Here is a 576716-nt window from a genome sequence, read left to right as displayed (position 1 = left end):
GGGTCCGGGCCCCGTCGCCTCCTTCCGCCCACCCCCCGCGCCCTCCCGGCGGCCGTCGGGGACTCACCGGGCTCGAGTGGGACGGGCAGCCAGGCCCGGGTCCCCGCAGCCCGGCGGGGGGCTCCTGCCGCCGCGGCGCTTTCGGTTTCAAAGTAAATGGGATGAGCCGAAAAGCGCTCCTCGGTCCCCTCACTCCAGTCCTACAGCGTGGGGCTCAATCCCCGCGGCGCAGCCGCCCCGGGCGGCGACCGGGCTGGACTCACGTGTGGGCCGGCGGGCGGGGGTTCGGCCGGCTCCCGGCTGCAGGCGCGCGAGGACTCCAGGGCTGCGGCGGCGAGGCGGGGGCTCGGCTCTCAGCCCCGGAGCCCGGCGCTCGGAGCCCCACCCCCGCGGAAGGAGGTCGGGCCTGGGGCCCTGAAGGGGCGGGGCCACGGGAGCGGGGGCGGTGAGGGGCGCAGGCTCCCGGGTCGGGAGGAAGCGCAGGAAAGTGTCGGGCAGGACGGTGAGAGGCAGTTACCCAGCCCGTAAGAGACCTAACCTACCCCCGCTAGAATCGTGAGTACCTACAAATAAAAATCATCTCTGGTTTCCCTCAGGGGCGTTTGAAGTGTACACATCTTACCCTTCAGTCAGGGATAACCAGGCTCAGCCAATCCTTTCATATTTTGACCCATTAGCCAAGGTCTGAGATCTGGCTCAGGTCGGTCCCTCCCGACCTTCCTTCACAGCAGCACAAATTTGCCAGCCCTCCTCCTTGCTGCTGGCCCAGCAATCCCTTAGAGTTGTAGAACTTGCCGTTCCAAGGACTCCCCAGACATCTCCTTCGAGCTTCCAAACCTTGTGAAGTAGGCCTGGTCATCCCCATTCTACAGATGAGCCATCTGAGGTCCAGAGAAATGACGTGAAGTGATGACACCCAGCAAGTGCCATAGCTTCGCCTTGAGTCCCGGTCTCCCTGCTCCCCAATACGGGGCTCTTTCTTACACTGCTGCTCTCCATGCGCATATGTTCTAAATGATATTTGTACTCTACATAAATCTCCTCTGTGAAGACTGATGGATTATAAGGATCATGGACTTTAGAATGAAAGGGACCAGAATTCCAATTCTAGCTCCTTCACTTTCAGCTAGGCAACCGTGGGAAAGTTACTTAACCGCCCGGGCTTCGATTACTCATCCGTAAAAGGGAAGAATAATAACAGGCACCACTCAGATAGGCACAGGAGCCAGGCAGGAAACACACAGGAGAGAGGTGAAAGTTGTCGTCCCGGGGACGGGGAGGGACACTGGCACACTAAAGACCATGTGTGGGGGTCTAGAGCAGCAGCCAGGCTCCGTGCCAGCCTGTCCTTATCTGGTCTCTTATTTTTCAGCGACAGCCACAAATCCAGATTCAAACCACCCCATGGTGGTTTGGGGCCCGTGGGCAACTTCTCGCATGGTTGCCTGCAGCTTCTCGCATGGTTGCCTGCACTCACCTCCTTTCTCATTATCTACCCCGCCATCCCCACGCTGCCCAGCATGCTGCAAATACAGCCCAACACTAAACAGCATGTTTTGTAGAGTTATATTTCCTCTCACTGGCTAGAAACACAATGTCTTGTATGCATATATGCGGGTATGCTCGGGGCCCTGGTACTGTCATTGACTATGCTTCAATTGTCTCTTCAGATACCTCTTCCCCGTCAACTGAATAAAGCAGCCAGTTTATCCCAAAAGTGATATCCAAACTTTAAATATGATGAAATCTCATGCTGGGATAGATAGTGAATCTTTTAGTAGTGGGAAGGGGAGGCTGCACAACTCCAGGGCTAGGAGCCTAAGTGGGAAGGTAGAGGAATTTTAGATGGGTGATAGTTGGAAATCAAGGACATGTTGCTAGTTCCCCTTGTTGGTCACAGAATCCTCTGCAGGGTGTCTGGGAGAATAGAGAAAACAAACCCTGGGACCTAGCCCAGTCTGATGAAGGAGACATTATCTCTTTCCTCAAGGACTTGAAGATGGATGGGAAGGACAGAACATAAATATACATTAAATAATGTAAACAAACGTTAAAATACTTGCAGATGATAGCTAACATTAAGTTTTATTATACACCAGGTACTGTGCTCAGTACTTTACCCATATTTACCCATTTGATCATCAGCCCTATTTTATAGTTTGGAAAATTCATCTCTTGAACACTTTGCCCCAAATTGCAAAATTCTTAGTTTGGGAGAGGTGGGATTCGAATCTGGGGAGTCTTGTTCTTGCAGGCTCTTAGTCACTACGCCACCTTGCCCCTCAAAGAAATGGTTGGTGTGACTTCAGACAAAACAACTTTGAGAAGGAGATGAATTTTAGCAGTTTTAGTGTTCTCAAAATACTTGCAATGTTATAAACAATCCAGTTTTCAAGCTAAATTCCTCTAGAAAAATAAGGGCAGGTTGGACTATTCACTAAATTTTTGCACAGAAGAAAAGGGATAAACATTGAATCTGTTTATTCTAAACACCCTAAGATTACCCCCAGACTTCAGACATGGCTTTCAGCTGTTTAATTTGCTGGATAAATTGATAAGAATAAAAGATGGCAGCCTTGGCTGTCAATGGAATGATGGTGTTGATGGAGTGGGGAGGGCGCCACCTACTGGAGTAATAGATGGATGCATTATCTTCGTTGGGCTGACCTTTTGTGCAAAGACTGATCAATATTGTGGGTTAGTTAGAGCAGGATAAAAGGTCATATCTTCTATCACGGAAAGATCAGTGAGATCATATAAGGGGGAAAAATCCTCTCCTTGGGCCTTACATTGCACCTCTAACTTCAGCTGCAAGTTAAAATGGAAAGTCCTTGCCTGTAATGGAACGACACATGGAAAGTGTGATAACAGCAGCATACCCCTCCCAGGCAAAAAGCGAAACCTCAGGGTACTGAGCACATAGAATGCGCACTTTCTCATTAAGTAGGTCCTGCCTTGAGACAATAAATGAATGAATGCCTGTGGATTTTCTGTATTTAACCTCTTAATCCAGTGATGCGAGGCTCCTTTGCTTTCATCAAATAACCTTTATTCAGCTCTGCTTGTCAGTGTGCTGACCACCACAGAAGACAGGCAGGGAGTGCTGGGGGAAAGGGGGCTTCTCCGAGGACCGATGTAATTTTTTTAAAAAAACTCCTTTTCTGGACTTCCCTGAGGGCGCAGTGGTTAAGAATCCACCTGCCAATGCAGGGGACACGGGTTCGAGCCCTGGTCCCTAGTGTGGGAAGATCCCACATACCCCGGAGCATGCGTCACATGCCCCATGCGCCAAAACTACTGAGCCTGAGCTCTAGAGCCCGCAAGCCACAATTACTGAGCCTGCGTGCCGCAACTACTGAAGCCTGTGTGCCTAGAGCCTGTGCTCCACAAGCCTGTACTCCACAAGAAGCCACCGCAATGAGAAGCCCGCACACCGCAACAAAGAGTAGCCCCTGCTAGCCACAACTAGAGAAAGCCTGCGCACAGCAAAGAAGACCCAATGCAGCCAAAAGTAAATAAATAGATTTACTAAAAAAAAAACTTTTCCAAAGACTTTTTCAAAAGGTACATCCATTGTCTGGATGTATCACAGTTTGTTTATTCATCCACTTACAGAAGGACATCTTGGTTTTTTCCAGGTTTTGGCAATTATGAATAAAACTACTATAAACATTTGTGTGCAGGTTTTGGCATGAACACACATCTCATATGTACATGCATCCAGCAGCTGCACTTTTAGCTTAGTAGCTCAAAAAAAACCCATGTTTCTTTTGTTCTACTTGATTCACTCTATTCTCATCTAGGTTTAGTGCCTATTTGAAGAAAACAGACTTATGCTGTAATTTGTTCCAGGGGGCCCCCCACTCAGTACACACAACTCACCCATCCTGTTCTCTGTTCATGGTCTGATTATCTGATAGTCACTCTTTTCATAGGAGAAACGAGATTTTTATTATTTTAAAATGAGGCCTGCTGTCTTCATTGTATGCTTGGCTGAATGTGGATTCTGTCCATTTTGACAGTACCTTTAATAAGATTCACACATGCAAATTCCCATCAGTGTTTGGAAAGACATTTTAACATTAATTCTGCGTAACATTAATTCACTGTAATACATTAAACTATAGATTTTAAGGTTGTTATTTAACCTTAGGAACCATGAAGTAAGATCAATGGTTTGATTGGCATGATTTGGCTTTGTTAGACTTTGTAATAAGTTGATAACAAGGAAGACCTTTCTTTTTTTTCTTTTGGTATTTCTTCTTTTTGAGAATGGTGGCTACGCTGTATGAAGAGATTTTAAACAACGCTCTTATACCTTGGTTAACCACATCTTCTGTTTCACAGAAAACAAGACAGAAGAACTAAGAAGGAAAGGCAGAAGCTCAGGAAGGGGTTAACCTGGGAAAAATTGACAAATAAAGTTCAAATGTCTTTGATTCCAACCACACCTCAGTATTCCATGAGCTTGCCCCTCTGTCCTGAGAAATCCCATGTGATCTTCTGTGGGCACAATGGGGGCCTCTAATTATGGAAACACTGGAGTCCCTATTGCACATACTTTTGTTTCATACTTTTTCCTTTTTTAAACAACTTTACTGTTATACTTTCAATACCATTCATCCAATCAATGAATTTTAGTAAATGTATACAGTTTTTCAACCATAGCCATAATGAAATTTTAGAACAAATCCATCACCTCTTGTCCTTTTGTGGTCAATCCCCACTCCCAGCCCTGGACTCAGGCAAGAGCGGATCTGCTTCCTGTTTCTATAGTTTTGCATTTTCTGGAAAATTTATGTAAATAATCATGTACCACTTTGTGTCAATTGGCATAATGTTTCTGAGGTTCAACCATTTTGTTGCACATATCAGTAGTTTCTTCCTTTTAATTGCTGCATAGTATGCCGTTGTATAGATACACTACATTTTGTTTATCCATTCACCAGCTGATAGATATTTGGATTATTTCCAGCTTTGGGCTATTATAAATAATGCTGCTATGAATAAAAGGAAAAGAAAGAATGCTGCTGTGAATATTTGAATACAAGTTTTTGTGTGGACCTACATTTTCTTTCTCTTTAGGTAGACCTAGGAATAAATTACTGGGTTGTGTTGTACATGTACATTTAATCTGCTGGAGATTGCCAAACAGCTTTGCAAAGTGGCTTATCACTGTAGCATATTACATTTCTACCGGCTGTATGAGAAGGTTCCAGTTTCTTCACATCCTTGACAACGGTTGATATCGTCAGTCTTTTTAATATTAGCCATTCTAGTGGGTGTTATACACACCTTGTTGTGGCTTTACTTTGCATTTCCCTTATGATTAATGATGTGACATCTTTCCATGTGCTCATTTTCCATTTGCATATCTTCTTTGACAAATGTCTTCAAATCTTCTGCTTATTTTTTTTTGTTCTCTTTTTATTGACTTGTAAGAGTTATTATTTAGTTCTAAGAGTTCACATACATTCTGGCTTTGAAAAGATCTTTTAAAGTCTTGATGAAATCCAATTTATTAATTTGTTTCTATTATAGATCATGCTATTGGTTACATTGTTTCTCCTATATTTTCTTCTAAAACTTTATAGTTTTAGATCATACATCTTGGCCTATAATCCATTACAAGTTAATTTTTGTGGGTGGTGTGAATTTCTTTTTTGACATCTTTATTGGAGTATAATTGCTTTACAATGGTGTATTGGTTTCTGCTTTATAACAAAGTGAATCAGCTATACATATACATATATCCCCATATCTCCTCCCTCTTGCGTCTCCCTCCCACCTTCCCTATCCCACACCTCTAGGTGGTCACAAAACACTGAGCTGATCTCCCTGTGCTATGTGTCTGCTTCCCACTAGCTATCTATTTTACATTTGGTAGTGTATATATGTCCATGTGGGGGGTGTGAATTAAAGATCATCCTTTTTTTTTTTTTTTCCCATACAGATATTCTATCCTTTCTGCCATTGAATTACCCTGGCACTGTCATGGAAAATCAATTGACCATATATTTGTGAGGGTATTTCTGGACTCTATTCTCTTCCATGGATCTATGTGTCTATCTTTACACCGATATCACACTGTCTTCATTACTGCAACTTTATAACAAGTATGGAAATCACTTAGTGTAAGTCACTCAATTTTGTTCTTTTTCAAAATTGTTTTGGTTAATCTAAGTTCCGGGTTGCCACTTGTTTTTGTAAATAAAGTTTTATTGACATATAGCCATGCCTGTTCATTATGTATTTTCTATGACTGTTTTTGAACCACATTGGTAGAGATGAATAGTTGCAACAGGGACTGTGGAGACTGAAAAGCCTAAAATACTTACTGTCTTGGCCATTTAGAGAAAAAATTTCCTGGCTCCTGGCCTAGGTCCTTGCAATACCATATAAATTTTGGAATTAGCTTGTCAATTTGTACAAAACAAAGATTTTGATAGGGATTGGGTTTAATATATAAAGCAATTTGAGGGGAATTACCATCTTAACAATATTGTTTTCCAATTCATGAATATGGTATGTCCCCCCATTTATTTAGGTCTTCTTTAATTTGTCTCAGCAGTATTTTATGTATTTCAGTGAACAGCTATTTCACATTTTTGTTAAAATATATTGTTAAATATTTTATTCTTTTTGATACTACTGTGAGTACAATTGTTTTCTGGATTCTATTTTCAGACCATTCATTGCTAGTATATAAAAATACAACTGATTTTATATTGATCTTGTATCCTGTGACCTTCTTGAACTCATTATTCTATAAGTGTGTGCAGGTTTATTAGTATTTTTTACATGCAAGATCATGTCATCTACAAATAAAGACAATTTTTGTTCTGCCTTTCACATCTGTAAGCCTTTATTTTTCTTGCCGTATTGAATTGGCTAGAACCACCAGTAAAATGTTGACTAGAAGTGATGAGAACAGGTATCCTTAGCTTGGTTCCAATCCTAGGGGAAAGCACTCAGTTAAGTGTAATATTACTTATAGGCTTCTTGTGGATGTTTTTTTATCAGGTTGAGAAAGTTCCCTTATATTTCTAGTTTTTTGAGAGTTTTTATCAGGAATAGGTGTTGGATTTTGTCAAATGTCTTTTCTGTGTCTATTGTTATGATCATTTTCCTTTTCCCTTTATTTTATTAATATGATGTATTGCAGTGATTCTCAACTGAGGGGTTTGCTCCCTGAGGGACATTTGGTAATGGCTGGAAATATTTTTGATAAACTGGAGGTGGGGGAGAGGATGCTACTGGCATCTGGTGGATAAAGGCTGAGGATTCTGCTATACATCTTACAATGCACAACAAAGAATTATCTAGCCGAAAATGTCAAAAGTGCTGAGGTTGTGAAACTCTGGTATATTACATGAAATGATTTCTTTTGTTAAACCAAACTTGCATTCCTGGGATAAACACCACTGGGTTATGTTCTGCAATCCTTTTACTGCTGAATTTTATTTGCTAATATCTGTTAAGGATTTTTGCATCTCTGTTCATTAGTCTGAAGTTTCTTTTTTTTTTTCTTTCTTGTCTTTATCTGGCTTCAAATCAGAGTAATAATGCTCTTATAGAATGAATAGGGAAGTGTTCCTTCCTCCTGTATTTTCTGAGTTCATGTAGGCTGGGCATTATTTCTTAAAGGGTTTGATAGAATTCACCAATAAAGCTATGTGGGCCAAGACGTTTTTATGTGTGAAGACTTTTTTAAAAATTAATTTATTTATTTTTGACTGTGTTGGGTCTTCATTGCTGCACGCGGGCTTTCTCTAGTTGTGGCGAGCAGGGGTTACTCTTTGTTGCGGTGCGCAGGCTTCTCATTGCGGTTGCTTCTCTGGTTGCGGAGCATGGGCTCTAGGCAAGCGGGCTTCAGTAGTTGTGGCGCACAGGCTTAGTTGCTCCGTGGCACGTGGGGTCTTCCTGGACCAGGGCTCGAACCCATGTACCCTGCATTGGCAGGTGGATTCTTAACCACTGCACCACAAGGGAAGCCCCTATGTGTGAAGGCTTTTAATCACAAATTCAATTTCTTTACTTGATTCAGATTTTCTATTCTTTTTGAGACAGTTGTGGTAAGAATTTGTCCATTTTAAAAACATTTACAAATCTGTTGACGTAAAGTGTTCATAAGGTTCCTTTACAAATACTTTTAATTTCTGTAGGTTATGTAGTTGATAATCCATCTTCCAGTCTAGATTTTGATAATTTGCACAACTTTTTTCTTGATCTAACAAATTTTCTAACTAATGGATTTTCTATTTTGTTGATCTTTTCAAGAAGCAACTACTGGTTTCAGGGATTTTTCTCTATTGTTTTCCTGGTATCTATTTCATTTATTTTAATTATAATATTATTTCCTCTCTTGTGTTTACTTTAAGTTATATTTACTCTTTTCTTTCTAGCTTTTAAAGAAGAAAGCTTAGATGATTGATTTTATCTTCCTATATAATATAAACGTTTAAAGCTACCAACTTCCTTCTAGGCACAACTTGCTACAGCCATTGATTTTTTATATACTGTTTTTACTTATATTCAGTTCAAGATATTTTCTAATTTCTCTTGTAACTTATTTTCTGACCCATAACTTATTTAGAAATGAGTTGTTTAATTTCCAAATATTTGAGAATTTTCCATATTTCTGTTGCTGATTTCTAGTTCCATTGTACTTAGAGAACATATTCTGGGTAACTTGAACACTTTTCCATTTATTAAAACTTGCTTATGGAACAGAATATGGTCTATTCTTGGAAATATTTCATGTGCACATGAAATGAATGTTTACTCTGCTGTTGTTGGGTGGAATGATCTATAAATTTCAATTAGGTAAAAGTGGTTCATAGTGTTGTTCAGATCTATATTCTTACTCATTTTGGGTTTTCATGTTCTATCAACTATTAAGAGATGGGTATTTAAGTCACTGACTTTAATGGCAGATTTACCTATTTCTTCTTGCAGTTCTATCAGGGATCCTCTTGATGAATTGGCACCTTTATCATTATGCAGTGAACATCTCTTTGACAATATTCCTTGCTTTGAAATCTTTGACATTAATACAGTCACTCCAACTTTCTTTTAATTGTGAAGATGGTATACATTTGTTCATTGTATTTGTTTCTATTGCTGCATAACAAATTACTCCAAAATTTAGCAGCTCAAAAGAACACTCTTTAATTCACAGTTTCTGTGGTGTTAAGAAATCTGGGCACAGCTTAGCTGAGTTCTCTGTCTCAAGGTCTCTCATAGTCTGCAATCAAGGTGTTGGCTGAGCTCTAGTCATCTCAAGGCCCAACTGGGGAAGGATCCACTTCCAAGCATACGTGGTTGTTGGCAGGGTTCAGGTCCTGGCAGGTTGTTATTCTGAGGGCCTAATTTTTCTGCTGGCTGTTGGCAGGGTGCTTGCCTCAGATCCTTGCCACATGGGCCTCTCCAACATGGCAGCTTGCTTCATCAAAGCATGCAAGCAGAGAAATCTACTAACAAGACAGAAGTCCCAGTCTTTTAGCCTAACCACAGAAGTGACATTTCATCACCTTTGCTGTATTCTCTTGGTCAGAAGCAAGTCCCTAAGTCCAGCTCGCACACAATGGCATGAATACCGGGAAGCAGGAATCCTTGGAAGCTGCTCCATATCCCTCGAATTTGAGGTTATTATGGGATCCTTTTGAGAATGTCAGTGTTTTCCCGCTCTTTTGCCTTCGCGGAGTTGGAGCTTCTTTAATTCTATGAGGTTTTTGTCATAAGTCTGTCTCTATCTGCTGGTGGCACCTTCTCTGGCTTTCCAGCACTGTTAAGCATTATTTCTGTTTTTGTATTTCTTGTCATTTCACCAAACTGTGGGGTGGGAAGAAAAATAAATAAGCTGAGGCACAGGGAGGTGAAGTAACTTCAGTGGAGCAGGAAGAGTCACCATGGTACAGGGAGAACTTTTTATATATAAGTCAAGTGACAAGTCCCTCAACAATTCTGATTGTTTTCAAATTCTCTTTTGGAAAGGGCACAGCATGTGAACAAAAATGGTCTTGGGAATAAAGGCCTTTTGAAGCCAAATCCTGCAAATTATGAAAGCTGCTCTGGGCAGTAAGCTAGATAGATACCTCAAGAGATAGATATCTTGTGTTGTGGTATTATTCAGGATCTTCTTAGTTATCGGTAATTGTACCTTATATATTTAAATAAAATTAAATTAAGTAGAATAAAAATTTAACCTTTCTTAAAATAATCCAGAAAAAAAAGATAATTCTATAAAGCATTCTGGAAGATTACCCTTCATGCCATTTACAGTGTGGAGACTGCTCCTAGATCTCTCCACTTCACTTTCCCAGCATCTTTTTCTGAGACTGCTCACCCAAATTCCAGCTTTAAGATTGTAAAGTTTAAGTCACCACAATGCAAAGAAAGACCCATTCCTTATCAATAGCCTACTTTAAATCTGGTATAGACAATTTGCAAACATCTCAATCCAACACTAATTTCTGATCTTCATTGTTTCTCTCTTAAGTGTTCTTCTGATAACAGAAGAAGGGAAGATAACGCCACATGGCCTCTTAGACACAGTCACACATTTAGGAACATTCCTCTTAATGTTTTACTCCCAAACTCCATTGTTACTAAAATATATTGTTGCAGAACATTCCTTCACTAAGGCAGTTAATCAAGATTTAACTTGGGAGGAGTTACATGTGACCTATTTTTTCTCCTAAGAGAGGGCAGTTAAGGTACCCCCACAAATGCATCAAAAAGTGAGGTACCTTCTTGTAGACATTTTATAATATAGCATGGTTTCTCAAACTTGGTTCTTGGATTCCTTCTGTATTCACTTACTCTGTAATCTTATGAATGATATATCTATAATGAATGTCCAAATTAAAAAACTAATACACACTTTCTTGTTTCCTATTATCAGAATGTATTCATCATTTATTTCAGGAAAGCACAGAGATCCTCCTTTGAATTCTAAGTCAGATTATTATTTTTGAGGAGACACTGACACCCCAGTGTTAAGTGATCAGCAGTTATTAATATCCATGGATAATATTCTTTTGATAGCAGGAAGAAACATTAAAAGAATACAACATATTTAATAACTAAACTTGGTACTTTAACCAAAGTATTTGCAACATTCTTAGTATAGTTGAAAATCATGACTGCCAGGTTTTTTTGGCTTGTTCTCTACATCTATTCCTAAAAAGAATGTAGGCCTATATTAAGACAGAATTTGACGTTCTTTCACCTTTATTTTACATTATATTTTACTCACTTTATTATAAGACTATTAAGAAAAAGTTTTGATCATAACCTACTTTTACCTCCATCGTATTACACTGGAATTAAATCATATAGAAAAATAATTTTTATTAATATCACCAGATGTATCAACAGCGTGATTTATTTTTAGTTACGTAATGAAAAAAATACTTGGGTGTAGATTTTTTTTTTTAAACTGATAAACTTGAAATTAATGAAATGGTCATTAAAAGATTTTCAGGTTTTGCTTTTTTTTTTCCTTTTTATAAAAATCAGTATTTAGAATTTCACAGTGAAGAGGTCCTAAATTTCTCATACAACATGAAATTATATAAAAATAGAAGACATACACATCTTTAACTCTTTAATCCTTTGATTAAGCAGCAAGCATATCACTCTTCCAGGCCAAACACTGCTTAAACAAAAAAGAAAAATAATGACGTGCAAAATATTTACAAAATATGCAAAGCACACAATAAAGACATCTCACTATATACATGTGTCATATTACTAATGAAGCTAAGATTTTTCTACTGTGTGCTCTAGTGTACGTAAATCAAATTACAGCACATCCCTCAGATACAGCACCTTTGCCCATGGTTGGGATAGAATGGATTTTAAATGAATCACAATATACTTAACAGCTGGACAGACGCTGGTGCTGACCAACTTGACTCACATATCCCACACACTGTATACTGAAGGTCTACTGACAAGAGACAAGACAATAGAAGCTGTATAGTATGCACATATGCAAGACAATCTAAATACTTTAAAAAATGCTTTAGATATTTTCCTTTAAGATATATGTGTCCCCATGGCTATTAAAGTAAAAATAAGTATAAATTCTTGAATATTAGGAATTTTAAATCATAAGGTGATCCAATGAGAGAGAAAGAACACATCCTGGAAAAAGTTTTAGATTACGCCAGAACTTAAGGTCCTTATGGAAAGAAGTGGTCTAAACTTCAAAATTAAAACTAATCAATGGATTTAAGTCAATAGCTCGTTAACACTTTAGAGCCAAAGGTAGGGACTACCCAATATTTGGGGAATATATGACATCTCAAAATATAAACTAGGGCCTTTGATGTTGACCATTTCGTGAAATAGTTCTAAATGTGAGAATGTGAATGTGCAAACATTTAGCTTAAGTTCCACTAGTATAGCAATCTAAGAGATCTGTCCCTTTGCACAGGTCATGATTCCAATATGAAATCACTGTATCAAAAATATTAGTAATACATTGTTGAAATACTATCACTTGTAAAATATTCTTTGTAGGTGCTTAATGATTATGTGTTGAATTAAGAAGACTTGAAATTATTTGTTTCTTTATAAAAGGGGTCTCAGCATTTTAAGTTAACAGCACAATTGTGACAATATACTGATACATCTTTGGATAACACAGAACAAATTCTTAAATTTATTTTATGAAATAATGTTGATGATTTAACCCTAAACCAAACCCAGAAGTACAGGTCAGCTGCAAGGAATACACAAATGCATCCAAATAGTACAATAGAGATTTATCAAGAAAACATCCTTTATATTAAATACAGACCATATTAATAAGTCTGACGGCAATTTAAAGTTCAGAACCTAAACACAAAAAGGGTACTGTAAATAAATGCTTCCATAATCACTATCTCCACATAACTGACAAAATATAATTCTCTTCTAAAGTCCCCAATGTAGGCAACTACTACTTAAAAGCAGATAGCATTTAGAAAGATTAAAAAAAAAAAATCAAAATTAACTCCATTTTCAAGGAACTTAAAGACACTGTACTTTAACAGATTAAATCCTCATTTATATGTAAAATTATTATTCCGATCCTCTTACTACGGCAAGACGGCAAGTCAATGACCTTTAAGCAAGGACTTTGCACTAGGACCCCTAAACTGTGTGTTAAAGAGTTAGCAGGTTCAGTACATTCTTTGTGGGTTCATATAATTGCTTTGCAATTGATTAAATTGCTTTCTTTTAAAGGAATATATTTAAATTCCTTTAGAAAAAAAAGCAAGAGTTTTTGAAAAAAGGGATATGCAGCTATAATTTCTTAAATATGCATTAAATGAACATATGTCAAAATCTGAAATGCAGGCTATCTATTCTTGCACTCCTAACATAGGAAAATGTTAAAAATTAAATTAAAGAAAAAAGAGAAAAAGTCGAACATCCTTAACTTATGAAACTTAAGGAGTTTTCACAATTCCTAAGTCAATATTCCTGTACTAAGAGCCTTGACTATGAAGAGGCAGGAATATAAAGATTCTCAATAAAATAAATACAGTAAAAACAAAACAAAAACCCTCGGTATATAGAATACTTAATCTCTTTTCCTTTAATGAGATCATGTCGCTGAATGTATACTCTAGAAAGGAGGCTAACTGTAGGCTTTCTGTTGTATAACATTTCAGTTGCGTGAACTAAAAAATTTCTTAGGCATCTACTTATGCTAGCCCACTGCCACAGAACTAGTTTGCAGCCTCAGTATCTAGGAAGGATTATTCTTTCTTCTTTTGCATCAGTCAGGTGAGCACTGGTATAATGATGGGGTGAAAAGTTACTGCAGCTCTGTCCAATTTAATCTTAGTGCAGTGAGGACTGTGAATCTGTCTGAATTCCGATAAGTGATGGTGGCTGTTGACCACCAACTGTGGACAACACTGGTCTTGGGTTTAGACGGGGTGGCATAGAATTAGCAGGGCGAATGAGAGGTGGTGGAGGCTGATTTAAAGTTGGCCGGGGCTGGATGAACCGAGCCTGCTGCTGGAGTGGAGGAGGCTGCCGGTGAAGAGCAGGGGCAGCAGGCAGTGTTGGACGAAGAAGTGGTGGAGGCTGGTTCAGAGTGGCAATGGGGGCTGTTGGTGTTGGAGTGGATGATGGGGCAGGAGGTGATGGACCCAGAGTCCGAGGAGCCTGTGGGGTCTGTGCCTAGAGGTGAAGAAACAAAAATACACGTATGAGATGACAGTTCCTAATGAACTTAACACAATATAGTTTGGGCTGTCACAGGAAAAACAAAACAAAACAAAAACATAACACCAGTGTTTTTTGGAAGCACAAGCTTCTTTTATTTTAAACAAAACAAAACAAAAAACCAAAAACCGAAAAAGCAACGAAGCTACCAAACAGGCATCTTTATTAGTAAACAGCTTAACACTGGAAATAAAAATAAGACTATGAAAGAACAATACACTCTCCATTCTTCAAGGATCAGAACTTAGCATGTCATTATGACTTAAGAGTCACGAGAGATGCACCACTGAGTAAGTGTATTGTCAACCTTTCATGCTCATTTTGCTAGTCCTCTGACAAATTAACCTTACAGAACACCACACAAAATGGTGATTCCTCAACTCATATTAGCTCAAATTCCATACACAAACACACCTCCTCTTCTTCATCAGTGCTCTTCCCTGATGGCACATTAGAAGCACTTTTTGTCTCCTCCCCTAAAGTAGAAGCATCACCATTAGAAGCCTGGGTTCCTTGTTCTGCTTCCCACTCCTGCAATACCTCCTCTAAGTTAAACCGACGCCTGTAGTTTACAAAGAAGTTCTTCACTTGGCCAACAGTCTTGTTGCCAATTACATCTGCAATAGCTTGAAAATCTTTACCATATTTGCGGACACCTGGAAGGCAAAGTAAATAATACACCTGTGAAGGATCAATAAGGAGAGCTGTGTGTACTATACATCATGCACACACACAAGATACCAGCAATGAAAATCCTTTCTGATAAACTCTGCTCATTTCTCAATTCTGAGATAGAGGCTAAGATATCAGGGTCACAGATGAAAACTATCAATTATGTCATTTCATCGAGCCAGCCACTTGCCTTCAACTGAACAATCAGAAACTTACCATTTTTTACATACTCAGTTATTTTCTCCAATCCTCTCTTGAACTCTCAAATACAGTCCATTTATTGTAAAGCATTGAATTCTTTGTTCCATCCTCAATTCCACATTCATTTATTTCCCTAGTAGCCAGTCACCTAAATTTGAGCAACACCGTTTGTAAACAAAACTGGATGGGAACGAACCATCTCTTTTATCCCCTCAATGGACTGAGTGAGTAGTCTTAGGGTTCCCCCATTAAGAAAAGCATTGTAATTTTGGTCTTAACACCAACTTCAACATAATTACTTGCCTATCTTACCAGGTACCAATGAAGAGAAATGAGATAAGAATTTAAACATAAAAAGCAGGAGAATCATCACAATCTGATGGACAAAAAAAGGGGAAACTATTTTTCAGAGTTTGTTGGATTTTAACTCACCTAACAGTTCTAAGGACTGTATATATGAAGGATTCCTAGATATGCTCTGTAGCCTAAAGAATTAGGGTATAATAGTGACTACTTGTAGATACTTGTGCTTATCATCACTACCTTAAATTTAAGAAGGATTGTACATTCAGTTATTAAAAAACCTAACTTCCATAAAATTATGGAAATTTTATTAAATGAGGGATAATATTTGATTTATGAACTTGAGATAGTCAATTACGCTACAGAGTTTAAAGTGAGTTTATATACTCAGATGGACAATAATTTGCTCTTAAGGGAATTCTAAAAGAAATTCACTGACTCATTCTAGAAAGAGATGCACTTAGCTCAAAATATAAAAGCTGTCAAAATTTTTATTTTACAATTTGATAACTGCTTTTTAAAATACCAGAAAACAGTAACTCATTAATTAGAGATGAGAAAGGAGAAAAAAAATATTGATGTCTATGATATTAAAGTCTGTAGTTTAACCTAAGCAGCCAGAAGTACAGGAATTTAGATAAACTTAACATGTATACAATCACACATAAGAGAATAATATAAGGACATATTAATACCCCAGCAGAAATGCTAGACATATTCTTACTGATAGCTATTTGGGTGATACACCTATTACCTAAAGCACCAGCATGATATAACTCCTGTTCTTAAATTCTGTGCTTATTTTTTATTGAAAACTTGGGAGTAAGTATCTCTTGCTACATTCAACTTGCTAGGCTTGACTCTATGGGGAGTTCCTTTCTCTTAGAGCATTTTGGGTAGGAGGCCTGACATTATTAAGCTATAACCATATCCCATTGTTAATACAGAGTTTTGGGTTTATAAACTATGCTCATTTGCTCTGTTCTCAAAGGGAAAGACATATATGCATGACAACAAAGTAATAATGATACTTAAACACTACTGATAATATTTTATTTTATATTCTTTTACAATATAAATGAATTTATATTCTCTTAAATCCATGAGCTGATTTCCAGTTTGAACTTCATAACTGAGTATAAATTCTAATGGTGACTAGGTTCCACCAAGGGTTTATCTGGCAATAAGAACCCAAGGTCATTTCGTATGAAGAATTACTGCTGCATACTCAAGTACTTCTCTACTACTTGTACTTTGGAAAACAGCAACTCAACTTGAGATGACTGCACTGAAAAACAGATACTAATTGGAAATCACACACAGTGCTCTACCAGTGTACTAATTTTCATGATGGATATTTAATTTACATTCTAGAAATGTCCAATGCTACTGAATACGTGAGCTTAGAAATGAAAACCTTAAATAAATCTAGGATTAGATCTGCTATATTCATAGCAAGAAGTCACATTAAGAGTAACTCTTGACTCCAAGTCTGACAATATTACAACCCTCCGAACACCCATTTGTTTAGCAAAATATACTCTAAAACCTACCACTAAGCTGTCCCCAAGTCTAAGTCCACTATATAACTGTCCCCTCTTCTTCTGACTCTATTTTTTTTTTTTTTGGTCTTCCACTTTATTTTCTCTTGCTCCATAGACCTTGTCACTAATATTGTTGCATTTCCAGAATTGCATGCCCCCAAACCAAAACTACTTCCTATAAGAACTTTAGTTTACCCAGACACTTTGGATTTTCTTCAGTTCACCTAGGTTCTGAGTCACCTAGGTAAGTTTATCATTAACTTGTGTATGCTAGTCTCATATCAACTACTTTGCAAAGTCTTAAGGCTCAGACCACACTGTAGACTTCTGTAGTCTGGCTAAGGATCTCAATCATGTCCTGAGAATAAGTGGGTCCAGATATTAATGTCTTTAACCTGCAGGATGGCTGGGCCGGGTCTGGAAGAGCTAGAGCTCCTTGGCAGTCTCCTCTGGACAAACAACAGCCTCATCTGTCTGCCTCAGTGTGTTATGAAATTTTTCATAATTTTCTCTGTGTTCCGTGATGTGAAAAAAGTTGGAAAGTACTGTCCTATGGAATACAAAGTACCAACAGCATTACTACAACGCAGAGTACAGAGGAAGTGCTCAGGAAATACGACTGATTTTTCTCCTCCATAGGGCTTCATTCTATTATTCTTCCCAAGCTACAAGAGTCACATATGGCTGACTTCTTTATCACTTTCACATTCCCAGTGACCTTGCACATTTTGGCTAGAAGGTGGAATTCTTAAGCTCTGTACTATGGCTGATAACTAGTCAAACTCTAGTGAAACACCAAATGAAGACTTAATGGGACTGACTCCTTCCGATGAATCCCCAGGTAGGCTTCTGGAGGTCAGCCTCGCAAGGTAGTGGTGCTGAGCAACCATCTTTAACAACCTATGATATCAGAGCTACTTTGTTACAACTCGTACCTGAGGAAAGGGTGGTCCATTCTTTTTCCACAGTTTATAAAAAATGAGGTCCATCATATCTCATATTATATCCCTCATAAGAATTGGTGCTAGAATGACTTAGGAAGTTCTTACTACAAAACTTGAAATTTCTCCTTCATTTTCATCATTAAATACTGCAGGTATGAGAATTTTGCTATCCTTTAAAGAATGTTCACCTTGATAAAAATTCTAGGCACAAAAAACACATAAAATGGGAATGCTAATATTAATGACCTTGAAAATCCAAATTTGTATTCTAGTGAAGGATCAACTTCTCATGGATTTCTTCAATAAACAGATTTTTTTTTTTTTTTTTCTGGTACGCGGGCCTCTCACTGTTGTGGCCTCCCCCCTTGCGGAGCACAGGCTCCGGATGCGCAGGCTCAGCGGCCATGGCTCACGGGCCTAGCCGCTCCGCAGCATGTGGGATCTTCCCGGACCGGGGCACGAACCCGTGTCCCCCGCATCGGCAGGCGGACTCTCAACCACTGCGCCACCAGGGAAGCCCAATAAACAGATTTTTATGGTCTGAATTATATCCCATATCACAGGCTGAATCAATAAAGTAATACTGTGAGACAATAAGATAGCACAACTATTCCTAATTAGTAACTCTATTTCCTTATGTGATATACTATCTCTATCACTTTTGATTGACAATTCACTAAAGGTATCAAAAAGTAAACAAGTTAAATCATCTAATCACTCATTATCTCATCATGAAATAACAAATAAATGTAGAATACTTTTTAAATCTCTCTAAAACAAAACAAAACAAAGATTAAATCTCTCTCACTCCTCCTGAAGATATAAAAGGCTTAGGTCCATCTGAACCACGGTTTTAAATTAAATTTGTGACCTTTAGGGCAAGAGGTCAGTTTTCAAAGGTGAGTGGGAAAAAACTTAAGAGAACCCCAGAAGAGGGAAATTAAATATTTCCCAGGGAGAGGAAAAAATTGTTTTCAGTAACATTTCTAAATTTCATTTCAAAGTTACAGTGAAACAACATGGCTTCTACACTGGCAGATGAAACCGTATAATCTTTATAATATATACTTTTAAAGTTTTGTTTGGGAATTAATATAAAAATATAACTCATTAGGATATTGTGTTATCATTATTTTATTTTCCAACCAGTGTTCTATATTACCCAACCAAAAAACAATTTGTATTTTTAGAGCTTTGGGTAGTAAAATAGTAAAATAGTAAGTTCAGGAGCATTTGTAATATGGTGTTTCCCAATTCTGGACATGGTATTTAGACGTTTTTTTACTTTGACAGAAAGGATATCATAAATCTGCTTTCAGTACGTTTAAAAAGTTATTTTTAAAATCTTATTTTGGACTCCAAAAAAAACCCAAAGCCAATATTACAGTGACAAGCTACTTCTAGATATAGGTAATGAAAATTTGGGGGAGATTTTTTCCTGCTTCTTGCACAAATGTCTTAAAGTGAGCATGTACTTAGTATAATTGGGAAATATTAATTTTTCAAACATCTATTTTTGAAGTAAGAATACAGTGACATCTAGAAACTCCAAGGATATGGTTCTTTCCTATCAATAAGAGGTTAATTTTTAACTCAAACCATTCAGGAACATGCATTTCTTTTCACCTCCTGTAAATCTTGTCAAGAATTCCTAGTAAAGAAGGTAAAAAAGATATCAACAGCAGTGGGACAGTGATTGGTGCATCTGGGCAATGGCTAAAAGTCAAAATCATATATTCTCTTTCCAATGTCTAGCCTTTCTCTTCTGAAGCTTCCCATCTTCTTGCTACAAGTTAAATTCCATCCCCAAAATGCTGGGAATTTTGAATCATTAATTATCTGAAGCAAGTGCATCAGAGGGTTGACAGTTATACTTTTGGGCCTCCATTCTTGTGATATCAGTTATAACAGAAGAAACTCTCTAATGCAAACAGATAACTTTTAGATGGAAAAGTATGAATCTATCTCCACCTCCTTTTGATCATTCATGTACTGAGGATCATGTAAGGGTCGTTACAATCCTTATGCCTTAATCAACAGCCAAATCTCTTTCCCCCCCTACTTTAGGGACCATTCTAGCTTTTTTTAAAGTAGGAGACAAAATTAGGAAGAAGACAATTTCTAGACTTGCAACTTCATTGCTCCTAAAAAGGAATGAATGTATAAACTATAGGGAGAGAAGGTAAAAATTTTTTTTTTTTTTGAGAAGGTAAAATTTAACTGTAAGCATAACTCACTTGAACACAGTTCTGTCATTTCCTATTTTATATGAGAAGGCAAGTAATATATAAAAAAAAAAACTAAAAATTAAAGTTGATGCCTTGATAAAATTAGAAAAATTTTTTGTTGTTTATCCTAATATAGCACAAATATTGTAGTTGGGAAGCATATTTTTTTGTTTGTTTTTTAGTTTTTTACCACTAATGACTAAGAAATGAATACATTTAAGAGGAGACATAAAATAAAAATGTCAAACATTGTATACCATGCTTCTGCCCCTATACACTTTAAAAAGCAGATGTTTTGCACTATCATTTAAATGTGTTGTTACTTTTTGAAAACAGATAATAATTGTTCCATTTTACATGAAAAAAAATACACCTAGAATCTAATTCTTTTCTTAATTCTTGCTTAATAAGGAATGTTTATCATATGAATATCAAGACTGATTTTAGGATAATTTCTAAAAGCACCATAGATTAGAAAAAAATATTTATATATATGACATAAGCTACAAACAGGGGTATTTCACCATTAACACAAATATGTGAAGACTATAACTGGTCTTACTGTTAACTAATTTGTTATAATAGAAAATTTAGATACTCAAAGCTGAAACAGATTACAGAAATTGTAGAAATACCATTCTTGGTAAGTATTTTAAGAGGATTAAATTAAATTAAAGCAGCATTTATAATATCCCACTTGGGGACTCTCGAAGAATGCTACTGAAGTTGTAACATAGTTAGAACTAAAATCAACATAATAAAGTGATAGATTACACAAGTAAAAGCAGACATTCCTATCTGGTCTGAGCATGATTTTCCCCCCTTCCAAATAAGGGAGAAAGAAGGGGAAATGGCTTATTTATTTATTTAAATATTTGTTGTTAAAATAATATTTATTTACAATTTAAATGGCTAGTACTTAGTTAACAACAATATGAGCAGATGGAAGTGGGAAATATATATTTAAGCCCTAGGAAATGATCTTAATATACTTAATTGGTTTTCAGAATTACAACAAAAAGTTTATTTAATAGTAGAGTTATAAATCTCACTCGTGACACTAGAGTCAACATTTCTCTCTCTAGGTCACTGTAATGGTCAACTATGAGCAAGATAAAATAAAGCATTTAACAAATGAATGTCAAATCAGAATCTATATGTAAAATGTCTTGAATAGACAGTTCTATATAAATTAAAACATGTTAGTATCAAAACATAAATGATTTGAAACTGAAGTGGCCAGAAGAATAATATCATATAAAGGCTTATCATAAATAAAGATTAAAAAGAAGAAGAAAAAACCAAAAACAATTACCTGCTAAGATAAGTACTTCTGGATTACACATGTTAAAATAAAAAGTGCAATTATGTACCTTAACCACACTGAGACTCAGGTACAGGTGACATTACTATACGATTATACTGTTTATAAGACACACTTTTGAGTATTATATAAATACATGGGCACATGAAGCAAAGATGGTACTTTTTAATTCTCCCTAAAATAACTATGTTGGACACAAATAGCTTAGCTTTGTTTCATTTTATATAACAAAAACAAAACCCAAAACAAAACCCAAAAAACCCTAAAAACTCAAAGTGAAAATAAAAATTTCCCACACAGAGTCAAAATAAATATTTAAATAAAAACGAAGACATTAACATACTAAGAGAGTGCTTTCAAAATCCTAAGAACATGAATCTTTCCATACAAATTGCTCCATTAGTGTAATTTATTTAAGGACTACTTTTTAAACGAGCATAAAAATATGACACTGAATATCCCTCAGGAGAGAGGAAATGTTTGATTATTTCTATAAATACTCCATTCTTGTAATATTTACAAGCTGAAATAATGTCCACATATATAGCTCAACTCCATATGTAAATCTTTCCATTGTCCTTCTCTTGAATGCAGCTTTTCATAATATCCAACCCAGCCATAAGATTCAATGGATCCTACCACTTAAAGGAGTACTGTAGAACAATATCAAATCCTGATTCTGTACATATAGAGAAAGATTAACCCAGACTTCCTAGCCGATTCTCTTAAGAAAACCATTTCACTGGGATAATTTCTTATATGAAGAGTACAGGATTAGTATACTAACCTTTAAGCAACGAAATACTGGAAGATGGGGTTAAATTCTATAGGCTACTCTGATGAAGGGAAGCAGTCAAACCATCAGTCAAACCAATGCCTACTCAAATAACTATGTTAGAGCCATAAGACATAATTCTAAATAAATATGAGACAGCCATTGAAAATACTAATTTTTTAATCAAAAATTTAAATTGTCAGTTTTTAGTTTTAAAACAGCTATTATTGAACATTATAAACTAATTAAACTTTGTTCTGACTCATTCAGAAACTTAATTCTACAATTACAGATGTGCTCAATGCACATCCAGCACCCTGCCTCCATCAAATCAAGTATTTCTATTTATGAAATGACTGTATACCAAAGGGAAGGCTGACATTATCCTGTTGGCACCCTCCTGTGACAGTTTCAAGTCACACTGGGTGAGTAATTCTTACTCTAATTCAAACTGCAGAGTCATCTATTAATCAATCTTTAACTACATTATTCTCATATCCGAATGATACTTGCACAACATTTTTGAGTTAAATATTTTCTCTATGTTTGAATACTTGGAACTATTTTTAAAGGTATATGTTTCACTGGGGCCCAACCCTCTTATAGTAGTTAACCTAGACAAAAAAGCTATTAGTACTCAATACAGAGGGCTCAGCCAGGAAGAAACAAATTGTAAACCAAACTTAAATCACACAATCAGTCCTGCAGATAGTTCATCTTGAAAGGGAAAAAAACCTACAACACTGAATTAAAACATACAATATGCCCTTCTTTAAGTAATTCAAATACAAGAAAATCTAAGATTATAGTGTTTCCAATTTGCCCATGGGTATTCATATTACAAAAAGTTTTCTGTCATACAGTTCATACAACAAAGCAGTCTTATAAATAGTGCATTTAAAATTGTATGTGTATATACATATATCTTAAGTCTCTCTTTTGTATAAATAGACATATTTAAAGTCAGGTTTTGAAGCATTCAGTGGCATATCTCTTAAGTTATGGTACACTGAAGGTAAAGCATATCATTAATATTTTCAGTACCTGACATTTATCAAATACAGAGTAATCAGGGAAACCAGAAACATAAATTAGTTTATGCTTTAAGTAATGAGTTATTGACTGATACAGTAAGAATGAACCCAACTGCAGGAATACTGAAGTAGAGGCACGGAGAGACCATGACTTGTTCAAGCTTGTCACCACCATCATTTATTTAGTGCTGAGAATGCATTACATGCTGTTCAGGACCCAAAATGCACACAGGCTCAGTATGTCACATCCACAAGTACAAAACAGAATTCATGGTCACCAGGACTTTGTGGTGAACACAAGACCCCTTTCTTGATCCATTTCTAAAGGAAGGGAAGAACTATGGTAGTCACCTTTCATGACAAGTTAAATAATTATTAACAACAGTAACTGCTTATCTTTAATATACCTTGCACTGCTAGAAGCTGCTCCTCTGTGGTCCAACGGGCATTAATTTTCTGATTTGACTACAAAATTAAAGAGAAGTTTCCTAATGAGGATATGAAGACAGACATTTTTCCAAAGTGCTTATTTTTTTAAAACTTTTCACCAAATCACAGACAAGAGACTACTAAAACTCTGATTTGAGGATTTCATTTTTATAAGAATTAAAAAATATATTCTGAATTACCTTTTACCAACACAAAAAGATAATGAAAGGGAAATGTACCATTTTGGGAGAATGAACAACATTCGCACTTATACTCTAGGCAGAGATATCAAAACTGAGAAAATCTATTAATCGCCTATTTTCCAACTACAATGTTCCTATCATACGTTGCAGATGTTAATTTTAGCCTAGTTTTAAACATTTAAGAGACTTTGTTTTCTTCAGAGAAGGATCTGTGACTCTCTCTAAAATTTCTTCTCTTCATATTTAGATTAAACCTATCCTCACTCCATCAAAAACAGTGTTGCATAAGTTACCATAAAACTGTAGATCAGGCCTATGCCCTAAAATACTTCATTTCTAAAGCAGAGTGACCCACTGTAAGAATATTTTCCCCCCAAGACCTCCTACATTCTTTCCAGTATTTTTGTTTAACAAATTTCTAAGTTTAAGATTTTTACTATGGCAGCATTACAATATCAATTAAACAGCTAACCAAATTTCACTAGTGTATACCCGCTGCTGAGTAATCAAGAACCTTTGGCAGTAGATGGAGGGACAGAAATAAGTATACCGGCTTACAGAGGTTTGCAGTAGAAACTGCCCAGATAAAGTGGCCAATGTAATACACGCACATGCTGGGCAAAACAGTAACAAAGGCTTCCTCTGAGAAGGGTGTTTAGGTCTTATCTCACTTGTAGTCTTAGCAATAAGAGTTTCCACAATAAACAGCAGTTCTGGGTAACATCAACTTTCTCACCATGAGTGAAGAGGTATAAGCAAGCATTTGGAAGAAATAATGAAACGAAAATTCAAAAAAAAATTAGGAGAGAAGAAAGAAAAAAGTAAAAAAAAACACCTATAGTAAAGGAGGAAAAAACCTAAAACACAAAGCACTGAATTCCAGATGATGAGATTATAAAGGGATAGCAAGGCAGGCCAGGCAAAGCCCGGATAAGCCTCCAGATTAGGATACTGGTGATAAGGTAAAGGAATAACAGTAAACAGGCAAAGAGAAAGAGGGGAAATAGGACATACAGAAGCAGTAATAAGGGTGAACCAAGGCTAAAAAAGTGAAAAGAAAAAGGAGATGACAGAGGAAAAACTAGCAATTAATCCCCCAAGAGGAGTAACAAGAATGAAGTAGGAGCTAATATTTGAGTTAATACCCAGGCAATCTGATGCTACCGTGGCTGTGACAGGTAGACAGAAGAGGCCCTTGGTACCCAAGGATAATTGGTACTGGAACCTATTTAAAACAGGTCCAAGTATTTCAGAGTAAATGGTTAAAAAATAAAGGGTTGATTGTAACTTGATCTGAAATATGAAACTAAAACTTAGGAAAATTAGCTCATTAAAAAATAGTCACCGATTCCACTTACATGCTTTAATTTTATTTTTTGGCATACCTCTTCTGACTATACAATGGTATAACATTCTCTAGCTTTGCAATTTACAACATGAGCATAGCATATAGGCCATTTTTGTTTTGAAGACTTCAACAAATTTCTCTTAATTCTTTGAAACCCCTCTTAATTCTTTGTTACTCAAATTATTCTTTTTTAAAGTGCTTGTCTCAGTCACCATCCTCTTTTTTTTCCATTGTTAATTCTGCTAGATACCCATTTGTCAACAATTTTGCAAATGATTAAAGTCATTCTCGTGTACTTTCATAGACTTCATGAAGTTTCACATCTTTTGCAAGGCTTACAATTTCATTTTGTATTTGCATTGTATTAGCAAGAGAGTAACAGAGAAGGATGTTGCTGTGAAGGACGGGAAGGACAACAGCTAGAGTTAATTAGGGAGAATTGGTGAATAGAGCCTAATTTTATAGGTGCTCAATTCATTAGTGAATATTTTATTTGGCAACTTTTGCTTCTCCATGTATCCCTTAGATTAATGAACATTTGGATACTAAGGATCTCTTGTAATACTACATTGCAAGTTGTTCTTAGGATTAAAGTTAGGATACATGTAGAACATCTAGCACAGTGTCTTAGCAGCAGAAATTGATCAATCGACGTTTGTTAAACCTGAAAGGCATAAACTGGAGGAAAAGGTGTCGTTAGTGAAAAGAGAATAAAAGGTGAAAGAGAAATAACAAGCACTATGAAGACTTATTTATCAGTTTACAAGCATATCAGGAGATGGGATGAAGACGAATAACTATTATGAAAATTAAAAAGTACAGAGTATACTGGGGATTCAAAGACGAGAGGGAAAAGTCAAAATGATTAGAATAGGGAAAATGGGAAGTTGAAGGGACTGGAGTCTGAGGTGGGTTTAAGAATAGGAGAAGTTTCTGAAAGGCAAAAATGAGGAGAAGGCATACCATGACAGGGAACAAGAGGATTTTTGCCAGGAAGAAGTGATAAATAAGCCTGGAAGGTTGGTGATACTTAACTAAACCAAAATACGGTAAGGACCACTTTTGGAAGTGCCATAAAAACCAAGGTTGATGAGTTCATACTAGATTTAATAAGCAGTTGTGCTGGGCGGGGGGTGGGGCAGTAAGGAGCAAGGGGAGAAGGGTAGGATTATGAGCAGAGTAAGACTTTAAGCCTAGAAAGCTGGGAGAAGGGTGATGCTGTTAAGGATTTAGGATTTGGGAGATGTGGGAAGGCAAGGCTAAGATGAGGAATTTAACTTGGGATACACTGAAAAAAGGTATTAGGCAGGAGGCTCTAACAGATTCATCTATTCAAACACTTTTTTTTTAAGTGTCTGGAAAATGTTTATGAGGGAAAACAATGGAGTCATCTTACTAAAACCAGCCTGTGAATTTTTTTGCTTTTTTTTTTCCCTCCCCAAATTACTCTTGAAATGTTCTTACAAAGGTAGCCACGGAGACAGGCACAGTCTCTCAAAAAGTCCACATAGCCAATTATTCCTCCAGCATTGGAATGGGCCACTAGTTTCTCAGTTAAATCCCAGGTGAAGCCTGTGGCTCGAATTTAGGATAGTACTGAATGAAAAATATAAATACTTATTTAAATACTAGAATATCGCTCAGTTCAAGGAAATGCTCAGGAGGCATATGGAAGCTAAAACTGACTAACGGAATGGCGGATTTACAGTTTCCAGCTCATAACTGCTCACTCTGGGGTATACACTCAATAAATGGAGTTTAGGCAGAATTGCCAGTACTACTGCATTCGCTATTACTACACATACTCTTTTTTATTTGGCTGATAGCTATGGTTGAATTTATGTCATTTAAATGTACATATGATATGACTTTAATATAGCAAAGTGATGAGACTGTATATTTCCAAACAGAAGAGAAATGCATTCTGAGGATAAAAATTTGGAGAATGTCTTTATTTATGTAGAGAAAGAAAAATTACGGCTGAGAAAGGAAAATAATAGTTATAAAAGAGAACATAACTTCTCAAAAGTTAGAGGAAGAAGGAGGTCATCACTATGTGAAGGGCTCAGAAAAAGGCAAGGGAAATGAGTTAGAGCTGTGGAATTTGGTCATTAGCACCAATATTAATCTTTAAGAAGATGCTTCAGTGGAAAAATGCAGAGGGGGAGTTGAAACTGTATGGAATTTAAAAGTCTATGTGTTACAAAATGGAAACAGTGGAAGAAAGGGAACATTATAGGAGAAAGAGAATCAACATTTAAAAAATACAAAGGATTCCTTTACGTTACTGATTTTTATATTTTAGACCCAAGAAACTTTGGTAGAGATTTGTTTAACTTAAGGAAAGGACAACTAGACTATATCTAGGAATCTAAAACTGTGTGGTAGTAATGGTGAGCTATGAGGTACCACTGAGAATATTCTTTTGCAGCAAACCCCAGTCTGAAATGCTGTTGTTTTAAAAATAATAAAATATTAATATAAAACAATCCAGTATATAATAGTAACGATGATAATGTAGAAGGCCCCAAAGAGCCATCTAGAACAATCTATGACATCCTTAGTGAATTCAGCATCTTTACTACATCCTTCCCCTGCTAAACTGTCTTCACATCTTTCCCATTTTTGTCAGTAGTGGATTCATACTACCTTTGACTTGGAAGAGTTAGAAAAGGTCACCGCTACTCAGTGTTGAAAATTCCATCCAACATCCATAATGAAAGGATGTCACACACCTATGCATGAAAATACCCAGACTGGGAAATTTTTAGCTTCAAAAAGCACTCCTTTTTCAGTTTCTTCCTTCCTAGATTCATTAATCTCCTTGCCCCCCACTTACCTCCTCCCACAACAAATCAAAGCATAACCAAACATACCACTGCTCCCCACAACACTCTCACATACTTTCCAGGAGATACAGTAACCTCTACTTTGCAATGTTCTCTAGATTTATCACTTGCTGTCCATTCCTACAACTAATACCTGACACTACCCAGTACCCGTTTACCATTTACTTTATCACTCACATGCTTGGTATTTTAGCAGCTCTAAAGTTTCTAATGTATCTTGTAAAACACTGCCAGGATACCTTTTCCAAAATAAAAATTTTGCATTACATCCTTCCTAAATTGAAGAAGCTATAGGGCCTTTCCATTTGACTTAATTTAAAAGGCAAACTTCTCTTCCTAGCTTTCACAAAGACTTTGTTTTCACAGTGTTCTTGCCCACTGACCTCTATCACAAAGAAGTCCCTGTTAAACTCAACCTCATTAACATCTCTCATACACCCTGTGCATTCATCCTCTGCAACCAAGTTTGCCTTCCCAAGTAGACAATATGCTTCTTGAGAAAACATTGTTTTATACTTCCACTGAATTCTCAATAGTAATTAGCACAATAATGAGCACATAAGAAGTGCTCAGGGAATATCCAGTGCTTTTATTTTTCCCCACTGTATTTATATTTTGAATGTACTGCTCAACACCAAACCATTGTTCACGTTATTCCCTTCACCTGCCCTTTTTGTATGTGCAAAACTCCTACTCATCCTTCAAACTTCAGCTGAAACTTCCCCCTCTAGGAAGTCCTCCCTGATTACCCTAGCTGGAATGAATAATAGCCACTTGTTTTCCTAAGATCTTTACTTATAAATCTATAACTTTAATCAGTTTGTCTTATAATATCTAGACTATAAATTCTTCTTTTAAGAAGTAGATGGAAAAAATCTATCCTTCCTCCTTTTTAGGTGTCGCCTCTTCCCCCCACACACACTGCTTAATGCAGTGCCTTACATGAAACAGGTGATCATAAATACTTAGGGAAGTGAATGGACTTTCTTCACCAATATTTTCCCTAAATCAGTGAAAATAACAAATACAACCAAATGAATAAGTAAGCATCTTAGTAACTGTTTACTTCCAGTTGAGTTACATAATTTAGTAGCCTATTGTTTAAAAGGTTAATAAAATCCTTTTATTAGGTATTAGGGAGAAATTTTTTAGGTTAGGTACCAGCTAACCTAAAGGTAAGGGGATAGATTACATGATTTTTCAAGGTCTTTAATATGACTGTTAATCTAGTGTTTTGAAATATATCTATTCAGGTTGCTCTCCCCTGTAAAGGAATAGGAACAATATGATAAATATAAATATATCCTGGGCATTTTCTAGATGATAAAACATATATACATTTTTCAAGTCATGTGAGCTCAAAATCAACCTCAAAGTAATATATAAACTTCAGTGTATGGATTGTAGTGTGTTAAGATTTTGATTGTTTCATTTTGATCATTATTTTTACAATAAACCAAGAGATATAATAAATGATAACTTCTAAACCAGTAACTGCATTTATTTTTTTTAATTTTTTTTAATATATTTTTTTATGTGGACCATTTTTAAACTCTTTATTGAATTTGTTACAATATTGCTTCTCTTTTACGTTTTTTGGCCACGAGGCATGTGGGATTTTAGCGCCCCGACCGGGGATCGAACCTGCACCCCTGCATTGGAAGGTGAAGTCTTAACCACTGGACTGCCAGGGAAGTCCCCCAATAACTGCATTTAAATGTGAGAATCTAATATACACTTTTACTATTATATGAAAACTTCCAAAAGTAAGAGGCAGCATGGCATTAATCTAGGACAGCATGGCATTAAACTGGACTCTAGGCATCTGAAATACAGTCAGAGTTTCACTATTTACTAGATGTGTGATCTTGATCAAGTCAGTTAATCTCTCTGAGGCCCAACTTCCTCATGTAAAATAACAGCATTTACTTCATCTACTTCTTTGGACTTATGCCATTATCAAAAGAAGCAGCATACAGGGAAGTTATAAATGCTATTGTACTTTCACATCTTACTTTATATAATGTTAGTGAATGAGACTATTCTGCAATTTTCTGGAAAATTTGAGTATGAATTTTATTTCCTTGAAAATTTGGTAGACTTTTTCTGTAAAGTTCTCTTGGCCTGCTGTTTTCTTATGAGAAAAAATGTTAATTGTTCCTTCAATTATTCAATGGTTATAAATTATTCAGTTTTCTTTCTTTTTAAGACACTTTTGGTAAGCCATATTTTCCTAGGAATTTCTAAGTTTTGTTTAAATTTTCAAACTTATTGGCATAAAGTTCTTCAAGATATTCCCATAATGTTTTCAACATTTCAACATCTGCTATATTTTTTTATTTAATTTTAAATTATAAACTCATAGGCATTTAAAGTTTTTTGCTTTTATGCATTTTATAATGCATAATTAAATATTAAATTAATTCCAATACAAAATTTAATTTTTGTCGCAATAATATAACATAAAATAAAGCAGTATTCTTTGTATTACATTATCTTTATTTAAATATCACTAGAATATTTGTCAGTTTACCTGGGGGTTTGGAATGAGATATTAGTCTACATATATTTCATTCTTTTCCATTGCCTGACCTTCTTGAAAGAGACTATTCAAAACAAACAAAAACAACTTCCTTCATAATGATTCTTCCTTTCTGAAAGATTCTAATGAGTAAGATGGCATAGGAAGTACTACTCTTCTGCCTCCCCCCATCCCCTCATACATATTTCCTTTGTAGATATTTCAGTCAACCTGTGATTTGGGGGAAAAAAACATCCCATTAAGACCAAGTAGGATTATTTGATTATTACATACATAGAAAAGCAAGTCCAGGATATGAAGCATAACACAGGAGTCTTAAAAAAGAGAGAGAAAAGAGAAAAGACTTTATAATAGAAGCTTCTGTAAAAATATTTGATTGGATTTTATGAGCATTTAAGTACATCCTTAGTCATCACAAATATAAAAAACATATTAAATTTTAGCTGAAGTACAAGTAAGACTTGAGAAAATGGCCAATCTATATCTTGTTTTTGGATTCTATATTTTCCAGGATATGAGTACAAGAATGTAAGTCCACCTACTAAAATCCTAATTGGAAACCTGAGCCAAAATCCAAATACACAAAATGAAAGTAAAATTTTGTTAAAACTGTTAAAATGAGCTCCTTTTCTTGTGATCTTTTCTTCCTGTTACCCATTTACACAGGTAGGAAAGGGCTTTGAACAAACACTGCTCTAGACCTAAAAATGCCCTGGCTTGTTCATTAATGACCTTCTAGTTTCACATGCACTGGGCCTACTAGTATCGCTATTTTCCCTAATTACTTTGCTTGATAAGAAGTGCTAAGGACAGGGACGAAATGATTTAATGTAAATCATTAGCCAAGTCTCAAGAGAGTAACTATCTAAATGACAAAATAGAGACATAATAAATTATCCATATTATAAAACCTTCAAAGTATTAACATGTAACCAAAATAGTAGTTGAACACTGGATAACTCAAAGAACAAGGTTTCACTGTACTTAGCACATGTACTCCTCAATAACATACCTCAGGAGGTTTGAATTCTTCAATTCCACCTTCCATTTTCTGTTTAAGTGCACTGTTTACTTGCTTAGCATTCTGAACCTTCAACAAAATAACCCAAAATATGAATCAGATCATCTACTTAGGTGAATTTTTGAGTATTCAATAAGTGAAAAGGATATATATCAACACCCTGTTAAACTGAAGTTCGTGAGGATAGGACACTTATCACACTTAGTGTGTGATACAACACTCACTCAAGTAATATACACATCAACTATATACATATCTAACAGACTCATAAATGATAGTGTTTGAATATCTGAAACAATGTCTCTTATAATCCAAGACAACTGGTATATATAGGGATTAAATTCCACCAATATTTCTCATTACCATAATGCTTTGGTCAAATAACAATTATTCTAATAAGAATAGTAATGATGACAGTGGATAATATTTATTAGGTGTTTATTATGTGAAGCATCATTGCCAGTGCATCATATGTAATAAATCACTTAATTCTCATAACTACTCTGTGAAGTAAGTACAATCAGTTCTGTTATAACCTGACATATGCATTCTCAAAAGCCACTGTACTAGGCAAAACTGCACAATAAAAACCACAGGGCTTATGGGGAAAAGGAGCTTGGGACACAACACTCAAAAACTTCATCAGTGACACGTAAGACAGACACCTAATAAAAATGATAGCACAGTTTTTATACATTCAAATAATAAAGAAATTCACAAGCGTTACAATAAAGATGATACTTTACCTTAAAAGGTTGCTTACGTAAGTAGGTGTCAAAATAACTGCAATTTGTGAGTCATTGGGAAGTGGTTGAAGAAGGGTTATTTGAAAACAGATTAAAAGTTTTAACAGCAGATGTGGATGTGGATGGCACATAACACACAGTGAATTGAGGTAGCTGGTATACATCTCAAGTGTGTGGGCATGTACTCAGCAAGATGTAGTTTTTCCCTAACAAAAATCACATGTAAGCAAATGCAAAAGTCACATTATGTTCAAACTGTTCCCTAGTATATCAACTGTGTTGGAAAAAATTCATGTTTTCAAAACAAGCATTATAGCAGAACTGACTATTTCTATTGTAACAATTTAATGATGAGGAAGGTAAGGTACAGAGAAATTAAGAAACTCCCAAGGCTATAGAAATAGGAGGTAGAACCTGATTTTGAACCATGCCAAGTTTGAAACTACTATTCCACTAGCAATTTAGTTAATCTCTACCTAGAATATTAAGGGTTAGGATTTTTTGTTTGTTCATTTGTTTATTTTTTTTCTATTTTTGTTTTTCCGGTATGGACAATCTGATATTTATAAAGTGATGTGCAAAATTTTTTTTCACCTGAGATCTTAAAAACAAAGCTAAAATGTATAAATCTAGGTTGGTTCAAATGAAGTTAATTGATCAGCCATGTTAGATAGATATAAAGAGATAAAATGTGAAGTCTCAGTTTTTAGGGATTTCATAGATTAGTGGGGAGATAAATAAATATAAAAGTATGATAAGTGCTAAAACACCTAACGTAGTCTTGGAGAGAGAAAGAAGAGAGTAAGTGTGTTTGCATGTGTTAGCAGGTGTGGATCATGGGGAAGATTAGGGAAAGTTTTCCAGAGGAGATGACACCTAAATTGAGTTTTAATGGATTAATAACAATGAAGCAGGTAGACAAGATTGTGGGGAAGGAATGTCTTCCAGGCAGAATAGCATTAGAAAGACATGACAGCCCTAAAGCAGCAGCAAGCAGTTAGGCTGGGGCCAGACCAAAGAATTTGAATCTTGCCGAGATTGAAGGAAACCTTAAGCAAGGGAGCGACACAACCATATTTCACTTTTATAACGATAATTCCAGTAGTAATCTGGAGAACAGAATGGGGTGAAGAAGATAGAAGTTAATGTGACAATCCGAATGAGAAACGTTGAGGACTTCGATTTAAACAGTAGAAATGAAGGGGTGGCGGTGGCTGTGGTGCACAGAGATGGGTTAAGGAATAACCTGGAAACAAAATTAAGACGTCTTTGTAAACAACTGATTGTGGAGAATTAGGGAGGGGGAGTAATCAAGGATAACTCTTTGGTCACTGGTTTGAGTAACTGAGTGTACGTGGTGCTATTCACCCAGACAGGGAATGCAAAAAGAGGAACAGATACCTTGTGGGCACGGAAGAATTCAGTCTGGACACTGCTTATGAGATGCGTCTGGGATATAAAAGTGGTAGAATTTGCAAATCCAAGAGTGCAAATCTTTACTATGTTACACATCAAACGAATATCCAAGAAAGGAACTTAAAGCTTTAAAAAAGTTCCTTTGTAAAAATCAATAGGACTTCCCTGGTGGTGCAGTGGTTGAGAATCCGCCTGCCAATGCAGGGGACACGGGTTTGAGCCCTGGTCCGGGAAGATTCCACATGCTGCGGTGCAACTAAGCCTGTGTGCCACAACTACTGAGCCTGTGCTCTAGAGCCCATGAACCACAACTACTGAGCCCACACACCGCATTTACTGGAGCCTGCGCGCTCTAGGGCCCGTGCTCTGCAACAAGAGAAGCCACCGCAGTGAGAAGCCCACACACCGCAATGAAGAGTAGTCCCCGCTCGCTGAAACTACAGAAAGTCTGTGTGCAGCAACGAAGACCCAACACAGCCAAAAATAATAAATTAAAAAAATAAATTAATTTAAAAAATCAATAAAAATAGTCTTAAGTGAGGTAGTAGTGAAGTAGTAGTGTTGAGGATTAAGTATGATTACAGGTGACTGAGTACATTTTATTCCTTCATTACTTAAAAAAATTCTGCGAGGGCTTCCCTGGTGGCGCAGTGGTTGAGAGTCCGCCTGCTGTTGCAGGGGATGCGGGTTCGTGCCCCGGTCCGGGAAGATCCCACATTCTGCGGAGCGGCTGGGCCCGTGAGCCATGGCCGCTGGGCCTGCGCGTCCGGAGCCTGTGCTCCACAACGGGAGAGGCCACAACAGTGAGAGGCCCGTGTACTGCAAAAAAAAAAATTCTGCGCACTTTAAAAATATCACAGGCAAAGTGTTTCAGAAGTTCTCTAAAGAGAAGGAGTGCTGTGGGTTGGAAGATGGGAGTCTTGCACACAAGTATGGTTCGACTAAAGGCAAAGCATTCAATCAAATATATACTATATACATACTTGAGAGTCCAGGGTCATATAAGTCAAAACAAAGGAATTCTAAGAAGGAAGAAGTGATTGTCAAAAGAGATAAGAACCAAGAAGAGGGCATTAGACCTGGCAACTTGTTCATAAACAATCTTAAGATAGCTTTTTCAGTGGCAGAATTGCGATGGGATGTAGGGCAGAAATTAGATTGGGAAGCCTCTGAGAATAAGTGGTAAGAAAGCAGGGTAAGCTAATGTGATAGATATTTATTCAGGAAGTTTGCTGGAGAAGAAAAGAGAAATATAAAAGCAGTTTGGGTGAGTAACCAGGGTCAAGGGATAGAGAAATTTGAATGTTTGGTATAGAGAAAAACTATCTTGGTCCATACTACCCTGTTGCAAGGTTCTTACATTATATGTGAAGTGGTATAATAGTAACTCTAAGGATGCACATTGTAATATCTAAGCGAGGATGACACTGTAAGCTAAGCATGCATATTATCATCCCTAGAGCAACTACTGGAAAAAAAATACGAAGAGATAAAGCTGAAAAACGTAAATATGACCACGTTATACCTCTTTTAAATCCTTCAGTGGTTCTCTAACTCATGATGAATTTTAAATTTCTTAACATGACCTTCCTATAAATTCCTGCCTAGCTCTGCTGTAACCTGCTAAAGGCAAGTGGAAATTAATGAAGAGTTTTAAGATGAGTCATCTGGATTATACCAGAATTTTAAAAGGATAACACTGATAACAATGTGTAACATAGAGCTGAAGAGAGATGGACAGCAAGGAGAATCAACAAGACAGGGATTGTCAGGTAAGAGGTGATAAGGGCCTGAACAAGGGTAGTAGGGATGAGATTAAAAATAAGGGGATTGATTTAAAGGAAATTTCAGAGATGAAACTCACATAACTTACCACTTATGTTTGTGTGTGTTGGGGGAGTGATAAAGGCAAGGGATGAGTCAAGGATGATTCAGATGTTTCAACAGACAAGGAACACAGAAAGAAATCTTTTGGGGGTTAGATGAGATGTCTAGCTCGTAGCTGGAAATGTAGCTACAGAGCTTGGGAGAAAAGCCACAGCTTGAGAAGTAGACTCAGAAGTCTCTGGCAAATAGTGTTAGGCTGGTTAATTTAGAGCAAGAAAGTACAGACTTAGAAGAGTACCTAAAACAAGAGAAACAAACAAATAAATAAAGGAAAACATGACTGAGAAAGACCGGAGTCCTAATAACAACCATTAATTGAGTACATATTATGTGCAAGGCAGTAATGTTGTAAGCACTTACCATATACTATCTTGTTTAATTCCCCCCAAGCAAAAATATTACTATCCTCATTTTGAGATGGGAAAACTGAAGTTGAGAGAAGTTAAACAAGCTCCTCTATGGTTGCGCAGGAAGTAGACAGTGTAGCTAGGGTTAGAACATAGGATCACTGACTCTAAAACCTAACTTAACCACTACCTGATTATGATAATGATACTTTTAAATAATATTGCTGCTACTACTACTGGCGATAATGATAATAATGAAGAGGGCAGCCATTATTCACTGAGCATTCAAAATGTGCCAAACACTGCTGAACAATCTACACGTGTTATCTCAAATGATTCCCAACAACCTGTGAGAGAAGTAGGATCATTGCGCCCAATTTTATAAATAAAAAATTGAAGCTTATAGAGACTAGTATTTCCCAACATCACAAAGCTAACAGGCAGCAATGCTGGGATTCAAATCTAGAAAGACAGAGGCATCTTATAACTTGGAAACAAGGTAAATAAAAAAACAAAACTTATGTAAACGGGTGGCTGAGAAAATCTGCAAAAAAACTTGAGTTTACGGAGATAAAAGTATATAAGCAAAATAGATAGAATCATCGAAAATATGATTTTTATAAAATACCTGACGTTTTAAAGAGATCAACTCCATGTCCAGTTGCCTCAGGATGGTGTTGGCTGCATTGGGGCTACAGGAAACAGCTACCACATCTTCCTGGGTTAAATACATGCCCTTAGGTGGACGGCACTTAGAACGCTGAGAATGATGGCGGTGTTGTAAACTCTGATATTCTCTCCTCCCAAGTCCAATCTTGCTAGTTTGGACAGGTTGGTCAGTATTACCCTGGAAGAATAAAGACAGAATAATAGGTCATTTGGTTTTTACAAATGTATAAACTGAAAACAGTCTATTACTAGTAGAAGCATCTGTTACACTAAGTACACCTACAAAATACTTCTAACCAATTATATTACATACGAGTCCAAATTCACACACACACAACAACTCATCAATTAGGAGGAAATGAGCATATACCATAACGTATCTTTGATTAATCCACTCAATAAAATGTTTGGTTTCTATGCCTAGAGGACTATGAACAAATGAAAAAATAAGGTGGACTCTAAACTATTTCTGTTTGCTTCAAGATTTCAAGATGGGATATATTTTCCCTCAGCAATAAAGGGGAGGGGGAAGCTATAACTTATTAAGTGCAAAGTTTTAAAGAAAGTAAAAAAAAGGGGCAAATTAGGAATCATGACAAGTGGCAAATTAGACAACTGGTAAAAAAGAGATAACATCTCATTCTCACTTTAGTGTTGGTGAAAGAGAACTATGCCTTCTAAAAATTAAAAAGGGCACAGGATTATTTTAATCCTAACAACATTTCTAAACTCCAAGTCTATTTATCTGTGAATAAAATAAAGTTCAAATTTGCATTTTGGAAGAGGATAGAAAAGTTCTAACAATGATCACCATGAACTCTTAAGGAGGATTTCATTATTACTTACAATATTCTTAAAGTGTGATGTAAAAATACAATGTTATTCTGTGCTTCTGAGACAGGAATCCATTAGAAACTTGTGTCCATTAGGCTGAAGGTTATTTCACTGAATAGACTTAATAATCCAATTCTTTAGAAAAGAAACTCCAAGAAAAGTCACAAAATAATTGTATAGTGAAGTATAATCCACCTTGTTGCTTAAAATGCAACTCAAAGCAACACATGGCAGATTTGATGTTCAGGGAAACTCCTCCCAGTATAGCACTTCTACAATTGCTAGATCAAGTATTTTTTTAAAAAATAAATTTATTTATTTTTGGCTGCATTGGGTTTTTGTTGCGTGCGGGCTTTCTCTAGTTGCGGTGAATGCGGGCTACTCTTTGTTGTGGTGCATGGGCTTCTCATTGTGGTGGCTTCTCTTGTTACGGAGCACGGGCTCTAGGCACGAGGGCTTCAGTAGTTGTGGTGCACAAGCTCAGTACTTATGGCTCATGGGCTCTAGAGCGCAGGCGCAGCAGTTGTGGCGCATGGGCTTGGTTGCTCCGTGGCATGTGGGATCTTCCTGGACCAGGGCTCGAACCCGTGTCCCCTGCATTGGCAGGTGGATATTTAACCCCCGTGCCACTAGGGAAGTCCCTAGATCAAACATATTTTTTAAATCTTTTAAATTAATTTCTGAGCTGGCAGAGAGGTGAGGAAATCCCTCAGAGACCAGAAATGATGAGAAAGCAGGAAACCAGAGGGATAAGCAAGGATGCAGGAGCTGACATTTGCCTAGGCTTCAATGGACAACAGGTGCAGGGCACAGGAGATAAAGCCAGAACTCTGGAAGGGGACTCCATCACTGTGCAAAGTAGGAAAAGTGCCCCTGCCCTGCAGAGGGAGAAGATGATTAAAGAAAGTCATGCCTAATTCATCTTTGGCCGAAAGGAAAGGAAAGAAACCAAAAAGTCTTCCCTAAGAATCCCTAACCACAGGCCTATATTCAGGCAGGTTTGGGGACTAAATTTACAGGAATGTCTGGCCTGAAAAACTCCAAGTCGAAAATGTACTCTGAAGTGTCTCAGGTTGGTAGGGCCTTCAGACAGTTAGCAGAAGTAAAGGGAAACTATCCTCAGAAGAATGCACTGTAAAACCAGGTCTCAAAAATTTTCAACAAATATGTTCCAAGGAAAATGAGCTCACAACCACAGAGTGCCAAACAAGCCTCATGAGTGAAACACAGCAGAGAGCAAACAATAGAATTATATCTGCAAAGATGACAAATATTACAATTACTAGGTAAAGAGAATACAATACATGTGTTATATGTGTACAAAGAAATAAAAGAACTGAAAATATGGACTATTCTTATAAGAAGTGAGTCTATCAAAACTGACCAAGCAGATATGCAAAAGAACCAAATAGAACACCTAGAAATAAAAAATATTATAAATAAGATTAGAAACTCAATGGATGGGTTACTTAGCCGATCAGACAGAGCTCAAAAGAAAATTAGTGACTTCAAATGCACATATGAGAAAAATGCCCAAAACATAGTACAGAAGTATGGAAAGACAAAAGGATGGAAAATATGAGTGGTTAAGAGACATGTGAAAAGTCCATTACATTTCTAAAAGAATTCCCAAAAGAAAGAATAGAGAGAATGAGGGAGAATCTATATTCAAAGAGACAACAAATGAGAATTTTACAGAACTTAAGACAGGATTCAGAAAGTACAAATGAATCCGAAGCAAGTTTAAAAAAAGAAATCCATACCCAGATACATTAAAATGAAACTACAGAACACTAAAGACAAAGAAGAGATCATAAAAGCAGACAAAGAGAAAAGCTAAATTACCTCCAAAGGAATGGTAACTAGCCTGACAGCAGACTTCTCTAAAGCAATGACAGAAATCAGAAAGCAGTAGAATAATATCTTCAAATAATATCCGTCAACCTAGGAGTCTAACCCCAGCAAAACTAAGTGTTCAAGAACAAGGAAGGACATTTTGGACATTCCAAAACTGACTGTGTTTATAATCAATAGACTCTCACTAAATTAACCTGTAAAAGATACACTTTAGAAAAAAGAAAAATTATTTTCAAAGAAAGTTCTAAGATTCAAGAAAGAATGATAAGCAAAATTAATTTTAAGCATGTGAGTAAATCTAAACTAACCCCGACTATGTGTTTAATATGAGATACTTTAAAAAATAAGATGTAAGTAAAACTTGGCAAAAATAGCATATAAATCAAGAGGATAGTGGTTGAAGTCAAAGCAGCCTAAGGGTCTTATATTAATTAGAATCCCATTAAAAACACCAATATTAGGCTTTAAGTTAAATATGCAGGATAAAATTTTCAGAATACACAGTAAGAATAGAAATATAGAAACATTCCAGACTAGTAGACAGTTAAAAAAAAAAAATCAAACAAGAGATGGATTCTTAATCCAAAAAGAAGGCCATAAAGGAGGGGAAAGAAAACCAGAAAAAGCAAGTCAAATAGAAGGTAAAAATAAGAAAGAACAAAAATACAAATATCAATGATCATGACTGGTATATAGGAGCTAAACTCTCTAGATAAAATATAAAACCCAACCTATATGCTCCTGTAAGACACATACTTAAAATGTGAGGACACAGAAATGTTGAAAATAAGCAATAAAGATATACCAGGCAGGGCTTCCCTGGTGGCGCAGTGGTTGGGAGTCCACCTGCCGATGCAGGGGACATGGGTTCGTGCCCCAGTCCTGGAGGATCCCACAGGCAGCGGAGCGGCTGGGCCCGTAAGCCATGGCCGCTGAGCCTGTGCGTCCGGAGCCTGTGCTCCGCAACGGGAGAGCCCGCAACAGTGAGAGGCCCATGTACCGCAAAAAAAAAAAAAAAAAAAAAAAAAAAGATATACCAGGCAAACACTTAACAAAAGAAAGGTGATAAGAGTTATATCAGACAAAATAATCTTGAAAAGTAGAAGACATCAAAAGAGATGAAAGGGTCATTACATATTGATAAAAGGTTCAATTCAACAAGATAAAACAATTTCTATACACCTAATAACAATAGTTTCAAAATATAAAAAGTATTATTTCTCAATAATCCATCAGATAAGCATATAAACACCCACTGAAACAACCCTAGCAAGTAGGCAAGCAGTAACAGAATATTGATTTCAAGCTTATAACTGACAAGCTTCAATTAAGACACATAAAAAACCTGTAACCAATAATTAGAGTATGTATTACTCTCAAGCACACATGGAAAAACATTCATGAAAATTTGACATTCTAGACTTGGAGGTTTTAAAACATATCCTCAAATTCTTCAACATTCCAACCACTGAGAAGTGGGACTCTCTCCCATTCTCCTTGATTCTGGACCAACTTTAGTAACTCACTTAAAACCAACAGAATGCAGTAGATTTGGGGATGATTACTTTGGAGGCAACCAGCCATGGTCAGAAACCAAATTACTAAGGGACCACCAGGCTAGAGAGGAATGCTAGCTAACAGCTAGTATATCAACTACCAGTCATGTGAGCAAGTCAAAAACCTTTAATAACATCCTACTTGATGCTGAAACATAAAAATCATTCTCTCTAAAGTCAGGAATAAGATAAAAATATTTGCTATCATAACTTCATTCAACATTATACTGGTGATTCTAACCAGTTCAGTAAGGGAAGAAATAAAAGGTATTATAAGGACTGAAAAGAAATAAAACTGCTGTTATTTTCAGATAATATAAACCTCTATATAGGAAATGCAAACTAATCTACAAACAATTAAAGATTTCATTTCTCTCCAGTTTATATGTAGATTCAACGGAACATCAAGTAGCACTTTCCTACTTTGAAGTTTGAGAGCAAAAGTCCAAAAATAGCCAAGGACTTTCACCTTTAGAAGCACTACCAAGTAATGGGACTCATCCTAGCAGCTATCAAGACTTATTATAAAGTTATAGTAATCAAAACATTGTGTGACTGACAAGAGAAGCAGACTAGAGAGCCATACATATATAGAAACCTCATCTATGATGAAGCTGACATGGCAGACCAGTTGAAAGAAATGAACTCGCTTCCATATTGGAAAACAAATAAATAAAAACGGGTCTCTATCTCACAACATAAACAAAACCTAATTACTGAAAGATCAAGGACTTAAATGTAAAAAACAAAACTTTAAAACTTAAAAATTTTATACATTGTCTTTAAGAAAAAGACAAAACCAAACCAATAGATAAAAAACAAACACAAATAAGCATTAAAAAAAGACACAATAATAGACAACAGATGGAAAAATAATCGGCCTTATTAGTAATCTCATGAATGAATTGAGAACACAATGAGATACCATTTCAGGTTATCAGATTTCTAACATCTTGAAAGTCTTACCACATAAAGTATTGGCAAGGAACTGGATAATGAGTACTCTCATAGCCCAACAGAAGTACATCAAATGTAGAAAATGATTTGCCATTACCTAGGAAAGTTAAACATGGTTATACCCTAAAATACAGTAATTCCACTCCAAACAATCCTAGGGTATTATTACTCACTAAGTCACTGCTGGCATTTTGGTGGAACAATCTGTGCTGTGCATTTCAGGAGAGCTGGCATCCCTTTCCCATTATATGCCAGCGGTGCCCATCAACCAAAAACACGTCCATAATTTTTAAATGCCCTTTATGTGAGTAATACTAAACCTAGCTGAGAACCACTGTCCCAAAGGAACTCTGATATATATGTATCCAGGGTATGTTCTTATCAGTATTGTTCATAATAATAAAAAGCTACAAATGATGTCCATTAATTAGAGAGTGGCTAAGTTGTAGCATATGCATGCAAGGGAACACTGTAATACAGCAATGAAAATGAACTGCAAAAACATGTTGGACAGCAACAAAAAAATGCGGGTAGCTGAACACATACAATATGGTTCCATTTAAATCAAGTCTGAAATGTACAAAACTAAATGTGAGCTGCTCAGAGATACATAACTTTGTGATAAAACTATAAAAAAGGGAGTGAATAATTGATAAATTTCAGGATAGATGTTCCCACTGGAAAGAAGGGAGGGGTGCAATAAGGAAAATATACACAAAGGACTTCTGTTTCTTGAGCTCAGTCATGGACACACTGGTGTTTGTTTTATTATTATTCTTTAAATTGTACATAGTCTATGGTATGTATAGTTCATAATTTTTAAAAGTTAAAAATAAAAACCTTTCCATATAATGTGTCAACAACATGCAGAAGCAGCTATAAAGATGTGTTAAAGGCAATGATATAGTATCATTCCCTGAGTGGTGTCCCTATCATCTGTGAAAGAACAGAGAAATGAATGAAGCTGCTGACAAACAGTACGAGCCTCGGACCACAACCTTGCAGTATGTTTTTAACACTTTTTAACTTTTACTCCCCTCACTACATTTGCTAACAGGATGAGATCACAGGCCAACAAAAGACCAAATGTGTAAGTACCATCTCACATAGTTGGAAAAAACAGTATTCCACATACATACATTTCCTACATAACTAAACCCAAATCCCTAATCTCTCATATTTGTACAGTAATTAAGAATTCATAACATATATTCTCATCTGTTAAAATAAATTTGACTGAAAGCCTACTATCTACCAGGCCCTGTAGTTAAGACACAATTCTTGCTCTTTAAGAGCTTACCACCCAGGGATAGGTAGGCAGGTGAGGGGAAACCAGATGTAAACAAGTACCACTTAGCTCAATGAGTACTGCAATGGATTTAAAGAAAACTAAGGAGGTGGTCAATTCAACATAAGGCACAGGAGAGTTCATAGACAAGCTACATGTTGCAGAGTTATGAGGAATTTGCCTGGCAGATTTGAGAAGAAAGGAAATTCTAGAAAAAAAATGGACCAACAAAGAACAAAGGCTGGGGGAACTAAAACACTTACCTGAAACTCTCTTAGGAATGTGAAATAAGTGGGGTGGGGCAGGGAATGCCTAACTAGAAAGACTGTTTTATCCTATGGACAAAGCCACGGAAGGGCTGCAAACAGTAAATTTGGTTTTAAAAAGATTGCTTTGGCAGCAGGGTGAAGAATGGACTTGGAAGGTGTGGTGCAGAGTCTGGAGGCATGGAGATAAGGTAAATTAAGATAAGACAGAAAATGTCAGTAATTCAGAGAAGAGATGAGAACCTAAAAAAAGGCAGTCACCTAGAAAGACCAAAGAGAAAAGAACAAAATTTACAGTTATTTGAGAGAGAGAATTAAAAACGGTAATGACAAAATGAACAGAGTAATTGAGAAAAAGAAGTCACTAAAACTGAGACACAGTGGTTAAAAAGGTAGACAGGAATCAGAGAATGGTGTTAGAAAACTCAAAAAGAGATTTTCAGAAGAAGGGAGGGGTCAATAACTTGAAATAATACAGGAAGCACAAGGAGAGTACACTGAGAAACCAGTCCTCGGATGTGGCAGTTAGGAGGTCACTGCTGACCTATCAGCAGTTTCAGTGAAGTAAAGGGACAGAAGTCTGACTGAAGCAAACTCAAGTGAAGTCATGCTAAGGAGGATAATTCTTTCTAGACTGGTTGGGAGATAGTCATGCTTTTAAACGAAAGACTGGAGCTTACTTCTGGGCTGCAATGAAAAGGTTGAAAGTATGGCAAACAGAAGGTCCTAGAGGCAATATGAAGGGATAAGATAGGTCAAACAAGCAGTGAAATTATACAGAACAAGGGGAGGGGCCTATCTTGAATGAGAGAGGCATTCAGCTCAGACTGTTCATTCAGTAATTTCATATTACTGAATTTGTGACATTTTAAAAATCTGATCCTATCAAGTACCAGCAAGGAAGTGGACAATGAGTACTATGTGAAGTGCCAGGGGATACCAGATGTTCCAGTGTTACTGAGGGCCTGACTTCAAAGAGTTCACAGCTTAGTGGGCAAAAGACAATAATTTTAGTATAACATCCTAAGTGTAAATATACTCAGATAAAAAGGCTAGTATGGTAGCACAGAGGAAGGGCTGGAATTTAAGGGTGTTCCTGCTTGATATTTTCTCCATGAAGTAGAAAGTGAAGTTATCTGCTAAGTTTTTTTAGGGGAGTGGAGAGGTGGTAGGTGATGTGTAGCAAAGGATGAATGTTCAAACAGTTGCTTACATAATAAATTTCATTCAAGATTTATTATGTACTGGGTACTGTAATAAGTGCTTTTATACATATTACCTCTTTGATTGTCAGAACCTTTTACTTTTACCAATGGAAAAAACTGAAAATTACAGGTTAAAAACTGAGAGGTGCTAAGGGCTACACTGAGATTGGAAACTACTTTTTGTAAGTAGCAACAATGTACATGATCCTGCAATTTTCTCCTGCTACACCAGACCAAGAATAGCAATTGATCCAGCATTGTGGGTTTATAGGGTTAGAGAAGGAATAGCAGAAGGGTGAGAGAAATGGGGAGTCAAAGATACTGGGAAGAGAGCAACTTAAGTAATTGGTCATTTGGTCTATGGTTTAGGGAAACAAGGAGACTCGGAAAAGAAATGAAGGAATCAAGGAATTTGAGAACATTTAGCAGTAGTAAGAAAATCAGTAAAATATCAAGTTAAGGGTAGGATTTATTAAATTTCATTGATGAAAGATGACAAGGGCCAGAATGGGCCATGGCATTGAGTTCCTTAAGAGGAGGAATGGGAGTCATATTGGATGAAGTCACATTCTCCAATTTTCAATGTTATTTTCACTATTCCACAGCTGCCAATACATCACAAGCCTTTACCCATCAACATTTGGTCTATTTTTTTACAATTATGTAATTCCTTGCCTTAATAAATGAGCATGCATATCAATTTAAAACTTTTCTTTTTAATGATTTTAAGTCACCGTTATTATCATTAAATTGAGGAATATGAGTGCTCTTCTAGTTGGGGATTCTTCCATCTCTTCCTTTGATGCAGCTTTCAATTTTCACTGCTGTCAGTATACCCGGTACTAATTAATAATTTGTTATAACATGGAATAAACTAAATGTTTTCCAAGAATATTCTACACCTAATATTGTATTATCTGAGGGTGGTTCTACTTCTTTTCTATGGATTAAAGAATAGGCATCAGGCTTCCCTAGTGGCGCAGTGGTTGAGAGTCCGCCTGCCGATGCAGGGGACACGGGTTCGTGCCCCGGTCCGGGAGGATCCCGCATGCCGCGGAGCGGCTGGGCCCGTGAGCCATGGCCGCTGAGCCTGCGTGAAGAATAGGCATCGTGGGGAGTTCCCAGGTGGCTTGGTGGTTAGGATTCCGGGTTTTCACTGCTGTGGCCTGGGTTCAATCCCTCGTCGGGGAAGTAAGATACCACAAGCTACTTGGGGCAGCCAGAAATAAAAAAAAAAAAAAAAAAAAAAAAAAATAGGCATGGGGACTTCCCCGGTGGCACAGTGGTTAAGAATCCGTCTGCCAATGCAGGGGACATGGGTTCGAGCCCTGGTCCAGGAAGATCCCACATGCCACAGAGCAACTAAGCCCGTGCACCACAACTACGGAGCCTGTGCTCTACAGCCCTCGAGCCACAACTACTGAAGCCCGTAAGCCTAGAGCCCGTGCTCTGCAACAAGAGAAGCCATTGCGATGAGAAGCCCACACACTGCAACAAAGAGGAGCCCCTGCTCACCGCAACTAGAGAAAGCCTGCGTGCAGCAACAAAGACCCAATGCAGCCATAAATAAATAAATAAATAAATTTATTAAAAAAAAAAAGAGTAGACATCGTAGCAGGGCTTTTATACTTCGGAGTGGATGAGATAACCCCAAAATTACTTAACTCACTGGCTAATTGGAGTTCTAGATGTTATCGTTTTTCCAAAAACCTCCAATTAACATTGAAATTTACTACCTTTTAACCCATTATATAAAAATGTTTTTCTTAATATGAAGTACTATTCGTTTTTTGGAGTGGATTTGTAGAACAATTATAAGCACCCTAATGATTATCATTACCTCTTTCTTGGCTTCTTTTTTGGGATCATAATCACTATCGTTTCCATCCATTGGGTGTGTTTCTTCCACATCATCATCACTGAGAAAAAACAAAGATTAATAAACTTAATTCACTTCCTTTCATTCTGTTCCAGTGCTCTCATCGAACTGCAATATACCTGGCTAATAATTTTACTAAATATTCCCCAGGAGTTGTCCTTGGGAAGATGAGCTTTTATAGTTTAGATTTCTGTAGTGTTTAGAAACGTTTACCCTTTTAGGTATATAGAATCATTTAAGCAAACATTTCTAGCTAAAAACAGAGATCCAATAGGAAAGATATTTAGAAAGAAATATCATTTGGGAAAAAGAACACATTTATTAATTTGATATAATACTTATTTTCCAACTGGAGAACTGAAATAATAAGTTATTATATCAAATTAATAAATGTGTTCCAAGTGGAGAACTGAAAAAATGATCTTTTATACTACCAGAAAGATACAGCTACAATAATGTGGACCTCAGTTACTCAGATAACTGTGGAAAGACCATCTGCCAGAGAATATATTTCTTAATATATTCTAAATGTATGTATTGAATACATCAGTACTGAAAGGAAGCATTTGTGATTAGTTAAATACAACTCACATATAACTCAGTTGCAAGGTTTGCTGGCTATGATTAACAGTTAAAGAGTTGAAGAGAGTTCTTACTGTTAAGATTTCTGATCACTCAGTTCTCGTCAGAGTGGAAACATGAATGTAAGGATAAGAAGCATTTACACTGTATTGTGATAATTGTTCTGCCTTAGGAAATACAAGCAATACCGGTAACTACATAAAGGCATTCAACCCACCTGTCACCCTGATTATGTCTATTGGCTAGTTTACGAGCCTGGCGATCCATCAAGCTTGTCCTAGATCGAGTTTTTTTCCAGGAATAGTAATATTTCACAAGGCTAGCAATTGTCTTATCTGGAAGCTTGAAAAAAAAATCATGTTAATATCAAGCAAGTTTATTCATAAACTCTGATTAACAGAATGAAAAATATTTCTATTATTCTTTGATACTTAGCAAACAAAAGCATAGACAAAAAATATTTTCCCAGGTACCTTTATGAATTATAGAGCTAAAAAATGCAGCTGTAGTCATAGCACCCCACCACACCTATGTCACTCACATTTCTAAATAAATATTCCTATTTATTCTGAGCAGGGAAAGGAGAGATAAAATTAAAATGATAAATGATGCAAATAGACTTAAGCTACAAAATGACTAATGATCATGCACTGCTTTGTCATACTGGCAAACAAGCACACACACTTCCAATTAAAAATGTTCTCTTTGATTATGGAAGACACTTAGATATATTTGCAAACATTATCTAATTTCCATTCATTCAAGTTAAAAGAGTTTAGTGTAGCAACTTCTCAGATTTATATTATTTTGACACAATACTAGAAATTTAACAACTAGAAATAGCTCTTCTTTAAATTAAAAAAAAAGCAACAGCACCTGAACAATGTTGAAATAATACAGAATTTCTAAAAATTGGTTTTCATATCCAAAGGAATATAAATTTGAAAATGAAATCTTAATGTTAGAAAAATGAAACATTTAAAAATAAAATTGAAATTTTTTTCCTGAAATGACAGACGTATTTAATAACTCTATTAAACATATACTTAAGTCATAATAAATGTTAATTTATTACAATGAAATGACACATAATGATCATGCATTAGAATAGTAGAAAATAAGACTGTATGTAAATATACTTATTTAAAAATATTTTTAAAAATTAAAATTAGATTGGAAAACTTTTTTGTTTTTAATAATTAGGAAGTGTTTAACAACAGAATAAGGTTATCACTCAGGTATGAATCACAGTAAGAGCAAAATTACCATACCATTTGCTGAATCCTGTGAAAGCTCTTCCCATGAAAACTAAAGGCTTGTTCAAATAGGACTTTATCTTCCACTGTCCACTCATCCGGAAAGGGAGTGAAATTAGGGAGATCAGCAAGGGACTTCTCAATGTTATGTTTATGCCAGAACAACATGCCAAGTGCCTTTGAAGAGAAATCATTCCCCTTTGGTTTTAATGGACTTATGTTCCATCACACTTAAGAGAGTTAAACACAAATTAGGTTAAAATCTTAAGCCTATGACTTCAACTGAAGATACACTCACAGTTTGGGGCTTTTAATCAGGGGTGCCCAGGTAGCATACCTCATTTATTTATTTCTTTTAATCAGGGCCTCAGAACAGTAAATGTTCTTACATACCATATTTGCTGTAGAATCTAGAAAAAGTGAGCTGAGGAGAGTGGCTATAATTACTAAAGCAGGTTTGTAGGCTCATATCAAGACTTTCACTCACATTTATTCATTTGTCAATGTGTAGAGAAAAATATGCTAAAAGGAAAAATAACCTGTAAGTCAATACTTAAATGAAACTATCAATTATAACACAAAACTAGAAGTGCTCAGTCAAGACTCAGTAGAGAAATATTTATGTTTTAACCTGTTAGAAGTGTATCATGGGCTAAATACTTCTAAGAAGTAAGAGTACCTCAACTGCAACTTTAACAATATTTTACCACATATATTTTTTAATGTTCTTTATTATCATAATATACACAAAGAATTATTATGAGGCATATTAATTACTTCAATGACTTTATTACCAAATCATAGGAAAGACTGAAATGGATAATTTCTAACAATTCAACAACTTTCCCCTCTATTGTAAGTAAGCGGTAGGTCTTTATCTTTACTATAAGGTACAGAGTATCATTTAGGGGATAAAGATTTATTTTTTAAGAAGAGATACAGCAACTTTTTAAATAGTGAGTTTTAAATTTCTGTACTTTGGTAATACTCCTTGAAAACGAAAATATGTATAGTCACATTTTGAAGGATTAACCTTCTCAAACAAATATTAAAAAGCAAGCCGAGGCTTAAAAACAAAATACGTAATCAAAGTCTTCAAAATCCACAGAATAGTTAACTACATTTAGATAAACATCTCAGTTTCACTGAAACGACTTTCTATTATTTAATCATGTTACTAACTATAAAGTTAGCTCTTAATAATCCAGGTTACAGAAAATTCACTTACTTTATATTAATTCTGATAAAGGTTGATTTTTTACTTAGTCAAAATGAAATTTAAGAATTTCTATTTTACTTTTCCATGTTCTCCATGCCCTTATTACTAGGGATAATGAACCATATGCCATATATATCTCTTTTTAAAGTTATCTAATTTTTTTTAAAGCCCTTTGTGAATGATTTCCTTCAAAATCTAAAAATCTTAAGTATTTCTTTAAATTAAAAGTTTAACTTTTAGGACTTTTAGGTTAAAAAGTCAAAGAGAATTACCTCTACTTAAAAATATTTTCCCTTTTTCTTGAGCATCTGCTAGAGTAATCCTGAAGGCTTTCAGATACTTGAAGAACTCAAAACAGATAAGAAACAGAGGTGTCGAGAGAAAAATGTTCAAGTCCTTGAGATAAATAATGTTTATAAAAGCAAAATCCTTGATGATGAAAGGTCAGACTTTGCTAGGACTTTTGTAGTATCTATAAAGTTGGTTGAACTTATGCAGTTTCTTAAGACAGAAACTATCATGAGATGTTCTTTGGATTTGATAAATACTGAGGCAAACTTTAATATTAAAATGTTTCTCTACATACCTGTTCCACATTGTAGCCATGTTTCTCCTTTGCAATTGCAATATATTCATCCACTGTAATGAAACAATGTTATATAATTAATTATTCTCATTTACTTCATTTGCCCGGTTGACTCTTTTTTTTTTTAACAAAGCAAAATTTAAAAACAATTACACTCTAGGGGTAAAAGAATAGCCAAAGTCATTTTCCATGAAATACTATAAAAAAGACTTTCACTTCTGTGACCAGGATCAGAAGTTCACTTGGTTTAAAATTTTACTTAGTATGAGTTATCTCTGTGACCATACAGCATCTACTTATTAAATTCGCTGACATTACTATAATTATTTTTGTATTAAAAAAAAGACCAATCTGTGGTTAGCCAATAAAGCCTAATTACAGTATAAAATATTAGGTAACTTCTATTGCAGTCTTTATTTGAAGAGACAATTATTTAAGACCCCATCTCATGTTTAGAGTTTTCCCAAAGCTTTTACCTTCCCGTTTCTGATTACTGTATAAAGGATGGTTTATCTATAGTTTTGCCAACTATACATAATTACAATTTATATATACTTCAGTATTCCTAAAATTTTCTTCAGCTCTTCCGGCTAGCTATACAAAAGATGTTTGAATATTCCATTTTTCTTCATCCTCAATTATTGTAATCAAGCCAGTAGAGTTGTTTAAATAAGCAGTTTCTATGATGATATATATACTGGCTATTTCAAGGCTTCATTGCTAAGAAATCTGCCACTTCACATTCAGCAGGACTCAGTTTTACATGAAGTCCTTCTTGATCCTATATTTTATATATATATATATATATATATATATATATATAAATATATAAATTCTTTAAGCACATTTTTGAGACGCAGTGGTTGAGAATTCTGATCCTAGAACAGCTGGGCTACCTGGACTTGGTTCCCAGCCCTGTCACTTGTTTTTGGATTTTAGGCAATTAACTTGACCTTTTTGTACCTTAGTTTCCTCACTATAAATAGTGATAAAAATAGTACTATATTTAATACTATTCCTCCTAGGATTAAATGAGCTAATATATGTAAAGTGCTTGAAACAGCATCTGGCCCATTTTAAGTACTTTCTAAGAGTTTGCTGTTATTAATAGTACAGTACAGTTTAATATATAAATATGCTATTATAACAATAATGCTGTTAAGATTAACTAATTTTTATGGGTGTTATTATATCTCCCTAAGACTGGAAGCTTTTGATGAAGAAAATTCAAATATTATATTCTATTTAGAACCCATAGTACTTAAACATATGACAGGTCTAAACACATGCTGATTAACAAAAATGTCTTAGAGTCCTATAAATAGAAGGCTGAACAATACCAATCACCCTGTGGTTCTCAACCCTGGCTATGCATTAGAATCAGTAGGGGAGCTTTAAAAAAGGAAGTCCTGGCTCCACCCCCAAGATTTCTGATTTAATCAGTTTGAGGTAGAGGCCAGACATCAACAGAATTTTTTTTAAAGTTCCCCTAAGTGATTCCAAGCACAGCCAGGGATGAAAGTCACTACCCTGTACCTTCAGTTGGATATTCCACATGGACACACCACTACCAGGACATGTTGGCTTTCTGAATTTTGTTTTCCATTTTGCTAAGAAATGCACCATTGTATAAAACAGTGCTAAAACAGCAAACGCCAATGACACCCTAATGCTCAGTTTGTGACTGAAAACCTCTGCCTATAATGAAGATTGAACCAAAAAACCTGATCGTCTCTTTCAGGTTTCTCAGTACACAAAATGTACAATTTTGTGTTTTCTGTTAGGAATACCTCACGGGTATATAATTCCTAGGTTACCAGTTAGACTTTTTGCTGGTATTCTGAAGCTCTTAAATAGGAAGAATTATCAGGTATGCAGAATAATACCCCGTTTTCAATTTTTAGTTCTCTTACTGCATCAATAAGTATGACTAGACTTACTATGCACATGATATATAGGACATCATTAATTTTCATGAAACTAAATAAACCATCATGGGACATCTTTAAGATTTAGTAAATATTTTTAAAAGACAAGCTTATTTTACAGCCACTAGAATAGCTGTTCAGTGTTTTTTGTTTGTTTGTTTTAATAAATCAAATGATAACTGAATGGAGGGGTGGGGATCTTAGTTTTGTTACCTGCACGTTTCCTATATCTGATGTGCCGCAAAGGATCAGGTCCGCTACATCACATTGAAGTCTAAAGCCACACCATGATTCAAGAAGTGCATGGTCAATGATCCAGAAGGTCTCCGTCCAGAAATGGAGAGCACAAAGATGACCTGATTGATGGCTGCTGAAGTCAGTTCTTTCCCCTTTCCTCTTTAAAATGGTAATGATAGTGGGCTCTTGGAAGTTTGAAGGCATTTCTTTACAGCTTCATATACTGAGGAATAGCCTGTGCAGATGTCTACATAGTAACTCCCTCCCCTGCTTGAGGATTTAAGCAGCAATGCCATCAGATCCTAGGTTTTTTCAGTCTTCCTGGGCCTGACACAAATTGGAATGATCAACCCACTATCTTTCAAAAGGAAAAACATTCTAACATAACAAGCTCCATCAAAAAAACAAAACAAAACAAAGACAAACTGATTTCTTATGAGAATCTAAAAGACTCAAAAACAAATATAAGTTGCATTTTGAATTGGTTGATAGATTCCCTACTGACATAAACATTCAATTTCAGAAAACTTACATTTGGCATCTGGGATACTGTGATATGGAGACCATACAAGCATTCCTCCATTGTCTTTATCGGTGTACTTTGTAGCACCTGGGGAAAAAATTAATTATTTTGAATATGATGAACTTTACATTCAAAATAAGTATAAACAAAGTAAGTTTTATTTCTATTTTAGTACAGTACCTGCAAAAGAGGACAAAGAAACAAAGTACAGGAAAACAAAGGAAGGAAAACAGATATACACTAAATATAGTAAATATACCACTTATAGATACCAACGAAATTTCACAAACACTGAAGCTTACCCTCTTTAAATTAAAAAGAAAGACTTCATTAAGTACATTTTATATCCCTACTTCTTAACGGGTAGTAAATCTGATTTAACCTTCTATACGTTACTTAGGAGTCATTAAAAACTCTGGCTTTAAAACTAGAGCAAATACCTCAGGTGATGAGTTAATTGTTTTGCCCATATCTAAATGGGCCAAGATTATTATAATTTTTAAATACCTGTATATGCTTTTTATGGTTTTTATTTAATCTTGTTCTCCTTGCTAGGAATCTGCCAGTTATTCCTTTTTAATTTCATTTATTACTTTTTATATTTATGAAAGTTTGTACTCTGTGTAAGAGGAAAACAAAGTCAAACCATGGAAAAGTTAATAATGCTATTTCTCCTTAATGTAATCTGAGTCTACCTCTCATCTAGAAGCATACTATTGCTGTTTCTAATTTTTTTTTTTTTTTTTTTTTTTTTTGCGGTACGGGGGTCCTCTCACTGTCGTGGCCTCTCCCACTGCAGAGCACAGGCTCCGGACGCGCAGGCTCAGCGGCCATGGCTCAGCGGCCATGGCTCACGGGCCCAGCCGCTCCGCGGCATGTGGGATCCTCCCGGACCGGGGCACAAACCTGTGTCCTCTGCATCGGCAGGCGTACTCTCAACCACTGCGCCACCAGGGAAGCCTGCTGTTTCTAATTTTATTTCTAATCTGTTATAATCTAAAAAGTCAGAAAAATCAAGCTCTATTGAAACTGTATGTAAGTTAACCCTTCCCTGGTGGCGCAGTGGTTAAGAATCTGCCTGCCAATGCAGGGGACACGGGTTCGAGCCCTGGTCTGGGAAGATCCCACATGCCGCGGAGCGGCTGGGCCCGTGAGCCACAACTACTGAGCCTGCGCGTCTGGAGCCCGTGCTCCGCAACGGGAGAGGCCACGACAGCGAGAGAGTTGATAGCGATGAAGAGTTGCCCCGCTCGCCGCAGCTAGAGAAAGCCCTCACACAGAAACGAAGACCCAACACAGCCAAAAATAAATATATAAATTAATTAATTTATATATATAAAAAAGATTACTAACAAATAAAAAAGAATAGACAGAATGAACGAAAGGCCTGACACATCTATCCCAGAGCCAAGTAAATGCCAGTAGGTTCTGTCTTTAAATACTCGATGGTCCTTTTCTGGCTTCTTCCTACTTCTTAGGTGCATTCAAGTTAATTAAAACTATGAGCTGTTGTGGCCTCTCCCGTTACAGAGCACAGGCTCCGGACGCGCAGGCTCAGCGGAGAGGCCCGCATACCGCAAAAAAAAAAAAACAAAAAAAACAAAAACAAAAACGAAAAAAACCTAAGAGCTGTTGATAGCCACCAGCAACTAATGCCTAGAATTCCAAAATCACTCACAGAAAACATTAATATAATTCTGAGGTTAAACTGTAATCATTTATAAAGTTATAAGATATTCAGAATAAAGAATATTCACTTCCAGGGGTAAAAGTAACTACTATTATACTCCCAGCTACAGACTTTGTCAAGCAATAATTTAATGTCATTCAGCCGTTCTTTATTTTTGGAGAATCATAACACATCACTACTGTATATTCAATCAACAAATTTTAGTTAGAGAATGACACACTGTTAGTGCAATATGAAGCTAAAATTGTTAAGTTATGTATGTTTTACTATAAGGAAAAATTAGGTATGGAGAAAAAAGTATTGACAGAATACTATAAAAGTATTAGAAAAAAGCATAATTACAAAATAAACCTAAAAGCAAAACATTGCATTTTGTCATAACTATCTTTAATAAGAGGATAAAAATAGGAGCTGAGAATTTAAGAAAATGCAAGTTAGGAGTACATTATCTAAAATTTATATTCAATAAAAATAAATTTTAAAAAACTTCTTTAAAAAATATTAAGATATATATTTAATTTTTAACCACATAAAATAAAAACACAAAAGCAAAATAGCTAAACCACTCAGTGGAAATAAAACAGACATCTAAGTTGATCAGAAGCCTTTATTTAATTAATAAAATCTATTGCTATTTCTAGTGAGTATCCTAAACTTCAATCCTTTAGTATGGGACTGATTCATTTTCACTATGGACTGTGACAAAAATAATTTAAATACTACTTAAAAGAACATGGAATGCAACAAAGAAAAGGCTTCCATTAAGTCTCAAGTCTTGATAGCATACATGCTTAATATTTAGACATATTTCCTTTCATCTGATTCTTGTATTACAGAAAATCTGAATTAAAATATTTTTATTAAATATCTCTTCTTAAACAGATATAAACTTTTTTTTTTTTTGTATTCTTGCCCATGAAGAACAACAGTTAAGTTTCCTCAAAAATTCTTAGCACTGTAATTAAGGACCCGATCTTCTGACAGAAACTGGCATCCAAACTGTGGAGACTAACAGCTCTTCTAATATGGGTGTATATATCTGGAGTATAGAGAATGCCTAATTAGGCATTTCACAATGTTCTTTCCCTGACTACTCTTGAATTGGGCTCCACCATTTTCAATCATATATGTGTCCCACTAGGACTAAAAGATGACTAATGTTTATAGGAAATGAGAGATAGCTTAGTATAATGGTTAAGAGTGTAACCACTTATAGAGCCAGACTTCAGGTTTGCATCCCAGCTCTGCCACTTCCTAGCTTTGTCACCTTGAGCAAATTTACTTCATCTGTCTCTGCGTCAGTTTAACCCATCTTTAAAACTAGGGATAATGAGAGCACCTTCTTCACAGAGTTGTTCAAAAATGAAGTGAATTCATATTTGTAAAATACCTGGCATGTGGTAAGCACTACCTAAGACTTATGATTACTACTATATGCTTACTGAAGACAGTTCTTTAAGTTCCCTTCTTTCTGTACTCTGGAAAGGCTTCTTCTTACCTATCAATCAAATAAAAATATAAATGTATAAAATCTCATGGGGCCTTAACTCAAACGGCTGTACCCTTTGAAAATGAAACTGAATAGCTGAAATGACTTTTTTGTTTTTCTGACAACTCAGACCTGATTCCTCTCCTATAAAAGAATAGGAGAAAGTAACTTGCATTATTAAAAACAATTTACCTCTCAGGATGATTTGCATTCAGTAAAGCTTTACACTTTCCATCATAAAAGTTGAAGTAAACCAAAATATTTAAAGGACACAAAAACACAATTTTTATTTTGCTTTTATCTATAACAATGTTTAAGATTATACCTCAAAACTGTCTGATATTCAGAAATAATACTGAGAATCCAATTTGACTCAGCAACAAAATAACCAAGGCCTTAGAAGTAGCCTATCTTCTGAATGGATCAAAAATAAACAAACCAAAACTTAGACAGCAAGCAACCACAATTTTAAAGACTATAGTAGCTCAACAGCTATGAAAATAAAATTATTGAGCAATCAGTTTTTTTAAGTATTAAATGAAACAAAAGTTCAAGCCTTCTGAAAACTTTTAGATCTCCTTAACTGCAGTTGGTAAAATACATTTATAAGACCAATTTGGGGAAAACCAACAACAAAAGTATAATTTTGATTAGGATTTCTATACAATAGCAAGTTTCAAAGTAAGTACAAAAATATAAATCTTCTATTTCTTTGAAGATTTCCTTTAAGACATTCCAACTAAGGATTCTGATGGAAATCATGGAACAAATATTCTATATAAAGAACTTAAATATTGAGATCAGTAAGACACTCCAAATATTTTAAAAATATACTTAATTCACCAATTTCAAACCAAGGTAAACAAAGACATTCCAAGCAGTACACAAGCATTAATAAGTTTTCTGGGAATCAATTTTCAGGACTTCAAACTTCCCTATGTTTTCTTTCCCAAGACAATCTGCCTGAGAAATCACCTGCAGTCTAAGCTGTACACTTACTCTACTTCTGACCTCCTTCTTCACAAACACCCTTCCCTCACTTTAAAAAAAAAAAGGCAGGTCTCTCATCCATCCCAAATCTTACAAGAGTACACTGCCTAAAATTTAAAAACCTCTATGATGCCAAACGAACATCAGCAAAGCTCTCTTTTACTCAAGGCACCATGACTATTACAGTTTTAATTAATTACACATTAATTATAATAACTCAAGCCAGAAGAGATTTAACACTTAGAACCTTATGTTCACAAGAATACATACTATGACGGTAGAGAAATTGGATAGGTGATCAATAAAGCACTTTCAAGCACAAAAATGTATTATAAAATTCTGTGAGGAAAATGCATGGAAATGATTTCAAAAACAAAAGGAACAATGTTAGGAGACTGTTCATATATTTTATAAAATAGATACTACCACATTACTATCGTATTTACATTTAATTGGATGCATTTAAAATAAGTATATAACAACTTTATTTCAAAGTGTTAACATTTTCAGTACACTGGAGATTACATTTTTCAACTAATAAACTCAGTGACAAATAACAGATGTCAACTTAAAAATATGTGAATCTGTTTTTCCAAATTTCTTCTACGAGTATGCAGGCAAAATATTTTGAATGCCACTGCTTTATATACATGAATTTTTACTTAATCTTGTCATATAGTTAAGAGTATCTCCCTTTTACAAATGAGAAAACTAAGGCTTGGACACATCAGGTACCCAGTTCATCCAAGGTCACTATGCCATAGTGGCTAAAAGGCATATGAATAAGAGGTAAGACTCTTAATCACCACACAAAACTGCTCCTCGTGACGTAAGCATAGTCAGTAGGCACTAAATAAAAGTTGGGGAGGGCCTAGCAAAGAATCAAAAGGAAAAGAGTCACCTAAAAAAGAATCAAAAATCCGCTTAGTAAATTTTTATAACGGCATTCTTAGCAATGGTCCATCAATTAACATAAACTGTTCCTAATCTCCTAACTTCAGTAATTCCAATTTAAATCTCAGTTCTTCTCATATTTTGTACAATACTCATTTTAATAATTCATTCTTTCTGTGCTTAATTTCTATCATCTCCTCCAATAAAAATAACCTCCACAAAAAAATCCTCTTAATTTTCCTACATTCTGATCATCATAATCTTGATACCTCAGGAATTTTTCTTCCAAATGACTTGGATGGCTATGGGTGGGCAATCTTCATGAAGACAGACTGAGTGGTTTATGAGACTAAATAGTATGAAGAAGAGAAAAGGAGAGGAGCTGACCATTTCTCAATTTCTATCATTAATTAATAAACATCTTTTCCTCTTTATCTCTTCCAAAGAAATATGTTTAAGTTCTCACCCAATGATATTGATTGACGTGGAGTAAAAACTTCGCACACCACCACAACACTTAGAATAAGATAGAGCAGTGGTACTATGTTGAATGGCATACAGGCTCAAAATTTCCTTGTAAAAGGTGTCTAATAATTGATAATCTACATTTGCTTGACAAGATTTGCCTATAACAACTATAGAAAAGCCCACCTAAGTTTAAATGATAACTGGTTTTAGTTGTGTCCTTGGGTTCAATATTCTGCAGATTATTAAGGAGAAAGTGAATACAGGCATAACTCGTTTTATTGTGCTTCACAGATATGTCGATCAAGTCTATCAGCACCATTTTTCCAATAGCATTTGCTCATTTCATGTGTGTGTCACATTTTGGTAATTCTTGCAATATTTCAAACTTTTTCATTATTGTTACATTGTTATGGTGATCTGCAATCTTGGATGTTACTATTGCAGTAAATGGTTAGAATTTTTAGCAATAAAGTACTTTTTAATTAAGGTATGTACATTGCATTTTTAGACCTAATGCTATTGAACACTTTTATATGCACTGGGAAAACTATAATTCGTGTAACTTGCTTTATTGTGACATTTGCTTTATTGCAATGGTCTAGAACCAAACCTGCAATTATTTCTGAGGCATACTTGTAGATGAAATTAAAGAATATCATATTCGTCCTTATTCTAATAAAAAGTATCAACTATAGTCTGAGTAAATTATTGAGAATATAACTTTAAAAATTGTAATATTTGTGATTTTTCCCTCAAATATTCTACTTAGACAAATATTCTTAGACAAAATGTAATGTAAATTGGATAATACAAATAGTGGCCATGTGAAACCACATAAAAAGTATTCTGTGCTTTCAATGAATTATTTTTCAAACTTTGAAATTTGTTCTAGTTATTTGTTTGCTTGAAATTTTTTCCAAAAGTTGCTACAGTGATCAGGCTATGGCATGCATAAATTTGGTCTAGCATGAAGTCTGGGTCTTAAATACAAGATCCTAATCAACAGTTGTCTATGAAATATAAACCTATCTAATGGGGAAAAAAGACAGGTATGCTTATTACGCTGCTGAGTTCTAATGTGGAAATAAGTTTATTCTAGAAAAAGCAGGATACCAATGAAAGCCCCAAATCAGAAAGGAATAAATGTATGCAGAATCATTCTTCACAATTATGAAATTTAATCTTCATTGAGTAACTGCCATTTGTCCACTCACACAACCTTGGCAAGAATTCCCCTAAGTATTTTTGTTTCCATTTTACAGCTAGAGAAACTGAGGTTTAGGGAGGGCCAGTGACTTGCTCAGGGCACAAAAATAAGACATGAGTGATTAATTCAGTCTGTCTTAAGCCAGAGCAAGCACTTTCCAAATGTCAAGCTAAAACCTGAGGCAGCACTGTAATATGAAAGCGCCATGCACCCACTAGCTACATTAATAAAGAAAATTAGTTTCACAACAGTTAAAATTATTTGAAGCCCTCCAGCACACACACTGATAGCTTTTGAATAAAATGTATCAAAGCCATGTGATTTAGAAGGCAACTCTGATCTAGTGAGCACTCTTGTATCATTGTTTTTACGTGTTGAAAAATAGCCTGCACTGACAATCCTTTTAACACACATTATTTTACCCTCTCCCTTGGGACAAGAAAAGCTGTCTAAACCCTAAAAATCTTTAAATGGTTGGTAAATATCACTTTGCATTGCAGTAATGGGCAGGAGAGGAATGAAAATACCCACCGAGACCCTATAATCAAATAAACATGCTATTTCCCCCCCCAAGAAATACAAGTAAGCCCTATTAATATCTAATATAGAATTCGAGAGTCTGACAGAGACACATTACTATACGCGGGCAATGGGCAAAAACAAGAAGCGAGGGGGTGGGGAAGCCCCTTCAAAGTCTGCCCAAAGCCTGTACTGAAGAGGGTCTGTGGTGGGCTGGGGGGAGAAGGAAACACGCTCCACTCCGAGAGGCTCCAACAAGGGCGCCTCCATATGCGGAACTCTCGCCCAATCCCCGTCCAGGCTGAAATCCCGTGACCGCCAGAGAGCCTGTTTGGAGAAAAGTAGACAGGGAGCCCGCAAGCTGGGTTGGCAGAGGACGCTGGAACCTGGCTGCTAGGGGAGAAAATGTCTCCTTGGCAGCTGCAGTCACTGTCCTGTGGTCTGACTTCCCAGGGCTGGCTCTGGAGCGAGGTGTGCCTCTGGCTTCTCCCCACCCTCTTCCCCCAATCCCATTCGCTCCGCGGCTCCTACACTCCGCAAAGCTGTCGCCACCAAAGCTACACCACCTAGCCAAAAAGAAAGAAAAAAGAAAATCCCGTGTGTGCGCGGGTTGGGCAGGGCTCGCCCTCGGCTTCGGCCGGTGACAGCAGCCCGGGGATCGCCGCCCTGGCAGAGCGCGGGCCTCCGCTCCCGGGGGCCGGTGGTGTGGCAACTGACATTTGCATGGTTCTTCCACACACAGCCCGCACACCCTCTCCTCTAGCTCTCGGCCCCGCAGCCGCTCCACCCCCGGCCTCCGACCCCCGAATCCGCCGAGGGGCCGTCTTCCTCCGTTCACCCTGGGCTCAAGCGGTAGAAAGGTGATGCCACCAGCGGGCAAGTGGCCTCCAAAGGAACCATGTTAACCTTGCAATGCACACATCTGCCCACACGCCCTGTGTCACAGCCCTGCCAAGCGTGACAGCCTCCCCGCCAAAGATGCCTGTCCATCCCAGCCCCGCATCTCCTCCCAACCGCACACCCGGACCCCAACCCCACCCGCCCGCCCGCTACCCCTTCCACCCTAAACCAATCCCAGAAAAGGGGAGACAGGATTTTGCTTAAGCAAACAGATCTACCTGGATCAAATTCAGGGATCCGAGCTTGGTATTCAGCTCCGACTCTCATCCCAACATCTGCAAAGCAAGGTCAAAAAAGAAAAAAAGAAAAAGGCGTGGGGGCAGAAAAAGAAAGAAAAAAGAAAAAGGAAGAGACACTTAATAAAATATGAAAATTGCTGAAGGGAGGAAAGAAGCGGCGGGTGGATGGGAAGATATTAACTCCGGGCACTCCGGGAGATGGCAGCGGATGGGGGCGGGGAGCTGGGGGGGGGCGAGGGCGGAGGATTGGGCGAGGGCGGAGGGACGGGGGTCGCGGCGGGTGCTGCTGCACTGCACCGGGAGTTCGAGGCTACCGCAGCGCCCGGGCTCCGAGGGGAGAGAGGGCGGGAGCGCGGCGAGGGGAGGGGGCTGGGGGAGGGGAGGAGGGAGGGGGGCAGGCGGGCTGGTTGGGAGGAGTTCGAGGCTACCACCGTGCTCGTCGTCGCTGCTGCAGCCGCTCTCGGGCTCCGAGAAGTGCAGCCCGCCGTTGGTGGACGAGGCGCCGCTGCCACCGCCGCCCGCCGGGCTCTTGGCGCTGCCGTTGGCCGATCGGTTCTTCCCCAGTAACTCGGGCCCTTTCTCCATCATGCCGGGCATGGTAGAAGAGGGGAGGGGGAAAGGTGAGGAGAAGAGGTAGGCGTCAGGGTGAAGGGGGAGATGGCTTACGAGCGCGGGCGGGAGGGAAAGGAGGAGGAGGAGGAGACGGCGGTGGCGGCGGCGGAGGAGGAGGAGGGTGTTAATATGGAGCCGCCATAACCGCCCCGGTCCGGCAGTAGCGCAGTCGCCTCACAACAACCCGCCCCGGCCCCGCCTCTCTCCCCTCCTCCTCCGCCCGCCGGCCGCCCCGCGCAGTCCCCGGCGCCCCTCTCGGCCGCGCCGCGCTCTACGGCACCGCCGGTATCACTCCGCCCCGCAGGGAGGTTCCGGCCGCCGGGCGGGGGAGGGCAGGAGGGGCGCCGGGGAAGAGGGGGAGGGGAGGGGAAGCCCCGCTCGCCGACGGACCGGGCAACCCCAACCGAGCGCTAATAAAATCGCCGTAGAGGCGCGGCCGCCTCTCGGGCTTCCTTTCTAGGGGGCGCTTCGGAGCGCGGGCGGAGGCGCACGCGGAGGCGCACGCGAGGCATCCGGACTCTTTGCCCTATCTGGGCGGAAGGAACGCGGCCGGCCTGAGAAAGGGCCTGGTGAGACCCTAGGCGCCCGAGTTCTGGGAGCGGCCCCCCTTTTTTCTGGGGGGGTTGCGCGGCGCGATGTCAGGACAGGCCTCGGCAGGAGCGCGGCCCTCTTGAGATGCTGCGGAGGACCGGCTGCCCAGTTTCATGGCTTCTCCAACAGCGTCGAGCTAGGGTCGTGCGCTTGCCCGCGGTGGAGTCGGGCGGAGTAACAGGGCGGTCTTCGGGTCCCGAGGCCGAGGTGGCCGGAGAAGTAGGCTCGATCCTAACCATCCAGACGCTGCAGTTTTGTTTCTGATCCTCAGAACCGGGGCCTGATTCCCTGGAGAGACTGAGGCTTCCGAGATGAGTTTCCAGTGCCGAGCAATACAGCTGTATATTGCTAAAAGGTGGTTGTTTTTGTTGGGTTTTTTTGGTAACCTTTCTCCTCCGTTTTCCCTCTCTTACCTTTTTTTTTGTGTGTGTGTCTTTGCTATTTCATTAGGGGAGTGGGTGCTGTCAGTTGTTAAATAAAATTAGGACAGGGTCCTTGCCCTGTTGGTGCTTTCTCAGTGCGCCTGACCTGCGGTCGAGCCTTGGAGCAGAACTCTGGAGAGGGCGGAGGCCCGTAGTGGAGGTGAGGCCAGAGCTGCAGTCTGGCAGGGTTTCCAGCCTGGCAGGCGATGCGCTCTGTAATGCTTTCCTGAATTTCATTAGGCAGGAGTAGGAACTGCATTTTTCGTTCACCAGATTTGAGGACGTCTGCTCTGCGCCAGGCTGCCTGGCATTGGGGGCTACTTAGGATTTTCTTCTTTTTTTATTTTTTTGGGGTTTTGGTTTTTTTTAAATTTTGCTCACCAGTAAGTAGAAGTGAGGACTTGTTGTGAACATCTAGTATGCAGATGTATGCAGAGTGGTATTTGGGGTCCACAGTAAGGTAGTCTTCAAACACTTAAAAATAAAGATTGTCCTGGAAGATTTCTATAGTAGGTCAATGCAGAATGGATCGAACCAAAAATAAGCCTCTCTGGCCAGAAAATAGTTCACTGAAAGAAACAACATCCCTAAAGCAGGAATGTCTAAATCAGGAATTGAGCCAAGAAAAGCCTGGGAAGTAAGTATTTGACAGCGTCTCAGTCTAAAGGGGAAGGTCTCCTGAGCAGGTACAAAACCTATCCGGTTCTGGTAGTGGAGGTAATTTCATCTCTATCAAAACCTGATATGATGCCATTAAATATTTGAATCATAAAACTAAACCTTTTATTCCTTACCAAATACAGTTCTGAATATTATTTTAATTCCCATATAATTTTTCTACAAGGAATGTCTTCGCCGAATGAAATGAATAGTCGTTTCCCTTGACAGTTATATTTTTCATTGTGAATTAACACATTGGTACTTTGGTTTTCATACACAAGTTCTAATGATCATGATTCAGCATCTCTGGTCATGTAACACAAAGGCCAGACCCAGAACTGAGTGAATTCACAAAGATAAATGTCACTCTGAGGCTGCTTGGCCAGCCAGCTTTCTGACACCCCAACTTTGCAACACCTTCCAGCCACTTTTCTACAGAAAGGAATTTTCATATATAGATCAGGACCAAAACATTGTGAAAGTTTGGGGACTTCTGTAACTTTTATTTATTAGTAAAACCCTTAAAGTGAGAAGATTTCACGATTTTCTTGAGTATAGCAAAGAAGGCAGAGCAGGCCAGACTGCATTCTACTCGGATGAAGAAAGGGTCTTGGGGTATGGCATTTAAAAAAAAAAGGCAGGGAAGGAAGTTTCTGTTTTGCCCCTGAAGAAAAGGATTCTGAAGAATAATAATAGGCCTCAAAATGGTATCCCAACAGTGAACAAGGACAGTATAGAAAGAGAAAAGTTTTAAGAAAATTTGGGGGATGTCTGTAAGGGATTAGAGGAAGAAAAGAATCTGGCCAAGGAAGAAGCAAGCATTAAAAAGGGTTAATAATATCTAAGGATGCAGAGTCATGAGAGGGGTTTAAGAAAAGTCCTTTGGATTTGTTAACTAGAAGGATGTTGATTATTTTGTTTGGCTGCTTTTTTATTGTATTAAAATTTTCTAATATTATTTTCATTATATTTTAAGTTTGGAACAGACAGTACATTTTCATAGTTACAAAATCAAAATGTATAAGAATTTATAATTCACTATTGTGCTAGACCTCCCAGCGACTGTAAAAAGGCAAGGTAGAAATATATAAGGGTTAAAAAGAAATATGTAAACCTGTTATTTGGAGAAAGGGTGATAGTCTCTATATAAAATTATAATAATTTATAAACCATTTAGTATTAATAATGACTTTAGCAAGTTGATACAGTCAGTATGTAAAGATCAGTTATATTTTATGTACCAGCACTAAACAATTAGAAAATGAATTTTTTAAAAAGTGATACCATATACAAATGCACCAAAAATATTGAATACCTAGTGTATTCGTTTCCTGTGGCAGCTGTAGCAAATTACCACAAACTTGGTAGCTTAAAATGAATTCATCCTCTCACAGTTCTAGAAACCAAAAGTCTGAAATCAAGGTGTCAGCAGGGCCACGCTCCCTCCAGAGGCTTTAGGGGAGAATCTGCTCCTTGCCTTTTCCAGTTTCTGGTGTCTGCTGGCCTTCCTTGGCTTGAGGCCACAATCACTCCAACCTCTGCCTCCATCTTCTCATTGCCTTCTCCTCTGTGTGTGTCTTGAATTTCCCTTTTTCTTTATTATGTAAAGACACTACTGGCATTTACGGCCCATCTGGATAGTCCAGGATTATCTCCTGTCTTAAGATCCTTAATCATATGTGTAAAGATGCTTCTTCCAAATAAGAAAACATTTTACAGTTTCTGGGGATTAAGACCTAATGTCTTTGGGGCACCATCCCACCCATTGCACCTAGGAATAAATTTTTTTTTTTTTTTTTAGCGGTACGCGGGCCTCTCACTGTTGTGGCCTCTCCCGTTGCGGAGCACAGGCTCCGGACGCGCAGGCTCAGCGGCCATGGCTCACGGGCCCAGCCACTCCGCGGCATGTGGGATCCTCCCGGACCGGGGCACGAACCCGTGTTCCCTGCATCGGCAGGCGGACTCTCAACCACTGCGCCACCAGGGAAGCCCTAGGAATAAATTTTAATGAAAGAGGTACAAGAACTCTGTACTGAAAATTGTGTTATTGAGAGAAATTAGAGAAGACCCAAGTAGCTGGACAGATATTCAATGCTCATGGATCAGAAGACTTAATATTGTAAAAATGTCAGTTCTCCCAAATGATCTATAGGTTCAGTCTAATCCCTACTAGAATCCCAGCAGATTTTGTGTGTGTGTCTGTGTAAATTGACAAGCTGGCCCTAAAATGTATATGGAAAGTCAGAAGATCAAGAACAGCCAAGACAATCTGGAAGAACAAAGTTAGGGGATTTATACTACCAGATGTTAGAAAGTAGACCAATAGACCTGAATAGGGTTCCCAAACAGATGCTTATGTGAACATTTTACTTATGCAAAAGTTGTAAATAGATTGTGGACCTAAATGTAAAAGATAAAATAATAGTGTCTCTAGAAAATACTTACGAATATATATAGCAGCCTATATACATGCTTAGAGGATGGGGTGTCAGACTCTGAGATGAAAGGGAGACTTTATCTCTTGTGTGTTCTGTTCACGGTTGGACTCTTTTACAATTTGTATGTATTACTGTTCCGAGGAAATAAATATTTAAAGAATCACTTAATAGACAAAACACAGGTAAATATAGTTAAAAAAACAATATTAAGACAATGTAACAAAGTAAACAAAGTAATGTTACAGTTATTAGAAGCTGGGAAGTAGAATGGAAGAGGAAAGATGGAAAGGCGATAGGGGTTTTATCCTCATTTTACAAAAGGAAAAAAATTTAAGCATGGTGATGATTGTGGACTACACCTTGATTCGCCAACTACAATAGGCACACAGGAAGGACCTCCACAGAGGTCCTGTTTTATTCATTTCCAGGTTCATAGTGAGTGTCTTTATGACATCACTTTTGCTGAAGAGTTTATTGATTTGCTCTTTGGGTCTCCTTTATTTTTACTTTAGCAGTGCCTGTCTTGGAATAAGTTTAACTCCAAGACAGAGTCAGGCAGCATGGCCAGGAGACTACCCACCATTAAGCCACTTATGTTGGACCAGGTCTGGTGGGGACAGTCCACGCATGTTTTCAACAGGAAGGAGGAGCTGTGTGGTTTTGTTTTGTTTTTTAGAGCCCCTGATCCCCAGGTGGGGTGGGGTGGGGGGAAATCATACCTTAAGAGCTGAAAGAAACTTCAGAGTTCTGGTAACCCACTTTCTCTTAACCCCCTGGAATATTTACCATTTCTGAAGCTAGTCTTACAGCCTCCATTTAAACAGATACAGAGATAGGTAACTGCATCACAAAGTAGATCATTTCATTTTTTTAAAGATGTCTAGGTCTTAGAAAATATCTTTTTTTTTTTGACACTCAAAGCTCAACTACATGTAAGAGAAACCCCAAATAACAGTGTCAAACAAAATGAAAATTTATTTCTTTTCATGTAAAAGGGATCCAGAAGTTGAAACTCCTTGGCTGAAATAACAACTGCCATCAAGGTGTCAGGTACCCAGGCTTCTTCTCTCTTACCCCTCCTCCATTCCTGGAGTGTCACTTTTGCCCTTATGATCCAAAGTGGCTGCTAGAGGGCAGTCATCATGATCACACTCCTCACAGCAGGGTAGAGGAAGAAATGCAGGAGGGCACACCCCTTCTCTTTAAGGAGATTTTCTGGAAGTACCATATACCATTTATGCTGATATATCAATGTTCAGAACTTAGTCACATGGCCCACTAACCTCAAAGGAGGCTGGGAAATGTCAAAGTGCTCTGCTAAGAATCAAGGCTCTGTGGCTAAGGATGAAGGGAAAAATGAGTACTGAAAGGCAGCTAGCAAGCTCTATCACATGGGTCCTTTAAATATTTGAAAACAGCAATCATGTCCCACTTCAGCTTCTCTTTTAGGGTAAACATCATCATTCTCTTTGACAAATCGACAGTGATACTGTTTTCAGACCCTTCACCTCTTCAACTGTCCTGTTAACATGCTCTAGTTTGTGGTGAATACTTAGAATAAGACACCCCTCACGACAGTGTGAGATCTAATTGCTACAAAATCAATTTGAAATATTTTGACCCCTTTTCTTTGCACCATATTTTTATTAATCCATCCTAAAATTAGCTTTCTTGGCAACAACTGCACATGGTTACTAAATCTAGAATCAACTGCATCCTCCAGGCTTTTACATTTGTTAGTGTTTTGCCTGGTCTCTCCCCACTTAGACTCCAGTAGATTTTTTATTTTCCTTTTTCCCCCCCACTCCCCTCTCTCCTCAGTAAATGAGTTTAAATGTATTGCCATTTAATTTCACCTGGCTTGTTTTAGCTTACCTGAAACTTTTGAGAACTTTTTGAATTCTGACTTTCTTACCCAACATACTAAATGACTTGGCTGTGGGCATTTCTACCTGTGATAAATGAAATTTATCTTTAAGGTCAGGAACAGTGTCTTAATTTATATTCTCAGCATTGGGTACAATGCCTATGCATAGTAGATGTTTGTTTAAGGAATGAATTACGCAGTTAGACATAAAGAGCATTTTCTGGAAGAATTTTTTTTTAAGTTCTGGAATTGTTTGTGAAAGACGACTATGAAATCTTCCTGTCTTTAAAAATAATATAGACTTTTATCTGGGAGAATTATATTTAAATGTGTATACAGTCTTTTAAAAGTAGGCAGGTGATTTAAACAATTTTGCTAAACTTCTAAATCATACAAATATGATTTTATAATGATTTGTTTGGCTAAATTTTTTAAAAAAAGAAAGAAAAAGACTAGACAGTGAAAAGTTTAAAGTTTACATTTTAATTCTGCCCCGATACAGAATATACCAACTCATTCATTTCTTTCCCTTGGTTTCACAAATTATAAAAGAGAATTCACAAATCAATTTTTCTTGCTTAAAAAAGGTGTTTGCAAGAATATTCATTAGGGACTTCCCTGGTGGTGCAGTGGTTAAGAATCTGCCTGCCAATGCAGGGGACATGGGTTCTAGCCCTGGTCTGGGAAGATCTCACATGCCGCCAAGCAACTAAGCACGCAAGCCACAACTACTGAGCCCATGTGCCACAACTATGAAACCTCGCGCCTACTGCCCGTGCTCTGCAACAAGAGAAGCTACTGCAGCGAAGAGTAGCCTCTGCTTGCCACAACTAGAGAAAGCCCACGTGCAGCAACGAAGACCCAACGCAGCCAAATATATATATATATATATTCATTAAAACCAGTCTATAGGGAACTATAGAATCCAAATTGTGAGGTAATCTGAAGATCCAGGGATAAGATTAGATGTGTCAACCTCTGAAACGAATACAAACTAACATTAAATTGACTTGTGAAAGTAACTTGAAAATGTTTCAGAAACATGCTGCTCATGAGATTAGGGGCTCCTAAAATAAATTCTGGGAGATTGGAGATAGTAATCTAAATATAATGTATAGAATAATCTATAAATTTGGCACTTAGACATTGACAAAAACACAGTCATTGGCACATAGTAAATATTCAGATGTTAATTATTATTATTAAATATAGAGATTAGAAGTAAAATCAAAGCTTCTCCAGAACTGACCAAGGAGATGGCACCCCAAATATATACAATGGTCTCTTTTTTGGATAGAAATATTCCTAGAGATAACTATACAAAGAAAGAGGTTCCCTAAAGAATCTCGATTTATTAGGATATAAACAGGATTTTTAAAAAGTAACTGTTAAAAAGTCCCCCTTTCCCTCTGGATACAGGGTTTCTTAGCTACATCTTGATCTAATTCCATTACTTTTGGTTATCAGAGTAATGCGGTTCTGTTTAACATAGGCCAAATTTGTGGGGTTTGCAGTGGGTATGGGACCCTCCCCCCTGTCATCCCCCAGCCCTTTGAAGTGGGTCCAGGGAAGAAGAAGAATGGAGGCAGATTGTCTTCTTACTTCACTATTCTTAGGGTGGTAACCTTCACTCTGTCATTACTGCTGCTTCTCTAACACTCGCTGGTTATGGCAGTTCCAAATTCTGGGGGTGTTTTTGTTGGTCTTCAAAAGGCCTTTACCAGGGTAGGGGGCTGGGGGCGGGGTTGGGATGAACTGGGAGGTTGGGGTTGACATATATACACTAATATGTATAAAATAGATAACTAATAAGAACCTGCTGTATAAAAACTAAATAAATAAAATTCAAAAATAAAAAACAAAATAAATCCCCCTCCGCCTCAAAAAAGGCCTTTACCTCCTCCACTGTCCCTCAGCCCTTACTGTGGGTGACTCACCTTACTGGTCTGTAACCCTCACCTGGTGGGCAGCCCTCTTAAATGGAGTACTGAAAACATGGTAAATATAAAATTTATAGTAATGGGAGTTATTAATTGAGACAGTTATTAGAAATTATTACTTCTGAGCCATGAATTGCATTTTGAAACTAAAGTGTTTTAATTATAAGATACTTAAGCCTCTGTGAAGCATCCAACATTTTATAGTTTGAGATGTAATGATAATGGGTAGGATGAATTAAATTGTGAAGAAAAATCCTACCTTTGTTTCCAACATTTAATTTTATATATGATTTAAGCTAAGAATACTGCAAGGAGATGGATTATAAACAGAATGAATATATGCCAGTGTGAAAACCAGGACTTAATACTATTAATAAATACTATTGTATTAGAACTTGAGAAAAGCTTCTCTACGAAGAAGCAACAGGAAACAGTCAATTTTAGGGACCTCAGCATATAAAATAAAGGCTTGTTGCTATGAAGTCTCTGTCTCTTTCTGCCTCCCCACACACACACCCCTCATTTCTCATCTCTCAGCTCTATTCTCTCTCTGTTTACCTTCATTCTTTGTTACTGCAAGCAGCCACTCCCAGACAGGAACTTCCTTTAAGCTCATTAAATAGCAAGGAGTGCAGGAGAAACATGGTATTTTTCTAGACCAGTGGCTTTCAAACCTTTTGTTACCCACTGCAGTACGTATTATATTGTCAACCCAATACAGACATATAAATGTGTATCAGTCAGCTATTTGTAATAAAACAGCCAGAACATCTTAGGGATATACAAGAGCAAGCATTTCTTTCACTCACTTGTGTGTTGGTTAGGGTCAGCTGATCTATGCTGGACTCAGCTGGGTGTCATGGCTGATCTTGGCAGGGCTTGCTCATGGGTCTGTGGGTTGGTGGGTGGTTAGCTGATATAAACTGATCCTGGCTGGTGGGGTCTAGCTTGGGTGGTTCTGCCCCATGTGTCTCTCATCTTATTATTGATTCTCGTGGACTAGCCTGAGCATATTGTTCTTATGGAAATGGCAGAGGTGCAAAATAGTAAGCCCAGTTGCACAAATATTCTTCAAACCTTTGATCATGTCACATCTAACATTCCACTGGCTAGAGCAAGCCAATGGCAAGCCCTAAGTCAAGGACAGAAAAGTATACTCACGGAGATAAGGGGAATGAATATTTTTAAACAATAACCTATCAAAAATATATAAATATAACTGAATCAAAAGTTCCATAAAACAATTCTTAGCAAGTAGTTTGGGTCAAGATCTGTAGTTTGAAAAACCGTTTTCTAGAGGCATGTTGATTCAAACATACGTGATCTATGTCTTAGAAGTGTAATTTGAACACCAAACTGAGTTAATTCTGACAATTCTCTCTCCAGCCTCACTTGACTGGGGTAGGATGTTGGTGTGGGGACATAGTGAGATTTGCATTCTTGTCACTCCAATCAGTATTACTCGATGTGTAGTCCACAAACAAGCTAGTCCACTGACGGGTGCCAGTCCACAAACTGTTCATTACTAGACCGTGACCATAGTGAGGTAAGGTTCCAGAATATAAACGAACACACTGTTTATTTCATTGAGAAAAATCTTACTTAAAAAAACAAAAGTCCGCTGAATGAAACTGCGTGCTTATTGGTGTAGTTGCTTTACACTTTGATCAAACTTCCTTATCTCAATCTCTGGTCAGTAACAAACAGTTCACAGACCAGCATTACCCAAGGAAGACCCAGAATCTTCTAAACAGGAATCTCCGTGAAATAGTTATCTTGTGTATCTGAGACAAAGAAGGGATGTTTTGGAAAAGTAGATTCTTAAGCGTTTCATAAATATTGTAGGGGAAGAAACCAGTAATGAGAAAGGAGCTGAAGAAACAAGAGCAGAGAGAGATTAACTGATGGAGCAAAACGTTGAAGAATGAAGGAGCGACAAGGACAAGGTGGTCTTGACCAAGAGGCAGTACACCTCATCCTCCTAAAAAGGAGATACTGGTAGGTAAGTCTGTAGGAGAGGGTGCTGGACATTTGGGGTATTTCATGCCTGAAGGTATCATTGTTGTCTATGAATTAAGGGTCAAGATCATCTGCTGAGATGGCATCTTGTTACTGCCGTTTTGGAATTGGGGGGATTTGAATTAAACTCAATTGATTTAAAATCCTAGTAAGGATTTTGTTCCACTTTATTCTATTTACTTTATAAACATTCATTTTCCTATTTAACCTAAAAGGTTTTTTTTCTCACAACCTGTGCATTTAAAATAAATTTCTTTTTTTTTTCCACATCAGAAACTGCCTTTTATACATTTTGTACAAGGATCACTTTGGAACCAAGCATGTTTCCTCCAGTTGGTTTCAATGAATGGCAATGCCACATCACATGCTACACTAGCTCAGGATGAGAATTTTCTAATAAACTTTTTCTGATACTTTTTCTCCTTCCTTTCATATCACCCAAAGATCCACCCCAATCTGAAGGAAGAGAAGGGCTGGATGAGCCCTAAGTTTCTTGGGGGAAATCCAAGTTGATATGTCCCCTCTTTGCAAGGAGATGGGGCAGGGAGAGCGAGTTCTAGCCCCCAAAGAAAGGATTAACAATCAGTAAACATGCTGCTCCATCCTTCTTATGAGGCCCGCCTGCCCTTGAAAGGGAAGTATACGCTTAACCCACAGGTGTTCTGCAACATGGAGGTGGCTCACGCTGTTTCTTGCAACAGAGCGCGCTGTGTTCTTCCGAGCTCCTCCGCCCACCCCTTACCACCAGCGGTAGTGGGCCCGCGCGCGGTTAGCCTCGGCCGTCTTGTGCGTGTCGTGCTTTCTGTTTATCACAGGGCCCCGCTTGTGAAAAGCCTCCAGCAGCTCCCGAGACAGCTTCTCCGGCATCAGCATCCGCCGGAGCTTCATTCTCCCTACATGCAGTAATCATCCACTTCATGGCCAGGAAGTGGCGACGCTGGTCGGCTAGCGGCACAGGGACCTGATAGAAATGGCCACCCTTGAGCATGGGTACCAGCCCAATCACAGGCTCACAGTTTTTCAGTGCTTGTTGGAAGATGGTGTAAGGGTTGCGTTCAGTGGTTGCCTGTTCTTCTGCAGAAGCAGCGTGGTACTTCTCAAACTGCTTCCTTTTCACAGTTTCCAGAGTCTGCGTCATGAGGGATCTGGCCAGTATTTTGTTTCCTCCTTTCATCATCATGTTGGTGAATTTACTGATCACTGGGTCTTCAAACACAGAGCTTGTTTTCGTCGCTGGAGCAGCTTTGATAACCGGAGTCTTCCTGAGCTCCCGCTCATACTTTTCCTCCTCATTCAGCTCGGCCGAGGGCTTGCGGTAATATGCCTTGTCAATCTGGGGGTCCTGGTATTCAGGACCATAGCGGCTCCACCTCACCTGGGTCAGCCCTGGAAGCCGCAGGACAACACTCCGCACGCCCAGCAGCAAGCCCGACCACCCTTGTGCAGCCTTCACCGCGGCGGCAGCCAACTTGGCTGGCCAATAAATTTCTTTTCCTCAATATTTTGTTAGTAGAATCATCAAACATACAGAAATGTAGAAAGAATTATACAGGGAGAATTAATTTACCTACCACCTGGATTCTACAATTTATTTTTATGTTATGTCAATCTCAGTTTGAGGCCAATTTGGAAATGGGGTTTGCCTGGTGGCGCAGTGGTTGAGAGTCTGCCTGCCGATGCAGGGGACATGGGTTCGTGCCCCGGTCCGGGAAGATCCCACACGCCGCGGAGCGGCTGGGCCCGTGAGCCATGGCCGCTGAGCCTGCGCATCCGGAGCCTGTGCTCTGCAACGGGAGAGGCCACAACAGTGAGAGGCCCGCGTACCGCCAAAAAACAAACAAGCAAAAGCAATTTGGAAATGGAATGGTTATTATTTTGTTTACCGAAGTTAGTAAATACTAGTGAAGACTCTGGGAAAGGAATCATTTCTAATTCAACAGGTCAAGTATGAATGTTCTTGGCTTCTGTTTTGATCAGGGTTCTTCAGAGAAGATGGATCTATCTATCATCTATCTATTTATCTATCCATCTATCTATCATATGTATATTGGCTCTTGTGATTATGGAGGCTGGAAAGTCCCAAGATCTGCAGGGTGAGTTGGCAAGCTGGAGACCCAGGAGGGCAGATGGTGTAGTTCTAGTCCAAAGAGCCAATGATTCAGCTCAAGTCTGAAGGCAGGAAAAATGCTGATGTGCCAGTTCAAAGGCCATCAAACAGTAGGAATTCTCTCACTTAGAAGAAGTTCAGCGTTTTTGTTCTATTCAGGTCTTCAACTGATTGGATGAGACCCACCCACCTTGGGGAGAGCAATCTGCTCTACTCAGGCTAAGGATTTAAGTGTTAATCTCATCCAAAAACACCTTCACAGAAACACCCAAAATAATGTTTGACCAAGTACCTGGGCACCCTGTGGACCAGTCAAGTTGACACATGAAATTAACCATCACAGCCTCTTTATGCTATGTATACTAAGGAGAACAGTATTCATCCCCAACCTACCTCTCAGGTTGCTCCTTCCCCACCCTCCCAGAGGAAAAATCATTGTAACACTCTTGTTTCTGGAAGATATGGCATATTTACTTTGTAAGTTTTGTGAACCCACCACTGAATATGCTTAGGGGTTTAACACCTCACTGTGAATAATACTATTTTAAACAAGTCTTATGTAATTGTGTATTTTTTTTCTCTACAAACACATATAAAACTATTTTCAATTTCTGTGGAATGGAATAAAATATAAATGTACGTGCAATTATTTTAACCAACCAAATGTTTTAAATTTTTAACTATTATAAAGCAAACGCTGTGTTTTAAGGTGTTAAGTTGTTAGGTTTTCAGACTAACTCAGTCTTCATATTTTTCTTCCTATTTATTAATAAACCAGAAATGGCTTTCCTGGTTCTTAACTTTTTTTCTACTTTTTCACAATTTCTTAGTTTGAAGGAGCAAGTAAGTCACAAACTACATTCAGTGAATCTAGAGTCTTTAAAATTCATTTCTTCATTATTCCACAAACATTTATCTATCATAATTTTGAGCTTCTGCTGTACAATGAAGTGAATCAACTACATGTATACCTATATCTCCTCCCTCTTGGACCTTCCTCCCACCCCTGCATCCCACCCATCTAGGTCATCAGAGAGCACGGAGCTGAGCTCCCTGTGCTATATGGTAGGTTCCCACTAGCTATCTATTTTACACATGGTAGTGTATTTATGTCAAACGTCATCTCCCAATTAGTCCCACCCACCCCTTTCCCCCCAGGTCCACATGTCCATTCCCTACGTCTACATCTCTATTCCTGCCCTACAAACAGGTTCATCTGTACCATTTTTCTAAATTCCACATATACACATTAATATACGATATTTGTTTTTCTGTTTCTGACTTACTTCACTCTGTATGACAGACTCTAGGCCCATCCACATCTCCACAAATGACCCAGTTTTGTTCCTTTTCATGGCTGAGTAATATTCCATTGCATATATGTACGACATCTTCTTTATCCATTCATTTTTGGGACATTTAGGTTGTTTTCATGTCCTGGCTATTGTAAATAGTCCTGCAATGAACAATGGGGTACATGTGTCCTTTTGAATTATGGTTTTCTCAGGGTATATGCCCAGGAGTGGGATTGCTGGGTCATTATGGTAGGTCTATTTTTAGTTTTTTAAGGAAACTCCATACTGTTCTCCATAGTGGCTGTATCAATTTACATTCCCACCAACAGTGCAAAAGGGTTCACTTTTCTCCACACCCTCTCCAGCATTTATTGTTTATAGATTTTTTTTGATGGTGGCCATTCTGACCAGTGTGAGGTGTTACCTCATTGTAGTTTTGATTTGCATTTCATGTGCCTCTTGGCCACCTGTATGTCTTCTTTGGTGAAATGTCTATTTAGGTCTTCTGCCCATTTTTTAATTGGGTTGTGTGGTTTTTTGATATTGAGCTCCATGAGCTGTTTGTATATTTTGGAGATTAACCCTTTGTCTGTTGCTTCATTTGCAAATATTTTCTCCCATTCTGAGGGTTGTCTTTTCATCTTATTTATGGTTTCCTTTGCTGTGCAAAAGCTTTTAAGTTTTATTAGGTCCCATTTGTTTATTTTTGTTTTTATTTTCATTACTCTAGGATGTGGTTCAAAAAAGATATTGCTGTGGTTTATGTCAAAGAGTGTTTTTCCTGTCCAGGCTTACATTTAGGTCTTTAATCCATTTGGAGTTTATTTTTGTGCATGGTGTTAGGAAGTGTTCTAATTTCATTCTTTCACATGTAGCTGTCCAGTTTTCCCAGCACCACTTATTGAAGAGGCTGTCTTTTCTCCATTGTATGTTCTTGCCTCCTTTGTTATAAATTAGGTGACCATATGTGTGTGGGTTTATCTCTGGGCTTTCTATCCTGTACCATTGATCTATATTTCTGTTTTTGTGCCAGTACCATACTGTCTTGATTACTGTAGCTTTGTAATATATTCTGAAGTCAGGGAGCTTGATTCCTCCAACTCTTGTCTTTCTTTCTCAGGATTGCTTTGTAGACCTGGTCTCTAGTGATGGAGTCTGTGAGTGCACAAGGACGTTAAATACAGGGGTGAGGGCCACACTAGGATGAGCTTCAGTAGCTATGGAAACATGGAGGGGGGATCCTATAAGACTTTCTGTAGGACCTGATGTCTGAATTGAGTCCTGAAGAACAAGCACTAGACAGCCAGATGGAATAAATAGAAGGGAGTATTGGGCAAGAGAGGAACAGCATGTGCAAAGGCCCAGGACCTCCATCTTTGGGTATTCTAGTCCATCTTTTCTGTGTTTTTAATCTCTGTCTTTCCATTTGGCCCCTTTTCCATGTCTTATAAACATGTTAATGTTTCTTATATTCAAAAGCAATGCAAAAAATAATCCCTCCCTCAACATTGTGTCCTCCTCAGGCTACTGTTCTATCTTCCTCTTTCTCAATGTAGGCATGCTCCTTGAAGGAATATAGGACCTACCTCAAGTCCCTTACCTCCCGTTCCATCTTTAACCTGAGGACACAGGAGACCTTCATGGAAAAGAGGGGAGGGTTACAAGTAAAAGAACAAATGGTAATTCTGGAAGGTGAAGGATAATGGGAAGACAAGAATTCACCCTGTATGTGTTCAAATGAAAGTTCTGAGAACTTTGGTAATGAACAAAGAAGAAAGACTTTTGAATAACTTTCCAGATGTGTTCCAGGCAATTGTGATAAAGAAAGGGGATTTTGTTGAAGTTTTAAGTAAGTTTTCTCCTTAGGGATTTTCTTCAGAGGGTATAGTAAAGATCTGAATTTCTATTTTAATTACTTCAGGTTGCTGGATTTGTGATTCTTTTAATGCTAGAACTGAACCGCACATCTGCCTTGTATTATGTGGATTACATTTCACTTTTAAGCTAGTAAATGCAATATTGGTTTTTTTTTTTTCTTTTTCTTTACGCGGGCCTCTCACTGCTGTGGCCTTTCCCATTGCAGAGCACAGGCTCCGGACGCGCAGGCCCAGCGGCCATGGCTCACAGGCCCAGCTGCTCCACGGCATGTGGGATCCTCCCGGACCGGGGCACGAATCCGTGTCCCCTGCATCGGCAGGCGGACTCTCAACCACTGTGCCACCAGGGAAGCCCCAATATTGGTTTTTAAAAAATTTTTTAGTGTTTCATATACTATGATATTTTAAGGTACCAGAAGATCAGTATTTTTTGTTGGAATAAAACCATTATTCTAAAAATGTCTGAAATTTGAGTCATTTACATATTAAACTGGATTACAATTTCTAATCAAACTGTTTCACTTATTTAGATAAACTTCTTCACTGCCTCCATAATTCTTAAGAGGAAGAATTAATGACAATTGAAAGGAAAATCTCCTGTTGGAAGAATAATACTTACTTGTGTTCCAGGAACTTCTGAACAAATAGAATATGAAAATGCCAGTATTGAACCTAAGGCAAGAAACTCTCTGCATGGAATCCCACCATGAAACTGAAGAAGCCAAAAGAGAACTGTAATATCTCTTTTAAAAGAATTAGAACAACAGCTTGCTGTCAACAAAAAGATCACAACCCATGGAAAAGATAGCTATTAAAAATATGTCATCAAAGTCAACAAGAGATAGAGACAGAGACAGAGATCTTTGGAGATGGAGTAAAAAGAAAATATATGGAGTTAGCTAATAACCAATATGTCCTCTTCCAACTAGTGTAGAATTAGAAAGAGCTTTCTCAGCAACTGGAAAAATGTGCACAAAAATAAGTTCACTGTCTAATAAAAACCAATTGACACTTAAAGAAACATCTTTCTTTAAAAAGAGATATCATATTTCATCTTATATTTTTCATGATTAATTACATTTTCTTTATTTCATGTAGTGTGTATATTAGTTTGTAACACTTTATTTTACCGGCCAACAACTGATATTGGTAATGATTTATATTTAATGTTTAAATTTTTGTAATTTTTCATTTTACTTAATGTATGATTTTAAAATTTAAACTGCATTAAATACCTAGTATTACATTTTAATTTTATGAATTAAAAAGCTTCAAAACAGAAATACTAGTATGTTAGTTATTATTTGAATCAAGTATCCCAATTCTGCTATTATGCATGTTCTCTGGTATTGCAATGATTTTTTTAAAGATGAAGTTCTCTCATAAGATCATCTCTGATTCCACCCCAGGGAAACTATGGGTTTTACTCCCTTGAGTAGATTGTGCAGATCCGTTGATAATAACTACAATACTTCATTGAAATGATGTATTTATCTGTTTCCCTCTATTGTGTCACAAAATCCTTGAATATTTATAAAACAGGAAGTAATTTTCTTAATTACAATGGGGAAATACTCTTCAGGTTTGTTGAGTGTTTGTTTAGTATGGGGAAGGACCTGAAAGCTACACCAGCTCTGGATATTACAACGAAATTGAGTTGTGGACATTCCCTGGGACAGACTGGGCTTCCCAAAGGTACAGCCAGTCAGCTAGCTCTGCCTTATTTTCCCTTAACTTCAACCATGTCTAAAACTGAGGAGGACCATCTGTGCTATGTAATAAAAAGTTATAGTCTTTATGCCATAATGATGATAATTTTGAAACTTAATATATTCAAAGTCTGTACTTATAAAAATAAGTTTAAAATGTGTTTAAATCTCATTTAAAAAGGAAAAACTCATTTTGATTATTTTCTTATTATCTAACCTGTTTGGTAAATGCTTAGTCATGATCAAAATAAGATAATGTATATGGAAGCAACATGTAAATTGTAAAATGCTGCACAAAAGATTCTAAGAGCCATGGTTAAAGACAGGAAACATCCTCTTCTCTCCCCCAGAGGGAATCATCCTAAATCCGTTAATTTTTCTTAATAGATTTTCATTTCCAACCACACAAACTCTTGATACTGGTTTTTGAAACCCCATTAAATTACAGGCAGAAATATAGCCCTACACTGATCCTTTAGATCAAACTTTTCCTCATACCAGGCCGGACACAATTCCTAGGCCTGCCTCAGGCTGCCCTACGCCTGACTTAGGATTCTAGTTTTTAGAGAGGTAGAGCATTCTTTGCTCATTTGCCTTTCCTTCATTGTAGCATTAGGCTCAAGCATGAAACCTTTCTCTGTAACTTTTCTTTGAAAGCACCAACAAAGTTAGCTTCAAAATTATTTTATTTTTTTAAACATTTTTTCTTATAAAGTGTTTATATTTATTTATTTTTTGGCTGCGTTGTGTCTTTGTTGCTGCGAGTAGGCTTTCTTCAGTTGTGGCGAGCAGGGACTACCCTTTGTTGCGGTGCACGGGCTTCCCATTGCAGTGGCTTTTCTTGTTGTGGAGCATAAACCAGCCTATCCTGTATATTTCTTTTTTTTTAATTTATTTTATTCAAGTATAATTGATTTACAATGTTGTGTTAACTTCTGCTGTACAGCAGAGTGATTCAGTTATACATATATATACATTCTTTTTTATGTTCTTTTCCATTATGGTTTATCACCAGATATTGAATATAGTTCCCTGTGCTATACAGTAGGACCCTGTTGTTTATCCATTCTATATATTGATATCATAGTTTGCATCTGCTAACTCCAAACTCCCAATCCATCCTTTCCCTAACCACCTCCCCCTTGGCAACCGAAAGTCCATTCTCTATTTCTGTGAATCTGTTTTGTAGATAAGTTCATTTGTGTCATACTTTAGATTCCACATATAAGTGATATCATATGGTATTTGTCTTTCTCTTTCTGACTTACTTCACTTAGTATGATAACCTCTAGGTGTTACCGAGTCTAAGCTTGTACTGCTCACCGCACAACAGGCCAATAATCAAGAGACGAGTTGTTGGGGCAAAGAATAGCAACTTTATTTGGAAAGCCAGCAAATAGAGAAGATGGCGGGCTCATGCCCCAAAGAACCATCTTTCCTGAGTTAGAATTCAGGCTCTTTTATACTAAAAGGGGAGAGAGTAAAGTCAAACACTTCCTGGTTCCCATCAGCCTCTGGAGGGGATGTGTTAATTTCTTCTTCCCTGCAGTCATTCACAGGTGGGCCTGGTCATGTTATTTCCTGTGAGCTAAACAAAAGTATTTTAGCTTAAAGTTCATTACCTGGGAAGCAGGATTCCCAGAGATGGGCCATTATGTATAATTTAAGCTTATAGGCAACATCCCTTTAGTGATTAACTTGTAATAAAATACAAAAGGTTCTTCCCTACTGCATATGTCCATCCATGTTGCTGCAAATGGCACTATTTCATTCTTTTTTTTATGGCTGAGTAGTATTCTACTGTATATATATACCACATCTTCTTTATCCATTTATCTGTTGATGGACATTTAGGTTGCTTCCATGTCTTGGCTATTGTGAATAGCGCTGCTGTGAACATAGGGGTGCATGTATCTTTTTGAATTATAGTTTTGTCTGGACATATGCCCGGGAGAGGGATTGCTGGATCATATGGCAACTCTGTTTAGTTTTTTGAGGAACCTCCATACTGCTTTCCATAGTGGCTACACCAATTTACATTCCCACCAAGAGTGTAGGAGGATTCTCTTTTCTCCACACCCTCTTCAGCATTTGTTTGTATCATGTCTATTTCAATACCAATATCGATATAGAAAGAATTTCAATCTAAAATGGAGCCAGAGGATATAAAATGGAAAGTCTTATTCATGTGCCTTCAGAAAAACAAAACTTAAGGAATGAAAAACGGATTTCCTGATATACTGAAAACTGAAAATGTTGGAATTTTCTTAAATGATAGGGAGTTAATCGGGGGTTATGTCATATCAACTTTGGAAACTTTTTGCTTATGGTTTCCAGAGTTATGAATGGGAAATGACCCAGGTTGAGTTGGTCTTGCCAAGGGAGCTGAAGGGAGCTTTGTTTGTATGACTGGACTGGTTTTGTCTGCTTGAATTTTCAAAGCTGCTCTCTCTTTGTTTTGATTTTAACAGACTCCAACAGAACCCTCCCCTCTTTACATTCCCTTCCCATAAATACAGCCTACCCCAAACCCTCAACGGACTCATCTGTAGCTTGCTATAGTTTGTGTGTCCTGAATTGCAGTTTCTCTGCTATTCTCGAATAAACTCATCTCTTTGAGCTTACCTCAGTTTACCTCTTTATTTAGGTCGACAAGTAAATTCAGTGAGCATCTAAGATTATATTCTTCCTCTCTTGGTCTACCACCTTCACAATTCATTTTCACATTTACTCTCCAGACTTCTGCCAGCATAAATTAGCAAAATCTTGCAATTATTGAGAACTGTAATCCTTCTCTTCTTGTTTTAAATTTGTAATTATCAAACAACAAAGTCCTACTGTATAGCACAGGGAACTATATTCAATATCTTGAGATAAAGCATAATGGAAAAGAATATTTAAATATATATATACATGTATAAAGTACATATATATGTATTCATATATATGAATCACTTTGCTGTACAGCAGAAATTAATACATTGTAAATTAACTATATTTTAATAAGAAAAATTGTAATCATCTCTCGGGATTTCTGGCATTGCCAGATATTGTCTGATGGTAACTCAGCATCATCCCTGCCCTTCTAAGAGTTCCCTTATATTTCAGAATCTGAAAACTATGTTTCCCAGAACCCCTTGCCAGCAGAGTTATGGTTTTGATTCTTCCAATAAGAGTTATTCATGCTAGATTTTGGAAGACAATGGAAATTATTATTGCTCAGCCTCAACAAGCAGGCATGTGGTCTTCAGCAGACATTAAATGTGAGATTTTGCAGTGACTTCTGGGCTTTCTACTGAGCACCATCTGCTTTGGTGCAATAGGCTATTGAGATCATTAGTGGTAGTTTCCTGCAATTTTCTGATTTCCAAAGATAACTGATGACTTTCCCTGTCTATTGCCCTCTTTGGTGCTTTCAAAAGTTTTGTAAACACTTAATTCCTTTCACTAAATACCCTCCTGCCTGAAATGCCTAGAGAGGTTTCTGTTTCCTGACTATAGACTGATAGACTATGGTCTGACTCTAGTTATTGACAGCTATTTAGGTATGGTCACCATTCAATCAGAGGAGATGCTAAGCTAATCAAAATAGATTCCAGTTATGAGCAACCAGTATAGCTTCACTGGTAATACTAGCTGAGTTTCAGCTCTAGTTATGAAACTGGAGCAATGAGATATGTATATGAGAAAGGCATGAAGGACATTGAGACAAGGTCTTCACTGTTAAACTAACAGCCTCATCTGATAGATAATAGGTAGCTGCATTGACTAGAGTAGTATAGTAAGAAATATATGTGGTCTTTGTCCCCAAGAAAAACATTTGAAATTTCCTGAGTGATAGAAATGTCTTTTGTCATTCATTAGCTGTCCCTTTGAGAGTGCCTGAGTTTATGCTAATGAGATGACTTAGGGTGGGGTCCCTAGAGAACCTTGAGATAGGGCTGGTCACCAGAAACACCAAATGATTAGAGGGTTGGAACTTTTAGACCCACCCACTGACCTCTGGGAAGAGGAAGAGAAGGGCAGCCGTAGATTAAGCTCTATAAAACTCTTCAACAATAAGAGTTGATGAGCTTCTGGGCTGGTAAACACTTGGAGATGGGGGGAGAGTGGTGTGCCAAGAGATCATGGAAGCTCTGTGCCCCTTTCCACATACTTTGCCTTATGCATCTCTTTCATCTGGCTGTTACTGAGTTATATCCTTTTATAATAAACTGGTAATCTGGTAAGTGAAATGTTTCTCTGAGTTCTGTGAGTTGCTCTAATAAATTAATCAAAGCCAAAGAGGGGATTGTAGGAAGTTCTCATGTATAAAAAAAATTTATTAATATATTTGCTTCCACTATTTCTTTCTGGGCTCATTTTCTTTTTACAGAGAAGATCCTTTAGTTCTTTTTTCACAAAGAACTTATTACTACTGAACTTTCATAATCCTTTTATGACTGAAAATGCTTTCATTTTACACTTATTCTTGAAAAATAGTGTGGTAAACTCTGTTTCTCCTTCACATCTATTTTTGTCATCAATACCATGTATTTTAACTCTACATGTATTTTACATATATTTTAACCTCAACAAGATATTACCATTGTTTAAACAGTCAGTATTCATTTACTTTTAACCATATATCTACCCTTTCATCTGTTTTTTTTTTTTTTACTTTTTTAAAGTTTTATTTATTTATTTTTGGCTGCATTGGGTCTTCATTGCTGTGTGCAGGCTTTCTCTAGTTGTGGTGAGCAGGGGCTGCACTTTGTTGAGGTGCATAGCCTTCTCATTGTGGTGGCTTCTCTTTTTGCAGAGCAAAGGCTCCAGGGTATGCAGGTTTCAGTAGTTGCGGTGTGCAGGCTTCAGTAATTGTGGTGCACAGGCTCAGTAGTTGTGGTGCACAGCCTTAGTTGCTCAATAGCATGTGGGATCTTCCCAGACCAGGGATCGAACCCATGTCCCCTGCATTGGCAGGCAGATTCATAACCACTGAGCCACCAGGGAAGTCCTTCATCTGTTTTTTTATTGTTTTATTTATTTATTTATTTTTTGCGATACACGGGCCTCTCACCATTGTGGTCTCTCCCATTGTGGAGCACAAGCTCCGGACGCGCAGGCTCAGCGGCCATGGCTCACTGGCCCAGCCACTCTGCTGCATGTGGGATCCTCCCGGACCAGGGCATGAACCTGTGTCCCCTGCATCGGCAGGCGGACTCTCAACCACTGCGCCACCAGGGAATCCCCCTTCATCTGTTTTTATATCTTGTGTTACTGAGCTTCAACCAGGGATGATTTTCCTTTGCCTGGAAAATTTTTTTGGTATTTCTTCTGGTGTAGGTCTACTGACATTAAATTCCCACAAGTTTTTGTGTGTCTGAAAATGTCTTTATTTTACCCTCACCTTTAAAAGGATATTTTAACTGGATATAACTTTCTAGCTTGGCTGTTATTCTCCTTCAGATTTTATTCCATTGTTTTCTGGCTTCCATATTTTCTTTTGAAGAGTCAGCCATCAGTTTTGTTTTTACACCTTTAAAATTATGCATCTCCCTCTCTTCTTCTGCTGCTTTTAAGACTTTTTCTTTTTTCTTTAACTTGTAACAGTTTTACTATGATGTGTCTAGTTATGATTTTCTTTATATTTGCTTTTCTTGAGGATTTTAGAGCTTTTCAAATCTGTAGCTTGTCTTTCACCAATTTGGGAAAATTTTCAGACAGTATCTCTTCAAACATGATTTTTGCTCCTTCTCTTTCTCCTGTCACTTTGGGACTACATATGTTGATTTTTTGTCATGTCTTACAAGTCTGTTTTATAATTTTCTTTGTTTTCCAATCTTTTTATCTCTTTTTTAATCTGTATGGTTTCTTCTGTCCTATTTTTCAGTTCACTAATGATCTCTATGGTTGTGTCTAATTTGTTGTTAATCCTATATATTGAGTATTTATTTCTGAAATTTTATTCTTAATTTCTAAGATTGCTACTTGATTTACTTTTATATATCTCAGATCTCTATGTTGTAGTCTTTAACCTAGGGAATAGTCATTCAGAGGTCTTGGCTTGAAAACTGGCATATTGTCTAGGATTCCTTCTCCATTTCAGGCTCTGAACTCCTGTTTTTGTATGTTGAGCTTCAAGAGACTGCCCAAATCTCCATTTACCTTTTAAACACCTTAACAACTGTGAGGTGTTTTTTATTTTTCTTTTTACTGCAACTGTTCCTCTTCCTTCCCCCATTATCTAGAGACTTAGGATTCAGAATAGTCCTTGAGGCAAAATCCTTGCAGAATGTCATACTCATTTCTCTGTGATTACACTCTCTATGGGATCCTGGCTGTTCAAGTCTTAGCTACTCCACTTGTCTGAATTCCAACTTTGGTCTTTCCATCCCCATGTGATTGTTAAAAGCTCTTGGCCACTGCTCTTTGCTGTGCCTCTATCTCCTAGCTATAAAATGGAAGAAGCCTTCAGAGGAAAAACTGGTGGAGGACGTCATTTATTCCAGTTTGTTTCCCTTTCCTCTATGATCTTGACTTCTTGGGCCTGGCTACCTTGGTTGCTCTTCAATGTCTTCAAATAACTGACTTATTTTTGTGTTTTACCTACGTTTATAGTTGTCCTCGATGGGAGTGTTAATTTGAGAAGAGCTTCTCTTAAGAAGCTTAACTTTAGACTTAAAAACTGGAAGTCTAAAGCCTATGCAGCCTTTTAATGTTAAAAGAACCATACCATTTCCAATTACTATTTATTAGACTCTTAGATTTTTAGTATCTTCTGTTACACCAAACAGCAGATGGCTTTCAGTTGTTCTCTCCTTGTGAGATAATCATATAACTGTTCATTATGTATCTATCTATCTCTTCTATTACATCTATCCCAACAGAAGAGTCTTTGAATAGCAACAAAACAAAAGGGGCCAAATAGTTAGCTGAGCAGGAGAAATACAGTTCTTTCTTAAGTAAATCATGATGAATCAAATCCTTGCCTTTTTCCCATTTAGAATCAGGGTAGTGGCCTATAGTAGTGCATTTTTGTTCTTGAAATAACTTTCTTTGGTCCTACTTTCTATAGCCCTCAGGTAGTAGCTTATCATAGTAGTGACTTTCCAAAAGGCAACTGATACATCTTTGCATTTGCCAGTAGACTATATTCATCATAATTTTAAACTCTTTTTGTGATTTGGCATCCATATAGTTATCCACGATTCCTCAACTGAATGCCTGTCTTGTTTCAGGCACTGAGCATACAAATGGTGAATAGACACATGGCTGTTCTAGTCTGTGACAAAAATGACATGCCTCAGGGGTCTGAAACACGTAGAACTTAAACACTCTTATTCTTGAATACTGCCATGCTGTTGCACTGTCTTGAGTTATAGTTGATCTGTTTTCTCCATCACTGATGCTTTTGAAACTGTGAGGTTTGTAGGGCTGTTTCCACATTGCATGCTGTCATTCTCTTTTTGGTGGTGATAATGTTTTTTTTTTCTGTCTTGTTGCATCTCTCTTCTCCATGGTAACTTCTTGAAGCTGCCAGAATGATGTAACTTTTTTTCTTTTCTTTTTTGTTCAGCCACTTCTGCATGGTTGCCAATGGAAACCAGATAAGTAAGTATTAAGTGTAATATTAATTTAAATATTCTGTGTCTGGATAGAGATAAAGTGCATGACTTTTATGACATCTATTTCAAACTAGCTTCAGGCACTTTCTGCATTTACTTTAAGCCTTTTGTCGGGCTGTTCCAGAGTGGGGGTTCCTGGAAGTCTGAGTACCAGATAAATAGGGTGATATGTATGAAGAGAAAGTCCAGACAATGTAGTTGGAGAGATTGGGGAGGAAGACAAGGACTATGGCATATTTTAGATGGTCCTAATTGAAAAAAATACTATAATATGAATGAATAAGGACAGACCTAAGGGTAATTTTTTAACTCATTCTTGGCAGCCTCTGCTTTTAGTTCCCAAGTGGTAAAGGACTAGTGGGAAAGAAAGGCCACTCACTGGATAAAGTCAGCAAACTTCATCCTGTTCAACTTTTCTCTTCAATGAGCTGATCAGTCCACTTTCAGCTTCCTAAATTCCCACTGACCTTAATTCTGTAGTTTTAATCTGCTCTTTCACTTTGTGACAGTTATCAACTAGTTTCTTCTCCAAACCCACCATTCTATTCTCTGCTTTGTGTTCTTGGGCCCTGCAAACTACAGTTTTTGCTTTACCAGCTGACCTACTCCACCTTAGGCTTTGATAATAGGGGATGCTAGAGGAAAGCTATAAGTCTGGAGGAAAAAGAAACTTCCTCCTTCCTGTTTATGATCATTGTCACCAAGCAGTGATTCTTCACCTTAAAAGTGACAGCCCTAAGAGCAGTGCTTGCTTCCCTTAATGATTATCTTTGTGAAAACTTAGCTTCCATGTTTGCCTTTTCAGTGTCCTACAAATGACTAACAACTATTTAAGTTAAATTCTCTCTGTTGAATAATTTGTGTAGTTTCTCTCTTTTGAATTGGACCCTGACTGATGCATATGTGCCATCTTTTTTCTTCCCTAAGAAGTACCATAGGTTTATGGCACACTAAAGGCATATAGAAGGTGGCCAATATTCCTATCAATGGGGCTCCATACCTTCTGGATTCCGGGTGAGGAGCATATACAGTTACATAAAGCTTTCCTTATCAGACAGGAACAAGGTAGTATATAATCACTGATTTCTATAGCACGGAAATTTCTCGTAATAAATTCAGCCCAACACAGAAAACTGATGACAGCATGGCAAATGAGGTTTGTTACAACCCACTGAGCTTTCCAGACACGCAGGCTCAGCGGCCATGGCTCACGGGCCCAGCTGCTCCGCGGCATGTGGGATCTTCCCGGACCGGGGCACGAGCCCGTGTCCCCTGCGTCGGCACGCGGACTCTCAACCACTGCGCCACCAGGGAACCCCCCCACTGAGCTTTCTTTTTTGGTTCTTGAAGATAATGGAGTGCTCCAAATGGATGAGGCTTGGAAACTCAGTTGAAGTCAGCTGCAGTTCTGGCTTTCACAGTAGTTTATACTTAGCACTTGTCATAATGTGTTATTAAATAATTATTTGAGTAATTTTTAAATGTTTATTTATCCAACTGGGCTGCTTGTTAAGGGCAGGGACTATGTCTGTTTTGTTCCTTTCCATATTTCAAATTCATAGCACAGTGGCTGGCAGAAAGGTGGTCAAAAAATATTTGTCAAATGGGAAGCAGAAGGAAAAAAGATAATTTAAAGTCTAAAGCCCACAGGGGACATATTGTACAACATGTTCCTTTTTGAGAGTCACTAACTTGTCCATATGCCTAGGACATCATTTTTCTGTAAACTTCCTTGCCTGTTGTTTAAGGATATCACCAACCATGGATAGAATTTAGGGAGTGAGTTGGTACGTAGTGGTTGTCATTCTACTTCTTTTTCCTAGTAATCTTTTATAAAGGAGGACAATAAGTTTTCTTTCATAAAGGAGGACAATAAGTTTTCAGGTCCCTGAAAAATAGTAGACCTGAAAACCTTTCTGCTAAAAACATCTAGAAGTACTGGATAATAGCTAACAAGCATGGTTTTAAATACATTTCTGAGTTGGGCCTTGATTTTTTATCTACTCTGATAATTCCTCTCCTCTTCCCCATTTTTGAAGTGTTTAGTCCATTAACATTTAATGTAATGATTGATATGGTTTAAGTATGGTGTTTTATTATTTATTTTCTATTTGTATCCTCTGTTTTGTTTGTTTGTTTTGCTATTTCGTCACTTTCAACCCTCTTTGAATTATTTGCATAATTTTTTGAATTCTACCTTTATTTATCTACTAGCTTTTTAACTATATTTTGCATTAATTTCTAGTTGTTCACTCCAGAGGTTATAATACATAGCATTAGCTTTTCACAGTCTGTTTGGATTTAGTGTATCATGTCACACACACAAAAAAATGTATAAATTTCCATTTGTATAGTTCCATTTAACCCTCTATCTGCCATTCCTTTATGTTCTGGTTGTCATGTGTATTACATCCATACATGTTATAAACCCCAAAAGATAATGCTATAATTTTTGCTTTAAACAATCATGTTTATTTTAAACAAATTATAGGAAAAATAGACGTATATGTTTATCAGGTATTTACCATTCCTGATAGTCCTAATTCATTCCTGAAGATCTAAGCTTTCCTTTGGTGTCATTTCTCTTCAGTCTGATGAAATCCCTTTAGCATTTCTTCTTTAGTGCACATCTGGTGGTAGTGAAATCTCTTAGTTTAACTTTACTTGGAAATGTTTTTAGTTTTCTTTAATTCTCATAGGAGATTTTTGTTAGATACAGCATGGTAAATCAATAGTTTCATTCTTTAAGCACTTGAAAAATATTGCTCACTGTTTTCTGGCCCTCATATTTTCTGGAAAAGTCCAAAATCATTGAATACTTTTCCTCTTGTGTGTAATGTATTGGGGTTTTTTTGGTTTTTTTTCCTGGCTGTTTTCAGAATTTCCTCTTTATCTTTGGTTTCAGCAGTGCATTGGTTACCTATTGCTGTGTAGCAAATTATTTCAAAACTTACCAGCTAAAACAATACACACTTATTATCTCACAGTTTCTATGGGTCAGGAATCCAGAATTTGGGCAGAACTTTCTGAGTCTCTCACACATTTCAGTCTTCTCAGGTTTGACTGTGAGGAACCTGCACATAGTTCACTCATGTGATTGTTGCCGACATTCAGTTCCTTATGGGCTGTTGGCCAGATGACTCGGTTTCTCATGAACTATTGTCCAGAGGCTTCCCTCAGTTCTTTGCCACATGGTCCTCTCCATACAGCACCTCACAACATGGCAGCTTGTCTCATGAAAGCAAGCAAGCAAGAGGGAAAGAGAGAGAGAGTGAAAGACAGAGGCAGAGAGACACAGAGAGAGAGTGCTACCAAGAGTTATAATTTTTGTTACCTAATCATGGAAGTGACATCGCATAGCTTTTCTGTATTCTATTCATCAAAAGAAAGTCACAAGATTCAGCTCACACTCATGGGGAGGGATTACACAAAGGAATAAATACAAGGAGGTTGGGGTCATTGGGAACCATGTCAGAAACTACCACAAGCAGTTAGGCTATGATATGTCTAGACCTGATTTTCTTTGTGTTTATCCTGACTGGGATTTACTAAGCTTCTTGAATCTGTAAATGTATGTGTTTCACCAAATTTGTGAAGTTTGTTATCATTTCTTCACCGTTTTTCCTATCTCATTCTCTCTCCTCTTTTTTTGAAATTCCAGTTGCCTGTATGTCAGACCTTTTGGTTTTATCCCTCAGATTCCTAAGGCTCTGTTAATTTTTTGATAATTTTCCCTCTGTTTTCAGATTGGATATTTTCTAGTGATCTAACTTGAAATTAACCAACCCTTTCTATTCTCATCTTTGTTCTGCTATTAAGTCCACCCATGAATTTTTTAACTGCAGATATTATATTTTTCAGTTCTAAGATTCCCATTCAAAATATGCAACCATGTTATAACCCTTATTAGGCATTCTTCCTAATTTTTTAGTATAATAGTAGCCTCAAAAGATGGAAGTCATCAGACCTCCCACAACCTCTGGAAAGACTGCTGCTTAGAAGATATTCAACAAATGTTTACTGATTCGAATTTAATTGTAACAAAGCAAGTGAAAGCAACGTCAAGCCATAGAAAGCCCAGGAAGGAAGCAAGAAACAAAAGGTAACATTATTGACTAGTTTTGGGAAGTCAGGCACACTAATAAATTTGATTAGTGGAGTACAAAAAAGGAGGGTATGTCTTAACTCACAGAAAAGGAAGGTTTTAAATTTGTGTGGCAGACAGACTGTAAGGTCACTCCATGACCTCTGTCTCCTCGTGTCCACACCTTTGTGTAATCCCTTCCCCTTGAGTGTAGACAAGATTTATGACTTGCTTCTAACCAATAAAATATGACAAAGGTCATGGGATGCCATTCCTGTGACTCTGGTAGGTTAAGTAAAACTCCGTGTTGCTAGCAGATTCACTTACAAGCTCTTTTTGCTGGCTTGATGAAGTAAATGGCAATGTTGGGGAAACCTACTTGGCAAGAAGCTACAGGTGGCCTCCAGCCTCCAGCCAGTAAGAATCTGGGCTCTTGGGCTTCCCTGGTGGCGCAGTGGTTGAGAGTCTGCTTGCCGATGCAGGGGACATGGGTTCGTGCCCCGGTCTGGGAAGATCCCACGTGCCGCAGAGCAGCTGGGCCCATGAGCCATGGCCACTGAGCCTGCGCGTCTGGAGCCTGTGCACCACAATGGGAGAGGCCACAGCAGTGAGAGGCCCGCGTACCAAAAAAAAAAAAAAAAAAAAAAAGAATCTGGGCTCTTATAGCCACAACACACTGAATTCTGCCAATAGTTCGAATGAGCTTTAAAGCAAATTTTCCACCAGTTGAGCTTCCAGATGAGAACACAGCCCAGCTAACACCTTGATTGCTGCCTTGCAAAAGACCCAGGTAAGCCATTCCTAGACTCCTGACCCACAGAAACTGTGAAATAATAATGTATGTTACCTTAAGCCACTCAGTTTGTGGTAATCTGTTAGGCAGCAATAGAAAATTAATACAATCTACATTGTTACAGAATTTTGATACCTTTTATTTTGTTGATATTGAGTTTCCTAACTGTTTTTCATACTTAGTATGCTGCTTGAGTTTTTGAAAATGAAATATTTTGAGAGCAGCAGTTTTATAGTGTAATCGCAGGAAAAATGGGACTCTGGGGAACCCACAAGGAAAGCATCTTTTTAAATGATCTGGTGTCAGAAATTCCACTCTTGAGAATTTGCCCATAGAAATAAATTTTTAATAGCTATTGGCAAATTACTCTCCAAAACGAGTATAATGGAAATGTTATAATTCACATTTCCACAACAGTGTATAAGTACCCTTTTTCCTACATCCCTGTAACAAATTACTCCTATCCATCTGTTTTAGTTTTCTAGGGCTGCCATAACAAGGCCACAGAGACTGGATGGCTTAACAACTGACATTTATTTTCTTACATTTCTGAAGGCTAGAAGTCTGAGATCAAGGTCTTCTACAGGATTGGCTTCTTCTGAGGCCTCCCTCCTTGGCTCGTGGTTGGCTGACTTCCTCATATGTTTTCACATGGTCTCTACTCTGTGTGTTTATATCCAAATTTCCCCTTTATATAAGGATACCAGTCATATTGGATTAGAGCCCACTCCAATGACCTCATTTTAACTGAATTACCTCTTTAATAAAGACCCTATATCCAAATACAGTCAGTTACATTCTGAGGTACTGAGGGTTAGGACTTCAACATGTGAATTTTGGGGAAAAGACACAGTTCAGCCCATAACACCATCCCATAACACCATCCTTTATGGCTTAGCTTAAATATCACTTCCTCAGGGAAACACTTTCTGACTCTGAAAGAAGTTTGCATCCCTCTGTTTTATATATATACACACACACACATATACATAAATGTTCCTACACTTCTCCTTTATGACATATCATAATTGTAATATTATCTCATTTTTGTAAAACAAACCATGACATTCTCCTTTATATAAAGTTTGTATATTTGTGTGTAATAATATGAAAATGGAGAAAGGTATAGAAAGATACAATCTAGACTGGTAACATTGGTTACATGGGGACTAGAGGGGAGGGTCCAGTAAGAAGAGTGGGAGAGATATAGTAAGCAAGCAAACAAAAAAAAAAACCCTAAATCAACAACAAGAGCTGAAGAAATATGATGTCCATGTATGCATGGATAATATTATACAATTTATTATTCAAAAAATTTTTTTCATTTCCTATCTATTGTTGTATGGACAAAGAATTGCAAACTCTAAGTGACATTGGAATAAACATTTCTTTATCTTCTATATCTGTGGCTTAGCTGGGCTGGCAGGGAAGACATCACTCAATGTGGCTCTCACCCTCTTCCTGGGGAAGCTGGGACAGGCTCTTCTCATGGAATGGCAGAAGCTCAAGAGGTCAAGAGGAGATGTGAGAGGCATCTTTGGGCCTCGGCTTGACACTGGCACATTGTCACTTATTGGCCAAAGAAAGTGACAAAATCAAGGGATGAGGAAGTGTACTCTAAGCCTAGACTTGGGGATAGGAGAGGGAGTTAATAATTCTGATCTAATCTACAAATGTAAATATAAATCTATATTTAGAGTTATGCATTTCTATGTGTACATAAAGAGTTTTATGAAAGGCTAGACCTCAAATTAATAGTTTTGTGAACATGGTAGATTTTGAAATCGTTTTTACTTTAAAAAAATTATTTATTTATTTATTTATTTTTGGCTGTGTTGGGTCTTTGTTGCTGTGCACGCGCTTTCCCTAGTTGCAGCGAGCAGACGCTACTCTTTGTTGTGGTGTGCAGGCTTCTCATTGCTGTGGCTTCTCTTGTTGCAGAGCACGGGCTCTAGGCATGTGGGCTTCAGTAGTTGTGGCACATGGGCTCAGTAATTGTGGCTCGTGGGCTTAGATGCTCTTCAGCATGTGGGATCTTCCCAGACCAGGGCTCGAACCCATGTCCCCTGTACTGGCAGGTGGATTCTTAACCACCGCACCACAAGGGAAGTCCCCTACTTTTTGTTTTTTTTACTTATGTGTTGTTTAAATTTTTGCCAGCCATACACTTTTGTATAATCTTACCATAACAATAAAGATATTTTACTGGGGGATAAAAGTAATTTTTTCAGGTGAGGGTATAGTGGGGAGAGGGAAGAGCAGTGTAAGCAGAGAAAGCCCTCCAGATTCAGGCCAGCTTGACACACAGCCATGAATCTATAAATAACTTAAGCAAAATATTTTCTGTCATCATGCAAAACCACTGCGTTGAGTCAGTAGATACTCAACTATAACTTGGTATATTATCATCCTAACTTAATTTAATAATTAATAACTTAATTTAATAATTATACGCTGTAAGAAAATATACTAAAGCAGTGGATCCCCAGAACGTAACTGATCTCTAACCCCTCAGGGAGATTTTCAAATTAAATAAATTTCAAAGCCTTATTGCTCACTCAAGTCCATGACATGGGGCTTAGAAATCAGCATTTTTGCCCAGCTCCCAGACAATTTTTATGATTACCCACATTTGGAAACCCTTGTATAAAGATAATTTTGTAGAGTTTTCCTGCATGCCCTCTTCCACACAGATGAAAAAAGCAAGGAAGAAACTAATGACCATAATTTGGGGGGATAGGGGAGATGGAAATGTTGAGAATGCTTGGATATGCAGGAAGGGAACTCCATGAGAGAGAAAGTGGAGGAAAACCAAGGAAGATGCAGCTCCTCTGACAAGCTTGTCAAGTTTGTCTCAATGTGGAGAAGCAAAACCAAACTGACAGACACTTAACAATCTGGACCAGTTTTCAAAAGTTCTTTGTATTACAGCCAAAGGAGTTTGAAATTTACAGCCATCCAAGGTAAAGTAATTTCCTCCTTGTATTTCACATGGGTAAAATGTGCTGAGAAAAGTAAACCTAGACTAAAAGTACAGAATACATATTTCTTGTCCTCTTGCCCTTCTTAAGGGCTGAAAAATTCCATTTCTACCCATTGCATCTTAAACATCTCACTTGCTCACTTTTGGATGGAGTCTTATACTCCAGGCTATAAAAGATAAACACAAAGTCCTGTCAGGTGCAAAGATCCCAATTTTTAGCCACAAATTTGACCTATTTGTCCCTTGTGTCAATAATTAAGAGGGCCAAGAAAAGAGTGAAGAACAAATAAAAATGTGATTAGAATTACAAAAGAAAACACAAGTCACGAAACTCAAACTGGGGTCTGGTTCTACTGAAATGTGCTGACTCTGGTCTGGGGGAAATGCCACTCTACTGTGGCTAGACCCAAGGAGTTCAAACACGGCCCCTTCTCTCCCTCAACTTTTCCATCCATTATTCTTCCCTAACGTCTGCCATTCACCACTATATTAAACGTGGTGATGTCTTCATAAAAACAAAAGCAAAACAAAACTTCCAGTTCTCCTAGACATATACCATAAAATACTCAAGGTTAAAAGCACTGCCTTCCCTTCTCAAGGGGCAGAAACTTAACCACATGAATATCATTTCTCTTTAGGTTGTTTTGGAGAATATTTTTTGTAGACCAAATTTACTTAGTAATTTTATAAAAACAGCTGCACACTCACTTCCAATTTGAACTAGCGAAGTGCTTTTAAAATCCTTTAAGTTTATTTGAAGTGCAGTTAAATATAGTGCTCCAATTTAGTAAATGTGTGCAATTTGTTTTCAGATTTCAATTGTTTCAGTTTTGTTCCAGTGTCAGGCTAGGCTGCCACAATTAAAACAGTCTTAGAAATAAAAGGATGAGTCCAGTTAAATAAATATTTTTGTGTTATATTTGGTCTCACTGAGAGAAGAGTTTTTTCCTTCTGATAAAGGGACAGCAGGTTGGGAAGTGCTATGTCAATGATGTTTATGAGTTAAAAAGTTGTTAATACAGCTTATCATCTGATGCTTTGAAATGGAGGTGGGGAAAGGAAGGAGAATGCTTTAGGTGATTATTTTAACAATATGTTAAGCCATACTCTTATTCCAATTTCCAAGATAGTGACCCAGAAAGAGATAAAAGAAGGAAAGGAAAGATTCAGCCAAAGAACGATTTTGGAATGTTTGAAAACTGGGTCAGATGGCAGCATTCCTCCCATTGCTCTTCCTAAATTCAAGTCCTCGAATGCATCTTGTTTCTCAAACAAACAGAGTTTATTTTGCCTTAAGGGAAGTCCTAGGAGTTTATTTTTTTTAATGCTAAGAACTTAACCAAAACTTCAACCAAAATAGCAAAGCAATTCAGATTGTTTTCATTGTTTTAAAGGGACCAATGATAGTGTTAGGGACTGAATGTCTGTCTCTCCAAAATATTTAATGTGATGGTATTTGGAGGTGGTGTCTTTGAGAAGTAATTGGGTTTACATGAGATCATGCGAGAGGGACCTGCATGGTGGGATTAGTATCTTTATAAGAAGAGGGAGAGACACTAGAGTTCTTTTTCTCTCCCCCATAAGGGCAAGAAGATAGCCATCTACAAGCAGGAAGAGAGTCCTCACCAGAAACTGAATCTGCCCGCACCTTGATCTTGGACTTGCAGCCTCCAGAACTCTGAGAAACAAATGTCTGTTGTTTAAGTCACCAAGTCTATGGTATTTTGTTATAACAGCCTGAGCTGATTAATACAGATAGGTTAAAGTCATGGGATGTACAGGACAATCTTAAAAGTAAGTGATGGGACATGTAGCCCGAGCATAACAGAAATAAAGTAGAATAGGTACAAGTTAAACAGCTGGTCTTGTGAAAACCAGACTTAAAAGGAATATATAGGATTTCTACTTCTAACCATTACTGAAATAATTGGTCTTGAATTTCCTATCCTACCTACAATAAGAAAACCAGACAAAACATATGTTTTCAAGATATTTCTTTATTTTTGGTTTTCAGCAGTTTGACTCTGATATGCTAACTAGCTGTGGTTTTCGGTGTATTTATCCTGCCTGGGATTTGTTGAGCTTACTGGATCTGCTAGTTAACATGTTCCACCAAATTTGGGAAATTTTCAGCTATTATTCATCAAATATTTTTCCTATCCCCTCCTCTCTCTTCTCTTACTCTGGGACTCCAATTACATGGTCCCATAGGGTTTTGAAATGGTTCATTCTTTTTTCTCTTTGTTCTTCATATGGGATAATTTCTTTGGATCTTTTTAGAGTTCCCTGATTCTTTCTACTGCCATCTCAAATGTGATGTTGAGTCCATCTAGCTAACTTTCCATTTCTATCATTCTATTCTTTATTTCTATTTGTTCTTAAAAATATATATAATTTCCACATCTCTGTTGAGATTATCTATCTGTTCACACATCAAGACCATGTTTTCCTTTAATATTTGAACACATTTTAAAAAAATCTTTATTGCAGTATAATTGCTTTACAATGTTGTGTTAGTTTCTGCTGTATAACAAAGTGAATCAGCTATATGTATACATATATCACCGTATCTCCTCCCTCTTGTGTCTCCCTCCCACCTTCCCTATCCCACCACTCTAGGTCCTCACAAAGCACCGAGCTGATCTCCCTGTGCTATGCGGCTGCTTCCCACTAGCTATCTGTTTTACATTTGGTAGTGTATATATGTCCATGCCACACTCTCACTTCGCCCCAGCTTACGCTTCCCACTCCCCATGTCCTCAAGTCCATTCTCTACGTCTGCGTCTTTATTCCTGTCCTGCCCCTAAGTTCTTCAGAACCTTCTTTTTTTTTTTTTTATTCCATACATATGCGTTAGCACACGGTATTTGTTTTTCTCTTTCTGACTTACTTTACTCTGTATGGCAGACTCTAGGTCCACCCACCTCACTACAAAAAACTCAATTTCATTTCTTTTTATGGCTGAGAAATATTGCATTGTATATATGTGCCACATCTCCTTTATCCCTTCATCTGTCAATGGACACTTAGGTTGCTTCCATGTCCTGGCTATTGTAAATAGAGCTGCAATGAATATTGTGGTACATGACACTTTTTGAATTATGGTTTTCTCAGGGTATATGCCCAGTAGTGGGATAGCTGGGTCGTATGGTAGTTCTATTTTTAGTTTTTTAAGGAACCTCCATACTGTTTTCCATAGTGGCTGTATCAATTTACATTCCCACCAACAGTGGAAGAGGGTTCCCTTTTCTCCACACCCTCTCCAGCATTTATTGTTTGTAGACTTTTTGAGGATATCCATTCGGACCTGTGTGAGGTGATACCTCACTGTAGTTTCAATTTGCATTTCTATAATGATTAGTGATGTTGCGCATCCTTTCATGTGTCTGTTGGCAATCTGTATGTCTTCTTTGGAGAAATGTCTATTTAGGTCTTCTGCCCATTTTTGGGTAGGGTTATTTGTTCTCTTCATATTGAGCTACATGAGCTGCTTGTAAATTTTAGAGATAAATCCTTTGTCAGTTGCTTCCTTTGTGAATATTTTCTCCCATTCTGAGGGTTGTCTTTTCATCTTGTTTATGGTTTCCTTTGCTGTGCTAAAGCTTTTAAGTTTCATTAGGTCCCATTTCCTTATTTTTGTTTTTATTTCCATTTCTCTCAGAGGTGGGCCAAAAGAGACCTTGCTGTGATTTATGTCATAGAGTGTTCTGCCTGTGTTTTCCTCTATGAGTTTTATAGTGTCTGGGTTACATTTAGGTCTTTAATCCATTTTGAGTTTATTTTTGTGTATGGTGTTAAAGAGTGTTCTAATTTCATTCTTTCACATGTAGCTGTCCAGTTTTCCCAGCACCACTTATTGAAGAGGCTGTCTTTTCTCCACTGTATATTCTTGCCTCCTTTATCAAAAATAAGGTGACCATAGGTGCATGGGTTTACCTCTGGGCTTTCTATCCTATTCCATTGATCTATTTTTCTGTTTTTGTGCCAGTACCATACTGTCTTGATTACTGTAGCTTTGTAGTATAGTCTGAAGTCAGGGAGCCTGATTCCTCCAGCTCTGTTTTTCTTTGTCAAGATTGCTTTGGTTATTTGGGATCTTTTGTGTTTCCATACAAATTGTAAAATTTTTGTTCTAGTTCTTTGAAAAATGCCATTGGTAATTTGATAGGGACTGCATTGAATCTGTAGTTTGCTTTGGGTAGTATAGTCATTTTCAAAATATTGATTCTTCCAATCCAGGAACATGGTATATGTCTCCATCTGTTTGAGTCGTCTTTGATTTCTTTCATCAGTATCTTATAGTTTTCTGCATACAGGTCTTTTGTCTCCTTAGGGAGGTTTATTCCTAGGTATTTTATTATTTTTGTTGCAATGGTAAATGGGATTGTTTCCTTAATTTCTCTTTCTGATCTTTCATTATTAGTGTATAGGAACCCAAGAGATTTCTGTGTATTAATTTTGTATTTGCAACTTTACTAAATTCGTTGATTAGCTCTAGTAGTTATCTGGTAGCATCTTTAGGACTTTCTATGTATAGTATCATGTCATCTGCATACCGTGATGACTTTACTTCTTCTTTTCCAATTTGTATTCCTTTCATTTCTTTTTCTTCTCTGATTGCCGTGGCTAGGACTTCAAAACCAATGTTGAATAATAGTGGTGAGAGTGGACACCCTTGTATTGTTTCTGATCTTAGAAGAAATGCTCTCCGTTTTTCACCATTGAAAACAATGTTTGCTGTGGGCTTGTCATATATGGCCTTTATTATGTTGAGGTAAGTTCCCTCTATGCCTACTTTCTGGAGGGTTTTTATCATAAATGTGTGTTGAATTTTGTCAGAAGCTTTTTCTGCATCTATTGAGATTATCATATGGTTTTTCTCCTTCAATTTGTTAATATGGTGTATCGCGTTGATTGATTTGTGTATATTGAAGAATCCTTGCATCTCTGGGATAAACCCCACTTGATCATGGTGTATGATCCTTTTAATGTGCTGTTGGATTCTGTTTCCTAGTATTTTGTTGAGGGTTTTTTGCATCTGTGTTCATCAGTGATTTTGGCCTGTTGTTTTCTTTTTTATTATTATTTTATTTATTTATTTATGGCTGTGTTGGGTCTTCATTGCTGTACACGGGCTTTCTCTAGTTGTGGCGAGTGGGGGCTACTCTTCGTTGCGGTGCATGGCTTCTCATTGCAGTGGCTTCTCTTGTTGTGGAGCACGGGCTGTAGGCACGCGGCTTCAGTAGTTGTAGCACATGGGCTCAGTAGTTGTGGTTCATGGGCTCTAGAGCACAGGCTCAGTAGTTGTGGCACATGGACTTAGTTGCTCCGTGGCCTGTGGGATCTTCCCCAACCGGGGCTCAAACCCGTGTCCCCTGCATTGGCAGGTGGATTCTTAACCACTGTGCCACCAGGGGAGCCCTGGGTTTTTTGTTGTTGATACTTCTTTTTTCTGTAATTGCGTTAGTTGTAAGGTTAGGTTGTTTATTTGAGATTTTTCTTGTTTCTTGAGGTAGGATTTTATAGCTATAAACTTCCCTCTTAGAACTGCTTTTGCTGCCTCCCATAGGGTTTGGGTCATTGTGTTTTCATTGTCATTTGTTTCTAGGTATCTTTAGATTTCCTCAGTGATCTCTTGGTTATTTAGTAGCATATTGTTTAGCATCCATGTGTTTGTATTTTTTACAGTTTTGTCCTGTAATTGATATCTAGTCTATAGTGTTGTGGTCAGAAAAGGTACCTGATACAATTTCAATTTTTTTTTTTAATGTACCAATGCTTGATTTGTGACCCAAGATATGATTTATCCTGGAAATGTTCCATGAGCATTCTGAGAAGAAAGTGTATTCTGTTGTTTTTGGATGGAATGTCCTATAAATATCAATTAAATCCATCTTGTTTAATGTGTCATTTAAAGCTTGTTTTTCCTTATTTATTTGTATTTTAGATGGTCTGTCCATTGGTGAAAGTGGGGTGTTAAAGTCCCCTACTTTTATTGTGTTACTGTTGATTTCCCCTTTTATGGCTGTTAGCATTTGCCTTATGTACTGAGGTGCTCCTATGTTGGGTGCATAAATATTTACAATTGTTATAGCTTCTTCTTGGATCGATCCCTTGATCATTATGTACTGTCCTTCTTTGTCTCTTGTAATAGTCTTTATTTTAAATTATATTTTGTCTGAGAATTGCTACTGCAGCTTTCTTTTGATTTCTATTTGCATGGAATATTTTTTTCCATCCCCTCACTTTCAGTCTGTATGTGTCCCTAGGTCTGAAGTGGGTCGCTTGTAGACAGCATATATACTGGTCTTGTTTTTGTGTCCATACAGCCAGTCTATATCTTTTGGTTGGAGCACTTAATCCATTTACATTTAAGGTAATTATTGATATGTATGTTCCTATTACCATTTTCTTAACTGTTTTGGATTTGTCATTGTAGGTCTTTTCCTTCTCTTGTGTTTCCTGCCTATAGAAGTCCCTATAGCATTTGTTGTAAAACTGGTTGGTAGTGCTGAATTCTCTTAGCTTTTGCTTGTCTGTAAAGGTTTTAATTTCTCCATTGAATCTGAATGAGATCCTTGCTGGGTAGAATAATTTTCATTGTAGGTTTTCCCCTTTCATCATTTAAATATTTCCTGCCACTCCCTTCTGGCTTTCAGAGTTTCTGCTGTAGATCAGCTGTTAACCTTATGGGGATTCCCTTTTATGTTTTTTGTTGCTTTTCCCTTGCTGCTTTTAATATTTTTCCTTTGTACTTAATTTGTGATAGTTTGATTAATATGTGTCTTGGCATGTTTCTCCTTGGATTTATCTTGTATGGGACTCTGCACTTCGTGTACTTGATTGACTATTTCCCTTCCCATATTAGGAAAGTTTTCAACTATAATCTCTTCAAATATTTTCTCAGAGCCTTTCTTTTTCTCATCCTCTTCTGGGACCCCTGAAATTCAAATGTTGCTGTGTTTAATGCTGTCCCAGAGGTCTCTGAGACTGTCCTCAATTCTTTTCATTCTTTTTTCTTTATTCTGCTTTGCAGTAGTTATTTCCACTATTTTATCTTCCAGGTCACTTATCCATTCTTCTGCCTCAGTTATTCTGCTACTGATTCCTTCTAGAGAATTTTTAATTTCATTTATTGTGTTGTTCATCATTGTTTGTTTGCATTTTAGTTCTTCTAGGTCCTTGTTAAAAGTTTCTTATATTTTTTCCATTCTATTTCCAAGATTTTGGATCATCTTTACTATCATTACTCTTAATTCTATTTCAGGTAGACTGACTATTTACTCTTTTTTTTTTTTTAAATCTTTATTGGAGTATAATTGCTTTACAATGGCATGTTAGTTTCTGCTTTATAACAAAATGAATCAGTTATACATATACATATGTTCCCAAATCTCTTCCCTCTTGCGTCTCGCTCCCTCCCACCCTCTCTATCCCACCCCTCTAGGTGATGACAAAGCACCGAGCTGATCTCCCTGTGCTATGCAGCTGCTTCCTACTAGCTATCTATTTTACGTTTGGTAGTGTATATGTGTCCATGCCACTCTCTCACTTTGTCCCAGTTTACCCTTACCCCCCCCATATCCTCAAGTCCATTCTCTAGTAGGTCTGTGTCTTTATTCCAGTCTTACCCCTATGTTCTTCATGACATTTTTTTTCTTAGATTCCATATATATGCCTTAGCATATGGTATGTGTCTTTCTCTTTCTGACTTACTTCACTCTGTATGACAGAATCTAGGTCCATCCACCTCACTACAAATAACTCAATTTCATATCTTTTTATGGCTGAGTAATATTCCATTGTATATATGTGCCACATGTTCTTTATCAATTCATCCAATGATGGACACTTAGGTTGTTTCCATCTCCTGGCTATTGTAAATAGAGCTGCAATGAACATTTTGGTACATGACTCTTTTTGAATTATGGTTTTCTCAGGGTATATGCCCAGTAGTGGGATTGCTGGGTCATATGGTAGTTCTTTTTGTAGTTTTTATGGAACCTCCATACTGTTCTCCATAGTGGCTGTACCAATTCACATTCCCACCAACAGTGTAAGAGTGTTCCCTTTTCTCCACACCCTCTCCAGCATTTATTGTTTCTAGATTTTTTGATGATGGCCATTCTGACTGGTGTGAGATGATATCTCATTATCATTTTGATTTGCAATTCTCTAATGATTAATGATGTTGAGCATTCTTTCATATGTTTGTTGGCAAGCTGTATATCTTCTATGGAGAAATGTTCATTTAGGTCTTCTGCCCATTTTTGGATTGGGTTTTTTGGTTCTTTGTTGTTGAGCTGCATGAGCTGCTTGAAAATTTTGGAGATTAATCCTTTGTCAGTTGCTTCATTTGTAAATATTTTCTCCCATTCTGAGGGTTGTTTTTTGGTCTTGTTTATGGTTTCCTTTGCTGTGCAAAAGCTTTGAAGTTTCATTAGGTCCCACTTGTTTATTTTTGTTTTTATTTCCGTGTCTCTAGGAGGTGGGTCAAAAAGGATCTTGCTGAGATTTATGTCATAGAGTGTTCTGCCTATGTTTTCCTCTAAGAGTTTGATAGTTTCTGGCCTTACATTTAGGTCTTTAATCCATTTTGAGCTTATTTTAGTGTATGATGTTAGGGAGTGTTCTAATCTCATACTTTTACATGTATCTGTCCAGTTTTCCCAGCACCACTTATTGAAGAGGCTGTCCTTTCTCCACTGTACATTCCTGCCTCCTTTATCAAAGATAAGGTGACCATATGTGTGTGGGTTTATCTCTGCGCTTTCTATCCTGTTCCATTGATCTGTAGTTCTGTTTTTGTGCCAGTACCATACTGTCTTGATTACTGTAGCTTTGTAGTACAGTATGAACTCAGGGAGCCTGATTCCTCCAGTTCCATTTTTCGTTCTCAAGATTGCTTTGGCTATTTGGGGTCTTTTGTGTTTCCATACAAATTGTGAAATTTTTTGTTCTAGTTCTGTGAAAAATGCCATTGGTAGTTTGATAGGGATTGCATTGAATCTGCAGATTGCTTTGGGTAGTATAGTCATTTTCACAATGTTGATTCTTCCAACCCAAGAACATGGTATATCTCTCCATCTGTTTGTATCATCTTTAATTTCTTTCATCAGTGTCTTATAATTTTCTGCATACAGGCCTTTTGTCTCCTTACGTAGGTTTATTCCTAGATATTTTATTCCTTTTGTTGCAATGGTAAATGGGAGTGTTTTCTTGATTTCACTTTCAGATTTTTTATCATTAGTATATAGGAATGTCAGAGATTTCTATGCATTAATTTTGTATCCTGCTACTTTACCATATTCATTGATTAGCTCTAGTAGTTTTCTGGTAGCATATTTAGGATTCTCTGTGTGTAGTATCATGTCATCTGCAAACAGTGACAGCTTTACTTCTTCATTTCTGATTTGGATTCATTTTATTTCCTTTTCTTCTCTGATTGCTGTGGCTAAAACTTCCAAAACTATGTTGAATAATAGTGCTGAGAGTGGGCAACCTTGTCTTTTTCCTGATCTTAGTGGAAATGTTTTCAGTTTTTCACCATTGAGGACAATGTTGGCTGTGTGTTTGTCATATATGGCCTATATTATGTTGAGGAAAGTTCCCTCTATGCCAACATTTTGCAGGGTTTTTATCATAAATGTGTGTTGAATTTTGTCAAAAGCTTTCTCTGCATCTATTGAGATGATCATATGGTTTTTCTCCTTCAGTTTGTTAATATGGTGTATCACATTGATTGATTTGCGTATATTGAAGAATCCTTGCATTCCTGGAATAAACCCCACTTGATCATGGTGTATGATCCTTTTAATGTGCTGTTGGATTCTGTTTGCTAGTATTTTGTTGAGGATTTTTGCATTATGTTCATCAGTGAAATTGGCCTCTAGTTTTCTTTTTTTGTGACATCCTTGTCTGATTTTGGTATCAGGGTGATGGTGGCCTCATAGAATGAGTTTGGGAGTGTTCCTCCCACTGCTACACTTTGGAAGAGTTTGAGAAGGATAGGTGTTAGCTCTTCTCTAAATGTTTGATAGAATTCAGGTGTGAAGCCATCTGGTCCTGGGCTTTTGTTTGTTGGAAGATTTTTAATCACAGCTTCAATTTCAGTGCTTGTGATTGGTCTGTTCATATTTTCTATTTCTTTCTGATTCAGTCTTGGCAGGTTGTGCATTTCTAGGGATTTGTCCCTTTCTTCCAGGTTGTCCATTTTATTGGCATAGAGTTGCTTGTAGTAATCTCTCATGATCTTTTGTATTTCTGCAGTGTCAGTTGTTACTTCTCCTTTTTCATTTCTAATTCTATTGATTTGAGTCTTCTCCCATTTTTTCTTGATGAGTCTGGCTAATGGTTTTTTCAATTTTGTTTATCCTCTCAAAGAACCAGCTTTTAGCTTTATTGATCTTTGCTATCGTTTCCTTCATTTCTTTTTCATTTATTTCTGATCTTATCATTATGATTTCTTTCCTTCTGCTAACTTTGGGGTTTTTTTTTCTTCCTTCTCTAATTGCTTTATGTTCAAGGTTAGGTTGTTTATGCGACATGTTTCCTGTTTCTTAAGGTAGGATTGTATTGCTATAAACTTCCCTCTTAGAACTGCTTTTGCTGCATCCCATAGGTTTTGGGTCATCGTATCTCCATTGTCATTTGTTTCTAGGTATTTTTTGATTTCCTCTTTGATTTCTTCAGTGATCACTTCGTTATTTAGTAGTGTATTGTTTAGCCTCCATGTGCTTGTATTTTTTAGAGATCTTTTCCTGTAATTGATATCTAGTCTCATAGCATTGTGGTTGGAAAAGATACTTGATACAATTTCAATTTTCTTACATTTACCAAGGCTTGATTTGTGACCCAAGATATGATCTATCCTGGAGAATGTTCCATGTGCACTTGAGAAAAATGTGTATTGTGTTGTTTTTGGATGGAATGTCCTATAAATATCAATTATGTCCATCTTGTTTAATGTATCATTTAAAGCTTGTGTTTCCTTATTTATTTTCATGATTTGTCTATTGGTGAAAGTGGGGTGTTAAAGTCTCCTACTATGAATGTGTTACGGTCAATTTTCCCTTTTATGGCTGTTAATATTTGCCTTATGTATTGAGGTGCTCCTATGTTGGGTGCATAAATATTTACAATTGTTATATCTTCTTCTTGGATCGATCCCTTGATCATTATGTAGTGTCCTTCTTTGTCTCTTGTAATAGTCTTTATTTTAAAGTCTATTTTGTCTGGTATGAGAATTGCTACTCCAGCTTTCTTTTGGTTTCCATTTGCATGGGATATCTTTTTCCATCCCCTCACTTTCAGTCTGTATGTTTCCCTAGGTTTGAAGTGGGTCTCTTGTAGACAGCATATATATGGGTCTTGTTTTTGTATCCATTCAGCCTGTCTGTGTCTTTTGGTGGGAGCATTTAACCCTTTTACATTTAAGGTAATTATCAATATGTATGTTCCTATTCCCATTTTCTTAATTGTTTGGGGTTTGTTATTGTAGGTGTTTTCCTTCTCTCATGTTTTCTGTTCCTTTAGCATTTGTTGTAAAGCTTGTTTGGTGGTGCTGAACTCTCTCAGCTTTTGCTTGGCTGTAAAAGTTTTAATTTCTCCATCAAATCTGAATGAGATCCTTGCTGGGTAGAGTAACCTTGGTTGTAGGTTTTTCTCCTTCATCACTTTAAGTATATCCTGCCAGTCCCTTCTGGCTTGCAGAGTTTCTGCTGAAAGATCAGCTGTTAACTTTATGGGGATTCCCTTGTGTGTTATTTGTTGTTTTTCCCTTGCTGCTTTTAATATGTTTTCTTTGTATTTAATTTTTGATAGTTTGATTAATATGTGTCTTGGCATGTTTCTCCTTGGATTTATCCTGTATGGGACTCTCTGTGCTTCCTGGACTTGATTAACTATTTCCTTTCCCATATTAGGGAAGTTTTCAACTATAATCTCTTCAAATATTTTCTCAGTCCCTTTCTTTTTCTCTTCTTCTTCTGGAACCCCTATAATTCGAATGTTGGTGCCTTTAGTGTCCCAGAGGTCTCTGAGATTGTCCTCAGTTCTTTTCATTCTTTTTTCTTTATTCTGCTCTGCAGTAGTTATTCCCACTGTTTTATTTTCCAGGTCACTTATCCGTTCTTCTGCCTCAGTTATTCTGCTATTGATCCCTTCTAGAGTATTATTAATTTCATTTATTGTGCTGTGCATCGTTGCTTGTTTTCTCTTTAGTTCTTCTAGGTCTTTGTTAAACGTTTCTTGTATTTTCTCCATTCTATTTCCAAGATTTTGGATCACCTTTACTATCATTATTCTGAATTCTTTTTCAGGTAGACTGCCTATTTCCTCTTTGTTTGTTAGGTCTGGTGGGTTTTTATCTTGCTCCTTCATCTGCTCTGTGTTTTTCTGTCTTCTCATTTTGCTTATCTTACTGTGTTTGGGGTCTCCTTTTTCAGGCTGCAGGTTCATAGTTCCCGTTGTTTTTGGTGTCTGTCCCCAGTGGCTAAAGTTGGTTCAGTGGGTTGTGTAGGCTTCCTGGTGGATGGGACTAGTGCCTGTGTTCTGGTGGATGAGGCTGGATCTTGTCTTTCTGGTGGGCAGGTCCACGTCTGGTGGTGTGTTTTGGGGTGTCTGTGGCCTTATTATGATTTTCGGCAGCCTCTCTGCTAATGGGTGGGGTTGTGTTCCTGTCTTGCTAGTTGTTTGGCATAGGGTGTCCAGCACTGTAGCTTGCTGGTCGTTGAGTGAAGCTGTGTCTTGGTGTTGAGATGGAGATCTCTGGGAGATTTTCACCATTTGATATTATGTGGAGCTGGGAGGTCTCTTGTGGACCAGTGTCCTGAAGTTGGCTTTCCCACCTCAGAGGCACAGCAGTGACTCCTGGCTGCAGCACCAAGAGCCTTTCACCCACGTGGCTCAGAATAAAAGGGAGAAAAAGTAGAAAGAAAGAAAAAAGGAAAGAAAGAAAGAGGATAAAATAAAATAAAGTAAGATAAAATAAAATAAAGTTATTAAAATAAAAAATAATTTTTAAGAAAAAAAAATTTTTTTAATTAAAAAAAAAAACGGATGGACAGAACCCTATGACAAATGGTGAAAGCAAAACTATACAGACAAAATCTCACACAGAAGCATACACATACACACTCACAAAAAGAGGAAAAGGGGAAAAAATAATAAATCTTGCTCTCCAAATCCACCTCCTCAATTTGGGATGATTCGTTGTCTATTCATATATTCTACTAGATGCAGGGTATATCAAGTTGATTGTGGAGATTTAATCCGCTGCTCCTGAGGCTGCTGGGAGAGATTTCTCTTTCTCTTTGTTTGCACAGCTCCCGGGGCTCAGTTTTGGATTTGGCCCCGCCTCTGCTTGTAGGTCGCTGGAGGGCGTCTGTTCTTTGCTCAGACAGGATGAAGTTAAAGGAGCCACTGATTCGGGGGCTCTGGCTCACTCAGGCCGGGGGAAGGGAGGGGTACGGATGCAGGGCGAGCCTGCGGCGGCAGAGGCCGGCGTGACGTTGCACCAGCCTGAGGCGTGCCGTGCATTCTCCTGGGGAAGTTGTTCCTGGATCCCGGGACCCTGGCAGTGGCGGGCTGCACAGGCTCCCCGGAAGAGGGGTGTGGATAGTGACCTGTGCTCACACACAGGCTGCTTGGTGGTGGCAGCAGCAGCCTTAGCGTCTCATGCCCGTCTCTGGGGTCTGCGCTGTTAGCCGCGGCTCGCGCCCATCTCTGGAGCTCCTTTAAGCAGCGCTTTTAATTCCCTCTCGTCGCGCACCAGGAAACAAAGAGGGAAGAAAAAGTCTCTTGCCTCTTCGGCAGGTCCAGACTTTTCCTCGGACTCCCTCCCGGCCAGCTGTGGCGCACTAGCCCCTTCAGGCTGTGTTCACGCCACCAGTCCTCTCCCTGTGATCCGACGGAAGCCCAAGCCTCAGCTCCGAGCCCCGGCCCGGCCCGGCGGGTGAGCAGACAAGGCTCTAGGGTTGTTGAGTGCCAGTCGGCACCAGTCCTCTGTGTGGGAATCTCTCCGCTTTGCCCTCCGCACCCTTGTGACTGCACTCTCCTCCACGGCTCCGAAGCTCCCCCCTCTGCCACCCGCAATCTCCGCCTGCGAAGGGGCTTCCTTGTGTGTGGAAACGTTTCCTCCTTCACAGCTCCCTCCCAGAGGTGCAGGTCCTGTCCCTATTTTTTTGTCTCTGTTTATTCTTTTTTCTTTTGTCCTACCCAGGTACGTGGGGGATTTCTTGCCTTTTGGGAGGTCTGAGGTCTTCTGCCAGCGTTCAGTAGGTGTTCTGTAGGAGTTGTTCCACGTAAAACACTTCTGATGTATCTGTGGGGAGGAAGGTGATTTCCGCGTCTTACTCTTCCGCCATCTTCGCCCTCTCTCCTATTTCCTCTCATTTGTTAGGTCTGGTGGGTTTTTACTTTGCTCCTTCATCTGCTGCGTATTTCTCTGTCTTCTCATTTTGCTTATCTTACTGTGTTTGGGGTCTCCTTTTCTCAGGCTGCAGGTTCGTAGCTCCTGCTGTTTTTGGTGTCTGCCCCCAGTGAGTGAGGTTGGTTCAGTGGGTTGTGTAGGCTTCCTGGTGGAGGGGACTGACTGTTGCCTGTGTTTTGGTGGATGAGACTGGATCTTGTCCTTCTGGGTGGCAGGACCACATCTGGTGGTGTGTTTTGAGGTGTCTGTGAACTTATTATGATTTTGTGCAGCCTCTCTGCTAATGCATGGGGTTGTGTTCATGTCTTGTTAGTTGTTTGGCTTAGGGTGTCCAGCACTGGAGCTTGCTGGTCGTTGAGTGAAGCTGGGTCTTAGCGTTGAGATGGAGATCTCTGCAAGAGCTCTCGCCAATATTACGTGGGGCCAGGAGGTCTCTGGTGGACCAATATCTTGAGCTTGATTCTCCCACCTCAGAGGCTCAGGCCTGACACCCGGCCGGAGCACCACAGCCACATGGTTCAGAAGAAAAGGGACAAAAGAAAGAAAGAAAAATAAAATAAAATAAACTTATTAAAATAAAAAAATATATTATTAAAATAAAAAAAATTAAAAAGTAATTTAAAAAAAGAGGAGAGCAACCAAACTAATAAACAAATCCACCAATGATAACGAGTGCTACAAACTAAACTAAGATAAACTTATAACTCAGAAACTAGTCAGTCGCATACAGCAAACCCCAAGTCTACAGTTGCTCCCAAAGTCTACTTCCTCAATTTTGGGATGATTCGTTGTCTACTCAGGTATTCCACAGACGCAGTGTACATCAAGTTGATTGTGGAGATTTAATCCACTGCTCCTGGGGTTCAGCTTTGGATTTGGCCCCACCTCTGCGTGTAGGTCGCCCTCTGGCATCTGTTCTTCGCCCAGAGAGGAGGGGGTTAATGGAGTGGCTCATTAGGGGTCTCTGGCTCACTCAGGCCGGGGGGAGGGAGGGATACGGATGCGGGGCGAGCCTGTGGCCGCAGTGGCCGGCATGACATTGCAACAGCCTGAGGCGAACCGTGTGTTCTCCTGGGGAAGTTGTCCCTGCATCACGGGACCCTGCCAGTGGCGGGCTGCACAGGCTCCCGGGAGGGGAGGTGTGGATAGTGACCTGTGCTTGCACACAGGTTTCTTGTTGGCTGCAGTAGCAGCCTTAGCGTTTCACGCCCGTCTCAGGTGTCCACGCTGATAGCTGCGGCTCGCGCCCGTCTCTGTAGCTCGTTTAGGTGGTGCTCTGAATATCCAATATTGGTAGCACCCCAAAACAATGGTCTCTTGACTCTTAGACATGTCCAGACTCTTTCCCGGACTCCATCCTGGCTAGCTGTGGTGCACTAGCCCCCTTCAGGCTGTGTTCACGCAGCCAACCCCAGTCCTCTCCCTGGTATCTGACCTCCGAAGCCCGAGCCTCAGCTCCCAGCCTGCACCCACCCTGGCGGGTGAGGAGAGAAGCCTCTCGTGCTGGTGAGTGCTGGTCAGCACCGATCTATGTGGGAATCTCCCCGCTTTGCCCTCCGCACCCCTGTTGCTGCACTCTCCTCCATGGCTCTAAGCTTCCCCCGCATCTACCCCCTGTCTCCACCAGTGAAGGGGCTTCCTGGTGTGTGGAAACCTTTCCTCCTTCACAACTCCCTCCCAGAGGTGCAGGTCCTGTCCCTATTCTTTTGTCTCTGTTTATTCTTTTTTCTTTTGTCCTACCCAGGTACGTGGGGAGTTTCTTGCCTTTTGGGAAGTCTGAGGTCTTCTGCCAGCGTTCAGTAGGTGTTCTGTAGGAGTTGTTCCACATGTAGATGTATTTCTGATGTATTTGTGGAGAGGAAGGTGATCTCCACTTCTTACTCCTCCGCCATCTTGAAGGTCCTCTGAACACAATTTAATTCTTTACAAAATTTGCTTTGATATCTTTGATTTCTATATATAAAATCTGGGCCCACTTGGGATCATTGCCTATTGACTTCTTTTCCTCCTGAGTGGGTCATGCTTTCCTGTTTTTTTTGTACAGCTAATAATGTTTGGTTGAAAACTGAAGATTGTAGATAATACATTGTAGCCATGCTGGATACTCTTATAGTTTTCTAAGGATTGTTGGGTTTTTATTTTAATAGGCAGTTAACTTGACTGAGCTAAAACAGTTATTGTCCCATTGGTATCTCCCAGGCACTCATAAGTTAGTCGTTGGCCAGTAATATGGGCAGATTTATGTTCATATATATATATATATATATATATATATATTTTTTTTTTTTTTTTTGCAGTATGCGGGCCTCTCACTGTTGTGGCCTCTCCTGTTGCGGAGCACAGGCTCCGGACGCGCAGGCTCAGTGGCCATGGCTCACGGGCCCAGCCGCTTCGCGGCATGTGGGATCTTACCAGACCGGGGCACGAACCTGTGTCCCCTGCATCGGCAGGCGGACTCTCAACCACTGCGCCACCAGGGAAGCCCTATGTTCATATTTTGACACTTTTGCACTTCTAGAATTGTTTCTAAACTTCTAGCTATTCTTTCATCCTTGAACTCTGTCCTCTGTCATATTGAATGACTAAGGCTTCAGTTTTCTGCTTCTGGAAATATGGAGTTTAAGGGAATATTTTAAGACAAAAACACCAGAAACTCATATTCTTACTCATTTCACTTGTGGATTTTCAAGCATAAATTCTCATCTGGTTTCTTCTGAAAGCTTTTAAATAATGGATTTAAAAAAATATTTCATCCAGATTTCATAATTATGATATGTGGATTTGCTTGAACACGTCACCCCACAAATATGGGAAACCAGACTTTCTCTCTTATTTTTGAAAAGTATTTTTACTGCATTTACAATTCTCTTCTGACAGCATTTTCTTGTTTTTTTTTCAGCACTTTAAGATCTGTTCACTGACTTCTGGCCTCCACCGTTTCTAGTGACAATTTAGCTGATTTGATGTTTCTTATCATTGTTCCCCTGTATGTAATGTATCTCTTTTTCTCCAGCTTGGGGTATGTGCATGTGTGTGTGTGTTTTGAATTTGTCTAGCTTGGGGTTCACTAAGCTTCTTGGATAAATATGTGTCTAAATACATCTTTTTTTCCACAAAATTTGAGGACATTTTAGCCATTATTCCTTCAAATGTATGTTCTCTTCATTCACTGTCCTCTTTCCTTCTGGGATTCCAATTACACACACTAGACTGCTTATTGTATTTTAAAAAGAATATTATTTAAAGCAAAAATAGTAACATTGCATACTGGGATTTATATAGAAATAAAATACATCACAAAATGGCACAAAATATGGAGGGATAGGAAAGGAATCATACTGTATACTCTTCTTACATTGTATAATATTAACCTTAACTAGGCCATAGTAAGTTAAAAGTGTACAGTGTAATTCCTAGAACAGCCACTGAAAATAACTCAAAAACAAACAAACAAAATCAAAGGAGGAATTGAAATGTAATATTAAAAATATTTGAGTAAGCCAAAAGGGAAATGATGAAGACATGAAATAATAGATGTGGCACACAGAAAACTAAAAGCAAGATGGTAAACTCAATTCCAACTATTATATCAATGATTAGATTCACTGTAATTGGATTAAATACTTCAATTAAAAGGAAAAGATTGTCACAATGGATTAAAAAAAAAAGACTCAACTGTCTACAAGAGAATGTACTTTGAATATAAATACATAGGTAAGTTCAAAGTAAAAGGATGAGAAAAAATACACCATGAAGTAATAAGTGTAAGAAAAGAGTCGTGATTGTATTGATATCAAAGTAGACTAAAGAAATATCACCATAGATAAAGAGGAACATTTTTTAAAATTGAAGTATAGTTCATTTACAATGTTGTATTAGTTTTTGATGTACAACAAAGTGATTCAGTTTTATATATATAACTTTTTCAGATTCTTTTCCATTATAGGTTATTATAATGCAAGATATTGAATATAGTTCCCTGTGCTGTACAATAAATCCTTGTCATTTATCTATTTTATGTATAGAAGTGTGTATGTTAATCCCAAGCTCCTAATTTGTCTCTCCTCCCCCTTCCCCTTTGTTTTTTATGTCTGTGAGTCTATTTCTGTTTTATAAACAGAAATTTCATTTGTATCATTTTTTTAGATAACACATATAAGTGATATCATATGATATTTGTCTTTTTCTGTCTGACTCACTTCACTAAGTATGATAGTCTCTAGGTCCATCCATGTTTCTGCAAATGGCATTATTTCATTTTTTTTATGGCTGAGTAATATTCCTTTGTATATATACCATATCTTCTTTATCCACATCTGTTAATGGATGCTTAGGTTTCTTCTATGTCTTGGCTATTGTAAATAGTGCTGCTATGAACATTGGGGTACATATATCTTTTTGAATTAGAGTTTTCTTCTTTTCCGGATATATGCCCAGGAGTGGGCTCGCTGGATCATATGGTAAAGGAGGAACGTTTTATAATGATAAAAGGATTAATTCATTGGTAAGACATAACAATCCTAAGTATCTATAAACCTAATAACAGACTTCAAAATATGAGAAGCAAAACTGGCAGAACAAAAGGGAGAAATAAATGAACCCACATTTTTTTTTTTTTTTTTTTGGCCACACCACACGGCACGTGGGATCTTAGTTCCCCAACCAGGAGTCAAACCCATGCCCCCTACATTGGAAGTGTAGGGTCTTAACCACTGGACTGCCAGGAAAGTCCCCACAATTTTTAACATCCCTCTCTCGGTAATTAAGTGGATAAAACAAGCAGACAAGAATCTATAAGGTCATAGAAGACAGGTCAACCAACTTGACTTGTTTAAAATTTATAGACTATTTCACCCAACAACTGCAGAATATGAATTCTTTCAAAGTGAATATGGAATGGTTGCTAAGCTGGACCATATGCTGGGTCATAAAATAATTCTCAGTATATTTCAAAAGGTTGAAATCTTACAGAGTGTATTGTCAGAACATGATGGAATTAAATTAAAAATTAATTACATATAAAATATCTAAAGAAACTCCAGATATTTGGAAGTTAACACATTTTTTCTCTAAACCATAAAAACATCATAAAGGGAACTAGAAAATATTTCAAACTGAATGATAATAAAAAATAAAACATTAAAGTTATGAAAAATGTTTAGAGGGTAATTTATTTTTTTAATGCTTTTGCTAGAAAATGGCAAAGTTCTCAAGTCAATGATCTCAGTTTCTACCTTAGGAAGTTAGAAAATCAGGAGCAAATTAAAACCAAATAAAGTACAAGAAAAAAATATAATAAAGAATAGAAATCACTAAAATAGAAATAGTAGAAGCAATAGAGAATAATTAACAGTTGAAAGTTAGTTTTTTGAAAGAAGTAATAAAATTGACTGACAAAAAGAAAAGGAGAAAACACAAATTTCTAAAATCAGGAATGAAAGAGGGGATATCACTATATAGATTCTACAATGTTATCTGGGGTGATGGAAATATTATATATCATAATTGTTATTTTGTTACATGGTGTGTACATTTGTTAAAACTCATTGAATTGTGCACGTAAGACCTATGTATTTCACTGTAAGTTGTACCTTAAGTTAAAAAAATTAAATTGAGTATATCATGCTCTTAGTTGGCTTCTTTCTTTCCTTCTGTGTATACTTTTGTGCAAACCCAGGTTTAGGTAAGACTTGAATTTATTCAACCCATTCTCTAACTTGCAAATGCAATCTTTGACCTATTCATTTTGTAGTTACTATAATTGTATATTCTTATTTCCTTTCTTCCTAGATTATAAGGTCTTTAAGAAAAGGACTGCCTTTTCTGTATGCCATGTTCCGAGGACCTCATATGGTACCATGAATTTTGTGGGTGCTTGACAAATATCTGGATTATTTCTTGACTCTCAGCTTTTGATCATAATTAAAGCAAGCAGAGCTAAACCAAGATAGGGTCAAATATCAGGCATTTAAGAGAGTGAATTAAAGCATAGCCGCAAGTGGTTATATGAGTGTTTGTGCACATATAGCTCTTTGTTCCAAAACAGATGAACAACGATTTGGTTTCATTTCACATTAGCTATTGCTTTTCTCATCCATACCAGGCATGATTAACACTTCCCATTTTCAATGAGTCTACAAAGTCATCTCAAGAATGTTACTTTGTTATAAAAATGTTTAACAAAGTTAAAGATTACTATGACTCACTTCCTTGTCAGAAACTTCATGAACAGAAATGAAATCACAAATAGAAATCACACAGGATGCAGAGGAAAAAATTCCCTAATGTCAGTGAAATAGTTTAATATGTACACAAGTATATACAACATGCTCATGGTAAATATTAATTAAAAGAACATCAAATAGGGGGGAAATATCAAATATGCATTGGAGTCAAACTTGAGAGCCGATAAGTTTAACTTCTAAGAATATGCCTTTGTGGGGGACAAGATGAATTAAGAGGGCAGATGAGAGAAAGAGAAGTGGAGGAAAAATTGGGGTGAGAAGGACTTATTTTTAAGGCATCAGAAAATTGATCTCATTATTTCAGGAGCTGTATGCTCCTTTCTTTCATCCTCAGCATTTCTTGTGTATTGATTTTGTACCAGGTGTTCCGCAAAGCTCCATGACTATTGCGACAGTCCCTGCCCTTTAGGTAGCCTGGGACTCATGGGGATACTGCAGGTGTATAGGTACAAAGTGCATCATCTTTCTGGACATTTGGGCAACTTCTGTCTTACTATGTTTGTTCACTTATGGATCCTAGTACTCTCCCCCTCCACAGTTAGATTTCACACTCTTATGAAGAAACATGCCATGTCTTATAATTTCATCTTTAATTTTACACAGCACTTAAGGCACTGTAGGCAGTATAGCATTACTATTCTTAGACTCCAACAAAGGGGACTTTGCCTTGGACCATATGCCTCAGAGGGCTCCATTTATCATACACACAAAATATAAATGTGTTAAGTAACCCATGGGCAGTATGTCACTTGTGATTTGTTGAGCTGTGGCAGAGCAGAACCTGTAATCCTAAACAGCTTCCCTCAAGACTAACCTGCTCAATGTCCTCAGAATAAAAGTTGACCATATCTGAGTGCAGTGAAGGTGACAGGTTGTGCCATTGCCAATATCAGAATCAAACAGCATTTCTGAGGGAAGGATTTGAGCAGTAAAATTTCCTAAGTAAGAGAAAGAAAACAAATTAACTCTCAGATTATAGGAATAATAATATAGCGGTATTATACAATATTTGTTTTTCTCTTTCTGACTTATTTCACTCTGTATGACAGTCTCTAGGTCCATCCATGTCTCTGCAAATGGCACAATTTCCTTTTTGGCTGTAAATTGATACAGCCACTATGGAGAACAGTATGGAGGTTCCTTAAGAAACGAAAAATAGAACTACCCCATGACCCAGCAATCCCACTACTGGGCATATACCCTGAGAAAACCATAATTCAAAAAGATACATGCACCCCAGTGTTCATTGCAGCGCTGTTTACAATAGCCAGGACATGGAAGCAACCTAAATGTCCATCAACAGAGGAATGGATAAAGAAGATGTGGTACATATATACAATGGAATATTACTCAGCATCCACTTTCTTGCTCACAACAATTGAACATGGCATCTGAGAAACATTTTGTAGTATTAAATGATTCACGTTACTCTTAGATTGATATATATGTAGGTCTAGATATAACATGGGTGAAGTGTGATACTGATCCTTTACATAAAAGCTCGGATATAAATATTGATTTAAGAGATGGTAAAATATTTTTATATGATAATAATTTATGTGATGAAATTAAAGTACTTTGTAATATTTAACAATTACAATAATTTGTAATTATACATTTATTACAATAAGTTTATTTATATTTTATTTATATTTATGTTAACAAATTTATCATGTTTGAACGTGATACATAAAGTTCATGATTTGTTTCTGAATCTAAGTAATGCTCTAGAGATTTTTTTTTTTTTTTTGTGGTACGCGGGCCTCTCACTGCTGTGGCCTCTCCTGTTGTGGAGCACAGGCTCCGGACGCGCAGGCTCAGCGGCCATGGCTCACGGGCCCAGCCACTCCGCGGCAGGTGGGATTTTCCCGGACCGGGGCATGAACCCGCATCCCCTGCAACGGCAGGCGGACTCTCAACCACCGCGCCACCAGGGAAGCCCTGCTTTCGAGATTTTACTTCAGGTGCTGTTACCTCAGCAAAGTTTCTCTAAATTGAAATTAGTAAAAAACAAACAAACAAAAAATCCAAAATTTATATAAGAACTTCTGTTGTTCAAGAAAGGTCATCTAATTTGGGATAACTTAAAGTAAAAGCAAATTATGTGAAAATCTTGATTATGACCACGTAATTAGTGATTTTGCTAGAATGAAAACTAGAAATGTAAATTTCATACAAAAAATGTAATTAATGAATTGTGTATGCCTTTGTTCTGTTTCATTGGTAATCACTGGCTCATCAAAAGAACAACACCCAGACACATCCAGTAGTAATTAACTTCAGTTGCTTTTGATATTTAGCTGACTTTTGGTCATATGAAAACATAGTTTTAGTTATTAAAAGTTTTTTGTTGTTATGAAAGGCAATTTGTCAAGGTGAGAGGATAGAACATATTTTAGTTGAAAGCTTATTCATGTGTTGTATAACTTTCAAGTATTTTCTCTATTTGTATGTGAGTCTCCATTAGTACTCTTGCCAGGGGCCGAGCAAATACTAGGGAAAGTTCTACAAAGTCATATATGATGAATACATTTTTGTTTATTGGTTGACATAAGATCTTCATGGGAAATAAACATTTTCTTCATGGTTATAACTGTTTTCATTTTTTAAAAAACACATATCTTGCTTTGAATTGTTGAATATCTTTTTTCAAGCAGTTTTAAACCAACATCTCCAGTGATTTCCTTTTCTTCTGAACAACTTCCATGTATTTAAATAGCATTAGAAAATGTATCAATTTGTTTCCCTTCTGCTCTCTGAAGAGTTGGGATGTAAAGTCATGAGATGCAGAGCAAAGTGAGCCTGGCCTGGGGCGGGGGTGGGAGGGTAGAACCAAAGCCCACGCAGTAGCGAAGTGCATCCAACTGGACTTGATCCCATTCCCATCCAGTGTGAGGAGTGAAGAGCCCCAGTGGGAGGGGGCCCTTTATGTTTGGGGGCAGCACAGTGTGGGTTTTACAGCTGATCTGGGTGAGGAGGGCATTCTCGTGGAGGGCATCCCAGAGGGGAATGTTGGAGCCAAGCAGTGTGAGAAGGGTGCCAACGTAGGGCAGCCTGGCAAGAAGTTCCAGAGCCTGAACAGAATAAAGAGGTCATTAAGCAGGGGAGACGTGGCAATGCTAATGGGAGATGGATTAAAAACAGGGGGATTGATCAAAAAAGTAAAGATATCCAGAAAAAATAGGAATCAGAATTTTCATTGTTTAATGGAAAGGGAGAAAACTAGAAAGAACACTGTGGTTGTATATTTGTGAACTCATGGATTTCAATACATATAATAAATTAAATTAATTACATAAATATACAATTAAATATAGATGTGAAGGTGTGTGTGTGCCATCGCCTTGCAGTAGCACCTGCTCCCTCCCTCCCCAATAGCAATGAACACCCTTTTCACCCAGGTTTCTAAGTATCTTTTTCTACTCAAAAGAATCAGAGCTTCTTGGAGATGACTGATTTCAGGGCTCTGTCAAAACTTTTGGGACATCTTATTGAGCCAGAGAGTACAAGTGTTCTGGGAATGATAGGACCATGTCCAAAGGACACAGAAGCCAGCTGAAAGGAGATCCCACTGATTAATTTGAGCATCAGAAAGATAATGACATCTGTTATCTAAGTGGTGGTAACCCCTTGAATATAAGAGGAGGAGGTCATGAGTCCATGCTAATGTAAATTCCTACATGGAAAGTCTGATGAAGAATGGGATATTTGCAAATGCCCATCGACAGATGAATGGTTAAGGAAGATGTGGTACATATATACAGTGGAATATTACTCAGCCATTAAAAAGAACAAAATAATGCCATTTACAGCAACATGGATGGTCCTGGAGATTATCATACTAAGTGAAGTAAGTCAGACAAAGACAAATATCATATGATATCGCTTATATGGGGAATCTAAAAGAATGATACAAACAAACTTAGTTACAAAACAGAAACAGACTCACAGACTTAGAGAATGAACTTACAGTTACCAGGGGGGAAGAGTGGGTGGGAGGGACAGATTGGGAGTTTGGAATTGACATGAGTGCACTGCTAGATTTAAAATTTAAGATTTAAAATATATAACCAACAAGGACCTACTGTACAGCACAGGGAACTCTGCTCAATACTCTGCAATAACCTAAATGGGAAAAGAATTTGAAAAAGAATAGATAGATGTATGTGTATAACTGAATCACTCTGCTGTACACCTGAAACTAAAACAACATTGTTAACTATACTCCAATATAAAGTAAAAATATTTTTAAATACTAAATTATTTCATGTCTTTAAAACAATGTTTAAATGTGATCTATAGAACATTGCAAACGATTTTTTTTTTAAACCCACATTTGTTTATTTATTTATTTTTGGCTGTGTTGGGTCTTCCTTTCTGTGTGAGGGCTTTCTCTGGTTGTGGCAAGCGGGGGCCACTCTTCATCGCGTGCGCGGGCCTTTCACTATCGTGGCCTCTCTTGTTGCGGAGCACAGGCTCCAGACGCACAGGCTCAGTAGTTGTGGCTCATGGGCCTAGTTGCTCCACGGCATGTGGGATCTTCCCAGACCAGGGCTCGAACCCATGTCCCCTGCATTAGCAGGCAGATTTTCAACCACTGTGCCACCAGGGAAGACCCACAAACGATTTTTTTAAAGTAATGTGAAAATATTACAACCTAAATGAATTCTTAATGTCACAAGTGTTTTACTTTGATGATGTTCCTTTGATTTAATTTGGGACACTTCTGAAAGGATACTTTATTTGTGTTTGTTATAATCTTTGAAGTGCTTGGAAATAGAATTTCTGCTTAATTTTTTAAAAGTGGATTTAATTAAATAAAAACTTTTGATAAAGTTTGAAATAAAAGTGCCTCTACAGGAACTATTTATTTATTAGAAAGAGAAGAGTACATTTACCGTGGAGAAGTTGGCAGACATCACCTTAATCAAATGATTAATGCTGACTTTCTCAGTAAAGGAATAAATCGAAATCCTGCACCCCTGATAGAATGCAATCAGAAGATCACAGCATTGTTTCATAATATTGCTGCCAAGCATGCATCAGCTGAATTTAATCATGAGAAAACACCAGACATTGGGAGACATTCTGTAAAATAACTGGCCTGTAATCTTCAAATGTGTCAAGGACATGAAAGTCAAGGAAAGACTGAAGCATTGTTCTAGGCTGAAGAAGACTAGAGAAGGGACAACTAAATGCAGTACGTGACTGTGAGCTATACCTATAAAGGACATTAATGAGACAGTTGGGGTCTGGAGATTAAATGGGAGTGTAGTGTCTGTTAACTTTCTGTGATGGTTGTATTGTGGATCTGTAGGAGGCTGTTCTTGTTTGTAGAAAATATACACTGAAGTATTTGGGGGGTGATGTGGCATCAGGTTGGCAACTTATTCTCAAATGGTTCAGGAAGAAAAGGCCTTTGAATTCTGCTTACAACTTTTCTGTAAGTTTGAGATTGTTCCAAGACAGAAAATTTGTACTAAATATAAAAAATAAAAATAATCCTTCCAGTTGGCTAATATAATTCAGAAAATGAATAGAATATAACAAATCAATTTTAGCCAACTAACCTAATGACATTTTCAGAGCACAGTTTTAAGTAGGACTGCTCAGGTTGTTCTAATGAAATGGGAGATAAAAATGCAAGAAACTGTGTGCCTTCTAAGAGATAAACAATCACAAAATACCGCAGAGCAAGGAGAGATGCCTACATTCCGTAGGAACACTGAGTACTCAGTACCGGGGGCTAAAGTGGACAGCTGAGTGCAGAGCATATTTCTACATCATTAGAGTAGAAAATAGCATGTGTATCTGTCTGCTAAGACAGAGCATCACAAGTGGCTTCACTGTTAATTAATTGATTGATTGATTCATCCTGGCTCTGCCATTTACTAGCGTAAGATCTGGACGAATCACTTAAACTCTCTGTGCCTCAGTTTCCTCATAGATAAAATAAGTATAATAGTGCCTACCTCGTAGGCTTTCACAGAATGAACCTTAAACGAATTCGTATGTGTACGATGCTTAGAACACTGCCCGGAACAAAACAAGTGACATAAAAGTATTAGCTATTGTTGTTGTTATTATTAACTCATTCATCAAAAGTACAGTTTGCATTCTTCAATATTAATAACACTGACTCCATGGTGCATCTCCCTACGAGGAGTTGAGAGAAACTTTCCCTGCTGTGGAAATTCCTTATCCCATCCCCCAGCCTGTGTCCCTTTGGTCCCTCCTTAATGGCAGAGTGTCAGTACCCAACATGGCTTGACCCCAGCTTTTCATCCTGATCCTAGAATCCCATTGGCTGAGCTCGGAGCCCTTAGCCAGTATATCCAGGACATATCTTTTATTTTCTGGCAAATGGTTCATTGTTTTCCTTCATTCGACTCTGCCTTTAAGATGTTGGGCTCTTCTTTACCTCCTTTTATTTATTTATTTTTTAATTAATTTATTTTTTTAACATCTTTATTGGAGTATAATTGCTTTACAGTGGTGTGTTAGTTTCTGCTTTATAACAAAGTGAATCAGCTATACATACACATATATCCCCATAGCTCCTCCCTCTTGTGTCTCCCTCCAACCCTCCCTACCCCACCCCTCTAGGTGGTCACAAAGCACTGAGCTGATCTCCCTGTGCTATGCAGCTGCTTCCCACTAGATATCTATTTTACATTTGCTAATATATATAAGCCCACGCCACTCTCTCACTTCGTCCCAGCTTACCCTTCCCACTCCCCAAGTCCTCAAGTCCATTCTCTACCTCTGCGTATTTATTCCTCTCTGGCCCCTAGGTTCTTCATAAACTTACTTTTTTAGATTCCATATATATGTGTTAGCATATAGTATTTATTTTTCTCTTTCTGACTTACTTCACTCTGTATGACAGTCTCTAGGTCCATCCACCTCATGACAAATAACTCAATTTCGTTTCCTTTTATGGCTGAGTAATATTCCATTGTATATATGTGCCACATCTTCTTTATCCATTCATCTGTCAATAGACATTTAGGTTGCTTCCATGTCCTGGCTATTTGTAAATAGATCTGCAATGAACATTTTGGTACATGACACTTTCTGAATTACGGTTTTCTCAGGGTATATGCCCAGTAGTCGGATTGCTGGGTCGTATGGTAGTTCTATCTTTAGTTTTTTAAGGAACCTCCATACTGTTCTCCATAGTGACTGTATCAATTCACATTCCCACCAACAGTGTAAGAGTGTTCCCTTTTCTCCACACCCTCTCCAGCATTTATTGTTTGTAGACTTTTTGAGGATGGCCATTCTGACCTGTGTGAGGTGATACCTCATTGTAGTTTCGATTTGCATTCCTCTAATGATTAGTGATGTTGAGCATCCTTTCATATGTTTGTTGGCAATCTGTATATCTTCTTTGGAGAAATGTCTATTAAGGTCTTCTGCCCATTTTTGGATTGGGTTGTTTGTTTTTTTGATATTGAGCTGCATGTGCTGCTTGTACGTTTTGGAGATTAATCCCTTGTCAGTTGCTTCATTTACAAATATTTTCTCCCATTCTGAGGGCTGTCTTTTCATCTTGCTTATGGTTTCCTTTGCTGTGCAAAAGCTTTTAAGTTTCATTAGCTCCCATTTGTTTATTTTTGTTTTTATTTCCGTTTCTCTAGGAGGTGGGTCAAAAAGGATATTGCTTTGATATATGTCATAGAGTGTTCTGTCTAGGTTCTCCTCTAAGAGTTTTATAGTGTCTGGCCTTACATTTACGTATTTATCCATTTTGAGTTTATTTTTGTGTACAGTGTTAGGAGTGTTCTAATTTCATTCTTTTACATGTAGCGGTCCAGTTTTCCCACCACCACTTATTGAAGAGGCTGTCTTTTCTCCATTGTATATTCTTGCCTCCTTTATCAAAAATAAGGTGACCATATGTGCGTGGGTTTAATCTCTGGGCTTTCTATCCTGTTCCATTGATATATATTTCTGTTTTTGTGCCAGTACCATACTGTCTTGATTACTGTAGCTTTGTAGTATAGTCTGAAGTCAGGGAGCCTGATTCCTCCAACTCCAGTTTTCTTTCTCAAGATTGCTTGGCTATTGGGGTCTTTTGTGTTTCCATACAAATTGTAAAATTTTTTCTTCTAGTTCTGTGAAAAATGCCATCGGTAGTTTGATAGGGATTGCATTGAATCTGTAGATTGCTTTAGGTAGTATGGTCATTTTCCAATGTTGATTCTTCCAATCCAAGAACATGGTATATCTCTCCATCTGTTTGTATCATCTTTAATTTCTTTCATCAGTGTCTTATAGTTTTCTGCATACAGGTCTTTTGTCTCCTTAGGTAGGTTTTTTCCCAGGTACTTTATTCTTTTTGTTGCAATGGTAAATGGGAGTGTTTCCTTAATTTCTCTTTCAGATTTTTCATCATTAGTGTATAGTAATGCAAGAGATTTCTGTGCATTAATTTTGTATCCTGCCACTTTACCAAATTCATTGATTAGCTCTAGTAGTTTTCTGGTAGAGTCTTTAGGATTCTCTATGTATAGTATTATGTCATCTGCAAACAGTGACAGCTTTACTTCTTCTTCTCTGATTTGGATTCCTTTTATTTCTTTTTCTTCTCTGATTGCTGTGGCTAAAACTTCCAAAACTATGCTGAATAATTGTGGTGAGAGTGGGCAGCCTTGTCTTGTTCCTGATCTTAGTGGAAATGGTTTCAGTTTTTCACCATTGAGTACGACGTTGGCTGTGTGTTTGTCATATATGGCCTTTATTATGTTGAGGAAAGTTCCCTCTAGGCCTACTTTTTGGAGGGTTTTTATCATAAGTTGGTGCTGAATTTTGTCAAAAGTTTTTTTCTGTGTCTATTGAGATGATTATATGGTTTTTTTCCTTCAATTTGTTAATATGGTGTATCACATTGATTGATTTGCATATCTTGAAGAATCCTTGCATACCTGGGATAAAACCAATTGATCATGGTGTATGATCCTTTTAATGTGCTGTTGGATTCTGTTTTGTTGAGGATTTTTGCATCTGTGTTCGTCAGCGATATTGGCCTGTAGTTTTCTTTCTTCGTGACATCTTTGTTTGGTTTTGGTATCAGGGTGATGATGGTGGTCTCGTAGAATGAGGTTGGGAGTGTTCCTCCCTCTGCTATATTTTGGAAGAGTTTTAGAAGGATATGTGTTAGCTCTTCTCTGAATGTTTAATAGAATTCGCCTGTGAAGCCATCTTGTCCTGGGCTTTTGTTTTTTGGAAGATTTTTAATCACAGTCTCAATTTCAGTACTTGTGATTGTCTCTTTATATTTTCTATTTCTTCCTGATTCAATCTTGGCAGGTTGTGCATTTCTAAGAATCTGTCCAGTTCTTCCAGGTTGTCCATTTTATTGGCATAGAGTTGCTGTAGTAATCTCTCATTGTCCTTTGTATTTCTGCAGTGTCGGTTGTTACTTCTCATTTTTCATTTCTGATTCTGTTGATTTGAGTCTTCTCAAATCAGAAATCAGTCTTCTTAGTTGGCTCTTACTTGTTGGCTCACCATATTCCATTTTGAAGTCTACACAGTGTCTTCAATGCATTTGAAACTTAAATACTTTTGCATTGTTATTTGATGTTTTATATTTCCAATACCCATTCAAAAACTTAGGCCTCAAAAAGTCTAAGATTATGAGCACATGGAACACTGACAGAGGAGGGCTTATGTCATTTTCTTAGGATCGTGTGCAAAATTCTGAGCTTTAATTATTGTTACCAATCAACAGTTAGATTTCAGTTCTTGTTTGTTTGCTTCTGTTTATGGGACTCATTTAGGCAATTCTTTTAAGGTCTGTGAGTCACTTATTTATGCATCTATTGCCATGTCACTGTGAAGAGCAGATGGCAGTAAGTACATTTTGACTTGATTTAAGGACTTGAATTTCCCTTGCATTTATGGATTGCCATATTTAATGCTGCCTTCTCTTTTGAAGTTGCTTGCTTGTAAACATCTGAGAATCTACAGTAAAAATCTGTGTGTCCTTTATCTCATCTAGCACTTATGGCTAAATGTATACATCTGTGGATAGAATATGTACTTCAGAGTCAGTCACAGCTGTGTTTATCACCTGGTTCTTCAAGAATGTAGTTCATAGTAGCTGCATGAATTTGAGCAAATGTCTTCATCAAAGAACAGTGATATTGACTGTGACTCCCCAAAAGACCACCAGAAGAAACAAACAACTATTGATCAAACAAATCTAAGTGTATTGAATTTACTATGGTAAGGGTGAACATCACCTTGACAGACATAGGAACATCTCAGAAGAGAGCAGTCCAGGGAGGATATTTATAGGATTTAGAGTTAGGCTGCAAATTTTTTAAGGTGGAGAACTAGCTGAGATTGGGCAGAAATGATGACATAATAGCTTTGAATTGGTGGGCCCAGTGGGACAAGCATGTTGTTAATCTTAGAATGAACCTATTTTAGTTGTCTCATACTCTTATTTTCCTGGAGCGAGTAGTTAGGTCATTTTTGCTTCTTTTCAGCACTGACTAACATGGGGATAGGAAGGTATGTCCATTTCCAGGACTGTTTAACATAGGTTTAGGAAGTGTGTTAGTTTCTGTTCTCAGTGATCAAATTAGGTCATAAGATTGTTGTGTTAAATAGAATACAGTATGTAAATGAGACTGGCACTAAGTGCTCATCAAAATGTTAGTTTTTCTCTCTCCCACACCAACTGCTCCCCAACCCTTCCACCTTTGCTTATATGGGGATCTCATCTTCATATTAATGAATACTATGGTGTACCATAGTATTAGTACTATGTACTAATACCATAGTATTAGTACTCAAAAAATTTTGTTGAATGAGTAAATGAAAATCAAAATGTAAAATTTTAAAAAATCAAAAGCAAAGTACTTTGTAGAGTTTTAATACTAGTTGAAGCCCATGAAACCTGATTTTTTCCAAACATAATTAATTTATTGCCTTACCAAATGCAGTTTTCTCATTAACTTATTAAAGTTCTAGAAACTTGAAAACCCAAGGGAAAGCACTTAGATTTTGATCCCAAATATTTAGGTAAATTATTTGTCTTTGTTAACTCTTGTGGGGAAAAAATTATCCAAATTAGGGGAGTCGTTATTTAAGATATTCTAAAGAGTCTGTAGCATCAGAATAAAGTGGGAGGTCTGAAGATCAGTTTCCTTCTTTAGCATTTTTTCATCTTTGAACTGATAGCCTTAGTTTTTAAATCACTCTTATTTAGAAAACAGTTTCAGTAAATGCTCATTCTGTTTGCGTCTACTTTTATCGATAGAGGCTCATATCTCATAATGCTCTATTTTCCCACAGTACTCATCTGTTTTCTTCTCTACCCCCAGGCCCTCCCACACACAAAAGGAGGATCCTAACATCAGATGGAAATGACGTTAGTCAGCAGTTCCCTGATCATTAGAGGCTCTCAGATCTTTTAAAGGCACACATATCAGAATCCCATTCTCTCCTCACCAACCCCTAGGAGATTCTGATGGAGTTAAGTCTAAACCAAGCATTTGGGAATCTGTTCTTTTTAAAAGCTCCTCAAGAGATCCTGGTGATCAACCAGGTTTGGGAACCACTCTCTGAAGATTAAGGTCTTAAGGGCACTCACAACCCAGGACGCCCGTGGTTTCAGAGGAGACCGGCATCCTCTGAGAGTCATTTACACACATCAGGTGCAAGTGCTTGGATGTTTTTCTTTTCTACAGGCATCCCAGTTTCAGTGGAAGCAAGCAGGGCACATCTGGTTACAGGCATGCTTCATTAGTTGCAAGGATAATACAACTGTGACTTTTTCTTTTCTGCAGGGACAGCAGGAGGGTAAGATGAACAGGAAAAGGAAAATGAATACAGTAAAGTTCTATTCTTCTTTTAAGAATTGTAATCCCCTTTATTCATTCATGTGCACTATATATAAGGATTTGAGGTGTCACCTGACAACTGATTATGAAAACCTCATCAAGAAATGTCTGAGTTTCTATAGAATTTAAAGCCCCAGACTGATCTATTTTAGTTTCAAAGCAGGTGCTAATTCTTATGGCTACTGCAGGCCTCTCTCACACTCTCCTGTGGCATTGGACGAATAATAGTTACCATTTATTGGCACTTGCTATGTTCTTAGAACAAGTTAAGCAGTTTCTCTACTCTGTCTCATTTAATCCTCACGACAACACTGAGATCAGTTATCCTTTTATTACATAAGAAGAAACTGAGGCTTGGAGAGATTAAATAACTTACCCAAGGTTAGACATCACATAAATTGCATAACTAGAATTGAGACCCAGGTTTTTTTTAGCTCTAAGACCTGTATGCTGAAGGATTCACCGATTCGTAGTTAGGACTGTGGACTTTGAGCCCACCTGTGCTGGGCTCAGCCCCAGCTTTGTAACCTTGGGCAATTTGTTGAACCCCTCTGTGCCTCAGTTCCCTATCTGAAAATGGGGTTCTTAACTCAGTTAATACATGGGCAAAATATTTGGACAGATAGCAAATAAGTGTGTAAAAAGATGCTCAAGGTCATATGTCGTTAGGGAATTGCAAATCAAAACAACAATGAGCTACTACTGCACACCTGTTAGAATGGCCAAAGTCTGGGACACTGACCATACCAAACTCTGGGGAGGCGGCAAAGCAACAGGGACTCTCATCATTGCTGGGGAAGTGCCAATTGGTGTAGCCATTTTGGAAGACAGTTTGACAACGTCTTACCTAGCTACACATACTCTTACCGTCTGATCTAGCAGTCATACTTTTTGACATTTACTCAAATGAGTTGAAAACTTATACCTACACATAAACTTGCACATGAATGTTGATAGCCGCTTTATTCATAATTGACAAAACTTGGAAGCAACCAAGATGCCCTTCAGTAGGTAAATGGACAAACAAACTGGGACATCCATACAATGCAATATTATTCAGCATCAAGCCATGAAAGACATGGAAGAACCTTAAATGCATACTGTTGGATGAAAGAGAAGCCACTGTGAAAAGGCTACACATTGTATGGTTTTGACCATATGACATTCTGAAAAAGGCAAACTATGAAGAAGGTAGAAATTGCAGTGATTGCCAGAGGGTCAGGGTTAGGAAGAGAGGGATGAATAGGTGGAGTGCAGGGGAATTTTAGGGCAGTGAAACTCTTCTGTATGATACTGAAATGATGGATACATGTCATTACACATCTGTTAAAACCCACAGATTGTAACAACACAAAGAGTCAACCCTAATGTAAACTAGGGACTTTAGTTAATAATAATGTATCAATATTGGCTCATCAATGTAATAAAAGTACTACACTAATGCAAGGTGTTAGTAATAGGGAAGACTGTGTTTACGGTGGGGTGGAAGGGGGAGGAGGAAAAGGAGGGTATAAGGGAACTCTCTGTACTTTCTACATAATTTTCCTGTGACCCTCAAACTGCTCTAAAAGAGAAAGTCTACTTAAAAAAAAAGAGGGTTATTGGGAGGGTTTGATGAGTTATTATAAATAAAACAGAACAAGTGCCTAGCACATAGCGAGTACTGAATAAAAGTTTATAAATAGTAATAATAATATTGTTATTATTACTATTATCTCCACTGCTTTCTTGGAAATGACCCAAACATTTTTCTGGAAGAAACCTGAACTTTTGGTGGGAAACTTAGTGTGACCTTGGGCAGATAACATAAACCCTCTGAACCTCTGTTTCCTCCTCTATAAAATGTGGATTTCTTAGGTTGTGGTGAAGATTTAATGAGTTGATGCACATAAAAGGTTTACAACAGTGCCTGGCATGTAAGTGTACACTAAACATAGCTACTCTTTTTTGTCTTCTATGCTATCTTCCAACGCTCAGTACTCTGTGGAACTCTGCTCAAGCATACTACCTAATTGTTTCTTTTTCCTTTGCTTGCTCCTATTTCAGCCCAAGAGCCCTTAAGCACCTTTTAACTCATTATCTCTGGCCTTGGTACAGGGCATAGCACACCGAGATACTCAGTATCTGCTGAACAAACAAATGTTCAGAGCTACAGAGCTGAAACCTGGACAGTTCACCTGCAAGGAACCGTTTAGCATCCAATATTGTGAGAGCACTTAAGTTATAGGTCTTATTTGCAGTATGAATGAGAAATAGTACACTTGATTTTCTGGGGGGTCCTCCTCTTTTACTATCTACTGTGGCTTGGGCTCTTCTTAGCTTATTCTAACATTTGGGCACTTTTCCTGTAATACCTATCTCCCACCTCTCTATAGTCAGGTTTACTACTTGGACAATATTGCCATGAATTTCAGCTGTTTGATCATAGGTTCATGGTCCTATGGTTGACTTTGAATTTGAAAGGTATCCTTTCTGGTATGTTAACCTCTTTTCATCAGAGAGTTTATCAATAGCTAAACTTCACTGTCTGATACAGATGCTAGGTTTCAAATAAACTTTAATGTTTAAGGGGGCAGAATTACAAATATTCCACCATAGTTAATTACTTTTTCTAGAATGGTGTATGTATATGTATGTGTGTGCATGTGCACGTGTATGTGTATGAAAGATTTATATTGTTTTCTGTTTCTTTATGAATTTTACAGATACTTAGTTAAAATATATAGACACTGAATGTTCTCAAAACGAAACCACTTCTTTATAAGTGCATAAGAGATTGAAGTGTTTATGTATAGCTCTTCTAGAGAAAGGTAGAACTAACAAAGACACAGTTTTAACAACAACTAGACAATCTATTGCCTTACACTTTTAGATGTGTTAATTATGATTAAATTCATGCATGAAAATTGAGATCAAGTTATTCCAACCTAAAAATATCTAGGGAAAGTGTATATACAAGATGTGATATCATTAGTGGTTATTCTAATAATAGGTCGGAACACATATATACCTTTTATAAGTAAATTCTAAATTATAGTTGTTCACTGGTCCTCTTGAATCTTAATCTTTTGAGGTGGCCTGGAGAACGCATTTGGTTTATCAATGCGTTGATGGTGTAGAAAATCCTCAAGGCAGAGAACCCCTTCTTTCTCTGGAAAGTTTATCAATACGTCAGTGAATGCTCACCTCTGTTATTGAGCCAATCAACTGTGCTTACTGACTATTCCAGCTTCACTGGGAACCCTTAGTCTGAGAAGATAATGTTAGTAAAGTGCTTTTGGTTCCTTAGAAAAGAGGCATTTCACAAAAATGGAAGGGATATATCTTTAATAATTTAAATTCTTTTTGGAATGCTAGAAGTCTACTCTATCCTGAGGACCTTGCACATAATAGGCTCTGTATCATTGTGATAAGGGAGGGAGGACTCTGCAAGGCCAGGTATGATTCCATTCTCTAAGATAAGAAAACTAAGCTCCCAGGTAGTCAAGTGACTTTTCAATGCCTACATGAAACTTGTCTTTCTGCCTGATTTACCTGCTCCCACTCTCCTTCCTGCAAAGGTGTAAACTTCCCATAACTTCCTTAATTTTTCATTACCATCAGATTACTGCCAACTGGTCTCACTGCCTCCAGGCCTAGCCCATATTAGCAATATATTTTCTGCATTGCAGCCGAAATGATCTTTGGAAAATACGAATCTAATCCTATGACTCCGCTCTTTAAAATCCTTCATTTGGGGCTTCCCTGGTGGCTCAGTGGTTGAGTCCGCCTGCCAACGCAGGGGACACGGGTTCGTGCCCCGGTCCGGGAAGATCCCACATGCCGCGAAGTGGCTGGGCCAGTGAGCCATGGCCGCTGAGCCTGCGCATCCGGAGCCTGTGCTCCGCAACGGGAGAGAAAAAAATCCTTCAGTTGTTCTTTGAGAGAGTAAACCTCTAACAGGGCTAACAAGGTCTGACACAAGCACCCCATCAGCCTTCCTAAACACATCTCTACCCACGTGTCCTCTCATCCTCTTAGTTAAGCTGCACCACGTCTTGACCTTCTATTTCCTGATCCTGTAATGCTCCCCCTACCAACTGATCCTTAGAATGGGTAATTCCTGCAGGTCTCAATTTATTTTCTTATTTTTACTTGGAAAATATTTTAATGTCTTTTCATTTTCCACGTAATAAAATCATTATTATTCCTGAAGAACTCCTAATCCTGGTTAATGTTCTCATTTGAAATGTTAACTGATTCACACTCTGGCATGCTGTAAATCTATCATTTCCTTGTAAAGAGCACTTTATCTGAATGTTCAAGTTACTATCAACTAGACTATCTTAAGCTACAATATTTGACCTGTGCCATAAAAATCTTTGTTGTATTAATACTACTGATTTTAAATTTCATTACAACTGGTTCTATTTCAGTGTACATTTGTATTGTTACATAATTTTTTCAATTTCAATTGTTTTGGAAAATCTTCCTCTGAAGCTCCATAGTTCTGTAGTGTGTGAATGAACCCAGCATGAAATGTTGCTGGATGACAGACCCTAAGGTAGAGTTTGAAACAGATATTATTTTACTCTCTATATACCTAGAACATGAGTCCACATATTATCACATGAATTAGCAATGTACATCATGCATAAATTAAAAATCATTTATTTTTCCATTATGCAGGTTCTCTAAAAAGCAAGCTATAATACAATTCTAAACTCAAGTTTTAATACATATTTTAGACATGATAATTCAGATTTAATAGTGACAATAACAAAAGAGCTTCATGTTCCTGTACTATGCTGAAAGGATCATTCAATAGCATTTAGTAATTACTCATATCTTTCCTTATTTTTCTTTTCCTTAATCAAATTAAAAAGCTAGAGGAGTAAGTTTGGGAAATAGCAAGAAAGTTTGCCTTCCTGGAGGAGAAAATTATCATTAGTCCCCAAAAAGCAGGAGTGTAAGTAGTTCCTGAGATAAACTGTAAACTCCTGAGACCATTTTTCTCTAGGAGATTCAGCCCACTGAGCTCAGATGAGAGCCACGCACATGTCACTTCAGCACCTTAGGGTGTGTGAAATGACCCAGCCCACTAGCTGCTCCCATGCTCCTGTTGGATCCAATGTGCAGTGTTGTTTCATTGTTACATCACATACAGTTTACACATTAATTTTCGAAGTAACAGCCGAAGGTTTACTTTGTTTTGCTTTTATTTCAACTAGTTTTTCACTGTCATGAGTGTTCTATACGAAATGATATTCACAGGAGAAATTTCTATTTTGTATCAATTCACTTACTATTTGGAATGTTCTCAAAGGTGACATAAGGTAGCCACTGTGGCACATGGATGTGGGTCACTGATCAGCCTTTGTACTTCTCATCTTCTCCAACTTGGCATCTGGCAGTGAGGGAGGCTCAGCACTTATCAGCCCTAAATCCTATAGGGCTGGCATTTAAGCAGCTTCTGGGACTGAGTTGGGTGCATGGGTATGGGAGTGGGTAGAGCAGAGCTGGGGGCTAGGAGGCAAACTGACATTTCTTCCTGATGCAAGGGAAGGTGATGGACTAATTTTGGGAGAGACCTAAGGAGGATGAACCAGGGCTCACTGGCTGGCTGGACATTGGTTCATCCCTTTGCTGAAGGTCATTGTTACCACCAGCCCTTCTTCCTCCAGTCAGGTTCACTGTGGCTCCATTATTTTCTGTCAGGTTTTTACTCCACTTCTGTTTTTTTCTTCAGGTCTCAGTTAGACCTCACTTTCTCTCCCCGTGCCCTACATATCTGTTCTTACTCTTCTTACCCATTTCCCCAATTTTGCATCATCAAAGATCTGGGAACTTTGATGGTAAAGCACATCCACTCTTTTGATCTTTCTGGGGATGCGGGGAAGTGGAGAGGCTGGAAGGCACAGGGAAGGAACAGTCCTGAATTGGCAAGTTTTGCCTCCATCACATAAATGACTAGGATCTCTGTTCCCATTAAAAACAAAGCTGTTTGCTTCTCTTTTGCAAGATCTTGTGTAGCTTCATGGTTCCTGCATTGGGTAAAAAACTGGATTATATGGCATGCAAGAATCTCTGGGTCTAAGAATCTAGCTTTTCTCCTGGGTAAGCTATCTTTCTGTACTTGGGTTCAGTTATCATGCTCTTCCCATGTTGCAAAATGTTTGATCCAAGATAGCTATAAGAATTAATGAGAAATATCAATGTAATTGAAGAGGTACTGAATTATTGCCCTCTGTTAATTTCTTATCATTCTTAAGGCAATACCATCAGACATGTACTGGTAAATGTGTAACAACCAGCCCTCTAAGGGAGAGGGGAAAGCCCATATTTGCCATATTTACTTCTTTCTGTGGTAGACATACTCCCACCATGGCCTGTTTCAAGGTCCCAACCTGCAGTAGCATACCACTATGTAGCATTTCCACTGGACAGATTTAAATAGGTGTGAATAACTTCAAGGAGGCAGATAATAGTAAAGTAGCAAAATAGAATAGTAGTAAAGTAATGAAATAATTAGGAACTGATGAGTTTTGAGTATTTGTTATCTTTATTTTTAATATAATTTATTTAATTATAATTTAATTGTATTCTAATTTAATTTAATGTTGAATAATGGCTGTATTTATCAACTGGCTTGCAAAATTTTTGAAAATCTGTCAATCAGTTCTCGTAACCTGATGTGAGCCAGTTCAAACACATCATTGAATACAGTTCTCTCCCCTTAGCGTGAAAGTTCTGTTCACATTGAGATTCAACAAACATGAAATTTCCCCCCCTCCCAATTCCCTTTAGGAATTTAAGTTGTGTGTAAAGTTAGAGTTGTCAGTTAGGCACTAAGACTTTTGCAAGTAAGAAAGGTTAAGAGATGTTACAATGATCTTTTCTCACTGTCAGGCTATTTTTTTGTTTGTTTCAGTATGCTTTTTCCACATGAAAGGAACACACACCAACTTAACAACATATGGAAGCTTGTATCTAATCGTTTACTGTAAATGGTCGCTTCAAAGGTAAATATATAAGATTTAAAATGATTTAAATCTTCTTAAAAGATAATTGACTCTTTAGACAAAAATAATAAGAATGCATTGTGGTGTTTATAACATGTATAATAAAATATATGACAGTAGGAAGAATTCTTCCAGAAAATTGCAGAGGAGGGAATATTCCCCAACTCATTTTGTGAGGCCAGCATTACTCTGATACCAGAATCAGACAAACACATTACAAGAAAAGTACAGACCATTATCCCTTGTATACAGCAAAATTTCTAAAATCTCTCATGGGGCTCCTAATCCTATTCTACTGTCATATCTCTTGTGTACAGTAATGTTAGGGTTTCCTAGCTGGGTTTTCTGCCTCTCCTCTCCTCTTTCTTATTCATTTTATATACTTTCACTAGATCAGTTTTCCTTGCATATGCTTTGATGCTGCCATTGCTCTATGGAAACAGCTACTTACTGCATACTAAATAAATATAAAGTAGAGTTATTGCAGGAGGTGTTGAGGAAAATCTCTCTCCTACTAGACCATTAGGCAGAGTGTTCAAGGGTGATATATCATTGCTATGCTCTTCTCTGACATAGAAAAGGTCATGAAGTGACCGCTGGCCCTAACTATCCAACTTGTACACTCTGACATCAAGCTCACCTGTAATAACATGAAAATGATGATAGCTAACATTTATTTTTCAAGTACTATGTGCCAGTCATCGTGTAAGTACTTTACATGCATTATTTCACCTGTATAACGGGAATAATAATAAGGCCTGCCTCATAGAGTTTTATGGGGATCTAAAAGAGCATACAAAGTGCTTTACACAGTGTGGGAAATATTAAGTGCTAAGCTATTGTTGTTGTTGTTGTTGAATCTTGATACTCTTAAGAAAGTTGCCATTATTAACCCTTACTTATAGATGAGAAAATAGGCACAGAGAGCTTACATAAGTTGCCCAAGATCACACAGCCAGTAAGAGGTAGAGTCCGGTCTCAAACTTGTTCTGTTTGACTCTAAAACTTGTATTTTCAACCATAATGCTGACCTGACTCCAATAGGAGATTATTTCCACTCCTTTGCTCTTCAGTACTGAGCTAGCTCTAAATCAGCTGGATCTGTCAGAGTGTCTTAGTATGAGTTGATCCTCAAAAAATGTGGTTGATAAGAAAGACAGTCTTTCCATGAACCATTTCTGGAAAAGATCGATACTCCCTGGGAAACAATTCACACATCATTTCCCACTTCCCCCTGCCCTAAAGCTAATATGGACTTTTAAATGCTGACAATATGTGAGAAGCTAATTTTAGACTTTCTCTCTCTGTTAGGAACTAGAAATATGAAACAATGAATTGATGATTTCAGCAGCTATCGTATCTTTTCCAATTACTTTGACAATCAGAGCATTGCTCTCTGTCCTGTGTTTTATGAGATTATTTATTTATTTATTTTTACATCTTTATTGGAGTATAATTGCTTTACAATGGTGTGTTAGTTTCTGCTTTATAACAAAGTGAATCATTTATACATATACATATGTTCCCATATCTCTTCCCTCTTGCGTCTCCCTCCCTCCCACCCTCCCTATCCCACCCCTCTAAGTGGTCACAAAGCACCGAGCTGATCTCCCTGTGCTATGCGGCTGCTTCCCACTAGATATCTATTTTCCGTTTGGTAGTGTATATATGTCCATGCCACTCTCTCACTTTGTCCCAGTTTATCCTTCCCCCTCCCCATATCCTCAAGTCCATTCTCTAGTAGGTCTGTGTCTTTATTCCTGTCTTACCCCTAGGTTCTTCATGACATTTTTTCCTTAGATTCCATATATATGTGTTAGCATATGGTATTTGTCTTTCTCTTTCTGAATTACTTCACTCTGTATGACAGACTCTAGGTCCATCCACCTCACTACAAATAACACAATTTCGTTTATTTTTATGGCTGAGTAATATTCCATTGTATATATGTGCCACATCTTCTTTATCCATTCATCTGATGATGGGCACTTAGGTTGTTCCCATCTCCTGGCTATTGTAAATAGAGCTGCAATGAACATTTTGGTACATGACTCTTTTTGAATTATGGTTTTCTCAGGGTATATGCCCAGTAGTGGGATTGCTGGGTCATATGGTAGTTCTATTTGTAGTTTTTTAAGGAACCTCCATACTGTTCTCCATAGTGGCTGTACCAATTCACATTCCTACCAGCAGTGCAAGAGTGTTCGCTTTTCTCCACACCCTCTCCAGCATTTATTGTTTCTAGATTTTTTGATGATGGCCATTCTGACCGGTGTGAGATGATATCTCATTGTAGTTTTGATTTGCATTTCTCTAATGATTAATGATGTTGAGCATTCTTCCATGTGTTTGTTGGCAATCTGTATATCTTCTTTGGAGAAATGTCTATTTAGGTCTTCTGCCCATTTTTGGATTGGGTTGTTTGTTTTTTTATTATTGAGCTGCTTGTAAATTTTGGAGATTAATCCTTTGTCAGTTGCTTCCTTTGCAAATATTTTCTCCCATTCTGAGGGTTGTCTTTTTGTCTTGTTTATGGTTTCCTTTGCTGTGCAAAAGCTTTGAAGTTTCATTAGGTCCCATTTGTTTCTTCTTGTTTTTATTTCCATTTCTCTAGGAGGTGGGTCAAAAAGGATCTTGCTGTGATTTATGTTATAGAGTGTTCTACCTATGTTTTTCTCTAAGAGTTTGATAGTTTCTGGCCTTATATTTAGGTCTTTAATCCATTTTGAGCTTATTTTTGTGTAGGGAGTGTTCTAATCTCATACTTTTACATGTATCTGTCCAGTTTTCCCAGCACCACTTATCGCTGAGGCTGTCTTTTTTCCACTGTATATTCTTGCCTCCTTTATCAAAGATAAGGTGACCATATGTGCATGGGTTTATCTCTGGGTTTTCTATCCTGTTCCATTGAGCTATATTTCTGTTTTTGTGCCAGTACCATACTGTCTTGATTACTGTAGCTTTGTAGTATAGTCTGAAGTCAGGGAGCCTGATTCCTCCAGCTCCGTTTTTCGTTCTCAAGATTGCTTTGGCTATTCGGGGTCTTTTATGTTTCCATACAAATTGTAAAAAATTTTTTTCTAGTTCTGTGAAAAATGCCATTGGTAGTTTGATAAGGATTGCATTGAATCTGTAGATTGCTTTGGGTAGTAGAGTCATTTTCACAATGTTGATTCTTCCAATCCAAGAACATGGTATATCTCTCCATCTGTTTGTATCATCTTTAATTTCTTTCATCAGTGTCTTATAATTTTCTGCATACAGGTCTTTTGTCTCCTTAGGTTGGTTTTTCCCCAGGTACTTTATTCTTTTTCTTGCATTGGTAAATGGGAGTGTTTCCTTAATTTTTCTCTCAGATTTTTCATCATTAGTGTATAGTAATGCAAGAGATTTCTGTGCATTAATTTTGTAACCTGCTACTTTGCCAAATCATTGATTAGCTCTAGTAGTTTTCTGCTAGCATCTTTAGGATTCTCTGTGTATAGTATCATGTCATCTGCAAGCAGTGACAGCTTTACTTCTTCTTCTCTGATTTGGATTCCTTTTATTTCATTTTCTTCTCTTAATGCTGTGGCTAAAACTTCCAAAACTATGTTGAATAATAGTGCTGAGAGTGGGCAACCTTGTCTTGTTCCTGTTCTTCGTGGAAATGGTTTCAGTTTTTCACCATTAAGGGCGATGTTGGCTGTGTGTTTATCATATATGGCATTTATCATGTTGAGGAAAGTTCCCTCTAGGCCTTCTTTCTGCAGGGTTTTTATCATAAATGGGTGTTGAATTTTGTCGAAAGCGTTCTCTGCATCTATTGAGATGACCATATGGTTTTTCTGCTTCAATTTGTTAATATGGTGTATGACATTGATTGATTTGCGTATATTGAAGAATAGTTGCATTACTGGAATAAACCCCACTTGATCATGGTGTATGATCCTTTTAATGTGCTGTTGGATTCTGTTTGCTAGTATTTTGTTGAGGATTTTTGCATCTATGTTCATCAGTGATATTGGCCTGTAGTTTTCTTTTTTTGTGACATCCTTGTCTGGTTTTGGTATCAGGGTGATGGTGGCCTCGTAGAATGAGGTTGGGAGTGTTCCTCCCTCTGCTATATTTTGGAAGAGTTTGAGAAGAATAGGTGTTGGCTCTTCTCTAAACATTTGACAGAATTCGCCTGTGAAGCCATCTGATCCTGCGCTTTTGTTTGTTGGAAGATTTTTAATCACAGTTTCAATTTCAGTGCTTGTGATTGGTCTGTTCATATTTTCTATTTCTTCCTGATTCAGTCTTGGCAGGTTGTGCATTTCTAAGAATTTGTCCATTTCTTCCAGGTTGTCCATTTTATTGGCATAGAGTTGCTTGTAGTAATCTCTCATGATCTTTTGTATTTCTGCAGTGTCAGTTTTTACTTCTCCTTTTTCATTTCTAATTCTATTGATTTGAGTGTTCTCCTTTTTTTCTTGATGAGTCTGGCTAATGGTTTTTTCAATTTTGTTTATCTTCTCAAAGAACCAGCTTTTAGTTTTATTGATCTTTGCTATTGTTTCCTTCATTTCTTTTTCATTTATTTCTGATCTGATCTTTATGATTTCTTTCCTTCTGCTAACTTTGGGGATTTTTAGTTCTTCTTTCTCTAATTGCTTTAGGTGTGAGGTTAGTTTGTTTATTCGAGATGTTTCCTGTTTCTTAAGGTAGGATTGTATTGCTATAAACTTCCCTCTTATAAATGCTTTTGCTGCATCCCATAGGTTTTGGGTCGTCGTGTCTCCATTGTCATTTGTTTCTAGGTATTTTTTGATTTCCTCTTTGATTTCTTCAGTGATCACTTTGTTATTAAGTAGTGTATTGTTTAGCCTCCATGTGCTTGTATTTTTTAGAGATCTTTTCCTGTAATTGATATCTAGTCTCATAGCGTTGTGGTTGGAAAAGATACTTGATACAGTTTCAATTTTCTTACATTTACCAAGGCTTGATTTGTGACCCAAGATATGATCTATCCTGGAGAATGTTCCATGTGCACTTGAGAAAAATGTGTATTGTGTTGTTTTTGGATGGAATGTGCTATAAATATCAATTATGTCCATCTTGTTTAATGTATCATTTAAAGCTTGTGTTTCCTTATTCATTTTCATTTTGGATGATTTGTCCATTGGAGAAAGTGGGGTGTTAAAGTCCCCTACTATGAATGTGTTACTGTCGATTTCCCCTTTTATGGCTGTTAGTATTTGCCTTATGTATTGAGGTGCTCCTATGTTGGGTGGATAAATATTTACAATTGTTATATCTTCTTCTTGGATCGATCCCTTGATCATTATGTAGTGTCCTTCGTTGTCTCTTGTAACATTCTTTATTTTAAAGTCTATTTTGTCTGATATGAGAATTGCTACTCCAGCTTTCTTTTGGTTTCCATTTGCATGGGATATCTTTTTCCATCCCCTCACTTTCAGTCTGTATGTGTCTCTAGGTCTGAAGTGGGTCTCCTGTAGACAGCATATATATGGGTCTTGTTTTTGTATCCATTCAGCGATTTTGTGTCTTAGTGGGAGCATTTAATCCATTTACATTTAAGGTAATTATTGATATGTATGTTCCTATTCCCATTTTCTTAATTATTTTGGGTTTGTTATTGTAGGTGTTTTCCTTCTCTCCTGTTTCTCGTGTTCCTTTAGCATTTGTTGTAAAGCTTGTTTGGTTGTGCTGAACTCTCTCAGCTTTTGCTTGGCTGCAAAGGTTTTAATTTCTCCATCAAATCTGAATGAGATCCTTGCTGGGTAGAGTAATCTTGGTTGTAGGTTTTTCTCCTTCATCACTTTAAATATGTCCTGCCAGTCCCTTCTGGCTTGCAGAGTTTCTGCTGAAAGATCAGCTGTTAACCTTATGGGGATTCCCTTGTGTGTTATTTTTCCCTTGCTGCTTTTAATATGTTTTCTTTGTATTTAATTTTTGACAGTTTGATTAATAGGTGTCTCGGCATGTTTCTCCTTGGATTTTTCCTGTATGGGACTCTCTGTGCTTCCTGGACTTGATTAACTATTTCCTTTCCCATATTAGGGAAGTTTTCAACTATAATCTCCTTAAATATTTTCTCAGTCCCTTTCTTTTTCTCTTCTTCTTCTGGAACCCCTATAATTCGAACGTTGGTGCATTTAATGTCCCAGAGGTTTCTGAGATTGTCCTCAGTTCTTTTCATTCTTTTTTCTTTATTCTGCTCTGCAGTAGTTATTTCCACTATTTTATTTTCCAGGTCATTTATCCGTTCTTCTGCCTCAGTTATTCTGCTATTGGTCCCTTCTAGAGTATTTTAATTTCATTTATTGTGTTGTTCATCATTGCTTGTTTCCTCTTTAGTTCTTCTAAGTCCTTGTTAAGTGTTTCTTGCATTTTCTCTATTGTATTTCCAAGATCTTGGATCATCTTTACTATCATTATTCTGAATTCTTTTTCAGGTAGACTGCCTATTTCCTCTTCGTTTGTTAGGTCTGGTGGGTTTTTATCTTGCTCCTTCATCTGCTGTGTGTTTTTCTGTCTTCTCATTTTGCTTATCTTACTGTGTTTGGGGTCTCCTTTTTGCAGGCTGCAGGTTCGTAGTTCCCGTTGTTTTTGGTGTCTGTCCCCAGTGGCTAAAGTTGGTTCAGTGGGTTGTGTAGGCTTCCTGGTGGATGGGACTAGTGCCTGTGTTCTGGTGGATGAGGCTGGATCTTTTCTTTCTGGTGGGCAGGTCCACGTCTGGTGGTGTGTTTTGGGGTGTCTGTGGCCTTATTATGATTTTTGGCAGCCTCTCTGCTAATGGGTGGGGTTGTGTTCCTGTCTTGCTAGTTGTTTGGCATAGGGTGTCCAGCACTGTAGCTTGCTGGTCGTTGAGTGAAGCTGGGTGCTGGTGTTGAGACGGAGATCTCTGGGAGATTTTTGCCGTTTGATATTACGTGGAGCTGGGAGGTCTCTTGTGGGCCAGTGTCCTGAAATTGGCTCTCCCACCTCAGAGGCACAGCAGTGACTCCTGGCTGTAGCATCAAGAGCCTTTCATCCACATGGCTCAGAAGAAAAGGGAGAAAAAGTAGAAAGAAAGAAAGAAAGAAAGAAAGGGTATAAAATAAAATAAAGTAAAATAAAATAAAGTTATTAAAATAAAAAGTAATTATTAAGAAAAAAAATTTTTTTTAAAGTACAGAAAAAACAACAAGAAAAACGGATGGATAGAACCCTAGGACAAATGGTGAAAGCAAAGCTATACAGACAAAATCTCACACAGAAGCATACACATACACACTCACAAAAAGAGGAAAAAGGGAAAAAATAATAAATCTTGCTCTCAAAGTCCACCTCCTCAATTTGGGATGACTCGTTGTCTATTAAGGTATTCCACAGATGCAGGGTACCTCACGTTGATTGTGGAGATTTAATCCGCTGCTCCTGAGGCTGCTGGGAGAATTTTCCCTTTCTCTTCTTTGTTCGCACAGCTCCCCGGGTTCAGCTTTGGATTTGGCCCCGCCTCTACATGTAGGTCTCCTGAGGGCATCTGTTCTTTGCTCAGACAGGACGGGGTTAAAGGAGCCGCTGAATCAGGGACTCTGGCTCACTCAGGCCGGGGGAGGGAGAGGCATGGAGTGCGGGGCGAGCCTGCGGCGGCAGAGGCCGGCGTGACGGCGTGACGTTGCACCAGCCTGAGGCGTGCCGTGCGTTCTCCCGGGTAAGTTGTCCCTGGATCCCGGGAACCTGATACTGGCGGGCTACACAGGCTCCCCGGAAGCGGGGTGTGAATAGTGACCTGTGCTCGCACCCAGGCTTCTTGGTGGTGGCAGCAGCAGCCTTAGCGTCTCATGCCCGTCTCTGGGGTCCGCGCTGTTAGCCGCGGCTCGCGCCGGTCTCTGGAGCTCCTTTAAGCAGCTCTCTTAATCCCCTCTCCTTGCGCACCAGGAAACAAAGAGTGAAGAAAAAGTCTCTTGCCTCTTCGGCAGGTCCAGACTTTTCCCCGGACTCCCTCCCTGGCTAGCGTGGTGCACTAACCCCCTGCAGGCTGTGTTCATGCCGCCAACCTATGAGTTTATTTTTAATGGCCCCATTCACAAACTAAGATGCTCTGTAATTTGCAACTCTTCTGTTGTCTTCCCAACACCAACTGAGCATTTGATCGCCTATTTTCATGTCATTTTCTAGCCCCTAGGCTTGCCTACCACTCCATGTCAGCACCCTCAGTGTCTCTCTATCATCTCCAAGATCAAATAAAACTCTTTATTCTTGGTTTATGTAACCCACATGTCAATTTTAAATCTATTACCCACTGATGCCTAAATAAGGTTATGTCAAACCACAAGAAATCCAAGTTCTTCTTCGAGAGTCTCTGATCCTTTTGCATGAAGACTCCTACTTCTGGGCTTGAGTTTTAGTGGGTAGTGCCTCTGCAGCAACTCAGATATTTAATTCTGCTTCTTTTCAAGTTTACAAATAGTTAAGGAATCCCATAGAACTTGGCTAGAAAATTAGCTGACACAAAGCTAATCTTGGAATGGTTTACACTGCATTAATGCAAATGACTTCAAATTGAATACTTCTTTTTGAAATGCCTTTTAGTTACTCAAACACAAAGAATTTTTACTGGCTCTTCACCCTTCCTGGTCTCCAACTGCACACCATATTCCTGATTCTCCTCTTCCCCTCCATTTTCAGGAGCTAAAACACATTTCTTTCTTTGCTTTAGGAAGATCACACTAGCCACCTCCTAAAATGTTTACCTTGGTCTCTGCTGACATCCATGTGGCCTATCACCAAGCAGCAGTACAAGTACTGGCTCAAAAAAATTATAGTAACCTTCTTAAGAAGAATTCTGGTGCCAGCTCTTAAGATAATAAATTTTTCACTTCCGTTATATTATATTATTATATTCCGTTATATTTTATATCACAAAGCCCTTTTGACCTAGTTTTGCTTCCCCTCCCAAGCCTCATCTCCCCACTACTCCATGTGCCTTTTCTGCTATCAACACACTACATTATTCCCCCTTCCCATATTTTAAAAACATGTCACTACTTCTTCTGGAAGTATATATGTTTATATTTATTTAAAATATACATATGTATTTCAAAGGAAAATCATGCCTTTTATACAAATATAAAATAAAAACACATCAAAGATTTTATTTAACTCAATTAATGAGGGAGTTAGTAAGATGCTACAACTGGTTCAAAGGAGAATCCAAAGAGTAGCAATGTAATAGGCCATCAGAAATATTTAAATGAACTTTCTTCAAAAGTGCAAAACTGGCTTATTCCACATTGGGGGAGGAGAATCAACTGAACATCCATCAGAAACAATTCATTTGTACATTTCTGGACAAGAATCATTTGCATTGCTATAAGTTGTCTACAAATTACAGAGTTGTAAATAGCTCAAAGATCATGAAAGACACAAAGACCCCCTAAATCAGACACCTTGGAAGGGTATGCTAGACACTGCCTGGTTTTCACTGAAGTCATCCCACAACCTTTTTGGTCCATTTCTAAGGCTTTCACATTTTTTTTTATACTCTGTCTCTTTCTACCATGTTCTGCTCCTCTTTTTCCCCATTTGGTTTACCCGTGCTGGTTCCCAGTGGTTAACTCTTTTCTTCCTAGACACTCCCACCCCATCTGTTTAATAACCTAACAGCAATTTGTTCAGAATCACTATCAAGCTAACCAGTGGTTTGCAAAATAATTAATTTCTTTCTCCTTTTGAACAAATCAGGAAAATGTTTTCTTGTGCTTAGGCTTCTGGTGCCTCTAATGTTTCATTCAGCTGGGCTTGGAGACTTGAACTAGCTTTAACTAGCTCTACAGTTTCTCAATATATATTCCCATATCTTAGACTTCAGTTTCTTCTTTATGACTTTGGAAAGTTGAGTACAGTTTAAATAGCATTCTCTTTAACAAAGAAGGTAACAGCAAAGGGGACCTTTAGTAATCCCATTTTCTCTGTCATTTGTTATATTTATATGCATACATATTCTCCAAATGGTGTTCCTCTGCCTTGTGTATTCATTTACTTGCTCTAAGAATAAGATTTTGGCCGCCTACAGCCTTTTCCACAATTCTCAGAATATTGAAGGAGTCAGTCTCTGGCATTTGGTTCACAGGTTGATACAACTCTCTGGCATTTATCTTTTGTCATTTCTGTATTTATGTCCTTCTAAATTTGAACTACTTGGAGAGCCATAGATGCTCTGGTTTCTTTATGCTCTTTCTTCCTTATTGGGGTGATTTATAATAGTACTTTTAGAACTGTGTTGTAATAGTCAATAGTTACTTTAAAGAGATAAATTGAATTAAGGCTCCTGATGATTCATTCGACGTAGTTCTGAAACTGAGCAGGACCCTGTGAGGCTCCTGGGCGTGAAAGCCTTTCTGTGTCCCCCATTCCCGTTTCTTGTTTGTAGGGAACAGACTCCAGCCTCCATGACCTTCCCTGAGTTCCAAAGGGCAGATTTGAACAGCTGCTAATCAGGGAAGGGAGGGGATGCAGAGACAAGGGAGGAGACCACCTGAAGTCAGATTAAAGGAGTGCAAACCCTGCACACACCCTGATCCTTATTAGCAACTCCACCCTTGAGCCACTGTTATAAAACTCCTCACCAAAACCTCCCTGGTTGGGACACCCAGATTTTGAGGCCCCAGCCTGCTGTGTCCCCCTTTGTGTTCCCCCCTGGCAAAACAATAAAGCTGTTCTTTTCTACTTCACCCAAAACTCTGTCTCCGAGATTTGATTCAGCACCTGTGCATAGAGGCTGAGGTTTTGGCATCAGTTCTTACTAAAAGATAATTTACTAAGTGACTTACTAAGTAGCCACAGAGTGGGCCTGTTAATGCTGAGATAGTATATTCAGAGAAGGAGGGCCGCAGTGAGTAATCAAAGTGGCATTTGAAGAGCAGAGGAAAGTAGACCCCATGCTGGCGAGAGTGAAATCTTGTGAGAGCAAGAACTTGTGTTATGTAAACAAACCAAAGCTATCTAAAGAGAATCACAATGATTTCCCAGTGACTTAAAGGCACAAACAGAAATTACTACTCAGTTGGATTTTCATTTCTGAATTGTGCCCTGTGTTAGGCACAGAGAGGGAGGTCTTATACTGCTCTCCAGGATTTTGGGTGCAGTTAGACAGTCATTTTTGTGATTCAGGCTATAAAAACTGCTGCTCACAAGGCTGGGCGGACTGAGGATCCCTAGCCTGGAGTGGGGGAGGAAGGCACTACCTGAGGCAGACACAAGGGTGGGTGGAAAGCCAGGCTGAGGTGGGTAGCTCTCCCCTTAAGCATGTTGTCATCAGTAGGCACCCTCAAGGCTTCTGCCCACTGCTTCTCTTAGGCGGCCTCTGCTACAACTTCTGGAAAGGTGTTTGGGGGGGAGACTTTAGCTTCAAAGAGAAACTCCCAGAATTCATGGTTTTCCTTCTTTCTCTTCTCATGCAGTGTCCCTCTTCCATCCCCCTGAATTATAGGCAGTTTAGTTGCATAAATTATTTTTAGAAAACTAAAAGGGAAAGGCAGGGCATAAAGTGTATGACCAAAAACAAATCAACAAACAAGTGGACAGTGGAGTGCCAGATACTGCTCTCGGTGCTTTACGTTGATTAATGTATTTAATCCTCATCACAACCAAGTGAAGCAGATAATACGCATGTCCATTTTGAAGATGTGCAGCGTATATAAAATTACTTGTATCACTCAGCTAGTTAGCCTTGCAATGTAGTGATCCATTCAAAAAGGGATTCTTCTTGTTTTACACGATTTACAGTCATGTGTAATCCCAAACCTTGGTGGGTTTAGGGGGAGTTAGTGGGGAGTCCTTGTTTCTGAGTAACTGAGTTAATTTCTGCCCCCTAGTCCAAAGCATCCCTCCCACCTCCCTTTCCTTTTTTTTAATTCCTAAGGGAATACATTCCACATGTGAAGACTGGTCACACTTTTCTGCAGTTGGCCACACCCAGAAATGTTGATTTAGCATTTCATACCACTATTGAAATCACACCGAATCTTCCAGCTCCCTATAGATCATGTCAAACTTCGTGACCTGTTTCTTTATTTGTTGATCTGTCCATGATCTTCACCAGCAATATAGCCATGATAACAGATCCTCAGATGGTTTTGTGTATATTATATTTGATGAAGATATTTCACTGATATAAGTTGATATTAAGACTCTTTTTTTTAGGACTCTTTTAAACATTCTTTTGCATTATTTGAAACTGCATACAATAGGGTAATGAGCTCTAACTCTTTTCTTTTAGGATAACTAAGAAAGTTTACTATACCCCCAAAGACTGTCAGAAGCCACCATTGTTCCCTTAAGAATAATAATAGCTAACACTTCCACAGTGCTTCTACGGTGCCAGGCACTGCTCTAATTGCTCTCTCTATATTATCAAATTGAATCCTCACAACAACCTACACAAGCAAAATGAGTTTGACTTGCTTTCCTGTCATTTTCTTCTAATTCCAAGTCTCATGTGAATGCAGTAAGTAGTGGGACTTATGTCACATGCTTCCACTTGGTCGCAAGGGAGGCTGGCGAGCCAAGCCGCTGTCTTTGCTTTGGGAGTTAGGACTCATAATGAAGGAAATGAACACAATATAGAATGTGTTTGAAAGATGCTAGGAAACCCTAAATATGAATAATACCACTACAGAGACACAGGAGGAAAATCAGTCATATGGCGTCACAGAAGCCAAGGAAAAAGTGCCACCAAGAGGCCCAGTACTATGAGGACTGAGAAGTGTTCATTGACTGTAGTGACACGGAAGTCGCTAGTGACTTTAGTGAGGACCATTCCCGCAGAGTGATGGGAGGGAAGGGAGATGGATTGGATGGAGAAAAGAATAAGAGGAAATGGAAGTAGTGAGTTTAGGCAATTCTTTACAGATCAGCTGTGAAGAAGAGGAGGGATGCGCTTAGATTAGGTCACAGAAATGCTGTGGCTTCCATCTTGGGCATCCACTTGTGCTCTCTCACTCAGCCATTCTGAGGGAAGGCAGCTGCCATGTTGTGAGTCACCTTATGGAGAGGCTCACATGTCAAGGACTGACAAAGTAGCTTCTGGCTAACACCTGTGAAGAATTAAATCTTACCAGAAAGTCTTGACGGGGCTTGGAAAGAGATCCTCTGCCAGCTGAAACTTCAGATGAGACCACAGGCCTAGCCAACAGCACGACTGCAGTCTCACGAGAAACCTTGTACCAAAACACCCAGGATCTGGATTCCTGACTCATGTAAACAGTGAGATAATAAATACTGGTTGTTTTGATGCCTCTGCCTGAGACAGGAATCCACCAGTGCTGGTGGGAGCTAAGTGCTAAAGCGTGGGGTTAGGAGAACAGATCTGGGGAGACCACTGTTGGCTGTGCGGATACAACAGAGGGGATAGGAGTGAGGAGCTCTGTGGCCAGGAATGCCCCTAGAGGAAGTGTGGTCTGCCTAGGAAATGAGACACTGTGGTCAAGTGGTGCGCAAGGGGCAGGGCCGCCAGTACCCCCACATGCCAACCCCTGCCTCCATGGGCACTGGGAGGGACTCCCACCAGAGCGAGTGTGCCCCAGTCTCTGGTCCCCTGTCCATCAGAGGGAAAAGACTCAGCTCTACCCACCAGAGTGTGCAGGCACCAGTCCCTCCCACCAGGAAGCCGACACAAGCCCCTGGACCAATCTCAACCACCAGGGGCCAGACAACAGAGCAAGAGGAACTACAACCCTGAAGTCTGTGTAAAGGGACCATAAACACAGTGAGTTAGACAAAATGAGACAACAGAGAAATATGTTGCAGGTGAAGGAGTAAGGTAAAAACCCACAAGACCAAATAAATGAAGAGGAAATAGGCAATCTACCTGAAAAAGAATTCAGAGTAATGATAGTAAAGATGATCCAAGATCTCAGAAATAGAATGGAAGCATGGATCAAGAAGAAATGTTTAACAAGGACCTAGAAGAACTAAAGAACAATCAGTGAAGAACAACACAATAACTGAAATGAAACATACACTAGAAGGAATCAATAGAATAACTGAGGCAGAAAAAGGATAAATGAGCTGGAAGATAGGATGGTGGAAATAACAGCCATGGAACAGAATAAAGAAAAAAGAATGAAAAGAAATGAGGAGAGTCTCAGAGACCTCCGGGACAACATTAAATGCACCAACATTCAAATTATAGGGGTCCCAGAAGAAGAAGAGAAAAAGAAAGTGTCTGAGAAAACATTAGAAGAGATGATAGTTGAAAACTTCCCTGACATGGGAAAGGAAATAATCAGTCCAGGAAGCACAGCGAGTCCCATACAGGATAAACCCAAGGAGAAACATGCCAAGACACACATTAATCAAACTAACAAAAATTAAATACAAAGAAAAAAAATTAAAAGCAGCAAGGGAACAGCAACAAATAACACACAAGGGAATCCCTACAAGGTTATCAGATAATTTTTCAGCAGAAACTCTGCAGGCCAGAAGGGAGTGTCAGGACATATTTAAAGTGATGAAAGGGAAAAAACTACAACGAAGATTATTCTACCCAGCAAGGCTCTCATTCAGATTCGACAGAGAAATCAAAAGCTTTACAGACAAGCAAAAGCTAAGAGAATTCAGCATCACCAAACCAGCTCTACAACAAACACTAAAGGAACTTCTCTAGGTGAGAAATACAAGAGACGAAAAAGACTCACAGAAACAAATCCAAAACAATTGAGAAAATGGTAATAAGAACATACATATCGATAATCACCTTAAATGTAAATGGATTAAGTGCTCCAACCAAAAGACACAAACTGGCTGAACAGATACAAAACAAGACCCATATATATGCTGTCTACAAGAGACCCACTTCAGACCTAGGGACACATACAGACTGAAAGTGAGGGGATGGAAAAATATATCCCATGCAAATGGAAATCAAAAGAGAGCTGGAGTAGCAATTCTCATATAAGACAAAATAGACTTTAAAATAAAGACTATTACAAGAGACAAGGAAGATAATGATCAAGGGATCAATCCAAGAAGAAGATATAACAATGATAAATATTTATGCACCCAACATAGGACCACCTCAATACATAAGGCAAATGCTAACAGCCATAAAAGGGGAAATCGACAGTAACACAGTAATAGTGGAGAACTTTAACACTCCACTTACACCAGTGGATAGATCATCCAGACAGAAAATTAATAAGCAAACACAAGCTTTAAATGACACAATACACCAGATAGACTTAATTGATATTTATAGGACATTCCATCTGAAAGCAGCAGAATACCCCTTCTTTTCAAGTATACACAGAACATTCTCCAAGATAGATCACATCTTGGGTCACATATCAAGCCTTGGTAATTTTAAGAAAATTGAAATCATATCAAGCATCTTTTCCAACCACAACACTATGAGATTAGAAATCAATTACAGGAAAAAAACCTGTAAAAAACAGAAACACATGGAGGCTAAACCACAATCTCCAAATTCATCACACCACCATCCCACCCCACCACTTTCCTCCCTTGGTGTCCATACGTTTGTTCTCTACATCTGTGTCTCAATTTCTGCCCTGCAAACCAGTTCATCTGTACCACTTTTCTAGATTCCACATATATGCATTAATATACGATATTTGTTTTTCTCTTTCTGACTTACTTCAGTCTGTATGACAGTCTCTAGATCCACCCACATCTCTACAAATGACCCAATTTCGTTCCTTTTCATGGCTGAGTAATTTCCATTGTATATATGTACCACATCTTCTTTATCCATTCCTCTGTCGATGGACATTTAGGTTGCTTCCATGTCCTGGCTATTGTAAATAGTGCTGCAATGAACATTGGGGTGCATGCGTCTTTTTGAATTATGCTTTTCTCTGGGTATATGCGTAGGAGTGGGATTCCTGGGTCATGGGGTAGTTCTATTTTTAGTTTTTTAAGGAACCTCCATACTGTTCTCCATAGTGGCTGTATCAATTTACATTCCCACCAACGGTGCAAGAGGGTTCCCTTTTCTCCACACCTTCTCCAGCATTTGTTGTTTGTAGGTTTTCTGATGATGCCCATTCTAACTGGTGTGAGGTGATACCTCACTGTAGTTTTGATTTGCATTTCCCTAATAATTAGTGATGTTGAGCAGCTTTTCATGTGCTTCTTGGCCATCTGTATGTCTTCTCTGGAGAAATGTCTATTTAGGTCTTCTGCCCATTTTTTGACTGGGTTCTTTTTTTTTTAATATTGAACTGCATGAGCTGTTTATATATTTTGGAGATTAATCCTTTGTCCATTGATTCATTCGCAAGTATTTTCTCCCATTCTGAGGGTTGTCTTTTCGTCTTGTTTGTAGTTGCCTTTGCTGTGCAAAAGATTTTAAGTTTCATTAGGTCCCATTTGTTTATTTTTATTTCCATTACTCTAGGAGGTGGTTCAAAAAAGATCTTGCTGTGATTTATGTCAAAGAGTGTTCTTCCTATGTTTTCCTATAAGAGTTTTATAGTGTCCGGTCTTACATTCTGGTCTCTAATCCATTTTGAATTTATTTTTGTGTATGGTGTTAGGGAGTGTTCTAATTTCATTTTTTTTCCATGTAGCTGTCCAGTTTTCCCAGCACCACATATTGAAGAGAATATCTTTTCTCCATTGTATATCCTTGCCTCCTTTGTCACAGATTAGTTAACCATAGGTGCATGGGTTTATCTCTGGGCTTTCTATCCTGTTCCATTGATTTATATTTCTGTTTTTGTGGCAGTACCATATTGTCTTGATTACTGTAGCTTTGTAGTATAGTCTGAAGTCAGGGATTCTGATTCCTCCAGCTCCGTTTTTTTCCCTCAAGACTGCTTTGGCTATTTGGGGTCTTTTGTGTCTCCATACAAATTTTAAGATTTTTGTTTTGGTTCTTTTAAAAATGCCATTGGTAATTAGAGGAATTGCATTGAACCTCTAGATTGCTTTGGGTAGTATAGTCATTTTCACAATATTCATTCTTCCAATCCAAGAACATGGTATATCTCTCCATCTGTTTGTATCATCTTTAATTTCCTTCATCAGTATCTTATAGTTTTCTGCATACAGGTCTTTTGTCTCCTTAGGTAGGTTTATTCCTAGTTATTTTATTCTTTTTGTTGCAGTGGTAAATGGGAGTGTTTCCTTAATTTCTCTTTCAGATTTTTCATCATTAGTGTATAAGAATGCAAGAGATTTCTGTGCATTAATTTTGTATCCTACAACCTTACCAGATTCACTGATTAACTCTAGTAGTTTTCTGGTGGCATCTTCAGGATTCTCTATGTATAGTATCATGTCATCTGCAGTGACAGTTTTACTTCTTCTTTTCCAATTTGTATTCCTTTTATTTCTTTTTCTTCTCTGATTGCCGTGGCTAGGACTTCCAAAGCTATGTTGAATAATAGGAGTGAGAGTGGACATCCTTGTCTTGTTCCTGATCTTAGAGGAAATGCTTTCAGTTTTTCACCATTGAAAATGATGTTTGCTGTGGGTTTGTCATATATGGCCTTTATTATGTTGAGGTAGGTTCCCACTATGCCCACTTTCTGGTGAATGGGTGGTGAATTTTGTCAAAAGCTTTTTCTGCATCTATTGAGATGATCGTATGGTTTTTATTCTTCAATTTGTTAATATGGTGTATCACATTGATTGATTTCCATATATTGAAGGATCCTTGCATCCCTGGGATAAAACCCACCCTTGATCATGATGTATGATCCTTTTAATGTATTGTTGGATTCTGTTTGCTAGTATTTTGTTGAGAATCTTTGCATCTATATTCATGAGTGATATTGGTCTGTAATTTTCTTTTTTTTGTAGTATCTTTGTCTGGTTGTGGTATCAGGGTGATGTTGTCCTCATAGAATGAGTTTGGGAGTGTTCCTTCCTCTGCAATTTTTGGAAGAGTTTGAGAGGATGGGTGTTAGCTCTTCTCTAAATGTTTGATAGAATTCACCTGTGAAGCCATCTGGTCCTGGACTTTTGTTTGTTGGAAGATTTTTAATCACACTTTCAATTTCATTACTTGTGATTGGTCTGTTCATATTTTCTATTTCTTCCTGGTTCAGTGTTGGAAGGTTATACCTTTCTAAGAATTTGCCCATTTCTTCCGGGTTGTCAATTTTATTGGCATAGAGTTGCTTGTAGTAGTCTCTTAGGATGCTTTGTATTTCTGCAGTGCCTGTTGTAACTTCTCTTTTTTCATTTCTAATTTCATTGACTTGAGTCCTCTCCCTCTTTTTCTTGATGAGTCTGGCTAATGGTTTATCAATTTTATCTTCTCCAAGAACCAGCTTTTAGTTTTATTGATTTTTACTATTGTTTTCTTTGCTTCAATTTCATTTATTTCTGCTCTGATCTTTATGATTTGTTTCCTTCTACTAACTTTGGGTTTTGTTTGTTCTTCTTTCTCTAGTTCCTTTAGGTGTAAGTTTAGATTGTTTACTTCAGCTTTTTCTTTTTTTTTGAGGTAGGCTTGTATAGCTGCAATCTTCCCTCTTAGACCTGCTTTTGCTGCATCCCATAGGTTTTGGATAGTTGTGTTTTCATTGTCATTTGTCTCCAGGTGTCTTTTGATTTCCTCTTTGATTTCTTCAGTGATCTCTTGGTTATTTAGTAACCTATTGTTTAGCCTCCATGTGTTTGTGTTTTTTACGTTTTTCCCTGTAATTCATTTCTAATCTCATAGTGTTGTGGTCAGAAAAGATGCTTGATATGATTTCAGTTTTTTAAAATTTACTGAGGCTTGATTTGTGCCCCGAGATGCAATCTATCGTGGAGAATGTTCCATGTGCACTTGAGAAGAAAATGTAATCTGCTGTTTGTGGATGGAATGTCTATAAATATCAATTAAATCCATCTAGTCTATTGTGTCATTTAAATCTTGTGTTTCCTTATTAATTTTCTGTTTGGATGATCTGTCTGTAAGTGAGGTGTTAAAGTCCTCCACTATTACTGTGTTACTGTTGATTTCCTCTTTTTTAGCTGTTAGCAGTTGCCTTATGTATTGAGGTGCTCCTCTGTTGGGTGCATATATATTTATAATTGTTATATCTTCTTTGGTTTATCCCTTGATCATCATGTAGTGTCCTTCCTTGTCTCTTGTAACATTCTTTATTTTAAAGTCTACTTTATCTGATATGAGTATTGCTACTCCATGTTTCTTTTTTTTTTTTTTTTGTGGTACGCAGGCCTCTCACTGTTGTGGCCTCTCCCATTGCAGAGCACAGGCTCCAGATGCGCAGGCTCAGCGGCCACGGCTCACGGGCCCAGCCACTCCACGGCATGTGGGATCTTCCTGGACCAGAGCACGAACCTACGTCCCCTGCATTGGCAGGCGGACTCTCAACCACTGCGCCACCAGGGAAGCCCCTCCATGTTTCTTTTGATTTCCATTTGCATAGAATATCTTTTTCCATCCCCTCACTTTCAGTCTGTATGTGTCCCTAGATCTGAAGTGAGTCTCTTGTAGACAGCATATATATGGGTCTTGTTTTTGTATCCATTCAGCTAGCGTGTGTCTTTTGGTTGGAGCATTTAATCCATTCACGTTAATGGTAATTATCTATATGTGTGTTCCTATTACCATTTTCTCAATTGTTTTGTATTTGTTTTTGTAGGTCTTTTTTTTGTCTTGTGTTTCTCACTTAGAGAAGTTCCTTTAGTGTTTGTTGTAGAGCTGGTTTGGTGGTGCTGAATTCTCTTAGCTTTTGCTTGTCTGTAAAGCTTTTCATTTCTCCATTGAATCTGAATGAGATCCTTCTGGGATAGAGTAATCTTGGCTGTTGCTTCTTCCCTTTCATCACTTTAAGTATATCATGCCACTCCTTTCTGGCTTGTAGAGTTTCTGCTGAGAAATCAGCTGTTAACCTTATGGGAGTTCCCTTGTATGTTATTTGTTGTTTTTCCCTTGCTGTTTCCAAAAATATTTCTTTGTCTTTAATTTTTGCCAATTTGATTACCTTGTGTCTTCATGTGTTTCTCCTTGGGTTTATCCTATATGTGATCTCTGTGCTTCCTGGACTGGTGGCTATTTCCTTTCCCATGTTAGGGGAGGTTTTGACTATAATCTCTTCAAATATTTTCTTGGGTCCTTTCTCTCTCTCTTCTCCTTCTGGGACCCCTATAATGTGCATGTTGTTGCATTTAATGTTGTCCCAGAGGTCTCTTAGGTTGTCTTCATTTCTTTACATTCTTTTTTCTTTATTCTGTTCCGCAGCAGTGAATTCCATCATTCTGTTTTCCAGGCCACTTATCCGTTCTTCTGCCTCAGTTATTCTGCCATTGATTCCTTCTAGTGTAGTTTTCATTTCAGTTATTGTATTGTTCATCTCTGTTTGTTTTGTTCTTTAATTCTTCTAGGTCTTTCTTAAACAGTTCTTGCATCTTCTCGATCTTTGCCTCCATTCTTTTTCCGAGGTCCTGGATCATCTTCACTATCATTATTCTGAATTCTTTTTCTGGAAGGTTGTGTATCTCCACTTCATTTAGTTGTTTTTCTGAGGTTTTATCTTGTTCCTTCATCTGGTACATAGCTCTCTGCCTTTTCATCTTGTCTGTCTTTTTGTGAATGTGGTTTTTGTTCCACAGGCTGCAGGATTGTAGTTCTTCTTGCTTCTGCTGTCTGCTCTCTGGTGGATGAGGCTATCTAAGAGGCTTTTGCAAGTTTTCTGATGGGAGGGACTGGTGATGGGTAGAGCTGGTTGTTGTTGCTCTGGTGGGCAGAGCTCAGTAAAACTTTAATCTGCTTGACTGCTGATGGGTGGGGCTGGGTTCCCTCCCTTTTGGTTGTTTGGCCAGAGGCGACCGAACACTGATGCCTACCTGGGCTCTTTGGTGGGACTAATGGCAGACTCTGGGAGGGCTCACGCCAAAGAGTACTTCCCAGAACTTCTGCTGCCAGTGTTCTTGTCCCCACGGTGAGCCACAGCCACCCGCCCCCGCCTCTGCAGGAGACCCTCCAACACTAGCAGGTAGGTCTGGCTCAGTCTCCCATGTGGTCACTGCTCCTTCCCCTGGCTCCCCATGTGCACACTACTTTGTGTGCCCTCCAAGAGTGGAGTCTTTGTTTCTCCTAGTACTGTCGAAGTCCTGCAGTCAAATCCCACTAGACTTCAAAGTCTGATTCTGTAGGAATTCCTCCTCCCATTGGCAGACCCCCAGTTTGGGAAGCCTGACATGGGGCTCAGAACCTTCACTCCAGTGGGTGGACTTCTGTGGTATAAGTGTTCTCCAGTTTGTGAGTCACACACCCAGCAGTTATTGGATTTGATTTTATTGTGATTGCACCCCTCCTACCATCTCATTGTGGCTTCTCCTTTGTCTTTGGATGTGGGGTATCTTTTTTTGTTGAGTTCCAGTGTGTTCCTGTTGATGATTGTTCAGCAGTTACTTGTGATTGTGGTGCTCTCGCAAGAGGGATTGAGAGCACGTCCTTCTACTCTGCCATCTTGAACAAATCCAATTTGTTGTTTGTGTTCATATATCCTGCCTTTTCAATTTGAGAATTTCTTTAATTGTGAGATATTTGATTTCTTTAATTCTGGAAAATTTATTCTCATTATTCCTTTGAATGTTGCTTCTTCCCTATCTATGTTTTTATTCCTTAGGGTGTTCTTTTCAGACCTATGTTTGAGCCTTTCACTCCATCCACTTATCATTTACATTTCCCATCTATTTATTTCTCTAGGCTACGATCTGTGTAATTTCCTTTTCAGTTAGTTGGATCTAGACTACTGTTTAAAATACCCAGGGGATTTTTTAATTTCTGTGAATATTTTAAATTTTCTTTATTTTTTTCAAACTCTGCCTGTTTTTTATTTTTTGTCATAGTGTCTTGTTTTCACCTTAAGGATTACATTTCTTTCTTATTTTCTGAATATTTAAAATATGCATCTTAAAGTCTCTTTCAACTTGCTCCAGTCTGCATTGTTCCTCAGTTGTCGTTTTCTCCAATTTTTAATTTGACCTCATTTACAGTGTAGAATTATTTTTGGTGTAATTTGTAATTATGTCTGTATGCTTACTATTGGGGGTAATTTTTATCAGTTGGACCTTAAAGTGTACTGGTTGGTATAAGTTTTTCCTATCAGGGCAGTTTCTTACTGGTTTCTGACAGGGTCATGTGACATTTCTGTATAAATTTCTTGGCACAAAATTCCCACACTGTGAGGGTAGCTGGGACAATTCTATCCCACATATGTGGAAAACTTGGTCAAGGGGTTCTGATTTGTGAAGGTTAACTGTTTCCACCCATGTTCTGGACCAGCTGAGAGCTTGGGCTGGTAGGTTCTATTTTTCCAGGTTCCTGAGTCCATCAGGGATTCAGTTCCAGTTTCCCCACCATGAATGGGGCCTGTGTCCTCAGCTGACATCATCACACAAATACTAAAACTGCAGACGCTAAGGAGCATTTCTTTGGGGTTACACTCCCCTGTTCTACCCCCTGTATTCCCACCAACTGCTATGGATTCCTTCCTATTTTTGACCTCTGAAATTTCCCCCTATTTGCTTTTGATCTTGGCTATATATTAAAGATAAGCTTAAAAACAATTTATTTGGCATTTCTATATGTTTGGGGTAGAAAGGCAATACTTACTAGCTCAGTCCCTATCTGGATTGTAACTTTCTAATTATTCTTTAAACCCATTGTAATGTGGACAAACCCCACTATTCCATTGAAAATGTTTCTACTAAGGTCTCAAATGACCAACTAACCATTCTATTTGGTGGACATTTTCCAGTTTTATAGCACACAGCATATGATTGTGTTCTTTACGCTTCCCATTTAAAGATCCTCGCCCTCTGACCTTCTATGAAATGGCTTCTCCCAGTTCTCCCCACTTCCAGGTTGTTCCTTTTCACTCTCTTTTGAAGGCTATAACCTGGTGATTTTCAATCTCTGGCTCCATCCAGATGTTTCTCTTGGGCTCTGCACCTGTGCAACCAGCTGCCTACTTGATATTTCTCTGCAATGTCTCTCAGGCACCTCAACCTTTTCAAAATGGAATACAATTTTCCTTAAATATATTTAAAGAAGTGAAGAGGAATAGAGTTATTTTTATTGATCATGAACTTCAAGGGAGAAATTTTATATGAATGTAGAAGAATAGAGGTTTGGATATGGTAGTGAGGAACTGGATGAATTCTCATCTCAACTTCTGGCTTCTAGGTACATGGGCTATGGCAGATGAATATCTTCCAAAGGAGTAGGGTCTGTGGGACTCGAAGACCTTAGGGGAGAGCCAAGTCTCAGTGAAGAGAATGCAGGAAAGTCTTTAGTGAAGAGATCAAGCTGAAATGTAGTTTGTGGACAATGACGGCAAGATTTGGAGGACACAACTGAGAGAGGAAAGTAGCTGAAAGTAGAGAAATCATAAAGAAGCTAAGAGCTCACTAAGTGTTTACCGAGCTTTGTGAGGGCAGGTGCCGCTCATAACCATCTTTGCTTCCTTAGAACCTAGTCCGGTGTCTGGTGTACGCTAGACTCCAAGCAGATGTTTGTTATAATAAAATGAGACTGTTGTAAATGGCTTTTCATTATTTTTCATGAGAAGGATGAGGTAAAAGATCCTGTTCTCTTTTGATAAGAGGAAATGAGAAAGAAGGATAATAGCTTTGGGCATTTAGAAGGATATAACCCAGTTTGACAAACATTTTAAAATGCCTATTAGGTTAGCCGCAGTTGAGTGTCACACACACATTAGTGCATATTTTCCCTGCAGTCAATTACATTCATGGACTATGATTCTTATTGAGGCAGATTCTCATCTTTTTCCCAGCACTTGGTGGGAACAGGGTGGGGAGTAGATATCTATAATACAGAATAGATCTTTCCAATGGATATGGCCTGCCCAACACTTCCTATATGTCTATTAGAAAATACATTTTGAGAAGCGAAATTACATATAATAAATAATAAGTCAGTCATTGGGTTATAGAAGCTGAAATTTCCCATACTGCCTATCCCCCCCCCCCCCACTTTAGATATTTCACTCATGGTGGCCGGGTAGGTGAAATCATCTCTAGGTTCAGTTTCTCCTAATAATGCTACTAGTTTTCTGATGAGGAAGCACCGCTGCTTGCCATTCTGGCTCCCAGGACTTCCAGGACTCAGCTCTCTCCTATGTCTGAGGGGTTCTTGGCTTTCTGAAATATGTCACCTATATCTCGTGGTCTTAATAAAAGAAAAACAATGTAATTCCTGTCTTTGTATGATGCCATCTGCCTCCTCTGGTGTGTAACATTGCCTTCCTCTTCATTTGATAGATTTTGTTGTTGTGCTTTGAGATTTTTCTGTCCTCTCCTGGAATCTTTTCCCAGCCAGTCTGTAGAGCTCTATCTCCATGCTCTCTCTGTAGCGTTATACCTTCATCATTATGAACTCATTTTGTGAAGTCACAAATTACACCATGGCTTAATTATATTTATGAGAACAGAGATTGATAAAGTTCATCTGTGTTTCAGGGAGCTTGCCATCTATTGTATGATACAGACATAACCATGTGTTATAATCGAGGGGTAACCGCAATACTGAGGGTATAGGAGAGGAGGACCACAGAGACACTGGCTACAGACATTGGTGTAAAATTTTAGAAGTTTTCATTTCATACTCTGTATTGCCCTTGGTAGAAGTTCTAGACAGATAGAACCCAATTTCTGCAGGGAGGGACGGAGGCAGTTTAATTGGAACTCTGGTCCCAGGTACTTAAAGCTGTCCCTTTGAATGAAAAGTGGCTTTGCCTGTTATGTGAAAATACAGAGGCTCTTTGCTAAGGCACAATGGTGTATTGTGGATCTATTATAAAGGTGTTACCAATTTTGACCAATTTGTAAGATTAAAGTTTGTTCTAGCTGAGTTTCCTACATTATAGTGCTAGATCTCAGAACTTTTAAGCTGAGCAGCTCCTGGAATTGAATACAGAGTAGGTAACAGAAGGTGGGAAGTAAGAGGTAAGAAGCATAGTATATGATACTGTCAAGCCAGTCCCAACAAAGATGGTATGTTTACCCAACAAGGAGCTACTGTATAGCACAGGGAACACTGCTTAATGTTATGTGGCAGCCTGGATGGGAGGGGAGTCTGGGGGAAAATGGATACATGTATATGTACGGCTGAGTCGCTTTGCTGTGCACCTGTAACTATCACAACAATGTTAATCGGCTATACTCCAATTTAAAATAAAAAAAAAGATGTTGTGTTTACTGAACACGTGCAACCTAGGCCTACAAATATCAAAGAGAACCTGGACAGGGCAGAACACAGCTTTATTCCCACAGTCAGACAGTGTTGAGGGTAGGCCAAGGGAATGGGGGAACAGAGGATGTGCTTTTGTAGATGCTGTGAGATATCCTCACACTGAGTAGTGATGGTGGTTAAAGATTGCTGACTTTTTAAGTGTTAAGTCTTTTAATCTCTTTGAGTGTGCCACTAAACATTATTTCATTCAAAATGGTGCCAATACACACACACACACACACACACACACACACACACACACACACACAGAGCACGCAGAGAGCCACTGGAGTAGCACATCTGAAATTAAAATGGAAGATATCTCCTTGTTTCTTTTTCTTATCAGGTAGCATACCAAGGCTTTAACATCTCTCACCTCAAATGACTATAATCTGTTTCCTTTACACTCGAGCCCTGAAACATGAGAGCTCATTAAAATCTGAGAAATTTTATTAATTCTCTCTGATAGCTCCCCCCCCCCCAATTCTTTTCTTTATCTTCGTTTCACAAGCAGGATTATGAAGTTGCTTGATAGGTTTTTAATATCGTCATGAAAAGTCTTCCCTTGGGCATGTTTGTGCAGTAGATAACATAACCTTAAGAACCTTATTCAAATGAATGTATTCAAATGAAGTGGGCAGACACCACTGAACCAACTCAGCATCAATACATTTCAAAGGTCTCATCGACACTGTTATCTCATTTGTAATAGAACAAAGAACCACTAGACGGAGCTAGGGTTTAAGAAATCACAGCTTTGAGCTGGTGACAGCTGTGCCGGGTAGAATGTTATCTTATGGAAGAAGTGTATCATTACTGATTTCAAAGCCCATGCAAGCCTTCCTAACTCTGCAAACAGCCGTCATTTGTTTATTTTGTGTCTCCACAAGATGAGACACAGGGCGATGTCTGTAATGGCCCAATTTATTTAGTCACTCTAATGATGACGTCTGACCTTGGTGTAGTACTTCACAATTTAGAGTGTTGACCCCTACATAATTACGTTTGATCTTCACAGCAACTCTGAGAGATCGCTGGGCAAGAATTAGTTCCTCTGTTTTGGAGATGAATAAACTTGAGATGGTATCTGCAGTACATTAGGATGCGTCAGGATGGTTAACCCAGACAACTGAGGTTGCACAGTTATTTTCCTCTTACATTCTTGTGTAGACTGTTGGTTGCCCCAGCCTGGAACTAACTAGAATACTATCAACTCATTCTTTTTGTGGGGCATTTCTTTAGTCTCTGATCACACACCCTCTGGGGACACATAGTGAAAAGACAGATAAAGCCTATGTGCAGGTAGAAATCTCCCCAAACTGGTGAACAAACATGTCTGAGCTCCTGCCCAGAAACCTTGGGTTGATGTGATTCTTATAACAGGAGGCAGATGTGAAGACCAGCACATCATCCTCAGCAGGGTGGCCCATCCATCAGGCCAAGGCTGTGCTTTTTAATTGATGTAAAATGTCCGGGGAAGCTGCCCCCCCCATGCCCGCCCGCCCCCCGGCATTTGCCCTCAGAGAGAAGCCCCCCTGTTTATGTGTTTGTCAGACACACCGTTCCTGTGTCCTAACGTCACACACTGATCATAACAGGTTGTGCTTCAGCTAAAAAAAAAAAAAAAAGTTCTGTATATATACATGTATCTTCTTGGTCTTTTAGTAAAATATTCTCTGGATAAGAGTGGAAATCAAGTCAGTCAGCAAGCAAACTTGTCAAACGTCTGGAGCCTGCATTTTTGCCTTTGGTTATCTTTAAAAACAAACCAAGACAGCTCTTCTGGAGCTCACCCAGTCACTCTGCAAGTCTGACCGCTTACAGTGCTTCATTAATTAGTGGTCAAACCACTGGCTTCAGAAACCATGTGGGGCAACTTTCACAACTGAGGCTAAGAAATCCTAGGGGCCAGCAGGAAGGTGTTCTAAGAGCCTCAGAGGTTCCAAGGGCTCCTGCCTGAAACGGAGCAAACGAGGAGAGGTACAGCATCATGCTCCCCCTCGACTCCGTGAGACGTCGTTGGGAATTAACCCACTGAGACAGCTGTTCCTCCGTCCTCCTCTCCATCCAGCCCAAGACGCTTTCTGAACACGTTTCCCGTCCGTGTCCAGTGGGTGGCGCTGCCCGCCCAGCCTTGGCCCTCCGCCGCGTTCGGCTTCCCAGCCGCTGCGGGAGCGCCCCGCTAGGTCTCCAGCAGGCCGTCGGGGGGCACGCGCCCGGTAGGGGGCGCTGCGGGCCCGGGCGCGGCGGCTCCCTCCGCCCACCCGGAGGCGGCTGCAGCGAGGCGAGCCCCGCGCGAGTGCAGTGCGAGGCGGGCCGCGGGGAGGGAGGCGCGAAGAGGGCGCTAGGGCGGCAGCCGGTGGGAGCCGCCGCCCCTGCCCGGCCGGGTCCCCGTGGGGCGCATGGGGCGCTTCGAGCCGGGATCGCTCGCGGGCCCCGCGCCCAGCTTGCTGCTGTCCTGAGAAGCTGCGCCGGGACGCCCCCAGACCCCGAGCTGCCGGGAGGATGACCATGGCCGGTGGCAGGAAGGGACTGGTGGCCCCGCAAAACACGTTTCTGGAGAATATTGTCCGGCGGTCCAATGGTAAGAGATGCATTCGGATTTGTTACCCCTGCTTTTTATCTGTGCCTTTATTGCAGACGCCTCCCGCCGCTCGGCGCCAGCAGATGCAGCAGAACCCCGGGGCTCTGATGGGAGCCGCGGCGCGGGCGCTGGGGGCTGCCTCTCGGGGGCTAGGAGAGGTGGGCAGGGCAGGGCGGGGTCTGATGGGCCCCCATCCCAAGAGGAGAGCTCTCCTGGGGTCGCTTTTTGGGCCTTTCTCGCACCTTCTGGGTCTCATCTGCAGGGAGTGTGACAGTTGATGAGCAAAGTACTGGGAAAAGTGATGGGAAGCTGGTCTCATTAGGAACGGCAGCGTGTTCCCCCATCGGTACTGCCCGCCCCTCCACTTAGGCTCTCTGGGTTCTCTGGCCGTTCCCCACGGCGCCGCCTCTACCGGGAGAGAGCCCCGGTAGAGACCCGCGACTCCGAGTCCTGGCCCCCGAGGGATGGGAGGATGTGGCTGCTTCCACCTTCCATCCAGGCAGCTGAAAAGTACGAATGTAAGAACGTGGGAACCTAGGGACGGGCAGCAGCCCGATTCCACCTCCTCAGCCACCCAACCCTCCGAGGTTAAATGAAGTCTCCTGAGGGGCAGGGTTTCCTGGACTCAGGTGGAAAGTGGAGGGCACAAGTGCAGAGTTGGCCAAGTGGTCACAGGTACAAACCTGTCGTCGATCCTCTCTTCCAAACCGCAGCAGTGTTTTATGTCTATAATTCTTGCTCCCCTATACATTCCCAAACTCACCAAACCTGTAAATGTATCTATTATTCAATGAGGTAGTGCTCCCAGATCCTCTCTTTCCCAGCGGCTTTAAGACGGCATGAAGCGGTGGGAGGCGAGAGTCCCAGGAGCAGAGATGGAATGGAAACATTTCAAAAGCCTTTAGTACCCACAGCAAAGCTTCCTGGCGAAAGCACTTACAGAGCAAACAGGAACCCAGCAGTTGGAAGGTGCAATGCACACCCGTTCATCAAAGGGCTAAAATGAAAGAGGACAAGCCTAGAGATGCTCTTTACAGGCTCCTGGACCACTCTCGTTCCAGAGACAGATGACATTCTATTAGGAGGAGGTGAAGAGCCAACTCAGGAAATGGGCTTTAAAAATGTGTAAATATCACCATTACGGAGCCTTAAGGAGCTTGTGTTAAAACTATGTGCTTCTATTGGGATTTAGTTAGGAATTCAGGGGAAGGGCATGAAAGTGACTTATGCTACTAGGAAATACTCTTTAATTTAAAAAGTGATCTAAGTTTATCTTATAATAAAAAACTTAGCAACTAGGATAGCAAATCGTCATGTATTATTCAAGTACTTACAAAAATGATCATTTATCGTGTGACTTGAAGAATTTTGGGTCAATCACCTTTCCTTTCAAGGACTTCCTCACTCAAACTAAGGTGGCTTTTAGAACAAGGTCACAGCCATTACCTGGGGAGGGAAGGGGATGATAATTACTACATGAACAGCCACAATGAACCCTTCTGCCATGAAAAAGCTGGAGCTGTTCGTGGCTTAAGTAAAAATCACCATCTAAGAGTTAATTTGCTGTGATTGCTTTGTTGTTGGCCTGTTGAGGGAGATGAAGAGAGTCTTGCTATTTGGGGATCCCATTGCCAGTGACATAAACTTTCTCAGAAATATCAATGACAATTCCATGTTTTAGTGAAGAGGCAGTGTTCTTTAAGTTAGAGGTGAAACTGCATCTAACATTCACCTTATTCTGTTTTTGAGTGGAGAGAGTGGCAAGAGAATCTTAAACGTAGCAATCACAAGGTTCCTTAGGCTTGCTGGAGGAATTTAAGAATCCTGGAGCTAATACCACAATAAAATAATAAAAACCATGAATTCTGGAGCTGACACAATTACAAAAAATCCTGGAGCTGAGAAGGCAGAATACCTTCTAGCTTAGGTGATCTTCTTGGACACCCCCCTTCCCCCCACTGTAAGCAGGCATAGACTGTCAGTAGAATAAGTGCCTGGCAGCGTTGTTAGCACTGGCCTTTTAATTTCAGCACCAGTTCCAACAGCTGGACTCTGATTAACCAACCAACCAAACAACATCAACAACAAAACCAAAACATCTTGGGAGGAGAGGTGGATGAACATTTAAAATGATCTATTGTTTCAGTAAGACTGTGATCTTGAAATGTGGGATTTAAGTTTTTAGTGACCCCTTTCATTGGATTTCCTGAACCCAAAGAGAAAAAACAATTTGGACTCTTGGAAATATCACAGTATCTATAAGCATTATGTTATTTTACTGTGATGGAAAAAAATCTATTTAAAAATATTGATTGTCTCCTAAAATCCACCAGCCCCTTTTTGGGGGGGGCATTAAAGTATTTAAATAGCATTTTACCTTAAAATAGCAATACGTTATTTATTTATTATCTTTATTGGAGTATAATTGCCTTACAGTGGTGTGTTAGTTTCTGCTTTATAACAAAGTGAATCAGCTATATGTATACATATATCCCCATATCTCCTCCCTCTTGCGTCTCCCTCCCACCCTCCCTATCCCACCCCTCTAGGTGGTCACAAAGCGCCCAGCTGATCTCCCTGTGCTATGCGGCTGCTTCCCACTAGCTATCAGTTTTACATTTGGTAGTATATATAAGTCCATGCCACTCTTTCACTTCATCCCAGCTTACCCTTCCCCCTTCTCATGTCCTCAAATCCATTCTCTACGCCTTCATCTTTATTCCTGTCCCGCCCCTAGGTTCTTCAGAACCTTTTTTTTTTTTAGATTCCATATATATGTGTTAGCATATGGTATTTGTTGTTTTCTTTCTGACTTACTTCACTCTGTATGACAGACTCTAGGTCCATCCACCTCACTATAAATAACTCAATTTCATTTCTTTTTATGGCTGAGTAATATTCCATTGTATATATGTGCCACATCTTCCTTATCCATTCATCTGTCAATGGACACTTAGGTTGCTTCCATGTCCTGGCTATTGTAAATGGAGCAAAATAGCAATACTTTCTGATCATTTTATTGGGTATTTTCTCCTAGTGGCCCTATGCAGTATTATTGTTCCTCTTTTACAGATCAAAAAACTGAGTCCCAATAATATTAAGTGACTTATTGAAAGTGGCAGGCAGACAGTGCCTGAGGCAGTTCTTTAGAGGGGATCATTCATCCTTCTTGTAGCATCATTGTTTCTCCAGCCATTATGACTTAGCCTGTGGAACTGTTTTTATCATCCTTAAAAAAAACTCTCATTATATGCTAATGGATAATAGAACTGGATTTTTTCTGGGGCATTTGAATATCTGGTGTCTGGGAAATCATCAGACTGTCAGCTGAGACAGATCTTAGGTGCTCTGTCATCTGCCTTTCCTTCTCTATCATTGTATAAATGAAGAAATGAAAGCAAGTACACTTTCTCAAATACTTAAGGGCAGAACTGATGAGACCCTAAGCTCCTTGACCCCAGCATCACGTTCCTTATGGTACACCATGAAACGACCTTCCTTGTGTTACCATTATTTTCTCTAGAGGAGCACAGTTTCCCAGTGGAGATTAAATAAAATGTTATAACAACAGGAACAGCAGCCATTTTGGCTAACAGCCATGCCACCACATCCAAACAGAATAATAGGGCAAAGGAGAAGCTAATTCTGTTTCAAGGAAGGACAGTATTTTCACCTTTGTCAATGGTTTAGCTGGAGCCGTAGGGAGGATAACGGCACTTATCTGTGCGCCCGTTGTAAAGTATTAAGTTCCTTTTCATGGAACATCCCTTTGATACTCATAAGCCAGCAAAGGAGATGCAGTGTCTCCATTCTGGATTTCAGGAACTAAGAATCCTCAGGTTAAGTAATTTACCTACAGCTGGTTAGTAAGAGGCAGAGTTAGAAAAAGGCAGTTAGAGGCAGCTCAGGGAATAGTCAGCAGTCGTTACTGGTTTGTTCATTCAACAAAGATTTATTGAGCATGCTTATTGGACACTGGAGATATAGTGGAAAACAAGAAATCCTCCTTACCCTTAGTAAGTTACATTCTATTGAATCTTGGTCCAAGGATCCTGCCCCTATTCCACAATGTTACCTGGCTGCAACTCTTATTTAAACCTGACGTTGTATTTTGAAAAAAGTTAAAAAGATTACTGGTCTTGGTGGGACTAAAATCTAGTTTAACTTTCTTTGATATATTCTGAAACCATTTGAAGGTGCGATTTGATAATTATCTTTTTTTTTTTTGCATAGTTGTAAGTAATCAGCAGGAACAATTAGCACCCTAGATGGGGTTTGATTTTGCTTATGCTCATTTCAGATCCTTCTGTGGACTTCATGGCCACATAGGCAAAGCCAGCCTGTTTCTCTTTATATTCATGGTTGGAAAGTGTTATTCCAGAATATTTTTTGATGGTTGCTTAAATCGGTAGGCACTTACTGTCAGAATGCTCACTGAAGCAAAGAGATCTGTCTTAGGAAGGCTGGCAGGCCTCCGTGCCAGGAAACTACAAAAATATTACCCTAAATGGTCCCATTCTAGGCGGAACATATGTTTTAGTGTTCGGAAACCTATATCAAACAATGGTAGGTGCCAGTTAAGAACCCAAGCGTGTTAGCAGGAGTGAAGCACAACACATTCTGGCACAGATTTATGTACATGTGTAATTTACAGATTGCTAAATCAGCTGTGTTTTTGTAACAGTTAAGTTGGTTCAGGTTGTTGATGTTAAGTAGTTAGCAAACAGGGTGAGAGCCACGGGTAATGTTGTGTCTCAGAGAGGGGCTGAGCCGTGGGAATATTTATAAAACCGAACACTGGTTAAAATCCATTGTTACTCTGAGTGGGCAATGGGTGATAATCTGGATTACTACCAGTTCAACAGAACTTGTTTTTTTCTTGTAATATGTTCTAAGATGACCTTCAACCCTGGCTCAGCTGTCTTTCTCTGAAAGTCACAAGTTTAATCTATTGACTGACATTGGCTGGGGGATTGAGAGGAGGAAGCCTTGTGATTTAACGTAAGGCAACAAGGTTTCTAAACTCCGTGATTTTTATAAAATCCATATATTTTAATAATCTGTCATAAAAGAGTAGATGCATTTGAGGAACACTGCGGTAAATGGAATCTTTGGCTTCGCTCTTTCCAGCACCAGCTCTTCATTTATGATTGGGCTTCCTTTGGCATGGTTTCTTCAGCATTACCTTGAAGCTCCTCAATTCGTCCCTTCCTCTTTATTTTTTGTTAGGTAGTTAATGGCTTGTAAATGAACATTTGAAACACACTTTAGTTATTTATTCAAAGAAGCCCTTTATGTAAAGTGAGGATCTGCTTTATGCATTCAGGGTATTTGGACCAGGGTTGTAGTTGTTTTTTTCTCTTTAAGTGGTTACACCTATAACTGGTGAGAAAGAGAAATAGAATCACAGAATCTTAGGTCTGAAGGGACATACTTTGCAAGTCCTTTTCCAGTGTTTGAATCTTCTGCAGAGCATCCCTCCCATTCACTTTTCTTTCTTAAGCAACTGTAATTGTGAACCGGTTTCTTCCCCTCCCTTCCCTCCTTCCCTCCTTCCCTTCCTCCTTCTTTCTTTTTATCGTCATTGTCTGATCTCACCAAAATCTGCCGTCTTACAGAAACTGCTCATTCCAAGTCTGCCCTGTGGAACAAAACCTAGCCCACTCCTCTTTCCACCTGAAAACCATCTTTTCGGTAGTTTAATAACAGTTATCTTGTCTCCATTCCTCTCCCTTGTTTTTATAAAACCTTTTTTATTGTTTAATACCATAATAAAAAAGCACACAAAATAATTTTGTGCAGCTTAACACATTTGTATAAAGTAAATACTGTGCTGTCGCCACGTAAGTGACATCTTGCCAACTCTCCAGAATCCCTGGGACCCTTCCTGTTCCCAACTCTGTTACTCTGTTATGGTGATCATAATTTCCTCATAATTTCCCCCCATATTTTTACCACCTTGTTTTGCATTCCTGGACACTACAGTTTATTTTTGTCTGTTTTTGAGCTCTATATGTGTGGGACCATACAGCACGGATCCTTTGTCAGTTGGAGATTCATCCCTGTCGTTGCATGTACTGTCATCGGCTCATTTTCACTGCATAGTACTTTATGGTATGACCGTACCACACATTGTATTTATCCATTCTGCTGTTGATGGTCACGTGTTGCTTTGTAAACTGGCCCCCTTACAGGGATGGCAAGGAGAGACGGAAGAAAGAGGCAGACCACTCCAGATTGGTAGGTGGCAGGTTTAATAAGCAAGGGAACTTACTTACCAGGCATGTCGTGGGCACTGCAAGACGAGTAGATCTCTGCACCCACCTGCCAAAACTGAAAGTTTAAATAGAGGCCTTAACTGGGTTAAGTCAGGTATTCAGTCTACATGGTCTCAACAACACCTTCCTCTCTCCTTGGAACCGCTCCTACTGTGGGAGTGGTGGGCAGAGTGTACATTCCAAGGACAGGGGAGGGGGTGAGGAGTCTCTGATTGCCTGGGTCCGGTTCAAGGGTCAACTAGCGGTCACGTCCTCTCGCTGACCTCCTCCAACAACGTGTGAGTTGTTACCAGAGTTTTGCTATTATTGATGCTACAAATATTCTTGCTACAAATATGTCTTTTGGGCATATATTGGGTGTGCACTCTCACTAGCAGTGCAGGAGAGTTTTCATCATTCCACAACATACCCTTGCCAATACTTGCTATTTTCTCCTTAATAATGGCTTTGCCCAAACAATCTAGTAACCAGTAAAACAGAGTCACTTAGGGTGATGTTAGTAGTGAGCACATGCTCAAAATGAAATGAAAACAGAACTTGCCCTTGTCCTTTGGGAGGCTTCACTATCTACTGTGTATTTAAATGTTATTACAGTGTGAATTCCCTCACCGTAATGGTAAATGATAGGACAGACTCGCACAGTTAGAACTGTGTGCAAAGGACACATGCAAGTGTGTGTGTGTGTGTGTGTTTGTGTTTGGGAGACTCATTTTCTTAAATTGAGAAGCCTTGCGGACATATTATGTAAGAATTGTGAGCTGGAAGTGAGAAGGGACTAGGAGGTGAATGACATGTTTATTTTAGTGAAAGAAATAAAACAAAATGACTGAAGGAGGGGTGCCGATTTCATGGAGGAATCAAAAAATCAAAGACAAATTAAAATGAAAAGCCAAGAATAGCTTATGGTTCGGTTTCATAGACACGGCAGACCTCCTTTGTGCCACATACTGTGCGAGAGACTGGGACTCGCAAAAGTGACTGAGATGTTTGTGAAGTTGGGGCTCACTGAGGAGCGCGTGATGAAGATAGACGTGCATTGCAAACTTGCCCAAAATTTAAGAGACGCTATGCCAATTCAATACTCACCACACATTTTTTTTCCGTTGTAAACATCTCACCCCAAATGATTCTGAGATTTTATATCTATTTAATTTTTTTGTGAGATTGGATATGGGATAACCAGATCCCTTACGTTGACTTAAAGGGGAAGATTGCAGGATGTGTGAAGCTTTGTTTTGCTGTGGTGGAAGTTTTCTTAACAACCTCTCACTCCTCTGGGATGTCCCATTGCCCTGTCTTCTTTGGCACGAGGTTTTGGGTTGCTTACCCATTGCTGTGCCTTTCCAGCCTTTCCTAGATGCTGGAATTTGTTTGATGCCCTGGCTGTTCTCTGTGCAAGTGCAGTCTTGCTGAACAGATTGCAGTTTGGCCAACTTCCGTGTCTCCCTCAGTTCTCCTGGTCTCGGCTCTAACAGTCATGTGTGGCTGTTAAGGACAAAACTACTTAGCTCTTCTGATTGGATATTAGAGAATTATGCCAATTATCAGAATCGGTTTGCTTACTCATCCTAAGATTGTTCATTCTGTCAATTAAAATGACAACTCTTTTGATTAGTCCTATGTTGCATAAAACTGATGTTCTGAAATTAACGGAGTCAATCCTGTAATTATTAATGTTAACAATTAACCGAGAGTGCCTCAAGGCTCTCATTTCTCATAGCTTCTTAAAGGGTCTATGATGACATCAGGTGCTTCTATAAAGAAGAGGGATGGCCTCTAGTTACTTCCTTCTTCCCTTAAAGCAATGATGTAGGCACCCGCCACCAGCATTCTCAGAGGGCTGGAGTCAGCATTTGAAAGATGATGCTATTTTGGCAAATTTTACCAATATTTGTCTCCTGCTTAACTTAGGTTTCTATTAAGAGTGAATTTGCAAAGCATATTTTAGAGTAGAGCTTTATAACTATGGCAAAGAAAATGGAGTTGAGGGATAAAACTAGATTTATTTCATCTACATGGGTTTCTAAGCTTACATTTTCTTTACTTTTGTTTCCTCTCAGCATTATTGGGACCGAATTGATTAGAGTTCCATGCTGCAATCTTTAAGGTTGTTCTTTGAGTGTCTACAAGGGCCAGTGCACTGCTTACCTTCTCTGTGCCTCCCTCGGGCCATTCTCTTCTCTTCTGTAACCTGTTCTGCATCCTGGGAGGCTGAGCCCCACGGCTTATGTCAATAGGCTCCCTTGCTTCCTGGATGGCTTCACAGCACCATGAGATGGGGAAGGAGGGGTGGGAGTTTGTAGTATTTATTCTCCTCGTTTCCTCTCTGCAAGGTCATCATTGTAGCCTATCTGTTTTACCTTGATTAAAGGTTACATCTGCAGATTGCTCTCTTTGGGTTTGGGTAAACCTCAAAATTTGTAACTGTTACTAACCCTGGGGGTCCTGCCGTCCCTGAAGTTTTCCTCCATGGTGTGCTGGGGCAGGTGCAGCCGGCTGGTCCTACCTCTCAAGATCTGGTTATGCCCATCTTTTCCCTATTCCTGGTTCAGGGACTTCATCTTGATAGCTTGAACTCTGCCATCTGGGAGTATTCACACCTCAGAAATTGGCAAATGGTATAAATCGGGGATTTTTCTCCCCCAGAGAGCTATACTAGTTGTAAGCACCAATTATAATTATTGGTTAAAACCATGACCTTGCACAGATTAAACAGCCTTTCTCACGTGTGCGCCTGGCCGTGAGCCAAAGGTTCTACCTGTGTCATCTCCTCTCATCTCACTATGACTCTATGCTGTGGGCACTCTCACTGTTCCCACTGCAGAAACTCAGGTTTAATAAAGAGATTAAGTAAATTGCCTTTGGTTAATTTCTAGTGGTAGAATCTCTAGGAACTTGTTAGGAATGCAAATTCTTGGGCCGTACCTTATATCTAGTGAATCAGAAACTTGGGGGATGGGGCCCTGTTACCTGGGTTTTACTCAGTCCTCCAGGCAATTGTGGTGGATGTTGCAGTTGCAGGACTACTGCTTCCGAGCCAACCCCATGCGTCTCTTTACTTGAGAGGTAACTACGTGGCTGCCAGGGTGTATGGATGGAGGAAGGCGTGTGTTCGAGGGTGAGTGGTCTTTTTCTCTATAGACTTTCAACTGGTTTCCCAGTTTTTGCTCAGATCTCATTCCTGCCTCAGGTAGTAGCTACTAGCATTTCAAGGTCCTGAGTCTCATTAAGCCCCCTCCTTGTCCAGCTCCCTTTGGAATTTTAAAATTGGCTTCTTCTGCTGCACATCATCCTCCATCTACTTTTCATCTTCCAGAAACTGAGCTCATGCCTGCTGGTGACTCTTGTTGTTGTGTGTATATCTCTTGAATTTCTCAGCTATCATTCATGAATGAGGAAGTAAATGCGTGTGCTCAATCTGCCATTTTGAAACAATCATTGGTAGTGTTAAAAGACGAAGGAGAGGGCTTCCCTGGTGGCGCAGTGGTTGAGAGTCCGCCTGCCGATGCAGGGGACACGGGTTCGTGTCCCGGCCCGGGAAGATCGCACATGCCGCGGAGCGGCTGGGCCCGTGAGCCGTGGCCGCTAAGCCTGCGCGTCCGGAGCCCGTGCTTCGCACCGGGAGAGGCCACAACAGTGAGAGGCCCGCATACCGCAAAAAGAAAAAAGGGAAAAAAAAAAAAAAAGACGAAGGAGGTCCTAAATTCTAGTCATTCTCGTTCTGTCAGGTAAAATTCCCCTGGACGCTTTTCCCACCTGGCTAGACCATCCAGGGATAGTGCTCCTGCCCAGCTTCACTCACTGTGCCACCTTTCTCCGTTATTCTTGTCAAATGATAAAACTAAAGCAATTTAGTAACGACTTCGATGTCCTTTATTTAAGGGAAAACAATCCATGGACTGGGGGAGTGCAGGGCCTTACCAGCCGTGGAACACTCTTCCCGAGGGATCTGAGGCAGGAGCGGGTTTTTTTTTTTTTTTTTTTTTTTTTTGCAGTACGCGGGCCTCTTACTGTTGTGGCCTCTCCCGTTGCGGAGCACAGGCTCTGGACGCGCAGGCTCAGCGGCCATGGCTCACGGGCCCAGCCGCTCCGCGGCATGTGGGATCTTCCCGGACCGGGGTACGAACCCGCGTCCCCTGCATCGGCAGGCGGACTCTCAACCACTGCGCCACCAGGGAAGCCCAGGAGCGGGTTTTATAGAGCATTAGGAGAGGCATCTCAGAGCCGGGGCACGTTTGCCTGGGAGGTTGGGGATTTCCTTCGCAGGCTAGCTGGTCCTGCTTTCCAGCTCCGGCGTTGGAGGATTGTGACCAGCGTTAGGTTTCCTTGACAGTGAGTTGTTTCCCATAAGTGCAGGCTGACTTAGGTTGAGGTCTGTGATGTGGGCCACTGGAGTGGCCTCTGTTTCGTGGGTCCTGATACAGGAATTAACTTTGTCATTCTCTCCCCCAGCTTCACAATGCCCGCCTCTCACTTGTCTCTAGCAGTGCCTTCTCTTTGAATGTTCTGGTTTTCTTCTCTCTCTGTATCTCCCTCTGGGTCTCAGTCTCTCCTGTACCGTCTCCGAGGGTCTTGAGCTCTCTCCTCACTCACTCTCTGGGTCTTGCTGTGGGTCTCTTACTCTGCAGTGTCCTCTTCAGCTCTGCCTCATGCTCTGTTGCCCGCCCCCCCCAGGCTCCATGCCTCTCCATCCCCTCCCCTCTTCTCTCCTTTCCTCATCTCTGTGTCTTCCTGTTTGTCTCTGCCCATTGCTGCTTGCCCTGCCGCTGACTGTCTCTGTTGCTGCCATCTGTCTTTATGAGTCTCTGTCTGTCATCTCTTTCCATCTGTCACTGTTGCTGTCCGTCTTTGTCTGTAGTCTCTGCCTCCACCTCTCCATCTCTGCCCCTCTCTTGTCTGTCCAGTGCTCCCCTCACGTTGCCTCAGTCTCTACTCTTTTGTGTATCTGTCCAAGGTTCCCATTTCTCTTCCAAGATGGCCTTTCTCCACCTACTCACCAGCATTGCGCCTGGTCAGCTCTGCCGACTTCTCAGCTTCAGGGTTTAGTTTTTGTTCTGGAGAGAGAATCTGATTGGCCCAGCTCTGACTGTGGGTTGTTTGGCCAGTTGTCCACTCCTGGTCTACTCTGCTGTGTCTGGGTCCTGGATGGGGGAGCACGATGTGGAGTTACGTGATATACAGATAAAGCTAGGCAGGGAAGTGGGTAGAGCTTTCCAGTGGACAGAAGTGTCCCCTGCACTCCTGTAATGCCTGGGACAAAGTAGATACTCAAATATTTGTTGCATTAAACTAAGCTGCTCTGAGATTCCTTCCATCCACCCTGATGCTATGCCCTGTCCTCACTGAGCCATTTGCCATGAAAGTGTTAAAATAATACAGGAGGTAAATGTAAAACTAACCTTAAAAAATCTTTTTCTAGTACCATTCAATATTTTTATATTGCTTACTTTAAGCCACTTTTTTTTTAGTTCTGGAAATGAAATTTTTGTGGTATGGATTTTATTTAGGTTCAGGTAAATAAAATCATTGTTTCCTGGTCTTTGTCTAGTGCTTATATATATACCTCTTGTCCTCTTCATTGATCTCAATCAGTCTTGTATTGTTCTAAAAGAAAAAAATATATATTTTTACTCAAACCTGCTTTTTGTAAGAGCGCTGATATCCTTAGTAAATCTATAACACTGAAAGTGTCATGAGGATGTGTTCTCTTCTAAGAAAAATATCCTGAGTTATTAGAAGCATATTGTGAAATATTTACTGTAGCCCTCTAAATAATCGGTGTTGGCAGGGAACAATAAAGTTGTGTGAACGGCTCGCTGAATGTAGCTTTTATCTGTGTAATTGCCCAAACTGAGTCACTTTTCTAAGTCATTGCTTTAGTTAGTTTCTCCTTTGTTAGTTGTGGTAATTATGATGAAAAGCAATTTTCTAATAATTTCTTTTTAGACTATCTCTGTGTTAGGCTTTATGGGCAAATGGTAGGTTTGGGCTGATTTTGACACATCTGACTACCGCCGTGTGGTTTGGCTCATACCCCATCCTCCAAAGAAACTTTACATGCTTGGGGGAGGGGACTCTTTCAAATGTTTAGAGGATGTTTGTTTTATTCTACTAACTGGAGGAAAACGGGTATGTGGGCTGAGAACGGTTGAATTTAGGAAGCCTTGCATTTAATTGCGTGCAGTCTGACAGCTAAAGACCCTCAGGGAGTAAAAAGGCATCAGAGGGAGACTGTGGAATCTGGTTAATTTGCATCAAAGGCCTGGAGCCAATGGGAACTTTCAGACGAGAGCCAATGAATAAATTATGTCTCCTTCCTCAAGCAAGGGCAGCCAGGTTGAACCCCCATGTTTTACTGAACAATGTGGAAGAGACTTGATCAATTCAGAAAATATGAATTTGGAGGCAGGCTTAGTGCTTCAGATGGGCCACTGGCTGATTGGAAGTTACACATTCTACCTGAAAAACCTGTATATGTGTACACACACACACACACACAAGATATGTATGTATATGTCAAGAGCATATATCTTACCTGAATTTTATTGATTCCAAAGACAGATTTAGGCATTTTCTGTATATATAAGTGGACACACCAATATATGATTTATCGCTACTGTAGAATCCCTTGACAATACAGTACTTTTTTTTTCGGTACGCGGGCCTCCCACTGTTGTGGCCTCTCGCGTTGCGGAGCACAGGCTCTGGATGCGCAGGCTCAGCGGTCATGGCTCACGGGCCCAGCCGCTCCGCGGCATGTGGGATCTTCCCGGATCAGGGCACGAACCCGTGTCCCCTGCATCGGCAGGCGGACTCTCAACCACTGCGCCACCAGGGAAGCCCAGTACAGTACATTTTTACATTAATACTGTACATCACATCCTGTCTCCAAATCCAAACAATTCCACTGAGCAAAAGCCAGATACAACACGGTTCACCTGAGATGTGAGTATCACGTCCCACTGAGTCGAGTTTAGAAGGTGTTTCTGCTATTTTTAAAGTGACCCAGGCTCTACAGAGTCCAGCGTTTGGAGAGGTGATGTTTCAAGGTGAGGGCAAGCTGATGACTCCACATGGGTGTGAAGCTTGCCAGGTTGCAGAGGTGTCTTCTTATTCGTTCTTTGTTATGAGCCCAATTACTTAGAGCATCAGATTTTATTACTGCCAGAAGCATGGAGATCTTCTAGTTTGCCCCCATCGAGACTCACAGAGCTGAAGTGACTAACCCACACAGCTCATCAGGGGCAACACTGCCACTAGAACCCAACTTGTCATTGTCGCCATTGTTACTGTTTCACATGGTGCTCTGGGAACCTAGGGAATAGCTGGGGAATGGTGGATTAATAAGGTGGCTCTTACCCCTCATCCTTCCACTGACTTTCTTTGTCGACTCGGTTCCTTGGTGCTTCTCCATGTCATCTCAGGGCGTTTTTCTTACTGGGTGGCCTCTGCTTGTAGAGTCTCCATATGGCCTCTCCGCTAGCTGGACTTCTCACATGGCAGCTCAGGGCTCCCAAGAGTACAGAAGCAGAAGCTGCTGGACCTTAATGCTTATGGGATTGGAGTGACATCCATTCTACTGCAGTCTGTTGATTGGAGCATATCACAGACCCACCTAGTTTTAAGGGGACAACAGAAAAGCGTGAATGCAGGGAGGCACCGTTTATCGGGGGCTACCAGTATAATCTCAACTGTTTATAGTGATGCTTTTTTTTTAATAAATTAATTTTATTTATTTATTTTTGGCTGTGTTGGGTCTTCTTTGCTGAGCACGGGCTTTCTCTAGTTGTGACGAGCGGGGGCTACTCTTCGTTGCAGTGTGGGCTTCTCATTGCGGTGGCTTCTCTTGTTGCGGAGCATGGGCTCTAGGCGCAGGCTTCAGTAGTTGTGGCACACGGGCTCAGTAGTTGTGGCTTGCAGGCTCTAGAGAGCAGGCTCAGTAGTTGGGGCGCATGGGCTTAGTTGCTCTGCGGCATGTGGGATCTTCCCAGACCAGGGCTCGAACCTGTGTCCCCTGCATTGGCAGGCGGATTCTTAACCACTGCGCCACCATGGAAGTCCTATAGTGATGCTTTGACTGTACCAGCTACCATTGAGTCAAGGGCCTGAGACATGTAAGGGGTTGGTCTTTCTAAAAAACATTTTTTTTAAAAAAGAAGAGAGAAAGTGAAAAGGTCTGACAAAGCACTAGTAGTGTTCTAGAAGGGATTGTGTTGTCTCTTTTTCTGTAGGTATTTTGTGAAGACTGTCACCAGTGTGATTCAGTAGTGCCAGGAGGCAGGAGGCAGGAGGCTCTCTCAGTACCCTTTGGAGTATTAGAGGTTTGCTCCTTGTTCATGTGTCAGAGCCCATTTTATCCTCATTGGAGACTGGCTGAAGGAGCCAGAAGAAGGTCAAAATACAGCATCAGCTTTTTTTTACTGTTAAACTAGATTAGAGAACATAGAGGTGCTATCTGTCCCTTCCTCAAGCCTAGGCATTGGCTTCTAGGCTGTGAGTTACTGACCTACACCTAGGCCAAGAATCTGACGGCAGAGGGCTGGCAGGGCCTGTCGCAAGTAGGTTCTGAGTGTCATAAGGAGACAAGTAGCTCAAGCCCTCCCTCTCTTCTCCCACCACACTGGGGCTCAGGCTAGTTTGAGAGACCAGGACACACAGAGTGGACACCTCTTGCTCTTGGTATGCCTACTGATAGCTTGATGACTCTACTTAGGGAGGTATAAGTGAGGGGGAGGGAGAAAGGGGTCGAAAGTATTCATTACAACATTTCTTTCTAGCGAAATGCCCAGGTGTGGAAGGGTAAGTGTTGCCTTCATAAAAGCCCTTTACTAAAGTAGAGCTTGATAGAGTTACTGTATTCCGCCTAAACTAGAGTCCCAGAGTACTACCAAGGACTCTGAAGGCGTCTCAGAATTTGTGAGCTCTGGTTCTGCTGATTCTGTTAAAGATTATTGCAGAATGTCATACAGTTAAGAACGTTGGCTTTGGCGCTTGTGATGGTTAATTTTATGCATCAACTTAACTGGGCCATGGGATGCCCAGATATTTGGTTAAACATTATTGTGAGTGTTTCTGTGAGGGTGTTTTTAGATGAGTTTAGCATTTAAATGAGTAGACTGAGGAAAGCAGATTGCTCTCCCTAATGTGGGTGGGCCTCATCAGATCAGTTGAAGGCCAGAATAGAACAAAAGTCTGACCCACTCCCGAATAAGAGGGAATTCCTCCTGCCTTACTGCTTTTGAGCTGGGACATTGGTTTTTTTTTTCTTGCCTTTGGGTTTGAACTGAAACACTGGCTCTTCCTTGGTCTTGAGCCTGCCAGCTTTCAGACTGGAGCTTATACCATCAGTTCTCTGGGTTCTCAGGCCTTCGGACTCGAACTGGAACTATACCGCTGGCTCTCTAGGGTCTCCAACTTGCCAACTATAGACTTTGGGACTTGTCAGCCTCCACATGCACCAATTCCTTATAGTAAATCTCTGTCTGTCTTTCTGTCTCTGTCTCTCTCTCTCTATATATGTCTATATATATCTCCTATTGGTTCTGTTTCTCTGAGTAGCCTTGACTAATACACTGTTAGATGTGAGACAGTACCTGCTCTATTAGATGTGTGATGTAGGAAAAGTTCCTTTGATTTTCTAAGCCCTCTTACAAGATCTATAAAAATGTGTTAATACTAGTGCCTGCCCACCTGATAGATGAGTATTAATACATGTGGTCTTGGTGGTGATGATGCTGTCTTCATAGATGAAGAATGTTAGATATCCTAACATTTCTCAGTTTAAAATCTTCAGTTCTCTGAGATCCAGATCTGGCCAATTCTTTTTGTTTGTTTTTGAGTTTTTTTTTTTGGCCGCGGCCTGTGGCTTATGGGATTTTAGTTCCCTGACCAGGGATTGAACCTGGGCCCTCAGCAGGGAAAGTGTGGAGTCCTAACCACTGGACTGCCAGGGAATTCCCCAGATCTGGCCAATTCTGATGCAGTCTTAGGAGATTACGTTATTTTTTTTGATATTTTGTCCATGCAGTGGGTTACTTTTCCAATTGTTTTGTTTGGCTTCAAAATAAGTTTTCATTTACTGAGCTTGGAAATAGTAAATAATCTGAGTCATTTATGGTTGGATGTGGAATGCACAGCTCTCCATTTGGCTAGAAGATCTGTGTCACTTCACTAGAGCCCTCTTAGCTGGCATTCTTAACCAGCAGGAATATAGCCAGCTGCCTGGAGGAATGAAGGAGCCTTGGCTCAACCAAGTTGCTGTCATGGAGTCCTTGCACCAGAATTTATGCACTTTTTTCAGGAGATTCCCACTTTCTGAGCCCGTCTGTTCTTATGACAGATACACTTCTGGAGGAATGATGGCAAATTGACTCAGACCCACCTAGGTCCACTTCTTTATTTTATTTAACAGATCTTATCTCTCCCTCACAAGCTCCTACCCCACTGACCAGCAAGGGGAAATTAGTTAGTGGGGGGACTCTGAACCTCCCAGCTAGTATCTCAAGCTCTTCCAGTTTAGGTAGTCTTTTGGGGCAACTCGGTTTGTGTTCAGATGCCGATTCTACCCACCCCATATGCTTCCCTCCACATGGTGTGTGTGGCGGAGGCAGGCACTTGCGTCACCTCTGGGACCTCAGATCCCCAGATGCAAGGCCTTATTTTCCCCCACTATTTCTTTGGATCTCTGGCAATGGCCGCTGGTCGCTGGGTGACCAGTTGATCTGTGGGGCTCAAGTCTGCAGTTGGTGAACTTAGGTTCTGTTCTTTGGATCGAACAGAACTTGGTGCTCTGCCCCAACTCAGCATATATTCTCTTTCTCTCTCTGTGTGTGTGTGTGTGTGTGTGTGTGTGTGTGTATGTGTGTGTGTATGTGTATATGTAACTTGACCTAATCTAGGCTCTCACTGGCCCTGATAGTTTCCTGAACCCTCAAATTAATCTTAGGCTTGGGCAGTTTGACATGCAGCATTTGTCTACATGGTCACCCCACTCCACTCTGATAACCATCTGCTTAGGCAACTACAGCAGCAGTGGGACAGTTGGAACCTTCTGGATCCTTTCCAGACCCCATAGGAGCTGAGGGAGGCTCAGGAGTGCTGACAGGACCAGCACCTTTGAGTCACCAGTGTGGTGGTCTCTCCCACCCCTGAGTCTCAAATGGAGATCCAGACACAACATCTCCCCTCTCCTCCTCCTCTCCTGTCCTTCCTCCTCTTCTATCATTGTGTGGAAGGAGGACTGCTCTAGAAATAGGTTGGCACACTAAATTTTAAGAAGTAAGAGGTGATAGTTTACAAGAGAGAGAAGAGACGAAACATTGGAAAGATAGACAGGAGAACCCAAGCATTTAGAGGAGGAACAATTCATTCCACCCACGTCAATATTTCCTGGGGGCATCATTGTATATTACAAGGAAGAATCATAATATAGGATGACAATAATGGTAATGGTAACTCACAAAGGTCTCCTTATACTTAGCATTTTTACAGGAGGGCACATCAATCTAATGTGTTGCAAAGATTTTCATAGAAATGGTCTGATCTTAGTACTTAGTGGAATAAGAAGGAGACTATGTAATATAATGATTAAAAGTACGGATTTTGGTCTTCCCTGGTGGCGCAGTGGTTGAGAGTCCGCCTGCCGATGCAGGGAACACGGGTTCATGCCCCGGTCCGGGAAGATCCCACATGCCGCGGAGCGGCTAGGCCCGTGAGCCATGGCCACTGAGCCTGCGCGTCCGGAGCCTGTGCTCCTCAACGGGAGAGGCCACAACACTGAGAGGCCCGCGTACCGCAAAAAAAAAAAAAAAAAAAAAAAAAAAAGTACGGATTTTGAAGTCAGATAGACCAGGTTCAAATCCCAAATGTACCCTGCTGTAACTATGTCCTTAGAGAGTTTTTTCATGAGTAAAATGATAAAGTCCATGACACTTCATTCAGTAAAGTAATACCACCTCACAAAGATTGTTGTAAAGGTTAAAAAAAACCCTACTTTGGTATATGATAAAGTACTTAGTACAGAGCCTGGCACAGAGTAAATTTCAGTGAATGGTACCCATTCTCATCAATACCTGGAATATCACCTATGTAGAATCCCTTAGTTCTTGATGATATGTGATGTTATGGTATTTGTATGGGTAGCCCCCAATTTACAAATCCAGAGATTGTGCTCTGGAATGTATTTTATAGATTACTTATTTATATCTTATTAATTGAAGAGAATCCAGAATATGCCCTTTTCCCGCCAACCAGAGCAGGGTATACATGTGGGTGCTAGGGATGGGGTAGGGAATGGGGAAGAATTTCTAAATGCTTGGGTTCTCTGGTATTAGAAGGAAATGTGTTTGTGACTGGAACTAGAATTCTTCCCTTCATTCACTCCAAGTCCTTGGATAAAGAGGGAATTCTTTTGTTTTCTCCCAAGGCATATTGTTTAATTAATTTGTTTGTTCAATTGAAGAATAGTTAATTTACAATATTGTGTTAGTTTTTGGTGTACAGCAAAGTGATTCAGTTATACATACATATATAAATACAATTTTTCATATTCTTTTCCATTATAGTTTATTACAGGATAGTTGGAATATAGTTCCCTGTGCTATACAGTAGGACCTTGTTTATGTACTTTATATAGAGTAGTTTGTACCTGTTAATCCCAAACTCCTAATTTATCCCTCCCTCCCATCTTTTCCCTTTGGTTCCCATAAGTTTGTTTTCTATGTCTACGAGTCTGTTTCGGTTTTGTAAATAAGTTAATTTGTATCATATTTGAGGTTCGACATACAAGTGATTTCATATGATATTTGTCTTTTTCTGTCTGACTTACTTCACTTTGTATGATAATCTCTAGGTTCATCCATGTTGCTGCAATGGCATTATTTCATTCCTTTTTTTGGTAACTGAGTAATATTCCTGTGTGTGTGTGTGTGTGTGTGTGTGTGTGTGTGTGTGTGTACACCACATCTTCTTTATCCATTCGTCTGTCAGTGGACACTTAGGTTGCTTCCGTGTCTTGGCTATTGTAAATAGTGCTGCTGTGAACATTGAGGTGCATGTATATATCCAGAGAAAACTCTAATTCAAAAGAGGGAATTCTTAGCCCTTCTATCACATAGTGAGTAAGGAGTCTTGCTATTTGGAAGCTATAATTTCTTGCTTGGGTTAGCAATGAAAGGAAACTCTTTTGGAATTTTACTCTATGATGAGAAATCCCCTAAGTGGATGATCAATAGGCTGATGATTCTATTTCTACTGCACTTCCGGTTCTTTGTTTCCTTTCTAAAGTCAAAGAAAATGCTAGTGGACTTGGTTTTCCCAGATAAGGCTGTAATATGCACCCCAGGAACAGTGGCAATGCTTGAGGAACAATCACTACCTTTAAAAGATGACCAGAATACTTTTATGAGAAATTACAGTGATATCTGGAGCTTCAAATATATCCTGTTCTAATTTTTTTAGTAACTGAAAAATTTAAGCAATAAGTTAATCTTTTCTGATTAAATTCATTAAAAATTAAGAATATACTTATTTTTATCAAAGTAGTATATGTTCATGGTTAAAAATATCAAACTGAAAAGCTTATAAAGAAAAACAGTCATCCTATGCCTTGTCCTTTCACCCATCCTGCTCACCAGAGGCCACATTTTCTAATTTTAGCTGTTTCTTCTTATAGTTTCTGCCAGGTCTCCAAATAACATGCATTATAGCTATTTCCAGATTTATCAATTTTAGGTATTATCTGTTGACTTCTGTTAATTTATTTGAGCTTTTAGCTTACTTTATCTACTTCCTACTCCTCCTCCTAATATAATTATATTACTCCCTTATTGATTACCTTTGCAGCTTTAAGTGAAATATTTATACCTTTCTTTTTACTGTATCAGCTCTAGATACCATCTCATGATTGTTTTCTCTTCTCTCTCTAAGCTTATCATTTGTATTTTTGCAGTGTTAGAATTGATGTGGTTATTCAGATACTTATAGTTAAATATTCCATGCTTTGACGTTTTTATTTTTGACATCTTTATTAGAGTATAATTGCTTTACAATGTTGTGTTAGTTTCTGCTGTATAACAAAGTGAATCAGCTATACGTATACATATATCACCATATACCCTCCCTCTTGCATCTCCCTCCCACCCTCCCTATCCCACCCCTCCAGGTGGTCACAAAGCACTGAGCTGATCTCCCTGTGCTATGCGGCTGCTTCCCACTAGCTATCTGTTTTACATTTGGTAGTGTATATATGTCCATGCCACTCTCTTACTTCATCCCATCTTACCCTTCCCCCTCCCTGTGTCCTCAAATCCATTCTCTACATCTGCATCTTTATTCCTGTCCTGCCCCTAGGTTCTTCAGAACCATTTTTTTTTTTTTTAGGTTCCATATATGTGTTAGCATACGGTATTTGTTTTTCTCTTTCTGACTTACTTCACTCTGTATGACAGACTCTAGGTCCATCCACCTCACTACAAATAACTCAATTTCATTTCTTTTTATGGCTGAGTAATATTCCATTGTATATATGTGCCACATCTTCTTTATCCATTCATCTGTTGATGGACATTTAGGTTGCTGCCATGTCCTGGCTATTGTAAATAGAGCTGCAATGAACATTGTGGTACATGACACTTTTTGAATTATGGTTTTCTCAGGGTATATGCCCAGTAGTGGGATTGCTGGGTCATATGGTAGTTCTATTTTTAGTTTTTTAAGGAACCTCCGTACTGCTCTCCATAGTGGCTGTATCAATTTACATTCCCACCAACAGTGCAAGAGGGTTTCCTTTTCTCCACACCCTCTCCAGCATTTATTATTTCTAGATTTTTTGATGGTGGCCATTCTGACTGATGTGAGGTGATACCTCATTGCAGTTTTGATTTGCATTTCTCTAATGATTAGTGATCTTGAGCATTCTTTCATGTGTCTTTTGGCTATCTGTATATCTTCTTTGGAGAAATGTCCATTTAGGTCTTCTGCGCATTTTTGGATTGGTTTGTTTGTTGTTTTGATATTGAGCTGCATGAGCTGCTTGTAAATTTTGCAGATTAATTCTTTGTCAGTTGCTTCATTTGGAAATATTTTCTCCCATTCTGAGGGTTGTCTTTTCATCTTGTTTATAGTTTCTTTTGCTATGCAAAAGCTTTTAAGTTTCATCAGGTCCATTTGTTTATTTATTTATTTATTTTATTATTATTATATTTTTGCTGTACGCGGGTCTCTCACTGTTGTGGCCTCTCCCGTTGCGGAGCACAGGCTCCGGATGCGCAGGCCCCGTGGCCATGGCTCACGGGCCTAGCCACTCCGCGGCATGCAGGATCTTCCTGGACCGGAACACGAACCTGCGTCCCCTGCATCGGCAAGCGGACTCTCAACCACTGCGCCACCAGGGAAGCCCCCTATTTTTGTTTATATTTCCATTTCTCTAGGAGGTGGGTCAAAAAGGATCTTGCTGTGATTTATGTCATAGAGTGTTCTGCCTATGTTTTCCTCTGAGTTTCATAGTGTCTGGCCTCACATTTAGGTCTTTAATCCATTTTGAGTTAATTTTTGTGTATGGTGTTAGGGAGTGTTCTACTTTCATTCTTTTACATGTAGCTGTCCAGTTTTCCCAGCACCACTTATTGAAGAGACTGTCTTTTCTCCATTGTATATTCATGCCTCCTTTATCAAAAATAAGGTGACACTATGTGTGTGGGCTTATCTCTGGGCTTTCTATCCTGTTCCATTGATCTATATTTCTGTTTTTGTATCAGTACCATACTGTCTTGATTACTGTAGCTTTGTAGTATAGTCTGAATTCAGGGAGCCTGATTCCTCCAGCTCCGTTTTTCTTTCTCAAGATTGCTTTGGCTATTCGGGGTCTTTTGTCTTTCCATACAAATTGTGAAATTTTTTGTTCTAGTTCTGTGAAAAATGCCATTGGTAATTTGATAGGCATTGCATTGAATCTGTAGATTGCTTTGGGTAGTATAGTCATTTTCACAATGTTGATTCTTCCAGTCCAAGAACATGGTATATCTCTCCAGCAGTTTATATCATCTTTACTTTCTCTCATCAGTGTCTTACAGTTTTCTGCATACAGGTGTTTTGCCTCCTGAGGTAGGTTTATTCCTAGGTATTTTAATCTTTTTATTGCAATGGTAAATGGGACTGTTTCCTTAATTTCTCTTTCAGATTTTTCATCATTAGTGTATAGGAATGCAAGAGAATTCTGTGCATTAATTTTGTATCCTGCTACTTTACCAGATTCATTGATTAGCTCTAGTCGTTTTCTGGTAGCGTCTTTAGGATTCTCTATGTATAGTATTATGTCATCTGCAAACAGTGACAGCTTTACTTCTTTTTTTCCGATTTGTATTCCTTTTTTTTTTTTTTTTTTTTTTTTGCGGTACGCGGGTCTCACTGCTGTGGCCTCTCCCATTGTGGAGCACAGGCTCCGGACACGCAGGCTCAGCAGCCCTGGCTCACGGGCCCAGCCACTCCACAGCATGTGAGATCTTCCCAGACCGGAGCACGAACCCGTGTCCCCTGCATCGGCAGGCGGACTTTCAACCACTGCGCCACCAGGGAAGCCCTGTATTCCTTTTATTTCTTTTTCTTCTTTGATTGCTGTGGCTAAAACTTCCAAAACTATGTTGATTAATAGTGGTGAGAGTAGGCAGCCTTGTCTTGTTCCTGATCTTAGTGGAAATGCTTTCAGTTTTTCACCATTGAGAATGATGTTGGCTGTTGGTTTGTCATATATGACCTCTATTATGTTGAGGTAAGTTCCCTCTGTGCCTACTTTCTGCAGGGTTTTTATCATAAATGGGTGTTGAATTTTGTCAAAAGCTTTTTCTATGGAGTTGATCATATGGTTTCTATTCTTCAATTTGTTAATATGGTGTATCACATTGATTGATGTGCGTATATTGAAGAATCCTTGCATTCCTGTAATAAACCCCACTTATCATGGTGTATGATCCTTTTAATGTGCTGTCGGAATCTGTTTGCTAGTATTTTGTTGAGGATTTTTGCATCTATATTCATTAGTGGCAATGGCCTGTAGTTTTCTTTCTTTGTGACATCTTTGTCTGGTTTTGGTGTCAGGGTGATGCTGGCCTTGTGGAATGAGTTTGGGAGTGTTCCTCCCTCTGCTATATTTTGCAAGAGTTTGAGAAGTGTAGGTGTTAGCTCTTCTCTAAATGTTTGATAGAATTTGCCTGTGAAGCCATCTGGTCCTGGGCTTTTGTTTGCTGGAAGATTTTTAATCACAGTTTTAATTTCAGTGCTTGTGATTGGTCTGTTTATATTTTCTATTTCTTCCTGGTTCAGTCTCAGAAGGTTGTGCTTTTCTAACAATTTCTCCATTTCTTCCTTGTTGTCCATTTTATTGGTATAGAGTTGCTTGTAGTAATCTCTTATGAACCTTTGTATTTCTGCAGTGTCAGTTGTTACTTCTCCTTTTTCATTTCTAATTTTATTGATTTGAGTCTTCTCCCTTTTTTTCTTGATGAGCCTGGCTAATGGTTTATCAATTTTGTTTACGTTCTCAAAGAACCAGCTTTTAGTTTTATTGATCTTTGCTATTGTTTCCTTCATTTCTTTTTCATTTATTCCTGATCTGATCGTTATTATTTCTTTTCTTCTGCTAAGTTGGGGTTTCTTTGTTCTTCTTTCTCTAATTGCTTTAGGTGTGAGGTTAGGTTGTTTATTTGAGATGTTCTTGTTTCTGGAGGTAGGATTGTTTTGCTATAAATTTCCCTTTTAGAACTGCTTTTGCTGCATCCCATAGGTTTTGGGTCATTGTGTTTTCATTGTCATTTGTTTCTAGATATTTTTTGATTTCCTCTTTGATTTCTTCAGTGATTTCTTGGTTATTATGTAGTATCTTGGTTAACCTCCATGTATTTGTATTTTTTCCAGATTTTTTTCCTGTAATTGATATCTAGTCTCATAGCGTTGTGGTCGGAAAAGATACTTGATACAATGTCAATTTTCTTAATTTTACCAAGGCTTGATTTGTGACCCAAGATATGTTCTATCCTGGAGAATGTTCCATGAGCACTTGAGAAGAAAGTGTATTCTGTTGTTTTTGGATGCAATGTCCTATAAATATCAATTAAGTCCATGTTGTTTAATGTATCATTTAAAGCTTGTGTTTCCTTATTTACTTTCATTTTGGATGATCTGTCCATTTTGACTTGGTTGTAGAAATTCGAATTTAATAATGTGTTTACATGACAGTGATGTGATATAGTATGATTTGGTTTCCCTTCCTGCACAGCTTTTGTTTTCTTTGATGTTTCTAGTTTTCTTTTCTGCCCCCCAAATTATATATGTTTACTAAACTTTGTTTTAAAATTTTAACATGCCTCAGTATCTTTTTTAAAAAAATTTTTTATTCATTCATTTATTTATTTATTTTTGGCTGCATTGGGTCTTCATTGCCATGTGTGGGCTTTCTCTAGTCGCGGCGAGTGGGGGCTACTCTTCATTGTGGTGCACGGGCTTCTCATTGTGGTGGCTTCTCTTGTTGTGGAGCATGGGCTCTAGGTGTGTGGCTTCAGTAGTTGTGGCATGTGGGCTTAGTAGTTGTGATTCGTGGGCTCTAGAGTTCAGGCTCAGTATTTGTGGCGCATGGGCTTAATTGCTCTGCAGCATGTGGCTTCTTCCCAGACCAGGGCTTGAACCCGTGTCCCCTGTATTGGCAGCCAGATTCTTAGCTGCTGCGCCACGAGGGAAGTCTGCCTAAACTTTTTATGTTATTCCAGATTATCAGAAATATCATTAACTCCTGACCTCCTTTATCTCTAAATAACTTCTCTTCTGGAACTTCTGTTCTCTGAAGCAATCCATATTGAATGTTTTCTATTAGCTTCCTTTCCTGCTTTCTATATTTGGAGCCACATTTTTTTCCTAGTTCCCATGTTGTCTTCTTTCATGTATTACTCCCTCATTTTGCTGATAAACATCCTCAAGTAACTTCCTAAGAAAGAATATATGGGAAATAAATTTCCCAGATCTTACCTGATGATCATATCTGAAAATATTGTTATTCTACCCTCAGATTTGATCATTTAATTTAAAAAAAAAGTCTTCTGTCCTATTCTTGTGTTGTTCTTTCTGCTCTTCTTATTAGGATGCATGCTGTTTTTCTTGATTGATCTTCTGTGTCTTATTTTTTTATGTCTCTTTCTGTACTGTACTCTGTGAGACTTTATTTTGTCTTCTAACATTTATGCTGAATTTTTAATTGTTACTTTGAATTTACAGGAGCTCTTATTTACTTGTTCATTTGTTCTCCTATGGGTCTTCCCCACCCCCACCCCCACCCAGCATCTTGTTTTTGTTTTATGGGTATATTGTCACTTGAGTCTTTCTGAGAATACTAATTAGTTTTTTTTCTTTTTTTAAGTTCTTCTTAAGAACTTAAGAGAGAGAGTTAAACTGACTAGACTTCATATGAACTCAGGGATAATTCAGTGAATTTTGTACTTCTTTTAAGCCTTAGTTACTCAGTTCAAGAAACGTGAGTTTTTTCAGAGAGAGAAGACCAGCATGAAGGGTTAGCTTGTCTCCAGAATAAAGTCAGAGCTCCCTGATATTCAAGACCCTTTGCAGTCCAGTCTGCAGGCTCACCTCCTGCTCATTCGTCTTCCTGGCTGCCCTGTGTGTACACCAGTCTGCTCTGTGTCCTGTGCTGCCCGACCTTTGCTCATGCTGGGTCCTCTGCCTGAAATTTTCTGTTCTTCCCACAGCCTCTTACATTTACCAGAGGCAGGCGTCGTATTTTCAGTTCTCTGTCTATTTTTGTGTCATCTGTGGCAGGTACATTTTAGGCATTGAAAATGTTTAAGTGAATTTTACTCATCCTTCCAGACGAGAGCAACTTCCACTGTGACCACTCAGAGACACAGTCCTTTACCTCCCCCGAACAGAGTTAAGTTGTATGCAGGCCTATTTGTTCTGGTAAGTTCCCGAAGGGCATGGGCCATACCTTGTCAAGCTGGATATCCCAGCGTTTTGCATTGTGCTTGATATACAATGGGAACTTGAAGTATTTGTGCATATATAGGGAGAGACAGAGGGAAGGACTGGCTGTGTATTTTTACTAAAGGCATATTTATAAGATTAGCAGGTTTGCAGATTCACTTCATGATGGTGCTGTTTTCTGTTCCTTTTCAGTATATCAAAGCATTCCCAAGAGTACATTAAGAGTAACTTACTGTATTACTCATCACAATAGATATGTACACAGATGCGTATCTTCAGCAAAGAGAAAGAAATTGCACAAATAAGTGATAGGCGCTCTCTAAATTTAGCCAGGGGTTAGAACTTTGAAGCTGTGCGTATTCATAAAATGAATCCCTCTAGTTGAAGTCCCTGCTCAGACTGATAGTAAGCGTAGCTTCCATTGCTAATAAATAAGTAAGTAAGCTCTTCTTTCATTTTAATTCTGCTACTTCTGACTGTGGAACCAATATTGTTGTTTTATCTGATGCTGAATCTCTGACCCTATGAGGCTCAGGTTGGCTGCAAGTGCCGTAGCCCATGAGGTCAGCAGTGCCCACGTCACCACACCCAGGGGTTCTCAGTGAGGAGTCTTACTTCCAGTACACAGCTGAGCTCTGACAACTTGGAGTAGAAGGAAATTTTGAGCAGGAAATGAAGGAGCCACGGCACCCACCTTAGATTGGGGAGCCAGGCGTAGGATCCCGGGTGGCCCTGAAGGCATCTGCAGGCTGGGTGAGGGATGCAGCCATGCTCTCCCAGCAGGAAGGCGTGGATGAGCACCCCACGACCTGGTGACCACCTGCTAGTTCCCTCTCGTGTCCACCGTCAGAGGCTCAGGTGCGTGGGGTCCATCTGGCTGAGGTCAGGTCTCTCTTGGCGGGGTGGGGAGCCACTGCCACAGGCCCTTTAGCTGTCAGCTTTCCTGGTGGCCGAAACCACCAAGCAGAGACATCACCTTTCACCAAGATTGCTCACACTGGAAGGGGCTGCAGCAGATTGTGAGGGCACAGTGAGGTAGGTACCATCCTTTTGGACCACCAGAAAGGAACAGATACCCAGGTACGCTGTATAGCTGGAGCACTGCTGAGAGTCTTCTCAAAGCTGGTGGCAGCTAAGCTGCCCACTCAAATCTAAGAGCCTTCGAATGTTTGCAAGTGTTAATAAACAAACCAAATGTCAGAAAAAAGAGTAGATTATGGTATTTAGCTATTCCTCCTGCCTCTCCTTCCTCTTTTCCTCACATAGATAGGAAAGGATGGTTACCCATATTGTGCATAAACTGTAAATGCTGTACTAGAACAAAATTAACCTCCCAATTAAATGAGGACATTACATGTCACCATAATTCCACTCCACATAGTGTATATATGTAAACAAAACCCCCTCCGGTTTACAACAAAAGAAGGGTCTGTATGTGTGTCCTTTCATTCCTTTTTTTGGTCGGGTGGAGGTGTGGAAGGGGTGATTATTCTGTGGAGGGGAGAGAGCCAAGCCAAAATAATGATTATATTGAAGTTCTGGATGTTATTTGCTTAAGGTCTTGAAAAGAGAAGAGGGACACTTGATTTCCTGAGCACAAAAGGTATCGAAGACTTCTGATCTTTAAAAATGTGGAAAGTGGTGAGAACACGCTAAATAGCCCAACATATCTGGCTTACTTAATCCCCGCATCACAAGTGAATGGTGGGCCGGTGCTCCATGAAAGAGCTCTGCAATGTGCTTTCTGCGGCTCCATGATTTCAAAATCAGTAAGAAAGTTTTTGTCATTGCCAGCATCTTGATCAGGTTCTATAGAGCCCTAGCATTAGGAAGGTCTAAGTCACTTCTTTATGGAGAGGAAGGCTCTCTGGTGTGTGTATTCCAGGAGGCAACCTGCTGTCCCCTTGCCTTTCTAAGAAGGCCTTCTCCTCCAAGGATCAGCAAATATTAATCGGGGTGCATAAGGCCAGTTTGTAGCTTCTGCCCAAAAGACTGACAGGGCCAAGATGCTGGATGGAGCCCAGAAGAAATTACTTTTGGATTCTCTCTGGCTCCACATTACCAGCATAATCTCACGGAGATGAAAAATTAGGACTTGAGTATGTCTTACGGAAATCACTGGATTTCTGCCGAAACGTTGGTTGGTTGGTGAAGCATGCTTCCTTTGGAGTACAGAAACCTCAGCATTTGCATTCCAAATATTCAGTTCTAAAGCTCTGTTCTTCTGTATTCCTCAGAGGGCCATTTTGGAGGGAAACAAAAATACCTGGATTGGTTATTATTTATGTCCTCATTGATTCTCAACTAATGTCTTGCCTCATATGCCCTTTTCTTTTCTCCTTCCCCTTCTTCTTCTTCTGTTTTGTTTTTTTTTTTAACAGATACTAATTTTGTGTTGGGGAATGCCCAGATAGTGGACTGGCCTATCGTGTACAGCAATGATGGATTTTGCAAGCTGTCTGGCTATCACAGGGCGGAAGTGATGCAAAAAAGCAGTACCTGCAGGTATTTATGTTTGGGGTTCTGTTCAACACTCTATCATGGTATCTTTTTGGAAAAAGAAACTGGCTTACTCAGCTTGGGAATTTCCTTTCATGCAGCGTTCATTCAGGAATATTTATTGCACGATCATCTCTAGTTCACACACTGTACTGGGAAAATCAAAGAAGATCTAAAACATAGTCCCTACAGCTAATGAATTTACAGTCAGTGACATGGGAGAAAACCTAGAAAAACTCAGGAAAATCATTTTATCAATAAAATGTGAACTCAAAATTTTATGAGGGTTTAGATGGAAATTATGTGAAAGAAGATTAAGTGAAATCAAATGAAATGGATGATTTTAGATGATTAAATTAATTTTAAAACACGTATGGCCGTTTTTTAAGAATAAACAGCATGTTGGAGACAAGGGCCTTGTTCATAGGGCTTTTCATCAGAAAACGAGAAGAGAACCATGTCTTGCTGCCTTGTTGCTGTCACATCTCTCTCTGATCACTGACTCAAAGGCAGAAGCAAAGGGTGCTGTGAAGCTTGTGCATTTGACAGGGTTCCTAACCAAGCAGCGCCCTTGGGCCCTGGCACTAGAAAAGCTCTTTTAGAGCATCTTCAAGGTGTCCTGCGGAGCGTGTGACCCGGACCCTGTGCTGCCCCAAAAAGGTCTTGGCTCCACAGCCTTTGGCGCCTCTCACTCCTCGCCTTCCTCAGAGTCTTCTGTCTTCAGTGGTGTTCGCATGCAGTGGAATCATTTTCCTAAACCTGCTACACCCAAAAGTGAACTCATCTCCAAAGGGTGGAAAAACCCATCTGACCCAGTCATAGTCTTTGGTTCTCAGAAGTTGCATTTTCTTGATATTAAATCAGCCAAGTAACTCATTTGGTGAAAAGTATTAAATGTTTTGAAAATATTATCATTTTCTTAAATTTTAGGTTTTTGGGACTGGGAAATGGAAAATTGAAGATTCCCTCAAAGGAGAGGGGTGGGATACGGAGGGTGGGAGGGAGACGCAAGAGGGAGGAGATATGGGGATATACGTATATGTAGAGCTGATTCACTTTGTTATACAGCAGAAACTAACACACCATTGTAAAGCAATTATACTCTAATAAAGGTGTTAAAAAAAAAGATTCCCTCAACGGTTTAAAAATGATGACTCAAGTATTACGATAGAATTCTCTTATATTCTCGGTGTGCTGTTATCCTCTTAAGTATCTGTGTATGTGCATCTGTGTCTCCATCTGTACGTGCACGTACACAGTCAGAACACACTGGGAGAGTGAGCTTCGCTTTTTCGTGTGACTTGAGCAGCCTTTCCTTACCTTTCTTGCTTCTTATTGGCTATAGTCAGACACTTTAAGAAAATCAGATAAGAGAACTGGATAATTTAGCCAACTTTCTTTTACGCGCAGCTCTAAGAAACTTATTTAATTCCCTGAAGGTGTCCCTTCTCTAGAAGGAAAGTAAACGTGCCTTTGTGTTAGCCACATCCCTAATTGCTCAGGAGCCTTTTGGCTTATTTCTTGCATTGCAGGCATCTGAAATCTAATGTCCAGACAAAGGAAATGTACACCTACCACTAAACTACAACTTGAAAAAGTACATAAGAGTAAGGAAAGTTGGGCATAATTATGGTACTTCATTTATTTGAAGACTCCACTTTGCAGGGATTGGTTTTACCTTGTGAAGGAAATTGCCAGCCTATACAACCATCACATAAGTCACTTATCTAGCAAATCCATTCAGAAAGGGAAAGTGGGAGGAAGCTAAAAAGGCCTTAGAGCAAAACCAGCTAAGTAAAATGGTTATAGAGCTTAAGTTTTTACCTCCTGGGAGAAAGAAATCCTCTTGTTCTCAGGCATGGCTAATTTAGTCTTGATCTATCCTTCTTTTTAAAGGTAATTCACCCAGCTCAATTATCTGTTTTCCTGGTTTATAGATGAAGAACACAGCCCCAAAGCAGAGTACTACATGAGATGGGCTCACGGGGAACCACAGATAATAGCATCTCTCAGTGGGCTGGGAAGGGACGTGATAACAAAAGTGACACAGAATTCATAAAGTCAATAGCTAGGGCACTTTTCTTGCAGGGTGCTGGAAAGTGGAAGCTCACAGTAAGCCCACGGCTGTTCCAGTATCAAGCTGAGCATGGCGCTTGACTTGGTGGTTCAGGAATTGTGCTTGATAACTTCTGAGGTTCTTGTTAGTTCTGAAATTCTGTGATTCTATGATTCAAGTCATCAAGAAAAAGCTAAATTGCACAGTTAGGTATGCGCAATTTTAGAAGATGGGTTGTGTATTGTTTGGGAACCCACGCCGCTGCTTCTATACATTACATAAGCCTTGAGGGCTGAGCATGGCTGTCCTTCCTTGTTGGTGTCGTCTGAAGGCCTGGGGTGGGCAGGGGACATGCTTGGGCGGGTCCATGGGCAGCCTTTGTTGGAGGACTGGCTTTTCCAGCCCCATTGAGGGATGGTTTCTCTCCTCTCACGTTTTGTTAGTGTCGCTCAGCCTAGTTGTTGGGAATGTTATCCCATTCCTAGAGGGAAAAACCTTGGTCTTCAGACCATATTCAGTGTACGGACCCAAGAAAATGGACAGTCCCGGCAGTTTTCCTTCCTCTGCTGAGAACCAGTATTAGTAGGCAGAAGCTTCTACTATCCAGAGGTTTTCTCTAATTTTTTTTCAGGATGCTTATTTACCCTGTTAGTTTACTTTTCTCCAAATTGTGAGGAGTGTGGAGAAGTATTAGAAAGAATTTGTAGAATTTTATCATCTGGATTTATTCAACCCAGAGCTCTTTTTTCTTTTTTAGTGGTGGGGTAGGAAAAAGAGCTGCACAGACAGTGGCTGAATCTTCTGTTTGCTGAATCTTCTTTTCTTTCCTTAGCTACAGTATGTCTTGATGTTTAGAGCATCAAATTGCACCCTTTTTCTTGTTTGGTGACTTTTTTTTTTCCTATTCTTTTGTTTAATTTGTTAGGAATTAGAAGAGGAAAAATCTGTGGTCCAGATTTATTCTGCCATCCTTCTCAGGACGTCTCTCAGAGTTGTATTTCTAAAATGCAGATCTCGTTATGTAACTCTTTTGCCTGAAACCCTGCAGGGGCTCTCCATGCATTGCTTTCGGGATAAAGTTTAAATGACTTCACCTGACCTGTAATGCCATGATCTCCTCCGTGATCTGGCCCTTGCTTACCTCTCCATATTACCTGTTGCTAATTTTCCCCTTACTGTCTACATTCCAGACATATGGAACTGAACCGTATTCAGGTTCCAGAATTAACCTTCCTCTCACCTCTGTGCCTTTGCACATGCTTGTCTTTTGCCTAGAATGTTCGTTTCCCTCCTTTTCTCAGCAGATTTCCACCTGCTCTTTAGATCTCTTTTGTTCTTGCCTCTGGGAAGCCTTTTCTGACCACTCAGACAGTGCTCTGTGCCGATTCTTAGTGTTGTAATTCCTCATGTGTTGGTCATACTATTCTCTAATCTACTGTTTTCTGATCTACTGTTTTCTAGTGTGTCTCATTCGACTGTCAGTTTTGGGGGGACAGGGATGGAGTCTTGATTCCAGCTCAATCAGTAAATCGTTTTTGATTGAACAAATGTTTTCATTGTGTGTGTGTGTGTGTGTGTGTGTGTGTGTGTGTGTTCCACAGTGCATAGCACAGTGCTGGGTATAGAGCAGGTAAAAACAGATGCTTGTAGAATAATAAATACTTGTTCATCTAACTTGGGCTGTTTGGTTGCTTTGCAGTTTTATGTACGGGGAGCTGACTGATAAAGACACCATTGAAAAGGTGCGGCAGACATTTGAGAACTATGAGATGAATTCCTTTGAAATTTTGATGTACAAGAAGAACAGTGAGTATTCAGACCATTCTGAACCATACCTTGATGTGCTTGGAAGAGTAAAATATCTCCTCTTTCTCTGTTGCTGTCTTAGGTTTTCTTTTCTCCCATCAGCTAAATGTTGTTCCTTGAAGCCAATGTGTATGTTGGGGTAAATGGTATGGATTGATGAGTTACAGTTCTTCACATGAGCATTTGTACTTGTCACTAACCAATTAAGACTTCGTGATCTCTTTTCTGCCCAGAGTTAGTGTTTTTCCTATTGGTTTCCTTATGTTGAGTTGTTGGCCTAAGGCACTTGGAGACTTTAAGGCTTCTTAGGTGGGGAGGGAGGAGGTGGGTTAGAATCTCTGTCCAGTTCACATTTGTATCTATCTCCCTATAGCACTTAGCACAGCGGGTAACACCAGTAGATGCCCAATTAAGAGTTTCTAAATAAAATTTTGTTTCCCTGGTGACCCCAGTTTTCTGTCAGAGACAGTATTAATCAAATTAATACTGTAATCACTGTTAGTCAAAATGTATTGTTAATTGGTATTTGTTTTGTGTATAATAACTTCCACAAGTATATTAATGAAGAATCTAGGTCAATAGCTATACACAAGTATAGAACTTGCTTTCTCTTAGCAGTTTCCTGTTGAATGGAGATTAATTGTATTGGAAGTATGGAAAGTGGGCTGTATGGAAACATAGCCGTAGCAGGGCTGCAGAGGTGTTGAAGAGTGCTTTGTTTTTTAAATTTAATTTAATTTTTATTATTTTTTAATTTTTGGCTGTGTTGGGTCTTCGTTGCTGTGCGCGGGCTTTTCTCTAGTTGCATCGAGTGGGGGCTACTCTTTGTTGCGGTGCAAGGGCTTCTCTGGCTTCTCTTGTTGCAGAGCATGGGCTCTAGGCATGCAGGCTTTAATAGCTGTGGCACGCGGGTTTCAGCAGTAGTGGCTCGCGGGCTCTAGAGCGCAGGCTCAGTAGTTATGGCACACAGGCTTAGTTGCTCCACGGCATGTGGGATCTTCCCGGACCAGGGCTCGAACCCATGTCCCTTGCATTGGCAGGCAGATTCTTATCCACTGTGCCACCAGGGAAGACCGAGTGCTTGGTTTTTCAAAACACTATTTGGTTGTAAGAAATCCTGTTCTTTATATGTAGGATTGAACTAAGTAGGTCATTGGTTCACTAGAACATTTCCAGAATGGCCCAGGTGGCACGTTAGGATAAGTGTTTATTTTGGTGGCATTCAGGATGATATGTTTTGCTCTGGAAAGCAGTGGGCACATGTGGCTTTTATCTGGAAGGAGCTGGGACTTTTTTTCAGTCTGGAGTGTTGGTGCAGGCAACCGAGAGGACTCTTTGCTTGGTGGCCAGTGCAGACGCTGAGCTGAGAGATTAGCTTTGGGCATCAGCAACTCTGAGAGGGTTGGTCCTGCACTTTCACACTATAGTTGCTGCCTTGTACCATTTCACCTCCTCAGCCAGTAGGTCTAGTTCCTACCTCGAGACCTACCCTAGTTCCTACCCTGAGACATTTTGCCAAATAGGCCTGAGAAGAATGAGGTGAAAGACTGTGACTGGCTCCGTGCCAGCCCTTCCTCTACGGGAGACACAACTCAAAGCAACAGCTGTTCCCAGGAGCACGCCAGCAGTGCCTTTGCATGGGAGGGGAGGCGTCTGCCCGTGAGCCCAGAGCTAAAGGAGTGAGTTAAAGTTTCCCACACTGGTAGCTTTGTGTCCTGAACAGTGTGGATTTCCCCACATCACAGACTACTAATCAGGTAGGCGCATCACAAAGATAATGCCTTGCGTTTATACTTTGCTTCAGAGTTTTCAAGCTTCATTAGACTATGCATTTAACTTGCTCAAAGTCAACTCTACATGGTGGGCATAAAAGGAAGAGAGAGGGAAACATAATTAAAACTGAATTAGTGATTCCACTTGCTATTTTCTTCAGTGGGCATGTACCCCAGAGTGAGTATGAGATGGCAGGGGGGAATCTACTGTTCCCTCAGCTGCCTCGGGGGCTGAAGGCCTCGTATTGTGAGTATCTCATCGCACTGAGGGTGATTCTGGTACTTCCGGTTCTGTACGTTAGGTAGACGTGGCCTAGGCATGGAAGCCAGTCAGTTCAACTGATGTTTTTACCAAAGAATCAGCATCTCTTCCCTCCCTGGAGGTTGTGGTGGGCTTATTGAGAGAGACGCATGCCAGTCTCCAGAGTGGCATGTCAGCCTGGGCATGGACTCTACTTCATGGGTGATGTGAAGGCATTCTCAAGAGCAATTGTGGTCATATGCAACTTCTACCCTACCCTTTGATTTTAGAAAATACACTCTGTGGAAAGTATGACGCCACTCTATTTAAAAATGTTGAGAGAGCCCTGTGAAATAGTCATGGCTGACGTTACGTATCTCCATTGTTTAACAAGGTAAATTCCTCACCCGAGGTCATGCCGAGCCGGGACCTGGTTTCCAGTGCTTGCTCCATGGCTGTTCTTTCCAGACGGGGTTGGTTTTAGTCGGGGCACAAGGCAGGGCCACCACATATGGTGGTGCAGGCTATACCCTGCATGGGGGCAACCAGAAACCAGTTTGCTTGCTAGGTCCTCAGTGCACCCTGGCCTAGAACTGCATCTGTGCTGAGGGAGGAACTTCTCTTTCTAATTTACACAAGGATGTCCAGTGGGCTGGCAGGGGTTTCGTCCAAGGCTAAGCCTGTACATAAAACATGAAGCAGACATGGATGCAGATAGTGTTGGTTTCTTCCTAGGAACCTGTTCACTGTCCCCAACTCCTCCAAATCTACCCTCACCTGAGGAATTTAGAAACTTTAAATTATTTTTTAAGCCTGGGTATTTTACAGTTGCACCAAATTCTACGTTTTTGTTAATGGCTTTTTACTGACCAACTACAGGCATACCTCAGAGATATTGTAGGTTCGGTTCCACAAATTTTTTGGTTTTCCAGTGCATGTAAAAGTTGTTATAGTGGTATACTGTAAACATAACTGTCTATTAAGTGTGCAGTAGCATTATGTCTATTAAAAAAACAATGTGTATGCCTTAATTAATTTTTTGCTAATCATCATATGAGCCTTCAGTGACTTGTAATCTTTTTGCTGTAGAGGGTTTGAAATATTGTGAGAATTACCAAAATGTGACACAGAGACATGAAGTGAACAAATGCTGTTGGAAAAATGGTGCCAATAGACTTGCTCAATGCAGGGCTGCTACAGACCTTCAACTTGTTAAAAAATAAATGTGGTGTCTGTGAAGCGCAATAAAGCGAGGTCTGACTCTGTCAGACACTAGACTTGCTCCTAGGAACGCAGTTACGAAAAGACAGACCCAGCCTCTGCTTCCACAGTGTTTGCAGGGGTCGGGGGCCACATCACAGTATAGAGCTGTAAGTGTTTTGATGGTGACATCACATGGGGGGTGTCCCTTCACCCTAACTTAGGAGGTCAGGGAAGGAAGTCTTCCTAGCAGGCAGGAAATTCATGCAGAAACTGAAGGATAGTGGGGAGTTAGGCAGAGAGAAGGGCAAAGAGTATCCCAGGCTGATGAAGGGCACGTGGAGAGGGCAATAGGGGAGAGCAGCACTGACATTTGAAGAAACGCAAAGCAGAACTCCTCAGACTTTGACAGGATATATAACATCACCTGCAAATCAAAAAAAGTATATACTTGTATTCGGTAGGTCTGCAGAAGGGCCCAAGATTCTGCTCCAGGTGATGTTAATGCCGCTGGTCCATGAATCACACTCTGAGTAGCAAGGACAGAAAGCAGCTGCAGTGAAGGCTGACTTCCACGCCTACAGGGTGTGTCTCTACCCGGCTGGATCCCCTGCACCCAGCACAGTGCCTGACCCAGAAGGTGTTCCACCTGAACTCATGGAGTAATTAAATAAATCTGTAAATGCATGGGTCACCAGTGTAGCTGGAGAGGTTGAGAAGGGCCGATCGTGCAGCCACGTTAAAGAGTTTAGAATTTGTCTTAAGAGCAGAGGTGTTGGGGACAGAGGGTGGCGTGAGAGGTGTTGAGCGGTTTTAAGCAGGGTTAAGTGTATAGTAGTAAGATTTTCATTTCAGAAAGATGACTCCATTAGAGAGTGGAGATGGAATGCATCGTAGGAGACCAGAGGTGGGAGACCCGTTAGGAATCACCGCGGCGGCAAGATGATTGTGGCCTGCTGGGGGAGCGGTGGGGAAGAGGCAGCTGAGAAGGAGAGGTGTCTGGGGAAATGGGAGGAGGCTGAGCCTAGGGACTTGCCAGTGGAGCCCACTGACTGGCAAGTGTCTAGCACACAGCCCAGCCCAGAGGAGGCGCTCGGCCCATGTTTGCTGAGTGACTTTGAAAGGAACTTGACAGTTACCAAGAAACAGATGAGTGACCCAAGAGTGTGTGATTCACAGCGAGGGCTTCGGAGCCAAGGAGCAAGCCTTGTGGGGCTGAACTGACCGGCTGGCCCGGGAGGAGCAGACTGAACAGAGATGGATGGGAGGAGAGAGAGGAGGAGGCAGGTTTGCTGCTACTTTCACAATTTGTAGTTCAATAGATTGAAACTTTCAGCATTTTAAAGCAGTATGGAGTCCCGTGGGGGAAATGTCACCCCATTTGAGATTTTAAAATGTGAAATGTCATCATTTAGAGGAAAGTTTTTTTTCTTTTTTCTCTGATTTTTAAATGAATGCATTTTTACTATGGAGAACACGTATGAAGGCTTCAAGAAGAAAATCAATCACCCTAAAGACTCAAAGACTTGGAGAAATACTACCATCCTATTAACATTTTGGTGTTTTGTCTTGCACATGTTACATAGTTGAGACTTTGACATGTATGCAATTTGAAATTGTACATTTATTTAATTTTTTATCATAAAAATATCCTTATCATTAAAATTCCCCATAAATATAATTTAGAAGGAATTTTATTAACACTTCCTTTATTGTTGGATATTTATGAGTCTCTAAATTTTCTTGATTAAATATAATGTTGAGGTGAAGATCTTCATGCAAAGATATTAGTTGACATTCTGAAATATTTCCTAGAAGTTGAAAATTACTGTGTTAAAGAATGTGAACCAAGGTTCCTGAGACATTTTGCCAAATTGTGTTCCAGAATTGAATGCATTTCCAAGTTCACTTGCAGACTGTGAGTGTCTGACTCATTGAATTGCTCTAGCACTGAACAGATTGCCTATAATTACATTTTTTTGTTTAATGAGTATTTTTAATGCTAGTGAGAGTGAAGTATTTTTCCTATTTAATATCCATTTAAAATTACTTTTTTATGTTAATTGTTCAGATTCTTTGCCCATATGTTCTATTTAATTCTTGTGATTTTCTTTATAAACTCTTAATAAATTGTTTTGATTCTCCCCCCTCCCATTCTTTAGTATTTACAAGGATAACTTTGTAGAAAGGATCCGCTAGTGATAGGCATTCATGTTTATTTTACCTTTTGGGGAGTTGGAAGTAATTAGCAGAAGGCTTCATGGTGTGTTTTGGAATGAGTGTGTGTAATACTATTACCTATCTTGGAGACTGGCTTATTTGAAACGTTTCTTTCTATCTATTGGCCAGTCTGACCAGTAAACCTGGGCATTTTGGAATTGCTATATATTTTGTATTGTGACTTAACTCATTCTCAGTATGCTGGATCATTTTCTCATATCAATGACAGTCATCATTCATGAACTCATTCAGCAAATATTTAGGTGGCCACTTTTGGGCTGGCCAATTAGTTTTTCCATTTTTCGAACAAGAAAGTTAAGAAGTATCAGCCCTTAGTGAAATCAGTTCACCCTCTGGATAACACCCCCCAGCATTTGACTGACTCCACAATTCATGGTGTGTCTGGGGACCCTGGTTTGGGAGGTGTGGATCAGCTTCTCCAGCAGAGAAGCCCAGGGAAAGGCAGCTTAGAGCAAGAGAAGCTGCCGGCTAAGTCCTTATTGATTACCTACTGCAGGCCTGTGGGTTTGAGCCAAAGAGATCCACATATAAGAAACCGACTCTGCCTTTGAGGAGGTGACAATCTGTTGTGAAGACAAATCTAATAGGAAACAGTCGTCTTTTGCCTATTTTACCAATAGATTGTCTTTTACTTTTTCAGTACTAGAAGCTGCTTATATGTGAGAGATATTGATCCTAAATCACACACATAGTGAAAACATTTTGCCTATTAAAATTTTTCTCTTTAATTAAAGACTTTTAAAATACCATATAGAAGTAAAAAATGTTTGTCAGTCTTTTCCTTTATGGTTCTGACCTTTATATAATACTTAGGAAGCCCTTCTCCTTACCTAAATAATAAAAGTATTCTTCCATTTTTCCTTCTGTTACTTTTATAACACTCTTTATTATCATCCAGCTCTTTCTTTCCAATTTGAAATGCTCGTTTTACATATGCTAAGTTCTCACACATTTCATGGGTTTGTGTCTCTCCTCTTTTTCCTTGTGTAACTTATTAGCTACATGAGTTTGGTTAAAATGCTTTCCCACTTGGGTTGTCCATATTTAAATTGGGGTTAATGTCACAGTAGCAATTCCACTTCACAGAGTTGTTGTGAAAGGTAAACCGTGATGTGTCAGGGTTTGGCCCCGCTGGAAGCACTCAGTAAATGATACTATTGTCTTCATTATTGCTTGTTTTAGGGTCATTGCCAATGGCTCCTAGTTACTATAGTAGGTAGTCCCTGTCATACGTTTTCTCTTCAAATATTTCTTGGCTGTTCTTCTACCTTTACTTTTCTATTTGAATTGAATGTCAATTCATCAAGCTCTGAGAAAAACAAATGAAAAAAGGAAGAATTGAGATTCTGATTGAAATTGCATTCAATTTATATATTAAAAAGGGAGGTTTGACATCTTACAGAATTGATTCTTTTAATCTACAAACAGTGTAACTCTCTCCATTTATTGAGGTTTTGTTTTTCGCCCTTCAGTCAAATTTAAATTACATGGAGACTTAAGCATTGAATTTTCTACCTTTTCCCTTGTTATGGTTGAGACTGGCCCTTTTCCTTATGAACAGGTGGAGGCAGCTTTGGAGTTTCATTAAACACCTTAAGATACATTCTCTTTTAAAGTCATACGAACACCTCTTTGAGGTGAGACTGAACATTTTAACCTTATAGGTAAAGAATTTAAAAGGAAGGAAGAATGGAAAGTAAGAGTTTTAAATATCTGTGTATCATCGTACATTTTAACTTAGTCTAAAGTAGGTCTATTATTCCCATTTTACAAATAAGGAAACTGGTTCTGAGAGAAGTTAAAGTGGTGTGGCCAAGACATAAAATAAATGAAGAGATAGGGCTCAAACGCAGGGCTTGGGATTCTGAATCAGATGTTCTAATGGCCAGTGGTCACTACTTACCCCCTCATGCTCTCTCATCCTGTCTACACTTGTCATTTGTCTCAATAAAGTTGACTCAAATCCTATTGGTCTGTTTCCTGGGGCCGACTGCCATTCTCTAGTCTAGTTTCTGGACCCATCGGAATGGCCCAGCACATGCAACCCTTCTCAAGAGCCAATCACAGTGGCTTGGTCAATTCTGTTGCTGTCAAACGTGGCCTGGATGCCTGGCTCTAGAGACTACCTGGGAGGAGGTCCAGGGAAGGAGGCCAAAAATTCTCTCATACACCTGAGCCTTGCTGTTTTGTTATCTGACTGTTGTGGTTGAGAAACCCTATAGCCAGGTTAGGTTGTCAGGTTCATTACTGCATAACCCAAGGGAGCTACGTAAGGGATGACCATCACAGAGTGACCAGAAGGAGGAGCCTGACCTGGAACTCCCCTTCTACTGGGCATCCTCATCCAGGAGAGAGCTGCAGCCTTTGCCATCAGTAGGATGTGTTTCTCCTGGATTTGTGTATTGATCTGCCTTTAATAGAAAATTTATCATTGACCCTTTGTTCTTTTTTGCAGAAACAAGGCATTAATTACTTGCTTTTCTTGGTTTTTCCCAGAATTTTAACCTCTTCCTGATTTTGTGTGTGTGTGTGTGAATATTTGTGCATTCATTGTCTCTCTTTTATCCTGATGGAATGGATGCTGCTGCAGAATCTGGGCTGTAGGAGAGGTCCCCGGAGGCCAACTGCTCGGGCGTCTGCCCCCGGGCAGGTCTTTATTTGAATGGAGCCAAAGGGTTCCTGAATATCCCTGGGTGCATCCAGAGGGGTGTAAGGGAAATTGGGTGGGTGGGGCTCTGGGCTATGAATGGTTCCTGTTTGCTTGAAGGAACTGTTTCATGTACTGAGACTTTGAGTATTGTTTCATTAGTTAAAAACGCTTCGCTCTAAAAAAGCGAAAGGTTGAAATGACTGGTCTGTGCTATCTAAGAGGAACTCATAGTCTTTTCTGGAAGAATTTCAGAAATGAAAATTTAAACCCATTCTTCATTCCTAGATTGTTTGGGTGTGACAATTTGGGGGAGAGGCAGGTCTGAGTAACTGTGAAGACACTGGAGGTAGGATTTATTTCTTTGGAGCTCAGCAAGCATTCCTAGAGCTTGTTGAGTTTCACCACTGCAGTCCGGTGCCTCCTGGTGTTGAGCATCGTAATGGCCTGTGTGACGCCCCGTGGGTAGCACTGCATTGGATGCCATTGGAATAGGGGTGCAGGACCATCAGACAGAGGAAGTAGTTCAGTTCTCCTGCCCTTGGAGTGCATTATGAATTATTTACAGAAATAGTCTTCAACTGTTAAGCTTTGAGGGGGCCCAATACATAGCACTTTCTTTTCCTGCCTGTGGTCAGAAACAATTGGGAGAGATACAGGAATCATGCAAATGGAGGTTAAAATACCACCCTTATGACTCGTAAAGCAGATCCTAGAAAATGTAGTTTATATCTGTGGGCAGGTGAGTTTCTAAAAGTGAATCCTAGAATCAGACTTACCCACCCAACCCAGGTAACACCGGAGAACCTCCTCCTCCTACCAGCCATCCCCCCTGCCCTTTGACTTCTCCCCTAACATTTATAGAATGGGGAAGTAGAGCGGATTGCACACTAATCTCTAAGCAGAGGAGGAGAAGTGGCCAGGCTACACATGTCCAATTCTTGTCCCCCAAATTGCCAACCCAGGGAAAAAGGCCTGGAATGTTACACTGAAAGATGTCCCTCCACGAGGAAACACCAGTAGGAGAAAAGAGGTTCCTACCCTCAACAAGCCCAAGTGATCAGCTGGCGAGGAACTCTTAAAGTAATACGTACTGACTCTATGAATTTTTGGCACAAGAAACATATTTAGATATTGAAACGGAATGATAAGAGTAGCATGCATTTAGTCAGGGAACATTTCTGGAAGGAAGCAACGGGCACAGTGTGGTGGAGAGAGGCATATAGCTTTAAACAGATTGACCTGTTGAAATGGAGGAAAGTTCACGGGGAGCTTGAACTATGGTAAAATGAAAAAGGCCTCCCGATACGACAAATACAGTAGCTCTTGTGATCTGGGAGATGTGGGTTAGTGTCATCAGTCCTAGTAGTCATAAAGATTAGGTGGCACAGTCCCAAATGGAACAAGTTCATAGATATCAGGCCCAGCTGGTACAACACAGGGGATGGCCCATAGGCGGCAGCTGTGAAGGGGATGGGTTTGGGGATTGCAGCAAGACGAGGCTCCTGGTGTTAGACAACATGTGGGGCCTCTCTTCTGATTTATTACTAGTTTGGTAAATTTGGAGTGCTTTCTTGTTTACCCAGCTGAGAGAATATTGCTTAGTTTTCTTTAGAGCAAAAAGAAAAGATTTGTTTTTCCTCCTTTTGTCTTACCAGCTAGGATACAACTGAGAGCTGTGGGTACGTGGGCTCGATTGGTGTGATGCTTTCTTTTGAGTTTTCTGTTGCTTAATTGAAAGTGGTTTAAAACCCACTGCAGGTTCTGAGGAGGATACTGGGAGGAATAGTAACACAGACCTTCCAAAAACAGTGGATAACTCAAAGACCATATTCTTTTTGATTTTGGAACACTATGTGTGATTTTTTTTTTTTTTTTGGCCACGCCAGTCAGCTTGTGGGATCTTAGTTCCCTGACGAGGGATCAAACCCAGGGCCTTGGCAGTGAAAGTGCAGAGTCCTAACCACTGGACCACCAGGGAATTCCCCTGATTTTTGTAAGGTGGATTTTCCTTTCAAAACACATTTTTCTTAGGGTGACACTATCATGTATTTGTCTTCTAAGAGTACCCAGAAACCAGCAGCTAAAAAGGGAAGGGGAAGTGGATAGAGGTTTAAAATTAACTGGATGAATATATAGATAACCAAGATTTAAGGAGAACGTATTCCTATCTGATCCGTTTGCTGCCTGTTTGACTGTACATTGTGGGGTTATTCATACTTACATATGAATAAGTGGTATAGTCAGCTATATAATCTTGTAATTGTTAAGTAAAATTGGTTAATCCTAATGTTAATCAGAGATGTCTCTCTGTCCTTGTTGTATAGTATAGAGTTTGAGTGATTCCAGGCAGAGAGACCCAGGTGACCTTTTGGGGATCTATTTCCATCTCCAATATTCAGTGAGTTGTTTGCTTGCTATCTCCTAAAATAAAATATGTAAAACGCTGAGCACAGCACCTGGTACATAGGAAGCTTCTCTAATACTTAACAACATGGGGAAATATTTACTGTATTTTAATTTGAAAATGGTTATAAAATAGTATGTAAAGCGTTATCCCGGTTATGCAAAATTCAACAAATAGTTATTAAGTTCTTATATGCCAGATGCTGTTTTAGGAACGGGGACACAAGAACAAGATGGGGTGAACATTACCATTGCTTTGTGCCCCATTTAATTTTGTATCACAGAAGAGATTGATAGATCTTGCTGTGGTGTCCTCAATAGATAGAAAACATCTGTTTCTTTTCCTTCTTTTTTTTGTTTTTGGAAGCCAGAGACTGACTTTGTGCAGATATTTTTCCATAGATACCTGAGTGGGTGACCTCTCTGAGAAGTCAGTCAGATAAGCCCTGCCCACCTTCTCCTTCTGTGATTTAGGGCAGTGCTTTGGAAGAGCTCATTTATCCCCCAGTTTAGCTCAGGAGCAAGGATTGGAAGTTGAAACATTCATTGAGCTTCCTAAAGTACTAAGTAATCACAGCTGAAACCCACCTGGAAACTCCCTTTCTGGGGGAACCTTTGCGAGGAGAATCATTGTGGTGATTCTTTTCCTTCCTCAGTGTGTCCTTATTTGCCATTGTATAGGACCTTTGGGATTTTTATTCTGGGGAGAGAGGTTTAGAAACATAGTTTCTAGCCCATGGTCCATTGAGCCAAATTGATGGATTCCCAAGCTGAATTTTGGCACTGGGAGCTTTTAGCAATGGAAATTTGAGTTTCATGGTCGGCCGGCCATGGCTGGCAATACCCAAACTGGCCCCTACTCTTTACTTGTTCACTACATGGTCTAAGGTAAGTCTTTAGGTCTCTGTACCTTAGATCAGGAGGGATTTTCAACCCATTTTCTAATCATTTTACAAGGGTTAAGAAATCTGCACTTACAAAATTATTTGAACAGGAGAAAACTCCCCACTGAGTAGTTACTATGAAAGTTTTTATTCCAGCAAGAGGAAAAATTAATGTTGTAAAACCCAGTCCCTGAAGGAATGAAACGATTCTAAAAACGAACTAATATTTGTACCTATTCATTCCCAAGTCTTTACTTCCATAGCCCCTCAAATGAGAATACAAATTACTGACCAACCTTTTGGTATTTCTTTCAGGGACACCTGTGTGGTTCTTTGTGAAAATTGCTCCAATTCGAAATGAACAGGATAAAGTGGTTTTATTTCTTTGCACTTTCAGTGACATAACAGCTTTCAAACAGCCGATTGAGGATGATTCATGTAAAGGTTTGTAATTCTGATTTGTACAAATAATTTTATGCCTTTTTAATTTTTTTGCCTATAGTGTGACTCTCGTTACAGAGAATTTGAGGTTGCCAAGGCAATCTCTGCACAAGGATCAAGATTTAAACTTTAATTTGTGTTGGGGAAAGCACTGTATCGTTCTAGAATGTATTGAGGGAAAAGAAAGTGAGAAAAAAAAGCTTTGCTTAGGAAGGCATTTGAATCAGTTTCATACCTTTGTAGATTAACCCTTTCCAAGTAGACAGAAGAAGGTACCTGGGCACCTCTGGTATTGTCAGAATCTTTGCAGGTTTTCACATGACAGATGTCAGTCACCCAAATGTGACAGTTCATGGTCACATTCATCTTATTTCTGTATGAACTTCTTTAGATTTGACTGAGTTCTAGCATTTTAAGAGTGTTAAAGTAGATTTTAGTACATCTCTGCCTCTGTGGTTGGTTAAGTCTGTGACTGGTTAATTCATTGGAAACATGGCATTAATGAGGCCAGTAACATTCCCGTATGGGTCATTTAATCAGCTCTGGGACCACAGATTTTAGCACTGACCTCAGCCATACCACATGCATGTATTGTTTAAATAACACTGGGGACCTAGGAGAGGAGATGGCTCAGGATTTCTAGAACAACTGTACTCCCGAAGAGGTCCAGCTCATCAGGAAGCACAGAAGATGTCATTCCCAGAGGTTTGGGATTAGGAGATATCACAGCAGTCTTTTCCATCCCCCTGAAGGTAACCAAGCGGCCAGGAGCTCTTTCACGTTGCAGTGTTTCCTGGCTCTGCGGCCGATTTTCCGGCTCTACCAGAGGACGCTACTCCTTGCAGTTTTCTGAGACGCAGCAGAGAGATAAAAGTGGAGTTCATGGGAGAGTCAAACTGGGGCATGTTATCCTCGAGGTGACAAAATTGTGATTGTTAAATGGCAAGAAATAAAAAACATTCTGTGGCTGCTCCCTTGGGGGCTGTGTCCTCTGAGGATATTTAAAATCCTACCACATTGGATGCTAATATTTATAGAGTTCAGAGCCCAATGCTGTGTATACCGGTGCATCCTATTTCTTTTGTAAGCTATCTATAGCTCAGTAAGTCAGTCACAGCCTGCCTTTGGGGTTCAAGACCAGAGCAGGTGTAAATAAAGTCTCTTAACTTGTCTCACCCTCCGGCAGTCTCCTTTTCTCCTGCAGATTTGTGATTCCCTGAGTTCTAGTTTCTGACCTGAAGATTTCTCAGTGCAGTAGCTCTTACACAGCGCTAAGCTCACTCATGAGGAGTGTCATCTTGCTACCATCTAGAAAGGCTGTTTACTTTTTTAACTGAGTAGACTCATAAATAGCATTTTAAAGGTAATCTGATATTTTCACAGTTATTTTTGCAAGTTTTCTCTGAAAAAGGTGAACTAGGGGATGTAATTGAGTCAGAATGTTTTCTTATCATCACCACTGGAACATTTTCAGGTGACGTGAGGGATTGTTTAGTAGGAAAGGCAGAGTTAACCGAGAATGCTCCCTGCGTGCCACCTAGGTGTCTGCCTGGCATTCTCATGAAATCTGAAAGAAGAGATAAATCAGATTGATGCAGTGAGACTCACTGAGGTTTATTTTCCAGGAATAAAATGCTCTGTTTCATTTTTCCTGCCTCACTGATGTATTTCCCTTGCTGATAAGGGTTTTGGTGGATGTGCGAGCACACACACACACACACACACACACACACACACACACACCCCTTATTCCCTGTTAGCCAAGGGGACCAGATATTAATTCTTTGTCAGTGAAATAAATTGGAGTAATACATGACTTGATTTCTAAAAAGTAAAACACACACGCACACACACACACATACACGTACGTACTCTTTAGCCCTCAATATAGGAATGCTGGTAGTGGATCATGCTTAATATTTCTTCCAGGACATGACTTTATAAGCCTGTTCGCTCCAAATGCTGTGGCAGATATGTTTAGACCCTCCCACTTGTCATGTCACTGTGCCCCTGACCCACTTCTATTTGGTGGTCTGTTTAGGACAAGGTCAAATTTTATATTAGTCTGTTGCTGATGGAAGAGCATGATAATTCTCCAGGCGTTTATCGTTATAAGTCTCTAAACTGCAGTTCTGGCTGTAAGGGTCCAATCTAGAGGGGAAATACACTGCCATGTGGCTGGATTATTCTCCTGACTTGACATTTCTACTTGGAGTTGTTCTCACATTGTGAGAGTCCAACAGGTCCAGCCGGGCTTTCAGTACAGTGTCTCAATTAGCATAAAGAGCCTTAAGAGTGTTGCTGACCCAGGCTTGTGTAGAATTCACTTTTGAGAGGGAATGGAAGGGTGGATAATGGAAAACTCCAGAAAATCCCTAGATAATTGCTTTTTGGCATAGCAATACAAGATGTTTTCCCACCATTAGGTTAGACTTTTTTTTTTTTTTTTTTTTCGGTACGCGGCCTCTCACTGTCGTGGCCTCTCCCGCGGCGGAGCACAGGCTCCGGACGCGCAGGCTCAGCGGCCATGGCTCACGGGCCCAGCCGCTCCGCGGCATGTGGGATCTTCCCGGACCGGGGCACGAACCCGTGTCCCCTGCATCGGCAGGCGGACTCTCAACCACTGCGCCACCAGGGAAGCCCTAGGTTAGACTTTTTAAAGTCAACTGTGCTCAGATTGTCTTTAAAATGACTTTGTTTTCTCTCATCATGTTGTGCCTAACTTTGGGGCTTGGGAGTCGGGTGAATGCATCCTAATGGTGACTCAGGAAGCCAGTTGGTGCCTAACGTTTTCCCATAAACCACACACAAAGGGGAGAACACATGGAATCATTGGCGATAAACTATTTTAGCATCTGACACAAAGTAACTCCCCTTTGGCCCTGAGCTCCGAGCACATGTGATGGGCCCTGAGGATGCTCCCTGAACCCCCTCTTTTATTTAGTGTGTCAGTTCTCATGACCCTTTTCATGAATTATCCAGACCCCTGACTTCCTCATCTCCTCTTTCCTGTTCATCTTTTGGCTACTTCCCTTTCTCTCTGATAAAAAGTGCCCACAGGTGGCATGGAGCAAGGGATCAAGGCAAGCTAGGTTTGCTGTTTTGTAACGGCTCTGCGGTGTGTGTGTGTGTGTGTGTGTGTGTTTAAAGGCTGAATGAGAGAGTAGGTGGGAATTCTTGGTTGAAATGAGACTCAGTGAGGCCCCAGGCATTTCATTTCTTCCTTATCTCTTGCTTTTCTGGTACTTTGGATAATTGGGAGTAGGTTGCAGGAGTGTTTTTCTCTGTCCCATCCACCCTTCAAAGCCAGGAGTCTTGGGCAAGTGGGTAGAGAAGAATTAGAGTGTAGGGCTCAGAGTTTTCTCTTTACATTGTTCACCCAAGGATGAGTCACCCCTCTTCTTTTCTCTCTTACCTCACTGAATCATCTCACATTAAAGGAGCACCTTCATTTTCAAAGATCCACTAAAGTAAATTTAGTATTATCTTGTCAATTCAGAGTTAAAATTGAGCCAAAAGTGGGCAATAAATGGAATGTAAAACTCCAGGGGAGATTTTTAAAGGCCAAAGATTTAGAATATTCAGGGCTGAAGGCTCCGGCAAGCTGTTGTAACTGCCAACCCTTCTCCAGGCGTCTTCATGCGGGATATATGTGAGGTGCTCTTGGGGGAGAAAGAGTGTAATGGATACAAGCCACAGGCTCCCTCTCCACCACCAATATTAACATTTTCTGTCTCGGCCCTTAGGATGACTGAAAGGTGATGATTTAGTGACTTCTGCTTGAAAAAGCCATCCTAGGTTTTTGGTTATTTGTACATCAGTAGGGAAAAGATCTGGGGCGGAAGACTTGAGGACACCTAGTCATTGTCCAGATTGACCTGGTAGTGTCCTGTGTCCATTGTTCTCTGCTGGATGTTGGGTTATGGCGCCGGCTCCTCTAAGAGGATCTGTGACTCTTCAGATTAGGACAAGCCCGGCCTCATCGCCTCCTCACCAGGGCGAGGATACTTTAAGGAGTCCTATGCAACTTCTGTTCCAAGTGGCTCAGCGTGGTTTCCCAGGGAGGGGCCTGTAGGTCTGTCTTTCCTAGTATCTCTGGACTTACCCTGGGAGGAACTGGAATTCTGGGTCATCCCAGAACCATCTCTTTGGGCCTAGGGAGGATACAGGGATGTGTGGGCTAAAGCAGCCTAGTGGGAGACTCACCCCAGTTGACACCAGTAGCCAATGTGTGCTCAAGCAAGGGAGATAGTGGTTGTCCTTACTGAGAACGGAGAAAGGACCCAGTAAATGCTTTTTAGCTGCTTGCTAGATTGCAAACTGCATTCCCGTCCTTCTGTCCTTTTTTCCCTTTCATGCTTCCTCTTCCCCTCCTGCTCGCCCCGTCTCATTTTTCCTGATCATGTGATGCTTTTTTTTTTTTTTTTTTTTTTAACATCTTTATTGGGGTATAATTGCTTTACAATGGTGTGTTAGTTTCTGCTTTATAACAAAGTGAATCAGTCATACATAAACATATGTTCCCATATGTCTTCCCTGTTGCGTCTCCCTCCCTCCCACCCTCCCCATCCCACCCCTCCAGGCTGTCAGAGGGCACCGAGCCAATATCCCTGTGCCATGCGGCTGCTTCCCACTAGCTGTCTACCTTACTGCGTTTGTTACTGTGTATATGCCCATGACTCTCTCTCGCCCTGTCACAGCTCACCCTTCTCCCTCCCCATAACCTCAAGTCCGTTCTCTAAGAGGTCTGCGTCTTTGCAAATGAAGCAACCGACAAAGGATTAATCTCCAAAATTTACAAGCAGCACATGCAGCTCAATAACAAGAAAACAAACAACCCAATCCAAAAATGGGCAGAAGACCTAAATAGACATTTCTCCAAAGAAGATATACAGACTGCCAACAAACACATGAAAGAATGCTCAACATCATTAATCATTAGAGAAATGCAAATCAAAACTACAATGAGATATCATCTCACACCAGTCAGAATGGCCATCATCAAAAAATCTAGAATCATGTGATGCTTTTGATCTTCCCACGGCACCCCCAGCCCTGCCTCTGCCTCCCTTGTGGTGACGTTTATGACAGAGCTGGAAGAACCCTGAGCTAGGGGTTTCTTCATTTGAGCTCAGTTCACTGTTAAACCCCCAAATGGGATATAATTGGAAGGGTGGGTGCAGAAATACCTCCTAAAACTTAACACAGTTTGTAAAATGGGCTACTTATATTTTGGGGCTTTATGTCTACTGGAAACCCAGGTAGAAGTAGGATAATAAGAGAACACAGTTTGTTCTTCATGCACATTTATTCAGCACACGCACTTACTGGGTGTCTTTGGGGTGTTTAACCTTATGCTAGATGCTGACCTTAAGGAAATGTCTAAGAGCCCCTGCTCGTTACAGTCTGTTTGGAAGATAGGCAGACAGGTGAGCAAACAAGAACCATAAAGCCTAATCAGTGATCTAATAGAAGTCTGCCTAAGGCAAATGGGGGTGCACGGGTTGGAGCAGGCAATTCTGCTAGGGTAGGGTGGTACCAGGGAGAGGCTTCCTTGAAGGTAGCTGCCTTATTTTCCTTGTGGAAAATGACCATGTGGCTTCCCTTAAGCAAGATCATCTTGAGCTGGATTCTCATCGGCTTATTCTCACCCAGTTGACCCTGTGGACAATAGGAAATTGATTTTTCCAGGAATGTTTTTCCTGATGGCTCTGCTATGAGGGACATTGTTCGTCCAAATTGTCCATGTATATTCCACCAAACCCATTTGCTTCTCTTCTGTGGTTTCTTAAAATTTTTATTAAAGTATAGTTGATTTATAATATTGTGTTAGTTTCAGGTATACAGCATAGTGATTCAGATACATATATCTGTCTATCTATCTATATATTCTTTTCCATTATAGGTTATTACAAGATATTGAATATCGTTCCCTGCGCTATGCAGTAGGTCCTTGTTGTTTATCTATTTTATATATAGTAGTATGTATCTGTTAATCCCATACTCCTAATTTATTCCTCTCCTGCTTTCCCCTTTGGTAACCATAAGTTTGTTTTCCATGTCTGTGAGTCTGTTTCTGTTTTGTAAATAAGTTCATTTGTATTATTTTTTTAGATTCCACATAAAAGTGATATCATATACTTGTCTTTTTTAGTTTGACTGACTTTCTTCTGTGTTTTTAATCTCATTTCATGTCTGTCACTCCAGTCACTCAAACCAGGGACCCAGAGGGCACCTGGCTTGCCTCTTCTCTCCCTCTACAGCCATTGATTCTACCTCTGCAGCTGTTCTCAAGTCTCCCCTTGTTACCTGGCTCAGGCCATAGCACTGGTCCAGGCCCTCGTGGTGTCTTGCCTGGGATTCTGACTGGTCTTCTATCTGTTAACCCCCCTCCGCCCTCTTTATAGTCCACTATCCACACTGCCATTTTGTCCTAAAATTCCCCTACTATATTTAAACTCCTTCATTGGATTCCCTTCGGGTTTCAGGTTGAAGTTCAAATTTCTTAATTTGCCATCTAGGTTGTTACCACCTAAGTTCTTCTCGGCCTGGCCCTTGACAACCTCTTTAGCATTACTTCAGACCACTGCCTGCATCCTCCTCCCCTCTACGGGCCACGCCCCATTCATCTAGCTATTAAGAAGGTCTTACTCTTCCCTGACATATTACCCTGTTGTATGATTTTTCTGCCTTCATAGGTGCTGTTCCTTCTGTGTGGAATGTCTGTCTTTTCCTTCCTGACTTCAAGTAGTTCCTACTCATCTTTTAAAAGTTTGCTCTAGTGTCACCTCCTGTGGGAAGCCCTCCCTGACTGCCCAGCCTGGATTAGATATGCCTTCTCTGGACAGTCTTGGCCATAGCGTCCTCTACTCACCTGTTATAGAATTTAGCTTACTATATCATACTTTTTTATTTACTTATCAGTCTTCCCTACTAGAGTACAAGCTCTTTGAGGCCAGAGTCTGTGCCTTTTTTCATTTTAGTATCCCCAGGATTTAGCACTGTGATGGTATTTACATAGTAGTTATGTTTAGAATTAATATGTGAATGAATGATGTTCTTTCATCTGGCTCAGCATGAGTCCTGTTAGAAAGTGTCTAGAGTCCAGAAAGGACAACATGGGGGTGGAGCTTGGGAAAGAACTTATTTCCTTCCTTCAGAATAGGCAGAGTCTGCCTATCCTGGTAGAGGTGTGATGGAAGATTTCACGCTGCCTGTCCATTTCCCAATCCAACACCCATTCACCTTCCTGTGCCCTTCACTCAGCCACCTGAGGGCCAACTCTTTTAAGAGCCACATTCTTGAAAAGAGAATCAGGGCTAGAGTGAGGGGCTAGCCTGGGCCTGGGGAAATGCCCTGAAGTCCAGGGATCTTTCTTTTAATTTTTTGTGCCATGTCATCTGATGGACCAGGGCCCTGAGCCCTGCCAAGCAGGGTCTGGGATATCTGCCCTGCTAGCTTCCTCTTATCATTGGTACCAGAGTGTAGGTTGTGGTGGTGGTGGATGGGTAGGATTGAATGGGGGGGCATGTTTCAGAGCCCTTGCTGATGTTTGAGTGCACAATTGTTTTCTCACCAGTTGAAAAATATACTTTCTGCTCCTCTTGAAAAACGTTGCAGAATTCAATTCCAGCTTCGTTTTCAGCTGTAGGAGAGCCTGACTCTGAAAGAGACTTTAAAAAATTCTAGTCCACGGTTCACACAAGCAAATTCCAGTGAACACTTTCATGAGTGGCCCATTTGGGGAAGATGTCAAATACCCCTGGAGAGTCTGGGCTGTCCCCTCCTGTCAACATCAGTGGGAGTCCCCGCAGCCCAACCACCGTGAGCCTCTTTTCAAGGTGACCCATATCTCTGCTTAATGGCATCGGGATGCATGAAAATGCCACTATCTTTTATTAAAGCCCAGAACTTCTGGAATGAGATAAAAAGGAACTTGATTTGCTATTCTTGTTATGTTGACAAAATTTATACAGATCTTGATTCTTAAAGGTTGTGCAAAAAAAGGGCCATCATTCTGCTTGACCTCATTGTCCTGTGGATTCTGAGTCCATCTTATAAAGGTGCTCCAGGGTAAAATTTGGTAAATGAGATTTCTGCTGCAAGGCACTGGCTACTTCTAAACTCTAAAGGACAAAAAATCAAATTGCCTAGTCTCGCTTTTAGCTGTCATGTAAAAATAGTTGCATGCTGTTTATTTGCTGTACCCCACATCCAGGTCTTTGGAGCTCCCTCGCCCCAAGCTTGGTTTTTGAGAACCCCTACAGACTTTCAGGGGTCTCATGAGGCAATTGGCACGGTCGTAACCTTGATGCAGATGGCTTGTTGGATATTGGAATGGACGGTTGTCTTTGGGGACCTTTAAATGATTCCTCATACATATTAAAATCTTAGTAAAGATCACTGGTACATCTTAGATTTTGGAGTATAGAGTGGTCTGGATTAGAAAAAGACAAGTGTTTTACTTTCCTTGGAGGAACTAGTCCAGAGGGCCAAGGAGGCCTCAAGACAGTCTTTGTTTTAGCCCAGTAAACTTAGCCACTTTGTTTTACCAGGAAAATGCATCCTGCATTTAAGGCATGTAGATAGAGTCTTTTAATTTCCACTTTACAGATGAGATCATTGAGGCCCAGATAATTTAAACAGTTTGTTGGTGACCTCAAGCAGGCCGGAGGCAGAGATGGGATTTGTATCCAGATTTCTTTACTCTAAGTTCAGTACTCGGCTCTTTGCGTTTCTAGTTTTCAGGGGACCTACCTGCCATCAGCTGTCCTTCCCCCATCCTAGAGCAGACTAAAATCAATTAGTATTGTTTCCCCACCTACCCATGGACTAAATTCATTTCTTATTCCCCTGGCTTTGGAGAAGGTAGTCCATGGAACGGCCATTTGACTAGCTTGTCTAGTCATTTAAAACCCAGAATCAGCTTAGTCTCTGCTAGGATCAGACGACAGGGGGCTTGGGAACAGCCTGAGCCATAAGGTCAGAGAAACATCTTGACTGCCTGGTGTTGTCTGGCAGAAAAGCCTTGGGCCAGAGCGGGGAGATCTGGGCTGTAGACTCTTAGCTACCTAGGCACTCTGTGCCTCGATTTCCCTAGGTGTAAAACAGTGCTAAGACCTGCCGTACCTGCTTCACCAAGCTATGATTAGGGCCAAGTGAAAGTACAAGGGAAAAGTGCATCACTGCACAGATCTGAGCAAGTCTAGGTGCTTTTTTTTTTTTTTTTTTTGCGGTATGCGGGCCTCTCACTGTTGTGGCCTCTCCTGTTGCGGAGCACAGGCTCCGGATGCGCAGGCTCAGCGGCCATGGCTCACGGGCCCAGCCGCTCCGCAGCATGTGGGATCCTCACGGACCGAGGCACAAACCCGTGTCCCCTGCATCGGCAGGCGGACTCTCAACCCCTGCGCCACCAGGGAAGCCCTAGGTATTTTTCTGATCAGCAAATCTTGATTACGAGGATGGCCGAGTGACTTGTGGATGTGCAGGAGGACATGGAGGGTGGGCGTCTGCTTCTGACAGGGTAACTCGTGGTATGAATGTCCGAGCACCTTCAGGACCTGGTTGAACCTGTCTCTCCTGTCTTCCACATGCTCCAGGCTGGGGGAAGTTTGCTCGGCTGACCAGAGCACTGACAAGCAGCAGGGGTGTCCTGCAGCAGCTGGCTCCCAGCGTGCAAAAAGGCGAGAACGTCCACAAGCACTCACGCCTGGCCGAGGTAAGGGCAAGGGTTTAGCTCAGCTTAACCCTCACTCACTCCCATGGGGTCCCTGGGCTGAGAAAATGGTCCACAGTGAGTGTGATGGCTTGGAAGGGGCCTTCAGGACCCCAGACTCTTGTCTTGGCTGGGCTATGCACCACCATGTGTGACCTTGGGTAAGTGATCTAACTGCTGTTAGTTGTGTACTCTCACATATGTAAAAGGAGCTGCAAACAACTCCATTCAAAATTGGTTGAGATTACAGTTGTCAGCTGACTCTTTTGAAGGGGTAGGGAAGGAGCTAGAAGTGCTATATACATGAAGGGGGTTTGACTTATAAATCATAACCAACTTTGTTATTTGAGCAATACATACTATTATAGGAAAAGAAGATACAGGAAGCAAAGAGGAAGAAAATAAAAATCACCTAGAATCCCACTAACCAGATAACATTGTTATAATTTTTGTGGACATGCCTTAACTCTTTTTTGCATTTAAGAAATATTCTATTCCTAAAGCCTAAGAAATACATTTTTTCACATTAATGAAGTTGAGATATATCTAAGAATCAATGTGTATGTTTAAGATGGGTTGTATTGCCTTGTCTTCATTTTATAAAGTTATGAACATCTTTCCAGGTTAATAAATATACTTAAAATTATTGCTGTTTCCATAACCTTTGTAGTAAGGAAAACTCATGGTGGTGGTATTCCCCCTTTTGCTGGCACAAGTGAGAGGCTGGGAAGCCTGGACAAGATATTTGATCAGGCTTAATGCACCCAAATTATTATCATCTGTCTTTGGTGGTCCTGCATCCAGATCACTGTTATCTCCCTTTGGTGGTGCCTGGTCTTTTTTTTTTTTTTTTTTTTCCAACTAGACCAGGGTAAGACCAATTAAGAGCATTATACTTTCCATGTAGCAAATTTCCATCTTACCCAAAGATGGCAGAGTTAGCTGTCTCTCTGCCTGGTCGTGGCCAGTCAGTTTCTGATCTGTGCTGAGATGACAGGGCACTTTCTGACCTGCCTCTTGGCTTCCATATCCCCGAGGGAGAAACTCCCAGCACGGTGCAGCTGACAGTGTGTGCTCTGCATATGTGCACCGAATGTTGAATGGGTTGACTACAGAAGATGTCCTTATAGCAGCCAAAAGCTTCTGCCAGCAGTGGGACGGGGGGCATTCATTTGTGTTGTATTAGAGAAGGTGAGATCCTTGGATGATGGCAGCATCGTTTTTGTCATGATGTGGGCTCACCTTGCGATAGAAAGAATAATAAAAGAGACCCTTCAGCTCACAGCCTGCACTTTCTCTGTCCCTGCTGCTTCTTTTGGTTAATGATGTTCCCTCCTCTCCTACTGTCTCCAGCTTGCTCACTCTTATCCAGCCACATTCCTTGCTGTTCCTCTTATATACCAGGCTTGCTCTTCCCCCAGACTTTTGTGTTCTACTCCTTCACCAGCTGCAAGTCTTTGCTCAGATGTCATTTTCTCTATGTGGCTACCTCTGTCAGAGATACAAGAACTGGTAGGATATTTGTATGTTAAGGGATTGATTGTAAGGAGGTGCTTGTGGGGACTGGGGAAGTCCAGAATTCGTGGGGCAGCTTGGCCAACTAGAAACCCTTGGGAGGAGCTGGTTGGTGCTGAAGTCCCAGGGGGAATTTCTTCTCAGGGAAACCTCAGTTTTGCTCTTAAAGCCTTTCAACTGATTAGATGAGGACCACCCAGATTATGGAGTATAATCTCCCTTCCTGCAAGTCAGCTGATTGTAGATGTCAATCACATCTACAAAATACCTTCACAGAAGCACTTAGTGTTTGACTGAACAACTAGGTACCATGACCTAGCCAAGTTGACACATGAAACTAACCATTACAGTTTAATCCTTGTCAGTTCGGCACCCGTATACATTTCCTTAAACCATACTTAATCTCCAAATAAAGATAATAACAAAGTCATACTTCCACCTAACATGATCCAGTTATGTTGCATATTACCGAAACATACCAGCCCTTTCCCCAGAAGAGGATGCAAAGTCCTCGGGTGAGATCGCCACTCCTTGATACCCTGTAACTTAAACAGTGTGATGTAAACTTAACTCTTAACATCTTATGTTAGATAATAAGGGAATAAGACAGGGAAGAAAATAAAAGTATTTGCCTTGTATATACACTATATACTATATATATATATATACACACACACACACACACACACACTATAGTGTGTGTGTATATATATATATATATATATACATACAAACATTAATAACAAAATAAGAAATACTCATTAACGCTTAATCCTCTCCTTAACCTGCTCTACGTTATGCTCCACTTAACGGCTTCCAATATACTATACAGTTTACTTATTGTGTTTATTGTTCACTGGTATATCCCAAGCATTTAAAACAGTGTCCAGCACATAGTAGATGCTCATCAGTAGTAAGTGTGTTTTTTTTCCTTAATTGATCGAATGGATGAAAGAAAGGAAATGATGTTAGTGTTTTTGCCTAACTGTCTGGCATGAGTAGTTGCTCATTGATTGGCAATATGAGGCAAACATCTGGGTCCCATCCCAGGGGCTGCTAAATTTTAATTAACCCGGCTAGAGGCTTATGGATTTTATTGATCTTTTCAAAGAACCAACTTTTGGTTTGTGGATTTTCTCTAATGGTTTTCTGTTTCCAATTTCACTGATTTCTGCTCTAATTTTTAATTTTTTCTTCTGTTTAGTTTGGAATGAATTTGCTCGTCTTTTTCTAGCTTCGTAAGGTGGAAGCTTAGTTTACTGATTTTTGATCGTTCTGCTTTACTAATGCATGCGTTCAATCCTATAAATTTCCCTTTAAGCACTGCTTTCACTGCATCCCACAAATTTTGATAGGTTGTGTTTTCATTTTCATCTTGTTGAAAATATTTAAAAATTTCTCTTGAGATTTGTTCTTTGGTCCCAGGTGTTATATAGAAGTGTGTTGTTTTATCTCCAAGTATTTGGGGATTTTACAACTGTCTTTCTGTTATTGATTTCTGGTTTAATTCCGTTGTGATCTGAGAGCAGACACTGTATGATTTCTATACTGTTAACTTTGTTAAGGTGTGTTTTATGGCCCAGTATGTGGTCTATCTTGGTGAATGTTCCATGTGAGCTTGAGAAGAACGTATATTCTGCTACCGTTGGATGAAGTAGTTCATAGATGTCCATTGTATCCAATTGTGTGTTGAGCTCCACAACATCGGTACTGACTTTTTGCCTGCTGGATCTGCACATTTCCATTAGGGGGTGTTAATGTCTCCAGCTATAATAGTGGATTCATCTATTCTCCTTGTAGTTCTATCAATTTTTGCCTCATGTATTTTAATGCTCTGTTGTTTGCTGCATACTCATTAAGGACTGTTATGTCTTCTTGAAAAATTGACTCCTTTATCATTACATAATGCCACTCTTTATCCCTGATAACTTTTCTTGCTGTGAAGTCTGGTCTGTCAGGAATGAATATTGCAACTCCCACTTTCTTTTGCTTAGCATGAGTATGTTAAATCTTTCTTCATCCTTTTATTTTAATCTACATGTGCATTTATATTTGAAGTGGGTTTCTTGTCGACAACGTATAATTGGATGCTGTTTCTTGATCCACTTTGACAATCTGTGTCTTAATTGGCCTGTTTAGACCACTGACATTTAAAGTGATTATTGATACAGTTGGATTAATATTTACCACATTTGTTGCTGGTTTTTATTTGTTGCCCTTGTTCTGTATTCCTATTTTGTCTTCCACTCTTTTTCTGCCTTTTGTGGTTTTAATTGAGCATTTTATATGATTCTATATTTTCTCCTTCCTTAGCATATTATACTTTTTTTTACATTTTTTTAGTGGTTTCCCTAGAGTTTGGAGTATATATTTACAAGTAATCCAAGTCTACTTTCAAATACAGTGGTCCCTAGGTATCCAAAGGGGGATATGTTCCAGGACCCCCCACAGGTACCAAAATCCATGGATGCCCGAGTCTTTTATATAAAATGGCATGGTGTTTCATATAAATTATTCACTATTCACATCCTCTCATATACTTTTTTTTTTTTTTGGCGGTACGCGGGCCTCTCACTGTTGTGGCCTCTCCTGCTGCAGAGCGCAGGCTCCAGACGCGCAGGCTCAGCGGCCCTGGCTCATGGTCCCAGCCGCTCTGCGGCACGTGGGATCCTCCCGGACCGGGGCACGAACCCGTGTCCCCTGCATCGGCAGGCGGACTCTCAACCACTGGGCCACCAGGGAAGCCCTCTCATATACTTTAAATTATCTCTAGATTGCTTATAATACCTAATACAATGTAAACACTATGTAAATAGTTGTAAATATAATGTAAATGTTATGTAAATAGTTGCTGGTGTGCAACAAATTCAAGTTTCGCTTTTTGGCACTTTCTGGAAATTTTTTTCTGAATATTTTGATCTGCACTTGGTTGAATCCACAGATGCAGAACCCACGGATTTAGAGGGCTGACTGTAATACTGTACGTAGTGCTTCATGGGTAGTGCAAGTACCTTGTAATAAAATACTCCTAATTCCTCTGTCCTGTCCATTGTGCCATTGCTGTGATTCATTTCACTTATTCATAAGCATACATAAGCATATATATGTATACAGTATCAAATACATTGTTGCTGTTATTTTGAACAAACTGTTATCTGTTAGATCAATTAAGAATAAGAAAAATTGGGACTTCCCTGGTGGTGCAGTGGTTAAGAATCCGCCTACCAATGCAGGGGACATGGGTTCAAGCCCTGGTCCGGGAAGATCCCACATGCCACTGAGCAACTAAGCCTGTGCGCCACAACTACTGAGCCTGAGCTCTAGAGCCCGCGAGCCACAACTACTGAGCCCGTGTGTCACAACTACTGAAGCCTGTGTACCTAGAGCCTGTGCTCCACAACAAGAGAAGCCACCTCAGTGAGAAGCCTATGCACCACAACAAAGAGTAGCGCCTGCTCACCGCAACTAGAGAAAGCCCGTGCGCAGCAATGAAGACCCATTGCAGCCAAAAATAAAAAAAAATTAAAAAAAATATTTTAAGAATAAGAAAAACAAAAGTTTTTCTTTTACCTTCCCTTATTCCTTCTCTAGTGTTCCTCTTTTTCATTAAGTAGATCCAAGTTTCTGACCTGTATCATTTTCTTTCTCTCTGAAGAACTTCTTTATAAATTTCTTGCAAGGCATTTCTGCTGGCAACAAATTCCCTCAATTTTTATCTGAGACATCTTTATTTATCCTTCACTTTTGAAAGAGAATTTTGCAGGGTACAGAATTCTAGGTTGGTGTTTGTTTTCTCAACACTTTAGATATTTCGCTCTACTCTCTTCTTGTTTGTGCAGTTTCTGAGGAGATTTAGAATGTAATTCTTATCTTCGTTCCTAATAGGTTAGGTTTTGGGTTTTTTTTTCCCCTCCAGATTCTTTCAGGAATTTTTTTTGATTTTCTGCAGTTTGAATATGCTGTGCCTAAGTTTTTTTCTTTTCTTTTCACTTATACTGCTTGGTGTTTTCTGAGCTTCCTGTATCTGTGGTTTGGTGTCTGACATGAATTTGGGGACGTTATCAGTCATTATTGCTTAAAATATTTCTTCCATTTCTTTCTTTCCTCTCCTCTGGTATTCCTATTCCATGTGTGTTATACCTTTTATAGTTGTCCCACAGCCCTTGGACATTCTGTTTTATTTTACTTTTTGGTCCTTTTCTCTTTGCTTTTCAGTTTTGGAGGTCTCTATTGACATGTCCTCAAGCTCAGAAATTCACTCCTCTGCCATGTCCTGTCCACTAAGGAGCCCATCAAAGGCATTCTTTGTTTCTGTTATAGTATTTTTGATCTCTGGCATTTCTTTTTGGTTCTTTCTTAGAACTTCCATCTCTGCTTACGTCATCTGTCTGTTCTTGCATGCTCTCTATTTTAACCGTTAGAGCCCTTAGCATATGAATCATAGTTTTTAAAATTTCTGGTCTGATAATTCCAGCATCCCTGCCATATCTAGGTCTGGCTCTGTCTTTTCAAACTGTGTTTTTTGCCTTTTACTATGCCTTGCAACTTTCTGTTGAAATCTGGACATGATGTACTGGGTAAAAGGAACTAGGGTAAATAGACCGTTAGTGTGGTATAAGATGTGGGGGGAGAGGAATCATTCTATAGTCCCATGATTAGGTCACAGTATTTTAGTGAGCCTATGCCCCTGGGCTATGGACTTAACAAGTGCTTCTCAGTTAGTTCCCCATTTAGACCAAACAAGATGAGGCAGTATGGCCTGCAGTGGTGTATTTCTCTTTCCATATGCCGGAAGCTAGAGCAATTGGGTATTTTTCTATACTCAGGTGAGTTAGGCTCTGATAAAACCCCCCAAATTAGGCTCTGGTTAACTAGTTTCTCCGGAGGGCAGGCCTTTTTAAGAGGAACAGCGTGCTGTGGTGTTTTTAAAAATGGTTACTTTTCTATTCCTCTTTCCAGGAGCGTGGGGATACTTTTCTCTGATTTTTACTGTGAGAATCTGGTGGAGCTCCTGGAAGTAAAACTCACAGATGTGCGAGGCCCCTGCCCATGACTGGGTCCCCCTAGAATTTTTAACTCTCAGATTTGTCCGTGCTGAGGCTGCAGCAATTTGCTAGTTACAGTTTAGGCTTTCCTGTCCGGTACTAGTTCTTGTGGAGGTTTCTGCTTCTGGGTTTTTTCTGGCAAGTTGTGATTCTCTGTATTCACCTGTCTGTCTCTCCAATTTTTGGTGCAATAGTTTGTCCTCTGACCTCACCTCTTGTGTGGAACTAAGAAGAGTTGTTGATTTTTCAGTTTGTACAGCTTTTTACTTGTTAGGATGGAATGACAATTTCCAAGCTTCTTACAACCTGCACCAGAAATTGGAAGTTGGCTAGTAAGTGTTCAACAGAGAAAAATCTTTTCCCTGTCTAAAGCTTACAGCCAGTGTCCTGCTGAGTTTTCTCACTGGTAAATGTCGTTGATCAAATGGAGATTGAATAAGAGTATGGACACCTCACTGAAACCTCTCCCACCTCCAGGAAAAAAATTGACACAACGCACAAGTGGCTGGGAATGGCAGTTTTGCCTTTCAATGGGTTGCACGTGTGATTTTCAAGGCCAACTTATATCCCTGTTTGAACTCAGGCAATTTGGCTTTCGTCCTCACATGAGTCCTCTTGTCTCCCTCCTGGACTGATTCTAGAAAAGAAGGAAGCATGTCCCTGTGTGCCAGGATCTGTGCTGCTCATCTTCTCCTTTAATCCCCTAGACATCTTGGAGCAGTGTTATAGAGGGGGAAACTGGGGCACAGGGAAGTTCATTAACTTGTTTGTGGTTCACCTGGCAGTAAGTGGTGGACTCTGGATTGAGAACCAGGTTTATGTGACTCCAAACCCAACCTGTTTCCCATCTGGGGCACTTCCTTCTGAGCACTGTCTCTTCTTCCCAGCCCTCTGCTACTGCTTATACTAGGGTTACCATACCTTCCAGCTTTAGACCTTATAGGGGACCATGGTCTCTCTCATCTCAGAATGGGACACCAAGTCCACTTCATCTCGCTATTCTTCAGCACTCCATCCTCTTCCCTCAGGCTAGTGTGAGCACTTGTTCTTTTGGAGGGCCAGTTTATTTTCAGATCTTAAATATATCCTGTGTCATACATGCACCCTAATGTTCATGGCAGCACCATCTGCAATAGCCAAGACATGGAAGCAACCTAAATGTTCATCAACAGATGAATGGATAAAGAAGATGTGGTATACATATTTATAATGGAATACTATTCAGCCATAAAAAGGATGAAATAATGCCATTTGCAGCAACATGGATGGACCTAGAGATTATCATGCTAAGTGAAGTCAGACAGAGAAAGACAAATATCATATGATATCACTTATATGTGGAATCTCAAATATACAAATGAACTTATTTACAAACAGAAATAAACTCACAGACATAGAAAACAAACTTAGGGTTACCAAAGGGGAAGGAGGGGGAGGGATAAATTAGGAGGTTGGGATTAGCAGATACAAACTACTATATATAAAATAGATAAACAACAAGGTCCTACTGTATAGCACATGGAACTATATATATATATATATATATATATATAGATAGATAGATAGATATAGATATATATAGATAATGAATCACTTTGCTATACACCAGAAACTAACACAACACTGTAAAGTAACTATACTTCAGTGAAAAAAAAATCTTATGTCAGTACATAGATCAGGCTAGAGGACCCTTTTCACAGGTTGGGTTCTCTGGGATGCAGATACTGCATAACATCTGTGAAAGAAAAGGGGGAGGAAGCAGCATTGGGCAGGGAGGGCATCAGACACAGTGCAGATCCGATTGAGGCTCTGCCAGCCTGACAGGGAGCTCTGCAGCAGAGAAGGCAGTAGAGCAGCCCCACACAGAGCAGGAAGGGCTGGGCTCCTCAACCACCTTCTTCTTTTCTTTTTTTTTTTTCTGTTTTTTGTGTTTATATATATATATATAACATCTTTATTGGAGTGTAATTGCTTTACAATGGTGTGTTAGTTTCTGCTTTATAACAAAGTGAATCAGTATACATATACATATGTTCCCATATCTCTTCCCTCTTGCGTCTCCCTCCCTCCCACCCTCCCTATCCCACCCCTCTAGGTGGTCACAAAGCACCGAGCTGATCTTCCTGTGCTATGTGGCTGCTTCCCACTAGCTATCTATTTTACGTTTGGTAGTGTATATATGTCCATGCCACTCTCTCGCTTTGTCACAGCTTACCGTTCCCCCTCCCCATATCCTCAAGTCCATTCTCTAGTAGGTCTGTGTCTTTATTCCTGTCTTATTCCTAGGTTCTTCATGACATTTTTTCCCTTAAATTCCGTATATATGTGTTAGCATATGGTATTTGTCTTTCTCTTTCTGACTTACTTCACTCTGTGTGACAGACTCTAGGTCCATCCACCTCATTACAAATAGCTCAGCTTCATTTCTTTTTATGGCTGAGTAATATTCCATTGTATATATGTGCCACATCTTCTTTATCCATTCATCCGATGATGGACACTTAGGTTGTTTCCGTCTCTGGGCTATTGTAAATAGAGCTGCGATGAACATTTTGGTACATGACTCTTTTTGAATTATGGTTTTCTCAGGGTATATGCCCAGTAGTGGGATTGCTGGATCATATGGTAGTTCTATTTGTAGTTTTTTAAGGAACCTCCATACTGTTCTCCATAGTGGCTGTACCAATTCACATTCCCACCAGCAGTGCAAGAGTGTTCCCTTTTCTCCACACCCTCTCCGGCATTTATTGTTTCTAGATTTTTTGATGATGGCCATTCTGACTGGTGTGAGATGATATCTCATTGTAGTTTTGATTTGCATTTCTCTAATGATGTTGAGCATTCTTTCATGTGTTTGTTGGCAGTCTGTATATCTTATTTGGAGAAATGTCTACCTAGGTTTTCTGCCCATTTTTGGATTGGGTTTGTTTTTTGTTATTGAGCTGCATGAGCTGCCCATAAATTTTGGAGATTAATCCTTTGTCAGTTGCTTCATTTACAAATATTTTCTCCCATTCTGAGGGTTGTCTTTTCATCTTGTTTATGATTTCCTTTGCTGTGCAAAAGCTTTTAAGTTTCATTAGGTCCCATTTGTTTCTTTCTGTTTTTATTTCCATTTCTCTAGGAGGTGGGTCAAAGAAGATCTTTCTGTGATTTAAGTCATAGAGTGTTCTGCCTATGTTTTCCTCTAAGAGTTTGATAGTTTCTGACCTTACATTTAAGTCTTTAATCCATTTTGAGTTTATTTTTGTGTATGGTGTTAGGGAGTGATCTAATCTCATACTTTTACATGTACCTGTCCAGTTTTCCCAGCACCACTTATTGAAGAGGCTGTCCTTTCTCCACTGTACATTCCTGCCTCCTTTATCAAAGATAAGGTGACCATATGTGCGTGGGTTTATCTCTGGGCTTTCTATCCTGTTCCATTGATCTGTATTTGTTTCTGTGCCAGTACCATACTGTCTTGATTACTGTAGCTTTGTAGTATAATCTGAAGTCAGGGAGCCTGATTCCTCCAGCTCCATTTTTCATTCTCAAGATTGCTTTGGCTATGTGGGGTCTTTTGTGTTTCCATACAAATTGTGAAATTTTTTGTTTAGTTCTGTGAAAAATGCCAGTGGTAGTTTGATAGGGATTGCATTGAACCTGTAGATTGCTTTGGGTAGTAGAGTCATTTTCACAACATTGATTCTTCCAATCCAAGAACATGGTATATCTTTCCATCTATTTGTATCATCTTTAATTTCTTTCATCAGTGTCTTATAATTTTCTGCATACAGGTCTTTTGTCTCCTTAGGTAGGTTTATTCCTAGATATTTTATTCTTTTTGTTGCAATGGTAAATGGGAATGTTTTCTTGATTTCACTTTCAGATTTTTCATCATTAGTGTATAGGAATGCAAGAGATTTCTGTGCATTAATTTTATATCCTGCTACTTTACCAAATTCATTGATTAGCTCTAGTAGTTTTCTGGTAGCATCTTTAGGATTCTCTATGTATAGTATCATGTCATCTGCAAACAGTGACAGCTTTACTTCTTCTTTTCTGATTTGGATTCCTTTTATTTCCTTTTCTTCTCTGATTGCTATGGCTAGAACTTCCAAAACTATGTTGAATAAGAGTGGTGAGAGTGGGCAACCTTGTCTTGTTCCTGAAACTGTGATTAAAAATCTTCCAACAAACAAAAGCCCAGGACCAGATGGCTTCACAGGCAAATTCTATCAAACATTTAGAGAAGAGCTAACACCTATCCTTCTCAAACTCTTCCAAAATATAGCAGAGGGAGGAACACTCCCAAACTCATTCTACGAGGCCACCATCACCCTAATAACAAAACCAGACGAGGATGTCACAAAGAAAGAAAACTACAGGCCAATATCACTGATGAACCTAGATGCAAAAATCCTCAACAAAATACTAGTAAACAGAATCCAACAGCACATTAAAAGGATCACACACCATGATCAAGTGGGATTTATCCCAGGAATGCAAGGATTTTTCAATATACGCAAATCAATCAGTGTGATAAACCATATTAACAAATTGAAGGAGAAAAACCATATGGTCATCTCAATAGATGCAGAGAAAGCTTTCGACAAAATTCAACACCATTTATGATAAAAACCCTCCAGAAAGTAGGCATAGAGGGAACTTTCCTCAACATAATAAAGGCCATATATGACAAACCCACAGCCAACATCGTCCTCAATGGTGAAAAACTGAAAGCATTTCCACTAAGATCAACCACCTTCTTGCTCAGTTATTGGCAGGTGCCTCCCTGGGAAGCTCAGGTTTCTGTCCCTTAGGAAGCCAACAGGAGGCTGTCACCTAACTGCACACTCCACAGTGGGGCAGGGAATCCTTTCTTGAAGCAGGATCTAAGTCTGCCACCAGCTTGCTTCTCTCTTTCTGCCTTTATAGGAAGGAAAGTCACGGTCGATGTATGAGAGAACATCCCTCCTGCTCAGCAGGATTCACTCTGTGGTCTTCATGCGGGAGTGATCCTGCTGGGCTTTGGTCTGGCTGGGACAACTCTTTGCTGCCAGCTTCTCTCTTCATGGAAAGGCTGGGGGGGGGGGGGATGATATGGACGAGAAACCATCTTTTCCTGTCACATCTTCTCACTCTTCCCTATGAGGGACCCAGGTCCAGATAAAATCTGAGCTGTGCGTTTGTGATAGCTGGAGTGCAAGCACGCCCATTCAGCCACATCACAGCTCACAGCTCATGATGCTCAGCATCTCACTGTAAGGAGATCGGGTAAATGCCGTCTGTGCTGCTGTTTTTCATGTAGGTGACAGGCGTAGTGGGCTGAAACAGCATCAAATGTTACTGCCCACTTGACAACTTACCGTGTGATTTCAGGCAAGTCATTTCACTGTTAAGAACTTCCATTTCTTTCTCTTTCTTTTCTTCAAATGGAGGAATTGACTTCAATTGAGAATAATATGTACTTATAGATTTGTGAAGAGTAAGGGAGCTTCTGAATGTGAACAAACACTTCGGTATATAGAAAATGCTCAATAATGTTAGTTTAATATTAAATTTTAATTTTTGGTTCTTTATATTGCTTTTAAAATTTTTCTCAAGAGAAAGAAATCTTGCTATTTGCAGTGACATGGATGGACCTCGAGGGCATTACGCTAAATGAAGTATGTCAGACAGAGAAAGACAAATACTGTATGATCTTATTTTTATGTGGAAATAAAACAAAGCAAAACAAAACAAACTCCTGGTCTCATAGATTAGAGAACAGATTGGTGGATGCCAGAGGCAGGGGGTGAGGGCAAGTGAAATTGGTGAAGGGGGTCAAAGGGTACAGCCTACCAGTTATAAAGTAAGTTCTGGTGAAGTAATGTAAAGAATGGTGCGTATAGTTAGTAATACTGTATTGTTTATTCAAAAGTTGCTAAGAGAGTAGTTAGAAGTTCTCATTACAAGAAAAAAAATTAGTAGCTACATGTGGTGATGGATGTTAAGTAGCCTTATGGTGGAGATCATTTTGCAATGTATACAAATAATGAGTCATTATGTTGTACACCTGAAACTAATGGGATGTTACCTGTCAATTCTATCTCAGTAAGCAAAATTTCTCAATTTTCAGAAATAAAACAGGTTCTTTATTGGATTTTAATACATAGAGGTATATAAAATAAAAGGTGAAACATCCACTGTTTCTTGAAGTAACCATTTTTAAACAGTGTATGTTTTTAGTAAACTATATATGAACAAGTGTTCATTTATGTTGATATTTTTTTAACAAAAATGTTGTCATACTATTATATATATTATTTTCCGATCTGCTTTTTTTCCCACTTACTAGTATATTTGGGATATTTTCCTAAGAGCATATATCCCCTTCATTTTTTTTTAATGGTTGCAATGTATTCATTGCATGACTATATCCGACGCTATTTAGTTGTCCCCTTGTTGATACATAATTAGATTGTTACCAGTCTTTGGTTATTAAAGATAATGCTTCAGTAAACCTCCTTGTATGTGTATTTTTGGTTTTAATTTAGAAACCTTTAAAATATTCAGAGTAGTAGAGAGTAATTTAACAAGCATTCATTTATTTATTCTGTTTATATAGTACATGCTGACAATTCCTCACTTCAAATTTTTTTTTAAAAATTAAAATATTACAGAGGAATCCCCTGGTGGTCCAGTGGACTTGGCGATTTCCCTGCCATGGGCCTTGGTTCGATCCCTGGTCGGAGAACTAAGATCCCGCAAGCCACTCAGCGTGGCCAAAAAATAAATAAATAAAATAAAATATTACAGGTAAAGTTGAGGTCCCCTTAGAACTTATTCCCAGAGGTAATCACTACCCTGAAGTTGTGTGTCTCCTTGCTATTGATGTTTTGATATTTTTATTACTTATATATTTATCCCTAAAACACATATACTCTGATTGTGTGGTTTTAAAAAATATATTTGCACAAATGATATCATATTGTGATATTTTATGACTTGTGTTTTACACTCAACATTGATTTTTGAAAGCTTTCTATTTTGAAATTATTATAGACTCACGGGAAGTTGCAAAACTGGTACAGAGGGTGTTCTCTACCCTCCACTCAGCTTCCCTCAACAGTAGCATCTTATATAACTACAGTATAATACTATACAGTAAAACATATAAGTACAGGAAATCAACATGTGTAGAATATTGTTAAACTAAAGATCATATTCAGATTTCACCAGTCTTTACATGCACTCATGTGTGCATGTGTGTGCCTTTGTATATACATGTAAGTGTATATTTAGTTTCATAAGAACTGCCAAACTATTTGCCAATTGCAGTTGGTTGTATCGTTTTACATTCCCTCCAGTAATGTATGAAACAGCCAGTTTATCTATATCCTTGCCAGCATTTGGCATTGCCGCTCTTTTTTATTTTAACCATTTTAATAAGTACGTAGTGATAGCTCATTGTGGTCTTAATTTGCATTTTAGTAATGGCTAAAGATGTTGAACATCTTTTCATGAGCTTGTTTTACAACCACATGTCCAGCTGGTGAAATGCCAGTTCATGTCTCTTGCCCGTTTTCTAATTGAGTTCTGTTAACATCTCTTCCTTTTTTATTGCTTTAGAAATGTCAGCTTACTTTAAATCCTCTCTTTTGGTGTTTACTTTCCTCTTGTAGTGAGCTTATGTACAATCTGAGTTTTTGGTGGGAGTCCAGTGGGTCCCCAACTGATGAGGCATCTGGATGTGGTGGTTGAGTTTGCCTGTGCCGTATTCATAAATTTTCACCTGGATCAGACCAACTTTCCTGTAAATGTTTTTAGCCCTGGGGCTCCCAACTATGTCAACAACGTGAGTTTGGTTCCACACTCGTATACGGCACATACCTGGCGTTCTGATCTCTTACAGATCATCCTTTTTCTACCCAAAAGTCTGGACAGATGACCAGTTTCTTTTTTATGTCTCTGAGATACGGGTAGACACTTCCTGTTCCATGTCTCTTTGTTAGGGCAGCCCCTTGTCACCCCAGCAAAAGCATATGGGTTCCCTTCCTGTCCCCTCCAGTGCACACCCAGCTCTAACAACCCCTGTTTCTGAAAAACTCCTGGGCTGTTTGGTTTCAGTTCCTACTGGCTGCTTTGGTTTTGCATTCCTGTTACGGTTCTGGCACCTAAGATTTTGAACTTTATTTCTTTTTAAATGTTTGTTTAAAATTTTAAACAGCATCTCAATGTGTTTGGTGTGAATGGACAGCTTACCATATTTACTTAGTCCACTCTATAGATTGTTAATTCTCTAAATACTTGTGCTAGTATGAATATAATAGATTACTAGAAGTGGAGTTAAGGAGACAGAGGGTACAAACGTTTCAAACTGGGTAGAACCTGCCAAAGTTCACACAACAAGGTTGTACTGGTTTACACTGCCAGTTTCTTTCTTCTCTCACCATTACCAATATTAATTGCTATCAATTGTTTTACTTAATCTTAAGTTTTAACGTTTCAATTAATTTTTAAGGGAAGATCATCTTTTTTTTTTAATGAACTGCACAAGGATTTGGTCTGATAAATATAGAGGCTGCCTTCCTTACATGCGTGAAAGTGCTGCCGCCCATCAGTAGCAGAGGCATGAGGAGCACGAGACGGCCCAGCACCAGCAACCTCCGGCAGGCAGCTGGACAGAGATGCAGAGAGCTCAAGTTTACTTACTGAACATGTGTACAGCTGGGCTTACTGTCCACATTCCCAGGTGACAAGCAGGTATGCTGTGCTCTGCTGAGGGAGAGTGGAAGGTGGGTATGTCCAGTCTGAGCTAGTGTCAGGGTCCCTAGTTTTTTTGTCCCACAGACCAGAATCACCAGTAGAAGCTGCCAGGAGGTATGTGAGCAAAGGTGTTTTTTTCTGAGAAACAGGCTCTATGTGACTTGAGATTTCCTGCCCGCTTTTTTTTTTTTTTTTCCCTCTTTGGTTGTTGACTTCATTTGACTCTTCAGACTCAGGGAAAAGTGACAACACTCAGTGGCGTCTCACCAGCAACACCGCATTCTATTGCTCTGCACAGGAAAGTAACTTGGCAACAGGAGCTTCTGCCACAAGTACCTGGGTTTGGAGCTCATTTTGCCTCTTGCAAAGAGTCTTTTTAAACACTCTCAACTATCGCAATATGCCGTAGGCTGTGCCTGGTAGTAAGTGTCATTTCTGGAGGTGTTTTGGGTGACCACCTGATGGCACGTGGAAGGTGAGCTTTGACGTGTGGCTGGACTAATGGCCTTGTCATTGCCGTCGAGCTTTGAAGGGCAGCCTGGGCTTGGTGGCTCTACGTGCCCTCAGGGCCATGAGGTTCCTTCTAGTCAGTGCTCTCTTGTCTAAGGGCTAAAGTCTTATGGGGGGATTCTTTTCTTTTTTCCTAGGAGGGCCATTTGGTTTATTCAAGCAGGCAGGGGAAAACTCAAATGTTCAGCAATGCCAGGGATCAACTCTACACTTGATTTTGATTAAAAAAAAGTTGTAAATGAACAGCTGAAATGACGTTTAAGGATTTTCTGCAGGGTTTATTTTTTTTTTTCCCCCTTAGAGACAGGATGATGTAGTGGAAAGAGAAGGGGATTTGGAGTCAGACTGACCTGAGTCCTGTCCAAAACTCCAGTACGTTCCAGCTGTGTGACTTTATAAAAGTTACTTAGCCTCACTCATCTTTCCTCATCCTCATTAAATAAAGATACTACTTACCCTGAAAGACTGTCGTGAGGATTTGTGATGCTTTAAAAGACAGGCCCGATCTTATTTCTCCCTGCTTAAAATTCCTTTAACATCGTCTTGTTACTTCTTTGGATAAATTTAAAATTTACATTGTGACTTACAAGACCTAACTCACCTCTCCAGCCTGATCTGCTAGCTCTCCGCTCACTCTCAGTGTCAGCCTGGTGGCATTCACACTTGTCACACTCTCCCCTGGACCTTGGAAATGCCCTTCCTCTGCCTGCAGCTCTTGCTGTGTCTCTTGACTGGCGTCGTTCCTACCCATCCTTCCTTCAAGTCCCAATGTAGACATCAGACCTCCCCTGTGAGGCCTTCCCAACTGCCCCTGCCCCACCTCAGGCCAGGTAGGCCTCCCTTTCGGAAGCCCTCCTTGGCCTGGGCAGTTTCCTCTTTGAGCACTCAGGCCCCTGGGAAGGCTGTTGTTTAACATTGGCTTCCTCCAACAGATGAAAGGTCCATGAAGGCAGGGGCAGTATCTCTCTTGTTTATTCCACATGCCTACCACTGAACACAGTACCAACACGTAGTAGTGCTTGATAAATGTTCATTAAATGAACGAAGGAAGAAGGATGCAAGCCCTTAGTTTAGTAAATATTGATTCCCTTCCACATTTAACCTCTTCTTCCCCTCGTGAAAGTTGACTGCCTTGATCATGGATAATGGACAACTATTTGTAGCTGATTTGATGATGAAAGCCACGTTTCCATTGACTCCATCACCTCATCATAATTCTCAAAAACTTCAGTTTTAAAACTGTAGCTGAAGAATTCAAAATAAAAAGTTAAAAGAATACCACTGAAGTACTCCTCAGCAAAATAGGAAGAAAACAAAGATTGTCGCGCGATTGCATTTCACTCTGGGCTGATATTTGCGGAGGTATCGTGGGTTGGTACTCTACTGTGACATAAAGTATATGGGTTAATACTTTTAATTGCTTCCCACTGCCTTTATCTCTTCCATTAAAGAGCAAGTGCATCATGGAAAAAGTTCTAAAAATAGAGCCTGCCTGGTTTATGGAGAAGGGTGTTTATGACAAGAATTATGCAGTTGTTTAGCTCAGATGTCTGAAGCCCCAAATCAGGTTTTATTTTGTGGCTAGGGCCTTGTTAACATCCAGCTCTCCCTTTTTGTTTGAATATGCTTTTTCTGGCGGGAACACACTCTGTCCTCACTCTGTGGTCACAAAAAACCCATGTTGTTTCTAAACAGGGGAGGTTTTTGGAGCTGTACTTGGGGAAAGGGAAAGAGACACACGTATAAGAGGGAGAGGTTATGCCTGGAGTAAGGGGTTTAAGGAAGCGAGATTTCTCTTCACTCACAGGGCAGGATGTTTGAGGTAGTCGTGGGAGATGATGGTGATGGTGATGGTGCTGTTCGTGGAGGTGCTCTATCTGTGGCCTTAAATGGTGAATGAAGCCAGTTTGGTGGGCAAAGTGGTGAGTACCCACTCTGGGCTTCCCTGAAAGAGGAAGTTCTCTGTGTTTGACTCTGGTTTCTTCTGCCATCATCCAAGGTGATGATGCTGACATTCCCCATGAGATGGTGGTCTTGAGACGGCTGGGTCCTCTGACTCTTGTTGGGGGCCCTCCTGGCCATGGTGGACTGGCCAGGTTTTCAGGCTCCCAGGGAGACCTTAGAGTTGGCACGTTATCTCTGTCCCGTGCTGCTCCCTGGTTCAAGTCCACATCCTCTCTTTCCTGGCGTTGTGCAGCATCACGTAGCACGTCTCCCTGTGCCTCCAGGCTTGTCTCTTCTGGTCCTTCTTCTACACCGATGCTCAGGTACCCTCGCACAGAGCAATTTGATTAGGCACCTCCCTTACTTACAGTTCTTACCTTGGTGTAAAGGGCACGTCAAGGCTTGCCCTCCCCTCCCTTATATTCAGCTTCGTTTCTCAGTATTGGCCTCTCTAGATCCTGCCCCCCACCCTCCCAAGTGCAAACAACAGCCGCAACAAAAGGCAAAAAATCCCGCTGCCTCAACACACCAGGCTCGTTCCACAGTGAGCTCTTATACCACCTCCTTCACCCTTCCCAGCTTGTACATACTGCCTGCTGGAAATGCCCTGAGTTTTGTCTGTCCGAGCCCCATCCTTTAAGGGATACGGGACAGTCACCTCACACCCAAGCCTTTCCTGATGACCTAAGTCAGTTTGCTGTCTCTTTCCCTCTGCTCTTTTTTAAAAAATTTATTCATTTATTTTTGGCTGCATTGGGTCTTCGTTGCTGTGAGCAGGGGCTACTCTTCACTGCGGTGCATGGATTTCTCATTGCAGTGGCTTCCCTTGTTGTGGAGCACGGGCTCTAGGCGCACAGCTTCGGTAGTTGTGGCACGTGGACTCAGTAGTTGTGGCTCGCGGGCTCTAGAGTGCAGGCTCAGCAGTTGTGGCTCATGGGTTTAGTTGCTCTGCAGAATGTGGGATCTTCCCGGACCAGGGCTGGAACCCATGTCCCCTGCATTGGCAGGCGGATTCTTAACCACTGTGCCACTAGGGAAGCCCTCCCTCTGCTCTTAAAGTACTTTTATCCACGGTCTCTTACCACTTGTTGCATTATATTTTCATAGTTTGTTTGCACATCTCTCTTCTCTTCTAAACTGTGGAATCTTTGTATCCTTGTGGTTAACCTTTGGTGTCCAAGTGTCCATGGATCTTTTTATTAGGAGACCATAAGGGTCCATAGCATTGATAGGGTCTGTGAAGCCATTTTGTCCTTTTTTTTCCCCAAACAAATCTATTTTATCAGTCTCCCTTTCTTCCCAGGCCATTTTAGTCCTGTCATTCTTGGTCCCCGATCCTTGAGAAAGCCAAAACATTCAGGTAAAAAGGATGTACTGCATGAGTTGGAGCCTTCCTGATTCTCACTGAGAATTTCCTGAACCAGTCTTTTTTTAAATTTGTACAACAATCTTCGGGCTTCCCTGGTGGCACAGTGGTTGAAAGTACACCTGCCGATGCAGGGGACACGGGTTTGTGCCCTGGTCCAGGAAGATCCCACATGCCGCGGAGAGGCTGGGCCCATGAGCCATGGCTGCTGAGCCCGCTCGTCCGGAGCCTGTGCTCCACAACAGGAGAGGCCACAACAGTGAGAGGCCCACGTACCGCAAAAAACAAACAAACAAACAAAAAAAAAACCTTCATTTTTCAAGTGAGGAAACTGAGGCATGGAGGCCTTGCCTTGCTTAAGACTGATCAGCTGTATCACTTCTATGTGGAATCTAAAATATGACACAAATGAACTTATCTACGAAACAGAAACAGATTCGCAGACCCAGAGAACAGACTTGTGGTTGCCGGGGCGAAGGGGGGTGGAGGAGGGATGGATTAGGAGTTTGGAATTAGCAGATGCAAACTATTATATATAGAATGGACAAACAACAAGGCCCTCCTGTATAGCACAGGGAACTATATTCAATATCCCATGGTAAACCATAATGGAAAAGAATATGAAAAAGAATGTATGTCTATGTATAACTGAATCACTTTGCTCTACAGCAGAAATTAACACAACATTGTAAATCAACTATACTTCAATAAAATAAATTTTTTCAAAAAGGTTGATCAGCTGTGAAATCAAGACTGGGGATTCCAGGCCGGGGCTTGGCCAGGTTCAGCCTGCAAGAGCTGTATCTTGATTGACTTGCTGTGTTTGCCACCCTGTCTCTGATGCTCTCCCCAGCCACCTCTTTGTTATCTGACGTCCTCCCTTCTCACCACCCCCCCACCCCAACTCGCACACAGTTAACGTGTACACACGTTTGTGATTCACGTTTTTTAATCTATGTTTTTGGTTGTCTGGTATGTGCTTAGTTTATCCATTCCAAATCTGCTTTTGAGAGCCATGCCTACATTTGTTTAAGTTAGTTTGGGACATTCTTACAGTGCAGTGTAATGTCATGGTTTAGACTTGTGTTGTCCAGTGTGGTGACCGTATGTGGCTATATGGGGCAGCTTGGGTGTGGTTCATCTGAATTGAGAGGGGTAGTAAGTTACACTATACCTACTGGATTTAAATCACTATGATAAAAGGAATGTAAAATATCTCACTAATAATCTCCTATATTGATTACATGTTGAAGTGATAATATTTTGGTAATATGGGGTTCAATTATTGGGTTGAATATTATAGTTCATTTGATCTGTTTTCTTTTACTTTTTTTTAATGTGGTTATTAAAAAGTTTAAAATTGCATTATATTTCCTTTGGTTAATGACTGTGGGCTTTCAAATCAGATTTGGGTTTGAATCTCAGCTTCACCACTTAATTCGCTTTGTGGTTTTGGGCAACATAGCCTCCTTGGGATCATTTTTCTTACCTATAAAATAAAGACTAATGTCTACCTCACGTGGTTATTGTAAGGATTAAATTGTATTTTGTACATAAAGTGCTCGGCCAAGAACCTGGCATGAGAGCATAGCAGTTAAAAGCATGGAACTTGGAGTTAAACTTGACAAAGTTTTCAACACTGGCTGCACTGTTTAAAACTTTTGTGGCCTTGGACAAGTTACTTTACTTCCCCAAGCTTCAGTTTCTTCATTGTAAAATAGGGATGATAATAATATGTACCTCATAGACTTGTGAGGATTAAATGCAAGACTATGTAAAGGGCTTACTAGCTCGGGGTAGGGCATACAGTAAGCACTCAATAAATGATAACCAGTGCCATAATACTTCTGGGGAAGGGCACCTGCTGGAAACTTTCGTGATGTTAAATGGTATATGTGGACTCTGGTTTTTATTTTTATTTCTTCATGACAGTACATATAATAGGAATATGGCTCTAAGATATAACACATTCTCTCTTTTCTATATCATGGTTATTATCGTGTTTGTAGAACATTCTTGATACTACATTTTCGTCAAGAATTATACTTTTATTTGAGTCTTTTTTTCTAGCTTTTTCTTTGGCTTTATTTGTTCAGTCAGTCATTCACTTCTGCAGGTGGTTTTGTTAAGCACTTACTACGTCCCAGACACTGTGCTAAGGACAGAGTATGTGGTGGTAAGAAGACAAGCTTGTGCCCTCACGGAGCCTACAATCTAGTAGGAGAGACATCTGTGAACAACTGAATAAACACTGTAAGAGGAACAAACCTGGTGATGTGATAGAAGTCAACAGAGGAAGGGAGGTGGTAGAGAGTCTGTTTCCGAAGGTGGTCAGGGACGGCCTCTGTGAAGAGATGACGCTGAGACTGAGACCCAAAGGTTGGGAGGAACCATCCATGTGGAGAGTAGAGGAGGGGCATTTTGAGCTCCCCCCGGGTGGGTAAAGAGCTTTGGTATTTTTTTTCAGAAAGCAATGGGGTCGAGTGGTTGGTGTGGGGTTGAAGGGCTTAGATGGGGTTGGAAATTGCCAGGGGCAGGTAAATTACAGCAAGACTGTTGATGTTGTTTGAAGTTCAATGTAAGAAGTGGGAGGGTTTTGATCAGGGAAGTGATATGATCAAATCTGAGTTGCTGTATGGTGTATGAACTAGACAGGGGGCCAGAATGGAAGTGGGGTGAGGTTAGGAAGCTACTGCTGTGCTGCAGTGAGAGGGGTGGTGCACTGGATGGAGTTGTAGAAGTAAGTCGGAAAATGGTGACTGGATCCTGAGTCAGATGTATTTGGTGGTAGAAGCAGCAGAACTCCCTGGTGGGTTAGTTCTGGAGGTTTTCTCGAAGGGAGATATCAGCTGCACACTTTGTGGTACCGTAGCAGGAGAGAGTGGCATTAAGAAAGCCAAGCAAGGAGAGTGTTTCAAGAAGGAAGAAGTGTGAAAATCTGTAAACAGCTCCGGAGAGCATGAGTTAGATCAGGATGGAAACGTCCATTGGATTTAGCAACACTGAGTTTGTTGGTGACCTTGACAATAGCTATTTGATTAGAGAGTGGAGGCAGTAGTCAGGTTGGGGTGTGTTGAAGGTGATTGGAGGGGAGAATGTGGAGCCATCGTGTTTAGGTCACTCTTTCAAAAACTCTGGCCATAAAGGGGGAAGAGCAAAAGGAGCTGAGCAAGAAAGGGCAGTTGATTGATGTCTAAAGATGCTGATGGAATGATCCTGTGTCCAAGGAGAGGTTGATGGGAAGAAAAGAGGGGGAATCATGGGGGGTGTAAAGCACTTGAGGAGGGGGAGGAGAATGAGATTCAAAACACGTGAGAGGAATTGGCATTTGATAGGAAGAAGGCACTTCCTCTGTAGAAACAGGAAGGAGGCAGGTGGATGAGGGTGGAGACTGATTTATAGATACATGACCATTGCAAGACTGGTTCTATTTTTTTCAGCAATTCATTAGGTAAAAACTTGAGCTAAGAGTGAGGTAGCAGAGGAGCACATAAGAGCTTAGAGTGAGATATTATGATCTCTCATCCACTTCAGCAAAAATCACTTTGCATGGTGACATTCATTTGACACAGAAAGGTTTCAGGGTAAGTGTAGTTTGATCCTGCTTCTTTTTTTTTTTTTTTTTGCGGTACGCGGGCCTCTCACTGTTGTGGCCTCTCCCGTTGCGGAGCACAGGCTCTGGACGCGCAGGCTCAGCGGCCATGGCTCACAGGTCCAGCCGCTCCGCCGCATGTGGGATCTTCCCGGACTGGGGCACAAACCCGTGTCCCCTGCATCGGCAGGCGGACTCTCAACCACTGCGCCACCAGGGAAGCCCCCTGCTTCTTTCTTAATCTAGCTTGGTGTGGCTTGGGGACTAAGGTAGTTACTCTTCAGGGAGACAGGCTCTGGCCAATGTGGCTGGTTCAGGACTTTAATTGGGAAGTCCTGGAGAAGGTCTGTAATGGGAGATGGTACCTTTGATGACAGGTGGCATGTTGCCATCATTCAGAAGTCCTATGGAGAATCAATAGTTTATGAAGAGTCAGTATATAACAGAAGAAAAGCACTGAATCAGGAAACTGAACTTGAGCTTATGGTCCTCTTTGTCATCTGCTATGTGACTATGAGCAAATCATTTACTCTCTGCGTTTATTTTCCCAGTCTATAAAATAAGAAAAATACCAGCCTTCCCATCTCATGAGGTTGCGTGAGATGTGATGACGTATGTCAGTGTTCTGTGAAAGGCATTTCAGGCTGTACAAATAGATTCATGAAAAGACTCGGGGGCTTGGAGCTGGCAGCCTGGCTTGTACTCACAGCTCTCTGCTTACTCACCCCTGGTATGACTCAGGATGAGTCACTTCGCCGCACGGAACCTACATTTTCCCATCTGTAGAACACCCTCACAGGGTGAACATAAGGATTCAGAAGTACAGTAGAGGACTTTGGAAGTAAAAGTGCTAGAGAAATGTGATAATCAGCCTGATCTCCCTGTTCTTCATTTAGGGAAAAGCCCAAACTCTATTTTCCTTCCAGAATCAGTCTTCAAGATGAGCATTCTTTGACTCCATCAATAATGGCTTATAATGAGCCCTTTCTCTGGGCAGAGCCTGGGTGTTGTAGGGGGAGGGATGGAGAAAGTGTGAACTAACATTACACTAGGAGAAGTGGTACCTGCGTTTGGGGGAACTGCTGTCTGATTGGACGTGTAGGACAGACGCAAGCCCACTCTTAGGAAATGCGTTCTGGAAGGGCTGTGAGCTGTCTGCCTTGGGAAGATTCCATTGTACAAGACTTATCAGATGGAAGAATCTAGAAGCACATGCTCATGCTGATAAGCATAGAAAAGTGGTGGGAGAGAGAACTGACCCCGCAGTGGTCACCGGGACCACTGCACCAGGTCATTCTTCTGTCTCCGCTTCTGCTGAAGCTGTTTCTCTGCAAAGTTTTGAAGCGTCACTGAGCATCTAACATTGAGCAAACTTGTTATGGCTGGATATAAGGTCGGTATCCCATCTCTTTTGACTCTGCACCCAGAGACTTCTCCCTTTGGACGACACTAACCCTTTGCCAGACGAGAATATTCTGCATGATTCTGAGAAAGCTTTTTCTCCTGAGGGTGGCAGTCATGGAGCTCATCAGAGCTGTGCTGTTACCTGTTGTTCTGGTCTGAATCCATTCCTGTACACATTTCTGTGGAGGAAGGTGCGTGAGTCTCACAGGAATCTTTCTGATAAACATCAGAAAGTCATTTGTCATTACACTCGGAAAAGACTATTGGTGTCAGATAGTTAACTGGATGCAAAATACTCTTTTGGTCTGGGAAGTTTTCTTAAGAATCTTGATTTTCTGTAATGAAGAACTCACTCCTTGGAATTTCCATCTTCTGTTTTCCATATAATTGCTAAAGAGTTCATATCAGAGTGAAATACATAGGATCTCAAGTCAGACTATAAAAGCTTGGCCTTAGGGGAAAAATTCATAGCTTTTAACATAAAGATTTGGAAAGAGAATGTGTCACATTTATCCTCATCAAATGTCCTAGCTTCCAAGCCTCCTTGCAGAATGTAGATATCCTGTGTTTGCAATGTGAAAGGCTGCATCTCAGAGATGGGAAGAGGAAACTGAATACAAGTTCTAACATCCCTCCCTGTCTATCCTAGCACCTCTGTCTATACCCATCGAACACATGTTGGAATAGCAGCAGAGGGAGAGTCTCTGGGTCAGCCTGGCATTGTTGGGAGGTATGAAGACACTGTTGACTCAGGCCTTACTCAAGCGGGCCTAATAGTGTCCTGGAAAGCATCAGCATGGGAAATCCACCTGGGAATAATTATGGATTAAATCAAACTGTTACAGGAACAGCCATTTTTCTCTAAAAGGACATTTCCTTCTTGGAGTTCCAAGCGACTGGTGTGCAGTCAGCAGGCGGCTGCTTACTTGTGAATTCTTTTGACTTCTTGCTGAATGGTCTTATCACCGTATTTTGCAAACATACTGTATTAAACCCCTAAGTAACTCACCTCCCTTTCCCCTGCCTTTCCCTTAGCTCAATGCCCAGGACTCCTTTCTTACAATGCTTGTGATTCATCTATATTCAGTTGACTTTTTTAAAAATTAAATTTCTTATTTTGAGGTAACTGTAGGTTCACGTGCAGTTTTAAGAGATAATACAAAGAGATCCCATGTGCTCTTCACTCAGTTTCTACTGATGGTAACTTCATGCAAAACTATAGTACAGTATCACAACCAGGATATTGACATGGGTACAGTCAAGATACAGAACATTTCCATCACCATGAGAATACTTCATGTTGCCTTTTTATGGCCACACCCTTCCTGCCTTTTAAGGAGTTAAACCCCTGGCAACCACTGATTTGTCCTCTATTTCTATAATTTTGTCATTTCAAGGATGTTATATAAATGGAATCATGTAGTGTGTTGTCTTTGGGGACTGGTTTTATAAACCTCTGGAGATTCATCTAGGTTGTTGAATGTATCAGTAGTTGACACCTTTTTCTTGCTGAGTAGTAGTCTATGGCAGCGGTCCCCAACCTTTCTGGCACCAGGGACCGGTTTCATGGAAGACAATTTTTCCGCGGACCTGGGGAGAGGGGATGGTTCACGCGGTAACGCGAGCGATGGGGAGCGGCATATGAAGTTTCCCTAACTCGCCCACCGCTCACCTCCTGCTATGTGGCCCGGGGTGGGGGGGGGCTGTTGCGGACCCCTGGTCTATGGTATGGATGTGCCACAGATCGTTTAACCATTCATCTGTTTAAGGACATCTGGGCCAATTCTGATTTTTAATATTACAGATAAACTTTCTGTGAGCATTCATGTACAAGTTTTTGCATGAATATAAATTTTCACTTTTCTGGGATAAATGCCCAGGAGTGTAATTGCTGTTGCATACTTAATTGTTTAGTAAACTGCCAAACTCCTTTCTGGAGTGGCTGTCATTTTACATTTGTATTAGCAATATATGAGAAGTCTAGTTTATGTGCAGTCTCATCAGCATTTGATGTTGTCACTATTTTTTAGTTTGGCTCTTCTGATAAGTGCATAGTGATATCTCATTGCATTTCCCTGATGGCTAATGATGTGAACATCTTTTCACGTACTTATTTGCCATCTGTGTATCCTCTTGGGTGAAATGTCCATTCATACCTTTTCCTCATTTCTGATTGTTTTTTATTGTTGAGTTTTGAGATTATATATTATCAATTATATATCCTAGATCCTATTTCTTTATTGCATATGTGGTTTGCAAATATTTCCTCCAAGTCATAGCTTGTCTTTTCATCCTTCTAACAGAGTCTTTTGCAGAGCAAAAGTTTTAAAGTTTGATAGCGTTCAGCTTATCAGTTTTTTTCTTCCATGGATTGTGCTTTGGTTTCAAGTCTAACAACACTTTGCCTAGCCCTAGGTCCTGAAGCTTTTCTTCTATGTTTTTTTCTGAAAGTTTTATAGTTTTATGTTTTACATTTAAGCCTGCAATCCATTTTGAGATAATTTTTATATAAGGTATAAGCCTTATATTGACGTTCATTTTTTTTTTTTTTTTGCCTGTGAATGTCCTTTTCTCCAGCATCATTTGTTGAAAAGGCTGTCTTTCCTCCACTGAATTGCTTTTTGCGCCACTGTCAAAAATCAGTTGGGCATTTGTGTGGGTCTATTTCTGGGTTCTCTATTCTGTTCCATTAATCTGTGAGTCTATTTTTCTATCAATATCACACTGTCTTAATTACTGTGCTGTATACCAAGTCTTGAAATTGGCTAGACTGATTCCTCCCACTTTATTCTTCTTATCCAAAATCGTTTAGGCTATTCCTGTTTTTTTGCCTTTCCATATAAATTTTAGAATCATCTCGTATGTATCTATAAAAACTCTTGCTGGCATTTAGGTAGGAATTATGCTAAACCTATATCAATTTGGAGAGAATGGAAGTCTTTAGTACGTTGAGTCTTCTAATTTACGTGTCTCCATTTATTGATATCCTCTTTGATCTCTTTTATCAGCATTTTTTTTTGTTTTTGACATCCAAGTTCTGTGCATGTTTTATTATACCTATACTTAAGTATTTTTTTTTAATGATTATAAATGGTACTGTATAACTTTGGTCTTCATTTCTAGTATACAGAAATACAATGATTTTTGTATGTTTATCTTGTGTGACCTTGTTGAACTCACTTATTCTAGGAGTTAGTATGTAGATTCCTTGGAATAGTCTGTGTACCCCATTATGTCATTTGCAAATCGGGATATTTTTATTTCTTCCTTCCTGATCTGAATGCCTTTTATTCCTTTTCTTTTTCTCTCTTTTTTTCTTTTCTTTTTGCCTATTGCAGTGGCAGTACTATATGGAATAAGAGTAGTGAAAGGTGATACTTTGCCTTGTTCTTGATGTTGAGAAAACTTTCAGTCTTTGACCATTAAATATGATGTTAGCTGTAGGTTTTTTATAGATGCTCTTTATCAAGTTGAAGAAGTTTCCCTCTATTTCCATTTATTTCTGAGTTTTTATCATGAATAGATGTTGAATTTTGTCAAATGCTTTTTCTATTACATTGATTCATTTTTCAGTATTGAATTAGCTTTCCACCCTTGGAATATACCCCACTTGGTCATTCTTTGTATATATTGCTGAATTCTATTTGTTACTATTTGTTAAGAATTTTTGCACCTATATTTATGAGAGATACTGTTCTGTAGTTGTCATTTTTGTTTTTTTGTACTGTCTTTGTCTGGATTTGGAATCAGGGTAATACTAGCTTCACAAAATGAATTGAGAAGTGTTCCTTCTACTTTTATTTTCTGGAAGAGATTGTGTAGAATTGTTATAAATTCTTTGTTAGATTTTGATACCACTATCCATTAAAACCATCTGGGCCTGGAGATTTCTTTTGGGAGTCTTAAAATTATGAATTCACTTTTCTTACAGTTTATGGGGCTATGAATTGTGGTAGTTTGTGTTTTTCAAGGACCATTTCATCTTAAGTAGTAAAATTTATATGTGTAGAGTTGTTTGTAGCATTCCCTATTATCTTTTGGGTATCTACAGTTTATAGTTGTATCTCCTGTTTCATTCCTGATATTAGTAATTTGTAGCTTTTCTGTCTTTTTTTTTTTTTAAGATTTATTTATTTATTTAACTTATTTTTGGCTGCGTCGGGTTCCAGTTGCTGGCACGTGGGATCTTTCATTGCGGTGCACAGGCTCTTCGTTGTGGTGCATGGGCTTCTCTCTAGTTGTGGCATGTGGGTTTTCTCTTCTCTAGTTGTGGCGTGCAGGTTCCAGGGCGTGTGGGCTGTGTAGCTGTGGCGCGTGGTCTCCAGAGCACAGGCTCCGTAGTTTGCAGCAGGCAGGCTCTCTAGCTGAGGTGTGTGAGCTCAGTAGTTGTGGCGTCTGGGTTTAGTTGGCCTGCGGCATGGGGGATCTTAGTTCCCTGACCAGGGATTGAACCCGCATCCCCCGCATTGTAAGATGGATTCTTTACCACTGGACCACCTGGGAAGTCCCTTTCTGTCTTTTTTTTCTTTTTCAGTCTTGCTATAGGATTTCAATTTTATTTTTATTTTATTTTATTGATTTTTTAAAACCATTGATTTTCTCTATTGTTTTCCTGTTTTCAACTTCACTGATTTCTGCTCTTATTTCCTTGCTTCTGCTTGCTAATTTAGCTTTATTTTGCTCTTTTATAGGTTCTTGATTTGAGACTGCACATTATTGATTTGAGACCTTCTTTTTCCTTATGCAAATATTTAGTGCTATAAATTTCCCTTTCAGTACTGCTTTAGCAGCATCCCACAAATTTTGATATGTTGTATTCTCATTTTCACTGAGTTCAATGTATTTTTAAATTTCCCTTGCATCTTCTTCTTTAGTTCATGGATTATTTAGAATTATATTATTTGGATATTTAGTTTCCAAGTATTTGGATATTTTCCTGTTATCTTTCTGTTATTGATTTCTAGTTTGATTCCATTATAGTCAGAGAATATACCTTGTGTGATTTAAATTCTGTTAAATTTGTCAAGGTTTGTTTTATGGACTAGTATATCATCTATCCTGGATAATGTTCCAGTGCACTTGAAAAGAATGTGCATTCTGCTCTTGTTGGGTTGAGTATTTTATAAATGTCGATTAAATCCTGTTGGTTAATGTTGTCATTGAGTTCTTCTATATCCTTGCTTACTTTCTTTCTAGTTGTTCTATCAAAGGTTGAGAGAGGAGTGTTTAGGGTTTGTCTATTTCACCTTTCAGTCAGTTTTTGCTTCATGTATACTTGGAGCTCTTTTGTTTGGTGCATATACATTAGGATTTCTATATCTTCTTGGAGAATTGACCTTTTTATCATTATGCAATGTGCCTTTCTGTGTCTGTTATTTAGTTTGGGTAATTTCTATTGTTTTGTCTTTAAGTTCACTGATTCTTTCCTCTGAAAAATTGATTTTCTGTTCTTCAGGCAGTTTGATGTTTTCTTGGTTCTTGGTATAATGACTGACTTTTTGTTGAAATGGGCATTTTGGATATTATGTTATGAGCCTCTGGATCTTATTTAAATCTTTTGCTTTAAGTGACTACTTTTGACACAGATGTGGCAGAGGAAAATAGGTATCCCCTCATTTCTGCCAGGTTGGGTAGAAGTCCAGGTTTCCAACTCAGCCTCCATTGAAACTTGATAGGGGCTCCTTGTTACTGATGGGTAAGAAAAAGAGTTATAACTCCCCACTAAGGTTACATTGATACCTCTCTGCATTGTAGGGTGGGGGGCCTCATTACTGCTGGGGGGAGGTGAAAGGAAGTCCAGGCTCCCTACTGGGACTTCTTTGGTAATACTCCAGTAGGAAGGAGGTAGAGGCTGGGTGCATCATTACAGCCTCAAGAAGGGGAAGATCTAGGCTTTCTAGTAGGCTTTGCTGACCTGGATGGGAGTTGGATCACAGCTTTTTCTGTAGTGTTTGGACATGGTAGAGTGGTTATTATCTAAAGTTTTCTACCTTTTGAGGCTGTCCCCTTCCTAGTTCTTCTGCTAGAGAGAGTGGGCTTTTGTTGGGACTCTTTTGTCTGCACTCATTGGTGTTTCCAGGTTGCTCCAAGTCTAGGAATATATGAAGCAAAAAGAAAACCCAGAGAATTCACCACTGTATTATTCCTAGCCAGTTTGCTTTCCTTTCTTCACCTGTCAGAGTCTTCCTATGTTTATTTTATATATAACATCCAGGGCTTTCAGAGGTACTTAGAGGGAGGAATAGGGAAAAGTATGTCTATTCCATCTTTCTGGAAGCAGAAGTCTCATTCAGTTTACTTTTATTTGTTTTATTCTTACAGGTCAATCACTTTTCCTACCTGAGATCTCAAGGCCCAAGTGTCCTTAATCATACTTGTATAAATTCCTTTTCATGGGGGGAGAAATTTAGATCCCAGTTCTTGAAGAGCTCTGCACATTGGTGGGAAGGGTGGAAATAGTTCCCATACCCAAACTGCACACTGGGCCCTCTGTGAACTTATAGCTTTCTTTTGCTCACCTTTAAGGCCTGGGGCCAACCCTAGGGGGACCAGGGATATTCAGATTATTTCATATTCACTAAGGGGTCTTTACCTCTAGAGGAAAAAGAGAAGTTCCCATGACACTAGAGGAAGTTTCACCTAGGAGTTTATAGAAACCTATAAGTGGCACAGAGGAGCAGCTGAGGTGGGATTGGGTGGGGTGGGTCCCTTCCAGCTTGGCCTGGCCTCTAAAAGCAGAGCTTTTTGCCTTTGACTGTAGAGGGTGAAAACCATCCATGATACTTTCTTGGAGCCAAGCTTCTCTGCACTTCATCGTTCGCTAAGTCTGCTTCCTTAAAAGTCTGTTATTTAGAGAAATATAAACTTGATATGGGACAGCATGTGTTTTTAATTCAGCTAGACCTAGTTTGGGATCCTTGTTCCATCTTTTGCTAGCTGTGTGACCTTGAAGTTCAGTCATTCACTTAGAAATCATCCTGTAGTGACTGCTCTGGGCCAGCCACCATGCTGTGTTTTGGGAATAAAGTAATGAGTACCGTTCACTGCTCCCTTTTCTTCACTTTTTAGCCAATAGCAAGTCCAGTTGGTTTTACTTCAAAACTCTATCCAAAATTGGACTACTTTTCTCCATCACCCTTCTTCCCAGGCTTTTATAATAAGTTCCCTGATGCTGTTCTTCCCACTAATCCTTTACCGCAATTCATTATCTACACAACAGCCAGGGTGACCTTTCAAAAACATGCATCAGATTATTATTTGCATACTTAAGACCCTCCAGTTATACTGAGAATAAAATCTGACACCTCCCCGTGGCCCACTAGGGCCTGTGTGGTCTGGTTTCTGCTTCCCCTCTGAGGTCATCTAGCATCCTTTCCCCCTTCATGGCTTTAGTCACACCTGACTTTTTTCTCTTCCTGAAAATATCAAACTTGTCCTACCTTGGGGTCATTACACCAGTTATCCTCTCTACCTTGAATAATTTTTTCATCAAAGTTTGAATGGCTGGTGTCTTGCTTTCATTGAGGTTTTAGTTCAAACCCTCTCCTCTTACTTCTCAAGTCACATTCTGTCAAAACACTGTGTGCCCCTCCCCCATCATCTTATTTAGCTCTTCTTACAATTTGAAATTATTTTTATTTGTCTACTAGACTGAGTTCCATGATTTCTGAGAGCAGGAATCATGCTGTTTCCTTCATTGCTGTGTGCCCAGTATCTAGAACAATTCCTGGCACTGAGCAATCAATATTTGTTGAGTCAAGTTGCTTTTCTTTTTTTAGTAGAGTGAATTATTTTATTTTATTTTACTTTATTTTATTTTATTTTATTTTATTTTACTGGAGTAAAATTGCTTTCTAATGTTGTGTTAGTTTTTGCTATACAATGAAGTGAATCAGCTATATGTATATCCTCTATTCCCTCTCTCTTGGACCTGCCTCCCACCAACCCCCATCCCACCCATCTAGGTCATCACAGAGCACCGAGCTGAGCTCCTTGTGCTATACAGCAGGTTCCCACTAGCTATCTATTTTACACATGGTAGTGTATTTGTGTCGAACCTAATCTCCCAGTTCATCCCACCCTCCCCTTCCCCATACCCTGTCCACATGTTGGTTCCCTACACCTACATCTGTATTCCTGCCCTACAAATAGGTTCATCTGTATATGTACCATTTTTCGAGATTCCACATATATGTGTTAATGTACGATATTTGTTTTTCTCTTTCTGGCTTACTTCACTCTGTATGACAGACTGTAGGTCCATCCACATCTCTACAAATGACTCAATTTCATTCCTTTTTATGGCTGAGTAATATTCCTTTGTGTATATGGACCACATCTTCTTTATCCATTCATCTATCATTGGACATTTAGGTTGTTTACATGTCCTGGCTATTGTAAATAGTGCTGCAGTGAACACTGGGGTACATGTGTCCTTTTGAATTATGGTTTCTCAGGGTATACACCCAGTAGTGAGATTGCTGGGTCATATGGTAGTTCTATTTTTAGTTTTTTTAAGGAACCTTCGTACTTTTCTCTATAGTGGCTGTATCAATTTACATTCCCACCAACAGTGTAAGAGGGTCCCCTTTTCTCTGCACCCTCTCCAGCATTTATTGTTTGTAGACTTTTTGATATGAGGTGATATCTCATCATAGCTTTGATTTGTTTAATGATTAGAGAAACAAAAATGATTTGTTTAATGATTAGAGAAACAAAAATGATTTGTTTCTTTAATCATTAGTGATGTTGAGCATCTTTTCATGTGTTTGTTGGCCATCTGTATGTCTTCTTTGGAGAAATGTCTATTTAGGTCTTCCACCCGTTTTTTGATTGGGTTGTTTCTTTTTTTGATGTTGAGCTCCATGCGTTGTATGTATATTTTGGAGATTAATCCTTTGTCAGTTGCTTCATTTGCAAATATTTTCTCTCATTATGAAGGTTGTCTTTTCATCTTGTTTATGGTTACCTTTGCTGTGAAAAAGCTTTTAAGTCTCATTAGGTCCCATTTGTTTATTTTTGTTTTTATTTTCATTACTGTAGGGAGTGGGTCAAAAAAGATCTTGCTGTGATTTATGTCAAAGAGTGTTCTGCCTATGTTTTCCTCTAAGAGTTTTATAGTGTCCAGTCTTGCATTTAGGTCTTTAATCCATTTTGAGTTTATTTTTTATATGGTGTTGGGTAGCGTTCTAATTTCATTCTTTTACATGTAGCTGTCCAGTTTTCCCAGCACCACTTATTGAAGAGGCTGTCTTTTCTCCATTGTATATTCTTGCCTCCTTTGTCATAAATTAGGTGACCATATGTATGTGGATTTATCTCTGGGCTTTCTGTCCTGTTCCATTGACGTGTATTTCTGTTTTTGTGCCACTACCATACTGTCTTGATTACTGTAGCTTTGTAGTATAGTTTGAAGATGGGGAACCTGATTCCTCCAGCTCCATCTTTCTTTCTCAAGATTGCTTTGTCTATTCGGGGTCTTTTGTGTTTCCATACAAATTGTACAATTTTTTGTTCTAATTCTGTGAAGAATGCCATTGGTAGTTCGATAGGGATTGCATTGAATCTGTAGATTGCTTTGGGTAGTATAGTCATTTTCACAATATTGATTTTTCCAATCCAAGAACATGGTATATTTCTTCATCTGTTTATTTCATCTTTGATTTCTTTCATCAGTGTTTTATAGTTTTCTGAGTACAAGTTTTTTGCCTCCTTAGGTAGGTTTATTCCTAGGTATTTTATTCTTTTCATTTCAATGATAAATGGGATTGTTTCCTTAATTTCTCTTTCTTATTTTTTGTTGTTAGTGTATAGGAATGCCAGAGATTTCTGTGTATTAGTTTTGTATCCTGCAACTTACCAAATTCATTGATTAGTTCTTGTAGTTTTCTGGTGGCATTTTTAGGATTCTCTATGTATGGTATCATGTTATCTGCAAACAGTGACTGTTTTACTTCTTCTTTTCCAATTTGTATTCCTTTTATTTCTTTTTCTTCTCTGATTGCTATGGCTAGGACTTCCAAAACTATGTTGAATAAGAGTGGTGAGAGTGGACATTCTTGTCTTGTTCCTGATCTTAGTGGAAATGCTTTCAGTGTTTCACCATTGCGAATAATGTTTGCTGTGGGTTTGTCATATATGACTTTTATTATGTTGAGGTAGGATCCCTCTATGTCCACTTTCTGGAGAGTTTTTATCACAAATGGGTGTTGAATTTTGTCAAAAGCTTTTTCTGCATCTATTGAGATGATCATATGTTTTTTATTCCTTAATTTGTTAATATGGTGCATCACATTGATTGATTTGTGTATTTTGAAGAATCCTTGCCTCCCTAGGATAAATCCCACTTGATCATGGTGTATGATCCTTTTAATATGTTGCTGGATTCTATTTGCTAGTATTTTGTTGAGGATTTTTGCATCTATATTCATCAGTGATATTGGTCTGTAATTTTCTTTTTTTGTGATATCTGTGTCTGGTTTTGGTGTCAGGGTGATGGTGGCCTTGTAGAACGAATTTGGGAGTGTTCTTCCTTCTGCAATTGTCTTGGTAGAGTTTTAGAAGGATTGGTGTTAGCTCTTCTCCAAATGTTTGATAGAATTCACCTGTGAAGCTGTCTGGTCCTGGACTGTTGTTTGTTGGAAGATTTTAATTACAGTTTCAGTTTCATTACTTGTGATAGGTCTGTTTATATTTTCTAATTCTTCCTGGTTCTGTCTTGGAAAATTGTACCTTTCCAAGAATTTGTCCAATTCTTTGTGGTTGTCCATTTTATTTGCATATAATTGTTTGTAGTAGTCTCTTATAATCCTTTGTATTTCTGTGGTGTCAGTTGTGATTTCTCCTTTTTCTTTTCGAATTTTATTGATTTGTGTCCTCTCCCTTTTTTTCTTGATGAGTCTGGCTAAAGGTTTATCAATTTTGTTTATCTTCTCAAAGAACAAATTTTTAGTTTTATTGATCTTTGCTATTGTTTTCTTCATTTCTATTTCATTTATTTCTGCTCTGATCTTTATGATTTTTTTCCTTCTACTGACTTTGGGTTTTCTTTGTTGTTTCTCTAGTTGCTTTAGTTGTAAGGTTAGATTGTTTATTTGAGGTTTTTCTTGTTTCTTGAGGTGAGATTTCATTACTATAAACTTCCCTCTTAGAACTGCTTTTTCTGTGTCCATAGGTTTGGGGTCATTCTGTTTTTGTTGTCACTTATTTCTGTGTATTTTTTTTACTTCTTCTTTGATTTCTTCAGTGATATCTTAGTTATTTAGTAGTGCACTGTTTAGCTGCCATGTATTTGCATTTTTTACAGGTTTTTTTTTCCTGTAATTGATTTCCAGTCTCATAGCATTGTAGTTGGAAAAGCTGCTTGATATGATTTCAATTTTTAAAAATTTACCAAAGCTTGATTTGTGACCCAAGATATGTCTATCATGGAGAGTGTTCCGTGTGCACTTGAGAAGAAAGTGTATTCTGCCACTTTTGGGTAGAATGTCCTATAAATGTCAATTAAATCCATCTGATCTGTTGTGTCATTTAAAGCTTCTATTTCCTTATTTCCTTTCTTTCTTTTTTTTTTTTTTTTTTTTTTTTGGGGTACGTGAGCCTCTTACAGTTGTGGCCTCTCCCGTTGCGGAGCACAGGCTCCGGACGCACAGGCTCAGTGGCCATGGCTCATGGGCCTAGCTTCTCTGCGGCATGTGGGGTCTTCCCAGACCGAGGCACGAACCCATGTCCCCTGCATCAGCAGGTGGACTCTCAACAACTGTGCCACCAGGAAAGCCCATCCTTATTTATTTTCTGTTTGGATGATCTGTCCATTGGTGTAAGTGGGGTGTTAAAGTCCTCTACTATTATTGTCTTACTGTTGATTTCCCCTTTTATGGTTGTTAGCATTTGCCTTATGTATTGAGGTGCTCCTATGTTGGGTGCAAAAATATTTATAATTGTTATGTCTTCTTCTTGGATTGATCCCTCGATCATTATGTAGTGTCCTTCCTTATCTCTTGTAACAGTCTTTATTTCAAAGTCTATTTTATCTGATATGAGTATTGCTACTCCAGCTTTCTTTTGATTTCTATTTGCATGGAATATCTTTTTCCATCCCTTCACTTTCAGTCTGTATGTGTCTCTAGGTCTGAAGTGGGTCGCTTGTAGACAGCATATATATGGGTCTTGTTTTTTATCTGTTCAGCCAGTCTATGTCTTTTTGTTGGGGCATTTAATCCATTTAAATTCAAGGTTGTTATGGATATGTATGTTCCTATTACCGTTTTCTTAATTGTTTTGGGTTTGTTTTTGTGGGTCTTTTCTTCTCTTGTGTTTCTTGCCTAGATTAAGTTCCTTTAGCATTTGTTGTAAAGCTGGTTTGGTGGTGCTGAATTCTCTTAGCTTTTGCTTTGTCTATAAAGATTTTGATTTCTCCATCGAATCTGAATGAGACCCTTGCTGGGTAGAGTAATATTTGTTGTAGCTTTTCCTCTTTTGTCACTTTAAGTATATCCTGCAACTCCCTTCTGGCCTGCAGTTTCTGCTGAAAAGTCAGCTGATAACCTTATGGGGATTCCTTTATATGTTATTTTTTGCTTTTCCCTTGTTGCTTTTAATATTTTTTCTTTGAATTTAATTTTTGTTATTTTGATTAATATGTGTCTTGGTGTGTTTCTCCTAGGGTTTATCCTGTATGGGACTCTCTGCACTTCCTGGAGTTGGGTGACTGTTTCCTTTCCCATGTTAGGGAAGTTTTTCACTATAGTCTCTTTTAATGTTTTCTCAGACCTTTTCTTTTCCTCTTCCTCTTCTGGGACCACTATAATTTGAATGTTGGCACGTTTAATGTTGTCCCAGAGGTCTCTGAGATTGTATTCAATTCTTTTTTCTCTATTCTGCTCCTAGGCAGTTATTTCCACCATTCTGTCTTCCAGCTCACTTACTTGTTCTTTTGCCTCAGTTATTTTGCTATTGATTCCTTCTAATGTATTTTTCATTTTAGTTATTGTGTTGTTCATATCTGTTTGTTCTTTAGTTCTTCTAGATCTTTGTTAAACATTTCTTGTATTTTCTCAATCTGTGCCTCCATTCTATTTCTAAGATTCTGGATCATCTTTACTGTCATTACTCTGAATTCTTTTTCAGGTATGTTGCCTATTTCCTCTTCATTTATTTGGTCTTTTAGGTTTTTACCTTGCTCCTTCGTCTGTGACATAGTTTTTTGTCATCTCATTTGTTTTTTGATGGGTGGGATTGTGTTCCTGTCATACTGGTTGTTTGGCCTGAGGCTTCGAGCAGTAGAGTTTGTAGGCTGCTGGGTAGAGCTGGGTCTTTGTGCTGAGATGAGGACCTCCAGGAGACCTCAATCCTATGAATATTCCCTGGGATCTTAGGTTCTCTGTTAGTCCAGTGGTTCAGACTCGGAGTTCCCACCACAGGAGCTCAGGCCTGACCTCCAGCTCATGAACCAAGATCCTGCAAGCTGCACGGGGCAGCAGAAAAAGAAAACAGGAGCAGAAGAATAACAAAGGGTCAAAAATAAAATAAGAGTAGAAAACTAACAGATATGTTAGAAAGAATAAAAAAAGTAAAAATGCAGGTGAAACAACAGCTGGAAGGTAAAACAGAAGTATAATAGTAAAAAAGAGGAGGGAAAAAAAAGCTGGAAAAGTCCCTGGCTGTGAGGGGTGGGACTCAGGCAGGGTCAGGGTTTAGGTGGTGGGAAGGGGCCTATGCTTAGGACCCACAGGGCTGGAAAAGGCCCCAGTGGGTGGTGGGGGTGCTGGGGGGGACTTAGGCTCAGTGTAGCAGGAGGGGCCCAGGAGTGCCTCTGGCCTTGAATGGCAGAGGACCATATCCAGGACCCCAGCAGGCTAGACGTGTTTGCCCCCATCCTCTGATCCTGAAGGGCCCCTCCCTGTTGGCCTCTCTTCTTCTTCCCCTCCCTCCCTCCCTCCTATGCCCCTAGGGCTCATGAGGCCAGAGGGGGCCCTGGAAGGCAGAGGACCAGACCCGGAAACCCAACAAGCTTCCTGGGCTGAGTCAGTGGGGGAAACACCCGTGGTGCTTCCCCTGATTCCCTGGTCCTGGAGCGCCCCTCTCACCCACCTCTTCTCTTCTTCCTCCCTACCCCCACCTCTACGCCCCTAGGACGGACGTGGCCCGGAGGGGGCCTCGGAGGGCAGAGGACCTGGCCCAGGCCCCAGCAGGTTTCCTGAGCCTGATTGGACAGGTGAAATGCTAGGTGCACCCCCCCCATCCTCTGAGCCCCCGAGGGTCCCTCCAGGTGTGGGAATCCCTCCCCTCTCCCAGCCACCCCTCAGGGGCGCCTGTCCTGCCCAGCCTCCACTTCTCCTCCCCCCTCGCTCCCTTCCACGTCCTACCAGGTCGCTTGGGGGTTCCTCCTATCTCCTTGGACATTGAGGTCCCCCACCAGCATCTGGCAGGTGCCCTAGTTGTGGGGAGACGTGAACTCTGCATCCTCCCCCACCACCACCTTGACTTCAGGAACCAAGTTGCTTAATTCTCTTGCGCCTCAGTTTCTCACTTGTCACACGGAATAATGATTGGCTAATAAAACAAGGTTGTGTTTAGAATTAAGTGAGATAATACTTGTATGTGGAGTACTTAGTACAATGATTGGTTCACAGTAAGCTGAATAACAGTGTTTTATTGTTTCATATGATTGATTATATTACAATGTTCAATTCCATTCTGCCATAGTCCTTTGGTACCTGTTCTTGCATCTAATGATCCGTCTGGAGTGTTATGAGTATTCGGCTCTGACAGATACTGACTGGTTTGATGCTGAAGGTGAAATCCTAACTTAGTTCTCTCGGCCATTTTTTTCTGTACAGGTTCTGCAGCTGGGCTCAGACATCCTTCCCCAATACAAGCAAGAGGCACCAAAGACTCCCCCTCACATCATCTTACATTATTGTGTTTTCAAGACCACGTGGGATTGGATCATCTTGATCTTAACCTTCTATACAGCCATCCTGGTCCCTTATAATGTCTCCTTTAAAACCAGGCAGAACAACGTGGCCTGGCTGGTTGTGGATAGCATCGTGGATGTTATCTTTCTGGTGGACATTGTGCTGAATTTTCATACCACTTTTGTTGGACCAGCTGGGGAGGTGATTTCCGACCCCAAACTCATCCGCATGAACTATCTGAAGACGTGGTTTGTGATTGACCTTCTGTCCTGTTTGCCATATGATGTCATCAACGCTTTTGAGAACGTGGATGAGGTTAGTGCCTTTATGGGTGATCCAGGGAAGATTGGTTTTGCTGATCAGATTCCACCACTCCTGGAGGGGAGAGAGAGTCAGGTACATCCCTCAAATCTCAGACCTTGTTGTCATGTCTTTAAATTAATTGTGGGTGGTCAACAGAAGAGTAATTAAATGGGTGGGAACTAGCATGACTGATGTCTGGAACATAGGGAGCATGATGCTTGATTGATATCCTCGCCTGGTGTTTTTGTCCTTTGGAGGTTTGGAGGCCCTGCATGTCAGTGGATGGATGTGGAGGAGACCAGAGGCTTCCTTCATATTCCATGTGGAGTGCAAGCCACTGGCTTGGGTGGTGGGGCTGCAGAAGCAGGCATGCATTGCCATTGCATTGATGAATCTTTCACTTGGTATACAATTGCTGAATACCTACCTACTGGTTACTCTCATTATGGGGACTTTTCTATTATCTGCTGCTGACCTTTGGCTGTTTGAAAGCTAATTAACTCTTGGCAACAGGGATGGTACTCTCTTCCAAGTTTGCTTGCGTTTTTTTTTTTCATTTTCTTTCTTTCTTTATTTTTTTTTGGTAAATGTTGGGAAAGAATGAGTTGTTTCTTTGCTGAAATGAGTTTTGGAGGTGACCAATGGCGTTCAATTGTCCATGCTCTACATTGCCTAAATTTGCTGAAGTAGTCAGTCTATGGTTAAGCCTGGCTCTTGTGGCTAAGAGGAGTACTGCTACTGGATTACCCTGCTGTGGGTTGTTAGTCCTACAGGCCATGGAAGGAATTAAAAGAAGATAAATGCTCTGTAAATGTGCTGGAATCAAGACATGCTTAAACAGTCACTGAATGGGTGCCTAGGACATGTTGCAGCAGGAAGGAGCCACTGGGCTGGTTAAAGTGATTTTCTCCTTTGAAAAAGCAAGGATGTAACGTCATGGCAAAGGAAAATGTCAGGTTCTTAATCTAGTTTAAGTGTGTTCTATGGAAATTGTTCTTCCTTTTTCCTACTCTTCAGTTGACACTTTAGATGGCAGTACACCTGGTAAGTCTCCAGCCTCAGATAGCAGCGGCCCTCATTGCCTCAGACTACAGAGGGTCCCAGAGGTCTCCATCCAGCTGGACTGCTAACTGGGGGGGTCATCAGGAAGCCATCGGGAGGCTGAGTTGAGGCAAGATACACTCTCAGGGCTAAATGGCTAGTGGGACTCAGCCTTGAGAGAGTTGGAGGGAACAGCCAGCTTCCTGCCAGGATAACAAAACCTGCCAGTGACTAGATGTCTTGCTGGTGGCATAATGATGCTTCTCTGCCTTCAGATCAGTACCAGCAGTGGGCAAGGACTCCAGCCCCTTCCTCTGTGAGGACCCAACTACCTACTACTTTTCTCTCCAGTGAAGAGGAGCTGAGGTTCAGATGCTCCAGACTCAGAACAACCCCTGCTTTCATCTGTGGGGTGTGTTTTAATAGACTTTAAGATCCCAAGGAATAATTCTCTGAGTGGCTCGTGTGGATTTTTTAGGGAGATTAAATGAGCCGAGACTGATCATTTACAAGAGAAAAATCATCCCTAAAGTGAATGTTGGGATTCTTAAATGTGAATTTTAGTACATGTTGGGAATGATATTTTTCACTGTGAGCACATTTCTAGAAATTTTTATGTTAGTGAGGAAAATATGATCATTTTGGCTTAGATAATTCAACTGATGATTTCAACCTAAAAGAGCTTCTTATACACATATGGGAAATGAAATTTAACTTTAAAAAAAGTGATTGAGTTTTTAAAATAAACCATTTGCTATTTATAGCAATGGCATTAAAATTTTGCAGATAAATAGAACAGTTCTTCGGCTTCCACAGTTTCTTATTAAACACTGGCAGAGATGTAAACACATATGTGAATGTGTCAAGATTACCTTGTAGGTTAGCAGAGCAGAGAGCTTCTTCCCAGGCTCTGTGTAGGTTGGGCTGGAATTCCTTTGCCATTAACTGTGAATACCCTGACGTGGTTTCTGATTTCCAGATTCATGAAATAGATTGTAGGTAGGAAAATCATAATTTCTCTGTAGATTTCTAGTTGGCAAAGGGTTTAGCATCAAAGCTCTTACTACCATTTCTTGATGATAAATAATAATATGAATATTAGGGAATTCTAGCTATGATTTGCTTCTGTAAAGTCTTGTTTTTATATTTAGTAGCTCCTTTTAAAGCTTTGGCTCACACCTGAAATAATGCCTTTCCATGACAACTGTGGTGGAGTTGGGGAAACACGAGGAAGCTGAAGATTTGCCTGCTGGTCCTCTTGTTCTCACCTCTTAAGACAGCTGGGAACCTTGTGCATGTCATTTAGCCTTTCTGGGTTACAGTTTTCCTAGCTACATCTTAGGGATGATACTACCTTACCTGCCTGAAGGCGTGGCATTTGGGTGGTGGATTTTGAGTTCCCTGCCGGCTGCAAAATCTGGTGAGTTCTAAAATCTCTTTTGTGTTAGTCTCACCTCCAGACTCACTATAAAAATGAGAGGCCCAGCCCCCTGACCTCCTACCTTTTGTGGGAGTTGGAGGAAAGTGGGGTAGGATGGGGACATTTAGCAGGTTATGGTGAGTAGACCTGTCGGAGATCAGAGCCCAGTTGAAGTATCATGTAGTTTAACCCTCTTAACTCACAAATAACCCAGGGGATATGACTCACTCAGGATGGTGTAGCAAATCATATGGTCACAGTAATGAGTCACCTTCTGACTCTTCTCTGTTCTAATAGTGACAGATTTGATAAAATAGGGACCGAACACTGAAGAATACTGTTGAGTCAAAACTGACCAAGAAGCTCCTGATGTGTGTGGCTCACCTATTAGCTTGGTTGTCGTGAGTGGGAGGTTGGGTATTAGGTACGGGGAGGTGGGCAGCTGCATTTTCCCTAAGGCAGCTGGGGTGGTGATGAGATGGGCAGGTTAAGATACTCTCCAAGGGACAGACCCAGCACCCTTTTCCAGGTACAGGCCTTTTTGTTAAAAGGCACCATAAAATCAGTGGGCATGAAGGACTGGTGGGGCTAAGAGGAGGTTGGGGAGCCTGTGAAGGGCACCTATCTGTTGTCTACATTCACCATATGCTGTCTTCTTATCCAACACTCTGCTGTGAGGTTGCTCGTCTAATATTGCAGCTCCCTCGTCTCTAGGCCCTTCCTCTAAGAGAGCGTGGGGAGAAATAGGAAATTATTGATTCATTTCTCATAAAAATTACATGGAGCTGCCCTCACTCTGGTGTCTTCCTAATTATGCCAATGGAATTGTGTCTCAGTGGAGACCACCAGGGAAGAGGGGAATGAGCAGCGGGGGCTTTGCCATCTGTGTGTGTGGGGGTTTAGGGTGCGGGCATGGGTGTTGAGGTGGAGGCTCTTAGAGTGAAAGGATCGGACCCTCCCCAGCCTTGGGTCAAGAAATTAGGTTCGATTGCGAAAGCCAACAATTGTGAACTCAGCCTTGTGGATGGAGCCCATCTCCATGATTTCAGCCACACGGATGATCCCTTTTGGCCAGCTTGGTTCGCTTATGTAGGTGGCCTACATTTTCGTCATTCACCAGTCTGTTGTTTGGTAATCATCTGTTTTGGAGGCAGTTCGTGAAAATGTTTGCATATTAGTCAAGCTGGTGAGAGGACAAAAGGTCTGAAAATGGAGTGGACGAAAGCTAGGAAGGGGTATGCCGAAGCAAAAGTCAAATGAGTCTCTTTCAAGCGCTTAGCGGATTATTGGCCTGGTATGCTTCATGCCTTAAGTATGGAACTATTAGTCACAAAACATATTCCCTCTCCTAAGGAGACCTTATTGTTTATGGACATTGGAGTATGGAAGTGCAAAGAGGAGAACGGAGCCAACTGTGCCACCTCCCAGGTCACAATTCTGGTGCCTTGGGGCCAAGAGCTTCCTTCTTTCCCTGACTCTGTAACCTCGGACAGCAACACCACTGGCTAGTGGTGGTCACAGCTGACACTTGCCAAGAGCACACAGAAGATGCTTAGCCAGAGCAGAACAGGACTAGATGTGCGGATGGAAAGATCAGCAGCTTCCCTTTATGTAGTGCATCTAACTTTCCAAAATACTTTCACACAGATTATCTTTTTTATTATCGAAATGTGGTTGATGTACAATATCATGTTAGTTTCAGGTATATTCCATAGTGACTTGACATTTGCAAACATTACAGAACGTTCACCTGTGCTAAGTCTAGGAACCATCTGTCCCCAAAGTTATTAAAATATTATTGATCATATTCTTTGTTGCACAGATTATCTCTGTTTTAGCTCTGTGGTGGTAAAAAAACCGCACTGAACTGGGAGGAAGGCGGTTTGTCAGCTAGGTGTGACCGCCACCCAGCTGTGCACACTTACGGAAGTCATTTCATCTCCTTGGACTTTGCTTACCTCACCTGTAGGATGGTGCATTTCAGCTGTAACCTTCAGTGGCTCTAGGGCAGGTATTGTCCCTGCTTTGCAGATGAGGGGAAAGGACCAGGTTGTCCAGGGAGTTGAAACTGGACTCTGGTCTCCTGACTGCTAGATCTGTGCTTTACCCTGCCACTCATGCTGCCTCATCAGAAATTTGGAGACAGAGTGAGCCAAGCTGTGTGTTTCATTCCTCAAGTCCCTCTCTCTGAATCCTTCCCTGGCCTGGCCCCTTCCGCACAGCGCCGTCCCCCCACCGCCGACCTCCGCAGCTGAGGGGTGAGAGGTTTGGGCGGTCAGCCTGGGTGACCCTAAGCTGAGGTCGCTGGTGCATGTGTGTAGGGCCGGACAGTGAGCATGGGGTCGGAAGTGACTCCACAGGCTGGTTGCCCGCCCTGCTTCTCTCTCCTTGACAGATGGGCGCCCCTCTGGGTTCTTCTAGGATCACTATTACCTATGATTTCCTCATCACTGATGCTGAAAGCAAATTGGACCCATGTACCTTGCTCATCCTATTGATTTGTAGTTTTCAGGCCTTACCTGTGGTTTCTATTTAAGTGGATGGATACCGTTTGAGTTCTCACACAGGTGACGCCTCTGCTGTCCAGCTGTAAGTCATGAGATGACTAGGACTTTTCTTTCCTGGACTTCCAGCAATACAGGCAGTCCCCGTGTCTTGTCATAGCAGTTATTTTTATTCACAGACTATTTTTCAGAGCAGTTTTAGGTTTACCAAGAATAGAGTAGAGTAGAAAGACCACCTTTACCACCCGCAGTTTCCCTGTTATCAGCATCTTGCATGAGGGCGGTATGCTTATCATGGCCAATGTTGATGCATTATTATCAGCGAAAGTCTACAGTTTCCATTAGGGGTCACTCTTTGCAGTATACATTCTGTGGGTTTTTGACCAATGGAGAATGACACGTGTCTACCATTGTGTATCACACAGAGTCGATTCACCGCCCTAAAGATCCTCTGTGCCCCACCTATTCATCCCTCCCTCCCCGCTAACTCTTGGCAACTACGGATCTATTTACTGTCTCCATCATTTTGCCTTTTCCAGAATGTCCTAAAGTTGGACTTATACAGTATGTAGCCTTTTCAGATTGGCTTCTTTCACTTAGAAATAAGTACTTAAGGTTCTTCTGTATATTTGGGGGGCTATCAGAGAGCATATTTCTTTTTATTTTTGAATAATATTCCATTGTATGTATGTACCATAGTTTGTTTATTATTTCATAATAGAAAGTAAAAAACCCCATTGCTGATAGCATTGGTTATTTAAGCTTGATCAGCACAGGTCTGGTCTTGGGATTTCCTCCTTCCGTGATCCCTTGGACATGGAGAGTGGGGAGGAGCTGAGACACTGACATGCCGACCAGCCCATCTCAGCAGCCTGTGGTATCTCCTGGGTAAAAACCGAAAACGTTTAACTCAAGTTATTATGTCTAGTAATACAACAGACAGAAAAACGAAATTGTATTATAGTCTCCTCACATCTCATACTGTTTTCCTTGGCATTTCTATCTTTTCTGTTTGTGCTGAGTATTTCTACCATACATTTATTTTGGCAAAAAGAGGACAAAACCAGACACCCTGTAATTTTCATCTAAGTGTCTCATTCGTGGGAGGAAGTGTTGTTCTTGGGTGTGTTTCTCTTCTGATGATCGGGACTTGTCAGCAGTGCCCGGTGGCTGAGGTCTGACTTCAGTGATGTTATCAATGTCACTACTGTCCCCATGCTGGAAATATTGTCATCTCTCCCCTCTCACCTGTGAGGGCAAGCCGGCATAGAAATTTTCCTCTTAGTTTAATTTTAAAAAATCAGTCTTCTTCCTGACTTGAGCTTACAGGAGCTGTGAGCTCAATGATTGTGTCAAGGATTGTGGAGGTTCCATGCCTCTTGTTCAAGCAGAGGCTTCAAACAGAAGAGCAGGCTGTAGGCACTGTACCCTACACGGTCACCTGAATCAAGATCACCCTAGGTGCGTGTGTGGAGACCAGGGAAGTGGCTGCAGGGCATTTTTTTTTTTTTTTTTTTTTGGTATGCGGGCCTCTCACTGTTGTGGCCTCTCCCATTGCGGAGCAAAGGCTCCGGACGCGCAGGCTCAGCGGCCATGGCTCACAGGCCCAGCTGCTCCGCGGCATGTGGGATCTTCCCGGACCGGGGCCCGAACCCGTGTCCCCTGCATCGGCAGGCGGACTCTCAACCACTGCGCCACCAGGGAAGCCCCTGCAGGGCATTTTTAATGGGAGGAAGTTGATCCTGGGTGGCTTCCTGGAAGCAGTGATTTACTATGAGACTGTGATTCCAGAGTTTAAAAAAAAAATGTAAAAACTTAATGATGCTCCAAAAGCATTGCACTTTGGAGCAAAATAGACTCAGCTGATGTGCCCGATTCCCCTCTGCTCTCACATTGTCTGTTTTCTCTCAGGCTCCTTTTTGGCCAACCCAAGTTCTACTCTTAATTCTCTAGCAACTTTTCTTGGAATCTTGTTTAGGGTGTTCCTTCTTTAAAGAAAACTTATTGACTTAGGTGGTAGGGGATTGGGATACAACTCTTCAATTTTCTCCCAGTCTAGTGGGGACCACTGATAATAAACACCAATAGGGGATGTGAGAGGGGTCAGCTCAGGATGTTATGTCTTACTATCGAGGAGCATTTAGCCTATCGAGAGAATCTAGGAAGGCTTCCTGGGAGGAGATGACTGGGGTTAGTCTGGTGAGGAATAAGGAGGGCAGTCTTGTTAGAGGAGAGATCGCGTGCAGAGGGAAGCGCTCTTGGGGACTAGCAAGGCATTCATTACGTCCAAAGCAGAGAGTCAGCATTGGGGGACAGAAGGAAGTTGAGAGTAGGAGGCAAGATCCAGTGATATAGAATCCCAGGGTCTTGCCAAGGAGTTTACCTTTTGTTATGTGGGCAAAAAGAAACCATAGAGGGTTTTCATTAGATGATCTTATGATTGATTTTGATTTTTGGAAGTGCACCCAGACAACAGTGGTGTGAATGACAGGGAAATGACGAGTGTCTCTACTTCGCCTCCTCTTGTTCTGTTGATCCTCCTGCAATCAGGCTGATAACTCCACCACGGCACTGAGCCTTGGTCATATTTCAAGTGATTGTGCGTGTTTTGGGTTATTTTTGGACCCTATGCTGTTCCACTGGTTTATTTGTCTATTCTTAACATCAGTACTACACTGTGTTAATTGGCATAGCATAATAGTAAATATTAATCAGTTACTGCCTTTGTTCTTTTTCTTCAAGACTGCTATGTCTATTCTAGGATCTTTGTACATACATTAAAACTTAGAGTCAATTTCCACCCAAACCAAAAAATAAAAATAAAAAAAATAAAAGGCCTGTAGGGATTTTGAGTGGGATTATATTGAATCTAAAAACCAATTTGGAGAGAATGAAAACCTTAATATTGAGTTTTCCAGTTCATGACCATTGACCAGCCATATGTTTAGGTCTTCTTTAATTTCTCTTAGCAATATCTTGTAGTTTTCAGTGTCAAGGTCTTAACACACTTTTTTTTTTATTGTTGTTGTTAAACTTATTCCTAGATACCTGATATTTTTGGTGCTTTGTCAGTGGGATTTAAAAACTTCTTGTTTTTAATTGTTTATTGTTAGTAGAAACCATTTTATTTACTGACTTTGCAGCAAAGTTGCCAAATTTGCTTATTAATGTGAATATTTTGTAGGTTCTTTTGGATTTTTATATACACAATTATGTCTTTGTGAATAAAAAAATTTTTATTTATTTATTTTCCAAAATCTTTACCTTTTATTTCTTTTTCTTGAATTAGTGCTGGCTAGGATCTCCAATGAAATGAATGGAAGTGGAGATAATAGACATCCTTGTCTTCAGGAGAATATGTTCAGTATTTCATCATTAAGTATTTAGTTGACTAATTGTTTTTAGTTTGCAAATACTCCTTATTAGGTTAAGAAAGGTCTCTTACATTCCTAGTTTTATGAGAATTTTTATCATTAACAGGTTTTAAATTTTACCAAATACCTTTTATGCATTTATTGAAATGGTATGTTTTTTTCTCCTTACTTTTGTTCATGTGGTGAGTTATGTTGATTGACTTTTGAATGTTGTATTAGCCATGCATTCCTGGAATAACTCCTACTTGGTCATGAGAGATTGTCTTCTTTTATAAAATTGTATATGATTTTCTAATATTTAGCAATGTTGTATCTATGTTCATGAGAGATATTGGCCTTTCATTTTTTTTTCTTTGTGATGTCCTTGTCAGGGGTGATACACAGGGGCGTGTACCCTCTTCCACTGTCTCTGAAAGAATTTTTGTAACATTGGTAGTACTTATTCCTTAAATAATTCATCAGTGAAGCTGTGTGGCTCTGAAATTTTCTTTGTGGGAATATTTTAAATTATGATTTCAATTTCTTTAGCAGATATAGGACTATTCAGATATTCTTTTTTATTTCCTTGTGTCGGTTTTGCATTGTTGAAGATTTAACCATTTCATCGAGTGTGCCAAAGTTTTTGGCAAGAAGTTATATATAATATACAATTATTCTTTTTAAAATGTTTGTTGGATCTACAGTGATTTTCTCCATTTATTCTTCATTGGTCATTTGAATCTTATGTCATTTGGTCAGTTCATTATGGTCAGTTGTGGTAGTGTTTTGTTAATTTTATTAATCTTTTAAAAGAACCAACTTTTGACTTAGCTAATTGTCTGTTTTCTGTTTCATTGATTTTTGTTCTCATTCTTATTTTCCTTTTTTGTACATTTTGTTTGGATTTAGTCTGTTTTTCCTCCTAGCTTACTGGGATGAAATCTTTGATCATTCAAGCAGATTTAATATATGAATTTAAAGCTTTAAATTCATATTTTAATATATGAATTTAAAGCTGTTTTATCCTCTAAAGACTTTTTAAAGGCATCCCAGAAATTTTAATGTCATAATCCCATTATTTAAGTTCAATATACTTTCTTATTTCCACTGTGATTTCTTTTATTTAAAAGTGTGTTGCCTAGGGCTTCCCTGGTGGCGCAGTGGTTGAGAGTCCGCCTGCCGATGCAGGGGACACGGGTTCGGGCCCCGGTCAGCGAAGATCCTGCATGCCGCGGAGCGGCTGGGCGTGTGAGCCATGGCCGCTGGGCCTGCACGTCCGGAACCTGTACTCCGCAATGGGAGAGGCCACAGCAGTGAGAGGCCCGCGTACCGAAAAAAAAAAAGTCTGTTGCCTAATTTCTAAATATTTGATAATTTTCTAATTATCATTTTATTATTGACTTCTAGATTAATTCCTTAGTAGTAAGAAAATATATGATTTTAATTCTTTGAATTTTGTTAAGACTTGCTTTATGGCTCAGTATCTGGTCTATTTTGGTAAATATTTTTTATGAATTTACAAAAATGTATTTTGCAGTTGTTGAGTGTTGTATTCTCTATATGCTAATTAGGTCAGGTAGATTAATAGTTTTAAAAATTGTCTATATTATTACTAACTTTTGTCTGCTTGTTCTATCACTTATGGAGAGAGGTTTGTAAAATCTTCAACTGTGATTGTGAAATTGTTTATTTCTCCTCTCAGTTCTATTGATTTTTGCTTCATGTATTTTTAGAGCTATGCTGCTATACGCATACACATGTAGGATTGTTGTGTCTTCCTGTGAATGGGTCCTCTTGTTATTATGAAATATTCCCATTTTTATTTAATAATGCATTATATGCATTATGCACTTTTATTATAATACATTTTAAAATGCATTATAATGCATTTATGTTTGTCTGATATTAATATAGACATCAACTTTTTTTTAGATAGTGTTTGCATTGCATGCCTTTTTCCATCCCTTTCCTTTAAGTTTCTTGTGTCCTTATTTTTAAAGGATTTTTTTTGTAAATAAATAGCAAAGGATTGGGTCTTTTTATTTTTTGAAAATCTGGTCCATCAGTATTTGCCTTATATTGATAGTTGGAATATTTAGTCCGCTTATTTTTTATCATAAGTGTTGCTATCATTGGGTTTTAGTTTACCATCTTGCTATTTGTTTTCTATTTCTCATACCTGTTTTTAGGTTCCTTTATTCCTCCTTTTCTACCTTCTTTGGATTAACCAAGTATTTATTTATTATTCCATTTGATTTTCTTTCAGTATTTTTTTAAAGACTTTTTTTTTAAAATGTGCATGTACCATTCTTTTATATATATATATATAAATAAATAAATGAATTAATTTTATTTTGGCTGTGTTGGGTCTTCATTGCTGCGTGCAGGCTTTCTCTAGTTGCAGCGAGTGGGGGTTACTCTTCATTGCAGTGTGCAGGCTTCTCATTGCGGTGGCCTCTCCTGTGGAGCACGAACTCTAGGCATGTGGGCTTCAGTAGTTGTGGCTCGCGGGCCATAGAGCACAGGCTCAGCAGTTGTGGCGCATGGGCCTAGTTGCTCCATGGCATGTGGGATCCTCTTGGACCAGGGATTGAACCCGTGTCCCCTGCATTGGCAGGTGGATTCTTAACCACTGCACCACCAGGGAAGCCTTTAAAGACTTTAAAAACAACATTTTATTTATTTTTGGCTGCATTGGTCTTTGTTGCTGCACTTGGGCTTTCTCTAGTTGCGGCGAGTGGGGGCTAGTCTTCGTTGTGGTGCGTGGGCTTCTCATTATGGTGGCTTCTCTAGTTGCAGAGCATGGGCTCTAGGCATGTGGCCTTCAGTAGTTGCAGCATGTGGGCTCTAGAGTGCAGGCTCAGTAGTTGTGGTGCACGGGCTTAGTTGCTCCGCGGCATGTGGGATCTTCCCGGACCAGGGATCGAAGCCGTGTCCCCTGCATTAGCAGGCATATTCTTAACCACTGTGCCACTAGGGAAGTCCCCTTTCAGTGTTTTAGTTGTATCTTTTTGTATTTTTCTTTTTGTGCTTACTGTAGAGATTACAGTTGCCTTCAACACATATTAAAAGCTATTTAAATTAGTACTTTTACCACTTTTCAAACAACATAAGATCTTTAAAACAGTTTAATTTTATTTCACCTCCTTCTTGCCCTTTGTGTTATTTTTGTTATACCCCTACAAGTCTTTGTTATCATTATTGCTTTAAATAGTCAATATCTTTTGTATTTGTATTCATGCATTTTTTTACTCTTCCCTTATTTCATGTTTACTTCTGGGATCATTTTTCTTTCAGCCTAAAGATCTCCCAGTTTTTTTGCATAGTGCACTTCTTTTGGTGATGAACTTTTTAATCATTTATTTGAAATATCTTTATTCTGCCATATTTTTCCTGGGCATAAAATTATTAAACATAAAAGGTTTACTTTTAACTTTGAGCAGTTTAAATATGTTATTGCTTCTGATGAGAATTCAGATGCCATTCTATTATTATTCTCCTGAATGTAATTTTTTTCCCCCCGAGTCTTCTTTTAAAAATTTCTCTTTATTTTTTGTTTTCAACATTTTGACTATTAAGTTCCTAGGTGGGCTGTTTTTTCTTTCTTTTTTTATTTTGTATTTATCTTGCTTCATATTTGCTGAGCTTCATGAAGTTGTGGATTGATGACTGTTATAATTTTCGGAAAAATCTTAGCTCTTCTATTTTCGTATAATACTTCTGCTCTATTCTCTCTCTTCTTTCCTTTTAGGACTCCAATTGTATCAATTTTAGGATTGTTTGACTATATTCTACATGTCTCTTATGTTTTGTTCTGTTCTTTATTCTTTTTTCTATCTGTTGATTCGAGCTGACTAACTTTTGTTGACTTATTTTCTAATGCATGAATTCTATCTTCTGTTTTGACCAGTATTCTGTTAAACCCATCCAAATAGTTCTTAATGTCAAATATAGTTTTCAATTCTAGAATTCCTATTTGATTCCTTTTTTCCTTTTGTAACAGGTTGAGATATAATTCATATACCATAGAATTCAAACTTTAAAGTGTACAATTCAGTGGTTTTTAGTATATTCACAGAGTTGTGCAACCATGACCAAAAAAAGTTAATTGTGGTAAAATATACACAACGTAAAATTCACCATCTTAACCATTTTTAAGTGTACAGTTCAGTGGCACTAGTCCATTCACATTGTTGTGCTACCTTCACTACCATTCATCCACAGAACTCTTTGCACCTTGCAGCATTGAAACTCTGTACCTATTAAACAATAACTCCCTATTCCCCCTCCCCCTAGCCTCTGGTAACCACCATTCTTCTTTCTGTCTCTATGAGTTTGACTACTCTAGGTACCTCATATTGGAATCATGCAGTAGCTGTCTCTTTGTGATTGGCTTTTTTCACTTAATGTCTCCAAGGTTAATCCATGTCATAGCATGTGTCAGAATTTCCTTTTTAATGGCTGAATAATATTTCATTGTACAGATATACCACATTTTAATGCATTCATCTGTCAATAGAACTTGGGTTGCTTTCACTTTTTGGCTATTTTGAATAATGCTACTGTGAACATGGGGGTACAAATATCTACTCAATTCCCTGCTTTCAGTTCTTTCGCTTTATACCCAGAAGTAGAATTGCTGGATCATATGGTACTTCTATGTTTAATTTTTTGGGAAACTGCTATACTGTTTTCCACAGAGGCTGCACCATTTTACATTCCCACCACCAATACATAAGGGTTCCAATTTCTTCTCATCCTTGCCAACAATTGTTATTTTCTGTATATAGCCATCTTAACAGGTGTGAGCAGACATCCTAATGGGTGAGAGGTGGCATTTGCTTCCTTTTATAAAAAACAAATGTTCTTTACTAGTTTTTCTTCTTCCTCATACCTTTAAATACAGGCAGAGGAAAGTATTCAGAGAGGTAGGAAGTGAGAATATTGAAAGTTATAGAAGCCACTGGAAGATGAAGTTGTAGCACAGGAGGAATGACCTGCTGAAAGGCCCTTCTGGACTCCTATGTGCTGAAACTCTGTACCTATTACAGAGTTTGGGTTACGTGGATTGCAGAAGGCTTCCTATGGTGGGGGGGGACTATTTGGGAAGTGATTGGAAGAGGGGTGGAACTCTGATGTTGGGGAAAGGAAAGGGCCATATGAGAGTGGGAAAAACTAAGCACAAGGCATTGCACGTGGGGCTGAAAGAAACAGGAGATTTTTAAATTTTTTTTTTTTGGTTTGGTCTCTATTTGTGAAGTAAGACAAATGTTAGTGAAAAACTAGCTGGACTAGTCACTTATTAGTAACTTTAACTTAAGTGAAACTGTAAAAAGCAGTAGGAAGTCCATGATCTGGCTCTAACTGATGAGAACACTGGTGGTCTGAGGTGGAGCTGTGCAGACAGCTTATGATTTCTTCCTATGTTATATTGTGATGTTTAACTCTGGAGTCCACATATGTTAGCTTATAAGAAAGAGTGCTTCAGGCTTCAGAGGAGAAATATTCTGTTTCAAGGATGTGCTTCCATGGGAAGCCAGACTATGAGCTAAATTTGAAAGCCTCTGGACAATTTTCAGAAAAAGAATTTTTTTATTTCAATTTTTTTTACATGTTACCTGTAAAAATTTAGAAAATATAGATGAAGAAATAAAGATCACCTATAATTTTCTCTCATTGTTAACATTTTGGTATATATTGTTTCAAGTCTTTTTTTTTCCTTGGACTATATGCATATATATGTTTGCATATATTTTATTAAAATGGAATTAAACTGTGTGTAGTGAGTTGTAACCCATTTTATTGTCTAAACAATAGGTTTTATCTTTCTATGACATTAAATATTCTTTTACAACATGAATTTAAGTAATTAAATGATAGTCTGTTATATGGACATATCATAATTTAATTAGTGTTTGACATCTAGGTAATCCCTCCTCTTTTTTTTTTTTTTTACTTTTTTAATCATAATAAACAAGCCACAGAGAATATCTTTGTACATAAATCTGTATCACATTCCTGATTATTCATTTTCTTATTCTTTTTTTATTGTGCAGTACAACATACATAGGAAAGTACTCAAAGTAGAAATATGCTTCTAGATGAATTCTTACAAAGTAGGCATCTATGTGGCCATCATCAAGGTCAAGAAATAGGTCATTACCAGCACCTCAGACATCCCTCATATATCCTAATCACTTCTTCCTCCCCACCACCCCAAAGTAGCCACTATTTTAATCCTAATTTACTCTTGCCTATTTCTGAACTTTACAGAAATGAAATAAGACAATAATGTATTCTTTTATGTTGTCTTATATATTTTGTTTAGTACCACTGTTGGGAGAGTCAGGCGTGTTTTGAGTGTATCAATAGTTAGTTCATTGTCATTGTTGCATGTAATCGATTGTATGAATATACTTCAGTTTATTAATATAATGTACTGTTGACATGCATTTAGGTTATTTATGTTTTCATTTGATGAATATTCTTATTCACACTCTAGTACATGCATTTCTATTGGAAAGAGTGGAATTGTTGGGTCATAGGTATTATGTGTATTGTTAGTAAATACTGCCAAACAGTTGTCCGAAGTGGTTGTACTAAGTGGTTATAATGTTTGAGAATTCCACTACTTTGCTTTCTTACTTTTCAATTTGTTTACTTCTACTTAATCTAGTGAGCTTGTAGTGGTTTCTCATTGTAGTTTTGATTTGTATTTTCCTAATGCTTGAAAAGGTTTAGCATCTTTTTATAAATTTTAGTTGGGTGTTTTCATTTTTGGTTATCCTCTTTTGTGAAGTGCCTGTGTGTCTCTTTTTCCATATGTAATAGATTTTCTTTCAACAGAAGTGATTTGTAGAAGTTCTTTATATAGTCTGGATATGTGCAGTTTATGTGCTATAAATATTTTCCCCCACTGTATGGCTTTCCTTTTTCCTCTCTTACTGGTGTCTTTTCATGAGCAGAAGTTCTTAATTTTATTAGAAAAATTTATCAATCTTTTTATGTGCCTTTGTGGCTTGTTTAAATTTCATACTCCCAAGTTCATGAAGATGTTTTCTTATTATCTTCCAAAAGTTTTATTGTTTTCCATTCAAAATTAGAACTGCAATCCACTTGGAACTGATTATTATGGATGGTGTAAGATAGAGATCAAGTTCATTCTTGATCTCCATATGGATATGGATATTTGGTTGACCTAGGACCATTCATTTGAAAATACTATTCTTTCTTCGTTTGTCTGTAGTCCAGTCTTCAGCATATCAAGCTGTAGTCCAGTCTTTAGCATATCAAGCATCTATATAGGCATGGAACTTTTTCTGACCTCAGTTCTTTTCTCTTGATTTGTCTATATATTCCTGCACCAATACTGTGTAAATTAATGTAGTTTTGTAATGAATTTTAACATTGGTTTTATTTCTTCCTGAAATATTTGGTAGAATTTATCAATGAGGCAATCTGGGCCTGGATTTCTTTTTTAGAGCAGTTTTTCAATTATAGGTTTAATAATCAAAGACCCATTCCAATTTTCTGTTACTTCTGGACTCAGTTTTGTAAACTATATTTTTCTAGAAAATTTTCTAATAAGTTTCAATTTGCAAAAGTTATTAACGTACAGTTGTTCATAAATAATATGCTTTTATCTTTTAATGTCTATAGGACATGTAGTGATGTCTCTTTTTTCATTCTTGATTCCTGCTTTTGGTTAATTGGATAATTGGTTAATTCCTGATATTGGATAACTAGTATTGCCAGAGGTTATTAGCTTTATTATTAAATATTTTCAAATAAACAACTTTGTTTTAAAAATTTGGAATTTTAAAAAATATTTCTGGTGCTTTGAGCCTTTTAACAGTATGAAATGTGTATGTCTAATAATAATTTTCCTTTGAAGTCTACTTTGTGCAATATTAATAGAGCTATACCAGCTTTTTCAGTTGTTTTTAGTGTTTACATGGTATATTTTTTCCATTGTTTAACAGAAACCCTGCTATATTTTTATTTTTAGACATATATCTTCTAAGCAGCTTACTTTTAATCCGGTCTGGTATATTTGCCTTTAATTTGAAGGATTTAATTAATTGCCTTTAATTAATGTGATATTTTGGTTTATATATTCTGTCTTATTTTGCTCCTTTTTGTCCCATCTTTCTTTGTTTCTTCTTTCATCTCATTTATTACCCTCGTTTGGGATTGGTAATTTTGCATTATTCCAACCCTCTATTAATCTTTTATTTTCTTTAGCTATTCTTTTAGTGGGTACCCTGAAAAATACACCATGATTTTTCTAATTATGATAAATTAATATTTATGCCTCTTCCCAGATGTTGCAAGGATTTTAAAACACTTTAGATTCTTTTTAACTTATGAGCTGTTGTTAAGTGTATATATATTCTATATGTATTTTCACTGTTGTTTCATGCAGCCAGTACTCATTTATATCTGTTATCCCTTTCATTGCTCCTTATTGCTTCCACCATCTCCTAGCTTCCATCTGGTAAATTTTTCCTTCTAGCCAGAGAATACCCTTTAGTATTTAATTTAGTCTGCTGGTGATGAATTTTCTTGAGGTTTGTTTGTCTGAAAATATCTTTATGTTGCTTTAATTCTTTAAAGATGTTTGCATTGGATATTGAATTCTAAATTGGAAATTACTTTCTTTTGGTTATTTGGATATATTTTTCCATAATCATTTGACTTCTATTATTTTCTTAGAATTCAGCTCTTGGGCTAATTGTTGTTTCATTGTAGGAATTCTGTCTTTTTTCATGTGGTTGCTTTTAAGATACTTTCTTTTTGTTTTCTTTTTTTCTTCTTCTCCCCTTCTTCTTCTCCCCACCCCCTTTTCCTTCTTCTTCTAGCAGTTTTATTATGATATACCTAGGTATGGCCAGCATCTGCTGGGGACCTTGTGGGTAAGAGATAATTAATGAAGGGGTGATTGACAAAGGCATTGGACAACATATAGCAAAACAGTGGGAGATAGTGTAGACCTGGAGCTAGTAATAGCAGGAGGCTGGATTAGGATTAGAGTTCAGAGTCTTTACCACCCCAAGTATGAAGGAGTAAGAGGAACTTTTACTAAAAGCTGGAAACAGAGAGACAATATGGAGAAAGCCACTCTACAGGAACTGTCACTTTTGGTCAAGGGATGCAAGCAACCTATGTGACCTAGGAGACAGCTGGGGGAATAAATACCCCAATCTCACTTTCCTTTCTTCTCCCTCCAGTCTCCTTCTCATGACAACCTGGGCTACTGAGCATGAGTGTGGATTTAGAGGAGCATATGGGGTTCATAGGGATTCTTGAATCTGTGGCTCAGATGTCACAAACATTTTCTGTAAAGAAACAGATACAAATTTTAGGCTGTGTGGGCCACACATGGTCTCTCCTCCTTCTCTTCTTCTTTTATGACCCTTTAAAAATGTAAAAACCATTCTTAACTCACAGGCCATATCAAAATAGGCAACCGGCCAAACTTGGCTTATCCCTATTACGGATTGAGCATTTTTTCTTTTTTTTTGATCAATTTTAAGGAATTTTCAGCCACTACCTCTTTATAACTTTATTTTTAGTTTCTCTTTCCTCCACTTTGGAATTCCCAGCACACATATGTTAACCCTTCTCACTGAATCCCCATCTCTTCTACTTGCTTTTGTATTTTCTAACGTTTTGTCTTTCCATGTTTTATTCTGCATATTTTTTTCCTGATTTATTTCCCAATTTCCTAATTCACTCTTTAGCCTTGCCTAATTACTTTTAAAACCTTCTATTGCATTCTGAATTTTGGTTATTGTATTTTTTAATGTTAGAATTGCCATTACCTTATTTTATAGTTTCTAGTTTTCTGCTGAAATTCTTGATCTTGCCTTTTATCCTGTTAAATACATTAAGGATAATTATCTTAATGTTTCTGTATTCAATAACTCTATAATCTGGAGTCTGTGTGGGTTTTGTCCTGTTGTATTCTATTGCTTCTCTTAATTTTCTTACATATTGTTTCATCTCTTCCTGTGCCTGGTTATTTTTGACTGTGTAGTGGACATCCTATGTGAAAAGTTGTAAAATATTGTGGGTCCTAGGATGGCATTATTTTCCTCCAGAGAATATTAAAATTTGCTTCTTGCAGGTAACTGTAAGACCACTAGCATCCAGACTCGCTTGAATATAAATCCAAGTATTGAGGCGATTTGAAGCTGTATTTCAAAACTTTCTCTGGCTTACTTCGTTCTGAACAATAGCCACTGTGGTTCCATCCCAAAGCAGGATTACCAGGGCCCTTTTCTTTGGTAGCCTCCAGACTTTTACTTTTGTTCTCTTAAATCCAAGAGGCTGTCAAAAGCAATGCTCAGATCTTTAGCCTCTTAGCTGACTCTACAGAACTGGCAAATACTCCAGGGGAAAACCATTTCAAATGGTGGACTCACTCTTTGCAGTTCCATCATCTTCTGGATTTGCCTCCATAATTCTTCACTGCCTTGCTAGCTTACTGATGCATTCAAGCTGATTTTTAAAAAAAAGTTTGTCCAGGGTTTGTAGTTGTTTTCAGTGAGAGAGTTTGTCTAAATTTCTTATTCCACTATTACCAGAGCCCCTGATTATTTCTTTGGGAAAATTATTAAAAGTAGAATTATTAGGACAGTGGGAATACACATTTTAAAGGCTTTTGATATATGCCACCAGCTTGCCTATCAGTAAGATTGTACAAGTTGACAAAGGTTTGTGCTAATTTTCTCACACCTCACCAACACCAGATATTAATTGTTTAAATTGCTAAATAGATAGATCAGAATTGGAATTCCACTGAGCTTTTATTAGGACTATCATTCAGACTGTCTGGGTTTGAATCCAGCTTCTGCCTTTTACTAGCCATATGACCTGGAGCAGTTATATTTAACTTTTTTGTACACAGTTTCTCATCTGAAGTATTGCAATAAAGATTATACCTGCCTCATGGGATTGAGGTGAGGATTAACTGAGTTAATCCAAGTGAAGTGAGTAGAGCAGTGCCTGGTATACTAAAATCTCTGAGTGAATGTTAGTTTTACTCTCATTTTAGTTATTAATATTTATCTGTTCTTGATCAGGGGCCAGAGGACAATGCTATTGAGGTCTTTTATAAAATTAATTTTTATTGGAGTATAGTTGCCTTACAAAGTTGTGTTAGTTGTTGTACAGCAAAGTGAACCAGCTACACATATACATATATTCCCCTCTCTTTTGGATTTCCTTCCCATTTAGGTCACCACAGAGCACTGAATAGAGTTCCCTGTGCTTTACAGCATGTTCTCATTAGTTATCTATTTTATACAGAGTATCAATAGTGTGTATCTGTCAATCCCAGTCTCCCAATTCATCCTACACCCCCTCCCCCCTTGGTCTCCATACATTTGTTCTCTACATCTGTGTCTCTATTTCTGCTTTGCAAATAAGATCATCTATACCATTTTTCTGGATTCCACATATATGTGTTAAAATACAATATTGTTTTTCTCTTTCTGACTTACTTCACTCTGTATGACAGTCTCTAGGTCCATCAAGGTCTCTGCAAATGAACCAATTTCGTTCATTTTTATGGCTGAGTAATATTCCATTGCACATATGTACCACTTCTTCTTTATCCATTCCTCTGTTGATGGACATTTAGGTTGCTTCCATGTCCTGGCTATTGTAAATAGTGCTGCAATGAACATTGGGGTGCAAGTATCTTTTTGAATTATGGTTTTCTCTGGGTATATGCCCAGTAGTGGGATTGCTGGGTCATATGGTAGTTCTGTTTTTAATTTTTTAAGGAACCTCCACACTGTTCTCCATAGTGGCTGTATCAATTTACATTCCCACCAACAGTGCAAGAGAGTTCCCTTTTCTCTACAAGCTCTCCAGCATTTATTGTTTGTAGATTTTTTGATGATGGCCATTCTGACTGGTGTGAGGTGATACCTCATTGTAGCTTTAATTTGCATTTTTCTAGTCATTAGTGATGTTGAGCATCTTTTCATGTGTTTGTTGGCCATCTGTATGTCTTCTTTGGAGAAATGTCTATTTAGGTCTTTCACCCATTTTTTGATTGGGCTGTTTGTTTTTTTGATGTTGAGCTGCATGAGCTGTTTGTGTATTTTAGAGATTAATCCTTTGTCAGTTGCTTCATTTGCAAATATTTTCTCTCATTATGAACATTGTCTTTTCATCTTGTTCATGGTTTCCTTTGCTGTGCAAAAGTTTTAAGTTTAATTAGGTCCCATTTGTTTATTTTTATTTTTTACTTTCATTACTGTAGTGAGTGGGTCAAAAAAGATTTTGCTGCTATTTATGTCAAAGACTGTTCTGCTTATGTTTTCCTGTAAGAGTTTTATAGTTTCGGGACTTACATTTAGGTCTCTAATCCATTTTGAGTTTATTTCTGTGTATGGTGTTAGGGAGTGTTCTAATTTCATTCTTTTACATGTAGCTGTCCAGTTTTCCCAGCACCACTTATTGAAGAGACTGTCTTTTCTCCATTGTATATTCTTGCCTCCTTTGTCATAGATTAGGTGACCATAAGTGCATGGGTTTATCTCTGGGCTTTCTATCCTGTTCCATTGATCTATATTTCTGTTTTTGTGCCAGTACCATACTGTCTTGATTACTGTAGCTTTGTAGTATAGCCTTAAGTCAGGGAGCCTGATTCCTCCAGCTCCATTTTTCTTTCTCAAGATTTTTTTTTTTTTTTTCCGTATGCGAGCCTCTCACTGCCGCGGCCTCTCCCGTTGCAGAGCACAGGCTCCGGACGCGCAGGCCCAGCGGCCATGGCTCACGGGCCCAGCCGCTCCGCGGCATGTGGGATCCTCCCGGACCAGGGCACGAACCCGCGTCCCCTGCACTGGCAGGTGGACTCCCAACCACTGCGCCACCAGGGAAGCCCCTTTCTCAAGCTTTCTTTGGCTATTCGGGGTCATTTGTGTCTCCATACAAATTGTACAATTTTTTTGTTCTAATTCTGTGAAAAATGCCATTGGTAATTTGATACAGATTGCACTGAATCTGTAGATTGCTTTGGGTAGTATAGCCATTTTCACAATGTTGATTCTTCCAATCCAAGATCATGGTATATCTCTCCATCTGTCTGTGTTGTCTTTGATTTCTTTCATCAATATCTTATAGGTTTCTGTATACAGGTGTTTTGCCCCCTTAGGTACGTTTATTCCTAGGTATTTTATTCTTTTTGTTGCAATGGTAAATGGGATTGTTTCCTTAATTTCTCTTTCTGATCTTTTGTTGGTAATGTATAGGAATGCAAGAGATTTCTCTGTATTAATTTCATATCCTGCAACTTTACTGAATTCATTGATTAGCTCTAGTAGTTTTCTGGTAGCATCTTTAGGATTTTCTATATATAGGTTCATGTCCTCTGCAAACAGTGACAGTTTTACTTCTTCTTTTCCAATATGTATTCCTTTGATTTCTTTTTCTTCTCTGATTGCTGTGACTAGGACTTCCAAAACTATGTTGAATAATACTGGTGAAAGTGGACACTGTTGTCTTGATCTTAGAGGTAATGCTTTCAGTTTTTCACCATTGAGAATGATGTTTGCCGTCAGTTTGTCATATATGGCTTTTATTATGTTGAGGTAGGTTCCCTCTATGCCCACTTCCTGGAGAGTTTTTATCATAAATTGGTGTCGAATTTTGTCAAAAGCTTTTTCTGCAACTATTTTTTTTTTTTTTTTTTGCTGTACACGGGCCTCTCACTGTTGTGGCCTCTCCCGCTGCGGAGCACAGGCTCCGGACACTCAGGCTCAGCGGCCATGGCTCACGGGCCCAGCCGCTCCACGGCATGTGGGATCCTCCCGGACCGGGGCATGAACACGTGCCCCCTGCATCGGCAGGAGGACTCTCAACCACTGCGCCACCAGGGAAGCCCTTCTGCAACTATTGAGATGATCATATGGTTTTTATTCTTCAATTTGTTAATATGGTGTATCACATTGATTGATTTGTGTATACTGAAGAATTCTTACGTCCCTGGGATAAATTCAACTTGATCATGATATATGATCCTTTTAATGTGTTGTTGGATTCGGTGTGCTAGTATTTTGTTGAGGATTTTTACGTCTATGTATCAGTGATATTGGCCTGTACTTTTCTTTTTTTGTAATATCTTTTGGTATCAGGGTGATGGTGGCCTCATACAATGAGTTTAGGAGTATTCCTCCCTCTGTAATTTTTTGGAAGAGTTTGAGAAGGATAGGTGTTAACTCTTTAAATGTTTGATAGAATTTGATTGTGAAGCTGTCTGGCCCTGGACTTCTTTTTGCTGGAAGATTTTAAATCACCGTTTCAATTTCATTACTTGTGATTGGTCTGTTTGTATTTTCTATTTCTTCCAAGTTCAGTCTTGGAAGGTTGTACTTTTCTAAGAATTTGTCCATTTCTTCTAGGTTGTCCATTTTATTGGTACATATTTATTTGTAGTAGTCTCTTATGACCCTTTGTATTTCTGTGGTGTCAATTGTAACCTTAACCTCCTTTTTCATTTCTAATTTTATTAAGTCCTCTCCCTTTTTTTCTTGATGAGTCTGGCTAATGGTTTATCAATTTTGTTTATCTTCTCAAAGAAACAGCTTCTAGTTTCATTGATCTTTGCTATTGTTTTCTTCACTTCTATTTCATTTATTTCTGCTCTGATCTTTATGATTTTCCTTCGGCTAACTTTGGGTTTTGTTTGTTATTCTTTCTCTAGTTGCTTTAGGTGTAAGGTTAAGTTGTTTATTTGAGATTTTTCTTATTTCTTGAGATAGTATTGTACTGCTATAAACTTCCCTCTTAGAACTGCTTCTGCTGCGTCCCATAGGTTTTGGGTCATCGTGTTTTCATTGTCATTTGTTTCTAGATTTTTTTTATTTCTTCAGTGATCTCTTGGTTATTTAATAGTATATTGTTTAGCCTCCATGAGTTTCTGTTTTTTACAGTTTTTTTCTGTAATTGATTTATAATTTCATAGCGTTGTTGTTGGAAAAGATGATTGATATGATTTCAGTTTTCTTAAATTTACCAAGGCTTGAGATTGATATGATTTCAATTTTCTTAAATTTACCAAGGCTTGATTTGTGAACCAAGATGTGATCTATCCTGAAGAATGTTCCGTGTGCACTTGAGAAGAAGGTGTATTCTGTTACTTTTGGATGCAGTGTCCTATAAATGTCAATTAAGGCTATCTGGTCTAATGTGTCTTTTAAGGCTTGCATTTCCTTAATAATTTTCTGTCTGGATGACCTATCCATTGGTGTAAGTGAAGGGTGAAAGTACCTCACTATTGTGTTACTGTCAATTTCCCCTTTTACGTCTTTAGCATTTGCCTTACGTATTGAGTTGCTCCTATATTGGGTGGATAAATATTTACAATTGTTATATCTTCTTGGATTGATCCCTTGATCATTATATAGTGTGAGTGTCCTTCCTTGTCTCCTGTAACAGTCTTTATTTTAAAGTCTGTTTTGTCTGATATGAGCATTGCTACTCCAGCTTTCTTTTGATTTCCATTTGCAAAGAATATCTTTTTCCATCCCCTCACTTTCAGTTGTATGTGTCCCTAGGTCTGAAGTAGGTGTCTTGTAGACAGCATATATGTAGGTCTTATTTTTGTATCTATTTAACCAGTCTGTGTCTTTTGGTTGGGGCATTTAATCCATTTACATTTAAGATAGTTATTGATATGTATGTTCTTATTACCATTTTCTTAATTGTTTTGTTTTTGTAAGTCTTTTGCTTCTCTTGTGTTTCCTGCCTAGAGAAGTTCCTTTAGCATTTGCTGTAAAGCTGGTTTGGTGGTGCTGAGTTCTCTTAGCTTTTGCTTGTCTGTAAAGCTTTTGATTTCTCTGTCAAATCTGAATGAGATCATTGCTAGGTAGAGTAATCTTGGTTGTAGTTTTTTTCCCTTTCATCATTTAAAATATATCCTGCCATTCCCTTCTGTCCTGTAGAGTTTCTGCTGAAAGATCAGCTGATAACCTTACGGGGATTCCTTTGTATGTTATTTGTTGCTTTTCCCTTGCTGCTTTTAATATTTTTTCTTTGTATTTAATTTTTGATAGTTTGATTAATATGTGTCTCAGCATGTTTCTCCTTGGGTTTATCCTGTATGGGACTCTCTGTGCTTTCTGCACTTGACTGACTATTTCCTTTTCTATGCCAGGGAAGTTTTTGACTATAATCTCTTCAAATATTTTCTCAGACACTTTCTCTTTCTCTTCGTCTTCTGGGACCCCTATAATTCGAATATTGGTGCGTTTAATGTTGTCCCAGAGATCTCTGAGACTGTCCTCATTTCTTTCCATTCTTTTCTTTATTCTGGTCCATGGAATTTATTTCCACCATCCTATATTCCAGCTCACTTATCTGTTTTCTGCCTCAGTTATTCTGCTATTGATTCCTTCTGGTGTGTTTTTCAGTTCAGTTATTGTGTTGTTCATCACTGATTGTTTGTTCTTTAGTTCTTGTAGGTCCTTGTTAAACATTTCTTGTATCTTCTTGACCTGGGTCTCCGTTCTATTTCTGAGATCTTGGATCATCTTTACTATCATTACTCTGAATTCTTTTTCAGGTAGATTGCCTATTTCCTGTTCATTTATTTGGTCTTGTGGGTTTTTACCTTACTCCTTCATCTGCAACATATTTCTCTGTCTTTTCAGTTTGTCTAATTTACTGTGTTTATGGTCTCCTTTCCAGAGGCTGCAGGGTAGTAGTTCCTCTTGCTTCTGTTGTCTGCCCCGTGGTGGGTGAGGTTGGTTCAGGGGCTTGTGTAGGCTTCCTGGTGGGAGGGATTGATGCCTGCACACTCTGGTGAGTGGAGCTGAGTCTTTTCCCTCTGATGAACAGGGCCGCATCAGGTGGTGTTTTGGGGGTGTCTGTGGGCTTAGTATGACTTTAGGCAGCCTGTCTGCTGATAGGTGGGGCTGTGTTCCTGTCTTGCTGGTTGTTTGATGCGAGATGTCTAGCAATGGAGCCTGCAGGCAGTTGTGTGGGCCTGCGTTTTGGTGTTGATATGGATACTTCTGGGAATGTGAACACCAATTAATATTCCCTGGGCCTGGGAATTCTCTGGTGGGCCAGCATCCTGAGCTCAGTACTCCCACCCCGGAGGCTCAGGCCTGACCCCTGGCCAGGGAACAAAGAGCCCACAAGCTGTGAAGCTTTGCTAGAGTAAAAAGAAAGAAAAAAAAAAAAGAAAGGAAAACAAACCCCAAGACAAATAGCAAAAACAAAAACAATCCAACAGCAACAACACAACACACACAGAAAATAAAAAAGAAGAAAGAAAACAAACAGGTACACCAGATCCAAGCAAATGATAACAACAAAAGCAAAACCAAACTAAGAGAAACAAAGGAACAGACAGAGAAGAAAAACAAAACAAAACAAGAGAACAAACAAACAAAAGAACTCAAAAATGAGAACAATCAATAAGGACTAAACTAATAAAAAGAGAAAATGAAAAATAAATCAAAACAGAAAGCAAACTAGAAAGAAAAGGCAAAGAAAACATAAAACAGCCACATAAAAATGATAAAAAAATTGAAAACTTAAAAAAAGTTAAAAAATAAAAGACAAAGAACAAAAACAAGAAAAAAACCACAAAGCAACAACAAAGTAAAGTAAAAATAGAAAAAACTTTTAAAAGATGTATTTAAAACATTTTTAAAAAAACATAAAAAATAACATATAATGAAAACAACACCAGCAACAACCGAACAAAATGAAACAAAGAAGAAAAGAATAACGGTGCTAAGAATCTTTTCCTGGGGCCTCCTCTTGCAGTGTTCTTGCTCCCACAATGAGACACAGCCAGCCCCCACCTCCCCAGCAGACCCTCCTGTGCCTCCAGGTGTATCTTGGACCTGCTGTGGGCACTGTGGGAACAGCTCAGACTCTGACCTGGCCCAACTCCCACGTGTGCTTGCCCCCAAAGTCCACTGCTGCTGACGTAGACCATTTTCAGTTGTGGGAACACTCACCTCTTCAGATATCCCACAGATGTAGGATTTACCAAGCCGATCGTGGGGATTTAATCCGTGACTTGTGCAGCTGCAAGGAAAGATTTCCATTCGTCTTCCTTAGTCAACCGCCCCGGGGCTCAGCTTTGGTTTTAGCCCCCCCCTTTGTGTGTGCCACCCTTAGGCGTCTGTTCCTCACCCAGGCAAGAGGGAGCGAGAGCAGCGGCTGATTGGTGCACGCTTACTCTGGCCGGGGAGGGGTATGGCGGCCGCAGCTGGGGTGTGTGGGAATTGCCTGTGGTGGAGTAGACCAGCAGGCAGTTACAACAGACTGGGGCACACTCACTCTGGTGGGAGTCCCTCCCAGTGCCCGCCGAGGCAGGGGCCGGTGTGTGGGGGTACCGGTGGCCCCGCCTCTTGCGCGCCACTCAGCTATGGTGCCTCGTTTCCTCGGTAGACCACCCTTCCTCTAGGGGCATTCCCAGCTGCGGAGCCCCTCACTCCCATCCCCTCTTGTATCTGAGCAGCCAACAGCAGTCTTCTCCCTGGATCCGCTCTGTTAAACCCACACTTTGGGATTCAGCCCCTGCCAGCACTGTCAGATTCCTGACTCAGGCAGAGGCACCCAGGGCTGATTCTCAAGGTGGCTTTGGGCAGTGCTCAGGACCCTGGAGCCCACATGGGCGGAGGAGGCCTTGGCTTGAGGGGCGGGCAGTCCTGCCCAGATAGGTACCCCTTCCATTGCCTCTAGAGGCCGAAGAAGCTGGCGGGTGGGGAAAGGGGTTGCAATGGCATCCCCACTCCTTGCACGCCACTCAACAATGACGCCTTGCTTTTATGGTGTCCCTGGCGTTTTCCGCAGACTTTACTGGTTGTGGAGCTCCTTACTCTTGTCTCTTCAGGCTGTTTTTTCACAGCCAACAGCTGTCCCTTCCCTGGTTGCACACTCCAAACCCTACTGTCTAGCACCCAGCCACCCTCTGCAACAGGAGACGCACGACTCAGGCTGGGGTGCGCAGGGCTGTGGCACAGACCATGTGCGCAGTTCTTATTTTATCCTGCCTTCCACAGACGTCTGCTGTGTTCTCCTTTGATCCCCTGAAGGTCCCTTTCTGTCCCAGCTGATTTCCCCACCCTGAGGGGGTTTTTCTGAGTGCAGGGACCTCTGTTCACCTTCAGCTTCCTGCCAGGGTTGCTGATCCCTTTCCTGATTCCTCTTTTCTTTCTCTTGTCCTACCTCGTTGTGAGGGGATTTTTTCTTGTCTTTTTAGGTGTCCGAAGTCTTCCACTAATGTTCAGCGGGTGCTCTGTAAGAATTGTTCCATTTGTAGATGTATTCTCTTTTTTTTTTGTGGTACGCGGGCCTCTCACTGTTGTGGCCTCTCCCGTTGCGGAGTACAGGCTCCAGATGCACAGGCTCAGCGGCCATGGCTCACGAGCCTAGGCGCTCCACGGCATGTGGGATCTTCCCGGACCGGGGCATGAACCCGTGTCCCCCACATCGGCAGGCGGACTCTCAACCACTGCACCACCAGGGAAGCCCAGATGTATTCTTGATGTACTTGTGAGGAGAGACGAATTCTGCCATCTTCCTATCCTGCCATCTTCCTATTCCTCCCCCAGTGCTATTGAGGTCTTGCCCATGTATTTCTTTCTAATTCCCATGTCTGTCTCTCAAAATCTTAATCATTCTTCATGGCTTAGCCCAGATATTCTTCACTTTAGACACCTTTTCTGCTTTCTCTGAGCCAGGTGTGATATATTTTTATATTTTCAATGGATTGACTTTTTTGTCCCCTTCCCCAAATTCATATGTTGATGTGATGGTATTTAGAGGTGGGACCTTTGGGAGGTAATTAGATCATGAGAGTGGAGCCCTCATGAGTGAGATTAGTATCTTTATATAAGAAGAGGCTCTAGAGAGCTAGCTAGTTCTCTTTCCATTATGCAAGGATGCAATGAGAAATCCGTTATCTGCAATCTGGAAGAGAGTCCTCACTAGATTTCCACCATGCTGGCAACCTGGTCTTGGACTTCCGTCCTCCAGAACTTTGGGGAATAAATTTCTGTTTTTGATAAGCCACCCAGTCTATGGTACTTTGTTAGAGTAGTCCAAATTGATACCATACAACCCTCATAGAATATTATTTAGATGTGGGTTATAGCTAAATTCTGTCTTGTACTACAGATTCACTGTGCATTATCCATAATTCCAAAACTCAAAGGCTGTGAAAATTGAGTTTTCATAAGCTTATTCACTGCAGAATCTCCACTGACCTGAATGTACTTGGAGAAACCTGCCCCGAACTGATAGGTACTACTTATGGTACCTATCAATGCTCAGATGTCTCTCTGCAGAAATGTTAATGTGCTTGAGGATAGGGTGCTGCCCAACTCTACTCAGGGGTATTTGGTCATACACAGTATATGGACTCTATTAACTATCTGAATTCTGAAACCATCTGGGTATAAGGGGTTTGGGTAAGGTATTTTGGACCTGTTTAGGTAGTTGTGTTTATTTTAATTTCAGGAAACATGTCTTAATCCTGTTAAAACTAACTTCAGTTTCTTAGAAGGTGTGTGTGTGTGTGTGTATTTTTTTAATTTGGCTGACAGTGACAGAAAACCTAAACAACAGGCCTGGAAATAGGGGTTTACTTTTTCTCCCACCATTACAGATCTGTTGGTAGACAATTGGTAATATGGATTCGGTGACCTAAGTTTGTCTGGGCTGAGATTTCTGTGATTCTCTTGGTTTTCCCATGTGGGCACAGGATGGCTGCTCTAGCTCTAGCCATCAAGGTCATGTTCCAAGTAGGAAAAAGGAATAATGGCAAAAGACAAAAGAGCATGTGTGGCCTGAAACTGTTCTCCTTTTAAGGGTTTTTTTGGAAGTCTATCCAATGACTTCTGCTTATATCTCATTGGTCAGAATCATGTCCTATTGTTATTCCTCTCTGTAAGGGAAGGAAGTGTAATTTTTAGCTTGGTACATTGTTCCTCAACAATATACTTCCTAGTATAGTAGGAAGGGGAAATTTGTATTGGAGAGACAATTAGCAGTCTTGGCTACAATAATAAATCTCTTTTGAGAACTTAATAAATGTTTAGTAAATGACACACTTTATCTCTTGAACCCCTCACAAGAATCTTATGAATTTGACATGTCATCATCCCATTTTACATATGAGGAAAGTGAGGCTTGGAGAGGTTAGTCATTTGCCTAAGGTAGCACTACTCATGGAATTTGAATACAGGCTTGTTTGAGTCTAGAATACACTTTCAACCAGTCTGCTATACATCAGCTAGGGTAAAACATGGAAAGGTTAAGTAGAAGCTAGATTGTGAAGGGTCTTGATTGTAAAAAAATAAGAGTTTAGGCTATCCCCAGGCCTGCCTCATGGTTTCAAAGTGGTTTGGATTACACACCTGGCTAGTCAGATCCATGGCTTCATGCTATGGGTTTCTTCTCCCTTTTATTGAACCTTGTGCTTTTCCTTAGCAAGACCTTGGAAGGGAGCCCATTCTTTAAGACCCTGCAGAGATAGCATCTTCTCCATGAAGACTTTTCCAGGCTGACATGGTCCCTTCCTTTTGTACATTCCCACACTATTCCATGCACACACAAACCAAAATATCTTTATGTTATTGTTGTATCATTTTGTTACATAATTAATTATGGTCAGACAATTTGACTGGAGAAAAGGGATTGTGTCTTGTTCTTTTGTGATTTGTGGCACTTAGCACAGTTTCTGGCACATAACAGGCACTGAGATATTGACAGAACGAAGGAAACAATGAAAGAGTGAATCAAGATTGCACAGTTCAGGCTAGTAAGGGAAAAAAGTCTGCAGAAAGTATGTTTTTATTTTAACTAGAATGCTTAACAATTGGTGGTATCATCATTTGAATGTGATTGATATCAGCTGCTCATGAATGGTATACTATGTTTATAGGAGAATATTGGCAGTTCTATGTTTTGAGTTAATTAAAATTTGCATTTAATTCTTTCATTGCCTTTTAAACTTTAGAAGAGCCTTTTCTCCCTAATACTCTATAGAAGAGACTTTCTTTCCTAACACTAATGTAATTACTTAATATTTCTATAGTGTTCTATATTTTTACATCTTTGCTTTGAATCTCACAAAACCTTTATAAGTACAGGTTTTTGTATATGTATTACCTTCTGACTATGGATGGAGTCCAGGACACAGAGAGGTTGGTGCCATTGCTGGGAAGCACATAGCCAGTAAGGGACAGAACAAATCTTGTTTTCTCAGTTGAGGTTCCAGAATTACTACATGTTTGGATGATGACTTAACCTCGAGTTCACTGCAGACTAGGGACCCTATTTGGCTTAGATGATTGTGACTTCTATTGGATTATCCAGCCTTTACCAACAACAGCATGGCATAGCCACAATATATAGAAAAAGGAGTCCAAGAAATGTGTAAACTCTACTAAAAGTTTATGAGAATGCAAACTTCTTGGGGAGTTAGTGTCAAACATATTCCTTCAAGCACAGGAAAGCTCTGTGGATAAGACATAAGGTTTGGGGATTAGCTGAGGTGTGTCTCAGGGTGCTGGCTAGGAGACAAGTGAGCATTGACTGTCTGATAGCAGAGGCTTTTGTAAGAACTAAAGACTAAGCTTTCCTTTAAGAAGCAGTAGTTTCTGTGTGTGTGTGTGTGTGTGTGTGTGTGTGTGTGTGTGTGTGCACGTGCGCGCGCGCGCGCGTGTGTGCGCTGTTACCTTCTTAATATGTTGAAAACTTTTGAAGGCATAGTACTCAGTGCTTATTAATTGACTACATGAATGTCACTGTATGCATATTGGAAATTAGAGCGTATGAGAAGCACTCCTTCTAGGTTGAATAAGATACTCCCTAGTGAGTGGTATGAGATGATCAAGAAAAGTCCCTTAAAAAATCATCTCTCTTATCATACTAAGTGAAGTAATTCAGAAAGAGAAAGACAAATACCATATGCTATCACTTCTATGTGGAATTTAAAATATGACACAAATGAACTTATCTACAAAACAGAAACAGACTCACAGACATAGAAAATAGACTTGTGGTTGCCAAGGGGGAGGGGAGTGGGGGGATGGAGTGGGAGTTTGGGGTTAGCAGCTGCAAACTATTATATATAGAATGGATAAATAACAAGGTCCTACTGTATAGCACAGGGAACTATAATCAATATCCTGTGATAAACCATAATGGACAAGACTATGAAAAAAAGTGTATGTATATAACTGAATCACTTTGCTGTACAGCAGAAATTAACACAACATTGTAAGTCAACTATAACTCAATTAAAAAAAAAACTTAAAGAAAACATCTCTCCCACTAGGCTACTTAACAGTTCTTGGACTTTTTTTGTTGTTGTTGTTCCTTGTTACTTATATGTTTTCATATTAAGCCAAGTAACTTAAAATAGTGCATGAGTTTTCAATCATTATAATTGTGAGGGTAGAGGTGGGGGCCTGATCTCTCATAAACTTCGGTGAGTAAGAGAGAAGAATGTGTACTCCATGGTCAGACCCCAGCCATGGACGGCGAGGGCCCAACCTAGAGTTTTTCAAAGCATAGCCTGCCTCAGAGACATGGATGGCGGTGCTGGAGATGGTCCCAATGGTCCAAAGATGTACCCATGAAAGCAGTGCCAATAGTGAGTGTAGATTTAGGTGTGTTGTAAACAGATTGGCAGACCATTTGGGGCTATTTAGGAAAGAGAGATGAAACCACATTAAAGTGAAGCATAATGAAAAAAATAGAAGATAAAGAGTGCTAAGCAATAGAGGAGAATTCCTTTTTTTAGTTACGTTTTTGTATAACCAGACTTCTTTGAAACGGATGTATAAAAATGAAAAGATTCTATTTCAATAGAGACAGCGACAAACAGCAAGGTAACACTTAGAGGAAAGAATGGGACCTTGTAAAAGATGTCATTTCAGAAGTTTTACAGAACCCCTTATTTATGTCTCAATCCAATAAAAGTGTGTGTGTGTGTGTGTGTGTGTGTGTGTGTGTGTGTGTGTTTTGAAAGCAACCACTAGAACAGATGAGGTAGTAAATATGAATGTGTTTTGTGCTCTTCGGCAAAAAGTATGACAGAAACGTACTACCTCATGTCTGTTTATTCACTGGTTATGGACGGAATAGCACCAGAAATGGAGCTCTGTGTTTAGTGCTTTGGGAATTTTAGAAAAAAATATAATTTCTTCAGGTGGATGGTTTCAAGCCAGGTCTGCAGAAAAGGGGTGGCCTGAGACTGGCAGAGAGAATTGTCATTCGGTCAAACAGCAGCACCTTTTATCACGAACTAACCAAATGCCTGCTTGATTCTGTCTGTTACTAGCTATGTGGCCTTGGGCACATTAGGTATCCTCTTTGAACCTTGGTTTTCTTACCTTTAATGAGGGCAGTGTCTATCTTGCAGGAGGTTGAGGAGGTTAAATTAGATAACATGAGACTAGTGCAGTGCCTGGCACATTGCTGGCACTTGGTAACTAGTACTGCTATTATTATTTTTGTTGTTGTTGTTAGCCTTGGAAATGATCTGAAACCAATTACTAACCCCACAAGGATGCTTGGCTTCAGGAAGTATTGCTATGGTGAAGCTCATCTTTATTCTTGAGGTTACAGACTTGAACCACCTTGATGGTCATTCACACTCAGCCCCTTATGGAGCCTTGGCTAAAAACGAGAGGCTCCAGTTGCAGGAGAGATTTTGCACACAGCCAGCTCTAAAGGCCACGCCAGAACGGCAGTGCTGAGGGCTCATTCTGCTTTTTGGTTCTGGGTATAACGTGACTGCACATTAAAATCACCTAGGTTGCTTGTTCTAAATGTCCATCCACAGATGAATGGGTAAAGAACATGTGGTGTATATATATAACAGAATATTACTCAGCTGTAAAAAGAATGAAATAATGCCATTTGCAGCAACACGGATGGACCTAGAGATTATCATACTAAGTGAAGTGAGTCAGACAAAGAAATATCATATGATACCACTTATATGTGGAATCTAAAAAAATGATACAAATGAACTTATTTCCAAAACAGAAAGAGAGTCACAGTCATAGAAAACAAACTCATGGTTACCAAAGGGGAAAGGGGGAGGGAGGGATAAATGAGGAGTTTGGGATTAACATATACACACTCCTATATATAAAATAGGTAACAAGAAGTCCTACTGTAGAGCACAGGGAACTATACTCAATATCTTGTAATAACCTATCATGGAAAAGAATCTGAAAAAGAATAGCTACATATAGCTGAATCACTTTGCTGTACACCCGAAACTAGCACAGCATTGTAAATCAACTATACTCTAACAAAAAGTTTTAAAAAATCACCCAGGTTGCCTGTTGAAAATACATATTCTCAGGCTCTACCCCAATCTATTGAATCTGAGTTCTGAAACTCATTTTAACACCCTCCTCAGCTGGTTTTTTCTGTAGCCAGCCCAGCTCCTGACTAGCATTTGGAGTCGCCTCAGACCACTTGGAAACTTTCCTGTCGGGCTGGTAGTGGCCTCACTAATCTTCCAGGCCTTATCTGCTTCTTCCCTGTTTTCCTCCATCTTGGAATGTCTTTGAACTTTGACCTACTGGCTACCTTCGCTCTCTTCTTTCTCTCAGGCTTGTCTTCCCTGAGTTCTTCACCACCCCTCCAAATTTGAATCAAGGAACACTTACTGAGCTTCAGAGAGGCAAGGTGAGCAGACAAAGCAGAGTGAGTCCTTGCTGCCTTTGCTCTTTGTGCCTTGCTCCACTGCACACATCTCTTTGTCTTGTAGTGGTGACAAGAACAATTATACCATAAAATAGCTACTACTTCTTGGGCACTTACCATGTGCCAGGCATGTGCTGAGCTAACTGATTATACTCATCATCCGGTTCATTTTATCTTCACAACTCAATGAAGGAGTCTTACTCCCATTTTAGAGGAGAGGAGATTGACGCTTAGAGTGACAGTTTGTTAAGGAGTGGAGCTGACATTCTCACTGTTGGATTTCAAGTGCCTGCTCTTCACCAATTTGTTGATCCAGGGGTTGGTATTTGCATCAACCTCTGCTGATAGGTCAGGGGGGACTTGAATCTTTAGTTGTCCAAAAGCCCCTTACATAAGCTAAATGCACCCTCAAATGTTGGGAAAGTGAACAAGTGGATGCAGAGGTCCTTGCAAAGTGCTCTGAGAGTGCAGAGGAAGGCATTGTTAGATGGACACGGGGGGATTTCATGGCGGAGGCGGCAGATGGCCTGTGCCTTAAGGGAGAAGTCTGGTTTTGACAGATGACACTGTAACCAAGCAGATTTTCCTCCACTGCTGCAGCGAGGATGATTCTGAATTGTGATGCCAACATCCACTAAGGACTTGAATGTCATAACATATCGGGGTGGGGCTTAGCCTACCTTTGACATCTGTTGATATGATTTCGCTAATATTGATAATAGAGCTCCTTGAGCCATAGTTTACTAAGTAGAGCTTCAAATGTGGAAAGCATATAGAATATGTTTAGATTTTTAAGCTTTTCAGAGGAAGCAGAGGTGTCCCAGAATAAAAGATGGTCTGTGTTGGTTGAGGACCATCTGAGGAAGCATGTCTTGAGGCTGGTCCCTCTTAGAGAGGGGTCAGGAATGCCGAAGATGAGGAAGTTTAACCAGGGGAAAAGTAGTATCAGGAGGTAGGAGTAAAGACAGACCCTCTAGGACAGCCACAGTCTGGAGTATGAGCAGCATGGTGTGTTCAGGGTCCGGGGAGCTGCCCTGTAGAGGACAAGAGCATAGTGTGTGAGGAAGGAATTGGGAGATGAGGTTTGAAAGGTGGGGTGGGGCTGGATCGTGGAGGGCTCTGAGTTTAGGGTAGCCTTTTTTTTTTTTTTTTTTTTTGTGGTACGCGGGCCTCTCACTGTTGTGGCCTCTCCCGTTGCGGAGCACAGGCTCCGGACGCGCAGGCTCAGCGGCCGTGGCTCATGGGCCTAGGCGCTCCGCGGCATGTGGGATCTTCCCGGACCGGGGCACGAACCCGTGTGCCCTGCATCGGCAGGCGGACCCTCAACCACTGCGCCACCAGGGAAGCCCTAGGGCAGCCTTTTGATGACGGTACACACAACGTTCGTCCTGGACTTTAACTCCAGCAATGGAATTGATTTTATATCATCTTGTCCAGTAGTGTTACTGAATCAGGTCCTGCTGCTTGCTGCTCAAAAATCGATACTCAAGAGAGGCAAATGTTGGTAGAAAGGAAAGTTGCTTTTTTTTTTAAATTGAAGTAGAGTTGATTTACAACGTTGTGCCAATCTCTGCTGTACAGCAAAGTGACTTAGTTATACACATACAGACATTCTTTTTTTATATTCTTTTCCATTATGGTTCATCACAGGACACTGAATACAGTTCCCTGTGCTACGCACCAGGACCTTGTTGTTTATCCATTCTAAATGTAACAGTTTGCATCTACCAACCCCAAATTCTCAGTCCATCCCTCTCCTGCCCCCTCTTCCGCTTGACAACCACAAGTCTGTTCTCTGTCTATGAGTCTATTTCTGTTTTGTAGATAGGTTCATTTGTGCCATATTTTAGATTCCACATATAAGTGATATCATATGGTATTTCTCTTTCTCTTCCTTACTTCACTTAGTGTGATAATCTCTAGTTCATTCATGTTGCTGCAAATGGCATTATTTCATTCTTTTTCATGGCTGAGTAGTACTCCATTGTATATATGTACCACATCTTTTTTATCCATTCATCTGTTGACGGACATTTAGGTTGTTTCCATGTTTTGGCTATTGTGAATAGTGCTGCTGTGAACATAGGGGTACATGTATCTTTTTGAATTACAGTTTTGTCCAGGTATATTCCCAGGAGTGGAATTGCTGGATCATTTTTAGTTTTCAGAGGAACCTCCATACTGTTTTCCATAGTGGCTGCATGAACTTACATTCCCACCAACAGCGTAGGAGAGTTGAAAGGAAAGTTGCTTTTAATCAGAACGCTGGCACTCTGGGGAGATGGTGGACTCAGTGTTCCCCAAAAACCACCTCCGAAGATTCTGCTTAGCCATGAAAATTTTTAAAGGGAAAAAGGGAAGTAATCTCAGTTAATCATTGATATAGGGGGTCAGAGTCATCGCCGTCCCCCACTGTGTGCAGCCTTGTCATGCAGGCTCGTAGATGCTGTCTTGTTCACACAGTTTGTTCGCGAGATTACTGAACTGGAAGCTGGGGAAGAGATCTGGTCATCTGTTAGTTACTTATTCTTCATTTCTACTTCTGTGATCTACAGAAAGAACCAACCGGTTAGACAAGGCATTATGTGATTGAAAGATCTGACAGGTGTGCTAGGACCAGAGATGAGTAGAGCATGGGGGTACCTGCGTTAAGGTTAGTGACAAGACAAAGGGGTGCCTTCTGCAGAGAGCTCTTTCCTGCCCAAAGCTGCTTGCAGTAGGGGCCAAAGCAAGGGCTTTTGGGGGGCATCCCACATAGTTATCTTGCCTGTTTTCCCATAATCCATGTTGGTATAACAAAATATAGGTTGTCCAGGTTATTGTAGAATTCTAACTAAACTCCATATTATAATGCTTTAAGCACTTAAAGTTTTCACCATACCATAGCTTTTTTCCACATGAAATCTCATTTTTGTTTCTCATAATCAAAATGGTTGGGATATGGATGTTGGAACCAATAATAGTTATCACTTACTGAGTTCCTAATATGTGTTGGGCACTGTGCCAGTGCTTCATAAACAGTGTCACTCAGCATCCTCCCAGTTGTGCAGGGTAGTTGTGATTATTTCTGTTTTGCTGATGAGGAAACCAAGGCTTAGAAAGGCTAAGTAGCTTCCTCTCTCATAGAGCCCCCAGAGGTGGAGCCAGGTTTGGAATCCACATCTGTCTGACTACTGAGTCAGTGTTCTTTCCACCAAACTCTGCTGCCACCCCATCTTCCAATGGGATACCTAATGTTCAGGGAGGGTACCTTGCCCAGGGTCACACTTGGAATGGTGAAACAGTAGCTTGTCCACGTCATTGTGAGTCTTTTCTTGACGTGTGAGCAGCCTGCTGGCTGCCAGATTTCCCTAGCATAACACTTAGTATGACATGAGTAAACGGTCAGCTGGCCCCTCTGGAATGTTGCAATGTTCATTCTTCTTCATTTACTCCAAGGATCCACAGTCCTCCCTCCCTTAATAGTTAGGTCTCAAAGCTCCTAGTGTTGGCTGCTTCGTCATTATACCCTCTTCTCATATTTACGATTGAATTCACCTATACTTGCTGTGTAAATCCCCAGAAACAGGCTGTTTATAAAGGGCATTTTGACAAGGCTGTAACTCCAGCCTGCTTTGAGGATGCTGCTGTAATTAGTTATAGGCTGGCTTTAGCTAAACTGAATAGAATCCATCATGCTTATTAGATGTGGTGGGGGAGATTTGCACCCTGAAGGATCAGCAGGAAAGACACATTAAATATAGATGAGCTGAGTATTTTCCCAGGCAGCTGGATATACAGAGCAGGGCCATGTGTTCATAACACAGCTTTTCCGCAGGGGCACAGAAGAAATAGTAGGGACTGGGGAAGAGAAAGTACTTAGAAGCTTTAAAAATAAATTGGGCTGGTTACAGAGTGCCCCTTATAAAAGCCAAACAGCAAAACGTGAGAGTAGAAAACAGAGTAAGTGACTCTTCAGGTAAATTACCAAAGATTTTTCAGGTAGGATGAGTTATGTCCAGCCATAGGTATCTGATATCTACAGATTATCCTAGTAGCCCCATGGTTTTCACAGCATTTGAGAAGTTTGACTGTTTTCAATCTCCTGAAGTGCGATATATAAGATGCTCTAGATCACAATTTCTTTGCAGTTTTTTTTTTTCATTTTTGTTCCTCAACATCAAATCAAACCTTTATTAATAGCCTGATTTTAGGAGGCACTGGGGCATATGAGGTATATGGCTCTGTTCACTCGATATTTTGGAGGACATGCCCTTGTTGTGGCTGGCTACGTAGATGTCACAGTCAACCCAATATTTAAGTCTCTAACTGGATAGACTCTAATATTGGGTTTGTTGTATATATATGCCAGCTGGGGAGCAAATCTCAGCTCATGGCTATAGTAAAATTCACAGACTGGTTTTGATGTCTGTTTCTGTTTACAAAATTAGTATTTGGTGTCTTTTATCTTTGTTTTTGTTTCATAAACACATTAGACGTTTGTCAAAGATTTCACTCACAGCACAAGCTCACATCTCTAGGAATCCTGAACTTAGAGTGTGGCCCTCGTATGGGGAGGATGCATTGAAAAACCACGAAGCTTGGCCTCACTGTGTTTTCTTTTACCGTTGGTGAGCTGGCCCAGGATCCCAGGAGCACTTACAGAGGCTGTGAAAATGCCACTGTTTGGCCCAGTTCATTCCTGGAAAAGCAATCTAAAATGCACGACAGTAGCACCTCTCCTGTGAAAAAAAAGAAAAAGGAAAAGGAAACGGAGCTCCCTAAGTTTTCATTTCCTGTTGGATACCTTGCTACACTTACTCTGCATCTCCCCTGGTTGTTGCTAAAACCTAAGGAGATACGTTGACCATCTCTTATGTTCGTCCTACTAGGCATGTCCGTCTCCAAGGCATGATAGAGACACACACAGCTGGTGGGAGAGCACTGCCATTTGACAAATGAAATTTACTTGCTTTATTGAATGTTGTCAAGTCTAATTTCAAGCAGGCAGCACAACATAAAGCATAGCTCCTATTTTATTTTGTTTTTATCCTAGAGTAAGAATCTGATTTTTTCACTCTACTAGAACATGGGCATTGCTTCCCTGCTGAGCCTCATATATTAAACAGAAATATTTGTATAAAGTGCTTATAGGTCCTCTGTTCTCACAGAATCCAATTCTAAGTTCTCATTCCCCAAATTAATCATTATGACCATTTATTATGTCTTGGGGCAACACTTTCAAATGTGTTACTTCTAAATATTTATTCCACTATCAGGAGATGACTTTCCCAGGTGATGGCTTATTGCAATGGTGCTGGCTTGAGTTACTGTGCTTAGTTTATTTTAGGTTCATCTGAATTTTTAAACAGTTCTTGGCCTGTCTCGCAATAATAAAGCTTTTTATTACTTTTCACATCCTTTTCCTATCTGTTATTTAATTTTATTTTCAACATCCCTGTGTGGATGTTGAAAACTTTATGAAAAAGGAAGGCAGAGGTCAGGAACAATTGACTTGTTCAAAGCCTTATTGCGGGTGGGACTAGGGATCAGATTTCTTGACTTCTAGACCAATTTTCTAATTCTTGCCTGATTGGTTCCTGAGCTTTTCCTTGTAACTGATATGATCTTTATTTTTGACATCTTCTTTCAGACCACGACTCTTCCCCAACCTACACACCAGACTTACACACGCATGTTCATACATGCATGTGTTCTCACATATGGATTTCCCTACCCCCTCACTCCCCATCATACCTTGAAAATTTCAGCTCCTTGCTCTGTCCCCAAACAGTCTTCCCTTCTAAAACAAAGTGGGAAATGAAGGCAGTTGGAACAAAGGAAACGATTCTGATGTGGAGGAAAAAATGTCTCAGGAAACTTTGCCTGAGTCACTGAAATTTTGGCCCCATTTCTACTTCACTTTGACAGTGTAGATGGACTTTGGGCAATTTGAACATATTTATAGAGAAGGAGAATCTGGTTTCGGATTATGTCACTCCTAGTTGAGATAGTATTTATAGCTAGCCAGCCAAGAGATTTTTATATTGAAAAAGTTTCCCCCATATTAATGACCCAAGTCACTTGGAAGAGCCACACAGTCACTCCTACTCAATCATTAAGAAAGCCAAACAGTGACTCTTCTTTTTCAGGCTGGTGATTTTCTTCAGATAGCCGTGGCATGATAAGGGATGATTCATTTTTGTTTGTTTGTTTCTCTTATGACTCATTCACGGGCTAAGGAGTCCCTTGGACTAGACGTAGTTCCTACAGCAATCATATCTCTAACGCTTAGCTTTCTTTTTGGCAGTCAGTTCCTTGGCATGTAGTCCAACATGGTTGATGTGTAGAATAAGACCTGGGTTAGATTCCTTGCCTGTTTCCATCTCGTCTAAATATGCTATAAACACTGTCTGCCTTGACTGGGAAAAATCTTACCTGAATGACTTTAGCACATGTTACCCCATTCATGAAAAATTTGTTCCTGAAAGCCAAAGGATTATTTAGAAAGAGGGATATAACTGTTCCAGCAATGGGATGTTAATGAAATCTTCTTCACAGTTTTAAGACACCTAATGAAGATTTAGAAAAATTGTCATAGTGGAAACACATAGGCCTTGGAGCTAGAGGACAAGAGTAGCAGTTATAACTAAGCTTCCTTATCTTTATATGTAAAATTCAGTTGGCAATATCTGCCATCTCATATATATATATATATATATATATATATATATATGTGTGTGTGTGTGTATGTGTACATATACATGCCTACACACACACACACACACACACACACACACACACACAGTGCCTAATATTGGGCTGGCCAAAAAGTTTGTTCAGATTTTTCCATAAGACGTTACAAAAACCCCGAATGAACTTTTGGGCCAACCCAATACATCGTGATGCCTGTTCTCATAGCTTCTTATGTTGTTGCTTCTCAATGTATATTGGGTGCCATCTCCCTACGGAGAGCCTACGATTAGAGTAGAGAGCTGGATGGACTGTCTCTGCCTATTACTGCTAATACCTTTTTCATGACCAGATAATTCAGCTGCAACAGTCAGAATCTCTTTCAGCCAAGATTGTGTCATAAAACTGTACATTATTCTTTTCTTTTCTTTTCTCTGGGGTTCCTGCTGACCCATCTGTTTGTTTGCACATGCCATTTCTGTATCATCTTCCTTCAATATGCATTTGTAATGTTATAGCTTCTTAGCTCACAAGACATTTATCCCAACAGCCTCCTAGGTGGATTGCTTCCTGGTAGTGCACTGGAGGGTAGGGATATCAGGCTGTCATCAGCATGCTGCCTGGAAATCCAATGATAGCGTAAGTTAGCTATAGGCTGATTACCTCAGGCAGCAAGCCCTGTTATCAGTGTGAAGATCCTTGTGGGGCCCCACCTCATCCTCTCCATTATGGCTGCCTTGACCTGCATCTGGGGATCAGGTTTCCATTTGAGCTCCTATCCCTTGTCCAGCTACCAATTTCATGTGGTACTCATTCAGCAACTGTTTCAGATGAAGCCTGGACTAAAGCTTTTCAACCATGAAGGAAGCCATTTCAAGGGAAAATGAGATGGAAGAGGTGGACAGAGCGTATTTAATCCAAATTTCTGAAATAATTTAACATTTGGGGATATGTTAATTATATTGCCAAATTACAAATGTCTTCATTTATTATTCTGCTAGAACCTCCTGGTGTTACTTTGTCAAATGCAAAGGACAGTGCAATAAATATAATAAATAAAACTGTATTATATTCTTTAATTTGATTTCACTAATTAATCTTGCCTTTTATTTCAATCTCCTATTACAAATAATTTAATTCATTAAACACTTAATGAATATTTTGTTTGTATAAAAAAAGTACCGTATAAAGTTGGCTGGAGGTGAGAGATTGGGGGATTGTTGAGAAGCCACTAAAACTGGTTTTAGTAAAGTGTAACTGGGAAACATTCTCAGGTTTAACCACCAGAAAACACTCTAAAGCTTGAAATAAAAAGCCTCTGAGGAAAAATTATAGATAACATAAGGACTTCCCTAGTGGTCCAGTGGTTAAGAATCCGCCTTCTAATGCAGGGGACACGGGTTCAGTCCCTAGTCGGAGAACATGCTGTGGGACAACTAAGCCTGTGCTCTAGAGCCCGCACACCACAACTAGAGATCCCGTGCACTATGACTAGAGAGCCTGCGTGCCACAACTAGACATGCCACATGCCACAACTACAAAGCCCATGTGCTACAACTACTGAGCCTATGTACCACAGCTAGAGAGAAGCCTGCATGCTACAACTAAGACCAAGGCAGCCAAATAAATAAATAAATATTTTTTTAAAAAAGAAAGATGAGTGAAATAAACAAAGAATATTTAACAAGAAAAGATAATATAAGAAAAATAATTGATTAATACCTCAAATATATAGGCAAAGATTTAATATCTATAGTAATCGTTCACAGAGATGAGAAAGATGAATAAGAGCAAAATTGGAGAGTGGAAAATTCACTCAATGGGAAACACAGATAAAAAAGTTCAACCTTTATAATAATTAAAAATGCTAAATGAAACAATAACGAGAAATTAAAAATACAGGCTACCTATGGCTGAATGAGGAGGTTGGCAAATTCTCTCCCTAAAAGGTAGCTCTAAAACTTGACAAAATCGGCAAAAATAACAATTTCAGTGCTCTAGAAATTGGCCTAAGTTATACAATAATCTGAGAAGCATTTATACTTAAAAACCTGCAGAACTTCAGGTAAGAATAGTGACAGTTTGTGACCTTTTCGCTTGGAGGTCCTCTAATATCCTCTCCTTCCCCCACAGCTCTGTTGGCATGGTGCTTCTACCAGGGCAAGGCAGGCTCTCGAGGACCCACAGCTGTACTGCTGCAGTCAAAGGGGATTCATTTGATTTGGATTAACTGGTGATGCCCACACCTATCAGCATTGTCATGGAAGTGACAATCTCAGTGGTAGGGTGGATGGGGAAGGCCACCATCTCTAGTAGCTTGAGGTTACAGCTGTGATTAATGCAAGCATATTTCTGACTGGGATATAGCAAAGACCAGAGAGGGCCCAAACTAACCACATACTCCTGGGCAATTGAGGTTGTTTGCACATGCAGAGGAGACAATAAAGGTCTAACAGCAAGCAAAATACTATGCAGATTTAAACAACTTGAACTTTGAATGGACTCCCCTACCTACATATATATTCACTGGCAGAGGAAGGAAGCCTTATTGGCTTGAGGTGTTTGATCACATCCTTTGTCCTATCATTGACTGACATCCAAACTATGTAGACAGTAGACACAGGAGTGACTCCTAAGAATCCAGTCTTAAAAATAAAAATAAGAATAATAAAAGTTAAAAGAAATACAACTTAACAGAGGCAACATGACCACACACAGTGAGGGAGACAGAATTCACAGATTTCCCTCAGGCAAGGTATAAACAAACAAACAACAATAACCTTCAAGGGTGGAAAATCGGGATCCAGAGTTACTATGATTCTATGATTCTATTATCTATAATATCCAGTTTTCAACAAAATATGTTGACGCGTACAAAGAAACAGTAAAGTGTGACCCATACTTAGGAAAAAAAAAGCAGTCAATGGAAACTGCCTCTCAGTGTCCTCAAATGTTGGGTTTAGCAGACCAGGACTTCAAAGAAGCTATATGCATGTTCAAAGAACTGAATGGAACTATTTAAAGAATTAAAGGAGAGTATGAAAATAATGATTCAACAAATAAGGAGCCAGAAATTATAACACAGAATTAAACAAGAATTCTGGAATTGAAAAGTATAGTAACTGAAATATAAAAAATTCACTAGCGGGACTAAACAACAGATTTAAGATGGAAGAAGAAACATAAGTGAATCTGAAGATAGATCAATAGAAAAGATCTAATCTGAACAGAGAACAGAGAGAAGAATAAAGAAACATTTATGTAGTAAAAGACAAAGTGCAAATCGTGAAATCTGAAAGAAAAAATTGCTAATAGGCTTATTGATACAATTAAAGGCCTACTTCTCATCTGAAACAACGGAGGCCAGAAAACAATGAAATGACATATTCCAAGTGATAAAAATAAAAGCAAAATTCTATTGAACCAAATTCAACCAAGGATCCTATATAAATCAAAATTATCCTTCACAAATGAAAGTAAAGTAAAAACATTCCCAATAAACAAAGAATGGAAGAATTGGTTGCTAGCAGACATGCTTTATAAGATATATTAAATGAAGTCCTTCAGAATGAAAGGAAATGGCATTAGATTTAACTTGAATCCCCAGGAAGAAAAGAAGGACATAAGAATAGTAAATACATGTATTCAAAGACTATTAAATGTACCTCTTTATCATTTCTTCTCCTAACTTCCTTAAAAGACACAAGATTGAATGAAGGAAGAATTGTAATCATGTACTGTTGAGTGTATAACATATATAGATGTGATATGTACGACAATAATAGCACAAAACTCTTTAATAATGGAAAAAGAGGGAACACATCAAACAGACAGAGAACACTCTATGAGACTAATAATACTTTAATAACAAAGACAATGTAAGATATAAGAAAACAACAGACCAATATGTCTTATGAACATAAATACAAACCTTCTCAACAAAATATTAACAAGCCAAATCTGGCAACATATAAAAATAGTTACTCACCATGACCAAAAGGAATTTATCTCAGGAATGTATGGTTTTAACATCCAAAAATTAATTAATATAATATTACCACTTTAATAGAATAATGTACAGAGGCCACATGATCATCTTAATAATGCAGAGAAGGCATTAAAGAAATCCAACACCCATCCATGATAAAGACTCTCAGTACACGAAGAGCAGAAAGGTACTCCCTCAACCTGATAAAGAGCATCTATGAAATACCCACAGCTAACATCACAGTGGTGAAAAACTAGATGTTTTATCCCTAAGATTTGGAAGAAAGAAACAAAGGAAGGAAGGAAGGAAGGAGGGTAGGAAGGAAGGAAGAAATAGAAGAAAGAAAAGGAAGGATAGATGGGAGGAAGGGGGGAAGTTAAAGGTATTCAGATTGGAGAGGAAGAAGTAAAGCTATCTTTATCTGCAGATGAAATGATTCTGTGTGTAGAATAGCAAGAAATCTACAAATTACCAAAACTAATAAACAAATTTAACAAGATAATAGGATGCAAGGTCAATATACAAAAATCAATGCTATTCTTACATACTAGCAACAAAAAATCGAAAAAATGAAATTAAGAAACCAGTTTTATTTACAATAATATCAAAAAGAATAAAAGTTGGATGACTTACACTAATTGAATTCAAAACTTGCTCTAATGCCATAGGCACCAAGAAAGTATGGAATTAGCACAAGGATAGACATATAGATCAATGGAGTAGAATTTGGAATCTAGAAATAAACTTTACATTTATGATCACCTGTTTTTCAACAAAGGTGCTAAAACAGTTCACTGGGAAAAGGGATAATCTTTTCCCCAGATGGTGCTGAGGCAATCAGGTATCCTTATCCCTTCCTCAAACCATATACCAAAATTAACTCAAAATGAATCATAGCTCCAAATGTAAAAGCTAAAGCTATAAAAGTTCTAGAAGAAAACATAGGAGAAAATCTTTGCCACCTTGCGTTAGGCAAAGAATTCTTAGATACAATACCAAAAGTATAATACATAGAAAAAATGGATAAATTTAACCTTATCAAAATTAAAAACATTTGTGTTTCAAAAGACACCATTAAGAATGTGAAAATACAAGTTACATACTGGAAGAAATATTTGCAGATCATATAACCAATAAAGTACTTGTACCTAGGATATATAAAGAACTCTTACAATTCAATTAAACAATCCATTTAAAAATTGGCAAAAGATTTGAAAAGACTTTTCACCAAAGAAGGTATTCAATGGCTAATAAGCATGACTAAAGATCCTTAAAATCATTAACCACTAGGGAAATACAAATTAAAACAAAAATAAGATATGTCTACTCATCCATCATAATAAAAAAGACAGTATCAAGTGCTGATGAAGATGTTATGAAACTGGAATTCTTATACACTGCTGGTAGGAATGTAAAATGATGTAGTCACTTTAAAAAATATTTGGGCAATTTCTAAAACATTAAACATAAATTCACCACACACCTGAGAGATTCCACTCCTAGTTGTCTACCTATGGTATGTAAAAGCATATGCTCACACAAAAACATGTATGTAAATGTTCATAACAGAATTTTTAATAATAACTGGAAACCTGGAAACAACCCAAATGTTCAACTGGTGAATGAACCAAAATTTGGAGGATACTAGAAATGTAGTAAAGCTGTATTGTGGTGTTGGTTGCACAACCTTATACATTTACTAGTCATCATGAACTTCACACTTAACCCAACATAGTGCTCATTCTTGAAAGGGTGTGGTGAAACTGACAAACTAATACTTTGAAAATGGTTATGAACCTTTGGGAAAATAATGTAGTAATAGATGCCTAGAAAAAATATATTAATATAAACTTTTGGACCTAACTCACTCTTTAAAATATTCATTGGAAGTAATTCAAAGGAAGAAAAAAATCCCATGTGTGTGAATATTCCTGCAGCATTATCTCTAAACATGTAACACTGGAAACAACCTAAGAGTCTCATAATAGTGAAATGTTTACTACATCATTTGGATGAAATGTGATATTTTCATTTAAAGATAGCTACAAAGACTGACATGGATAAATATGAATGTGATTCTTATAATCAAGACAGGCTTTAAAATTAAATGTTTACTATAGTTAAATTGTATAAAATTATGTATACTGGGCCTACACTGGAAGGGAATGTTAACTGTATAGTTGACTATCTTTTTTTTTACCTTTAAAAATTTTCATTACTCTTGCTATGGAATAGTCAAAATAAAACAAACATGGCACTGTGAAGAAAAAATAATGACTTGACAGTATTGGAGACATTTAAATTTGAATAGAGAAGAAGGGATAAATGAATGGATGGATGTATGGATAGGAGTTTTGCTTCATAGGTTCAATTGACATGCTTTGGTGGTTGATTAGGATATGGGGTTGAGAGAGAGAAAAGAGTGTCTGTCTCAGAAGATGGTGATTCCATTAGTAGAAAAGGAATACAGATACAAGGAGAATAAGTCTAGGAGCCACAGGCAAAGAAAGTGATTCCATTTTTGGTTATGTTACTGAGCATACACCTGAAATAAATGTATTCAATTAATGTTATTTCTCTTTTGGATATATTGAGTTTGAAGTGCCCCTGTGATTTCCGCATTGAGATGTCCAAAAGTCAGAATGAAATAGAAGTTTGGAGACAAGTTGGACTGAAAGGATTGATATGGAAACCATATGCCTGTGGGTGCTAGAAAATCAGGAAGAGTCATTAAAGTTGATGATTAGGCATCGTTGTGACATGTAAGAGGGAAGATAAGATGGATGTCAGATGTCAAAGGGTAGAGGACTAAGTAGATGGGAGGCAGGCAGCCTGTTTAAATATATTTTGAGAGAGATGAGACAAAAGTCAGTAGCAAGACAGGGTTTTCCATAGAGATTTTCCTTAAGATTTTAGTCTAAAATTTATTGTTGCTTGAAGAACACCTGCATTCATTACTGCTGTGAATGCACTCAGCCCTCTGACTTTAATGGACCCTTGCTGGGCAGATATAGACCTTTCCTGATGAAGTAAATACAATTTCATTGTGTTCTGTAGCTGAAATGATTGTTACTCTAATGATAATTTTCTACTGCAGCGAAAAAAGAATTTTAAAAATCAATTTGTCATTTTACTGCCTCTTACAGTGACTGTCTTCATCAGAAAACAAACTAGCTTGCCAATTTTGACAGCTTCTTTGTTAAAAGCAGGGTTTTATCTTTTCTTTTCTCCCACAGTATAAATAAGCCTTTTAAAAAGTAACTTTAGGGCAACTGAAAATCATTAAAGAGATGGAGAGGTTTCCAGATGAGGACCAACAAAAAGATTAAAACTCCTTAGTCTGAAATTACAGAGGTGGAGCGGGTTGGAATTGGAGTCTAAATTAACAAAAGCTATGAGGAAACAATCTGGTCTGCAAGTCTCAGACACAAAATGGGAGACAGTCTTCTAGCTGATAATACCTACCTCATGAGGTCTTTGCTAATATTGAGAGATACTGTGTATAAAAATGCTTTGTAATCCATCAAGCACTATTCAAATGTATGACGTTATTATTAGAACTTGGTGGGTGGTATTTTGGGAAAAATAGGAAAAAACTGCTTTATGATCGGGTAGGGAGCATGAGCCAATAGTGCATAAAGAGAACTTAGAGAGCCTGCATAAGGTCATCTGCATTTGCACCTGAGTGGATTTTTAAGGTCTTGTCTGTACCTTCCCTTTACCTTGAATGTGAACTACCACATGCTTGTGATCACATCTATTTGTTGAACCCAATAATAGGTTGGATGGACACTAAACCTACCATTTCTCTTAGTATATAGCATTTTAAAAAAGTTTATTTCACACTTAAGGATCAGTTTTTATTAAGATTTGTTTACTGAGGTATAGTTTATTTATAATATTATAATATATATATAAATATATATAAATATAATATATTAATATATAATATATTTTATATTTTATATATAACAATATATATAATTATATATATTATATTAATATATATAATATATTATATATTAATATATAAAATATATATAAATATAATATTATATTTACTGAGGTATAGTTTATTTATAATATTATATTAGTTTCAGGTGTTCAACATAGTGATTCAAAATTTTAATAGATTATATACTCCATTTAAAGTTATACAATATTGGCTATATTCCCTGTGCTGTATACTATATCCTTGTAGCTTGTTTATTGTATACATAGTCATTTGTACCTCTAAATTGCCTATCCACATCTGTGCTGCTCCCCGTTCCCCCTCCCCACTGGTAATCACTAGTTTGTTCTTTGTATCTGTGAGTCTGTTTATGTTTTGTTATATTTGTTCATTTGTTTTATTTTTTAGATTCCACATATAAGTGATAACTTAGAGTATTTGTCTTTCTCTGTCTGGCTTATTTCACTAAGCATAACACCCTCCATGTTGTTGCAAATGGCAACATTGCATTCTTTTTTATGGCTGAGTAATATTCCATAATATATATACATATATATGTATATATATACATATATATATGACATCTTTATCCTACTCATCTGTTGATGGACACTTAGGTTACTTTCATATCTTGTCTATTGTAAATAATGCTGCTATGAACATTGAGGTATATGTATCTTTTTTTTTTTTTTTTTTGTGGTACGCGGGCCTCTCACTGTTGTGGCCTCTCCCGTTGCGGAGCACAGGCTCCGGACGCACAGGCTCAGCGGCCATGGCTCACGGGCCTAGCCGCTCCGCGGCATGCAGGATCTTCCCGGGCCAGGGCACGAACCTGTGTCCCCTGCATCAGCAGGCGAACTCTCAACCACTGCGCCACCAGGGAAGCCCTATGTATCTTTTTGAATTAGTGTTTTCATTTTCTTTGGTTGTATACCCAGGGGTAGAATTGCTGGATCCATATGGTAGTTCTATTTTTAATTTTTTTTGCAGAAGCTCTGTACTGTTTTCCATGGTGGCTCCACCAAATTACATTCCCACCGACAGGGCACGTGGGTTCCCTTTTATTCACATCCTTGCCAACATTTGTTATTTATGGTCTTTTTAATGATAGCCATTCTGACAGGTGTGAGGTTGATATCTCATTGTGGTTTTGATTTACATTTATCTGATGATTAGGGATGTTGAACATATTTTCATGTGCCTGTTGGCCATCTATATGACTTCTTTGAAAAAGTGTCTATTCAAGTCTTCTGCCCATTTTTAAATTGGGTTGTTTGTTTTGTTGTTGTTATTGAGTTATATCAGCTATTTATATACTTTGGATATTAACTACTTATTGGTCATATCATTTGCAAATATTTTCTCCTATTCAGTAGGTTGCCTTTTCATTTTGTCAGTGGTTTCCTTTGCTGTGCAAAAACTTTTAAGTTTAATTAGGTCTCATTTATTTATTTTTGTTTTTGTTTCCTTGTCCTTAGGAGACAGATCCCTCAAAATACTGATATAATTTATATCAATCAGCCTATATCTATCTGCTTATATTCCCTTCTAGGAGTTGTATTGTTTTAGGTCTTTAATCCATTTTGAGTTTATTTTTGCATAGGATGTGAGGAAATGTTCTAGTCTCATTCTTTTACATGTAGCTGTGCAGTTTCCCCAGCACGACTTATTGAAGAGACTGTCTTTTCTCCATTGTGTAATCTTGCCTCCTTTTTTGTGGATTAATTGACGATAGACATGTGGGTTTATTTCTGGACTCTCTATTCTGTTCCATTGATCTATGTGTCTGTTTTTGTGCCAGCACCATACTGTTTCGATTACTGTAGCTTTATAGTATAGTGTAAAGTCAGGGAGCATGATACCTCCAGCTCTGTTATTTTTTTCAAAGTTGTTTTGGCTATTCATGGTCATTTGTGTTTGCGCAGAAATTTTAAAATTATTAGTTCTAGTTCTGTGAAAAATGTCCTTGGTATTTTGATAGGGATTACATTGAATCTGTAGATTGCTTTGGGTAGTATAGTTGTTTTCACAATAATGATTCTTCCAATCCAAGAACATGGTATATCTTTCCATCTGTTTGTGTGGTCTTCCATTTCTTTCATCAGTGTCTTATAGTTTCCTGAGCACAGGTCATTTACCTCCTTAGGCAGGTTTATTCCTAGGTATTTTATTCTTTTTTCTGCAATGTTAAATGGGATTATTTGCTTAATTTCTCTTTCTGATAGTTCATTGTTAGTGTTTAGAAATGCAAAAGATTTCTATATATTAATTTTGTATCTTGAAACTTTACCAGATTCATTGATGAGCTCTAGTAGTTTGTTGGTGGCGTCTTTAGGCTTTTTTATATATAGTATCATGTCATCTGAAACAGCGACAGTTTTACATCCTTCTTTCCAATTTGTATTCCTTTTATTTCTTTTTCTTGTCTGATTGCTGTGGCTAGCACTTCCAAGACTATGTTGAATAAAAGTGGTGGGCTTCCCTGGTGGTGCAGTAGTTAAGAATCCACCTACCAATCCAGGGGACATGGGTTTGAGCCCTGGTCCAGGAAGATCCCACATGCCGCAGATCAACTAAGCCAGTGCGCTACAACTACTGAGCCTGTGCTCTAGAGCCCACGTGCCACAACTGCTGAACCCTCACGCCACAACTACCAAGCCCATGCACCCAGAGCCTGTGCTCCGCAACAAGAGAAAGCCATCACAGTGAGAAGCGCATGCACCGCAGTGAAGAGTAGCCCGTGCTTGCCATAACTAGAGAAAGCCTGTGCACAGCAACAAAGACCCAATGCAGCCAAAAAAAAAAAAAAAAAAAAAGTGGTGAGAGTGGGCATCCTTGTCTTGTTCTTGATCTTAAAGGAAATGCTTTCAGCTTTTCACCATTGAATATGATGTTAGCCATAGGCTTGTCATATGTGGCGTTTATTATGTTGAGGTATGTTCCCTCTATATCCCCTTTGTGGAGATTACATCCCTGGGTTAAATCCTACTTGATCGTGGTGTTTGATCCTTTTAATGTATTGTTGGATGCAGTTTGCTAATATTTTGTTGAAGATTTTTGCATCTATGTTCATCATTGATATTGGCCTGTAATTTTCTTTTTTTGTGGTATCTTTGCCTGGTTTTGGTATCAGGGTGACGCTGGCCTCATAGAATGAGTTCAGAAGGATTCGTTCCTCTGCAATTTTTTGGAATAGTTTGAAAAGGATAAATGTTAACTCTTCTCTAAATGTTTTATAGAATTCACCTGTGAAGCCATCCAGCCCTGGACTTTTGTTTGTTGGGAGTTTTAAAATCACAGTTTCAAGTTCAGTACTAGTGATCGGTCTGTTCATATTTTCTATTTCTTCCTGGTTCAGTCTTGGGAGATTGTACCTTCTAGGAATTTGTCCATTTCTTCTGGGTTGTCCATTTTATTGGCATATGGTTGTTTGTAGTAATCTCTTATGATCCTTTGTATTTCTGTGGTATCAGTTGTAACTTCTCTTTTTTCACTTCTGATTTTATTGATTTGTGCCCTCTCTTTTTCTTTATGAGTCTGGCTGAAAGTTTATCAATTTTTCTTTTCAAATGAGCTCTTAGTTTTGTTGATCTTTTCTATTTTTTTTAGTCTCTATATAATTTATTTCTGCTCTGATCTTTATGATTTCTTTCCTTCTTGTAAATTTGGATTTTGTTTGTTCTTCCTTTTCTAATTCCTTTAGGTGTAAGGTTAGGTTGTTTATTTGAGATTTTTCTTATTTCCTTAGGTAAGCTTGTATTGCTTTTGCTCTTAAAATTGCTTTTGCTACATCCCATAGAATTTTGGATCATCATGTTTTTGTTTTCATTTGTCTCCAGGAATTTTTAAAATTTCTTTTATTTCTTCAGTGATCCATTGGTTGTTCTGTAGCATATTGTTTTGCCTCAATGTAGTTGTTTTTTGTGGGGTTTTTTCTCTTAGTTGATTTCTAGTCTTATAATGTGGTGGGAAAAGATGCTTGATATGATTTCAGTTTTCTTAAATTTACCAAGGCTTATTTTGTGGCCTATCACATGATCTATCCTGGAGAATGTTCCATGTGCAGTTGAAAAGAATGTGTATTCTGCTGCTTTTGGATGGAATGTTATATATATACACATACACACACACATATATAGTCCATTTGGTCTAACGTGTCATTTAAGGCCAGTGCTTCCTTGTTGATTTTCTGTCTGGAGGATCTGTCCATTCATGTAAGTGGGATGTAAAAGTTCCCTATTATTATTGCGTTACTGTCAGCTTCTCCTTTTATGTTCATTAATATCTGCTTTATGCATTGAGGTGCTTCTATGTTGGGTACATGTATATTTACAATTGTTATATCTTCTTTTTGGATTGATCTCTCGATCATTATGTAATGTTCTTCTTTGTCTCTTGTAACAGTCTTTATTTTAAAGTCTATTTTGTCTGAGATAAGTATTGCTACCCTGGCTTTCTTTTCATTTTCATTTACATGGAATACCCTTTTCCGGCCCTTCACTTTCAGTCTATGTGTGTCTTTAGATCTGAAGTGGGTCTCTTGTAGACAGTATACATATGGGTCTTGCTTTTGTATCCATTCAGCTACTCTATGTCTTTTGATCAGAGCATTTATTCCATTTACATTTAAAATAATTATTAATAGATATTTACTTATTGCCATTTTGTTCATTGTTTGGGGTTGTTTTTGTATTTCTTTTTTGTTCCTTCTTTTGTTTTCTTCCCTTTTGATTTGATGACTATCTTTAGTGTTATATGTTTGGATTTCTTTCTCTTTTTTGTGTGTTTGTCTATTGTAGATTTTTGGTTTGTGGTTTTGAGGTTCATATATCTATATGTTTATATATGATTATTTTAAGTTTTGGATATCTTCATTTCAAATGCATTTTAATAAGCCACATTTTACTCACCTCCCCTCATCATTATTGTTTTTGATATCATATCATATTTTACATCTTTTTGTTTTGTGTATCCTTTAACTGCTTATTGTGGATAGAGATAATTTACTACTTTCATCTTTTAAGCTTCCTACTAACTTTGTATATGGTTGATATACTACCTTTACTGTATATTTGTTTTTACTGATGAGCTTTTTCCTTCATAATGTTCACGTTTCTAGTTGTGGCTATTCTTTTACACTTAGAGAAGCCCCTTTATCGTTTCTTGTGAAGCTGGTTTGATGGTGCTGAACTCTTAGTTTTTGCTTGTCTGTAACACTTTTGATTTCTCCATCAAATCTGAATGAAAGCTTTGCCGGGTAGAGTATTCTTGGTTGTAGGTTTTTTCTCTTTCATCACTTTAAATATGTCGAGCCACTCCCTTCTGACCAGCAGAGTGTTTACTAAAAAGTCAGCTTATACCCTTATGGAAGTCCTCTTGTACATAATATGTTGCTTTTCCCTTGCTCCTTATTATTCTCTCTTTATTTTTAATTTCCCCCATTTTAAATACAATGTGTCTTGGTGTGGTCCTTTTTTGGTTGATCCTGTTTGAGACTTTCTGTGTTTCCTGGTCCCGGATGTCTGTTTCCTTTCTCAGGTTAGTGAAGTTTTTGGCTATTATTGTCTTCAAATATGCTACCTGCCCCTTTCTCTCTTTCTTGTCCTACTGGGACCCCAATAATGTGAATGTTAGTATGTTTGATGTTGTTCCAGAGGTCTCTTAAACTGTCCCCATTTCTTTTTATTCTTTTTTCTATTCAGCTTAGTGATTTCCATTACCCCAGCAGTCCCCAAACTTTTTGACACCAGGGACTGGTTTCGTGGAAGATAATTTTTCCACAGACAGGGGGCAGGGGCAGGGATGGTTCAGGCGGTAATGTGAGCAATGGTTCAGGCAGTAATATGAGTGATGGGGAGCGGCAGATGAAGCTTTGCTCATTCGCCTACGACTCACCTCCTTCTGTGTGGCCCGGTTCCTAACAGGCTGCGGACTGGTACTGATCCACAGCCCGGGGATTGGGGACCCCTGCAATACTCTGTCTTCCAGCTTGCTGATCAATTCCTCTGTATCATTTAATTTACTGTTGATTCCTTCTTGTGTATTTTTCATTTCAGTTATTGTACTCTTCAGCTCCTTTTGGTTCTTCCTTATCTTTTTTACTCTTTGTTAAACTTCTCACTGTTTTCCTCCATTCTTCTCCCAAGTTCTTTGATAATTTTTCGATTATTACCTTGAACTCTTTCTCAGGTAGATTGCCTATCTCCACTTCACTTAACTTTTCTTCTGGGGTTTTATCTTGTTCCTTCTTTTGGAACATGTTCCTCTGTCACCTCATTTTGCCTAATTTGCTGTTTTTATTTCTATGTACCTAGCAGTTTTGTTAAGTTTCCCCACCTTGGAGGAGTGGCCTTTAGTAGGAGACAGTATGTAGCCTATTTAAAGCTCCTTTAAACTATAAAATAATATATATTAGAAAACAAATATAAAAATGAATAATTATTTAACATCTCACTAGCCAAAGGAAAAAATATCCTGATTTGTTGAGTTTACTAATATCCATGGTATAAATATTTCCTCCATAGCTGATTTAAAGCTACCAACACAAGAGCACTGAATGTCATTTGGGAAGAAATGCAGAGTAGTACATCATTATATAATATTTTCACTATCCTGACACAGTAAAAGTAAGAACTTTGAGAGCATGGACAATAGTAAAGTGGAGTAAAATCAAAAGCAATATCCTTTGAGTAGTTATTACATTTGCTTTTAATATAATTTAATTTTGTTTATATAATTTTATCTTATTTTTTTAATTTTATTTTTTTTGCGGTACGCAGGCCTCTCACTTCTGTGGCCTCTCCCGCTGCAGAGCACAGGCTCTGGACGCGCAGGCTCAGCGGCCACAGCCCGCGGGCCCAGCCGCTCCGCGGCACGTGGGATCCTCCCAGACCGGGGTACGAACCTGCGCCCCCGCATCGGCAGGTGGACCCCCAACCACTGCGCCACCAGGGAAGCCCTATAATTTTATTTTTAATAGTGGCTGTGTTTTAACAACTAGCTCTCAGACTTCCTGAAAAATTAACAATTGCTCACTTGAGCACATGTGAGCGGGTTCAAGTACGCAATGCTCTGAATAACTTATTGGTTACAGACGAACTAATATGGAGATCAGAAAATATTTAGGCCTATAAAATGATAAAACTACTATGTATCCAAACTTGTAGGATGAAGCTAAGATATTACTTACATGGCAATTTAAAATATAAAATGCTTCTATTAGTAAAGAAGGAAGATTAAAAAATAATGAAATAAGCACTCAAGATAGTGAAAAACAAGTGGATAAATCTTTAAAAAGTAGAAGAAAGATAATAAAGATGAAAACAGAAATACAAAGGTAAGATCACCAATGTGAAAAGTTGGTTCTTTGAAGAGACTCACAAAATTAACAAAACTTTGCTGAGATTAATCCAGAAAATAAGAGAAGACACAAACAAAAAGTAAAAATAAGGCATGTCTACAGATGTAATAGAAATGTAGAGAAGAGTAAGGGGAAATTGGGGACTTATAACAATATGTTTGAAAACTTGGATAAAATAATACAAGTCTGGGGAAGGGGATTTAAAATTGACTAAATAAAAAATATAGAAAACCTGAATTGTCTTATAACAATTAATACTTTGAGTGTTTTTTAATAAACTTCTAATAGAGAAAACACCAATACCAGGTGATTTTATAGATTTTATAGATACTGGACTTTCAAGATGCATATCATGGTAGTCATATTTTAAAGTTTTTCAGAGAATAGAGAAAGGATAATTCTCCTAATTTATTCTGTAAGGCCAGTTAAATCACAATACCAAAACACACAGGGGTGGTGTGGGAAAGTAAAATTACAGGCCAAACTCATTCATGAATGTGAATGTAAAATTCATAACCACAAAAGAGTAAATATAATGCTGTACTGTACATAAAGGGTAGTATTTCACAAGTCAGTTTTGTTCCAAGAATGCATAGGTGGTTTAATACTAGAAAATATATAAGTCTAATTCATCACATTAATGGATAAATGGAGATAAGCAATACAGTACATATTAAAGATGCAGAAAAGGTAGTTTATTAAAAGCCAACACCCATTCATGATCAAAACTCTTAGCATCTTAGAAATAGAAGAGAACATTCTTAATCTGGTAGAGAATATGTACTAAAAACCTCTGAAAATATCATTCTAATGGGGACATTTACAAAGCATTTTTTTTTAAATCAGGGCAAACCTGCTGACCAACACAGCTTCAAATCAACATTGTAGTGGAAATTCTTACTAGTACAGTAAGAGAAAAAGAAGAAATAGTGTAAGGGTTGGGAAGAAACGAAAGAAGAAAAATTTAGTGGGAAGATATTCTCTAACAGATATCCAGACTCTCTCATAACAACGGGACAATTGGGACAATGTAATATTGATGCAAGATAGACACATTGGCTGATGGAACTTAGGCCAACACAAAGGGAAATCTGATAACGAACCAAGGTGGCACTGCAAGTCACTGGGGAAATAAGCAGTTCTTGGATGTTTGATTATTTGTGTGTGCAAAACGAAATTGGTTCTTTCTCTCATACCACACATAAAAATAAATGCTGGATAAATTGTTGACTTAAATGTAAAAGGCAAAACTTTACAACTTTTAGAACAATATATGGAAAACCCCTATCCCCTTGGATAGCAAAGAATTTCTTTAAAAAAGTTAACGATAAAAGTTTTATAAAAAAGGTAACCATAGAAGTTTGATATGTTCGACCACATTAAAATTGAGAATTTCTATTCAGCAAAGACAGCATGAGGAAAATAAAAGACAAGTTACCAGTTGAGAGATCCATGCAAAACTTATAATTATTAAAGTACAAGTATTCAGAATATATATTTTTAAAAGTTCAACAAAGCAATAAGAAAAAGGCAAAATGCATGAATAGGTGCTAGAAGAGGAAACACAAATGGTCAACAGTATAGGAAGTGATGCTCTACCTCTTTTGTAACTAGAAAAATAGAAGTAAGTATGCAGTGAGATACTCTTACATACTCGATAGCTCATGAAATTTAAGAGGTTTTACAACATCAAGTGGCAAGAACGTGATGGCACCGTATAAAATTCAGCAGTACTGCTATAGAATCCTAAATTCCCTAGAATCTCATGCAAAGGTGCGCCAAGTGACATGTTCAAGGATGTTCGTAGCAGCATTGCTCCTAAGAGTAAAAACCTGAAAACAACCCAAATCTCCATCAATGGAAAAGTAGATGCATATATTGTATATTCACCCAATGGAAAGTTACTCAGTGGTAAAAATGAATAAATTTCAGTTATTTGCAGTAACATGACTGAATGTTAAAACTATAATGTTTACTAAAATCAGAGCAAAACTCAGGAGAATGCGTAAGGTCTAATTATTATGTTTATAAAGCTCAAGAACAAGCAAAGCTAAGTAACTTAGTATTTAGGGATCCCTATAGTTGTTAGATGTATGTGTGTGTGGGAGAGAGAGAGAGATAGAGAGGGAGAGAGAGAGAGAGAGAGGGAGAGGGAAGAAAGGAAGGAAGGAAGGAAGGAAGGAAGGAAGGGAGGGAAGGAGGGAGGGAGGAAGGAAGGGGGAAAATAGAGAGACAGAGAAAATATTAGCCACAGCATAAGCACTGCTCTGGCCATGCCTAACAAATCTTAAAAAAGCAAGACCTGAAGAGACCAAAGTATATCCAAATAACTTAATGGTGTCCCAGAACAAAGCTAAGTAATATTTATAGGAATACAAAAATATCCAGCATCAAATGAGGTAAATTTACAATGTCTGGCATCAAATAAAAAATTACCAGTCATGCAAAGAAATAGAAAAATATGATGTACGGTGAAGAGAAAATTCAGTTAATCAAAACCGACCCAGAAATGATACAGATGATAAAATTAGCAGATAAGGCATTAAAGCAATTATTATAATTGTATTCCATAAGTTTAAGAAAGGAGAAAAGACTGAGCATGTTAAGTGGAGTCATGAAAAATATAAAAAGACCCACATTAAATTTCTAGAGATGACACAGACTTTGAGAATGAACTTATGGTTATGGGGGCGGGGGGAGGGAGGGATAGATTGGGAGTTTGGGATTGACCTATACACACTGCTATATTTAAAATAGATAACCAACAAGGACGTACTGTAAAAAAATAAAAATAAAATTTCTAGAGATGAAAACTACTATATCTGAAATAAAAAAATATGTTGGATGGACTTAACAGTAGGATAGAAAATATAGAAGAAAAGATTAGTAATCTTAAGGATATTCCGGTAGAAACAATCCATAATAAAACGCAGAGGGGAAAAAAGCATGGGAAAAAAGTTGCTTTTTGAAAGATGCTGTTAAGAGAATGGAAAGATAAGCCACATTCTGGGAAGAACTGTTTGCAAGTCACATATCTAATAAAGGATTTGTACCAAAATATAGAGAGAACTCTTAAAACTCAATAATAGTAAAACAAACACCAAATAAATACAGGCAAAGACTTTTAACATACATTTGATCAAAGTAGCTATAAAGATGGCAAATTAGCATTTGAAAAGTTGCTCAGCATCATTAGTTATCAGGAAATGAAACTAAAACTATAATATCATTACACACCTATAAAATAGCTAAAACTAAGGACTGATCATACCAAGTGTTGATGAAGATGTGGAGGACCTGGAATTCTCACACACTGCTGGTAGAAATTTACGTAAACTAGAACAATCATTTTGGAAAACAGTTTGGAAGTTTCTTAAAAAGTTAACTAATACATCTAGTATATGACCCAGCTATTCAATTTTCATTTGCCAAAGAGAAAAGACAGCATATGACCATATAAAGTTTGTATGCAAATCTTTTTGTAGCTTTATTTGTGTTTTGTTTAATTGGACAGTCCAAAAGTCCATCAATAGGTAATGCATAAGCAAACTGTGGCACATTCATGCAGTAGAATACTACTTAGAAACATAAAGGAATGAACTATCGATATATGCAACAACACATATGAATTTCAAAATATTTTTGCTGAGTGAAAGAAGCCAGAATATACACTGTATGATTTCATTTATATAAAAATTCTAGAAAATGCGAACTAATTTATATTGGGAGAAAGAGATTAGGCTGTAGAGTGGGAGATTACAAAAGGAAACTTTTGGGGTGATGAATATGTTCATTATCTTGACTGTGGTGATGGTTTGATGAACATGCAAAAATTAATTATGCCTCAGTAAATTTTTGCCTAAAGCAAGAGAATAAATAATCTAAAATTTATGATAGTAGTTACTTCCGAAGAAGGTTGGGAAGAAGCACATAGGTAGTTGCAATGGAATTGGTAATGTTTTAGTTCTTAGAATGGGCAGTGGTTTGTTGTTTTTATGTAGCATGTATATTTAAATAATTCTTTTATCTATATAAAAATTAAATAATAAATTTAACACAGTGTTGCTGGTGGTGAAGAACATTTCTGGCAGAGAAAGAATTTTATGTTAAGTTATGAAGGCAAGAGAAAGCATGGCCCATAAGGAAAACTGCAAGTAGTCCAATATATCTGGAGCTGGGAGCAGAAGAGGTCAATTATGAAGAGAGAAGATGTAGGAGGTTGACTGGTACCAGGTTAGAGAGGGCCTTGAATACCACACTGAGTTCCACCGTAACTTGAACATTGCTTATAGGTACTGGAAAGCCACTGAAGGATTTCAGGCATGGAGGAGATAGAATTAGGTTAGAATTTTAAAAGAATGGAAAATTTCTCCTTATGGAGGCCAGATTGAAGGGGGTTACACCTGAGCCAGGGGACCAGCTGAAATGTTGTTGGAGAAACCCATGCAAGAGAAGATGAGTGCTGTAGAAATGGAGAGAAAGGGATAGATGCAAGACATTTCCAGAAAAATACTGAGAAACACTAAGAGAGAGTTGTCATAGAAGCCAGGGAAGAGAGAATTTTAAGAAAGACATGATTGTCAACAATGGTACATATTACAGGGAGATCAGATACACAGGACTGAAAAAGCTATCAGTAGATCTGATAGAAACCATACGGTGAGTCCAAGTAAGGTCCTGAAGGTGGATGCCAGCTTGCCCCAGATTCAACTTGAGTGGTGAGAAAGTGGAGACCTGGGGTGAGGAATTCTATTTCTGGAAACTGGTTTGTGCCTGGAGGGAGGGAAAGAATTTCTCTAAGCCTCTAAAAAAGAGGCAAAGGTGGCTACAGATATAGATATAATTATAGGTGTAGGAGATGGAATTTGAGGGAGTTGGTATTTGATAAATTTGATTATCTGGGTCAAATTAGAGCTGAGTTAACTTTTGGAATTGGGTATGGAAGTTCAGAATAGCTGTAATAACAGAGAAGGAGCTGACCAATGAACAAACAAACAAAAAATCACGTAAAATTACTGCTATGATTAGGGCCAGTGCATATAGTTGTCTGGCTTACATACAGCACAAGACTAGAGACACCAATATTCTCATAATAGTCTATGTGAATGGTACCCTGGAGGGTTGTGAGGTATGCAACCTGAACAACTGTACCAGGCAGTCTTAGCTACAGGCTAGACTGAGATTAACCTTAAGTTTGCAGTAAGAACAATCAACATGTTTGTGTGATTTTTCTCTAAGAGTGAATTTTTGGATTGATCCCAAATATCCAAGGTTAGTGCACTTTTGGGAGCATGGAGTAGAAAGACAAATGGTTGGATATTAAAGATGACTGTTTGAGGGCAGTGGGAATGCTGAACTTTCATCTCTGTTCTAGTTTAGATGTCCCTATGGTCTCATCTCCTCCCTGTACTATGAGTCTTATTAGTCTCCTCCCCAAAGCTGTAAGCTCCAGAAAGAAGTGGCCAGTCCTTACTATGTGCATGTGTGACCCCATATTCCCATGCCCAGGTCACACATAGTAAGGCCCCCATAAATATCTGTTGGATGGACTGATGGATAAATAAGGTCAAGGTACATGGGGAAGGAAGTTGCATCATTAAAGAGTTATGGACCACAGTAAAAAGAAAGAGTTAGAGCGCATTTGATGTGGTGAAGTAGGAATAAAGGTATGAAGGAGCTGGAAGGGGTTTGTGGCCAGAGGTGAGTATGGCAATGTTTGAGATTTTAGAAATTAGTATAACCTGGTGAAGTGGAAAAGCCTCAGATATGGCCCTGGGAGTGGGTGCTGGGGGAGAGGGGAGGTGATGAGAGGAGGAGGAAGACCAAGGCATATAGTGTGTGTGTGTGTGTGTGTGTGTGTGTGTGTGTGTGTGTGTGTGTATAGTTGACAAAAAAATTAATGATCAACATAAGAAAGAAATGAAAAATTTTATTTGAGCCAACCTGAGGATTTTAACCTGGAAGACTGTCTCTCAGAGAGCTCTGAGAACTGTTCCTAAGAGATAATGGGGGAGGCCAGTATATATGTGATTTTCCCTAAGGGGTACATGCAGTCAAGCACACATCTTGGCAGAAGGTTCCTACTATTCATGAGGAGCAGACATCTTGGTTAATGGTTTTAGTGCCTTTCTGAATATGGGAAGGTGCATATATCTATTTCTCCTGCAGATATCTAACTGAGGACCAGTTTTGCCGGTTTTCCCATGCCTCGTTCTGATCTTCACCCTTAACTCCTTTCAGGGTGTGTTGTAGGTCAGTGACTGTAGTGGCTAATGACTTGATTCTTGTAGAACTGGCTGGTGGGCAGCATTCATTATTTTATAATCCCCTCCCTTTCGGCCTTAATTTGGACCAAGGTTTGGGAGGCATTTCATGACCAGTTTGCCCCTTGGCACTAGGAATGCTCATTCCCAGGTCAGATGAGGATTTCATTGATAGCCATTCAATGTGCTGTTACTGGACGAGGCCCTTTTGGCTTTTTACTAGCCAAAAGCCTCTGGACTGTCTGTCTTACTAGTCTATTATGGTCCAGGAAATGGTTCCCTCTTGTTGCTTCCTTCCTTATCCAGAGTTAAACTGTTACAATCCTTGATCTTACAGAACTATATATTTCGTTGATCATTTCAAGTGGCTTCGTCATCCTTACTTTTTTGAAGCCTCAGTCACACATCTGGTAATGCAGGAAACAATAATCTTGTAAAATAGGCAGAATAGAAGTAATGATATAGCTAGTAACATTAATAAGGTCATAAGTACGTATTTAAGCTAAGAACTTCCGTTAGATGCAGCCCTGTATCTCCCCAGTGTCTGACCCAGTCTGTTCTGCACCAATCACTATTTTTTGTTTTTTTGCACCAATCACTATTTTTAAGGGAAATGATATATTGGCATTGTACATAAAGTTCACCAAAGATGTCTGCACATACAAGGCGAGTGGTGGGTCATCATGACCCCTTATAAGATTAAGAAAAGAATGTTCTTCTAAAGAGTTACGTGGTTGGCACCAGAAGAAGCAAAATTGATCTTTATGGTTGAGCAGGTATTTCTGCTGTTGCATAGGTCTGTTCAATGCATAATGCAGATGCGCAATGCACAGGAGCAGGAAAGGAGGAGGCCCAAAGGGGCAGAGAGAAATTTTATGTTTAAATTTTTCTCATCTTGCCTTAAAATACAACCTTTATTTCATCACATCTGTTTTCATTCTTGTTCTGTGTCTGTGTAGCTTGATAATCTTTTCCTCACTGACTTCTGATTTCAGAAGAATACTGTATTTGATTAAAGCCAGCTTCACAGGCTTCACCATTCTTTCTTTTAAAAATCCTCCCTATACCCAGCCGAATGATTCATAGCGTCTTTATATAGTGTTATCTCATAATGTTGATGCTAAGGCCTATAATTGAGGTGAGTGGTTCTGTGAACAGAATATAATTCTTTTGCAGCATCTTGGAATGTGCCAATACAATGACCAGATGAACAATTACAATGGGCGATAGGGCTCGTTGTGGAAGATCTGCAGAGAGTGCTAATCGTATCGTTACTAAACTCACCAGCAGAAACCTGGACCATTTGCTGAGGCACCCCATTCATTGGCTGGGTTCTCTTCTCACCATTTATTCAACTAACATTGGTGAAGTCCTCTAGGAAGCTCTATGGGAGGTGGAAAAGTAGCAGAAGGCATAGGTCCTGCCCTTGATCTTAGTATCTTGTTGGGAGAGAAAACACACTGGGATGTAACAATTGGGAATAATGTAAAAAAAAAAAACTCTATAGTCAAATTACATAATAAAGCAAAAGAGTGACCTATTTGGATTGTGGTCACTCAGGGAAGACTCCTTGGAGAAGGTGAGCCTAGAGTTTGGTCTTGAAGAAATTGGTCATGATGTTGAAAACTCGGCCTCTGTGCACCAGTGTGGAATCGAATCTCGGAGACAGAGTTTTGGGTGAAGTAGAAAAGAAGAGCTTTATTGCTTTGCCAGGCCAAGGGGGACACAGTGGGCTTGTGCCCTCAAAAACTGTATGTCCCAACCCAGGGGGATTTGGTGAGTTTTATAGCAGTGGTTCTGAGGGCAGGGTTGCTGATAAGGAGCAGAGTATGTGTAGGGCTGCGTTTCTTTAACCTGGCCTCAGGTGTCTTCTGTGGAATGAAGAATGCTAACAACTTCCATTTGTTGGGGGTTTTAGTTCTGTAGAAGAGCTCGAAGATATTGTTATGTGTCTCCCTTGAGGGGGAACCAGGACCTGCCCCAAGGCTGCACTAGTGTTTCTTGGCTACTCCTCCCTTGTCTCTGCATCCCCTCCCTTCCCTGATTAGCAACTGTTCAAATCTGCTCTTTGGAACTCAGGGAAGGTCATGGAGGCTGGAGTCTACTCCCTACAAACAGGAAATTAGGGACACAGAAAGGCTTCCGTGCCCCACAGGGTCCTGCTTGGTTTCAGTCAGATTTGGGTTAAGACCTTAGACGGGAACTTGAAATGCCAAAGCTAAGGAATCAGCAAGTCTTGTATGAGAGTCTCCAAGGAGAGATGAGGCTAGACTTCTGGGGCTGTGATGGCTTGTTATGGGACATGGGTTCACAGAGGAAATGAGGTCCAGCTGACTCATGTTTGAATTTGAGGGTGGTCGGTTTTTAATGGCTCTGGCAGACCCCAGGGAATTCATGGTAGCGTTCTTTTTTTCCCTTTAAATATAAAAATCATGTAACAATATTAAAGAAAATTATATTAAAAGAAAATAGTTCACTATATATCACCCTAACCTAGGGATCAGCAAATTGTCACCATCTGGCCAAATCCTGCCCACCACCTGTTTTTGTATTGCCTGTGAGCTAAGAATAGTTTTTACATTTTTAAATGGTTGAAAAAAGCCAGAAGAGAAGAATGATATTTTGCGATATGTGAAATGACATGAAATTCAAATTTCAGTGTTGATAAATAAAGTTTTATTGGAACACAGTCATGCTCATTTGTTAATGTATTATTTTTGGCTGCTTTGGGCTAACATGGGCAGAGCTGAGTAGTTGTGACAGACTGTATGGCTTCCAGAGCCTGAAATATTTACTGTGTGGCCCTTTACAGAAAATGTTTGCTGACCCCTGCCCTAATCCACTACTTTTTCATTTCTGCTCATTTCCTTCCAGTCTTTATCTAAACGTACATGTAATTTACATGGTTGTACACATGTTTGTACACAGCTTTTCTCACTTTGTGTTGTAAATATTTTTCTGTTATAGTCATCATAATTATAATTTGAACGAGCTTGTATTTGTATAGTGTTTTAAAAATGTAAAAATGCCCTTATATCCATTGTCTTGTTTTATTATCACAACAACCCATGCGATAAGAGGGAGACTTGGTGATGAAGTGATAAACTCAAGGTCACACAGATAGCAAGCAAGTAAAGTCAGGATTACTGACCCCAAATCCCTTATTTATTTTATTTTACAATATGTTCTTCTGATAATTATATAAGTTTTCCAAAGTTAATGTAAATTTATTTTTATTCTTTTATTTTTTCTATTGTTGGATATATAGGTTGTTCTCGTTTCTTCACTTTGACCAGTAGTGTCTCAGTGAACATAACATATATAGCTTATTTTGTCTTTCATTTATTTTAAGGAGCATTTGGATTTGTTTTAAATTTGCTTTTCAGCATTCCAGTGGTGTGAATGGGGGTAGGGATTGAGCTGTGGATATGGGGGGTAACGATCTCACCCTTGTTCAGAAGCTGCCTCCTCAGAGGCTGATCTAATTTCCAACGTCATTTCATAGTTATTTGTGGAGTTCCTGTTAGCACCAGGCACAGGGCCAAGTAGGTTCTGGGGATTTGGTGTTGAAATTGACAGGGCCCCTGCCGTCAAGAAGCTAAGTCATGTATGGGAGGCAAGGGGGGGGACAGGTAAGCACACAGTGTGAGTACACAGGGATACCGTCTGGATGCTTGGCAGCAGGCTGCCTTGGCTGGGAGCTCAGGGAAGAGTCTTAAAATGAAGGATAAGTAGGGAATTGATCGGGTGAAAAGGGAGAAGAGGACGGTGGGAGGAGATATCGTTTCAGGCAGGGTGACCAGTCTATGTGAAGGGAAGGCGGTAAGACAGAGCTGGTGTGTCTGAGGAATTCAGGTTGTTCAGTGTGGCTGGAGTATAGGTGTGTGAGGAGGGGAGAGAGAAGGCAGGAGGGGCAGGTAGGGGCCAGATCACCAGGGACTTGCGTGCCCCACTGGGGAGCACGGACTGTGTATATCATGAGGGCGTTGAAGAGCCTGAGCAGGAGAGGAGTGTGACCAGAATTGCCTTTTAGAGAGAATAATGGGGTTGCAGCGTGGAGGATGAATTAGATAGGGGTGGACTTGGAGGCAAGGGGCCAGTTAGGGCAGCTGGGGCAGCAATCCAGGTGACAGATGACCATGTCGATGAGGATGGAGAAAGTTGGACTGGTTCTGGAAACAGGTAGAGGCACAAGTAATAGAACTGCATGATTGCCTGTATGTGGGGAATGAGAGACAAGGAGGAACCAAGCCAAAGATAACATCCAGCGTTCTGGAATGGGTGTTTTCTGTCTTTTAGATTTTTTTTCATCTATTAATGTCCAGTAAAAGGATTATTGGGAAATAACCTTTGAAGGTTCTTGATACGATTTGAGGGTAGTATGTTCTCAAAGAAGCAATCAGTTTATAATACCAACAAATGGCTTTTTGTGCGGGAGAGTCATTTGATAAAACTAGTGTAAGATGGTAGAAACAGGTAGGTCAATTTCAGTCAGAGAGCCCTGGATGGATGCAGGCCTGAGGATAAGGGTAGGGTTTTAGCTATAATTTGTCATGTTCCTCCCAATAGCTAAACATGTGTTCATGATCATTCAGGAATCAATTACTGTATGCCGACCATGTGCTGTGTCTGTGCTGGATGCCTTAGGGACATATCTAGGTGAAAGGAACATGTTCTGTTCCTAAGAAAGTGTTTATATATGTAATAGGAGGTCAAGATAGAAAAACCTTTGGTAAAAGGTAAGACATGATGAATGTTGTAATAATGGTACCAAATGCTGTGGGAATTCAGTGAGAAGAGATTGATTACAGAGAGGGGCGGAGGGGCAGGGGAAGGGGAGATTCAGACCAGGCTTCCATGAAGAGGTATTGTTTGAGCTGGTTTTTATTGAAAAACGGTAGAAGTTTTAGACACATGGCTGAGAATAATCCAGGTGGAGAATAAAACACAAATCTGGGGACATGATACTCCCTTGTTTATTGTGAGATCTGTCTTTTGGGCTGAAGTGGATGCCCCAGAGAAGGCAGTGTCGTGTACTCTGCATCTAAAACTGGATGAGTATTACAGGAGTTTCTAAAGCCAGGAGTGTCCCAGCGATTGTCCGCTTCACAAACTAGTGTCCTAGTTTTGGTCCTGAGTGAAGCAAATGGAAAAGGATTTACAATTCTAAAACATGGTTTTACCTCCAGGCTTTCACCAGTGAGGGGAAGGGCATCTTGCCTCCCTCAGGAAGACTGGTCTGCTCCCTAGCTTCCAGGACGGGCAGGTATGCTAGGGCTGCTTTCCGGCCCAGTGCTCCCTAATTCCCCCAGGAAAGTACAAGCCCTGCCTCAGGCCACTAGGACCTGCTCCAACACCAGGGGGAGATATAAAGTCTGACCTTCATGTTGTGATTCCTCTGAGACATTTTCAGTTATTTAATGAAAACCAAGGGATAATGTTCATGGAAATACTTTGTAAACTCTTAAGTGCTAGGTGGATGCGATGTAGCCATCCATTCAACCGATCATTACTGAGAGCTTGTTGCAGTGTTCTAGGGGCTGAGGATACAGCAGTGCTCCTCAGCGTGGTGTTTACCTTGTAGTATGGGGGCCAGGCAATAAACAAGCGTAAAGCCTATAATATATAAAATGCAAAGCCCATACAGTAGTCCCCTCCACCCCTACCCCTTATCTGTGGTTTTGTTTTCCATGGTTTCAAATACCCTCGGTCAACTGTGGTCCAAAAATATGAAATGGAAAATTCCAGAAGGAAACAATGGTGTTTAAGTTCTAAATTGTGTGCTGTTCTGAGTGGTGTGATGAAATCTCCAGCCATCCTGCTCTGTCTCACCCTGGACATGGATCATCCCTTTGCCCGTTACTCACTTGGTAGCTACGTCAGTTACAAGATTGGCTGTCGTAGCATCATGGTATCCCAGTGCTTGTGTTCAAGTAACCCTTATTTTACTTAATAATGGCCCCCAAATACAAGAGTCATTATGCTGGCAATTTGGATATTATTACTGTGCCTCATTTATAAATTAAACTTTATCACAGCCATGCACGTATAGGAAAATATATAGTATATAGAGTTCACCCTTGATCAACATGGGTTTGAACTGTGTGGGTCTATTTATATGCAGATTTTTAAAAATAAATACTATGGTTCTACCCAATCCACAATTGGTTGAATCCGCCAGTGCGGAACAGTGGATATGGAAGGCTAACCATAAAGATATGCACAGATTTTCGACTGCTCGGGGGATTGACACCCCTAACCCCTGCATTGTTCAAGGATCGACTGGATAGGGTTTGGTTCTATCCTCAGTTTCTGGCATTCACTAGGGGTCTTGGAATGTACCCCCACAGGTAAGGAGGAACTACTATAAATGCTCTGGAGAAAAATGAAACAGGGAAGGGGATAGGGTATGTTAGAGGGAGAAGTAAATCTGAGATTTCTGGGGGCTGCGGAGGGGAGAATGGGGAATCCTTGTTTCATGGATACAGTGAGCTCTCCCTGCACCTTTGTTGTTTTATCTGTAAGGTGGTGGATGTGGGCTCTGTGATCCCTGGGGTCCCCTCCTGATCCAAACTTCTGTCATCCCAGGACTCCTGAGTGAGGCTTATGTCCTGCATTTAGGTTTGGGCCATTTAGTGGTCCCACCCTTTGGCAGCTTCCTTTGGCCATCTGCTTTCTGGGCTGGAGAACCGTGGCTCTGTTCACTTGCCTGGAGGCCTTTGCAGCTGAGAGCTCTTTTCTGTATAAATATGGGACTGTCCTACTATCACCAGGAAGGGACTTAAATTACTGTCTCTAAATGCATCATGACTTTAAAAACCATTTATAAATAATATCAACAGTGCCACCAGCACTCACTTGTAGAGCTTTAGATTTTAATTTTCCAAAAGATGTCCCTATGAATTTCTTTGCTGTAGCCTCACTATAGCTCTGTGTACCAGCTGAGAGTTGGAAGACCTGCAAAATGGCCCCAGCTTGGCCACTAGCCTTTGGGTTAGTCTCTTCCCCTCTCTGGGCATCAGTGGCTTTGGCGAAGTGATTTGAATAATAAACAGCACTGAAAGAACTGGAGCCAGTTTCCTGTCACTGGGACTGTTACGTGTGGGGAACCCATAGTTACGGGATCTCCAAGGAACTTGCATGAGGTGCTGCCCTGGGTAGTGCTGGGATGCCATTCTGCCTGTCTGCAGGTTGGTCACCTTTTAAGAGCCCAGAGTCCTCAGTCTGTACAAATACAGCACAGTTCCAATCTAAGCTTTTTCGTGTCATTGGTTTTTAGGTGATTGAAGGAGCATCATCTTTTCATTCTACCACTGCTTTTGTTTTTTACTTTTTCATTCTGCTACTTGCTGTATATACACACAGCCTACTCGCTGCTAGAAGAGAAGGTGGCAATCATCAGTCTCTCCTATTATAGCCAAGTTGGCTTTGGGGGAGGACTTCCTGAGTGAATGGAGGAAAAGAGCAGGCTCGTTGTGTCTTTGGAACAGCCGCGGAAGGGTTTGATTTTATTGCTTGTTTTTAAAATCTGATTGCAGCTCATCATCCCCCATGGTTGCTTGTCCATCAGTTAATTCATAAAAAGTCCATACATTTATATAGAATGGAGAGAATTATACTATTTATCCTATAGGATAGTTACAAGAATCAAGTGAGTTAATGCATATGAGTTAGGACTGCTTGGCGTATTGCAAGTGCTTAATGAGTTATTGTGGTTATTATTTGTTATGACTTAGCAGCATGGGGTTGACAGGTCAGGGTCTATACACTACTTTTCCATCACAATAAACTTGTAGGTGGCATGTTTGTTATTTTAATAATTTCTAATCATTGTAGTCAAAGTGCTAGATCTTTAAAGCGCATTTAGAAATACAAATACCTAGGTGTAAGTTGTGTTCTATTAGTTTTCCAGATATCCTCGGGCTTTCATATCCTTATCAGGTGTACGGCCAGGCCACTCAACATGGCTGTTCTCTTGCCCTTTGTATGCCCTCTGACCCAGTCCCCGCTTCACCTGCACCCTACTCACATGAGCGTGCTCGTCCCCACCCCAGCTGGCGATTGTTCTAATGCTTAGGCCAGAACAGATCCACCTGCTAGCTTATTAAAGGAAGGTATCTGCCCTTGTGTTGGTCGTTAACCTGAGAGGCTGTGAGGGAGGAGCCTCAGCTGCTGGTTTCCCTGGTAACTGATGAGCCAACCTGAACGTCACTTCCGCTATAAATGCTAGCCTGCGATGCTGCCATGTTCTGCCTGCTGCCTGCTGTGTGTGATGTGGTGTTGCTCAGGACCTTCTGCCTCGGCCTGCGTAAGAGTCCCTTGTCTAGTAATCCATTGATGTCTCTTTTGCTGTCTCTGGGCTCTTTCTTCGGTCTTGAGGCTGGGCAGTTACAAAGCTTGGGGGTTGCAGCCCAACATCAGGCGAGACTGACTTTCACTTACCCCTGGGGCTCTGCCTCTCCCGCTGCGGAGCACAGGCTCCGGACGCGCGCAGGTTCAGCGGCCATGGCTCACGGGCCCAGCCGCTCCGCGGCATGTGGGATCTTCCCGGACCAGGGCAGGCGGACTCTCAACCACTGCGCCACTAGGGAAGCCTGTCTCTTTCTTTTTTCTTTGGCTGAATTTTTACAGCTGAAGGAAAGCAAGCCGACCATTTCTTGAGTAACAACAACAACAGCTAATACTTCTGTGAACGTTAACCCTGTGTAAATGCATTTCCTCCGCTTTACAGGTGAAGAAATGAGGCTCAGGGAGGTTGAGTAACCTACTGGGGTCATAGAGTTAGTAAGAGCATGGCAGAGGCAGGGCCTGGCCCCAAGCCTGAGTCCTATATGTGCCTTTGCGTGTACATGGGACCTCCTCATGGTGGCCTTTTTTTTTTTTTTCCTAATGAGAAAATAATTTCTTTTCTCTGTGGCTTCTCTTTTTCCCCAAAGTTGTAGTTGCTGATTAGTTTGACCACACAGAATGGTGATTATCTTTACTTACTTCCACCTGCTTCCATAAAGTTTGGAGCTCTATACTTACCAGAAGCCTCTTTAAGGAGCCGTAGTTTTTCCTTACAGTATTCCTACAGAGACTTACTCTCAGAGGGCCAGATGTTAGTAGAGTGAAGCTCTGTGTCTGTCATTGCTTCATGGAATGGAAGAGTCTAGAATGATCCCATCACCACTCACTGCTGAGGCTGCATGGAGGAACAGCCCTTGAGGGCTTTCAATCTGTTGTGAACAGATTGTAACTATGTTGTGGACAGAGTTAAAACCATGAACAATATTAGAGGCGAAGCACAGACCCTTCTTCTAGCCAAAAGGGAGTTCTTATTACCTTAAACCTAGGAATCCCTGAATTTAGGACCATGCTGTCATCTGAGAGTCTTCTGTTTCTCCCCATCCCTTTCTCAGTGCCCTGTGTGTCAGTAACATCGAGAAGTGTCCTGGGGCTAAGCCGACCCCGTAGCCTGCGCCAGGGACCCTTCTTTGAGTTCCCTGTGGTCCCTCAGAAGTGTGCCCAGCAGCTTGTGTAGCTCTCGTCCTGGAATGCTCTGTGCCCTGGGGCTTGTGCTTACTCAATGCAGGTGAGCTAGTTCCTGAGCTCTGGGAATACTTCACACCTGCCCCAGTTCTCACAGTTACAACCTGGGTGTGTGGGCTACCGGCCTGCTGTTTGCTCTGCCAGGCTCCCCAAACCTCAGGAACCTTTCCCACATCTAAACCAGCTGCGTGAGTCATCCCTCCTCGCCACCCTGGTGGAGGCCTCAAGGCCATACCCCACGTTCCTAGTGCTTGTCATGAGGCTATACATTTGGGGGCTACTTTATAGCTTTTGGGGTCTTCTGGGGTCTTTTTGAAGCTTGGTTTTGGGTGAAGATGAGAATGAAGTGGATCATGTCTGGGGAAGGAGGGTGTCTTTTAAGCCGAATTAGATTGCATAGGGAATGACCTGCACCTCTCCTCTCCATGAATCAGTGTCATCACCTGTGGTCTGGAGGCCCAACCGAGTCTTCACATGTTGCTAGTTAAGATGATGCTTTCATAATATCAGTGTTGTTTCCTGTCAAGAGCTCTGGCCAGACAATGATTTGTGAACCAGTGCGCTACTTGGGCCCCAGTGCTGAAAACTCCTACAGACGTGACCCTCCTGGAAGTCACTGGGATTTTCACCTGTGCCATTGATTTGACTTAAATTCTCTGATAATTTAAATCAGCCTAAAGCAGATTGAGGGCATGGCTGATTCTGCAGCAATATCAGACTTGCAGACACAACATAATTTTATTGCTTCCTTCATAGGAGAGAAAGTACAGTCTAGGCTACTTGGATTCATTTCACTTCCCTGCAAGAAGAAAACCTGAGATTACTATTCTGAGAAAGACAGAGACATGGCTTGATAAAACCAGATTCTGTATACTATATCCTTTGGATTTTATTTGGCCAGTGATAAAGATTTCCATTTTTGGAGCCTCTAGAAAGGAAAAGAGCCTGATGGTATAATATCACAACTAAATACATAGTTTATTTTATGGTTTGAATTGTAAACAGAAGGAAAGTGTTAAGCGAAATTTCTAAACTTCCTTCAGTGATTGTTTTCTAAGAAGACTGCAGATATGCCTTTTGGATACATTATTGGATTAGACGAATGGAAGGTTGCAAGCTATCCCATTTCTGGCTAAAAGCTCCCTTACGCTTCCTAACCACATCCTTCCCCTGAATATGGTCCACAGACCTGTTAGGTGAACTAGAAACAAATTCCGTTTATGCACCACCCCCAGACTGGTGCTCTTTCAGTCTTTATAGTGGCAGCTAACTTGTGTTTGCTGCCACATTGCAGTCTGTGTTTTCAGGCTGTGTCATTTGCAGGCTGTATTCTTCTCTGTGGTCTGATCGTAGGCACTGTGAGGGCAGGGGATTGCGTCTGCCTTGGTTTTGTATCACTGGTAGCTCTGGGCTATGTCTTCCTGTACTAAGTTTTCAGGAAATGACTGGATCAAATTAAATGAGACTAAAGTAAAATGTTGAAGCAATGAAAGGGAAGCAAGTTATATTTAAGCTTCAGGGAGTAACCTCCAATAAGATCTGGTAAGCCAGTTTATTCCATTATGCAGTTAAAATGGACCTGCAGTTCTCAGAGTGGTGGGATCGTCATGGAACATTTATTCTTGAAGTTATCTCTGTTTTAAAGATAACAAACAAACTAAGCTCTGTTGATAAAGTAGTACATCCTTATAACAGACCTCTAGACTTACTACTGTCACTTCTCCTTGGAGGAAGTCTCAGGGTGAGTTTCCATTCAACAAACAACTTATTGAACATCTGCAAGGTGCTAGAACTCAAAAGACGGGAAATTAAAGGTGGAGTCTTGAGAGCAGAGGGTTAAAAGCATACTCTTGGGAGTCAGTTTAGATCGCAGCTCTGCTACTTTCTACCTGTGTGATTCTGGACAAACGATTCTATTGGTTTCTTCATCTGTAAATTGGATATATAATATACCTAATTCACAAGATCAAGAGGTTTAAATGAGATAATGCTTGTAAAGCCCTTACTGTGTCTGGCACTTAGTAAGTACTCAATAAATTGCTATTTTCATTAAATTAAAATAATTAACTGTTACTCTCATGGAAGGTGTGTTTCCTGATCTCAAGGGCCTGCCAACCTAATATAAAGACCATGTGACCCTCCTACCCCGGAACATGTGGTCCTTGCTGCTCCGTCTGGAGCATGCTTCCCTTAGATGCTCTGGTGGCTCAAATTCTCATCTCCACTAACTGTTACTTAAATGCCAAGATCTCAGTGAAGTTTTCCTTCACAGCCGTATTTAACACTGAGTGTCACCCCCTCTTCCTGGCACTCCTTATTTTCATTTCCTGCTAGTTTTTCATCTTATTGTCATAACATATAACATACCATTTATTTTACTTATTTTGCTTATTGTCTGTCTTTCCCGATTGAATGAAAGTGCCAGAAGGGTGAGGATATTGGTCTAGTTCATCACTGATCTATTATCAGTGTTTGAAACCATGCTTGCTTCATATTACAGGTGCTCAGTAAGTATTTGTTGGAAGAATGAATCAAGGACCAGTCACGGGAATCTAGTGCAGGGCATGTTGAACTCTGCCTTTGGGTATCAGGAAAGGCATCATGGGAGAGATGACTGTGTTACGTGTTAGACTAGCAGTTCTCAACCTTTGTCCCACTAAGACCCTGTGTTAGTCAGGGACCTACAGAGAAACAACCAGTAGGATGTATATATATTATAAATATATAAAAATAAATCTTATCACTATCTATGATCAGGATTATTGGCTTATGGTGATTATGGAGCTGAGAAGCCCCATAATCCACCATTTGCAAGCCGGAGACCCAGGAGACGTGGTTAACGTCTAGTCTGAGTGCAGGAGAAGACTGATATCCCAGCTTGAAAGCAGTCAGAGCATGAATTCTCCCTTATGCGACTTTTAATTCAATTCAGGCCTCCAGTGGATTGGACGAGGCCTGCCCACACTGGGGAGAGTGATCTGCTTTACTCAGTCTGTTGATTCATCTCACTCCAGAATCACCCTCACAGACACACCCAGAATAATGTTTAACCAAATATCTGGGCACCGTGTGTCCCAGTCAAGTGGACACATACAGTTAACCGTCACGGACACTCAGTGGATTATGTTCCTGAATATGATATCAGATCCACAGTTTCTAGGGTGCCACCGTGCCTATACTCCTTTTTCTGCGGGTCAAGAAAGCAAATTAGAATTCAAACAAGAGAGTAATACTATTATTGGGATACATTTGAGTTCACTCTAATATTTATTTTAAAAGGTGAACTACTTTTAAACTTGATACAGTCACAATTTTAGTAATAAATATGTGAGTCATCCTACCACTGGGGTGTTGAGAAATGTCCTTAAGGATGGGTAAGGGTTTGCCAGGCAGACAACCAGGGTTGAGTCTGAAGTCACAGCATGTGTGAAGGCATGAGGGCATAGTGTGATTGTGGAATCACAAATAATTTGATATGATTAAAGCAGAGGATGCCTGGGAGGGAAGCAGTGAACGATGAAGCTGTCCAAGACCAAATTACAAAGGCACTTTTTTTTGCTCAACGAATGGAATTTTATTCAGAAGACAATGAAAGCCATTGAATGGTTCTAAGCAGGGTTGGGTCATATTTTAAAACTTGTATTTAATTATTCTTATAATTTAAGTTTTAAAATTTTTGGATAAACAAAAATTCACATGGTATAACATTCAAAAGGATATTACAATGAAGAATCTCCCTTCCTGGGACCATCAGTGTTTCTAGTATCTTATGTATAGTACCATAGATATTATGTGTACAGACAAGAAAATATTTTTCTGTTTTTATCCAAATGGCAGCAAATTATGCATTGGAGTACTGATATGCTTAACATCACCCTTGTAAAAAGAACGTTCAATTAAAAGTTTGCATAGCTAAGATGAAGACATCTAGTTTTTCACTTGGGAGACTGTATACCTTGGGCACATTCTCCAGGCTGGGGAATAGGAGCTGGGCTGAGGGTTAGACATGTCAGACTGAGGAAGCCATGGGGTATGCCAGTGACATGCCCACAGGGGTCTTAAGGTCAGGAGAAATGTCTGGTTTGGAAAGATGGATTTATAGGTAGTTAGTATATAGATGGTGGTTAAAGCCACATTAATGGATGCAGCTGCCCAGGGAAAGGGGTATATTGCGAAGAGAAGAAGGCCAAGAGCAATGCTTTGGGGAATTATTGTTATAAAGCAGAAACTAACACACCATTGTAAAGCAATTATACTCCAATAATGATGTTAAAAAAAAAAAAAAAAGACGTGTTGTGGGAACTAAGGGAGGCAAGTCCATCCCACATTGTGGTAGTAGTCAGGGTTCAAGTCTGGCTAATGTAAGGAGGAAAAAGGTTATTCAGTCATGACACAGGATAACCACTTTTGGATTGGGCTTTTTTATTCCTTCTGTTGTTTGTGAATATACCTATATGGTTGCCTGTTGTTGTGATCATGCTTTGCCACTGTTGCATAGGTTTCCACAGTGTAAACATTTAACTATTAATTTATTCCAATGTGTATTACAACATGAGTGATTTTCAGTTTGTGTCTATTGAGAATAGCACTGGTATATAAATTCTAGAACTTGAGAAAAAAAAAAAAGGATGTTAGGTACAGAAAACATTTGGAGGCTATGCTGCTAGGGACAATGCCCCAGATCATATAGCAGAGCTGGTCCAGTGAACATACCACTGCTGTTGATACTGGACATGGACTCTAAACGTGCAGTGCTGACAGCACGTCAGTGGACCCTGGGTATCAATTCCAGAATTGCTCCTGCTGCCTCTGGAAACTGGGTGATGCTGCCATGCTCTTGCAAAAGGGGTCCTGCACACTTCCTCCATTGGATACCATCCAGCAACTGGGGTGGGTGTCTCTGATGGGCAGGTTCTAGGTCATGTGCTTGCCCATTAGCTGCAAAGGAAGCTGCAGAGGAAGGTTTATGGTGTCTTCAACTTCTGGGTGGGAGGTGAGCTCTATTTTGTAAGATGGTGATTCCCCAAACATAGGCAGACAGTGTAGACCCTGTGTGGCCATGAAGAATGTCACATGCCCATTACAGGTATGAAACGCTGAAGGTATGACAATTAGAAGGTGACTGGTGACCTTTGAGACAGTAGAGTCTGGGAAGTGGTGCGAGTGGACATTTGAGTACAGTGGGTTGGGAAATGAGGAAACTGAGCCATTGTGTGTTGATTATGGTTTCAGGAAGAGAAGGAGAGTTAATATATCTGGAGAGTTGCATAGGACTAGAGACGGCAGTATGATTATAGTCAAGAGAAATGAGTCTGTGAAGGGGAGATTTCAAGACAAAGGAAGGGAATAGAGGGAAGGGTGAATGGTTGATGGGATGATGTTCCTGGGTGGGTGAGGAGTGAGTTTTGGTCCAGTGTGGAAGGATGGTGCAAATGCTCATGCTCGTGTTTGTGAAGGTGGAATGTAGATGAGAATTGATACTCGTGGCCTCTGCTCTCTCTCTGAATGGGGAGATAATGTTGGCTGAGAATAAGAAGGCACAGGTCAGGTGGGATCTTGAGGAGAGTAGTGAAGATTTGGAATAGCTGTTGATGGGAATGGGAGAGGGGGTTGCTCGATGGAAGAGGAGAAGGATGGGTGAAAAACATCTGGGGACTTAGCTGAGAATGGAAATGATAGCCCAGTCCCTGCGCTGCTGGGTTTGGCAGGGCAAATGGGGCGGGAGGGCAAGGAGAGAGATTGTGAGGGTTGGAGGAGGGTACTTGAAGTGATGTAACAGGGTCGAGTATGATGCGAAAGGAGGTGAAATCTGGAGACAGCTGATGGTTGGGAAAAAAAAGATGGTGGTAGAGATATGAAAGAGAAGCCCAAGAGCAGGTTGGATGTGATAAAGGAGAAAGTGGGAGGAATGGAAGTGTGTAGTCATTGTGTTGAATGCTGGTGTGTAAGATTTCAGAGATGGAGCGGTTCCCAGTGATGACCAGGCCCGGAGGGTGGGGGGGTTGAAGGTCACTGGGAGTAGAGAGACTGGAGTGTTGAATGATTTTTCCCCATGAACATTAAAGTTTCCCATGCTGATAGCAGGAGATGGGCTGGCAGCCAGGTGATGAAAGGGAGGGACAGAGAAGTTGATAAATAGGATAATTAATAAAAGATGAAGCCCAAGTTCTGGCATATTTGTAAGCATTCAATAGATGTTAACTATCAATAATCAGACGACAATAATGAGGAGGTGGTATTGCTGGATGGCATGAATCTTAAAGAAGGCGAGAAGGCGAGTTTCTTTTTCTTTTTCTTTTGAGTGTCAAACAACTCTTATCGGGCAGATGCAAGTGTGGCGTTTGAAACTCCCTACTCCTAACTCCAGGATGGGGAAAAGCAAGGTGCTTGGGAGAGCCAGTTTTAACTAAAGCAGGAAGGTGGTGGGAACGATCCATGAAAATCCTGAGGCTGGGAATTTCTCTATGCATGAGGATAGGTTCTAGAGGACCCTGAGGAAGCATATGAAGGAGACCTTTAGCTGGAGGAGGATGTGGGAGAAGAGTAATTTTGAGTAATGTGAGGTTGAAAGCCATCAAAAAAAATAGAGTGAACCTGCAGAATTTCCTGTGGATGCTATATGTCACCACACAGACTTGGAAGCCTGGGGAAACTTTTCAGGAACCCGAAAGACTGAGTTGTTCTTTTCAATAACACTTTGTCATCAGTCTGTGACAGTGTTATTTTCATGTGTACGACAGGAAAAAAAAAAAAAAAGCAGAAGATTGATGAATATGGCTAGTTGAGGCAAGGTATAGCCCAAGTTAACGAAATAATTTGGTCTGGGTAAGTAGGCAAAACTTGATAGTTCACACACAAATGAATCTGATAATTACCAAATGTCCATTTCAATCTGAATAACATCAAGATCACTACAACTGAGGTAATTGAGATTTCAGAAGGCTTCCTTCCAGTCGTACTTGTTGGCCTTCAATGGTGAGGCTCACCAGCCCAGGTTCTCACTGTCCTACAGCCACGTGGACTCCACTTGAAATCCTTGGTTCTTCATAACTTTAAGGGTTTGATAAAGAACTCTCTGGAACTATCTAAATGTGAGGCAGGACTTCTGATACAAGAAGTCCCTGGGGAAATGTGATTCTCTACCATATGGTGCTGTCATATTTTTAGCGTACTAAAATTTTAAAAAAGTTTGGAATATTCTATTTATCTAATCCACTGAACTTCAGGCAAATAAGGCAAAAAAAGCAAATTAATAGCTTGAAATGCTTTTAAACAGCTAGAATTCCAACTGTTAGTGCAATAAGAGGGAACTGATGCAAAACCGTGTAATAGAGCATCTGTGTATATACAGATAACACAGTGAGGAAGTGCTTATTTTATATTGTTCCAGAAGCTCGTTAAAATGAGAAAGAATTCTCTCATAAGCCAAACTCTTCAATTTAGTTTAGAAAACATTTGAGACCCTCTCTGAGAAGGTGCTGGTTTTAAACCTTGTATAGATATATTAGTTTCCTAGGGCTGCTGTGACAAATTACCACGAACTCCGTGGCTTAACACAGCAGAAATTTATTTTCTCACAGTTCTGGAGGCTAGACATCTAAAATCAAGGTGTCAGCTAGGCCATCCTCTCTTTGAAGGCTCTAGAAGAGAATCTGTTCCATGCCTTTCTCTTAGCTTCTGGTGTTGCTGGTAATCCTTGGCATTCCTTGGCTTGAAGACATATCACTCCAACCTCTGCATTCATAGTCACACGTGTCTTTCTGTGTTTGTCTTATAAGGACACCTGTCATACTGGATTCTGGGTCCACCATATTCCAATATGACTTCATCTTAACTAACTATACCTGCACTTGTGGCCCTATTTCCACATAAGGTTACGTTCTGGGGTTCTGGGAAAGACTTGAATTTGGGGAGGAACACTATTCAGCCCAATATAAGAAGCTTCTAAAATGAATAACAAATGGCTTCTACCTTCAGGAAGATGTAGTTCTGATGTAGTTGGGGAACCGGGTATAGGAAACTTTAATGCAAAGTGATGGATACAGAATACCGTGGACACATGGAGGAGTGAGGGATCGGTTGTGACTCCGGGAAGTCTGTAGGGTGGAGGTAGTGGCAGACCTGAACTGAAGGATAACTAGTGTACCAGCTGGCAGAAACTGGGGACCTGGGCATTCTGGGCTGACGGAGCAGGCACAGAGATGCCAGTATGCATCCACTGTCTGGGATGCTTGTGTTGTCTGGAGTATATGGCCAGAGGATAGCACAGCCTTTGGGTAGTAGTTGCATGTGATGTGGTGGCCACTGGGAAGGGATGGAGAAGGGAAGAAGGATGAAGTGCGGATGGAGTGTGAGGGAGATGTGAAAGGTGATGGGACCCAGTTGTTCATCTGTGTGAATGCCTGCCACAGAATGGGATCTTCAAGAGGTACGGGAGAGTTCAAGGAGAGGCTGAATGACCATTCCTTAAGGGAGCTCTAGAAGACTTTGCTGGGCTCAGAGGAGCTGGACTAGATGATTTCTATGCTCCCTCTCAGCTCTCAAGTTCTGTGACTATTAGGTAGAAGTATCTCTTCACTAATCATATTAGTTATTAGGCTTTTGCTAATAACTAATTAGTTATTATCTCTCATTAGTTATTAGGCTTTTGCTTCCTCTCTCCTTTCTTTCTCTCAAGCATCCTTCACATGCCAGGCACTGAAGATGCAAGAGTGAGCAAGAAGACAAAGACAGCACCATTTTAATCTCTTCCCTGTAGCATTAGCACACGGAGTGCATAGTCGGTTCTCCATAAATGTTGCTTTGGGTTGAATATGAGTGAGGAAAAAATGACGAGGCAGTCATTTCGCCCTGGGTAATAAGTTCTCCTTCAGAGTAGAACTGCTTTGAAAGATGATTGCAGGAAACTCCTTATGAGGAGGTGGCGAATAAGTGGCTGCTTATATGTGTTTGATTTCTGAGTCATCCAAAAGGCTCCTTTGCCTCCCAGAATATCTCCTTCCAGGCTGTGGGTGTTTTTAATTCCACTATTGGAAGCTGGTTTCCCTCTGATAAAATGCAAATACTCTGTGGAGAGAGGATATCCATTTACCCTCATCCGTCTTTTACACCTTAATATGAGGATTTTCTCCTGGCAGATTTTTGAGAAAAGCACATGGAGGGTAAAGGGGAGCCAGGGGATGAATACTGGACATGCCAACGGTAAACTTCGTCATAGTTAGCAGTTTGGATGAACCGACCCTGGGGATGTAGTCCCTTGGCCTAGAAAAACCCATTATTATCTGTTTGCAGGTGTATGTTGGGCCAGAAATGATTATTTCTCTTGTGAGTTTTATGGCTACAAAACTGTTATTTGGTTTTTTAAAAATTTTTATATTATTTTTGGCTGAGTTAGGTCTTTGTTGCTGCGTGCGGGCTTTCTCTAGTTGTGGCGAGTGGCGGGCTACTCTGCGTTGTGGTGCGCGGGCTTCTCTTGTTGCAGCGCATGGGAATCTAGGTGTGCGGGCTTCAGTAGTTGTGGCACATGGGCCCAGCAGTTGGGGCTCGCATGCTCTAGAGCTCAGGCTCCGTAGTTGTGGTGCATGGGCTTAGTTGCTTTGTGGCATGTGGGATCTTTCTGGACCAGGGATCGAACCCATGTCCCCTGCATTGGCAGGCGGATTCTTCTTTTTTTTTTTTTTTTAGCAGTACGCGGGCCTCTCACCGTTGTGGCCTCTTCCGTTGCGGAGCACAGGCTCCGGATGTGCAGGCTCAGCGGCCATGGCTCACGGGCCCAGCCACTCTGCGGCATGTGGGATCTTCCCAGACCGGGGCACGAACCCGTGTCCCCTGCATCAGCAGGTGGACTCTCAACCACTGCACCACCAGGGAAGCCTGCAGGCGGATTCTTAATCACTGTGCCACTAGGGAAGTCCCCGTTTGTTTGTTCTTTTTTTAAAGGGCAATAAATCCTACCTCCTTCACCCCTACCTCAGTGAAATAATTTGTGGTAACCTGATCTGTGGTTTTTATTGCCAAGGCTATGCTCCATATGGTTTTAAGTGTTCATTTGTCAGAGACAGCTAATGATAGCTGCTGTAACAAATATCCCCCAAAGTTTCAGTGGCTTACTTCAGAGGTTCCTTTTTTTATTGACATCACAATAGGTTTCAAGATGATTTGGTGGGGGAGGGGGTGTTCCACATAGTCTTCCAGGTACCCCGGGCCCTTCCATGCTGTACATCCACCATCTTCAGTACTTGGCCTCAAGGAACACATGCCAGGGAAAAGAAAAAGCTTGTAGAGAAAGCACACTTAATTTTTAGCTGTCTTGGCTTGGAAGTGACACTCATTTCACCTCACATTCCACTGGCCAGAACTAGTTCCAGAGACTCACCCAGATGGAAAGAGGCTGGGAAATGTGGTTAGCTATGTGCCCAGGAGAAGAAAGCAGCCTTGGTGAGCCTCTGACACAGACTCACTAGAAAGCATTTACACGTTTTCCTTCAGTCTGTGACGTATCCTAACCCTTGGGGGTTGTCATTAAGGGTATGGAGGACAAAAGAGAATAGCAGTGACCTGGAAACTGTCCAGTCCTTAGGATAGTGAAAAATCATTCATTCTACCTGGTGAAGGGCATCATTCTGCTGCTGGATTTTTGCTACGTAAGGGAGACTGAAGTCTTAGTTCAAAGAAATGTCTTTATGCCATTTGCTTGTTTGTTTGCTTTTTAATAGAAGTAGGAAGAGTTTAATGGAAATCTCCTTTCCCTACACCTTGGAATCACTTTGGAATAGGAGTTTTGAGGTTTTGAATGTTACAGCTTCTGTAATATGTTTCAGTTCCCTTTGGAGATAAAAGTACGTGAGCATTTGGAGAAGATGTAGAGCTCTTCCAGTCCACCTCCCACATTGTCTAGACAAGAGAACTAAGAGGTAGCTGCATTGTCCACATTCACATAGGAAGTTAGTGGCTTACCTGGGCGTCAGACGCCATTTTACAGATTTCTACACTGGTATTCCTGCCCCTACCACAGTGCTATTCCCTAGAGAACTACTATTCGGAGAATAGGCCTGTCCCGGTGGGACTGGAAGGAGGAGGCTTGACCAGGTGAAATCAGTCTTCTCTGGCTCTGAGATTCTTTGATTGACTGTGATTAAGTACATTGTGTCTGATTGTATCCCTGACCTGAGGGAAGTGATGTAGCCTTCCAAGAATTTGTAACTTTCCTGAGAAAACAGAATCTCAGTTCTTTATTCTTCTCAGCTGTTTCTTTATTTTTATCTTAAAAACTATTTTTTTGTAATTGTAAAGTAAATACATATAAGCGTAACAAAAATATATACAAATATAACAAAAATTGCCTGTAATTCCATAACTTGACAGTGCACCAGTAACCACTGTTAAAGTTTTATGTTTTTCGATGTGTGTTTCCTGTTTTTCAACACATAAATATTTGTATATGTATGCACAATATAATTAGAGCGAAATATACAATATGAAATAAATATGCAACTCTTAAAATATTTCATTACTTAATATGAAATGTTACACAACCCTTAATATTATATTATTTATTTATTTATTTTTAACATCTTTATTGGAGTATAATTGCTTTACAATGGTGTGTTAGTTTCTGCTTTATAACAAACTGAATCAGCTATACATATACATATTGCCCCATATCTCCTCCATCCTGCGTCTCCCTCCCTCCCACCCGCCCTATCCCACCCCTCTAGGTGGTCACAAAGCACTGAGCTGATCTCCCTGTGCTATGCGGCTGCTTCCCACAAGATATCTATTTTACATTTAATAGTGTATATATGTCCATGCCACTCTCTCACTTTGTCCCAGCTTACCCTTCCCCCTCCCCGTATCCTCAATCCCATTCTCTAGTAGGTCTGCATCTTTATTCCCGTCTTGCCCCTAGGTTCCTCATGACCATTTTTTCTTCTTTTTTTTTTATAGATTCCATATATATGTGTTAGCATACGGTATTTGTTTTACTCTTTCTGACTTACTTCACTCTGTATGACAGTCTCTGGGTCCATCCACATCACTACAAATACCTCAGTTTCATTCCATTTTATGGCTGAGTAATATTCCATTGTATATATGTGCCACATCTTCTTTATCCATTCATCTGTTGATGGACACTTAGGTTGCTTCCATGTCCTGGCTATTGTAAATAGAGCTGCAGTGAACATTTTGGTACATGACTCTTTTTGAATTATGGTTTTCTCAGGGTATATGCCCAGTAGTGGGATTGCTGGGTTGTATGATAGTTCTATTTTTAATTTTTTAAGGAACATCCATACTGTTCTCCATAGTGGCTGTATCAATTTACATTCCCACCAACAGTGCAAGAGGTGTGAGATGATATCTCATTGTAGTTTTGATTTCCATTTCTCTAATGATTAATGATGTTGAGCATTCTTTCATGTGTTTGTTGGAAGTCTGTATATCTTCTTTGGAGAAATGTCTATTTAGGTCTTCTGCCCATTTTTGGATTGGGTTGTTTGTTTTTTTAGTATTGAGCTGCATGAGCTGCTTGTAAATTTTGGAGATAAATCCTTTGTCAGTTGCTTCATTTGCAAATATTTTCTCCTGTTCTGAGGGTTGTCTTTTCGTTTTGTTTATGGTTTCCTTTGCTATGCAAAAGCTTTTAAGTTTCATTAGGTCCCATTTGTTTATTTTTGATTTTATTTCCATTTCTCTAGGAGGTGGGTCAGAAAGGATCTTACTGTGATTTATGTCATAGAGTGTTCTGCCTATGTTTTCCTCTAAGTGTTTGATGGTGTCTGGCCTTACATTTAGGTCTTTAATCCATTTTGAATCTATTTTTATGTGTGGTGTTAGGGAGTATTCTAATTTCATTCTTTTACATGTAGCTGTCCAGTTTTCCCAGCACCACTTATTGAAGAGGCTGTCTTTTTTCCACTGTATATTCTTGCCTCCTTTATCAAAGATAAGGTGACCATAGGTGCGTGGGTTTATCTCTGGACTTTCTATCCTGTTTCATTGATCTATATTTCTGTTTATGTTCCAGTACCATACTGTCTTGATTACTGTGGCTTTGTAGTATAGTCTGAAGTCAGGGAGCCTGATTCCTTCAGCTCTGTTTTTCTTTCTCAAGATTGCTTTGGCTATTCGGGGTGTTTTGTGTTTCCATACACATTGTGAAATATTTTTGTTCTAGTTCTGTGAAAAATGCCAGTGGTAGTTTGATAGGGATTGCATTGAATCTGTAGATTGCTTTGGGTAGTATAGTCATTTTCGCAATGTTGATTTTTCCAATCCAAGAACATGGTATATCTCTCCATTTATTTTTATCGTCTTTAATTTCTTTCATCAGTGTCTTATAATTTTCTGCATACAGGTCTTTTGTCTCCTTAGGTAGGTTTATTCCTAGATATTTTATTCTTTTTGTTGCAATGGTAAATGGGAGTGTTTCCTAAATTTCACTTTCGAGTTTTCATCATTAGTGTATAGGAATGCTAGAGATTTCTGTGCATTAATTTTGTATCCTGCTACTTTACCAAATTCATTGATTAGCTCTAGAAGTTTTCTGGTAGCATCTTTAGGATTCTCTATGTATAGTATCATGTCATCTGCAAACAGTGACAGCTTTACTTCTTCTTTTCCAATTTGGATTCCTTTTATTTCTTTTTCTTCTCTGATTGCTGGGGCTAAAACTTCCAAAACTATGTTGAATAAGAGTGGTGAGAGTGGGCAACCTTGTCTTGTTCCTGGCCTTAGTGGAAATGCTTTCAGTTTTTCACCATTGAGGACGATGTGGCTGTGTGTTTGTCATATATGGCCTTTATTATGTTGAGGAAAGTTCCCTCTATGCCTACTTTCTGGAGGGCTTAATATTATTTTAAAATGAGTAATGATATGGAAAAATGCTCATATGTATTTGTATATTTACACACAGTATAATTAGAATAAAATTCCAATTTTATTTGTCTTATTTTTTTATTTGCTTTTTAAAGGAAGTAAAAAACGAAAAAAGCTAATGGAAATCTCCCTTCCATATACCTTGGAAAAACTTCGAATTATATTTTGCATAAGTATACAAATATACATGAGCATTTCTCCATATTATGGCTTACTTTGAAACAATGTTTTTAAGGTTGCCTTTTATTGCATCTCAGGGAATACCTGTGCTGAAAGACCAGCCCTGGTGAGTGGAGGGAAGGAGTTGTTAGTATCATTGTTCTTGGCCCTGACCCTGTGCTCCTCTTCTTCCAGGGCATCAGCAGCCTGTTCAGCTCTCTGAAGGTTGTCCGGCTGCTCCGTCTGGGACGAGTGGCCCGGAAGCTGGACCACTACATTGAATATGGAGCAGCCGTGCTGGTCCTGCTGGTGTGTGTGTTCGGGCTGGCTGCTCACTGGATGGCCTGCATTTGGTACAGCATCGGGGACTATGAGATCTTTGACGAGGACACGAAGACCATCCGCAACAACAGCTGGCTCTACCAGCTGGCAATGGACATTGGCACCCCTTACCAGTTTAACGGGTCCGGCTCAGGGAAATGGGAAGGGGGTCCCAGCAAGAATTCCGTGTACATCTCCTCGTTGTATTTCACCATGACCAGCCTCACCAGTGTGGGCTTTGGGAACATCGCCCCATCCACAGACATCGAGAAGATCTTTGCAGTGGCCATCATGATGATTGGTTGTAAGTATGCCAGTGGCTGGCACAGGGGCAGGGGATGTTACGTTTGTCCATCCTTTCTGTTAGCTGGAAGAAGGATAATGGCTCCAGTGCCAGCAGGGTCAGGGTGGTATAGCTTAAAATAAGGGAGAGATTTTTTTTTAAAGGCTGGCTTTATAGTTTTCCTGATAATTTAAGCAGTACATGTTTACTGCAAAGAAATTTAGAAAATACAAAAGAGCACAAAGTAGAAAATAATGACCAGTCATACATAATTCTACTTCTTAGAGATAACTGCTATTACCTTTTGGTGTTACAGATTATTGTCTATCCATAACTGAACACACAGAAACAGATTTTTATAGTTAAAATGAGATCATGCTATACATCTTGGTAAACTCCTTGTTCATAGAGCAGTGAATTGTGGAAGCCTTTCCATGTCAATTTAAAGATAGCTCTAGATCTGCACCGTCCAATATGGTACTAGAAGAAGAAAGTATGAAAACAAAATCTGAAATATCTCACTAATAATCTTTTGTATTGATTATACAGTAATATTTTTGTTAGAGTGGGTTAAATAAAATATTCTAACACAATAGTTTCATATATCTTTTTGCTTTTTTAATGTGGCTCCTAGGAAAATTTTAAATCTTATTTCTGTTGGACAGTGCTTATCTAGATCAGCATTTTTGATGTCTGCTTGATGATTGAGAAATTTTCTAAATCCAAAAGAAAAAAAAAAATCTACAGGAAAGAAAAAAGTCTCTGTTCATTTGAGAAGTAATGGGTTTTTGGATTAACTTGACTGAAAAACAAACAACCCTAGTTCTTGAGGAAGGTACAGTTGGTCCTCTGTATGCATGGATTCTGCATCCTCAGATGTAACCAACCAGGGATTGAAAATATTAAAAAGAAAATTCCAGAAAGTTCCAAAAACTTGAATTTTTGGCATGCTGGCAACTGTTTGCATAACATTTACATTGTATTTACAACTATTTACATAGCATTTACATTGCATTAGGTATTAAAAGTAATCTAGAAATCATTTAAAGTATATGGGACGATGTGTATAGGTTATATGCAAATACTATGCCATTTTATATAAGGGACTTAAATATCCGTGGGTTTTGGTGTCTGCAAACCTATTCGTCCTGGAACCAATTCCCTGTGGACAGAGGGATGGCTGTACTTAATTTTCAAACACTTAACCATTGACCATTGTGTCGCTGTTGCTGTTGCCAAGTCTGGAAACAGCCTTGGGCTGGAAACAACAATGAACTCCCCTCACTAAAGGGAGACTTAGGGAGTACTGACTAGACCTAACTGGACTGGGGAAAGCACATCAACTTGAGTGGATTGACTCACTGTGAACCTGCCAGATGCACCCTGTTGGTGCTTCCATGCCACATTGTGGCGTGGGAGAGGACAGTCCTGTGCAGCATCAGTTTGGACGGTAGTCTGGTCACACGCAGGCAGAAACCCTTCTGCTTGATGTGCTCCTTCAGGGTGGTGTTGATGCCTTGTTACACCAACCAGGGAATTCTAAGGCCAGGGAAACTGAGGCTTCAGTTGGTTTTGCTTTGTCCAACCCATCTGCGACCCAGTGTCCCCCTCTGCAAGTGGATTTTGTTACCACCAAGTGTCCCATTTGCTGCTTGGCGCCTCCTGTTTTGCAATTACCTCGTCAGGTCTGAGGCCATCTTTTCCTAAAAGCCCCTTCTTCCAGGCCCGGAGCTTGCCTCTGAGTGTTTACGCAGTGTGTCTAAGGCATAATTGATTTGTGGGAAGTGTGTGCCAGTGGAGCTTTGGGGTCTGCTCCTTTCTTTAAAATGGGTTTTAATAGAGATGATTGCCTGACCATGGGAAGCAGCGTTAAGTATCTGTGGGTGGCTAATTACTTTAGCTTAATTAGAACTTGAGGCGCTTTCTCATGTCATGTAAAAGGATTTAAGACCTTTGCTTTTCTAGAACTATTTCAGCCTTAACATCTTCAGTTTTCTAGGCTGTGCTTGCAGCATTTTGTGAGCCTTGGGGCAGCAGTAAACAACCAGATGCACCGTGCACAATTTCTGTCTCTTAGAGGGCAAGATGCGACGCCCTGTCAGTCGAAATACTGCATTATATGCACTACAGAAAATTTGCTATGGGTGGTCAGTTAGGAAATGGGCTCCATTTCATGAGCTCCCCAAAGGCTTTCAAATATGAGGAGACTTCCTTGCAGCTTTTTACCTGGAAGAAAAGAAAAGAAAGAAAACAGCTCTGGTGGCATATGAGGATAAGCTGTTTTTCCAAAACCATTCTCCTCTGGAGAGCATAATTTCCTGGCTGTAGTCTCTAAGGAAAACCTAAACAATAATCATCACCTCTTTTCTCTCCCCACCTTCTCAGAGCTTTGTGATGTTTCCATTTCTTTTTTTAAAAAAGTGTAATACGCAGGCAGTCACCTCTGCGTTATGCAGCGAAGTATGATATTTAGGTAGGCAAGTCAGCTTAATAGTCACCCCATTTCCTGATCACTTACTATTTGCCAGGTGCTGTGATAAGTACTCTACGTACAACTACTGTTCGCAACAACTCTATGCCTTTAGAGATTATTAAGTCCATCTTACAAGGAAATGGAAGCTCAGAGAAGTTAACTGCTTTCCCCAGAATACAGGGCTGGTAAGCAGGGCAGACAGGATTTGTGTTCAGAACTCCCTGAATCACAAGCCCTGCTCTCCCCACGGTGCCCACCTGTGGTGGTGTGGGCTGAGAACACAGACTCCAGCAGCCTGCCCTCACTGGCACACTCACACTTTGAAAATTCTCTCCATGAATTTGAACAAACTGGCAGTTTCTGCAGTGGAAAGTGTTTGTACTCTTGCCTATTGTTGTTTTAAGAACAAGATTACGGTACAGACTCAGGGGACCAGGTGCTTCAGAAGCCAACCATTTTTTCAGCCACCTGTCACTTACAGTTACAGCTCTTCCCCTTTTCGCGTGACATCGGACAAATTCTGGTGCTAACAACAGAGTTATTTCATTCTGTGTAATGTGGTGGTAATCATCCTTGTAAACTCACATTCCGAACCTTTGTTCAGGACAGCTGCTGATGTCTTATTAGACTTATGGGGTTCTCTTTTATCTTACTTTGCCTGTATGCACATGTGCACGCTTGCATCCTTACTGCGTGGTTCCCGGGATTGGATAACCCCAGAAGTAGGATCTCGGACAACAGAGAGCACTGACCGCAGCCTGCATTTATCCCAAGGGGTCGGTGCCTCTCCCTCCCCGTCCCTCCGGCAGTCAGGCCAGCATTCCTCAAGGAGAGTAGAGAGACACAAAGCCAATGGACTTTGAAGTACTGGTAACATTGTGATTTTCTCCTCTTTGCATCGAATTTTACATGCATTAGTAATAGTATTTCTTGACTATTCTGTTGCCCTGTATTAACCATATTATAGATTATCCAGAAGCCTCTGTTGCTTCTCCTCTCTGTGCTCTGTTACTGAATATCTTATTATAACTTGGCTAATTCCCCAGAGGATGCCAGGAAACTGGAAAACTAAATATTTTCAAGCTTGCCCACCTTTCTCATTTCTGATTTAAAAAAAAGAAAACTGCAGTAGGAAGAGGTGAAGACTTGGCTAAAATGAGCATTTGTGATCATCTCTGGGTGTAGATGATCTATGGTGTCTCCAAATGCCTGGTTGTATGTCTGACTTCCACTCTGGGGTCTTGACCTGGGTCGGGGGCAAGTCAGCCCTGCCCTGACCCTCCTGCCGTCCTCGCGTGGGTCTTTGGTGATCTCCAGCAAGGGCTCACCCTGAGGTGTGATGGGTAGATTCCCTCTTTTGCACATCTGGTCCGCCTGTGTGTTGGTGATGCTGAGAGAAACAGAGGGCCACTCTGGCCCTCAGTGTGTCACCTGGGAGAGGATGCCCCCACTCAGCAGGCACATACTGAGTGCCTCCCTTGATGGACTCTGAGGGTCGGAGACTGGACCTGTGGGTGTCACTGCCAGGAGTCAGTGGTCTAGTGGTGGTCGGGGCCCTACTGCCCACCAGCCAGTGACTAAGGCCTGGAGGTGGAGCCTCCCCTGTGGCCTGAGCCTTGCCGGGGCCTTTGAGGGACCTCCTCCAAGAGGGATTGCTGGGGGTGGGGGAGAGTCCCTTTATCTGGGGGTATCCTTCTCAGGTTAAGGACATGACCCTGTCTGGGGGATACTCTCCAGGGAGAATTTGATGGTGAAGTGACAGTTCCCATTTTCTTAATATGGTCTTTGTGCTTTTCCTGTTCTCTCCTCATAATGTCATTGCTGTCATCCTGTCATTATAATTAAGCCACATTTGTTTCCTTTCTCTCTGATAATGGCAGACACTCTCCACCCCCCAGCACTGCACAACACCTGTCTCTTTGAATTTTTTTTTTCCTCCCCCATCTGAGCTCCTTAAATCCAGAGCAGAATGTCAGTGCTGAAGGGACCCTTGTGAGTATCTATTTAGTCCACAGCAGCCCCTCCTAATTCTTCTGCTGGGCCGGATCTCATCCTGATTTGTGCTTCAGTCAAGTTCCCCTACTCCCTCCCCCGGGTGGGGGGCTGGGAGCTCTAAGAGAGTAACTGGGCTCAGCCCTAGGGTTTCCTTATATCACCTCCTTTCTTGGAGGGAAGGGACACTAGTAACCTGCACTCCGCACCTTTGACCCTACCACCTGACCCCCATGCAGTATGCTTTGTGGCCCCCTTTCAGCTTAGATTATTATTTGCAAGCCTTTCCCTGCCTCCTTCAGGATTTTGTTTAACCATTCTTATTTCTTTTCATTCACCTTTGCTGAATATGCCTTTTTGCATTCTGTGCCAATATACTGTTTTTTCCAAAATGACTGGGCACATCTCCCTGGAGGCTGTAAAGGTACTCCTAGGAGACTTCAAACACATAACAGACTCTTAATAAATATGTATGGTCTTGTTGAATCCAAACAATTGAGAAGGTTCTGGAGTTTTAGAAGTGGTATTCAGTGACACTGGCAAAACATCTTTATTAGTTAGGGTACAGGTTCTGTTACTGGACAGAGACACAGTACTAGTAGCATCAACAGGGTTTATGTTTCCTAAAAGCTTGGGGCTGGTCTGGCTGCTCTGCAGTCCTCAGAGACCAGGTTTCTCTGCTGTCTTAAATACATGACTTCCATATTGGGATCCCATATGGCCGTTCCAGCTTTGGCCATATATTCTTTTTCCAGAAAACAGAAAGAAGGGGAAGGGGAAGGCTGGCTGAACTCTTTCCTTTTGAGAACAAGACTAGGAAGTTGTGCATATTGCCTTTGTTCATATCACATTGGCTGGCGCTTGGTAACCTGGCCACACACCTAGCTGCAAAGGAGGCTGGGAAATGTAGTCTTCTGGGTGGTCATGTATCCAGGTAGGAATACAGTAATATAGACAAGGAGAACAGTTAGTGAGGGATGACCAGCAGTGTGTGTCTACCTCAGCTTTTCTCCCTCTCCTCATCTCCTCTCAGTTGATACCAGCAAACATTAGCTCTCCATGACAGGCAGGCCCTGTTGGAGCTTCATCCCTGAATTGTTAGTTGAGAGATTTGGGTTCAAGTCCTAGATCTGCTCTCTGCTTTAGGTTGTACCCTTTCATTTCCTGTGGATTAGGCGTAAGAAGCTCTCCTGACCATCTCACCTAGTTGAAGTGAGAACTAAATGAGATAATGACGTAGGATAGCTCTTTGGAAAGTTGAAAAGCTACATTCAGGTGTCGTGATTTTATTGTTAATAGCGATTATTTCTTGCTCAGCTCCGTTAATTTTTTTCCTTCCTGTTCTCAGAAAAAAAAAAGATTGCTGCTCCCTTCTCAGGAGCATGGGAATGCTGTTTAATTTCATTTTGGGTTTATGTTTATTTTGGGAAATGGGGCGGTGTCCAGAACACTATGGCAGAAATAACTATTCATTTCTCATTTATTCTTAGAGTTTTTTTCCTAGCCAGCAAATCAGCTTATTTTTCTTTAGAACCTGATTTTTTAAAAAGTTCTGTCTGCCATTCTGCATCTCAGGTGGGTCTCCCCATCTTTAACACAACCTCAGGCTACTTTCTGTCCTCTGTAGCCCTGCCACCTCTCCTCCAGAAGACCGTCTCTGGTTACTCCCTCCTGGTTCTCAGCCCTTCATTGTCTCCATACTTTTAGGGTTGAAAGACCCTGCTTTGGGCTTACTTACTTGCAGTTAGAGTCACACTGCTCTGTAAATATTCTTGTGACTTCATAGTTACCTTTCTTGTCTCAAGTGTATTTCTTTTTTTTTTTTTTTTTTTTTTTGCGGTACGCGGGCCTCTCTCTGTTGTGGCGTCTCCCGTTGCGGAGCACAGGCTCCGGACGCGCAGGCTCAGCGGCTATGGTTCACGGGCCCAGGCGCTCCACGGCATGTGGGATCTTCCCAGACCGGGGCACGAACCCGTGTCCCCTGCATCGGCAGGCGGACTCTCAACCACTGCACCGCCAGGGAAGCCCTCAAGTGTATTTCTGACTGGCTCCTGTGAAACTCTAGGCTCCCAGAGGGCAGGACCTGTGGGTCTCCCTGCCCTTCCACTTCTCCTTTGTGCCTGGACACATACTGATGGAGTGTGGGGAAGAGCACAGGCTTTAGAACTGGCCAGTTCTTTAGAACTCTACGTTGTAAAAAAAAAAAAAAAAAAAAAATTTAATTGAAGTATAGTTGATTTACAATGTAACAGTCTCTGCTGTATAGCAAAGTGACTCAGTTATACACATATATACATTCTTTTTATATTTTCTCTTCCGTTATGGTTTATCACAGGATATTCAGTATAGTTCCCTGGGCTAAACATTAGGACCTTGTTGTTTATCCACTCTATATGTGATAGTTTGCATCTACCAACTCTGAACTCCCAGTCCATTCCTCTCCCTCCCCCTCTCCCCCCTTAGCAACCACAAGTCTGTTCTCTGTGTCTGAATTTGTCTCTGTTTTGTAGATAGGTTCATTTGTGTCATATTTGAGATTCCGCACATAAGTGATAGCATATGAGAGTTGTCTTTCTCTTTCTGACTCACTTCACTCAGTATGATCATCTCTAGTTGCATAGAACTCTACTCTTGGTTAATGCTTTGAACCTTGGCCGTTTCCTCCGCTGAAAATGGAGATGCCAGCCCCTCCCTGATCATATTTGCAGGCTGAAAGAATGAAATGATGCCATGTACCTAGCACAGTGCTTCACACATGGGGTGTTCAAACAATGGTAGTTCTCTCCCTGGCCGCACCCCACACCCCCATTCCCTCTCTTGTACTACATTTCTAGGACTCATCAAAGTATGATGCTTCTCAGTCATTTGTTAGTCCTTTGGGTATGCTCTACGTTACACAGATTTGAACTTGCATAAAATATCAGGTGCCTTGCAGTGTTTAATGTACAGGCCATTAAAATGTGAGGTTCCCTAGATACAAAGCTTCTCTAAAAAAAAAAAAAATTGGCCTGACCGCAGAGCAAGTTCGGGGAAGCTCTTAAAGGAGGAGAGAGTCATTTGTGTGGTCGGGAAGCATCACTTTCCAATCCTGACTGGCAGGATTTTCACTGGGTAGGAAATGGTACCACATGGAGTGATAGTGCCTCTCCCTGGAGGAGAGAAGGGACTAGAAACAGTCATGCGCTGAGCACCAAGATATGCCGATGCCATGCTGGGAACTCTACTCAACAACCTCATACATGGGCTTTATTATTCCTGTTTTGCAGGTAAGAAAACTGAGGTTCAGAAACACAAAGTCACTTATCTGAGGTCACAGTGTAAGAGGTGGCTGAACTGGGTTTTGAACCCAATCTTATCTGACCTCAGAGTTGCACTTTGTTGCTTCCCTTGCTGATTTATGTTGGAATGTTGGGTAGGGGAAAGTGTTCTCTTCAGTGTGTGTGTTGTTGGGGGCAGGGAAAAGAGTTAGAGAAGGGGGCAGTGGAAGGATTGCAGAGAGGGTGTGCTTTCCCTGGAAGCCTTGTCTGTTATTGTAAATGACAATTATGGTGACAAAAATATCTGACTGTGTGTTGTGGGAAGACACTGGATTACTTGTTCGTAGCTGGGTTACTGCACTGGGCAGAAGCGTTTACAACAATAGTCTTAGATGTTAGGAAATTCGGACAGTGGGAAGCCAACTGGATGAGGGGTATTGTCTCTGACCTTTTGGATACCCATGTCATTTGCAAAATCCTCTTTCCCTTTTCAAATGTAATTTTCATCCAAGTGGGAGCTATCCTGTGGAGATGTTGCTGTAGTCAAGTCTTTTGTTTCTATGCCTATTGTCTCCTTTGAATTTCTCAATACTCCATGGGACAGGTAGTATTCTGGTTTTTTTTGGATAAGGAAATTGTGGAGTAACTTGCCAAAGGTCGCACAGCTAGTTAGAAGCAAAGCTGGGCTCAAGCCCGTGTCATCACTGCCAGCTCAGTGCTTTCCCTGCACTTCCAGATCACCATGGTAGCAGTTGGTGCTGGTAGCCATGGATCACAAGTTATGCCAGTAGACTGTGGCACCTGGCTCCTTTGTGGGATGTCCTCAGAGCTTGATGAGAAGAGGTGAAGGTGGATGAAGAGTGGTTTACTTCTATATTCAGCAAGGAACTTGACTAATCAAGTTTCACACCTCTTCAGCTGCTTTTTATCCAGCCTTTATTGTGGCTCTCAAATGCTAGGCTGACAGCTACAGACAGCTGGGGCAAAATCATACAGAGAAAATCTTGTTCCTTTCCTTCTTTAAAATTGGTGAGGGGAGGGCTTCCCTGGTGGCACAGTGGTTGAAAGTCCGCCTGCTGATGCAGGGGACACGGGTTCGTGCCCTGGTCCGGGAAGATCCCACATGCCGCGGAGCGGCTGGGCCCGTGAGCCATGGCCGCTGAGCCTGCACATCTGGAGCCTGTGCTCCGCAACAGGAGAGGCCACAACAGTGAGAGGTCCGTGTACCGGGAAAAAAAAAAAACAGTAAAATTGGTGAGGGGAGGAAAGCCCACCAGGGAAATGTTTTCTAAAATATACATGAATAAGTATGGTCCCTAAGAAGACATACATTAGATTTACCTGCCAGTTCCCCAGAACCTCAGTCAATCGAGTCTGAGCACCTCTTTATTTGGTTAGCAAACATTTCTTGAGTGTCTGCCGTGTGCCAGGCATCATGAGTACTGAGGATGGAGCATTGAATGAGAGAGATGTAAGCCCTGCCCTCATGGTGCTTATGGTCTGCTGCGGGGGACCAGATCAGTAAATAAGAAATGGCTGTGACGTGAGATGAGTCTCTACTAAGGAAAGGACAGGTTGTTATGGAAACATGTGCAGGGGCCCCTCACAGTCAGGGGTCAAGGAGCGGGGTCAGGGAGTATAGACCCCATTTATTTGGGAAGAGCTCTGGGCCCGGCCCTTCCCAAGATTTTTCTCATTGCATCTTTTTTGCAGATGTCTCCCCAGTCAGACTTCAGCTGCCTGGGGTCGGGGGCTGTGTGGGCCATTACCTGGTCCACAGTGGGCTCAGTAAATATTGAATGAATGCGGTAAAGGAGTTAAAATAAGACATCATCCCTTCCTCGATTTGCTTGCGATCTAGTTTGGGAAATACTAATGCGAACAGGAGAGACCATGTGAAGCTGGAAAGCAGTGAATGTTCGTGGCATAAGTGGAGCCAGTTTGTGCTTTCAGACTTCTGGGAGACTGTGATCATTTCTATAAAGTGGTGGTAAGAGTGGCATTAAGGAGAGTTTACTCAGCCAGTGAATAATGGGTAGGATTTGTGTGATGTACAGGTGGAGAGGCAAGCATAGCACTAATAATGATGTTAGTGAGCATATGCTATGTGTAGGACACGTTATACATGTTCTTCATGAAGTCTCCTGACACTGCTGTGTCACAGGTGTTATTATTCCAGTATTACAGGGGAGGGAACTGAGGCTCGAAGAGCTCAATGATCTTCCCCTGGGTCAACCTTATTATGACTGGTAGAGTCAGAATTGAAACCTAGATTTCTAATCCCAAGCTCATTGTCTGTCCACCAGTCTGCACTGCCACCCCTGACCATGGCTGTGGAGCAGAAGGCTGCAGGGAAAGCAGCACTTCCTGCCAAGTAGGACAGTGGAAAGAGAGGCGTGCCGATCTGAGAGGGGCTGAGCGCCCGCCGTGTGCCTCCTGGCTCGTCAGCCTCTTAGATTCCTTCCTGCAGGAAGCTGGTGCTTGGTCACCACCTCCGACAGTCCATCACATGCCAAGAGACAGGGATTGCAACAAGTAGCAGTAAGGCTAAGCTGCTGAAGTATTTGAACACCAGATCTCAATCTTTTAGTCTGTCCTTTAGAAAAAACATCACTGGCTTGCAGATTTTATCTTTTTACTTGGAGGATACCACCAGTGATTTCTGCATTCTATCACTCAGACTAAAGGTGCCGCAGCCACGGTATTGGTCAGCTTGTCTCCAAGACCGCCCCCTTTTCCTGGACAGCTCCCTTTTGAATTGATGCTACCAGAGAGGAGACTAGATCAGGAGGATGGTTTCTGAAAGCTAATCTTCACTGCCATCAAAACCTGTCAAGCTGCACGTGCAAAAGACATTAGGTCAGGAACATAATTTTAATTTCTGAAATCATTATGACAGACAGTCCATGGGACCAAAAGAGATAAGCATGGGTACGAATCCTTGGTTCCACAACTTAATAGCAAAGTGAACCAGGTACTTCATTCCTCAGCCCGTTTCTTCATTTGTAAAATGGGGATGATGCACATTCACTGGCATAAATGGAAGTAAAGGGTCTTCCCTTTCAGAACGTTTCCGTCTGGTGCTCAGCCTGGAGCCGTAGATGGCGGGTTGGTTGATGGTGAGGCCGTTCTCCCAGCACCTTTAGTCTGCATGATTTGCTTGACAGTTCAGCCAAGGACATTGGCTGGGGTTTTAGAGGAGGAGGAGGTGTTGTGTTCAAAGGTGGTAATGGAATTAGGGCAGCACAATGCTTTGCATACGGAAGAGCTTGACAGTGGTTTGTTGGTGGAACTAGACATCAAGACAGAAATCTTCTGGTGAGGATGCTGCAAAACGAGGAGCTGTCAGGGCTCACTCCATAAATCCTCACCTGATAGTGACTTTGCAAACTTGAAAAATGTTTCCACTTTCACTTTCCCCCATTGTGGTCCTCTGTGCGTGTGTGAGAGGGAATAATTTTAGTTCTTGTCAGCTAGAGGTCTGGCTCTGAATCATAGCTACATGGTGATAAAAACCCACTGTCACCGCAAGAATGCTTGGCAAGGAGAGAGGTCTTGGTAGGAAGAGCAAAATCAGAGCAGGAGGCTGAGAAAGAAAATCAAATCTGTGAAAAACTGCCAGTGAGTTCTGTAGAGCTGCAGTGCCCTGCTTGTAGCACTAACCCTGTGCAGCACGGTGACCCTTTGTTCCTCCTTCCCATCTTAGGGATGGGAAGAAGGGCTGGGCTGGGCTGGAATGGGGGTGGCAAAGCTAGAACAGGGGAGGGGGTCCCTCTTCCTAAACATAACTGCAGAACTGAGGGCCAGGCCCCCTTCTCCGAGCTCCCCGGGTTAGGGATGAAGGAAACAGAATGCACCCATTGGAGAAACAGCAGAAACTCTAAAGGGTCCCTGCAAAGCAAGGCACAAATGCACAGCTTAACGGAGAACAGCAGGCTGACTGCAGCTCTGCAGAGACAGCACAAAGCAAGGGGAGCTCTCGGGCCACGGGACCACCTGTCAGGCCTGGCCTTGCCACAAAGCAAGCGGAAAGGCAGGGAAGAAGCAGAAGCCACAGGTTCTCCTCTGGCAGTCTTTTTGATTCCATCCCTCCTGGGAAACTCAGGTGTTTAATTACACTGAGCTGAGCTCACAGGCAGACACTGGAGGCCTTGGCTGGAACTCAGATCTTAACGCATAGACGGGAGGCAGCTTTCTGAGCACACGGTGGAATGTGTGATCTGGGCCTTTGGTCTTTGCTTCTCTCCGTCCCTCCCTCCCTCCCTTCCACAAATATTGATTAACCCCCTACTGTGTGCCAACCACTTAGAAACGGTGAAGACATGTGGATAATCAGTCATCCTTTTTCTGTGATAATTAACCAGATCTCCAGTTATCTCGTGGGTAATTACAGAATTCTGGAATTGAGAAGGACCTCAGGTGTCGTCAAGGTCACCTACCGGTTAGATCCTTGAATCTCTTGCCTGAAGTTTGAATGCCCCCAGGATGGGGCCATTCCACTTGCAGATAAGCTCAAGGGTGAGAAGTTACCTCTTATATAAAAAGCTAAAATTCCCTCCATACGGATTTCACCCCTTGTACTTGGCTCTTTGCTCCTGGGACTTCGTGGGAGAAATCTAGCTTTTCTTTTACACAACAGTGCTTCAAACATTGGAGAACTATTATGTCTGCCTTGAGGCTTCACCTCTTCAAGACGGATAAAACCAACTTCTCTGTGGTTGTGAGAACTTTCTCCATCTAGATAATGATTTTTTGTGTGTCCTCTCTTATGAGGACACAAACTCGGTTGTCTGCCTATAGTTTGACTAGAGCAGAACTGAGCGGGACCATTGCTTTCCTCATGTGAAACCACATTTATAGATTGAAAGAGCATCAGAACTAGAAGGGGTCTTAGAGACCATCTGTTCTAACAGCGTCATCATGCAGCTGAAAAGGTGAGGCCCAGAGAGAGGAGGTGACTCAACTAGTTAGTGGCAGAGCAAGAAAAGGACTTAAGTCTCCAAAACCCCCAATCCTCCAAGGTTTGAGCACTTTCCATCACGCCTCACCGCATCTCAACATCTCTTTAGCCTGCTCTTATTTTAAATTTGTAGTTTTGACTACTACATGATACTGTTAATTAAAATTCACTGGCGCCAGCTAGAAATCCTAAGTTATTCCATAGGTTCTACTGTGAACTATGTTTCTACCATCTTCTGCTTTTCTAGTTGGCTTTTTGGGGCCAAGTCCATGATCTGACATTTATCCAAGTATGTCTCCCCATTTTCCTTGGCTGCACAAATCTGGGGAGATAGTCATGGGACAGCGTCACTGTAGTAGGAACAAAACAACAATTTCTTTTTCTGTCCCTTTTCAGCAAGGTCATTAGAACCTAGCTCACGGTTTAAGAGGTATGAATGATGTCTCATGATCACTCAGGAGTGACTGTAGATGCCTTCTGCTTCCACCTGGCACGTGGTATCCATTTTCCTTCCTTGGTCCCCCCTGTCACTTATGACATGGTTCCCCCAGTTACGACCTCCACCCTGCTGAGCTGTGGATCTTTTTCTCTGCCAAAGCGCAGATGTTACTCATTCCATGTCACCAGCAGTGACATGCAGGAGCTCTGGACTTTGCTCCAGCGTGAGTGAAACGCCCTCCTCCCACCTGTGCTAAACTCTGGCGCCAAGACAGAACAGGATCACATTATGTTGCCAGTGATAGAACACTTTCATTTGTCTTGCTTTAAAAATTTTTTTCTTTTAATTCCGGTTTCTTTTCTTAAACCCTGACTTGGATGCTCTTAGTTTGGGATAGAAGACATCGTGTATGCTGTCCTCTCTCTCTCTCTCTCTCTCTCTCTCCTGCTTTCTCACAGAATCTCACCTTATCCCAAGTTCCTAGACAATCTTGTGCTTGGCAAGCCTCTGTGTATGGAGAAACCACATTTCTACCATTCTTTGCTTTTACAATTGGCTTTTTCGACCCAACTCCATGAGCACCAGTAGGGTGAACCCTTCCCCACTGGGGTACAACTTCTTGACGCTATAGGAGGGCCTTTGCTCCCTGCCTACCTGGAGGTCTTAACCCTGGAAAGCACCGTTAGTTCCCCACACCAGTCGCATCTGAGTGGCTCCTGGAGCCTTGCATGTAAATTCCAGCCTTTATGCCCCCGTGTGCTTGGGTGCAGCTTTGACCAAATTACAAGTTTAGATTTATTTTTGATTATTTGATTGTCAGATATATGATTTGCAAATATTTTCTTTCATTCTGTGGGTTGCCTTTGCATCTTCTTGACGGTGTCCTTTGCACAAAGTTTTTAATTTCATGAAGTCCAGTTTTTCTGATTTTTTCTTCTGCTTGTGCTTTTCCCATGTTTAAGGATGGTGATCTTTAATCTACCCGTTATTTGTAGATTATAGTTATTATGGTTATTACCTCCTTTGCCTCAAGTCATCCATGAATTTGATCGACATGTCATCAATTTGAGGGTGTTCTGAGCCATTTAATTATTCCTTCACGTTCTACTGTGTAATAGCAGTACATACTCTGGTAACACTCCCTCCTCCGACTACTTCTGAAACTTACAGGGAAGCTTCCTAACTAAATCTCTCAGAGAATCAGAGTGAATGTGCCAAAAGTGTTGAATTGATAGCAAGACGCAGCTCATAAATTCACAACTTTATTATGGATAGGATACTTGGAAACACTGCTTTGTGAATTTCACCCACTGAATGTCTCTTTTTCCCATTGGTAAAAGGAGACATGGGAAATGGCTCTGAAACTATCTTAATTTTTCTGGGATACTGCTGCAAGCTGGAACCGAGATGGTCACGGGGTGGAATGACAATCAGCATTGCTCTCCAGGGGAGGCTCCCGAGCATTACCTGAGTCTGGGAGGGGGCGCGTGGTGTTGAACAGGGCTGTCTGACCCAGCAGCATCTTGTCATCGGGTCCCCTGGCACCGGGTCTGCCACGATGCTCTGGCAGCCACAGCTGGCAGTTGCTCGCCCCGCCCCGTATTCAGTCACAGACCCGCTTCTCACAGTCAGCTTGGCCCTGGAGACTTGGCTGTTTCTAATCCCCAGGCTTAGAAGCTGAGCAGGAGGCCTGGGGCAGGGAGGGGACTAGCATGAGGTCACATGCTGACCTTTCCACAGCTGGCCCAGCTGGAAATAGCACCTGGGAGGGACTTCTGTCTCCAGGAGTTCAGACCTGACTGTGCCTCTCTCGCCCGCATTGCCCCTTTAGCCAGCTGCACCCCTGGGACCCTGAAACCAGCTGAGACAGACAGAAATTGAGAGGAGTGTGCAGGTGAGCCTTGATTTGAGGGAAGTAAATGCCTACACTGGAGTTAGTGGATTTGATTCAGGGAGAATGAAAATAGGAATTCTAGTTCCCCACACTGATACACTGCTTTGCAGTAAACAGAGTGTATTGTATACATTATGCCACTTAATCCTCGTAGTAACACAGTTGAGAAAGTGAGTCTCGGAGTGGCTTACCGACTTTATCCCGTGACACAGCTACTGAGTGGAAGAACCAGAGCTTACATCGAAGTGTTCCCAGGTGTCCCCTGGGCACCCCACAGCTGCCCCTTTGGGAGCCCCACTGAGACCAAGGAGCGGCTGGACCAGTTCCACCTTGTTCTTTTTTCACTGAGATGAAAGTCGTGAGCCTCACAAAGAGCTCCCTTGCTCGAAACTCTCAGTGTGAACTGTTTATTATTAGCAGTGGTCTGAGTTCACTGGCCTCAGGGCCACATGTCCGGAACTGAAGACCGATTGACCGTAGAGGAGGACCAGTGCTCTGCTCTGGGGAGGGGTCTGTGTTGGCCACTTGTACCATGGTCAATATAAGGGAGGACAAGTGACCACAAGCCTCCAGTGCTCTGTGTCTGGAAGCTCCGTACCGGAGCTTTTCTATGTTTGGAACAGTCAGGATAATGACATTGCTGACGATGATATTAAGAGCTGTTCAGCTTTACTGAACACTTACTATAGACCAGTGTTTCTTAGCTCCTAATGACTCATTTAAAGCTCACAATGCTATGAGATGGGACTATTATCATCATTCCCATTTTACAGGTATGAAAATAGAGGCACAGAAAGGTGGTAAGTCGTTTGCCTCAAATCAGCTGGGAAGTGGAGGAGCTGGGATTCACAGACTCCAGCTGCAGGTGCTCAGACCTACCCTGTGCCAGACCCTGGCGGTACAGGCAGCTTTCAGGGTGTGGCTCTTTCTTCCCTCTGTGCTGACTCTTTGCCCCTGCTTCTGCCTCTCTAAGGGGCTGAAGGTGTGGGGAGTCGTGAGGGAGGGCAAAGTGATGGAGACCCTCTGACGAAAATGGGCAATAGAGATGTTCTTCTCCTTGCGTTGCCTTAGCTGCTCCCTCTCCATGTGGCTCTGGGAAGTTCCCAAAGCCAAGGGTTATCTTCTGAGCTTCAGTTTCCTCATCTGCAAAATGGAGATGATAATGTCTACTTGGCAGGGTGGTTGTGAGGTGTAGATGTAATGTCTGTGAAATCCCTGAGAAGGGGGCTTGACACAGAGTCAGTACCAAATAAATAGGGCTGGAGTTATTAATCACTGTTATTATTCCTCTTCCTCCTCCTCTGTGTCCCCAACCCAGGTAGAGATGTGGGTATTGCCTAGTGAGCAAAAAGTTGTCTGACCCCAGGTCACTTTCAAAAAGGGTACAGAGGCCCATGAACTGAGAGAAGGTGGCCTGCCCCCATGCACCCTGCCCCCAGAGGCTTCTCCTCTTGTTGTGAAATGGCAGGCGTTATTCACTTATTCACACCATTGGCCTTTGAGATAAATAACAGTGCCCCAAAGAGAAATTTCTCCATATTTTCCACTGAGTTTATCAACCCTCCCTCCCCAGCTTTGAGTCCAGTAAAGATGGAGCCCTTGCATGGTGGGGATGGGGAGACGGGAGGCCTGAGGAGAGAGGGTCCTGGGACCAGCGGGGACAGAGCCTGAGAAGGATGCCGTCTTGTACGGCGTGGAGGCTTCTGCGAGGTCACCACTTTGCAGGACTTACTCAGCTGCTACTTTCCCCCTTTAATCAGGCTTTTTGCAAAGCAATTATCTCATTATTTAAATGACCTCCAGTTGAATGTTCTCACATTCATAACTTAATGACCTTAATTATGCATATTAGTGACATATTAGTGACATGGCTTTGCGGCTGCCTGATACATTCCCAGGTTCCTTAGAGGCCGTGAGTTGCGCTTATAGGTGCATGTTTTCAGGTACGTAAAGCGATCACAGAACAAGAGATCTACTGAAGGGCTACAGGCCTTTCCATGCTGACTGCAGCTCAAGGTCCTCAGGCTGGGCATCTTGGCTGGCTGTCTCCCTCTTAGGGGTGGAGATGAGGAGAGACAAACGTTGGTGATGGGCCCACTTCAATGTCTGCCCCCAAGGAGCAGTTCTCCTTTTCTGTGCCTTTGTGATTCACCACCTGGAGACAGGAAAGTAACCCCCATCTCTCCCTTCCTGAGAGAGGCAGATACTTGGGGTAAATTTGAGATTTACTCTGTAACCTAGTTCAGAACTTTCCAGAGAGAACTTCAGTGGGAAAAACCTCAAGGGTTGACTTGCGTATGTTACTCTAAACAGGAGGTAAACAGGGCCTTAATCTCTTCGTTATGGCATTCCACTTTTTCTGAACTACTATTGAATGCCTGCTGTGTGAAAGACACAAATACTTAGGTATTTCCAGGTAACCAAATAGACCTTTCTTTACTCTCAGCCTGCATATCAATGACAATTTTTGCTATTTGCTGCTGTAATGAAATATATACTGCAGCTACCGTCTGTGCTTAGAGTGGGTGGTGGGAATATCGCTGAGCTATTCAAGGAAAGACAAATGCTTTTGCCTAATTGTGCTTCCGGAGGCTTGCCATCGTCCTGTAGTGCTCTCAGCCCTTCCTGAGTCTTCCCGGAGAGACTGCCGATTTACTGCCTGTGATTGACAAGGATATTTTATTCATTTGATTGCTCAATCAAAAGGTTGAGCAGCTAGAGGCTGAGAATAAATAAAACAGTAAATAAAATTGCAAAGAGATGATAGTAGAAGGGGGATCATTTAAATGCGGGCGAGAAGTCCCATGATTAGAGTTCTAAGAGAAGACATGGGTAGAGATTACCTAAACCAGTCTTAGGGCCGAAGGAACAATGGATGTTTACTGTGACCTGAAGGCCAACTAGACTCAGCTGGGTGAAAAAAAAAGAGAGATGGGAGGGCATGGAGGCCATCCAAAGAAGAGAGAGCATTTGAAGAGAATGAAATTAGTTCACATAGCGGAAATGTAGTGGGAAAGAGAGCAACTATCAAGCATCAAAGCTCCAGGAGAAAGTAGGGGTTAATTTTTTTTTTTTTTGCGGCACGCGGGCCTCTCACTGTGTGGCCTCTCCCGTTGCGGCGCACAGGCTCCGGACGCGCAGGCTCAGCGGCCGTGGCTCACGGGCCTAGCTGCTCCGCGGCATGTGGGATCTTCCCAGACCTGGGCACGAACCCGCGTCCCCTACATCGGCAGGCGGACTCCCGATCACTGTGCCACCAGGGAAACCCAGTAAGGGTTAATTTTAAAGGGCCTTAAGTGCTAAAGAACTTGCACTTTAGACTGAGGGCAGGACGGACTGTCCAAAGATGTTCATTGGGGAATTTTACCACTGGAGAATGGATTGGAGGGCAACAAGACCAGAGGCAGAAATGACAGGATGTTTTTGTATTATTTCAGTGGAGAAATGTGGGTGATGTGAGCTAAGGCAGTGATAATGTGGAAGGAAGGAGATGGAGGGATTCCAAAAATATTAAAGAGCTGGGCACTTCTTGGCCATGTCCCCGCCTGGGGCTGGGGACAGAGCGTGCCTCGGCACTCCTACTTGCTGTGGGGCTTCCTTCCCAGCCAGCCAGGTAGCTGCGACATTTTCACAATGCCCAAAAGCCACTTGCAGCCATATGGAGGGTCTGTGGGCGGCCAGGCAGCAACAGTGGGGAACAGCCGGCTGGCTGGCAGTGATGATGGGTGAGCACGGCTCCTGAAGCCAAAACTTCCCTCTCGGCATCCCTCCCCCTCCCCCCCGCCACCGTGTGCAAGGGCCCAGGGGTCACCCAGGGGTGGAGAGACACCGTGGTCAACAGCACAGCAGCATCATTATTTGTTCTTTTTCCTGCATTGCCCTTTGCTTGAGCTCCTCTGGGGCAAAACTGAAGAAACGCTCTGTCTTTATGGGATTATTTTACTAAAGGAACAATCGGTCCGATCCTAAGACTCAACCCCCAGCATCTCACCACGTGTGGATCTTGCCCCTCCTGGTGAGGCCCAAACTGGTTCCTGTGCTCGTGGTTGATGTTTCCAAAGGGTCTGTTCGTCACAGTCTCCCCCGGGCCCCCCACCCCTCTGGGCCACCCATATGTGCACCTTGGAAGGTGCCCAGCACCCTTGGGGAGGCCAGCCCTCAGCACTGGCTGAGAGGTGGCAGTGGTTGGAAAAGGGAAGGCTCGCCTCTGTCCTCCAAATGCCTGAGGTTGGGAGGTCTAAGTGCTTAGATCTATGCTCCTCTGAAATCACTACCCATTTGCTTTTCTTATTTGGGGCCCTAGGACTTCGCTGCAAGGTCTCAGGTCCTGGGGTCCAGGCTTATCCACACTTGTATTCCTCACCCATCGTGGCCCCCTCCTCCTCCCTGTGAGAATGACCACACTCATAACCTGTTGTGTCCCCAGGTGTTACATTCCTTCCTTCTGGCTTTTTGCCTTTCTTTCTCACTGCTCTCTCTCACTCTCCTCTTCCTAAATGAGTCTGGGCCTTCGGTGTTTCCCCGGCAGCTTCACTGGGTTGTGAAGGAGAGATTCTCGCTCCCTCCTCAGCCAGGTTTTGGGCCTGTGCTTTGCTCAGAGCTGAAGGCGGTGCCGGGGTGGTTGGCTGTGAGGTCAAAGACCCTCGGGGGTCGTAGCCTCTCACCTGGGGCCTGTCCCAGCGACATCCGGATCCCAGCCTCTGAAACCAGGTAGGGCCCTGACCCTTTGTTAGTTGTGGAAGAAACCGCTTCAGGGAAGAAGACCCCTCCTTCCTGATCTCCTACATCCAACGCAGGACTGGCTTCTGCAGATGTGGATAGAAGCACGGGGGAAGCAGTTTTTCTAAAACTCCTCATCTGCCCCTCCCACCCTACCCCACTCCAGCCCTGATGCCCCAAACTGGCTTCCTTGAAGTTACTAGGAATAGAAGGGATTGTCTCTTCTAGGGTGAAGAGAAGGGGCAATGGAGTGGGGCCTGTGTGTCACTACTGTTAAGCTCAGCAGCTGTGGTGACAGGGCTTTGCAGCACTTCAAGGCCCAGGAACCCACGGTGAGAAGGGCCAGTTAGATCTGTTACTCTGGCTTCGGCTGTGTCCGTGCTGCAGCAGGAGCCCTCTGGCCTGACCGTGAACTCCTAGACGGTGGAAACAGCAGCTCCGGAAGGCCTGGTGTGGCTCCCTGACCCTCCGGCTGCAAACAATCTACTCTCTGCCTTCCTCTGTGTTTCTTCTTTCCGGGACCTCGTTGGTGTTTGTCTTGGAGTTGGTCCTACCCCAATGCGTAGGAAGTCACATGGTGCCCTTCTCTCCGTGGATCGGGCTGCAGGGAGAAGACCCTGGCCCCGAGGGCTTTGTTGCCTTCCCCGTGCGTACACCGAGCCATCGGGGCTATCAGCAGGGGTGACACAGGAACCTTGCGTAACCGCCCCGCGATGTGCTCCTCTGAACTATAGTTGCATTGTAGTATCATTTTGTCTCTACCTGGCAGCATTGTTTCCAAGCCTGTAAGCATCAGTCAGGTTTTAGAACCGGAGAGCTGTCTGTGTGGACGGTACTTTCCTTTATTCTTCATTGATCCCATGCATGTGTGGAGTTCTGAGTTCCAGGGCTCGGCCAGGCCATGGGGATCGCGGTGATGAAGCACTCTGAGGCCACCCTCAAGGAGCTTATCATCTGGTGGTTATTATTGAGAGTTATTTAACTCTCAGTCAAAGTAGGTGTGATAAATGCTGTAAAAAGTCTCTGGAGAAAGGGCTACAAGAGTTTGGAGACTGAGAAATGACTTTCCAGAAGAAATGGCTCTTGTGGCTACGAGAGCAGGCCTGTGAAGACACCGTGTTGATGGCAGGGAGCTTCTCAGAGGTTTGGCATTGGAATTACCGGGGAAGCAGGGATTTAGTCATATACAACGCCGTGTTTGATGTGGGTGTTGAAGAAGGCTCTGTATAATTTGGGTACGGGGACGTTTATCCATCTGGATGTACCATGGATCTTAAGCAGCCAGAAGGGGCAGAGTCAGGGGTCCTGCCTGCTTGGGAAGACCTCATTTAGTGGGCTTAGAAGACATTTAAACAAAACAACCAGCAAATATGGGTAGCTCACAGACAAGGAATGCCAGTTTGTAGGACAAGTGGGTCTAGGTGGCCTGGGCTGCAATGATACAATGTATGAAGCTGGGTAGAAGAGGCAGGGAAAGGCCTCTTATTTTCTCATTTTGAGAAGAAGTGACATTCAGAGGTCAGGGGTTCCAAGTCATAGGAGATGGGGTCCTGGCCCCAAGTAGCTCATCATCCAAGTGACTATTATCCCCTCACATAAGACACATGCATGGGGCAACAGGCACTGTATGAAACTGTTCTTCACCATCTCAGGGTCAGCAGGGTTGACCCGAACCTGCAAAGCCACTCTTCCTCCTGATTTTCTTAATTCTCTTAATAGCACCATGATACCCCCAGATACCAAGGCCCTACCTCAGTCGCTGGCCTTTCCCCTCCCTTCCTGTGTCACTCCTCCCTGGAAAGCCTGTAGAGTCACCTCCACAAGAACGCAGTGTCCACCCACTCTGCTGGTTCTCGTTACCACACCCCAATTCTGACCCCATCGTGGAAATATTGCAAGAGCCGCCTGATTTGACCTCCACTTCCTGCTTTTCCCTCTTCTACCCATCCTGCACGTGGTCACCCAACTCAATCACCCATGTGGAGGTTGAACCGGAGGATGCAGGTGGAATGAGGCAGAGTCCTGAAAGGAGGGTAGTGTCGTTGTCTGGGTGAGAGCCTGGTGGGCTCTGACAATGGCAGTGGAGATGGAGGGAAGTGAGAAGGGCCTGGATAGGTTTTCAAGGTGGAACGAATAGGACCAGGTGATGAATTGTCTGAGAAAGGGTTGGGGCTCCGGTTTTGAGACTAGTGGTTGGCTGGTTTGATGGAGGTGGGCTGGGTGTGGAAGCGGGGGTGGGAGCCCTGCTAAGAGGTAGATCATGAGTTTGGGTTAAATATGTTGAGTTTGAGCTATCCAAGAGATGTGAGTAGAGAATTGACATACGGGGCTGGGGCTAAGGAGAGAGGTTTGGCCCAGAGATAGAGATCTGGGAGCTGCTGGCACATAGGTTCCCAGTTAGATCAGGCCATTAATAGCGTACGTACCGTTACATGCAGCTTCCCTACTAAAGGCCTCGAAGGCAGTGTGCATGCTTTATTTTTGCTCAGGTAATGTGAGCTGTGCATGACTGTAACAGGGTATGAAGCTGGCCTCTTTCTATCTGGCTGGGTTGAGGAGGAGGGTGGGAATAATGGAGAGCAAAGAACTATCTGCAGTAAAAAAAAAAAGCCCATCAGTGAGGAAATTCTGCTGTTCCTTTAATCAATGGCTATGACAATGACCATGGCCCTTCTATTAGCCCCATGGAGAGGCGACTTGTGTGAGCCATTCACACTATCTCCTCTCTCCATCATGACCTTGGCCCAGTGTTTGTACGCCACAGCGAGGAGTGTGGCTAACTGCATCAACCCACCTTGGTACCACCCACCGGCCTGGTTATTATTCCTGCTTCTGCCCAGAGTCCTATTACAGAAGTTCTCTATGCAGAGCAAACATGCCCAAGTGCTTCTCACCTCCCACGGCCTTCCCTAGCCCACCAGGCCTCACAAAACGTATTTGTCCTCTCAAACGAAACGGTAGTCTTGGCTTCTCTAGAGTCAGTAGTCCAGAGATGGCTCCAGCTGAAAAATAAAGAAACGAAGGAATTTTTAAGTGCGTTTCTGCTCAGACTAACTGTCTACACAGGCCCAGCTAGGATCTGACAGGAGCACAGAGAGGGCTTGTGCCGCATGAGCTCTTGTCCTCCCAGCTCTCTCGGTACATCAATGGGGACTGTTCCGAGCAAACTCGATTCCCATCCAGACGTCGCTGTATTTTTGAACTGCTTAATATTTGTGTCATTATCTGTTTAAGGTCTGTCCTCCCCTCTGTAAGCTCCTTAAAGGGAAGGAAAAAAGTCTGTCTTGTTTACTGCTGAATTCCCTGGGCACAGGGCAGTGCCTGGCGGGCAACAGGTGCTTAGGGTTAAAGAATTATACTTATTTACTACCCTTTTATCCTGAAGTTTCCTCCTTCATGAGAAGTAGATCTCATCTACTTCTACTATTATGGGTTTGGTTTTTTAAAAAATCAAACTTTATCATGTATGACTTTGCAGTATTGATTTTTTTTAAGAGCAGGCTAGTGGTTAACAGCCTGGGCCTTAGCATTTGGCAGACCTGGGCTTGAATCCTGTTCTGCTCACCTAATACCTGTGTGACCGTGGGCAAGCTCCTCAACCTCTCTGTACCTCATTTTCCTCATCTGCAAAATGGGGACGAGTTTCTTACCTTAAAGTCTTGTTGCAAAGATCAAATGAGATTACAAGTATAAACCGCCTAGTACAGGACCTGGCCCACCAGTTAGTAGTAGTGGTATGTTACAAATCTGTTCTCTATGTCTATGAGTCTGTTTCTATTTCGTAGATAAGTTCATTTGTGTCACATTTTAGATTCTACATATAAGTGATACGGTATTTGCCTTTATCTTTCTGACTTACTTCACTTAGCATGATAATCTCTAGGTCTGTCCATGTTGCTGCGAATGGCATTATTTCATTCTTTTCTACAGCTGAGTAGTATTCCATGGTATATAGGTACCACGTCTTCTTTATTCATCTGTTGATGGACATTTAGGTTGTTTCCATGTCTTGGCTATTGTAAATAGTGCTGCAATGAACATATTTATTTATTTTATTGGACTATAGTTGCTTTACACTGCTGTGTCAGTTTCTGCTGTACAGCAAAGTGAATCAGCCATACATACACATATATCCCCTCTTTTTTGGATTTCCTTCCCATTTAGGTCACCACAGAGCACCAGGTAGAGTTCCCTGTGCTATACAGTAGGTTCTCATTAGTAATCTATTTTATACATAGTAGTGTATATATGTCAATCCCCATCTCCCAATTCATCCCATCCCCCTTCCCCCTTGGTATCCATACGTTTGTTCTTTATGTCTGTGTCCCTATTTCCGCTTTGCAAATAAGATCATCTATACCATTTTTCTAGATTCAACATATAGGCATTAATATCCGATATTTGTTTTTCTGACTTACTTCACTCTGTATGACAGTCTCCAGGTCCATCCACATCTCTGCAAATGATACAGTTTTGTTCCTTTGTATGGCTGAGTGATGTTCCATCGTATATTGTACCACATCTTCTTTATCCATTTCTCCGTTGATAGACATTTAGGTTGCTTCCAAGTCCTGGCTATTGTAAATAGTGCTGCAGTGAATATAGGGGTGCGTGTATCTTTTCGAATTACAGTTTTAATCGGATAAATGCCCAGGAGTGGGATTGCTGGACCATATGGCAACTCTATTTTTAGTTTTTTGAGGAACCTTCATACTGTTTTCCATAGTGGCTGCATCAATTTACATTCCCACCAAGAGTGTAGGAGGGTTCCCTTTTCTCCACACCCTCTCCAGCATTTGTTATTTGTAGATTTTGAAATGATGGCCATTTTGCCTGGTCACATTTTGAGAATGGCTGTTCTAGGTATTGGGTTCCCAAAATTAGGATCATGGTCAGATATTTAGGGCTAATCTGGGCAAGGAAATCAATGAGACTGATTGAAAACCCTGTAAGGTGCTGCACACATCCCGAAGTCTGAGCATCTTCAGCTCCATCTTTCTTCCTCCTCTTGCATCCAGGCAGGTAGATAGCTCTCTGCAGAGACTTCTGGCACCTTTATCTTCTCCATACTTTCTGCCTCCACCCGAGTCCAGGTTCTAATTACCTACCACCTGAATGTCCCCTCCAGGAGTCTCTCTGGGGTATGACACTGTGCTGTAGGAGAAAGAGTGTGAATTCTGGAGTCATCTAGAACTGGCTACACATTTCATTTTTCATGAGGCATTGGTTTCCCCAACTGTAAAAGGGGGTAGCCAGGACTCTCCTCAGGGGTCTTATAGTTCTAATGAGATCAAAGTCACACACCTGGCACATGGCCTGTTTCACAGCGGGTACTGTGCCCACTGAGTCCTGCCAGCTCGCTTCTGGGCATCACCAAATCCTCCTCCTCTGAACACCCATGGTACCTAAAGTCAATACTATTTGCATCTACTGCTCACCTGCAGGCTGTGTTGTTTCTTAACAAGTTTCTCAAGATGGAAAGACGGGAGGAACAACCGTGCCTCTTAATGTTTCTGTACCTTCCATGGGGCTGAGGTTTATAAATATGTATTGTTTTGTATAAAAGAAGCAGAGGGTGCATTTTCTGCCCTTGCCAGATGAACAGTTCAGTGGATGACACATTGCATTTGTACAAGGAAATATTGTGGTCCTTAGAAAGTGGTATTATCAACAAGTGACAATCAGCAGGCAGGTCAGATCCATGGACAAGAGATGGCTCCTACAAACATATCTGTTTAACAGAGGAGATTTCTAAGCCTTTGCCAATGGTGGACATATTTTGAGTATTTTTTAAAAAAATAACACAGTCCGCAGGGAGGAAGAAAAGGATGTAGTGGCTTAGAGTTATCTAGAAAGATGTTAGACTCAACCAGGTGTCACTGGAAGAGCCAGCTGAGAGGTGGGCCTGACCAGTCACTAAGCAGCCACTCCCACCAGCCCCATCGTCATGCCAGGTCCTGAGGAAACCCTCTCTTCTTAGAGCCTGCAGACTGGTGCAGGCTCTAAGAAGAGAGGGCTCTTCTGGTCTTGGAGCAGTGGCTCTCCCTCTCTGTTTTCTACCTCTTGGCTCCCTCTGTGACTTGACCCCCTGAAAGTCCTCAGAATGGCAGGAAACAAAAGCCCAGGAAAAGGTATTTAAAGGCAGGATTTGCATTTTGCTCTCCTAAGTACACCACCCCTCCCCCCTCATGCCTGCAAAGGCAGGTGTGCGCGCAAGGCCTGTACCTACTTGGAGCAAGGAAGAGAAAACCATAGCCAGAGCAATGAATATCTCAGTAAATGCTCTTGTCTCATTAGAATATCATAGAAGGGCTCTTGTCTGATTTCCTACTCCACTGGAGCCTGCAGGAACCCCAGATGGAGGACTGGGGTGTCATCATCGCATGTCTGGGAGAGAACAATTGATCTCCCTGGCTCCCCGTGAAGGGCACCACAGAGTGTTTGAGATGGAAGGCAGTCCCTAAAGCGGATCCCTAATCTCTAATGTCCTGATGAGATTATAACCAACCCAGATAGAATGGGTAATTATTTGTCTTAGGTTTCAAGATGTTTAAGCCAGACCTCCTATAGTCTTCTTGCCTGCCCAGTTTTGTGTTCAGGTCATTTAGCTTCATCTGCTCCCAGATAAGAGGATTTCCACTTCTCTTTTCTGCTGAAGGAAGCACAACTGGCTGACCTCTTTCTCTTATTGGCCCTTATTGGCTGGCTTAAGGACCAGCCCCTGTCTGTGCTCTCCATCACAGTGGTCAAGTTGCCTTTGAGTCATCTAGGTGTTAGTGGCCATGGTGCTGGCTTAACCAGAGCTCATTTCTGATCCGACTGTGATTGTACAAACCCTAGGGCCACGGAATGCTCCTTCTTGAAGAAGATCATTGCATTGAAACGTGTGGACTGGTTATGGGCAAGGGTTTGTTTGCCAAAACCAAATAAGCTTGTTTAAAAATGTTGCGGGGACATGGTCTGAGGGGGGATCCTATTCTATTGCTTAGAAAAATAGGATCTTCTTTGCTAGAAGAACCCAGAAAAAGATGGGATTTTGTTATGGTACCATTATCCAAAACCATGGAGTTGTTATCCCCTCCATGGAGTAATAGGAATAGGAAAGCAAAGTCTGCCTTCTTCCTTTTTCTTATTTTCCCTTCTTTTCCTCTTTTGTTCCTGTTCTTTCCTCCTCCCTATTTCCCTGCTTCGTCATCCCCTTCTGTTCTTCTTTCTTATCTTCTTTCTTTGTGTATCAGATCAGCGTGAGTTCTCCTAGAGAAAACTGAACTTGACCCTGGGATGGCAGAGGCAGGAACCTGGACTGTCTGCATATCAGGTTGCTAGGCAGGTTCAACTGACCTTTCTGGAAGAGGCCTTCATTTTTAACCATAGATCTTTGGTTCATATGTAGAATAAACTACATTCTTCAGAGATTTAGCTGAGGTTCTAGGACCTAGGACCCTATTCTTTCCTTATTCTGTTTGCTTGCTCGCCAAATTCCGCTCCTCAGCCAGTCTGTCCAAGGTGGAGATAGGAAAAATGAAAGAAGAAAAATCTCCAGTCTTTATGGGGGCAGTCTTTGAGCTTATGTTTATCACAGCTTTACCCCTGAACTTCTTAGGAGTTTGAAGGCAACTGCCCACAGCCTGGTTACTGGTTAGGTTTTCTCTAGGGTTTCTATTTCTGATGGCAGGGATTTGTCAGGTAACATTTCAGAAAGATCCCGTATATTGATGACACCAACTTCATCAGTTACCTCTGATCTGGGGTAGTTGAGACTAAGATCTTAGAATTAAGGACTGGGAAGACTAGTTCTAGACTTTGTCATTTAATCACTTTGGATTGTGGTTCCTGTATGTAAAATGAGGGAGCATGGTCCTGTCTTAACTAAGGTCCAGGGATGGGAAGGATTTACGGAGATTGTTGGTATAAAAGCTCCTTGTCGTAGCTCATGTTAAGTTTCTTCTCACACACCCTAACTCATGATAAGCAGTACCGGTAACAGTTGTTGACAACCTACATTACCCAGGATGTCTGGTGGCTGTCTGCAGTATTTGCAGCCACCAGAGATCCTGGGTAATGTAGGTTGTCATTAGGATTGCTTGTCTGATGATCTGTCTATTTTAATCTCAGTTGCACGATGAGGTTTAGGGGGTGTGTGTGCCCATGAGTGAGCCTGCGTGTGGTTTAGCTCTCTTGGAGAAATGAAGGCAAAGAGATGATCCTGCTAAGTTGGAACAATGTGAGAACCAAGGAGGAATATGAAGCCAGGAAATGAGGAGCCCCTGCCTTCTTCCTTTTCAACAGCCTCCTCCAAAGAGCCTTTTTCTTTGGTTTGGGCCATATCTCTTCTCTGATAACTATCTCTACCCTGTCTTCTGCTCTCAACTTTTATCCCTGCCCTACATTTGGTGGTCCTGATGTCTTTGACTCCAGATCTCTGTTGATAATAGGTGTGTGGGGAGATAATTATGAGCCAGAGGGGCCTTCTATTGCATCCTGCGAGCAGATGAGATATGGTACCTCATCTCTCATCTTCCTCCCCTACCTAACCAACATATCAGCTTCTGCTGCCTTGTTAGGGATGTATTAGAGGACTTCCTGTTTCATAAAGGGATAAAACAGAAGACCTATGTAGTCTCTTTCAACCCTGAGATGCTATTAGTGTCCTACGGATCACCCATGCCATTCCCCATTGTGTTCGAAGCAATGGCAAAAGTCAGCATACCTCTGTGATACTGCATTAACCTTTGTCAATTACTGTGCCAGGCATGTGTTAAGATATGAAGATGAATAAAGCACAGACCCTATCTTTAAGGAGCTCAGCGTCCAGTGGAATGATAGACACATAAACTGAGTGTTAATATACAGTGTGATTGATTGGGTCAAGATTGAGTAACAAGGTTGGATTTACCCTCTTTCCTGAAAACAAAATAAAACAAAACAAACAAAACAGATGAAACAATACTTTAATAAGTTTATTTTATTTATTTATTTTTGGCTGCCTTAGGTCTTCGTTGCTGCGCGCAGGCTTTCTCTAGTTGCGGTAAGCGGGGGCCACTCTTTGTTGCAGTGCACAGGCTTCTCATTGCGGTGGCCTCTCTTGTTGCAGAGCACAAGCTCCAGGCGTGCAGGCTTCAGTAGTTGTGGCACACGGGCCCAGCAGTTGCAGCTTGCGTGCTCTAGAGTGCAGGCTCAGTAGTTGTGGCTCATGGGCTTAGTTGCTCCGTGGCATGTGGGATCTTCCTGGACCAGGGCTCGAACCCATGTTACCTGCATTGGCAGGCGGACTCCTAACCACTGCACCACAAGGGAAGCCCTGAAACAGTACTTTTAAAGATATTGGGCATCAAGCAATGAAGGATGGTGATCCTTGAGACACAGGAAGTAAATGAGGTTAACCATGTGATTCCCCCAGCTTACTGCCTTGGGAGAATTTCCAGGCCATGGGTGCAGGCAGGGGAAAACCAGGTAGAGGCAGAGCCTGAGGAGATGGAGCTGAGAGTCTGGGGCAGACCAAGGTAGCGAGATTTCACAGAATAGAGTGTCAAACAGAAGATGGCTGCACGGAGGAGAACTCTGGAAATATGCCGAGTGTCTCCCTCGAGTCTTCAGGAGACCACTAATTAGTGCACGTCAAGGAAGAAACTACCCAAGACTAGGGAAAGGACTAGCCGAAAGGATAAAATAGTGCTCAGTGCTCACACAGGGCTGAGAACAGTGACTATTCCCGCCAGCCAGCCTGAATTCGTAGGCATTGGGTTGAGTTTTCAGGAGATTCTTTCCTCGGTAGTGGGGAATAATTAGCTTTAGACTAAACACTGCCTTCGTCCAACCTAGCAAATCTCAGAAGCAAGACCTGCAAGGATCAAACTGTTTCCAAGTGACTAAACTGTGTCTCAGAACAAGTCTCAAGAATATATTATAGGTATACAAAAATACCAGCACCCAGAAAGCTCAAATTCACAAAGTCTGGCATTCAGTAAAAAATTACCAGTTAGACAAAGAAGGAAGAAAATACAATGCATGATGAGAAGAAAAATCAGTTAATCAAAACTGACCCAGAACTGTTGCAGATGTTAGCACTGGTAGACAAAGACACTAAATTAGTTATTCTAACTGTATTCCTTAAGTTACAAAAGTTGAGACATGGAAGTTTTTTTTTTTTTTTGGATCCAGATCAGGCTTCTAGAGTTGAAAAGTACAATGTCTGAGGTTAAAAAAAAATGCACTGGATGGGATTAATGGCAGAAGTAGACACTGCAGAAGAAAAGGTTAATGAACTTTAAGACATAGCAATAAAAGCTATCCACAATGAAACTCAGAGAGAAAAGAACTTAAAAAAATGAACAGAGCATCAGTGAGCTATGGCAGAACTTCAAGGGGCTAATATACACATAACTGGAGTCCTTGAAAAGGATGGGAGGACAAAAGCAATATTTGAAGAAATAATGGCTGAAAAATTTCCAAACTTGGTGAAAACTATGAATTCACAGATCCAAGAACCCAGGAAATCCCATGCACCAGAAATATGGGGGGAAACAACCTACACCGAGGCACAGCATAATCAAATTGTTCAAGATCACTGATAAAAAGAAACTCTTAAGAGCAACCAGAGAGAAAAACGTGTTGTATACTAAGGAACAGAGATATCAGATTTCTCACTGGAAACAATGCAGGTAGAAGACAATGGAGCACCATCTTTAAAGTAGTGAAAGGAAGGGAGGAGGGAGGGAAGGAAGGAGGGAAGCCCTACCAGCCTAGAATTCTATATCCAGCAAAAATATCTTTCAAAAATAATGGTGAAATGAAGACATTTAAGACATACAAAATCTGAAAACATTTATTACCAATAGAGAAGCACTATAAAAAATGTAAACAGAAGTCCTTCAGACTAAAAAGAAGATGGTACTGGATGGAAATACGGGTCCATATAAAAATGAAGAGGACCAGAAATGATTGCCTCTCTGCCTGAATAGGTATCTCCTCAAGCAGAAAGTGGAGAAAGGCTGTACCTGGCAGAGGTTACCGCATTTGCCAAAACAATGAGCCTGGTTTGCAGTTGGGTTCCAGGCATCAGGGAATGATAAGTGTGACTGGAGGAAGGGGACAGGGGCTAAGGGTGAGAGTTTATTCTTGACTTCAGTCTTGGTTTGTGCTCAGTAATGCCGCCTGAAGGCAAATAGGAAATGGTGTTGGCTTCAGATACTCAATTAAACCGAGAAATTGCCCTTCAGAGGTTTGAGTAACTGTCTGGGGCCAAGTAGGGGAACTTTCATCCTGAGCTTGTCCTAGAAGAGTGAAGTACACTCACAGTAGGCCAGTGACAGACCTTTTGCCCTCTGCCTGGGGTCTCCTCTGGAAGGGATGAAAGACACTCATCCGAAGATGTCATTCAGCCTCAGCTCAGGAATTGTGGTACAAACTGGCGTGAACACCTGGCAGAGAGCAGGACAGTTTGTGAACAGACATCTGCAGCTCTGCCCAGCACAGCCTTGCTCGGGGAGTGGCTACCTGCCTGATGCAAACATGGCTCCTGGCCAGGCCTGAGGAGTGAGGGGAGGGATGGAGGGTGGTGAGCCGGCTTCCTGGCTGCTGCCGCTCTTCCCCCACCAACAGCGGGAGTGACCCTGAGGTTAAGGAGAGATCAGTCCGGAGACTTGAGGGCCTACCTCCATGACTTACAAGTTGTGTGCCCTTGGGCAAAGACACTTAATCTCCCTGAACTTTAGATTCTTCATCTATGTAATAGAGCTGGGAAGAACTTTTCTACCTACCTCAGGATTCTTGAGGCTCATAAGGTGATAGGTGCAAGAGTGCTTTGTGAACCCTCAGGTGCTCTACAGGTACTGAAGTTCTTTGGGGGAAGGGGAGCCCTCTCTAGCTCTTGAGAAGAAGCCTGCCTTTGCTGTAGATGCCATGTTGTTGGACTTGATACTGTTGAAGCTGAAGATGGCCAGGCATGGTGCTTGCCTGGCATCAGAGTGAGGCTTGTTGAAGGCTCTGTCCTTTTCAAAGAGTAATGGCCCTTTAAAGGGTAATGGCCTTGGCTCTATGCATGCACGTGCTTGTGGGTGCAACAATTTCTCTGTCTTCTCTTTGCTGCTCCCCAGTTTCTTTTTCTGTCCGTAACTCTCCCTAGATCTGATTTAGGTATCCAAGGGCAAAGCTTAGAGCTGTTAGTGGCTGCAGAACTGATAGAGGCTGATAGATCATCGTCCAGAGCCTGGGCTTGGATGAAGAGGTTTGCATCAGACCAGATCTAACTCAGGCCCTTGGTCTAACCATCTGTATTTAATCCTTTGGTGAACCTTGTCCAGTAGTCATTCATCAGTGCAATGAATATCGCTTGAATCTCTTTATTTCAGACTCTGTACTAGGTTTTGTTTCCTTTTCCTGAATAGTCCAAATTCAATCAGACTTGCTTGGAATTGATGAAACTGGGCTGGCCAAGAGAGAATATCATAAGCCTATGAATTTGTATAGTTCTTTCCTTATACCCTACAACGCTGTTCTCATGGCTGCCTTGAATACTCTCAATGACACTATGAGGTATGCAATTAATTTTTGTGCACTCGAAGACAGCCTGGCTGGAATGAAAATAGATTAAGCCGCCTGCTCAAGGATGCACAGCTAGTAAGTGATGGGCTCAGGATTCAATCCTAGCTTCTGATTCTAGAATCCCAGTGTCATTCATAACAGGACACAGTGTGCCTCATCCTTGAGGAAGGCTTACAACTGCCAGGATGTGTGCTTTGTGTTGTTCTAGGGCCAAGAGAGGGTTTGTAGAGAAACTCCTTCATCCCCAGATCTGGTCTGGTCTCTGGTGATCAAGCACCAACGTGCAGGAGACAGGCTGACTCCCATGTATCAGCCAGGAAAGAAGAGCTTTTCTCTGTCGGAAGCAAATCCCTGATGGCATCCTTTGTCTTCATTAGCACACATTCACTGCTCTAAAGCACTGAGCTCACCACCTATGACTGAATTCGTTTACATTCATTTCTCTGAAAAGGCCTAGACTCCAACTGAAAGTTTTGCTAAATGCTCCCTCCCCCCCGCAACTTCATACCTAGCGCTTGTTTCTGGTCTATTGGATTTGTAATTTAGGGAGAAGATTAGGTGACTTTATTTTTTAGGGCAGGATTTATTCATTTTAACCCCCAGCACTGCTAGCAGAATTTATTACTCATTCCTGCTAAATGTTGGTGGCTGCGTGCTTAACAGTCCTTTCCACAGTTTCTGTGTTTTACTGGGTATTAATGACTCCATTTTACAGAGTGATAATGTGGTGATGCTTTTTCTTTTCAGGGCTGAAAAGCTTTAGAGATTCTGCCTGATGTGGCTTCTAATTAGGATGGAAATTAGATACAAGCATTGACTTCTTCCTTCTAAACAAAGAGAAACACCTTAGCAATTTTCCAGCAAAGCAGATGCAGCCTGAAATGGGAATGATTCTCCCTCTTACTCCTCATCCTCCTTGCGTTTGTGTTTTCTTCTCCATCTTGGCTGTTCACAATCACACCAAAAGCTTCTCTGACTCACAGCAAAGGAGTCAGCAAGTTCCCCTTCTAACCTTGAATGTTTCATGCTTTGGAGTAACGGAGGTGCCACAGGGTTTGCCATGTGAGCCTGCTCTGGTCTCTGCAAGCCCAGGTCTCAGCACTCAAGAATCTTGAGGGTGATTTTTGATCTTGAGGAATCAAAAATCTGAGGAATGAGGTCGGATGCGTTTTTGGTTGGTGGCATAAGATAATTCCTTCCAGAACTAACTCTCTGAATCTATCCTGAGGTCTTCCTCAATAGGAATTTAACTTCTTTCTCTCGTCTTCACATGGGGATGGGCTTTGCCCAATCGCTGTTTTGTAAGAATATTGCTTATTTGCTTGATAGGTGCATCCGTAAGTGCACATGGCTATAGGAAAACCACCCTTTGGGGGCACTGCTTGTTTTAACAATATCTAAAGGAGTTCTTTCAGCTAGAGATTCCATAAAGCCCAAAGACGCCAGCATACAGAAATAACTAAGTACAATATTGAATTCATTTACCAGATTTATAATTCAGAAGCAGAATTAAGTGACTTCATTATTTATGGATTTAATTTATTTCTGTGCATTTGTATGTTTGGCTTATATTGTCAGTGACAGGAGGAAAGGGACTATTCATTCACTCATTTATTTGGTACCACCTGTATTCCAGGCAGTCTCTTATTGGGAATACTGTGATGAGCAAGATAGACAAGGTCCCTGCCATCCTGATGGAGAAACAGAAAAATAAATAGTAACTAGATGGCAGAGTAGGAGGATGTGGAACTCACCTCCCTCCATAAACACATCAAAAATACATCTATATGTGGAAAAGTTCTCTCTGAAAATTAACTGGAAACTGACAGAAACACTCCTGTACAACTAAGGCTGTAAAAAAGATCCACACAGAATCGGATAGGAAGGGAAGAGAAGGGATCATGTTGGGACCTGTGCCCCCTGGAGGGGACTCAGAAGAAAAGGAGGTTACATGGAGGGAGATCTTCCCTGGGGAGTGAGTGGTTTGAGCCACATATTGCATGCCCAGCCTGCCCTGCAGCACAGCTCCAAACCAGGATGATGGTGGCAGAGGCCAAGGAGAGAGCTCAGCTGTGAGGGACAAAGATGCAGACTTGAGTTACTCGGGCTTAAACCAGCAGTGGATCAGAAGCAGACCCGATATCTGTCTCTGGCCAGGCCACCACAGCCCACGTCCAGAGCCATGCCAAAAGCCCACACAGGCCTCTCTCACTCCAGCACTGCTCTGGGGTGAGGGTGCCAGTGCTGGAAGTGGGGAGAGCACACACTTAAAGGGAATGGAACCAGCTTGGACTCAACCCTCAGGGCTTCTGCTCCAGCAGCTTGAGACCTGCCCCCACCCCTAGTTAGGGCAGTGATGGCCACTGAGCAGAGAAGCCCCGCCTCACACCTGGCACTGTATCTAGCCCCTCCATTTCCAGGTCCACCTCCTACCAAGGTGATAGCTTCCAGCACTCCCTGAGGAAAGATGTGACCTGTGTTCACATCAAATCCAGCTATCCCACCAAAACCACTGGGCACGTGCAGACTGTGTCGGAATGCTCTCACATAAGGACAGTCCTTCAAAACCACAATACAGAACTGTTTCACCTAATTTCATAGCGACAGAGAAAGTTAAGCAAAATTAAAAGGCAGAGGAATTAGTTTCAATTGAGAGAGCAAGAGAAAATCCCTGAAAAAGAATGAACAAAAGTAAACAATTTACCAGATAAAAAATTCAAAGCATTAGTAATAGGAATACTAGCTGAATTAGGGAAGAGAATGGATGAACACAGTGAGAATTTTAACGAGGAACTAGAAAATATAAAAAAAAGACCCAATCAGAAATGAAGAATTCAATAACTGAAATGAAAAATACACTAGAGGGGATTAACAGCAGTTTAGGTGTTACAGAAGAAGGCATAAATGGTCTGGAAGATAGAATAATGGAAATCACCCAATCAGAAGAGCAAAAAGAAGTATTTTTTAAAAGTTAAAGCAGTTTAAGGGATCTCTGGATACCATCAAGTGTATCAACAGTCACATTATAGGGATCCCAGAAGGAGAAAAGAGAAGAGAGTCAAATATATTTGATGAAATTATGGCTGAAAAGTTCCCAAAGCTGAAGAAGGAAACAGATATCCAGGTAGAGGAAGCACAGAGGATCCCAAACAAGATGAACCCAGACCCACACCAAGACACATAATTAAAATGGCAAAAGTTAAAGAGAATTATAAAGGCAACAAGAGAAAGTCAAAGAGTCATATACAAGGGAACCCTCTTAAAGCTCTTAGCTGATTTCTCTGCAGAAACTTTACAGGCCAGAAGGGAATGGCATTATATATTCAAAGTGCTGAAAGGGAAAAACCAGCAACCTAAGATACTCTACCCAGCAATATTATCATTTAAGATTGAAGGAGAGATAAAGAACTTCTCAGACAAACTAAAAGAGTTCATCAATACTAAACCTACCCTAAAAGAAATGTTAAAGGGTCTTTTCTGAGAAGACCCTTAGAGAAAAGAAAAGGTATAACAGGAAAAGGAAAAGAAAAGGTATAACACGTAGTATGAATCTATAGGAAAGAAGAAAATTCCACTAGTAAAGGCAAATATATAGTAAAGGCTGAGGATCAACCACTTAAATAATATAGTATGAAGATTAAAAGACAAAAAATATAAAATCAATTATGACTACAGTAATCAGTAAAGGGATAAACATGAAGATATGAAATGCGACATCACAAAATATGGGGAGGAGAGTAAAAAAATGTAGATCTTTTAGAACATGTTTGAACTTAAATGACTACCAGTTTAAAACAAGTAGATATGCTTATAGGTCAATGTATATGAACTGCATGGTAACCACAAATAAAAACCTACAATAGATACACAACAACTAGAGAGAAAGGAACACAACCATACCACTGAAGAAATCACTAAACCATAAGGGAAGAAACAAAAATAAGAAAGAAACAGAATAACTAAAAACAACTGGAAGACAAATAATATAATGGCAGTAAGTATATACTTATCAATAATTACTTTGAATATCAGTGGACTGAATGCTCCAGTCAAAAGATGTAAGGTTGCTGAGTGGATAAAAAAAATAAGACTCACCTATTTGCTGCTTATGAAAGACTCACCTCAGAGCTAAAGACACACAGGCTGAAAGTGAGGGGATGGAAAAAGATGTTTCATGCAAACAGAAATGGTAATAAATCAGGGGTAGCAATACTCATATAAGACAAAATAGACTATAAAACAAAATCTATAACAAAACACAAGGGCATTATATAATGATAAAGGGATCAATAGAAGAGGATATTGTACTCGTTAACCTATGTACCCAATACTTGAGCAACTAAATATGTAAATAAAATATTAACAGACATAAAGGGAGAAATTGACAATAATTCTATAACAGTAGGGGACTTTTAATATCCCACTTACATCAATGGACAGGTCATCCAGATAGAAAATCAATTAAAAAAAACAGTGGGCTTAAATGACACAATAGACCAGTTGGACTTAATAGGTATCTACGGGACATTCCATCCAAAAACAGCAGAATACACATTCTTTTCAAGTGCACATGGAATGTTCTCCAGGATAGATAACATCCTAGGCTACAAATCAAGTTACAACAAATTTAAGAGGATAGAGATTATATCAAGCATTTTTTTCTGGCCACAAAAGTATGAAACTAGAAATCAATTGCAATAAGAAAAATGTGAAAAGCACAAGCACGTTGTGGATAATAAACAACATGCTACTAAAAAACCAATGGGTCAATGAAGAAATCAAAGAGGAAATCAGAAAATACTGATAAAAATGACAATGGAAACACAACTTTCCAAAAATCTATGGGATATAATAAAAGCAATTCTAAGAGCGAAGTTTATAGCGATACAAGCTTACCTCAAAAAAAAAAAAGAAAAATTTCAGACAACCTAACCTACCATCTAAAGGAATTAGAAGAAGAACAAACAAAGCCTGAAGTCAGCAGAATGAAGGAAATAATAAATAACAGAGAGGAAATAAATAAAATAGAGATCAAAAAAGAAAATATTAATAAAAAGGTTAATTAAACCAAGAGCTGGTTTTTTGAAAAGGTCAAGAAAATTGATAAACCTTTAGCTAGGTTCATGAAGAAAAGAGGGAGGACCCAAATAAACAAAATAAGAAATGACAGAAGACAGCCAATATCACAGAAATACAAACAGCCATGAGTGAATACTACAAATAGATATATGCCAACAAATAGAACTAGAAGAAATAGACAAATTTCTAGAAACATACAACCTTTCAAGACTGAATCAGGAAGAAATAGATAATCTGAACAGGTGGATCACTAGTAGTAAAATTGAATTTGTAATACAAAAACTCCAAGCAAACAAAAGTCGAAGACTGGATGGCATCACAGGTGAATTCCATCAAACATATGAAGAAGATATAATACCTGTCCTTCTCAAACTATTGCAAAAAATTGAAGAGGCAGGAACACTCCCAAATTCATTCTACAAGGCAACCATTATCCTGATACCAAAACCAGACAAAGACACTACAAAAAGAGAAAATTACAGGCCAATATCTCTGATAAATATAGATGCAAAAATCCTCATCAAAATATTAGCTAACTGAATTCAACAATATGTAAAAAGGCTCATACACCAGGATCAAGTGGGATTTATTCCAGGGATGCAAGGATGCTTCAGTATTCACAAATGAATCAGTATGATATACCACTTAACAAAAGGAAGGATAAAAATCACATGATCATCTCAATAGACACAGAAAAAGCATTTGACAAAATTCAACATCCATTCAGGATAAAAACTCATCAAGTTGGTATAGAGGGAACAAATCTCAAAATAGTAAAGGCCATTTATGACAAACTCATAGCTAAAATCATACGCAATGGTGAGAAGCTAGAAGCCTTTCCTCTAAAATCAGGAACAGATCAAGGATGCCTACTTTCACCACTTCTACTTAACATAGTATTGGATGTCCTAACCACAGCAGTCAGACAAGAAAAAGAAATAAAAGGCATCCAAATTTGAAGGGAAGAAGTAAAACTGTCACTATTTGCAGATGACATGATACTATATGTAGAAAACCCTAAAGTCTCCACCAAAAAAACTATTAGAGCTGATAAATGAATTCAGCAAAGTTGTAGGATACAGGATTAACATACAGAAATCCATTGCTTTTCTATACATTAATAATGAACTATCAGAAGGAGAAAGCAGGATAACAGTCCCATTTAAAATCACATTAAATTAATCAAATACCCAGGAATAAACTTAACCAAGGACGTGAAAGACCTATACTCTGAAAACCATAAAACACCAATGAAGGAATTTGAAAATAATACAAAGAAATGGAAAGATATCCTATGTTCTTGGATTGGAAGAATTAATATTGTTAAAAAATCTATACTACCCAAAACGGTCTACAGATTTAGTGCGATCCCTATAAAATACCCATGACATTTTTTGCAGAGCTAGAACAAATAATCCTAAAATTTATGTGGAACCACAAACAACCTCAAATTGCCAAAGCAATCTTAAGGAAAAAGAACACAGCTGGAGGTATCATGCTCCCAGACTTCAGACTACACTACAAAGCTACACTAATCAAAACAGCATGGTACCGGCACAAAAACACACATATAGTTCAGTGGGATAGAATAGAGAACCCAGAAATAAACCCATATACCTATGGTCAATTAATCTACAACAAAGTAGGCAAGATTATACAATGGAGATAAAACAGTCTCTTCAATAGGTGGTGCTGGGCATACAAAGGAACGAAATTGGGTCATTTGTAGAGATGTGGATTGATCTAGAGACTGTCATACAGAGTGAGGTAAGTCAGGAAGAGAAAAACAAATATCATATATTAACGCATATATGTGGAACCTAGAAAAATGGTACAGATGAACTGGTTTGCAGGGCAGAAATAGAGACATAGATGTAGAGAACAAACATATGGACACCAAGAGGGGAAAGCATGGGGGGTGGGGGGGTGGGATGAATTGGGAGATTGGGATTGACATGTATACACTGATGTGTATAAAATTGATGACTAATAAGAACCTGCTGTATAAAAAACTAAATAAAATAAAATTCAAAAAAAAATCAGTGGTGCTGGGAAAACTGGACAGTTACATGTAAAAGAATGAGATTAGAACATTCTCTAACACCATATACAAAAATAAACTTAAAGTGGATTAAAGACCTAAATGTAAGACCAGAAATCATAAAACTCCTAGAAGAGAGCATAGGCATAATGCTCTTTGACGTAAATTGGAGCAAAAATTTTTTTGAATCTGTCTCCTAAGGCAAATCAAATAAAAGCAAAAAACAAAACAAATTAGACCTAATTACTTAAAAGCTTTTGCACAGCAAAGGAAACCATCAACAAAATGAAAGACAACCTACTGAATGGGAGAGAATATTTGCAAATGATATGACCAATAAAAGGTTAATATCCAAAATGTATAAGTAACTCATACAATTCAATACCAAAAAAAAAAAAAAAAAGCCTGATTAAAAAAGGGGGCAGAAGATACAAATAGACATTTTTCCAAAGAAGACCTACAGATGGCCAACAGGCACATGAAAATATGCTCGGAATGGCTATCATCAAAAGACCACAAATAACAAATGTTGGCAAGGATGTGGAGAAGGGGAATCTTTGTACACTGTGGGAATGGAAATTGGTGCAGTCAGTATGGAAATTCCTAAAAAACTAGAGAGAGAATTATCATATGATTTAGGAGTTCCACTTCTGGGTATATATCTGAATAAAATGAAAACATTAATTTGAAAAGATACATGCACCCCAATGTTAAGAGCAGCATTATTTATAGTTGCCAAGCAACTATAAAGTTGGAAGCAGCCTAAGTATCTATCAACAGATGAATGGATAAAGAAGCTGTAGTATATACAAAGGGATATTACTCAGGCATAAAAAAGAATGAACTGTTGCCATTTGCAACAACATGGATGAACCTATAGAGTACTATGCTAAGTGAAATAAGTCAGACAGAGAAAGACAAATACCATTTGTTATCACTCATATGTGGAATCTAAAAAATAAAACAAATGTATGTAAAACAAAACAGAAACAGACTTAACAGTTATAGAGAACAAAGTACTGGTTACCAGTGGCGAGAGGGAAGTGGGGAAGGGCAAGATAGGGGTATGGGATTGAGAGATACAAACTACTATGTATAAAATAGGTAAGGAACAAGGATATTTTGTATAGCATAGGGAAATACAGTCACTGTTCATAATAACTTTATGTGGAGTATAATTTATAAAAATATTGAATCACTATGTGGTACACCTGGAACTAAGTAATACTTAAATCAACTATGCTTCAGTGAAAATAAATTAAGTAAGCAGTAACTATTCCCATTGGTGGGTGTGCTATGAGTACTGAGGCTATAGATATATTGTATACATTCCTCAGATGGTTAATATAGCAATAAGCATGTAGAAGTTGTTCAGTTATTTGCAGAACACATGAATTGAATAATTTGTATGCAATAGTGCAGTGAGAAAATGGGCACAAATTTGGGGAGGATGTTTTGGGTGGTAACGGGGTCCCCTCATTGTCAGTACTGTTGCCAGTGAAGCTGGTGTGTGTTGATGCAGGTGTGGAAATGGGGCATCTCGCGTCCTGCTAGCTAAAGACTTTGATGGCCTGTTCACTTCCTGAGGTTGCAGTTTCCTTCATGCCCCCAAGGAAGCTGGGCCTCAGAACCACTTTTCTATTTGATTTAGGTACTGATGAGGCTCCCTTTGTCACTACAGTCAGTGTCCTGCTTCAGATTCTGCAGCCCATCTTCTGCCTTCCTGCTAAGCCCCTGCCCTTGCTCCCTTCTCTTTTCTTTTCCACACAAATGAGCAGATCAATTACACCTCTAATTAGGGATGGCATAGCTGAACATCTAGAAAGCATCCTTCTGCCTCTGGTGACAAATAGCACATCCTGCAAGCAAGTTATTTATCCTGACTGGTGAGCTGTGGAAGTCAGGCTTGGTGGTATTTGGTTTTTTTTTTTAGTTCGGGGGAAAGCTGCACCCTAAATTGACTTAGAATTTCCCTTGGGAAAGAGGAATCACCAAATTATTTGGGAAGTGGTTAACTCAAGCTGAGAGCTAGGGTTAAGTGCTGGGGAAGGAGGGGTGGAGAGGACAAGCTGGTATACTTAATCTATTTTGAGTTGATTTTTATAGAGACTCACTGGAGGTCGAGCAAATTATGCCTGTATTTGGCCATGGACTTAGAGGGGTGTAATGGTGCTAAGTTACAATAAGGGCACTAAAGGATTCCATGAGAAAAATAGATGTCCTTTGCAGCCCCACACAGAGCCCAGTAGTTTGTGTTCCTTGCTGCTTCAGTGCTCCTTGAAAGAATACAGATCCCAATGATTTCTTTTGTTTGTGGACATTAAATGCTGCTGCATTTTCATGGTTCTCAAGAGAAGCCCATAAAATCAAAGGCCCTACAGAGATGGGGGCGGAGCTCAGGGGACTTCTGTAGTTGTAGGGAGAAAGAAGAGCAATGAAGAGATTTCAGTTTTCCTCACAGGTCCATTTACCCCTGGCTGTTTTAGTATAATTTCAGGAAATAAGTCTTGGTCCATCCCCGTCTATGGAGGAGTGAAGAATTGAATCTTAGGGAAATGGGCAAAACCACTTTTCCTCCCATCGTCGTAAGCAATGAGATTCCAGAGAGTATTTGTCAATGGAAAAGGGGAAGATGGGGGAAGAAAAGGTTTAGGATTGGGGGCAGGAAGGATAGATGAGGGGTTCAATTTTGTGCTTATTAAATTTAAGATGTCAAAGAGAGTTGTTTCCAGGGTTCTTTAATCTGATCTACCATTCTATTTGTCTATCATGGCATAAACATCTACTTTAATGTAGATGTTGAATATGTTTTGACCAGTAGTTCAGTTTTGTCCTTTGCTGTTCTTTTTTTTTTTACTTATTTATTTTTGGCTGCATTGGGTCTTCGTTGCTGCGCGCAGGCTTTCTCTAGTTGCGGCTCGTGGGGGCTACTCTTCTTTGGGGTGCACGGGCTTCTCATTGCAGTGGCTTCTCTTCTTGCGGAGCACGGGCTCTAGGTGCACAGGCTCTAGGCACACGGGCTTCAGTAGTTGTGGCACGTGGGCTCAGTAGTTGTGGCATGTGGGCTCTAGAGCGCAGACTCAGTAGTTGTGGTGCACAGGCTTAGTTGCTCCGCGGCATGTGGGATCTTCCCGGACCAGGGCTCGAACCCATGTCCCCTGTACTGGCAGGTGGATTCTTAACCACTGCACCACCAGGGAAGTCCCTTCTTTGCTGTTCTTTAAAACATTATCTTAATTATTCATATACTGTTATTCTTGTATTGAAATTTTAAAATAAGTTAAATTGCCCTAAAAACTCTTGGGAATTTGCTTAATAATATTGAGTCTTACCATAATATATTATTTCCCCATTTATTCAAGAATTTAAACAGATTTCTTATGATATAGATTTGATAATTTTCTCCATAAATGTTCTACACATTTTTATTAGGTTTATTCCTAGATGTTTTACACTGTTTATTTCTATTGTGAATGTCCTCTCTTTTCTTATTAAATTTTATAATTGATATTGCTTCTCAAAATAATGCTATTAATTTTTGCATGTATATTTTATATCCAGCATCCTCCTATTCTAATATTTTCTGATGATTTTCTTGTGTTTTCTATGTAGATAAATAAATAATCTACATGTACAATTTTAACTCATGTTCTAATCATCATCGCTCTTTGTTTTTATTGAATTTTGGGGACATTCCATATAATATTCAACAGTAGTAGTCATATTAGGCTTTCTTCTTTTGTTCTTGACTTTAAAGGCAAAGCTTTTAAGGTTTTACAATTGAGAATAATGTTGATTCTAGGTTTTGGATAGATGCCCTTTTCAGGTTAAAGCAGTGCTTTCCTAACCTTGGCTTTTTAAGAGTAATTCATGGTAAGTTTTATTGAATGCTGCTTCTGTATCTCTTGAAAAGAATCTATGTTTTATTTCAGTCTATTAATGTGAATTACATTGACAGGTATTCGTTCCCCTTCCTTACTTCATTCCCCTTCTTCCTCCCTCTTCCCTCTCCTCCTCTCTCCTTCACTTTATCTCAGGTAGAGAGAATTGAGTTACTCATACTCCCCAGAGTATGGGACACTCCCACCCTTGGTCTGTCAAGGTCCTCTTTTTTAGAAAAATTTATTTATTTTAACATCTTTATTGGCGTATAATTGCTTTACAATGGTGTGTTAGTTTCTGCTTTATAACAGAGTAAATCAGGTATACATATACGTACATCCCCATATCGCCTCCTTCTTGCATCTCCCTCCCAGCCTCCCTATCCCACCCATCTAGGTGATCACGAAGCACCGAGCTGATCTCCTTGTGCTATGTGGCTGCTTCCCACTAGCTATCAGTTTTACATTTAGTAGTGTATATATGTCCATGCCACTCTGTCACTTCGTCCCAGCTTACCCTTCCCCCTCCCCATGTCCTCAAGTCCATTCTCTATGTCTGCATCTTTATTCCTGTCCTGCCCCTAGGTTCTTCAGAACCATTTTGTTTGTTTGTTTTTAGATTCCATATATATGTGTTAGCATACGGTATTTGTTTTTTTCTTTCTGACTTACTTCACTCTGTATGACAGACTCTAGGTCCATCCACCTCACTACAAATAACTCAGTTTCGTTGCTTTTTATGGCTGAGTAATATTCCATTGTATATATGTGCCACATCTTCTTTATCCATTCATCTGTTGGTGGATACTTGGGTTCCTTCCCAACGTCCTCTTTTTGATTATTATTACTCTTTTCACTTTAACTCCCATTTTACCTTCTATTTGTATATCTAGAGATATGCACATCCTTGAGAAACATAGCAGATATTGTGTGTATGTTGGGGTATGTGTATGTGTTTAATTTACATGAAAGTTATTGTGCTATCATGGGTTTTTTTTTTGTTTCATTCAACACTGTGGTCTTTGGCATTATATCTATACTGCTACATATAAATATATATAATTTTAAAAAATTAATTGGAAAACTTTTAATGATATGATAGAAATCTATTACTTCTGATGTGATTCTGCAGAGAATGCAAATGTTATACAAAACTACATTTTACTTATCCAGTCCCCTAGTGATGGACTTAGGTTACTTCCCGTGGTTTGGTACCACAAACAGTGGCTGTGATGAATATCCTTGTTCGTGTTTCCATAGGACCTTTGGGAGAGTTTTTTTTGAGTATATAGAGATGAAAGTGTAGCATGTTTGCTAGGTTTTCTAATACTGACCAATTCTTACTTTTCTGTGATAAATCCTACTTGGTCATCAGTTAGGATGCTTTTGGCTATAGATAGAAATTTCTAACTCCAATTGGCTTAAACATTGGGAAAATTTATTATCTCACATTATTAGATACCTTAACGTAGATCTCCTGCACACGTGCTGGCTCAGTGAGCATCAGGTTCCTTCCGTCTTTCAGCTCTGGCATCTTCCACGTTGACATTTCCCTCTGCCAGAGTTCCAGGGTTCACATGCAGGTACTACAGTGCCCAGCAGAAGTAGAAGACAACTTTTTTCTTTGACTCCTTTTAAAAGTGAGGAAACTTTCCCCAAAAGCTTCCACCTCTATGCTCAGCAGACTTTCTTTTGTGCCTCATTGGGCAGAATTAGATTACATGCTGAGGCGTAACGCACTCCCCAGGCAGGGAAATAAAACCCTCACAAGTGGTTCATTTGAGTGATACTTAAACATGGCTGCACATTAGAATCTCCTGGAAGCTTAAAACAATGAATCAGAGGCTGTCAATTCTGCTTACCTGAACTGCATTTACTAATGTTTTATCTAAACTTTTTCCTACTGTCTCAATGTCTTTTGTGGTTATTGGTCTATCTGAATTTTTAAATTCTTTGATTTGAATCTTTTATGATCACCAGTCTTTTTATGATTATTTGCTGTCAGCTGTATCTGGAGTAATTTCTCCATAACCATTTCATATATTATTTTTGTCTTTTCTTTTTATGACTTTGAACCAATGGCCTGTTCTTCTCATGGCAAAAGGCAGGGGCACAAGAGGGAAATCCCAACTATGCAAGTACGTTTCCCTTCGTTCATGGTAAACTTTCTAATATCTCACTTTTCAAATAAGTCACACGGTCAAGTCCAAACACAAGGAGTAGGCAATTTCATTACATCCACCATAAGACCATTGTAGGGGTGTAGATAATAAAATTGCTCAGGAGAATGAAGAAGTAAGACCAGTGATTCAACCTACCTCAGGTAGGAAGTGAAAAGGGCAATTCAGTGGTTCTGGTAGCCAGAGAAGAGAATAGGCAATTCTGTCCAAAGCTGTAGAAAGGCCACAGACTAGTAGGCCTTATAAAAGGCCGCTTAATGTGGCTCAGAGGTCGCTGGTGATTTTTAGAAGAGATTAAAAGTGTTGGCGGATAAAAGCTGGATTAAAGGGAGTTAAGAATGAGGTGGTAGAAAACTGAGAGAATTGATAAGCCATGTTTATGAAGAGCTGGGAAGGGGAAGAAAAGAACATACTCCTTTTTTTTTTTTTTTTTGTATAATAGGGGAAATCTGGGAATGTTTAGAAGCGGAAGTGAAGGGAGATTGAAGCTGCTTAACTGGTAGTTAAAGAATAATTGTAATAGGTCGGGCAGAGGGATGGTGTATAGAGTAGATGGAAAAGCTAGCTTTAATCATCACCATCATAACTAACATCTATTAAGCATTTGCTGTGGCCCAGGCACAGTACTTTACATGGATTGTCTTACTTAACCCTTAAAATAACCATAAAAGGTACACAGAATGTATTATCGGTATACCAAAGTATGAACACAAGCTCAAAGGGAGTAAGTAAATTGCCTAGGGCTACCTAGCTAATAAGTGCCAGAGCTGGTACCAGAATCCAAAGGCAGTGTTACTCATTCTAAGGAAGGATGGTGTGGAGCAATGATGAGTTGAAGTGAAGATGGTTATGTACCCTCAAGCCTAAGGATCTCACAACTATGTAGCATGTTGGTGCTGAGCAGGGAGAGAAACAGGCAACTACCATAGGATGAATATATAAATAACATTGAGGACCACGGTGATATTAGGGTCACTCTGTAGTGGGCCAGTTCTCATCCCCCTGTCAGAGATCTTCACCTTGACAATGGATACTAAGAAAGGAAAGGAACTAAGATTTGAGACACAGCATGTCCACTAATGAGTTGTGACTAGTAAGATGCTGGGACCAGGATAAGAACACTGGGGAAAAGCTAGCTGACTAATAGAGGCTGCAGCTATTAGCAGAGATGTGAGTATATTTAAAATAGGGCTTTGAGGAGGGCTTTGGATGACATTGCTTACAATGGGAAAAGGGAGCTGAAAATCTTGCCTGGGAGAGTACCCTGTGCTTTTTCATCCCAACCCTGGTACTGGGGAAGCCCCCAGTGTTCTGGGTTCAGAGGAAACCATCAGACCTAAATCACCTCTTGGATGTTGAATACCACAGAGACAGTTTTAGGGGTGGGGTGGGAAGGAGGGGCAACACTAGGTCTTTTCTTTTTAACATCTCTTTTGGAGTATAATTGCTTTAAAATGGTGTGTTAGTTTCTGCTTTGTAACAAAGTGAATCAGCTATACATATATCCCCATATCGCCTCCCCCTTGCGTCTCCCTCCCATCCTCCCTATCCCACCCCTCTAGGCGGTCACAAAGCACCAAGCTGATCTCCTTGTGCTATGTGGCTGCTTCCCACTAGCTGTCTATTCATGGCATCAGTTACTTCTACTTCCATATGTGAGAGAGTAACTGGGACTGGATTTGTTCTCCTACTGAGAAAACTAGAAAAAATGGACAAAGTCTATGTAACGACTCTTTTCAGATACCAGACAACAGGCAGTGCAGTCCTCTGACCCCTCAGAGAAGAGAAACAAATGAGGTGAGCCCTATGATAGTATTAGTTTTCTGTCTGGAGGCACGTTCTGGACCACAGTACCGACTCAAACGTAGTATGGTTGTATCACAGAGTTTAGGAGATAGAAATTAGATTTTGGAGAGGCTGAGGTGGCTGGAATGTGCTATATAGAAAATTCTCAGGATCTGCCTAGAGGTCCTCTTGCAGCTACCTCTGAGTACTAACTATAGAGTGAAACTGCATGAGGCCAGCAAAGAATGACTGAGTACCTGTAAGTTGAATAATTCCTAGAGGTAATACAGGGTTAGTAGAAGTGTGAGTTCTAATCAGCCAGGGTGGAGGATCCTTGGTGAACATTAAGGGCATTCCAAAAGAGACCCCAAAGAGTCACAGCTTAGTAATAGGATTAAATGAATCCTAGAGTAAACTCTGCTTAATAAAGTTTTAATAAAACTTAAAGAATCAAGCTGATATGCGAGTAAATTAACTACCTATGAGAACATAGCCCAACACTCATTAAAGAAGACAATAAAATCCAACATTCCATAGCATAAAAGACACAATTTTCAGTATCTAATCCAAAATTATTAAACATGCATTATAGCAAGAAAAGTCCATAATTAAGAGAAAGATCATTTAATATCAATAGAAAGAGGGTCAAAATGTCAGAGGAGATAGAATTAGCAGGCAGTTCCTTCACAAGAGCTATTATAAATATGCATGTAATTGGAGTCCCAGAAAGGGAGGAGAGTAAAAAAAAATCAGAGGAACAATGGCTAAAAATTTTCTAAATTTTATGAAAATTATAAGCTCACATATCCAAGCAGCTCAACAATCCCCAATCAGCATAAACACAAAAGAAGATGACACCAAAGGAATTACTGACCAAATTACTGAAAACAGTTTATAAATACAAAATTTTAAGAACAGATAGAAAACTATTACATACAGACATAAAAACGTTACTTACAGAGGAACAAAGATAACACTGTCCACATACTTCTTGCCAGAAACTTTTTCAGCAGAAGAAAAAGAAATGTCATCTTTAAAGTGCTGAAACAAAAACAACCACCAAATAAGCTATTAACCTAGACCTCTATATACAGTAAAAATATCCTTCGGGAATAAACATGAAATGAAAACCTTTTCAGGGAAACAATGCTGACAGAATTCTTCACCAGCAGACCTGAAATGCAAGTTCTTAAGGTGACTAATATCAGTGAAACTTAGATCCCCATAAGTGAGGGAAGAGCATCATATGTGGGTAAATACAAAAGAGTAAAAAGCCAACCTCAAAAGGTGATATACTTTATGATTCTGTTTATATAACATTCTTGAAACAACAAAATGATAGAAATGGAGAACAGACTAGTGGTTGCCAGGGGTTAAGGAAGGGAAGATGGGAGGAGAGTGGGAGGGAAGTGTGTGTGGTTTATACAAGGGAAACATGAAGAATCCTTGTAGTTTTGAAAAGGTGCTAAGAAAGTATTTCAATTGGGGAAATAGTCTTTTCAAAAAATGGTGCTGAAAGCTTGTTAATCATATTCAGAAATGCACCTCAACCCTCGATTCACACTAGACACAAAAATTAACTTGAAATGAATATAAAAATTAAAACTGAAACTTACAGAAATCATAGGAAATCTTTGCAACTGTGGGGTAGGCAAAGATTTCTTAGTGCACATAAAAGAAAAAAGTGAACACGTTGGATTTCATCAGAAACGCTATTAAGAAAAGACACCATTAAGAAAATGAAATTTCTAGCCACAGAGTAGGGTAACATAGCTGATAAAGGATTTGAATCTAGAATATATGAAGAACTCATACAACTCAGTAATAAAAAGTCAATTCAATTTTTTAAATAGACAAGAGACTTGGACAGACACTTCACAAGAGAAGATATATGAATGGCCAAAAGGCACATGAAAAGATGCTCCATTTAGTCATGAAGGAAATGCAATTTAAAATCAATGAGATATCCACGAGGATGACTAAAATTAAAAAGACTTCAACCCTCATTTATTGCTGGTGGGTGTGCAAAATGATATGAACATTTTGGGAATCAGTTTGTCAGTTTCTTATGAAGTTAAACATATACTTAGCATAATGCCCAGCGCTTCCACTTCTATGCATTTACCAAAAAGCATTGAAAACATATGTCCACACAAAACTTGGACATTAATGTTCGTAAAAACCCAAATCAGAAAATCCCAAATGTTCATGAACAGATGAATGGATAAACAAATTGTAGTATATTCATATGAGGTAATACTATCAGCAATAAAAAAAGCAATGAACTAGAGATACACAGGTTGAATGTCACATACATTAAGTTGAGTTTGTTTAAAAGCCAGATCCAAAGTAGTACACACTGTATGATTTAATTTATGGGGAATTATAGAAAAGGCAAAGCTATCTTACAATGACCTAACGCGGATCAGCAGTTGCCTGGGGCTGGGCATTAGGGCATAGATAAAGATGCACAAGGGAACTCGGGGGGCTAATAAAAATGTTCCCTATCTTGATTGTGTTGGTGGTTACACTTGTCAAAACTCATGCAACTGTAAACTTCAAATGGGGACATTTTATCACATATAAATTATACCTCAGTAAAGTTGTTTTTTTAGAAAGCAGCAGCATCTAGTTGCTTTTCAGTCTACCTCTGGCACACAGCCCCATATGCCAGGCTGAAGCAGGCACCTGTAGGTGTTTCATTCCATTCTTGATATTGCCCAGGTTTTATATGACATTTTATACATATAAAGGTATGTGTATGTATTATGCATATATATGCACATATGAACATATGCTTTATTGAAATAAAACTCACATACCATACAATTCACACATTTAAAGTGTACAACAGTTTTTACAATATTCACTGAGTGGTGAAACCATCTGCACTATTAATTTTAAAACATTTTCGTAACCTTCAAAAGAAACCCCATACCCATTTGCAGTCACTTCCTATTTCTCCCCACATCTTCTAGCCCTAATTAGATTAATAGGGCTATTACTAATCTCCTCTCTCCCTTCTACCCCCATATATATGTGTGTATATGTGTGTGTGTGTGTGTGTGTGTGTATATATATTATACATACACATATATATATATATATATTTTGCCTATTCTGGTCATTTTATATGAATTAAACTGTACAGTATGTGGCTTTTCTGACTGGCTTTTTTTTCACTTAGAATAATGTTTTCAAAGTTCATTCATGTTGTAGCATGTATCAGGACTTCATTTCTTTTTGTTGCTGAATAATATTCTATTGTGTGGATATACCACATCTTATTTACCCTTTCATCAGTTGATGGACATACAAGCTGTTTACACTTTATTTGGCTATTATGAAAAATGCTGCTATGCACATTCATGGACAAGTTTTGGAGTAGACATGTTTCCAATTCTTTGGGGTATATACCTAGGAGTGGAATTGATGGGTCATATGGTAACTCTATGTTTAACATTTTGAGGACTGCCACACTGTTTCCCAAAGCATTTGCACCATTTTACATTCCTACCAGCAGTTTACTAGGGTCCTCTGTCTCTGCATCATCACCAGCACTTGCCTTTTTGAGTATCACCATTCCAGCGGTGTCAAGTGGTATCTCATTGTGATTTTGATTTGCATTTCCTTGATGATTAAAGAAGTTGAGCAACTTTTCATGTGTTTATTGACCATTGGTATATCTTCTTTTGGAGAAAAGTCTACTCAGTTCCTTTGCCTGTTTTGCAGTTAAGTTGCCTTTTAAATTACTGAGTTGTAAGAGCTCTATGTTCTGGATACAAATCCCTTATCAGATTTATGATTCGCAAATATTTTCTTCTCTTCTGTGGGCTATGTTTTCACTTGCTTGATGGTATTTTCTGCAGCACAAAGGTTTTTAGTTTTGATATAATCCAATTTATTTATTTTTTCTTACTTGTGCATTAGGTGTCATAATTAAGAAGGCTTTGCCTGAAGGTCATAAATATATACACCTATATTTTTTTCTAAGAGTTTAATAGTTTTAGCTCTTATTGTTTGGTCTATGATCCATTTTGAGTAATTTTTCTGTATGGTATGAGAAAGGGATCCAACTTCATTCTTTTGTATGTGAATATCCAGTGGTCCCAGCACCATTTGTTCAAAAAACTGTTCTCTCCCCATTGAATTTTATTGGTATATATGCATTAAAAAAAACCTAAATATGGCCTTTAACATACTTTTTGGATTCATATTTAGCGTGTGCATCTATCAGCTGCCTGAGAAGGAGAATAACAATAAGGGTCAAAATGGGAATTCCCCCATCTTATTTGATTGTGGTTTTCCCCAAAGGCTAAATTTCAAAATAAAAAGTATCTGTTTTAAGGGGTTGGGGAAAAGCAGGAGAGGGGTCTTGTTCCATTTTGAAGAACAGAGATTCTGAGCTGTGCCCTTCTCCTCCCCACTCTGGGAAACGTGACTAGCGGGGAGGAAGCTGGGGAGGGACCAGCAGGGCAACCCACACACCTAGCTTCCATCCCATCTGGAAGGAATGGGACTGCTTTCCAGAGTCTTTCTTTATTACATAAAATGCATTTATTAGCAAGAGAAATAGCATTTATGAGTTACAAGGCTTAACTGTGGCCTTCTGTGTACACTGTGAACCTTTAGGCATCAAATAAACAATTTCTGATGAATAAGAGGCTGCCTTTTTTTAAAACCTTGTTCCCACTACCCTAGAACCTAAGATCATTTTGTTTGCAGCACAGAGTTCTGGAAAGATTATCAGCTTTGAGTCTGAGTAAGTTGTTAACAGATTTAGATCTGGATTTGATACTGTTTCTGTGCTTAAAAACTACGCGACCTAGGGCAAGTTATCTAAACCCGTTGAGTTCTGTTTCAGGTGCAAAATGGGATAATGATAAACGACCTTGAAGTGTTATTGTGAGGACTAAATTAATGAGCTGTCATAGGAAAACGTGGTCCAGACCTGGCACACACAGCTCTGCAGTGGGAGAGTCTGTGCCCAGGACTCTGCTAGGTAAAGGGCGAGTGCTCGGTGGATGCACTGATAGGGTCACCAGGTAAATCAGATCAGGCCTCTCTATCCCTTGGCATATCTGAACTTAGAATTTCCTTTTTTGGAAGCTCTACGTGGATTCAAGGAAGTTCTCTTGGCCATTCCTTACTTTTGTGGGAAATAGGTATTGCTGGCTGCTCCCTTTGTGAACCTTCCAGCCTAAGTCACCACAACCGAACTCAACATGCATGCCCTGAAAGTTCCTTCTCCCACCTTCCGGGACAGGACAGATTCCATTAGTATTTGGTTTTCTTGACAGCACATTGGCTCCAGGGAATATGAGTGGAGGAAGGGGACACTCCTATCATGTTATACATTTTATTGGCTCAGCCAATCAGCTGTGAGCTGAGGCTTCCCCAAGTTGGGATAAGGACCTCTCCTCTGTGTTCCTGAGTGTTTCTTTAATGTTGCCTTTCCCGCAAGAGCAGGGACTGGGTCTTATTTCTGTTTTTATGCCCAATGCCTAGCATAGTGTACCTGTCACATAAGTGGATGCTCATGGGTGTTTTAGGTAAAGCATGAAGAAACCCTTTCCAGTCCTGTCCCTAACTATTGAAAATATCCAGGCAAATCTTCTTGATCTTAGGCTCACACCCCTGTGTGATATGACTTGGTTTCATCAGAAGTTCTGGCCATATGACTTGGTTTCATCCGAAGGTCTGGCGTAAACAAAATAGGCATCCATTCTCATGGTATGATTTCTGGAGTGCTGGTAAGGACTTAGGACCCTCATTTATTCCTTTTCTAAAAACTGAAGTATAGTTGATTTACAATGTTATATTAGTTTCAGGTGTACATAATGATCTAATAGTTTTATAGATGATACTCCATTTAAATTTCTTATAAAATATTGGTTATATTCCCTGTGCTGTACATTACATCCTTGTATCTTATGTATTTTACACCTAGTAGTTTGTACCTCTTCATCCTCTTCCCCTACGTCTCTCCTCTCTGAACCCTTCTCCCTGCTGGTAACTACTAGTTTGTTCTCTGTATCTATGAGTCTGTTTCTCTTTTGTTATATTCATTTGTCATTTTATTTTTTAGATTCCACATGTAATTGAAAACATACAGTAATTTCCTTTCTCTGTCTGACTTCACTAAACATAATACTCTGCAGGGTCATCCATGTTGTTGCAAATGGTGAAATTTCATTTTTTATGGCCGAGTAATATTCCAATATATATGTCTCACATCTTCTTTATCCATTCATCTGTTGATGAACACTTAGGTTGCTTCCATATTTCGGCTACTATAAATCTGCTGTGAACATTGGGGTGCATATATCTTTTCAAATTAATGTTTTAGTTTTCTTCAGGTGTATTCCTTTTTTCTGCTCCTACGTGCTGGAAATTCTTTTAACAGAGTAAAGCCTTTCACTGTAAAAAATATTAAATGTAGTTATTGGTGTGCACAGTAACTTACTGACCCAAATGTGCCCTGAACCAGTGCTTCTTGGTCGTAAATGTATGTACAGATCACCTGGCATGAAGTTCATAGCTCTGCCTTTCTCCAGTGCTCTCAGGTGATGTTGCTGCTCCTGGCCTGTGGACCATACTTCGAATGCAAGACTCTGTTATGGGCTGAATCGTGTCCCCACAAGATTCATATGTTGAATCCTAACCCCCAGTATCTTAGAGTGTTACTGTATTTAGAGCTAGAATCTTTAAGGAGGTAATTAAATTAAAATAAGGTCATTAGGGTGGGCCCTAGTCTAATATGACAGGGTTCCTTATAAGAAGAGGAAATGAGGACACAGACTCACACAGAGGGATAACAACACAGATTGACCATCTACAAACCAAGGAAAGGTGCCTCAGAAGAACCAGCTCTTCTGACACCTTGATGTCAGACTTCTCACCTCCAGAACTGTGAAGACATAAATGTCTGTATTTAAGCCACTCAGTCCGTGGTGCTTTGTTATGGCTGCCCTAGCCAACTAATGCAGGCTCAAGCTGGGGCTTCTCAACTGAGAGTGTCTCTATGATGCTGTTACAGAATTTAGATTTAAGACTTTCACTATTAGACCTACTAGGTGAGCACCCCCAGAGCAAACACCAGGACTGAGTATAAACCATCCCAAAGAGCAATTTCTCTTGCTGGAAGTTCTAGCAGGGGGTTTTGGGTGAGGGGTGACTGTCTGGTGATCACTGCAAAAACTTAAACAAAGAGAAATTAGAATTCTACAGTGAGAATGTGCCCGAGTGGGTGCTTTGTCCACATGGCTGACGGAGCCAGGGAAGGAGGAAGAGGCCAGGCAAAGATCCTTGCATCCATCTGTGTTCAGGGACTTCAGTGTTTCATCTGGCTCAGCTTTCTCACCGCCCCCCACCCCTACCCAGGTAGGCTGCCTCAGAGGTCAGTGGGGAAAACAGGTCTGGGTTGGAGGATGGGCAGCAGAAATCTTCCCTGAACACCCATTCAAAGAGCAAAGAAGCAGCAGACATTCAGTTCCTTCGAGGGGGTGTTTCCGGATCTCCTGGAGGAATAGGAATGGGGATTACTGTAGCCAGGCTCTGGTTTGTGAAAGCTACGTGAAACACCCCTCACAGCAAGCCTCTCTAAAGACTGGTCGATACTCATGCTAAGAATGAGTTTAATGAAAAATTTTGACTCTAGCTAAATATGAAAAATAGGGTTTTTAGATGGCAGCTGCCCACAGAGTTTGGAGCTCTTGCTCTATAACGGACTCAGTTGAGAACTCAAGATTCAGTGAGGAGGAACATTTGAAAGTGTCTTGATGTTGAGGGTGAAGAGACATATAGGGGAAGAGGCAAGGATGACTCCAGAATATCAGTACCATTGCCTGGGGCATGAGGTCAGCTGCCAGCCAAGAGGCATATTAGACTAAGAGCAAGATAATTGCCTGATTTTTTTAAGCTCGTGAAATCATTTTTTGAAAATAAATGAGGTATCTAACTATAGTTCAAATACTGGCAGGTAGATGACTCACTGAGGGAGAAGATACTAAGGGGAAAAGTAGATTACAGCAGAACTCAACCCCATAGACCATGTGTGAAAGCCTCACCAGCATTTCCAGCTGAGCCATGAGGCTCTGTCACAGAAAAACAGCAGGTAGGTGAGGAGGGCAGGGGCCCCTGAACATCTCATGAGGTTTACTGAGGCTGGGCTTGCTCTCCGCGTTGCCAGTGGAGCAGCTTCCATCTCTGGCTAAACTGTGTGTGTGTGTGTGTGTATATATATATGTATATATTTTTTTGGGGGGGGGCTGCGCCGCACAGCATGTGGGATCTTAGTTCCCCAACCAGGGATCGAACCCGTACCCCTTGCATTGGAAACGTGGAGTCTTAACCACTGGACCTCCACGGAAGTCCCTAAACAATATTCTTGGTACCGTCATCTGCTCTGTGTCTCGTGTTTAGGTCCCTGCCTAAAAAGGGAGAACACAGTCAAGCTCACATTCTTAAAAATCAACAGACATCTAGAGCCTGGATCTCCCTCTTCTTCCTGGGTGCTGCCTGCAGCCTCAGCCACTGTGCTCACACCTTTGGTGGAGCCATTGGCCAGCACAGGGGAGGTATATTTGGGGGGTTGGGGAGGAGAATCAACTCTGCTTAGAAGCTCACACAGATAAGGAGAGGTTTGAGGAAGTGTGGGTTCGTATCTCTTTTCTTTTAAAATCTTTGTTTAAACACTGACGGAGAGGATCAAAGTCTTGGTCACCTTGCTGCAGTTTCTACCCGTCCTTATTGTGTTTCCTTCCTCTCGCTCTCAGTGGGTGCCTTTGCCCAGGGCTGATGATATCACTGGCCTGGGCTGTGGACCAATATGGAGGTGGATAATTCTTCAGGTGATGCTCTTGAGAGGAGACTTCCCAAACTTCCCCACATTTGTACCTTTGTTCTTTTTCTCCTTCATCACTAAACATTTGTATCCAGGTGTAGTTAGGTCAAAATGAATAAGGAGGGCAGCCTTTTCAAGAAAAAGAAATTGTAAAGGGTAGGTTGGGGGTGGTCCCCAGGCATTTCTAGCATTAGCTAAAAGTCTGTTGTTTGAGTTACTACTTCCTCTCCATGGGGTTGTCATAATACGAAAGCCAGGGCTATGGATAATTGCTCGATTCCCTGTACTCATACATATATAGGCTGATATGAGGTGCAACTTGCACCTGAATGGGCTGGTGCCAGGTCGGTGATACACTCAGTTGTCACTGGTTGGGACTGGTGGACACCCACCAGTTGCCAGTCTGGTCTCCAGGCCTCCCAGACATAAGCTCTGCCGTCATCCCGTTCATTCTGCAATGGTTGTGGATTGTCCAAGTGCCTTTCCTTTCCCTTGTTGTTGATCATATTGGAATCAAGCCCTGATTATTCTCCCCTCCTCCTAGACTAGATGAATTAGCTGAGCCTCAATTTCCTTATTTGTAAATTAACGGGCTCCCCCCTCTATTTTTGTTATTCTGTGAAAGGAAATAAAAGCTTTCTCATTATGACTTGATAATAAATGGTGATTGGAAGGACACTCCATTATTGTGTTATATAAAATCAGGTTTGCGGATTTCAAGTTAATGTATGGTTTCCAAATATAAAGGCTCCTTTCTTCTGATAATGGATCATTTGCTGAATTTTTCCTGCTTAACATAGAGTCATATAAATGAGAGTAGCACATTTCTGGAATAATGTGATTTTTGATCCTTGGTTATTTTATCAAGAATATCAAACACCTCACACCACTAGCTAAGGCTTTGGTCTCGTTTTTCACTGGATAAATCCCTTTATTGCTAGGGAAATTAAAATGTTATGGATTCAGACTCATCACTGTCCTAGAAGAAGAATTGAAATGCTAGACAAAGAATTCACAAGTGGCAAAGAATTGGGCTGACTTTAACCAGGATGGTTTGAGTCTGTAGGCAGAATTTAACAAGGGTATTGATCAGAAAGACAGGAATAACAAACAGTGGATCCATCTAGCAAAGAAGATGTGAGTGAGGGTGATGGCGAAAGCTGAGAAATCTCCCCCAAATTGTATTTCTCTGACACAGGGCTAGGGACAGTTGTAGCTTTGTGAGCTCTTGAAGGTGAATACTTCTCTAGTTAGTTCTACCCAGTGAGGCTAAGTCTGGGCTCTGTGGGGTTCCCTGGTCTCTGGTGCCCTTGGCCACCCAGGAGCTCTTGGTCCTCTTGTTCTCCTGTAGGACAGAGTCCCTGGGGGATTTGAGGTCCATTGGAAAATTTTGGACACTGGTGAGCTCAGTGGAGTTGGTCTCTCATGGCGAGCCCTAGCTCTGTCTATTTGTCCTCTGTGTTGGTGGCCAGACCTTTGGAGAGCAGCCCTGGCAGGAAGGGCTTTGCTACATCCCAAACGTGGGCCACCTTCCAAACTTGGCCTCTTGTTATTTTGTACCTATTGTGCTCCATACACAGGGCTAGGGCATTTTCCATGTGATCTGTTTTTAAAGCCACAAAGGCCCTGCCAGCTAGGTGTTATCTCTATTTGCCAGAAAAGGAAACTGAGACTCAGAAAGGAACAGAAGTTCACGTGGCAAGTGGCAGAGCTGTGGGTTGGATCTAGGTCCGTCTCACTGCAGATCCCTTGCTCTTTTCTATCACAACTGACAGATGTTACCGTGGCAAAATGAATGTTTTAGTGGCTTTTTTTTCTCAGCAAATTATGGACTAGAATCATTGAAATAGAAGGGTTCTTAGAAATCACTTAGATTATAAATTAAATCTACTCTACCAGCCAAACAAAGCATTTATATGGAGCCCATATTATTTTTTATTGAGGTAATAGTTAATTGACAATGTTGTGTTAGTTGCAAGTGTACAGCGAAGTGATTCAGTTATATAAATATATATTCAGTTATATGTTCAGTTATATATGATTCAGTTCTATATGTGTGTGTGTGTATATATATATATATATATATACACAACACATACGTATTCTTTTTCATATTCTTTTCCATTATAGGTTATTAGAAGACATTGAGTATAGTTCCCTGTGCTATACAGTAGGTCCTTGTTGTTTACCTATTTTATGTATAGTAGTGTGTATATGTTAATCCCAAACTCCTAATTTATCTCCCTCCCCCTTACTATCCCCTCTGGTAACCTTAAGTTTGTTTTCTAAATCTGTTAGTCTATTTCTGTTTTATAAATAAGTTCATTTTTATCATTTTTTTAGATTCCACGAATAAGTGATATCATATGATACTTGTGTTTCTCTTTCTGACTTACTTCACTTAGTATGATAATTTCTAAGTCCATCCTTGTTTCTGCAAGTGGCATTATTTCATTCTTTTTTATGTCTGAGTAATCTTCCATTGTGTATACGTGCCACATCTTCTTTATCCATTCATCTGTCAGTGGACATTTAGGTTGCTTCCATGTCTTGGCTATTGTAAATAGCGCTGCCGTGAACACTGCAGCCCATATTAATTGAGGGCCTACTCTGTGCTCAGCGCAACACTGGGTCTTCCAGGGGTTACCTCGCTCAGCCAGCCACCTCCCCAGCCTTCTGCCTCACAGTCTTTCCTTGTTCCCAAGCTCCCAGCTCCAAACACCTGAGCTTTTTTGAGCTCTTGAACATGCCAAGCCCTTCCTTCCGAGCCATTGCCAGTGACGTTCCTTTGGCCTGGAACTCCCCTTCTCTACTGTTGCCTTAGCTGGCTTTTCCTCATCCCTCATCCCTCCCCTCAGATGCTTTTTTTCCCACTCTCTGGCTGGAAGAAAGTCCATCCCCTACCCCACGTTGCTTTCTAACACACTGTTTTTTTAACCCTTCTGAACACATCTAATTTGTAATTACATATTTGTTTATTTACTGATTGTTTCTTTCTCCCCCACTAGACTTTAAGCTATGTGAGGGCAAAGGCCAAGGCTGATTTGTTCACCAGAACATCCTTAGCATTTAGCACGACTTCTGACACACAGTAGCGGGCACTCAGTAAATAGTTACTGATTTTGGAGTGGGTCTTGTAATCCCCGATCGATGCCACTGAAAGTCAGAGAGGTAATGTGACTTCTCAAAGTCACCCGCCTAGTAAATGGAAAAGCTAGGATGCCAGTCTAGTTCCTGACTCTCAAAATCCAGTGCTCACTTCACTTCACAGGCCGGTGACTTTTATTTAAAGAGCGTAGCTTTCTTGCCTCATTGATGGGCTGATGGAAACAGATTCTTTTAGCTGTTGTAGTCATGTCTTAGCTCAGGATTAGAGAAAGTACCAAATTAGGCACCTGGACACATCAGACTGTGAACACTTAGAAGGAGGAGACAACATAGCCTCTGGTAACAGGGAGCTCCTTGGGCTCAAGAGTCACAGATGCCCAAAGGCTGGCAGTGCCATGACCAGAGAGAGGCCTGCGTTGACTCCCTTCTCTGTGTCCCAGAGCAGACAGCACATGGCTTTGTCTTATGAGAATCCACGAGCCAGGAAGACTGACTTTGAATAGCCCCATAGGTGAGCAAGAAGCCGGACTTGGTAGGCGTTAGAAGGCGGAGAGCTGCCTCTCACTCCCTGGATCTGAAATGACCTCTTTGGGAGTGAAAGGAGACACTGAACGTGGCTATTGGAGGCCAGTGGGCTCTCAAGAGATGGAAGGGGCATCTGGAACAAGCTTTAGAATGTGGGCTTTTGCTCTGCTCCTGGATGCTAACAAGCAGAGCCCATTTTCCCTTTCCTCCCACGAAAGGCTGTTATTGTGGCTTTGACTCATTGCAAGTCACAGATATTAGAGTGGCCTTACTCTGCCTCTTGGTTTGCTGTTGGGGCTGCTGTGTCAGACCTGAGCTGGTGCCCCAAAGTCCCTCTGGAGTCCCTGCTTTGCCCAGGCCGAGCCTGCAGAGCTGTACGAGGGGTGATATGCCTGCCCATCTTTGGAGCGCACTTTCAATTCAGCAGTTCATCTCTTTTCTGCATTCAATCCTGCTGCAAATGCTTTTAGGTAAAAAATACATGGCTTGCTTTACCCCTTTGCTGCTGATGTCTTCCTTGACTTTTTGTCTTCTTCCTTTTCTGAAAGCCCTTCTTCCTTGGACGGGCCCGTGCGTGAATGCTTTGCTTTCCTCCTTCTGACGTGTGTTCAGCTTCCTTCCCCAGTACAGAGAATACTCCCAGGGAGGATTTATTATTATTTTTATTTTTATTAATATTGGAAACTGGAGGAAAGGCATTCCTTGTCATAAAATGGCAAAAAATTAACTGTGTTCTAGTGTTTTGTGGAAGATAGAAATTGCAGGCAATGAAACTGGATATTTAGCTGAGGAGATTTCCAAGCAAAATATTGAAGTGTTTTATTCTTCCTGACTGCTTATAGTAAAATGCAAAAGCAGAGAGATGAATTTAGGAAGGAATTGTTAAGAATAAAGGGGCCGTAAGTTGAAGATTTAGAAAATTCTCAGCCTATCCACATTGCCAAACATGAGAAAGAATTTGAAGAGAAAATAAAGAGTATGGCTGGACTGTTAGTAAAGAGTTTTGGGGATTATACGAGCAGAAACACCACCAGTTTGAACCAAAGGGGACAGATATGGGGCAAAATGAAGGAAGGCTGTTGGACTTCTTGAATTTGAAGACAGGATGATAGAGCTGACAGGATGATAGAGCTATTTGGCTGTGAATGTGTGCTGTCCTTCAAGAAGAAGAAAAATGACCCTGAAGGCAATTCAGAGGTCACCAGGGCCACCACCTCAGTTTCACCAGGCCAGATGGCTTCTGCCTAAAGCATTGGGGGTGGGATGTTCTGTAGAATCATGGGGGCAGGGCCTCCCAGAAACTTGGGGGCAGGACCTGGCTTAGCAGATCCTCAGGAGTAGAACCCCCAACTAGAGCTGTGAGGCTGATGCTGCCACCCCAGTGGGGCTGAAGGGCAGAGTATCAAACCAAAGAGGATTATTCTTGGGTCTCAACAGCTCATGGAATTTGCCTTACTAGGTTTTGGACTTGCTTGGGACCCATCACCCCTTTCTTTTTTCTGATTTCTTCCTTTTGGAATGGGAATGTCTGTCCTATGCCCATCCCACAACTGTATTTGGGAAGCACATACCTTGTCTGGTTGCGTAGGTTCAGAGCTGGAGATAAATTTTTCCTTAGGATGAATTGTATCTCAGCTCCCACTCATATCTGATTTAGATGATATTTTGATGAGACTTTGGACTTTTAGACTTTAGAGTTGATGCTGGAATGAGTTAAGACTTAGGGGGCTGTTGGGATGGAATTAATGTATTTTGCATGCAAGAAGAACATGAATTTTACAGGACCAGAGGTGGAATGATATGGACTGAATTGTGTACCCCCAAAATTCATATGCTGAAACCTTATCCCCCATGTGACCATATTTGTAGATAGGACTCTTAGGAGATAGAGTTATATGAGGTCATAAGGATGGGGTACTAATCTGATAGAACTGGTGGTTTTATAAAAAGAGGACAAGCGATCATTATCTTTCTTCACATGCATGCACTGAGGAAATGCCATGTGAGCACACAGCAAGAAGGTGGCCATCTGCAAACCAGGAAGAGAGCCCTCACCAGGAACTGAACTTTGCTGGACTTTGATGTTGGACTATCCAACCTCCAGAACTATGAGAAAATAAATTTCTGTTCTTTGAGCCACCCAGTCTTTGGCATTTGTTTTGGTGGCCAGAGCTGATTAATACATTGGGATGCTGAAGATCACTCTCAGCACTAATGATCACTCACTCTTGCACTAAAGGGTGGTTAATATGGACTGTTGAATCTTGACAGAACCCAACTTAAATGCTTATCGTGTTGAATTGAATTCATTAAGACAGGGGTCAGGAGAAAGCAGGCGTGTGACCAACCAGCCAATGAGAGAGACATGAGCCTTAGAAGATTTGTATTGTTCATGTCCCAAGTTCTTTATGTCATATCATCTTCTAGGTGTAAAATGATAGGCAGGAGAAATTATGTACTGAGTAATTAAATTCAACAAATATTTATTGAATGTCTACTATCTGTAAGGTGCCTTGCTAAGCCTGATTAGAAGGTATTAAGAGTCATAAGATATGGCCTCTACCTTCCAAGAACCTATAACTGTGGCATTCCTGACTCAACAATTCTTAACCACATAGGTGGACATTATCAACTTTTAACATCCTTCGGGTTATTACCCAGAGATTATAACTCTTATTCATCTTCAAGGATAGTTGCCTTCCAGGATCTGGCCAAGTCTATCATTCAGTTTTCTACTCTTCAACCATGACCTGTAACCTAGAGTTTGGGGACTGGCTGTGTTCTACCTACCTTTGTTCCTGGTCATCTTGACCACCGGGAAGATGGCAGAAATCTTCTAAAAAATGGAAAAAGGAGTGGTAGGTTCATGTATTACAAGAACTATTGCATGAAAACTTGACTTAAGTTAGTTCCCTGTAGGAGATGTTAGAAGATGAAATTTAAATTTAAGTATAGTATAATTTCCTAATAGGCACTAGTGATCATAATGAAACTTCTAACCAGTGATTATGATTTGCAGTGAGAGTAACTTGACGCTAATGAATGGAGGCATTCATTGTGCTTCTTCAGTGTTGCCCGAATTTTGCTCTTTAGCCATGACATTGAACAACAGGCCATTTTAACTTTTGGATTGGGTGTTACTCTGCACATAAATGATGAGATTTTGTCACCTTGCTTTGAAATCTAGTACCTATCTCATAGGCAAATTTCAAGGGGCAGGGATGTCTTTTGACTTCCCCACAAAAAATATGGAAAGGACTTGCCTTTCTGCCTTTGCCTTCCTGTAATTGTGGAAAAGGCTGTAATTTTTAAATTTGTGGGAATATTGGAGATTTGTGGGTTAACTGGCAATATATGCATGCTACAATTAGTCTCATTATGCTTTGATTATATTAATTAAACTCTTGTCCTGGAGAGTAGGGATTCACTCATTTTTGTTCCCTGCATCTCTCCTAATGTGCATGTGGAAGTTGCCTTCCTGTGGTTTTGTCAGCACATGGGGCAGGGGCCATGCTTGTTCATCCTTATACCCCCAGCACAGTTCTGGCACGTATAAGTGCTTATAGATGTTTGCTGAATTGAATCAAACAGGTAGGGATGTAGTTTGGAAAAGCCATGATGGTAACTCCAATGGCTGCTAAACTTGTTCTCCATGTAACAGATGCCTGTATTTGCTAGCCCACACAAATGCTTTGGAAGTCTTCTCATTCCCATCCATTTTCCTGCATTAGCAAAATAAATAAAACAACAATCTACCTGCAAGGTGAGAGATGGAAGAAAGGCGGAAACATATATTTCAATGTCGATTTTACACCAGACACAGTGTTAGGAACTTTCACATACATCATCTTAATTATCACCAAAGTGTTTTTTTCCCTGGCCCCAGCAGGTTGATTTGAACAAAAGCCAGCTAAAGCCAAAAGGAAATTGCAACTTGGCTTGATAGAAATCCCTAAAGGCATCTGATGCTGCTGAAGGGGATTGATAAAAACAGGTTCAGCAGAAGTCCTTCTTTGTGATCTCATCATTAAATCATCGCCTGTTGGGAAAACAATTATCTAGATTATATACTGACTGTAAGCCAAATGGATCATATTACTTCTTACTTAGAGTCGGTTGCTATTCACCTGGACAAGGCAGCTGACAGTTTCTGAAGGAGAAATGTGTGTGAGATAGAGATGGGAGGCAAGTTGCCTCCTTAGTATGTCTGTGCTTTAAAAGGGGACAAAATAGGTTACACTGTGGTAGACAGGCTTCTAGAACAAAATATGATTACAGACAGTAAACAGCTGCCTTTCATCGCTGACAGTAAATGTGAATATTAATAGAGTAAATGTTAATACATATTAATTATATAATACAGTAAAAATATATAACATATTAACAATATATTAATATAATTATAAATAATTATTAATGGTATATTATATATATTAGTAATTTTATATATGTTAATGGAATATTAATGTTTTATACACAAACATGCATTAAATGAACGTGATCCTGTGACTTTCTGGAAAATACTGTCAGTCATTTGGTTATGTATTTTTTTTGTTCCCTTTTTTTTCTTTTTTAAAAATCTTTATTGAAGTTTAATTGATCTACAATGTTGTATTTCTTTCTGCTGTATAACAAGGTGAATCAGCTATATGTATACATATATCCCCATATCCCCTCCCTCTTGCATCTGCCTCCCACCTTCCCTATACCACCCCTTCTAGGTGGTCACAAAGCACGGAGCTGATCTCCCTGTGCTATGTGGCTGCTTATTACTAGCTATCTGCTTTACATTTGGTAGTGTATATATGTCAATGCCACTCTCTCACTTCATCCCAGCTTACCCTTCCACCTCCCTGTGTCCTCAAGTCTATTCTTTATGTCTGCATCTTTATTCCTGTCCTGCCCCTATGTTCTTCAGAACCTTTGTTTTTTTTTTAGAGTCCATATATATATGTTAGCATATGGTATTTGTTTTTCTCTTTCTGACTTACTTCACTTTGTATGACAGACTCTAGGTCCATCCACCTCACTACAAATAACTCAATTTCTTTTTATGGCTGAGTAATATTCCATTGTATATATGTGCCACATCTTCTTTATCCACTCATCTGTCGATGGACACTTAGGTTGCTTCCATGTCCTGGCTATTGTAAATAGTGCTGCAGTGAACACTGTGGTACATTTTGGTACATGACTCTTTTTGAATTATGGTTTTCTCTGAGTATATGCCCAGTAGTGGGATTGCTGGGTCGTATGGTAGTTCTATTTTTAGTTTTTAAGGAACCTCCATACTGTTCTCCATAGTGGCTGTATCAATTTACATTCCCACCAACAGTGCAGGAGGGTTCCCTTTTCTCCACACCCTCTCCAGCATTTATCGTTTGTACATTTTTTGATGATGGCCATTCTGACTGGTGTGAGGTGATACCTCATTGTAGTTTTGATTTGCATTTCTCTAATGATTAGTGATGTTGAGCATCCTTTCATGTGTTTGTTGGCAATCTGTATAACTTCTTAGGAGAAATGTCTATTTAGGTCTTCGACCCATTTTTGGATTGGGTTCCTTGTTTTTTCGATATTGAGCTGCATGAGCTACTTGTATATTTTGGAGATTAATCCTTTGTCAGTTGCTTCTTTTGTTAATATTTTCTCCCATTATGAGGGTTGTCTTTTCGTCTTGTTTATGGTTACCTTTGCTGTGCAAAAGCTATTAAATTTCATTAGGTCCCATTTGTTTATTTTTGTTTCTATTTCCATTTCTGTAAGAGGTGGGTCAAAAAGGATCCTATTGTGATTTATGTCATAGAGTGTTCTGCCTATGTTTTCCTCTAAGAGTTTTATAGTGTCTGACATTACATTTAAGTCTTTAATCCATTTTGAGTTTATTTTTCTGTATGGTGTTAGGGAGTGTTCTAATTTCATTCTTTTACATGTAGCTGTCCAGTTTTCCCAGCACCGCTTATTGAAGAGGCTGTCTTTTCTCCCTTGTATATTCTTGCCTCCTCTGTCAAAGATAAGGTGACCATATGTGCATGGGTTTATCTCTGGGCTCTCTATCCTGTTCCATTGATCTATCTTTCTGTTTTTGTGCCACTACCATACTGTCTTGATAACTGTAGCTTTGTAGTATAGTCTGAAGTCCCAGAACCTGATTCCTCCAGCTCTGTTTTTCTTTCTCAAGATTGCTTTGGCTATTCGGAGTCTTTTCTGTTTCCATACAAATTGTGTGATTATTTGTTCTAGTTCTGTGAAAAATGCCATTGGTAGTTTGATAGGGATTTCAATGAATCTGTACATTGCTTTGGGTAGTATAGTCATTTTCACAATGCTGATTCTTCCAATCCAAGAACATGGTATATCTCTCCATCTGTTTGTATCATCTTTAATTTCTTTCATCAGTGTCTTATAGTTTTCTGCATACAGGTTTTTTGTCTCCCTAGGTTTATGCCTAGGTATTTTATTCCTTTTGTTGCAGTGGTAAATGGGAGTGTTTCCTTAATTTCTCTTTCAGATTTTTCATCATTAGTGTATAGGAATGCAAGAGATTTCTGTGCATTACTTTTGTGTCCTGCTGCTTTACGAAATTCATTGATTAGCTCTAGTAGTTTTCTGGTAGCCTCTTTAGGAGTCTCAATGTAGAGTATCATGTCATCTGCAAACCGTGACGTTTTACTTCTTCTTTTCCGATTTGTATTCCTTTTATTTCTTTTTCTTCTCTGATTGCTGTGGCTAAAACTTCCAAAACTATGTTGAATAAAAGTGGTGAGAGTGGGCAACCTTGTTTTATTGCTGATCTTAGTGGAAACGGTTTCAGTTTTTCACCATTGAGGACAATGTTGGCTGTGGGTTTGTCATATATGGCCTTTATTATGTTGAGGAAAGTTCCCTCTAGGCCTACTTTCTGCAGGGTTTTTATCATAAATGGGTGTTGAATTTTGTCAAAAGCTTTTTCTGCATCTATTGAGATTATCATATTTTTTATCCTTCAATTTGTTAATATGGTTTATCATATTGATTGATTTGTGCATATTGAAGAATCTTTGCATTCCTGTGTTAAACCCCACTTGATCATGGTGTATGATCCTTTTAATGTGCTGTTGGATTCTGCTGGCTAGTATTTTGTTGAGGATTTTTGCATCTACGTTCATCAGTGATATTGTCCTGTAGTTTTCTTTTTTTGTGACATCTTTCGCTGGTTTTGGTATCAGGGTGATGGTGAGCTCATGGAATGAGTTTGGGAGTGTTCCTCCCTCTGCTATATTTTGGAAGAGTTTGAGAAGGATAGGTGTTAACTCTTCTTTAAATGTTTCATAGAATTCGCCTGTGAAGCCATCTGGTCCTGGGCTTTTGTTTTTTGGAAGATTTTTAATCACAGTCTCAATTTCAGTGCTTATGATTGGTCTGTTTATATTTTCTCTTTTTTCCTGGTTCAGTCTTGGAAGGTTGTGCTTTTCTAAGAATTTGTCCATTTCTTCCATTTTGTTGGCATAGAGTTGCTTGTAGTAATCTCCCATGATCCTTTGTATTTCTGCAGTGTCAGTTGTTACTTCTCCTTTTTCATTTCTACTTCTGTTGGTTTGAGTCTTCTCCCTTTTTTTCTTGATGAGTGTGGCTAATGGTTTATCAATTTTGTTTATCTTCTCAAAAAACCAGCTTTTAGTTTTATTGATCTTTGCTATCATTTCCTTCATTTCTTTTTCATTTATTTCTGATCTGATCTTTATGATTTCTTTCCTTCTTATAACTTTGGGGGTTTTTTGTTCTTCTTTCTCTAATTGCTTTAGGTGTATGGTTAGGTTGTTTGTTTTAGATTTTTCTTGTTTCTTGAGGTAGGATTTTATTGGTATAAACTTCCCTCCTAGGACTGCTTTTGCTGCATCCCATAGGTTTTGGGCTGTTGTGTTTTCATTGTCATTTGTTTCTAGGTAATTTTTTATTTCCTCTTTGATTTCTTCAGTGATCTCTTGGTTATTAAGTAGTGTATTGTTTAGCCTCCATGTATTTGTATTTTTTACAGATTTTTTCCTGTAATTGATATCTAGTCTCATAGTGTTGTGGTCAGAAAAGATACTTGATACGATTTCAATTTTCTTAAATTTACCAAGACTTGATTTGTGAACCAAATATGATCTATCCTGGAGAATATTCCATGAGCACTTGAGAAGCAAGTGTATTCTGCTGTTTTTGGATGCAGTGTCCTATAAATATCAATTAAGTCCATCTTGTTTAATGTGTCATTTAAAACTTGTGTTTTCTTATTTATTTTCAGTTTGGATGATCTGTCCATTGGTGAAAGTGGGGTGTTAAAGTCCCCCACTATGATTATGTTACTGTCGATTTTCCCTTTTGTGGCTGTTAGCATTTCCCTTATGTATTGAGGTGCTCCTATGTTGGGTGCATAAATATTTACGATTGTTATATCTTCTTGGATTGATCCCTTGATCATTATGTAGTGTCCTTCTTTGTCTCTTGTAACAGTCTTTATTTTAAAGTCTATTTTATCTGATATGAGAATTGCTACTCCAGCTTTCTTCTGATTTCCATTTGCATGGAATATCTTTTTCCAACCCCTCAGTTTCAGTCTGTATGTGTGCCTAGGTCTGAAGTGGGTCTCTTGTAGACAGCATATATATGGGTGTTGTTTTTGTATCCATTCAGCCAGTCTGTGTCTTTTTGTTGGAGCATTTATTCCATTTACATTTAAGGTAGTTATTGATATGTCTGTTCCTATTACCATTTTCTTAATTGCTTTGGGTTTGTTATTGTAGGTCTTTCCTTCTCTTATGTTTCCTGATAGAGAAGTTCCTTTAGTATTTGTTGTAAAGCTGGTTGGGTGGTGCTGAATCTCTTAACTTTTGTTTGTCTGTAAAGGATTTAATTTCGCCATCAAATCTGAATGAGATCCTTCCTGGGTAGAGTTATCTTGTTTGTAGGTTTTTCCCTTTCATCACTTTAAATATGTCCTGCCACTCCCTTCTGGCTGGCAGAGTTTCTGCTGAAAGATCAGCTGTTAACCTTATGGAGATTCCCTTGTATGTTATTTGTTGCTCTTCCTTACTGTTTTTAATATTTTTTCTTTGTATTTTATTTTTGATAGTTTGATTAATATGTGTCTTGGTGTGTTTCTCCTTGGCTTTATGCTCTATGGGACTCTGTGCTTCCTGGACTTGATTGACTATTTCCTTTCCCATATTAGGGAAGTTTTCAACTATAATCTCCTCAAATATTTTCTCAGTCCCTTTCTTTTTTTCTTCTTCTTCTTGGACCCCTATAATTCGAATTTTGGGTTTGTCCCAGAGGTCTCTGAGACTGTCCTCAATTCTTTTCATTCTTTTTTCTTTATTCTGCTCTGTGGTAGTTATTTCCAGTATTTTATCTTCCAGGTCACTTATCCGTTCTTCTGCCTCAGTTATTCTGCTATTGATTCCTTCTAGAGAATTTTTAATTTCATTTATTGTGTTGTTCATCATCGTTTGTTTGCACTTTAGTTCTTCTAGGTCCTTTTTAAATGTTTCTTGTATTTTCTCCATTCTATTTACAAGATTTTGGATCATCTCTACTATCCTTACTCAGAATTCTTTTTCAGGTAGTCTGCCTATTTCCTCTTCATTTGTTTTGTCTGGTGGATTTTTACTTTGATCCTTCATCTGCTGTGTATTTCTCTGTCTTCTCATTTTGCTTAACTTGCTGTGTTTGGGGTCTCCTTTTCACAGGCTGCATGTTTGTAGTTCCCATTGTTTTTGGTGTCTGACCCCAGTGGCTAAGTTTCGTTCAGTGGGTTGTGTAGGCTTTCTTGTGGAGGGGACTATTACCTGTTTTCTGATGGATGGGGCTGGATCTTGTCTTTCTGGTGGGCAGGACTGCATCCAGTGGTGTGTTTTGGGGTGTCTGTGAACTTACTATGATTTTAGGCAGCCTCTCTGCTCCTAGGTGGGGTTGTGTTCCTGTCTTGCTAGTTGTTTGGCATGGTGTGTCCAGCACTGGAGTTTACTGGTCGTTGAGTGGAGCTGGGTCTTAGCGTTGAGATGGAGAGCTCTTGCCAATTGATATTACGTGGGGCTAGGAGGTGTCTGGTGGTCCAATGTCCTGAACTCGGCTCTCCCACCTCAGAAGCTGAGGCCTCACACCTAGCTGGAGCACCAAGACCCTGTCAGCCACATGGCTCAGAAGAAAAGGGAGAAGAAAAAAGAAATATATAAAATAAAATAAAGTTATTAAAATAAAAAATTTTAAAAATATTATTAAAATTTAAAAAGTAATTTTAAAAAAGGAGAGCAACCAAATCAGTAAACAAAACCACCAATGATAACAAGCACTAAAAAGTGTACTAAGATAAACATAAAAATCAGAAACTAGTCAGTCACATACAGCAATCCCCAAGTCTACAGTTGCTCCCAAAGTCCACCACCTCAATTTAGGCATGATTCGTTGTCTATTCACATATTCCACAGATGCAGGGTACATCAAGTTGATGTGGCAATTTAATCCGCTGCTCCTGAGGCTGCTGGGAGAAATTTCCCTTCTCTTCTTTGTTCGCACAACTCCTGGGGTTCAGCTTTGGATTTGGCCCTGGCTCTGCGTGTAGGTCACCCTTTGGTGTTTGCTCCCTGTCCAGACAGGACGGGGTCAAAGGAGCAGCTGATTCGGGGGCTCTGGCTCACTCAGGCCGGGGGGAGGGAGGGGCATGGAATGAGGGGCCAGCCTGCAGTGGCCGAGAGGCCGGCGTGACATTGCACCAGCCTGAGGTGCACCATGTGTTCTCCTGGGGAAGTTGTCCCTGGATCATGGGACCCTGGCAGTGGCGGGCTGCACAGCCTCCCGGGAGGGGAAGTGTGGATAGTGACCTGTGCTCACGCACAGGCTTCTTGGTGGCAGGAGCAGCTGCCTTAGCATCTCGTGCCTGTCTCTGGTGTCCGCGTTGATAGCCGGGGCTCGTGCCCATCTCTGGAGCTCGTTTAGGCGGTGCTCTGCATCCACTCTCCTTGCGCACCAGGAAACAATGGTCTCTTGCCTCTTAGGCAGGTCTAGACTTTTACCCAGACTCACTCCCGGCTAGCTGTGGCACACTGGCCCACATCAGGCTGTGTTCACGCAGCCAACCCCAGTCCTCTCCCTGGGATCCGATCTCTAAAGCCCGAGCCTTAGCTCCCAGCCCCGCCTGTTCCAGCGGGTGACCAGACAAGCCTCTCTGGCTGGTGAGTGCTGGTTGGCACCGATCCTCTGTGTGGGAATCCCTCTGCTTTGTCCTCTGCATCCCGTTGCTGCGCTCTCCTCTGTGGCTCCGAAGCTTCCCCCCCGCTACCCCCCATCTCTGCCAGTGAAGGGGATTCCTAGTGTGTGGAAACCTTTCCTCCTTCACAGCTCCCTCCCAGAGGTGCAGGTCCCGTCCCTATTCTTTTGTCTCTGTTTTTTCTTTTTCCCTATCCAGGTACCTGGGAGTTTCTTGCCTTTTGGGAAGTCTGAGGTCTTCTGCCAGCGTTCAGTAGGTGTCCTGTAGGAGTTGTTCCACACGTAGATGTATTTTTGATGTATTTGTGGGGAGGAGGATGGTCTCCAGTCTTACTCCTCTGCCATCTTGAAGGTCCTCCATTTGGTTATTTTTAATTAGCCTTGGCCTCCCCAGGCCTACATTAGTGTGGACCAAGACATAAGAACACATAGGGGACAAATAATGTCCACTTAAGGGCAGTTCATCCCCAGTATGTCAGGTGCTGGGAGATTTTATTGTGGAGACACAAGAATTCTAACCCAAAGACCTGCTGAGAACAGATACCAGAGTAGAGTTACAAAATGGAAAGATCGGCGTTCGGCAAGACTAGGGGGAGAGTAAACGTTTGTCACGTGTCTGCTTGATCCTTCCACCTTCTAAAGAGGTGAGCGTATTAGTGTTTGGTTTGCTAATGAATTATACAGCGGGTTGCTCCAGGGGGTCCATTTGCTGAAGGTGGGTGCTCAGCCTCATGGAGCCCTGAGCACTGTTAGCACCATTAATGGTCCATCGTAATTGTCCAGTGGTCTAGAAATGCCACTCCTGCGTTTCTTGAAAGCTCATTAATTCAACCTGAGAAGGAGCAGAGCTGTACACCACACGGTCGATGTAATAGCATCCATTCTTCTCACTTCTTTGCAGAGAGCTCTCCCAGCCTTCTGCAGGTCTGGTGATGGGTCCATGTTGGATGGTTTTGAATATTTTGTAGGCACATTCTGTATTTGTTTCACTGAAGGCATTTTAGAGGAAAAACTGCTTTCTCCTTAACTCTGGCTTGTTGGCTTGTTACTAGATGCGTGAGGGAATGTGGGTGGCAGGGCACCCGTCCCCAGCTGGAAAGCAGCAACTCCCTAGACTTCTTGCAGTCTATCAGGGTTGTCAACCCCATCATCACTGAGGCATTTTTCAGCCTGCCTTACTTAAACTCCAGCTATTTTGTCACCTGAATCTGAAAATAGTGACACCACACAAGGGTGATTATGACTAATAAATGTCATGATTAAAGGAAGTATAGCCACTCAGTAAATATTAGTTGAATTTGAATTCCCCCATCACCCCTGGAGCATCACCTCATTAAAGGTATCATACTTTTGGCTGGTATATGATAGGTATTTTTCATCCTGTCCATTTGTTAGCTCATTCCCTCTCCATCTGTGTTCCTTGTCCATCTGCCAACCTAGAAAAACCTTCATGTTCATAAATGAAGAGTTCAGTTTTTTTTAGACAACACTTTTTATGTTTTGGGTTTTATTAAGATGGAGTGCTGTAGAATATTATTATTTGCAAGGAATAATTTAGTGTCTTATCAAGATAATTAAGACACTATATTTTCTGTAGGTGAGCCTGGTCGTGGTAGGGGAGAAAACAAGGTACTCTTGTGCCCTCATGCTGTTTTTGGCTAACGGAGCAAATGTGAAATCCAGAGCTGGTGGATACAAAGTCAAGTTTGCACGTATGTTAGATTTACTGTGTGGGTGCATGTTGGGTCAGTGTCCACAGCCAGCCTGCCGTCAGTGGAATTAGGGCACTCAAAGGGGTATTTCTTTGCAGGAGTTTGTTAAAGAGGGAGCTCATGTTCTACCCAATTTAAAACCTGTTTTTCAGAAGTTTTCAGCATTTTCTCACACCCTGTCATCCACATGTATTTCTTAATCCCCACCAGAGTGTACATGGGGGTTTAAAGACATCAAGTCCCTGCCTCTGAACCCTCTGCCCCTCCCTACTTGTGCTTAGATTCCAGTAGTAGTTACAGTACCCAAGGGTCACTTGCTCCTGTTGATTCATTGGTTCTTAGGAAAAAAGACAGCCTCTTCATATATACAGGGGGAAAAGTCTATTAGTGGACAGTTTCCCCTGTATTAAAATAAGAGAAGAGATTGTGGAAGACTTGAGGTATAAGATACATTAGCCGCTATTATTCCAACAAAGATTCAAGAATCTGGATCCTTGTGACCCAGTTACCTTTTCCTCCTGTCCCAGAAGGTTGGTTAAGTTGTCACAGTGGGTGGTGGAAAGAAACGTAAATTTCTTAAGCAGTCTTAAGAGCATCTACATTTAATCCAGATTTACAGGGTAGTAAAAGTCACCATCTCTCAATTAATTATGATTTTTCCTAGCCCGACTCATGTTCTAAAAATCAGACTTTACTGTCTTTACAATGCAGAGGATCCCAGAGGCTTAGGGCTGGAAGGAACTAGCTGTGAGCTTACAGTCTCTGGGTTTTACAGTGAGCCTTGGAGGCTGGTCTGTTGTAGTATTAATGATATCAAACCACCGTGGCTCCCTTTTAGAAGAAGACAGGTATAAATACATTTAACTACAATGAGAGTAGTTAGGAGGAAGGCGAGGCATAAGCTAATGAATCTCTTAAATTCTTGAATGGTATTAAGCAGGAAACAGCCCCATTTGTGATCCCATTAATGACTGATCACTTGGGGGCTCAGGCTTTGAATCGTTTTTTAAGTAGCAGGAACAGATTTTTGCAGATGCTAAGGCTCTGTTTTGCTTGACCACCTTTCTGTTTACTGGCTCATATTGTAGGACAGCTGGCCTGGTGCCCATTTAAGGGGAGAAAGGTAACAGGCCAACATAAGATTCCAAACCTCGAGTCTGACCTCATTAGAAGTGTGCTTACTGGTGGTGTAAACCGTGGCATCCTTCCTCCTGATGGTTTGGATGATCTTGTGACTTGTTTGAGTTTTGTTATTTCAACAGTAGCAGGGAGGCAGCTGTAGTTTAGGAGATATTCCTTTGTGTCCGAAATGATACCCCCTCAGAACACTTTGAATACTGACTCAGACCATCCCCTTGCCTTTAGACCATCCTTTGAAAACAGACTTTAACTTTCCTCGTCCCTGGAGAAGACTTAAGACTTGCTTTTGCAAGCCCTGTTTGCAAAATTCTAGAAGCAGGTGCTTCCAAAAGTCTCATCCAGGCCCACCTGGTGTGATGTTACCATTTCCATCTCACCTTTCCTAACTGGGTGCAGAGGAAAACCTCATCACAGCTAAGTACCTCTCTTGCCTTGCCCCAGGCATGTGTACCAAAACCATGAGTTGCCCCAGCCAGTTCTGGTTTTCATGGGGCTTTTTCCCCTTGTTTTCTTCTCCATCTTTCTTTTTTCTCACAATGTATTTTCTTTTCCTTGCCTTTCATTTAACCCTCTAAAAGCCTGGAAATGTTCAGGAGAATGGTTGCTATGTTTTTGTTTTTTCAGATCTAGGCTACTTTTTTGAGAGAGAAACAACTCCAGAGCTGTTATCTAAGGTGTGTACTTTGCCTTTACTGGAAGAAAAGCACTGTAATTCAGCTAATGCTTGGAATGAGAGACATCTATTCTACGATCCATGCTGTCATAGACTGAGAAAAGTGAATATGTGATCAGACATTTCCTGGAGAAAACTTTAAGAAAACATTAGAGTATGCACGTGCGTGTGCGTGCGTGCGCGCGCGCACACACACACACACACACACACACACACACACACTCCTCCCTCTCCCAGCACTAGTTAGCTTGCTCATGGATCCTGGGGCCATTCCCTTATTCCAGCCAGATCCCCCTGTAGACAGACCGTCAAGAAATCCTTCATTTGTTCCAGAGAAGATAGAATCCAGCCTGAGTGCTAAGTCAATTCCTTCTGCTATAAATACAGACTTTTTTCTTTAAAGTCTATCTTTAAAAGACAGTTTTAAAAAACTAAAAAGTTTTAAAAGATACACAGAATATTTCCAACTGAAATTGAGTACAACATCACTTTAAAACTGAAGTCACATTTGATATACAGCTATGCTGTCTTATAGCCCTCTGGGGACTTTCCTTACTGTAAACTTGGAAAGACTTTGTGAAAATGCTATTTCATTGTTAAGATGATAGGAATTTGTTTAGCTCTTTACAAAGTATTCTCACAAACTAATAACAATGACAGTAACAATATCTGGTGTTTATCAGTTGCTGAGTATGTGGCAGACACTGTTCAAAGTGCTTTCCGGGCTCATTTAATCCTCTCAATAACCCTATCACATACGGACTGTTACTATCCCCATTTTCAGATGTGGAGACTGAGACATCAAGGGACTATGTAACTTTACCCAAGTCACACAACAAGTAAGTGCTAAGGCAAAGAATTCAACTGAAGCTATGGTTGATTGTAAGGCTTTTGTACTTCCCACTACCTCGTGTGCCCTCTTAATCATTAGTGTCAAGTGAGAATCCTGTTTCAGATCAGTTAAGCGACTTCATTCTGGTGCCCCAACCAGAAGTGACCAAAAAAAGATTTAACGTTTTTCCTTTTCCTTTTACTGATTTTTCTCCCTTCTATGTCATGAGCCTCTAGGTCAATATTTTTTTGAACTCAAAACATTCACTGAGTCCCTATTATGCACCAGGTGCTACATGACCTTTGGTGGTACAAAGATAATGAACTTACTGTCCTTAAGGAATTCACAATCTGAGTTTGGGAGATTAAGCAGATAAAACACAGAGACAAATGCAAGCAGTGTGGAAAATGTTCTACTAGGGCTAAGTACATGGCATTCTGGGAACACTGAGGATGGGGCACTGTCCTAGTCTAGGGACTGTCCAGAGAAGCTTTGTAGGGGAATTGAGTCTCCAAGAACAAATGGGAATTAGCCAGATTGAGATAAGAAAGATGTTGTGGACAGAAGAAATACCTTGTGCAAAGGCCCAGATATATTTGAGAGCACAGAGACTTTGGGGACCTCCAAGAACTTTTGTGTGACCTTGAGTTTAGAAGAAAAGAAGCCAGAGAGATGGGCAGGATTTGGATAATAAAGACTGCTGTAAGTCATTGTAAGCGGTGTTGGCTCTGCAGTTGGCTGTGTCATTGAAGAATTTTAAGCAGGTCAGGTAGAGAGCGGGATAGAATAGATGAAGTAAGCTTAGAGGCAGGGAGACCCATTTAGGAGGCTATTATAATTGTCTAGATAAGAAATGATGAGGGTCCTGACCTAAGGCAGAGGCAGTGAGTCAAGCTTTTTCTGCCTCCCCGGGATACACTTAATTGCTTCACTTGTTGGCTTCAGCAGCCAGCCTGTCTGCCTGGCTGTCCATTCAGCCCCTGAATCTTCATCCCTTTCTTTGTCTTCCCGTACTGCAATTCATGTACCTGTCTCTCCTATTAGACCTCAACTCCTCAGAGGCAGCCAGTGTATCTTTTTAATCTTTATTTTCACTGTACAAGTACTGTGTCTGGTACATGTTTTTCAAGTTCATAATGGAGATCAGTTTAGTATGGCCATAGTCTAGGGTCCTTTTTGAGAAGGACTAAAGGGACTGTTGGAAAGGAAGGATGAGGGGGTAGAACTCTTTTGCTCTACAGTAAATTGAATGGCGTTGACAGATGAGAATTGCATATGACTTGACTTGGACTCTGCCAAAATGCATCAGTGTTCTTCTGGGATTTAAGGTAATTTCCTGGCAGGCTTAATGTTTACTCTTAGTAACGTTTACACAACTTCTGTGCCATCTCTTAAAAACGAATTAGACTTCAACACAAGTAATTAAAGATGGGAATAGCCAAAAAAAAAAAAAAAAAAAAAAAAAGATGGGAATAGCATCGTTCGGTTCTATTACCTGTGTCCCTGAGTACGAACCTACCTTCTACACTGTAAGTGAAACCCTGCTCTCCTCCCTGTAAGTTGTATGATGGGGGATGGACATTTAGCTAAGGGGCTTGCAAAATTTCTTTATCTTTTAAAATATGAAAGCCTCCACGGAAGCCAAATAGAGAAATCAGATTTTTACAAGGAGCTGTTCTTGCTGAAGTCAGGGCCAGTTTGGGGGGCCCACAGCCTTGTCCAGCTGCCTTTTCCACCCCTTCCCCACTCCTAAATAAAGGGGCTGTGAAAAGCACTAATCAAGACCATCCACATTTTCCCGCCTAACTATTCACTTTGATCTAGTTCTCTTAAGTTTCAAACTATTATTACACGAGCTTTTCACAGGCACTCAGTGGTTTTGTTTTTATGTTCCATCACTTTTGGACCCTGGTGTCTTCCAACAAGAGGGGGATTTGGCTTCTCTTCTGTCTTCCTCCCAGGTTCTCATATACCCTTCTCCAGCACTGACTGGAAGACATTCTTGCACCTTGCAGTAGATGCCTTCCAAGACCTTAACCCAGAGATAATCATCATTTAGGTAAAAGACTTATCCCACTACTGGGCATATACCCTGAGAAAACCATAATTCAAAAAGAGTCATGTACCAAAATGTTCATTGAAGCTCTATTTACAATAGCCCGGAGATGGAAACAACCTAAGTGTCCATCATCGGATGAATGGATAAAGAAGATGTGGCACATATATACAATGGAATATTACTCAACCATAAAAAGATATGAAATTGAGTTATTTGTAGTGAGGTGGATGGACCTAGATTCTGTCATACAGAGTGAAGTAAGTCAGAAAGAGAAAGACAAATACCGTATGCTAACACATATATATGGAATTTAAGAAAAAATAATGTCATGAAGAACCTAGGAGTAAGACAGGAATAAAGACACAGACCTACTAGAGAACGGACTTGAGGACATGGGGACGGGGAAGGGTAAGCTGTGACAAAGCGAGAGAGAGGCATGGACATATATACACTACCAAACGTAAGGTAGATAGCTAGTGGGAAGCAGCCGCATAGCACAGGGAGATCAGCTCGGTGCTTTGTGACCGCCTGGAGGGATGGGATAGGGAGGGTGGGAGGGAGGGAGACGCAAGAGGGAAGAGATATGGGAACATATGTATATGTATAACTGATTCACTTTGTTATAAAGCAGAAACTAACACACCATTGTAAAGCAATTATACTCCAATTAAAAAAAAAATAACTGGGAAAAAAAAAGATCCTTTATTGAAAGGATAAATGTTAAGAAAGTAACATTTCCCTTGAATTCACGCAGTTTATTGTTCTTGTTAAAATTTAATTATACCTCACGAGCTCTGGCGCATGTGGGTATATTTAATGGCCTTTGTGCTTTTACTGAATGTGTTAAAATTAATACTTGGCCTTACAGAAAAAGAGGCTGAACTCTGTGCCTAAAGATTTTTCAGGATTACTAAGAGGCTTAAGAGAGATCAAAGAGACCTCAGTTTGTTTGTGCCTACATGTGAAAAGTAGTTATTTTTTTCTTGAGCCACAGAGAAAGGATTTGCATACATAAAATTTGGTAAAGGATTACTTATTGGAAGAAATGAAAGGCATTCTATGGGTAAGAGTTTTTAGACACTTTGTTGAAGATGATCAGCCCAGTTCTCTCTTCTGTCTTAACCCCGTTCTCCCCATCTGTTTTCAGAAAGCTTTACCGCTTATGTTCAGAAGCCCACCAAGGGTTGGGGTGAGGGGCTCCCTGTCAGCCCTGTTAGGTGGCTATGTAATGAATTCTTTCTGTCCAGTAAGGTAATGCTGAGGTTGTGCCCCACTTTTTTTTTTTTTTTTTTTTTTTTTGCGGTATGCGGGCCTCTCCCCTTGCGGAGCACAGGCTCCGGATGCGCAGGCTCAGCGGCCGTGGCTCAAGGGCCCAGCCGCTCCACGGCATGTGGGATCTTCCCAGACCGGGGCACGAACCCGTGTCCCCTGCATCGGCAGGCGGACTCTCAACCACTGTGCCACCAGGGAAGCCCTGTGCCCCACTTTAGAAATCTGATTCATAAACACAATAGATTCAGTAATTCTCAGCTCTATTATCAAAGTGATTATTCACTTTGAGAAAGGTCTTTGCGAGTAAGTGTATTTACCCCAATTCCTGAAAATAGCCCTCTCTCAATGCTTCCTGGGGACTGTGTGTGGATCATGTATACAATCTAGAGGAAGGAGAAGAGAAACGCAAAGCTAAGATGTTTAGGGATCTGCTGGCTCTTTGCAGAACAATCCACAAAGGTGATAAAGAATCTCTGAAATGATTTGTTTCTCAAATTCAATTTATACATATCTTTTTTTGTAGAAATGCAATACCCATTTAAGGATTTGTCTAAAGAGTATCGCAATGGTAATTTTCTGATATTCGATGTGCTGTATAATATATAAGACATTTCAGTATATAGAATGATATCTGCAGCCCCTTCTGAGTGCCCTCCAGGGCTCAGTGAGAAGCCAAGGATAGAGAATTTAACTTTCTCTCACTATGAGCGTCACTTGTGATCTCTGAAGGGAGGTGCTTACTTAGAGATTTAATTCTGCCCCCAGATAACAGTTACTTTCTTTCAAGAAGGCTAGTTATTGAGGGCTCATATACTCAGCCCTCAATAGTTATTGAGGGCTGAGTATATGCCAAAAATGTGCTGGCTAGGTAGGTTTCAAGGAGAGGATTATCAAACATCTGAGCAGAATCAGATAAGGGGCCAACCTCACCAGGAGTTCTCTGCTTTAGTACATTGTAGGAATTTGGCAAATCAGGACATATCCAGAGAGGACTGACTACAGGGAGAAGGTTCTGGAAGGCATTTTGGTTGAGAAAATGTTGAAGAAACAAGGGCTATTTGCCTGGAAAAGGGAAGATTTTTGGTAAAGAGATTCATGAAAAATGTCTCAGTTCTCACTGTTCAGTATGATAGCTGCGAACCACACGTGGCTATTTAAAGTAATTAAAATTAAATAGAAATTTAAAAATTAGCTCTTCAGTTACACCTGCACATTTCAAGGGCTCAGTAGCCACATGTGGCAAGTAGTTATCATATTGGACAACACACAGATTTCCATCTCTGCAGAAAGTTCTGTTAGACAGCGCTGCGCTGCATATCTGAGGGATTTCATGTAAAAGAAAGAATGGATTCAAACTGCATATCCCCAGAAAGTACAGTTTTGCCCAATGGAGAAGAACCAGGGGGGAAATTTTTCCAACACTTGAGGTAGTCGGGAACAGAAGAAGCAGAGTTGGAAGCTCTCTAAGAGGGGAAATACTGCCTCTCGGTGACCCTTGTCCAGGATACTAGAGAGGAAGTATGAGCATCTCAGCTGTCAGACTTTGTCTGCTTGTGCATGTCAGGCCCTGAGCCTCAGCCCAGCCAGCACACTCAGGCACCGGTTCAGAGCTCTCTGCAGCTTCCTGCATTTTATGTGATAGAAAATACCTGGTAGCCTGGCTGAGACCAAACTCAACTTCCTCTCTCCGTTCTGTTTTAAGCTGATTTAAACCCTCCTTGGGAGGTTGGTAATTTACAAAGCTCATGAAAAGCTTTCAAAGAAATTATGCCTAGAAAAAAATGTATTTCTGGAAACTCAACAATGGGGATATACTTTCTGAAAATAAATTCAGGTGGATGATGGATGAAGATAATGAAAAGGCCTTGTTTTCTAACCCTATGCAGCCTTGAGTTATCCAAGACCCTATATATTCATACACTTGAACTTAAGCCGAATAAAATAATCAATTAGCAGTTGGCAGCAGTTTTTCCTTGGATAAGACACAAAGCACATAGTTGGCCTGTGTTTGGAGAGGTCTGTTTGCAGGGTATCTTAATGGCAAAGTCATGCTTTCTCAAATACTTGGTCAAATTTATATAGAATTGAGGGACCATAATAAGTAGGTATTTATAAAGCTCTTTAGTAGCTTTTGAAGAGACTGTACCTGAGAATTCAAATAATTATTTCTGGAAATCTGAAACCAGCGTTGGTTACCTGAGGGCATTCCTTAATTGAAGCTTGATGGTGTTGCCCTGCCTAAGAATCTCAGTTCTGGTCAAGCCTGGGCAGTTTTATTGGTCTTTTGGAGTTCTGAAAGGACACTCTCAAACTGCCTGAGAGTACCAGAGGAGGAAAATGACACTCATTAAATATTTTAGGATTGTCTGTCTAAGAGGTCAAGAGAAAAAAGGAATTGCATTTCTGTAGAGTCACTGGAGACAGATTGTGGTCTGAACACCTCAGCTATCTTGGATTGACCTTGCCATTTTCCAAACTCTCCATGGGAAATCACTGTCTACTCTTTTTTTAACCGTAGTTGTTTATTTTTCAATGTCTTTTAATTTGCTCTTTTGAGGACATGGATGGAATGGATGGTGTAAGCGGCTGGTCTCTCCTCTTCCTTCTCTCTCCTCTCCTATTCAATACAGAATCGGGTTTACTCCTATCCATTGGATGGGGATAAAATATGCTCTAGGCAAGTGTTTTTTATCATTGATGTTTTCCAACCTGCCCTGTGCTTGAAACTCAGGTATCAGTCCTGTGCCCTGACCCTCTGAGAAAATGTCTTGTCCAGGCAGACACAGATGATTTATTTGCCAGAACTAAGTTTCTTCGGGAAAGCATCCTTGGTTTGATCTGGCTACACTGAGAAAGGAGCTCTTGACTATGTCTGTACACGGTCAAGAGAAAGTTCTCATGGGCAGTGATGAAGTTAAATGAAATAAAAGGATGGGTGGAGTTTGTGGCATGGGTGAGGGGGACAAAGCATTCCAGGGAGCGGAAGTGGCACATGCAAGGGGAGAGAAACACCAGAGCTTGAGATGTTTAAAGGAAACTCAAGGATGGTTCTGTGAAAAGAAGTAATGGGAGAATCATTCATTTATTAACAAATATTTATTAAGAACCCATGATTTGGGCTTCCCTGGTGGCGCAGTGGTTGAGAGTCCGCCTGCCGATGCAAGGGACACGGGTTCATGCCCCGGTCCGGGAGGAACCCATGTGCCGCAGAGCGGCTGGGCCGTGAGCCATGGCCGCTGAGCCTGCGCATCCGGAGCCTGTGCTCCGCAACGGGAGAGGCCACAACAGTGAGAGGCCCGCGTACCACAAAAAAAAAAAAAAAGAACCCATGATTTGCTAGGTACTGTTCTAAGCACCAGAAATACAGTAGTAAATTTTTAAAAATTCCTGCCCTTATGGAACTGATATGCTAGAGAAAGGAGTCAGAAAATAATCAATGCATATAATCAAAGTTTTAAATTAGTTCTTTCTAAAGAGCTATAATAATAATAAGGGCTACATGAGTGTTTGATAAACTGAGTAATTTTGTGTGTTGGTTAGAAGGCAATAGATCCTGTCAGGGCTGGGGGGTGGGTATTATAGAGTTTGGTAAAGAAAATTGGAAGTGCCGAAGGGAGGGTTGGGAGTGGGTTGTAATGTTACAACCTCTTTGAGAAACCTTTTTGTTTTTTAAAGATGACTTTGGATTTATTGATGACTTTTTAAAAAATTTTTATTGGAGTACAGTTGCTTTACAATGTTGTTAATTTCCGCTGTACAGCAAGTGAATCAGTCACACGCATACATGTATCCCCTCCTTTTTAGATTTCCTTCCATTTAAGTCACCACAGAGCACTGAGCAGAGTTCCCTGTGCTATACAGTAGGTCCTCATTAGTTATCAATTTTATACATAGTAGTGTATATACGTCAATCCCAATCTCCCAGTTCATCCCACCCCCCATCCCGCCGTGGTATCCACAAATTCATTCTCTATGTCTGTGTCTCTACTTCAGCTTTGCAAGTAAGTTCATCTGTATCATTTTTCTGGATTCCACAATAAGCAATATTATACGATGTTTGTTTTTCTCTTTCTGACTTGTTTCATTCTGTATGACAGTCTCTATGTAAAACTATGGAACGCTTCACGAATTTGAGTGTCATCCTTGTGCAGGGGCCATGTTAATTTCTCTGTATCGTTCCAATTTTAGTATATGAGAGCAGAAGCTAATCCTCATGCCGAAGCGAGCATGAGAAGGCTTTTTGAAAATGCACCACTGAGCAAAGACTTAAAAGGGGTATGGAGTTAACAATACGGTTATTTTGGTAAAGAGCTTTCTGTGCGGGTAACAGCTGGTGCAAAGATCATGAGGCAGAAGAGTGTCTTCAGGAACTAGCAAGGATGCCAGGGTGGGAGAATGAGGCTGGGGAGATGGGAGGGGGGCAGATAGAAGGTCACCATAAGGACTTCGGCTTTCATTCTGATAAAATGAAGAGTTGTAAAGACTGACTTCGATTTTAAGAGGTCAGCCTGGCCGCTCTATTGAGAATAGACTTTGGGGGGGTGAAACTAATGGCCACGTGATAAGGCAGCCAGCTGGGCAGCCACACAGGGTACTAACCTGTAAAGGGCACTAAAATAGCACTATTATAAGCAAAAGATTGTTCCTACCAGAGCTCACCTCAGGGAAGGTACAGTACATATGAATGAAATTTAATCAAGGACATGAGTAGTTGGGTAACAAAGGTATCCACTGAATGCTCTCTGAGGTCTGTGGGTCTAGTGAACTGTAGGCTTTTTGTTTTGCTGAGTGGGGCACTACAGTATCGGGCCAGAGGTATGTTATCAGAACCGTAGAAGAGAGGCTTCCGTCCACCTTGAGCTCACACCTCCTTAGACTGGGATTCTTACTGATCAGAGCATCCAGAGAACCGAGTTTCAGTCCCACCGCCCTAAGGGGAAATGCAGGGCTGGATCCTCAATGACCTTGAATACCCTTCAGAAAATACCTAGTTACATAACCCATACACACTTTCATGATGGCCTTCTTTTCCCATCTCCAGACCCCATAGGAGGAGAACCTAGTCCTTCCTCCTGGGAGCAGTTTTATTCCACTCTTCAGTAATAAAGATTCATTGTTACTCAGAAAGACATTGTAAATCATTTCTAAAAGCCTCCGCTCTTGAACAATGGGGTTTAGCTGAGGATGGTTCAGAGGATTAGCTGCTGCTGTCGTAAAGATCTGGCCCCTACCTGGGAGTAGAGCCCTGGGGGTCACTGACATGGATGAGTAGTTCCCAGAACCACAGTTCAGAAAGGACAGTCTAGTCACCAACAGCCTGCTCTAATCAGCACACTTTCGTTGAGTGCCTGAACCATGACTTGTGTCCTTGATGGAATCACTTCTGGCTCTATCATCTGTCCCCTGAGAATAGCACTGTTGTCAATCCCACCTAGATTAGATCAATTAGCAAGGAAGAAGCAAGCTCATATATGCATGCTATTCATTCAAAGTGTGCATATAGGCATTTAGTATGAAGAACTGCTATTTCACTTGTAACTTTGTTTAATTATGATTATGGAGTGACAGAAGTACAAGTGTAACAGGAATTTTCTATATTAATCACCTCTGTATACATGTCAAATTAAAAATGTGCACAGTGTCTGTAATTCTTTCCTTTTTCTTGGTGTTCTGAATATGTTTACTGAAATATACATTTATGTCTGAATCAAATTTAAAAATTGGGGCTTGTATTTTATTCATCTTTTTAAAATTTAACTTTTCTAAATTTAACTTATTACATTTTGACACAAGTATTAATCTGAGATAGATTAGATATTTGAAAAAATTAAAAATGAATTCATTACCAGAGATAGCTTGAGAAGCACTGAACTAGAAAACTAAGAAGAGGGCATATGGTACTATTTTTATTTCTTACCTGTGGAGACTCTCCAGACCCATCATCAGCTGTGCTCCGAGCTGTTTTCTACTTACAACAATGGGTTTATGGGATGCCATCTACCCCCATTCTCCTGTCCTCACACCCACGACTGCACAAGGTGGTTCCCTATGGAGTTAGTAATGCTGCCCACAGAGAAGGAAGTGAAAATAATAAAGATAGAACCTCACATCGGCCCAACTCATTTGAGACAATAAAGCCAGCTATAAAAGAGTCAATCGAAAAGGTCAAACAATGTAGGGGGCACGGCATCTTACCCCTCATGGGAAGGAGAACTTTAAGGTTATTTCTCCTTTTCCTTCTTTCTAAAGGGAGCACAGCTATCAAAATAAGAAAGCTGACAACCTCCAGTGCAGCTTTCAGGATTTCAGTTGAGAATATCTATGAAGTATTTTCCTTCTCACCATGAAATTATCTGCTAAAGCAATTCTGCAGTCACTCTGAATACATACAAAGTAAAATGACTTACACTCTGAGAGTTACATTTCCAACTGACGACGTGCAAAAAGCAGCTTTGCAAAACGTACCTTTGTGTGCAGAGCCCAGTGAGCAATTAACTAGCCCTCTTGACCAAGCTGTGTAGGCACAGAGCCTGGGCAGCACCTTTGCCAAGTCTGCCCCAGGCCTGCCGAGGTGGCACGTGGCGACTCAAAGTCTAGTGGGAAACATATTCACCATCAAAGAGCTAGTTTCTTAAACCAGGGTAGAATATAAATTTACTTTTTTCAATCACAAAATTCAATTCTAACCTTTTAAAAACAGCAGCTGGCAAAATCCTTCATGAATATGCATTCTCTCCTTAACTTGTAATTTTGTCATGCAACAAACATTAACAAATACTGCTACATTTCAAGGCTCTAGGTGGAGAACCGGGAAGATCAAAGATAAATGACAGTCTCTAAGGTAAAGGAGCATTTGCCATGTAGTAAACAAGTAATTATTTTAATACCTTATTTATACATTACAGCCTACATTTGAACATCACAACTGCCCTCATCCCAATGAAATAGGCAAGAATGAGTTATGCCATTTTGCCAAAGAGGAACTGGAGATAGGATGTATTAAATCATCTTCTTATGATCATACCACAAACAGCAGATCTAGAACATAGCGCTGGCTAAGAGCATGGCTTTGCGGTCAGTGGGATCTGGGTTCACAAGCCAGTCATCACCTTAGCTGGTTATTTTGGATATGTTAGCCCATTTGTACTTCTGCCCTCGTTTTTTTTTAAATTTTATTTATCTATCTATCTATCTATTTATTTATTTATTTATTGGCCACGCAGCATGTGGGATCTTAGTTCCCTGACCAGGGATCGAACCCACTCTCTGCATTGGAAGTGCTGAGTTTTAACCACTGCACCGCCAGGGAAGTCCACTTCTGCCTTCTTATCTATGAAATGGAGATAACACCTGCCTCATAGGCTATTGTAGGATTAATTGAGAAAATGTTTGTGAAGATGGGAGGAACTCAGTAAGTGATGGTAGGTGTCATTATTTCATCAAGAATCCTTTATTAAGCTTCCATTTACATACACTGCACTATGTGGAAGATAACCTAGACATAGGAACTCACCATATAATACAAGGAGAAACAGACAAAGGATGTAACACAATAGAACAAAAGTGACAAATCAGGCACTGATAAGGACTGCCTCCTCAGTGTTCCTGTAGCAATATCTAGATCTCAGAGCACGTATGGAATATGCTGTCATTGTCAGGGTCTCAGGCACTCTACCCTCACCCTTCACCAGTAGATTATGAACTCCAGGTAAGTTTTAGTATGTTCCTAAAACCTTACTTATTTACTCTATAAATACTGATAGAGATCATAGAGTCAGGGAATGAGTGCACCAAGGATACAGCCGTGGTCCTCGCCCCTGGGGACATGCCATGTAGCAGACACTCAACAAAAGCGTGCTGAATTAAGGTAGATTGTTGATGATTAGATTGTTCTTTCTGGCATTTTCCAGTTGTCTTTCTTTTATTGATTTCTAGTGTAATTCCATTGTGGTCTGAGAGCAGACACTGTATGATTTCTATTCTTTTAAGTTTGTGAAAGTGTGTTTTATGGCCGAGAATGTGGTCTGTCTTGGCGAACATTCTGTGTGAGCTTGAGAAGAATGTGTACTGTGGTGTTGTTGGATAAAGTAGTCCATAGATGTCCATTATATCCAGTTGATTGGTGGTGTTGAGTTCAGCTAGGTCCTTACTGATTTCATTCCTGCTGTATCTCTTCATTTCTGATAGAGGGATATTAACATTCCCAATTATGATAGTGGATTCATCTGTTTCTCCTTGCAGCTCTATCAGTTTTTGCCTTGTGTAGTTTGACACTCTGTGTTTAGGTGTATACACATTAAGAACTGTTATGACTTCTTGGAGAATTGACTTCTTTATTTTATTGTTATTTTATTTTATTCATTTTCAGTTTTTATCTAAAAGGAGGCAAGTAGTGCTGTGTTTTCAAAATTCACTTTTGGGTCTTCATTAGTTAACTAATTATCCAAAAATAGTTAACTTTAAATTATCTTTTGATGAAAAATGAATCCATAGAATTTTTTATGCATAAATCTAGGAAAATAGATTCAAAACATTCTATCAAATTCGGAAAATATTTGGCGATAACTTTCGGCAGATGTGCTGTATCAATATCATCACCTCTTTCACTGATAACTGTTAAATTCTGGAACGTGGTGTAAATGTGGAAAGTGTTCTTTTAAGCATTTAGCTTTTGTTTTAGGTCTTCAATCTTATCTGCCATTGAAAAACATTGTTTCTCCCGTACATGAAAGTATTAAGATCATTAAAATAGCAAGGACAGGCAAATAAACAAGTCTGGCTCTAATTCATATCTTTACAAAGTTGGGACCAAGCGGATTTCTTACCTTGTAAAACACTAAGAGTTTATTCCGCACTGCAGACATTGTTGAGAGAGCTTTTCCTCTCGATAACCATCAAACATCAACACGCAGTACTGTTGTTTATGATTAGCCACCTTCTTGATTATTCATTCAGAGTCACCGTGAATTTAACTCATTTACCTTTACGTAATTTACTATCTTTACTACGTCACTAAGTACAATGTTTAGTTTAGCTGACTTATTTTTGAAGCCAGTCTTTCTCAACGAAGGCAGAAGTGCATTAATGTACATTCTGGTGTAAGTTTATTAATATGGGTACTCACTCCAGAATGTTTTCCTATCGCAACTGTGCTGTCAGAACATACCTGTACACAAAACTTAAACTCCAGACCACACCTGTTGACAATGTAATTCTTTTTAGCTTTATACATTTGAAAGCTAGTTGTGTCTTTTGACAATGAGCATGAAAAAATTTTTTTAAAAAAGATTCTTCCTTCATATCACCATCGTGTTCAAATTACATCTGTACTGAAAGATTGCCACATTAACCGTATCATTGCACAAGTCAGGTTGCAATGAAAAATACTTCACTTGCTTTATTTGGTCTATGAGTTGGTCTTCCATATCATTAGCCTGGTATGTTAATCTGTGGAGTCATTTGAAAGTGGTAGTGGAGCTACCTTCTTTGCCAAAGATTCATGTTTCCAAACAAACACCTGTGCTGCAGATTGTCGCTAATGTCTCATCAATTGCATAGGTTTTTTTGGTCTTAGCAACCTGAGGTGCTATTTTAGAAGTGCACAAAGCATTACTAAGTAAAATATTGAACATTTGCTTCTGTGGCTTTCTAATGCAATACTTTTTTATTTCAAAGAATTCTTTTTAGTTTTGAGCTTTTATTTTAGCCTTTTGTGAGTAAATTGCTGCCCAAGAAGTTTTGAAGGAATCACTAGTTAGAACATTTCTGCCAATAACACACTTTTGGGTCTAGCATGCCATCCTCCAACATGGCTACAAACCCAATCCAAACTTAGTATATGAGGAATGAGCCTTCAAAATAAAGCTAGCATGAAGTCTTTGGTCTCCGTTTCTTCGGAGTCACTTCCATTGCTGTTATTTGGTTTCCTTCTACTGATGCATTCAGATAAAGTATGTCTTTTCTTGAAACGAACAAAAAAGTCATGTGTGATTTCTTGTACTGTTTGTAAATTAGAAATAAAAATGAGTAATACAGTTTGTTCTTTCTCAATTTAGCTAGTAATGTTAAGCTATAAGTTAAGCACGGTTGATTAAAAATTGAAATCATGAGAATAATAAGTTAGAAAAGTAAATCCATGCCAACATTTTCTCTCTCTTCCTTGTCTTTTGTGGCCTCTCTCATCTGACTTCTTAATCGACACTTCTCACGTGAGCTGACGAGGAGGTGGGTAGGAAGACATTTCTCTAGTAATTGTTGTTTAAAATCCCTCTGTAGCCTAATTCATGGAAAAAACAGGGAGACCAGGGTTTCGTGCCTTGTGTTTTACATTTCATGTTATTTCCTAATGAGTACAGTAGTATCTAATTGTGTCCCGGAGGAATGAGATGTTTTCACCATCCCATGTGTAAGATCCATGATTATACTGATGATAGGGATATGTGGCAACAAAAAAAGGTGCTAGCTTCAGGTCAACAAATATATTTTGAACACCTACAATATGCAAGGCCCTGTGCTACATGTAGTAGGGAACACTAGAGTAAGTCAATCATAGTTTCTGTCGTCTGTGAGCTGACAAATATAGGGTGTTGGTTATCTGTTGCTGCATAACAAATTACTCAAAGCTTAGTGATTTAAAACAATAAATGATTTTTTATTTAGCTCATACATCAGCAGCTGGGCAGTGGTTCACCAGGGCGTCTCATTTCTGTTAGGTTGTCAGTAGGCTCAGCTCAAACAGGGACTGGATGATCCACTTTCAAGATGGCTCACTCACATGGGCAACAAATTGGTCCCTGGAGGTAGGCTGGGAACTCGGCTGGGGCTTTGAGCCAGTGACCCAGGTTGCTTTCCAGGTAGACCTCTGCACAAGCTGCTTGAACATCCTCACAGTATGATGGCTGGGTTCCGAGTGTTAGTGTCCCAAGAGGTCAGGACAGAAATGCATGGCGCTTTTAAGACCTAGCCTCAGAAGTCACATAGCATCTCTTCTACTAGCTTTATAGGTTGTACAAAGACCTGCTTTTACAGGCAGTCACAAAGACCTGCCAGGTTAAAAGAGAAGGGAGCAGACCTACTGATGGGTAAGTGGCAGGATTATAGAAGAGCGTGTGTGATGGGACACATTGTTGTAACCATCTTTAGAAAATAACAATCTGCCATACAAGTTATTCATTCATTCATTCATTCATTCATTTAACAGATATTTATCAGTCACCTACTATGTGCCTGATACTGTTAAGGGCTGAGTATTCAAAGATAAATAAGACATGGTTTCTGCCCTAAAGGAACTGACAGTTGTAGGAGAGGAAGAAGATATAATTGACTATATGTAATAAAATATAAGTACTATGCCAGAAGTTTATACAAATCACAGTGGTGGCACAGAGAAGGAGAGGTGGTAAGATTTCTCAGGGAAGTTACATTTGCGACGGCTCTAGAAAGGTGTGTAGGGCAATAGTTCTCAAAGCGTGATCTGTGTATCCATGGGGATCCCCAAGAGCTTTTCAGGGAGTTTGTGAGGTCAAAACTATGTACATAATAATACTAAGACATTGTTTGTCTGTGTTGATGTGCGGACTGATGGTACAAAAGCAATGGTGTGTGAAACACTAGCCCCTTAGCATGAGTAAAGGGAGTGCCAAATTGTATCTGTAGTCACTGTATTTTTCACTGCTGTGCACTCATTAAACAAAAAAGTTGGTTTCACTCAAGAATGCCCTTGATGAAGCAAAAATGATTAAATTTATTAAATTTCGACCCTTGAGTACATATTTTAATATCCTGTGTAACAAAATGAGAATTCTACGTAAAGCACTTCTGCATACTGACATTCTTTGGCTGTTTCAAGGAAAAGATTTTGTGCAGTTGAATTTCTAACTGAAATAGCTGCTGTTTTCAGTACCGTTTTTACTTGAGAGAACAACTGACAAACTAGGGTTTTTCAAACTTGAGTATTTGGCAGACATTTTCTTGAAAATCAATGAGGTGAGCCTGTCACTTCAAGGAAAACAACTGACGGTATTCGTTGCCAGTGATAAAATTAAAGCTTTCAAGCAAAAATTAGAATTGTGAAAAACTGGTATCTGCCACCATGAATTTGACGGTTTCCAAAGAATGGTTTGATGGAATTGATGTGATTAACAGATAGGATTTTTTGGTCTTTTTTAGTGAAATGTCGGTTTGGCACAAAGAAATGTGATTTTTGGAAAAGCTTTGTAACTCAGGGAACCCATATTTTCCAAATGACCAGTGCATGATGTTCAGAATCACGCATGAGAAAAAGGTCCTTTCAAAGAGTAAGAAAGACCAATGGATTAATGTAACAGAGTATGATAATTTTATTGATGTGGTTTCAGACTCCACATTAAATTGTAAGAAACTCCCACTTGTTGAATTTTAGGATAGTGTCAAAGAACAATGTTCTCAGTTATCCGAAAAGGCTATTGAAATAGTCTTCCCTCTTCCATCTACATATCTGTGTGAAACTGGATTTCCTTTACATACTTCAACCAAAACAACATATCACTTAAGATTGAGTGAAGAAGCAGGTATGAAAAGTCTGTCATCTCTGAAGCCAAACATTAAAAAGATTTGGAAAAATGTAAAGCAATAACAGTCTTCTTACTAATTTTTTAATGTTTTGGACAATATTGTTATTTTCATCACGTATATTATCTATGTTAACATATGAGTTTATTATTTTTTCAAGTGGATAAGCAAATATTTTTAATTTCCTCAGATTTAATTTCTAACATGGTGAATAGTGATAGATGTAATTCACATAAATAAAAGCTCTTTGTTTTCCACAGTCCTTTAAGAGTGGAAAGGAGGCCTGAGACCCAAATTTGAAGCCAAAGTATAACAGGGTCACATTCACCAGCATAATGTACATGCTGGGAACAAAGGCTTGGAAGCCCGAGTGGGAGAGCTAGGCAGCTTGGAGGACTGTACATGCTCAGATGGGTGCCAGTGTGGGGCAGGAGACGAGCAGAGGTGTGAGATGGGGCTGCTTTGAATCTTCCTCCACCACTTGGTTCCTGTGTGATGTGGGGCAAATTACTTAACCTCTCTTTATCTTAGTTTTCAAATATTTCAAATAGGGATAATCATAGCACTGTTCGCGACTAGGGTTCTTGGCCTCCTTAATCAATAGAGGCCAGACAAGAAATTCAGGCAAGGCTTTATTGGGGCCCCTGCTACACCAGGGAGGGGCAAGAACAAGTAACAGTTTCCTTTGCTCACTCGCACCCCAAGCAGGGGGTGAGCTAGTTCCTTATATGGGGTGAGAGTAGGGACGGGTCCAGGGGTTGGGCCAGAGGCGTGGCTTAGGTGTTTTGCCCACTGCTTTGGTAGTGTTGAGTGCAGGGGGCTCTTCAGAAGTGGCAGTTGGGTTTTTGGTCTCTTTGTATCTTTTTGTCCATAATTTGCCCCAACTGCACATACACGCAGTTATTTTTAGTCCCTTATAGTTTCTTTGTATTTTGTTGCTCCAGGAGATGTTTGTCCAGGTGCAAGCATGGCAGCAAAGGGTTCCAGGTCCCAGGTCCCAGCCTGTCTCAGCATCTATTATCTAACTCTGTAAGAATTTATGAAACAATCTATAAAATACTTGATGTGGTGTTTGGCACAAAGAAAGCTCTCAATAAATGTTGGCTATACTAAGGTGTTTGGACTCTCTTCTCTAGTAAGGAGAGTATTGAGAGGGTTTTTAGCAAGAAAAAGACATGACTGGATTAAGATCTGCTGTAAGTGACATACGGGGAGGGTGCATGTTGTACTTTCAGCTTTCCTTGATGCAGTATGGTCCTCAGCAAAACACGTCTGAGTTCCACTGGCTATGTTTGGGGTGGAGATCTTCAACCTCACGAAGCCTCCTGGGCATCCCAGTGCAACACTTACTTTAGGAGCAATTTTACATACCACTGGGAGTCAGTTCTCTTCAGTGGAAAATTTTGCTAGCCTAGTAACTTTCAAATTTGGGTTGATTTTTTTTCTCCTTTTCTCTCAAACAGCACTTCATGTGCTTTACTAGTTACAAAATCATTTCACTCTCCTCAAGTAATTGGCTGCCTAGTGCCTCTTCTTACATTACCATAGTCTCTGAGGTGGCCAGATGTTGCCGTGAGCACAGTTTGCAGAACTGGGCTGGGCTGCGAGCAGCCCATTGGGAGAAGAGGCACTAGGGGCCAAGAAATCACTGGGTTATTATGGACAGTGAAATTCAGTTCATCAGTAATGTATTGAGGGTTTACTCTGTGCCAGGTACTGAGAAGCAACAGAAGTGAAAGAATGTACCTCCCACCCCCATCTCAGAGAAGCTTGCCTGTCCTTTTAGTAAGGAGGATGAGGCATGTTTGCAAATAACTACATTGTGAGTTGTGTGTGACAAGTGCTAAAACAGAAGTAAAAGAAACGTGTTTTGGGAACCCAGTGGAGAGCCTGTTTCAGGCTCTGGGAGGCTGGCAGAGACCTCATGGCATTTGAGCTGGGCCTTGAAAGTGGGGTCAGGTTCTAGCAGGTAGGAAAGGTCTTTCCGTGGAGAGAACAACATGACTAAAGATAAGGATGTAAAGCAGGCAGCATCGGACTTCCCTGGTGATCCAGTGGTTAAGACTATGTGCTTCCAAAAAAAAAAAAAAAAAAAAGACTATGTGCTTCCAATGCAGGGGGCGCGGGTTTGATCCCTGGTTGGGGAACTAAGATCCCAAATGCAGCATGGCCCCACCAAAAAAAGGGAATATAGCAGGCAGCATCAGCAGCATGATTTGTGGGGCTCAGTGCAAAATGGAAATGCGAGGCTCCTTGTTCAATAATCATTAAGAATTTCAAATCAGTGACAGCAGAGCATTTAACCAAGTGGGGGACCTTCTAAGGGCAGAGTCCATGTAACTGCACAGGTTGTATGTCAGTGGACTCAGTCCTCAATGCAGGGTGCACACTTGGAAGGGAAGGGTTGTCTGAAGCATAGCTGTGTGACTGTGAGTGGTGGAAGACAAGTGTGCAAAGGCAGGTCGTGTTACTGAATGCAAGTTTTGTGAGGCCAAACCAACCAAAAGGTCAGAGTTTGGAGCAGAGAAAGGTTTATTGCAGGGCCATGCAAAGAGATGGGTGGCTCGTGCCCAAAAAACCCCGAACTCCCCGAAGGGTTTCAGCAAATCATTTTTAAAGGCAAGTCGAGGGAGGGGTGTGGTTAGTTGTTGCAAACTTATTGGTGTAGGAATCCTTTGTTCTTGCAGCTGTCTGGATAGATCAGGTCACGATGTTCCCATAAACCTCCAACAAGACAAGTGTTATTCTCTGTTCTGCAACTTTTTATCTCTACATGAATGGACTCAAAAGTCAGAGCCCTGAGAATAGGCTATCCTGTATATTTTAGGCTATAGGCAACATTGCTCTTTTTTAATTAAATGGTTTGTGTTCGAATTTTATTTATTTATTTATTGGTTGCGTTGGGTCTTCGTTGTGGTATGTGGGCTTCTCACTGTGGTGGGTTCTCTTTGTTGCAGAACACGGGCTCTAGGTGTGTGGGCTTCAGTAGTTGTGACACACGGGCTCAGCAGTTGTGGCTTGTAGTCTCTAGAGCGCAGGCTCAGAAGTTGTGGCACACGGGCTTAGCTGCTCCGCGGCACATGGGATTTTCCCGGACCAGGGCTCAAACCCTTATCCTCTGCATTGGCAGGCGGATTCTTAACGACTGCGCCACTAGGGAAGTCCCTAAGCAACATTCTTAACTCAAAGCACAAAGCAATAGAATAAAGAGGTTAAAGTAAAAGAAACAGATCTAATATGGAGTCAGATTTGTTCTTCCCTATTACAGTTGCGCCACATGCCTGGACACCATGCTTAGGAGGGTGGACTGGATGGGGGACCCCTGAGTTTGGAGCTGGGATGGATATGACCAAAAGAATGCTTTGAAAAGATGGCTACTGCAGTGTAGAGGCAGGATTTGAGCTGGTTTGGGAGGAACTGAAGAGAGGACCAGGGCTTGGGAAGCAGTTGAAATGTGGACCTTTTGAAAAGGAGTGGTTCTAGAAGAAGCAGCAGGAATGGAATGGAAAAAGTGGATGCCAGACACATAGAAGAAATAGAGATGTCAGGTAATTGAATCGAGAAGGGTGAGGAAAGGAGTATGCAGAAATGATACCCAAATGTTTAGCCTGTGTGATGGGACTGGTAAGAAAAGTTGAAGGAGAGTTGGTGGGTGAGGAAGTCAGTCATTCAATCCATGTTCTTTGAGTGATTGGCTAATTATCTGCAGTGGATTTAACGAAGCAGTAAGAGTTAAATGGTGGAAATAACTGAGTGTGTGTACATTCTTCTGCAAAGGGCAGTCCCTGTACCCTCAGTTTATATATATATATTTTTTTTTTTTCTTTTTTTTTTTTCTGTACGCGGGCCTCTCACTGCTGGGGCCTCTCCCGTTGCGGAGCACAGGCTCCGGACGCACAGGCTCAGCGGCCATGGCTCACGGGCCCAGCCACTCCGTGGCATGTGGGATCTTCCCGGACCGGGGCACGAACCTGTGTCCCCTGCATCGGCAGGCGGACTCTCAACCACTGCGCCACCAGGGAAGCCCCCCTCATTATATTTAATGAAGCTCTGAAAATGTCCATGGGTTCATAGCACACACTAGTGGCTTGGTGAGCAAGTCTTGATTAAATGCACATCCGAGTGTCTTGGCTGGGCATAAGTCTTAGGCCTGGCCCCTGCCCACTGACGCAGCCTGTTCTCTCACCACTCTCCATCCATACCTGGTGCCCCAGGGCTGAACTAGTTGCCTTTGCTTGGGAGCCTTCCTTCCCCACTCCACTGCCATACCCCTTAGCTCCCATTTATCTTTCAAAACTCTTTTCTGGGCATGCTGCACACCCTGCCCGCTTCCGCCACCGCCAGTCTAGATCTCACCCTGACCACACCACGGCTCATTTGTTTGTTCATATGAGACCAGGTCTTATCAGACATTGTATCTGAGCGCTAGTGCCAGGCCCACCAGAAAAGAGACGCTTGGCAAATGTTTGTGGAATAAATGAATGAAGAGATCAAGTTTGTCCATTGGACTGAAGTGATTGTCTGAAAACCCATTCAATTTCAGTTAAGTAGTTGTACTGCTTTTAGTTCCAGAATGGGCACAAGATCTGAAATTTCTAAACAGCAGAATAACCAAATGCCAAATGAGGTTCAGTTTGATCATTCTGACAGCCCAGCCCAGATGTTGTAACCAGAGACCAGGGAGGAGCAGGGCTGTCCCAAGTGGGAGATGGGGGTGGAAGTGGTCCACACTAGTGGTTTGTCTGTGAGAATTTTAAAATATTAAAATACAGGGACTTCCCTGGTGGTCCAGTGGGTAAGACTCCCCGCTCCCAATGCAGGGGGCCGCGGTTTGATCCCTGGTCGGGGAGCTAGATCCCGCGTGTATGCCGCGACCAAGAAGTCCATATGCCACAATCTACTGCAACTAAGACACGGCACAGCCAAAATAAACGAATACTTAAAAAAAATAAAAATACTAATTGAAAGTTGGAGTATTTCTATGATCACCGTGAGCTGGCAGTTCTAAATGTGTCCGTGATAGAACACTCCTCCCCCTCAGAGACTGATCATACTAGTCCCTTAGAGCGACCCAGTGAGCCCCATTGGGGAGCAGCACAAGGTTTTGACCATGCCTCTCAGGGCAGAATACAGACTATTTATCTGCTCTTTCTAAGCCCTGGGCCCCTTCGAACTTCCCTTTTCCTCATATTGATGGCAATGTCGTGGTGACCCTCCTAGGGCAGCCCTGTCACTTCTTGGGTTCTTTGCATCCCTCCTTTCAGATTCAGGGGGGGTCATCCAGAGGGTCAGTTGGCTCAGAAGAGCCCCTCCGAGTAGAGTTGGAATCTAAGTTTTAGAAGAGAAGTGGAGGGCTGTCACAGAGCCAGGACCTCTGCTCTGTGTGTATGCCTGCGGGGGAGAGATGTCTAAGGGAGGGGAGGAGGGTCTACTGCTGATCTTCCAATTAACCTGCACACGTAGACCTCACTCAGTATGTTTCTGAAACTCCTTGCCTTGTGCTGAATTAAGTTGGAAAATATTTCAAAAGTTACAGAAGCTGTGGCAATTTGAAAACTTTTACTAGCCAACATTTTATATCAGAATTAGCAAATGGCAAGTTAATTCTGTAACAGATATTGAGACCCTGTCTTGGCAAACCAAATTACCAATGGATCACTCATAAACATGGAAACGGTTAGTGTCTTCCTTGGCCTTACGCCAGCCGATGGGTGGGCTGCTCTGATCCCTCCCTTGAAACCCGTGAGCGGAGAAGCATCTGCATCCTGGGATGCTGTTTCAGTTGGTCATGTCTGTGCTGAGCTCAGGGTGGGAGATAGCAAGTATAGATAAGGAGTTCCATTGCCTTCGGGATAAGAACCCGAGGACACCCTTCGTGATGTGGGTCTTGTCATACCCCAAGCTCTTCCCTTAGGATTGCCCCGCCACTACCCTTGAATTCTAGGCACCAGCCATGCTGAGAGACTTGCAGTTACTCAGACAAGATTTGTTCTCTCAAATCAAGGTATAGTATGCCTTGGACATACTATTCCCTTTGCGTGGAATTTTCCATGTATCCCCACTCCCTCATTTATCAGAATAATTCAAGATGTTCTGGCATCTTCTCATGCAGCAGGCCTTTCTTTGCTCAGTTCCCCAGATGGGGTCCGCTAGATGCAGACTCTGTTTTCATGTATATATTTATGTTGCAGCTAAATAACCTCGCCTGTTCTCTAGCCCATGTTGCCCTGTCCCTGCTTTCAGCTCCTTTGCAGACGTTATTTCTGTCATCTGGAACACCTTCCCGCGTGCTTCCTTCTAACCTTGGCCTTGCCCCTCCAGCAGAATTCTCTGAGGGTTATTTCTTCTACTTTCAAGGCTGATTGTGTTTTTCTAAGCACTTACATTCTCTGATAGCTTCTGCCAAGTCAACTGTTCAGTGGTGATGCCGTGGTGAAACTGAATCAGAAATCTAGAGGAATTCACCACTTGGGGCTTTTCTATTAACAACATCACTATCAACAGAACAGTAGAATTCAGTAATTTCTGATTGCTGTTTTGGGGACAAATTTATCGAGGTATGGAAATACATTATTAAATAAGCTAAATACAAGTTGAACGTTGTTTTTTTTCCTCCCTAAACTCAACACATCCACCACTGCTAAGCTTACTTTTTATTTTCCTCCCTACCCTCAGGGTAAACTTGACTGTCTTGCAGCCCCAGCGATTCAGGGCAGAAAGCCCAGGACCCTTGGCCTGTCCTAAGTGTCACGGCAGACACTAAAGCTTGGCTGTTCCAGGCCCTGGTGAGGGCTCTGTTTTCTCCCCCTGACACTTGATGAGTCTCCTTAGCCATCTCTCTTCATGAAACATAGTGACCTTGCTAATTTCAAGGCCTAAAAGTACCTTTTTCTCTACACATTATTTCTTAAACTTTCCTCTTTAAAGTGAGAAAAGAGAAAAAAATAAAGACTGTGATATTTTCCTAGTCTCTGTAAAATCTCAAGCTAGCCCCTGATTATTTCTCCTCAACTAAGAAAAAAGTTCATTTATCAACTTAGTACTAATTTCTTCAATTAACTACTCCCCCTGTTTTGTTCTTTTAATCATCAGTACCCAATTAGCACTAAGTACTTCTTGGCTAAGCCTGTGTTTTATAATCTGTTTCAGAAAGACATCACACTCTTTTCCTTAAACATTTTTAAAACAGTTGAACATAACCAGACTTTCTCAAAACAAGGCATCTAGTGGTTACTCACAGACAAATTTAGAGGTTCACAGATGGGGATGAGATAATGGTGCCTATAAGAATCATGGGATGTTTTAAAACCTCTACTTGCTCACCTCTTCTTACCCCACTTTACCCCTGAGTATAACTAAATTTTAGGAAACTATAATTTTTAAAGGACTTTTTTTGGTGATTCTCATATGGCCCCTGGTTGAGAATCTTGCTTATGGTGGTTCCGGGTGGGTAGGACCCATCTGAGTATTGTTGATTTCAAATATTAGTTACACTGGGGAGCACAGTGGAGAAGTCAGATGTGATAGATCTGGGATGCTTCTGGAAGACTTACATTTTGAATTGGATCTTGAATGATAATAACATAGCAATAACTGACTTGTACTGGGCATGTACTGTGCGGAGCACTTCACGTACATCATCACATTTAATCCTCACCAAAATCCTACTGTAAGGCAGATGGTGTTATCCCCTGTTTACAGATGAGGAAGACAGAGATCAGAGAGATCAAGTGCTTTGCCCAAAATTACACAGCAAGTAAGTAGCAGAGCTGGCATTTAACCCTCAGTCGTGTGACTCTAAAGCTCTACTGCTATGACGTGTCAGACTTAGTGGGAAGGAAGTAACAGAGACTCAAGGTGTGTGTATTGGCAAGAGAATTATTTCATACCTGATCAAAATCTTTGTGGAAGACAGATATCTGGGCTTATAAGAAGTCCTCAGAGTCAATTATGGACATCATCATTAGACTGGAAATTATCTTTATGTCTCTAAGAAGATGGGAAAGGCCACGTTTTTATCATCAGGAGTAGGCCTAGTGTGTTATCATCCGCTTCAAGTTTTCTTTCTAATTCTATAATCAGAATTGATAATCATGGTCATGTTTTGGAGATCAGAGGGACTTTAGATCCCATGCATCCCGTTTTTTGTCTGACTCCCTCATTTGGCAGATTTATTTATTCAAGGAAAGGCAGCAGAGTGTAGAGCAATGGTTTTCAACTGGAGGTGAATTTGCCCGCCAAGGGACATATGGAGACATTTTTCATTGCCGCAACTGGGAGGTGCTACTGGCATCAGTGAGTAGAGGCCAGAGATTCTGCTAAATCTCCTGTAACACAAAAGACAGCTTCACACAGCAAAGAATTAGCTGGCCCAACATATCAATAGCGCTGAGGCTGAAAAACTGGTGTAAAAGTTCAGGGCATGGACTTTGTATTTAGACTGCATGGGTTTGAATTCAGCTTCATACTTGCTAGCTGTGTGACCTTGGCTAAGTTACTTAACCTCTCTGTGGCCCATCTGCAATTAAGGCTGATGCAGTCCTACCTCATAGGACTGTTAAGAGGTTTAAATATTCAACATCAGTGAAGCATTGGAACAGTATCTGGCACAGCAGACATGTGTTTAGAGAGGCATCTGGTACAGTGGTGGAGTCAGTTCCCGAACCAGCCTGCCTGGGCGTGAATCCTCCATCTGCCTCTTACCAGCTTTGCGACTTTGGGCAAGTCGCTTAAACAGTCTTGACTCAGGTTCCTTATGAGTAAAATGAAGATAATAGTAGTATCTATCATTAAGATAAGTCATTCATGCAAAGTGATTAGAACAATAACTCTTACATCATAAAAACCATATAAGTACCAGCTGTCATCACTGTTACTATTATTCACTTATTCATTCATTAAACAAGTATCTGGGCCTCCTGTGTCCGAAGGGGTGGAGTCACTTGCTTTACATCTAGTATTAGACAGCAGAGTCGGGATTAGGACCACTGACTCAGGAAAGGACAGCTCTGTCCAGTATGATCGTTTACGACTCTCTGCTTCTTGGCAGTAGAAAGCTGAGGGATCTATCCTTCTGGGTAATTATTACTTTGGAGGCAATGTGGAGAGAGGTACCATGACCTACCGTGTCACTTAGCAACTAAATACCTCCAATTCTGCTTTTGAAAAATTAGGAGACTGACGGTGGTTCAGGGAGGAAAACCAGCAGATGCTGGAGGTATTGAGATCAGAGTAGTCAACAATGAAAAAGGGATTTAAATTTCTTTTATTATTATTGAAGGAGGTATTTCTTTAAAAGGCCCTGTCTGTGGTCATTGTGCTGGTCCAGTTTAGTTCACCGTGGTGTTAGTAGTACTTTCTGAAAAGTTGTTTTTTTCATTTTGAGATATAAAAGATAAGTCTGATATATGTATACATATAGCTGATTCACTTTGTTGTACAACAGAAACTAACACAATATTGTAAAGCGATTATACACCGATACAGATATAAAAAACAATAAAGGCCATTGAAATGACACCAGCATTTTAAAAAAATGTTTGAGCTTTGTGTGAGCTTATAGCTTTAGTAGACATAACCTTAACTGGGGTCATTTTCTAATGGTAGTTAACATGCTTGCTTAAATGGCTTTAAAAACGATGTCATTTTAGATGGCTTTGTTAATTAGATTCTTTTTGATGACTCATGTTGGAGAAATAGGGCTCTCATTGTGAAGTAAAGCAAGACCTGGGTTTGCAAACCTGCAAGCCAGCCTACAGTTAGCCAGGTATGACTGTGCCTAAGTGGTCGTCTCTTTGCGATCAAGAACTCAGCAAGCACAAAATAAGTGAAGTAGCAAATTATTTGGAGACCTTTCCAACCTGCATCTGACCTTCTTGATTCATGTGCAGAAGTAATTCCCTGTGGAAATTGCTGGGCCTTTATCTGTGTTGCTATTAAAACACTGGTTGAAATGAGGTGGCACAGGCTGCATTGTTAATGGGTTACCGTGGGGTGGGAGCTGTTGTTTTATTCGACAGATGAGAAATAGATGAAAATGACCTTCTGTCTCCCCTGTAAGAATTTTGCTTGTTAAGTGACAGTCACCAGCACGGCAGAGTTTTAACGTGGTATAGGAATTTGTGCTATTCTTAGCAAGATATTAAATGAGAGTTTGCAGGCTTTTCTTGTTATAAAATAGGGAACGTAAGAGTGTTTTATATTCTCTGATTTCTGTGCCCAGGGCAATAGCTGTCCAACTTGAGGAGGAATGAGGGCATAGTTCTAGCAGGAAATTCAGAGCTGAGTGTAGTCTATCCATCAGTGTCCCATGCATCAAGGTATTACTGGCCTGTAGGACTGCTCTTTGTTTCTCTCCTGGCTTTATTTCCATTGTTCTGTCCAGTGGAGTAAGGTTAGCTGTCTTCATAGCTCCTTTGTGCTTCCTCAGTTTGGCCCACTATCTATTTTTTTTTGCCTCTGACTATCCTCCTCCCTTCGGGTAGGTCTTAAACTTAAAACTTACAGGGAAATTCTGAGGATGAGTATGATTTAAAGCAGTGCTTCTCAAACTTCAAGGTGCATCGACATCACCTGAAGAGTTTGAAAAAATACAAATGCCTGGGCATCATTCCCAGAGATTCTGATCCAGTAGGTCTGGGGTGGGCCTGAGAATTTGCATTTCTACCAAATGCCCATGTCCAAGACCAAACTTTGAGAAGCTCTTGTGTGATATTATGATTTATAATAAGAAATATAAATATATTTAGTCTTTGTCCCTATTTCTGGCACAGCTAAAACCCTTGGAATTTCCTGTGATGAAACCAGTAAAGGTGTCTCTTGTTGTGTTAATGCGTGACTTATGGGTCCCATCAAAGGATGGGGCCTGGTTGCCAGTGGAGCCAACCATGTGATTAGAGGCTTAGAACTTTTAGTCCCACCCCTGACCTCCTGGGAGGGGAGAAAGTCTGAAGATTGAGTGCAGTCACCAATAATTTAATCAATCATGCCTATGTAATGAAGCCTCCATAAAAACTCAAAAGGATGGGTTTTGAGAGCTTTCAGGTTGGTGAACCAGAATGTTTCCACATGTCACCATGCTAGACCCCAAACTCCAGAGGGGCAGAAGTCCCTTTGTTTGGAGCCTCACCCTATGTGTCTCTTCATCTGGCTGTTGATTCTTGTCCCTTAATATCTTTTGTGATAAACCAGTAGTCTAGTGAGTAAAAGGGTTTCCTAAGTTCTCTGAGCCACTCTAGCAAATTAATCAAACCAAAGAGGGGGTTGTGGGAAGCTTTGATCTATAACCAGACAAGCAGAAGCACAGGTGACAACCTAGACTTGCAGTTGGCATCTGAAGTGGAGGGCTGTCTTGGGACTGAGCCCTCAGCTTGTTGGAATCTGATGCTCTCAGAATTGAGCCAAATTGTAAGACACCCAGCAGGTGTTGGAGAATTGGTGACACTGTGTGAGAAAAGCCCACCCACATTGTATTTGGATCTAGAACTCTTCTTACCTTGTGTAATTGAACCTGGGCAAACTCACCTCTTTGGAACAGTCTCTTCAATTGTTAGTCAATTGCATTTGCTGAGCACCTGCAAAGGAATGCAAAGGGATATGCCCCTGAAATGACTCCACCAAAGGTCCTGCACTCTGTAAAGTCTTCTGTTTAAGGAAAAGCACAAGCTATATATTTCAGGAAGAGGTACCCACTCAAAGCCAAGGACTGAGGAGACTAGAGTCCAGGGGTGATTGATGGAGGGATGTTAACATTTGGTGGTTCAAGAAAGAAAACCAAGATTTATTTCGGGTCTACCCCATGCCAGCGTTGTGGTTGGTATTTGTCGTGTTAATTCGTTGAATCTTCACAGAAACCCTGAGAGGTGGAGATTACCCTCTCCCTTTCATAAATGAGGAAACTGAGGCTCTTAAGACTTGAATTAGTGGCTGGACCAATAATTCAAACTCAGGGTTTCTTCTCTTGGGAGCCCAAGCTATTTTCATTGTGCCATGTTGCTTCCCAGCATAGCACATGACTCACCTGAGTACTGGGTTGACGTTTGTTGAATTAAAACAGCTGATGATTAAGTCAGTGAGGGAACGTTTCCAGGAAATGATAACATAGAAACAGTTCTTAACCATCCTGCAATTAATTCTTGTTATTACTTATTGAGCATTTATTATATACCAGGTACTGTGATAAGCATTTTATGTACCTTATACACTTATTTAAAAATAAACTAAAAGGTAATTATTAACTCCATTATATATGATGAAATTTAGAGAGGGTGAATGATCACCCTGAGGTTGGGAGTGGAATCAGGATTCCAAATTGCAGCCTTTAGTCTCCAAAGCAGGACTTTTTGAGTTCTCGTATGCCGGCTTGATCTGCTAGCATGGCAATGAGCAGTTACTTCTTTTCCTTCCCATTGTTACTACCCATTTCTTCCCAGACAATGAGATTCATCAGCTATGGATTTCAAGTCATAGGAAATAAGATTGTGAAAGTTAGTCACCAGTTACCATGCCAATATAAACATCCTCACACCCACTCCATCATTATCACGTTAGAAAAAGCAAAAGCAATAACAGCAGCAAAGGCCAAAAATACGACATTAACAGAAATAGATGTGTTGCTGTCATGTGGGCCAGATGACATGGAGTAAGGACTAGATCCAGTTCCCAGGCCTTATTCCCTTCCCCCTCCCTGCTTACACTTATTCTTCAGTCCTTCCTCATGCACAAATGGCTTCATTCAAAATCACTAAGTAGTCAGTATTTCAGCTGGTATGTCAAAGTTCTTAGCATTTATGGATTTTAGAGATTCCTTTGAAGGCCTCTTTTTGTACATGATGAGCTGGTTTCAGACATCTCTCTTCTGGACTCCAATATTTTTCTGTAATGATAAATTTTGAGTCCACCTATGCAGTTGAAAGACAAGAGTCCCATTCAGGCTAGTGTTCCAGGTTATTGTCTTAAGGAAACGCTCTTGGATGTGCGTATTCTTGACAGTTGACTGCAGGACAGTGAGCTGTAGGGGAAGATAGATTTAGGGTCTGTATGTTCCTGCTCTGTACTCCAGGCACTTTCACACAGTATCCCATTTCCCCAGCACCCCAGGGAGGTGAGCAGGTGTTTCTCCTTTTGTCAGACTAGCAGAAATGGAAGGCAAAGAAGTAAAGTAATTTGCCTCTAAGTGACTGAGCTGGAATTTGAACCCAGGAGGGTATAGCTCTGTAGCCCGCATCTTTATTTCCTTATCAGATAATATGATGGGTGCACAAGTCACTGCGTTCACCGATCAGGATTTGCTGGGCTACACCTAATGTGGGAAGCAGAAGATTCAACTTCTGAGCTCCTTCTCTGCCTTTTTAGACTCTAATTGCTGTACCTCATTAATGTCTTGGAAGTGAGAGGGTGTCTCTGGACTGCTTTGAGCTCTCAATGCCAATGTTGGGTGTGTTAATAACCTTCCCCCCAAACCCACCAGTGTAGCTGCCTGACTTAACGAGCATTTCATTCTCATCAGATGGCTGCCAAGTGGGGAATTAGGATCATTAGACTCGTGATTTTGTTTTAAGGGAAATTCATATAACGTCTTTTTTTTTTTTCTTCAAAAGAAAAAAAAAGGAAGAAATTAAGCGGCATTAAAATAAGCATCAGTGAGGCATAATCTTAATGGATATTGAATTTCAGGCGCTATCTGGTTTAAAAACAGGGATTGGAAGGGGCTTCTACTTCCTCAGTTTTTCCTGTGGGTACCTATGAAATCTGGGGTGCAGGGTAGCCAGGGAGGGAGTAGAGTTAAAGAAGCGGCGAGGGGAGAGAGGGAGAGAGAATGTTATAGTCTATATTCAGAAAATGGGCTTTTTATACATAAGCAACTCTTTTTTTTTTTTTTTTTTTTTTTTTTGGCCGGCCGTGCGGCATGCGGGATCTTAGTTCCCTGACCAGGGATCGAACCCGCGTCCGCTGAAGTGGAAGTACGGACTCTTAACCACTGCACTGCCAGGGAGGTGCAACTCCTCCCTTATCTATAAGGTTGCTTATAGATAAGCAACTCTTTTGATCTATCCCTGCTCTTAAAATAAAATCGGTGAATAATCTAACCAGCTTACCTAAAGAAGAAATCAAAACCAATGTTTATGTCCATGGAGTTTGACAACATATGGTAAATTAAAAAACGAACTGCAATAAAAGATAGAAAGTCTTAGTAGCATGCTTCTCAAAGGTCTCAGTTGTAGCAGTATCACCTGGGAACTTGTTAGAAATAAAAATTCTCTAGGGCCCACTCAAGACCTACTGAATCAGAAACTAGCGGTAAGACCCCCAAACTGTTTTAAAAACCCTGATGAACTTTTGCTGGGAATTAAGAGTACAGAAACAAACATAGGTTTGAAGGTAGAGTCTTCTTTAAATTCCAGTTTATTATCTGGAATTCTGCATTGAACGAAGTCAGTTTGGATAGACCCACAAACTACCAACAGAGGGCAATGATTTTTAAATGATTACGAAAAGGAAAATGATTCATATTCTTTCTTTATCTCTAAGCTTTGATACAACTGCAGAAGTGGCAACTTACTTATTTTTCTTCTTGAGTTTAGGAGTCCATTATCCTGTGCAAGTTGTTTATTAGAAGGTGGGGTGCATTTTCTAACAGAAATAATTTTATGAATAATGACCAACTTCCTAGAGAAGCCCACAAGTCTGTTTAACCCATCAATTATTAAAAGTATGGTGGTGAGGGTCTAACAGCTCTGCAGAAGCTGGTCACCTGGAATTCCAGAGATGCCCTTCTAACCAAAGGACAGGCTCTTCCCTTCTTCACTTCCTTTTGGTAGCAGGAAGATTAGGTGCACCTGTCGTAGATGTCCCAACGAGACAGAGATGGGAGGGGGGAGGGGATTGTGACAGATGGCTCTCAAGACCAGGATGCTGTGAGGAGAATGCGGAGCTAGAGAGCCAGTTACATGTCGCAGAGAATAGCCAGGAGCTTAGGACCTGTGGCTTCCTGCTCAACACACTTCTTAGTTCCAGACTCACTCCTTGACCGTCTGCTTTCTGTCCCACCAAAGATCCTAGGGGTTGCGATGCCTACTTCCTTTGCCATTGCTCTTAACGTGTTGCTTCTGACTAGGGCTTCCTTCTATCTAGCGTTCATAGAATAGAACAGTCTCTCAATTTCTCTTCTCTCTTGCCTTTTGAGAAACTGTGAATTTTATCCCAAATGCTGAAAGATAGCTGACTAGAAATAAAAAGTATCCTTATTAATGCTTATCCTTCCCTCACTCCATCCTGTGATTACTATTACCACCCTGATCATCTACTCTTTCTCACCTCTCCTCCCTTTTCCTTTTCTTGTCACTTTGATCTGCTGGAGGAAAGTTAAGAAAAGAATAAAGGGAGAAAAGAATAAGAAATAAACCCAGAAAGATGTTCTTGAAATGAAGGGCATAAATTCTTGGGTCGAAAGGGCTTATTGAAAGCCTAGCACAATGGATGAAAACTGAACCACAGCAAAAGGTACATCCTTATGAATTTGCAGAACATTGTGAAAAAAAAGAGCTTCTAGAGAGAAAAAAACAGGTTCACTGTGAAAGATGAAGGATTTGAATGCTTTTGACTTCTCAACAGCAAGACAATGGGCAATGCTTCCAAAATTCTGCGAGAAATGATTTCTAATCTAGACTTCTACATCCAGACAAGGTATTAACTGAGTACGAGTCAACATATTAGGTCTCAAAGGTTTTGCTCCCTTATAGCCTTTCTCAGAAAGCTATTAGAGGATGTCTTCAACCAACAAAAGCAAGTAAACCAAGACACCAGAAGACACGGGGTGCAGAAATTGAGGGCTCTAACTGGAATAAGTGGAGTGATTTCCCAGGATACTGGAGTGGAGACAGCTGGCATTAGATCAGTTCAGAAGCCTCCAGGGAGGACTTCTTTATGGAAATGGAGTGGATAGACCAACTAATGTGTTTTAATATGTTAAGAAGAAACTTATTTATCTGTGGGAGAGTTTGGAGTCAAATTAGCCACAGGTAAGCTAAGCAAATGAAAAGACAAAGTCTGTTATTAGAAAACATTGCAGGAAAGGAAAAGTAACCGCAGTCATCATATGAAAAGTAATTACATGACTTAGATGCGACTAGCATTCATCTAGTTATAATATAAGCACAGATAATTGTCTCACCAAGATGGTGATATAAATATCCTGGGGGCAATGGGAAAAGGAGTGGGGTTTGAGTATGAGATTGGAAGTAAGGGATGGGGTAGTAGGAGGAAGCTAATTCTCAGAGGTGGGTGGATGGTGCCTGAAACTGAAGCATCAGCGCACAGTGATTTGAGCATGATGTTCAGATGTGGCGATCAATAGCAGAGCAATCAGCTAATTGAAAGTGGCTGCTTCTGCAGAACAGGAAATTGACAAGGAAGAAGGCTGAGAGGACTAAGGATTTAACACAATGTCTTGGCCATTTAAATGACGTGTATGTATAATGTATACAAAAAGAAACACAAAATTTTCTAAAGAGAAATGAAAACTTTTGCTGCCCTTCCCCCCAAATTCCATACAGCAATTTCTAATTAAGGGTCAGAGAATACTGTCTTATTTTTCTCTGGGTAGGACCCAGAGCTCTTGGTGTGATACAATATTAACTCTTAACCACTCAAAGAAAGAAACCTGCTCTTATCCAAATCAGCATTTTGCCTTGGCGTTGGTAAAGGTCTTCTTACTTCTTTCCCAACTTGGAAGGACCTAACTAATCCACACTGAGAGTCATCCAGCGCATCCTCTTCACTGTGGGGTTCAGTTATGGCCAGTGACACAGCGACGTTACAATCTCCCTCTCTGCCTCCCCATACCACACTCAAATATCTGTTGAAGTCGTAGATGGACTTTAGGTCTTCCCTTCCGGTTAGGTTTTGAGTATTTAAAGGCATAATGCCTCCTGTATAGATATCAATAAATAAAATATACACATTCAGAGCATATAACCCTACTTCACATAAAATTAGAGAAGGGACACTGAAAGCGGAATTACCCGTTTTTAATAATAAGAACATTTCATAATAGTAATAATAATTGAATAAGGCCCTCCTGAGGAGCCTTAACCTTCTGAATGCCTCAGAAACAAAGTAGGGTGGGAGCAGCCCTGGGCTGTACATGATGGACGTGGCATCACTGCCTTAACTGTGTGACCAGCACCCCAGCGTCTCAGACCTGCACCTGGTTCTCAGATCATGGACAAGAGAGCTATTCTTACTGTATTGATTTGGTGTAACTAGTTTTTTAAGCTTAAGATTCAATCAATTTTTGGCAGCCATTCTAAAAAAAGGCGCCTCTACTCTGCATTCTTGACTTCTGGTTCACCGTGGACTGGAAAACAGAGCTGAGGCAGGAGTGCCATGCAGGCTTGTTGAGTTACGGTCAGACTCACTGGGAACAAGGCTGGTCCTGACCGCACTCGGTGGCATTACTGGGCTGGAGGAGCAGCTTCGATCCCGTCTTGTGTGAGGTTATTTCTGAGCTTAGAAGAGCTGTGTCTGCGTTATTCAGGCTTGACGACTTCTGCTTTTCATCTGGTTCCTTTTGTTCAGATTGGCACCACTCCTGGCGCCTTTCCAGAGCTGGCAGTCCTCTTTCCCATCCTTGTTTGCAATTCTTGTTGGGTGGATTCGTGTCCTCGGTTTTCCAGGCAGCCGTGTCCAGTGCTACTGGGCAGATTTAACCGAAGATTTCCTTCCCTTCCTTCTAGAGCTATGCCTTTATTATTTTTCCCTCCCTTAGTCTGTCAGCCAAGCCTGAGTAAGATTATTTGAAAGAAATGATTGGGGTGTATCCATACAATGGGTTATATTCATCAGTAAGAAGGAATAAACTATGGATACCTGCAACAGCATGAATGGATCTTGGACATTCTGCTAAGTGGAAAAAGCCAGTCTCAAAAGGTCACATACTGTATGATCCTATTTATATAATGTTCTTGAAATGACATAATTATAAAAAAAGGAGAAGAGATTAGTGGTTTGTGGCGGGGGAGTGATTATAAAGGGGTAGTAGAAGGGGATGGCTGTGGTGATGGAACAGTTCTGTATTTTGAATGTGGTACTCAGTACATGAACCTACGCATGTGACACTGTGACACAGAATTATACATACGCTTTACGGCAATGTGAATCTTCTGGTTTTTATATTACGCTCTAGTTATATAAGCTGTAACCAGTGAGGAAACTGGCTAAAGGGTACACACATGGAATCTCTCTGTACTATCTTTACAGCTTTCTGTGAATTTATAATTATTTTAAAATAAAACTTTTTTAAAAAAAAAAACTATTGCTATATGCAACAACATGGCTAAATCTCAAAATAATTATGCTGAATGAATAAGCCAGTCAGAAAAGGAAACAAAAAAATACAGATAATTAGACTACATCAAATCTAAAAACTTTAATGCTGCAAACCATACCATCAAGGAAGTGAAAAGACAACCGACATGATGTGAGAAAATATTTGCAAATCATGTATCTGATAAAGGATTTATATCCAGAATATGTAAAGAACTCTTATAACTCAATAATAAAAAGATAAACCCAACTGAAAACCGAGCACAGGATTTGAGTGGACATTCTCCAAAAAGACATGCCAATGGTTATTAAGCACATGAAAAGATGTTTAACATCATCAGTCATGTGAGAAATGCAAAGCAAAGCTACAGAGAGATAACAGTTCGCACTCACTAGGATGGCAATAATCAAAAAGACAGATAATAACAAGTGTTGATAAGGTTATGGAGACATTTGGGACCCTCATACCCCACTGGTGGGAATGTAAAATGGTGCAGCTACTTTGGAAGATACTATGACAGTGCTTCAAAATGTTAAACATAGTTACCATATAACACAGTATTTTACTCCAAGAGAATTGAAAACATGTTCATACAAAAGCTTGCACAGCAGTGTCCATAGCAGCATTGTTCATCAGTGGAAAGGTCCCAAGGCCCATGAACTGATGAATGAATGAATGAAATACGGAATAGCCATACTATCCTTAATATTGTGAACATTCGTCAACGATAAAAAAGAATAAAGTACTGATGCGTGCTACAACATGGGCGAACCTTGAAAATGTTCTGCTAAATGAAAGAAGCTACTCACAGGAAGCCACATGTATTATTTAATTTATAAGAAATATCCAGAATAGGGAAGTCGAAAGGGACAGAAAGTGGATTTGCAGTTGCCTAGGATTAGGGGATTAGGGAGGAAATGGGGAATGACTGATAAATGGGTACAGGAATTTCTTTTGGGGGGGGGCATGAAAATATTCTAAACTTAGATTGTGCTAATGGTTGCACAACTCTATAAATGTACTAAAAGCCATTGAACTGTACATTTTAAATGAATGTATTTTATGATGTTTAAAAAGAATATATACTGTCTGATTACATTTATATAAAATTCTTGAAAATGCAAGCTAATCTATGGTGACAGAAAACATCAGTTGCTTGGAGATGGGAGGCGGAGGGGGAGGGATTATAAATGCACGTGACAAAACTTTTAGCGGTGATGGATATGTTACTACCTGGATTGTGGTGATTGTCTTATGGGTGTCTACATATGTCAAAGCTTATCAAATGGTATACGTCAACATGTAAAGTTCATTGTATGTCAGTAGTAACTCATTTTTGGGCTTCCCTGGTGGCACAGTGGTTGAGAGTCCGCCTGCCGATGCAGGGGACACGGGTTCGTGCCCCAGTCCGGGAAGATCCCACATGCCACTGAGCGGCTGGGCCCGTGAGCCATGGCCGCTAAGCCTGTGCGTCTGGAGCCTGTGCTCCGCAACGGAAGAGGCCACAACAGTGAGAGGCCCACGTACCGCAAAAAAAAAAAAAAAAAAAAAGTAACTCATTTTTAAAGTAAGGCATAGCAAAAGCATGTGAAATTCACTAACATGACAAATATTTATTGGGTACTGGCATAACATTAGCTCCCCCGGCTGCAATGGCAAGGAAAAGCTGAGTCCAGCCTTCAAGCTATTGTAAGGGCACAGGCAAAGAAAGAAGAATATGATTGCAAAATGGTGTCTATAACACGAGCTCAGTGGAAATACAGATAGTCCCTGACTTAGGATTTTTCGACTTTATAATGGTGTGAAACCGATATGCCTTCAGTAGAGACCGTACTTCCAATTTTGAATTTTGATCTTTTCCTGGGCTAATGATATGCAGTATGATATGCTCTTGTGATGCTGGGCAGTGGCAGTGAGCTGCAGCACCTAGTCAGCCACGCGATCACAAGGATCAACCATTCTGTTTTTCACTTTTAATACAGGATTCAATAAATTACATAAGATATTTAACACTTTATTATAAAACAGGCTTTGCTTTTCACGACTTTGCCCAACTGTAGGCTAATGTTCGTGTCCTGAGCGCGTTTAAGGTAACTAGGCGAAGCTGTGATGTTTGGTAGGTTAGGTGTATTAAATGCATTTTTGACTTACAATATTTCCAATTTATGATGGGCTTATTGGAATGTAACCCTATTGTAAATGGAGGAAGATCTGTATGCCTGGGGAGTTGCAGTCACCCTCACGGGGACGGATGGAGGGGAGGAGTGTTGGGGAGGCTTCCTGGAAGAGGTAGCACTTGAGCTTAGCATTCAAGGGCAAATGGGGGTTACGTGTAGAATGTGGGGTTTTATGATGACGTAATGGTCCTTCTTCATGACACTAATGTAGGCGGAGCAGCAGTAGCATGTAGTAGGTGCTTGTTACATCTCCAGGGGACCTGATTTTATTCTGTTCATATCAAAGCCATGCTTTTTGCCCCAGGAGCCACATCACAGTGAAGTGGATTGTTGTGTTGACATGCACCTTAACAATAAATACAAAGCAAAGATATAACATCCTTCAGTGCTGTTGGCAGACTTGCTGTTATTTAATTATTTGTGATTACATTTTTAAAGTCTGTTTGCTATGTTGTTTTGCTGTGTGAGAACCAGGACTGAGTGGCACGTTCCCCATCCTGTCTCTGGCAGGTAGTGTAGTTGGCACATAGCAGGGCTTTAAAATGATGGCTTGCTGATAGGTTTGGATTTGGGCTGGTCCAGAGCACCTAACACATTTGACTGAGGGCTTCAGCCATGGTTCAAGCTTTTTGTGAAAAAACGTATGCAGTGAAGCAGTCCAGTTCTCCTGTACCCAGCCCCCACTGCTGTCTGTCTCCTACTTCTGGCCCCAGTCATGCCAGCTGCCCCACCCTAGCCCTGCCTCCCACAAGTTTGTCCTAGTGGCCTGGTGTTTGGAGACTCTTTCTTTGGGTCCACTCCCAGAGGCTTCATGGGGTGAGGTTCTTCTGAGAAGGTCAGAAGCATCTGCCAATGGGTGGGCAGCTCTGACCATTGGACTGCTCTGAGGAAGCTGGGCGTTCTTGGGCCCTAGTTCACGGACCACTGATGTGTATTTTTCCTCCTCCTCTCTTCTCTAGCACTTCTGTATGCCACCATCTTCGGGAATGTGACAACCATTTTCCAGCAGATGTACGCCAACACCAACAGGTATCATGAGATGCTCAACAGCGTCCGGGACTTCCTGAAGCTCTACCAGGTTCCCAAGGGACTAAGCGAGCGCGTCATGGATTACATCGTGTCTACCTGGTCCATGTCCAGAGGCATCGACACAGAGAAGGTAAGGAGGCGACAGGCTCAGGTAAACCACTTGTCTCTCGGCTTTCCCAGGGAGACCTGAGGCTCACCTAGGGCAGTGCTTCTCACACCTGACTGTGCATCTGAATTCTCCTGGGTATAGTTTTGGAATCCCAGGTCCTACCTCCAAAGATTTTGATTGCTTCCAGATCAGCCTTTCTCAAGAACTGGCAATTAAGAGATATTATTTTAGAAATTGGAAAGGCAGGGGTGTCTCCTGGAAAAGAGACGGACCTGCAGTCTAACTGTCTAGGACAGGATTTCCCAGGCTGGTATGCTGATAAGAATCAGGGCCACCCAGGGTGAGATGGCCAGTGTTACTGATTTTCCTTTCACCCCGGACTCCAAGATGGCACAGAATTGCTGCTGATCCGCTCTTTATTCAAACTTGCGCTATTTTGTTCATCATGGATTTTTCTGCATGAATTTTGATTTTTCAGAGTATTGCCCTAAACTCTGATTTATCTTGATGACTGAGTTTTTAGCATCTCCTTAAATTTTGTGTCCAAGGCTGTTGCCTTACTCTAGTCTTGGCTCTGCTGAGAATCCCATGATATGGTCATTAAAAACAGATTCCCAGCCACAATCCCAGATCTTTGGAATCAGAATTTTGTGGGGAGGAATGGGGTGGAGCGGGGATTGGAAATCTGCATTTTTAACCAATGTCCTATTAGTTAGACGAGCCTGGGAGATACCGACCAAGGGCTTGTGCCTTAATAAGCAGTTGACTTAACCAGAGCATCCCTTAGGCTCCTTTTTAGGCATCAGTTTTCCCACCTGTAAAGTGGAAATGGCAATAAATATCTATCATTCTCCAAGAGTTGCATTATTCTAGATGCATTTCAATAAAGTGAAGAAAATTTGGTGGTACTGGAAAGAATAGAGAAAAGATACAGTGGACTTTCAATTAATCATTTATGAATGATCTCCTTTGTAATATTTGCTATGAGCAAAGATGTAATCCTAGGTTAGTTTTTCTCTGCTTCTCAAGTCTTTTTAATAGCACTTCTCCCTTTAATCACCATTCCTTAAGTACTCAGGGAATACTAATACCTTTCATTGTTAGAATGAGGCAAACAACGATATCACGATTGCAAAAGTACCTTATGACACCTTCAGAGCCAAATTCAGCTGCCTTGGGGATCAGCTCTCCATGCTCCTGGCCTTTCTCCATTGGAAGAGTCAGTTGAGAGTTGACAGTTTAATTGGGGAAATTTAACTAAATTTTACTGATCCCAACTTAAACAGAACAATACCTTGATTGATTGAATATCTGCCATAATAACAATAACCAGCTACCCTGTCTTGAAGGTGCATTAAGAGCAGATGTTTGGGCTTCCCTGGTGGAACAGTGGTTGAGAGTCCGCCTGCCGATGCGGGGGACGCGGGTTCGTGCCCCGGTCCGGGAGGATCCCACATGCTGCGGAGCGGCTGGGCCCGTGGGCCATGGCCGCTGGGCCTGCGCGTCCGGGGCCTGTGCTCCGCAGCGGGAGAGGCCGCAATGGTGAGAGACCCGTGTACCGCAAAAAAAAAAAAAAAAAAAAGAGCAGATGTTTACTGCACAACTGCACGTGCCTGGCCCTGCATTCGAGCTTCACTTAGGCTTCATGACAACCCTGGGAGGCATCCGCTCTTATTTCTATTGAAGGGGTGAGGACACAGCAACCCAATTAATTTTATTAATTGCCCCTGGTCACAGAGTTCAGAATGGCAGAGTCAGGGTTGGAACCCAGTTTTGTCTGACTTCAAAGCTTGTGCTTTTCCTACTATTACTTTTTTGTTGTTGTTTTTAATTCAAAACATGTACTGGAGGGAAGAAGGACGAGTCCAGGTGAAGTTGCCCTCATTTCTCAGACAGGCAGGTCATCGGCTGGGTGGGACTTCATCCCTGGCTTTGCTAACCCCTGGCGCCACTGTGCCTGTTGTTTCTGCTCTGCCGTCTCAACCAGGTCCCTGTAGCTTCTGTGGGTGCCTGGCAGCTGATGGAGCAGAAAGGAACTTTGATCTCTCAGCCCTGGGGCTCCCTTTCCCAGGGGCCAGGATGCCTTTGTAAATCTGGTTGTTGGGAAAGAAACCCTTTCCTGCCCTCACTGCAGGTCTGGGCTGGGTGGCTGCCCATGGGAGACAGCACCCATCAGCATTGGCCCTCTCTTCCCCTCCCTGCTATCTCCCTGGAGGGCTCTGGGATTTGCCCCACGTCCTGGTCCAGATGGAAGGGGGACTATTGTGACACTCAGTGCAGAGCCCAGCCCGGCCTGGGGTGGCCGCTATTCCTTGGCAGGCAGCTCCTGGGGAGAAAGCCAGTCCCAAGGTTCTGAGCCCTTCCCTGGTTTCCCTCCCCTCCAATCCAGGTCAGAATGGTCGATGATGACCAGGTGATGTGTGTGCGATGGAAGGGTGGGAGTGCTGGGCAACTCCGGTATTACCAGTAATTATCTGATGACCTTGAGCACATCATTGGTCCCTCTGAGCCTCAGTTTCCTTGTCTGTGATACATGGAAACTAGATGACTTTTAAGAATAAGGCTGACCTCTAAGGCCCTTTTAGCTCTGACCTCCTGGACTTCAAAGCCTCCCTCAGGCTGACCTGCTGCTCTGCTCTGATAACAATGTCAGACATGGCAGCTCCCATGCATTGAGCCCTGTCCCGCACCGGGCATCGTACCAGGACTTTCACACAGCAGCTCAGGGAATCCTCTGAAGAATTCTATACTCAAGTTAGAAGAAGACGACTTGGGGAAAGAAGCATAGCTTCAAGTCCACACGACTAGTACATGTGGAAGCCAGGACGTGAATCGAGATCTGCTTGATCCTAAAGCCTGTTCTCGCATCCATGCTTCATCCTAACCCCCACCCCTCCTCTCCCCCAGGGAGACTCCATGAAATTCTGTGGGGACAGCTCCGTGGGGCCTTCGAAGCCTCAGGGATCAGCAAGAGTGGTCTCTCCTCAAACCAAGTGGAAGGGCAGGTGGCCCGGGAAGGCTGCGGGGTCTTGAGCTGACACCCGCCCTCAGAGAGAGGCGTTCAGCAGCCCCTGCCAGTGTGAAGCCAACAGAAGAATGATGGAGATGCTGATGGAGATGCTGACGGCCGTGAGAGTGTAATTTCTCAACTCCAAGTGCCCTCTCCTCTCCACATGTGCTTTCCCGTGGCTCTGGAACAGTGGCCATGAATAAAGCATTATCTCCACACTCTGCCAGCAAAGCCCAGCCCAAGGGAAAGGAGATATTTAAAGGTGAAATCACCTAGAGAACAAATCTTTGTTTCAAACCACTGGGCACGGTTTTGACATGACAAGCAAGTGTTCCCCACTCCCTGGTGTTCTGCTTGGAGAGAAGAGGATCCAATTTAAACCTGCATTTCTACAGGAGTCTTGTTTTACTGAACCTGAAGGAGAAGTACTTAGTGAGCGCTCTGCCTAAGCATTGGCTGTCTGAGTTTTCCTCTGCCTCAGTCAGTCCTCCATCCCCACTCCCAGAGAGCATGCTCACTTCCTTGGCATCCTACAGCCCCAGAGCAAGAACGCAGAGACACATAGAGGACGAGGACCTGCATTTATTGAGTCCCTGACTGGGGCCAGGTGCTGTCCTGAGGATGTGTACTGGTAGATATAATTTCATTGAATCCTCGTAAGGCAACATTAGCAGCATGCTTTTTTATAGAAGAAACTGAAGTATAGAGCAGTTAAGTCACTTGGAGAGGAAGGAACTGGGATTTCAACTGTTTGACCTCCTCTTTCCAGTGCAGAGCATGGGGGCATGCAGAGGGGTGGGATTGGAGCAGAGCTGTCCTGGGCAAGGTGAGATTTGAGCTGGGTTTTGAAGGAGGCTGAGGGACTTCCAAATTCGGAGGTGAGGGCTTCCCTGGTGGCGCAGTGGTTGAGAGTCTGCCTGCTGATGCAGGGGACACGGGTTCGTGCCCTGGTCCAGGAAGATCCCACATGCTGTGGAGCGGCTGGGCCCGTGAGCCATGGCCGCTGAGCCTGCGCGTCCGGAGCCTGTGCTCCGCAATGGGAGAGGCCACAACAGTGAGAGGCCCGCATACCGCAAAAAAAAAAAAAAAAAAAATTCGGAGGTGAGCACCAGATGCAGAGGCAAATGTCCTGTGCTGAGGCGGAGAAGCAGGGGTGGGGAAGTAACCAGCACCCCAAGGAAATGTCTTCACTTAACACGGTTGATTTTATGCCCCCAGCTTTGTTCACAGGCTAGGACAGGAGAAAGGATTATTTTAGGAACACTCCTGACTTTTCTGGAAAACTACACTTGAAGGTGTCCTCTTGTGTTACTTCGTGCTTGCTACGTAAGGAGCTATGAATGATTTCTTGCAAAAATTTAGTCCAGAGAAATATTTCTCTCCATAGGAAAGGCTGAGACATTTTTATTTCTTTGGAATATGAGACCCCCATGGCCTCTTACAGTTCCCATTTTGCCTTGAGTTCCTAGACGCTGAGAGTCAAATTACAAGCCCTTTTGTTTTGGGCAGCGTTATCATATAGGAAGTGATTTGTATCTAAACTGGGCTCTGGAGTCAGACTACCTAGTTGGAGAGCCCAGCTCTGCAGTTTCCTGGCTGTGCAACTTTGAGCAAGTTATTGATCTTTCCTGTACTTCAGTTTCCTCATCTGTAAAATGGTACCATAATAGCACTTACGTCATAGGGTTTATGTGAGGATTTCAATTAGCTTGAAAACATAAAATCACAACTCTCCTGACTTTCCCTCTGCTTTCTTTCTTCATTGTTCTCCTTAGCACTTACTGCTAAATGTTACTTATTTTGTTTTTTATTTGCAAATAGCCCTAACCTCTAAATTTTACTTATTTTGCTTGTCCCCTCCCACTAGATAGTAAGTCACACAAAGGCAGGAGGTTTTGTTCGCGCTACATCCTCAGAGCCTAGAATGATTCCCGGCATACAATAAGGTATTCCATAGATGTGTGTGAAATGAATGAATGACTCCAAAGTGCCTAGCAATGCCTGGCACGTAGGAAGTGCTCAGTAAATATTACTTAATATCTTTCTTCAAATCACATCCACCTTCAATCTATCAACAGACCATGTCAGCTGGATCTTCAGAATACATTTGGAATTTGATTACTTCTCACTGGCTTCCCTGCCAGCATCCCAGTCCAAGTCCCCTCACTGCTCACGTAGACACCTGCAGGAGTGAGCTAACTCGATTCCTGGCTCCACTCCTGCCAGCCTACAGTTGGCCCTCTAACTCCACTCTGGAGCTGCAATGATCGTCTGAAAATATAGAGGATGCCCTGTCACTCCCCTGTTCCAAGTCCTCCAGTGTGTCCCCATTACACTCAGTATCATAATCAAGATCTTTTCATAGTTTAAAAGTCTCCACATGCTCTCGTGCTTGACGTTCTCCTGAAACCTCATCTCCCGTGCCCACCTTTCCCGTCATTCACACTGGCTATTGCTCAGGTCTCCTCACAGCCTTGGCTATTCCGCTGGAATGTTCTTCTTTCATAGGGCTCCTTCTGACACGTTACGTAGATGTCAGCTTAATTGTCACCTCCTCAGAGAGGGCTTCCCGGATTTCCTGTCTAAAGGGTCCCAACATACTCCCAGCCCCCGACTCAGGCCCCTGTCCTGAGCATTTAGCACAGATTTTGGGGTCACTGCGGCTGTCTTGTCCATTGGTGCCTTGAAAAGTACGGTCTAGTCTAGTGGGTGTTGCTTCCGTCCTGCGAAGCAGTGAGCTGGAGGCCACACCGAGGAACCTGACACTTTTTCTCCCCATGCTTGCCAGGTCCTGCAGATCTGCCCCAAGGACATGAGAGCTGACATCTGCGTGCACCTGAACCGCAAGGTGTTCAAGGAGCACCCGGCCTTCCGGCTGGCCAGCGACGGCTGCCTGCGGGCACTGGCCATGGAGTTCCAGACGGTGCACTGCGCCCCAGGGGACCTCATCTACCACGCGGGAGAGAGTGTTGACAGCCTCTGCTTTGTGGTCTCCGGCTCCCTGGAGGTGATCCAGGATGACGAGGTGGTAGCCATTCTAGGTAGGTGTTGCCTTTGCTGGATGGAAACCTGCTGGTACCTGGGGTTGGTTTAGCTACTGCCTTCAACCAGAAATGGCTCCACAGGGCAGGACCAATGGTTGGCATCCATACATCTATCCAGCAAATATCTGAGTGCCTGTCTTGTGCCAGGCAGTGTTTGAAGCGCTTGGGATGTTTCAATGAAAGAAATGGATTTTGTCCCACAGGGGCTCTACTGGGGAGAGGTGAACAAATTAGCAGACATTTGTATACAGTGGAAGGGACATCTAGTCCGGGATTCAGGTATTGGGGATGGCTTCCTGGAAGAAATGACATCGAAGTTGAAACCTAAAAAATGAATATGAGTTAACATGGTGAAGGGAAGGGACAAAGGAGTATTCTATGCAGAGGGGAAAGCATGTGTGAAATCACCACAGAGAGAGAGAGAGAAGTCATGATTCATTTGTACAAGTGTGTGTACTCAGTGTGGCTGGAACACGCAGAGTAAGGAGGGGTGTGGTGAGAGATGAGTCTGGGAAGGGAGCTCTGAGCCCTAGGCAGATCATGGCAGGCTCTGGAAGCCATGTTAAGGGACTTGGATTTTATTTTGGGGAGCCAAGGAAGGGTTTAAAGCAAGGGAGAGGCACGATCAGATTTGTACTTTAGAAAGATAATTGTAGTTGCAGAGTTAATTGAAGGGGGAAGACCGGGGTAGGGAGATGAGCCTGGAGACCTGTTATCTAGGGGTAAGTTGGTGGAGCCCCGAACTAATATTTGTGGTGGGCAGAGGGAGAGAAGCAAATGGAGTTGACATATTTAAGAAGTAGAATCAACAGCACCTCATGATGGTTTGGCTGTGGGAGGAGAGGGAAGTCAATGAGGACTGCAAGATCCCTCACTTGGAAACTTGGGAGGCGGCGTGCCAGGCACTGTAAATAGGGAGTGTGGGGGGAGGAGGCATGACATGGGGGAACGTGGGTATTTGGTATTTGAGCATCAGTGGCCTTTGAGAGATTCATCTGGTTGCCTGAGGCAGCTGCAGAGCAGCTCTTTAGTGGGGGCATGTTTACCTCTCTGAGGGGGCAAGCCCTCATAATAATACCCATCATTTATGGTCATCTATTCTGTATCAGGCATTTTACATACAGATGCTCAGTTCATCTTTACAGTAACCCTATGAAGTAGTTTTATTATCCCCATTTTGTAGATGAGACACTGACAGCTCAGAGAGGTTGAGGAACTTTCCCAAGTCTTCATAGCTGGTGAGGTCCATGGAGCCAGCATCCTGGGGTCCCTCTGACTCCAGAACCTCTGCTCTGATCTATTTAGCATCACTTCATTCCCAGTGTTAGTATGTAGTTTGCTGGCCCATTCAGTTGCCAGACACTGCTAGACACTGTGGGCTGCTTTTTTTTTTTTTAATCTTTGGGTGTGCTTTCTTAGGAAACTGAGGCAGGGAGACGTTGTTAAACTGAAGTTAGACTTGAGATTCAAACCAAGTATCAAGACAGAGATAGTATCTTTTTTCTAAAGCCTAAACTTTGTTTCTGCTTGATTTGAGAGTATATGATATGCAGCTTCTTTTCTCCCCGACCCTGAGCCAACTTGCCCCCTTGATCATATTCTACTCAGGTTAACCCAAGGATGCTTTGTATTCCTTCAGCGTGTGCTGACAGATGGTGGGAGGGAGGCTGGGATAGAGATTCAGTGGGGGATGGAGGCTGAAACTGTTTGTCGAAATAAGTTTTGGATTCCTAGTGTCCACTGAACTCTGCAGACAGGATTATTATTCTGTTCCTTGCCTTTTTCATCCACAGAGACATGAGATTTGACGTGTGTGTAAGGAACAGCACACATTAAGGACAAAGCCATTGCTTTAGTATCACTGCAGAGAAAGGTTACTTACCTCTACCTTTAATACTATCAGTGTCCCCAATAAAGAGGACTTTCCTTTAGTGATGGCTCTCTCAGGACATTTGCCTGGCTGGGAGGAAGAGTCACTAGTGACTCTTTCCTTATTTGAATTTGAATTTGATCCTTTGGTGTAAGGCATCTTTCACCCATTCCCTTCACTGATAGCTCACCATATGCCTTTCCGAGGGGTCTAGCCTCAGACCAGTGCCATCTTCCTTACATATTCATGCTCAGGGCTTCCTTACTGACACCTCACCACGCCCACCACCCCCACCCCCACCACCCGCCCTAAGCTAAACAGCTGCACTATTAGGGGTTGGGTTTGGACACCTAGGCATGGAGGTAGGAAGAGCTGCAGAGGGTGAGGAAGGCAAATGATTACTTCCCAGCCCCATCTCATTTCTCCTCAGCCGGGGCTTCTTGTGGGGAAGCAACCAGGGCTTGGTTCAATTTTGATTTATTTGGTCAATTGACTACTTCTCCAAGTCCAGCCCTCCGCCTCGGTCCCTCCTGGGCATCCTGCCAGCTCTAGCCAGCAGCGTGGACAGGGCCTCTGAAATAGCTCAGCAGCTTCAGATTCAAAGTGGTTGCTGCCCTCAAGCTGTCCAGACTTGAAAAAGCAGGTATCCCCAGGAGCCAGATTGGGTCCAGAAAGTAGGTCCAAACTTGACGTCCTAAAGAATCTTTGACATTTCAAGAGGCTCTTATTCTTTAAAAGGATAACACGGGCCCTTTGAATGAACTTGACCTCTGGGCCAAGAGGTGTAAGAGAGTCCAAGCTCTTTTTCCCTTGGAAACTTCAGAGTTTTGTTGTTGTTGTTTTCCTCTAATTAGAGTACCTTCTGCTCAATGAACTGAAATCAGTTAGTTCTTGTAGAGAGGGTTTAAGCATCCAATGGCTATTAGAACTAGATCTTTAGTGTCCTTTGATGCTTTTCAGTTCAGTCCAACTGAAATTTATTGAGGCAACTGGCACAGAGGTGGGGATGCATCACTGGATCAAGCATGAGCCCAGCCTTCAAGGAGCTGCTGCAAGGAGTTCCTCAAGGAGGAGCCTGACATTATTTAAAAGGCACCAGTCACACTGCTTGGCAACTCTTACCATAGAGAGAATACAAGTGCTTGTAGAAGGTTATAGGACATGTAACTATTGAGCAGCTACTGTGTACCCAGTGCTCCAGTGAGAATAGCCAGGGAATCCTTAGTTACCATAAAACAGGAGGCTTTTGGAAAAAGCCCAGAACTCATCCATCTCATTCCTTTGGTCTCTAGTCTCTTGTTATCAGTTCACTCATTTACGCTCTGCTCATCTGTTTCCTCCTTCCAGTTCTAACATTCCACCCCCATTCTCTGTTTCATTTTAGCACAGACTCCAAAAATGAGGAAAAGGGTCAGGACTCATAACTGAGTGTGTTCAGTATGTGTTAAAAATAAAACCCTTTCTAATAAAAGTTTTCTAGAAAAGTGTTTTTCAAACTTTCTTGACTCAACGTATATTGTATCATGAGCTAATAAACACACGTTCACACACACAATTATACATAAAACGCAGCACTGAACTCTTGCTGCGTGAAATGCAACCTCGTGTTTTCTACTAGATTCTGTTCACTTTCATTTAAAAAGAAATGGACCGTCATGACCCACTAAATTACTTACTTGACCTGCTGTCAGCCCGCAGTTTAAAAACATGGTCCCACAAACACAGACGACCTCTCTCCTGGATTGAAAGCCATGCTGTCCCCTGAGGACAGAGAATATACTAGATGATCTCTTGTGTTCTCCTTTCCCTCTGAGGTTCTCTGCCTGATTTTTGAGGTGATACCCTCCTAACCTCCTTTTGGAATTCTCTTAGAAATCACTTCGTGGCTTCTCTAATTTAGTTTCTTGGCTCTTTGAAATAAATTCAAGCCTTTAGCCTGTGCATTTTATTCATTAGATTTTTTTTTTTTTTTTTTTTTGCGGTACACGGGCCTCTCACTGTTGTGGCCTCTCCCATTGCGGAGCACAGGCTCCGGACGCGCAGGCTCAGCGGCCATGGCTCACGGGCCCAGCCGCTCCGCGGCTTGTGGGATCTTCCCAGACCGGGGCACGAACCCGTGTCCTCTGCATCGGCAGGCGGACTCTCAACCACTGCGCCACCAGGGAAGCCCCATTAGATTTTTAAAAAGTAATCTTCTTCTAGTTTTTCATAGATATCAGAATAAAAAGTCACAGGTCCTCATTCTGTCCCTGCCCCAGTGGTACTCTTAGCATCTGCAAGTCAAGTAAGTTGTTATCTCAGTTCTGTGTTAGTTGACCAATGTAAATGAGAGATGAGCTTTCATCAGGGCTCAGCTCGAGTGTGATCCGTCTCTCTGTGTTTCCATCTTATAAGTGCAGTGTTTAAATGCTCCTGTTTCACTGTGATTTAGAATCCCTGTAGTAACTTTTATGGGTTTTGCATTTTAATACTTAATTTATATTTTAATCTCAGATCATCTTGTATCTTTTTGTTTTGGTTTGGTTCATCGTCTTGGGCAAGACAGACGTTTTTGTTGCCAGGCTACACTGAGTAGTGGAAAGAGCCCTGGACCTGGGACTGGAGATGTAACTGTGACCCCAGTTCTGCACTAACTCCCTGCAGGAGTTGCCACTAACTGGTTAAGTCTCCAAGGCCTCCTGTGGTTCTGCTAAGACCATCACACTGCCACAATTGCATGTCGACTCATCTGTCGCCTATGAGCTGAGGTCCTTTGGTTTCATATCTCTGGCATGGCCCAGCACATGGAAGGTACTGGGGGCTGTTTGCTGAATTGAGCTGAATTGAATTGAAAGGCAGAGGCTGGGCTGTGAAGGGCCCCATGGTCCAGAATAAGGGGCTGGACTTTATCTTGGGGGGATGAGGGGCCCAGAGAGGGTTTTAAACACGGGAGTGACATGAAGATTTGGGTTCCACAAATATCGAGGCATGGAGGCTAACAGGGAGGCTCAGGTGAGAAATCATGAGGGCCTGAGTGAGGTGGTGGAAGGGAGATGGGGAAGAAGAGCCAGAGAGAGCGGGAGAGGGGGAACCTCCAGGATATGGAGCTGAGAACCATGAAGGGCAGCAGTGGGACGTGGGCTGGAGAGGCAGATCTGGGCTAGCCCGTTGACGTTTCTAAATGTGAGCCTGAGGAACGAGGTAGTGGGAAACCACCAAGGGTGGTGAGTAAAGTGTGACACTGTTGGAGCTGTGATTTGCAAAAATTAACGAATTTGACATAGAGACAAGGAGACCATTAGGTGACTGCGGCTTATAGTAAGGATGAAAGGTGTTATGGTGTGGGCCGGAGAAACCGAGACAGGAGTCGGGCTGCCAGATAAAACACAGATATCCAGTTAAATTTGAATTTCATATAAACAAAGAATAATTTTTAGCTGAAGTATTTCCTAAATATTGATGGGGCATGTGTATGCTAAGATGTACCCATTTATCTGAAATTCAGATTTAACTGGGTGACCTGTACTTGCTGAAGCTGGCATGGAAGGGTCAGGTGGCTGAGACATCCTGGGAGGAGAGTCTGAAAGGTTGTAAATAATAGGATGTGGGGAGCAGATACAGGGAGGTGAGAGGGGACTGACCCCCGGTGGGTAGAGAGACGGAGGCGCCGACAACAGAAGAAACCAGTCAGGAGGAAGAGGTGGTGAGAGGGAAAGGTGATGAGCTCGGTTTGACTTGTTGCGTTTAAAGGCCAGTGGGGTATCCAAGTGGAGTGTTTAACAGCTACTCAGAAAGGCAGGTCTGGAACTGGTAAAAGAAGCTAGGGCTCAAGACAGAGATTTAGGATTCAGAGGAAAGAATAGGAACCTGGGGAGAAAAAATAGGTGCAGAGTTAATAGAGCTTTCTACAGGAAATTCTCATAACTTTAGAGCCCAGACAGAGGGGACTGGTTAAATCAAAAAATATGGTAAATCAAGGCAGTTGTTATGATGGTATAGAAGTTTGATTGGAATGCAAAGTGTTTCAAATATAATGCTAAGTGGAGAAAAAAGCAGAATATATAACTATATATGCAGTAACTGTAACTACATAAAAATGCATATGAGTGGAAGAAAGATGGAAAATGTACCAACACGTTAACTGAAGCTTTCTGCATGGCGGTCTTAAGAGCCAATATTTTCTACTTTTTCAATATATTTCATTTATTTTATACAATGCACACATATCCTTTTATAAACAAAAGGGGAAAAATCAAGTCAATTTTGAATTCTTATCTGTAGCCATCCTGGAAAATTATCACCTGCTTTCAGTGGAAGATTTGTGATGTGTTCACTTAGTGGAGAGACATTTGGCTAATTTAATTTTATCTAACTGCAGTTGTGAAGAACAGAAGGAGAATTGTCATGATGTTTCCAAGCCACGGCTTTAATGTAACCATTTATGTGTGGGCCCCCCTTCAGATAGCTATGCCAACATTGTTTCCTCAGACTCAGTATAGTCTCCACGAGGAAGGCTGGTGACCCATACTGGGGTGAAATTTTAATTCCTTTAAGGAGAGCATTTGTATCATAGGGTAATTTCTAACATCCATCATTTTTATTTCTTCTTTTTAAATAGGTCCATAAATTTTCAGCTCAGCATTAAGCTGGATCAGAGGGAATTACAGGAGTTTTTCTGAGCAGGTCAGCAAATTCCTTCTGGAGTCAGGCTGACAATGCAGCCACCACCTGAGGACGCCAAGGTTCTTGCACTTGGACTGGGGGCCAGTCCTGTCCTCAAAGTCATCCATCCTAAGTCATTCATAGTCTTTCAAATCCTGTCCCACCTTACATTATTCCACTCAGACCCATCTTTTCATTGATCTGTTGATTAGTTCATTCCATAAAAATGCCAGGTGTAGTGCTGGGTCTTGGAGATAAAACAGTGAACCAAACATACACTCCTGGCATAGAACTAACAGTCTCACCAGGGAAACAGACAAGTGAACATGCAGTTTCACGTATAAAATAGAGTGCCAGGAGTTGTAATAAGAGTACGAACAGGATGCTATGGGAGCTTATAAGACAGGCATCTAATTCAGCCCAGCCAGAAGAAATCAAGGAAGGCTTCCTGACAGAGGTGGCATCTGAGCTGAGACTTCCACGATGAACCGAATTCCACCAGGTGCATGGGAGCAGGGTGTGCTGAGCATAGGGGATTAAAGAGAGAGTGTTCCCTGGCAGAGGGGCAGCATCTGCAAAGACTTTAAAAGATAAGAGTCAAAAATCGCATTTGTGTTTAGAAAGATCATCCTGGCTGCTGTGAAGAGAATGGATAGCAGGCAGGGAGACCAGTGAGGAGGGTGCTGAGAGATGAGAGAGGCCTGAACTGACTTAACAGCAGTGGGAATGGAGAAAAGTATAGACAGATCCAAGAGATATCTGATAAATTATCAGAGCTTGGTCATTTATTGAATATGGAGACAAGCAAGAGGGTAGAGTCTGCAATGACTTGGACAACTTTCACAGGGAGGAAAAACACTGGAGGATGGGCAGGTTTCCCTGGGTGCAGGACCAGTTCCAGTTTTGAATCTGTGGATCTGAGCTAAGTGCAAGTATCCAGTGGGAGATTCTATGGACTCAGAAGAGAGATCGAAGCTCGAGGTATAAACCTGGGGATCACTGAGATCCGGGTGACAACTGAAGCTAAGGGAGAGGCTGAGAAAACTCAAGGAGGGAGAGGAGGGTAAGAAGCAACAAGGTCTAGAGCAGAGCCCCAAGGAATACCAGTTAATATAGGACACATGTAGGAGTCCGAGATGGACCGCCATCAGAGGGGGAGAGGCCAGGAGAGTGGGATGTCACAGAAGCCAAGGAGGGGCAGAAAAGGGCATTCTCAGATGCTACAGAACCACATTTCAGTGACTAGAAGATGCCACGGATGATAAGACACACCAGTATTCTATGGCCCACTGAGAAACAATGCTGCCGATTAAACTGTGACATATCATTGATTGTAAGGCATCTTCTGATTTCAGAGATAAAAAATGCTAAACGACTTAAGTGTATCTTAGAATCAAAGAGCTTTAATATGTTGAGGACTAAAAACTATCTTTTAGGCTGTTATCAGGAAAAGAGTTATTGACCACGGTGAGAGTAATGTTGAGTATAGGGTCAGAAGCAAGATTAGAGGAGCCTGAGAAATGAAGAGGGTGGGAGTTGGGTTCAGGGCTGCTTCATAATTTGCATACATCTCTCCCAGAGTTCTGAACCAAGAGAGAGATAATAAGTAAGATGGGTACCAGTCAAAATATCAACTTTTATTTTTGTGATAAAGCTAATATCAGAGAATATGCATTATATTTGCATCCAATAACGCTTCCCAGTATTAAGCCCCAGGATTACACCCACCCTTGTGTTGCTGACCAGCACAAGCCTACCCCTGTGAGGGTCTGCCCTGTATCTCTGGTGGCAGGAGGGACAGAGAGAACAAGCTCCTGGCAGGCAGATCCCAAGGAGAGCGAAGGGGCTGGCCTGCACCCATGCAGGGTCTCCTCCCAAACTCATTAATCAGATGAGGGCACGAGGGAGGCCAGGAGTGTGGTGCACCTGAAGCTGTCTTCTGGGCAGAAAACATCAGGAATAGGAACAAATCATTCCCCCCTTGATAGTCAGAGCATGGAGGCAGTGTAAATAACACCGCCAAGAAATTGAGCCCTGAAAGAAAGGAGAACATAGCCCAAACCAGCTTTCTTCATTCCTGACCATCCAGCTTTCCCCCTGCTGTTTGAAGGGATTTCCCTTCTCTTTCATGTATCTGAATTCTCTTGCCTCACTGTAGAAGGCTAGCTCCGTTCCCTTTTTCTCTATGAAATCTCTCTAGTTCTGCCCAGACTAGCCTCCCACATATCTTGGTATTACATTTTTGTTTGTTTTAACTTCACTGTTACATACGTGTAAGTTTTGTCTCATATTGTAAGCCCCTTGAATGTAGAGATGACGTCCTATCTTTTTGTCCTATCTCCCTTAATTGCTGGAACACTGCCTGATCCATAATAGGTCAGGCCAAATTGCTGAACTGGTTTGAATTGTGTGCAGAAGGGTGGTGAGACGTAACCCCATCTTTGGGAACTCCCAATCTCGTAGCTGCCTGGGAGAATCAGAGACAGTTCACATCGCACCTGGTGTATGACGTCACAGATTCTCGTGTGGGTTTCATTAACCAGATATGTGGCTGAACCACAGCATGGTCCCATCCCTAATACAGAGATGGTTTGCAGAAGAGCAGAACAATTGTTCTCCTTTGTACCAACTTCAAAAGAAAACAAATGTTTCTTGAACATCTCTGAACTCTCCTACAAAGCCGAACATGGGACCAAACCTTTCTAGAAGGAGACGCCCCTCTGAGAAGTGGGGTGAACTGCACACCTGGAGCCACGCCTCCTGAGCATCTCCAGTCCCTGCTTTCTCTGTCAACAAAAAAAATCCAGTAAAACATGTTGGCTCAGCACCTGACATCGCAACGCAATCCGGTACGATCTGGCACTTAAAGCTGAGCCTTTATTCCTAGTAGTAGATCTTCATGGCTTGGATGGGAAGGCAAATGGATGAGATTTCCACCGTGTCTGTCTGTCTTTGATGTACATTCTCACGTCTCTAAACTGCAGCAGATGAAGCAGAGGTCACAGACTGCCAGCAGCTTTCTTTTTTTTTACAGTGAGAACAAGAAGGGCTTGGTGGTTTCACTACAGATAAGACGAGGCAAAATTTACGAGGTGTCAGAACTCTGCTTAGCTACTGTCCCCCATGGTCTCAGATAATGCAAGGGAAATGTCCATAAGCGCATGCGGGAGAGTTAACTCTTCCAAAATTAGCTTGAAAGCCTGGACTTTAGCACCTTTGGGGCGAGGTACATGGCGGATGCCTGAAGCGGGGTCCCTGGCCAGTGCCTGGCCTCATGCACAGGGACCCCTCAGCAGATCCTGGCCCCCTGTCCATAGTCAGGGCTGGTGTGGGAGGTGGGTGGGTACCACCAAGGTGTTTAGCTCAAGTCGTTGGAGCTTTTGCTCTGAATGTGCTGCCAGAGCCGCCATCGTCATGTCCATCCGATCCTTCAGAGGTGCAGAAGCCCGTGCTTTTTCCTGGAGCAGGTGAAGAAAGCAGATGTGTGTATACCTGCCCCCGCAGAACCCAACACACTGTGCTGCCCCAGTGGACCGTGGACTCCTGAGTTGGCTAGGATGTGGACTCAGCTGCTCCAGCAAAAACCCGAAATAGTAGAAGCTTGCACAAGACAGAAACTTGTTTTTCTCTCACGGAGCCAGCTGTCCAGGCATAGAGGGCTGGAGTGGCGACTTCATGGTGTCAGGCACCCAACCTCCTTCTAGCCTGTTGCTTCATCCTAACGAGGTTGTCACCTTGGTTTCCTGGTCCAGGAGAGCTCACATCTTGTTCCAGCCAGGAGGAAGCGGGGAGAGGGGAAGGGCAGGGCATGACCCTAGAGGTGGCACACACCCCTCTGCACCCCTCCCCTTTATCAGAGCTCAGACAAATGGCCACATTTAGCTGTAGTGCAGTCTTTCTTCTGGTCATCTTTGTGCCCAGCTATAAGGCATGGGTTTTATTTCCATAAGAGGAGAGAATGGGTTCGGGGAACATGTGGATTCCTAGGCCATGGCTCCTTAAGGTCAAGGCTGTCCCTCATTTATCCTCTTTCCCATCACCTAGCATGGTGCCCGCCCCAGGTAGAGCTCCCTAAATGTTGACTGAAGAGGAGGCTGCTTGAGAGAGGGGATTCAGAAGACAACCCACTGGGAGCATTTCGTGGCCTCTCCCAATGTGGAGGCTGCATGGCAGTGGGGGGAAAGCCGGTGGGTCACGGACAGTCATTTAAACCTCTCTGGAGTCCTCTCTTCTCTTTCAAATGGGGCTGATGATCCCTGTGGGATTTGCTTCACAGGGCTGTTATAGAGGACTCTTCTTTCATTGTGGCTACTAGTTTTTGAGCACCTACTCTGTTCCAAGCACAGTGCTAAGTGCTTTGTTCACATTATTTCATGTAAATCTTAAAACAGCCCTGTGAGACGGGTATTATTCCCACATTTTCTAGCTGAGTGAATTGAGACTGGGAGAGGTTAGGAAGATGCCTAGTGCCTTTGCTTTGTTTATGCATCCAACAACCATTGAACACCAGCTGTGTGCCCAAGACCCTGCTGGGGACCCGGCAATGACAGGGCTGAAGAGTGTTTGCAGAGTGCAGGGGCACACGTAATGGGGAGCTGCTCTGGTCAAGGGTCAGGGAGGAGGTGTGGGTGTAGTTCGAGGCATGAGAAGGAGTTATCCAGACCAAGGAGCAGGGCGGAATGTCTGAGGCTGTGCTGAGATGGCCCGGAGGTGAGCCGGGAGCCGGACTTGGAGGGAGTCTGAGAACCCACTGTGACTAGAGGCAGAGAGTGAGGGGGAGGGGCTGGCAGGGGCTGCTCCAGCACCCAGCAAGGGGGACCTGAGCTTGAAGCCAGCTTGTCTGGCCCTGAAGCCTGTGTTGAGAGCCTCATCCTCCTCAACTATCCAGTTCAGTGGGTGTGCACAGTCTGCTCAGGACTTGCCTGGAGGGATTAATCCAGCTTCTTTGTTATCCCATAAGCAGAATTATCCCAAGGGCCAGGAGAGAGAATGGCTCTCCCTTAGAGCCTCCCTGGACTATGCCAGGATCTCTGCAGCCACATTTCACCGTCCTGATGCAGTGACAAGGCCCCTCTAGTCTCGAGATGGCTTGAGGGCAGCGGACTTCCTGATGCCCCGGAGAGGAGGAATAAAGGCACTAGGGATGGCGCTCACTGCAGTCTGTATTCCTGGCACCTCTCTCAGCACCCTGGGTGGAGCTCCGAGCAGCGTTGGTATCACATGCTCACTGTAGAGTCTGGAAGGTGCTTAGATGAGTTTGCAGCTGAATGAGGAGACCAGGCATTTTCGTCAAAGGATTACAAAATATACTGTCCACACTCATCCCTGCAGGCAAGTGAAGGAGCAGATAATCCAAAGCCTTCTGAATGGCTTTCAGTCCTGCTAAAGAGACATATCCTGTGCCTCAGGGCCTTTGCACGTGCTGTTCCCTCTCCCTGGAATCATCTCTGTGCTATGTTTTTATGCTGGTTCACTGGAACTCATCCTTTAGGTCTCAGCTCAGACGGCACGTCTTCCTGGAAGCCTGAGCTTGAGCCGGATACCCCTCCTGTACTCTCCGCATCATAGCCCCTAACGTGTTAGAATCACCTGAGTCTCTCTCAGCTCCACTGCATCTGTCATCCCACTGCTATACCTCAGCACCCAGAACAGTGCCTGCCAAGAATTGCATGAGTAACCGAATCAGTTCTTTCTCAGTGGTGTGGGCCTAGAAATGGGTGATGATTTTAGCAGCATATGATGACTTTAACTGCAGAATTATGTTTTGCTTAGTACAGGATACCACTGTGAGTGGTCTTTATAAGAGGACATGATAGGGAATAGTGAAGAGAAGCAGCTGGAGTTTCATTTTTGCTCTGACCCCTCTGGTCCGCCAAGCTCACTCACAGCCAGTCTTTTAAAAACGGGGCTTTTTTCTGGAGTGTTCTAAACTCGGTTGCCCGTTTTTGCAACTCTTTAATGTTCAGTAGGCTGTGGATCTTCTCAGGTCCCCAGCACCTCTTGAATTGTCCCCAATCACCCCTCTTAACCCTCCCAACCCCCCCACTCCCATCTTCCTTCCCGCTTCAGCCTCTGCAAGTGGCTGTTCCAGCCTCTGCCCTTCATGGCGCCAAATTGTCTACAGGGTGTTTGTTTCCTCCTGTGCTGGACTCCTTGCAGAGATCTCCCCTCCCTCTCTCCTGGTGCCACCTTAGCCCTGTGTCCCAACTCCCACCTCTGTTTTGTGAATGTTCCTCAGCCCCACGTTTGTACCCAGAGGGCTGTTTATGTCTATGGCAAAAGTGGAGGCTCAGTAAAGAAAGCTGCGTATGATTGGGGGTGGGAGGGCAGGAGGATTAATTATCACAGGGATGTTTGCTTGGAGTTTTAATGAGACTGCCTTTCCTTTATTCCCCCTCCCTTTTTTTCCTTTTTCTTTTCCCCCCAGCTCAGAATATCCACTTAGAATGTCTTTTAGAATCTTAGAAGCTTAGGTTTTAACATTCTGCACCCAGCGCCTCAGTGTAATAAATAAATCAATAAGCTGAGGGTCTCAAGAAGTTTGATTGCCGAGTGCATTGGGGTACCTTTTGTTCTTCGGCGAACGATCATTTCACACTAGGGAACAAGAGATGAATGTGGTTACCGAGTTTGTCCTGGCCTCCGATTCGTAACCCTGACCTGGTAAGTCATTATTCCAGCGATGTGTGTAACTTACAAGCAGCCTGCCAAATGCTCTATGTCCTTCCCTTTTCCCAAGTTATATGTGTCATAACTTTATTTCTCATTTGCCAGAATAGTCTTGGGTTTGTTTTGAATCTGACGGGTCCTCTGACACCACATTCTTAAATCTCACTAACAGGTCATTTATACCAAAAAGGCTGCCTTGACAGCAAGAAAGATTGTATGATTTTCAATTTGGGTTGAAAATCAAATGCAAGTTATGACAACACTGAGACTTCCTAGACCCTACAAGTTAATCATGATGATCTTACCTTGAAATGCCTTTTGTAGTAGGAACTAGTCTCCATTTATTGTTTCTGTCAAAACCTTTGATTGGAATACTCTTCACAGTGGGAATATTGCCATTTCTAAAGACGCACTAATTTATTTCCTGGAGTGTTTCAAACACAATATGTTGGCCCTTTGTTGTATGCAGTAGATATGCTCCTGAAGAGTTGTTTATAAACTGAATTTTTACAGGTAAACTCATATGTTAAATGCACATGAGGGGCTATTATTTTACTTTATGGGTTCCTTTATAATTAGAAAGACTACTCCTAATTCATTTGAGAATGTTCACATATTGGGCTTTGTTTAAATGAAGTAATATTTTTTTCTGATTACAAGATATTACACTTAAATTGAGTAAAAGCATAAATAAGGAAAATCACAATTTGTAAATCCACCTCCCCATCCCCAGGTAACACAGTTAATCTCTTGATATATTTCCACTGAGTCTTTTTTTATGTCCATTCTTATGACATGGGAACATAATGACTACATTTCTAACTGACCCACATTTCCCCACTTCGTGTCTTCAACAATTTTCCCTCATATTTTTTTTTGCAGTGTTTTTTTTTGAACTTTATTTATATTTTTATACAGCAGGTTCTTATTAGTCATCCATTTTATACATATTACTGTATACATGTCAATCCCAATCTCCCAGTCCATCACACTACCATCCCCCCACCGCCACTTTCCCCCCTTAGTGTCTATACGTTTGTTCTCTACATCTGTGTCTCAATTTCTGCCCTGCAAACTGGTTCATCTGTACTATTTTTCTAGGTTCCACATATATGCGTTAATATACAATATTTGTTTTTCTCTTTCTGACTTACTTTACTCTGTATGACAGTCTCTAGATCCATCCAAGTCTCTACAAATGACTCAGTTTTGTTCCTTTTTATGGCTGAGTACTATTCCATTGTATATATGTACCACATCTTCTTTATCCATTTGTCTGTTGATGGGCATTTAGGTTGCTTCCATGACCTGGCTATTGTAAATAGTGCTGCAATGAACATTGGGATGCATGTGTCTTTTTGAATTATGGTATTTGCTGTATGCCCAGTAGTGGGATTGCTGGGTCATATGGTAATTCTATTTTTAGTTTTTTCAAGAACTTCCATACTGTTCTCCACAGTGGCTGTATCAATTTATATTCCCACCAACAGTGCAAGAGGGTTCCCTTTTCTCCACACCCTCTCCAGCATTTGTTGTTTGTAGATTTTCTGATGATGCCCATTCTAACCGGAGTGAGGTGATGCCTCATTGTAGTTTTGATTTGCATTTCTCTAATAATTAGTGATGTTCAGTAGCTTTTCTTGTGTTTCTTGGCCATCTGTACGTCTTCTTTGGAGAAATGTCTATTTAGGTCTTCTGCCCATTTTTGGATTGCTTGTTTGTTTTTTTTAATATTGAGCTGCATGAGCTGTTTATATATTTTGGAGATTAATCCTTTGTCCGTTGATTCGTTTGCAAATATTTTCTCCCATTCTGAGGGTTGTCTTTTCGTCTTGTTTATAGTTTCCTTTGCTGTGCAAAAGCTTTTAAGTTTCATTAGGTCCCATTTGTTTATTTTTGTTTTTATTTCCATTACTCTATGAGGTAGATCAAAAAAGAATCTTGCTGTGATTTATCTCATAGAGTGTTCTTCTTATGTTTTCCTCTAAAAGTTTTATAGTGTCTGGTCTTACATTTAGGTCTGTAATCCATTTTGAATTTATTTTTGTGTATGGTGTTAGCGAGTGTTCTAATTTCATTATTTTACTTGCAGCTGTCCAGTTTTCCCAGCACCATTTATTGAAGAGACTGTCTTTTCTGCATTGTATATCCTTGCCTCCTTTGTTATAGATTAGTTGATGATAGGTGCATGGGTTTACCTCTGGGCTTTCTATCCTGTTCCATTGATCTCTATTTCTGTTTTTGTGCCAGTACCATATTGTCTTGATTACTGTAGCTTTGTAGTATAGTCTGAAGTCAAGGAGTCTGATTCCTCCAGCTCTGTTTTTTTTCCCTCAAGACTGCTTTGGCTATTCAGGGTCTTTTGTGTCTCCATACACATTAAAATTTTTTTTGTTTCTAGTTCTGTAAAAAATGCCATTGGTAATTTGATAGGGATTGCATTGAATCTGTAGATTGCTTTGGGTAGTTTAGTGATTTTCACAATATTGATTCTCCCAATCCAAGAACATGGTATATCTCTCCAACTGTTTGTATCATCTTTAATTTCTTTCATCAGTGTCTTATAGTTTTCTGCATACAGATGTTTTGTCCCCCTGGGTAGGTTTATTCCTAGGTATTTTATTCTTTTTGTTACAATGGTAAATGGGAGTGTTTCCTTAATTTCTCTTTCAGATTTTTCATCACTACTGTATAGGAATGCAAGAAATTTCCATGCATTAATTTTGTATCCTGCAACTTTACCAAATTCATTGATTAACTCTAGAAGTTCTCTGGTGGTGTCTTTAGGATTCTCTATGTATAGTATCATGTCATCTGCAGACAGTGACAGTTTTGCTTCTTCTTTTCCAATTTGTATTCCTTTTATTTCTTTTTCTTCTCTGATTGCTGTGGCTAGGACTTCCAAAACTATGTTGAATCTTACTGACCAGAGTGGACATCCTTGTCTTGTTCCTGATCTTAGAGGAAATGCTTTAAGTTTTTCACCACTGAGAATGATGTGTGCTGTGGGTTTGTCATATATGGCCTTAATTATGTTGAGGTAGGTTCCCTCTATGCCCACTTTCTGGAGAATTTTTTTATCATAAATGGGTGATGATTTTTGTCAAAAGCTTTTTCCGCATCTATTGAGATTATCATATGGTTTCTATTCTTCAATTTGTTAATATGGTGTATCACATTGATTGATTTGCATATGTTGAAGAATCCTTGCATCCCTGGGATACATCCCACTAGATCATGGTGTATGATCCTTTTAATGTGTTGTTGGATTCTATTTGCTAGTATTATGTTGAGGATTTTTACATCTATATTCATCAGTGACATTGGTCTGTAATTTTCTTTTTTTGTAGTATCTTTGTCTGGTTTTGGTATCAGGGTAATGGTGGCCTCATAGAATGAGTTTGGAAGTGTTCCTTCCTCTGCAGTTTTTTGGAAGAGTTTGAGAAGGGTGGGTGTTAGCTCTTCTCTAAATGTTTGGTAGAATTCACCCGTGAAGCCGTCTGGTCCTGGACTTTTGTTTGTTGGAAGATTTTTAATCACAGTTTCAATTTCACTACTTGTGATTGGTCTATTCTTATTTTCTATTTCTTCCTGGTTCTGTCTTGGAAGCTTATACCTTTCTAAGAATTTGCCCATTTCTTCCAGGTTGTCCATTTTATTGGCATAGAGCTGCTTGCAGTAGTCTCTTAGGATGCTTTGTATTTCTGCAGTGTCTGTTGTAACTTCTCCTTTTTCATTTCTAATTTTATTGATTTGAGTCCTCTCCCTCTTTTTCTTGATGAGTCTGCTAATGGTTTCTCAATTTTGTTTATCTTCTCAAAGAACCAGCTTTTAGTTTTATTGATCTTTACTATTATTTTCTTTGCTTCTATTTCATTTATTTCTGCTCTGATCTTTATGATTTCTTTTCTTCTGCTAACATTGGGTTTTGTTTGTTCTTCTTTCTCTAGGTTCTTTAGGTGTAAGGTTAGATTGTTTATTTGAGATGTTTGTTTTTTCTTGAGGTAGGCTTGTACTGCTATAAACTTCCCTCTTAGAACTGCTTTTGCTGCATCCCATAGCTTTTGGATCGTCATGTTTTCATTGTATTTTTTGATTTCCTCTGATTTCTTCAGTGATCTCTTGCTTATTTAGTAACGTATTGTTTAGCCTCCATGTGTTTGTGTTTTTTCCCCTGTAATTGATTTCTAATCTCATAGCAGAGAGGTTAGAAAAGATACTTGATATAATTTCAATTTTCTTAAATTTACTGAGGCTTGATTTGTGACCCAAGATGTGATCTATCCTGGAGAATGTTTCATGGGCACCTGAGAAGAAAGTGTAATCTGCTGCTTTTGGATGGAATGTCCTGTAAATATCAATTAATCTATCTGGTCTATTGTGTCATTTAAAGCTTGTGTTTCCTTATTAATTTACATTTTGGATGATCTTTCCATTTGTGTAAGTGAGGTGTTAAAGTCCCCCACTATTATTGTGTTACTGTTGATTTCCTCTTTTGTAGCTGTTAGCAGTTGCCTTCTGTATTGAGGTGGTCCTATGTTGGGTGCATATATATTTATGATTGTTATATCTTCTTCTTGGATTGATCCCTTGATCAATATGTAGTTTCCTTCCTTGTCTCTTGTAACATTCTTTATTTTGAAGTCTATTTTATCTGATATAAGTATTGCTACTACAGCTTTCTTTTGATTTCCATGTGCATGGAATATCTTTTTCCATCCCCTCACTCTCAGTCTGTATGTGTCCCTAGGTCTGAAGTGGGTCTCTTGTAGACAGCATATATATGAATCTTGTTTTTGTATCCATTCAGCGAGCTTGTGTCTTTTGATTGGAGCATTTAATCCATTCACGTTTAAGGTAATTATCGATATGTATGTTCCTATGACCATTTTCTTAATTGTTCTGGGTTTGTTTTTGTAGGTCCTTTTCTTCTCTTGTGTTTCCCACTTAGAGAAGTTCCTTTAGCATTTGTTTTAGAGCTGGTTTGGTGGTGCTGAATTCTCTTAGCTTTTGCTTGTCTGTAAAGCTTTTGATTTCTCCATCGAATCTGAATGAGATCCTTGCTGGGTAGAGTAATCTTGGTTGTAGATTCTTCCCTTTCATCACTTTAAATATGTCATGCCACTCCCTTCTGGCTTGTAGAGTTTCTGCTGAGAAATCAGCTGTTAACCTTTTGGGAGTTCCCTTGTATGTTATTTGTCATTTTCCCTTGCTGCTTTCCATAATTTTTCTTTGTTTTTAAGTTTTGCCAGCTTGATTACTATGTGTCCCAGCATGTTTCTGCTTGGGTTTATCCTGTGTGGGACTCTCTGCGATTCCTGGACTTGGGTGGCTATTTCCTTTCCCATGTTAGGGAAGTTTTCAACTCTACTCTCTTCAAATATTTTCTCGGGTCCTTTCTTTCTTCTCCTTCTGGGACCCGTATAATGCGAATGTCGTTGCGTTTAATGTTGTCCCAGAGGTCTCTTAGGCTGTCTTCATTTCTTTTCATTCTTTCTTCTTCTGTTCTGCAGCAGTGAATTCCACCATGCTGTCTTCCAGGTCACTTATCTGTTCTTCTGCCTCAGTTACTCTGGTATTGATTCCTTCTAGTGTAGTTTTCATTTCAGTTATGTTATTGTTCATCTCTGTTTGTTTGTTCTTTAATTTTTTTAGGTGTTTGTTCTTTAATTCTTCTAGGTCTTTGTTAAACATTTCTTGCATCTTCTCGATCTTTGCCTCCATTCTTTTTCCGAGGTCCTGGATCATCTTCACTATCATTATTCAGAATTCTTTTTCTGGAAGATTTTCTATCTCCACTTCATTTAGTTGTTTTTCTAGGGTTTTATCTTGTTCCTTCATCTGGTACATAGCCCTCTGCCTTTTCATTTTGTCTATCTTTCTGTGAATGTGGTTTTTGTTCCACTAGCTGCAGGATTGTAGTTCTTCTTGCTTCTGCTGTCTGCCCTCTGTTGGATAAGGCTATCTAAGAGGCTTGTGCAAGTTTCCTGATGGAAGGGACTGGTGGTGAGTAGAGCTGGCTGTTGCTCTGGTGGGCAGAGCTCAGTAAAACTTTAATTTGCTTCTCTGCTGATGGGCGGGGCTGGGTTTCTTTCCTGTTGGTTGTTTGGCCTGAGGTGACCCAACACTGGAGCCTACCCAGGCTTTTTGGTGGGGCTAATGGCAGACCCTGGGAGGGCTGATGCCAAGGAGTACTTCCCAGAACTTCTGCTGCCAGTGTCCTTGTCCTCACGGTGAGACAGAGCCAACCCCCGCCTCTGCAGGAGACCAACACTAGCAGGTAGGTCTGGTTCAGTCTCCTATAGGGTCACAGCTCCTTCCCCTTGGTCCTGGTGCACACACTACTTTTTGTGTGCCGTCAAAGAGTGGAGTCTCTGTTTCCCCCAGTCCTGTCAAAGTCTTTCAACCAAATCCTGCTAGCCTTCAAAGTCTGATTCTGTAGGAATTCCTCCTCCCGTTGCCAGACCCCCAGGTTGGGAAGCCTGATGTGGGCACAGAAGCTTCACTCCAGTGGGTGGACTTCTGTGGTATAAGTGTTCTCCAGTTTGTGAGTCACCCACCCAGCAGTTATGGGATTTGATTTTATTGTGATTGTGCCCCTCCTACCGTCTCATTTTGGCTACTTCTTTGTCTTTGGATGTGGGGTATCTTTTTTGTTGAGTGCCAGTGTGTTCCTGTTGATGATTGTTCAGCAGTTCGTTGTGATTCCAGTGCTCTCACACGAGGGAGTGAGAGCACATCCTTCAACTCTGCCACCTTGAACCAATCCTCTATAGCTTTTTATATTGAAGTATAGTTGACATACAATATTATATGTTATGGGTATACAGAGTAGTGATTGACAATTTTTAAAGGTTATATTCCATTTATAGTTATTAGAAAATGTTGGCTATATTCCCCATGTTGTACAGTATGTCCTTTTAGCTTAGCTTATACCTAATAGTTTGTACCTCTTATTCCCTTACCCCTATATTCCCCCTCCCCCTTCCCTCTCCCCACACTAGTAACCACTAGTTTGTTCTCTGTATCTGTGAGTCTGCTTCTTTTTTGTTTTATTCACTCATTTGTTGTATTGTTTTTAGATTCCACATGTAAGTAATATCATACAGTATTCGTTTTTCTTTGACTTATTTCACTTAGCATAATACCCTCCAAGTCCATCCCTGTTGCTTCAAATGGCAGCATTTCATTCTCTTTTGTGGCTGAGTGGTATTCCATTGTGTGTTTGTGACATGTATACACACACACACCACATCTTCTTTATTCAGTCATCTGTTGATGGAAGCTTAAGTTGCTTAAAGGAGGTAATCTTAATAATAATTAGGCAAGATTACCAATGGTCTACTCTCAATAGTTCTGGCTTAGTTATACCACATTTGATCACAGTAGGAGACTGCAGACCTTGTAAATTCCGCATTTTCTCACTGATGGGCAAAACGCTCACTTAAGAGAACCTGCCCATGAGAGCCACCTCTAGCTCTTTCTCATCTCGTTATTTCAGAGAAGGAAGTGGGGTGCCAGTTCAGAGCTGGGATGATTTTCAGTGTTCTGCTGGAATATTAGGTAAACCATTAAGTAATTTCTCATGGGCCTCTCATCCTAGAATTCTATGATTCTGTTTGTTCTGGTTATCTATTTCTGCTTAACAAACAGCTCCTAAATTTAGTGGCTTAAGAAAGTAATTGTTTCTCATGATTCTGTGGGTTGTTGGCTCAGATGGCTCGTTCTCCCTTGAACTTCCCACGCGTGGTTTCTGTCCAGCATTGGCTGGGGCTATAGTCATCTGAAGGCTCGACTGGGCTGGATGGCCAAGATGGCTTGCTTACATGACTGACAGAGCCTGGCTGTCCCCAGATCACTTCTGTGTGACCTCTTGTGTGGTTTGTTCTTCTCAAAACATGGTGGTTGGGTCCAAGAGGGAGCATCCTGAGAGTAAGTGTTCCAAGAGACACAGGCAGAAGTTACAAGGCTTCTTATGACCCTGCCTGAAAATCCTGCAACATCATTTCTGCCACATTCTATTGGTGAAGGCAAGAGACTAAAGTGAGTTCAGATTAAAGGAAAGGGAATTAGGCTTTGCCTCTTGAAGTAAGTTGCAGTATATGTGTAGGGTCCTTTTTTTTTTTTTTTTTTTTTTTTTTTTTTTTTTTACTGTTTACCATACTGCATGTCAGATAAAGAGCATTCTCTAGGAGAATAGGATTACATAATTATGAAAGGTGTGAGAGGCACTGCAGAGCAGTAAAGAGGGGTTATAGAATGCTCCATATGTATGAATGAATTGGCCAGCCTTTTTGGTGAGAACTCCATGCTAGGGAGCACACACTGAATGAACCTCTCTCCATGGAAGCCAGGTGGTGTCACACTGAGAGAAACATTACCATCCGCTGGCCTCTGCCCTACATTAGCCCACTCATATAACAGATGGCTGAAAAACACCTGGTAAGGGAATTTAAATAACAGTTTTAAAGGCATATTTACCTAAAGGCTACCCCAAGCATGTATCCTATTCATATTGAGTTGGTGAAACCATCTTCATAAATTAGAACTACACATTATTTCACAAACACATAGAGTAATGTGTCCAGTATACTTGCTTTTCAGCTCACGTCATGGAGGTGCTTAGAGAGGGCTGTACCCGGGGAGTACCTTATGTACTTAGGGTGGACACTTTTTGGTGTTTGAGAAAAAGTCAAGTTCTGTCCAGATGCTTAAAACTCTAATTGCCTCCTTAGCCTGAATTAGGGAAACAGTTGCCCTGTAAATCACACTGAGTCGCGGGTACCTGGGCTCTAGCTGCAGAGTGTGGCTGATCTGGTTGCATGGGCTGACAACTCCCTTGAGAGTTGTTAGATTGGTTTTCACCCTTGTTGCATTGTTTCCTTCCCCCCCCACCCCCCTCCCCCAATACTCCTCTCTGGCTCCCTGGGGATTCAAATTTGTGTTTATCTGTGCTGAAAATTTAAAAGCAAGAGAAACAACATTTCAAGCTATTTATAACCAGAGGCTGTGCCAGGAATGAATTATGCTTTGCATTAGACATATGTTAAAACATGGGTTTCTGGGAAAGGTAGGAAGAATATCCCTAGGTGTGAAAAACAGATATTTAGAGGAGATTGATAGAAGTTTGACCCAGAATATGTCTATGTGGGATGAGTACTCCATTGACTTATTATTAAATATATTGTTAAATATAGTCTTGTGGAATACTAGGTATAGAGGATCCTGGAGATGCCACTTATATAGGGCCCACCTTTTTATACCGCCATTAGGGCATTTGGCAAGGGAAGGAACATGGAAGGAGGTATGGGAGAGAGGGTGAGGAATGAGGCACCACGCAAACATAAACCTCAGGGCAGTGGACAGAGTGTGGGAGAAGAGGAACTCCACTCTTGCCTGACTCCTTCCATGTAGGTCATCCTAAACGGGGGAGACACCGCCTGTTCTTCAGCTTCCAATGATGAGTCCACACCCTCCCCATCGCAGCCTAGTGTGCGCCTCTCAGTCCCACTAATGTAGACCCACGGTTCACCTTCCTTCCTCACTTCTCTTTTGCCAGCCGATATTGTGAGAACTCCTACTGTGTGCCAGACACTGGGTGTTAGTGGGGAGATGAGACACAGGAATGCTCATGTTGGGACACAGACAAAAAACAAGTAAATAATATAATTGCAGACTATGATTGATGCTTCGGAAAACCATGGGTGATAAAGAATAACACAGGGCTCCCATTTTGGTTAGGGTGTTCAGGAGGTCACAAATGAACCCAAAGTTATTGGTTGAACTTTGACATATATCCTATGGTATTTTAAAGTTTCTTAAATTGCATGTTGCTAAGGTCCAAATTAAAACCATTTTTGCCTTTTCTGAGCCCAAGCCATGGGATGCCAAATGGACAGCAACTCTGGGAGACAGTGGGAAGCCAACCCCGATAGCCAGACACCTCCTACTGATACTTTCCTCATCACCATTTTCTGTCCTCAGGGAAGGGAGATGTGTTTGGAGACGTGTTCTGGAAGGAAGCCACCCTTGCCCAGTCCTGTGCCAACGTCAGGGCCTTGACCTACTGTGACCTGCATGTGATCAAGCGGGACGCCCTGCAGAAAGTGCTGGAATTCTACACAGCCTTCTCCCACTCCTTCTCCCGGAACCTCATTCTCACCTACAACCTGAGGAAGAGGGTAAGCTGGCAATTTCAGTTTCTTTTCTACCAAGAGCAGTCTCTGTACACTTAGGATAACCACGTGAGCCAGGAAAGTCCTTTTGCTGTTTACTTCAATGGAGCAATTGGTTCTGTAGAGGTTCTGTTTGTTGCTTGCTCTTTGGAGCTTTTGCTATGAAATGAGAGAGAAAAGGATATTGCTAGATTAAAAGATGGATTGATTTTGGTGCAGAAGGGATTTGCTCATGAGTGTGTCTGTGGACTTTTCCTCACTAAAATTCTGACCTTCTAGCATTTTGAAAAGATGAGTAAAAAATGAGGTTGTTAGTCAATAAAATGGCTGAGTGGGACCACTTAATATAAACTGAATTCTCCCTGGCGACTAGGACCCACTAAATGGTGTGAGGCTATTAGCCAGCTGGTAATAAGAATTTTTTTTAAAGATATGAAAATGATTCAGTTGAGTCCAGAAAATAAAAGAAGGAATCTGATTGCCTAGAGAATATTTTGTATACCACTGTCAATTTAACGGACTGAGAAATGATTTGTAGTTTTAAAACCAGAAGATTTCTCATCTGGACTTGTTTCATTCACCCTCAAATCATCAGAATTGCTCCGTCTGTCTCTGCGAGGATTAAAATATGTCTTGTACTCTTGAGGTTTTCATGACTGTTTTTCTTGCATTTCATTTATGTCCTTTAGTTAAGAAGTAGCTCTCAACCTATAGACATCATCTGGGAGGATTGTCATAGGAATCTTTCCAGAAATGACCTCACGATCTGCATCCCCCCCAAAACTGTTCCTCTTCTCGTGGCTGTCTCTATTAACATTGTTGCTGTCTCTATTAACATCTCGTTCCCCTGTCTCTATTAACATTGTCTGTCTCGCCCCGGGGTTCCAGGTTAGAAACACTGCCGTCAACACTGATGCTTCTTCCCTGTCTCCCACGCCTCAGTTTACTCATCAGATCCTGTTGGTTCCACCGATGCTCTCAAACCTGGGTCCACACTTTGCATCCCCCCTCAGGGCTCTTCCTGAGCTCCTGGACCATGGTGCCCCTGATACAGAGTCTCCCCCTGTTCTGAAGCAAGCATAGATTCCAAACACACCCTCCTTCCCTGTGTGTCTCCTCAATGCGGTGCTTCCTCCTTGGCCACTTATGTGACCTTAAAGACTAATGGGATGACATCACTCCCCTCCATAAAGACTTTTTGCACCCACCCTAACTACAGGATAATGTCTGCAAACTTCAGCACGGCTTGTGTGGTTTTTCACATCTGGCCCAAACTTAACCCCCGAGCTCCAACCCCAGCACTCCAACGCCCACCAGGAGAACGGCCCACACAGCTCTGCAGACATGCCACACCCTTTCAGAGCACTGTCTCTCTGCATGGGCTTCCTGACCTGGAATTCTCTTCTCTTCTTCTGTGTGTGACACATTCCTGTTAACCCTTAAGAGTCTGATGAAATGTTTATTTGTTCATCAAATCCAGTACATGCCAACTGAACTAGACTAGATGTATAAAACGGAGTAAAACTCAGTGCCCTAGCTTCAGGAAGCTCAAGTCTAATGGAGACAATCCACACGGGAAGGCTAAGTGTGGTGCACGATGCTAAGTACAATGAGTGTGATTTGTACAAGGTGTTAACGGGATCATAAAGGAGAAGGGCAGATAAAGCGGGAGTCAGGGAGAAAGTATTGGTGGGGGCGGTGATGCCTAAGCTGAGTCTTAAGGGATCAGTTTGCCAAACAAAGAGGAGGGTTGCACTTGGAGGAGCAGGCTGAGTAAAGGCACAGAGAAAGGAAACAGCCTTTTGCCAAGTTCTTTGTACAAAGTTCCAAACGCCTGTCATTGGGTTACCCCAACAATGACTTCTACCTATTTGACATTCCTTGAATTGCACTGCCTTGTGAGTCCCTGCTCAGAGACCTGGGAGGGCAAGGGCTTGGTATCCCCAGTGCCTAACCCAGCACGGGGAATTATAAAAACATCTGGGGATGGCATGGAGAAAGAGATGGGATCTCTGGGCCTCAGTATCCACATCATAAGATGTGAGGTTGTGGCCGATGATTGATGATTTTTATGGTTCTGTGACTGGAAAGCTGGTCGTTTAAATTCCAGTGGGGAATGGGTAGTGGGGGAGAAATGTGCATTCATAGTTCTTCCTTGTTTGTCTGCGAACATGGAACGCTTGCTGGTGATAGTTTTAGCCAAGTGGATTCTCTTAAAGTCTATTTTTTGATGGATTCCTTCTTTTTATGAAAGCAAGTTGATTATGTTCAGCCTTCAGTGTTGCTGATAATATAGGTTGGAAAAATTGCACAGTTTGGGTTACTTGGAGGACTAATCATCTTGGAAAAATTGTGGATCAAGTAAATCTGTCTTAGAAAAACAAGGATGACAACAAAAACAACAGTGTGTCAGCGGTCAGATTGTTTTTGTAAGTGCAGAATGATTGACAGCTCTGCAGAAGAGAAGACTCGGGGACCACGTTTCTGAAGGGCTGTGTGGAGGAGCATTTGGCGTAGTCTGTGTGACCACAAGGTGCAGAGGTGGAACCAAAGCTGTAGACAGTATAAGAAAGACCTCGGAAAAGATCGGCGCTGCCCATTGAATTCAATAGTTGTCTGGTTTCTTGTCCTGGAGGTATTTAGGCATCCCCTGGAGACCCCTCAGAGACACTGTGGAGAGGACTTAGCCATCCAATGGAGAGTCAGATAAGTTGATCTTCAAATGTCCTTCCAATCTCAAGTGCCTATGAGTTTGATATGGATCCGAGAGAACTTTAGTGAGGTCTTTTATATAAAGAAAAAAAAAAGAGGCATTTTGGTATATTCATTGTAGTCTCTCATTTTGTCCTTCTGCGAATTAATGCCTAGTTACATAGGGCAGAGAAGATGAGAACATTACATGCATGAATCATTCTTGTAGCTATTTTTTTCTGGCCAAATGAAGTGTATTCTTGCGGCTGTTTCTATCTTGGCAAAATCGAGTGTGTTATTTGCAAAGATTCCTGAGAACACAGTGCCTTTGACATCTGTTTGGGGAGTTGTTCGGTCCTGTCGATGTCCTCCAGTGCACAGCAAGAACTCTGTGCTGGAGGGTGCCTCAATGAACATGCAGTCTCTCCTCCATTTCACCACCACCCTCATTTCACAAATATGACATTTTATAGAAAGGTCATAGGAAAGAAAGAACCGGAGCCAGAAATGACTCATTGACCAGGTCTCTTCCTGCTTCTCACAGCTTCATAGCTGACCCTAGCCTCTGTATTCCAAGTCTCACCCCCTTATCCCTGAACCCATGTGTATGAGCACCACCCAGCCCTTGGCACTGCTCTTGGGGCCCAACTCATGGAGGACCTGTTACCTTCCTCCAAAGACACCTGAGGTCACAGGCAAGGATGAAGGAGGCAGAACCTGAAGCCTGATCCAGCATTTTGACCTTTGGTTTTCCTTGTCTGTGGGCTCTGAGCCAGATGAGACTTTAGTCTGCATCCTGCTCTGCCACTTAGTGCTCTGCAAGCTCTAAATGCTTCCCCATCTGTAAAACGGGGCTGATGGAAAGGTCTACTTGTAAGATAATTATGAGGATTAAATAAGATAATATTTGCAAAGCTCCTACATACAGGTTCTAGAACATAGTATGTGCTCATTAAACTGTGAGTTATTATTTTGTTTCATCCACTTGACACTCCTTTCTTATCTTACGCTTCTGCCTTTGTGTATACAGGGTACTCGCTCTGCAGAATGGCAGGGCACTTGCTCTGCAGAATGTTCCGTGGGGTGGATGTTATCCCAGGGTTCTCTGCACCTCTTGCATGAAAGGAGGGGCCAGCTGCTCTGGCCTCACTGTCCCTTTAGCTCCTGTCAGTGGCGAGGTCGGCGCACACCCACTCTTTTGGCTAGTTCCATTCAAGGAGGGAAAAATGAGGTTGTTCTGACCTGTTAGGTCAGTCACCAGGGCATCAGTATTTTGCCAAGAGGAAAGCACGGCATCCTTCTCTCTTCTGAGGAGGTGGCGTGTACTTGTTCATGAAAAAAAAGGGGAAGTGGGACCTTCCTCATCTCAGACGCTCGGCTTCCTAGGATGTCAGGCTCTCCGGGCATTTTCCTACAGGCAGTCGGAGCTTTGTGCACTACTAATAGTAACATGATTACCAACTCCAGATACGTCACAATGTCAGTATATGTTTTATGTCAGCTTATTAAATCCTCAGAACAACCTCATGACATTACAGTACCAACCCCACTTCTCAAAGGAAGCAGCTAGGACCCCATGGAGAAGAGAATCACTTTTCCAAGGCCACCCAGCTCATAAGGGGTAGATTCCAAACCGGCACCTGCCCCCTATCTTCCTGATAAGCAGCATTGCATCCTGTGGTGGGCCTCGGTTAAGTGTGGCTCTCAGCTTTTCCCATGTTGGCATTCTTCAGCTTCTGCTTTCTCCCAGTCTGTTGACTTTTCAGGGGTGGCACAGATTGTCTCCAAAATATCTCCAATGGCCTTTGCTACCCTTCAGGACACTTGGAGGATACTTTATTGTACAGTAAATCCCAGTCACATCCCAGGTTGCGAGACATGAGAGGTTTTCCCATCAGAGTGACAGCTACACCATTGGTGGGTGTGCTGGGGAGGCATGGCCCAGCAGGTCAGCTTGGCCGTGATGTTAGTGACTTACTATAAAGAGTACCCGCTTTGGAGTTAAGGACCTGGTTTTGAACCCTGGTGTGACTCCTGATTAGCTGTGTGCCCTTGTGCAAGTTACTGAACTATTCTAAGCCTCAGTTTCCTCATCTGTGAAAAGGGTCTAATAAAAAAATCCCTCCTAACTACGTTTATTGAGAAGATCATATGCATTAAAACAAAAAAAAGTTGACATAGTGCCTATAGGAACCACTCGCTACATATTTATTCCCTCTCTTCCCCGCCACCCATCCTCACCTTCCACCTTCAGTCCAAGAGGTTCTGAGTTCATGCTTTGCCCCTCTTTGTTTATAACTGGACCCTTTCTTGAATCATGTTTCACCTGGGCTCTACTCTGCTTACGACTGGGGAAGAGGTGTCACTTCCCAGGTGCTGGCTAAGAGACTGGTTCTCCTGCTCATTGTTAGGACAGTAGAGGAAGTGCACCTCAATTAAATGATGTATTGCAGATAAGCCGTTAGGTAATTAGCAGCAGGCAGTGCATGGGATAATTGGCATGTAGGTGGTTAGTAGGGTGGCGCTCATTCTCTGTGTAGGGCGCTTTATTTTTAAAGCCAGTATTTTTATGTTTTTAAGTATGTTTTGCATCGTGTTTGCATATAGTAATTTGTTCCAGGATGGATTTTTCTTAGCTTGATAAGGCCCCAACATAGTGAGTTTGGGAGGGAGTTGGGACTGTAGTTACTGGTGGTTTCAAAGCACCAGTTTTCTAAAACTGAGGTTGCCATAGTGAATTGTCTTGAATACTATATGTACATTTCTAGCCCACTTTAACAAAAGGGCATTTTATTCTGGTGAAGAGGAGGTCAAAGCATTGGAGGTTTGGAGAGAGCCCTGTGTATAAGTGGCATTGGAAAGGCTTTCAGTTTTCTCCCTGAACGAATTCTTCTGGAAGGCTGATAAGATGGAAAGAAAGCACCCCAGAGCCAGGTGCTTAGAAATACATCCCCTTCCTCACTGAAGAACTAAGTTTTCAAAATGATCTCTACACAGCCCATATTTTCCTTGTCATTCTTCCACAGTGAGGGCTTCTGCAGAATTAAAATCATCTATTAAACTGTCAAGGTATAAAGATTATTTTAAAATCAGGGTGGGAAGGGGACAGATGATGTGAGTGATAAGACCATAATCCTTTCTGGACAACAAAATATAAACCAAAGCCAAGTCGTTTTTTCATCAAGAGGATCAGAAGTGATGTCAGGGACCTGGGAGGCCCTCCATGGATTTTTGGGGACACTCCTTAGTACCCCCAAAAGCATATAGCGGAAACCCATCACGATCCTGGGGGTGTGAGGTAATGAAAGGGCTCCATGCTTCACTATGTCTAACTCTGCTTAAACTGCAGGTGGTCAGGCTATATCCAGCCATTTCCAAGGTAGCAATAAAGTTCTGCAATAAGTATAGGCTTTAAAGGAAGATATTCACATCTGGGCTCAGCCACTTGTGAGCTGGGGAGGTGTGGGCAGCAGGGGGCGGAATTTGAACAAGTACAACGATTTCTCTTCTGTGGATTCATCCTGTCTACCCCACTGGGTAGCTGTGGAAGGGTGATCAAGTGCCAGGCACAGTGCCTTACAGGTAGTAGGTACACAGCTGGGTTAGTTCTCTTCCATTATCGGCAGGAGTGGAGGCAGCAGAGCAAAGAAGGAGCGCAGGGACTGTAATAGTTTGGCTCATAGAATAATCATGTGGAGGCAAGTCAAGAATACTTGAAATACTTCAAATCCTGGCTCTCCTTTTAGTGACCTTGGGCCAGTTACCTAACCTCTCTGGGCCCCAATTCATTCATTGATAATATAGGAGTGGTAATAGTGCCTTAGAAAGGTGCTTTGATGAAGCAAGTTCTCAATGTACGTGTTGCTATCCTTATTGTTATTGATGAGCTTAGTTTTTCTGGGAATTCAGAGGCCCTGTCAGGTGCTAAATGTTTTAAAAGGGGAGTAGGGGCTAAACTGTAACACCTGGAAATCTCCCAGACAGATGATTCCAAGATCTGTGCCTGGGCCCCCCAAGTAGCACCAGAGGACCAGGTGAGTCATCAGGGAGGTTTGGTAAAGCATGGTGCTGTCGGACTCATCATCACAGATCCGATTTCCTCCTAGGACAGAATAGATGGAGGGACTGGAAGAGCCCGACGTGGAGGCAGTGGTGGGGGAGGGAAGCTGTAATTTATCTTAACTCTTATCATCCTTGACGTCCTGTGACACAGTGTGTTTATCACAAGTTAGAAAGGATCCGGCCTACCTTAGAGGACTGCCATGCCAATGCAGTCCTTTGGAGAGTGATATACCTTCCTGATATTTTCTTAGAAGTGTGTGGTTGACTCATAATAAACAGGGTGGTGCTAATGAGTCTGAGACCACGGGCTCAGTCCCCAGGTGAGCAAGCTGGCGTCCCGAAGTCTCAGATGTTTAGCCCAACATTTCTCACATTTATTTGGCCCCTGAACACTTTTTTGAATTATACCAATAAGTATTTATTATCTTTTTTTAATTATTATCTATTTTAATATACTTAATAGCATCCATCAGAGCTAGTGTTTTGCAGAACATCTTTGGGAAACAGGAACTAGATGATCTTTCATCTCTCTTCTGGCTCAAACGGTCAGTGACCTGTAGAATGGACAGGGCTTGTCGGTGAAACATCAAGAAGCCAAAGAGACTCAGCAGTGGGAGTGTCCCTCACTGGGTCCTCGGGAAAGCCCCAGCAGAGGCTGCTGGCGGAGGCTCCCTGCCTTCTGAACGTCCTCCTGAACTCCGCCTTCCCTCACCTCCCCACAAGGGCTCGGTAGCCCGTTGCTTTCTAGAGGGCAGCCAGCCTTACGTTATCAAAGAGAATTGGGCTGCACATGCGCTAAGAGAAGGCTGCTGAGACATGTTTTCGCCCTGGCCTCAAAGGCCCTCCTTGCAAGTTACTTTCCGGTTAGTTTATTGGCTCAGTCAGATTTCACGTTCCTACCTCATCTGCCATGTGTCTGAGCTTCCTTGTTCCCATTTAAATGCTCTTCCTACTCTGAAAAGTTTTCTCTTTGGCTATGAGCTCATTCTTATAAATTTTGCCAGTGAGTCATGGAGGTTTTTATTCCAGCCCCTGCTCTTCGTTAGTGGAAAGTCAGGATTTGAACCTAGGCTGCCTGTCGTAATGATAACTACCTTCTAAGAGATGTTAGAATAAAGGAATCAAATGTGAGTTCAACCCCTCCAAGGGAGCTTGGGATGCTGGCATCAGGAGCTCACACGCAAATCTATCCCAGCCCAGATGCCTGTGTAGATGGTTTCTAGTATAATGTGTGTCACGGAGCTACCCAATTTTGGTGCTTCTCACTGCAAACTTTGTTGAGTGTAATTTACTTGTTACCAGTGTCGCTTAATGGTCTTGTCCTGCCTTTCCTTAACTTAAACTTCTAGAGTAAATCCACAGTCAGGCCAGGACTCCATATAGCTTCTCTTCAGTCTCTCTGGTATAGGTGAGGCCCTGTGTCCTTTTGATCCAGTAAGCACTGGTCATCTCCCTGGTAGCTCTCGCTATACTTCCAATTACCTCTGTGTGTCTTTCTTGCTATATAGAAGCTCCTTGAGGGCTGAGCCTTTGTCTGCCTGACTCGCCTCGGTCCTGATCAATTCTCTTAGAGCTTAGTACAAAGTAAGTATTCAATAGTTGAATGAATGAATGAGTGAATGAATGAATGAATGGTCTCGCCGACCAACCAGCCAACCAACAAATGAACATACAAGTCCGTCAACTTATTGGCCATGTGCCTTTCTCTTGTTATTGCTATAGATTTTAGAAGCCTTGACTGTAAGATGGTATCTGTAGAGACACCTCTCCTTTCTCCCTCCTAATCTTTGCCCATATATCCCACACCATCCCTTTCCCATTTTTTCTTCCCCAGGCCCTGGGTATAGAGATCTCTCAGCCTCTGTAGGTACCACTGATGCCAGCATAAAATAATAACAATCACCCTCGTATATTGAGTGTTTCCCAGCCAAGTACACGCTGAAACTTTTCTATGCATTATCTCATTTCTGTGCAGAGCAACCTGAGGCCCAGTTAGGTTAAATAATTTGCCCCAGATCCAGTAAGCTAATTGGGGCTAGAATTTGAGCCCAGGTCTGACAATCACCAAGACTGTACTCTTGCTTTTGTGCCCCTCCTCTAAATTTGGACCCCATGTCCCAGATCCAGGGATAGCAGCACTGGTCCCTGTGCCCTCAGTTCCCCTGAGGAGCCTGTCAGCCACACAGGGCTTTGGAGGCTGCAGCGTGCCCTGCCTGTCTCCTGTGTAATTACATTAGAGAGCTGTGGCCTAAGGGCATCTCCGCCTCCTGGACGGCACCGCAGGGCTAGATGGTTTGCTGTTTGTTCAGAGAAGGGGGAGGGGGATCCAGGTGAGTCGCATAATCGAACGATGGAGTAGAGAAACCAGAAAATCGGAGGCAGAGTGATCCTCCTGACAAGCTCTCTTTGGCACGTGGGTCAGCTCTGGCACCATGGAGGTGGCATAAAAGCCTTGTGATGGTCTGTGGCTGGAACGTCCAGAGCTGCAGTGTGTCCCAGACCATCATGAAAGGCCAGAGGAATGACCTTCAGCTCTCAAGTGGGTGGCCAGCTGGGCTGGAGATTCGCAGCTGGGCAGCCTGGAGAGTCACACTGGGGCCCAGAGCACAGCCAGGGCTGGGGAAAGGCCTTAACGTCAGAGCGGGCATATGAGAACCATGAGTCTAAGCCCTCTCTAGCCCAGGAGTAGTTAGCAAAGGCTTTGAGGGGGTAACTTTGAGCTGGACCTTGATGGAGGGGAGGTGGGAATTCACCTGACTGGGAGAGAAATCCAGTCCTATGGGGGTACATTTGTGTCTTATGGAAGGCAACTCTATGCCCCGTGGAGGGGACCCCCCCATGCCTGATGCCAAAAACTCAGCCTCTGTGCACTGGTGCTGAATCGAATCTCGGAGACAGAGTTTTGGGTGAAGTAGAAAAGAAGAGCTTTATAGCTTTGCCAGGCAAAGGGGGCACAGCGGGCTTGTGCCCCGAAAAATTGTTTGTCCCAACCTGGGAGGATCTGGTGAGGAGTTTTATAGCGATGGTTCAAGGGTGGGGTTGCGGATAAGATCACAGTATGTGTAGGGCCTGCACTCCTTTAATCTGGCCTCAGGTAATCTCTTGATGAGCTTCTCCGATCCTTTTAATCTGGCCTCAGGTGGTCTTCTCTGGAATGAAGAATGCTGACATCTTCCATTTGTTGGGGGTTTTAGTTCTGTAGAAGAGGTCGAAGATATTGTTATGTGTATCCCTTGAGGGGGAACCAGGACCCTGCCCCAAGGCTGCACTATTGTTTCTTGACTTCTCCCCGCCTTGTCTCTGCATCCCCTCCCTTCCCTGATTAGCAACTGTTCCAATCTGCTCTTTGGAACTCAGGGAAGGTCATGGAGGCTGGAGTCTATTCCCTACAAACAAGAAATGGGGGACACAGAAGGGCTTCCTTGCCCGGGAGCCCCACAGGGTCCTGCTTGGTTTCATGCCTCATGGTGGACAGCACGTAGAGATGGCTGGTTAAATGGCTGCATGGATGACGGGAAAATAGTGAATCTAATCAGTAAGAATCTGAGAAGAGAGGGCCGGCTGAGGGAACCACTAGCCAGTCTCCTCACCTCTCAATTTTTTTTCTTTTTTCTTTTTTTCTAAAACTCCGCCTGGTTTTACCTATGAAGAGGTTGCTTGAAGACTTCAAAAGGGGATTTGTCCCAGACTTACAGGCGAGGGCAGCTTCAGGATTCCCCTTTCCTAGAGGTGTCTAGAGACCCCAAGGAGAAGTGGACTAGGATATGATGCTCTCCGGGGTCTAGAGTGAGCTTGCTATCTCTTCTGTACCCAACAGTGTTATAGGAACCCAGCAGCAACTCAAACCTTTTTACTTTCCAGGCTTTTACATCCACCTGACTGTCCCTGGGCTGCCTATAATAGCAAAAGCCTGCGCATTTTCCAAAACAGATTTAATTTTTAAGAAGCCCCTTGCTACAGGCAGCATGCCGAGGATGGTGCCTTTTTCCTCGGAGATCTATTTGCAGACAGCTCCTGCGTTCTGCTGCATTTCCCAGCACACACCTCGCAAGTGCTTAAACCAGACATGAAATAGCTTCTGGTTCACAGAGTATGAATTTTTAAAAGAGGGTACTTGTTTGTATTATCGCAGGGAAAATCTTGCACTTCTCCAGCTGGAGCACATCATACATTTGGCGCCTCCTGTTGGTGAGGTGCGATAGTGCATCTAACCGTGTTGGACCTCTGTAACCAACTGGATGCATGGAGAAGAGAAGCTGGTCCCAGTAACTTAAACAGGGAGAGGGCTTCCCCAGGCCTGGGACAAATCCTATGGCAGATGGCAGCGGGTGGGAGAATGACATGGAAAAAGAAGAGAACACCTGCAGAGTTAGGAATTGGCACAGATCACTTAAAATCCTTGGTGACCGTTGTTAATTGGACTTGCAATGATCATTTCACAATATCTACAAACATTGAATCATTATGCTGTACACCTGAAACTAATAGAATGGTACTTGTCAATTATATCTCAATTAAAGCAATACTGAAAATCTTGACAAAGTACACTACTCAGGGCTCTAGCTAGCAGCAGGCCATGTAGTAAACTGGTGACATTTCCTTCCCTGAAGTCCCATTCGCAAGCAGTTGGAGGAATTTTGCCACAGGAATTTGAACTCGATTTCATAAAAGAGATGATGAAATGATTATGTAAGGCTCGGGGTGGGGGTGGGGTGTGAAGGGTGCTGCTTTCTCCGACGTCCTCTCTGTTTGGTTTTCACTTGGCTCTGGGGAGGACTCAGAAAACTTGCTCTGAGAGGCAGCCGCTTCCTTTTGCTCTAGGACAGTGAGGGTGTGGGGAAAGAATTGGGCTAAGGGAAAGAAAGGGGAGAGAGAACTAAAGGCAAAGGATACCTGTGACTGGAGAGCTGCAGGGGGATGAGCGGATTTGGCGGGCATTATTTATTGAAGAGGGGAACCCGGTCCTTGCTGTGCACAGCTGAAATTTCGCGCAGGGAGGCAAATGCCTTTGCTAACCCCGAACTGTGAGCTGGGCTGGAAGAAAAACCCAGGGCAGAGCCAGCGTTCCAAATTCAGTTTTCTCAACCCTTCTGCCTCAAGGCCAGATGAATCCAGCAGCAGAGCGGCTTTGTTTCACTGTTTGTTTCACTGCATGTCGGGGCAGCTGAGAAGCTGCCAGGCTCTTCATCCTGGGCTTTGTGTTTCAGCACCTTCCTAATTCCACTCTGACGTTTCTCTCAGGTTAGAACCTGAACAGGGATGCTTTGGGCACAAGGCTTGCTGGCTGGTGCTCCTAATTACTGTCCCAGGGACAAAACTCCTTGGAGTCTATCATCAGTCACTTCAAGCAGTGTTTCTCCATGTCCCCCAGCCCAACTCACCTGACAGCACAGCTGCGTCCCGTGCCATGTGCAGGGGTAGCACCCGTGGTGCTCTGTGCTTCTTCCTCCCCGCTCCGCACTGCTGGCGACCGCTCATGTGCTCAGGGCTCACAGAGGGGCCCAGAGCATAAGCAGCTGCCCCTTTGTCCCTGTGTGGGCTTTGGCTGCTGTCTCCGTCTGCAGAGCCAGGCACTGTTTGCACGTGGGCACGCGAGCCCTTCTCACATCCATAGCTAGAGGTTTGCGGGCTGTCTGCCAGCAGTGTTGCTGTTGCCGTGTGTGTGTGTGTGTGTGTGTGTGTGTGTGTGTGTGTGTACTCACGTGCACACACGCAGCATTTCCTCCTGTCAAATACTAGTCCTAAAGGAAGCAGCCAGGGAGAAGAGAGCTAGATAATCCACCAACCATTCCCTGGATCCAATCACCCCAAGCATCTTGTTCCTTCACCAGCTGGTGTTGTCGGGTCCGCTTTGCTTGGCTAGGGAAGTAGTTTTTTCTTCCTTTGCATGAGCGGTAAAGATTCACCTGACATCTGTAAGCTCAGAAACCCTGTCATGAGCCACGTGGTGATCCATGGTTATTCATCTACATGTGTACTTTATGGAGGGTAAATGTCCCCATTTGGGGCTACTTGCTTGAGCCCCAAATCCTTCGTAAGTACAATAGGCTGATTATAGGGCTGGGGAAGGGCCTGGGGAGAATAGGAACCATGCATGTAATGCACTCTGGGTGCAGGACCTTCTAGGCCAGGGGCCTTTCATGGCATTTACAAATAGTTCATGCCTACAAGCCCCCAGTGGGTTTACCATGGGTTATTTATGATCCTGAGGCTTTGGTTCAGGAAACAAAAGATACTCCTCCATAGAAGCAGTGGGAATCGTGCGTCCGAGGCCCTGGCCTGAGACTGACAACCAATGTCCAGGGCACGTGTTGACGCTTCCTGTCACTGAGGCCAAGGACAGCCCCACGGAGGAGCCTGGCCTCAGGCTTTCTTAGGCTGTCAGTGGCATTTGGACTTCAAGTTTCAATTGTAGTTGACTTTGTTTCCACGTTATCTGCACGTCTCTACTATTATTTACGACAATGTCCTGTATGGCCTAGCAGTCTCAGATTTCCTTGGAGCTTCCCAGGGTAAAGAAAACCATCAGACCAGAAGCTTCTCTAGGTCGGTACACTGGTATCTCCCCACCGTCTCCCAACACGCACTCACACAGGGGATCCCCAAGTGCGTTAGTCTGCTGCAGCAGCTGCTGTAACAGATGACCACGCACCGCAGGGCTAAAAACAACAGGAATTTATTCTCTCACAACTTCTGGAGCCCAGAGGTCAGAAATGGTGGCAGCAGGGCCAGGTTCCCTCTGAAGGCTCTGGGGGAGGATCCTTCCTTGCTTCTTCCAGCTTCCGGTGGCTCCTGGCGTCCCTTGGCTTGTGGGGGCATAACGTCCATCTCTGCCTCTGTATGGCCTTCGCCCTTGGCCTCTGTGCATCAAACCTCCCTCCCCTTTCACTTATAAAGACACCAGTCATTGGATTCGGGGCCCACCCTAAATCCAGGATGATCACATCTGGAGATCCTTAAGTTAATTACATCTGCTGAGACCCTCTTTCCAAATAAAGTCACATTCACTGGTACTGGGATTTAGGACTCGGATATATCTGATGGGGAAGGGTGTCGTTTAACTCAGTATGCCTCCCTTTCCTCTTCCTCATCTGCCTTCTCTTCTTCCTCTTTCTACACTTTTACCTCCTCATCCTTCCTTCTTCCTTCCTTCTCCTCTGCTCCCCTTTCCTCCTCTCCCTTCATCTCTTCCTTGAGTACATTTCCAGCACAGGAATTTTTTTTCTCATAAGGAATAGTCTTGTGTAAGTTGTGTTTCTTCTCCTGGATGGTTCATGGTTCTTGGAATAAAGTCCCAGTATTTGGTTAATCCTTCAAGTCCCAGAATAAAATATCATTTTCCTTTGCGTTCTCTTGAGTAGTGTCTCCTTTGAACCCTGTGGAACTCTCGGTTTGACATAGAGATTCACAAAGCACAGGAAACATCAGGGTCACAGAAAAGAGCTTTGTATTAGACATTAGAGGGAACTTCCTGCTGGTAAAGGTTATAAGGTGCAGTAAGTAATACCTAAGCGGGTTATGGACCCCCCTTCCCTGCAAATGGTTAAGAACAACCCTTTGTTGATTGTCTAGCTCTGATCTCTGTCGTTTTCTTGTTCTGAAAATCTTTGATGGATTTTTCCAGTCTCAGAATAAAGTCCAGGCCCAGGGATCTCATATAAGCTCATATTCCAGCTGCAATGCACGTTGCATCTTCATGCTGTTGTCCGATGCCCAGCCCCACAAGTTACAGAACATGCTGTGTACTTACTTCTGCATGTGTCCTCTCCCTCAGGATGTCCTTCACCCTTCCTCACCACCTCCCTTCAAACCAAGCCAGTCTTCAAACCCCAGCTCGGCTTCTTCTTCCCACTTCTTCCCTCAGTCTGCGTCCAGCTAGAATCTCTCTCTCCTCTGCTATTTTGTTTGTCCTTTAGAGGAGCTATCATTCATGGTTTCATGTAGGATTAAGCACATATTTAATTTTTCCTCTGGATTTGGGGGCCTTGTATTTTTATTCCTTGCATTTCTTCCTCCAGGGCCTGGCACTCATTAGACAATAGTTTAGGCTACTAGAGTCCCAACTAAATTGCCACTCACCCTGCCTTTGTGGTTCAAGTTTAAAGTTCGCAGGTGGGGCCCTGTGTTCTCAGCCAGCTTTCTCATTCACCTGTCTCCATCAGGCGCCCTCAGGCCCGGCTGGCTGCTCCCCCCCAGGGTGACAAGTCATCTCAATTTGCCTGGGGCTATCCTGGTTTCAGCATTTAACGCTCCACATCCTCAGAAACTCCTCAGTCTCAGGCAAACTGGTCACCCTACTCCACGCTCACCTTCTCCTGACTCTTGCTGAAAATCTCTGTGAGTTGAATTGTAAGTCAGCCTCCATCTCTCTCTAGACATTTGTCATATGGCCACTAAAACCGCTTTCCTTACCTGCAGGTGGGTGTCTGTCTGGCTCTGGCCCTGCACAGCCTCCGCAGGGCTTCCCCCAGTGCAGTCTTATAAATGTGACTGTGAACTTCCCACCAGCCAGCAGCATCCGCATATTCCTGCTGTCTCTTCTGTTCCACCTCAACCCAAACTCACCTGATCCAAGTAGCTGACCCTCCCAGGCAACCGCTCACTTCTCCTCCCCCACCCAATTGCTTGCCTTTATCCCATCAAAGAGGTCCTGGGAGGATTGATCCCAGTCAGAACCCTCCCCTCTCTGGAGCCGCAACTCAAAGATGCCTCTTCCATAAAGCTCTCCCCAGGAAACTCCTTCCTGCCAGCTTATCACCCACCCACCGCCCATCATTCTTCCTCTGGGGGCTCCTAAGTGATTGAATGCAGCAGGACCTCTTGGGGAAAGTACCTGGTGGCCTGGACTAGCTGTCGGGACCTGGGTTCTACCACAAGTTTACCATTAGGGCACGTTCTTAACCTCAGTTTTGGTCATTGTAAAATGAGAAAGTTGAGTGAGCTCTAATGTTCTTATCAGCCTTACCAAACTTGGATTCTAAGGCTACCTGTCCACCCTGTCTGCTCTGCAGAGCATAGATACTAATGTCCTAAGCAAGGCAGCATTGGCAGGAGGCCTCTGAGATCACATCCCCTATCACCTGTCCCTACTTGAGTTGTAATTCCCATCTTTATCCTTTGATTCCCCATAATCCCATCCTGGCCTGGCTGTGAATAGGACAAAAAAGCTGCCACCTACAGCTTAAGAGATTTTAAAGTACAATTCGAAGACCACGATTCCTTTCCCATGACTTGGCTTACAAAACTGAAGATTTAGGAGGAGAGGTTCAATTCCTGAGCGTTGTCCCTGGCTCAGTTTCCACCAGACCCAAAGCTATGTCTGATTTTTCCCTCTGTGCCCCAGATGAACTTGTCAGGACCTACTTGTTGCTGCCCTTGGATGTCCTCCATGTAGCTGAATCTGTTGAAGCCATGGGCTGGGTGACCATCTGCTTCAAAATCTATCACGTGTGCATGTCTCTGCGTGTGGTGCACACACCGTTTTAACGTCTGCACCCACTTTACTTTCACATATTTTATCTCATCTGATCCTTGCAGTAACTTGGTGAGGTTGATGCTCTTATTTCTCCATGCAAAACCTGAGGCTCAAACAAGGGAAGTGTGGGAGTATGTGGCAAAATAGAACTTGAACACAGATCCTCCAACTCCAAATCCCACGTCCTTTCCACTGGGCCACCCGCCTGTGTGTGCCTGCGTTGGATCCCCCCACCTCCAACAGGGCCCTGAGAACACTGCACTGTCAGAGGTGGCCGAGGGGAGCTGCTTCCTCCCCAGGTGAGCGCTGTAAACTAGCGCCTCTCAATCTTTAATGCGCACACAAATCAGCTTCAGTCTTGCTAAGATGCAGATTCTAATTCAGCGGGTCTGGGGAGGGGTCAGAATTGCATTTCTAACGAGTGCCCGGCTGATGTTATCGTTGCTGGTTGTGGACACTTTGAGGAACACACTTGAGTGGCAGGGCTGTAGGCAGCTCTGGTTGACACGTGCAGAGGGGAGAGGATGAGGAATCTGTATCTTCCCAGGCCTGTACCCTGGAGTCCACTGTTCTTCCCCAAGTGGCCAAGGATGTTGAGAGGCCCAAGAACGCTGATCCCTGGGGTGGAGAGGGAGTGCTTCCGTGTAGAAACAGCTCACGGTTGCCATCACCCAGGGCTCAGATGGTGAAAACAGGCGGTCTCCCTGGGGCCACAGTCAGGGTGGGGAGGTGAGGGCCTGCCGGAGAGAAGATGGTGAAGGTCCCTTCTCACCCTGACACTGAGGTTCTGAGCATAGTACTGAGCTACTTCTCTCTGGGGCTCTCTGAGTACTGCCCATGCTGTCCTTTCTTTGCTGTTCAATCCCCCTATACAGGGTATCCTCTCTCGCCCTAGCGAAAACCTGCCCATCCAATATCATCCCTTCTTATTTAAAAGCCCAGTTGAAAACACTCCCAAAAGCCTTCCCTGGTGCCCTACATCCCGTCTGCCTGTCTGTGTACAGGCGGTGTGCCTGCCTGGGCTCTGAGGTTGCCGTGGGCAACTTTCTTGCCCAGCCAGGTGCGCTGGAGGCCTGTCCTATTTGGGTTCTTCTTGAGGGGCTAAGTGAACCTGGTGGGAACCCTGACGACGTTTGAGTGGGACGGGAGACTGGACGGTGTCCAGGGCTGAGCCTCCAGAGCCAGGTGAGACCTGGCTGCCGAAAGCAGCAGAGCCAGAGGGAGAACTCAGTCTCGGGCAGAGCGAGGAGGCCAGAGCAGAGCAAATGTAGGGTGAGGAGAGGCTGTGAACAGGAAATGTTAGAAGGCTGAAGCCAGGGACAGCAGGAACAGGCAGAACAGTGTAAGGGTTTCAGGCCTGAGACTGTAAAGAAAGCTGAGGAGGGGCAGGCCTGGCTCAAGGGGTCTAGTGCAGGGAGGCCTCTGGGTGACAGGAGCCATGGGGGGGTCAGACAGCCCAGTCGGGGAAGGGGACAGGTCTCCACAAAGCCAGATCCAGCCTTCCAGTTAGAAAAGCACCTCAGAGTGGATGTCTGCTTGGAGTGGGCCAGGAGGGTCTTTGGTACAAGGGTTTGGCTCTCCTCTGGAAGGGCCTGTGTTTGTTGATCTTGGCCTGGGAAGCTCCCCTCCTAGGGAAGCAACATATTTTGGCAGAGTTATGATTATGGTTATATAATTGACACAATACCATAACATTGTTTTTGTTGTTGGTTGTTTTTATTACCATTCCCCAGTACTGAGCTTCTTCCTAATGTGCTGCCCTGTGCTAGGCACCGTGCTGTCTCTAAGACAAATCTAAGGATTTCAAGGGTGGGGACTATGTCTGGGGGATTATATGTACTTCTATACATAATAGTTGCTCAATAACTCCTCCGTTAACCGAGGATTTCTTTCTCCTTCTGATCTTTGAAAAGTGGCTGTCTGTGAGACACATTGAATGTGGTGTGTGTATGTGTGTTTTTGTTTTGTTTTTAATGGTCAAGGTTGGGCATTAAGGAGTGGAAATCATGCGATAAGAGAACACAAATTCCCACCCTTCCCCTCCATCCCCACAGAGTCCAGCTGGACTCAGGAGCATGGCTTGTTGGGTCCTATTAGCCTCCTGTATCTTACACACGATGCATCGTCCCAGGACCTGGCCTCTGTGCCCTTGCAGCTGTGGCCCCTTGACAGAGTGAAACCAGCTCTGCCCGGGAGCAAAGCCAAGGCATGAATTCCGCCTCGCATCACATTATCCCGGATAGGTGGCGTTTAAGTCTGGTGACCGTAGTTTCTCAACTGGCCTACATAGCAAAGGTCTTTTCAGCTGCTTTCAGCAGCAAATGGCTATCTGGAAATAGAGTTCGGATATACCAATACCCGAATTTCCATATTTTAAAAAAATGGAGAATATTTAAATCCTGTTTCCCCAGAAAATGAAGGGGATACAACGCCCCCATAAAGCATTTCCTCCCAGAGACCTCCCCGGACCCTCGTGCTCCCAGTGCAAGTTAGTCCTCCTATTGGCTTTTACTCACAGCACCCTTTTTCTCCTTTGTAGCCTTAAACAATTTATAATTTTAAATATACAATCTTTGTTTGATATTTGCTTCTCAGAGTTTTTTCCCCTGCTGTATCCCCAGTAATTAACGGTACCTGTGTGTTACAGGCTGGGTCCCTCTGATCTTTACCTCTCAGGCATTAGGCAGTGGTTCCCAAGGTGTGGTCCCTGGCTGGAAAGGCAAATTCTTGGCCCTACCCTAGATCTATTGACTTAGGATCTCTGGAGCTGGATCCAGAAACCTGTATTTCCATTCCTGTAGTGATCGTAATGTCTCTAAATCTTGAGAACCATTGCATTAGGGTTTGGGACCAGTTCTACAGGGTCACACGGCATGGGTTAAGGAACAGCCTTACGTGGGCTGAAGGTCAGTAAGAGAAGAGAGACATAAAGAGAGGTGTCGGGGCCCATTCTGGGTCTGCGTTCCAGCGAAGGGACCCCACCGCTCACGCATCTTCCCTCTCAGACAGTAAGGGAAAGAGCAGGCCGGCATGAAGGGCCTAGAAGGGGCTCGGCACAGGCAGGCTGGAGCTGGGGAGCCAGCGGATTACAGGAGTAGTCTGGGGAAGCTAGCTGCCCGGTACCCGGAGAAGCTGTAGACCCCACTCCAACAGAATGGAGATCCCCCGCCCCTGGGAAGCACCGCTTGAGCGCCACCCTGCCCACAGGGAGAAGGGGACGCTCCCAGTCTCAGCTGGCTCACGGCCCAGACAATGCAGGGTGAGATCCCTGGGTCGTCCTGGGGCAGCTCTGCTCACAGCCCTGGCACATAGCAGGCGTACGAGCTTTTAGGGGTGAATAAGTAGGGTCACTTCCAACTCTTGAGGCTGATTCTGCTTTTCTGAGGTTTGGGTTGGTCACCAGCAGACGCACAACTGCTCTCGATTATTGAAGCTGAATTGTTTAATGATCTCTCTTGACGGGAGGGCCAGAGGCTACATTAGCACCAGTCCTCACTCCTAGAAACAGGTGCTTGTGCTGGATTTCCCGATTCCTCACTCCCACCCCGGCAGCCTGGCTTCCTGCGAGGCCTTGAGGGTTCTCGGTTCCACCCCTCTGGTTGTAACCACCCCCAGGCTGTCAGGCCTACTCAGGCCAGTGAACAGTCCCAGTCCCTCTCCCCCAGGACCGCCCAGGTAGAGACGGTGACTGGGAGTATTTCTTTCTACCCCAGTGGGAGAGCTAACTAAAGATCTGACCCCAAAGCCTTTCCATGAGGCGGCCTGGCCCTGCTTGGAAAGCTGATCTTGCCTGTATTCCCACCATTTCTCCCAAGAGCCTCTCCCAGGGCACTCGGATTGACTGTAATTGCTTAATTAGCAGCCTCCGAACAACTGGTGGGGAACCAATTACACAGCGCCTTCCCTGCCACCTAGGGAAATGGCAGGGGCTGTCTGGTGGGCAGGCCCCCAACCCCAGGCTCTCATCTCTTTCCTCTACCCTCCATGCCTCTTGCTTTGGCCAGAAGTTCACATTTCTCCCCCATCTTTTGTGAAGTAACGTCTTTATCACATGAAACATTTACAAATGGCTCCCTTCCTTGACTCTTAATCTCTTCTCAGTGCTTTAATCTCTATCTTCTTTCTTATTTCCTTCCTGCTGCAATACATTTTCTGGACCTATAAATAATGCCATTGACAATGCTTTGAAGTATTTTTGTAGTATCCTCCACCCCTGAAAACACAATCAGATACACACAGACACAGACATACCATGAACGGAGCTGCACTGATCTGTTTCTATAACTTGAATCTCTCAGGTCCATTATTCTTCCTCTTCCTCTGCATTAGGCTCCCGCAACTCATTAAACCCGCTCCAGGTATGATTACCTTCCAGGCAGCTTCTCTGGGACCTCATCCACAGGTGAGAGCTGGGAGGGTAGGGCATTAGGGACCTAGCCAGGGCCTTTATTTACTGTCCTTTATTGGGAAAGTGCCTGAGGCAGCAGAAGCAGACTAAGACGTGAACCACAATGCTCCCTCTGTAATTCAGCCCAATCCCACAAGCGTTGCTGTGTGCCCAGGAAAACTACGAGTGATTCAGGGGTCTGGGTGTTGAGCCCACAGGAAATGGAGGGTATGGGACTCTCAAATAAGGAATCCCACTTTACCTCTGTTGGACTCCAGCTGGTTCAGGTGTGGACTCAGAGAGAAAAGCCATGGGTACTAGTACATAAGGACTTCTGGTTGAGTGAAGGGAATCCTTTTATGACAACTCTCTTTGGCCAAAGGTCTGCTTGAACCAATGGTCCCCTTTTGCTAAGATTTACTCCAGCCAAATTCTCAGAAATAAAATAAGATTTGTTCCAGCGAAATTCCCAGAAATAGAATAATTCCTTCAGAATTCATGGTGACTAGGTTTGATCCATTGTCATTTTCTTCGTTGTTTTTGTTCTCTCGGCCTTTCTGCGCCCTAACTTGTTGCTTCTGAGAAGGCCTGCGTCTGTGCGGCGTCATCCCCACTTGCCCTGGGCTCCAGCAGGTGACTTCCTGACTCAGCCCTGGCAGCTCACCCAGTTGTCTTCCTTCCAGGAGTTATGAGGGCACTATCAGTAATCAATTTACCTCAGGCAAATTAAGCCAAATCTTGCCTGCCAGGAATCCTGTCTACTCTACTCCTTTTTTTTTTTTTTTTTTCTGCCGTACGCGGGCCTCTCACTGCTGTGGCCTCTCCTGCTGCGGAGCACAGGCTCCGGACGCGCAGGCCCAGCGGCCATGGCTCACGGGCCCAGCCGCTCCGCGGCATGTGGGATCTTCCCGGACCGGGGCACGAACCCGCGTCCCCTGCATCGGCAGGCTCAACCACTGCGTCACCAGGGAAGCCCCAACAGGTTTTTTTAATGCAGTTCTTTAGAACACTTCCACATTGATGTCAAGTTAATTAACACAGACGGTCACTGCAGGGGTCCCCAAGTGCCCCGGCTGGCTGTCCTTTCAGATTGGCAGGATGTTGACTCTTGCCACTTGGTACCTAAGGCTGGTCTCCGGCACACAGAATATTGGCGGTACACTCAATGTGTCGCCTGAAAACTGGGCTTGAAAACACACACCTAAGGTTGGGACTCAAACCCCGCCGAAACCCAGATTGGGACTTGAGCCCATGGTCTTCTAATTAGAATTCTAATGGTCTTCTAATTAGAATCATTCACTTTCTAAGGCTCAGGTTCTTTATGTCTCAGTGCAGAAGGAATTCAGTGGGAGGCAAAGTGATAGGCAAGAAGTAGATTTATTTAGAGAGAGACACATTCCATAGAAAGAATGCAGTCCGTTTTAAAAGGCGAGAGCAGCCCCAGGGCATGGGGTCGTCTTGGAAAGTGAGAGCAGCCCCCGAAATATGGTGCGGTTACTTTTTATGGGCTGGGTAATTTCATAGGCTAATGAGTGGAAGGATTATTCCAACTATTTGGGGTAAGGGGTGGGGATTTCCAGGAACTGGGCCCCACCCACTTTGGGGCCTTTTATGGAACTGTCATGGCGCCTGAGGGTGTGTCATTTAGCATGCTGTATTACAATGAGCATATAATGAGGCTCAAGGTTTACTGGAAGTGGAGTCTTCTGCCGTCTTGGACCTAGTTGGTTCTAACCAGTTTGTGTCATATCCCCAATGGCTGTCATTCTTTTAAAGGTTGCCCCCTTCCCTACTGTTTCAGGTTCACCTCTTGGGTGTCGAGCCAAAAGACACAACCAAGCCAAAGATAGGAGAAGGAAGGATTTATTATTATTTGCAGCAAGTAAGGAGAGCACTGAGGATCATTCCCAAAGCAGTGTCTTCCCCAACAGCAAAATTGGGGAAGTTTTAGGCTACAGGTACATGCATATTCATGAAGGGGCTTAAGCAGAGGAGAACTCAGAGTAGAATTGGGATCAAGGTCCACAGAGTCCAGGCTTTAGTTGGTTGAAGTCAGGGGTCAACATCATCATTCCATCTTCCACCTGGGTGGGAGCCTTATTTCCTGTAGAACTCAAAGATATATTATTATATACATCCCTTGAGGAGGGATTAGGACTCTGCTTTATCACTGCACTATTGTTTGGCCTTTCCTCTGTTCCTCTGTTCCTGCATTCCTTTGTTCTATTTACTTATTTATTTTATTTATTTATTTTTGGCTGTGTTGGCTCTGTTGCTGTGTGCGGTCTTTCTCTAGTTGCGGCGAGCGGGGGCTACTCTTCGTTGTGGTGGCAGGCTTCTCATTGTGGTGGCTTCTCTTGTTGCGGAGCATGGACTCTAGGCACACAGGCTTCCGTAGCTGTGGCATGTGGGCTCAGTAGTTGTGGCTTACGGGCTCTAGAGCGCAGGCTCAATAGTAGAGCATACGGGTTTAGTTGCTCCATGGCACGGGGGATCTTCCCAGACCAGGGCTCGAACCCATGTCCCGGGCATTGGCAGGTGGATTCTTAACCACTGCTCCTTTGTTCTTTTAAGATCGTTAATTACTGAGACCTGTTCAAGGGGAAGCGTTGTGGCCAAGCTCAGATCACAAAATGGCTTAGGCCAAAATGGGTTCTCTTATGTCAAGAAAACCATTCCTGGTTCTCTTTCTCTGGGGACCGCCAACCTATCTGCTTACAAGTTTGGGATGCACACTCTGTGGGCTAGGGCTCTCTGTGAGGGCCTTGCATTCAGCACTTGTACCTCCATCCTCCTCATGCCTGCTTCCCAGCAGCAGGGCTTGGGTAGAACAATTGCTCAGGTGCAGCTTAGTGTCAAGGCCCAGGGCTTGAAGGCCCAGGAAGGAAGATGGCCTGAATCTTCACTTCTGCCTGGCCCCATCTTTTACAGCTGCTGTGTTTTCCCTGTCCCTCCTCCTTCCTCTTCCCGCGCCTGTACAAGAAGTCCTGAGGAACAAGACTGCTAAGGAGGACTCTGTTTGGCCTGGTCCCTCTGCACTCTTCTTGCCTTTGGGGATTTTCCTGCACCATTTATACTGAGTGTGTTATATTTACCAGTGTGTTTTGGTTTAGTAATATGAATTCATCCGTCCCATTGTTGGTAGGCTCTATGTTTACAGAAGCCAAAGTGAAGAGGAAGTTTGGCAAGATTCTATTATTTTCTACGTCTTAATGATCGTGAGTCATGTGGTGACATGATTCAGAAAGCTCTCCTGGGCTTCCCTGGTGGCGCAGTGGTTGAGAGACCGCCTGCCGATGCAGGGGACACGGGTTCGTGCCCCGGTCCGGGAAGATCCCATATGCCGCGGAGCGGCTGGGACCGTGAGTCCTGGCCGCTGGGCCTGCGTGTCTGGAGCCTGTGCTCCACAACGGGAGAGGCCATGACAATGAGAGGCCTGCGTACCGCAAAAAAAAAAAAAAAGAAAAGAAAAAAAGAAAGCCCTCCCCCCAGCCATTTGAAGGGCCCCAGTGACAGGTGATCAAAGCCCACAGTGGGCCAATTTAAATGAGCACGTGTCCCTTCAGGTGGAAGTTATTTCATCTCTTTAGAGACTTGATCTTATGGGGAGAAAGCAGACACCTTGATCACTCTGATTAGGAGTGACTGAAGGCATTGCTTCAATTCTGGTTTTGAGACAGCTACCTTTCCCAGTCTTGGCCTCTGGAACTGGCTCTGCCTGATGATCTAGGATTCCTCCCTCTCGTCCATTGTTGCAGAAATGCTCTTCATCCCTTGCTCCTCACTCCCTGTCATTACCATATGAAAGAGACATGCCGAGTGTGTTTTGGCTCTCACTAGCCTGAGTTTGGTTCCTCAAAAGGCTCTTGAATAAAGAAAAATAGTTTTTAATCATAAAATTTAATCAGAGACTTTTTCTCAAAGTAGGGAGAAAGGGAGGTGACTATTTCTAATTCGCCTAATTGAATCCCGACAGGTAAATAACAACGGGCAAAGGAAATAAGACATTGGCAGCCTGTAAGTAAAATTCTAAAAGCTTTCCAGAAGAGAACAGTTCTGGCAGAGGGTAGGACTGAGGATCTAGGAATAAAGGAAGGAAAAATGCACCCAGAAACAATAGAGCTGAGTAATCAGGAGAGGAACCGCAGCGCTGAAAGTGAGAGGTCTCATAGCATGGCTAACATTTCATCAGGTCTAAATATAGTCACCATTGTTAGAAGGTAACAGTCCATTTTTAGAAAAAGATAGGAGGGAATGAAAAGAGCTTTATCAGAGAGTTGATTTTGAGACTGTTTGAAGAATATAACTGAATATAATTTGAAGAAGACAGGGTTGGGCATTCTTTTCAGAGATGGTATTTCCTGGTGTGATGGGGGAACACTTCTAATGTATTGACGGAAATCTGTGTGTCAGACTTGATTGTCTGGTTCGTCTTTATCTGTCTGTGCCCTCCTGCCTTGTGTACCCGTCTCTCTATCACACCAAGCTCCTCCCTTCCTTCAAAGCTCTGGGTAGGCCTCTCTTTTCCAGAAAGCTTTACTATCTTTTTTTAGCTCTTATCCCTCCAGCAGCCTGATATTTTTACTCTACGGAGTTGCTGCAGATTTTTTGTTTGTTTGTGTTCATGTGTTTGTTTTTCCTCCTGGTATTCTGGGGTGATCTTGAGGACAGGCACTAAGATGGAACAGCTGGGCTCTTCCACCTGCAGAGTGTAGGACCTGGCCTCCTGGAGCTGGTTTCAGGGGTCCATCCTCTTTGGGCTCATGGAGGACACTGTCCAGGGTGCTGATCAACTGTTGGTCATTCAGTTAAGATGCCTTCTGAACTTCCAGAAATCTTGGACCGAAAATTCATTTTGGCTAAAGCCCTATGACTGATTTCAGTTAGAGTTGAGAAATACTATCAGTGGACACTCATGCCAGACTGTTAAAGAGCTTTTACCAGCATTTCTTTCTCTCTGATCCCTGCTGCTCTCCTTCCAATGAAAACAAGCCTGGTGATGTCAGAGAAATTGTGCAGGATCAGCCCAACAGACAAAGCTCATGGTGGTTTGGGTCCTGCCGGGTGGGCATCATCTCTGAGGATTTTCCATGGCCAGACACCGCCTTGCAAAGGCAAGAAAGCAAACGATGCAGTCCAGTGGGGACCTCAAGCTATTGCTTGCGGGGGCTGTCGTATTCCAGCAGCTATGCTTTAGGCGGAAGGGATCAGTCCTAGACACTGTGCAGGAAGATGACTGACTCTACTGTTCTAGCACTTGGCAGGACTGAGAATGAGCATTTTTGAGCACACAGTTGGCCACTCTCCCTCTCAATTCTGTGTTCTTTCTTTAGCAACCAAGCTCTAAACTCTGGACTCTTTTCACACACTCTGCCACTTCAGTTCTTGGGCTTCCATTTTCTTTTCAGTAAAATGAGGAGTTAACCTACACTTTAGAGCTATAAAGGAATATGGGAGCCTGTTAGTATTATTTTTAGTACAAAAGTGACATTTTAGGGGAGAAGAGTTCTTAGAATGTCAATAGCAAGACAACTAAACTAGTCTGACTAGAACTCTCATGGAACGTGTAACACTTCTGCTGAGTGGCTGGGGAACTCAGAGCAGGAGAGAACAAGAATCGGGAAATGAGACGGCCCGTCAATTAAAGTTGTTAAGTTTTCACACAACAGAAAATGACACTGGCTAATTTGAAAAAGAAAGAGAGTTTACTGGAAAGAGGTAGAGTGGCTCACAGAATTGAAGGTATAGATGAAGAGTCAGTCTGAGAAAAAAATGGATCCAGGACAGGCCAGGTATCCAGGCCAAGACTGTCAGGGCACCACTGCTGGGATGGATACACTCCAGTTGGTGTTTCCTTCCTCCCATTCCTCAGGATTCACAGACCCAGGAGAGAAAGGTCAAATGTCCCAACTTGGATCATATGACCAACTTAGCTAGATTTGCTCATCCTTCAAAAGCATGTAATGAGTGTCTTTGATATGTCAGGCTGTGTTATGTATCAGGCATATATCAGTGAACAAAACTGGTGCCTTCACGAATCACTTGATATAGGGTGGTCAGAGAAGCCTTCACACAGAGTAGGAAACATTTGAGGAAAGACTCAAATTATATGAGGGAGCAGGCTGTGTAGTTATCTGGGGAAGAGGGTCTACACAGAAGAAACAGCAAGTGCATAGGCCCCGGGTGTCCAAGAGGAAGCAAAGAGACCAATATTGTTGGGTGGAATAGGTGAGAGAAGAGTGTTTGGAGATGAAATCAGAGAGGTGGAGGTGGGAGACTCATCCCTGTAGGACAATATGTGGACATTGACTCTCACTCTATGGCAGATGGAACTGTTGGAGGATTTTGAGTAGGAGAGTCATATGCTTTGACTTAGATTTTGAAAACATCAATCTGGTAGCTACTTTGAGAACAGAATAGGACAAGGATGGAAGCAGGGAGATCAGTTAGGAAAACACTGTAATAATTCAGACAAGAAATGATGGTGACTTGGTGCAGGATGGTAGCAGTAGAGGTGTGAGGAAAAGTGGTTGGATGCTACAGCAGATGTTCCTGTGGGAGTATGAGAGAGAGTGGTAGACAACTGCAAGGCCTTTGGCCTGATTAAGTGGAAGGATGGAGTTGAGACTAAGTTGATGAAAACTTTTAGAGGATGGAGTGTGAGGGATGGGGGAGGGTGGAATCAGGATTTCAGAATCAGAGATCAAAAAGGGACTGGCTATATAAATTTGAGAGCTATCTATCTATCTACCTACCTACCTACCCATCTACCTATCCACCTATCTAATATAAAGCCACAGTACTGGATGAGATATGAGTATGAGATGACCTGGAGAGTAAATACCTATAGAAAAGGGAAGAGATCAGAGGTCTCCACCCTGAGTAGAGGAGTATAAATATTAACGGACCTAATACTACTTGAGTGAAGGACTAATGTCCATAATTCTAAATGTCAAAAGGTAAGATAGCAGAGAAGCATGTAGTCTTTTGTTACTGAAGAAAAACAATCAAAATATTCATTAAGCATACCTTAATGCATAATGAGAAGCCCACCTTCTCATTATGCAACAGATGACTTTCTTTCTTTCCCTTGGTCTCCTCCCTTTGGCTGTCTCCCCTCATCGTTGCTCTCTCTGTGACTGAACCACTTAGCTGAGACCACTTTCCACCAACATCTTGAGCACAGTTGCTTGTTGCTGTGCCTGCTGGCTGCCCAGTGACCACCCTTCCTCTTTCCCTCCTTCCCACCTTAAATTCAATGGTGGAAACCCAGATGTTAGGGCATGGGGAGGCTGGAAAGAAAAGATCTGATCACCTCTTGGCTTTGTCCACTCCTTTCTCTCCTTGCTTTGGTCCTGTATCAGAAAGTGGCAGCAGCCTCCTTTAGGAAGTGCTGAATCATGTAATTCAGCATAAATGGTGATGCTTGGGGTGGGGGGTGGGGGAAGGCTGTTGGGTGAGCAAGCAGCCCAGCCTCATAATCTTGCCTAGTGATTGTCCATGCTGTGTGGAAAACCCAGGAAGGAGGTGTGAGTACTTTGAGAATTACAGCCTAGACAATCTGAGAGGTAGTCGTGACCATTTGAGAAACTACTTCCCTGACTCTGCCCTGCATGCCTAACCTCCTCCTTCACTCATCCCCCTGCAACCTGGGTACTGAGGTGCTTGAGACTATGTGGGGCCCACTTTGGGGTGCCTTTTAAGAATTGATATGTCTACTTTTCAGGGTTTGTTTCCTGTCTTTACCATTAATCTGGGAATTCCCAAAGGCACAGACTGTATGCAACCTCTGTACCCCGGTCCTGAACAATCTTAGAGCTGCTCCCTTTCCTCAGGAGAATCCCCTTTTTTTTAAAAAATCTAAAGGCTAAAAAAAAAAAAAAATAGGTAAAAATAATGCAAAACAATCATAACTTGAAATGCAGCCTGCAGAAAGCAAAATGGATAAGATAATGAAAATGACTATAATGAAACATATAAAGCTTTGAACAAAACACCCATGCAGGAATAAAGAAACAGTTTTGGCAAAACTGAAGTGACAGGAAATGGCTAGTGTCAGGAAAGGCATGTGTGTGTGTGTGTGTGTGTGTGTGTGTGTGTGTGTGTGTCCGTCCCCTGGACCTGTGCACTCAGCTGGAGGGGAGAAGACAGTATTGTTAGACTCATAGGCAAGCAAAAACCCTGTATCCACTGCAGTTGAAATACAGAAACTTTTTGGCAGCCTTCTTATCCTACAGCACTGGGTTGAGGATTGACCAGTCCACTTGTGTAGATGGAATCCCTACTCTCTGGGTGTGACAGTTCATGTTTACAGGCTGTAGTGCTGGGCAAGTATATCCTTCATCTTCTGTGGCACCCACCACCCCATCCCAGCATTATACATGCTCCCACCCACATGCCCACATACACACATTTATTCATCAAACATTTGTTGAGTGTCTTCTATGTGCAGAAAATACAGAGAGCTGAAGTCTTACTCCGTGATGAGCAGGACGTCTGAAAGATGAGATGGACAAATAACAAATAATGGAGATAGAGCATGATGGGTGCTGCCTCAGGGACACACACTAGGTCCGTGGAGGCTTGAGGGGCTGAGACGTCTCACAGACAGGGTGCTGTCTCCCTTGGATCTCATCAGGTGAGGGGGGTCACAGGTGGATTGGGAGGCTGTATGGTAGGCATTCCAGGGAGAGCACTCAGAACATACGAGACCCAGAGGTGTGAAAGAACAGGGAAGTATGGGGACTTTAAATCATCCCAGACTAAATGGTGGAGTCCGTGCACGAGCGACTGGGGGAAAGAAGCAGAAAATGAGGCCAGAGAGTTTGGTGGAGGCCCATGTGGAGGGCCTTGTAGCCTGAGGGGCCTCCAAAGGGCTGTAAATAGGGAAAAGATATGGTCTTTTCTTTTTTTAACTAGATACAAGGAGGAGAGAAATATTAATATTAATAGCTAACATTTCTTGAGTGCCTGGCATGGAGCATTTCATATGTATTACTTCCTTTATTCCTTCAAACAGCCTTATAGGGCAGGTACTGTTAAGACTTTGTGTTTAAGTGGGCACCCTCTCCAGGTCCTAAGAGGCCCCAAGAGCAGGCGGGCCATTACAGAGCCAGGGCCTGCAGCTCTCTGGCACAGGGCTTAGCATCTGCCCACATGTGGCTTAGATGGCAAAAAAGAAGGCTGAGCCACCCGGAGAGGTCCATGCCTCTGCTCCAAAAAAAACTGCTTCCTGGAGCATCCACTGTACCCAGGAATTTCAGAGTCGGGGGAGAATTATGTAAGAATAAAAGCAGATGCTTTATGGAGTAGGATGCAAACTTTGTCTAATTATAAGATAAACGTAAGATAAAAGAAATGTTGCATTTCTGATGGGCCTTGAGCTGGCCCTCTCTTTTCCTTCTTGCTTCCTGCCCTTTCTGGAGCATCTTTGGTGGGAAGGTTTAAGAAGCTCAGGAAACCATTGTTCTGACCCCCAAAGAATAAACAGCATCTAGAGAGGTCTCTGTAGGTGGGGGCTGCCTGAGAGTAGTTGGGACCAGCTGAGGAGTGGGACACCTGCCATGACTCCCCCAGTTCATCAGCTTTGTAAGTTCATCATTCTTTGGAACTGAGTGCAGTATAAATAATGACAGTCATGTACATTTGAAGGTTTTTGTTTGTTTGTTTGTTCTTTTAAGTCTATGATTCCTTGTTGCAAGATTTCAGAACCTTGTCTAGTAGCACCATGGACAGCGCTACATGAGCCAGGACTGATTTGTTACTGACTCTAGGGGAGCTGAGTGTGATTTCTGAAATGTGAGAAATAGAAAGGTTAGTTGAAGGTGCTCCAGGCACTAACTTTGTGGAGATAAAAAGTGTTTATGACCAGACCCTGCACAGGGCAGAGCAATGAAGCAGCTGACTTGTCCTCCTACCGTCTCCTCCCATGATCTTCCCCTCTTCGTTGTGTATCTCAAATGAATTTGTATCCCCCGGCCCAGTCTCTCTCTTCACAGCCCTGCCCAAATCTGCTCTCCTCAGAAGCATCTGTGTCCTGTTCCCTGATTGTGAGTCATATGAGGGTTTCCTCTTAGGCAAGAAAGTTCAAAATCCCAGGAGAACCCTGGTACATGCTCACGGCCAGTATGGCTTACTTATCAGAGGAGGCAATGCCATTTTACTAACTATAGTGATATCTTGAATTTGCTCCCATTAAAACATAAATTTTAATGCAGAACCTTATCAATTAATTGTTAATAGTGTGATTTTTTAGTCTCTGTGACAGGCCGGTATGGAAAGTAACTGAGGGTGAAGGGAGCCTCTTGGCCGCTGCCAGATCCCCTACTTCATCTGCACATAACTGGACAAGCATTGTGCTGCCTTATAGCCACCCATCATAGTCTGGATTAACCTTCAGGTAAATTCCAACCCTTAGCCAGATTCCTATGAGCTTTGCTTCTTCTTTCCAAGTCAGAACGTTTTCCAAACTTAAGCTCATTTGACTTCTACTCAGAAAGTCCATACACAATTTGCACAGCTTTCTGGGAAGGGGAAGAAGTACATTCTCTCAAAAACTTAAGGCAAGAAAGAAAGGAAAAATTAGGCCCTGTCAAATGATACTTTGTTTTCCATTATGCTTGCTTCATTTAATTGATAATTGGATCTCCTGGTTCTTCTGTCACCAAAAGCAAGTAGGAAGGAGCTTGTTTGTTCAACTCTGACAGATTGAGGGGTCCTGGGCATCTGAAGGATTCAGCTCAGGGAGCTGCTGCACCCTGGGCTCTGAATGACTCATCACCTAATCCAGAAAGTGTTGGGGCCTCCTGTGCGCTAAAGACTGAAGGAGGTTCTGTCCTACAAGACAGCTAGAGGGAAGAACTCTGCCCTTGAGCCATGAACACACAATAGATGAGATGGCCAGGCGTGTGGCGGAGTATAAGGCAAGGATGCCCTGCTGTAGGAGCTCTATAAGGGCAGAGGTCAGGGTAGACTCCAGTGGTTGGGAAGAACCCTGGTGCTTGTGCACAAATCGTGCCCCTTTCTTGTCTGACGCGCTGTCTCCCCAGGTACCTCTCCTGCCACGTTGATGGTCTGTCCGTGGACTGCTTGGTTTCTGAATGTGAGGCTACTGGGTTGATATTGGAGCTGGTGGTGAATCCCAGAGGAGCCGACACAGGGTTACCTCATTCTGCCTATTGGGAGCGGGGCTTAGAACACAGTTCCTGGAGGGGAATTTATCCTCAGCTAGCTAGCCCCTCTTGGGGCCCTGGCCTCATGGTAGGAGGAGCATCTGCCACTGTTTTCAGTGCTCTGATGGCCACAGCTGGCCTGAGCGCCCTCTGAGCTGATGAGCTCCTAAATGATTCTGAGGTGCCCAGGGGCTGCCTCCCGCTTTGGTACTCCAGGCCTCGGGCTACAGGAGAGCACTCATTTGCTTCATTTGTTCCAACCTGACACAAGTCAGCTCTGCACAGAAAATCAGAAGTGGCTGAGAATAAAAGTTGTGATCTCGCCTCTTTGACGTGGGTGGTGAAGCACCTGCTGAACTGGGAGCAAGAATCAGGCAAGGCTGGGCTTCCCTGGTGGCGCAGTGGTTGAGAGTCCGCCTACCGATGCAGGGGACATGGGTTCGTGCCCCGGTCCGGGAGGATCCCACATGCCGTGGAGCGGCTGGGCCCGTGAGCCATGGCCGCTGAGCCTGCGCATCTGGAGCCTGTGCTCCGCAACGGGAGAGGCCACAGTAGTGAGAGGCCCGCGTACCGCAAAAAAAAAAAAAAGAAAGAATCAGGCAGGGCTGACTTCCATATATTGGTTCTCTCACTTGCCCGGTGTTTGCTCAGGTAATGATCTGTGGGTTTAATAAATGTACCTAGAGCTCGGTTACTTTACCTGAGAAGTCCATCAGAGCCTCCCTAAGACAGCTGTTATTTGAACAGCAACGTATGTGTTTTGGAAAAGGTAATTTAATGTGAATTTACACCATTCATAGTTTTTCAAAGGGCTTATGGCATTTCCTGAAATCCTCCCTCTTTCATAAAATTTCTCCAGTAACTAGAAATAAGACCTTGAGTTCCTCTCCTTCCAGTAACTCACTTTTTAAAACTCTGTAAATAAATTGTCTGTGGAGAGAGAAGGTCTTGTGATAGATAAAAAGAGAAGTGGGCCCACCATCGTGAGGGGCTGTACAGTGATGGTGAAGTATGCAGGCTCTGAAGCCACACCACCTGCGTCCAGATGCTGGCTCTGTCTCTCCTACCTGGTGATGTGATAATGTGGTAATATGTAAATTGTTTTGGGTAGTATTGACATGGGAAAGTCTCTTAATGTCTCTGGGGTAAGTGGCAGAAAAGAGTTGGACCCCAAGAGTAAGAGCTTTTTATAAAATGCGAAAAGCTATGTACACATTATTACTGTAACTACAAATAACATTTCATAGGAAGTTAGGGAAGGTGATGGAAGAGCTAGACATATTTCAGCATCATTTCTGCTCTTAAAAAGCTTGCAGTCTAGCTGGAAAGATAAAACACAAGAAAATAACAGGGCAGAGGCAACTCTCAAATCTTCTCTCCCTATTCTCTAATCAGTTGGCCCCTTCTCTGTCATAGATTCAGCTGTCTTGTAAACAACAGAATCCTCATCTTTCATACGGAAGAGGAGAATTTAAAAGACAGGACAAGTATGCTAAATGTCCAGGTACCTGCCTGGATGGTGTCCAGAGGAGAGGGTTATAATGGTCATTGAATATATCGCAGGTCACAATTGAAAACAGAAAAGCCACTTGGTTTGATTACGATTGAGCATGAGTAGGCAACATGAGCATTCCAAATTGCTTTAAGTGTCTTTGGAAAAGTAGGAAACACAAGGGTGTGCTGGGCTCGTGCCTGGATAAGAAGCTTGCTGCAGGGCCAGGCAGCCCTTGAGGCCAGGCCAGGAATCCAGACTGTTTGAATACACTTTTGCTGGCTGCCATGTCAGACTTCCTGCCTTCTCAGAAAGTCATCCTGCCCCTACCCACCCCTGACTCTCCTTCAAAGTCATAAGACACCAAAAGAACTGCAGGTTAGAAAAGCATGGGAAATACTGGCAAGTTTCATCACTGATTACTAGATACACTCAAAATTGGAGGGTGTCAGAGGTAGGGAATGAGACAGGGTTATCACTCAACTGCTTCTCAGCTCAAAGCCATTTGCTATCCTTAAAAAGATGACTTGCCAGGAAGCCGCTAGGTACCCAAGGTCACCTGGTGAATGGCTTAGGCCATTTCACTCTTTTTTTATACTTTCCAGTCAAGAGCTCTTTCTGAGTTAGATGAGCCATGCTTTGACACGCAGGGGTTTAGCTCTGACCATGTCCCTTTGGAAACTGGTAACACCTGCCTTTTAGAAAGAAAATAACTTGGACATTAAGTCTAATTTTCCTGCCTAGCCTCAGGCAGTGATGGTTCTCAGCTGTAGCTTTGAGATTCGTCACCATCATAATAGCAAACACTTACACAGCACTTACTATGGGCCAGGTACAATGCTTAGCACTTAGCAGGTGTAACTATTTTAATCTTACCCTTGTGTCATAATTGCTCTGGAAAATAAGACGACTGACCCTTATTTTAGAGTACAATTTTGGGCTTTACTGAGAGCTGCCTGCAGGAATGAATAGGGAGGGCCCAGCCAGAGGCTGGGGGACTCTCCAATCTCCATTCCTTCACTGGGTGGTTTATAAAAGAGGGTGGGGTGGGCACAAAGACAATGGATAATCTTTAGCTATTCTTTAGCTAATGGATAAGTCTCAAGCAAGGTGATACGCCAACCTACAGCATTACAATGCTCTGGTGTTGACTTAACTCTTCATTTGCAAACTTTGAGAGCTATTTATAGAGCACTGATAATATGCTTTTGAAAGGATATTTATCCAGGGGGAGGGGTCTTCTCAGTTTGCTAGGAATTTTCATTTTTTTCCACACCCTGAGGAACAAGTACTCCATCTATTACTGAGTAAGACAGATTGATTTCTTTTTCCCAATAAGTTATGAGGTGTTTTGCGAGTAATTTATTACTAATGACAATCAACTACCAATGTTTTCAGATGATTTACTTTAAAAGAATTATACTGCATTCAAGATTATACTTATAGTAATGCCATTTCACTCATTTGTGTTTCAACTTGCTTTCTTGAGTAGAGAGAAAGGGGGAATTTTAGCTCACAAGCTGGGAGGGCCCCATGGCAATGTACAGTGTGTTTGAACATCCCTTGCCACGTGTCAGGGTGACACTATTGCCCAAAGTATTTAATGCTAGATTTGGAGTATTTCCACCTGAAGTTTCCCTTTGATTTTGAAGCATGGGGGAAAGATAGGTGAATTTTTGCTTGATACTCTCTTAACCAAAGTTCAGGCCAGCAGCAGGAAGAATAGGCAAATACAAAATGAAAGGAAACCTAAAGGAGAAGCCATTTATTATGATTGATTTGATCTCTTGGTTTATAAATGTACCTTGTGCTCTAAATTCCATCCCCCTCTCTATCTGCATGCTGGGGAATTTTAAAATACAGGATGGATTTTAAAATTTCCATTTCCAGCAAGACATTTTCTGGCTCTGTTTATGCCCCCGAGGTTAAGTAGCAAAGCCATCAGGAAAGGCTGCACCTTCTACCTAAGGGTCTTTCTAATCCAAGACTGAAGTTTTCCATTTTAAATACATTTGAAGCTGCCTCTTCCTGCTGAGCTGATCAATATTGAATGCAGCCGGTAGATCCCTAGGGGTGTGTGTGTGTGTGTGTGTGTGTGTGTGTGTGTGTGTGTGTGTACATGCATATAGCACATGCCTGTGTACATACTTCAGAGCAATGATCCACACTATTTCTTTCCCTATTTCAAGTAAGTGCCTGGCATGGAATGTCCAGAGAGAAATTTATTTGTGATTTCTATGTCATCAAGGCAAAAAACTCACCCTAAGTTCATGTTTGGTAATTGCTGTATTGAAATCTATTATTTCTCCAATAGTTTCCATCATTCATTGTTTCATTTATGCAATCACCTGTCGTTCTATGTGATCTCTCTGTATAGTCTATTCACCTATTCCACTCTCCACCATTCATTGAGAATTCATTATGTGCCAAGCACTGGAAAGGACAGACACAGTCTCTTTCACATGGACTGAGGCTCTGACGTTCTCAAAAAAGAAGGCACAGACTCAGTCTGGAAATACAGAGCTCATCAGAACTTGGACAAGGGTGCCAAGAGTCTTCATACCCTTAGGCCTCAGTTCATTATGGTTTGAGAGAAGTTGTCTGCCAACTTTAGTTCCTGAAGAGCTTATTTTAAAATGTAAGCGCTTGTGCCAACCCCCAGAGTAGATTAATTAAGATTCAGGAGATATTGGGTGTTCCCCATGAGTGTGCATTTTTAACAGGTACCAGGTGATTGTGAAGCAGGTGGTCTCTGACCATAAAGAATATAGGATTAGAACCTCCAAGCCTCCTTTGCTGTCCTTTAGTGGTCCAGCCACAGTTGCTTCACTTTGCTTTGTGGTTCAGATCAATCTCTTGTTTGGAGGATCACCAAGATCCCTGTGGGATTAGCTGTGAAAATCCCTAGGGACAGGAGATAGGCTTCAAAAGGGTTTTGTTTTTATTTATTAATTTTTTTAAAGTTATTTATTTATTTGGCTGTGCCAGGTCTTTAGTTGCAGCACGCGGGATCTTCATTGCTGCATGAGGGATCTTCATTGTGGCATGCAGGATCTTTAGTTGCAGCGTGCGGGACCTAGTTCCCGGACCAGGGATTGAGCCCAGGCCCCCTGCATTGGGAGTGCGGCGTCTTAACCACTCGACCACCAGGAAAGTTCCCAGAAGGGTTTTGTTTTTAAATGTTCTGCTGCTTTCTATCCCATGACAGTCTTCTGTACTCTTTCGAATATTGGAGGGAGGATGAAAATGTGCCTGGCTCTTACATGTCAGCAGAAGCTAGAGTCCAGAGAAGGCTTGTCAAGTCATTTCCAAAGAACCAGACCTTCTCATGCTTTGATTGAAAGGAGCTTGTTTTGTTTGAAGTCAGGACAATTTCTTGTATATCTGGTGGCAGAACATCTAGATATATTTTTTTAAAGATTATCAGTATCTCAGCTTGCTCCCCTGCCTGTAGTTGCACACACCTCTTGCACCATTTTGTCCTCAACAACGAAAAGTTAACCAGAGGCTGTGCTCCTGTGTCCTATGGACTTCTTGAGTAAGGGAAGCCTCTGTGTGCACGTTGGAACTATCACATACTTACCGTGAAGGAGACCCTGTGGGAATCTGCCTTGGTTTTGCTGATCAAAAATAGGGCTTCAGTATTGAAACATGTACTTCTTTTCCCCCTTTGAAATACACATTTCTCTGTGTTCTGTTGGCCAGAATAGTTTCTTTTGCAGTACAAGGAACTTACAAGAGAGCGTGAAAAGACTTTGTGGTCTTCCTAACCACACACAGCATGTGAATTTTTGATGTGTTGCTTTGTTCCTTCATTCCTTCATCAAAAAGAAGGCATTGATATGTCTCCTGTCTACCAAACACTGGGCATGTGAGAATGATTAAGAGGCAGTTCCTGTCCTCTAGAAGCATATAGCCTAGAGAGGCAAACAGATAACTATAATATAATGTCACAAGTGCTGTGATTGCCCCGAGGTGGGGAAATTTTCACGGAGAAGGTAACATTTGTACTGGACCTTGTTGGATTCGTAGGAGTTTAGTGGGCCAAGAGGGGTAATGAGCATTCCTGACAAAGGATACGGGCCCAGCAAGAACAGAAATATATGGATGTATTAATATATGACCTGGTTGGGGAACGGTGTGGTATGGGATTCAGCACAGGGGACTGGGAAGGAGAAGGGGCTGGAAAGCCATTTTGTGAAGGGCCTTCAGGGTGACTTAAAACATTTAAATGAGGCAAATGCAGTCCTGGCTGCCCTGCAGAAGTGAGCTTCTACAGCTGGTCATTAAGCTCCTGATCATCTTTGATGCCTCTGTGAAGACTTCCTCCATTCAGATTTCCTTTTGTTCAGGAGGCCTTCCCCAATCACCCTTCATCCCCTCCTCCCCGTCTGAGTTAAGTGATCCATGGGCAGGTCCACCAGTTAGCCACCACGTTGGGTTATATTTGCCTTTTATGTATCAGGCTTCCCCGCTGGACTAGAAACTTGGTCAGGTCAGAGGCTGGACCTTACTTGGTGTTTTTCACCCAGAATCTTGGGTCATGTCTAGCACAGGTAGGATGCTCAGTAAATGTACCTTGGATGAATGTATGGAAGCTGAATGAGTTCCCTACACTCCCCTGTAAGATGGAACCTAACATGTCACACTGAGGGGCTTAAAAATACTTTCATAAGTAATTCAGACACCAAAACATGTCTGTGGTATGCGGCTGTGAGTAGTGAGAATGGAAGTTGTATGAGATGAACTGTGAGGGATGCCTTAAGGCAGTTATAAGCTATAATCTTATAGGGTAAAGAGGAAAGGTTTAATTAGATGGCAGTGACAGGCTGAAGGCTCTGAGTATCCAAGCCTTTATTATACAACCCAAACTAGCTGTCTCAGCTAAAGTGGCCATGGTGGCTCTCATCCTCAGAAAAACAGACGCTTTAATATGGAAAATTATTTTCCATCATTTCCTTATGACAGGAAAAGTCAGGGAGATGGGACGTTCTGTTCCACATGGCAGTCGGCAGAGGATGTTTAAATCCTGATGATTTTGCCCTAGAAAATGAGAGCTATTAACTGAAGCATTCGTTGGAATTGGCAGGCAGGACCTATCTGTCTGAACAGATGAGGTATCAGCATGGGGTGGGCCGTGGATGCCTTCGTGAGTTGAAACACTCACTGTGGGCCCCAAAAGGTAGCATGAGACCCTGAAGTCAGTCTCCAGCTCAGCCTTCCAGAAGCACATGGTGGAACTGGATGGTAAAATAGAAACATTTTGAATGTCTGAGAATCCTGTTCGCAAAGCCCATGCACTCTGTTGTATGGGAAAGACTCTTAGCCCTCAGCCTGTTTTCTTAATCCTATTTATAAGGAAAGTAAACATGATGTCAAATGGGATTTCCTTTTTCTGAAACCCAGGTCTCCCAGTATGTCCAGTAGGAAAGCCATTTGATGAATTTTTTAAAATCTCTAGATTATTCCTTCAGGATTGGCAGTATTGCAGAGAAAAGGAAGCAGAGGCCTGGAATCGGATTAAGATCCTACTAGTGACTAGATTCGTGGTTATCCAGCCGTGGTTGCACGTTGGAATCATCCAGGGAGCTTTAAAAAATACTCTACCCCAGAGATTCTGATTTAATTGGCTGACCATGCAGTCTGGGCACTGTGATTTGGGGTTCTAAGAGTCAGCCATGGTTGAGAACTACTGTATTTTATAAAAGAATCACCTTGGAAAAGTTACCCAACCTCTGTGGGTCTTATTTTTTCTTGCCTGTAGACTGGGGATTCTAATATGAAACTCACAGAATCGTGAGAATGAAATCAGATAAGGTCTGTTCAGTGAGTGATGATTACTGACAGCTATTAGCACATTGCTAAAGATGGGATCATGGATGGCCCATGGACGCTGGTGACCTTGGGCTTCCCATGTGAACAACCCAGGCCACACTCTTTCCCAGCCATGGTGGGGACCACATGAGAGGCTGTGGATACCCACGTGTGGTGTGTGGCAAGGAGTGTTCAGCTCACTGCACGGACAGATCACAGGCTTTCTTTCCACATGAGGACATCCGATGCTGTCCAACCAACTGTGCTTTGACTCACAAGTGCCCCTTGGTTAACCTTCTGAGGGCTGGACTTTTCCACTCCCATGGCTAACTTCCATTGTTTGTCTTCTTTGTCCTAGAATTATTGATTTCTTGTTTGTTTTTTTCTTTTTAATCTTCAAGAAATCAGGACCTGAAGCCAGAAGAGCCGTGGGAGCAAAAACACCTCACTTTTATTTTTCTCTTTGTTGCTTAGCACATGGGCTGACAGTCCCCAGACTGTCATGAGAAGGCCTTTCTGTTTTGGTGAGGTCATCAGGTTACCAATTAGCCTTACTTTAAAGGAAAGATACATTAGGAAAGAGTTTTTTCTGTGTTTCCCTGGGGAGGGCTTTCTGGGGGACAGAGTGAACCCTACCTCCCTTCCTCTCCTCCACCTCTGAGGAGTGGCTGGACCCACAAAGGAGGGCTTCTCTCCCTGAGGGCCACCATCACTCCTAGCGCAGAGATGTTAGCATTGACTGCCATGATTGACCATGACCACCATGACCTTCCTCACAAAAGAACATTTTTCTGGTGGCTAAAGGGTGAGAGATGTGATATTTTTATTCTGTATAACATAGTTGTTTTCTGTTTGTTTGTTTGTTTTACAGAGAAGTGCAAGGCTTTTTATTTTTATTATTTAAAAAAAATATTTATTGGAGTATAGTTGACTTACGATTGTTGTGTTAGTTTCTGCTGTACAGCAAAGTGAATCAGTTATACATATGCATATATCCACTCTTTTTTAGATTCTTTTCCCATATAGGTCATTGCAGAGTATTGAGTAGAATTCCCTATGCTATACAGTAGGTCCTTATTATATATAACATAGTTTTTAAATCTTAAGTTTAAAAATGTAAGTTATCTCTGTTTTTTCAGGGAAGAAAGGGATTTGAGAGCTCTTCAGAGATACCCAATATGGGTGAGGCCAAATGGGTTTCCTGTCTGATCTGCCCTGCTTACTTAAGTACTTTGGTCAAACATCTTTACTGATTAATTTTACCCTTACGGTTGAATGCCCTTCACAAGTCTATTTACATTTCCATAAATCGGTGTTGGTTTTATCAGGATAAGTTATCTCCTTGGAGGCCTGAGAGGAACAGGCAGTACATTAACCCCAGCAAGGCTAGTATGAGATATTTCCAGGAATGCCTTTGTTCCTCTACACATATGGGGTTAAAACAAACAGTCCAGTTTCTGGGAAGCTGTCCTCTGTTCATCCTGTAAACTGAATCTCTCTTCTTCCATCCCTCAGGCTTTAGATTACTATATTTTACTAGACCCAATTATAGGGAATTTCAGAAATTCATAGAGAAGGATAAGCATACGTTCCATCAACTTGTATTGAGTCATACACTGTGCGAAGCCAAGAGATGGAAGATGAATCAGACCCCAAGGAACTCAGGTGGCTGCGAGGAATCCTGTTCCTCTATTATCATTCTGAAGAATAAAGGCGATAAGCATGGGGCAGGTGCACGCAGAGGCAGGGGTGGTGGAGCACAGAATTCACCTGCGCTATCAACCCAACCAGGCACTTCTCTGCTACCTGCTCGCTGGGCACAGGAAACCTGATCCCTTCGCTCAGGGAGCCCCGGCTTTCCTTCATTCCCTGTCTATTCAGTGGGCTCCTGCTATATGCCAGGCATTGCTCTCAGCCTTAAGGATAGAGCAATTAACAAGACAGCCGCAGTCGATCTGTGATGGCCAGAATAACGGGGGGAGGTGGGTGCCTCCCTGCAAAATGGGAGAGTAAAATATGAATATGGTGACGATGTATAAGCACACGTAACAGCAAACTCCAAAGCCAGAACAGCCCTGGAGCCCCAGGAACCCTTCTGGGGATAAATCAATAGTCCTTTCTCTCTGTAGGGCTTCATCTTTTGCAAGTGTCTTTCCATCCTCACCTTTTTCACTCCACCTCAAGAAGCAGCACAGCCTAGATTGTTATCCCTGTTCACAAGTGGGGTGTGGGGAGACTGCTTGGGTTTAAAGTGCAATCTCTTGGCCTCAGAGCAGATTTTCCATTTTATGTTTTTGTGGAGCTCGTGGTCTCTTGTGAGGCTCCAGCTCAGGGCATTAGTCTCCTTATAGAGTCTGGGGCGGGAACCCACTGGAATTTCTCAGTGCTTGGTCATGGACTGTTGGGCATGGAGGGAAGGGCGAGGGTATATGAGAGAGAGGCAATCTTCAGCAGATCATGAGTCAGCTTAGAAACCTAAGGACAAAAAGGTGAGCCAGGTTTGTGGTCTCTCCTGGAGCCACAGGGAAAAGGACAGCTCAGATGTAGCAACTGGCTTCTGACAGCTTCTGTCTGCAGCTTCTGACATGTCTCAGAAAGCAAGGAGGAGCTGAGACAGAGTCTTCTCTGTGCCTTGTTGCCTGGGGGCAATTGTGTTCATCCACAGAGTCTAAATTTTATTCCAGCCATCCACTTCTACGCACTTAAGCCTCAGAGTCACGTCAGGGATCTCATTATTATTAAAACAAACAAACAAACAAACAAAAAACACCTCGGGCTTCCCTGGTGGCACAGTGGTTGAGAGTCCACCTGCCGATGCAGGGGACACGGGTTCGTGTCCCGGTCCGGGAAGATCCCACGTGCCGCGGAGCGGCTGGGCCCGTGAGCCATGGCCGCTGAGCCTGCGCGTCCGGAGCCTGTGCTCTGCAACGGGAGAGGCCACAACAGTGAGAGGCCCATGTACCGCAAAAAAATTAAAAAATTAAAAAAAAATTAAAAAAACACCTCAAGAGAAAAGGCATTTTATAAGAGCTAAATATTTTATTAACCCAAAACACCAAGTGCTTATACAGCTGGTCGCAGCCTTTGTGAGCCTGAGCTCTTGCATTCAAGAATTTTCATTAGAATTAAAAATCACTCTGATGACCAGGCTGACGGTCAGAGCTAGGACAGCAGGACCTGGGTCATGCTGGTTAAATTTAGGTGCTTTTAGTCACTAGAGCATCAGGTATGTATTGTGTGTGCAAATCCAGTGGCAGGTGGAAAAGCCACAAGATCCAGTGGAGAGAGCTCTTGAGCTGAGCCAGGAGGCTTGGCCTGGCTTCCCCACCTTAGCTCAAGGCTCCTGGGTACAGCCAGCACTTCCCTCCTGCTCTCTGGGCCACTGAGTCCTAGGTATAAAAAAGCAGGTTGAACTTGGGTCCCTTAGGGTCCTCCTAGCTCTAAGGCACCAGGGGCAGTAGTATGACTTGCAAGAATGATAAAGGAAGCAGCTGCAGAAGGGCAAGATGACAGCAGTGTCAGGGCTTATCCTTGTTCTATGACACCCAGTTTTTGTTGACTCTGTTCTCCTCCCACTAGCCCCTGAGGAGGCCCAACTTTCTGGACAAACAGTGAGGGGCAGAGAGAACATCTCAGCTGCTCTAATTGCTCCTCTCCTTGGTCAGGAGTGAGATCTGCTACCTTTTCCCAGCCAGGGTCCCTCTAGGCAGGGATCCAGCCAAGGAGAACAGGTGAGACAGTGTGGCGATGCCACTACATGTTTTATTACACACGCCATTTTTGGCCAGAGTTGGTGAGAAAAACAATATTTATCTATATTGTTCCCAGCTCTTTTGAACCATCAGGTTCAAGTGAACCCATTTAGATATAATTAAAATTATAACCCTTATGACTTTTCCCTTTATTTAGCACAGATTGTTTTGTGTTCTTCCCCAGACTGTCCCCCAGCTAACCTGCCCTTGAGTGACTCCACCTTCTTCACTGTTTAATTGCAGCTGCTTATTCTCACTTTGATGTCATTGCCTGTAAGATGGGGGTTTCATGGTCTAGACAAGCCAGTGCAGTGTCAGCCTTCATGAAATTCTATTTGGTTAAACCCTGCTGTCTTCTTGGTTCACCTCATTTTTTAGTCAAAAGAATGCCAAGAATTCCTCAATTCTCTCCCCTCCCCAATTCTTCCTTCCCACACATCTTTATTTTCTTGTACTCTCTCCAGAAGTTCTGGCTCACCATACTAATTTTACTGCTTCTACAAATCCTTGATGCTCTTTCTACCTTCTGTAAAGTGGTTTTCTCCTGTTAATTCTACCTACTTGGCAGTTTGCAAATTGCCTTCTCACAAGTCCTGTTTGGCCATAGCATGGCCCTCCTGCCATGGGGGCTTCAGGGTAGGGCAGTGGTGTGGCCCTCGCTTTCAGAGAGCTGAAAATCTGCCCACTCCCCCATTCAAGAGGAGTGGAGGAAAGGGGATGGAGAAACACACACACACACACACACACACACACACACACACACACACACACACACACACACACACACACACACACACACACACACACACACACACACACCGAGGGGAGGGAGGGAAGGGAGCCCAATGTGCCAGGCCTTGGGTTGGGGATTTAACCTTTTTTGTCTCATTTGATCCTCATAACATCTTGTGAGGCAGTATTGGACTGCTTTCCAAATTTACAAATGAAGCAACATGCTCCAAAAGTTAAAAAGAGTGTCTATTAAAAGTTAAAAGAATTATGCATCTCATTCCACAGATTCAGTTAGGCAAGAAAAATGACCTTATTGTTCTGTAAATCAATTTAGGTTTTATTTCAAGCCCCCATAACTACAAGTGACAGCACGTTCAACTCAGGAGATTCGGGGCCACTCCCCCATTTCTCAGGGAGTGATCCAAGTTCTGGCCAGCACTGTTCATTTAAAACTTTCTGTGATGATGGAAACCTATTTGCACTGCTCCATGCACCTAGCTCCTAGCCATAGGTGACTGTTGAGCATTTGAAATGTGGTTAATGTAACTGAGCTAATGACTTTTCAGTTTTATTTAAATTAATTTAAATTTAAAGAGCCGTGTATGAATGCCTATCATACTAGACAATGCAGTTGTGGGCAAAATCACATGGTTCAAAGGCATCTGGTGGGTCTTAGCTGAGGGCTTATCTGGGAATCGTCATTTACCATGTTGGGAACCCTGAAAATGATTCTGTTTCTATTGACATGTCCAAGGTGTTGGTCCCTGCAGGCTCCTGGGTCCCTTTTATTCCTGACCCTGGGCCTCTTTAAGACTGGCTCCCTCTTCGCCACCTCTTCACAGTTCATTGGCTCTAGGATGACACTGTGTAACATGGGACCACTAGCCATGTGCACATGTTGAGCACTTGAAATACAGATGGTGAAGACTGATAGAAGGAAGATACAATTGCGGACCTGGGGACTGAATGCCTTGACTGGTGGTCACACCCAGAGCTGGGACATGTCGGGGATGTGATGGGATTCATCAGTCAAACCCTAATGAGTCAGGATATGTAGTGTAAAAAGTACAATGGAGGGCTTCCCTGGTGGCGCAGTGGTTGAGAGTCCTCCTGCCAATGCAGGCAGGGGACACGGGTTCGTGCCCGGGTCCGGGAGGATCCCACATGCCACAGAGTGGCTGGGCCCATGAGCCATGGCCACTAAGCCTGCACGTCCGGAGCCTGTGCCCCGCAACAGGAGAGGCCACAGCAGTGAGAGGCCCGCGTACCACCAAAAAAAAAAAAAAAAGTACAATGGAATTTGAAGACTTAGTATGAAAAAAAAGAATATCACATGTCATTATTTTATTTTAGATTCCATATATATGTGTTAATGTATGGTATTTGTTTTTCTTTCTGACTGACTTCATTCCGTAAAAAAAAAAAAAAACACGTTCTGAAGAACCTAAGGGCAGGACAGGAATAAAGACTCAGGCGTAGAGAATGGACTTGAGGACACAGGGAGGGGGAAGGGTAAGCTGGCATGAAGTGAAAGAGCGGTATGGACATATATATACTACCAAACGTAAAATAGATAGCTAGTGGGAAGCAGCCGCATAGCACAGGGAGATCAGCTCGGTGCTTTGTGACCACCGAGAAGGGTGAGATAGGGAGGGTGGGAGGGAGATGCAAGAAGGAGCAGGTGTGGGGATATATGTATATGTATAGCTGATTCACTTTGTTATACAGCAGAAACTAACACACCACTATAAAGCAATTATACTTCAATAAAGATGTTAAAAAATGATCATATTTTAGACATATAAGGCTAAATCGCATATTATTAAAATTAGTGGGGTTTTTTGTTTAGTTTCCATTGTTTTATTCTTCTTTATTCTTTTTTTAAATTTGTTTAAATTTTTTAATTTTTATATGATCTCTAAAGGTTACTTTCCATTTACAGTTATTACAAAATATTGGCTATATTCCCCATGTTGTACAATACATCCTTGAACCTATCTTATAGCCAATAGTTTAGACCTCCCACTCCCCCACCCCTATATATTTTATACATATAATATATAAAATTAGTTTTATCTTTTTACTTTTTTAATGTAGTTCTAGAAAATTCACATGTGTGACATCTGTGGCTTGGCTTTAATTTCGGGTGGAGAGCACTGATCAAGGGAGTCACCGTGCTACTCCGAGCCTCCTGAGGGAGATGCAAATCCATTTCCTGAGAGTCTGGCCTCCAGGATGGGGAAGGGTCAAGGCAGAACTGGAAATACACATTTCACAGTGTTACTCCCCCCACCCCAGCACCTGGGCTCTCCGGTGAGTTCTGAAAGAGAAGAGGGTTCCCAGCCTGGAGCTGGACCTCCCTACAGGCTGAGGGTCTGTCCGGGGAGTGAAGTGAGGCCCAGGAGGGAGGGAGAAAGTACAGTCAGCCTCAGCCTAGGGCAGGGCCCGCCTCACCTTGTCAAAAGCTGAATCCCTGAGGAGAGGGAAGAGCAGGGGCCTGCTGAGGGCAGTCTGGGGACTAAAGTGCATTCATATGCTGACCCATCAGGGTTTGACTGATGAATCCCATCACATCCCCAAGATGTCCCACCTCTGGGTGTGACCACCAGTCAAGGCATTCAGTCCCCAGGTCCGCAATTGGATCCTCCCTCTCTTACCCCAGACCCTAGCTGAGGGCCTGGCCCTTCAAAATCCTTTGGGGAATGCTTGTAGAACACACTGGGCAAATGAGGACAGTGTCTCACCTAATCCCAGAGGCTCCCTGGGAGGCAAAGAGGAGCCACTTATGAAGCAATTTAGAAATGAATTAGTGTGTGGTCAAACAGAAGACAAAACTCAAACCAAAGATGTGAACTCATCTTTTTTGTTGTTCTCAGTCCGTCAATCAGCTTGTGTGCCCAGCACCTGCTCTTTGCAGAGCCCTAATGATCTCCATGGCTGGAATGGGGAGGATAGGAGCCCTCAGGGAGCTTGGTTGTAGAGGCCGTGGGTCACTGTGCCCATGGAGCCCATAAACACCTGGAGGTGGGGAACGGAGGCCTCAGTGAACGTAGTAGACATGTTGGGGAAGGTAAACTTCCATGCAAGTTGGAGTTCAGAAATCAAATTCCATTTTAAATGTCTGTAAGGGAGACCCCACTGTTTGAAGAAACCAGCAGCAAATCATTCCACAATGTAAATCCTTCAATAGTAGCATACAATTGTTGGGGGGGGGGGTTCAGAAAAATCTGGATTTTTTTTTTGTGGGTCACACACTTTCTCAAATCAAAACCCACCTGAGCGTTGCAAACAGAACATCTTTAAGCAGGGATGGGGGTGCTTAGAAAACAGATGCCAGGAAACGTGGTGCGTCAACTTGCCGGTGGCTTTCTCTGAGGGACTATTCCCGTTGTCCCAGGATTTGCTTCCCTATGGATCCCTGAGACCAGGGCAGCAGGGCTCCTGCAGCATCTCCTGAAGTTCTGTCTGGAGAGCTGTCCTGCTACTCTCATCTCAGAGCCTGTGCTGAGGCTAGAAAGACCCCACCGAGGACTCCTCCTGTCCCAGGGCCCCTAAAAGCTGTGTTGTTTGGCTATATACCTCAGAGAGCATGTCTCCTCCAGTCCCCACAGAGAGTCACACATGGGCTGGTGTTTATGATTATTGTTGCTGACGTTGGGTTAGAACCTCGAGCCCCTTTTTCTCAGCCCTGAAAAATTACGGTGACTCATGATTGTCTATAACAATTAACTCTTGATAGGAAAATTATGCCCTAGTGATTATGGTGCAAAATCCCGGGGAGGTTGTTATGAGAGATCAGTGATACAAACTCGAACCAAGTCAAACTAATCCCATTAAGATTTTTATTGTGAGTTGTATAAATCTGGCTGTTGACAGTCGAGGCTCAGCAAAAGAAAACTGGGCTCCGCATCCCTCCTGGTCCACAGGCAGGGAGTGGCCAGAGGCGTGCTCAGTGCCTGGGCGTGTGCCATCTGCTGCAGGCAGCGCATCTGTTCTTCCAGAAATGGTCCTGAGCCTGTCAGAGTGGGTGGAGCCTGTCCTGGCCCCTGATGGAGGAGAGCTGGGAGTTTCTATTCTAGAACTTTCACTGAGTCATTACCGGTCTTTACTGCTGTTGGGCCTTCCCGTGAAGGCAGATCTTTTCCGTGGACTTGATCTGAAGTCTTCCTGCTCCGAGGTCTGGCTTCTCCATGCCCTCCTTCCAGGACTAACACAGTCCTCCGACAGAGAGTCTGTGCTGGTCAGACATCACCATGGAGCATCCCTTTGGGAACCAGTCCTCTGTCTGAGGAGACAGCGTGCACCCCAGAACATTCCAAGGGACTCCTCTTAGAGCAGTGCCACTGGCAAGTGGGATCTTGCGTCAGCCTCATACGGGTACTGCCTGAATTAAGTACCCGCATTCATTTCTTACCTTCTGGGTTGTTCCCCCCACAGGAGAGACACCTAGATAGACAAATGGCGTAGAGAGGAGCTGGAATGCATAACAGATGGAGACAAAAGGATACAGACCACATCCTCTCTGAGGACGGGAACGGTGTGGTGATCCTCATGGTGTGTCCAGAATGCAGCCTAGAACACTGGAGCCACGGGGCTACATGTTTGAGTGAATGGATGAATTAAGACCATAATTCATGAATTAGGGTGTGCATGTATATTGACCCCTGTCATAAACATGTAATACTGACCCCTTGTGTAATGCAGCAAACTCACTGCATGAATCATCACATTTAGTCCTCGATGGCCCATTTCGCTGATGAGTACACTGAGTTTTGGGTTGAGAAATTTGCCTAAAGTCATATGGTAAGTAAGAAACAGAGGGCCCCAACCCCAGGTAAAGGCGGGGGGCGGGGGAAGAAAAAAAAAAAGGACAGAAGAAAATGTTTAACAAGCACCTATCCTGAACCAGGTTTCATTTAAAACCCTTTCATCTACCTTATAACGATTGTCGTAAAGTTCCACGAGATAGATTTTACTCTTCTTATTGACAGATGAGAAACTGAGTGTCAGAGAGGTTAAGTGATGTACACTAAGCACACACAGCCATCAGCCATTGCACAGAGACGCTGCATCACAGTTCACATGCAGTTCCACAGCCCAGAGCTCCTTCTGTGAACTGCGTGCCTCCCCACTGCACCGGACACAAGACAAAGGCCTCTTCACTTCTCACATCAGGAGCGTGCAGGCAACACATTGATCTGTAGGTTGGAGAAAGTTATCAATATTCACACCCTTTTGTTTAGGACAATCAAGAGAAGCCACCCCCCTGAGTGGTGGGAGAATGGTTGAGCCCTTCGAGGTCACTGAGGCTCCCAGCACACAGGTCTGCTTTGTTGGTGCTGAATCCCTGCTAGTTCCACCCAGAGCCACCTTGGTCCTGAATGAAGTTAACTTCTGTGTATTTGACCTCTGAACTTTCCACTTCGTGAAAATAGATTATGTTTAAGGCAATGCAGGCAGGTGTATACTGATTACTGCTTATGGGCCTGGCCCTGGGCTGTGTCCTGAAAATTCAGACATGAATAGGACAGGCCAGAGGGAAAGGCAGAAAAGTCTATGTCAGAAGGAAAAATGAATAAGTGCTAAATTGAAGCAATTGTCATGAACTGTGGGAACAATTACTTTAGCCTGGAAATATATAAGAAGGCTTCCTGGAGGAGGTGGCATTCGAGTTGGACTTGAAAGAGGAGAGGTTCTCTGGGCATAGAATGAAGGGCCAGACATTGCAGGCTGAGAAGAAAGTAAAGCTGAGACAGAAGGTCTGTTCTTCCCCCAACCACTTCCCTAACTCCCACACCTCTGGGCAAAAACTCACACCCGAAGCCAAGGATAATTGGGTAGGCAAATCTATTTCTTTAAGAAGATCAGGGAAAGGGATCACATCTTGATATATATTTTACCCCCAGAGCTTACAGACCTGGCAATTAGAAGATGCTCATTTAATGTTTATGGAAGAAAGAGAGAATGGATTGCATTCCTCAAAGCCAAAACAGAACTGCAACTTCAGTGCTGAAAGTGTGATTTGGGACTTTGATGATCTCTTTGTGAGTTAAGGGCTGGAAACTTCCAATCCTGTGCCTGGTCCTATTGCCATCTTTGCTTTGGCCTCTAGGAGACACAGAACTAGATTGATGACATCTGTTAGAACTTTGTGTTCGGTTTTCGGCTATATCTCATTTGCTACCTTTGTTTTCTTTCTCTCCTCATTTTCTTGCTAATGTTATCATTTATCTTGTCTTTTATGCATTAAAAAAGCACCGCCGATTCTGTTGGTTTTTGAATAGAGTTGGAGAAATGGTTTTTTAAAGGTGAGTGAAATCAATTGGCAAACACAGGAGCAAACCAAAGTAAAGGATTATTGCCTGCATAAGAGCAACCCTCCCGATGAAGAAGGTGGAGCGAAAAGGATGCACGGAGCTCTCTGAACAAGTGCCGGGTGAGCCAGGCAGAAGGGAGGCCACCAGCTCTGCAGTTGGGACACAGAGGGAGACTGTTCACAGCTTCTCCAAGGCCTTGGCACTGGGCGGGGGCTCACAGGCTAGCATTCTGGGGCTCGCAGATTCCTGTTCATGTGGATATGCAACTCTCAGACCCTTTAGTGAACTTAAGACAAAAGCATGAGGGCCCCAGGCATTAAGAGAAAGCGAAAAGGAGTCTTCTGAAAAGTTGGACGCCAGATTATTTATGGCAGCAGCAACACAGCTGTAGATCTCCTCCTGCTTCCTTCAGCATTGTTTTTAGGTGAATGGACAGCCAAGCTAGTTGAGGAAAAAGTCAAAACGAAGTAGGTCTAGCATCGAATCTTCACTCACCATACTGCCAAGAACAGATTCTGGGCCAAACAGATCTGGAAAGAGGAGGAAGACTCTCTCTCTCTCTCTCTGTCTCTCTCTCTGTCTCTCTCTCTCTGTCTCTCTGTCTCTGTCTCTGTCTCTCTCTCTCTCTCTCTCTATCTATCTATCTATCTATCTCTATCTCCTTCTCTCCCTCTCTCCTTCTTCCTCCTCCTGTGAGAGGTTTGGGAATGGGAGTGCAGTTTGGGGAGATGATGGGGAGCCAGGCCTGGGCCCTGAAGAGGCTACCTCCACCGGTCCCCCCAGCTCCTCAAGACTTTAAGATTTACTCACATCTTAGCAGAGTCCCAGGTAGCAACCCCGGTGTGATGGCCCAGCAAGATTTCTAACTGCAAGTAGGATGACATTTGCATCAACCATAGTGTCTTGCTTCTTCCTCTCCCTTCCCCACGGAGGGGCCAGGGCTAGCCAGGGAGAGGCTGGCTCGGCTAGGAGTGGACCAGGGGTGAGTTCCACAGGTAAAAGGAAACTCTGGGACCAGAGAGGAGGACTGAGCTGGAACCTCTGCAGAAGAGCAGAGTCCAGGAGGGGCCAGGTGGGCAGTGTGTTTAGAGCTGGTACTTTGAAGGGAAGCAGGTTGGAATTTTGGAACAGAGGGCAGGGACCTCATGATGACCCCTGATCATCCTCTGTTGCTGCAGAAGTGAGGGCGGGCTGGCCTGGATTATAGAGAGTAAAGACAAAACCTTCCCTTTTTTAAAAAAAGTATTTATTTATTTTTGGCTGCATTGGGTCTTCGTTGCTACCTGCGGGCTTTCTCTAGTTGTGACGAGCGGGGGCTACTCTTCATTACAGTGTGCGGGCTTCTCGTTGTGGTGGCTTCTCTTGTTGCGGAGCACGGGCTCTAGGCACGTGGGCTTCAGTGGTTGCGGCTCACGGGCTCTAGAGCGCAGGCTCAGTAGTTGTGGCGCACGGGTTTAGTTGCTTTGCGGCATGTGGGATCTTCCCGGACCAGGGCTCAAACCCACGTCCCCTGCATTGGCAGGCAGATTCTTAACCACTGCGCCACCAGAGAAGTCCCTAACCTTCCCTTTCTAGGTCACTCTGCATCCCTGGCTGAGTCTGCTGAGCTCCCTTATTTTAACATGGGATCCATGAGGGCAGGGTTTGTGCAAAGCAGCAGGTGTGACAAAAGAGCGTATGTTTGAGGCCAGGCAGACTTGAGAATGAATCCCAGCCCTGCCACTTACTAGCCGTGTGGTGTTAGGCAAAAGACTTAACCTCTCTGAGCTTCATCTTTCTATTCTATAAAATGGGGATAAGAATATCTATACCACAGTGTGTTCAGGAGGACCAGTTGACATAGTGATTGTGCAGCGTAGAGCCCATTGTCTCCCTGTGTGATGCATCCGCAAACAGGAGGACAGTCTCTCCCAGCCCCATGTGGGAGAGCTACTGAGCTGGCGGAGGGCCCAGGCACAGTGCCTGTATAGCTGTTGGATCCATTCATCTATCTATCTACCCATCTACCTATCCATCCATCCATCCATCCATCTCTAGCTTCTGAATGTGTGTGTATATCTCTATCTCTGTCTCCATCTCTGTATCTGTAGGATTGTGACTCTGACCCTTAGTTAACTGAGCTTCATGATGGCACCATCAGCACCAATGGTCTGTCCTAAGACTCTCTGTTAATTTGCTAAAGCTGCCATAACAAAGTACCACAGCCAGGATGGCTTGAGCAGCAGACATTATTGTCCCACAGTCCCAAAGGCTTGCAGTCTGAGGTTAAGGTGTCAGCAGGATTGGCTCCTTTTGAGCTCTGTGAAGAAGAGGCTGCTCCAGGCCTGTCCCCAGGCTTGTGGTGGCTTGTGGGATCCTTTGGTGTTCCTCGGCTTCTGCTGCACCACCCTGATCTCTGCCTTCATGTTCGCACGGCATTCTCCCTGTGTGTATGTCTGTCTCTGTGTCCAAAGTTTCCCTTTTTATAAGGACACCTGTCATATTGGATTAGAGGCCCATCCTACTCCAGTAGGACCTCATCTTAACTAATTACATCTGCAATGACCCTATTTCCAAATAAGGCCGCGTTCTGAGGTTCTAGGGGTTAGGATTTCAACAGATGATTTTTGGAAGACAAAGTTCAACCCATAATGGTCTCCCACTCTTTTATCCAACTGCCCTTGCATTCATGACACGGCCGTGTAGGGTCATGACCACAAAATGAAGTGGGGTTTGGGGGATTTGAGTCAAATGAGAACGTAGAACTTGAATCCCCAACCTTGATTTGCTAGGACCTAAAAAGTGGGTGGTTAATGTTATCTCTTGGACCTCATCATCTTGAGTTATTTATGCCCGTCTCCCGCACGTGTAAAAGAGAGAGAAGTACCAGGGTACCCTTAGCCCATACACCCCTCCCAGGTACTACAGCCCCTGATCTAGGGCTCAAACACAGATACCGCCCCCAGCTTGTCCTTCCTCCCAGGGAAATAAGACTCGTGCTGGTGGGAGGAGTTTGGAGACTGTTAAAGTAACCAAACGGAGACTTTTCACTTTGGAATTGGGAATCTGAATGTTGCAATAAGACCAAACGTTCTAGCCTTGCAGGAAGGCTTCTCACAAATTATCCTGATCCCGTTCAAATTCCTTCTTATTTCAGCCTGTAGCCTCAGCACTTGTGCCTGAGCGGGTGAATGCACTTGAGAATGAGTGTGAGGGGACCCTTCCCCTTGGTGAACTCCAGTAATCCTGCAAAACTAAAGGAACTCTGTCTAATATGGGAGTGATCAGCAAGTTTAAAGAGTTCATTTGTGGAGCCAGTAAATATGAAACTGTCTGTCACCTTTGACTGTGTCCATGGAAGATCTAGGGGTGTTTACTGTTTCATTACACATCCAGGCGCAGAAAGGGTATGTCCTACTTTAGAGCTCAGGTTTCCTAGACGGTGAAAGTTTCCGTGAATGGAGGAAACCTCGTGGGTCCTCGCATGTGATGTGTGCTCTGGGTGCTATAGGTGTGGAGGCCTCTGCATTGTGCATCACTGCAGGAAGGGGCACAGCTCCACAGCCCCTGTCGGCTCCAGGGTAATGCGGTCTTAGTGCCAGACCCTTAGGAGCTCACAGGAGGCCCAATGCCTTCCTACCTATCTCTCCATCACTGTGCACATGGAGGCCGCCTCTGGAGAGCTCCGTTGGTTGGGGAGTCCCTTCTCTCAGCCACCCACCCGTCCCCCGACCTTTTCCAACTCCACCATCCTCTCAAGAGTCCTGGCTGTTTCCTCAAAGAATCACAGTGGACCTTTAGTCCCTCCGAGGGAGCAGATGGCTGACTTTTCAAGCCTTGAGAAGGCAGCATCTACTGGACTCCCAGACAACAAGCTTCCTTTTTGCTAATGCCAGCTACCACTCACTGCACAAATTTGAAATGAAATTCAACGATTCATTGGAGAAAACAAAAACAGAAACAAAATTCTTCTACCCGGGGTGCACAGGAAAAGGAGTGAAATAGGTGAGGGTAACTGAAAAAGCTTCCTGCTCTCCTTGTGTGCTCTTCGTGTGTATTGTGTAAGAAGGTTGTGTTCATTCATTCAAGAGACAGTTCCTGAGCTCCTGCCATGTGCCGAGCACTGTGCTGAGCTCTGTGGGGACGCTGAGGTGAATCAGCCATGAACCCTGCCCTGAGGGGCTGATAAGTTAGTGGGGGAATTTGGACATTTACACAAAAGGCTAATTCAGGGTAGAAAGTATTTCTTATAATCAGAGCAGAATGGAGATGGAGCTATGTTGAGAAAAGAGTTGAGCACTTCTGGCTGGGAGGCTCAAGGAAGGCTTCCTGGAAGAAGTGGCATTCCTCAGGCCTTTGCTGCAGGGATAGCATTTGAACCAGTGGAAATGGGCATGGGGGAAGGAGAGAGCAATCCAGTCCGAAGGCAGCATGAACAGCTTCTGGAGTGGGGTGGATGGTGGGCACGCAGCACTGGTGTCCTTTGCCTGGAGAGTGAGGGCTTTAGTAAACACATGTGACGCAGCCCCACGCGTGGCATTGTGTTTACGCATCTGTGCTACGTGCACAGGTGTGTTCGTGTTTGCATTGTGTCCGGTCTCATCATGTGCCCCAATTACATGCCTGTAAGGTAGCTGGAGCACACTTCAGACTGGGTGGCAGGCCAAAAGGAAGGCCTCGTTGGCAGTTCTGTGAAAATTGTGTCTGCTTGAATAGATTCACCTGACATTTCCAGGGAGCACAGGGAAGGCCCCTTTTATTTGTTCTGTCCCCAGGACCAGATTCATTGATTGCCCTTTTATAGGCTCTGAAGGGGAAAGAATGGCCAGGCTGTAGGAGTTTTCATCTTTGTTAGCACGGAGGGGCTTCTTAGAAAATGCTCCTGCAGACAGGCCACATCTGGAGCCCAGCCCGCCCCGGGCTCGGGCATGAACCCAGCTGCCTGGGGAAGATGGTCAACTTTCCCCTGCGCAGCCAGCATCTTCCTGGCTGTTCCACTCACACCTAAGGTCTTTGCCAAGAACCCGGCTCAGGTGGCCACTTCACTGACCATATAAAACACGCACAGGGGAGTGGAGCAGAGCTGGGCTTGGGTTTTACTGCCAGTAATTGCTTGTGCTGTCCCTGTCCTTGAACAGTTCTTGATGTAAGTAGCTCTCTCTGGGAGCAAAGTCTGGGTCAAGCCAGAGTGGATGCCTGCCACCTCATTACGGGAAGATTCTCTGCGCGCCCTGTGGAGGCTAAGGCCTTGTGCTTCTCGGTCCTGGGAGCACAAGGATGGACACTTCACTTCTGGCCTGGGGGACCCTGCTTGGCCACTGAGTACCTGGCATTCCCTCCTGCCCCTTCTAGGCATGGCTGCCCTTGCCCACACCTACCAGACTCCTCTGAGTTATTGGTCCAACAACAGGGTAAATGGAAAGCGGACCTCAGTGCCCCCTTGTACCCATCCCCGCACATATTCCCTCCCCACTCCCCTAGCACCTGCCGTTCTCCGGGACCTTGAATTCCCAGAGAGGAGGGACCACGCTTTCTGCCTCACACCCAACCTTCTGTGTGGTCCTGACATCACTCGGGTTTAGTACTGTTTGTCAAATGAGAGGTAAGAGAGGGAAAAGAGCAAGCGCCCATCAGGGACACCCCCGCCCCCCTCCCCAACCATGCTCAGGCTCTTCCGTTAGTGCTGATGTGTCCTTGAGCCTCAGTCTTCTCATCTGTGAAATGAAAACAATCGCATCTACCTGGGCATTGCGGGAAGAATTAGCCACTGTGCTTAGCACATATTACCAGTGAGCGCTCTTACTGCCTTCCACCCACCTGATAAGAGGGACAGTCTGAGACTTAGGAGAGCTGGCCGGTCCCCAGTTCACGCTGCTGTCTCCTGGCTGTGGGGCCTGTAGGACATGCCTACCCCTCTCTGGGCCTCAGTTTCCTCATTTGTGACACAGAGAAGTTGAACAAAGTGAGAACTGAGGTCCTTTCCAGCCTTGACAGTTTGTGGTTCTAATTAGATCGTTCGGCAGCAACCACCCACGTTCTGAGTCATCAGCCGTGGCTCACATAATCCCAAGTAGTGACTAAAGCAAAGGTCATTTTTGTTTGACTTTCAAATATTTTGCTTATTTTATGGTAGATTTTACTTTCCACGTTGCATTTTGCTCAGGCAAATACTAAAGGTTGTTTGCTTTGTTTGCATCCCCTGAGTACACCCGTGACTTTGGGTAAGGAAGGGGCGTCATCACGCCCTCTGGGGAACATTCTCCGCCTGGCACAGTCCTGGCTGTGAATTTTGTGAAGCTGATGGCGGCAAAGGCTGAGTGAGTCTGGAAGAGGCTTTACCTCTTCCTGTTTCTACAGAAGGCTTCATCGAAAAGGGGAGATTTTCAGGATGAATGAAAATAGTGACAATGAGGAGTAGAATTAATTGGTGAAAAGACAGGATCTGGGGCCCAGTTCTCTGGATATGAATCTCAATTATACCACTTAACCTCTCCAAGTCTCAGTTTCTTCATCTGTAAAATGGGGCCAGTGATAGTACCTACCTTAGGGTTATTGTAAAGATTAAATAAAGTATAACATGCAAAGAGCAGGTGGCACATCTTCTGGCTCTCGGTAAGCATTCAGTAATGCTGCTGGTGATTATGATTATCGTGGGGGGAGCGTTGTTTAGGGGTGGCGTGGCATAGGAACAGGCTGGAATTGGAATTAGCAGCCTCCAGCATAGGGGAGAGATGCAGTATAGCCTGGGAGGGAGGATGTAAGGAGGGGTGATCATAAGGGGGTGAGTGTGGGCAGGGAAAAGGACCCTGACTCAGAACTACAGGGCAAGGGGGTCCCCAGGGGGTGGACGACCGAGGAGAGGCAATGAAGCCTCAGAGTTGGGAGCCCTGAGATTTGTCTTCTGATCACTTTCCTTCTCTTATATTGAATATCTTCAGAGCAATCAAATTAGGGTGTTTTAGCCTTTTTTTTTTGGTTATGGAAATTGTAGCCAAATGGACTGTCTGGGCCTCAGTTCCCCGGGTACACCTCTGGCTCAAGTGGCACTAGAATTTGGCTTTCCAGCTCCCAAAAGCCAGCCCCAAGACTCCGTCACTGTCCTTCTGATGGACGCTGCTTGGTTAACCAAAAATCCACGCCCCAAGAAGTTCGTTTTCTCTGTCTGGCCTGTGACCTCCATGCATTTCTTGAGGTGAAGGTTAAACCCCCAGGGAAGAGAGACTTGAGAGGCCTGTAATTCTTCTCTGCCAGCTTTGTTAGCTCCTCAGGTGGAGAAGAGTCTGCCAACTGCAGGAGACTTCAGATTGGAAGTTTAGAAGAAAGGGTTTTTTCACCAAAGGCCTGAGCTGACAGTTCCTTTCCCCAGAGAGGCTGGCAGGTCTTGCTTATTTCGGGTCCTTCTCAGCAGGCGCCCTCTATTTTTCCCTCCACCGTGGGCTGGCAGGGAGGCAGAAGGGAGGGATGTTGATGTCTGTGGTTTTCTCCAAAACTGTCAATGCCGATGAGATAAATTCCCGTCTCCAGACCAGGCGCCGCCCCACCTCCCTGCTTTCCCCCTCCTCTCACTTGCACCTGGGAAAACCCAGACCAAGCCCCTCCCTGACCTACATTCAGCCCCACAGACCTCTGCTCACTGGGGAGGGAAAGAGAGCTTGAGTTTGCAGCCTAGCAAGGAGAAGGCTTCTGAATGAATCATTTGCTGTCCTTGACTTTGCAATGTATGTATAGGAAGAAAGGGTCCTGACAAGGTGCTCTCCATGTCTGAGAAGGAATGAGCAAGTGGAATTGGATTGAAATAAAAGCAGACAAAGCTGTGTGTGTAAATGAAATTGACCATTGGATGATTAAATACAGAATTGACTCTATGGCCCTTTAAGAACAAAAGTAGCATTTAGGGTTGGAAGAGCCAGGGACCTTGCTTCTCCCAGCCTTTGTCCTCATCTACAGAAAGTAAGAATACTTGGCCCACATACACTGCGGGGCCACTGTGATCCCAAAGGAGACACTGTGTGTGCCAGCTTTCTGTCAACCGTAAACAGGGAGCAAATGTCAGTTGTCATATTGTTAATAATGCCAGGCGTGATGCCCGTTGCATTGAATGGTTGAGAAGGTCACTGGCCTGAAGACGAAGGACTGGACCAGGTGACCTCCTGAGGTCCCTCTGACTCTAGCACTGCTCTCCAGGCTCCTCTGCCTTTGTTATCAGAGGAGCCCCGGCTACTGGGAAACAAAAGAGGAGGAATGGGAGTGAGTCTGGCGGAAAGGCTGTGTGTGTGTGTTTGGGGGGTCTGAGGTCTCTAATCTTTGAGGTTTAGTGATTGTTATTGGAAAAGAGGATGATAATCTAAACATTGAAATGGCCAGGAAGTCAAGAATCCTCCTATTGTACTGTTCCTCGCCCCTCCCTTCCCTTAGGCTTCCCAGCAGGGGGCAGGAAGGGCCCCTGCCATTGAGACTTGTTCTCAGGTGGCACCAGAAGCTTCCCTCATCCTTGACCCAGGGAGATTGCATTGTGGTGTCTGTCCTGGCCCAGGGCACCTCTCCCTGCCCTGGCGTTGCCTCCTTAAGCTGAAAGCTGGGCATCAGTGATTGGCAGTCTTGGCAATGGCAGAGTGATGGGCCTCATCTCTCACAGGGCTGTCTGCTGATGGGGGGAGCGCTCTGCACTGCAGCCCTGGAGCTCCATCTCTGAACATGACCCTCCTGCCGGGCTCCTGCATTCCTGTTGTTCATCTTAGCTGCTGGCCTATGCCTTCCTGCTTTGGAGCTGGACCATTTCACAGTAAAATGAGAAACTAAGAGCACAAGCCCAAGATTACAGGTTTAGCCGAAGAATAGACTGGTATACGTCAAAATCAGATGCTGTGTGCCCTGCGTGATGCCTGGAACTGAGAGGGACACAGAAATATGAGACATGGTCTCTGTCCTCAGACATCTCATTAGAGAATTAGGAAGGTAGCATTTAATCTTATCTCTTGTAGAAGCATCAGTGAAGAAAAATAAAAGGACATGATCAAGTATATGTTAATAATATTAATAGGTAATATTCATTAAGTGTGTGTTATGTATGTGCTATGCACTTTACATACATTATTTCTTTTAATCCTTATAATAATTCTATAAAGTAGGTAGGCACTATTATTAGCTCCATTTTACAGATGAGGAAACTAATATTCAAAGACATTAAAAACTTTGCCAGCAATATATGAGAATGCTGGCTTCCCCACACCCTTATCAACAAAGTGGATTGCCAAACTTCTGAATTTTTACCTCTCTGATAAAAAAAAAAAAAAAAAAGTATCTCAGGATAGTTTAAATTTACACTTCACTTATTATGAGTGAGATTTGGCTTTTTTTCATATGCTTAGAGTCATTTAAATTTCCTTTTCTGTGACCTCTCTTCATATCCTTGTCCATTCTGAAAATTGGAATTTTTTAAATCAATTTTTAGATGCTAGTTTTTGTAATAATATAAATTACAGATATTCTCCCATTTTGTCATTTGTCGCTAATTTTGCATAAGTTGTCTTCTGTCATGCAGAGGGTTTTTTATGTAACCAAATCTACTATTTTAATTTATAGCTTCTGGTTTCCAAGTTAGTTAGAAAGGGCTGCCAGTGGTCTCTTTAAAAATTAAAATAGTAAAATTATGTTAAACAGGGGGCATTGGACATAGGCATTTATTTTTTCTTCTTTCTCCTGAAAACCCAATGAAATTACGCTAAAGAAATTAAAAAAAAAAGAAAGAAACCCATAAGGACAAAAAAAATTGAGATAAATTTTTAGCAGATAGATAGTGGATGGAGGAATGGAAACTGATTTAGTAAAGCGGAGGAAGCTGCAGCCCAGATGCAAAAGGGGCTGAAGATGAGAAAGGAGTCGTTTTTTTTTTTTTTCTCTTGTGAAACCCTAGAAAAGCTCTGGTCTTAGAAGTTCAAATCACCATGGGGGTGGGGAGAGAGAAACTGCAGCACTAAAACCAGGCGGTTGATTTAAAGTCTTTATCTGGTCACAGTAAGCTCTCTAGCTCTATATCTCAGCCTCATGCCACCGGGTAGCTGTCGAGTAAGTGCAGGGATCAAAAAGAAAATGCTATAAAAAAGCAGTAATCAAAAGGTAAATAAGAACTTTTGAGTCTTAAAATATAGGGTAGCAGAAAATTTTAAACAAAATAAGTCTGGAAGGTAAAGTAAGGAAATCTTTCAGAAGGTAAAATAAGAAAACAAAGTGAGAAAAAAGGGGGTGGGGGGAAGGTGATAAAATTGAACCATCAATCCCACATTTCAACTTATAGGAGTTCCATAAAGAAAGAAGATTAAAAAATGGAGGAGAGAGGGCTTCCCTGGTGGCGCAATGGTTGAGAGTCCGCCTGCCGATGTAGGGGACACGGGTTCGTGCCCCGGTCCGGGAGGATCCCACATGCTGCGGAGCGGCTGGGCCCGTGAGCCATGCCCGCTGAGCCTGCGCGTCCGGAGCCTGTGCTCCTCAACGGGAGAGGCCGCAACAGTGAGAGACCTGCGTACCGCAAAAAAAAAAAAAAAAAAAAAATGGAGGCGAGAAAAACTATTGAAGAAAATAATATAATAATACTTTTCAGAACTGAAGAAGAAGAACCCTCAGGTTTCAAGGTCATCAGGTGTCCAGCTCTTTGAGGAAGGAAGCTCTTTGTCCACATCAAAACATATTGTTGTGAAATTGTAGAACTTCAAGGGATTGAAAAATAAATCCTAAAAACCTACAGAGGGATGTAACAGGTTACTTTCAGAAGACTGTTAATCAGAGTGGATATCTCAATAGCAACGCTGACATACAAAAGCTAGTGGAGCAATACTTTCAAAATTCTGATGGAAAATATCTTATCCCAGAATTCTGTACCCAGGCTGTTAGTCAAGGGTGAAGATAAAGACATTTTTAGGGATGCAGGGATTCAAATGACTTTCGGGACATTTTTCCCTTGTGGAGCCACGAGTGGCTCCTACAAAATGAAGAGGAAAGTAAAAAAGAGAAAATCCAGCCATAGGACAGCAGTGGAGGGAGATCCTAGGACTAGAAAGATCAGCCAGACCAAATTGGAGCAAAGGGACTGAGGGTTCCGGAGAGCCTGTCTCCAAGGGTAAAAAATGGAACTAATGTACTTAAATACATGGGATATGTTATTAATGGGCATAAAATGGAGGTATTAGAACATAGGAAATAAATTAGTGATGGCTTCGTGGACAACGAGGCCAATTAAAAAGTCTGAGATAATAATTAACTCTAGGAAGAAGAAAGGGTTGTATTCAAAAACAAAGGAAACCTTGGCTAAGTGGCAAAATTCGAAGCTAAGACTGTTTGATCCCAAAGTTGGTGCCTTAGAATCTTTTTTTTTCTTAAGATTTTTTTTTTTAATGTGGACCATTTTTAAAGTCTTTATTGAATTTGTTACAATATTGCTTCTGTTTTATGGTTTTTGTTTTTTCGGCCGCGAGGCATGTGGGATCTCAGCTCTAGACCAGGGCTTTAACCCGCACCCCCTGCATTGGAAGGCGAAGTCTTAACCACTGGACCGCCAGGGAAGTCCCTGGTGCCTTTGGCTCTTCCAGGAGAAGAAAGCTCTCCCTGCTGCAGAGTAACTGTGTGACCTTAGTAAGCCAGCTCTCCCTCTCTGGGCCTTAGTTTCCTTACCTGTACAGTGAATGGATTACACAAAAAGGGCAAACTGTACATGAAAAAAATGGAAAATTTTGATCACGTCAAAGTGAAAAATATTGGTATGACAAGAAGCCATAGAAAACGATTAAAAGACAAAGTTATGGACCAGGACAGCAGTTAGCAAACCAGACTTAAATCCAGCCCACCACTTGCTTTTGTAAATAAGGTTTTATTGGAATACATCCACTCCCATGCATTTACGTTTTGTCTGACTGCTTTTGCACTACAATAGCAGAGTTGCACAGTTGCAATAGAGACAGTATGGCCCGCAAAGCAGAACATATTTACCGTCTGGTCTTTTACAGAAAAAAGTTTGCCAACCAGTGAACAAGGAGATTTTTATAACATATGTAAACAGCAACAAATTAAGACCTGCCTATGTGATATGATAGATGTGTCCTGGGAGCGGTATCTTCGGCGGCTTGTCACCCCCAACTTGCCTTCATTGGCTCACATGTTGGCTGGCTGATTTTCAAGGGGCAGCAGCAGGGAGGGGGCTCCTCCTAGGTACCCCCCAGGAGGGGTACCTGGGACCATCAGGGAGTCACCACTGAGGAGTGGCTGTGTCCTTGGCGGCTGGGCAGGAGGGAAGCGAAGTAAGCCTGGCTTTGTGGGCTCACACCTCGGTTTGAATCCCAGCTCTACTAATTATCAACCAAATAACCTCTGAGCCTCGGTGTACACACTTATGAAATAGATGATGAGCGTTGTAACCCAGCTGCTGACTCTACTTATCTGATAAGATTGACTTTTTTTTTTTATCCAGAAAAAAATCATGTGTAGAATGTGGTATACTGATGAAATACTTTTGAAATATCCCTGGAAATTGGTGATGGGTGAGAGGCGCAGAGGAAGGCACGTAGGAATTTGTGGATCCTGCCAGGGGTGGGCAGTAAAACTCTTTGGCCACCTCCCATCCTAACCTCTCTGGTTCCCACGTTTCTCCTTTGGTCATGCAGAGTGACTTCCCCTGTTGCCTGCGGATTGGCCGACCCCAGGCGGGGAGTGCTGCAGGAAGGGGGACAAAAGCCCCCAGAGTGGGCTCTTGTCTAATTCTTGGAAATGAAGTGTCCAAGGAGCAAAAGACTTTATTGGGAAGGGGCGTCTGGGAAGAGAGCAGCAGGGTAACGAAACCCAGAACTGCTCAGCCCCGTGGTTTGCAGTCTCAGGTTTTATGGTAATGGGGTTAGTTTCTGGGTTGTCTCTGGCCAGTTATCTTGTTTGTGCCCATATTTGGTCTGACTCAGCATCCTTCCTGGTGGCGCACGCATCTCTCTCCATCCAAGATGGATTCCAGTGCAACAGATTCTGGAATGTTGGCAGGACAATATTATGGGCTAGCGTCTCCTCCCTCCTTTTGGCCCCTCTTGAGTTCTCCTGGTTAGTTTTTGGTGGCGACACCCTGTTCCTTACTGGGACCTCCTGTTGTGAGACAACTCAGGCAAGTGGTTTTCATCATGCCTGGCCAAGGTGGGCTGTTTCAGTCATCAGTTCCCTAACAGGAGGGTGGGGGGATTCTACTCCTGCCCCAAAGATGGCTTATGGAAGCTTCTTCTCCACCAAGTGGGGCTCTCTCTTGGCCATTCCCACAGTCACATTACAAAGGTATTCCTCTACCAGTCTTGGTCTGAGCAGCTCTGTGTCCACACAGTGCCCAGGTCTGACCACACACAGCTCCTTTGGCCCCGGTGGCAGGACTGCCCTTCCCACTGAATCAGTGACACAGGAGGACCACATTCGCAGAATGAGGAAGGTGAGACCTTCAATTCAGGGGGACTCAGGGCAGGAACTGCACTTATTACTGGGCGTCACGAGTGCCGTGCCGCGTGCTGTATTAGATCTCCCTTAATCCACATGTCCACCCCAGGGAGCACACTGTTCTCTTTATACTGGCTATAAATATGTCAGAGAGACCTGCTTTGGGGAGGAGAAGGTCCAAAATACAGAGGCAGAGAGTGCAGGTAGACATCTGGCCTGGAGGCTATCGACTGAAAAAAAATGCACAACCTAAAAGTTGAGAGTAATGTTTTATTTGGCAGACAAAACTGAGGACTTACGCCCGGGATGCAGCTCAGATAGCTCTAAGGGGCTGCTCAGAAGAGGCAAAGGAGGAGCCAGGATATATAGGAGTTTTTGCAACAAAGACCAGGTATCAAAAGATTACTGTTATTTAAAGAAAACCAGACATCTCAAATTAATGAATTTAGCGTAAGGAAAGATGCGAGAAAGTCTGGGCTCATTGAAATCATTCCTTTGATGTGCACCTCAGCTATCTGGGGCCAGTGCTTTCTCATCCGAGTGTCCTCAGGGTATACCATTGGCGGGCATCCTGCTTCTATCCTGAGTTCCCTCAGGGCGCACCGTGGAGGCAGCTATAGTGGCTGATGGCTCATGGCTGTAACAACATTTGTTTACTGATATGGCAGGCAACATTTTTTCATTGACAAGACATAAGCTTACCCACGTGGGTCTGTTACACAGTAGGCTAGGGGAAAGACTGGCGAGAAAGAAAGTGAGTCCCATTTTCAAATAAAGGCGTTTTCTACTCCCCGTGAGAACCAAGGAGGAAGGAGCAGCTGCACATGCCTCCTGGAGGGGGCTTAAGCTGGAAGGCACGTAGATGCTACAGCCCACAGCCTCGGGTGTCAGACAAGCCTGGGCTTGGCCCCTCACTCACTGTGTACCGTCTCTTGGCCTCAGCTTTCTCATCCGTATAATGGGATGACAACAACAGCTACCTTCTACCTTGTTTGGATTCATTGAAATCATGTGTGCACAGTGTTAGAACAAGGCCTGATGCACAGGGAGTGCACAGAACCTGGCAGCCGCTGTCATCAAATGATTCTGGGTCCCCTCTGGGGGTGCAGCCCCTGCTTCTCCCCTTCCATGGTTTGGGTTTAATGTCTCTGTGCCCTCTCTTCTCTGCCGTTTCTCTTGCTGTTTCTTATTTTATCCTCTCTGTGAAGCTCTTCTGCAAAGGCTTCTTCTCTTTCTCTTCTTCTCTCCCTCTTGCTATGCTCTGTTCTGTTTATCGTCTCTTAGGGCCTCTGTCCCTCTAGGATGCCTGATTCCCCCTGAGTGGGAGCAGGCATCCTCCAGGCCCACTTCTCCTGCTTCCTCCGGACCCTGTGGTCCATTTCTTGCTCACGGAGGATTTCCCACAGGCTAAGCTGGGGGAGGGACCAGCCCTCGGTGGTCAGAACAGACAAGTGGGGCCAGTTTGCAGCACTTGTGCTCCCATCGCCTCCTCTCCCTGAGAAAAGCCAAGAATACTGTAGGCATCCCTGCTTCTAGTTTGTGGGCTGATATAGACGTGGGATGGGAATGACAAATTGTCCAGACGTTCAGCTTCTGGGTCAGCTCAGACGCCAAAAGTTGTTCCTACAGTGAAAGCTTCATCAGAGAAATGTTGAAAAACTGAAGGCCAGATTCTGCAACCCAACAAACCAGCCTTCCTATCCTGTGTGGGATTCAGGACCAACTTCTGCCATCTGGATATCAAAAGGAGGAGAGAAATACAATCTGTAAGCTGCCTATCCACGCACCATGTGCTTATAATGATATCGTGTGAAACACATGCAGAGGAAAAGGAGGTGGAAGTGATGTCGTCACTTGATCTGCACCACAAGCCCCCTAATTCTGCATTAGCTGCTTCCTGAAAATTAAAACATCACTTTCCCAGACGCATTGATGTGCGTTACTCTACTGGAAACAGGCTTGCCTGGTGCAGGGGTGTGTCTGATGGAAGCAAGATGAAGGTCCTTGGAAAAGATGGCCTTTGGCAGATTGCATGGCCGGCCCCTTTAGCAAGGAGCTGGTCCCTGAGCTCAGCACAGATCCATGGGCCAGAAGGAGGGCAAACCCCCTCCCTCTGTGTCAGTGAGTGGCCGCAGAACCAGCGTACAGTCTGTAATTTTGTGTGAATGTGCAGTTTGGGACACAAGTTATTGCATTTGCTCCCTAGGAATGAGGAGTCATCTGGGATTGAAATAAACACACCCTATGTCTGCATTTGGCCAAAGGGTCTTAGGGGGCTGCAAGAGAAGCAGAGGAGCACTCCTGAGGGCTGAATTGACTTCTCAGCCCCCAGGCCTGGAGCCTGATCCCAGTGTAGGAGGCAGTACAGGGTCTGGGTAATTGACATTGGTCCTACTTTATCATTATCTCATTAATCCTCAGGGGTGTTCAGTGCTTAGCCCAGGACATGCTCCAAGCCCAGTGCAAGTAGGTATCCTGCCATGTTTCTTGTGTTCAGTCCGCCAGAAAAGTCCTACTAGCCCCCACGTGCTCAGCTCTCTCCAGAGCCCTGGTGACCTTCCCAGCACATCTTCCAGAGCAGAGAAGCATGAACCTCTGCCCTACCCAAGGTCCCTTCATCCTGGAATCTGCAGGGATCTCAGCTCTGATGACAAAGCTTGGATATCAGCCCACTTGGGCTCTGGTCATGGTTCTGCAGACTAATCGAGTGAACTGTCAGCAGAGGACTTAACCCTCTCTGAGCCTGAGTCCCTCACCTTTTACAGAGGGGTGATAATAGTTCCAACTTGATGGGCTTGTGGTTGAGAGTTAAGATAAGGCTTGTAAAGGCTTAGCATTGGGCTGGGCTCAGTAGATGGCTGTGAATTACACTGCTTCACCCAAGGTCACAGCTGGCCAGTGGATGATTCCTCTAAAGACGGAGTATTTCTAAGACAGACTTGGGTAAAAACCTGCCTCTGCCTTCCCTGCACAGGCCTCTGTGCACACTGTTCTCTGGAAGCTTTAGAAACAACAGGTCCTTTAAAGGACGAGAATAGACCGAGCACAGAGGAGGGAGGGAGGGGACCCTCAGTGCTCGTAGCCAAGAGAACAAGGAGAAAGTCAAGGCCTTGACTGTAGCCCTCACAGGCTCCAGAGAGAGAGACTAAAGTGCTAATGACACCAGCAAAGGTGGCATTAGCCAGGGCCCCTGCCCCAGCCCCCAGTGGCAGCCTGTGGTGAATAACACAGGGGCTGTGGGTCATCATGTGGCGGTTCAAGTTCCTCTCCTTTTCATATGTGGTGAGGTTTCCACTGGAACCTTCTTCCTTCAAGGCTCCCCCCTCAGTGATAGTCCAATCAGGAAAACGGAAATTGAAACTACACTTTTTTCTTTTCTTTTTTGCTGAGGATATAATATTTATGTTTAATACTGCTGCTTGCTTTAACATCTCTTTGTTTGATATTAGTATTGCCACATCAGCTTTCTTTATTGTTTACACAGTATATCTCTTTCCATCCTTTTCCTTTCATCATTGTATTTAAAATATTTCTCTTGAAAGCAACATATAGTTAAACGTTGTTTGCTTGTTTTTGAAACTACACTAATTTTTAAAAAAATTTTTATTGGGGTATAATTGACTTACAATGTTGTGTTGGTTTCAGGTGTACAGCAAAGTGAATCTGTTATACAAATACATATATTCACTCTTTTTTAGATTATTTTCCCATATAGGCCATTACAGAGTATTGAGTAGAGTTCCCTGTGGTATACAATAGGTCCTTATTAGTTATCTATTTTATATATAGTAGTGTGTATATGTCAATCCCAATCTCCCAATTTATCCCTCCCCCACCCCTTCCCCCCCAGTAACCATAAGTTTATTTTCTACATCTGTAACTCTGTTTCAGTTTTTGTAGATAAGTTCATTTGTAGCCTTTTTTTAGATTCCACATACAAGCAATATCACATGATATTTGTCTTTCTCTGTCTGACTTACTTCACTCAGTATGACAATCTCTAGGTCCGTCCATGTTGCTGCAAATGGCATTATTTTGTTCTTTTTTATGGCTGAGCAATATTCCATTGTATATATGTACCACATCTTCTTTATCCATTCCTCTGTTGATAAGGTTGCTTCCATGTCCTGCTATTGTGAATAGAAACTACACTAATTTTTTAAGAGAGGATTTAAATAAGGGAATTGGTGAAAGAGCAAAAAGGAAAGGTTGAGGATGCCCAGAGATTAATAATTAGAAGAAGCAGCACCCCCTCCCAGGGATGGGGGCAGAAAAAAGTAGCATTATTAAATCCTGGAAGCCAGAAGAGGGCCCCAGTTTCTGGAAGGGGCGCTCCATGCAGCTGGTGTCAGACCTCTGAGGAAGAGTGCTGCACGTTTGGTGCTGGGACACCTGAGGAAAAGATACCCCAGGGCGTGTCCCCAGAGCTCTGCGGGCAGAGCTTGGCTTGGGGATGCTCCGTTCACGAGGAAAGCCATAGAACTGTACTCTGACTGCACTGTGCACACAGCTGGGCTGCTGCCTGGGCCTTGGAGGAAGCATGGCAAAGCTTGTGCAAGGAGTACCACGGACGCTGCTGGAGGGTGGGGCTGAAGCTAACCACTGCTGCTGGTGCCATAAATATAGGAGCAGAAAGCAAGGAGGAAGTCTCTTCTCCTGCCTTTCGCTCCTGCCAGGGCCTGCCATTGGCAGAACCTAACTGCAAGCCAGCTGGCAGGGAGTCTGGCAAACATGGTTGGCTGGCTCTCAGTGCAAGCATTTCCAAGCGGAGTATGGAGGGTGGATTTGGTGCTGATCAGCAATAGTAACTAATACACACACACACACACACACACACACACACACACACACACACACATATACACACCCTGGGGTGCACTGTCTAATTTCACCCTCCTGGTGTTCATATATAGATTGTAGTAAAGAGTTTTATTCCCAAGTTAGAAAGACAAAACCAAAGGCCAGAGAAGTTCAGTGATTTGCCCAAGTCAGTCAGTCAGTCACCAAATAGTCCTTGAACGCGTACTGTGTGCCAGCCATTGTTCTAGCTTTAGGACCACAACAGGGAACAAAACAGAGCTTGTTTCAGTAAGGACACTTGTATTATAACTGGGGGAGTGGAGACAATGGGATGAGGAGATAATCAAAGCACACATAGAGACAGGTAAATACATCAGTACTCTCACGTACCAAAAGCAAATAGGTGTTATGGGAAGTTAGAAGAGGTCCAGGCTTCAGGGGACAGGTATGTCCTAAATACCAAGAAACCAAGTGAATGGCCAGTGGCCACTCTGAGTCACCCTCCGCATCTGTGAACTGAGAGCTTTGCTCTCAGGTGTGGAAAGGTTCTTCATCAGAGCAGATTCTGCAGAGCAGCAGATCAGGGGGCGTCTCGTCATGATGAAGCTGGAAGAGGTAAGCAAAGGCCTTGAGCCCTCAGTGGCAAGGCCAGAGCTGCTCTCAGGAACTGTTAGTTGCCCCCTCTCGTTAGGAGAGTGGCTCAATCCACGGCTCAGGAACAGAGCAGCGCCGACCTGTAAAGAGTGCCAGCATCATAAAAAGGTGGGCTGCCCTGGATGGTGCGAGTAGGATAAAGGCACACAGGGTCTAAACCATCTCCAGGATTCTAAGGAGAAGCCCCTGGCCTGGCCTCCCTCCCACTCTGTCTCATTCTCCGTGGGTCCTTCTGTAAAATGCAGCTGCTTCAGATCAGCTCAGGCCAGGAAAGCATTGGACCATCAGCTCCCGAGGGGAGGATTCTTTTTGCTTTCCTTAAATGTGGACCAGCCACCTCGCCCACCATATTCAGTGGGCACTGCATGAAGACTTTTTGAATGGCTGATCAGAGCTGTTTCCTTGTGGAATGAGGTTTTGGGAGGGTGTCATTTCTCTGTAAGACACAACATGAGGTTTAAAACCAGCGCGAGGGATTCAGGATAGGTCTAAGAAAGGAAGTACTGAGCACAGAGGGCCCCGGCTGCTCTCCTGACAGGGTCTGGGGCGGGGGTAGGGGCCAGATGGGGTGGTCCAACTCCACGGGTGATTCACTGGGGCCTCTCTGGTGTCAGAGGAATGGGCTATATGATCCAGGCCCCATTCCATCCCAAGGATGGAATGCATTCTAGGGTGCCTACAGCTGCAGACCCCTGAGAGCTCCTCCCTACCTGGGGGACAGGGCGTGGCTCCTCTCCCCACCTGCACATGCCCTGCAGGCAGAGGGCTCAGACAGTACAGACGTAAATCACCCTGGCCGAGTTATTTTTGTCTTCAGATTCAGCATCTCAGGGCTCTGTCCAGGATGGAACTTGGAACTGGGAAGTGGGGTTAGCGATGCCTGGTGTCCAGGAGGGAAGCACAGAGGGAGAGAGGGCTGGTGTAGTCAGGAGGGTCAGGGGCTACATGTGTGCAGCTGGTACACAGGCACTGAGCAGGGACATCTTGTCTTCTGAGCATGTGTGTGTGTGTCTGTGTGTACACGTGCATGACCTCTAAACAAGAGTGAAATATATGCCTATGTGGCAGTCTTGCTGTATTTCCCAGTATATGTCTATTTTCAGGTCACTGGTTCTCAAATAGAGGTGAAGTTTGGGGCAGGGGGTAGGATGCATAGACATTTTAATTTCATTTTTTAACTATATAATTCAGTGCCATTAATTACATGTACAAGATTATGCGCCCATCACCATCATCCATTTCCAAAACTTTTTCATGATTACAAACAGACACTCAGTAACCGTTAAGCAATAACTCCCATTCCCCATTCCCCAAAACTCTCATAGCATCTAATGTGCTTTTTGTCTGTATAAATTTGCTTATACTAGATAAGTGGATCTTATAAGTGGAATCATATAATATCTGTCTTTTTGCACCTGGCTAATTTCACTTAGCATAATGTCTTCACAATTCAGCCATGTTTTAGAAGGAGTCAGAACTTCATTCCTTTTCATGATTGAATAATATTCCATTTTATGTATATACCACATTTTGTTTATCCATTAATCTGTTGATTGACATTTGGGTTGTTTCCACCCTTTGGCTATGGTGAATAATACTGCTTTTGAGCACTGGTGTACAAGTATCTGTTCAAGTGCCTGCTTTCAATCCCTCTAGGTATATATCTAGGAGTGGAATTGCTGGAATACATAGTAATTCTGTGTTAGCTTTTTGAGGAACTGCCGAACAGTTTTCCATAGAGGCTGCAGCATTTTATATTGCCGCCAGCAATGTGTGAGAATTCCAATTTCTCCATACCCTGTCAAAATTAGTTATTTTCTGTTTTTGTTTTTTATTAAAAACCATCCTAAAGGGTGTGAAGTAGTATCTCATTATGGTTTTGATTTGCATTTCCTATGACATGTATTGTTGAATATCTTTTCATGTGCTTTTTGGCCATTTGTATGTTTTCTTTGAGAAATGTCTGTTCAAGTTATTTACCCAATTTTTAGTTGGATGGCTTGTATTTTGTTGTTGAGTTGTAGGAGTTCTTTGTATATTTCTGGTCATGAAATCCTTATCAGATATTTTCTCCCATTCTGTGGGCTGTCTTTTCACTCTCTTGATTGTATCCTTTGATGCACAAAAGTATTTAACTTTCATGAAGTCTAATCTACCTATTTTTCTTCTATTCCATATGCTTTCAGTTTCATAGATAAGAAATCATTGCCAAATCAATATTACAAACATTTCTCCATATGTTTTCTTCCAACATAAAATTCCGTTTTATGGTTTTACCTCTTACATTTAGATCTTTGATCCTCTGTGAGTTAATTTTTATATGCAGTGTAAGGAAAGGGTCCAGCTTTGTTCTTTTGCATATGGATATCAAGGTCTCCCAGCATCATATGATGAAAAGACTGTCCTTCCTTGGAACCTTTGTCAAAAATAATTAACTGTATAGGTTTAGGGTTTATTTCTGGATTCTCTATTCCATTCACTGTTCTGTAAGTCTGTCCTATGCCAGTACCACTCTATTTTGATTACTGTAGCACTGTAGTAAGATTTTATATCAGGAACTATGAGACATCCAACTTTGTTCTCCTTTTTCAAGATAGTTTTGTCTATTCAAAATCCCTTGAGAATATATATGAAATTCAGGATGTATTATTTTATGTGTGTAACAATGCCATTGGGATTGTACTGAATCTATAGATTGCATTCACCAGAATTGTCATATTTTTTAAATTAAAGTATAATTGACATACAACATTCCATTAGTTTCAGCCATACAACATAATGATTTGACATGTGTATACATTGTGCAGTGATCACCACAATAAGTCTAGTTACCATCTGTCACCATAGAAAGTTACAGAATTTTTTGGTGTGTGTGATGAGAGCAGCTTTAATATTTGCAATACAGTATTATTGACTGTAGTCACCACGCTGCACATTATATCCCCATGACTGATTTATTTTATAACTAAAAATTTGTATCTCTTGATCCCCTTAAGCTGTTTCACCCACTCCCCGATACCCTCCCCTTGGCAACTACCAATCTGTTCTCCATATCTATGAGGTTTTTTTGTTTGTTCATTTGTTTTGTTTTTTAGGTTCCATGTATAAGTGAATTCATAAAGTATTTGTTTTCCTCTGATTTATTTCATTTAGCATAATACCCTCAAGGTCCATCCATGTTGTCAAAAATGGCAATATTTCATTCTTTTTTATGGCTGAGTAGTATTCCATTGTGTGTGTGTGTGTGTGTGTGTGTGTGTGTGTGTGTGTGTGTGTGTGTGTATCTCCTGCACCTTCTTTATCCGTTCATCCATCGATGGGCACTTAGTCGGCTTCCATGTCTTGGCTATTGTAAATAACGCTGCTACAAACATTGGAAATGCATATATCTTTTCAAACAAGTTTTTTCATTTTCTTTGGCTAAGTATTCAGAAGTGGAATGCCTACGTTATATCATAGTTCTATTTTGAAATTTTTGAGGAACCTCCATATTGTTTCCATAGTGACTGCACTAATTTACATTCCCACCAACAGAGCACAAGGGTTCCCTTTTCTCCACATCATCGCTAACACATGTTATTTCTTGTCCTTTTGATAATAGCCCTTCTGACAGGTGTGAGATGATAGCTCATTGTGGTTTTGATTTGCATTTCTCTGATGATTAGTGATGTTGAAGATCTTTTCATGTGCCTGATGGCCATCTGTATGTCTTCTTTGGAAAAATCTCTATTCAGGTCCTCTGCCTACTTTTTAATTGGATTGTTTGCTTTGTTGTTATTGAGCTGTATGAGTTCTTTATATGTTTTGGATGTTAACTCATTTTAGATATGATTTGCAAATATGTTCTCCAATGCAGTAGGTTTCCTTTTTATTTTGTTGATCTTTTCCTTTGTTGTACATAAGCTTTTTAGTTTGATGTAGTCCCATTTGTTTATTTTTGCTTTTGTGGCCATTGCCTTTGGAGTCAGATTCAAAAAAATATCACCAAGTGTGATGTCAAGGAGCTTACTACCTATGTTTTCTTCTAGGAATTTTATGGTTTCTGGTCTTACATTCAAGTCTTTAATTCATTTTAAGTTAATTTTTGTGTATGGTGTAAGATACTGGTCCAGTTTAATTCTTTTGCATGTAGCTGTCCAATTTTCCCAACACCAGTTATTGAAGAGGATATCCTTCTCCATTTTTGCCTCCTTTGTCATAAATTAGTTAGCTATATATGTGTGAGTTTATTTCTGAGCTTTCTATTCTGTTCCATTGATCTATGTGTCTCTTTTTATGCTAATACCATACTGTTTTGATTACTGTAGCTTTGTAATATAGTTTGAAGTCTGGAAACGTGATGCTTCCAGATTATAGTTCTTTCTCAAGATTGCTTTGGTTATTTGGGATCTTCAGTGGCTCCATATAAATTTTAAGACTTTTTGTTCTATTTCTGTGAAAAATGCCATTGGAATTTTGGTTGGGATTACATTGATTCTGTAGATTGCTTTGGGTAATATGGGCATTTTTACAATATTATTTCTTCCAATGCATGAGCATGGTATATCTTTCCATTTTTTTGTCTTCTTCAATTTCTTTCATTAATATCTTATAGTTTTCAGTGTACAGATCTTTCACCTTCTTAAATTTATTCCTAGGTACTTTATATTTTTACAGTTGTAAATGAGATTGTTTTCTTAATTTTGGTTTATGATGGTTCATTATTAGTGTATAAAAATGGGACAGATTTTTGTATGCTGATTTTGTACCCTGAAACTTAACTGAATTCATTTATTAGTTCTAACAGTTTTTTTGGTGGATTCTTTAGGGTTTTCTATATATAAAATCATGTTAGCCACAAACAAATAGTGACAGTTTTGCCTCTTCCTTTCCAATTTGGGTGCCTTTTATTTCTTTTTCCTGCCTAATTGCTCTGGCTAGGACTTCCAATTCCATGTTGAACAAAAATGGCAAAAATGGGCATCCTTGTCTTCTTTCCAATCTTAAGGGAAAAGCTTCCAGCTTTTCACATTTGAGTAGGATGTTAGCTGTGGGTCTGTCATATATGGACTTTATTATGTTGAGGTACATTCCATGTATAACCACTTTGTTCAGAGTTTTATCATAAATGGATATTGAATTTTTCCAAATTCTTTTTCTGCATCTATTGAGACGAGCCTATGATTTTTATTCTTCATTTTGTTAATGTGGTGTATGACGTTGATTGTTGTGAATATTGAACCACCCTTGCACCCCTAGAACAAATCCCAGTTGATCATGTTGTCTGATCCTTTTAATGTGTTGTTGAATTCAGTTTGCTAATATTTTGTTGAGGATTTTTGCACCTATGTTCATCAGGGATTTTGGCCTGTAATTTCCCTTTTGTGTGGTGTCCTTCTCTGGTTTTGGTATCAGTGTAATGCTGGCCTAGTAAAACTTTTCAGAAGAGTTTGAGAAGGATAGGTATTTAATCTTCTTTGAGTGTTTGTAGAATTCACCTGTAAAGCCATCTGGTCCTGGACTTTTGTTTGTTGGGAGTTTTTTTTTGTTTGTTTTTTTAAAATTACTGATTCAATCTCCTTACTAATAATTGGTCTATTCAGATTATATTTCTTCATGATTCAGTCTTGGAAGATTGTATGTGTCTAAGAATTTATCCATTTCTCATAGACATCTATTTTTTAAAAGATCATCAGGTGGTTCTGGCCCTCTTCCCAGATGATAACCACTGCTGGGACAGGGGAGGTGGGTGACTCTAGGCTTCCTCCCACAAGGCATTGCCAAAGTGAAGGAGCTCTGAGTTACACAGTTGGGCCATGTGCTTCAAGGATGGAGCTTTTGATGAGAAGTGGGGAGAGGTTAAAAGCTCTTCAGTCTCTAAGAGGTGCCATTTAGGGCTGGTCTCCCCAAGTTTTCTTCTACTCTAATGATTTCTTCTGAGAATGGGGCCACTGTGACCCTTCTCCCTGAAAGGCCAGTGGGGTGAGTGGGGGCCCCTGGGAGTGGAGGCATGGACAGGCAGGCTACTAAAACTGCCTCTGATAGGACTAAAGGTAGTCTCATGGCTTACAGATGGTTTCATCCGGCTTCCTAGGGTGGGAGACAACAGAGGAATCGGTAGCATGTGTTTCTTGGAGATGTCCACAGTGCTGCAAATGCCCCTTGGGAACATGGTGTCGGTGAGGCCACAGGTTGAGATTCAGAGTTTACAGATCATGTCCATTTCTCTTTTACCATGACCTGGCATGCCTGTCTAGAAGCAAGCCATGTTTCATTTCATCTGCCCTTTCCTCTGCTTCCCTGGGTCATTCCCTCCATACCTGTCGTTAGCTAGAGTCACAGCTTTCTACCTGGTCTCCCTCCCTTCAATTTGTCCAAACACCCCACCCCCCTTACCCAGTCATTTCTTTTTTTTTTATTTTGCTGTACGCGGGCCTCTCACTGTTGTGGCCTCTCCCGTTGCGGAGCACAGGCTCCAGACGCGCAGGCTCAGCGGCCGGGGCACAAACCCGTGTCCTCTGCATCGGCAGGCGGACTCTCAACCACTGCGCCACCAGGGAAGCCCTACCCAGTCATTTCTTAAACCTTGCTGCCCTTTGTGCTTTGCACAAAGAGAAAGGTTCTTGTGGCCCCTGGGGCAAAGCTCGGAGATGGCCTCCCCTGCTGGGAGGTTACACAGGAATAATTGAGATGTAGCTCTGATGTAGCTTGTGTGTACAGCAGTCTACCTTGCACCAGCGCTGCCTGAGAGCCAAAGCAAGCATTAGCGTCTTCAGCTTGCAAATGAGGAAAATAAGGCTCAGAGAGGAAAGTTTCTCGGCTAGTTGTGGCTGGGGTATGACTCAGACATGGTTAGCTGGCTCTACACACAGTGCTGGAAGAGGATTCTGTGAGAAAACAGAACACAGACTCAAGCTCTGGCCTCCTCTACTTCTGATGGTGTTTGCAGAGAAGGCTGCTTGAGCCCTTGGGTGGGCTCACCTTGCTACGTGGTCCAGGCTGCTCCCTCCTGTGCACCCCTCCTGAGTGAGCCCCGACTCTCGGTGGTCATTGTGGGACCAGGCGTGACTCTAGAGCTGGGGTATGGTGCCCACACTTTAGCAGGGACAGGGAGACCTCTGTCCTGGCCTAGGAAGGCAGTGGAGCTACTGGGGCAGAGACCCCGCTGTAACGCAGTGCTGCACGGGCAGAGAATGCAAGTGTGAGGATGGAGGAGACCCCCTCTAGTCACCCCTCTTACACATGCACCCCATATTCCATAGGGGAGGGGACTAGGCCTCAAAAGGAAAAGCTCAGGGAGCCAATAACCCTCTCCCTTATCATTAAGAGCCCTCCACCTCCGGGGAGCCCGTCTCCAGACCACTCTTTCTACTCCCCACCCCCACCCAGGCGCTCTTGCTTCTGCACGGCCCTGTGGGGAATGCAAGATTCCTCCCAGCTGGGCTCCCAGTTCCTCCCCACCGCATCCCCATCACTGAAACACCCCCCAGGGATAGGGGCAAACGGGACTAGCTCTCCAGATGAGTCCCATCGCTTCGTTCAGGGCTGCTCTGCTGAGAGCTCGCGAGAAGGCACATGTACCCGAGTGCACATCAGGGAGAGAACTGGTCCTCACTCTGGGATTGTCCCACACCACCTCTCCCCTCTCCCGTGAGGGGGGTGGGAGGCTTCACCGTATAGCCCAGGTGTGCTGAATGTCTGGAGTTCAGATGTGAGTGGGACGGTAGTGGATGCTTTCTCAAGGAGGGCAGAACCGGCAAGTTTCCTTGGAAGCTGAGCAGCTGCGCCCTGATGGAGCAGTGGGAAGGCACCCCGCTTGGGGGTCAGGCATTTGACGGCTCTGAAAGTCAGCATCCTAGTATAAGAAATGGGAATTTTAACAGTGCAACAGAAAATTATTTATTGGGAGAGTCAAACCCTAGAATAATCCAGTGAAATTGTTCTAACCATCATGTTTCAAAACTAGACAATTGCTTGAATCGAATTCTTTGCTCTAGTGCTTTGTGCGTGGGACGGTATGATCTGCTGGCTGAAACGATGAGTGTCACAGTAGCCCAGTCACATGCCACAGGGTGGCACAGATCACAAGGGACGGTGACAGTGATGTCAGAGCCAACTCTTCAGTAACATACAAGTTCTCAGAATTCTCAGTTGTTTGTCCATTTTGGTAGAAAGTGACAATTTTTGAGAGTGGAATTACAACTATGCAACTATGCAAATATATGCTTTGTATCCGATTCTTTAATCCAGAAAAAATTAAGAGAATGCAGCCAACCAGAAGATGTTGGGGGTGGGAGGTGGATGGATCTTTCCTTAATTATTGTCCTCTTTTGGCGGTGAGAAGGACAAACTGCAGAGGTAATCCAGAGTACATCAGGTGCAGGCTTGCCTGGGTGAATGACTTCCGTATCCACTTCACCGGGTGGCTGTGAGGAGTGAGTCACAGATGTGTACAAAGTGCTTAGCCCAATATCTGGTCCTTTGTTGAATGCCTGGTTGGTGTTAGCCGCTACTTGTGTTGAAGGCTCAGCTGAGGAAGGGAGAAGCGCTGGAGAGTCACTCGGATGTAAGGTGGTGATGAAACGTCAAGTCTCAGCGCTCGCCTGTCTCTCCCGACGCTGGGCTCCCCTTGCTGCTGTTTTCAGGACAGACCCTTTCCCGTTTTCCAGGCCGGAAGGCAAAAGGAATATTCAGAAGACTATGCCTAGGGTGGAGATAAACCTGGTCCCAACTTTCCAAAGCCATGATAAGCAGGATTGTGCAGGAGTAGAAGGTTGAAGGGGGTGGAGGGCAATGAGCTGAACCCTCAGACAGGGAAGTATTTGGTGGGTTCGATTTCTGCAAGTCGCAGTTCATCTTCACTTTTTTTTAGATTATTATAGTTGATTTACAATATTGTGTTAGTTTCAGGTGCACAGCAAAGCGATTCAGATGTATGTATATATATATATATTTTTTTTTTCCATTATAGGTTACTACAGGATATTGAATATAGTTCCCTGTGCTACACAGTAAATCCTTGTTGCTTATCTATTTTATGTATAGTAGTTTGTATCTGTTAATCCCATACTCCTAATTTCTCCCTCCCACTCTCTTTCCCCTTTAGTAACCAACCGTAAGTTTGTTTTCTGTCTGAGTCTGTTTCTATTTTGTATATAGATTCATTTGTATTATTTTTTAGATTCCACATGTAAGTGATATCATATAATATTTGTCTTTCTCTATCTGACTTACTTCACTTAGTATGATATTCTCTAGATCCATCCATGTTACTGCAAATGGGAATATTTCATTCTTTTTAATGGAGTAATATTCCATTGTGTGTGTGTGTGTGTGTGTGTGTGTGTGTATGCCACATCTTCTTAAACCAGTCATCTGTTGATGGGTACTTGGGTTGTTTCCATGTCTTGGCTAGTGTAAATAGTGCTGCTGTGAACACTGGGGTGCATGTGTCTTTTTGAATTATGGTTTTCTCAGGGTATATGCCCAGGAGTGGGATTGCTGGATCATATGGTAGCTCTATTTTTAATTTTTTGAGGAACCTCCATACTGTTTTCCATAGTGGCTGCACCAATTTACATTCCCACCAAAAGTGTAGGAGGGTTCCCTTTTCTGCACACCCTCTCCAGCATTTATAACTTGGAGACTTTTTGATGAAGTCATTCTGACAGGTGTGAGGTGATACCTCATTGTGGTTTTGATTTGCACTTCTCTGATAATTAATGATGTTGAGCATCTTTTCATGTGCCTGTTGGCCATCTGTCCTCTTTGGAGAAATGTCTGTTTAGGTCTTCTGCCCATTTTTTTGATGGGTTGAGGGGTTTTTTCTTTTATTATTATAATGAGTTGTATGAGCTGTTTGTATTCTTTGGATATTAAGCCCTTGTCGGTCACCTCGTTTGCAAATATGTTCTCCTATTCTGTAGGTTGTCTTTTCGTTTCATTGATCATCTCCTTTAATGGGAAAAGGTTTTAAGTTTGATTAGGTCCCATTTGTTTATTTTTGCTCTTATTTCTTTTGCCTTGGGAGACTTATCTAAGAAAATATTGCTACAATTTATGTCCCAAGAATGTTTTGTCTGTGTTCTCACTAGGAGTTTTATGATGTCATGTCTTATATTTAGGTCTTTAAACCATTTTGAGTTTATTTTTATATATGGTGTGAGAGAACATTCTAATTTTATTGATTTACATGTAGCTGTCCAGCTTTCCCAACACCGCTTGCTGAAGAGCCTGTCTTTTCTCCATTGTATACTCTTGCCTCCTCTGTTGTAGATTAATTGACTGTAGGTGTGTGGGTTTGTTTCTGGGCTCTCTGTTCTGTTCTGTTGATCTATATGTATGTTTTTGTGCTCACACCACGATTACTGTAGCTTTGTAGCATTGTCTCAAGTCTGGAAGGGCTATGCCTCCAGCTTTGTTCTTTTTCCTCAGGATTGCTTTGACAATTCTGGGTCTTTTGTGGTTCCGTATAAATTTTAGGATTATTTGTCCTAGTTCTTTGCATCTTCTACTTTCTTAAGTTCTCCTATGGAATCATGAGACAGCATAGTGTTAACCTGATTTCAAAGGTCATGATTACTGCTTCCCTAGACAGGGGGGAGGTGTTGTTGAGGGAGAGTTGGAGGCTGAACGCTGGTCTACCTGTCTTAGCACTGGAGCAACTCTGATGGGAGAGGCGTGTCACCAGCTCCACATTTGGCCCCATTTCTTCCTGCTTGATTGGTGACTTGGCTCACACTGAGGAAAGACGGGTGGGAAGAGAGACTGCTCTGGCTGGGAGAGGTTGAAAGGTCTATGAGACGTCGATATAGCCATGCTGTGTGTGGGAGAATTCAGGTTTAGAGTTGGGGCTGGAGTGAAAAGCAACATTACTTTGTGAATGTGAAGGGAGGGAGAGGTTTCTCACAAGTGTCACTTCACTGCATCACTGCAGCAAGGTTGGAAGTAGGAATTTTTGTTGAGAAGACAACTGAGGCTTAGAAAGATCAAGAAATTTCTTCAGGGTCACAGCAGGGTGGGCGTCTGTACCAGTCTCGTCAGCACCTCTGTTGGCTCTTAGCTGCATGAAGGTGAGGTGAGCATTGAAGCAGAAAGACCTCATGGAGCACAGAGAGCAAAGGGCAGGGCTTTGGGGGAGGACCGCATTTAGGGGATGGAGGAAGAAGAAGCCGTAAAGGAACCGAGTCCTAGGGCTGCCATTACAAATTGTCTCCATCTGGGTGGCTTAAAACAAGAGAAATTTATTCTCTCACAGTTGTGGAGGACAGAAGTCTGAAACCAAGTTGTCTGTAGGGTTGGCTCCTTCTGGAGGCTCTGAGAAAGAATTGTTCCATGCCTCTCTTCTAGCTTTTGGTTGCTGTCAGCAATCCTTGGCATTTCTTGGCTTGTAGCTACAAAACTCCAGTATCTACCTCTGTCTTCACATGACCTTTTGCTCTGTGTTTCATGTCTTCTCTTTTCTGTCTCTAAGAAGGACACTTATCTTTGGATTTAGGGCCCACCCTGATGCAGAATGATCTCACCTTAAGATTCTTAACTTGTTACATCTGCAAAGACCCTTATGCCAAGTAACATCACATTTTGAGGTTCGGGTGGACGTATCTTTTGGTGTCTGTAATTCAGTCTCCTACGCTGAGGGAGCACAAAGCAAGGAAGAGAGTGGCAAATGTGGCCCTAGTGAAAGGCCAGAGGCCAGTGGCTCCCACACAGCAGTGCCATCTCTTCTCTGAGCAGCAAACAAGGGATGTATCTGCTTCACTTGGTGGCTTTGAGAAGGAGAGATCCTCATTCCTCTTGGGTTTGAATCTTCCTGAAGACAGGAACAGGTGCATCTGTAGGAGTCTTTCAGACACAGGCCAGTCTGTCAACAGAACACCTTGCTGATCCTCTAGTTCTCAGTGGGGGCCCTTACAAGAGTGAATGAGATGATGCCACTCCTCATGGAATGTCACTAAGGGATCATGGTCATGGTCCCTAAGGGACAAGGCCATTCTTGATTAATGCCAGAAGAAAGTGCAGATGTTGCATGGTAGTGGGAGGGACTGGCCTGTGAGCCGCACTCTGAGAGCCACGGACCAGGCCACTTGAGAGCAGAGGACCTCTAACCTCTAGATTCTTCATGGATAAAGTCCACTGGGACCTCTGCATTCCGGTTCCTCCTAACTGGTGCCGTGCCCTGAGGGTAACTGGTGACCTCACCACTGTGCAAGGAGGCAAGGTCTTCCCAGTAACCAAAACACTCAGCTCATGTGTCTCACAGCTCCTCTTTCTTGCCTTGACCAATCAAAGCCTGACTCTCATGCTAAGTCACACCCCTATCCTGATAAATTAAAGGACCACACTAATAGGTCCTAATGTACCTAGTGAATCCTCTCCTTAAAAGCTCTGAGAGCCTCAGCCTCATGGCCTCTCCCCTCACCTTGGCCCGATCTCTCTGCTTCACAGTTCTGTCCCTGGATTCTTTAGAGAACTTGCTGATGGACTGGGAGTAAAAGAAACTAGTGGAGAGAGGTGGTCGGGCAGGGATGGGGGTTATCAACATATGTGAGAGAAAATCACCCTTTTCCCTAAAACCAAGGCATTTTCCTAGCAGAATGGCTTAGAACGTGGGCATGGATGGGGGCTCAGATGGCTGAGGTTTGAATCTTAGCTCCACTATCTGAGTATCCTTAGGTGGCCACCTACCCTTTCTAAGCTTGGTTTCTTCATTTAAAAAATGAGGATAAAGACTTTCCCCACCTGCTGGGGCTGCTGTGAGGATGTCATGAGATAGCACACATTTAACAACGCCAAAAATTTAACAAAGTCAGCCCCTCCCACTGGGACTACTACCACAAAGATATCTTTCTCTGGTGGGTGGCCTTTCTGCCTTTGTGTCATTACATGTGCTTTTCCCTGTGTGAGCCCCTTTGCCCAAATCTTTCACCTTTTATTCCCAATTCCAGCTCATCCTTCTAGAATCATCTCACGGGTCATCCCCACAAAGAATGATACATAATACATTTACTCAGCAACTATTAAATGTCAGGTACTCTTCTTAAGAGTTTACTTATATTATGCAACCTTATCCTCATGATAGCCCTATGAAATCAATAGCTTTATCTGCTTTTACAAAGAAACTGAGGCTTGGGGACCATGATCCCAAGTCTGTCTGGGATCCAAAGCTTGTGCTCATGTTGCACGTGACTCCACTGACTCCGCCCTCCCCCTCCCCACTCCGGGCACATTTAGCACCTTGTGCTTCAGCATGTGCCCACACGGAGGACAGCAGAGTGGCAGTGATCTCACCAGTCATCAGCCCTGGGGTTCTGAGTCCCTGGTCAGCAGATCTGGCCTGGGCTGCCTGGGTCAGAATCACCTGGGATCTTGTTGCAAATGCCAGTTTCTGACGCTGCCACGGGAAATTCTCCCTCAGTACATAACAACACCTCCTCCAGGTGGTTCTGAAGTGCAGCTAGATTTGAGAACTGTTGTTCTGGTCCAGCCAAGCAAGGACATGACTTGCCCAAGGTCACATAGCAGCCAGTCAGCAGCAGAGTTGGGACCACTCTAAGCCTGTGTTCTTTCTACTGTTCTCTGTGTGTTTCAGATTTGGGCCATGCGTCTGAATTCAATTAAAACCAAAATAAATCCCTTTTGGTTTATCTATGGTTTTCTCTGATTCATACGTCAGTCTCTATTTATGCAAACCACTGAGAACTGACATTATGTAAATCTTTTTACTCCCCAATCTAAGCTCTTTTAAGCAACTGGACTCCCGTTCTCTGTGCTGTCAGAACTCTAGGTGGTCCATTTCCCTCCCAGGGCTGTCTTTCCCCTACATGTGCTGCAGGGACCCTGTTGCTCAGTGACCCTGAGGGGACTCCTCCCCTTGGTCTGGTCTTAAGGGGGCTTAAGAGGGACTGGGCCCTCCTTAACTGCAACCCAGAAGAGGCAATCGATGGTCCTGACTCACCTCAGCTTCCAGTGGGATTACTTTTTCAGACGAACTTGAAAATAACTGCTCAAGAAGCCCTGCAGATTGAAGAGCCGGGTGTCAATTCAGTTCAGCTCAACAACTGTTTGTTAACGGCCTCCCAGGCTCTAGGCCGTTGCTTGCTGAGCCTTCAGAGGAATGTGGAGATAGATGGGTGAGGCACAGCAGCCACCTCTGCCCTGGGGCATTCTCTGTCTCCCCATATACAGTCAGTCACGAGCTGCTCAGCATTCAGCATGGGTCTCCCATGCCCAACACATCAGGCACCCCTGTGGGCTGGCAGGGCTCTGTCTGGCTAGGGAGGATCCAGACCTATCCCATCAGTGGTGCCTGGACCAGTGTTAGCCTGTGTCTAGGGCTGGACCTCCCCAGTGGGTGATTAGTGGAGGTCCCTGGTAATAACCTCTCCAGACAGACCCTGGCACCTCTCTGTTGATGTGGCCCCTGTCTACGGATCACTGATGTGAAGAAAGGTGACGTCAAGGCAAGAGCACCGGCCAATACCCTGAAGTTCTGTTTCTGCTTAGCTGCGTGACCTTGAGCAGGCCACCCTACCAACTAAACCCCAGTCTCCTCCACTGTCAGATTGTGGAGGAAGCCCTTGCACACCTCCCAGGAGCTTTAGCTTAAATGAGATGATGCACTTGAGTATGTGGAATATGCTATAAAACACAACACAAAGTACTGTATTATTAAAATCATTCATTGTTCATTCTCAAAGGGACTTTAGAGATGACCGCATCCAGTGGTTTTCATAATGATAGTTCAGGCCACAGAATCCTTTCCTGGGATGAAATCTTACATTGAAGCCCAATATGTAACAGGAAAATGGAAAGAAAGAAAACCCGGCACAACTCTGCTGGGAGCTGAGGGAGGTGGTTGTCCCACTGGGTGCGAAGGGGCGGCTTGCTCAGGGCCCAGCAGGGCTGAAATGAGCACTCCCGTCTTCCAATTCCTAGTCCAGGCTCTTCCCATTGACATCGGACTGTCTTCCACAGGAAGATCCACGTTTACATAAAAGAAAAATTCAAGAGCAGTTGTCCTTAGATCTAAAATACTTGGTCAAATGCCTGGTCACAGCTGCCTCTGGAGATGAAGACTCCATGACTAACTTCTCCAAAAAATCAGCTGAAGCTAGTAAGCAGAGGCCTAGACCTCAGACTAGAAAAGCTGTTAGACCACATCAGCTCTGGTCCCCTTGGGGGAATGCTAATTTTACTTGCTGATTCTCAAAGGCAGGCTCAGGCATTTCTGCAGGGCAGAAAGATGTTCCCTAGTTTACCTTCCCATTGGATGAGCCAGTGATGTTCAGGTGGGGCTACCCCAGGCACACAAGATGATCCTTTAGGAAAAGCCAAGAAGCTTCAGAAGACTCAGCACAGACCCAGACACGCACGTCCCCTCCCCAGGAGAGCCCCAGCCCGTGAGTGCTGAACTGACCCCACTGATGATGTGGCCACAACATCCGAATATGCTGCCCAGGCCAGGCCCCTGGCCCCTGGTCCAGGATTCTGACCCCCATGAGGCATTTGGTTGAAGAGCCCAGTATTTCCACGCCCTCAAGGAGGAGCTACCATTTCCCGTCACACATATCCACCGTGGATGCATATTAAGCATTTGGGCGCCTACTGGTATACTTCGTACTTCACCGTACAACCACTTGGTCTAGGAAGTTTGGGGTTGACTCCTCAATATCTGAAGACGTACTTCTCTTTAGTCTTAAGACATCTCATTTCCGGTCTCAAGGGCCGCCTGACCTTTGATGTTGAGAGAGCTGTTAAGAGGACCCTGTGTGTTCTGAGCCAATCCCTTCCTTTTATAACATTATGACCTCTGTGATTGCATCTTTCCAGGTTAAGACATTCTGACATTGATTCATTGACTCATATTTATCTGTTCTTCACCCATTCATTTCTTCATCCATTCTACAAATATTTATCGAGGACCCCCTAGGTGCCAGGTACTTTCTAAGTGCTGGAAGTAGCGAACAAAACAGACAATCCCTGCTCTCGTAGGGTAGGTAATAAAGTTTTAAAAAGTAAAAGACACGGGGCTTCCCTGGTGGCGCAGTGGTTGAGAGTCCGCCTGCCGATGCAGGGGGCGCGGGTTCGTGCCCCGGTCTGGGAGGATCCCACATGCTGCGGAGCGGCTGGGCCCGTGAGCCATGGCCGCTGAGCCTGCGCGTCCGGAGCCTGTGCTCTGCAGTGGGAGAGGCCACAGCAGTGAGAGGCCCACATACCGCAAAAAAAAAAAAAAAAAAAAAGTAAAAGACACAATGTGACATGCAAAGTACAGTGCTAGACCTGCAGGGAGCCTTCAGAGGGCATAAGGTGTGGACGTAAGTAACTGGTATCTTGTTTGGGAATTGTTGCTTGCAAGGAATAGAACCCCACCCAAACGAGCTCAAGTAAAAAGGAGGATATTGATAAGAATCAGATGTCCTTCAGAATAAAGGCAGGACCAGAGCAATCGGCTCTAAACGCCATCATCTCTTTGGAGTATATTCACATTGTCATATGTTCTCCCTTCCTCCCTCTTTTTCTCATTCCTCCTCTCTGTCCCACCTTCCTTTCTTATCCCCTTTGCCCCTCCTCCCTTCTCTAAGAAGGGGTGTGAGTAGGGGAGGCAACAGATGGCATCACTACTACAGGTGGACGCAAGATAGTAATTAGGGCAGAAGAGTGGTGTGAGCACAGCAAGGGCCGTTAGGGTTGGGAGGTGGGAGGATGACTTAGAGCTCCATGAAATCAAAGAAGGCTTTCTGGAGGAGGCGCTGTTTGTGTTGGGCCTTGGTGTGAGGAGGATTTGGACTCCTCTTGGAGATCAGGGTCCATTGCCAGAACAGAGAAAGGAGGTGGAAGACTGCCAACTCAGAGCACCGGGAGGACAGACAGAAAAGGTCCTGATCACTCTACTTACCATCATCCCTCCATCCCTATGACGCCTTCAGTTAGGTTCCTCTTCAGAGTGGATGGGATTCTCCTGAGCGCCATGGCTTGGATCTGCAGGATCCAGACTACAGGAGCACATGGGCTATGGCTGAAAAGGACCTGGGGAGACAGGGTTATGAAATTACATAACCCTGGGCAGGGCAGAAGACGGATAAGGGCAGGGCTGGGAGAAATGCTGTCCCGTGGAGGTCAGAAAGCCACTCACTGGGACCCAAGTAATGTGGCTTGAAGATTTAGCCAGGTGGCAAGAGGGGCGGCTGCTCCGTCCTACCCACCCGTTAGTGTCAAGTCATCCAGTGACAGAAGCGTTGATGGAGAAGTCACGTGACAGGTGAGCCTCCAGTCTGCCAACGATCTGCTGACTGATCACTGGCATCAAGCACGCAATTCAGTGTTTGCTGGGTTCCTCTGTATTTATTGGCACTTTATATAAAATGACAACGTTGTCGGTCATATCTGAGAACCTAATGAGTGGCGCCATCCGAGAGCCCCGGGTGGGGTGGGGCGGGGCCTTCCTGGAGGAGGTAGAATGAGTCACATATGATATGTGTCTACAGGTTAGAAAACAAAAAGGCCTTGAAATGGTGGGGACAGGAGGATTCGTTTTGAGCGTTCATAGTTAGCCAGTGCTTTCACATAAGTACTCTTCTGTTGGCTTTCCATCAAGTCGGAAAAGGAGGGATTTTTCCCACTTTTGAAGGAGGAAACAGAGACTCAGAAGTTAAGATACCTGTTGAGATCACACAACTAATTGGCAGAGCTGGGACTTAATTCTGTTTGACCCCAAAGCCCAGGCTCTGAGCTTGCCAACACACGTGCCTCTCCAGAGCTGGGGGTCCTGCAGCAAGTCTCTGGGGCAGGTTCTGGGCTGGTCAGAGGCTGCCCGCACAGGGCTGTCCAGATTGTGATGATGGAAAAGCTGCCCCTGTCCCTCCCACAGACCTCTCCTCTACTTTTCAAGGATCTCAATTCCTCTGGTCCCCAAACCAGCATTTACAGTTTAAAAAATGACCTATTGCAGGTTGCTTCTCTCTTACAAGTTCAGGTATGGGATGAGTCAGACATGCCCGAGTGTACCTGCTACACGCAACGTAAGTCAGAAATTACAGGGCTTTCCCATAATCGGATGTCGGCGCAAGGGAAACCCTGTAATACGTGGCTTACGCCGCACTCAGATCCAGAGTCTTGAGACGGTATTGTTGGCTGCTGTCCATCCACTGCATGAAGCATTGTCATCGTCAGGAAGAACTTGTTGGACGTTGAATGGGTCTGGGGCTTAACTGCTTGAGTACAAGTGTCTTAGAGGAGACCTATCTGTTATGTGACATTTGGCCACTCTGAGCCTTGATCTCCTCTTCTCTAAAATGGGGATAACAATATGTGTCCCTGTGGCTTTACAGTGTCGTCGTAAGAAATATACGAAGTAACATTAAGGTCACGGGGCCTTTCTTCTCCCGTAAGCTCCCTGACGACAGGGAGGGCTTCTGTGTGAGAACAGCATGTACTTTTCACAGCATTCACGTAGGGTCCAGATCTGCAGATGACAAGGGCAGCCTTAGCCATCACCCCGCCTGGGAACCCGGCTGAACTTTCTTGCCCTGGACTGTGGTGTAGAACTTCAGTGCATCAGAATCACCGGGAGAGCCTTTTAAGTTACAGATTCAAGGGCTTCCCATCTGGTGACTTTTAGTGCAGTAGGTCTGAGGTGGGGTCAGAGAAATGATTTTTGAAAAGCTTACCAGGTGATACTGAATTGCAGGCCAGAACGGGTTAAAGGGGACCCAGGCTCAGAGGCCAGGACAGGCTCCTTGGAGGAGGCCACTTGGCATCTCGGCCTGTAGAGATGGAGAGGTTGGGGGTTTGTTTCTGTTGAAGAGGATGACAGCAGGAGTCAATTCCTTGCTGTTGGAGAGGTGGGAACGAGGGTCAGCAAAGGAAAGTGATGGCAGTCACTGAGCAAGGACCTGGAGGTCTTGCAGGGATGTGACTGGACTGTGAGCCCCCTCCCTTAAGGCTGGAGCAGGACACCAGGCCTGTGATGGGCAGAGGGGCCGAGCTTCGCTGATGCCACAGCTGGGTTAACAGGACGTGTCATTCTGTGTCCCTCCAGATCGTGTTCCGGAAGATCAGCGATGTGAAACGGGAGGAGGAAGAGCGCATGAAACGGAAGAACGAGGCCCCCCTGATCTTGCCGCCAGACCACCCTGTCCGGCGGCTCTTCCAGAGGTTCCGACAGCAGAAGGAGGCCAGGCTGGCCGCGGAGAGGGGCGGCCGGGACCTGGACGACCTGGATGTGGAGAAGGGCAGCATCCTCACCGAGCACACCCACCACGGCCTGGTGAAGGCCAGCGTCGTCACCGTCCGCGAGAGCCCTGCCACGCCCGTGGCCTTCCCTGCGGCCGCCGCATCCACAGGGCTGGACCACGCCAGGCTGCAGGCGCCGCCGGGGGCCGACTGCCTGGGCCCCAAGGCCGGCGGGGGTGACTGGGCCAAGCGCAAGGGCTGGGCCCGCTTCAAGGACTCCTGCGGGAAGGCTGAGGACTGGAGCAAGGTGTCCAAGGCCGAGTCCATGGAGACGCTCCCCGAGAGGACAAAGGCGAGCGGTGAGGCCACGCTCAAGAAGACAGACTCGTGTGACAGCGGCATCACCAAGAGCGACCTGCGTCTGGACAGCGTGGGCGAGGCCAGGAGCCCCCAGGACCGGAGCCCCATCTTGGCCGAGGTCAAGCATTCGTTCTACCCCATCCCTGAGCAGACACTGCAGGCCACCGTCCTGGAGGTGAAACACGAGCTGAAGGAGGACATCAAGGCCTTGAACACCAAAATGACGAACATTGAGAACCAGCTCTCTGAGATACTCAGGATATTAACTTCCAGAAGATCCTCTCAGTCTCCTCAGGAGCTGTTTGAAATATCGAGGCCCCAGTCCCCAGAATCAGAGAGGGACATTTTTGGAGCGAGCTGAGAGGTCTGCTGGAAAAAAACAAGTCGAAGACAAAACACCCTATACCCTCCTGCCCTACAGACATCACCTCTACCACACACACCTACATGACCAACAACTTTCAAAGCAGCCTCTTCCCGACAGAAAATCCAAGTGGGACCAGTCGCTTAGGCACGCTCTCTCCTTTTCTCTATCTGGGGGAAGGTCCCGGAAGAGGAGTGTGCCACCACCCTGCAAGACGGCAGCTGCATCTGAACTGTCTTTGCACAACTTTGGAAGAGGAGGCACGCCATCTAAAGGGTATTTTCCTTCATTTTAAATTTTTTACTGCCATGATATTTGTAAAAGATGAAAACTACCGGGAAAGAACAGCAGCCATTGGGGATTGGTGGGAGAGCACCGAGAACCCCTCGTGTATATTACCACGCTGGGCTCCTTCGCCAGGACCGCCGGAGACTGTGGTGGGCACAGGGAGTTCCCAGCATTCCCTGCCCTTGGACAGCCTGTGTCTGAGGTCACCGTCTATTTCCCTACTGTAGTCATTTGTAACAAGCTCGGGACAGGGGGAGCTTGAGGGACAGGGAGGGGAGGGTAGAGCCTTTCGACTTTCTGTCTCTAACGGTTAAGGCCGAAAAGCAGCTGAGGTGCTTTGGGCGCCTCCTGTAGACACTTCGAGCCGGGAAGCTTCAGGTCTCCTTTCCCAAAAGAAATGAGCCAAGTGTAAGAGCTGGAGAGGGGCGGTGGCGATCCAGAGGTTCTCTGGGCTATGGTCTGCACCCTGCTCCTATAGGATAGTGGAAGGGGAGGGCCCTGGAGGCCCCGGATGAATCTCTGGCTCGGCTCCATGCCACTGGCCTCATCACACAGGCCCTTTGCTTCTTTTCCTTCTTGACCTCTTCCCAAGTGTTCCTGTGGCATTCCTCAGGGTATGGGGCATCGGCAGGAAGGGTGATGAGCCCAGATTTGCTTTATTAGCAAAGCAGACACACACACATGACCTCAGAAAAATGATTGTAGCGAGTGCTGTGTTTCTATTATGACTCTTGTTGGGATTGCCCTAGAGAAGTTTGTATTTTGTCCACGGCATGGGTTCATTCTAGGACACTCGGGAGCCGTGCTTGGCCTTATTTTTAAGCTAATCTCTTTATCTCATACTAAAGTCAGTAGGACTTCAAGAGAAACCATGAGATTGCAGGGCTGTGATTGTAGTGGCTTCAGGAGCTGGAAAAAGAGAAAGAGGCAGGAGTTTCCAGACTGTCTCTGTAAAGTGATGGAGAGAGGTGGCTGCGGGACAGTGGTCCACGAGGAAGGTCTGAGCTTAGAATGATGATCACGGAGCCACCTATGGGCCATCCAGGTCCCTATGCCATGATGCTCGGGACTGTCCGCTGCCTCACAGTCCCCTGGGTTCAGGTTATTCGTGTGCTTGGGCTCCTTTCAGTGGTGTCTGAGAAAGGAAAGAGATCTCTCCCAGACAAAGTGGAGAAGAGGGGTCAGGACCCTAAAAACTGATAAGTAATATTGGAAGTTCAGCTCTAAAAACTCAGCTTTGAGAGAGTGAAATTAGGAGTGCAGGTGATCTGGAATGATTAGTGACAGCATGGAATCGTCTAGGGCACTGACCTTCTGCACATGTGATGCTGTGGCAATCCCGTCCTTAGCACCTCTGCCTGGCATTGCTTTGCAGTAGAGATCCTGGATCCCAAAGTTGATGTCCCTCAGTACTGAAGGGAACCTGACAGGTCAGGGCCTGCCCTACCAAAGATAGCTAGTGTTTCTGAAAGCCTCCTGTCTGAGCCTACCCGCTCTCTTTAGTCCTGCTCAGTGGCCATGGCATGACCCAGGACTTGGACCTCAGTTGTCTGTGCAAGCGTGGGGCTGTCCTCTCCTGGCTGCCAGGGTTGGCACAGACAGCCTTGGGGAGCAGAGTCTGAAAGGTCAACGTGAGGGTCCTTCCCCAGAGGCCCCACACACTCAGGCAGCTTCTTCCACGAGGCTTACAGGGGTGCCCCCGATGCTTCCCGAGGCTGAGACATTACTGGATTCAGCCTCAGATGGCAGCATACAAAGAAGAAGTGAAATTTCCCAGGGCCGAGAGTCATGACCGTTAATGACTCTGGGTAAGCCGTGGGGCTTTCAGCCTCTTTAACTTGAGAAGCTGCCAGCTAGTCTTCGGGGCTGCGGCTCTAAAATATCTGGGATCCCATCTGCTAGCTGCCCCTGAATCGTTCCAGCGTGCCATTCCTTAAACAGGCTCATCAACCTGCTTCCGGAGTTTAGGACTCACCACTTGTAAGGCAGGGCGAGGGCCCTGATGACTGCAACCTCCAACTTCAGAAGCACCTGCCCAGCACCCTGCAGGCCCTTCCCTCCAGCTCTGCCCGAGGGGTACAGGTGTCTATTAAGAAATGACCCCCCAGCTGGTTCTGAGGGGCAAAGATGCTAATGTGTGAGGCTTTGAAGTCCAGACCTGTTTTGGGGGGAAAATAATGCTTCGTGAATGTACTGCTTGATCAACTCCTAGGATTCAAACTGGGCTAGTGATGAGAAACCCGGATCCGCTCATCTTGGGGTCGCAGGGCCTGCAACCCATGCTCCTGGGGGTGACAGCGCACCACAGGTATGGCTGTATATGCTTTTATTCTTCTCCCCTTAAGGATTTAAGGATTTTAGGGATTTTTGCTATAATGGTTTTCTCTGGGAAAAAAAACAAAAACAAAACATTTTTAAATGAGCCAAACCTTCTTTCCTTGCATTTTTATGACATGCACTTGGCCGTGGGCTGCTTCGTACTACCTACCTACACCCTTGCCCAGATGCCGCTCTGGCTTCCCAAGCAAGAACCACGAGCTTCAGATACCACTGACTCAGCCTTCCACTTATAAACCGTTCTCTGGTGGCTGAAGAGAGATTAGGGAAACGAAAGGTATTTGGGTATTGGACCCAACCTTTAGACTTCAGAAAAGTTACGCTGAGAGATGTAGCTTTACCTGAGCTATTTTTTTCTTTCCGAGGGAAGGGGACATGTCGTTATACCATTGCAGAGTGATTGCTGGTTACTTGATCTCTTACATCAGTTCCTTACTTTGAATGTCATTCATAGGGAGGCTCCATTTCCCAGAGTACCCTAACAGACAGGCTGTTTAGAGTAGGAGGTCCTGCCCCTACCACTTGGTTGGTTGCTGAACACGGCCACGCCCACCCCCGCCCCCACCTTGGCTGGAGGTGTGGGAGTGAGGGGTGAGTCGGTGAAATCAGGCGGTCAACAAGATGGAGTGCTTGTTCTTGGTGGAGACGCCGTCTCCAGCAATGACTGCTGCCGTTCCATGTACCTACAAAGGCTGCCCCACCGGCTATGACGAGATTCCCATAGGAAGGAGTGGGAGGCAGCCATCTGGTTGAGAGGCCTTGGTCCAGTGCACAGTCTTGGTACCTCCACCTTCATCCATCCCCTTCCCTCGCACTCACACCCCCTGGCTTGATTCTTTCTAAGACTTTTCTATATATTCTGGACCTCAGATTAAATCTGTGGGCAAAGGGTTTGTAGCTCGTGGTAGGCAGCCAATGGCTTCTAAAAACTCTGATGCTACAGCAACATGGGCCCTAGCGTTTCAAGGCTGTTCCCGTTTCTTGTTATCCAATTCCTGGGCTTGTTTTACCCTCAGCCTTCTAGATCATCCTCTGCGCTGCTGCTGGTCCTGGAATCCTCTTTCAGAAGTGGAGTTAGCACAGCTCAGAGTAAAAATGCACCCCATCACACCACCCCATCCAGCGACCTTCCTCTCCTGAATCCTTAGGTGGGAAGGGAAAGCATTAAGCCAGCTGTTAAGCTTTGTGCCCAAGCCTGTGGGGAGTGGATGAATGCCTTCGAAATAACCAGGTACGTGTAGGAAGAGCCTCGTCTCCCCTTGCTGCCCTGACCACCAGTTAGCACATGCACCCTCTGGGAAATTTCAGGAGCCCTGGTGGACGTACAAGTGGACGTGCGCTTGATGCATAGGTTGTACAGTGTTTTGCAATAAAGATGTTTAGCCTTAAGACCCTTGAATGGCACTCCAACTGTGATGGAGCCGCCAACACTCTCTCCTCTCCTCCCTCCTCATGTAGTGTTGCTTAAAGAGGAGGCCCACTGAGGGCGCACTCAGGCCCCCGGACAGCCTCTCTTCTGTCACTCCATCATTGTACTGCCTTCTTTCTTGCTTCGATAAAAATTACCTTCACCAGCTCTCGTGCCCTCCAACTGGACGAGATTTCACTGTCCTCCCAGCACTAGCTGCGGCCATCAGAGACGGCACCA

The 576716-nt window shown here is 41.6% G+C and overlaps 2 protein-coding genes, 1 long non-coding RNA gene and 1 pseudogene across 13 annotated transcripts; 2 read left to right on the top strand and 2 right to left on the bottom strand.

Moving 5' to 3' along the window:
- Nucleotides 1-11031: 11031 nt before the first annotated feature.
- On the bottom strand, nt 11032-62055 carry RCOR3 (REST corepressor 3). 9 transcript variants are annotated; one of them, XM_079939056.1, is made up of 12 exons: nt 61712-62054; nt 61263-61319; nt 52897-52974; nt 50200-50252; nt 48410-48571; nt 47356-47480; nt 46518-46596; nt 36674-36892; nt 31641-31718; nt 23665-23722; nt 14647-14888; nt 11032-14187 (listed from the first exon to the last, which is right to left on the bottom strand). In XM_079939056.1, the coding sequence occupies exons 1-12, from the start codon at nt 61878-61880 to the stop codon at nt 13843-13845; spliced, it is 1665 nt and encodes a 554-aa protein (XP_079795182.1). In that variant the 5' UTR covers nt 61881-62054; the 3' UTR covers nt 11032-13842. The 9 variants fall into 9 exon arrangements, 8 of the variants coding, with proteins under 8 accessions (XP_079795182.1, XP_079795183.1, XP_079795185.1 ...); XM_079939057.1 differs by having other exon boundaries at nt 61715-62054; XR_013830733.1 differs by lacking the exon at nt 11032-14187 and adding an exon at nt 15121-15253 and having other exon boundaries at nt 14757-14888; nt 61712-62053.
- Nucleotides 62056-62166: 111 nt separating this feature from the next.
- LOC307195552 lies at nt 62167-78257 on the top strand. Of its 2 annotated transcripts, XR_013830867.1 has the most exons (4): nt 62167-62841; nt 65370-65584; nt 71659-71811; nt 77642-78257. It is a non-coding gene; the product is annotated as an uncharacterized lncRNA (long non-coding RNA). The 2 variants fall into 2 exon arrangements; XR_013830866.1 differs by lacking the exon at nt 65370-65584.
- LOC307194267 (small ribosomal subunit protein uS7m-like) lies at nt 71808-74277 on the bottom strand (annotated as a pseudogene). Its single transcript has 2 exons — nt 74232-74277; nt 71808-73320 (listed from the first exon to the last, which is right to left on the bottom strand). The product of its transcript is annotated as a small ribosomal subunit protein uS7m-like (transcript).
- Nucleotides 78258-190215: 111958 nt separating the features above from the next.
- KCNH1 (potassium voltage-gated channel subfamily H member 1) lies at nt 190216-572707 on the top strand (the record flags this gene model as incomplete). Its single annotated transcript, XM_079928220.1, has 10 exons — nt 190216-190385; nt 194135-194241; nt 205948-206076; nt 215673-215791; nt 254738-255130; nt 341148-341577; nt 454205-454404; nt 460182-460434; nt 483602-483798; nt 571586-572707. Coding segments are annotated over 10 exons (2853 nt in total), but the record flags the coding sequence as incomplete, so codon positions are not given.
- Between the last annotated feature and the right edge of the window lie 4009 nt (nt 572708-576716).

This window comes from Stenella coeruleoalba, assembly GCF_951394435.1.
Source record: "Stenella coeruleoalba genome assembly, chromosome: 1".
NCBI lineage: Eukaryota > Metazoa > Chordata > Mammalia > Artiodactyla > Delphinidae > Stenella > Stenella coeruleoalba.
The sequence above is the reverse complement of the archived record's forward strand: the minus strand, read 5'-3'. Positions and strand labels throughout refer to the sequence as shown.

Bases quoted from the DNA above. Each gene is read 5' to 3' on its own strand.
- RCOR3 (XM_079939056.1), bottom strand. From the start codon at position 61,880: ATGCCCGGCATGATGGAGAAAGGGCCCGAGTTACTGGGGAAGAACCGA. The intron at 61,320-61,711 runs GTAGCCTCGAAC...CTTGCTTTGCAG, and splicing joins CAGCGACGACGAGCACGGTG to ATGTTGGGATGAGAGTCGGA. The intron at 14,188-14,646 runs GTGTGTTTGTGT...CTTCACCTCTAG, and splicing joins GCACTGATGAAGAAGAGGAG to GCACAGACCCCACAGGCTCC.